At 35.4% G+C, this 448,325-nt stretch overlaps 3 protein-coding genes and 5 pseudogenes across 68 annotated transcripts; 4 read left to right on the forward strand and 4 right to left on the reverse strand.

Annotated features, from left to right (window-relative positions):
- Positions 1-1,440: 1,440 nt before the first annotated feature.
- WDSUB1 (WD repeat, sterile alpha motif and U-box domain containing 1) lies at positions 1,441-50,742 on the reverse strand. Of its 17 annotated transcripts, none has more exons than XR_012000292.1 (12): positions 50,625-50,742; positions 48,493-48,914; positions 45,790-45,974; positions 43,555-43,647; positions 39,737-39,830; positions 29,145-29,178; positions 27,782-27,822; positions 27,595-27,701; positions 26,545-26,724; positions 21,868-22,008; positions 17,754-17,843; positions 1,441-1,837 (listed from the first exon to the last, which is right to left on the reverse strand). XR_012000292.1 is itself a non-coding variant. In XM_072751624.1 (11 exons), the coding sequence occupies exons 2-11, from the start codon at positions 48,888-48,890 to the stop codon at positions 1,680-1,682; spliced, it is 1,431 nt and encodes a 476-aa protein (XP_072607725.1). In that variant the 5' UTR covers positions 48,891-48,914; positions 50,625-50,741; the 3' UTR covers positions 1,441-1,679. The 17 variants fall into 17 exon arrangements, 14 of the variants coding, with proteins under 14 accessions (XP_072607725.1, XP_072607724.1, XP_072607730.1 ...); XR_012000291.1 differs by lacking the exon at positions 39,737-39,830 and adding an exon at positions 43,814-43,943; XR_012000293.1 differs by lacking the exon at positions 50,625-50,742 and adding an exon at positions 50,105-50,261.
- LOC112916484 (exostosin-like 2 pseudogene) lies at positions 13,288-14,826 on the reverse strand (annotated as a pseudogene).
- A 12,294-nt stretch (positions 50,743-63,036) lies between the features above and the next one.
- Positions 63,037-353,870, reverse strand: BAZ2B (bromodomain adjacent to zinc finger domain 2B). 50 transcript variants are annotated; one of them, XM_072751643.1, is made up of 39 exons: positions 353,735-353,859; positions 309,335-309,400; positions 284,659-284,701; positions 193,869-194,012; positions 176,060-176,248; positions 171,573-171,734; positions 170,446-170,639; positions 160,178-160,381; positions 159,492-159,887; positions 156,240-156,846; positions 154,080-154,373; positions 152,807-152,867; positions 151,898-152,006; positions 151,532-151,633; positions 140,155-140,365; positions 134,411-134,503; positions 134,234-134,295; positions 129,882-129,947; positions 128,146-128,211; positions 126,689-126,733; positions 126,414-126,446; positions 125,122-125,187; positions 113,626-113,766; positions 110,843-111,097; positions 109,682-109,896; positions 108,764-108,838; positions 107,317-107,560; positions 102,169-102,231; positions 101,052-101,196; positions 84,627-85,282; positions 84,063-84,336; positions 83,725-83,880; positions 83,042-83,202; positions 79,585-79,895; positions 79,063-79,198; positions 75,356-75,502; positions 68,304-68,569; positions 67,903-68,046; positions 63,037-64,510 (listed from the first exon to the last, which is right to left on the reverse strand). In XM_072751643.1, the coding sequence occupies exons 4-39, from the start codon at positions 194,008-194,010 to the stop codon at positions 64,357-64,359; spliced, it is 6,645 nt and encodes a 2,214-aa protein (XP_072607744.1). In that variant the 5' UTR covers positions 194,011-194,012; positions 284,659-284,701; positions 309,335-309,400; positions 353,735-353,859; the 3' UTR covers positions 63,037-64,356. The 50 variants fall into 50 exon arrangements, with proteins under 50 accessions (XP_072607744.1, XP_072607740.1, XP_072607743.1 ...); XM_072751639.1 differs by having other exon boundaries at positions 171,573-171,740; XM_072751642.1 differs by lacking the exon at positions 309,335-309,400 and having other exon boundaries at positions 353,735-353,870.
- Positions 273,433-277,369, forward strand: LOC140598171 (small ribosomal subunit protein eS1 pseudogene; annotated as a pseudogene).
- LOC112916502 (small ribosomal subunit protein eS1 pseudogene) lies at positions 304,996-313,613 on the forward strand (annotated as a pseudogene).
- LOC112916501 (complement component 1 Q subcomponent-binding protein, mitochondrial pseudogene) lies at positions 328,765-329,484 on the reverse strand (annotated as a pseudogene).
- LOC112916585 (5S ribosomal RNA) lies at positions 338,953-339,072 on the forward strand (annotated as a pseudogene).
- Positions 353,871-401,532: 47,662 nt separating the features above from the next.
- On the forward strand, positions 401,533-401,985 carry LOC112916477 (signal recognition particle 14 kDa protein-like). The gene has a single exon (XM_025994194.2). It carries the CDS (start codon positions 401,585-401,587, stop codon positions 401,885-401,887), a length of 303 nt encoding a protein of 100 aa, XP_025849979.1. The 5' UTR covers positions 401,533-401,584; the 3' UTR covers positions 401,888-401,985.
- The last annotated feature ends 46,340 nt before the right edge of the window (positions 401,986-448,325 follow it).

A 448,325-nucleotide genomic window follows, 5' to 3' on the forward strand; every position in this document is an offset into this window, starting at 1 on the left:
AAACAAAAACAGGTGGGAGGGAAAAGTGTTAAAGATATTTGGTCACTACCCCAGAAAGAAGTGAAGTCTTTTTGGGAAGCTACTGGTCAGTCAGTCCTGAGGATGGGGCTGTGAGCAGGTGAGCACTGCTCCCATGTAGTCCTCAGTGAATGGCTCGGCCTCAGGGGTGCAGTACAGAGAGGCCTTGTGCGGCCCCTTTCTGTGGGCGGTTTTGGATTTGGTTTGTTTGCTTGTATGTCTGGGGAGGAGGAGTTGTCTGGTTTTGGATTTGCATTCATAAACGGAAGCACTTCACTTGAGTAAACTATTGGCATCTTAGTTTTCAACCATTTTAACAAACTATGGTGAAATGAAAAAGCCGCCGTTTACACATTTAAAAGATAACCAATCTTTTATTGTGTTTTCTATCAGTGTTAATGATTTTTAGTAATTTTGATGTAAAAAAACCAATCCACCTCCTTTGGAAAATAAGTCTATCAAAAAAAAATATATGGAGGGCTTTTTGTTAAGATTATGTTAACATACTTTCTCTGTGGAACACAATAGAAAAACACCTAGGACCTGTTCCTAGCCTTCTTTTTGTCTTCACCTTTGAATGTGAGAAGCTTGGGTGGTATGAAAAAAAAAACCTCTTGTAGAAAAATCACAGGATCGTAAATCCCAACTGGGACACAAAGGAAATAAAATTCAGTAATCCATTAGGATGGTGGAAATTTTACAAAGCAACTGTAAAGAAAAGCCATTTTGAGATTTTTGTGGTAGTTGGCTTTCCACAATTCTGTGACATAGAGCAAATTAATTATAAATCTGTAAAATATAGAAACAGACCAAATTATACATAATCACATCACTTTTTCCCTCTAATTTCTGAATTTTTGAACAGCTTAGATGAGGCTTTTGAGCCCTGACTGCTCTTACAGTTGAGTTCCGTCTAACATGCCTTCCTACTCATGCCTTCCATTCTGGGACACAGGTTAGGGCAGGTACGTAAAGTCAATGCCACCTCAACTTTGTGACCTTGAAGTTTTCTGCAAGGGAATGCTTATCAGGGTGTTGTATTAAAAGCCAGCCTATTGTGTACAAACGTATAGTTACCCTAGCTTAGAATGTTGTATGATAACTTCTAAACTCTAAAAGGAGGCTTTGACATAATTTATTCCATCTAACTTTGTACGCAGGTTTGGACTATGGGGAAAAATCGTTACCACCTTGCAAATTGAGAATCCAACAAAACTGCTCATTAAACATTTCAAAATGATTTTTTCAATTTAGTCATAAACAATACTACAGCTATTCGGTTACAAATTCCCTTTGAAAGAATTCCAAAGAGTTACCAAATTAATGACCATTAACTAGGATTTCAATGTTATGTTCAGATTAATCATTAGTTGTAATGAAAATATGACCTATATCTAGCAAGAATAAATTTGAGCACTGCAATTTTATGTCAAAGTGAAACTTTATTTCTCTACAGGTTAAAATTTCTTTCACTAATACAAAAAGGCTATTGTAGTAAAACCAGAAAAGTCAGGTATGTTATTTGGTCCATATGATTTGAAGAAAGTTTTTAATAGGTAACTAAATTCATGTTTCTCCTGTCTTGCTTTTAATATCTGATTACCATTTACCTTTAAATCATTCAGAGGAGCTCACTGAAGAATATAAACAATATAAACAGTTTATTTTTGATGGGTCTCTAGCCAGCGGCTGATGGCCATTTTTAGAGTCCTGTTTGGTGTAAGTACCATTGAGGGAAGAATGAGATTCGTCATGGGACTTGTACGTTTCTTTTTGCTGATCCAGTTTTCCATTGCTTCCTTTTCATATGAATAGCCATCTAAAAGAAAACCACACAAATTATTTGCAGTGTAGAATAGGGAGGCTGGGGTTACTAAAATGAGTGGAGTATACCAACTCCACTGCCAAGGCCTGTATTGTGGTTTCCGTGGTAGTGCTGTATCCCTACTCCTAAAATACTGCTGCCATAACATCCTCTGTTCTGCCCTCTAAGATCCATGGAGACTGCACAAATTACCCAGAACAGTGTCCGTGTTTTACTGTGCTCCAAATTCAGATGTAGCAGAAAGGAAAACAGGAAAAGAGCCAGCTAGAGAGGAGAGTGATCGTGAGATAAACTGCCTTATTAGAGCTGTTAGCTACGTGTGGACAGCATATGGCTAAAGATAAAAGGGCCTTAGCAAAACTCCCTGACCTACTGAAAACCCAGGGAAACGGATACCAAGAGATTAGAGAGCTCATCCCATGACGGACTTGATGGTAAAGGGATTTATGATTAAAAAATTCTCTGGGCTGTTCATACATGTTTGTGCAAAATTCTTTGCCTTTGCACATACTTTTTTTTTACTCTTAGCTTGTTCTCTTTAAACTGAAAATCTTAGTTCCTGATTATATTTACACATTTATTTGCTTTAACTTACAATGCACACAACAGTTTCAAACTAACAATGTCCTTATATGACTAACATAGGACCATCAAAGAAATAGAAGATTTCTTTCTGGCTCTTTGTGTCACCAAGAATAGATCCACTAGGATTTTCTAACTGAAATACTGTATTTGAAAATCACTTGTGGGGGGATAATTCTTCCATTTGGTTAGGTCACCAATTTGACATACAATTGTTTTCATTTGCTTCCCTTTTTTATCCTCTCAATTTTTAGATTAATGTTTTACAGAGTTAAATCATGCAAAACCAAAGCGATTTCAAAGTAAAAAAATGTAAAAGGGTACATTCGGAGGAGTCCCTCCTATCTCCAACACCTGTTCCCCCCCATCCCATACAGGTAACTGTGCAGAGTTTTGTTTGTCCTTCTGTGTCTTCTTGAAAATATAAGCCCGTAGGTGTGTACCCACTGTGCACGTACATTCTCACATAGGAACTCGCATCCTGTACACTGTTTTGTACCCACCTTAACTAGATCCCTTACCTTTTTATTCCGCCCCTCCCAGCCCCGCCCCTGCCGCCCGAGTCCAATGCCTGGCTGTATAGACGGCTACCTCGGTGGCTTCCAGACTTCGCCTCTTACAAATAGTGTTGCTCTTATTTTGGGGGTCGATTCCAGAAGTAGGACTGCTGCGTTGAAGAGTACATAATGTTGCTAGATAAGCCAATACTTCCGTAGGAATCCTACCATTTTAACTCCTGTTTAGCTCTGTGGAGGAGTGTTTTTTTTTTTTTTCCCCTCAAGAGCTTCAAGAGAACACGTTGTTAAACTGGATTTTTCACCAGTCTCTCATGAACAGTGCTATGTCAGGTAACTTTATTTTTTCTTTTTGTATGTTTAAGAGCCATTTGCTTTTCTTTTTCCTGTGAACTGTTAATGTTTTTGGCCCCTTTTAATTTAGGAAGGTTCCATCCTTTTAAGACATTGAAATATAATTGACATGCTCGTTTCAAATGTACAACATAATTCTTCACTATATTGTGAAATGATCACAATAGGTCTCAGAAAGTTCCATCTTCACACATAATTACGAATTTTTCCTTTTTGTTGTGATGGGAGACTTGTAAGAATTGTTAGGAGCAGAGTGGACAGGGAGGTACAGGCTTCCGGTTCAGGAACGAATAAGTCACAGGAGGAAAGGGACAGCACAGGGAATAGTCACTGGTACTCTAACAGCGCTACCTGGACACGGGGCAGCTGCATTTTGTTGAGTCACTGTGTTGTGTGCTTCAAACTTACTGTGTCAACTAGATTTCAAATTAAAAAAAAAAAAATTTATTTATTTATACAGGCAGAGGGAGAAGCAGGCTCCATGCAGGGAGTCCAATGTGGGACTTCACCCTGGGCTGAAGGCAGGTGCTCAACTGCTGAGCCACCCAGGGATCCCCTCAAATTTTTAAATTTTTAAAATTTATTTGTTCAAGAGAGACCCAGAGAGAGGCAGAGACACAGGCAGAGGGAGAAGCAGTCACCGTGCTGTACGCTATATCTCTAGGACTAATTGTAGAACTGGAAGTTTTTATCTATTAACTACCTTCACACTTTGGCCCATTCCCCACCCCCTGCCTCTGGCAACGAGCAGTCTGTTCTCTGTATCCATGAGTTGAGTGTATGGTCTTAGATTCCACGTGTAAGTGAGATCATAGGGTATTTATCTTTCTCTGACTTAATTTACCTAGCACAATGCCCTCAGGGTCTATCCACGGTGGCACAAATGGCAGGATTCCTTTTTTTTTTTTTTTTAATTTATTCATGAGAGACGCAGAGAGAGGCAGAGACACAGGCAGAGGGAGAAGCAGGCTCCCCATGGGGAGCCCAGTAGGGGACTCGACTAGGATCCCAGGATCACACCCTGAGCCAAAGGCAGATGCTCAAGGGCTGAGCCACCCAGGCGTCCCTGGATTTCCATTTTTATGGCTGAATCATATTCCGTTGTGCACATACACATTTTCTTTATATGTTCGTCCATTGATGGACACTTGGGTTATTTATATGTCTTGGCTATTATAAATACTGGCAATGAATGTGGGGGTACAGGTATCTTTTCAAGTTGTTAGTGATTTTGCTTCCTTTGAATACCCATCCAGAAATGGAATTGCTGGATCACAAGGTAGTTCTATTTTTAATTTTTTGGAGGAATCTCCATATTTTAGTGGTTGCACCATTTTACATTCCTACAAAACAGTGCGTAAAGGTTCCTTTTTTTCCATATTGTCACCAACATTTATTTGCTTTTTGATAACCATTTCTAAGTTATGAGGTGACCTCTCATTGTGGTTTTATGGTCCCCTGATGATTAGTAATGTTGATCATCTTTTCGCATACTTGTGCATCTGTATGTCATCTGTGGAAAAATGTACATTCAGATCCTCTCCATCCTTTTTTTCCCTACTAAATAATAGGAGTTCTTTATATATTTGGAACATTAACCCTTATCAGATATGTGATTTGCAAATATTCTCTCCCATTTCATAGGCTGCCTTTTCAATTTGCTGATGGTTTCTTTTGCCATGCAGAAGCTTTTTAGTTTGATGTAGTCCCACTTATTTTTGCTTTTGTTGTTTTGCTTTTACTCTTATATCAAAAAACTCATTATCAAGACAGATGTCAAGGGGCTTATCACCTATGTTTTCTTCTGGGAGTTTTTTGGTTTCATGTCTTTACATGTCTGTAACCTGTTCTGAGTTAATTTTTGTATATGGTGTGAAACAGTGGTCCCATTTCATGTTTTTGCATATTGGCTGTTGTATATTCCAAGCACCATTTACTGAAGAGGCTGTCCTCTCCCCATTGTATATTCCTGGTTCCCTTGTTTGTAGATTAATTGGTCATATTCTATGTGTGGGTTTATTTCTGGGCTCTATGTTCTGTTTGTCTATGTTACCTGTTTTTATGCCAAAACCATACTGTTTTGAAACTATACCTTTGTAATACAGTTTGAAATCAGGAATTGTGATGTCTCCAGCTTTTTTTCTTAGGATTGCTCTGGCTATTCAGGGTCTTCTGTGATTCCATACAAATTTTAGTACTGAAAAATTAAAAAAAAAAAAAAAAAAAAAAAAAAGGATCCCTGGGTGGCGCAGCGGTTTGGCGCCTGCCTTTGGCCCAGGGCGCGATCCTGGAGACCCGGGATCGAATCCCACATCAGGCTCCCGGTGCATGGAGCCTGCTTCTCCCTCCGCCTGTGTCTCTGCCTCTCTCTCTCTCTCTGTGACTATCATAAATAAATAAAAAATTAAAAAAAAAAAAAAAACAAATTTTAGTACTGTTTGCTCTATTTTTTGTGAAAAATGCCATTGAGATTTTGACAGATATTGCACTGAATCCAGAGATCGCTTCTGGTAGTATGCATATTTTAACAGTATGCTTTCAATCCATGTCTTTCCACTTCTTTGTGTATTCTTCAGTTTCTTAATGTTTTCTAGTTTTCAATGTACAGGTGTTTTTTTTTTTACCTCGGTTAAATTTATTCCTATATATTTTCTTTTTGATGCAGTTCTCAATAATTTCTCTGAGAGCTTGTTTCTAGTATAAAGAAGGCAATAAATTTCTGTGTATATATTTTGTATCCTGCAGCTTTACTGAATTTGTTGACTAGTTTTAACAGTTTTCTTGTGGAGTCTATAGTTTTCCATATATAAAAACATGTCATCTGCAAATAGAGATAGTTTTACTTCTTCCTTTCCAACTTGGATGCCTTTTACTTTTTTTTTTTTTTTCCTAACTTCTCTGGCTAGGACATCCAATACTATGTTGCGTAAAAGTGGTAGAATGGGCTCTCTTATCTTGTTCCTGATCTTAGTGGAAAAGATAGCAGCTTTTCACTGCTAACATTGATGTTAGCGGCAGGCTGGTCATATACAGTCTTTTATTATGTTGAGGTACGTTACCTCTATACCCGTTTTGTTGAGAGCTTTTATCATAAACAGATGTTGAATTTTGTCAAAGGCTTTTTGTACATCAATTGAGATAGGATTATTATCCTTCATTTTGTTAATGTGTATCATATTGATTTACAGAAGTTGAGCCATCCTTGCATCCCTGGAATAAGTCCCACTTGATCACTGTGTGTAATCCTTTTAATATATTGAATTTGATTTGCTAAAATTGAGGAATTTTACATCTATGTTCATTAGGGATATTGGTCCATAATTTTCTTGTAGCGTCCTTGTCTGTGTTGTATCAAAAAACTTTTATTATCAGGGTGATGCTGCCCTTGTAAAATGAGTTTGGAAGTTCTCCTCTTTTTGTAAGTTTGAGGATTGGTATGTCTTGAATATTTTTTATATCTTTGGAAAAAAAAACACTTCATCAGTTTTTCACATATTTCTCTTGGATTTTGAATCTAGGTTAGGAAGTGTCCTTATTTCCAGATTATCAAGGAATTTATTTACATTTTCTTCTGGGACTTTTTTTATGTTTATATCTCTAATTCATTTGAAATTTAGATGTGCAGTTTAAGATAAAGCCAGCCTTATCCTTTTCTGTATGGCTAGTTGTGAGAACACCACTTATTAAAATAATTTATTGTTATCACGGACTTAACATATGCCATTTTTATCATTCACTAAATTTTCAAGTGCACGTGGTTCAATTTCAAGATTTAGAAAGATATATATTTTCCAGTGTTCTGTCTATGCATGTGCCAATCCCATTCTGTGTTATTTTTAAATGCTTAAAACATGCTCTGATATCTGATAGGACTATTGACACTCCTCTTTATTTTCTAGGTTACTTGTGTGGTCTTTCCAATGGAACCTATTCATCATCTTCTGTATCACTAGGGAAAAAAATCTAATAGTGATACCTTGATGGCATGTAGCTTCCTATCATCATGGTATGCTTTCCATTTGTTCCTAGTTTACTTTGCAGGGAAGTTTTATAATTTTCATCAGGACTATCTGATATATTAAGTCCTCTGTTGTACATTCTTTTTTAAACTGAAGTTGGCATATGGTGTTTCATATGGTTTGGTAAGTCTGTATACTGCTGTGCTCACACACATAGCATAATATACAGTGCTATTACAGTATCCTTGACTGTATTCCTTATGCTGTATCTTTTATCCCCTGACTTATTCTATAAGTGGATGACTATCTACTGCTCTCTTTCACCTATTTTGCCCATTCCCCTACCACCCTCCCTTCTGACAATCATCAGCTCTATTTATGGGTCTGTTTCTGTTTTTTTTTTTTTTTTTAATTCCACATATAAGTCAATCATATGGTATTTGTCCTTCTCTGTCTGACTTCATTTAGCATAATACTCTCTCCGTCCCATGTTGTGGTAATGTTATACCTTTTAATTGCTTTTGTTTACATATATACTTATACACACATAAAGGCTATTGATTCCTCTTTAATTTGACTAAATGCTAATGAGACTTATTAAGCTGTTGTCTCTCAGCTCCAAACTCATGCATGATAGGGAGGACTCTGCATGCTGAAGCCAGTATAATGCAAACCACATTTCTGCTTTGCCAGTCGGCTCCTTGTCAGATTTTGCGATTGGAACCTCTATAGGAAGACAACAGAGTGAAGTACCTGGCCATGGCCCTTCATCTGGCAGCAGTAGTTGGTTATACTCTCCAGATATTTTGCTTGCATCATTGTAGGTACTGCCCAAATAGGTCTTATCCTTCTCCTTTTAGAGGCACCAGCTGGGTATCTACCCCTTCTTAAAGGCCTGAATTCTGGTTCTGGGAGACCTATGTGAGGTTCTGATAACCTCAACTTCCTTTTGTTCTCTAGATTCTGAGGGATGGTAGATACTTTCTGCAGATTCTGTTATTGCCGTTTTCTTTTGAGCTACAGTTCACATAAAATCCACCCTTTTTAGTATGAAATTCAGTGATTCTTAGTGGTGATGGTTATGTAACTCTGAATTATACTAATTTCAAGACGTTTTCATCACTCCATAAAGAAACTCTGTACCCCCTTAGCATTCACTCTCCCCTCTCCTAGCAACCACAAATCTTTCTCTACAGATTTGCCTATTCTGGACACTTCCTATAAACAGAATCATACAGAATGTGGCCTTTGGTGTCTGGCTTCTTTCACTTAGCATAAAGTTTCCAAGGTTCATCCATGTAGCACGTTTATAAGTATTTGTTCCTCTTACAGCTGATTAATATTCCGTTGTATGAATACAACACATTTTATTCATTCAGTAATGGTTCTTTCCACTTTCTGGCTCTTATCAGTTTAAACTACTGTGAGCATTCGTGTATAACTTTTTATATGAATGTTTTCAATTCTCTTGGATGTGTATCTAGTACAATTGCTACATCACATGGGTAGCTATGCTTAGCTTTTTGAGGAACTGCCAAACTTTTCAACAGCAGCTGTACCATTTTACATTTCCACCAGCAGTATTTCTGCAAATCCTTCTACCACGTTTGTCTTACTAGCGGGTAACCAAGTGGCATCTCAATGTGCTTTTGACTTTCATTTCCATCATGATAGTGGACATCTTTTCTGGTGCTTATTGGTCATTTGTATATCTCTTATGGAGAAAGGTCTATTCAAATCCTTTGCCTATTTTTAATTGGATAATTTGTCTTATTATTGAATTTTAAGAATAGTTTGAGTAGGGAAGTATACTCAATTTTTACTGTTTTTATTTATTTGTAAATATTTAATTTATTTATTCATGAGAGAGAGAGGTGGAGAAGCAGGCTCCTCGCAGGGAGCCAGATGTGGGACTTGATCCCTGGACTGGGATCACACCCTGAGCCGAAGGCAGACACTCAATGGCTGGGCCACCCAGGCATCCCATCCCTCAATTTTTATTTTTAAAAAGTTGAGTATAGGGGCCTGGGTACTTCAGTCAGTTAAAGTGTCTACCTTCACCTTGGGTCATGATTCCAGGGCCCTGGGACCAGGCCTTACAACAGACTCCCTGCGCAGCAGAGAGCCTGCTTCTCCCTCCCTCTGCTATTCCCCCAGTTTGTGCACTCTCTCTCCATGTCAAAGTTGAGTATAATGAAAACCTTAATCTTATATAGTACCATCACATTGGCCTATTACTGATAGTAATAATATTAACATGCACATCTATATTGAATATTTGAGTTCAATAACAGCTAATTCATTTGCCACCAGGCTAGATAAATATAATAGATTGTTTTTGACCTTCCAGGTGAAAGGGGCCCACTTTTGTTATTAATTTCCTAGTTATATTCCATTGTGGTGAGATAAAGCTGTTTGTGTTAGTTCTGGTAGTAGTAGTATCTGGTGTTTAAATATGGTTAATATTTATGGATGTCTCTGTTTAAAAAAGTGTACTTTCTATTTTGAATGTTCAGGGTTTGGTACATAGGTCTATTCTGGATTGACAGGTATGGTCAAGTCTGTTACTGTGCTTCTTTCCTTAATTGTTTCTGCTTTACAAAAGTTGTGTTTGAAACTGCTTATCTAGTAATAGTCATTATCTTCATTGAGAATTGTCTTCAGTATTACAAGAAAATACCGTGTCTTAAATTTTTCTTGGTCTGAATTCCATTTTTGCAGGCATGTAATTACTCCTTCTTTTTACTTGCAATTGTGTCATTTTTGCCTATCCTTTTATTTCTAGCCTTTCTGAATCCCTTAGGTTGGATTGTGCTTTGTTAATCTAAAATCGTTTTTTCTCTTTTGGGATGAGTTAAAATCAAACAGTAGAATTATGGAACAATAAATTGGTAATATTTATTCATTATTATATATCACAAGTTTTTACTATAGAAACTGGTTTCATAAATTTTAATGCTTATGGGAGGCATTTTCTGCTGATTATTAACTGATGAAAAGCCTATCTGAACTTTTGAGTATTTTCTTGGTCTCTCCTTAATCAGTGAGCATCTTCAATTTTTCATATTCTCTATTTTTTTAAAAAAGATTTTATTTATTTGACAGAATGGGAGCACCCGCTGAGGGAGACGCACACTCCCTTGCTGAGCAGGGAGCCCACTGGGATTACGACCTGAACCTCCATTTTTAATTTTATCTGTGCTATTAGAGCACATTACCATATAATATTTTGTCACTTTTAATGGAATTCCCATAAATGATTTTTTCCTTGCCTGCTTGTGGATTGTTAATTTCTTGGGTGGTGGCAGTGAGGAAAATGTCAAATCATTCAGTCTATGGCGGTACAGGTTTCCTACTATAACAAAGTGAGTTACACTGTTTTACGTAAAGTTCAATAGCAGCTTTTCATGGTATTGTAAGTCTTATTTGATTAACAGGAAAAGAATTTGGATCAGATCTAGCATTGCTAATGATATATAAGGTATCACACTATTCTACCAAAGTTCATTCCAGAGTAGTAAAGAGCTACCAAGCAAAGACCACTTCCTTATCTCCAGATACATAGAGACTTTTGTGTAAAAATGAAAAGGCACTGAAGCATTTTTATAACTAAAAATCATACTCCTGGTTTCTTTGAAAAATTCATGAGTGAAGTTTACTACTAGAGTTAGCTTAGTTGAAATCAAACGTGTTGCCGGTGGGGAAAAATGACAATTTTTAAAAGAATATATAGTACACTTTCAGTATTAACTAATATGTTTGCTTGTTTTTCCTACTTTTTAAAAATTGTTCAAATTGAGTCGACAAATCAAGAACTGTACCAGCTAGTTCGAGGAAGTAAACAATATTTAATAATTTAATATACTCAGATGACCAGGTATTGGTAAAATACCAAAGAAATGGTACCTACTATAAGATTTGTTTCTTAGACTTCCATTTCTGGTAATAAACCAGGTTAAGTAAACTCCCAAGTTTCTGTATTATACTTAGAAATGTGACTAAGGGCAGCCCTGGTGGCGCAGCGGTTTGGCGCCGCCTGCAGCCTGGGGTGTGATCCTGGAGACCCAGGATCGAGTCCCACATCGGGCTCCCTGCGTGGAGCCTGTTTCTTCCTCTGCCTGTGTCTCTGTCCCTCTCTCTCTGTGTCTATGAATAAATAAAAAATGTGACTAAAATGTCTTTTTACATGTACAGCTGACTTCTAGGTTCAAATGGCTTCACCTTTATGAGCTCACTGGCTTGGGCTCTGAATTTATATTACCTTTGTCCAAGAAAAAAGCTTGCTCAGTCCCTGTTGCTCTGGGAAATGGACAAAGCAAGCCCAATGCCGTTCTGGAACTATATGCCCTCTTCCTGCACCAAAATTCCACAGGTAATACTTGACTGAAGGTGAACACTCATAGACAACAAAGAGCAGGCTTAGGATAGCACAAACCTCAGGAAATAAATACAGCTTCCGAATATTTCTAAAATAAGAATGAATTTATGATTACTGTTCCAAAGCACTGTTACCTATGTTAACTTATTTAATCTGCAGAACAATCTCATGAAGAAACTGATGCCTGAATAACTCCTTACTTATATGACCTTGGAGTGACAGAGCTGGGATTTAAACCCAAGCAGGCTGGTTCCAGAATCCGTGCCTTTAAACTACATGCTAAATCAGATTTCCAGAAATGAAAAACTACTGACATTAAAATTTCGAAGCAATGTCAGAGATAATGTAGAATTACCTTAAAGAATGAAGAGATAAGGTATATAGAATGAGAATGGCTGAAAGTTTTCCAAAAAAAAAGGCACAGAATTCCATTCAAGAAAGGCTATGCACTCTGAGAATTAAAAATACTTTCAAACTGTTTGAAACAAAATCAGAATTAAACTGACATTATACTTGCACAGTTACAACAGACACCACAGTATGTTCCCTCTATATAATTGAGATAAAACACTGTAAAGGCTTTAGAGAAAAAGCAAAATGGTCAGATAGGGTTTATTAGCTTTTATTCCAGCCTTGAAATGATGAATTTCAATGTGAACACTGATTTTTTTTTTTAACAAAGCTACCTAAATGAATTAACATACTTAAATGTTCAGAACAGACTTGAAAGCAATAAAATAGATGGAACACCTAACAAAGTTTTCGTTTCTACCCCCTTTTTAGGTTTTCTGTAGTTCTAATCAAAATGTCAATTAGATTTTCTTTTGTAGGGCAGCCCCAGTGGCGCAGTAGTTTAGCACCGCCTGGAGACCTGGGATCGAGTCCCACATCAGGCTTGTTGCATGGAGCCTGCTTCTCAACTTCTGCCTCTCTGTGTCTCTATAAATAAAATCTTTAAAATAAATAAAAAATAAAAAAATCATTTAAAAAAAGATTTTCTTTTGTAGCATAACAAGATGATCCTATAACTTATCTGGAATTGGGAAAGCCAATTTTATTTATTTTAATTTTATTTATTTTTGTCCACTTGTTTTTATAAGGGATTGAAGATTATTCTCCCTTCACATGGCTTTTCTCTACACCACAGGCTTTTGCAAACGAGGCATTTCAGGCTTCAAATGAAAACAATCATCCTTTAATGAAAAATCTGAGAAATGCTTTTCTGGAGTTTCTGATCCTGGAGACAATTTGCTATAAGTCCTTAAGACAAATGCCAGGAGTCAAAGAAATTGTAGAACAGTCTCGGAATGTAAACAAAATCGCTGACCAAGGAGTTCTATCAGTGGATGAAAACTCCTCACAAAAACACCTATCTAGAGAATACCAGCTTCTTGGTTTGTTTTTTTAATTTTTATTTATGATAGTCACACACAGAGAGAGGCAGAGACATAGGCAGAGGGAGAAGCAGGCTCCATGCACCGGGAGCCCGACGCGGGATTTGATCCCGGGTCTCCAGGATCAAGCTCTGAGCCAAAGGCAGGCGCTAAACCGCTGCGCCACCCAGGGATCCCCAGCTTCTTGGTTTTTGAAGTTCGTGTGAATTTTATGTCCTAGAAGCACTGTACATTGTTTCCTTTGTAGAGACTTCGTAGTGGATAAAAAAAGTTCATGATGTTGCTTAAAAAAAAACCAAACCAAACACCAACCCTAGCAAAGAGAAGCTACTCAAATACTAAGCAGTTCTGAGGTTTGTTTTAGTTTCATATTTTTCTTTTGTGGTTGACACAGGGAAAACCAAACTGAGAAATCATAATGGAGTATTTTAAGGGCATGCTATTGTAGATATTAACAAGTTTATTTATACGTAAGACCTCTGCAAAAAGTGCTCAGCTCGATGCCACATTCCAGGATAGCCACCACTGGATTCTTTTTCTAAATTGCCCATGTTTACAGGTTTCACAAATACCCCTGAAGTCTTCCCGGTGTGCTTGGCAATGATAAAATTCATGGCAATATCATCACAGTTTTGGATTTCATCTATTAAAGCATGGAGAGCAGGAGGCTGCCTCTGAAACAGGTCAAGGTATTTGCTATTGAAGAACGAGGCTCCAATCAGTACCATAGAGTACTGGTCACCATTTCCAAACCCTGGGGTTTGCAGTTCAAAACCTCCATAACTGTAGATGCCTGATGAAGTAGAGACATGCTTTCTAGGAACAAATCCTACAATTTGATCAGGAAATTGCCAAACTGAGAAAGCAAAAACAAGGTCTTGGGTGCTAATTAGCGTGTCATCGTCTACCATTAACACTGCATTGGTTTCTAGTTCAGGAAAGACCTGGAGTCAATTTCTCATCCTGTTTGTTGTCTGTAGTTTGAAGATCACAGGGACAGGATGCGGCCCTAGAGAATTCCGTAACTCGTCTGGTCCCTTCTCCCCAACATTGTTCCACACTACAATCACTTTATGCAGATACGGCACAGCCTGATAATGATTTAAGAGTCTCAGTAAGAGGGATCCCTGGGTGGCGCAGCGGTTTGGCGCCTGCCTTTGGCCCAGGGCGCGATCCTGGAGACCCGGGATCGAATCCCACGTCGGGCTCCCGGTGCATGGAGCCTGCTTCTCCCTCTGCCTGTGTCTCTGCCTCTCTCTCTCTCTGTGACTATCATGGATAAATAAAGATTAAAAAAATGTTTAAAAAAAAAAAAAAAAGAGTCTCAGTAAGAGATCTGTTCTGTTGTATGTCTGCATTATTAGAGTAAAGGAATACAGGGTGGACTTGCCCTGGGATTTTCCAAGTAATTCTGTAGAAGAAACTCCTCAGTCATATACTGTATACACAGGTACACTTAAATATTCCAACTGGATAAAATCTTAATACTGATAAATACTGCCCTATTTTAAATTCTTAGTTTGATCTATGCTTCATCATCTTTTTTAAAATTGGCTTGCCTGTTTCCTGGGTTATCACTCCGCGAATGAGGCAGGATGGGTGCACGCTTCTGGGTTTAGGGGGAAAAAAAAAAACCTATTTTATTTTATTTCCCTACGCAAAGTAAGCATCTTGTCTTCCTTGATATTTGGAAGTAAAGTGGTCAAATGAGCAGCAGCACGAGGATGACCACCAGAGATAAACGAAGGACTCCAATGCCCATCACTCGTCCGGGAAGTTTGCAGATGGGGCAATACCTCATTACGGTAAAGTTTTAACTTTTTAAAAATCTTCTTTAATTGATAGGAACAGAATCTCTTGGTGCTCAAGTGCAGAAGATTGCAGCGGGGCCCGCTGATTTATTCGCTTGCAGCTTGGATCTCACAAAACGGGAGGGGTGTCTTGCTCATTTTTTGTGTTTATGGTGTGTGGGTGTTTTTGGTTTTGTGGGGTTTTTTTTCCCCCTAAACCCAGAAGCGTGCACCCATCCTGCCTCATTCGCGGAGTGATAACCCAGGAAACGGGCAAGCCAATTTTAAAAAAGAAGATGAAGCATAAATCAAACTAAGAATTTAAAATAGGGCAGTATCTATCAGTATTAAGATTTTATCCAGTTGGAATATTTAAGTGTACCTGTGTATACAGTATATGACTGAGGAGTTTCTTCTACAGAATTACTTGGAAAAAGCTGTTCAACAGAGTATGAGTTAATTTACGGCACATTCATGCCATGAAATACTGTCCTGTAGTTGAGAATGAAGTAGTTCTAAATATACTAATGAATACTATTTGATCTGTTAAGTAAATACAATTTTTAAAGTTCTTATCATATCCGTTTGTCATAGAATAAAATTATAAATAAAAAGAGATCTGGAAGGATAGATCAAAGTAAGAAAAGCCTCCACATTTTCAAAACATATTTCTCTACTGCTTGTTTCTTATTAAGCATAGGTTGCTTTTTTTAAAAGGACAGATATAATAAATATACTATGTAAGAATGCTTCTAAGGCAGTCAGTTTAACACACAGAAGAAACACTGGGGGATAATAGCCAAAAAGGACATGTAATCAATTCAGAAAAATTGAGGAAAGGATAAAACAGGAGCTAGAAGAAACCAAAATCAGGTGGAAACACGCTGGAAGGAATGAGTAGATAGATGGATCACAATATACAGAAATCTATTACATTGTTTAAAAAAAAAATCCTTCATTTTTACTTATTTAATCCCTAACACCCAACATGGGGCTTGAACTCACAACCCCAAGATCAAGAGTCACATGCTCTATTGATTGAGCCAGGCATTCTGAGGAGAGGTATTTTAAAAATTAACTTCAACTATATGTATGTTTTCCCACAGGGAACACCTCTAAAAGTAATGCAGGAAGACTAAAAATAAATGAATGGCAATTCTCCCTGGATTATACTAAGTGAAAAAAACTAATCCCAAGATGTTATTTACTGTGTGATTCCATTCATATAATATTTTACAAATGGAGGACAGATAAGGACTGGGGAGGTCTGAAGAGAGCAAGCAGGTGACAGATAAGCTATAAAAAGGCAAAGGAAGGTTTAGAAGTTTGGAACTGTGTTGATTGGTGGTTGATGCTCAAATCTCCAAAAGGGACAAGCTTGTAGAACTTAATGCACATGCATGGTACTGGGGAAATCTATGCTTGGTAGACTGCATCAATGTCTATATTCTAGTTGTGATATTCTATCATATTGCTGGCATAGAACAACCAGGCAAAGTGTATAGGATCTGTTATTTTTTACAACTGCATGTGACTCTTCAATTGCTTCAATAAAAATAATAAAGGGTAACATGAAAGACTCAGACAATACTAAATATAAGGAAGGCTAGGGAGCAACTAGAATTCTTATACACTGCTGGAGGGGGTATAAGCTATTTCAACCACTCTGGGTAACAGCTTGTACATATCTATTCTCTGGAATATATCCAATAGCAATGCATATGTGTGTTCACCAAGGTTCATGGCAGCTAATAATGACAGAATGGATAATTTGTAGTATATTCAATATACAAAGCAGTAATTTGTTAATTTTTATAACAACATGGATAAATCACACAAACCAAGCTTAAGGCAAGAATCTAGACCCCCAAAAGATATAGTTGATGGTTCGATTTAGATAAACTTTAATCAGAACATTTTTATTAATCTATAATGTTAAAATTTAGAAAATGGGTAACCTTTGGTGAAAGATTATTATATGAAAATTCAAGATGTACACGGTTTTAAAAGTAGATTGAAAGAAAAATACCATGCAATTATAAACAAAAAGAATGAAGATTAAAACAAATGATACAAAAAAATAATAATAATAAAAAAAAATAAATAAAACAAATGATACAATTCAACACAAAATACATTAAAATTATGCAACAAGAATATTGTAAAGGTAATAGAAAATGTAAACCTCCAAGAAAGAATACTCAGAAATCTAATTTGATGAAGTAACCTATTATAAAAGCTATATTTGAAGCTTTCATAAATCAAATCTCCTACAAAGAAAACTCAAATATCTCTTTCGAACACAGATTTAAAAAAACTGAAAATATTAGCATATCAAATCCAGCAATAAGTGAATTCAAACCCTAAAGATTCCACAAAAAAGTTCTAAATTCAATTCAGCAAGATACAAAAGTTAAAAGATACAAAATCAACATACAAAAATCAGCTGTGGTTCTATACAATGAAAATGAATCCAAAAAGGAAATTAAGAAAATTCCATTCAAAACAAACATCAAAAAGAATTAAATACTTAGTTACAAACTTAAGCAAGGAGGTGAAAGACTTGCATACTGAAAACTACACAACATCGCTGTAAGAAATTAAAGAGAGGAAAGATATCCTGTTGTTCATGGATTGGAAGACAATGGTTAAAATTCCCATACTATCCAAAGCAATTAAAGAGTCCATGCGATTCCCATCATAATACCTCTCCAAATCCCAAAAACATTTTTGGCAGAAATAGAAAAATCCATCCTAAAATACATATAGAATTGCAAGAGATCCTGAAGAGCCAAAACAATCTCAAAGAAGTTGGAAGATTCACATTTCCTGATTTCAAAAGCTACTATATACAAAGCTATAGTAACCAAAACAGTGTGGTACTGGCATAAAGGCAGCTATGTAGACCAACAGAATACAGAAAGAAACCCATACATACATAGCCTAGTGTTTTCAGCAAGGGTGCCAAGACCATTCCAATGGAGGAAAGAACAATCTCTTTAACAAATGGTGCTGGGAAAGTAGATACCTGCATACAAAAGAATAAGTATACCATATAAAAAAATGAACTCAAAATGGAACAAAAGCCTAAATGTAAAAACTAAATAAAACACTCAGAAGAAAATATAGGGGGAATACATCATGATACTGGATTTGGTAATGATTTCCTATGAATATGACCCCAAAACCATATGCAATGAAAGAAAAAGACCGGACTTCATCAAAATTAACTTTTGTGCATCAAAGGGCCTTAAACAGAGTGAAAAGGCAACCCATAGGATGGGAGACATACTTGTAAATCGTATGATACAGGATACCCAGAATACATAAAGAACTCCTATAACTCAACAACAACAACAAAAAAAAATTGAAAAATGGTAGAGAACTAAGATATTTCTCCAAAGAAAATATATAAAATGAAAAAAAAATATATATAAAATGACCAGTAAGTACCTAAAGACATTGAACATCCTAGTCATTAGGGGAATGCAAAAATCAAAACTGAAACGAGGTACCACCTCACACCCATCAAGATGGCTATCAAACAAAATAATAAGTACAGGCAAGAAAAATTGGTACCCTTGTGCACTGCTGGTGGGTATGTAAGATGGTACAGGCACTGTGAAGATGGTATAGTGGTTCCTCAAAAAATTAAATACAGAATTACTGTATGACTGAGCAATTCTTCTGGATATATACCCCCAAAGAACTGAAAGCAAGGACTTGAACGGATATTTGTACACTTACGTCGACGGTGGCATTATTCACAATGGCCAAAAGGTAGAAAAGACCTACATGTCCATGGTTGGATGTATATACCAAATATGGTATAAACATACAATGGAATATTTTTCCGCCTTAAAAAGGAAAGTAATTGTGACACATGCTACAGTGTGGATGAACCCTGGAGACATAATGCTAAGTCAGTCAACACAAAAGGGCAAATATTGCATGATTCTAGTTATATGAGGTATCCAGAAAAGTCAAATTAAATACCATTCAACTATATACTCAAAAACTATTAAAATGATTTTATATATTTGTATATCACCACAATAAAAAATTAATGAATATAATGTATTAGGCAGAATAATGACCCACAAATATGTCTACATCCTAATCCTGGAAGCTGTGACAATGTTATGTTAACATGGCAAAAGAGAATTAAGCTTGCCAAGGATTAAGGTCACTTAACAGCTGATTTTAAGACAGGAAATTTTCACAGTTCTTAAAAACAGAAAAGAAATACAGGAAAGTGGGTCAGGAAGATACTAGGTTTAAAGCTGGAAAAAGGCCCCATGCTGAGAAATGTAACAGCCTCTAGGAGCCAGTGTGTTAATCTGTTACAGAGGCAATAGGAGACTATTACAAACTTAGTGGTGTAACACAATTTATTATCTTATAGTTCTGCAGATCAGAAATATGAAATCAGTTTCACTGGGTTAAAACCAAGGTGTCAGCAAGGTGGCATTCTTTCTGAAGGCTCTAAGGGAGAATCAGTTTCCTTGTTTTTATTTACTTCTAGAAGCTGCCTGAATTCCTTAGCTTCAAACTCTATTCTGTTGTCACCTCTCCTCTGACTCTTCTGCTTCCTTCTTTCACTTATAAAAGATCCGTGGGATTACACTGGGTCTATTGGATACTACAGGAGACTCATCTCAGGACCCTTAATTTCACATCTGCAAAGCCATTTTGGCCATGTAACATTCATGGGCTCTAGGGCTCTAGGACATGGACACGCTTGGGGAGCCACCATTCTGCCTACCACAGTTGGGAACAGCCCTCAGGTTACAGCTAGCAAAAAAAAAAAAAAAAAAAAATAGGGACCTTAGTCCTAAAATCACAAGACACTGAATTCTACCAACAATCTACATGAGCAAGAAATGGGTTCTTCCCTAGAGCCTCCAACAAGGAACAGGACCTGCCAATACCCTGACTTTTATCTAGGAGAATGTACTGGACCTCTGACCTACAAAAATGTGCTAAGCCACTAATTTTGTGGTGATTTGTTATGACAGCAAGAAGAAACTAATACAGTAATCTCTAATAATACAGGATAAAAGAGAAAAACCATCTTATTTCAGGATAAGCATTTTAAATATTCTCAGCAACTGGACATAGAAAAGAACTTTTTAAACTTGATAGAAGGCAGTTTACATCATACTTAATGGTCAAAGACTGAACTGAAATGAATGCTTCCCCCCAAGAGCATGTTAAGGCACTCTTACCACTTCTTTTCAACATTGTACTACAAATCCTGGACAGTGTAACAAGAAACAGGAAAAGTGGTAGGGGCAGGAGAGGCATACAGATTAGCAATACAAATGTCTACTTGCAGATGATATGAGATCATGTATGCAGAAAATCAGGTAAAAGGATCCAAAAAAGAGATATTACAACTAATATACTAAAGCAAAGTCACAGAATACAAAGTCAATCTACAAATCAATTGTAAAATATTGAGCAATGAAGAATTGGGAATTGAAATTTTAAAAGCTAGTATTTATAGTGTTATAAAAATACCAAATACCTAAGGACAGTTTTAGCAAAGTAAGTGTAAAACCTATATATTGAAATACAAAGCACTGCTAAGAGAATGTAAAGAAGACCTAAATAAAATGGAGAGCTGTGTGATGATATGCATGAGTTGGAGCTATCAGTTCTGAACGAATCAATAGATTAAGCACCATTCCAATATATTTCTGGCAAGCTTTTACACTGAAAACTACAAAACACTGTGGAAAGAAGTAAAAGAATACAAATAAATGGAAAGACATCCTGTATTCATGGATTAGAAGAGTTAATATTAAAATGTCCATACTACCCAAAGTCATCTACACCTTCAATATAATCTCCATCAAAATCCCAATGGCACTTTTTATAGGAATAGGAAAACCCATACTAAAATTTATATGGAATCCCAAAGTATCCTAAAGAGCTAAAACAATACTGAGAAAGAACAAGACTTGGAGGCCTCATACTTCCTGATTTCAGAACATATTACAAAGCTATAGTAATCAAAAAAGTACTGTACTGGCCAAAGCACAAACATATAGACCAATGGGACAAAATAAACCAGAAATAAATCCCCTCACATATGTGGTGAAATGATTTTCAACAGGAGTGCCAATACTACACAATGGGAAAAGACCACACTTTTCAAATGTCCATTGAATATTCCAACAAGGGGATCCGTGGGTGGCTCAGTGGTTTAGTGCCTGCCTCCCTGGGATTGAGTCCTACATCGAGCTCCCTGCAGGGAGCCTGCTTCTCCCTCTGCCTCTCTCTTATGAATAAATAAATAAATACAATCTTTAAAAAAAAATAATATTCTAACAAAATCTATCAAAACCATTGTGATGGGGGAACACAAGCCATAAAAATAACCCTAAGTAATGGATAACAGAAAAAAAGGAAGTACCAAGGTATCAGTGCAATGCTGTTTACAATTTAAAGATTTCCTATTTGGTATATGAATCAAAATGTAGCACAGAGCCACAATGGAATAAAGTATTTAAAACTGAAAATTACATAGAATAAGTCACTATTTAGAAATGTATAAAGTTTTACACAAAAATTAAAAAAATATGGATTCACGGATTACAACTATGTAAATTACATACATCTGTGTCTATTGACAGATTAGAAATTAATGTGGAATGATGCAATTTTATAATCTTTAAATCTTATTTCTGTAAGGTTGTTTACATTCATGATAAAGTAAACATAAGAGATCACAACAGTCTATCTCAAAAACATTTTACCTTGCATTCTTGTAACCAAAAACACATTTCACAAGTTCAAGTAAAGCTTGTTAAACTGAACCCTTTTGTCTCTAATCTTATCCAAACCTACTCCATCCAATTTTATTAAGAAATATATAATGTTCAATAGTTTACCTCAGATTAAACGAGTTAAAAAAAAACTACTCATGAGCTATAAAACAGAGGCTGTAAAAATTTCTCACGTTTACACAAACTTCTATGAAATATCTACATTATTTTTTCATTTAGCACATAATGCCCTAAAACTTAGAAAAGCATCACACATACCTGATGCAATGACAGGATCTTTCATAAGCTCCCTAGTTATTGGACATAGAAATTCATCAGGAATTCCAGAAGAAAGGGCTTTCACCTTGGTCCTGAGTTCTTCAATTTTCCTCAGAACTTTACTCCGCAGCCCTAGAGATTCTGAAAAGAAATTATTCTGTTAGGGTGAGAGAACCACTGGTAGCCTCTATGCAAGTCTTTCGCAAATAGAGATTTTATCTATTACAACCAAAAATCTTCAGATATACTGTTTTACCACACAAAACTGTTTTCTATAAATTCCGTAACTAATCTTTATAGTATAGAATACTATGTAGTTAAACCAGCAACAAATGGAGAATTTATTCTAAAAAACTTTATTCTGAAAGTTGAAGAATTTCAGACTCCTGAAAAGACTTGTTACTACTGGTTATTGTATTTAACCAAAAAATTTCCTAACAATTTTTAAAGATCTTCAGTTTAATGATTAAAAATTCCATTTTATATTTAAAAAATGTTTGAAACTGGATATATCTGCTGATTCTCACATGAAACACGATCATAAATAAAACTCACCTGTTTGTGTAAGACTATACACACAAGTTTCACTCATTTGTATTTTTACTTTTATCAAGTTTTAAAAATTAGTTTAATTTTTGATTTCAGGAAGTTTAGTATAATTTTAGGAGATTTAGTGTTATTAGATGTTTACATTTTTATTTAAAGATTTATTTATTTTGAGAGAGAGAGTGCAAGCACATCGGGGGGAGGGGCAGAGGAAGAGGGAGGAGAATCTTAAGCAGGCTGCATACCCACAATGGAGCCTAACATGGGGCTTGATCTCATGACCCTGAGGATCATAACCTGAGATGAAATCAAGAGCTGGATGCTTAACTGACTAAGCCACCCAGACACCCCAGAACTTTAAAATACTTCAGAATGATGTGAAAAAAAATCAATGCCCTTATCTGTTTATTTAATAATTTATTGTTTATAATCAAACAATAATAAAACAATATTATTATTGTTTAATTTGTTCTATCTGCTAAATTTCCAAATCTTAAACACAAAACAGATTTATTTACTAGAGAATGTTAACATTTTTGTCTCCATTCATAATAATGATTTTCCTAATTCTGCTATTAGACCACTACAGAAGTTAAATTACATTTCAATTTTATGCTTTGGCCTGATAGTTCTGAAACTTATTTTACTGAAGTTTAAAATGATTCTAACTACTAACCCTGAGACTCATCCGTCAAAAACTATTTCAAACCATTAATTAAATCCAAGAATTTATTATTCTTTATCAGAATAGAATTCTATTCCTATTAATTGTTTCTACTATGCTTCTTTTATGTTTTCAAACACCCTCTGTTGAAATCTGAAATTATTGTTTTACATTGTCAAGTGCTTCTGTGTGATAAGGTAAAGATTTATTGTGAGAGAGTAATGAGAAATCAACTAATAAAGATGCTAAATTCAGCAGAACTTAAAAAGAAAACCCCTACACTCTATTACCTACTTCTAGGATGAAAGAGTAAATTATAAAGGAAATAAGTTATTAGAGATACAAAAATAGCTTTTACAGTATGGCCTGAGAACAAAACTATCTGACCCTAAGTATTTTCACAAACCATCATTCTGTTAACTTCTTACAAGGCCATAAGATTCCAAGATAATTTAAATACGTTCACATGCTATATTTACCATTTTAAGAAAGCATAACACTATACTCTAAATGTTTTTAACTTTTTTGTTGTTATTTGACTCTTCATTAACAATAAATCTCACTATGGAGATCCTATTTCCTAAGCTTTCCCATTAAGATTTTATTATAGTATGTTAATAATAGTATCTGGTATTATAATAGAGTATGACACTAAGACAGTTTTTGAAAAGGATCTAGTATCCAGAATATATCAACAACTCTTACAATTCACCAAAAAGACAAATAAACCAATTTTAAAAGAACAAAGCATCTAAACAAGTATTTCTTCAAAGAAGATACATAAATAGCCAATAAGCACTTAAAAAGATTCTCCATATATCTTTAGGTAAATACAAATCCAAACCACAATCTAACACCACTTCATATCTATAAGGGTGGCTATCATTAAGATGACAGGCAATAAATAACAAGTGTTGAGAAAAAGGTGAACAAATTAATTGGAAACCTCACACACTGAAGTACTTATACATACAAAACACAGATGAACTTTGAAAACCTTATGTTACATAAGAGAAACCAGATACAAATGGCACCACTTATAAGAAATGTCCAATACAGGCAAATCCATAAAGACAGAAGTAGATCAGTGGTTGCCAGGATCTAGGTAGAAAGAATGGGTTCTTTTGAGGGGATAAGAATGTTCTGAAATTAAACAGTGTTATATAACTCTATGGATATTCTAAAAACCACTGAACTATATTACTTAAGGAAAAATGACTTGCTTATTGGAAATGACAAAGCATTGTTGCAAAAAATTAAGACAACCTGAATATACCAAAATATGTCCTGTGCTTATGGACTGGAAGACTTATTAATATTGTTAAGATGACAATAATCCCCAAATTAGTTCAGAGATTCAATATAATCCATATCAAAATAGGTGGCTTTTTAAGGGGTGCCTTGTGATGAGCACCGAGTATTGTACGGACATGAATGACTATATTGTACACCTGAAACTAATATTACAGTGTATGCTGATAAAAAAAAAAATCAGTTTTTTTTTTCTTTTGAGACAAACTGACAAGTTGATTCTAAAATTCATATGGAAATGCAAGGGACCCAGAGTAGCAAAACCAATCTTGGAGAGATAAAAAAAAATATGGAGGACACACATTTTTCAAATTTAAAACATACTACAAAGCTACAGTAATTAAGAGAGTGTGGTGGTGCCTGGGTGGCTCAGTCAGTTAAGTGTCCAACTCTTGGTTTTGGTTCAGGTCATGATCTCAGGGTCATGAGATAGAGCCCTGATTCAGGCACTGCACCTCAGCACAGAGTCTGCTTGAGATCCTCTCCCTCTCCTTTTCCCTCTGCTTCTGCTCCTCCTTCCAATCACTCTCTCTTTCTTTTTTCTCTCTCAAATAAAATAAAGAAAATCTTAAAAAAAAAAAGAAAAAAAAAAGACAGTGTGGTACCAGTATGACAATAGACTAATAGATCAATGAAATAGAATTCAGAGTCCAGAAATAAATCCTCACATTTGTAGTCAACTGATTTTCAACAAGGGTGCCAGGACAATTCCAAAGCACATGAATAATCTTTTCAATAAATAGAACTGGGGCAGCAACCAGATATCCACATCTGAAAGAATGATGTTAGACCCTGACCCTCACACTATATTCAAAAATTAAGTCAAACTTGATCACACACAAAGATAAGAACTAGACATAAAGTTCATAGAAGAGAAACAAGGTGTAAATCTTCGAGACTAGGAATTAGGCAATAGTTTCTTAGCTATGACACCTACAGCAAAGCAACAACAGGAAAAACAGATACACTGGACTCCATAAAAATAAAAAAAAAAATTGTGCTTCAAAGGATACTATCAATAAAGTGTAAAGCTATCCCACACAAAGGGAGGAAAATTTTATAAATCATATATCCAGTAAGTCTCATATCTAAATTTATATAAACAATAAAAAGACAACTCAATTTTTTTAATGACCAAAGGATATTAAATAGACATTTCTACAAGAAAGATCTACAAATGGCTAACAAGCACATGGAAAGATGTTCAACATCACCAGTCACCAGGAAATATATATTGAAACCAGGAGAGACCACTAGGATGGCTATAATTTAAAAAAAGAAAAAAAGTACTGATGAGGATATGGAGAAAATGAAATCTTCATATATAGCTGGTGAGAATAGTAAAATAGCACAGCTCCTTTGAAAATAGTCCAGCAGTTCCTCAAATGTTAAGCATGGAGTTACTGTATGACCCACCAATTCCATTTCTGATTATGTACCCAAGAAAACTGGAAACATTACCACACAAAAACTTGTACACAAATGTTCAGAGCAGCATTATTCATAATAGCTAAAGTAGAAACGATCCAAATTCAATCAACTGATAAATGGATAAGCAAAAAGTGATAAAGTGAAAAAAAATATTATTCAGCCATAAAAAGGAATGAAGTACGAATATATGCAACAGCATGGATGAACTGTGAAGACATGGCTAAGCAAGAGGCTAGACAAGGCCACATATCGTATGATTCCACTTTTATGAGATGTCAAGAAGAGGCAAATCCTTAGAGATGGAATGCAGATTAGTGGTTGCCACTGGCTAGAGAGAAAAGGAAAGAGGAGTGACAACTTGTGGGCATGGGGTTTCTTTCTGAAGGTATGAAAATGTTGTGAAACTAGACAGGGGTGATGGCTGGACAACTTTGTGGATATACTAAAAAAAAACCACTGCACTGTACACTTATAAAAGGGTGAGTTTTATCATATGTGAATTATGTCCCAATTTAAAGAATATATAAATTTTTAAAATTAGTTACATGGTGGCTTTAGTTAAAGAAATACTATGGAACACTTCTTTTCCATACTCCAATAAAAATGTACTATCCTTCTCTACTATGCCAGGATATTAAGAGGAAACTATTAATACAACTAAAACAAATCTCAGAGTAAATTATTAAAAGTCACTTTTAATACTGCCAATCTTCCACTAATCTTACCTATTTTCAAGTCATCGACCAGACTTTCTTTGGTGAGATTAAACAGTTCTCTTCCATCAATGTTATTAATTTTGAAAATATCAACAAGGTCATTTAAACCTTGTGCACAAAGCCACATCGAGACATCATCCTCTGACCAATCTTCAATAAACTGCTTCACTTGATCGTCTGTGCTCCTTGCTTTAAAAACAAACCAAAAAACAGAAAGGCAGATAAAATAACAATGAAGAAAAGTACTTCCTTTATAAATATTATCACTCAGAATTCAAAAGTAAATGAAATTTCCTTAAATCTGTGTTTTGCCACTTTAACATCCTTTTAAGAAATTTCAAAAAATCAAGTAATGCTATGTATAACTACAGTATTATTTGATATGTTAAATACTACTCTTTTGGAACTTTTTCTTTCCACTCTAGAAAACCAAATTTTGTATTATATAAAACTCATATTGGGGGGCCTGGATGGCTCAGTCAGTTAAGCAGTTAATTCTTGATCTTCACTCAGGTCTCAACCTCAGGGTCATGAATTCAAGCCCTGAACTGGGCTCCATGCTGGGCGTGGAGCCTACTTTAAATAAAACAAAAAAACCCCAAAAACCTCATATCAGCAAAAGTACTCTATTTGCTCTACCACCTGCATATCACCACCACTATTTGGCTAATTCTGACAGTGATAAAAATAAAACTCCTAAATTATGTGTCAACACTGATGAGGCCAAAACTAAAATGAATCAATAAAACTATGATTTCTATTTTGTTCTCAGGCTACATTTATCTGAAAGAATAGTCTGCAGTACAAATAAACAGCTTACAAAACTATGGGAGGTATGATATCCATGAACATGCACCCTAAAGCATTTACCAGCAGTTTTAACATAGACCAACTACTTTAAACACTGGCTTCTCTAAAATTATTTTTAAATCCTATTAAATTTGGATGCATATTTTATATTCAGAAAAAGCAAGCTGAGTAATTTTTCAAAAAATTATGGAATTTAAAATTTTAATACTGAATGGGTTGAACTGGCTTAAATATGATGCCCTTACTAACCTTGGCAAGGTGTTTCCAGATCAAATTGCCAGATGTTCACTGTTTTGTCCATTGAACCAGTAGCAAGTAAGAGGATATTGGGTGCAAAGGCACAACTTGTGACATACCTAGTTAATAAAAACAACTATTATGTATCTTCAAACTACTTTCTTAATTATATTAATGCAAAATGAGGTTAGGTTCAGACCTGGTATGCTGAGTCAATGTGTGAAGTATAGTCTCAGTATTCTGAAAAACAATAAAAACAGTTTTATATTTACTCAAGTAGGAAATAAAGTTACTAATAAGGACTCATTTAACATAAATGGTTTAAATGCTGTGTTTTAGTATTATTATTAGTCACTAATGTAAGTTGAAACTTATTTCACTTTCTCAATAATTAGCACTGTTGTTTGCTGACCATTTTCCTAGAAATTTTTAGTATAAAAGACCCTTGGCTTTTGCCAATTTATTTGAATTTACTAATAGTAACCTAAACATCTGTTACATGAAATGATTTGTATTTTTGCTATGGCATTTGACTTCTATCCATTGCAAGACCAGTAAGTAGAAATTAGTCACTTAGATTTTCAATATACTTAGTTGGCCATCTAGTATCTAGACACATTTATTTTATTAATTTTTGAAAGTGAAGTATAGATAATATACAGTATTATTATAGTTTCAGCTATACAATTGGTTGTATATAACTGAGACTTACATACATAATTTATGGAGAAAATTTAACATTATAGCTATTCTTGTAAAATCTCATGAAAATTTCTTGAGAAACTTTCAGGATCCACTTTACTCAGTTTGAGTATTCTTTCCTAGCCCCTGCCAGAGTACTCAGTGGTTTGAACTCTCATGTGGAGAACTGTTTTAGATTCCTTGTTTGACCCTCTAAACTTTGATGATTTACATCTCTGTTTCATTTGCTGGCAAAGCTGCTGCAGCCTGAACTCATCATTATAAGGCTCCATTCAACATTCTCCATTCTCTCTTGGAGAATAGTTTCATTAACTTCATCTTCGCTCTATGTAAAATGTTCATTTTTCTTCATAGTTATGCAGCTCTGCTATTTATATGGATCTACCCAAGACTCCCATTTTTCCCAAGTCCATTAAAACCTTCTCTTCCTTATACTTTAAACCCAGCCCAAATGCTACCATTGGTAGGTGACTTTCAGCTAAACCCTTCCCCAACCCTGGGGTAAACATTCATCCTTCGCTGTTATAGAAACTATGGAAACTTGGTACTTGGTAGTTTAAGAGTAATTAATTTGAAGTGATTTTTTTTTTTTGGATATTTGTCCTCGTTGTATTTTCTTTGATCAGACCTGTCCATCTTAGACATCTGTCCATCTTAAAATCACTACTGAAATATTTAAGGGCTTGTCCCAGGACCTGTACCTTAACCTGCATAACTATCTTAGCATTTCTGAAAATGTATACCCTTAGGCACTCTAACAAGAAAAAGTGTATTTTTTTTCATCTTGCCTAACTAACTTGAAGCTCAGTAGCCTAATAGAATTTACACAAATCACATACAGAAGGTTTTGAAATACTTACAGTATCATATACTATGACAGACTTATCCACAGATCTTTAAAACAAAAAGGAAATTATGAGTGAGTAGTTCTATAAAAACAAAGTACAGCATTTATTAATTAGTATTAAGTCATTTAAATAACTTTTTGGATATACAAACATTTACTTATTTAAAAAATATCTTATTTATTTGAGTGAGAGACGGCAGAGGGAACAGCAGACTGCCTGCTGAACAGGGAGCCCAGTTTCAGGTGGGGCTCAATCCCAGGACCCTGAGATCATGACCTGAGCCAAAGGCAGATGCTTAACTGACTAAGCCACCCAGGAGCCCCTGATATGCAAACATTTAGAATGCAGCCTTTTTGTTCCCATGTATGAACTTTTATTCAAAAAATCAAATGTTATATATGAAATTTATCAGAAAATTATAAACTTTAGTAAGCAATGGCATATTCTATTTATACTACCTAGCCATAAACAGAAAGCATTTAAGATGTATAAATAAGACACAATCTTATATCCAGTTAATAACTCAAAGGGAAAAAATAGTCCAAGGGAATGCTATTACAGTTGACCCTTGAACAATGCAGGGATTAGGAGCATTAAGCTCCACCCCATGCAGTTGAAAATCCATCTATAACTTTTGACTCCCCCCAAAAACTTAATACTACTAAGGTTCCTGTTAACTGGAAGCCTTACCAATAACAAGAAGTTAACACAAATTTTTGAATATTATATGTATTCTATAATGTATACTTGTAATAAAGCTAGAGAAAATCTGAAAATCCTAAGAGAAAATACTGTATTATACATATATATATAAAAAAATCTACATATAAGTAAGCCCATGCAGCTCAAACCTATGTTGTTCAAGGGTCAAAAGTACTGTTTCCTTGGTTTTTGTTTCAGATAGTATTGTTCTTTATCAATGATATGGCCATGCCTTAATCACTAATCTCTACACACACACACACACACACACACACACACACACACACACACACACCTCTTGACTGGGACTCATTTTTGAAAATTACGATTCTTAACTTAATATGAACTCTACGTGATTACTTTTAATGGTATAAAACTTAAAAAAGAGCCACCTGGGATTAGTCTAGTGGTGAAAAAGATCATCAGAGAAAAATGCAATACTATGACAAAGTACATAATTAACAACAGATAAATATTTCTTTCTTTATAATATTTTCCCTCTTTAAAAATAATCTTTATGCCACCATGATACATGTTGTGAGAAAACACAATACAAGTGTTACTACCATGTGTACAACTTTAATATTTGTACTTATTAAAAAGTAGCTAAGGGGCACCTGAATGGCTCAGTGGTTGAGCATCTGCCTTTGGCTCACGTCATGATCCTGTGGGATCAAGTTCCACATCCAGCTCCACACAGCAAGCCTGCTTCTCCCTCTGCCTGTCTTTGCCTCTCTCTGTGTCTCTCATGAACAATTTTTTTTTCTTTTAAAAGGTAGCTGATAAGAGTCCAACCACAGAAGTCATAGCTTCTGAAGGACTTAAAATTCCTTGTTTAGTAGGTTATCCAGTGTAGATGATGGATTTTGACTGCAGAATTTTTCCAAAACAGTAATTACACTTTAAATGTTCAAATTTGAGCAACCCCGATGGCCCAGCAGTTTGGCACTGCCTTTAGCCAGGGGTATGGTCCTAGAGACCCGGGATCGAGTCCCGCGTCGGGCTCCCTGCATGGAGCCTGCTTCTCCCTCTGCCTGTGTCTCTGCCTCTCTCTCTCTCTCTCTGTGTCTGTTATGAATAAATAAATAAAATCTTAAAAAAATAAAAATACATGTTCAAATGTAAAATAAAATACAAGAAAATGGGAAGCATATGAATGCATTCTGAATGTTAAAAAATAGTTATAGTATTAAATGCTAAATTCCAGCCAAAAAACATTGAGAAATAATATTAGCAGCTAATGTTGTTTGACTATGTATATGCTTAACATAATTAATTTGTGGATACTCTTATTTAGTCCTAAATTCCTCAAGGTACAAGGTATGATTACTAGAATATATAAAATTTTTAGGGAAAACTATTACTTCTGAGCATCGTAAAAAAGCAAATTAGAAGGAGATTCCACCTTCTGAGACTATAACTAGTGCAATTAAAATGAACTCATCCTGGGGCACTTGGATCAGTCAGTCAAGTATCCACTTGGTTTTGGCTCAAGTCATAATCTGATGGGTCATGGAATCTAGCCCAACATCAGACTCTGCACTCAGTGTACAGAGTCTGCTTGAAAGACTCTCTCCCTCTGCCCATCCCCCTGCTCTCACTCACACTCTCTCTCTCAAATAAATCTTTAAAAAAAAAAATCACAAAAACAAAAACCTAACTTGTTCTAATAATATACCACTTGAAGATCATTAGTAATTTTTTATGTGCGTTGTATACTGGGAAGACAGAAATTAGGACAACAAGAGTCCACTACGGGAACAGCAAGCAATATGGCCCAAAATATAAATTAGAACAAAAAAACAAAGCACCCAAGAAATTTAAACTATCCTGTAGGCAACAGATTGCCAGCCACGAAGGCAAAGGAATAGGTTCCCTATCTACTGAGGTATAAACATAATTTGAGAAACAAAAGACCAAGGAGGAGCTCTTAAGAGTCTAAGGATTCCAAGCAAGAATGGCAATTATAAACAGAGACCTGTAAACTTTGGGAGATTAAAAAAGACTGTCAACTCACTTCCTGTAGCCTCTAATTTGGTCATAGGATTCAAAGAAAGACATAATGGGATTTGATAACTGATTAGATTTGGGAGAAGGAAATCAGAATTAGGGAAAAAAATAATAGTTTTCAATATTTGAGACTTGAAATAAAATACTTTGAAACTACTCGAATAATATAAAACCTCAAAATATTCCCTAAATTGAACCTGAACCAACACCACACAAGAAGTCCAACTGTTTGGTGCCCCTGATTATACATTTCCTGCTTTATGTAAATCTTACCCCCAACTCTTCAGTATCCACATTCCAGCACAATCTGCCTTTCACTCTAACCCCTTATAAAGGAGGCATTAGTATTCAAGCCTTTTGATACTCCATTTCTTCAGTTTTGTGGCACTCTAAAACCTCAACTCTGCTCATTCAAGACTATAAGACACGTATGTCAATTATATCTGGCTAGTGGGTGAGAGCAGAAACATGTATAGTTATGTGGTTGGTATAGAAGAGCATATAATCATAGACTCATGGGAGATCCGTGACATTCTAGTGATACTGTACAGCCACTCATATCAGAAATCACCTAGAGCATTTTAATCTAAACTAGCTTTATACAATGCCAAAAAGCTCATCAAATGAAATCACCAACATTTCTTTAGGTCAAGTGTGTTCCTCAGGTTTAAAGATTTATTTTGCAGTCAAATGTTTTTATTTTAAATGCATTTATCTATGTTTCTTCTCATTCGTAAAGTATTTGCAGTCTCTTACAAGATGTAGCAAAAACAAGGGAAAAATTACAGTGAGAAAACTGGAGAGGAAGAGACTACAACGATGAGTAGGCAAGAGAAATGAAGGTTAAGTTATAGTGTTCAAGAGCTGCCTGGGTAGCTTAGTTGGTTGAGCGCTGAACTCCTGACTTCGGCTCAGATCATGGTCTCATGGGTCGTTGGATGGAGCCCCATGTTGGGCTCTGCACTAAGTGCAGAGTCTGCTTCTCCTTTTCCTTCTGTCCCTCCCCCTCCCCCCCCCCACTACTTGCTTGTTCTCTCTCAAATAAATAAATAAAATCTTTAAAAAAATTTAGTGTCCAAAATATACATCATAAAATCCAGTCTACCCTGCTACAGGAGGGCTGCAAGTTTGGTTCTGAGCTTCTTCAACAGCAATTCAAAAAAGAAAACATGATCTGTTAACACAATTTAAGATAAAAACACACACCCAAAGTTTGGAAAAGAGACTTTAATTCCTCAGACTGAGACCTGAAAGAACTATTTCCCCCAAGGTCTTTATAGAGAGGATGCTATGATACAACGTCCTCAACAACTCTTCCTGAACAAACATGGTAAAATTTCAAACAGCTGTTTTATAATGCCTCTTAGGTAGGTCAATGTCTAAAACTCAGAAAAAGCAGAAACCAGAAAATATCCAGTGTTTCAGATTACATAAAAATATTTAATCATGTATTGAACAACTATCATGCCCCCCAAATAAGCAATAAATGCTTTGCTTGCATTTTCTCATTTAAGCTTCGTAACAATCTTATGAGAAATATGTTATTATTTTCCCCATTTTGTAATTCAGAGAACTGAAGCTGAGATAAGGTATGGAATTAGAACTTGCTCAAGGTCACACAGCCAGTAAGTGATGAAAACTATGTGAACTTAAAACCCAAGTTTTTGGATTTTATAGTTCCTAGAACATCATCCCCCATAAATGTATTAAAATTGATTCATAATGGGGACATACCCTGTCCATTTTAACCTAAAAACGTATGAAGCAGATGGCATAGTTATTCAAATTTCACTAAAGCTTTCACAAGTCATCCAGTTTCAAGCAATGCAATATCTAATAACCCTCTGTGATAAACTGCATCATGTACTTTTAGGCTATTAAATGAATTGACCTGTTCTATAGGATTACAAACAATGTTATAAAGAGATGGGGGAGGGGGGTGGCGGGGGCAGGGAGATGATTTGAGTTTTGGAAAAGTGACCTTAAGCCTTCTTATGCCAGTCATCACTGATCAAGAGAAGGTTGCTTGTAAAGCCACTCCAAATTCATGAAAATTCTACCCTCCACAAATACAAAACAGATAAAAACAAACTTCTTATTGGAACGAGAGGGGACACTTCCCATCGTTTCTGGAATAAGGTTCCTGGCCTCCCTTCTCTCTCTCCTACTTAACAGAAAAAGAGTGACAGATGACTGGAAAGTTTAGGGAAAGATGCTAGGTCACATGGCCCAGCCCCTTCTGGATTTTCTCTTTTATCTGATCTGTCCCCACAGGGTACTAAGTCTGCAGTGGGCCAATGGTGCCCAAGAACAGGTGGGCAAGTCAGATGCAGATCTACAGTCATGTTATCTAATCTGTTTGTTTTGTATTTCTCTCTCACTGGTTTTTGACTCAAGAAGAAGAGGATGTTATTTACTGAACTCCTAAAACTCTAACAATGATCAGCATTTTAAAACTAGTTTTCGGGGATCCCTGGGTGGCTCAGCGGTTTGGCGCCTGCCTTTGGCCCAGGGCGCGATCCTGGAGACCCGGGATCGAATCCCACGTCGGGCTCCCGGTGCATGGAGCCTGCTTCTCCCTCTGCCTGTGTCTCTGCCTCTCTCTCTCTCTCTCTGTGTGACTATCATAAATTAAAAAATTTAAAAAAATAAATAAATAAATAAAAAACATTAAAAAAAAAAAAAACTAGTTTTCAAAGAATCCTAACAACTAGAACTGAGAATTTATGGAAAGAGGCAGGCCTATTTGAATTTTGAAGACTGATCTTTCCTGCCTGAATAGAAGCTAAAATATATAATGTTCGTTTTATCTGGTTGATCAAGTGAAGTAGGGTGGAACAAAAGACAAATTCTGCCAAGGGTCTAGAGGAAAATTATTAGAGGGGAGGTGTAGAGAAAGATGAGTGAAGAAGTTCCTACATATTTTGCTCCATCATGTGTGATGCCATCACAGCTCTGAGAGCTAACGGAACATGTGAAGCAGATAGGAGAACCCGCGTATCTTTTGCTAGTCCAGATACTGAAGAGATTTTTAAAAAGAAAACAATTCATTCTTCTATTTTATTTTTCTTAACAAAAAATGTTATGTTAATATACAATGAGTTTTTTTAATGAACTAAAAATATTTTAGAATTTTGTTTTATTTTCAGTAAATAGCGATATATGTAACCCATACAAGCAAAAGCTCCTTAAGCTCCTCCTCAATAATTTGTAAGAATGTCAAAGAATGCTAAGGCCAAAACATATGAGAACTACTGACCTAAATCATGGTTCAATTTCTTTACTTCACCTTTAGTACTCATCTCCTATAGCTAGGCAATGCATATTAGAATTGCCTTAAAAGTTTCAATCATTTTCCTAAATCTATACAAAGTTATAACAACATCCTAATATCATCTCTACAATCTATTTTTCCAGCCTCAATTCCTTTTACTGCTTTTTATATGCACCATTTTAATCCACTCAAGAATTTCCTGCCTTTTGGAATTCCCTGTTTCCCAATCCTCCCATATCTGCATAAATTCCATGATGCCTTTGACATGGTCACCCTATATCTATGCCCTATACAACCTCATTAGCATACTAGACCTATAATCCCATTCTGTCCTCAGTTCATTTTTTTCTGTGTAGCCACCTGTATTCAGATATCTTACTCATTTTCCCCCACTGTCTCTTTAGAATATGTATCTATTTCATCTAACCAATAAATTTTAGTCACAAAGGGAATATATCACTGACCAATGAACTAGTTCTTTATCTACTCATGAAGTATGGTTGAAACATATATCCCAATTCCCCTAAAAAACTAAACGTTTATATTTCACCATCTTACATTTCCAACTCACTAACTTGCCCATATATTTATCCAAATGAATTAAGAATATTCAGAAAAAATATCTGAATGTGACCTAGAGCGATACCATATGCCAAAAAATATTTAATAATGTAAAATACATTTATCCACAATGACTAGAAAGGGTACATCTTAGTTAACATAAAATATTAATTAAGATTGACATATATACAAGCTAATGAGGAATTATAATGCTATAAAATAGCATTTTTAAAACAAATAGCTTTTAAACACACAAGTTATACTGAGTATCACTTAATACTTCTTTTATGATTCAGAAGGCAAAGGCGTATCAGATCATACAATGTTATTAAGTTATCAACATGACCATCAGGATAGAGAATTAAAATATCTTGAAGAGCACACTGTCTTATACTTCCTTTTATGTGCCGTATCACAACTGGCAGAGACCTGCGCACATGAGATAGTCATAAATACTTGCTGAATTTCATTTCATCATTTTGTCGATTAACCTCTCAAGAGTTAAATGCACAATACATCCCCCAAAACAAAAGAAGATAATCCAAATTTGTTTAAACTATCACTGACTTCAATTCTAGGTGAAAAGAGAATTACTATACATGCTTTTTGATGATGCACTATTTTCTTTTGGGATAGAAGGGTCACATCTAAAATAAAGGCAACATATCTAATTTTTTGGTTTATTATTTGGCAAGGATTAGAACATATGGGAAAAGAACTATCAGGCTTAAGTCCAAAGTATTTTAAGTAAATGTCAACAGCCCAAATATCTTGGATGGAGCGAAAGCTGCCATGAATGTGGATTTCAATGTTTGATGCCAGACAGGCAAGAGTGAGAAAATCCAAGAGCAGCAAGGAGAAAATATACCAAAGTATATAAATAGAATATAAAGTAACTGACTCATGCTGTGTACCAAACTAATTGATTTATAGAACAAAGTTTTGAAAAACAAAGCCAAGATTAAAAATTTTAACAGAGAACTAGAAATCATAAAAAGTGATATAGTGGACCTGAAAAAATAGCCAAATACAAATTCCAGAACCAAAAAAACAAAATAATCCAAATTAAGGATTCATCAATGGACCAGTTTAATATAACATATCTGATAAAGCTAAGAAGAGCAACAGCAAAAGGAAAACTATTTGGAATAAAGCACAAGAACAGGACAATTAAAAAATACAGAAGAGAAAATAAGAGATATAAAGTTTATAATATAAAGGTCTATTTTGGGGATCCCTGGGTGGCGCAGCGGTTTGGCGCCTGCCTTTGGCCCAGGGCGCGATCCTGGAGACCCGGGATCGAATCCCACGTCGGGCTCCCGGTGCATGGAGCCTGCCTCTCCCTCTGCCTGTGTCTCTGCCTCTCTCTCTATCTCTCTGTGACTATCATAAATAAAATAAAAAAAAAGAAAAAGAAAAAAGAAAAAGAAAAAAAAATAAAGGCCTATTTTGCATCTAATTGGAGTTCCAGATTTAGAGCAGAGAAAGGACAGAGGCAATATTGGAAGAGATAATGAATAAGAATTTCCCCTTAACTGGTGAATTATCATTCCACATATTTAACAAGCTCAGTGGATCCCAAAGCAAACTAAATAAAAAGAAATCCAAATCTCAATACAAAGTAAGTATAAAAAAATCACAAAGAGAAAGTTCTGTAAGTAGCCAGTGAAAAAAATACAAGTTAGTTAGAATCAGGCTTCTCTATAGTGATATACACAAAAATAGTTAAGTCTTGACCAAATTATGTTTATTCCAACAAAGCAAGGTTGGTTTAACATTTGAGAAATCAATATAATTTATCACCCTAATAGAATAAAAGAGAAAAATCATATGATTATTTCAAAAGAATCAGGTAAAATCATAGCACTTCTTCATAATAAAAAAACAAAACCTCTTACAAACTAGAAGGAACAGAAGAGCTAAAAAAAGTTTATCTCTCCAAACCTACAGTGATCACACTTAATAATGAAAGCTTTCCTTTGCAAAAAGGAATCAGAGGTTGGCTGTTATCCCTAATTCCATTACCTTTGTACTGACAGCTAGTTTAATAAGGCACAGGATGATGTTAAAGGTACAATGATTAGAAAGGAAGAAACAAAAATGATTATCATGTGATATGATTTCGTACATAAAAATGCATAAATTCTTACAGATCTTAATTTTGTCTTTCTGTATATACTTCTCTATGTTACCCATGACTTTTATAATAGCAACAAAAAAATTAATTTCCTAGAAATAAATCTAATAAAAGAGGAGGAGGACTTCTACAGAGAAGACAATTATTGAGAGAAATCAAAACAAAAATAAATGAGAAATATGCCATATTCCTGGATTAAAAGACTCAACATCATAAATGTGCCAATTATCCCCCAAATTATCAGACTCAATATAACCCCGATCAAAATCCAATGGGTCTATGTATGTACAGGGGATAGCTGGAAGCAATCTGACAAGCTAACTCCAAAATTTATATGGAAGTATCAAAATCCAGGAATAGCTTAGAAAGAGAATGGTTTTAGAGCAAGGATAAAGAGAAAAATAGAATGAAATAGGCTGAGAAACAGATCCACACATATATAGTCAGTGATTTCTGATAAGACAGAACATGGAGAAAAAAATGATCTTTTCATGTATATTACTGGGACAACTGGATATCCACATGGAAAGAAATAAAATTGGACTCCTGTACATGATACACACAAATCAAATTTGAGAAAGAAAAAACAATGAAGGTTTTAGAAGATAACATGAGAAAATATTCTCATGACTCAGAACATAAAGAAACTGATTACACTAAAATTAAGCTGTGAAGGGCAGCCCGGATGGCTCAGCGGTTTAGCGCCGCCTTCAGCCCAGGGTGTGACCCTGGAGACCTGGAAGCAATGGGCTCCCTGCATGGAGCCTGCTTCTCTCTCTGCCTGCTTTTCACTCTGCCTGTGTCTCTGCTTCTTTCTCTCTCCATGTCTCTCATGAATGAATAAAGAGAATTAAAAAAAAAAAAAAAAGACCATATTAAAATTAAGCTGTGAAAAGACAAATCCACAGAAGGGAAAAGATATTTACAACACATATAACCAATAAGTGGCTCATATATTGAAATATAGACACAATATATATAATCTCAACAATAGATCAATAAGAAAAAGATAATCCAGAAGGAAAATGAGCAAGAGACATGAACAGGTACTTCATTAAAGGAGAAATACCTGTGGCCAAAAACTTCTGAAAAGATTCTAATCTCATTGTTTTAGGGAAACGCAAATTTAAAAAGCAGTAAGGTAACACTTTACATCCATAAGAAGGGCTATAATTAAAAAGACCAAAAATATCAGTATCAAGTATAAGCTAGGATGTGAAATAACACAGCTCTAGGGATGTTTGGCTACTTGGAAAACAATCTGATGTTACCTGCCAAAGTTGAAAATACAGTTATTCTGTGGCTCATAAATTCTATTCCTATGTATTTTTCCTACAAAGATGCATGAACATGTACACTAGAAAACACAGATGGATTTACAAAATTATTGTATTGCTCCCAAAATGAAAATAATCCATATATTCATCAACATTAAAATGATTAATAGTATACACACTCAATGGAATATTGCATAGCAATGAAAATCAATAAGCCGAAAATAATCCATATATTCATCAACATTAAAATGATTAATAGTATACACACTCAATGGAATATTGCATAGCAATGAAAATCAATAAGCCATGGTTACATGCATTAACATGAATGAATGCCACAAACATCATGTTGACCAAGGGCAGCCAGACACAAAATAATACACAATGTATGATTTGTTTTAAATCAGTTAAAAAGAAAAAAGCGATACAGTATATGACCAGAAGTGTTGTCGCCCTAAAGGGGCATCTGGAAGGTGAAGCCCTGTGGAGCAGAACCAGTGATACTGTATTTCTTGACCTGAGTAGTGGTTACATAGGTTTGCATCAATTTATCAAACTATTCTCTTATGTTTTATGTACTTTTCTGTATATCTGTTCTATTTCATATCAAAATGGTTTAAGGAAATTAAACTAAATAGCTTACCCCGAGACTAGCATCTGCCCATTATGAGAAAAAGCACAAGCCAGAACAGGAGCACAGTGCCCACTCAGTGTACTTTTATATTTTAATTCAAAACCTGCAAATAACAAGGCAAGAAAAATTAGCAAGCTGACTGTGCTTAGAATTTATTTTTAAGTCAAAACTATTTCACTCATTTATTTTAATAATCTTTAAGTGACTAAAGAATACAAAAATGAAAAAAATCTTCACACAAGTCAGGTATTGGAATGCAGTGTGATGAAGTGGTTTCAAAAATTCAGTAATGGGTAAAGAAAAATGGTGCACTCAGCAGAGATGGGGGATTATAATGATCAAGTACTTTTAAAATAAAAAATTTTAAACTCTATAAAATACATAAAAATATAAAATTTTAAACTAATCTAAAATTTTAAGCCATTAAGACAACCTTGGCATCTCATTTTTTAAAATATAAAATATATTTTAGGGCGCCTGGCTGGCTCAGTCAGTGGAGCATGTGACTCTTAATCTCAGGGTCATAAGTTTAAGCTCCACAATGGGCATGAAGCCTATTTAAAAAGAAAGTTTTAAAAATATTTTATTATTTATATATATATATATATTACGTATATTTTTATATACACACAGATATATACACACTCATATACCAATTACCTAAATGCTTTAAAAGAATCAAATTGCCCAAATACCTCAACAAAGATCGATTTTTAAAATGTGATATCAAGACAATATTTTCTTCCATAAATAAAAAATAATCAATAATAATTTATACATCTTATAATTCCAATTATATCTTATAATACTCCTACAAAGTATGGTAACACTAAAATCCATTTTACGCTTTTGGTAATTACTGAAAATATAAGAACTATTTTTTTTTTATAAGAACTATTTTAAAGGTAAACTGATGGAATTCAATGTATCTTAGTCACAAACTAAGAATCACTATAAAAATTACTATTAAGAAGCTCATCTGAGGAGATAAGGAAATAAATAAAATGGATTCATTTTCTCAGACCTAATAAAAACTTTTTTGAAGTGTTAATGGCTCTTAAGATAACAGCATTTAATTAAACAAAAAGGGCATTAGAGCAGGTAAAAGTTTCAACAAATAGAAAAAAAAAAACCATGTATTTTTTGTCTCAGAGAGGAGATGTGGTCACTGAAGGCACTACGGAATATACAGATTAGGAACTGGCACAATCAATCAAACACAGCAAAAATGTTAAGTCGTAAATCAAATGAAAACCAATAAAACTTGCAATATCATCACAGGTTATACTCTCAAGTATAAGATCTGTAAGTCTGTCTATTTCTCCCTAACAAATAAGCAATTAAAATAATCAGATGAGAGTGATGTGAAACACTTTATAAAAAAGGCTTTAGCTGCATGTTTATAAACTGTTAAGTAGGTTTTTCAAAGAGTCAGTATAAAAACACATTTTCCAGACAATGCATGGAACGCTTTACTTTTGAAAAATTATTAAAGACATATTTAGAACATCCCATATATGACTATATTCATGGGTTCTCACAAGAATTTTACTTTGGCAGGAGCAAAAAGAGAGGACAGACCAGTGAATGCTGATCCTCACCAGTATTGTCACTGAACATACTAAAAGAATGACTAAATATAACCTAGTAGGCAATAAACTAACTGAATTTCCACAAAAAGAAACTCTTATTTCCTGATAATGTGCCCTTCTCTAGACACTGGTATAATGACAAAGATTTTCTCTTTTATCAAACTCTAGCCAGACTCTTCTCAGCCCTCTTCTGAACTAAGGCCCTGACCGGGGCCTATAAAGACTTACACTAACATAGTTTCTGACAGCCCACGGCTGCATGCCTAGGATGACCCTGGGCCCCTTAAAGGACCAGCCTGGGAAAACACAAGGCTGCCAAGAGAACTTTTGTTCTGTTCGTTCCAGCCAACATCTGAAGATAGGACCCCTGTCTCCCACCTGTAGGAGGGCAGGAGCCTAATCTCCCTACTAAGTGCCAGTTAGCAAACCCAGATGAGCTTCACATGGCCCCCATCCTTTCTGTTCTTTGTATGTTTTCACTTCCCTGACTCTACAAAGTCCCACATACCTCTCTCCTTATTCCCTCATTCTCCCTTCAAATTGCCCAGTCACCTCTGTATAAACTGATGTTGAGTATGGTTCATGTTGGACTCTTCTATTGCAATAGTATATTACTGGTTAAAAATCTATCCTTATCATTTTAGTGTCCAGCTTTGTTTAATCTTTGACAACAATTATAAAAAACAAAATGCGGTTTATAATTTAACTGAAGCTTATTAGGTAACAAATTATATGTTTAGGCATCTGAAGATGGCCAACTGACCATATATAATTTCAGAATTCCCATTAAAATGATAGTGAAAGAATTAATAAAAATATAAAAGCAAAAAATATATATATAAAAGCACAACAATGAAGAGAATGGAAAGAGAGGCATCAGCAATCCAGAAACTAAAGCCAATTTTGAAAAGGCAGAAAGCAAATTAACTGATGAGGTGCTACAGGGAAGTAACAGCCCAGAGTGCAAAGGGAGGGCCTGCGGCCAAGAAGAAAGTTATTCTTCCCTAGAATACCTCAAAAAGACCTAGTACTATCAATAGTTGGGGAACACAGATATTAACCTGAAAATACAGAAGTTAGCAAAAAAGTCTGTTTATGAAACACTTGGTGTTTACCTCCAATCCCTCCCTCATCCCACCCATAGCATGCTTCACAAAAGTCAGATGCTTCTCTCTAAGCAGAACATTTCTTTCTAATGGCTTTCTGGGGAGTTCCTTGGCAGCGCCTATGCAGTTCTCTAAGGCCCTAAACCCTCTTCGGTAGGGGCCAACAAGCCACTTCCTCGTCCTACAGGGAAGTCAGCAACAACAAACCACTACGGGCACAGAGCTTCTGAACATCTTATTATTGCCTAATTCTAAATGTAAATGGAATACAAGGATCTCCAGACAAAGAAGGTAACCCTATGAAAGAGAAAGATCAGAGTAAACAAAAAAAGACTCAAAAGCAAACAAAGATAATCAGGAAACAGAAGGGAACAAAATAAAAAAAGCCTCTGATACCCTGAGTTTTGAGACAATTTTCACATTCATCAAATAAAAGGGGGACACTGAGAAAAATAGAGAAGATCAACTTACAGAAATTGAAAATATGATGGAATAAAAAATTCAAAAGGTTAAAAGATAAAGTTAAGAAGTGTTCTCATACAGTAGAAAAAAAGATAAAGAGATAAATGTGGTGGGAGGTGGGTGGGAGGCAACACAGGGAAAGAAATCAGGAGGTCCAACACTCAGTTCATGAGAATTATTACAAAAGAGGACATGGGAGGAAATTATTAAAGAAATAAACCTAAAGGAATACTATTTTCTGAATCTAAATTTCTTGCCTGAAGGATGCCTGAAGGAACAGTACAATACATGTAGGAAAGAGCTCCCAGGCATTGTCAAAAAAAAAAAAAAAAAAAAACAGTCACTGCAGTGAATAAATTTAAAATACGGTGGTAAAACAATATTTATGCAAACTGAGAACCACCAAGAGTTGCAAACAGATGAAGTGCAAAGTGGTTGCCTCTGGTCAGCAGGAATGTGTGTGGTGATGGTGTTGAGGTCATAATCAGCGGTAAGCATCCAATTTTTAAATCATGTATATATATGTAATTACTGATTAACATTTATTAATACAGATTTCTATAATCATTTTCAGATATCCAGAGTTCCTTAAGTAAAAAGATTAATTAAAACAGAAATTCTATCTGGATCACAAATGATTTTAGAGAACTACCTGTTGAATACATACCTAAGATATGGGTAAAAGAAACAACCCAAATTTTGATCTGGCAATCCTGACCACATGATGCCAATCGAAAAAACTGAAGACCTTGCTCTCCATCTAAAAATGTAAATTTGTTAAAAATAAATACACAAGAATTGGTAAAACATCTAAACCAAAAAATGTTCAACTTTTTATACTGAGATCTATTAATTCTATTCATTTAAACCATATTCAAAAGTAATATTAAGGGGATCCCTGGGTGGCTCAGCGGTTTAGCACCTGCCTTCGGCCCGGGGTGTGATCCTGGAGTCCCGGGATCGAGTCCCACATCGGGCTCCCTGCATGGAGCCTGCTTCTCCCTCTGCCTGTGTCTCTGCATCTCTCTCTCTCTCTCATGAATAAATAAATAAAATCTTAAAAAAAAAAAAAAAAGACAAAAGTAATATTAACTAAACTTATACCACAGAATGAAATTCTGGTTAAAGAATTCATTTTAAACAAGGCACATCACAGGATTGTAACTCTGGCCACTGATGTTACTAAAACCAAAAACCTTTTCATTTACCTTCCACTAAGGACCTAAACCAAGGGTCCATGGGCCAATATTGAGCCAGTAAGCCCAGGGCATCCTCCAATCCAATTTTAGAGTCTGTGAGGCTAGCTAGCACTTGATGGTAAAAGATTAGGAAGAAAAGGTATGAGTATTAAATGTTTAATTATTCTCAACTTAACTTTCTTTACCCACTTCTTAAAAGCTTAGTCTATAATTCACAAGGAGTAATAATGAGATTCCCCCCTCCCCATTGATTTAATCAAGGCAAAGGCTGGGATCACATAAATCCAAAATTACATAAATCTGTTTTATTTGGTAAAAAATTAAATCAGGGAAGGAAATCAGTATATTTGGTGTCACAAATATTCCACTAGCTTTTAATGCTGAGATAATTTCAGTGTATAATTATATACACACTAGATAAGGTTCCTAAATATTTGTGGTTAATGCCAATATTGATATCATCAACTCAATTTTACATGAGTTCCACCTAAACATCACAGATGCAGTTTCCTCAAAGGAAGTTTTGGCACTGACGCGCACCAGGATACAATTATATGGGTAAGGACAGGGGAGGCTCATCTGAAGTGATTTTTACTTGAAATCTAAAGGATAACTAAGAGTGAACCAGGTGAAGAATCCATATGTAAAACCCTTGGAAAAATCTTAGAAACATTCAAGGAACAAAAGGAGACCAGAGTGGCAAGTGAATGTCTGAGGCCAAGTGAGCTTTGAGGAGGCAGGGACACAGAATGTGTCCAGTACTTAGGAACTTTTGTGTTTTGGATTTGGTATTTTATACCTTACCTTAATCAGTCACTGATGGATGAAATAGGGGAGTGCCAAAACCATTCTGCCCACCTTCTGGACCTGAGCTGTCCAATAAGGTAGGCACTAGCCACACGTGGCTACTGGACACTTAAAACGTGGCTAGAACAAATTTAAATGTAACATAATATACATACCAGATTTCAAACACCTAGTACCAAAAAAAAATAGTAAAATATCTTGTTACTATCAATTATTGAAATATTTTACACGTATATTGGGTAAACTATATCATTAGAATTAATTTCACCTACTACTAAAAAGTCTTAAATTTACAAACGTAGTTCACATTACATTGCTAATAGGACAGCACTGGTGGCGCAACAATGGAAGAAGCAAAAGCAACTTCCATCCTAACATCCTGAAATAGAGGAAAGCTCCCCAATTCACTGTTATCTATTTAAAACCATGAGTCTGTGTATATTCAGGAGTTTGTATTTCTATTTCTAAAAGCTAATTGTGTTGTCAAACATCTTATTTCATAAATTTAGCTTTTGGAAGATTAAATTAGTAAACTGAAAATTTAGCTTCTGTTTCCAATTCTTTTAATTTCACATTTGTCTTTGGAGAGCCATATGCTGTATTTTAAAACCCACAGCATACTCAACAGGGTTAAGTCCTCTAAATTACCATATTCAAGGAATCCAGATCTACTGTACAAAATTGAGTCATCCCCAACATATATTAAAGAGCCTGATTTTCCCTAGTGACATTTCTTCATGATTTCATTTTAATCAAGATAAAAGAATGCTTCCTTAAAAGAAATGAATTAAAAGGCCTTCTCATTTTACTAAAGAAGAAAATGAATAAAAGAGTTAAAAGTCATACACAAATTACAAATAGGGACTACTAGTGCTTAAAAGAGTAAAATAACCAACCAGAAACTGGCTGTGAAGAAAAATCACAGCAGGTAATCCCAAGATCATGTGCTTTTTCACTGTGTAGACACCTCATTTTATCATCCCACACTGTTATATCTCCACACGAGGAACCAGTGACAAAGAAATTTCCATTCGGAGAAAACGCACAGGCCACCAATGAGCCATCTTTAACACTACCACATCTGAAATAAAAGCAAAAAGGTGGGGGGAGGGGCTTCATTTCATTTCAGAGTATATTTTACCTTATATTACAATTTTTAACAGAACCTTGCTATAGTAAAAACAGGACAAATGGCTATCAGAGAACTAGAAAGGAGGTCAGTAGAAATAAAATATTATATGCTATAAACTTAAATATGCTTTTCCAAAAATAGGATTTAAACATTATTTTAAGTGACCTATTCAAGCCTAAACTATACAAATCCAAACCAAAGTCCAGGTATCTTCATGTTTTTCCATATGGCAATTCTGTATGAACATATTAAAATCTGTAAAACTTAACAAAAAAGCTCTGCCAACCAAAATATCAACTGTGGTCCCACATTTTTTAAAAACCATTTTTACTGGAAAACATGTTATTGGGGTCAAAAGCACTTTCAACTTCTGTATTAAAATGACCCAGGGCAGCCCGGGTGGCTCAGCGGTTTAGGCCCTGCCTTCACACCCAGGTCATGATCCCGGGGTCATGGGATCGAGTCCCGCATCGGGCTCCCTGCATGGAGTCTGCTTCTCCCTCTGCCTGTGTCTCTGCCTCGCTCTCTCTCCGTGTCTCTCATGGATAAATAAATAAAATCTTTAAAAAATAAAATAAAATGACCCAAAAGTTGAGTCGGTAGGGTAGCTCAGTTGGTTAAACATCTCCCTTCGACTCAGGTCATGATCCTGGGTCTGGGATTAAGTCCTGCATTGGGCTCCCTGCTCAGTTGGAAGCCTGCTCCTCCCTCTCCCACTCCCCCTGCTTGTGTTCTCTCTATATCTGTCAAATAATAAAATCTTAAAAACATAAATAAAATTACCTAGAAGCATAATCTTCAAATATTAAACATAAATAAATATAAATTCTTATGAAAAGAATATGCTGTGAACAAGTTTTTTAAGTTATCTTGGGAAGATAAGGAAGCAATGTGCTGACAATTTTAATTCTCTCAACTAGGAAAAAGAAACAGGTAAAAGTCTAGCAATCACTGCAGTGTCCCATCCAGTGCTTAAATCTACTGCAGTGGCAACTTTTTACAGCATACATTAGGGAAGTAATGGTAGAGAGATAGAATTCACCACCTGGTAAGTGAAAAAGAAAATTTCTTAGTTGACAGATATATTTCATTCATATAAAAAAAACTTGAAAGATATCTCATTCCTTCTGAGCTCTTTAAACTGTTCAATAATGCCACTTAAAACACACTGCCTCCTTCAAGCCACAGACCTAAATCTAATAAGCACAGTTGTTTACCAGCTGGCATGTGCTCTGAATGATGCAGGGACAGGAGGAAGTATATTAGGCTTTTTTACTTGGTCACGTTTAAAAGTTTACGGCTCTTAGTTACTTAAGGTCACCAAACTGTAACTTAAAAGTGGTAAACTTGGGCACCCCCGGTGGCGCAGCGGTTTAGTGCCGCCTGCAGCCCGGGGTCTGATCCTGGAGACCCGGGATCAAGTCCCGCGTCGGGCTCCCTGCATGGAGCCCGCTTCTCCCTCTGCCTGTGTCTCTGCCTCTCAGTCTCTCTCTCTCTCTCTGAATAAGTAAATTAAAAATAAATGCTAAAAAAAAAAAAAAGGTAAACTTTATGCGATATATAGTTCACTACAATATACATAAAAGTACATAACTTTCATATTGGCAAGTTCCAAGAGAACATTACCAATAAAAATCAATTGATGTATTTTCATCTAAAAGGAGTTTTTCAAAAAAAATAAATAAAAATAAAAGGATTTTTTCAGATTTTTTAAATTAGTTTATTTTTTAAGATTTTATTTATTTATTCATGAGAGACACAGAGAGGCAGAGACCTAGGCGGAGGGGGAAGCAAGCTTCATGCAGGGAGCCCAACATGGGACTCCATCCCAGGATCCCAGGATCATAGCCTGAGCCAAAGGCAGATTTTCAATCACTGAGCTACTCAGGTGCCCCTGGTTTTTGTTCTTTTTACATGAAAACACAATACCACACTAATCACAAGGGTCTTTCTTCTGGGGTTGATCATTCACCCGGCAAGAATCTTCATCAGGAAACAGTTGTGTTTCTTAGGTGAGACTTACTTACCATTACTCTATTACTGAGAACACTTGAGTCATGAGTGACAAAAACAAAGTCTAAAATTACTGGATCTTAAAAAAATAAAAATAAAAAAAAATAAAAAAAAAATAAAATTACTGGATCTTTTTCAAAAGATTGTTTTGTCTCGCTCTTAAAGTAAAAATCCATAGAAGTCTAACAAGATTAACCCTTATTTTACAAGAGAAAGACTGGAAATTTAAAACTCTCAGAGCCAAGCAAATCTACTGCAAGAACCATTTTAAACATGTTTTGTTTTTTTTTTAACATCTGTTTTTATAATTTTCAGAAGACAGGTCAAATGTCTTTCCCTGTGATGTCTGAAAATTATCTGCTTCTTAATGTCATCAAAGTATTCTGCTTTCTATTTTTATTTTTTGCAGACTTGTTAATAGGATTAAGAACAGAAAAGGTGTAAATATCCATACCTATATAACTTGTAGGACTGAGCGTTCCATAAAACAACTGTGCCATCAGCTGCCCCTGATACCAAACAAGTGGAGTCTGGGGAAAACTGGCAAACCCTCACGGGGCTACCAGTGGGCTGTTCCATCACTGCCAACGTCTCTCCATTGTGAGTATTCCATAGGACAGTGGTACCATCTGTTGAACAGGAAGCCAGAACGTGTCCCGAGGGGGAGAAACAGCAGCAGTGGACAGCATAGGTGTGAAACTTCAGCGGCGAGTGGGGCAGCTCAGTGAAGTCACTTAGGGAGTACAGGCGAATTGTTTTGTCCAAAGAGCAAGTAGCCAAGAGGGAAGAGGAGAACGCACAGCAGTTGACATCATCTCCGTGATCCGCCAAAGTGTGAATTAGTTTCACCATGTTCTTTATTTGAGGCAAAATGTCCTGCAATTTTTAAATAAAGGTTACTTCATCCTTAGAATCAAATAAATGCAACTCCAATCCATACGAAAGAGTCAAAATCAACTTAAGAATTTGCTCAGTGAAGCTCCTACATTCCTAGAGGACAAACTATTGCTCCCAAGATAAGAATAATTTGGAGCGAAAACACCGATAAGACCATAAACTCTAATTACGATCAGTCACAAGTGACACGCCAATCACGTTCCATTAATTCCTGAGAAAGAATCTTGGCAAGTAACTTCCAACTGATTTGACGCTGAACATCCAAAACATCGGGTATTTATTTCACCTCTGAAGCCTCTCTCTTAACTAATCACTTCTCAAACATGCCTCATTCTAGATCTGCTCATCTCAACTCAAAAAGATCTCCCACTCTCAACCGACTGGCTCAGCCGTTCCTTCTACAGGACGGAGCCAGGGCCACATTCGGCTCTGCCTCTAAGGTGCATGGACTGCGTGGTTCCCTCAGAAAGTCTAAGAAACGGTTTCATTCAGAATTTCAGCGGCGGTGCTGAAAGCTCTGCCGTGGTCTGCCACCTTGTTTAAAAAAATAAAATGATATAAAAAAATTGAGGTGAAGAAGCAACTTAATGGATCAAGGAAACCAAAGAGACAGAGTGGCAAAAAAAATGAATGTAGCCAAACTGCACTTGAGAACAAATTTACAAATTCAGATTAAAATCCAAACCCGGGATCCCTGGGTGGCGCAGCGGTTTGGCGCCTGCCTTTGGCCCAGGGCGCGATCCTGGGGACCCGGGATCGAATCCCACGTCAGGCTCCCGGTGCATGGAGCCTGCTTCTCCCTCTGCCTGTGTCTCTGCCTCTCTCTCTCTCTGTGACTATCATAAATAAATAAATAAATAATAAATAAATAAATTAATTAAAAAAAATAAAATCCAAACCCTTCGTTACAGCTTACATCTCTGCAGAACGCTACACAGATGGAGCATCTCTTTTCCCATACTTGTTGTATCCCAAATCGTTAGCCTCTTTTTCCCTCCAAACATAAAGTCCAATAACGTCAACAACAACAACAAAAAATAGAAACCGCGGAACGTCCTGGGGGGGGGGGGGTCAGCTGTACCGCGGCACCGCGACGAGGCCGTGCGGGGCTTCCCGCAGCACCGCCGCGCCCCGCCGTCGCCCACGCTCCGCCCGGGCCGGCCCCGCACCTCGCAGCGCCCACGCGCGCCCCGCCCGACGCACGGCCGGCCGGAATGTGCCCCAAGTCTCCCCCAGATAGAGCCCCGCGAGGACGCCCCACACGTAGGGACCAGAGGGGCAGCCGACTGGCCGAGCCGCCGGGCCGCGGACAACCGAGCCGACCCGAGCCCCGCCTTCCCGGGACGGCGGCCTCCGACCCGGCCCCGCAGGCCCCGCCCCCCGCCCCGTTCCGGCCCCCTGCAGGGCCCCCGCCCGGCCCCACGCCCCGCAGGCCCCGCCGGGTCCGCCTCGCCCCCCGCCCGGCCCCGGGCCCCCGCCCGGCCCGGTCCCTCCCAGGCCCCGCCCCGGCCCCCCGCCCCGCAGGCCCCCGACCCCCCCACCGCAGGCCCCGCCCGGCCCGCCGCGTCCCGCTCCCCCCGGTCCTCGCCGGCCCCCGTCGCGCGCTTGGAAGCCGGCAGCGAGGAAGCAGCACAGGCCCAGACAGCCCGGGCGCGGAGGCTCCTCGCCGACCCCGCGGCGCTCGCCCACCTGCCGCCGCCGCCCCGCGGGCCGCCGGCCGCACCCCGTCCCCCTGGAAGACGCCGGGCGCGCGGGGCCCGCCCTCAGCTGCTCCGGCGCGCGGGGCCACGTGACGCGCAGGTGCGGGGCCGGGCCGCTGCCGTGGAAACCGGGAGGGAGGGGCCAGGCCCCGCCCCGAGCGCGCGCCGCGCCACCGCGCATGCGTGCGGCCCGCGAGCTGAGCTTAGGGAAGGGCCCGCGTTCCCCGGGTGGGGAAGCTGGAGCCCCGAGGCTCAAAGGTGGCGTAGTAGCGACTGTGCGGGGATTGCAGCTCCGGGTGTTTGAGTCTCCTGCTCCCGTATTGCTCCCCCTCCGAGGTGTTCCTGTCCCCGCCCTCCGAGGTTGCTCCGCAGCGGTCGGTGCCTCGGTGCGCAGGCTTGCGGCCGCCGCCCGCCCGGAGCCCCGGCCCTGCGCGTCCTGGGTCCCTGTGGACGCCGGGAGCGCCCGAACCTACTGCGCGTGTCTTCCCACCTTGCGAGGGTGTCTCCAGGCTCGCGGGTAGACCTTGGTGTCGTGTGTAAGTGGCCACAAAGTCATCCTCCAATCCCTTTTGAGATTAAAAAAACGTGCAGCAAAAAGTTCCTAAGCATTGCCAACACTTGTTAGCTAAGTGCACGTGCAGGGAAGTGCGTGACGCCATAGGACTACGTTCAGATGAAAATCAAAGATACAGACGGCTCTTATTTAGAATTTTTGTGAAAAAAATAAAAAAGATAAAAAATTTTTGTGAAGATTCTAAGACTAATTGATATTTAAGGAATACAGTGAGCTGTTGAAACTTTGAAAGCTGCCGGTGATTTTCCTAGTTGTTATATTTATTGGCAAATCTAAAAACCTGATCTAAAAAAAGTCGATATAGGGATCCCTGGGTGGCGCAGCGGTTTGGCGCCTGCCTTTGGCCCAGGGCGCGATCCTGGAGACCCGGGATCGAATCCCACGTCGGGCTCCCGGTGCATGGAGCCTGCTTCTCCCTCTGCCTGTGTCTCTGCCTCTCTCTATCTCCCTGTGACTATCATAAATAAATAAAAATTAAAAAAAATATATTTAATAAAAAAGTCGATATAGTTTGGTCAAATAAAAAGGATTTCATTTAAAAAAGGATTTTGCTATGTGTTAGAACTTATTTATAGTAACATCAGTCAAAGCAAAAATAATTTCCTGCAGTGACCCTGTGGGCAGATTGTAAATACACTACTACAATCCTGAGCTTAGATCGGTTTCAAACTAAGCAGCGTGTTCAAGACACCTTGTCGTTTCAGAACACGTGCTGCCTCTTGGAACCGTCCTTCTCCAGTCCTCCGTGGAGCCCACAGTAGCTATTGCTATTGCGTAGTGCAGAGACTCTGCTCCTTAAGAAGATCAGTAAGTACTGAAGAGTTATAAGACCCTGTTAGAACCTAACTGGTGCTTTTCTTCTGGGGAGTCATTGAAGTAATAGCACAAGATGTCGCTTTTAAGGGAATCATCTTGCTTTCTGTTGATCAGACTTTATTTTTAAATTAAGAGCAGGGCAGGCCGGGGTGGCTCTGCGGTTTAGCGCCGCCTTCAGCCCAGGGCCTGATCCTGGGGTCGCGTTGGGCTGCCTGCAGGGAGCCTGCTTCCCCTTCTGCCTGTGTGTCTGCCTCTCTCTCTATGTGTCTCTCATGAATAAATAAATAAGATCTTTAAAAATAAGAGCATATCCAGTTTGCAGTTATGTGATAAGGGTAGTATTCTATAATCCAGTCTTTTCCTTTAAGAATTGTTTTTATAAAATCAGCCATCAGGCGATAGCTTTTTAATCCATGCAACTTTAGAATTTAATGATGAAACATTAGAAAAAAAAAGGAAACTAAAGTCATATATTTGAAGAGTAATGACCTACAGTGCTCACATTTAAAGATGAAATTGAGATCACTGGAAATTATTTGTAATGAAAAAGACGAAAGGGGAGATCAAAATTCATGATTTGAGATGCTCCTGTGATTTTTAAGTTAAGGAGTATATCATGATTGAGATTTGGAACACCTAATAACATGCCAAATATTGCCAAAACAATGTTTTTCTAGAAAAAATTTTGTGGCTGTATAAATAATAGAGCTCTTTGTTAGAAATATAGAAGATACACATAAGAGAGATAACCTAATAATTGCATCACTCAAAGATAACCCCCTCAGAGGATATTATGCTAAGTGAAAGAAGTCAGAGAAAGACAAATACTGTATGATTTCACTTACCTGTGAAATCTAAAAAACAAAACATAAACCAACTAATAAGTACAGAAAACAAGCGGGGGGTCACCAAAGGTGAGGGATGGGCAAAATAGGGGACAGATATTAAATAAGTAAGACAGAGGAGACAATTTACAGCATAGAGAATATAGTTAAAATATGTGACAAATTTGGACATGATAGATGGCAACTAGATTTATCATGATCACTTCAAAATGTATATAAATGTTGAATCACTGTGTGTACACCTGGAACTAATGTGTATGTCAACTATACTTCAAAAAAGAAAAAGCCCATTCAGAGGTAATATTTTCTTTCAGTCTTTTACTCATAAAAATATTAATAATTTTACAGAAAGTCCTGGAAACTGCCTTTAAAACTCAAACGTATATCCTATTTTCCATATCTAAAATTTCTCTAGTAGCTTCATTATTTTTCTGCATAAGAGTCCACAATACATACCATAATTTATTTAATATTTCCCCTGTTGCTGAACGGTTGTTTCAGTATTTTTGGTGCTTATTGTAAATAATACTGGATCAGATGGCTTTGTACATAAATCTGTATCCACAGTCATGAACACTTACTAAGGAAATTGTCAAACAGAAATGGAATTACTGGGCATAAGGGTATAAAGATTCCTAATAAATATTGTCATGTTGCTTTTCAGAGGGGTTGTATGGTTTATACTCTCAGCAACATATGGTTGTGCCTGTCTCTCCACCTTCTTGACAGACTTGAGTAATATTTAATCTTCACCAATTTGATGGGCAAATCGGTTACAATATTCTTTAAGTTATGTAAAAGAAACTCCCTGCCTACACATGCCAGTTGTTCAGCACAGAGATCTTGAGACCCGTATGGTTAGTTTCAGAGAAAGGCAAGTTCAGAGAGGAAAGTCTTCTTGTAAACTGGTCTCTAGTCTATGGATTTGTGATTTAGGAGATGTTAATTAAAATATCTTGCCAATATACTAAAGAAACATTGTAAGAATTTGTAGAAATCTTTGGTCACCTTAGTGAACTGGTTATCTTATTTCACAGAGTGTCAAATAGTTGGAACTTTAACTTAGAATCTTAAAGATTTGTATTTTATGCATTCTTTGCTTTAATTATGTAACTGTGGTCAATAATCCTATTTTATCTTTAATTTCCAATCTTTTTTTGTAATAGTGACACTTAAGGTATATAAAGCCATTTAAAATGATATAAAGAATAGCTTTTTTTTAAAAGGTTTTATTTATTTATTCATGAGAGACACACACACACACACACACACAGAGAGAGAGAGAGAGAGAGAGAGGCAGAGACAGGCAGAGGGAGAAGCAGGCTATCTGTGGGGAGCCCAATGTGGAACTGGATCCTGGGACTCCAGGATCACACCCTGGGCTCAAGGCGACAAACTGCTGAGCCACCTGGGCTGCCCAAGAATAGCTTTTCAATTACATAGTTAGCAATACATGCTCTCAAAATACAATTGCAATGGGAACAGAATGGGCGTGAATCAGTCAGGCATTGAGTACTAAAATGTATGACTGAGAATAGCCAGGAGATCAAAAGAGAGATGATAGGCACTGGAGTGATTAGAACAGGAGGCCTAGGAATGACTTCTAAATAGGCTTGAAACTTGGGCCAGCCAAGGGATGAGCTTGGGAAATACTCAGGGATGTGTTGGGGGTGTATGCTTTGGCCTTTTCTTCCTCTTTGGTACCAGAAGTATTTTTCTTGTTTATGGATTCTTAAATCCTGACTACTCATAATTTAACTTAAATTTTTTTCTTATTTCTCTCATTTTCTCAAATTCTTTATTTTCTTATTATTAAAACTCTTTAAGAGAATTCAAGATGTTAAATGTTAAATGCATTTCTGAAAAATAACAAACCCGAATTTTTGGTTTCAGATTCATGGTTTTTTATTACATAAGAAGAAAGTATGACAAACACTGATGCCCATTTTGAATAGTTCTCCTCTGGACAATTCTTCAGAAGTCCTCCAGCAGCCTTTCTCTCATGTGTCCTTGCCCAGAATTGTATTCCATGCCCATTTGTTAAGTAATCACTTTCAAGGGCAGCCTGGGTGGCTCAGCAGTTTAGTGCCACCTTCAGCCAGGGCATGATCCTGGAGACCTGGGATTGAGTCCCACCTTATGCTCCCTGCATGGAGCCTGCTTCTCCCTCTGCCTGTGTCTCTACTTCTCTCTATCTCTCATGAATAAATAAATAAAATCTTTAAAAAAAAAAAGTAATACTTTCAAGAAGGAAAAGAATTGTCATTAATTACACTCTTGGAGCTGAAAAAAGGGCCCACTTTCCCCTGAAGCGTATGGTCAACTAACATCTACAAGAATGGATGGAAGGAAATAAGGATACAGGGCAGCTACTAAATAAAGTATCTTCCACTTGGAAAATATCTATACAACAGAAAACTATTTAACTTGCAAACAGATGTGAAAATAAGTCACACCTCAATTATGTTATGCCTCAATCTTTAATCCTTAAATGGCATTATTCAGTATATTCACCAGTTATTTTTACCAGCTAAATTTACCTTACTTGGTTGGGTCTTTTTTTTTTTAATTTTTATTTATTTATGATAGTCACACAGAGAGAGAGAGAGAGAGAGAGAGAGAGAGAGGCAGAGGGAGAAGCAGGCTCCATGCACTGGGAGCCTGACGTGGCATTCGATCCCCGGTCTCCAGGATCGCGCCCTGGGCCAAAGGCAGGCGCCAAACCGCTGCGCCACCCAGGGATCCCGGTTGGGTCTTTTTAAATGTTAAAATAAGAATAATGCACATTTGTTGCAAAGGTATGATATATGGATAAGGAAGATGACAAAGATGTTAAAGTCTTCCCAGATTCTACCAACCAGAGAAGAAACTACTGTGAACATTTTTATACATCCCTTTAGAACTCTCCCCATACTAAGTGTATTCAATATATTCTAACAGAATTACTATAATTCTATAGTATAACCCCCTTTTTTCACTTAATTTACAAATATTAATAAAGATCTACATGATAGGTTTTTTTTTAAAGATTTATCCATTTATTTGAGGAGAAAGGAACAATGCACATGTGTGCAAGTGGACGACGGCAGAGAGAGAGAGAGGGAGAGCAGACTCCCTGCTGACTGCTGAGCCCCAGTGGGGTTGACCTCAGGTGCCCGAGATCATGACCTGAAAGGATATCAAGAGTTGGACACTTAACCCACTGAGCCACCCAGGTGCACCCACATTATAGTTTTTAATGGTTGAATAGAATCTTTTTATTTACTTTTAATTTTTTTTTAGAATCTGACTTTTTAAAAAGTCACTTCTATATAAAAAGTAATTGAGATTTGCTCTAATGAACTCAGAAAAGTCTATCACAAATGTCAAAAGCAGTATTAAAAAGGAATTGTAAATGTATTTTGAGAATTGAAAGAATCACTAGAATAAGTTTATAGCCTCTCCAGGCATTATGCTATCTCCATACAAGCCTCTGTTGTGTAAATATCTCATGATCCTTTGGTGATCCAGGGAACTTACTGAGCTTTCCTTTCACTTCAGAGCCCAAGATAGATTCCCAATTGGCTCTAAGCCTTAAGCCTCTGTCATTCACTACTGGGTTCTCCCTCAAGATTCACCATATTCTTTGATATCTATGACCATGATTATTAGGGCTGTTTTTTTTTTTTTTTTTTTTTTTTTATTAAAGACACGGTAAGGAGTCTGTTCAGGGAGAATAAGAATACCCTTAGGTATCGAACTTGATACTTAATTTAAATTTTTTTTAGTTAAAAAATTAATTTTTTTAAAAAAAATCAAGAATGAGAGCACATGGGTGGCTCAGTCAGTTAAGATGCTGACCCTTGATTTCAGCTCAGATCATGATCTCAGGGTCCTGAGATTGAGCCCTGTCAGGCTCCTTGCCCAGCAGGGAGTCTGCTTAAGGGTTCTCTCTCCCTCTGCCCCTCCCCCTGCTCCCTCAGGCACTCTCTCAAATAAATAAATATATTTTTTTAAAAAGTTCAAGAATGAGTGACCTACAACTTCTAGTATACTCCGCAACACTTTGATTTAGTTATCTAATGAGAACAACTCAAATGATTTTCAAGTGTATAGTCAAGGTAAACTACAAACGATCTCAGATATTAATTTTACTACTGCCTCATCTTTTTTTTTTTTTTTTTAAGATTTATCCATTAGAGAGAGAGAGAGGGTGTGTGTGTGTGTGTGTGTGTGTGTGTGCATTGGGGCGGGCAGAGGAGGAGAGAGAATCTCAGGGAGACTCTCCACTAAGTGCAGAGCCTGACTCAGGGCTCAGTCTCACGACCCTGTGCTCTTGATCTGGGCTGAAATCAAGAGTCGGCCACTAACCGACCGACTGAGCCACCCAGTTGCCCCTCTCTACCCCCTTGATGTAAATGCTAAGGTGCAAAATGCTCTTCCAGTGAAGGTCCAGAGGATCCAAATTACCTTTTCCTCTAACTCTGCATTTAGCCAACTCCTTACCCACCATACTTCCAAGCACTACTTTTGCTACAGTAACTCATGAATCTATACAAGTCCTAGCAATACCTAAGAACTCTCAATATTTTCTATTCACCTTTTCTTTTTCTTTTTTTTTTTTTCTATTCACCTTTTCTATTCAGGCTTTTCTTTAGCAAGATCAGCTTTCTCAGCTAACTAGAGCAAATGTTTCATCTGAATATCACCAGCTGAAAATAAAATTTGGTGCAGTTTTTACAGACCCTAGAAAGCAGATAGGGTTAGATATGACATTTACGTTAAAAACAAAACTATGAACATGCACATCAGACTTGAAGCAGCTAATATGATTAGACTGCTTGATACTTTTCAAAATATGGTATTCAAATTCAAAATCTATAATGAATTGCTAGTGAAAATAATACAAATAAATATTGAACACTGGAACGTAGGGAAAAAGAATCCTCTTTCACTACTGGTAGGTATGTAAACTGGTATAATCATTTGGAGAGCAGTAGGGCCATAGCATGGAAAGTGTTCATATTACCTAACCTGTGTACATCCTAGAGAAACTCTTATCACACACAGTCTGTTAGTTTTCTATTGCTATGTAACAAATTACCCAAAACGGAGTGACTTAAAACAATATTTATTATCTCATAGTTTCTGTGAGTCAGTAATCAGTAACATATAGAAATCAGTTCCATTGCTATACACTAATGAGATATCAAAAATTAAGAAAATAATCCTATTTATAATTGCATCAAAAAGAATAAAATACCTAGGAATAAATTTGACAAAAGTGCAAGACTTGAAAACCAAGTACTATAAACATTGATGAAAGACATAAATGGAAAGATATTCCATGATCATGGGCTGGAAGAATTAATAGTTAAAATGTCCATAGTATCCAAAGCAATCTATAGATTGTCAGTGCTCATCAAAATTCCAGTGGTTTTTTTCACAGAAATAGAACAATCTTAAAATTTGTATGGAACCACAAAGACCTGGAATAGCCAAAGCAATCTTGAGAAAGAAGAACAACTCTGAAGGCATCACACTTCTGGATTTCAAAGTATAATCCAAAGTTATGCTAATCAAAATAGTATGGTACTGGCATACATGGTCAATTAATCTATGACCAAGGAGGAAAGAATACACAATGGGGAAAAGACAAGTCTCTTCAATACATGGTGTTGGGAAAATTAGACAACTATATGCAAAAGAATGAAAGTGGACCATTATCTTATGCCATATACAAAAATAAATTCAAATGGATTAAAGACATGAATGTAAGATCTGAAACCATAAAACTCCTGGAAGAAAACAAAGCCAGTAAGCTCTTTGACATCAATCTTAATATTTTATTGGACCAGTCTCTTCAGGCAAGGGCAACAACTAAAATAAACAAATGGGATTCCATCAAATTAAAAAGCTTTTGCACAGTGAAGGAAACCACTAACAAAACAAAAAAGGCAACCTACTGCACGGGAGAAGATATTTGCAAGTCATACATCAATAAGGGGTTAATATCCAAAGTATATAAAGAATTCACACAACATAATATTTTAAAAATCCAATTAAAAATGGGCAGATTGGGATGCCTGGGTGGCTCAGTGGCTGGGGATCTGCCTTCGGCTCAGGGCGTGACCCTTGAGTCCCGGGATCGAGTCCCACATCAGGCGCTCTGCATGGGGCCTGCTTCTCCCTCTGCCTGTGTCTCTCTGTCTCTCTCATGAATAAATAAATAAAATCTTAAAAAAAAAAGGCAGATGATTTGAATAGACATTTTCCCAAACAAGACATACAGATGGCTAACAGCCACATGAAAAGGTGCTCCACATCACTAATTGCCAGGGAAATGCAAATCAACTAGTACCTGACACTGGTTAGACTGGGTTATTATCAAAAGAACAAAATAACAAGTATTGGCCAGGAGGTGGAGAAAAGGGAAGCCTTGTACACTACTGGGAATATAAATTGGTGCAGCCACTCTGGAAAATGGCATGGAGGTTTCTCAAAAAATTAAAAGCCACCAAAAGATCCAGCGATTCCATGTGTGGATACTTCTCTGACGAAAACAAGAACACCAATTTGAAGAGATATATGCACCCCTATATTCATTGTAACAATAGCCAAGATATGGAAGCAACTTAAATGTCAACAGATGAATGGATAAAGAAGATGTGTATACATACACACAACTGAATATTACTTAGGCATAAAAAAGAATGAAAATCTTGACGTCTATGACAACATAGATGGTCCTAGAAGGTATTAGGTCAGAGAAAGACAAATGCCATATGATTTCACTTCTATGTGGAAAAACAAAATAGAAACAGACTCATAGGTACAGGAACCATACTGTCACCAGAAGAGGGAGGGGTTGTGGGGACTGAAATAGATGAAAGGGATCGAGAGGTACAAACTTCTAGTTATAAAATAAAGTCACGAGGATATAATATACAGCATAGGTAATATAATAAATAATATTAAAATAACTGTATGGTGGCAGATAGTAACTACAATTTATTGAGGGAATCATTTCATACTGTATAAAAACATCAAATCACTATGAAGTACACTTGACACTAATATATCAACTCTCCTTCAATCAAAAAACAAACAACAGCAACAACAACAAAAAACCCAACAAACCAAACAGCTCAGGAGTGGCTTAGCTGGGTAGTTTGGCTCAGGGTCTTTCATGAAATTGTAGTCCAGATGGCTGGGGCTCTAATCGTCCAAATGTTTAACTTGGGTTGTAGGATCCACTTCTAAGATGCTGCAGTTATATGGCTGCTAGAGTGTCCTCATAACACAATAGTTGAGTTTACGCAGAGCAAATGATCCAAGAAAACAAAGTGGAAGCAGAAATGTACTTTATGACCTAGACTGGGAATTCACAGGCTATGGTTCTAACCCTGATACAATGTGGAAACAGATTATACAAGGGCATGAATACAAGAAAGTGAAGATCATTTGGAAATCTCTTCAATATGACATTTATGCAGTGACAAGAAATTATAAGAAACTTAGGTTTTCTTTTTTAAATATTTATTTATTTATTTGAGAAAGAGAGAGCACTTGTGTGTGGGGGGGTGGGGCAAAGGGAGAGGGAGAGAGCATCCTCAAGGAGACTCTCCGCTAAGTGCGGAGCCTGACTGGGGGCCTGATCCCAGGACCCTGAGATCATGACCTAAGCCAAACCCAAAAGTCAAATGCTTAACCGATTGAGTCACCCAGGTGCCCCTTAGGTTTTCATTCTTAATAGAAATTTGGAAAGCAAAATGGGGTATATGCCTGTGATGTAATACCTTGCAGCAATCAAGAGTAATGAACTAGATTTCCATATTATTTTTTCCAACTCAAAAGAAATAAAAAAATATGTGTACTACGACTGATAAAATTTCAAAAAACACTACTTTCCACACCATTTATTTGTAAAGATAAATGTGTTGCTAAATGAATATATAAAAGGTTAGCTGGAAAGACCTATTAAAAGTACTTGTATTTGACAGGAAGGAAATTGAAGAGTTGCTGAATGAAGAAGTAAAAGAATAAAAGAAGGGCTTTACAAGAATCCTGTGAAGAATGTGACATGAAGAGTTACCTCAATTTTATATAGTTGAAGCTTAAAAAATTTTTTTTCTTTAAGGTTGTGATGTAGCCCAGGAGATTTAAGAGATTTTATTGAAACAAAATTCCTAGTAGATAAGATTCTACTAGTTTCCCAGTATTGTATTTTTTTTTTTTAATGAATCATATTCCTGTGGAAGGGAACTTTGATTCTCTTTAAAAAACCTCCTTTGTCTCCTTGTTGCAATGAAATTCTTTTAACAGAACACAAGCTTCTTTCATTATTCAAAGGGAGATATTTAAGATATAAATGACCTTGAGTGAGGTAGCCCACCAATAAAGTTTACAGAAGGAGTGAATGATTGATACCAGATTTCCCTGAGGATGTGTTTACCAGGAGGCTAAGTGAATAGGATTTTAAATTTTTTCAAAGGTGATAAGGATGGAGGTGATGGAAAAGAGAAGGAGCACAGAGGGAGTACATATGAGATCCTTCATAATTTTGATTTAAATGAGTGCTTTGAACAGATTTCATTTTGGGGTTGAAACAAGAAAAAGCGATCACCTTGCATTGATAGTAAATTACTTCTTATGAGTTTAAGGTATACCCATGGATGAGTTTTCACTTGTTTAATTTTCAGTATGGTTATCAACTAACTAAATATTAAATTACTCTATGTATTGTTTCAAAAAGATGATTATTTTTCTGGGTTTAATCGTAGTGTACTGTTTGGTTATTCTTAATTGATTACTACTTGAGTAATGATCTAAATCTAATCACAAGAGCAAGCCAGTGTTTTATAATTTACAGAGCGACCAAAACTAAAATGGAGAAGGTTCAGGTTAAAGCGTAGTTTATCTTAATTGAAGTATGTTGTATATACTTGCAATTATGTGATAGCAGAGGGTTAGGAAAACGTTTTATATCTGAAGGGAACAATGATACTGGTTTACCCGACCCAGGGCACTGTGAGGGCAAGATTCATTCACATAAAAAATGATCCACAAATATATAGTTAACAACTGTTTCTGATCATGCCCACTTCTTGAACAGCTACCCCTCTTGAGGAACAATGAAGGAGCCAATATTTACTAAGCTTTCCTTTTTTAGGGATAACTTTAGGGATAACTTAAGGGATAACTTATTTTTAAAAGAAAATTATCTTTAATTTTTAAAAGAAAATTATCACTCTTGAAAAATTGTACTTTGTGTGCTTAAGTATTTTATTTCATTTATGAACTCCTCAGACACCGGACATATTTTTATCAAGCTTCTTATATAGCATCTAAGATAAATTAATGTAAGCATGTATCATCTCTAAGGCACAACACCCCATGAAGAAGACTCCCCATGGAGTATCTGGTAGTTCATAAACACAGAAACCAGACACTTTATTCACAGCACCACCTTGTTCTTTTCACCACATGGTCTTTTTGATTAAGCACGAGCCCCTAGAGGCATAAGTGCAATATTTGGTAAACAGAAACTGACATATTTACATAATAACAGCTCATTTTCATATAAGTCTCCACAAACCATCTAGAAATTTTAGAAAATATTCAGGTGGCCTCAGAGCATTTTAAAGTTAGGAATATTTTCTTCAAAACGTTTCTATTTTCCCTTCACTATTAAAAGCCATTTTCTAAGGATATTGTCTCAGGACCACTTCTCCACTAGGCTGTAAGCTCCATGAAGGGCCTCTCCCTGTCTTGTTGACCAATGATTCCTGAGAGCCCAGCAAGGATCAAATCATATTTCATGAATGCTTGAATTTGTAGCTCATGACTTATTAATCTATATGATCAGTATTTCTTATTGACAACTTACAATTGGTTACATGTCTACCAATAGAGACATTTCTCATATCAGAACAAGACTTTTAAAATGTATTCTAATATTTTCATATTGAAAATGTAAAAAAAAAAAAAAAACAGCAAAATGTGGTCCAGAGAGGCTCAGATACTAATGAAAGGCACAACACTTGACTTAAAACCACCCTCTTCCACCCCGCTCAATGTTCATCCATCTGCCTCTCCACCTTTAGGATTTTGTAAAAATCAAATTTAAATTAACTATCTTTTTGAAAAGAATATATATTCAGGTTCATTAAGAAAAACTAAAAAACTAGTTTGTAAAAGTCTTTTATTGTATCCGTGCCACACATAGTAGTGAAAAATAACACTCCTAAAAAAAAGAATGCTACCTTTTCCACAACATTTTATTTTAAATAAAACTTCAAGTACTCTTACATACGTACAAAAAAAAAATCTGATCTATTTGCCTCCAACAGGCCACCACAACACACAGTAGATAAAACACAGTGGTTACAAATGTCTTTTAAATTTATTTCTGAGGCAAGGCAAATGGGAAGGAAATGTTTCTATGAAAAAATACTGTGTGTGTAGGAAATTGTCACAATTTTATTCCACATGGATACAAATGATTATACTTTAATTTAGGCCCTGGTGGCTTAAAATTATATAACAAAATAGAAAAATGGAAAACTAATATCCCCTACACCCTGTTTCAAAGGCAGGCACTACCAAGATCAAGGAGACGCCACAGTGTTGGTAGAGGATAATTACTGTACAAGCTGTATAGCTATAATTACCTTCAGACTAAAATAAAATGCTACAGTCCTTCTAAGGCATAAACAATAATGTCTCCAAACAATATATACACATAATACATATTTAAAACAAGACTTAATATAAACAATAATGAACAGTATATACATGTCAATATTTCTTCACTGTCTTGAAATACAATTTTACTACACAAGTGATGCAGCAACATATATATATATACACACATATATATAAATGTACTTGTAACTCTACAGTAAAGTTTATTTTTGGTGCTTTTATAGCACATCAGTGTAAACAGTTTAACTTGGCTTTGTTTTATATTTTAAAACATTCCTTGTTGTATTTTCAAGATTTAAAGCAATTTTCTAGTTCTTCCTTTTCACAGAAAACGAAGATTCTGGATGTGGTTTAATCATAAATAATTCATAAAATTAAATACATTCACTAAAAAATAAACTACAAAGTAAAAAAATGAAAAATAGATATTTATTGAGAGGGAAAGGAGAACCATTTCCCACATTAGAGCTCTGGTGTTGAATATTCAGTGCGATTTGATATATTTTAATTGCTATTGCACTATAACACCCTTTCCTTTGAAAATTCTTTGGGTGTGCTTCCCTGTTCTACCTAAATTAGCTGATAAATCACACAAACCAATAACCAAGGGCCTTGGTTGTTGTAGGAGTGAAGCCTTTAAAAATGGTATCATTCTTCTGATACTTCTTTTTTTTGTGATACTTATTTTAAGGAAAAAAAAGTCATTATGTATGTGCCTTGCACATTTATGTAAATACAGTTCACATTGCTGGTCTCATTTGTCCTTGTTTAAAAGGAAAAAAAGAGAGATTATTATAACTTCAGCTCACTTTGAAAATATCTGTCCACTTTTTTTCAAAATACTTCCTCATACTGTGGCCAGCTCTGCCTATATCAGAATCATCTTCATTAAATGTTTCACAGTTGTCAAAAACAAGCCTGACATCTACAGCAAAGGTTTCAAGGTTTGGATATCTGAAAGAAAACACATGATTTAGAGGTTGTTTTTATACAATGGCTTTGCTTTATAAACAAAGAGGTAATTAAAAGGTAAAATGAAAAGTAAAACTGAAAAAAAAAAGATAACTACATTTAAATTGACATAAAACATATACTCTCTTAAAGATAAACATTTAAAAAATTGCATGTGTTCTGACCCATGTAGGATTTAAAAAGATTAAATGGAAAAAATACATTTCTCTGAAGATCAAGATATATTTCAACTAACTAGCATTTTCTTCACATCCAATTTTCTTTGACCGTACATAATTCTCTGTCCCAGGACTCATCCCACTTGACTGGTTTATTAGTTCCTCTGATCAGTTGTGGTATCCTATCATCCACATTCAAAAATATTTAGTCACAGTAGAAATAACATAAATGCTTCCTATGCACTATAAACATTACACTTGCCCTGTAGTTTTTACTTCCCAGGACAAACTGCTCTGTGTTAAATCTCCATTTCCCATTTCTATTCTTTTCTCTTCAAATGTGCACTTTTGCTCGAGCAAAAGTATCATACTGGAGTATGATAATCCAAAACAAGCAAAAAAAAAAAAAAGTGCTATAAGTGCTATCCCTTTATCAGAGATAACATTATGGAGACCTGTCTTTCCATAAGAAGCACTGTGGCTTCAGTGCTTTTTTGGTGTAATAAGCCCAAACCTTTTTCTCTGTAAAAACGTGGAAAACGGAAAGATGAATGAATCTGCCTAAACTCACTGGTAAAAGGAATGGTTTGTTTCAAGCCAACTCAAGACAAACCAATATAGTTTAAAAGAGGTCTTTTAGAAATTTAAATTAATTCTAACTTATGGTAAGCTAAATAGTAAGTAATTTATGTATTAGAAATATCCTTGAGGTACACACTGAAGCTCTGAGATCTGGTAAAAGTGGAATTATTTCTTTGATGGGATACCCTGTATAGTCTTCTACTCCTTCCCACTTCCCTCTACTATGTGCAATAATAAAATAACATTTCTCTATCTGTAATGAGCTCACAAAATTAATTCAGATCTTATATAACCTCACTTCCCTGTTCTGGGAATTATTTTTTAAAGAGGGGAAATTCATATAACATAAAGTTACCCATTTTAAGGTATACAATTCAGTGGCATTTAGTGCTTTCATAGTATTTACTATTACCAACCTCTGTCTACTTGGCAAAACACTGACATTGCCCCAAAAGGAAACCCTGTATCCATTAAGCTGTTGCTCCCCATTCTTCCTTGTTCCATCCCTGGCAACCACCAATCCGTCTATCATTCTCTATGGATTTGCCTATTGTGAAAGTTTAATATAAATGGAATCATATAACATGTGTGGGAATAATTTTTATAAAATATTTAAAAGTTACTTTGAGAAATATTTATCTTTTTAGACTGTTCCTTCTTATAAGAAAAGGTTAATGACTAATGCTGGGGAGACTAGAATCCAGGACAGAATTCCAGGTGAAACGAATACTATTCCCACAGTTGATGGGACCCAGAAAGATTCATTAAAGTACTTCCTCCCCTCTATTCTATAAATTTCTAGTTTAAACATTTGAAATATTGTTTATGAGTTTTGGTTCCAACTTATTAGTTTGGGTTTAATCAAACAACTTGAAGTGAGATGAGCTCGAATCGACTAAATTTTGCTTCCCACAGAATTGGCACCACAAACAAGATCATATAGAACTGCTTCCCTCTCTCTGCTGCTTCGCTGTGACTTCCACCATTCACTGGGACTCATTCTCAAAAGGGAATGCCAATGTTTGGTAACGTCTAAGCTCTGTGTTAGTGTTTATCTTGGGGATTCTGAGGTTAGGTTCATCTGCCATCCAGGAACAAGTAAAGCCTTTCTGTGTAAGTCTTTGTCCAGGCCATGTTGATAATAAAGCATTATGCCACCCACTTAAACATGTTTGATAGAAAAAAAAGCAAAAGCAAAAGAACTAGTTCATATCTAGACAGCAGCTATTGCTTTTTGGTTCACATTAGAACCAGTACTTTTAATGGTTCTAAATGTTTTCTGAGTTTGGGTAGGTCCCTTCTATAATTTAAAAAAAAAAAAAAAGCAAAACAAAACACATAATCTTTTGAAAAACTGATATTTCAGGCTCCAAAGAAAGAAATAGGTCATTTGGTCAGTTTCTCAAATCTTTTTTTTTTTAATTTTTTTAAAGATTATTTATTTATTTATTTATTAGAGACAGAGACAGAGAGGGACAGAGAGAGAGAGAGAGAGAGAGAGAGGCAGAAGGAGAAGCAGGCCCCACGCAGGGAGCCCTACGGGGGACTTGATCCTGGGTCTCCAGGATCATGCCTGGGCTGAAGGCAGTGCTAAACCGCTAAGCCACTGGGGCTGCCCAGTTTCTCAAATCTTTGATACGACGTGAGAAGAACAGTGATCATTATGAGTTAAATTCTATTTAACTCTTCAAACTGAATGTAAATTATGGAGCACAGTGATTTTCACCAAAAGAACACCCAGGAGGAGCTAAATAACATACTGAATTATAATGGTAATCATACTAGCAACAATAATAACGTAACTAGAATCTATTTTATAGTTATTCTTTCAATGTAAAACTCCTTCTTTCTCCATATTTTTTGTGTCTTTGCCGGTCACAAAAAATTACGGTCACAGGGTACTTTAAGCTAAACCACAAGGAATAAGAGGAGCAGATAATGGAGAAGCGAACATATACAGCTTAGCTCCCCGCCATTCAAATGAGGAATGCTTTTGTGTGGGCTTATTTTGCAAGTGAACAGCCTCATTTTTCGGGCTCCAAAATGAGCCAATGTTCAGAACCAAATAAATTCCATTAAGAACTGCTACTCTGGGGAGCTTGAGGTGACCTAACAAATATTAACTGTGGCCAGGAAGTCACTTTACTCTTCAGGTAGGATCACAAAGAGTTTTCTTCCACGTTTAATAAATACATTTTTCGTATTCTCCAACAACATATAATACAACGTTTAATATTTAAAATTTCCAATGAACTTTTATCTCTACATTGTGATGATCTGGAAATATTAGTCAATCTTTGTTAAATCCACATGAGATATTATCAATATTCCATTGATGTACAATACAACCTCCAACTTGTTATTTACTTACTTTGGGGCGCTTCCCTGTTACTTTTCTTTACCTCTCAGGCTGGGTTTGGTGGCCTTCCAATGTCAAGAGCAGCTTTAATCACACTGCTTTTTAATTATCTAAACAATTTTAATGGACTTGTCTTCCATACCATACTACCCTAAACACACACACACAGCCTCTCCAAAGGCAGGCCCTTTAATTAATATATTTTTGGCTCACTAGAAGAGTACCCAAAACATATTAAGCATTCAGTAAGTATTGAACTGAAATGATTTACTTACTGTCCACTACTTAATTTCTCTCTAATTGTGGAAAAATCCATAGGTTTCTTAATAACTTTCTTATACCCAGGAACAAGTTTCAAGTTTACAGGAAGTAGAAAAGGCCATGCATCCTCATGAGTTTCCATTTCAGTAAGGATCATACTAAAAAAAAATAATGTTTGAAATCAGTATCTGTGTTTTAGAATTATCAATTTTTATTAAAAACGTAGTTTTTATAATCTCTTTGTAAGTAGAAACAATGCAAATTAATTTAAAAGGATGAAATACATTTATTTATACCATAGAGTTTACATTTTCCTATTTATGTAAATTGTCAAAAAGTAACCTTTAATATTGTAGAAAGTTTCTAAACAAATGAAATGTTGTAAGTATATTGTATGTGTAAACTGAAATAATACCTGCAAAGAGCGAGGTCTTTGGAGTCATCTCTTTTAGGTTTCTTAACAGAAGTAAAACTTTCCTGTTTTGACAAGTTAACAGAAGTGTTTTCTTCCATTTTTCTTTTTTTCAGGTCTTTGTTTCCTCTTTTTAGTGAGCTATTTGTAGATGCAGAGTCCTCATCTTCAGTATCCCCTGTTAAAGTTACTTTCTTGCCTTTCTTTGACTCATTGGTCTTTTTTCCTTTGACTTGAAGTTTTTTGATTTTTAAAGTTTGACCACTTGCCTTAATTAAAAAAAAAAGTAAATGAGTTTTACAAGAAAATAACCATCTACAGACCTTCAATTTTTTTAAATTATGAAAGTCTGACAGGACAAAGAATATTATCTCTGATTTACAGGTTGTTTTATTTTTAAGAGATATCTATGAATTTGTTCTCCCATAACATAAGGTTAAAATCTAATAAAGCATGAAAAATCTATCTTAAGAACTCCTAAAACTTGGGACGCCTGGGTGGCTTAGCAGTTGAGCATCTGCCTTTTGTTCTATATGATCCCAGATTCCTGGGATTGAGTCCCACGTGGGGCTCCCTGCATGGAGCCTGCTTCTCCCTCTGCCTGTGTCTCTGCCTCTCTTTCTGTATCTCTCATGAATAAAAAAACAAAATCTTGAAAAAAAAAAAAAGAACTCCTAAAACTTGAAGCTACTGATCTCATGCTAATCCACCTTTGGCACTACAGAATTTTGCAGTATTCCTTTAATCTAGGTCACTAACCAAATGAGTTTAAAGGTAAAAAGGACTATCTTTTAGAACACAATTAAGAAAAGTGAAAGTTAAAACAGAGAGCTTATTAATAAGATAGTTGAAAAGGTAAGTAAAAAGCTAGGCCAGGGGCATCTGGGTGGCCCAGTGGTTGAGCATCTGCCTTTGGCTCGGGTCATGATCCCAGGGTCCTGGGATCGAGTTCCACATTGGGCTCCCTGCAGGGAGCCTGCTTCTCCCTCTGCCTATGTCTCTGCCTCTCTTTCTGTGCCTTTCATGAATAAATAAAATCTTTTTAAAAATAAAAAGCTAGGCCAAAACATGAAAACATGTACTAGGCTCACAAAATATAAAAGTCATCAAATAAAGAAGTCCTTTATAAGTGATTAAATCTACTGGAAATTTGTTTGTTTTTGTTTAAAAGAGAAAAAGCATTTGCTATAAAAAGAGAGTGCTAAATTGTGGTTCCCAGGTGTGAACAAAGCAATGGTGAGAAATCAGAGAGAGAGAAAAATAGATGTCTGCTTTTGAGAAAAACAATAAAGACATAGTATAAGAGAGATCATAGTTAAGGATATGAATTCCAGCCATGGCTCTGTCAGTAACCAGCTATGGAATTTATACCAAAAAATACCCTTGAGGCCTTGTTTTCTCATCTGTAAAATAAGAAAGATAAGCCACACAACTGGTAAGGCCATTCTAACTCTAAAGGTACATTAAAAAAAAAAAAATCTCAGTGTAGCCTTACCCAATGTACCTAGAACTTGCAGGCAGCACACTGATATCACAATGAGCTCCCCCACCCCCATTTAGAAATAGGGAAATAAGTCCGTATTTTGAGAGTTAAATGTTAAATACAATAGATCAGGGAGGAGAGATATGCAGTCACTGGTAATGAAAGTTTTTGTTTTGATTTTCCAGCATAGTGCTAACCCTCTTTTAAAACCATTTCTTGGGACACCTGGGTGGCTCAGTGGTTGAGTGTCTGCCTTCGGCTCAGGGCATGATCCTGGAGTCCGGGGATCAAGTCCCACATTGGGTTCCCTATGTGGAGCCTGCTTCTCCTTCTGCCTATGTCTCTGCCTATCTCTCTCTCTGTGTCTCTCATGAAAAAATAAATAAAATCTTTAAAAACAAAAAATAAGAATAAAAAACGATTTCTTCTTGGGGTGTAGTTGGTTGAGCTCTTGACTCTTGGTTTCAGCTGTGGTCATGGTCTCAGGGTCTTTGAGATCCAGCCCTGCTTTGGGGTCCATGTCAGGCTGTGCCCTCAATGTGGAGTCTGATTAAGACTCTCTCTGCCCCTCCTCCCATGTGCACATGGGCTCATGTTCTCTCTCTAAAGTAAATAAATACATCTTTCAAAAACAATTATCTCTTCTCTTAAGCACACTGTTAAGAAATCTTAGATCATAGAGTCAGATATTTGGTCCAGATACAATCTAAAGTTGGCTATATTCTTGAAATAGATTTGGCTAAAAACGTTTCTTTGGAGTATTTCATATTAATTTCTTTGAGGATTTCATAAACTTTTCTAGTAATATTTTTAAATAATTGCCTATAAGCAATTAAAACTATTTGGCTCTTTATTGGGATGTTACAAGTATAGTTGAGGAGATATTTTAATTGCCTGAAATAAGTCACACTATAAATGTGATACCTTCCTCATATCATATCAAAGAACCACTATCTCTTGTCACTAATTAAAATAATTAAAGTGGGGCAGCCCGGGTGGCACAGCAGTTTGGTGCCACTTGCAGCTCAGGGTGTGATCCTGGAGACCCAGGATCGAGTCCCACATCGGGCTCCTTGCATGGAGCCTGCTTCTCCCTCTGCCTCTCTCTCTGTGTGTCTCTCATGAATAAATAAGGTCTTTAAAAAAAATAATTAAAATGTCTTACTAAGTTTCTTTTCCATTTAGTTTATTTTTATTCACTAATATCTGATATTCTGAGTTTTCGTATTATACTAAGCTTCTAGCTCAAGTCATAAGAGAAAGAGAATGCTTAATGAAGAAAAAGCCCATATATGAAGATTAGGTTAGACTGAAGAATTATGTTACTTAAAAAGAACAAAATTTCATGAATAAGGGGCCAAAACTTCTAGTTCCTTATGTGAACTAAATTGTTACTTGGGATCATTTTCTAACAAACTCGTAAGAACATGAAATTTTTCAGAATCAAAAGAATTGCGTGTTTCAAAAAGATGATGACATTTGCGTACCTGATGATGACGTTTATATATTTACTAAATAATGTTTATCAGCTTGCCTCATTACATGTACACATACCCATACCTTATTTTTAGAGACTTTTATTTTTTAGGAAATCTCTACACCGGTTGTGGCACTTGAACTCACAACCTCGAGTTCAAGAGTCACATGCTCCACTGACTGAGCCAGCTAGATGCCCCCACATACACATACTTTTAAAAGCAAGCTTTTATATAGTTACTCTGTTACCTGAATTACTTTGTTCTGGGACAGAGATGCCCCACTCCCTACCCTTTTTCTCCATCTTGTCAGAACCCAAATTCAAAGAGGAACTTCAGTACATCTAAAGCAGAACCTATCAGATTACACATACAGAGGCACATTTCTGTTGTTTGTATATTTACATATCGGAAGTATGTGACCTGGTGGCTCACAGGTGGTAAACAGCCCACAGAACATGTTGCTGTTTGGCTCATATAATGCTTGTAAAAATTCTAAGTTTGTTGCCAACATTAAACATTTGGGCAGATACCCATAAAAATCTATAATCCTGAAATACTGGTAGATCCTGGAACATTGGGCCCACATGTCTACATGACAACAACTGACTAGAGCTGAGTAATGATGTTGTATTTAAATTGGGGCATGACTTTCCTTTTTGCTACAGTCTCAACTCTTTTTTTGTCATTTGCCTGGCTTTTTTAGGTATTGGAGTTTGAAACCTCAAGTGTGTGTGTGTGTGTGTCTGTGAGTATGTATAAAGTATATATATATATGGGCACACGCATACATACATGTCCTTTTGAGTTTATGATCCTGTGAGATATATATAAAACAAATAAATCTATAAACTTAATAAATATATATAAATATAATAAAGTATATGTATATATATTGGCATGCACATACATATACACAGAGTAAAAATACTTAATCACAATGCTTCATAAATAACCATTTGAGAACAAGATATTATAAAAACTGATTTAACTGGAAAGAGTTTAAAAACATCAACTTTAAAAATCTTTATATATCAAAATCAAACGTTTAATATTTCTTATTGTTGTAAGAAATGCTACATCTAATTCACTACATTTAAAAAACAAAGAGGGCAGAGGCTTAGAAATCTGCATTACATAGAAGCACTTGGATTAGATCAGAGATCTTACATCTTCTGGTCCACTCCTTGAATGACTGATAGGCAGAATCCTAACTTGAGCAAATTTACTGAAAACAAAACCTCCTATAGTCTACCAGATGATAATTCAAGAATCAACATACCAATTTGTTACTAATTCATAAAGCATTGGAGGAAATTTCTATAACTTGACAGTTAAGAAGCTAAAAGATAATTTATGTACAATAAGTGAAAATTACTGAATTATACTTAACTAGATATGACAAATTAAGTAATGAAAAATTAAAAATTATTAGTGAATATAATGCCATGTGGGACCCTCTGCTATCTTGTAAATATAAATATATTATAAAAATAAAATGTAAATAATAAAAATCACATATATAATAAAGCATTAATATACATATCACAGAATTCTAAAGTCATAAAAACTCTCATATACATGACCATATTTGATCTTTAAATATCTTTACGAATTAGGGGTACCTGGGTGGCTCAGTCAGTTGAGCTTTTGACTTTTGATTTCAGCTGAGGTCATGATCTCGGGGTCCTGGGATAGAGCAATGTGCTGGGCTCTGTGCTCAGCCAGGAGCCTGCTCTCCCCCTCCCTTGGTCCCTACTCCTGCATGCATGTGCGCCCATGTCCTCTCTCCTCCTCTCTCTCAAATAAATAAATAAATAAATAAAATCTTAAAAAAAACTCTCTACAAATTAGATACTATCCCATCTTACAGATAACTCTGAAGCTACGAAAGTGCTCCAATGTTAGATATTGGGGACGTAAGAATAACCAGCAAAAGGACTGAAAAAGAGCAAAGGCAGAAGGCCAGCCAGGTAAGTATGGTATCCTGGAAGTCAAGTAGAAACAGTTTCTTTCTTTTTTAAAGATTTTACTTATTCATGAGAGACACACAGAACAAGGCAGAGACACAGGCAGAGGAAGAAGCAGGCTCCCTTAGGGGAGCCCGATGCGGAACTTGATCCCAGGACCCCAGGATCATGACCAGAGCCAAAGGCAGATGCTCAATGACTGAGCTACCCAGGTGTTCTGAAACAGGATTTCAGGGAGATGGAATGCTCCACTGTATCAAATATACCTACTAGGTTAGATGAGGCCTACGCACAGATCACTGAATTAAGCAATGTGGAAGTCATTTGTGATTATGATAAGAGCAATTTTGGAGAAGCTATGGAGGTGAAAATCTGACTGGAGTAAATTCAAGAGTGATTTGGAAGAGAAAAATCAGAGAACCAAAACAGAAAACTTTCCATGAGTTCTTCTGTAACGGGAAGGGGAGAAATAGGGGAAGTGAATCAAGAAAGAAGTGAGCCCAGAAGATGGTTTTTGTTTAGTTCTCTCAAGATGGAAGGAATTTTTGTTTAGTTCTCTCAAGATGGAAGGAATCTCAAGATGGAATCTCAAGATGGAAGCATGTTAGTGGGTTGACGAGAAGGACTCAGGAGGAGGAGACACTGATGGTGCAGAAGAAGAACTGTTGGAATCAGACTCCTAAAAAGGTAAGAGGGGGTGGGTTGTGAGTCATAAGTAGGGGAAACTGAGTTTGTCAGAGCCACTAGCAATTCACGCCAACAGGAGAGAAAGTAGAGTATGTGAGCACAGACACAGGAAGGATAGTGGATGTGGTGGCAATTTCTTGTAATATTTTCTTCTGGTGGCTTCTATTTTCACAGGGAAATGGGAGTAAGGTCATCAGCTGAGAATAAGGATGGAGGAGACAGAGATGGAGATAAATCATCAGGCACCATTAAAGGTCCTCTTAATACCTCAAATTTAAAGGGCTGGGTGTTTTCTCCAACCACATTTAGATATAAAAGTATAGGTGTTGAGAAGTCAAGAATAGAGGATAAGGGATAAAGGTGGATGCATGATTATGATAATGAAATGCTGACACATTACAAGTGAGGTTAGGAGAAAAGAAAGAAAGGACACGAAGGGTCTATAGAGGGACAGTGAGAAGGTGTTCAGATAAATAGATTAGAGGTCAGAGAATTGGAGTTAGAGCGTGAAAGAGGCTAGACTGAAAAGAAAGGAGGCAGTAAATAGATGGATGTTTGGAATTTAGTTTGGGGAGACGTGGCAGTTACTGGTAATGATTAATGGTAATTATTGGCCAAGACATAAGCATGGAAGGGAGTGACTGAGTTAGGGAACACCTAACAGACTCTGGCCCTCAATACCTACTGACACTTTCACACTTCCTACTCCTTACTTTCTATTATCATATTGCTTCTCTTTAATCAATCAGTATGAGTGTCCACAGGTTTCTAATTTAAATGTGACCAGAAAGTGACCTAAAATATATATATCCTATTGCCATCTCTCCTAGGAATTTAAGTCCTAGGTATATACCCAAAAGAAGTAGAGACACCTATTCATATAAAAACTTATGTATGAATGTTTCACAGAAGTATTCATATTATTCATAATAGCCAAAATATGGAAACAACCCAAATGTCTATCAACTGAAGAATGGTTAAACAAAATGTGGTACATCCAAATAATGGAATATCATTGGACTATAAAAAGGAAGTACTAATACATGCTGGAATGTGAATGAGCCCGAAAATATTGTGCTAAGTGAAAGAAGTCAGGTACAGAAGGCAGTATATTGTATGATTCCATTTATATGTAATGGCCAGAATAGGCAAATCCATGGAGACAGAAAGTAGACTAATGGTTGCCAAAGGCAAGGGGAGACAGGGGGAACGGGGAGTGGCTTATATTGAGCACAGAGACTCTTTGTTGGGGTAATGAAAAGTGCTGTAGAATTAAATGGTGGTGATAGTTGTACAACTTTGTGACTATTGTGCAACCACTGAGTTGTACACTTTAAAAAGGTGATTTTTATGGCCTATGAATTGTATCTTGAAAAAATCCCCACACAACTCTGCATTTTCACTGGGCAATTAAAACGTTTAGCGTTAGATCAGTCTCACCTTAGCAATGCAAGCTGGACAAAACCAGTCCCCATCTGGTATAGTGGTAATCTTGGGTCTATGGCAGTATGTGTGACAGCCTTTGTCACAGCCATCACAAAGGAGAAGCAGTTCTTCATTATCCCCCTTTCGACAGATCTGGCAGTACTATAATACATGAGAAATCATTTAAAATTAGCTCTCTGCCATGAAGAATCGTTATTCGGATAGTAAACACACTGTAAGTCCTGATTTTTATTAGTAACAAACATTCCGCTTGCTAACAAATATAGAGTAGCCATACAAATCTATGTATCTCTCATTACACAGATATGGACCACATGACGGGTGAGCAGTTCAGTTGGGGTAAATGCACATTTCAAGTACACTGCAGAGAACAAAGCTAGAGGTTGAATGCCTGCACACACTTCAGAAGCATGTACACATTAACATATGAAATAATTAACGTGACATTAGAGCACATAAAGCAATGAATAGCTTTAATACATGGTGTTTTAATTTTTTAATGTATTTCATCTTTTGCTTATCTTAGCATCCTCATGATATCCTGAGAAAGAAATAAGTAAGAGTTAGAGTAATTTTTTAAGATCAAAATCAGGAAACTTGTATTAGTATCAAAATTATATATAATAATAAAAAGATGACCTTATATTTTGGCTAAATTATCCATCTACTTTTTGTGATTGATTAAAAAATGTGTCCAAACCAGGAAACTTTGGAATTCAACCCAAATCAAACATGTGTCACAAGTGCAGAAAATGAATCCTACAAAATGATTTCTAAGGAGAAAAAAAAAATTGGTAACAAATTAAATCAAAGAATTTAATTGATCATGATTTATTTTGTAGAACTAAAAACAAAAGTATTTCTTCTCTGTGAAAAAGTTTCTAGTATCATTAAGAACTTTAAAATCTGTAAGGAGATCCCCCCCACCATGCATACATATTCTGTATAATAAGTTTCACAAAGGGAAAGCAAAGTTAGAAAAGAAAAACTGTCAAGACGACTTTAAAAAATGGTAAATACTAACACTGTGTTTTGACAATTAGTTTATACTCTTAGTCACAGTAGAGAATGTCTTGTAATCATTTTAAAAATAAAAACATTTAAACTATAAATCATTCATGCTAATTTAAAGCTATATATTTATATTCTTAAAAACAATGGCTTAACTGTTCAAACTTAATCTTTTAAAACTTTCAATACAACATTAAATCTTAATCTAGGGAAGTCTAAACTAAAATTGCCTTACATAACTCAATATATACACCAATGATAGCTTAAAAATCTTATCGAAATGGCAGATACACACTATTCAGCTTAAATATCTATCAAGTATATATAATATACATAATACTAAAATTGGCATGTGTACTAAGAGCAAAAGCAGCAGAGTTTAACATTCCAACAGTAAGCATTTATTTTATGACCTTTTCTAATACCACATCACTAAATACCTTAACTCCTCCACATTTAAATTACATCTTTACAACTTCTATTGTAAAAATATTGAGAAATAACATTTGGAAGGTTATAATTAAATCCCTATAGCAATCAAAGTAAAAAATCAGATTCATGAACATTAAGTAAATTCTATTTATTATAATAGGTAACTAAAAATACTATAAAGTCTCTTTGACATCTCACATTTATGATTTAAAAATAAAATTATTTCTGATACTTGTTAAAAAAGGGTGACAGGTATCAAGCTCATAACACTTTTGAAAAATCACAGCAATAGCTCATAGTATGTTAGAGGAAATGTACAGCATAAAATAGATGTTGCCTATGCTTAACGTTAGCCACAATATAAAGCATACTGTGGGCAGAGAAATTACCTGGACACAAATTATGACAGCTCCTTCTTTTGATGGTAAACCGTGTCTCTAGCAAAGAGGGTATTTCTAAAGGTACTGAATACTTTAACATTTTGTTAGGACTTGTTATGAGAATTATTCTAGGGACTATTACATTTCTAGTTAAAGGTTAAAAAGTGCTCATAAATCTTTGAATATGAAACTATGCCTTCAAGATAGTTTCATAGCAAATAATATACTATTAAATATTAATAAATGAAGATCATAAGAGATGGAGTTAAATAAAGGTAAGTCTATATTAATAGCATGAAAAAGGCTTATGAATTTGCCAAAAATTAAATAAAGTTTTTGTTTGCTGAAAGTAAGTATACTTTCAGCAAATAAAAGGCAGATTTTGGTACAAATTTTGGGTTTCTATATACCGGCCATAACAAAACTGACCACATCATGATGACTACACTTTGGCATACATGAGAAAAAAGAACTGCTCCAATTTTATTTTGATGTAGAATTCAATCTCTTTTGATCATTACTCCTAGGTTTCACCAAATATATTTCTCCAAGATGATTTTATAACTGGTTTTAGGGGCAGCCCAGGTGGCTCAGCGGTTTAGCGCCGCCTTCAGTCCAGGACCTGATCCTAGAGACCCGGGATCGAGTCCCACACTGGGCTCCCTGCGTGGAGCCTGCTTCTCCCTCTGCCTGTGTCTCTGCCTCTCTCTCTCTCTGTGTTTCTCATGAATAAATAAATACAAATCTAAATAAATAAATAAATAAAACTGGTTTTAATAATAAGTTTTAGAAGAAAAATTCTTTTTACCTGGTAAAAATGCTACCAGATGAATGGAACATGCTTTAAAACTTAGGGTGAATTTTGTGAAAACTGTAGATTCATTATTCCATGGATATTTTATATCAACCAAATTTGTTTGTAAGAATGAGTAGGGCCTTGAGTAGTCTAAACTTAGAGGTTAAAATAAAGCAAAGAATGCTAAATTATTTAAGGATCACTTCTTTTCTTTGGGGAGTAACTATTTTAAGTAAAGGAATTTTTCTCTTAGTCATTCATAAAAACTAATCTCAAATGTTTGGGCTTTACAGCTAATCTGTAATTCAAAAGCAAATGTCAAAGTAATTCGTAAAAGTTCACATATAATAAATATGGGATATATCTGATATATGAGTCAAGAAGGACATGAACATGATTTAAAATGAGTATCTCTCTGAAAGATATATGGAATATAGCTATTATTTTGAATATATGGTATTTGGTGCCTGGTACAAAGTAGAGGCCACTACATGATGCTAACTATTTGGGCTTGAGCAAAAAAGGTGAAAAACCAGTTTTAATTGTTAGAGGAAAAAGTAAAAGAACTAACTCTTCATGTCAGCTACATCCGATGTCATATATATGATAGTGCACGAATTAAGCTCCCTACTTATTTTGCATTTAGTTATCTTAGTATTTCTTAGCATTACAAAAAAAAAGAATTGGTAGAAATATAAGACATTTTAAGAATGCAGTGAATGTAGCAGATAATGTTAGCAACTGGAATGTTTACAAGAGTTGAAAGGGTCTTCAAAATATTTAGATTAACAACTATTATGTGAACAGAATAGAAAATAACTTCAGTCAGAATTATAAACAATACTCAACGGAATGAGAATCAAGATTTTTAAAAATACGAGAGAACATATTTGGTAGGTTCCTTCAAAAAGCTCAAAATAAGGAGAAAAGTATCAAACTAATACAGTATTTAAGACTTAAACTGTCAAGTAAAGCATACATTATTTTGACAATAAGTAAAGTACAATTAAGAAAGATTTAGAGGTTGGGAAAAACAGGACAAAGTAAATTAGTTATAGTATTTCTTAAATGAAAACACTTACAACTTTCATAATTGATTTTTCCCATGCTATTGATTTCTGTAACTGCTGAATGCACAGAGCTACCTGTGCAGCACTGCGAGCTTCTGATAATGCCCTTCTCCATACCCTGAGCCCTGGAGCAATATCCTCTTCAATTCTGCATTGAAATATAGAAAAATTAAGTAGGTCATATCCACATTTATGGTTACTGAATGTGAAACAATCATCACACTGAAAGCCAAGCAATGACAAAAACATGTAACAGCCAATAAGAATAAGGTTTAAGCAACTAAATTTGATGTAGTGCGCAGACTGTGGCTACGTGCCTCAAAGCTTAGTCACAACCAGGTAAATGTAAGATCACTTTGCAGGATTATCAACGCACATAACAAAAAAAAAATGTTTTTACAAAGCACCATGCAAATAGCATGATCCATATGGATCACAGACATACAAGAAGATACATAGATAACAGGCAATAGAAAATAGGCTCCAATTAGCAAAGAAGCACAATAATTTTTCAAGTTAATCTCAATAACCTACCCGTCACCATCACCACTAATGGATGGTGCAGGAGCAGGGACAGTAACTGTGCCCACATTATCCAGTTTGATCTGAATGGTGGTACTTAAGGGGCTCTTCAGATACCTTCTCTCAATGTTCCGCTCCAAATCAGCCAGCCTGGTTACAGCTATATCTAGGGGGTTGTCACTCTTCCGTTCTAGAGCATGTGCACTGCTTTCTTCTTCGCCAGTAAATTCTCCATCATGCTCCTTGCACAATTTAGAAAATGACTTATGTTCAAAATATACCAAGTCCTCCCTTTCTGATGCAGGCTCTGGACACATCCAACCCTATATATCAAGAGAATAATGTTATTATGGTTTCCTCTTAAGATTCCTGATGGGTGAATGACCTGTACTTAAAATACAGCAGCAGACACCAGCAGATCTCAAGGATCTTTACTGAAAGTTTTTATCTTGTGTTTCCTAATGCTAGGTAGAGACAAGAACAGAAAATTACAAGAAACAGTTGTAAGAAAAGTTTGAAGAAGAAAATTGAATAGCTTTTGATCTCATGAAAGGTGTAATGAAAAATCAGTAAAGTATTCTGAAGGACTTGAGAATAAAAACTTATTAATTTCATGGGACCACGTAAACGGAAAACTCTTGGTAGTCTTTGAACTTTGCTCTTCTTTTCCATTCTCACTTCTTCCATCACTCTTCTGTACTTACCATTTTTCCTTCAGCCACAGGAGTTTTGCCTAAACTGTTTTGTCTGTATGTCAAGGAATCCTTCCCTGACCTCCTATTAGGAGGTTAAGTCTCCCTGTTACAGGCTTTCATAGAACTACATAGTACTCCATAGCCTTGTGGTAGTCACAATTTTACAGTACTAAATTATTTGACTAACATTTTTTACCTCTAAATTCCATGAGGGCAGGGGCCATGTCTGCTGTTAGTCATTTTATCTCCAGGGCCATCTCTGCTGTTAGTCATTTTATCTCCAGCAGAGTAAAGGCAAACAGATGGCACTCGATATATATATATATATATATATATATATATATAATGTTGATTGAATAAATAAATGATCTTACAACTTAGCTTGCTTATATCAATCCTCTGGCCTAAATCCTTCAAGGATTCCCTACTATTTAACAAAGTCTGTATTTTTACCATAACATTTGAGTACATCAATCTAACTCTTTCTCGCATGTTCCCATTTATGTACCCTTCACTGGAGTCACATTCCATGACTTGCCACTCCACATATACGTTCTGAGCCTCCTGGTCCTGGTGCTCCACTCATGCTGTTTGCTTTTCCTAGTATGGTATCCCCTGTTCTCTGACCATTGGAAGCTTTGTCATCTTCTCAAATTCCCTCTCGACTTCTCCATGAAATCTTCCCTGATCTTTCTCATATCTCCCCACCAGAAGACATATATTATTTTTCAAAATTCATGCAGGACTCTGTACTTGTCTGTGGTCAGTAGATTCTACGGAAATGTATACATGTCTTATCTCCCTATTATTTGACAAGCTTTCTGAGGACAGAAACCACCTTGTATCCAATTTTGTGATGTGCACTGCCTGACATGGAATAGGCACTGAGTAAATAAGAAACAAAATGAACATTATGCTTTTTATTAAATCTCTTTAGTGATAATTATTTTGTCTTGTATATTGGGATCAATTCTTTCTCATTAACTCAGTAGAGTATTTATATTTAGAAAGTAGGAAATTATAAATAGTATGCATAGATGCAGGTTGAATGGCTTCATTCTTACAGTTTGAAAGAGATGCTACACACCACTTAAAAAAATTCCACTTAACTGAGAACACAGCCAAAAATATCTAAGAGCCAATAATGTGATAAGGTCATTGCACCAAAATTTGAGTATATCTCCAGGAAAATGCTTCACACATATATAAAGTACTTTATATATAACTTAGAAAAAATGTGATGATGAGCTTTTCCAAAACATAGCCAATCAGAACTGGCAAATTAGATGGGGGGGGGGGGGGGGGGAGGAGAGATGGAGGAAAATAGGGCTAGTAGAACTAATCAAATTTAAACCAGCAAGTAGTAACAACTGACCATGAAAGAAAACAGACTATAGAAAGCCAATATCATACATAGGTTAAAAAGCAAAGCACACTAGGATCATTTAATATAGAAGCAAAACTTCTCCACGTTTCCCGAGGGAATCATTATCTAATCATTGGTCTTCATACTAAAGATAGCACGTCACCGAGATAATTTAAATCAAATTCATCATTCTCAATTTAAGAAGGCAATTTAAGCGATCCAACAAACATGTTAAAAAATTTTTAGCACTAAATTGAATAATTATCATTTCTTCAGAAAATTAACGTGTGTAGAAGAGTTCATTTGTTGAGAATGCCAGATAAATGAGGCATTTTTATATTGTATTAGAGTACCAGGAAAAATATTTGTATAGTTGGCTGGCACAATAGTTTCAGCAAATGATAAACTTCCTAAAGTTGGTAATTACGTTTGTGGCAAGAAAGGGATATTTTATTAGCTCTGGAAAATGTTATTTTTTGGAGATCTCTGAAAGTTTCCAAAAGCTAGCATAACAGTAATTTTGAAGAAATATTTTAATTATTGGATAGGATAGTATTATAGCAAAAGTTTCTCATTCTGGATAAAATGTGAAATATCAAATAAAATTACATGGAAACAACATTTTTTAAAGCTTTTCAGGTGTCTGTCTCATGCACCATCAATCCATTTATTCTCAGAGATATCACCTTATTGTCAATTGACAAGACCTTCATACTCCTCTTTACAAAACCAAAAAATCCTGCACAAAGGTAAAGCTTTCCTTTCTTTTGCCTTTCTCTTGGAAGCCAGGCTAATAGTGACAATGGTAATGCCCAGTAGATAAATACCTAAATTAAAACTTTACATAGATATGTAGAATGTTATGTTATGTGTGAGTGTGTGTGTACCATAATATGACACATATTCATATACGTCTCTATTCTCCAATTTTAAATTATTTAAATTAAATTAAAGTTATACAGAGTGAAAGTCTGATATACAACATGGCTTGCGTAGAGGTGCTTCTTGGTCCTACATGAAACACTGTTGTAGGAGTTTAATAGAGCATTATATCATCATGGGTAAAACTGAAATTCTGCTTGTGGTAAAGAACTGCATACCAGAAATGATAGTTTGGATTGTCATTAAGGAGGCAGCAACAGTTAGTAAAAAGACATGGGTTCTGGAGTTAGACAGTCTTGGTTTGAACCCACATTTAGCCACTTATTTTAAGACCACTGGCAGGTTACTTACTTTGAGCCTTGTTCCTTACCTGTAAGATGGGGAAAATTAATTCAGGATCATTTTGAGAATTAAATGAGATAAAATGAAAATATTTAACACAGTAACTGGCATATGTCAGGTAGATAATAAATATTAGTTACCTTCCATTATCCTAAAAACAGATTTTATTCCAAGTTAATTTTACCTTCACTTGCAAACTTGCTGATGCAACTCTCCTTTCTAGATCTTCCACCTGTTGAAGAATACTCAAATCCATTTCCATTGCTTGTTCTTCTACTGACCAGTTCTCCACAATATCTCGAGTTACCTGGTTTTCTTCATTTTCATTTAATTCAATAATGGCAACTACATTTGAAAAGAAATCCAATTTATTCCCCAATGATTTCTTTCAGAAAGTAAATAAAATTCCGGAGGTAAAACATGCATGTAACTTAATATATATAAATGCACTTGTGCATATGTAGGAAGCTTACTTTTAAAAAAAATTTTTTTCAGGGTTCTAAAAGGTTTATTCCTTTCTTTTTTAAAATTTAAATTCAATTAGTTAACATACAATGTATTATTGGTTTCAGAGGTAGAAGTCAGTGATTCATCAGTCTTATATAATACCCAGTGCTCATTATATCATGCAGGGTTTTAAAAGTAGGAATATTCTTATTTAAGAAACAACACAATAGGTCTGAAAGTTGTAAAAAATTATAAGAAAGTAATGCCAATTTGAGAAATGTAAATAATTACTATTTTTTGAGAAAAATAGAAAAAAATGCCTGTTAGTAATAAATTAAGACATACTAAAATACATTTTAAGGGAAAATAATTAATTTTCATAAATAAGCAAGAGAGCAGAAATCTCTTTTAGGTACCTACCATCCTTATTCTTGATGCAGGCTTGAGTAATATAATCCAAGTGTTTCTGAATTTGTTTCTGTAATGCCTTTTCTCTGATTCCTCTGAGATGTAGCACTTTGAGCAAAGCTTTTAGGTCCTCTGGATCAATGATTCTCCACCAACCAAACTGCATTTCTAAGTCAAGATAAATATGTACATCTCTTACAAATATCCTGAATATGAATTAATGGCACAATGCAAATCAAAAGATTTATAATTATAATTATGTATATAACTATCGGAGATTCAGTTATAATATAGGACTCTATTAACAATGAAATAAATTAAGTGGCTGAAAACTATCTCAATGTACCTACCTTCTGGAATAGGTTTTGGACTAGGAAAATCTACTGGTTTTGCTACTTCAACAGGTGCAGGTTGAGTTGAAGAGACTTTTTCATTCTGTGGCACTGGAGATTCACTTTTACTTGAAGCAACGTTGGGAGTCAAAAATGAATTACCATTTCCTTCAGATAATCCCAACCCTGATCCCAGACCAGGTAAAGGTGATGTAAATGGAATATTAGAAGTAAGCACGCCTGTGGGCCATCCACAAAACTGGAGTCCCATCATAGATACTCCACTTTTCATCTATAAAAAAACATTTTAAAATGTAACAATCTAAAAAGTTGGGAAAAACGTTTAGCATTTACAATTATTTTTTAAGTTCTGAAAACAAAAAAAGGTAATTCAAGACGCCTTTGCCTTAGACTAGAAATTCATAGTTGTAATGAAGCTTGGTAGCAGCAATTGTGACTCCAGTTTTCAAACTATGGCAGGGATAATACAAATACCCGATTGATTCCCTGGAGTGAGAATTTTCATGGGGTCAAAGATTAAATAAAGCAACACAGGAATGAGTTACAATCAGCAGTACAAACCTGAAGAGGTGATACAGCAAATGGATTGAGGCCAACAGGATTCTGAGCAGAAGATGATCCCAGAAGGGGAGCGGGGCCAGGCGAGGGTGACGTAGATGGTGGCTGAGACTGAGGAGTCACTACAGAAGCAGAAGATACATCAGCATGGGTAAGTGAAGTGTCATCACAAGGGGTTCTTGGCAAAAGGCTGAACCACTGTCTATTCTTTTCCGTCAGTGTTTTTAACAACTGGTCATTGGGTAGAGGACTGTAGAACTTCCCTGGACCACCTGAACTAGTACTAAACAGATTATTAGAATCTGTCTTTTCCATGTTGCTTTGTGTTGCTGTTGATTGAATGCTGCCCAATGAATGTTTTCCACTGTTTTGATAAGACAATGTACATCCATTTGCACTATTATTTGGTTTGGGGGCCATCACATCTGACTCAGGAGGCATCTTAGCTACTTCTAAAAGCTTGCTTAATTTTGAAAAAGAGCCAGGTTTCTGAAGAAACAGATTTGTGTTATCTTTTTCTTTAGGATCTTCCTTTTGCTCACAATGATCTGGATTTGAACAATTTAAAGTATCTTCAGAAGTCTCGAATATTTCTTCTTTGATCTGGATACTTTCTGCCTTTTTTAGTTTTTCTCTTTCTTTTGCAATTTCTTCTAGTCCTACAAAAGTGAAAAATATTAAGAAGATCAGTTATCTCAGATCCAACCTATACTTTAATTGTATTTTATTACTATTTATCAAATTATATGCATAAATATATAAACTTTTCTAGATTATTAATATTCTCCATGTTTTTCTTTTTTATAGGCTAGATTTGTTTGCTCTTTGGAAAATTAATGTAATTTTATAATTAATCATTACAAAATTTTAAAACATTAAAAGCCTTAACACACAACAAAAATTATTAACATTTTTGTATAAATTCTTCTAGTTCTCTTTTTTTTTTTAAATTTTTTTAAAGATTTTATTTATTTATTCATGATAGTCACACACACACACACAGAGAGAGAGAGAGAGAGAGAGGGGGGGGGGGCAGAGACATAGGCAGAGGGAGAAGCAGGCTCCATGCAGGGAGCCTGACGTGGGATTCGATCCTGGGTCTCCAGGATCACGCCCTGGGCCAAAGGCAGGTGCTAAACCACTGCGCCACCCAGGGATCCCTCTTCTAGTTCTCTATGCATACACATATATACATAAGCCTATAAAGTAAAAGAAAGGAAATCCTATTATAATATTCTAACCTACACGTTTTACTGAATAATGCTCTGTAAACATCCTGATGTATCAATAAATATATAACTGTACCATACACTTTAATGGCAGTATTCAATGGAATATATCATAATTTAAAATCAATCTTCTGCTGATGACTATTAATAGGTCCTAATTAATTATTCACTATTATAACAGTGCTGTAAATGATGAATGATCTTGTATCTGTATTGTTGGACTTTAAAACTTCTTTTCTGGGAGCACCTGGGTGGCTCAGGGGTTGAGTGTCTGCCTTTGGCTCAGGTGTCATGATTCTGGAGTCCTGGGATGGAGTCCCACATCAGGCTCCTCATGGGGAGCCTGCTTCTCCCTCTGCCTCTCTCTCCTGTGTCTCTCATGAATAAATAAAAAAATAAAAACAAAAAAACAAAAAAAAACCTTTTCTGATTTCAGGATAAATTTCTAAAGGAAAAAACCTCACTGAATGTTAGGTTAGGTACTTTTCAGAGTTTTTGCAATATAAATTGTCAACTGCTCTCTAGAAAGTCTAAATCAATATGCATTAATGCCAAAAGTACACAAAATCATCTATTTCCCTATCCCTCAGTGAAACTGAATACCATTGATATTTTTTGTCTTTTTCAATATCTGGGAGGTGAAAATCTAAATTGTATTTTTTTCTGATCACTAGTAAGGCTGATTATCTTTTCATAGGCTTATTGGTGTTTCTCCTTTGTGAACCTCTGACTCATATTTATGACAATGTTTTTAAAAAAGAATTCAGGGGGACCTGGGTGCCTCAGGGGTTGAGCGTCTGCCTTTGGCCCAGGTTGTGATCCTGGGGTCCTGGGACTGAGTCCCCCATCAGGCTCCCTGTGGAGAGCCTGCTTCTCCCTCTGCCTATGTCTATGTGTTTCTCATGAATAAATAAATCTTAAAAGAAAAAAGAATTCATAAAAACTCTTAAAAATATAAATCTACTTGATTTGAAAAGTAATAGATGTTCAAGGTAAAATTATTCAGTAATGAGACATAAAAGGTAAAAACCCTTTCTGTCTTATTCCATCAATCCTCATTTCTACTCTTCAGAGGTAACCATGGTTAACCAATCATGCCTGTAGACTCTTCTGGAAATCTTATATGCATTCTATTATTTTACACTATTACACAAAGGGAATACTACTCTTTACTTTTCTGAGACTTAGAATAAAATCCAAACCTCTACATGAGGCCTACAACATTGTATAATCTAGTTTCTGAAAACCTCCACAACCTCTGGCCACTTCTGTCCTTTGTTCTTCCTTTCTGCCTTTTTTCAGCTTCCCAAACATGTAAGTTCTTTTCTTTCTTGGGTCCTTTGCACTGCTCTTCCCTACCCTAGAATACTATTTTATTGACTGGCTCTTTATCGTCATGTTTCTGATTGTCATTTCATCACAGAGGTTTTCTCTGATCACCTTATCTAAAGTAGGGTCCCCATTCCATTCACCTTAGAATATCATTCTGTATATTTACTTGGCAGAATTTGCCATTAGACACAATAATCTGTTTATTTTCTATACCATTCCCCCTCCCACACACATGAATTTAAATCAACAAGCTTTACTTAGAGCAATGTCTACCTTGCTTATTATTGGGTCTCAAATGCCTAACATGGTGATTGCTATAAAATCAGGACTCAATAAATATTTTTAAATGATGAAATAAAAGAATGTATTTAATATTTTTCACTATACACTTTCAACAGCTTCCAATGGCAAACCTATAACTAATTACTTCATCAGCTGTGTAATACTCTATTATATAGATATATCATGATTCATTTAACCAGTCTTCTCTTAATGTTTGAAATAGTTCTTACATCCTTCTCTTGAAATTAGTTTCTACCCTAAATTAAAAGCGTCTTCCTCAGACTTATGCTTCTGGCCTGGGAGTCACAGGGACTAGATTTATCTCCTTGCATGAAACGATAAAAAAAAAAACAGACAAAATACATGACACAACCGTTTGTAAGAAACTGGACATGAGATAACCATGAGAGAAAGCAAATGCAGCAAGCTCTATGATTGCTCCAGCTTACTGCCTTGGGATGGTTTCCAGGCTCCACCATAGGGAGAAATCTAAGCATAGCTGGTGGATACCTGAGATGAGTTGGAACTGAGAGTTCAAGGGAGATCCAACTGGCTCAGCAGGGAGAGCTGGAGAGGAGAGAGCTGCCTAGAGAGGAACTCCATAGATCTGTGGATGGGCCCCTTGAGTGTTTAGTGAATACGCATCAGTGCCGATGTGTCAGGAACCCACTTGAGACCAGGGAAAGAACCACTTGAAAGGGATTAGAGTTGACACTGCTGGTGCTCCCACAGGCTAGAAATAGTATCTGTTCCTATCAACCAGCTTGGGAAACCTCAAAATTCACAGGCGTCAAGTAGAGTACTCAAGGATCTCACGTCAGTAGTTAGGGAATAATTAGCCCCAGGCTGAGCACCGTCCTAGTCCTGCCTAGCAAATTTTAAAAGCAAGATCTGAAAGGATCAAACTTTTTCCATGTACCTTAACTGTGTTTCAGTTAAACAAAGCTCAAAAATGTTTGTGGGAATTCAAAAAATATTGCTGAAGGTAATTTTACCAAGAAGGTAAAATTCACAACGTCAGGCATCCAATCAAAATTAGGCCTGCAAAGACACAGGAAAACATGACACATACTAACAAGATAGTAGAATTAGCAGGCAAGGACATTAAGTTTGAGAAAACAATGGTCGAAAAAATTCCAAATTTGGGGAAAACTATAAACCACAGACCTAAGAAACTCAACAAACTCCAAGAAACTTGAAGATAACTACACCAAGACATATAATCAAATTGCTTAAAACCAGTGATATAGAAAATCTTAAAGGCAGCTTGCAAAAAATCTTATGCTTCATATAATCTCTATGTACTTCTACACATTTGCCCTGAGAAGGAAACACTACTTCATCACCTCTAATTAGGCAAATGTGAAAAGAGTCACAAATATTCTCTTCATACACCTGTGCTTTATACAAGTTTTTGGTTGCTAAGTACTAATACTTGTTCTTGATTTATTCTGAGAACTAGTATTTAAAAAAAACCTCTGTTACACGTCCAAAAACAAACGGATTAAGCAACCAACCAACCAATTTTTACTGGTTTGAGATTAGTAGATGACTTCCCATTTATATCTAATAAAGTATGTTGAGCTGATGATATATTTTAACACCCTAATTACAGTTGTCTTTAGTTTTTACATTCAAATTGTTTAATTATAAATGGATAAACCTCTAATTAAAATATAAAATTATTTTTAAAAATTGGAAAGTATATACAGGATGTTTAGTTTAAATAAAATCTTTGATTTTAAATAATTTTCTATCTTCATTTCATACAACCCCCTGGTTCCTTCCAGTCCTTCTCGACATGTGCCAATGAGTATTAATAAAACGTCTTCAAGACAGAATGAAGAAGAGAAAGGCAAGAGATGAAATAGGGACTACTGTTTGCTTGATTCATTTCCCTGGTAGTAAATGTAAGTGCATAATGTCAAACAAAATACCATTTCTCAATTAAAACAAATCCTAAAAAAAATATCATGTTTTCTACTGGAAAGGGACTATGTCTTCTTGGGTTTTATCAGAATCACTTTGAACCCTCTCAGTTCACCTAACAGTTGTCACTGGACACTAGGGGTCTACCACTCTAAGTTCAAGTGAAAATTTTTCCTTTGGCTCTCTTTAGTTGGGCTGAAGCAAGCTATATAACCTTCCAATAAATTTTATTTCACTGTAAGTAAAACACAGATAAAGAACATAAGGAATGCAAAAACCCTGGCATGGAATACAGGTCTCTATGCAATGGCTTCCTCACTGGACTCAAAGGCACCTTCCTGTTCAGTATAGCATAACCTCAGGAATACTTGCACTGCTTGTTAGCAGTCTTCAGGTCGAGAGTGCTACCATGACCCAGCTCCTAGGAGATTTCTTGCTATTACTGTGGAGAAGACTAAAGGAAGCAGATTCTCATCATTTTATCTCTCTAGGATTGTTCCTTCCCAGTCTCATTCAGAAATGAATGAATGAATGAATGAATGAATGAATGAATTTAGATTCAGGAATTTAAAAAAAGATGTTTGATACCATAATATCCTCTCTCTTCAGGTAAGAGTCCCCCACATATCCGCAACAGGAATTATTATGTTTTATACTTCTAGACCTAATGTTGTAACCACATCTTTTTTTTTTTTTTTTAAAGATTTTATTTATTCATTCATGAGAGGCACAGAGAGAGAGGCAGAGACACAGGCAGAGCGAGAAGTAGACTCCATGCAAGGAGCCTGATGTGGGACTCAATCCCTGGACTCAATCCCAGGACTCCGGGATCACGCCCTGAACCAAAGGCAAATGCTCAACCGCTGAGCCACCCGGGTGTCCCTGTAACCAGATCTTAATACCAAATGGAAGAGCAACATTCACATTACAGAGTGTGTGCATGTATGTGTGTGTAAATTTAACAACAAACTTGTTTCATTTTCCTTCCAATACCAAATAAATGATCTACAATCTAACTTACCCCAATGGTTAAATATATATAGTGAATTAATAGAAACAAATCCTTGGTTTTAGCTGAGTTGGCCATGGGGCTTCCTTCCTTCCCACTTTTCTAAGGGCCATCAAAAGGACTGTAGAGCCTTTAGCTAGCTAATGTCAACACTATTCTCAGGGAACCAGGTATCTACATGTTGCTTCTTGGTATGCATACCGTTTAGTGACTGTTCCTAAACCCGAAGATCCCTTAAGAGGTTTACTGCTAGAGAAACTAAGTGCTTGCTTTCTATCCTTTCTCCTAATAACCCATCAATGCAAAACAAAGTGTAGGGTATAGTGTTTTATCTCTCGGAGTGCTCTTGTCACATGTCCAAGTCCTATGGAACCACTATGGGACCTGAAGATCCTTTGTACTATTATTTCTCTGCCTATAAATTGCCTTTACTAATAAACTTTGCTACAGGTAGCACCATGTATGTCATTAGTGGTTTTTGTAACCATGCATTCTGTATAACAGTTGGTGTCCAACAAAGTCCTAATGTCATGGATTTCTGGAACGGGAGTATGCAGGGGTGGAAGATTTTCTTCTTGGGGTCAGCATTTAATTCACTTGGAGTTAGGATGGTCTTAGTAGCTGTGCCAAGGATGGCAGTAGCTCTAAAATGTACACTAAACCGGGAGTCTAGTGGCAATAAGGTGGCTTCAAATTCAGTTCTATCCCTCCTTCCTTATTAGCTTAGAGATTTGCATGAGTCCTAAAGTAGAGCATGAACCAGAAAGGGTGATGGCAGCCCCTTTAGAATGTAAAGTGGGGCAAGCACCCACAATTCCTCTGTTGTGATATGATGAAGCAACTAGCCCTTGTGATATGAAGCCAATTATTGTGAGGTATGCTCTACAGGAGCCTGAGTGGGAATACCAGCAGGAGGAAATCCAGCAACAAGCAGTAAAAGAAAAGTTAGGTTTTCAACAGGTCCGCCACCATAAACAGCACTTGGAAGGATCCTTAGAAGCTTCGTTTGCTTGTTTGCATGATGAAGGAACAACAGTGAGATTTAAACAAGTGGAGGAGGGGGAAACACATGCCCTTGTTACAGAATGAGCAGTCTGGGTTGACTAGTAGTGCTGGGACAGGTATTGCGACCCTTTTCAAACTGGATGCTTGGTAGCTTTGGTAAAATAGATGCCTGAGACTCTTGAATGTGATGTGGACTAGATCCTCATAGGATATAGCATGATTATAAGAAAATCCAGGGCTTGAGAGGGGAAGGCCAGACAATATGCTCTCGTGCCAAGAATGTTAAATGACAGAATCAGAAAAGATCCACCTAAGTGGACAATGGCTTTGACTTTACTCCTTCATCGAGAGACAATGTTAGAAAAGAAATAGTTCTTTCAGGTCATACAAGTCCCATTTTAGGGGAGGAAATGGAAAGAGACAGCCTAAACTGGCATAGGTTTCTAGACAAAATAAAAAGAAAAAAGGAACAAAGGAAGGAGAAGATAGGCTAGACTTCTGGCAGAGACTCCCTCACAGCAATAAATGTAGTATTGCTCATAAAGAGAAGGATTGGTAAGACAGAGTTGATGGGTTGTGTAATTCTAGAGTGTGGAAGTGTTATCCGCTTCAAAAGCCTAAAAGACCTAGTGAGATAGTCAATAAAGAGACCTGTGAGATGAGACACAAAAGATCCAACGGCCACAGACTTGAAGAATTGTTCAGACAGGGGTATTCGCCAGAAGATTAGGTGAAGTAGGTGCCTGGGAAGGACTGTATTTCAGAGACTATAGCTGTTGAGGCTCACCCCTACTGACCATCTGGTACGATCTCACAGTCTCTAGACTCTTGAGGAAAGGACTTGGAACACAGAACCTAAGGGAATACCCTGTATCATTTCAACTCTTGAAATGGGGTTACGGGTGGGAATATTAAGTCATTAGCTCCACCTTATGAGTTTGAGTCAACTTCAGAAGCTAGGCTTTCTTTGTTCCTGATCTGGGCTCTAAGAAGGACTAGGGCTGGGCTCTGTCTCTGGGTCTCCTTCCAAGGGATTGCTAACCACACTCCTCAGTTCACTCTGCTGGAAAGGAGAAGAGCCTCAAACATTTAGAGGCTTGCTAGAAATGAGGGACCAAGTACTACTGTTTCAGAATGCAAAAGAGCCTCTGCAACCAAATTCCTTTATTGGCACTAGGAGCTGGTTGTTACCTATGGCTCAAAGCCCAGAATCACCATAACTGCAAAAGGCTCTTGGATCTTTTGTGTGAACTCCAATTGTTCCTTTATCAGACTGCATAACTGGCATGGAAATACTAGGGTATTTTAAGTCCTGCACAAGCAGTCCACCTATCAGTTGGACATATTTGTTGTGACCTCTACTGGCAGCCTTGGTAACCATTGGCCAAGCATGTTGTCAACACTCAGATGCACTGACCAGGCTTGCCAAGGACTCATAATACGGTTGCATACTTAGAGGAGAAAGACTGCATTTCTTATGCGAGAATAGATTCAGGTAGGGGTACTGAACAACACTATTTCACTATTTAACAACCCTATTTGAGACTAACGTTACAAGGATCTATGACTGAAGTCTCTAGCAAAGATACTCTGATGGTATTTGTTAGCCTGAGTATCTGATTTCCTCTAGCCACTGAACAGTATACTCCTTTTCTGGATATGTTGGAATTACTATGCCCGTTCCATGTGTGCACCATATAATACATTAAGACTGAAACGTATTTATTATATGGTAGAGTTTCCAGAAATGATACAATAGAACAATTGAAATTCCTTACAATTGGAATTCCTTTCACAGTTATTGCCATTCAACAATCGGCTTGGCAACATAGTATAAGTGGTTGGTCTATGCTCCCTCTTCTCCACAGGCAGTACAGAATGCTGGAATAGTATTGTAAAAGATAGTTGCATTAACCCCTCCACAGTGACCTCTGTACACTGTCTGGTCTGGTGCCCTCTATTGTTTATACTTTGAACACTCCTCATACCTCATAAAGGTCCCTATACTCTGGTGAAGTTCCTTGACATCTTAAAGTTGAAGAGCAGAGATGAAGAATCTACTTGGTATGCCGAAACATTGAGTTTTTATACCTCAAAATTCCTCTCCTTTTTTGGTATCTTTCAACAGGGGCTGGAAGGTTCCTGTTGTTCATATTACAGATGAGTGGATGGATACAAATGTCGATATTCTCTTGCTTTCCAGATGACACAAGCAACACCAGCAGGAGGGGCAATTTTGATTCTCTCTTGGTACTCCAAAACAGTTCTAAATACAAGAGTTTTTGTTGTGCACTCACTCTACAAGCAGGAGATTTTCTGCAGTCCTTATATTCACACAGTGTATTCCGTCTAGAGGACATCTTTGGTGGGAAAATGGCATCTCCTGGTTTCAAGAGGAACTTACTGTTCCGGAAAAGAAGGACAGACTGTAGAAATCACCACTAAAGATAATGATGGACGTGGCATGGGCATAAACATGCCTGACCACAGAAGGTGAGAGGGTGGATGTAGCGTGAATAATTATCTTGTTGCCTTTTTGCAGATAGTAACAAACTGTACTGAATAACCCTCTACCGCTAACCCACGCAATGACACTTATTCCAAAGATATCAGGATGTTGTATTTGTCATCCTCAACCTATTTAATTATGGAGGACCTTCTGGGTATTCCACTCCCAGACAATGCCACAGGAATTACTCATTACTCCAGAGTCTTCATTTGCTTGGGTTATCCATAATTCTGTCCTTACTAATTATACTGTGTAAAACTCTCTTTATCTTCTTTGAAACAGAAGGACACTCATATCCTGGCATTTGAGCTCCCAGTGATCCATTTCCCACACCAGGGGCATCTACTTTGGACCTACAGCACACTGGCAGTGTGCTAATCCCAGGGGAGCGTAAATGCCATGTGGATACAAAATGCAGCATTGAACCAGACTGGCTGGCACCGTGATCCAATGGAACTTGTTTTATTATGTGAAAAACAGGGCCTTCCTGCCTACTACCCGGACATAACATTGTCTGGACACTTTGTAAATCAACTATGAGACCTTTTATCATGACTCAAACTGGCTGGTTAGCCTAGCTGGTTAGAGTATGGTGCTAATAGTGACTCAAGATCTAAAAGGCACTGGAGACTTTCCCAGCTATGATCTCTAATGTCAGCAGCAGAACCTACCTCTAAGTTGGTTGACAGGTATACAGGGATACGAGCTTTCATTATTTTGCACCAGGGCTCTTTCCTTGAATCGGCACCCATGAAGCTGAGGGTATGACCCCAAATCAGCTACCCTGGGGGACACTGCCATCGAGAAGGCTTGGGCTCTATTCAGTGAACACATTAGCATTGATTCCTTGACCTGAGTAATATTTTTTTTTAATTTTTTTTATTATTATTTATTTATGATAGTCACAGAGAGAGAGAGAGAGAGAGGCAGAGACACAGGCAGAGGGAGAAGCAGGCTCCATGCACCGGGAGCCCGATGCGGGATTCGATCCTGGGTCTCCAGGATCGCGCCCTGGGCCAAAGGCAGGCGCCAAACCGCTGCGCCACCCAGGGATCCCTGACCTGAGTAATATTATAAATGCATCGTTTTGGACACTTTGTTGAATGTACTATGGACAAATGGCTAAGGGGAACTCTAAATCTACTAATGGTGTGGAATATTGTTTGTTCTGGAATTTTATCTGATGTCTCCTTCAGAAGGCACCATTTAAAACCCAATTAATAACTGTTCTAGATGGGAAGGCATACATCTAGTGAGCTACGCCAAAGGTCAGGGGTGGACTAAAGGGGAATAAACCCTCAGTTTTAGCTAACTGGCTATAGGTGTTCTTCTTCTCTTCCCTGAGGTCCATCAGCAAGCCAGATTAGTCACTGAGCTAGTTTGCAGAGGGACAGCAGGGCCTTTAGCTGATGTTTGGCACTGTTCCCAAGGCTCTCAGTATGTGGGATCTGCTCTTTATTTGTACCTCCTACTGCTGTTCCTAGGTGCAGAGGTCCTTTGATATATATATATTGCTGCTTAGAGAAACAAAGGGTTTTCTATCTCCTCTTGGACTAATCTAAAAATACAAAATATGAAGGAAGGCATCTTTCTCTTGAGGTGATCTTGTTGCTTGTCTAGTCTAGAACTGAACACTCCTATGGGACCAATATGGGGGCTTCAGCAGATCCTATATGCTTTGTTATGTCTCTATGCTAGGGTTAGCATACTGATAAACTTTGTTGTTATGTGCACTGTGTGTTTCACTTGTGGTGTGAGTTATCTTGGATCTTATACAACATGAATTTAATTAATAGTTTTCTTTGGAGGTAATCCAAGATCTGATATCTTCTCTTTGGATAAAGCTATTATAGGGATTTTAAAAAATACTTGGGCACTTATTTTTTTTAAACTTGTGGATGTAAACTTTTAAATGGATGAATGTTGTTAAATCTAAACTTCATTAAGAACATATTGTGCTTTTAGATAACTTAAAAAGTGATAAATGCAAGGAATAGAGTACTGCATATTGTAAATACTGTATTAACTTTTATTAAGTACTTATTTTATGGTAGTTTCTACCAGTTAGTACTTATTCATCCTTTTCAGCCTTGCCTCTCAGATATACTACTTGCCTATGGTGCACACTAATATGCTCTTGTTCTTTGTCCTCATGTATGGTATATCTTTCCAATTAGATTGTGAGTTCTTTCTGGATAGAGACAGGTTAATTGATTCTTTTGTATCTCCATACTACTTAGTACAAGGCACAATATAAGTGCACATTAAACACTTGATGATTAAAATCATAAAGGTTTTATTCTATTTTAATTAGCTGCCAGATAAGGAGAAGGAATTTACATGTTATTTATTTTATAACTTTCATAGTACGTATGAAAGTGCTGATAGCTGATTCACAATAATCAGTGAATGCATAAAAATCATATGAGAAAATAACCTTTAAGTGAAAATTTATTCCAACTTTTCCCCTGTACCATGCAATGACCACAAATAATATAGTAAAAAGTACCATTAATATTTATGTATCATTTTGTAGCTCTCTTAAATCCATTATTTGACATGATAACAATAAAAGAATTTTACAGAGCCTATTTAAATTCTTTCGTAGAAAGAGAAATCGGGGTCCAGAGAGGGTAAGTGGTAGGGCCTGAATAGAAACTGAGGTCCAATAACTAAAAATTCAATAAATGTGATTTAATCTGAGAGGCCTAAAATTAAAATGTTTCCCGTAAGTTATTCTTATAAACCTCATAAAGACATTTAAGTACTATTTTATTTATTCATGAGAGAGACACACACAGAGGCAGAGGCACAGGTAGAGGGAGAAGCAGGCTCCTTGCAGGGAGTCTGAAGTGGGACTCGATCTCGGATCCTGGGATCATGCCCTGAGCTGAAGACCGACGCTCAACCGCTGAGCCACCGAGGCGTCCCTAATTACCTTCTTATTTTTAATGTGCCTGTGATATATAAAGTACTATGTTTAACAGTAGGAAGCATCAAAAGTACATATGACAATTATAAAACTTAAATAATATAAGCAGTATGAATATCAATTGTTAAGATAATGGTATAATTATTTGGTTTTCTAGTAGTTCACCAAGACTAAAAATTATTTCCACTTACAGAAGCTACAGAAGAATTTATAAAAAGACTAGAAACTGAGCTGGATCAAGAAAGGTGAAATTTAGATGGTGAAGGAAAGGCAATATAGTATTATATTGAACAGAATGTGGCAAAACAAAGTATGCAAAGTATGTAAAGAAGGAGAAATGCACATGTGTTAAGCAATGTGAGTAGACTTGTCTATGTTAATTCATATTAGAGAACAGTGCAAAGATATTTTGAAGTCAGATTTATAGAAGGCTTTGAATGTTTAAATGCTAGGTTGTATACAGGCTTACTACATCAGCTTATCAGCAAAAGGGAGTCATTCAAGGTTTTGGAGTAGAGACATGACATGATGGAAGGAAGGAAGTATATAGAGTTGGGGACAGCAGTAGTAATCTATGTTCGTATTAATAAAGAACTGATTTCAGCAGTGTTGAAAAGAGATTAACTTCAGACTACTCTCTAGCTCTGTCCATGTCACTGCAAATAGCAAAACTCTATTCCTTTTTATGGCTGAGTAATATTCCACTGTGTGTGTGTGTGTGTGTGTTTACACATTACTTCTTTATCCATTCACCAGCTGATGGACATTTAGGCTCTTTCCATAATTTGGGTATTGTAAATAACCCTGCTATAAACACTGGGATGCATGTACCCCTTTGAGTCTGTATTTCTGTGTTCTCTGGGTAAATACCTGTAGTGCACTTGCTGGACTAGTGGGCAGTTCTATTTTCTGAGGAAACGCCATACTGTTTTCTACATGGCTGCACCAGTTTGCATTCCCACCAACAGTGTAAGAGGGTTCCCCTTTCTCCACATCCTTGCCAACACGTACTATTTCTTGTGTTGTTAATTTTACCCATTCTGACAGGTGTGAGGTGATATTTCATGGCAGTGTTTTTCTGATGATGAGTGATGTTGAGTATCTTTTCATGTGTCTGTTTGCCATCTCTATATCCTTTTTGAAAAAATATCCATTTATGTCTTCTGCCCATTTTATTTTATTTTTTTTAATTTATTTATGATAGTCACAGAGAGATAGAGAGAGAGATCTTCTGCCCATTTTAAAAATTGGATTATGTTTTTTTGAGTATTGAATTTTATAAGTTCTTTATGTATTTTGGATACTAATCTTTTATCATTTGTAAATATCTTCTCTAATTCCATAGGTTGCCTTTTAGTTTTGTTGATTGTTTCCTTTGTTGTGCAGAAGCTTTTTATTTTGATAAAGTCCTATAGTTTATTTTTGCTTTTGTTTCCCTTGCTTCAGGAGACATATCTAGTAAGAAGCTGCTATGGCTGATGTCAAAGAGGTTACTACCTGTACTCTCCTCTAGGAGTTTAATGGTTTTCTGTCTTATATTTAGGTCCTTACTTCATTTTGAATTTATTTTCATGTATGGTGTAACACACATGCTGGAATATTGCTCAGCCATAAAAAAGAAATCCTGCCATTTGTAACAATGTAGATACACCTAGAAGGTATAATGCTAGGTGAAATAAGTCAGTGAAAAAAAAGACAAATACCATAGGATTTCACTCATGTGCGGAATTTAAGAATCTAAACAAATGAACAAAGACAAAAAGAGACAAAAAATCTCCCAGACTACAGAAAACAAACTGGTGGTAGCAGAGTGGAGGTGGGTTGGGGTATAAATGAAAAAAGAGGATTAACAGTATACTTATCTTGGGGCACTTGGGTAGCTTATTTGGTTAAATGCCTGATTTCAGCTCAGGTCATGGTCTCAGGATCCTGAGAATGAGCCTGAGGTCGAGCCCCATGCTTAGCAGGGAGTCTGCTTCTCCCTCTGCCCCTCCCCCTGTTCGTGTTCTCTTTCTCTCAAATAAATAATATTAAAGAAAAAGAGTACACTTATCTTGATGAGCCCTGAGTATAGAATTATTGAATCATTATATTGTACACCTGAAACTAAATGTGAATTACACTTAAATAAAATATAGATTTCTATACTAAAACCATCATTCTAAATAAGTTCTTCCTCTTGGCCTCTCTGATAGAGCTTTTAAGAAATCACAATTTTCCACTGAGGATTAATTCATCAAATTTCTCTCTGATTCCATTTATATCATATTCAATAATTTCTCCTAGGAATTCAACCTTTAATATATCGCAGTCCTCCATGTTCCTTGTTTGCACCTGAGCTTAGGGCCTTCCTACTATTTCCAGAAGCAGAATTGCCGGATCATATGGTAGTTCTATTTTTAATTTTTTGAGGAGCCCTCATACTCTTTTTCCACAGGCTACACCAATTTACAACTCTACCAACAGTGTACAAGGGTTCCCTTTTCTTCATATTGTCACCAACATTTGTTGTTTCTTGTCTTGTTGATTCTAGCCATTCTAACAGGTGTGAGGTGAGATCTCATTGTGGTTTTGATTTGCATTTTTCTGATGATTAGTGATGTTGAGTACCTTTTCATGTGCCTGTTGGCCATGTGTATGTTTTCTTTGAAAAGATGTCCATTCAGATCTGCCCATTTTTTAATCAGATCGTTTTTCTGCTTTGAGTCACATGAGTTCTCTATGTATTTTACGTTATTAGTCCCTTATCAAATATAAGATTTATAAATATTTTCTCCCACTCAGTAGATTGTTTTTCATTTTGCCAATGGTTTCCTTTGCTGTGCAAAAACTTTTTAGACTAATGTAGTCCCACTTATTACTATTTTTCCATGCTAAAATAAAATATTTTAAAGTAAAAAATATTTTAAGCAAACAGTTAAAAAAGGAACCCACCACACTATTCTGTTCAATCAACATACAGGCCCATCAACATCAATTTTTGAAAAGAAATAAAATGCAGCTGAAGCTTCCACGTACTGTCTCTGGCTCTATTAGCAACCTTGCCTTGGAAAGGCAGAGCATGACTTTCATGTATCATTCCAATACATGGTTTTATACTCTTACTTCACCTAATTTGAAGTCATAGGAAATATATTATTATGTAAAACACTGTTTACTATATGCCAACAATGCTTACATGCCAAACACTACTCTAAGTACTTTACATGCATTATTAACTGCCCTCCTGCAAATATTTTTATTTTAAAAAAGGGTGGTTCCATTGCTAAAAACAACTACTTGATAAAAACTTGGGTCTGGACATCTATGTGATCAATCAATCTCCTCTTTCCATTGGACTGTTAAACTACTACTAGGCACGGATTATATTTTATATATCTCTGAACTTCTTGTAGTGCCTAAAAATGCCTGGCATAAAGTGGGTATTCAAAAATAATGTGTTGAGAGAAGTTTTTGCCTACATGCATTACCATGGAGCTATATCTACATCTTTAAACTTATAAGCACTGATACAATACTCTTAGTCCCATCAGATTTTAAACATTTGGAAACATCCAAATATATGGTTCTAAGAAGCTCAATTCAAGGTTTATCCAGCACATAAATGCACTGTGTACTGAGTTAGTTAATGTAACACAAGTGGAGGCAGCAAGAGAATAGTATAAAGGTAAAACATCAAGGACTGTGTGGTAACACAAAACTCAAAAAAGAACAAAGTTTAATAGAGAAGGAAAGTGATCATAAATTTCAAACATGAACAAGATTTTAAGGTGAATGAGGATTATGAAAAGGATCTTAGTTCAAGCAAGTGATCTCCAGGGACACTGTTAGGATAGATGGTTGTTGCAAAGATTAAAGAATAAACCACATGTTAAAAATTTGACAATGGGAAGGGAGAGAAAAATGGAGAAGCAACCCTAAGGGATAATACTACAGGTGAAGATCCTTGTCCACTAAATAGGGGAAGAATAGTTTATGTTTGATGTCAGAAAGAGCGGCAGAAGAGAAATCATGAACAGGGAAGGAATATTTATCAGTGAAAGAGGCATTATGAGTTCAAAAGAAATGGGAAGCAAGGTTTTACAATGTTTACCCATAAAGCAAATTTGATACTGGAAGCACAAAATATTTTTGAAGGAGCAACAGGCTTTTTAAAAAGGTGGTTTCTTATATTATTTTGTAACAGATTAATAGTTCCTACCTTCACCACTCTCCATGCCTTCTACAAAAATCCCCCCACATTGGGGAAGAATCCAGTACCGGCGTCTGTAACGATCCTGGCCAAACATCATCGAACGCAAAGAGTGAGAAGCGTCAAAGAGCTTCCTTCTGTACTGACTCTGTTGCTGTTAAAAAATGATGCATATAATTAAGCTATGGGTGTCAAGTGCTTTAAAAATTAATATATAAGTGACTTCACACTTATTATGCCTTTAGTAAGCAGATAGATTTCACTACTGGGAACAGATAGCAAAGGAGATAAATATTACATGCCTGATTTCAATTTTAGTAACACTTATAAAGTTAGAAATTATTTTGAAAGTAATTAGAATATTTTTGTTACCATGGATTAAAAAGCTGTTCTGTTTTATCAGTTATCTTATAGTAAAGCTCATCTTATGCTTGATCATAAACAATGTGATCAAGTATTTTACTGGCCAGAACAAACTGGCTCAATTCTATGGATTTATGACAAATAATACTCACATATATATAATTGACCATTTCTGTATTTGCTCATTTTTATACTCATTCTGTAAACCTAGGCAACATATGGCTAAATTTTGGGATAAATTTGGGATGAATTTTATAATATATAGGTATTCATAATATTAATCTCATAATACAAAAATTCATCTTTTTTATAAATGTTCATTTAAAACTTCACTAATGCTACTGAAATTCAATTCTAAATTGAGTATTTTAAATGAGAAGTACACAAATACATAGTTTATAAATCCAATGCAAATAAAATACATTAATATAGTAATGTAAAATAAAACATAAGATGCTGAAACTATTACCATGATATTTGATTAAATTTTAAAAGTAATTACTTCCAAGAAATAAAACCATGCATTCACCAATATTCTGTATTAAATGAAGAGCTGAAGAATAGAGTTTCAGTTTAAGTTCAGGCTTTTAACCTTGGCATTAAACTTTTAAGGATTAATGTGAGAATGTTTCTAGAGCTCCTCATTTTAATTACTTATAAAAAAGCTTGTTTTTATTTAGCAGCCAGAAGAACTAATTCCATATAAGGTGGATCTTTAAAACACTGCAAAAAAGATGTTAACTGTAATCTGAAAAGTGCTTACTTTACTCAGTTTTTCAATCTGTTTTTCTAGCTCTTCAACACTTGCTGCTTGGTCACCTTCATCCTATACATAATAAAATACAGTATCATTTAACCTGTTTTTAAGATTTATTTTTTTAATCAATCAGCAAATATTTAATGAAAGTCTCCTATATGTAAAGTACTAGGATCGGTACTATGGAAATAAGTAAGACTCAGTTGTTGCTCTTTATAAATAAAATAATCTGGTAGGGAGACAAAACATTAATACTAAAAAATAAAAACCAATAGTAGGAAGCTATAAGAATCTCAAGATAGAGATTAAGAGTCATGGAGTTTGGGGGAAGGTGAGATTTATTCTGGTGGGAATCTATACCAAGAAAGGCTATATGGAAGAAGTTGTGTTTTTGGTGCTGTTGTTTTTGTTTTAAGAAGTTGTGTTTTTTTTTTTTTTTTAAAGATTTTATTTATTTATTTATTCATGAGAATACACAGAGAGGAGAGAGCGAGGCAGAGACACAGGCAGAGGGAGAAGCAGGCTCCATGCAGGGAGCCCGACGTGGGACTCGATCCCGGGTCTCCAGGATCACATCCTGGGCTGTAGGCAGGGCTAAACCGCTGAACCACCGGGGGCTGCCCAAGAAGTTGTGTTTTAATCAGCTATGGAAGAATGGTTAGGAATTGATCAATCAGAGAAAAGAGGGCAGGGCATTTCAGAAAGAGTTTGCGGTACAATGACCTGAAAGGTAGGTACATCAAGAGATAAAGTGGGAGATGAGATAAGGAGTTTAGGGCTAAATTGTAATGGACAATAAATAATATCCTTTGAGGGAGGTTAAACATCATAACTATGCATTACAAAGATTAATCTGATAACAGTTGTAAGATGTTCTGGAGCAGGGAAAGGACTAGAATTAGTAAATCTTGTTAGTAGATTCCTGCAATGATTCAAGAGGGAAGGAGAATGTGGGCCTCATTGGTGTCAAAGAAATAGATATAAGAAAAGCAAGTGGATATAAAGAGATATTACATAATTAGAACTGCTAAGTCCTGACAAGTCCAGGATCTGAGACAGGAAAGGGTGAGGGAGTGAAGAAAAGAGTAAATTATGATGTTAAGGCTTTAAATCTGACAACTGCAAAAGTATTGGTACCAATAATCAAGAGTCATTTTTAGAGCAAAGAAGGTTAAATTACATTTTGAACACATTGAGTTTTTAGTAGAAAAATAATCTCTACTATATACAGCACTAATTTCAAAAATGGAAAGTACATATAGGACTATATGAATTTTTTCATCCTAGAAAATATACGAAAACCAGCCCCGAATTACATGTTTGAGAGAGAAAGCATGAAGTAATAGAAGGTATATGTGCTTCTTTGAATCTCAGCTACACTACTTTCACATAGGCAAATCACTTAACTCTTCTAAGACTGTTTTGTTATCTGTAAATTGGTGATAACATTATCTGTAACATGGGATTTTTGTGAGAACTAAGTAAGAACAGATCTGAAAGCAACTAGCATATTTCCTGGCACTTAATACACAAATAAGATTAGTTTCCTTCTTTCTGAAAATTGTACTTTAATGAGAAGATGAAGGTACAGTTTAGGATTAAAAAAACCAGAAACTTATTTTTGATGTTCACTTTCTATAAGCATTTCTACAAAGTACATTGCAACCAAACACTCATGAATAGATATTTCTACACTGGTATGGCTATCACCCCAATAATAGGAAGTGAAAGGAAAATCTCTATCTTTTATCCACGCCTTATTCAAATTTAGTGAACCAAATTACAAAAGCATTTAGGCATATTATTTGTGTTAATAGTAATATGATTTCTATTTGGGATTAAAAGAAACCTACAATCTAAATCTTGATTCTCAAATAGATATTTATGTATCGATAGGATTCTAAACTGATCTTTTGACCAAAGGATAAATGTTTGATAATTTGCTTATGTAAAATGCAATTTAATCAACAAATATTTGAAATAAGACATTGAAATAGCTATGTATCAGCCAAATTAACTGCCATTTCGAAGACTTTTCCTATGATGGAAAAGAAGTAAAATGCCAAAGTTTTATTTAAAGGAGCTTTGGCTAATAGTCCTTATAATTTTAAGAGATATGAAGGAACCCAAAAGACCAGAGAGAAAACAACAAAATTAAGAACACAGAATCCCTGCCATGATTCTCCATAGTTTCTCATCGAAAAGAGAGGGTCATTATATGTCTCTATATGCTAGAGTGTAATTGTCCATATAACTTTACATGCCGAATTGTGAGGTTAAAGCTCACAAAAGTTTCAAAACAAATCTAACTATTAGACTCCACGTGTTCAGGGAATGAAAAATGAGAAGAGGAGACCATGTTTGGGACAAAGGGCTATGACTTAGTCAAGGGCAGTATTTCCTAACTGAAAGAAATCATGTGGGTCTCTGCAATTAATTCTTTAAGGAGTGTAACTACAGACATGACCTATCCTTTAATCAAGAGGCCAAATCTATTTTTGGAGGAATAACGTGCCTATCTTACCAGTCAGATTCATTATATAGTTAAAATTTTATTTAATAGGAAATTGAGAAGTGGCTGTCAGTTCTTCATTGTGAAGAATAGCTCTCAAATCATTTAAAGGAAATGCTAATTTGCCTTCTAGGTCCTAAAATATTTATTATTTTTGAAAGCTTTTAAACTGTTTTCTCATACTAATAACAAGCTATACATTTGCCAGGATTTTGATCAATGAACTCTACAATCTAATTAACTCTATAGTTCAACACTCATAAAAAAATAAAGTACCACTTTAAATAATACATCTGGTCTAAGAAACATTAATCATGATTTTTAAATAATTAATAATGATTTTTAATCTCCCTTAAAGAAAAAAATGTATAGTTTGTTAATTTTCCAAGTGAAAAAACAAGTCAGGTGAAACAAATAATTTATGTAAATAAACTAATTTAGTGGGGTAAGTCCCAGTAGAATATACTGAAAACCTAATACAGAGTTTTAAAATTTATGAGAATTAACACTTCAAAACAAATTATAACATTAAGTGCTGAAGAGTGATGCTAATTCTATGAAAAGGTGATTAATATTGGTCAGAAAGGTTTTATTCCTGCTATGGAGATAGCTCCACTTTCCAAATGAAGCAGATTGGTTTTAAATGGTATCTTTTGTTTGAGTAGTTACAATTCTGATATCCAAAATATATACCCTTCACACTATTTATTGCAGCATGAAAACGTATGATCAGTTGGTTTCAACAGTACATTATGAAATAATTAATTTCTGTAAGGAACCTCAATGTCTCTTTTTCAGATTGGTACTCAAAAGAAGTAAAGCTCCTTCTGGTGATTTTTATAATTTTGGTTTAAAATATAACATGGGGAAGAATTTATGAAAACATTTTGCATGTATGCTAATTTCACTTAAGAGAATTGTATAGCACATGATCTTGTAAGTTCCTCTACATTATCCAGATTCAGTCAAAATTTTGATTCAGTAATTCATCATTGGTCTTGATTAGATATTATTTTCATACATTCCATCAACAAATTCACCCCTTGAAGTCTTCTATCCTTATTTCTCCAGCAGTACTTAGTTGATGCAGGAAAGGAAAAGAATTCTACATTTCATTAGCATGGAGGGCAGAAGGAATGATTGACAGTATATTGTGTTTTGAGTACCATTCTGCAGGCTAATCAGTACTTCTAGCGTTCTTTTCTGGTAAAAAAGTGAACTTCAACCGTTATCTCCCTTTTATATATGTCTATTTCTGTGGTTTATGGTAGCTTCCCTTAAATACACACATATACACACACGCACACATGCACACACACACACCCCACACACCCCTCAATGACCTTGCCTTCTTCCCTGTAGCCTACTCTTCAAAGCTGGCCCTTCTACTTTGATTGAATCCCCTCCAAAATCTTTATGGACCTAATACCATTAATTATTCTTTTCATCTCTTTAATCTTCAACCCTCTCTCTTATTTTATTTAGTCCTTTCAAACAAAAATCATCTCATGTCTTTCACATCTGAAAAGTTCTTGGTTTTTGCCAACCTCGAGGAACTATATCCTTTTTTCTGAGGCACAATGCTTAAAGCAGTCATTTTCACTTTCTCACTTTCTGTTTTTCTCATTCATAGCCTGGATTCCACTCCCAACCCCCTAATGAAACTGTGTTGGCACTGGTTACCAATGAATGAGTCTATGTTGCCAAATTCAGTGTACACTTTCCGTCTTTATCATTTTAGATTCCTGCTGCCTTAATACTGTTTATCACTGTCTCCATTTTGAAAGGTTTGATCTTCTTGATTTTGATTACTACATGAGTAGAAAAGAGTTAACACTGAAGGTCTGACTGCTATACTTTGAAAGGCCTGCTCACAACGTTGGCCCTTGGTGTCTGGGAACTTGGATTTTGAAGGGTTTCCTTCATTCTTGTAAGAGTGGCTCACTAAACTGTGCTAACAATGTGGTTCATACTTTTCTTCTGGGAGTCTGAAATTTTGGCACATGGTATGTAGGAGGAATGAGTTCTGTAAGTCTCCTACTAAGTCACTGACTCTGGAGGGGATTTTGGGGATCCCTGACCACTATAGAAATCTCCTACCTCCTTGACTATTTCTTTTTCAGCAAACAACCTTGTGAGCTCTTAAATACTTATTGCAAATATTCCTCAATGAAAGTGTAAATTGAGAAGAGACTTTCAGTGTCTTATTTATTTTTGATCAAGAGTGCCCAAAGCTAGGCACATAATAAATTACTATTTAAGAAATATACCAATCTCACTAAATCTTTAAGGAATGAAGGATTGTACAAATGTAAGATATTATGTTACTAGAATAAAAGATAATACCTGAAATTAAGAATCTGAATAGTTCTCTGGAGAATGCTCAAGTCATTATGTAAAATCTTCACTTTTTTACTCAATACAAGCACTTCTATGTGTAGGCACTGTATTCAATATCTACCTAATTATCACAAAAACTTTATGAGGTGAATATTATGACAATGAGTTTTCATATGAAGAAACTGAGGCAAATGATTGTCAAAATGGAATTTAAACACAAATCCATTTGACTCCAGATTTTGTGATTTTTCAATATGTTATGCAGTCTTAGCTAAGTTTAAAATCAACCTAAATTTGATTACCTCATCTTCACAAATATCAGTCTTCTTTCCTTTTTTGTCTTCTTTATCTTCTTCATCCTCATCATCTTCATCAGCTTGGTCATCACTATCATCATCATCATCATCATCAAAATCACTGTCTCCTCCCTTCCTTCTTCGTTTGCGTCCTGGTGTAGGTGTGCCCAGTGGATGCTGTTCCTCTCCCAGATCAATGCCACCTGAAGTGTCTCTTTTGCCTGTTTTCTTAGCATGAATGATTCTGAGTCTTTAAATATGAAAAAAATGATGATATGGTAAAGTCTTCCCTCTGTACTTTTTAAAGAGTGTAACAGTTTTAAAAAAGATTTTATTTGAGAGAGAGAGAGTGAAAGAGAGAGAGAGAGAGAATGAGAATGAGCCAAGGGGTAGGGGGAACTCGATCCCAAGACCCTGGAATCATGACCTGAGCTGAAGGCAGATGCTTAAGCACCTGAGCCATCCAGGTACCCCTCGTTTTGTTTTTTTTTAAGAGACAGAGAGATCGAGAGTGTGCGCATGATAGGGGGGAGGTGGGCAGAGGGAGAGAGAGAAAGAGAAAATCTCAAGCAGGCTCCATTCCCAGCACATAGGCCAACCTGGGTCTTGATTTCATGACCCTCAAATCATGACCTGATCTGAAATCAAGAGCTGGATGCTTAACTGACTGACCCACCCAGGCTTCCCAAAGAGCACAACATGAGTTTTAAGCAAAAATACCTTACCATATTTTTGTTAGTAAGGAATAAATCAATGTCAATAAAAATTAGAATTAAGGAAATTTAACAAACATGTTTCCAGAAATTACAGAATATATTAACTTTTAAGAATTATTCAGGATATCTCTTTGGAATTAGAACACATTAAAAAAAATAAAACTTAGAAGGCTGAAAAGACAACTCTAGCAATGGCCAAGTGATACTTCCTGATCTCATGCTATCAGACTGAATAAATTTCAATTCAAATTACCACAAAGAAGCTATCCTCTTAACATAGAAGTTGAATAATTTCAGCATTGTATTTCCTGGCAGGAAGCTAATTAAGTTTTAATGCTGAATACATTTGGATATGTTAGACCTTCTGTAAAGCAAACTTTAATTAGAAAGCAATTTAAAAAAGTGGTAGTTCCAAACAGATCCTGTTTATGACAAGAGTAACCTGATAGCAACAACAATCTTAGAAAATGTGATTGACTTCTTTCAAATAAAGAAGACAAATGTACTGTCTTCTAAGTTTTAAGAATATGAGCTCAATGAATCTCATTATATCTTTTGTCCACTGCAAATTCTGACCCTGAGTTTCATTAATTTCATATCTCATCTTTATTAAGCTTTACCTTTTCTAATTCTAAGACAAAATAAAGTTGAAATTCTATCTTTGCAATTTGTATGTTTTACAGGGGAACTTGTACAAAGGAAAAATAGTAAACTAATTCTAATAAAACAGGACTTACTTGCGAAGTTTACCTTCTACTACCCATTTATCTCTCCTCAAGTTTGACATATAATCAATGTTCTTATCAATTTCACTGTCAATGCAAAAATGAAAAGACATAAGTTAATCCAATATGAAATACATTAATTTGGTAATAAACTGATACAGTTTCTGGTAAGTAAAAATAATGATTGCCTATGAATAGCAAAAACAATTGAAGATTATTTTAATATATTATCATATCCTTATAGATATATAGAAAACTTAAAATATCCAGTAATGGTAGAAATGCACAGATCCAAAATATTTGGATCGATCCTTTTCCTACAAAGGTAAAGGACTAAAAGTAACGTATTTAAAATCTGTAAAATAATAAATAGGAAGAATAAGATGAATGTGGATTTGCTCACCAAATCCTGAAATACTAAATTGGAAAACTTACCTTGACTCTTAAATGAGATTAAGTACTTTTGAAAAAGTACAAATTAATAAATTAAATTAACTAAAAATATTTAGATTGCATTAGCACATAATAAAATAAAAAATAGCTGGATAACTCTAGGAATGGCTACTAAGGAAAATCAGGTAGTCATGTCATTGAAAGATGTCAAATAAAGAAAAATTCTGGATTCTTTCATTTGTGGCACTATAGCAAAAAAAACCAGCATTTTTACATTCAGTGTATAAATAACAAAATTATTGTATAAACAAAACAAGTTACAAAGACTATATTGTATGATCCAAATTTTTGTTTCAATAGACTGCAAAGAAATACACAAAAATATTAGCAGTAGTCACCTCTGAATGGTGAGATCAAATAGATTTTTTTTGTGTTAGTCTGTTACTCCAAAATTTTCTATCACAAATTTGTATTATTTTATGATTAGACAAATTTAAAACAGAAAACAGTCACCAGAGGAGTCTGGTATATGCTTACCTCACCACACTCTTACTGCATGCTAGTTCATTGATCAGGAAAGCCAAGACTGAAGCTTTCTGGGCTGGAGTATGAGCCTGAAAAGCTTTGGTTTTCAGGCTTTCAGTAAGCTCAGTTTGTCCACAATGGGCTTCCATAAAAATCTGCAAAATCTCGGAAACATTGTCTCGATTCACACCAACATTCAGCAAATGTTCTCCAAGAGCTGTTTTGGCCTATAAAAGTTTGACATTTTTACCAGTGTTGATTATAACCGTTCACAATAAGATTTTAAAATATGGATATTATATATGACCTACATATTACTGACAAGGACTTAATTCACATTTTTTGATGGAGCGGAGATGAAAAATATACAACAGATAATAGCCAAGTATTTAAGTACTTGTAATCCTTCTAATCCTTCTCTAAACCCTTGGTTAAAAGGTAGAGAGGGAGAATAGTATGTAAACTCATGGGTATAAATAGTCTTTCACACCTTCTTTGACTATAGGAACCATCCTAAGCTTTTCCAGGCTTTATCTAGATGTTCTGTCAATAGTGGTATTCAGGCTCTCACTATTGTGTTCTGGCTCTCTGGTGTCATGGGTTCTACTGCCTGATACACTGAATGAATAGGGAGATGGAAGAGAAAGTAACAAATGCATCTGGAAGCCTCTCACTCTACAATATTGCCTTACAGCAAAGCTGACCAAAATGTGTATCTTAGTTGAAATTAAGATAAATTTGAACTTATTGGGTATCCACTGAACAGTACAGAGTCTTAATGTGCTGGTCTATAAGTTCTTTGATTAGCCTCAGTTATTCATAGTGATTTAGAGACAACACAGTATAATTTCAGAAGGTACACGTGAGTTCTAATTGCTTTATGAATTATGAATTGTTTTGTCTAATATCACATGTGTATTTCCTTAACTTGGTTTTTGCTGACAGAGGAAAAAAGGAGCAATTTGGGAATGATCTATATTCCTTAGGCTTTATGAACCAGGTTTTTCTAGGTATGTATCAATTTACCCTGAAGCAAATCTACATTAACTTTGTGAGACACGTAGAAAAAAATGGATCAGTCTATGCAGTCTTCTGCTAATACGCTAAAACCAGCTAATAATGCACTGATAGTAGAAATTAAAAAAAATTATACATATATATATATTTTTTTACCTTGTATCCTGTAATTAGACCTGGATCACATACAGCAGCTGAGAGGAGCCTCACAAGCAAGTCTTGTACTTCACCCATGCTGTCCCCTATATTTAGCAATCCCTCTTGAAGAACACTCAGGTTTGGAACATCAATATTCACATCAAAGCCCAAAACTTTACCAAAGTTTCGTAAGAACTGCACCACCATGAGACAGTCTGAAAATGTACTTCCAGAGAGAACAAGTCCTGGAATACGAGGCAACTCTGGCAAAGGCTGTAAATAAATTAAAATAATAAATAAATTAATTTAAAGCCATGATTTCATATCTTCTGAAGTAAAATAAGTTGCTATCTTTCTTTTTTCCTGCATCATACCAGTGATTTTCTCTCTGGAGAATAAATTTCCTGAGGGGATTTCTATAATCCCTTGATATTAAGTACAGACAGGCTGTTGAGTGCAAGTAACCAATGATACATTTTGGTTGAACCCAACATGAACTTAGATTTTTGCAAAAAACCCCACTAATTTTAACTAACATATTGATAAACATTGGTTTATACAGCTGGAGCAAAAATTAGGGAACATAAGAAACATTTCAAAAGTATCTTCTGGTGAACATACTTAGTAGAGTACTGATTTCTTCTACTGGTGGAGACTGATTTTATATTACATTTCACACTACTTTGGGAGCTCAGAAACTAACAGTTTGTATCTGTGAGCTGTATGGTTGAGCATGGTAGCCTTTTTGGCAAATGAATATGAATAAATAAGTGGTCCACATAATCAGAATCCATGACCCTATCAAGAACCCAGTTATACTGTGACAGTCTAGGGTTCCTAAATGTAGTGAAACATTAACACTGAATTTCAATATTAAAAGTGAAAAGCTATCTCCTTTGCTCCTTCTCCAATATGTTTACATTTTAACATTTTAATGACTATAGTACTAGTTGTCATAAACGTTTAAAAAATTAAATAAGTAATCTAAATTTAAAACATTTTTGTATATGAATGATATTTAATAAGTGTATCTTAACATTTGAGTGGAAAAAATATGACGTCAATACTTCTATTTCTCTGAATTTGTCTTGCTCAAAAATGGTCCCCTACCCTTCATTTACTGAAATACAAATCATATACTTCTACTAATATTGAATGGAAACACAGAAATATGGATAATAGCAGACACCATACAAATCTTTTACATTCCACTTGACAACCAGTTAAATGGTTTTAACTTAATTCAGAGACTTTTCCTGAACACTATCATACACATACATGTCCATAGGATTCTAGAAATGCATATAACAAAGCTAACAAAATGAACACATATTTGATAAAATGCATATAGATTGAAATACAAATAAAAGATGCAAGGAGATAATGCTCATTTAGTATTAAAAAATATTTATTCACTATAAAACTTATTAAATGTGTTAGTAACAAACATATATACCCATTCTGGGCTTAGGAAATTTTAAACATCTGATTGACTAAAACTAGTATGCATACTTTCTTTTTTAAAGCATTTATGCTAAGAAATAAATAGAATATTAATATAGTTAAATCCTCACTGGAGTATTAAAAGTTTGCTTTAAGTACTTCAGAAGAGAGCTTACACAGATTAAGAGAAAATCATTATTTGTATATTAGATGAATATGACTTATCAGTAAATATAGATGCTGCTAATCAAGTATAATAATGTATTCCTGAGACAGTATTATAGAGACAATATGCAGTATAGATATAATTTTTTAGGAATGCCATCTTCTTAGGTAGAGTCAAACATAATAGATTTCTACTCATAAGTATATGAAATCATGCCAGACATCAATACTAATTGGTCTTCCAAATTTCTTTTATATATTTTAGCCACATTACATGTCTGTGAAGCATGATGGAATAGAAAACACATATTAAGTACTTTCATTGGATATGCTTCTTGGCTTCAAGACGATAAACAGTGTGGACTCTGGAATTTAACAAACTAGAGACTGAATCCAAGTTGCCACTTATTAGCAGTGCAATCTTGGGCAAGTTCCTTAACCTCTTTGTGTCTCAGTTTTCCCCATCTGTAAATGGGCATAAATACCAGTTCCACAGGACTGTGATGAAGATTAAATGAGAGAATTCATCTAGAGCACTTGACATAGTGCCTGGTATGTAGTAAAAATATTTAATAAAAGTTAGCTACAATTACAAAGCATTGAAGGAGGTTATAGATTATAAATCTTCACTTATTTAAATTATCTATGGGCATGTGGTGAGGAGTTAGAGCTTTCTATACCTAAATGATTACATTTAGAAATCCTATCCACTTCTCTAATTCATCTTTGTAGATTTCTTCAGTATTTCTACTTCAATTTAAAAATGTTTACATGGGGCACCTGGGTGGCTCAGTTGGTTAAATGTCTGCCTTAGGCTCAGGTCATGATCCCGGGATCCTGGGATCGAGCCCTGCATTGGGATCCCTGCCCAATGAGGAGTCTGCTTCTCTCTGCTCCTCAGACTCTCCCTGCTTGCGTGCACGCTCTCTCTCTCTTAAATAAATAAATAAAATCTTTAAAAAAAAAAAAAAGGTTTGGAATGCTGTTACATATTAGGAAGTGCCATTATTGGCATAGGAGCTCTAGAGAGGTTTACTGGTGGCTAGTCAGGAAAGGCAGATTGACCTTGACTTGGAAACCCACTGCTCTAGTTAAAAATAAAAAGCTTTCATAGTGGCAACTCTGGCAAAGGAATCAGGTGAGATACAGGAAAAATTACACTTATTAATGAAATGTTTCTTATGATAAATTACCTTTTGGTCTGCTAAGCACATATCTTCATTAGGCTTCTTTAGTTCCTTTGCCATTTCTAATTCTAATCTTCGTTGCTCTAGTTTACGTTCTTTATTTAATCTTTTCTCATCACGTTTTTCTTGCTTCAACCGTTCTTTTTCCTTAAAAAGAAAACCATGTCCAACAGTTTCTTTAATAATTGTATGTGTTTGAAAAACTTCTGGTTAAAAATTTAAAAAGTTATCAGAGGGTTATTATTTCCATGAACAGAATTTTCTCAGGAGATTTAGGAATAGATTTGGAACTACGTAGAAACAATGACTTACTTTCACCCTGCGAGTTTCAAAATAATTTTATTACTATGTGTATGTGTGTGTTTGCATTGTCAATATTAGATTCAATTGAGATTATTCCATTATTCAAATTTTATTCATACTGTAACCTTCCCCAGGTTACAGCATGAGAATAAAATACTTACTAATAAAAGCAGATATATAAAATGCATATGGTAATTAAATATTTATAAAATACAGTTAGCTAGTATTAACACAAATTTTTGTGTAGCTCCCTGAAGCAAGGGAGGATTTACAGTATGAAAGTAGAAACAACATGCTTGAATTTGCAAAAGCAGTTCTAAGATAGCAACTGTGACAGAATCAAAATATTTAGCACTTCAAACAACATCTAAGAGAACGTAAAATGGATTCTGAAGGCAATTCCAAAAGCATTAAAAAAATATTTTCAGTGGCAGCAATATGGAAATAATCGTCCTGTCTCCCTGTTGTAGGGGACAACATTCTGTTGGAAGAAGTCAAGAGATTCTCTACGATAATATTAGTGTCATTACTTTATTGCCATATCTCAAATACGATTCTTAGATGAGAAATAAAAGTGGAATCATTAGGCAGGCAGTTCTAGTCTATTACATCACACATTTGATGCATTAATGATTGGTTTACTTTTGTAAGGCTAGTCATATCTCTTCCTTGATTAAAAAATCTTTCAATTTTCTTTATTTTTATTAAAATAAAATAACTTCTTCTGAATTCTAAACTTTCTTTTTTGCTTCAATCTTATCTCCCATTTTTGTATTCTATGTAGATTTACTCAAACTATTTGCAATTTCTGATGATCATCTTGTTTTCTAACCTCCTCACATTAGTGCACTCTAATCAGGAAGATCATTACTCCCATCTAGTGGATCTTAATCCTCTATAAACACTACCATCTCCATCCTAGTACCAATTTCTCTTAATTCTCATAGCTCTAATCTATAATTTTAACATTGCATTTATTGCTTCCTGTACTATATTAGCATTTTTGCCCATATTCTAGCTATCTCTGTTTCAATTACCATGGCTAAGCACATTGACTGCTGTGGGAAGGCATGCCACAGAGGGGACACAAGAGTGGGAGAGGATATTCCAGGCAGAGTAGAGAAAGTGCAATGTATTTGAGAAATTGCTAGTAGTTTCAAGAGTAGAGTGTAGGCTGCTGGTTGAATATTGCTGATATTATGAAAGAGCCAGAGGCCAGGTCATGAAAGCCTTTTTAGATGATATGCTCAAGTCATTATTCATATTTACACTGTCTCTAAATTTTGGGGTTATTGATTCATACAGACATTTGGGAGGAAAATGATTCAGAAGCTATCTTGTAAGATTACTGACAACAAAAAAGTACTATAATTAATCTTATTGGTTATAAACTAAAAGCAGTTTCTGAGGGTCTGATGACATAAAATATACAAAATTAACATGCAACACTCGCACAATGCATTATATATTTTTAATTCAAATTATCATTGGTAGAACATGTTTTTTTCCAGAATTGGATTTTTAATTTATAAACACATGGCCATTGCTCTAAGAATTTTTTCAAAGAGAAAACATTTTGGTCACTGATCAGAATAATGAGTTACAATCGCCAACAGAAAAGACCAATGTCTTCTATAGATTTCAAAGTAGCTGGTATAAATTCTACCATATAGGCCTAACCCAGAATTCTTAACGATGTTCATAATAGTAATTGCAAAAATAAATTCACTAGAAACGGTTGAAAATGGTTACCATTTCTTTTCCAAAAAGAGAGGGCATGTGTGACACTAATGCTCTCTTCACTGTGCCAACTTAACATTGATGGCAATGTGGGGGTACGTAACACTGCAGTGATATGCAGACAATAAGTAGACTGCATTTATGTCATGAGGTAAATATGGCATATATTCTTGGATATCATTTTCAGCTAGTGATAGGCAGTATGTTTTCCAGTTAAAAGCATGGCTCTGGTATGCCATGGAAAGTAAAATGACATCACTTTTTAGGACAAAATGGAGATTTCCAAGAAATTTTAGAAATTTATAGGACCTTTATTACTTCAAGACATACTTCCATTAGAGATATGTAAAAGGAAACATGAAATCTCTAAATGTAGTGAATTTGCTGAATTTACTCATTATTGATTAAATGAACTTCAATGAATTGTATAAGACAACTCTGAAAGAACTAGAGCTTCTGGGTCCCCTCAACAATCAACTAATATTTAAAATGGTATATAAAGATAGTCACAATCTAGCCCTACACAAGTTTTGGGCCCATATCTCATGATTCTCAGTTCATTTCCCATGTTCTAATCACATTGTGTGATACACCTGTGTTGAGAAGACAGTGTGATCAGTTTGAGTCATTGCTTGGATGATGAAGATGATGAAAAAGGACAAAGATGAGGATGGGGAGAAAGAGGAGGAGAAAGACAAGGAGAAAAGCAAGAAAACCAATTTTTAAAAATATTTATTATTTGTTGTACTATGGGACAATTATTTGTCTAAAGTTGATCTCTTCCACTTTAGTGTAAGCTTCTAGAGGTCAGAGGAATACACATATTCACCTGTTTCTTTATGGATCTATTCAATTCCCAGCAATACAATTTGCCAAACCTTCAAGGAAGTTTTCTTTTTTTAAGATTTTATTTATTTATTCATGAGAGACACAGAGATAGAGAGAGGCATAGACACAGGCAGAGGGAGAAGCAAGCTTCATGCAGGGAGCCTGATGTGGGACTTGATCCCGGGACTCTAGGACCACATCCTGGGCTAAGGGCAGGCACTAAACCGCTGAGCCACCCAGGCATTCTATTCAAGGAAGTTTTAAACGATTTTATCTTTCTTCCTATCAACTTATATCAGTTCAACTTTCCTTTTCCACTGGTCTCAATGTTCTTATTACCAACTATAACAGCTGTCATATGTCTTTAACAGAAATATTTGGGGTATCATATAAAAATTATCTAAGCATTTATTAATTTACTAATCCACATAAATATTGCATATAAATATCGATATTCCATATAAATATCGATAGGTTAACACTTGTAAACTAGTCATTAAACATATTCGATAGCCGATTTTTTTCTCACTTTTTATATTTCATTCTGTGGACAAATGTAACTGATGTCTTCTCTTTTCAATTACAATTCAAACCTTGTAGCCAAAAGCAGAGTTTAATACATTTATTAATAATATTCAAGTTATATTTGGGAATTTAAAAATATCCAAGCCATATTTCTCACATCTACTCCAACATTATTAATTTCTTAATCATTTTAATTGCAAATATTATGATTTGATGTGCCTGAAAATACCATCCCCATATCAAAATTATTATTTTTTAAAAATTTTATTTATTTATTCATGAGAGACATAGAGAGAGAGAGGCATAGACACAGGCAGAGGGAGAAGCAAGCTTCATGCATGGAGCCTGCCATGGGACTCGATCCCAGGACTCTGAGATCATGCCCTGAGCCGAAGGCAGATATTCAACTGAGCCACCCAGGCGTACCCCCATATCAAAATTAAACAGACTTATTATCTGATAATTTTTTCCAGAAACTAAAGTTTAAAGTAGCAATGCTCTTTTAGGCCAAATTTGACGATGTTTAAACTTGTGTAGTATTCTAACTCTTTTAGACTTGGTATACAGTTTGAAAGAGCAGTATTTACCATCTTTTGCCTAAGCCTTTTCTTGACCAATGAAGTTACCATGCTTGACCCTATACTTAATTTCTATAATATTATGTTTTTAATAAGAAAGATGGAGAGAGAGTATGTGCTCACATGCATGAGCAGGGAGGGACAGAAGAAGAGAGAATAGGCTCTGGGCTGAGTGTGGAGCCGATTCTGAGCTCAATCCCATGACTCTGAGATCATGACCAAAGCTGAAACCAAGAGTTGGACGCCCAATCTACTGAGCAATCCAAGCACCTCTATTATATTATGGTTTGTTACTATGTCAAATATTAGGATTTTACAATGGAACTTTTTGGTTTTGCAAGGTCAATTCACAAGAAACTTCTGATATACCAGAGAAGAATTATGAAACCTATCATGATATGGAAGGAATGTTAAAATATATTTTACAATATTAACATTGGTTAAATTTCAGGGTAATAACTTAAATTGCCTACAAATGAATAAAATATAGCTCTTGACTATATTCTAGGTGGACTATCAATAATGACAAGCAATTAGTGTGCTTTCTCTTAATTTTTTTTGCCTTCATCCCTCCATCCCCTCCAGTTTTCTAGATGTAGAAATTCTTGAAGCAAATGAATTCTCAGAATATAAGTCATTTATAATAAAATATTTTTTAATCATTGTAATTATAGCAATGGAATTTTCTATATCAAAATATTACTAATATTTTAGTTAAGAAGTCATTTACATTTCATTTCAAAGTTGAAATACCTTTTGATAGCAAATGCATTAAATTTAGATTATCCTAAACAGTGAAAAATACATAGGGTGAAAATTTCAAAACTAGTTTTTACTCACATAAAAAGATTACTTTAGGGACTCTCAAGGCATAAATGACAGAATTTCCAGAAATCTACAGCATAATAATAAATGTATGAAATAAATTTATTCTATTTTAGAATCTCAGAAGTTTAAAAACCAAACAATGAATGTGGTAAAATGACCTGTTACTGTAAACTTTTACAACTTATCAGACTGCAAAACAAGACATTTTTAAGAGACCATGGTGCAAAGATGCCTACTTTTTTTGCTTTTTATGACTACTGGGTCTCTTAGGTGTTTGTTCTGTGCATTATTAGGAGAATACATTTCTTTTGACAGCAACTTGTACTTATTAAATTTCAAAGACATAAATATAATTTAAGAGACACAGGTTTACCTCAGGATGTAGGAAGAATACAAGTATAAATAAGATTAATAATATAAGTATTTATAGAAGACAGATATAAAGATTAAAAGTAATAGCGTTTTATGGTAACACTAAATATGAGTAGAACAATCAAGGTAATTTTTTTTTAAAGGGACTACCTTTACATTCAAAATATGAAAACTAAGTTTAAGCAAACAAAAAATTATGAATCACATAACTGAAGAGAGACCCTTACATTTTATATTTTTTATTTTATTTTTTTACATTTTATATTTTAATAAAAAGTTTATTTAATAGGTATAATGTATAAAAAAAACTCCCAGTTATTGTATTTTCTTAAAACTTTCCAAAGTATTACATAGGTCTGTATAATTCTGTATCTAAATACTATGTAGAATAGTTACTGTTATATGTCTCTTAAATTAAAATTATTAATAATTCTTTTTTTAAATTGTTAATAAATCTTGAGTCAGATAATTGAAGATTTTAATATATCTAAATTAAGTTGATAATAATCTTTCAAAAATTGACTGTTTATGACATTTAACATTTTATTGGATAGTTAATAGAAAATAATTTTATATTTGTTTTTAGACCATTTAATTTTAAAATTACATTATAAGTACATTATATAAATATAATATACAAGTAGGCCACATAAGGGTATTTACAATGTCTTCAACTGAATAAGGGGTTTGCTTAAATAAAACCATCTATATGTGTAATTCTGCTTATTTTCCTTTTTCACTAATGATTAATATAAGTATAGGCTTATAAAACAGTCATAACTTGAATCATGGGTGGGGAGGGGTTATATATTTTTTCTGCTTTCAAATTGCTTACTAGATGACTTCTGAAACCTGAACTACTCTCTTCTATTTTATGGTTTTGTCTCCTAAAGTGCTGACACAGTCATTCTGTGATAGCTGTGTATTTAACAACGTCTTATAGTTTATTAATCCTTGGAGGGAGACATATAAAAGACTCTGACGATTACTAGAGTTGATTATTCAGTTAATATGAGTAAAGTAACTATAAATTTGTGACTAGTATAGCTTAAAGTTTTTACAAATGAAAGAGGAGATTTTGAGCTACTTTGTCACATTACTTTAACCTGTTTCTAGTGCTTAGTAATAATGAAAGCAGATTTGTCTCATATTATATTTGAATTATACTGGGAATAAGCCTTTTTTTATTCACTAGACTATTCTTTCTTACATTTTCCTATAAAAATATTTATGAACAATGATATAGTAATGACCCTTTAAAATTAATGAAAGTAATAACAAGTAAGGTAATTTATATAAGTCTGAATATTCTTACTAATTATAGATTTCTTAAAAAGATTTTTATTTATTTGGGCAGGGAGAGCATGAGCAGGGAGGAGGAGCAGAGGGAGACAAAGAGCAAACTCCCAGCTGAGCAGGGAACCTGATATGGGACCTTGGTCCCAGCCCCGGGATCATGACCTGAGCTAAAGGCAGATGTCTAACCAAAAGAGCAACCCAGGAGCCCCACTAATTATAGATTTATACAAAGGAAAAACTAGTTAAATTAGATTATTTTAGTAAAAATTTATTGATGTAACACTAAATCAAAAAGATCAGTGTAGTATACATAGAATAACATAAAAGTAATGTTTGTATTACTGTCTTACTTTGATGGATATGGGGAGGTTCTTGAAATAACTTCAGATGTTATAGATTTTTAATTAACAAGGTAAAAGCAATTTATTTTTTAACCTCATTAGTTCTTTAAATATTATTCACAGTTTTATTTATCCTTTCTGTTTTTCTTTCTTTACAATCTAGTAATTATATGTTGAAGGTATTAAAAGAATCAAAGGTTACATATAGGCTAGTTCAGAATTTTTAGCTGACCCTGCCTATGTATCATATGGCTTTAATTTTACAATTAATTTTTCTTAATAAAAAAAAAAATAAAAAAAAAAATTTTTCTTAATAGTTAATAACACATTTATAGGTAATAGAATATGAAGTCAAGATATTCCCATTATTGGCATTACACTAGTTACATCTTTTGCATGTCAAGTAATAATAAGAAAATGAACAAGTACATAGGAATATTTTGTTAATATTCACTGAGGTGGCACAGTGATTTAAGATCTGGTGAGTGTTTGAATTGCTAGTAAAAACATATGCCTAGTTACTGCCTAACTATCCATACTATAAATTTTTATCTCTGATATGATTAAAAAAACATCATTAATACTTTTCAATTTTTTGTTTTCCTACAGTATCTAACCTAATGCTGTGCACAGAATAGTAGTTTAAGAAGTTAAAAAAAAAGGCATGGGGTCTTGGTGGCTCAGTGGGTTGAGCATCTATCTGCCTTCGGCTCAGGTCATGATCTCAGGGTCCTGGGATGGAGCCCTGCATCTGGCTCCCTGATCAACAAAGAGTCTCCTTTTCTCTTTCCCTTTCCCTCTGTGTGCTTGCTTGCTCTCTCTCGCTCAAATAAATTCATTAAAAAAAAAAGAGTTAAATGAGTACTTAGTCGATCACAGATCTATAGGTACCATTCAGTAAGGGAACACAATTTACAATCAGAATAACTGGCAAAATTATCTAGTCTTGTTCATAAGTCTATAGTTACCAAAGGATAACAACATTTTAAGAGCTCAGTTTTACCTATGGGGTTCTCTTAAACATTCCAGTAAGGGATTATTTATAACATATGTTATTTTAAATAATAGTTTCTTGAATGTATGACTTTAAGAAAACCACCTAGAGTAAAATAAAAGATTTTATTATTATATAGAGAATTTTATAGCTAGAAAACTATATAAGGTACTATTTCTTTAATGACATTTTTATTGCTAATTTAACTGCCCCCTCATTTTAACTCCTTCCTTCCTTCCTTCCTTCCTTCCTTCCTTCCTTCCTTCCTTCCTTCCTTCAACTACAATTTTCTAAGCTCCACCTTTGTACCTGGCTCTATAGTGGTAGACAAGACAGATAAGATTCTTTTCCTCACAGATCTTACAACCTGGGAGGAAGCAGATCATAAACAACTTTAAAATAAATAAGATGATGGAATGGAGTTCCAGAAGTGGGGTATAAAAAAATACAAAGTTAGTTGTTCTGGGAAGGTCTCTTGGACAAGTTAACATTTGATCTATAACTAAACAACAAATAAGAACCACTAAAATATATGGTGGAGGAACAGCAATGGTAAAGATCCTTTGTTTAGGATAATAAATAAACAAAAATGACTGGAATATAGTACTTAAGAGGCGAATTGTATGAGGTCAAGTTGGAGTGACAGGTGGAGGTCAGAGCACGTGTGACTGCTTTGTCATGGTGAGCAATTTGGAATTCATTACAATTGCAATGAGAATCCACTGGATAGTGTTAAGATGTAATATGGTTCACTTTCTGGAAAGATCACTGTGCTGCTCTGTGAAGAATGCATAGCAAGTGCTGAGGAAAACAAGCATGAAAATAAGGGAAGGCAGGTTCCTTAAATTATGCTTTACATTATTATTTTACATATGCACATTTTTTGGTTTAGTATTTTGACATGTTCGCCTTGACATTCCTTTTCTATTTTTTTTTTTTTAAGATTCTATTTATTTATTCATGAGAGACAGAGAGAAGGCAGAGATGTAGGCAAAGGGAGAAACAGGCTCCATGCAGGGAGCTCCATGTGGGATCTGATTCCCAGATTGGGATCACACCCTGAGCCGAAGGCAGCCACTCGATGGCTGAGCCACCCACGTATCCCGACATTCCTTTTCTAATTACTTATGCTTGATGCGGGCCCCAGTCAAGATTGTGTATTTTTCCAATATAGGTGGCTTTCGTTTTTAGTTCTTTCTCACTTTATCTGATACTCGTTTTTATTTTTTTAAGTACTTCAGATAAAAGGGTAAATAATGTGTATCTTACTCATGTTTCTTTTTTCTGAGGATGAATGAGCTAGGAGAGGGAGAGCTGTACTTGGCTTCTCATATTCTTTCCATGTTTTCTTGGAATCAATGTACCTGATTTGCTTTATCCAGTTAAAGGTAAATCTTATCCCATGAAAGGTGCTCTTGGTCTTTCATGGATTCTTGGAAGATTTAATTTTAATTGTCTTCATTTATCCTGTGGCTGCTATCTTTCACTCAAGCCAGATCTTACCCATCTCTTTTCATCAGCTTTTCCCACTCTCCTCCCAATCAATAGGAAATAAGAAAAATAGGAAATGGAGCAAGTCATGCCTTTTGGGTATCTCTGAACCTGAGTGTTCACTCTTTAATGATCTTACTCTTAGTATTCTCTTGGGTGTTTCCCTTCTACTAAATTCTAGTGTATCTGGAGATAATGTTGTGGGTTATTGTCATTATTCTGCCTTTCTTCAGCTTTTCTCTCAATCAGGAAAAATCAGAATGACACGCCCTCATTCATTTCAGTCCACTAGAAAGAAGTATACTTAGTGGAGAGGAACTTGTCTCTTGAGGGATTTTCTAGGTCTTTTTCATGAGTTGTTCATTCAGTTTCAATCTCTCCAGATTGGAGGAAATTAGGTTGAGCTTTGAGAATTTTAATTAATCCCCTTCCCTACTCTTCCCACTGCCATATACTGCTTTTAGAAGGGAACAGAGATAGCTGCCACACCAATTTCCACAATCTGTTGCCTTTCTCTTTCTCTGCTTGTCATTTTCCAGAGATTATGGTTAGAAATTCACGCATAGGCTCCACCTCTGTGTTAGGTGTAGAGGCTGTCAATGGGCCTGGATAACGAACAGGTTTAGAAGAGAAGACAGGTAGAAAAATGTTAAGACAAAACGTACATGAAGTTTAGGAGAGTCACAAAAAGTGATTGCTTAAAGAGACTTGGAGGTGATCCATGTTAGTAGTTCCCAACCTGGCTATACATCTTGCTAGGCCCTTTCTACACAGCAAACACATAGATAATGATCAGGAATTGTAAGCCCTGTATGGTGCTAGGCTTTGTTCCAAAAACTTTACACCTACGCTCATACAGATACATACCCATTTAATCATTACTACAAAATGAAATAGGAACTGGTATCATCTCTATCTTCTAGACAAAAAATTTGAATCACAAACAGGTGAAATAACTTCCCTAAGGTCATGTAGCTGGAAAGCACTGAAACTAGAATTCAAATCCAGGAAATTTGGTTACAATGTCCAGTTTCCTAAACAACACACTTTATTGTCTCTATTTATTAGAAATCTATAATGATAATTTAAGCCAGAGCTGAGGCCAAAAGACTGAAATACAGGCCTCTCAAACTTCCAGATCAAACTGTCATTTTTATTAATTCTCATTTATTAAATGCTTATCTCAATTGATAACTTTATAATCGATAACTTTATAATCCTAGGAGGTATCACTATCTCAATTTTTTTTTACAGATTTTATTTTTATTCATGAGACAGAGAGAGGCAGAGACACAGGCAAAGGGAGAAGCAGGCTCCATGCAGGGAGCCTGATGTGGAACTTGATCCTGGAACTCGATCCTGGGACTCCAGGATCATGCCCTGGGCTAAAGGCAGATACTTAACCGCTGAGCCACTCAGGGATCCCTATCATTATCTCAATTTAAAAGAAGAAATAACCTTTAACTAACTAGAATTTAAATAAAAATTTGAAAAAAAAAAAAAAGAAAAGAAGGAAGGAAGGAAGGAAGGAAAGAAAGAAATAAAGAGTAAGCAAGTGAGCAAGGGTTAAAGCAAGTTGGTTCAGAGTCAGCATGGGAATTCTGAGTCTTTCACACTCCAAAGGCCTGGATATAGCGGCCATACCTCCATTCAGTTGCTTTTATACACAATGCATTCCTTTGTAATATATATTTTAACCTTTAATTGATATCTATTATATCCTAAATAAGCTCATTTTGACTTATTCCAATAATTTCCTTATTCTGAATTATTTGTACAAAGTCTATTTTAAGGAAAGTACTCAAACCCAATTTTACACATAGAACAGTAAAGAAGAATTCTAAAGGCAGAAGTCCGTGGTTGGATTGACTAGTATTTCAGTTAAGACACATAGGACTTGCTTAGGCATGCTGTAATATTAATTTTGTAAAACTCTGTTACAGTAATAAATAACTACTTTTAGCCAAACGAATTCCATTTACTACATTAAAAAAAGATAATTAAAATCTCAGCCAAGAAAATTAACACATAGATTGGAATCCTTCCTACATTCTTTTATGTTCTAACAGTCATTATCTTTAACATTTGGCTTGCTTATAGAAGTCAATAAACCATGACAAACCTATACTCTGAAAAATTTGTATTTAGAAAAACCAGTGCTTTAGGAAAAAATACTAACATTTTTCCAGAAACATACACTTACTTCTGCTTTTTTGCGAGCTTCCATGGCTTTCATAAGCATCATATGTTGTCTCCTTCTCTCTCGTTCCTATTAGGCCAGATAAAATTAGGAAAATAACTAAAATTAACAGTTTGATTTTGAAATGGAAAAACAAAACAAAACAAAACTCAGTATAGCATGTTTAGCATTTATAGACAAGTCACAGTAAATACTAAATATAAGACAAGAATGGCCAGTCTGTGCATGTTTTAGTTCAGGTTTAGAAAGCAAATACAAGAACAATCAAAAGCAAAAAGGTAAAGCAATGAACATGGAGACAGTGTAAACAGAAGCATACAAGATTTACTCATGGTCAGTTGTGATGCTCCTTCAAAAGCTGGCAGAACAAAAAGCATAATGGTTGGCTGGAACAGGTCAGTTACCTTACATCTGCTATTAGAAAAACCACAAATATGTACTGTGGGCCAATTAAACTAAAGGTCGTATAGTTCTTGAATTTTTAGGTCAGGCAGAAATTGATTTATAATCACTTTCACTTCATGGTTTTGGAATTAAGTTATTTTTATTTCAAGCACACTATCATTTTGTAAATTCAATAAGCCACCAACAAATCAGAAAGATTTTTTTTTAAAGCTTTTATACCAATTTAGTTAAACTAGTCGTGGTTCATATACCGACACCAATGAAATGGGATATTCCTATTTACTGATGTCTGCCACTTGATGCGCTATGTAAGACCATAAAAGCTGCACCATGGGCTAATAAATGGAATCTGAAAGGCACAGAATGAAAATAAGATAAGCACTAGTTTTGATAATCTCATTTTATTTAAAAATAAAAAAATCACAGTTATAGCTAATGAATTCTTTTTGTTTAAATGTATTTGATCCCCCCAAAGGGATATTTCTAAAATCATTGCTAAAATTTGTGTATAAAACCAGAATATATTTCATATTCTCTCATCAAACTAACTCAAAATTCCCATTGTATTCAATGGCAGTTTTGCATCTAGAATGATGGGAGAATATGGGTCATTATCATATCTAATTGTATGGTGATCCAACTTTCATCGTGACATCAGTAACGTAAATTTTTAGACAGCAGCCTATATAAGGCTTGCACAATTCAAGTAAAAATCTTGGAGATGATCTTCTTTATAGACAGACAAGCAGATGTATGCAATGCACTGTGCTGTAAAGCCATGCAGCAGTATGTAATATGACAGCAGCCAGTGCTACACTTTATGCATTGCTATGACAACCATATCACAACCAAATCACAATGCGGTGTTAGATGTACAAAAATAAACATACCCATACCATATCTAGTCTATGCCTCTCCAACTCCTGGTAGAAAGAGTTGGCACAACATTATGAAACAGAAATCACAGAGTCATGAAACCAATTTTAACCCCCCAAAAGAAACCAATACCAAAGCAAGGCAATAAACCATAAGATGAAGGAAAAACTTAAGCAGGAATTAAATAGGAAACTTTTAAGAAAACATTTTGAAGCTTTTCCCCAAAATAAATTTAAGAAAAATTATAAAATGTACATTTCAACAATTGTATAACTATCGGCATACAGACCTGGTGCTTCAGAAGAACAGCTTGTTGTCTTCTCATTTCTTTTTCCTTAAAAATAAGAAACTCTTAATATATAATTTTTAAGGAAGATTTAAACATAGCATAAGTATGTACAGTTTCTTTTCTGAAATTGTATAGTCTTGCATTAGGTTGAACCATGTGGAATTGCAAATATTTGATCATTTTTTACTTATATGGTGGCAATTTCATATGGTTCTACTTAATACAGAAAGATAATATGATAATGGCAAGGATCTTATTCAGTAGCCATTTCACCTTAAAATTCAATAACCTCATAGCATATTTCAACGCCACATTCACTGAACTGACTAGCTAAATGGTCAGAGCATATCAGATACAATTGGTACATGTATCCTTAAAATTATTTTAATACATTATATAGAGCAACCCCCAAATCCAACTGATGAGAACTCTCTTCACTCTGAACATAAATCCCCAAATAGACTACATTGTACCTAAATAGCAAGGGTATCATTTCTGTAAACTATCTATGAATGAAAGTAATAACAGACTAAGATCAGCTTAAGACTTTCATGCTCAGCTATAGTTCAGGGCACTACCCTCAAGGGGGTTGGACTTGATGCAAACAATCCTACAAATGACATCAATTTAAATTTTCTTATAAAGATAAAAATCTAGATGATATGAAGGGAAACAATTAAAAGGAGGTAGAAATCTAAAGAAATGAGTAGGAAAATCAATGTACAAAAGATAACTAACAGTTTCCTGGCTTTATAGGATATAATTGTGTCTGTTTCCAAAACCAGTAGGCTCACTAGATGCCCTCTCCTTCAGAAATTAATTATGAGAAAGCGTCGAAGATGAGGGGTAGAACGTGTGTGTGTGTGTGTGTGTGTGTGTGTGTGTGTGTGTGTGTGTGGTTAGGGGGTCCAACTCTCTAATGCTTCGTGACAGAAAATCAAAACCAAGACATAACACAAATTAACAATGGTTAATTTTATTATCGGCAAATAAAGTTGCTCAATTAGGTTTTTGTTTCTGTAGGCTCTTCACTTTTTAATAGTTAAAATAGTTGCTAGACATTAACCAAGATAAGGTTATAATTGAAGGAGAGAATCAGATTTGGGACACAGTTTGAAACATAAACATCAACAACACAAAATAGCTCTGGAAAGATTATTCTGGTTCAGCAAACGCATATACAGGTATTATGCGATAGTTTACATTTCTGACTTGATGTTTGCTACTCAAAGAGCTCAAAGCATCACATAAAACCTGTATAATGAAATTCAGAAAAACATGTACAAACAATATACATACAAAAAAGCACACATTATACACATGTTATATCTGTGCTAAACATTTTTTTAAGATAATCATTTTGAGGAGAGCTACTTTTTCATATAATTGATACTGGTGTAACATCATATAGTTTTTATTTTTGAAAAATAAAAACTCTGGTTCTCATCTAAACTAACCTTTATTCGTTTCTCGGCCTCCAATAATTTGGCATTTGCTGCTTCTTCCTTCTTTTTCTTTTTAGCCTGTGCATGCAAAACAGGTCTCAAAGTCATGCAACAGCACTACTACAACTTAAAAATAATCTCAGACTTGAAAATGGAGCTACATGCCTCACAAGGTACAAAACAATATGTAACATATATGTAGACACATAGTTCCCCCCAGTTAAAATTATATTTAACATAACTAATTTCATTTTTCAGTTAAAATTATATTTAACATACTAATTTCATTTTTAATTTACAGATTAGCATTAGTATGTGCAAAAATTCTTAAATGCATAAGAGTATGTCGACTTTCATTCTTCAATCCGTTAATAGTCTGAAATATCTGAGTGTTGATATCATTTTAACTTAAAACTTAAATCACAAAACTGATTTTGTGGCATGTATTGTCTTTTTTTTTCTGTTTTTAAAAATAAAACATGATCACTGTAGAAAATTTAGAAAATGGCGTGGATTTTAACAGATAAACAAAAACTATGAATAAATCAGTAAAAATGCACATGTCCACTTTATTTGAAATTTCTTTTCAACATTTGAAATTTGAGATAAAGAAATCCATTACTCAGATGATTTAAATGAAACATTAAATCTCATTTTCTCTAGCTGTACAATGTGGTTAAATAAAGGCTTTTTTTTAAGTAAACATATTTCATGAAGTACATTTTAAATATCAAAATCATGCTATCAAATTTGAGATTCACAATCTTATAGTCTTTAACTATCTAGTAGTTTTATAACTACCCAATAGTTATTATCAGTTTACTTTAGGATAGGCATATTTTCTATTTGAGGGGTTTTAAAATTAATTTGAAGTGGGTAAGGAAGTATGTCTATTATTTCTAGACAGAATAAAACTGTAACAGAAAACCTCAGCTATCTGGAGTCATCAGGGAATTGTTTTATATGACAATGGTTTCCTGAATAGCTGATAAGTTATAATAATTTTAAACATTAAAAGTTTATTTTCACAATTTTGGATGAAAACAATTTTGAGACATATGCCTGTTTAGAAAGAGTACACTTAACACAATTTGGCTTTTTCTTGATGACTCAGGGCCATTGTTCTGAACATCAGTTATTTTACTGCACAGTTCGATAGAGTAATGTATTTTGGCCATTACGGTGTTGAAAATTGCTTGCTATTCAACTATAAAATTACATACTCTTGCTAGGATTTTGAATTCCTATATATGTGGGTTGGAGTTTTTCTGCATTTTTTCTTGCTGTCTTTCAGCTATTACTTTTGCTGTTGCCATTATTATGTCCTCTAGCCCTACTCCAGGAGCTTCAGGGGAAGAGAGATATATTAGAAACCAGAAAAATAAGCTAAATTATTTCTACATTTAAAATTTACTTTTACTTTTATAACATTTTATTTCTAAGTTGAAAATAAATATCTGACTATAAGTCCTAACGGTTTTAGCACATGAACCTTCTGACAACTATATTGGCTGCTCAGAGATTTCTTCTCTTTTCTGTCTTGTCTGATTTTCTGTGTTTTTATTATTAGGATTACATTAGCCTGCTAAATAAGGTTCAGATAAGGTCTTACTCTATGTGTTATGTGTAAAGAGAATTTCTGATGAACATATTAATTTGTTGAGTGAGAGAACTCTTGCATAAAATTTATATTTTTGTAGACTTTAAGATATATATTACTTTAATTATATCATATTTAAGAGTTCTACCTCTAGAATTTGCTGGGCTCGAAGTTCTTTTTCCATTCTGATTTGTTGTATTCTTTTAATTTTTTCCTGTAGAAAAAATAATGATAATTTAAGACAATAAACTAAATATATGGTGAAAAGTATTTAAGTTGAATCAAGTGATTTAAGATATAAGTGCATATTCATCAAAGATTGCCCATGCTGGATATAAAAGTTAATGATTTAGCTTAACATCATATATATATTCATGTCTTAAATTAAAGTGAGTTCATAAAATTTCTCAAAACAATTTATAAAATACAAATGCTAAATAAGTATATAGATACCAGGTAAACCAAGGTAATTAAACTCTGTTAGCCTGTATGCAAGTAAAAGTAAACTTAATTTGAGATAAATATAGGTCAGAATAATAGGGAAAAAATAGTACCTCAGGAGTCAGAAAACTTAAGGTTAGTCCTGAGTTAGTCATTCACTGCATGATCTTGAACAAATAACTACTCTTGTATAAAACAGGGAGAGGTGCTTGCCCTTTACTCACTATGTCATGATGAAATTAAAATCCTTTAAAAATATATAGTGTCATACAATTCTAATAGATTATTATTTACAACAATTTCCATGCCATAATTTAATTTCACATGGTGAATAACATGACATTAATTTTAATTACTACAATAAGCCAAATTCAGAAGTAATCTTTTTTTTAAATTAATTTTTATTGGTGTTCAATTTACCAACATACATAAAAACACCCAGTGCTCATCCCGTCAAGTGTCCACCTCAGTGCCCGTCACCCATTCCCCTCCAACACCCGCCCTCCTCCCCCAGAAGTAATCTTAACATTACTGTAAAATGGATTAATTATTGGGGTGGCTCAGTTGGTTAAGTGTCTGCCTTGGGCTTAGGTCATGATCCTAGGGTCCTGAGATCTAGCCTGGAAGATGGGCTCCCCGCTGAGCAGAGAGTCTGTTTCTCCTGCCTCTACTCCTCCCCTCCCCTCTGCTCGTGTGTGCTCTGTGCTCCCTCTTACTCTCTTTCTCTCAAATAAACAAATAAATACATAAATAAATGGATTAATTAACAATTTAACACTGTAGGGAATGATTCACATGACATACTAGGTATTCATATTGTCTAAATTTAATATACTAGTTATTGTTTCAGAATTTACTGATCATGTAAACATTAAGAACTTTATATATAATTTTTTAAATTATGCAATATACTATAAGCATATTGTTAACAATTTCATGTTCATAAATCCCTCTGAAATTCCCAAATTGGCACTAATAAGAATATATATTTAAAAAAAAAACCTACCTAAATTGTTCTACTTGCAAATTGTATTGGTCCTAGGATTTCTAAAACCAACACATTTATACTGCTTTCTATTATAATACCTACTCCAATGTCCAGATGTTAGTGTACCTTTTGAAGCTATGGTTTAATGTTTTTAAACTTACTCCTTTCTTCCCCCCAGATTAATGTTATTGATTCCCTGCAGGGCTCTACTGCAGGAAAATGAGATTTCTGAAATTACTGTTCTCATTCTAGAAGACTGATCAAATTCTATAATTTTGTTTTTGGTGATCCTACTTGGTACTTATTATTAATTATAGCTTGCCAAACATCAAAACTCAACATATTTTTTATTTCATTTCCAAATCTTAGAGAAGGCTCTACTTGATTCACACTTGATAATTTATTTAGATTAGAACTTGAGACCTATGTGAAGCATACTTGTGAATTAATTTTTCTGCTTTTGTTAATCATAAGGTTATAAGGTGGTATGTTCTGAAGTCAGTAAAAGTCATTCATTATTCTCTTCAGGACAGAGATAGGTATGGGATCTTAGGCTTATGTATACTCAGTCAGAACTTTATATTAGATGTCCAAGCGATTCATATATGTGTACATATATCTGATAGTGCTGTCATCAGTATTAATAGAGATAAGCCTTATTTATAGATTATAATACTGGGTTACCTTAGAATATTGAGTACCCAAGCACTGAACTGGGCACTTCACATAAAATATCTTATTGATCATTAGATAAAAAACAACATAGAAGTTGAAGTTATCATTTTTTTTTAAACCTAAAACAAAATTGAAGTTCCTAGAGGGTAAATATTTTGCCTAAGGTCAAATACTAAATACAGAGAAGACCTGGTCAGATTCCATTGCTTCTGTTCCTTTTCCTTCATAATAATGCTTCTGCAGGTCTCCAGAAAATTGATTAGAGGACTATACAGTGATATTTTGGGCTACTAGATGGAAAAAATAATCCAGAGGATGAGAAGCACATGCTACTATTCTATTCCAGATCTAATGCTGACTTTAAAATAGGCATTGTATAGCTGTGTGAGTAAACCTATGCTAGACTGATTCTCTTTGTTGGCAACAAGGAAGAAGTCATTATGAGACTAGCCTCAGACAAATATCCTGATGAATATCTAAATATCAGTTCATTTGTATTAATGTTGCTAGACTCTTGAGACCCCAATGCTTTTTTTGGTTGGCAGGGTAAAGTAAGCCTACACCCTAGGCTTAGGGTGTAGCCACTTCAAGAGTTTAGGATCACAAAGCTGAAGTTAGAGTGCTGATGGGATTTGATGTGTCTCTAGCCATCAGGAAATAGGATAGGCTATAAAAACAGTATTTCACTTAAATGAAATAGAAACTATTTTAACATATATATGTAATATGCAGTAAATATAGTATTTTAAAAAATGTATTCATGAGACTACATATTTTTAAGTCAATCTTATAGCGTCTTTAGCAGTCACAATCAACAAAGTAAGGAAAAAGTTCAAGTTTACAATCAGCTACATTGAATTACAGTAAAGGAATATACCGTATAGTTTGGTGTTTTATTTTTAAATTTAAATAATTATTTTTAGATTTTATTTATTTATTTGAGATAGAGCACAAGCAGGCAGAGCAGCAGGCAGAGGGAGAGGGAGAAGCAGGCTCCCTGCTGAGCAGAGAGCCCCACGGAGGGACTCCATCCCAGGACCCTGGGATCGTGACCTGAGCGCTTAACTGACCGAGCCACCCAGGTGCCCCTACTTTGGTGTTTTCTATCTTTTAAAAAGTGAGCATTTCCTTTATGCCAGGCATTGTGGTAGACATTTTAATCATTTAACCATTAACTGATGCAGTTATTTTCTTTTACCAAGGAGAAAATAGAGATGAAAATGAAAGAGAAAGAGAAAACAGCTCATCTAAGGTCACAAAAATATTAAGCAGCAGAGCCCATAATCAACCCTTGGCTCACTGACTACAGACTAAGTTCTGGCTCCCCATTCCACATCCACTCTCCATCATCCCACTGCTTTAGCCAATACAGGAGGAACCTTGAAGGTACCCACATCACATCCAGCCCAACCCATTTATATAGCAGCTATTTATATAACAACACAATTTAATTTGTTTCATACTCAGGAATAACTACTTGCTGCTGAAATATTTAAACAAGTGGTAGTTTCTCTCATTTCCTTTCTGCTTTAATGGTTATGTGAATATATGGAGATGGCAGAGTAGTTCACACATTCTGATCTTAAATAAACCTAAATATCTTGTCATGTAATGCTTTATCTGTAAAAATTTTAAAATCATTTCATTTATACTTAATTTTGAAAACTACATAGGCGAGCGATATAGTAGACATAAGATAGAATACTAGATATGCAGAAATAGTGCTTTCTTGTTTTTCTTGTTGTTGTTTTTTGTTTTGTTTTGGCAGTAGTAATTCTTAAGCATTCAGAAGCAGTGGGGACAAATCTTATTCTGTATAACATGAGTTTAATTTTTTATTCATATTTTATTGTTTTATAACAACATGCTTTTCTTACTAAAATATGAACATTTAAGCAATAGCCTTCATTTACTGATACCGTACTTTGAAAAATTGGAAAGCTGTTCACGATGTCAACTTATATTCAGAGTCTATCAGAATATGAAAAATACTTAGATTTACTTTGTGGTAATCTCTAAAAACTTGGAAGTAGAAGACTTGGTTCAAAAATGAGGTGAATTTTAGGGGCACCTGGGTGGCTCAGTCAGTTAAGCATCTGCCTTCAGCTAACATCACTGATGATCCCAGGATCATGGGATGGAGCTTGCTCCCTACCCTAACCCCCACCGCTCATGCATGTACACACAAACTTGCTCTCTCAAATTAATAAAATCTTTAAAAAAAGATGAGGTGAATTTTAACTAATGCAAGAGGACAACTTTCTAAGATACACAACAGAAATCAAAATGAAAATATAAAAAAAAGAAAAAGAAAATGTATATATATATTCATATACCAATAGAACCCCCAACATAACATTTGTATTATAAAAATCAGTTCTAACACATAAACGTACCTGTTGTTTCATAATCTTTATTTGTTCTTTTTGCTTTCTCTTTTCTTCAGCAGCCATTATTGCTATGGTGAAAAACCAAAGCACAGATATCATCAGCAGGGGAATGAAGAGGAGAAGCTTCTTATGAATTCCCCAATACTTACTCTTCCTGTGTATGTTTTCATTTAAGTCACCCACCTTGTTGTTTTTTAGCTTCTTTGGCAACCCGAGCCTGTTCCTGCTTTTGAAGTTTTCTCAAAAGCTTTATTTGTGCTGCTTGCCTGGCTATTTCTGAAAAACATAAAATTTCAAGGAATATTAACAACTTTACATGATTGCTAATCTAAAAACAATAACTGTGAAACTGGTATCATGAAGGACATAATTTTTAAGAAAATTGCCTAAGGTTAGATACCAACTGGGAGAATGGTGTCTCAGGAAACTTCATGTTAATTTCCCCTAGAATCTGCCAAATTATTTCACCAAGTATGATCCCATATACAGAACTACACAGAAATGATACTTTTAATCCTCTTCATAGAGGCCAATCTAAGTATATATTTTTTTCACATTTCATGTTAATTCCCACATTGTAGGAAAATAGCTCTTACTATGCAAAAGTAGTGATATAGCTTCAGTCTTAAAAGATAACAGAATATATAAAAAGGAGAAAGAACCCCAAAGAGAACAAATACAAAGCCTCTAAAATCTGTATCTCAATCAGCTATATAAATGGTAAAATTTCTGAATCCAGTGACATTTTCATTTATAAAGGAGGGCCTAAATCTCCAAAAAAAAAAAAGAGTACAGAATGTCAGTGAATTTCAAAGACAACCTAGTCTTCATAATGTTTAAAGACAAATATATGAAACTGTGATAGGCTGACATAATTAAATGGCCCCAACTATTCATTCTTCCCTCCATCCATATCATTTGCAGTGTGACTTTGCAATTCCTCTTATGAAGAGGTGAAATACATTTTCTTGTTCCTTGATGCTGAGTTCAGCCATGTGATCTTCCTTGGCCAGTAGGATGTTAGCACTGGATGTTGTGATGCACATAGAAGTTTTAAAACATATACTTGTACTCTATTTTTACTCTTGTACCTTGCCATTTACTATAACGACATGTTTGGGCTAGGCAGCTGAAGGTTGGGACATGTGGAATCAGTTGACTTCACATATGTGAACAAGCCCAGCCAAGATCAGCAGAGCTGCCTAATTTCCCTCCAGCTGCTTCCATCTGTGCAACAATTAATGCTTGGTGTTGTACATCACTGAAATTTTGTGGTTGGCTGTTTCCCAGCATTACTGTGGCAGTGGGATAACTGATACAGAAGGCATGTAATGTCATGCTTTCTTCTACTGGCAAACTTGGTCAGAATACTTTTAACTATAAAAGTAGTATATCATAATATTTTTTTCATAAAATACCATCTTACATTAGACATTATTTTAAACTTTGTAGATGAGTTTCAAGAAATCTTTATATTATATTCAATAATGAATATGATTGGCTGACACCTGAGTTACTTGAGCTTTACTAATAATTTCCATCATTTTTTGAATTATATGAACTTGTTTAATCTTCATAACAATCTTATGAGATAGGCAACATTATCCCCAATTTACAGATGAAATAACTAAGGCTCACAAAGGTTAAATAGTAAAGCCAAGATACAAACCCAGGTCCTTCTGACTTCACAGTTTGTATGGTCCTAAGAACTTCTAAGAAAAATTGAATGCCTTGAGATTTTAGACAAGAATCTAAACCTGTGTCTTTGTAACAGCTGAAGTGACCTTGGTTACTACGGCTGATTTTCTACCAACAAGTATTTTAAAAGAGGAGATGGGATGTAAAAAGTCTTATTTGACCTAGTAAACTGGAATTGTTGATGAAAGATAAAATGGAAGATAATGCTGAAATATATCTTTAATCGTCCAATAATTTTCAATACTAAGTTATAAGCATCATCAAAAATTTCTGAACCACATAAAAAGGATCTTCTTTTGTTCACTAAATACCCTGGGAAATAAAAATCTATAAAGTAGGCTACTGAATCAACAAACTCCAATAATAATCTACCTGAAGAATACTGTTCTCACCTATGATAGTACCAGATGACTATTTTTCTAACATTTAAGAACTGAAAGCTTTCACTGAACTCTGCTATAAAGACCTAAGTCTACCTTAAAATGTAAAGATGTGTCAAGTGTTAAAAAGAATATTTTCTTGTAAATGTGGCATAGGTATGATCTTTTGTTCCAAGCAAAACTGATGCTCTCAAATAGAAGTCTGGCTTACAATAAATAAATGCTATATTTAGGTTTGTATATGTGTATGAATGTATTGGCCAACTTCAAGCCCCACACAACTACACAGTATTTTTCATTTTTAAACCCTTAGGACAGAAAATCATTTAAAAGTTCAACCCGTATCTTTTTACTTTAGCAAGGAAGATAAAATTCTTATCATTAAAATTCACATAGCAGGGTGCCTGGGTGGCTCAGTCTGTTAAGCGTCTGCATTTGGCTCAGGACATGATCCCTGGGTCCTGGGATTGAGCCCTACATTGGGATCCCGGCTCAGCAGAGGAGTCTGCTTCTCCCTTTCCCTCTGCCCTGCTTATGTGCTCTCTCTCGCTCACTCTCTCTCTAAATCTTTAAAAATATTCATATAGCTTAAATTTTATGAGTAGTTGGAAAGTGTTTTTAAAAGTTAGAAGCACTATGGAGGAAGGAGAATGAGTTAAAAGATCTAGAGAATTCACTCAGGCTCTGAGAAATAAACTGCTTCCAATAGCTTCTCATTTATTTAGCTTATGGTTGCTAAATAGATTATCTGTTACAACTTTTGAAATATCAATTTGAGGGAATCCCTGGGTGGCTCAGTGGTTTAGCCCCTGCCTTTGGCCCAGGGCCTGATCCTGGAGTCCCGGGATCGAGTCCCACATCGGGCTCCCCGCATGGAGCCTGCGTCTCTGCCTCTCTCTCTCTCTCTCTGTCTCTCATGAATAAGTAAATTAAAATCTTTGAAATATCCATTTGAAAAATATTTATGGATTAAGAAATTACCTATTTAAGTTTCAAAGATAAAATTTTATTTTTGAAGTAGTTTACACACAGGTTTAGGGATATTTTACATATACCACATTTCTTTGATTCTGAGATGCATTTTAAAATATAATCTAAAATCAGAATGTGCCTGAAAATTGGCAGTACTTTTCTTTCTTAGTAGTGCATCTTTAAATAGTGGTGCATGAAATGATTGTGGCATCTCAGATTCTATGATATATGAAATGTAGAGGTACTATTTGATATCTTAGAAAATTTAAGGTATTAATTGTATTGGTGAGTTTATTTATTAGGTTAAAGTCTTTTTCATATTGAAACCTTCTTAGATTCTTATCTTTATTCTCTTGAGAAATTAGAGAGCTCTCATTTCATAATGTTTGGATATATAAAGTTTGCATTTATTTTTCTGTTCTGAATTTTTCTTCAAATTTAGTTCAGTTTTTTAGTTTAATTGAGGCCTAGTATGATAATAATATATAAGAGGAACTTGTAGGATCCCCTCAGATAATCCCCCCAAACTGTTAATATAGAAGCCCTTTAGAAGTTAAAGGGGTAATAAAGTGACACATTCCTTTCTTCCCAAGAAAAACATGCATATTTTGCCATATATGTTTGTAAGTATTATTTATTTTCTGTTAAATATTTAACATTTATATACTTGTTGAGAAAAAACGTATATACATAATCAGGTCAAAGATATCAGAACTTGCAAAATGCCAACGTAAAAAGGGAGGCTAATGTAACAGAAAACAAACCAATCTGAAATCTAGAGGGAGAAAAAAATTGGGGTAAAAGTTAAATAATTAGCCCCTATAATGTTAAAATAAAATTCAGTTAATTTTACAAATATAAAGTTGCTATTTTAGATACTAGGCATTAATAGTATTTTATTAGATACACAAGATATACTTGAAAAACTCATGCTCTGGGTATCAGTTAATTTCAAGTTTTCTTATATTAGGTAAACAATGCATACTCATCACTATTATACATTCATCAAAGAGTCAGTGGATTACCAACAATATTAATTTAAAAACTTATCATTTATGGCTATATCTGTTAATACATTAACTTTTTTTCAACCTTCACTAGTAACTATTCAAGGGAGATGAAAGTCTTAACAGAAACCAAATAAAATAACATAAATTTCCCAAATAAGGTGCCTGGCTGGCTCAGTTGGAAGAGCATGAAAGTCTTGATCTGAGCCATGTTGGGTATAGAGATCACTTAAACAAATAAATGAATAAATGAACTAAAAAAAATTTCACTACCATACTAAGGCAGAGAAAAAATTATAGGACATTAAGTTACATGCCAGGCAGCTAATTTACCTGCTATTAATTGAAGTATGAACTAGTGCAAGCTTTTTTGGAGACATATTTGCCTGCTAGCTACCAAAATTGAAAATGCACATACGCTTTTTAAAATATTTTATTTTTTTTGCACATATGCTTTGATTCAAAGATTCTATCTCTGCAATTTTATACTATAGACAGACATACCCATAGAAGGATATGAATAAATGCATAATATCTGTTTACTACAGGGCTGTTTGTAATAGCAAAGACTGGGAAACAGCTCAAATAGTCATCAAAAAAGACTGACTGAAATATGGTGGAGCTATACACAGTGCATTACTTACTATTCAGCTATTAAATGTGTAAGGTTGATTTTTAAGTGCAGATACAGGAAGATGTTCAACACAAATTAAATGGAAAAAAGTAAGCTGAACAGGATGTACACTATAAGTACATTTATTTTTGAAATGAAAAAAATATGTGTGTGTACATATATATATTGTGTGTATGTAGGAGTGTGTGTACACGTTTCTCAACAGATTTACAAAAAAAAATTGTTAATAATGGTGCCACTCATGAGAATCTTTTGTTTTATAGTGAGAGAGAATGAGTGTCTCTTTACTGTAAAGCATTCTGTTTTATAAGCTTTTGTGTGGGTGTCTGTTTTATAATAAAAACAGAGCAGCGACAAAGAATTATGATGGTATTTACAATAAAGGGAAATAAGCCAAACTTTTCCTCCAGAAAAAAACCATGAGAAGTAAAAATCCTAGCTTTTTAAGTCAGTTTTTATTATTAAACCTTTATATTGATATATATGTTTATATACCAACACAGGTATTGATGTATATTTAGATAGCCTTAAGAGGATTCACATTTGTAATTAATAACTCATAACAGAAATATTTTAGTCAGTTTTCTCTGTGTCAGACATGGCATGGGAACTTCATGTTGATAATTTACATTGTAGTTTTCAGTTATAATACAATTGAGATTAATATGAGCACTTTATGCTTTATACATAACACTTTCTAGAGATCTTAAAATACTTTTTGATTTAAATCTATTACTTGGCCATTTTGAAAATATATATGATATATCCAGACTACAGAAGAACCCAAACTAAAAAGACTGGGGTTACTTACCAGTAATTGGAGTTCTCTGACTGAAAATTTACTCCACAGATCCACATATTTTGGAGTTATTCCCTTGTACCACCTCAAGGAATCGGGAGCTGTTAAAATGAGAATTTCCAGAAGGTTGGCACAACCTTAAGGCATGTGCCAAGTGCTGGTTGATTCCCTTTCTGTGCAAGCCTTAAAAGCTTATCCCCCACATTTGTAGTTCCAAACACACAGGGTATGATGTGTTTATGAGTATGGCTCTTGAAAGGAGCTTACCTAATCAAAGAACTCCAGTTACCAGTGGGATTCCTTATTTTCTTACTTTAATTCTAACACAAATATCTATTTTTTAGAAAGTGAGAACTGTATCATTCATAAGTCAAAAACGTTAAGAGATACACAGACTTTTTTAGTATGATTATTACAGTATATTATATATTTCTTACCTTGAGCTTGCAATTTTCTTAGCAATTTGGCATCTGTGTTATCTAGAAACTCAGCACTTCCCACATTTGGAGGTCGACCCTTCCGACGTCTCATCCTGGATTCTTCTCTTGCTCGCTGTCTATCTGGATTTGGCGGTCTTCCTCTACGGCCTTCCATTGCCCTGATACGGGGAATGACATCTTCTTCTTTCAAAAGACACCACTGCATTCCCTTTTAATTAACATTTTATAGAAATAATATATTAAAATCAAAGTGAACAAAAGTGATCAACATGTCAGAAAATTCTAGGTCAATTTGGATATCTTGAAGTTTATAAAAGCTAGTACAAACCTTAGGAATTTTATTTTTTAATTAAATTTATAATTGTTCATTGCCTTTGGCATATCTTCGGTATCCTTACTTTAATGATCAAGTTTAAACATATAGAGAGATCTATATCTATTAACATATATTTATAAACATATGTATCTATAAACACATAAAGATATATCAATCACCATTTCTGAACTATAATGATGATAAAGTTGACAGATATTTGGAAATAGTAGTTGTGTGATGACATCCCTATAGATTGTTTTCATATGTTACCAGTTCAACCAATCATGAAGCTATCTAAATAATGGAAGGAAGTTTCTCTTTATAGAAATATTATAGCTAATAAATCAAGAAGGAATATAAGAGTCAGAATATCAACATTGTGTAATACCTGATGAATTCATGGAACTAAGCACTGAACTTGAGTGGCTGGCAATCATCAGAAATAGAGACAACTGGACAGACATCAACCTCCTGATGGAGGTTCACTCCATTATCTATAAATTAATCTTGCCCCCCACCAAATAAATCAGGCCTAGATTTGATTAAGTCTGGACCTATTTACTATAACTTTATAGAAGAAGTAAGATAACTAGTGTATGTTAAACCACACGGTGAAATCCAGTCTTTATGAAATTCAACAAAGTATTCAGTTCAACAAGTATATTTCAAGAACTTAAAAAAAAACAAACAACTGTACGAAGATTAGAGGAGCCTTAAGAGATGTATCAAATACATTTTATTTCTTGATTTAAAAGATAAACCAGATTATGACAATTAAGGAACATCTGAAACTGTGAACAATGCCTAACACTTGATGATATCCAGAAATGATCATTTTAAAGTGTGATAATGATATTCTTGTAGAAACAAGAGTCCTCATCTTCTAGAGATACAAACACACTGAAAAATTTACAGATGAAGTAAGATGTGTAAGATTTGCTTCAGCAAATTATGGAAGAGTAGAAGTAGATGGGGGCATAAAACAATTGGCCACATGATAATTTCTAAAGCTGATGATAGGGGACATGGTATATATTATACATTTGAGACTTCCCATTGTAAGACCCCCAGCAGGAACACATACACCAGCATAATGCTACTGCATTATAGGAATAATCCTGCTGAGTATTTAGATACAATTTGACTCTTGTTTTTATTATTCCTCACATGTTGATCAAAATATACTATTATATTCACCTTATTTCTCGGCCTTAGTATCTCATTCATTTTTTGAATGAGATACTCATTCAAAAAAAATACAAATAATAAAAAAAATAAAATAAAATAAAAATAAAAAAAAATAAAAAAAAATACAAATACTACTCTTGCTACCATAATGGATGATAGTTATATCCCACATTTCAAGCACTGTGCTTTGTTTCAGACATTTTCAACATATTATATACTTTAATCTTCATAACAGCTCTATCTGGGTTTTATTGTTCCTACATTTCAACTGAGGAAATTCTGAGCCAGTAAGGTTAAATAATTCCCTGAAGTACAGAGGCAACAAGGAACAGAACTGTATTTTGTCCTTTTTTAAGATATATTTATTTATTTATTATTCATGATAGACACAGAGAGAGAGAGAGAGAGGCAGAGACACAGGCAGAGGGAGAAGCAGGCTCCATGCCGGGAGTCCAACGCAGGACTCGATCTTGGGACTCCAGGATCACGCCCTGGGCCAAAGGCAGGCGCCAAACCGCTGAGCCACCCAGGGATCCCCAGAACTGTATTCTGAACCCAGGACTGTCTCACTCTAAAACCCGTGCTCTTAACCACTACATGTACTTAATTGATGTTACTAAGATTTTTTTTTATACTTGGTAAATGACTGATCACAATGTTCAACTGTGAAAGCACATTCATTTATGTTGTTGCATTCATGCAACTATGAAAGCAACTTATGTCACAGCAGGATTGTTGTCAAAAAATGTAGTGCATATAGTCCATATTTATATGTTTAAAATAATATCTATACTAATTCACTTCAGTATTTCTCATGTGAAAAATAATTTTGAATTTTGTAGAAAGTAAAAATTTTTTGCTGATATTTCAAATGAGGTCAATAGGAACAATAATTGTACTAACTGCTTTTTTATGCCACAAACCACTAAGAAGGAAGCCATCAAAACAATTTTATGTTCACCAGTATGGGAAGCTTTTGATTAGTTTAGGTTTTCATTTTTCTATTATGCTCCTAGGCACTAAGGCAGCATGCATCACATAAATTGAAAAATATAAAAGTGACATTTGTGACACTTGGAGTAGAAGAGAGACTAATAAAAGAAGTCTGTAAAGGAATCTGCATTTAGTTTTTAAGGTATCTTATTAATAATAAAGTCAACTTTAGCCAAGATTTAAAGGGTTTATCAATTTATCTTTTTATCCAGTTATAATTTTTACATAGTTATGTTTTATTCAGCTAGGAAAATAAATATACCTGTGTCAAAAAAAGGATAGATTACGTTGGTGCCCAAAATTTACCAGACAAATATGCTGACATTATCATTTACATTTTTGCCCTTGGCATTTATAAACACTTGCTAAGAAAACTGCATATATTGTGCTACATATACAGTCTTCTGACTCCTGGATTTTAGAAAATGAGAAATGGACTGTTAGGAAAATCTAAAGCTTAAATTAGAGCTTTAATTCACTGAGTCGTCAAAACTATTGTAAAGGAAAAAAGGGGAGTTTTCTCAATAAGCTTTTCCTCAGAAAAAGCAAATACAACTTATATTACCTGATTCGTATGCTATAAGCTTTTGGTCAATCAGAAATTATGTATCAAAATTACTGATTATTTTTTCTTAGTTTCTTTTTTTTTTTAAAGATGTTATTGATTTATTCATGAAAGACACAGAGAGCGAGAAAGGCAGAGACACAGGCCTAGGGAGATGCAGGCTCCCTGTGGGGAACCTGATGCAGGACTCAATCCCAGGGCCCCAGGATTATGCTCTGAGCCAAGGCAGGTGCTCAACCAATGAGCCACCCACGCATCCCTTTTTCTTAGTTTCTAAGACTAAGACAGTAAACGGTTCCTGAAAATAATCTTTCTTAACTAAGATTTGAAAGACGTGGACAAAAAGAATGTAGATGATCAACATGATGGGCATGGTGAAAGATCAGGTCTATTTTACCATTGTAATAATGCTTTCAAGAGTTACTAATTTCAATCTTTAGCAATAAGACCTTCATTTCTATACATACCTCAAAGGGGGGGGGGGAAGATTTATGTTTTACTTCAGAAGACTGAACAAAATAATTAAGTAAATAAGTACCCCATGTAACATACACCGCAGTGCACTATAAAAGTACAATATAAGACTGGCATGTATTATAAAGAGTTTCTACTACTTAAACATTTGTTGAGATATCTACTTTGTACAAGGCATAGCAGTCTCTAAAGGTAATTGAGAATCTTCTCCCCAAAAGGACCAGGACTTTTAACTCAGACCTCATGCTATTCTAATGCAGGTAATTCAAGGACCACATGACAAGTAGTAATAAATTTGAAAAAGAGTTTAGAGTTTGGGACAAGAACTTGTCTGAACTGTTCACTTAAAAAAATAATGATGGTCTGAATTAGGGCTTAGAATTAGAGCTGGAGGGCAGCCCAGGTGGCTCAGTGGTTTAGCGCCGCCTTCAGCCCAGGGCCTGATCCTGGAGACGCCGGAGGGAGTCCCATGTCAGGCTCCCTGCATGGAGCCTGCTTCTCCCTCTGCCTGTGTCTCTGCCTCTCTCTCCCTCTCTCTCTCTCTCTCTCTCTCTCTCGCTCTGTGTCTCTCATGAATAAATAAAATCTTAAAAAAAAAAAAAAAGAATTAGAGCTGGAAAGGAAGGTAAAAACATTGTTTTTTTTAAGGAGGAAAAACTACCTGCATGTGAAGGAGAGAAGTGTGAATGGAGACCAGAAAGGTGATTAAAGTTTGAAGTGGTCTCTAGGTAACATGGAAAAGGAAAATGGTAATGAGGTTTTCTTCCTGAATATAGTGAAGATACAGAATGGAAAAATACTTGAGAAAGCCTGCAAATAAATTTTTTACTCTCAGGTATTTTATAGCTTATACTAAATAGAACTTTAAAAAAAGCATTTACTTCAAATGAATAATTTAAAAATATTTTCTATATTCAGAAAACCAAAAATTATACGAAATTTATTTTTTTTTTTACAAAATTTAATTTAAATACAACTTTGTATTTCAACATTTCTATTACTCTTCACAAACGACACTCTAAAGTATAGTTGAACATCTTATGAGCCATTGGCCTGTTTTCACTTTATCTTATAGCCACTGAATTGTCTAATTAACTAGGACATAGAAATATTCTATTTCATATAGAAATATAGTGAAACTATATTTCACTAACAGCTCAATCTGTGGTTTGCCAGCAACATGTTCAGGTTTTAATGAAATGTATTCTTAAGTCTCATTCCTACTTCAATTTGATATCATGGCTTATCTTTATTTTTCTTTGTTGCTTCCATTTTCTTTAATTTTATATACCTCCAGACTGATTTCTTTTGGGGGTAAAGAGTACATAAGTAAAAGAAGTATATCAGTCCACCAAAAGTCAATTCACAGAGTAATCTATTTGCCAAGTTACTGAATTTTTAAGTTTAGTATCATCAAGACTTCGCCACAGCAATTTCAGCATGGACTTGCAGGCCTTCGCCACTAAGTATCAATATCCCACATTAATATTTGAGATGTCTAATACTTTTCCAATGCTCAATGTTATATAAGTGAATGGAGGAACTTTACTCATATTTTTCTGGAATGGGAGCGGTTTCTCTATCCTAGTCCTTGCCTCTGGTAGTAAAATAGCTGAGGTGAATACTTTAAATCCAGATAAAGGTATTTGATCTGACAATTTTAGGTCTGTTAGTCATTTGGTGAATCAATCATTTACCCAAATTATTTCTGGCTGAATAATTCTCAGTAAATGTAACCACAGCTCAAGTAAACAAAACTGGTCTTTTTCATTACATTTTCTTTGTTAATATACTTTCAGGGAGGGATGCCAAGATGGCTCAGTTGTTTAAGGCTCTGCCTTTAGCTAAGGTCATGATCCCAGGGTCCTGGGATTTAGTCCTGTATGGGGCTCCCTACTCAGTGAGGGGCCTGCTCCCTCTCCCCTTGCCCCTCCCCCTGCTCATGCTTTCTCTCTCTGATAAAATTTTTTTAAAAAGTATACTTACAGAATCCTTTACTTCCTAAAAATTTGAATATTAAAAAGCTTTTAGAATGTCATACCTAAAAGGGAATCGATCTTAAAGACCTCCTAAGATAAATATCCTTCACATTACATATGAGGAAATGAAGGCCTAGAAAAGTAGGCCTCAGTTTTTTCAAAGTAACATAGGATGCTGAATTAGCCTGCCAGGAGTCTAAGAAAAATCTTAGGGCACAAGCAAAGTGAAGGCATCAAATATTTTTGATAGAACTTCCCACTTTAAGAAATACACTAAAGTTAGTATCATAAGAAAAATCAAAATTTTCTTGAATTATGCCTATTGCATAATTTAACATTGTGATTATTTTTAGCTACTTTATGATGCCAAGGATAGGTAGTGAGAGCTTTATGTACTATGAACTTTACAGAATTAGGGGTTCTTAATTTACTGTAATCATATAGTTTATTAATATCATATAGTGAATAGCATTTCAAAGATGTGAAAGAGTAAGATTGCCTATGCTGGAAGATGGGGTTTAAAACCCTATTAAAAACCACTGAGGTTTTTTAAAAACAATAACAACAAAAAACCACAAAACATTGAGGAGACGCCTGGATGGCTCAGCGGTTTAGCTCTTGCCTTGGGCCCAGAGCGTGATCCTGGGGTCCTGGGATCGAGTCCCACATCGGGCTCCTTGCATGAAGCCTGCTTCTCCCTCTGCCTCTCTCTGTGTGTCTCTCACGAATAAATAAATAAAATCTTTAAAAAAAAAAAAACCATTGAGAAAGATGTGGTATGATACAATCATTCCACAATGCTGGCTATGCTTCCTAGTACTCACAGCAGGTTACCTTCTTAGAGTCATGACCTTCAAATACCTCCTTAGCACCACATTTGGATTCATACAGTTGGCCCCCTAGTAGAGGCCCCTTGCCTAGCCGTCAGAAATCCTACCTGGTACATTAGTGACATAAATTTTCAGTATTATAGATTTCTGGTACTGATCTTTCATATTCTCAGTGTCCATATATGCCCACAGCTATGTTGCATTAGGTATGACAGTTAACAGCAGAGTTGAATTAGAACCCTGGTTGCGGACTCCCAATCTTTTGTTCTTATATGAAATAATTAGCAGCATTACAATCTTGCCAGAGACTGTGTGTTGTCTGCTTTATTGTGAAGTCTCCCTATATTCCTTACTAACAAAACCCTGATTTTTGCTGGATAGCAATTGTGCTCAGTGTTTTATCTTCTCTGAGACAGTGATCATAACTTTTATGTCTTTTGTACTCTCCAGTTTCTTACAAACACTAGTTTTGTTTTTTCAAAGCCAGGCTTTCAAGTTCATTTCTGTAGTGAAATGTGTTCACAGTTTTTAAGGAAAACACCTTTAGGGAAAATTTATCTGGGGGAAAAAAATGCCTGGCACATTAAATATTTGCCACAAGTATTTATTGATTAAATGACTAAGAAAAAGGGCTTTTTTTCAGTAAGAACTATAAATTTTTTTTTCTCATGGCCTTATGCCATTAAAAAGAAAAAAAAACTTTCTAAAAAATATACATCTCAAATAGAAAAGGCAGCATTTTCTAAGTCACTTTTAATTTGTTCCTTCTTTGCATCTTTCCTTTTTCTTTACCTTTCTATCCTGAATACAGTAAACATTCATTAGTCTATGTGAATTTACTGGTTGAAAAAATAAGCTTATATTTATGCTTAAATGTTTTCTTCTCTATAATTCACAAAACATACTTTTCAAAGTAGATTATCATGTTTCAAAATAATCTTTGTCATTAATAATTTATCTTGAACCCATCACACATTCCTAAAAGTGTGAATACCTTTTTACCTAAATATCATATTTAAGTAAAATAGATATAACTTTTATACTTACTAAACTATGTTGAGCTCATCCTTACTTTCTAATATTCTAACACCCAAAACCAAAATAAAATGAAAACAGTTCCACAAATTCTTTTTTAATGTGATGAAGCATAAGTTTGTAAGAAACCTATTTACTTTATATTCTTTTCAAAGGGGTTTCACTGACTAAAATAGTTAACAGAATTTCATTACAAGATATAGCCAGCCAGTAAAGCATGGCCTTATAAGAAGGTTCATTTTGTTCCATGAAGTCTATTGTCCCTAAAATCACAATTTTTATAGAAGCCCATAGGAAGTGATTGGCATGTAAGTATCAGAAGATACTGAGAAGCAGCTGATTCTACAAATCCTTTACCACATTTGTAGACTGAAATAAATAAACACTGAAAATGAATAGACTGAAATAATCACTGAAAATGAAAAATGAATACAGACATAAGAACTATTTCTTATGTCAACTCTATTTACCTGAATTAAGGGGCTTTTCTTTCTTATTTTTTTAAAGATTTTATTTGTTTATTCATGAGAGACAGAGAGAAAGAGAGGCAGAGACACAGGCAGAGGGAGAAACAGGCTCCATGCAAGGAACCTGACGTGGGACTCGATCCCGGGACTCCAGGATCACGCCCTGAGCCAAAGGCAGGCACCAAACCGCTGAGCCACCGAGGGATCCCTCTTTCTTATTTTTTAAAAGAAATTAGATTGTTGTCCTTTAGTGATGATTTACTTAAATTTCAAATAAATATAAGCTCTCATACCTCTCATCTTGCTATATTATATGCAAAGTTAGTCAATATTTTCAAATGTTTGCTGTTAATAAATATATATATATGATCTATCTTCAGCTCAGAAATATCTTGACTGAAAAATAACATAAAAATAACCATGGTTCTCTCTCTTTCAAAAAAAAAAAAAAAGATTTTATTTATTTATTCAGAGAGAGAGAGAGGCCGAGACACAGGCACAGGGAAAAGCAGGCTCCATGCAAGGAGCCCGATGTGGGACTCGATCCCAGTACTCCAGGATCATGCCCTGGGCCAAAGGCAGGTGCTAAACCGCTGAGCCACCCAGGGATGCCCAACCATGGTTCTCTACTGCAGACTAGAATTAATTCTTGTAGAAATTACCATTTCCTAAATTTGTAAAATACAGACCTTTGCAATACCACTGTTGAAATTTTTGAAATACCTTGAACAAAATTAGAACTTACAGAACTAATATTGGTTATTCTTGATAATTTTAAGAGATAAAGGAAAAATGTGATGGAGAAAATATATTTTCCAATGCAAATGCTTCATTAGGAAAGTGACTAAGAATAGTAACGAATCTGCAAATACAGCATTTCATTTGCTATCAATCACCCAGAATAGATAAATGACGCTTGGAAAACTGTAGCAGTAATATTTGAAATCATTATGTACAACCTCCATACATTTGGAAAACTGAATGCTTAGCTTTATTAGAAGAGGTAAAAATATTTATTTTTTAATAGGAAATTGTTTTTTGCATTGTATGTAATACAAGCAAATTATAGAAAATGTGAAACTTGCAAGTAGAAAGAAAAAGATGATCCATTGTACCACCAACCATTACATCTATCATTAAAATTTTGATGCATTTCTTCCCAATCCTTCAATATGCAGTTTTGTTTTTCAGTATCTATATAGTCATCATTCCCTTTCCATAATTTGTATAAAGGCAGACATATTATAAACACATACAGGTAATTTCTGCATAGTGACAGTGGCTAGGCCAAACTATATTTTACATCTTCTACAAAATTTAGGGCCAATCAAATGATCACAAATCATAGTTACCCTAACAAAAATATATAATCTTTGTTCATTTTCATATAAAATTATTACATAATTATACACATATCTAATTAACTATATGCTTATACATATTCATCATGCTACATATGGAAATAGGATCTACAATTATATGTACTATATGGATTTCTAATGAGTTAACTGAACTTTTTTGGGATTACTTACCTTTAATTGTTGTTTTCTCAAAATATCCTGAAACGAATCCAACTTACTAATTTTTTTAACTGACAGAAGTACTCTAATATTTTCCCTCAGCAGTCTGCTGAAATGTTGGCCGCTTAACATATTCTGGATTTATTAATTCATCATATTTCCTTGATGAATTGATCTCTCAACAAAGCAATACACATTTGGAAAACACTGATTATGTTTAATAAAAAGTGAATGGATGTCAAAGAACATTTTACTTTGCCTAATGAGGCTTTATAGATTAAGTCTAATTATCACTGATACAAAACTAAAAATCCTTTATGTATTGAACAGCAATTAGCTTTCCTCTCAGAACAAAAATCTACTAAGCTTAAAAATACAAGGATATCTTTGGCATAAATAAGGATTTGATACCATGAGCCAAACAATTAAAAAATGATTAGAATTTTTAAGTAAAATTATTATTGTCTTCTAATATTTTTCGTGATAAGAGACTGATCTAGTATATATATAAGTAGTTAAAATAACAATAAAATTCTGAAAATCTGTTTGGCAGCAGATTTAGTCTAAGTTTAAACATTTTTTTAAGTGTAAAAAATAAAAAGAGAAAACTCCTAGAATATATTTCAGTAAAGAAGCTAAGCCTCAGAGAAATAAATTTTGGTATTCTGAATTACCAGGAAACAAGCAGACCTGGACATAACTTGTTCCTTAAAAAGTCATAGCCAATAATGAAAATAGGTTATATGATGAATGTAAAAGAACACTGTTAGAAACCTTGAGTTCTAGTTATGTCTCTGCTTGGTTGAAACTGTATTCTTAGAAAATTCCCTTACCTTTGAGGTCTCAAAAGAAACCTGTAGAATTAGGAAGGCCTTTTTTTTTATTTATTTCTAGAATTATAAAATTAGCGGGAAAGACAGGATGGAAAAACCTGCTTATTCACACTAGAAATATTACTGGAAAAAATTTATTTCTGTGCATTAGAATGGGCCATAAGGGAGAAAGATTCAATCAAGAAAGAAAATATCAACAACTTCAGTTGGCTGAGCAATTTAACCTTTTGAAACATTTTCATGCAAATGATCTCATTTTAACCTCACCATAATCCTATGAGGCAGAAGTAAAATTATTATTGTCTTTCTTTATTTTGCAGACAAGGAAATTGAGGAAAAATGTGGAATTATTTTGATGTTTCAAATCACAAAACTACTTCATAGGTTAACAAGAATCTAGGTCTCCTCACTCCTTAACTAGGACCTCTTTCAGTGGGGCTGATAAAGGGAATAATAAGCATACACAGCTGAATCCAAGGAAGAAACAAAAGCAAAACCATAAAGAAAACACATAGGAAATAAAATGTCTCTGGTGGATTCTTTGTGCTGATTGGTAAGGTTGTGTACTTAACCCACAGGCAAAAAGGAAGTTGTGGTAATATTTTCTGATATGTATATAATTAACTGAAAAATTAAGTCTCTGTAAAAAGGAGAAATTCCACTCACCTAATATTAAGGGACCTTCCCCCCACCCCAAATTACCTCACTTGTGAAAATGGATCACGTAGCATGGCATAATCAGATGGACAAGATCCTTCCAAAAAACTATGGCATATTTATTCCTTTTTGGACTGACTTCTAACAACATATTTTTTCCTATTCAAATTAATTTACCTTTAAATTAGTTTACCTTTCAGGGAACTAATATTTTCTTATATTTCACGTGAACATGCAGATACTTTACACCTGTATAAACTGTAAAATTGTTGACAAAATTAATAAACAGGAAAATGTTGACTTAAAAAAATTAAAAAAGACAGCTATTAGTTCAAAGCTCCTTGTTACTGGAATATTGTAAATTGAGGCTTTGGTGAGTGTTAACCACAAAATTATATGTATAGCTGTATGAATTAACTAACAAAAGGCAATGCTCTGGAGTGCAGTGAAATTTATTTCATTTAGGTTATGGTACTACTTTCTGGTTTAAAGACTATACTTTTTAAAAAATGGATACCTGCGGTCCATCTCTGGCTTCATAGAAGTCACCCACTCTTATTTTTGCACTGAAGCTGAAATTGTCCCTTGAGATATCCATTATTCCATTTCTGCTGAGATACTGAAAAAATCACATATTTTTCCACTTCAGGTTTTAATAATTACAACCCAGCTTTGATGTAGAGCTTTCTTCAGGACACTAATGATTTGCATATTCTATCAAGGGGCTATGGATTTAGAGAAGATCAATTTAGGTTAAGTACATTAGTCCCATACAAGACAATATTTTGTATCAAGGAACTTTATCTGAGAAAGGAGAGCACCTTTTTTCCATAAACATGCTTAACAGGCACCAAATGTATATTATTTGGTGAAAAGTATGTACCTTTATTACTTCAGGGTATTGCCTAAGTTTCTTTCCACATGGAGCATAATATGCTACTTCTCCTTGAAGGCGCCCTCCAAAGTTTCTTATTCTTGTCTCTCTTTGCCAGCTACACATAACAGAAATGAGGGTTATAACATATTTAGTTTTAGGAAAGCTCTTTATTTTTTTTAAAAAAAACTTAAGAACATACGCTTTTTAGATAACATGAAAAATATAAATAAATATAAATCCCTAATCATACAACTTAGGTACATTTATCACTAAAATTAGTAAGATTTTTAGCTAAGTAATTCCATTAAAAATTAATCAGACTCAAGCTACAAATATCAAACTCTGTTAAATTTCTTAGAAATCATAACTAGTATTACTTTGGGTATTTGGACAAATTCAGTAACATGTGTCAATGTGTATGAATTTTTTACATCTGAGAAGCTAAGTGAAAAGAGTACCATAAACCCGGCTCTCTGCTCCTTCAGGATCATGTACTTGGAGCATAAAACTTCTCATTTCCAATGAAGCCATTTTAGCCAAACTCTGCTCAAGTCCCCCAGTTTTGCCTACAGTGGCTATTACTGTCCTTTCATTCCATCTTCCCCAAAACCTCTCTTACTCCTAATTGTGTCTCTGCCCTGGCCTCTGTCAAAGGATTTTCCCTTGCATTTTTTTCCAATCACAGTCCCACTGGCCTACGTTGAGTCCATCCCAGCTCTGCCACACCTAAACTCTGCCGTTAGCCTTAATTTCAGTTTGCTGATAGATCAACTTCTTTGTCCTTTGCTCTAGCTCTTCTGCTCTAATAAATACTACGCAGTATATTCAATTCTTTTATGAATAGCTAAGAGTGAGAAATCAAACATGCATAAATATGCAGAGGAAAAGCAAAAAGAGAAGTCTTATTTTGCATACCCATATTCCAAAGGAATACGTAGCTCACGCTCATCTGTTACTCTTCTTCTTTTGGAAGTGCCTTCAAGAAAATTCAGCCCGTTAACATAAAGGATTAGTTTATATAGAGGACAATTTTTTGATAGTTTTCAGACTTTTCTTTAAAGAATATATCTTAATGACTTGATTTACTTAAGGTGTTTCTACAACTTGTAGGTTACTTTTAGATGGTTTGCAACAAAACACACTCTACAGAGGATCTTTTTCCGTCTTCTTCAGTCTGCATTACAGAATAACTACCCTTTGTAAATAAAATACAATGGGAGGTAAAAATACATAGCTTTCCTCTCATTTTGTATGTAAAGAAATAGCTAAAGAAGTAGGAGGAAAATTGTAGATAGAGCTTTCAGAAAACCAGGTACAGTTGTTTTCTTTGAGAATATGAGTTTTAAGATGCTGAAAAATTTCAACAGCTGGCTCATACACTTAAAAATAATTTAACTCCTCTGTTCATATAAATCCATAGCCAAAACTATTACTACATCTTTTAACCTAAAGTACAAAGGAATAGGATTATGATTGTACATAAAATTCTTCATAGTCAATGGCCAAGTTTGACAAACGCAAATATGTATATCTTAAATGAGTAGAATATTATACAGGTCTGTGGCAATTGAATGCAAAACTAGACATTTCTAAGAAAAGAGTGAAATAGGTAGAGCAACATGATATTTTACTATACACCTCTAGATTTCCTTAGCTCTTGCAACAGAAATAAAAAGTCCTTTTGGAATATTAATGTAAAAACTTTTTTTTTAATGTAAAAACTTTTAATGAAGACTTCTAGAAGTTTATAAAAGGTCAAATAGAAAAAAAAAAGATGTGGCACATTAATGAAATAATAATGCTTCTCACTAACACAAATGACCTTTGGCAAAGTGTTGGGCAAATATGCAATTGTATCTCAAGTAACCAAGTGAGCTCATTTTTATAAAGTACAAAAAAATCCAACTGTTAGTCAGATCCTAAATTCTAGAAGCATAAACTGAACACAAAAGCAGGAAAATATTCAAAATCAAGAGCTGTCATCAATCAGGTTCTTAAATTGGAAGCACATAATAAAAAATGGCAATGGGTCAGATCCTTTGAAAATCCATGCTGACCTTTCTCAGCCAGCCTCTAATCTGGCTGTAACACCTGATTCCAAAGAGATCATCCCCAGAACACTGTATAAATAAGAATTCTTGCTATGGTTTGACTTGTACTTTACAATAATAAAATAAAGTGTAGGTACCAGAGTGTGGACTTGAAGTAAGTGTGGAAGAAGGTGTGCCAAGAAAAGCAGGTGACTGGGATTCAGAACATAAGGCAGCAGGAGCAGAGCCTGGGGCTTTTGCTATGTGGAGGTTACGAGGTGTTGAGTGAGCTGTGAGACTCATGGAAGGGCTTTTGACAGAGGAAGTTGTTTTATTCAGTTTCATTGAAGTTTTCTCTCCTTCAGTATCACTATCTGATTCATCTTGGTCTTTATCATCATCATCATCTTCTTCTGATCCTTCTGTATCTGATTCTGAATTACTATCTGATTCTGGGAAGTAAAAGAAGCATTTGTATATTATAACTAGATAATCACCAACATTTGCAGTTTGTATCTAAATGGAATAGTTTAGGAATCAGCATCTGTGATTGAACTCAACTGATCAACATTCCTGAAGAGTTCATGTAAAAATTACTATCTTACGAGCTGAGTACAATGTATGCAGACTACAAATTCTCAAAATTCTTAAAAAAAAAAAGTATCTGTTTTACTCAACACTTCAATCATAAAACAGTTCTTCTCACATGACACTATTCACATGCTGAGTTCTGCTGAATGGTTTCAAAATCACTCTTAATTTAATAGAGAACTAAGGTATAGAGGGAATGGAATTGATTAAATTAATAGATTCCAATAGCTTAAGAAGTATATTAGGTTCAGTATGAGGAAAAGAAGTCTGGAACTACCATCATTTTTTCATCTAGGCTTTGAGGTAAAAGAAAACCATTTTCTGAGAAATTTTTGGCTTTTCTGACTGCAGTTTATTCTATTTAGGTACAAGACTTCATCAGGCTTCTTAGGCTTCACAAAAGACCAGGGTACAGAATTATGTGGGATTATTTAATGGTTTAATAAGTTAAGTTTTGGTCTAGAAATATAGTACTATAAATCCAGCTCTTTCTATAGACAGGTAATACCTATTCCTGGATTAAACCTGATAAACACAGACCTAATACTTGGAATGTACCTTAAAGGTTCTCAGAATAACAGCTTTTGTGGAATTGTGTTTTGTGTAGTACCATCTGCCTATGTTGCAATTTGTTATAAAAATTGTCTTTGAGGGGATCCCTGGGTGGCGCAGTGGTTTAGCGCCTGCCTTTGGCCCAGGGCGCGATCCTGGAGACCCGGGATCGAGTCCCACGTTGGGCTCCCGGTGCATGGAGCCTGCTTCTCCCTCTGCCTATGTCTCTGCCTCTCTCTCTCTCACTGTGTGCCTATCATAAATAAATAAAATAAAATAAAAAATTAAAAAAAATTTTCTTTGAAAGTTATTAATAACGATATTCAAACTCAATCATGCAAAATTGTTTACGGGAATCCCAGGAAAAAATATTAACGGAACAAGTTGTTCTTACCATAAGCATTGTTTCTATCTTAGACACTTTAAGTTGTATAACTGATTGTATTTGCTTATTCACATTGGTAGCCAGAAAATTTACCATTGGACTTATGGCTGATCAGTTACAAATTCAAATATTTTTATAATATGTATTTCACCTTTGTATATGTGCTGCTAAAGTGAGCACCTTTGTATATCAAATTTATGCTATCTTATATTTTATGCTTTCAATCTTCTGTGGAACAATGAGGAGAGTTAAAGGGGAAGAAAAATGGAAAGAAGTTTTTTTTAAAAAAAACAAGCAAAACTAGAAAGCAAATAAAAATAAACTCAAAGGTACTCGTTATTAAATAAATTCTGTGTTGCTAATAGATAGTCACAGGGATTTAGGTTTTTGGTACTTTCTAAATGACTGACTATAATTTTACCTTCTTCATTCAAAATATCTACTGACATATTTCAATAAGTAGAAGAGATGAAAAAGAAAGGATAAATGAGTGGTAATGAATTAAATGAAAATTAAGCAAATTTGTGAAGTTATTTCTTCATTCATGCATCATTTATATTCATTTCAAGTTTTTATTTGTTTAATATTAAATGAATAACAAAGCTGAGAGTTTAACTTAGGATTTCCAATCTCAATCACTCTAATACTTTACCAGCTCACTATGGAAAGCACATAGCTGTGTGAAACACAGTGAATGACAATGACTAAGTCTGTGAACTGAGTATCCTTAAAATGTTTTGGTTCACATAGCTTTTAGATAAATACTTTAAATTTAAAAATAAAAAATAACCTGATTGGCTGTCATCAGATTCATCATCTTCATCATCTTCCTCATCTTCTTCCTCGTCATCTTCTTCTTCATCCTCATTTGAATCTTCAGAATCCTTACTACTGGGAATGTCTGAGTCTGTTCCCCTAAACTGTTCCACTAAAGATTTTGCAGGGTGCGGGTGGTGCTGTGTTTTTACTGTGTTTACATTATTGCTAACCACTTTTTCCTTCCCTTGAGTATGCAGTATGGGAGAGGCAGAGGGTATCACAGTTGTCTGATTGCCAGGGGTTCTTCTCCCACTTGTACTCAGATTTACAGGTGAGGAAAAAGGAGTGCTACTTGCAGTAGCAATGTTTTCGTTAATCTTACTCTGCATTTTAGTTTTGGTAGTAAGTGCTAGAGGGGCTTCTTGAATGACACTTTGAATAACTCCGTTTGGTTGATGATTACCTAAAAGTGCATTTGTCAAGAATGGATTAGGGTGGTTGTTTTCTACCGTTTGTTTTGGATGTGCTGGTGAACTAGAGGTTGTTTTTGGATTTGACAAAGCTGCAATAACCTTCTTCAAACTCTTGGATGACTCTTGCTTCTTTAACTGCGCTGGGAATGTCTGTTTATATTGTTCCTGTTGAAATATAAGTTAAAATACAAAACAATGTACCATAAAAACAAAGATTACTTTTATTTGCCTTCCATATCTGACAATGGCTGCTCAGATACAAATTTAAATCATGATACACAAGTGCTTAAAATTAGTGGTAGTGATGACTACAAGCTGGTTGCTGAATCTTGGCTAGACATAATATATTTAAAATTCCATTAGTCTTTCTCCCCTCAAAATACAGGTTTCTTCACTCCCTCCTTTCGTTATTTTTGTTCCTAGTGTCTCAGTAATCTAAATTTGAAACACTAAAAACATCTTTTACTTTTCTTTCTTCCAAGTCAGCCATATCTCTATGTCTTTTGGATTCTTTCATCAAGATATTGCTCAAACTTAAGCCATATACCATCATTTCTCCCAATATATGCTATATGCTGATGCCAATTTCATCTTAATTTAAGCCTTTGCTATGTTAGTTTCCTGGGCAAAAGCCTTAGTGTCTCCTGCTTTTCAAAAAGAAATGACCTTGGTTTAAAAATCCATCTGCTCTTTACTTGTTCTATGATGTTAACAAGTGACTTAGTCTCTTTAAGCTTTAGTTTCTTTACCTCACACAATTTTGCTAAAATTACATAAGATCATGTGTGTAGGAAGTCTAGGTTGGTTACAATTACTAAGCAATTGTTCAATAAGTGACTTTCTAATAGGCAGTCATATAAAATTCTTTAAATAAGAAACATTTAAGAAACTCGTTGAAAAATTAAGAAACCTTTCAAAATGCAAATAACTCCTGATGTGTTCTATAATTTATCTCAAAGTGGAAATAACCCAAACAATGTAATTTTTAGTTTGCCTAATTTACACATGGAGAGTCAATAATGTGATGCCAATAACAATACCTCCTTATGACTGAGCAGTACATTACAAGTTATCATATGAATGGTATTATACCATTGGTCATTCCATTCAGATCAGGGATTCTCAAATCTGGCTACACATTTGGAAGATTTTAATATATGCAATACCTCAGTCTCAACACAAGAGATCCTGATTTAGCTGTCCTGAGGTGTTCTATTTTAAAAATTGTCCAATTAATTCTAATATATATTTAAGCTTGAGAATTACTCACTTAATTCTCAAAACAGCCTGATTTATTCCAGTCTTTTTTACTCTGACCTTGTTCTTAAATTATTTACAGTAAAATAAGGGTTAATGGACAAGAATACTAACTTTTTTAAGAAAGAAAGGCAGCATATCACAGTGTTTAAGAATGAGGATTCTAGTGCTACACTGCCCAGATGTGAACTCCAACTTTATCACTAACTAGCAGTGTGATCCTGGGGGAGTTATTTAAGTTTTTTGAACCTCAATTTGATTGTCTATAAATGGGCATTATAATATTAGTAACACTTACAGTTGCTAGTGTCCAATGAGTAAATGCATGTTCAGTACTTAAAGGAATAGCTGGCAAACTGCAGGAGCTGTACAAGTGTTATCTAATGATGAGGAGGCCTAATGATAATTTTTGTAATCAAAAGATAGGATACTATGTTCAAACACAATATTTTTTTTCTCTACTCTGGATTGGTTCTAGAATAAAAGGCACTGATCATTTAATTACTGGAATTCTACTAGACATATAAATGTGGATTATATAGCAATACAAAATCAATACCAAGACAATAAAGATGAAAAAGATTCTCTGATTAGTGGTTCTGGGTTTGCATTAATAAAAGTTATTCAAAATGTTTTGTATTTCATATAGTTTGTTAAAAATGGCAAAGGAACTCTCTTTCTCTAAATAAATAAATAAATAAATAAATAATAAATAAATAAATAAATAAATAAATAAATAAATAAATAAATCTTAAAAAAATTCTTTAAAAAAATGAGTGTACTGCCTGGGTGACTCAGCAGTTAAGCGACAGACTCTTAGTTTCCACTCAGGTCATTATCTCTTGGGTTGTGAGCTGAGCGAGTCAGGCTCCAAGCCCTGCACTCAGCTGGGAGTCTGAGATTCGCCTCTGCCTCTCCCCCACCACATTCAAGCATGTGCACTTCCTCTCCTAAAATAAATAAATTAATCTTTGAAAAGATTCTTAAAAAATAATAAAAATAGCAAAGGCAAATGATTCTTCATGCAGGATTTTTATGCTTGTAATTGTTATATGACTACAGAGGTAAATTACTCTTTTATTTCTTTAAATGTATATCTTATTCAAATGTATTTCTCCCCTTACTGCTAAAGCATTATACTTCAGGAAAAAAATGACATGATCGTGTTGCCAAGAATATATTAAGCAGATGTATGTGTAAATATAAAATCAGAGAAATCTAGTTCTGATGTGTATATTCTATTCTTGGTAACTAATAAGGTATGAAAATAAGAGAAGAATTTAATTTAAACTTGTGTATTGTAAGACTATATAAAAGCTCTTTTTCTAATACTAAAATTCTTCTATAAATAATTTTTTAAAAGATTTTATTTATTTATTCATCAGAGAGAGAGAGAGAGAGAGAGGCAGAGACACAGGCAGAAGGAGAAGCAGGCTCCAAGCAAGGAGCCTGACATGGGACTTGATCCCAGGTCTCCAGGATCAGGCCCTGGGCCGAAGGCAGAGCTAAACCGCTAAGCCACCCAGGCTGACCCTAAATAATTTTTAACTTACCCGTTTGGATCGCATTTCACTGGTCAAAGGACTAGATTCTTCAGAGGTATTTTTATTCCCTGCTTTAAGTACATCAGGAGAAGGAACTATGAGTTTCATGTAAGTTTCCTTTTTGGCTTGATTTACCAAAGATAAAGGTTTCACATTGGACACCAATCCCGTAGACTGTATTACACTTGTATGTTTGTTCACAGATTCCTCCTTTGCCTGAGAGCTTTGGAAAATAAATGGAAGCTGCTGTGACAAAACCTGAGGCTGCTTCTGCTGGGACTGGAATGATGAGTGAGTCTGGGATTCAGACACAAGAGGTAATGGCTGGTGTATTCTTTTTTCCTGGGCTTTTTCAGTTGCTTTCTGTCCATCTGCTTTTGGGTCTGACATACCATGTAATAGCACCTGTAGAGAAAAATAACAAGGTGACTTCTCAATATCTATTAAAACAAAGAACGTCAAGCAGTTGGAGAGAAAAGGGTACTTTAAAAAGTGCTAATGACAGTTACATAAAGCTCACTAAAAAATATACCAAATGTCCCTTTAAAAATGTTTCTCCATCTCCTTTCTTGTGCAAATGTTAAGAACTAAAGATATGATTACCTTTAAACTTTATAGATTTTGAGAGTCAAGATAAACCAGTTAATTCCTAAGTAGGAAGAATGTGTGGATACTGCCAATGAAACTACTTATACCTGGTTGTTACTTTTATGTTGTGCTTCACTCTCTGAATCAGAATCATCATCTTCACTTTCTTCAATACTTTGATCTTCTTCTTCTTCATCTTCCTCTAGATCATCTGAATCACTACTACTAATGCCTTCACTTGAGGTGTCTGATGATGTACCCGAATCACTATCACTGTTGCTAGAACTTTCCATAGCTTTCTTCCTTGGTTTCTGGGTAAAGACAAGTTTTTAGCAAGACTTTATTTTTTGAAAAATTCAAACTTCAGTAAGAGGTATGCTCTTTTAATTTTCAAGTGATATTTCCATCTAAATATGTCATTTTAGAAAAAAGGGAAGAAAAGTCACATGTTTTAAGGGCAATTATTCAACAAACAGATCCAATTAACTTATCTGAAAGGAATTCTCCAATAAAAAGTACAGGCTTTGTCATGTACAGAACATTAGAAACACTGATATAGTATATATCTTTTCATATGATCTTTTCATGATTGCCATGCTTCAAAATGTATGACAGATTAAAAAGAGCAATTTACAAAATAATTCCAATTATGATAAGGGATACAGACATTGAAGTTCAATATTTAGCTTTAGTCTTCTTTCTTATGTTTAACCAAATATTTACATATAACATGCCAAACACACCTTTCTAGGTGTTGACAACAATGGTATCTAAGACAGAGTCCTTGCCTTCAAGGGACTTAAACTCTAGTGTTGGTAGAGTAGACAAATGACTAATATGAAAGCAAGTAATTCCATATGTTACAAGTACTGGAAAAAAAAAAAAGTGCCAGAGAGAAGAGAAAATAAGTAGCAAAAGACTTAGGGGCTGATTTAGCAAGGAATTTAATTTTTTATATTTCATTCCAGAAAAGACAGATAATATAATAAAGAGAGATATTAATTTCTGGAGCATTTAAGGCTATATAGGAAAAAGAAAATCTAAAATTGGTACAAAGTGATATTACATCACATTAAAAAACTAGTTTTGTGTTTAAAGAACAGACAGTAGTAGGGGTGCCTGGGTGGCTCAGTTGGTTAAGGCTCAGACTCTTGATTTCAGCTCATGTCATGATCTCAGGGTCATGAGATTGAGCCTCGAGCGGGGCTCCGCACTCAGTGGGAAGTCTGCTTGAGGTTCTTTCTCCCTCTTCCCCTCCCCACTCAAATAAATAAATCTTAAAAAAACAAACAAACAAACTCCAGAACAGACAATAGTAGTGGATAAAAAGAAGGAAAAATTATGAGATGATTTATGACTAAACAGCTATATAAACAATGGGAAAGTTAAAATTCTGCCAATGAAACTGAAAAGGAGAAATACTGACATGATAAAGCAGTAAGATTGAGTACAATCCAAAATTACATAAGAACATTTCAGTAGGTTTTGTTGATAAAGAACAAAATAGCAGCAATAAACTACAAAAGCAACGAATTACAAAAGTCATGGCCTTTTTTAAAAAAGAGATTTTATTTATTTATTTATTTTTAATATTTTTTTTTCTTTTTTTTTATTTATTTATTAATAAGAGACACAGAGAGAGAGGCAAAGACATAGGTAGAGGGAGAAGCAGGCTCCCTGTAGGGAGCCTGATGCAGGACTCAATTCCAGGACCCAGGGATCACGACATGAGCCAAAGGCAGATGCTGAACCACTGAGACACCAGGTGCCCCCCAAATTATGGTTTTAATAGAAATACAGCCTGTCATGACTACTGAGTTTGGGGCATGAAAGACAATAATACACTTCTACAAAAAGAAGCCAAGTTGAAGTGAGAGTTCTAGATTGCAAATTAGTACTCTTTCCTTTGTGCTTTCTGAAATTTGATTTAAATGAAATAAAATGCATATGAGTGAAGACAGTCATTCCTGTTGTTATACTCTCCTTACAATGGTACCCTGTGTTAACTGTTCCAAACTAGCAAACGAAATGCCTCCTCCAGAGACACATGCTTCAATAAGTCAACTAACAGTAATCATCATTTCTGGAATTATGTCTCTCTCACAGTAAAGCAGAGTGATGAGAAACTGACTTGGAATAGTGTGGGTATCACAGGATGAAACAGACCAAAGTAGAGATTAAAGGGAAACAATAGTAATAAATAACATTAAGCCTACCATTTATTTGGCAGAGAAAAAGCTCCTTCATTGTAACCAAAATCTATTGTGGGTTTCTAAGCATGTATAGCAAGATTATGAAAATCATAAAATTGTCTAAATAGAAGTTACCACTTTGGGTTTTAATAGAGACTAAGAAAGGAAAAACCTAAAGGAGTTATAGTAATTTACCAGAGAAAAATAAACCCCTATTTTAATGCCCAACTAATTTGTGCAGTTTTTAATTTAAGGGTGGCATGAGAAATGGAGTCTACATGCCTCAAGAGTAGGTCTGGAAGTGTGGATTCTAAAGTTTCAGAGTGTAAAATATTTACTTGCTAAACTTGCCACAACCAGCAGATTCCTGAGTTTCAATTCAAAATAGGACACAGGGATCTACATTAACAGGAACTAAATATGATTTTGGTGCAGATAGTCTTCGCAGACCATACACTGACAGTTTACAGAGTCTTTGGCTTTATTAAGTTAACAAATTTAGTCCCCATTTTAGAAAAAAGAAATAGAAGTGAATAGATACGTCCAGGTATTAATTATAGAAAAATAAAAAAAATCAGTTTCAGTATTACCAATTTTGTCTCCTTAGTCTCTATTAGCTGTACGTATGTGTGTAGTTACTTTGTATTTTACACAACTCAGTAGTAGGTCTCTTTCCTGTCTCTTCTTAGGTTATCACCACCATCCCCCAACCCCATTCCAATCTGGGAAAGCTTTTCAGAACCCTCTCCTTGAACTTTTATCTCACTGTACACTTATTTCTTTCAATAACAAAATAAATACAAAGCCAAGGCTATTATGTACCAGGCACAGTCAGTCACTCGCCTCTCAGGATACAAAGGAATGACAGCAACTCTGCCCTAGTGGTAACAAGGAGAAGAGAATCAACAAACAATATAAATAAGTGTTTTTAGATACATACTCTGACTAAAACAGGACAGTTGGACAGACAGTGTGTGCTGGAGGGTGAAGATTTAGATGCACTTATCAGGTACGATCTTTCTGAGCTGAGACTTAAATGGAGACTGAAAGACACTCATATGAGATAAAACAGTAGAGCCTTCCAGACTAAAGAAAGACCAAAGGCAAAAGCTGTGAAATAAGTTTGGCATGTTCAAAAAATGGACAGGTCAGCTAAATCAGCTACAGCACACGGAACCAGAGAGAGAGAGAGACAGGAAATAAGGCTGGATGGACTAGCAGAGGTCAGATCATACAGGGTCTTGTAGCCTGAGTGGGTTAGGAAACTATGGGAGGGAATGATAACATAGGATATTTTAAAACCATAAAAACTCACTTATGTTTTTAAAAGATTGTTTGGCTGTTGTGGTAACAGTAACTTGTTACTGGTTTATAACTGCAGGAGTGGAACTTACTCAACTTGAACGGTTTTATTTTCTTTTCTCAACAGGCCATATGTGTATTTTAGTCTGTAATATATATTGTTTAATTTAAAATATCTACATTTATTCTAAATATACATGCATTGTATAAAAGGGAATTAGACTTAATCTATTATTTTCAATGCCTACTACTAAGATAGCAATACCCAGGAGGGATTATCGAAATTAGCTGAAGAACATTTTTTCAAACTGCACATGAAAAGGGTTACCTAAGCAATGTTTAAAAAGCTCTTAAGGGATGCTTGGGTAGCTAGGTCAGTTAAGCATCTGACTTGTGATTTCAGCTCAGGTTGTGATCTCATGGGTCGTGGGATCAAGCCCCCTGTCAGGTTCCATGCTCAGTAGGGAGTCTGCTTGAGATTCTCTCTTTCTGCTCTTCCCTCCACTTGCATGCTCTGTCTCTCTCTAAAATAAATAAGTAAATCTTTTAAAAAATAAAATAATAATAATAAAAAGCTTTTAAAGCTGAAAAATACTGCGTAAAAAAGAAAAGTATAAGATTTTCTTCCTTAGTTCCAATTGTCCTTCATCTCCATTTTACTTGACAACCTATGACTACAAATTCATGCCAAACAATGTATTATTCAAAGGTGCTCTTTTTCTGAAATTTTAAGTTCTAATATCCCTTACTTTGATAGGCAGTCTCTCTCTAGTGTAATTTCAACATATGTGTGTATAGAATCCATCTCTTTACATCATTAAAGAGGTGCCTATGTAAGTTTTTTAGTACCTGCTTCATGAAATATTTTTGCTTTAATACCACTGGTTTTTGTTCAGAAATGTCAATGTAGACACCTTATCATAACTAAGAACAGGGTCTGTTTCATATGCATGCTCTAAAGTCTTGCTCAATCAATGCATTGTACAATGTAGAGGCACTGGGGATTTCAGATCTTACTAGATTTTAGCACCACTTCTAAGAGGTACATTCATCCCCAAACAATGTAATACACATTCTTTCAAGTATACATGGAACATTCTCCAGAATAGATCACATTAGGCTACAGAATAAGTCTCAATAAATTCAGAAAGACTGAAATTATATCATGCATCTTTTCCAACCACAACAGTATGGAACTAGAAATCAAAGACAAGAAAAAAATGGGAAAGCACACAATTACATGGAAACTAAATAATGCATCATTAAACAATGAATGGATCAACTAAGAAATCACAGAGGAAATGAAAGAATACATGGAGATAAACGAAAATACAACAATCTCAAATCTTTGAGATGTAGCAAAAGCTATTCAAGTGGAACGTTTATAGCAATACAGGTATACCTAAAGAAAGAAGAAAAATCTCAAATAAACAACTTAACCTTACACCAAAAGGAACTAGAAAAAGAAGAACCAACGAAGCTCAAAGCCAGTAAAAGAATAAAAATAATAAAGATTAGAGCAACTAAAAGAATAATAGATCAATGAAACCAGGAGCTGGTTCTTTGAAAAGATAAATAAAATTGCTAAAACTTTAAGTCAAACTCATCAAGAAAATGAGAGGACTCAAATAAATAAAATCAGAAATGAAGAATGAGAAATAACAACTGGCACCATAGACATACAAAGGATTATAAGAGAATAGTATGAAAAATTATATATCAACAAACTGGACAACCTAGAAATCAATCAATGTGATATATCACATTAATAGGAGAAAGGATAAAAAACATATGATTATCTCAGTAGATTCATAAAAGCATTTGACAAAGTACAACATCCATTCATGATAAAAACCCTCAACAAAGTAGGTTTATAGGGAACATATGTCAATGTAACAAAGGCCATATATGAAAAACTACGGCTAACATCATACTAAATGGTGAGAAAGTGAGAGCTTTTCCTCTAAGATTAAGAACAAGACAAGGATGTCAACTCTCACCACTTTTATTTAACATGATACTGGAAGTCCTAGCCACAATAATTACACAAGAAAAAATACTTAAAAGGCATCCAAATTGGTAAGGAAGAAGTAAAACTTTGACTATTTTCAAATGACATGATACTATATATAAAAAACCCGAAGGACTCCAAAAAACTACTAGAATTAATGAATTCAGCAAAGTTGCAGGATATAAAACTAATCTAGAGAAATCTGTTGCATTTCTATACATTAATAATTAAGTAGCAGAAAGAGAAATTAAGAAAACAATACCATTTACAATTGCACCAAAAATAATAATATACCTAGGAATAGCTCTTAAGGTGAAAGACATGTACAAAACACTGATGAAAGAAATTGAAGATGACACAAACAAATGGAAAGATATTCCATGCTCATGTATTCAAAGAACTGATACTATTAAAATGTTCATACTACCCAAAGCAATCTACAAATGTAGTTCAATCTCTATCAAAATATCAATATTTTTTGATAGAACTAGGACAAATAATACTAAAATTTCTATGGTACCACAAGAAATTCTGAAGAGTCAAACCCAATCCTGAGAAAGAACAAAGCTGGAGGTGTCGTAATCCCAGATTTCAAGATATACGACAAAGCTGTAGTAATCAAAATAGTGTGGTACTGGCATAAAAATAGACGCAAAGATCAAGAGAAAAGAATAATAAACTCACACTTCTAGGGTCAATTGCTCTACAGCAAAGAAGGCAAGAAAAGACAATGAGGAAAAGTCTCCTCAACAAATGGTGCTGGGAAAACAGGACATTTACATGCAGAAGAATGTACACCATGCACAAAAATAACTCAGGATAAATTAAAGACCTAAATATGAGATCTGAAAGCCTAAAATTCCTACAAGGAATTTCTTTGACATCAGCCATAGAATTTTCTAGCTATGTCTCCTCAGGCAAGGGAAACACAAGCAAAATTAAACTATTAGGACGTTACCAGAATAAAAAGCTTTTGCACTGTTAAAGAAACTATCCACAAAACAAAAAAACCAACCTGCTGAATGGGAGAAGATATTTGCTAATGGTATATCGAATAAAGGGTTAATATCCAAAATATTTAAAGAACTTATACAACTCAATACTAAAAAAAAAATAATTTGATTAAAAAATGAATAGAAGACCTGAGTAGACATTTTTCCAAGAAAGACCTACAGATGGCCGATAGTCACATGAAGAGATACTCAACATCATTCATCATCAGGGAAATGAAAATCAAATCCACAATGAATTATTATCACCATACATTGGTTAAAATGGTCAAAATCAAAAACAAAAGAAATAACATGTGTTAATAAGGCTATGTAGAAAAAAACCCTTATGCACTATTGGTGGGAATACAAATTGGTACAGCTACTCTGGAAAATAGTATGAAGATTACTCAAAAAATTAAAATAGAATTACCATATGATTCAGTAATTGTACTAGTGGGCATTTATCCAAAGAAAATGAAAACACGAATTCAACAAGGTTTATACACCTTCTGTTTACTGCAACATTATTTATAATAACCAAGATATGGAAGCAACTCACATGCTCAACAAGAGATGAATGGATAAAGAAGATGTGACATAAAAAAGAGATTTTGCCACTTGCAACAACATGAGTGGACTAGAGGGTATCACACTAAGTGAAATTAGTCAGAGACAGACAAATACCATATGATTTCAATCATATGTAGAATTTGAGAAACAAAACAAATGAGCAATAAGAAAACCAGCTCTTAAATACAGAGAACAAACTGGTGGCTGCCACAGGGTAGGTGAGTGGGGAAAAGGTGAAATCGATAAAGGGCATCAAGAGTACCTTCATCTTGATGAGCACTGAGTAATGTACTGAATTGCTGAACTGTTACATTGTACATCTGAAACTAATATAACACTCTATGTTCAATATACTTGAATAAAAGAAGAGAAAAAGAACACTCCTTTTTTTTTAAAGGTTTTATTTATATATTTGAATGAGAGAGAGCAGAGTGAGAGAGAGAGAATACAAGGGCAGGGGGGAGGGAAGAAAGGAGGAACAGGCTCCCTGCTGAGGTCCCTGGGATCATGAGCGAGCTGAAGGGAGATGCTTAAATCAACTGAGCCACCCAGAGGCCTCAAAAGCACTTCTTAAAAAAAATAAAGTGAAAAGAGCTTTACTATATATTTTCCAGTTAAAAAGACTAGTTTTATAAAAGTTAACAAAAATTACTGCTAATAAGGCTATGGAAATAAGCAATGGGTAGTGTTTTAGTCAGTGTCTGGCTGTGGAGAAGCCGGAAGCAGTGCGGATATAGCCTTATAGAGCTCATACTAATGGGAATGCCAGTGAAATAAATCATAAGGAAGAAGAATAAGGACAGTTAAAGAACAACAGGTGGAGAATATGACCCTGGAACCTGTGTCCCTGGAAGGAAACAACAAAGAATCTTTTTTTTTTTTTAAGATTTATTTATTTGAGACAGAGAGGGAGTACTCAAATGAGTGGGGGGAGGGGCAGAGGGAGAGAGAATCTCAAGCAGACTCGACACTGAGCATTGAGCATAACATGGGGCTCAATCTCATGACCCTGAGATCATGACCGGAGCAGGAATCAAGAGTTGAACACCTAGCAGACTGAGCCACCCTGGAGCCCTGGAAACAACCAAGAGTCTTTCATCACATTTGCTCAGTGAGTGATTTGAAGTGCTCAGAGGGGTGACTTGAAAAGGAGAGAAAATGTTTGTTTGGGCCCAAGCACAGTCCTGTTGAGTTTTTGTGATGGATACCATTAAGCTTCTTGGCTTCACTACATGACCTTTCCCTAGACTTTCATATGTCTTACAGTGTCATGGGAAACATTTATCTTCAGTTGAAAAAGGAACTGAAAGATCTAGAGGAAGTGTTTTTGTGAAATACTCTGGGCAAAAAGAAAGAAATCTTGATTTGTTCAGTTGATCCTGGAAAACCTAAGGGGCTTGATGCTGTCTTGAAAAAGGGCAAAAGAAAATTTGATAAAATAGTTCTTCAAGATTGAAATCAGAAATCTGATGATGTAAGGTTGGATCACTGCTATTTACAGTCAGTGGCCATCCATGTCTTGCTCTTCTTGCTGTGGTGTCAAAAGTCCCCTTGGTATTATAGCTGAGATGGTGAAGAAAGTGGTATGTGCACAGTCACAAACTGCTGACTCTATTTCCCCAGAACACCAGGGCTTCAACACGGTTTTTATAGAATTTAGAGAGAAGACACTCCCCTAGTTATTACCTTTGTTTCCAAAATGTTTGCAGTTGATGCTAAGACTTTATTTCAAAATAAACCAAGACCACTCAGCTCAAGAAGAAATTACAAATGAGAGCAGACCAAATTCACTAATATGGGTGCACTTACTAGAAATTCTGGATATAATGTGTTAGTTCGTGTACCTGGATGTATCTCAGGTTACTTGCTTGGATGCAAGAAACCTGGACTCAGTCGTGGCCTACATTTAATAAAGTAGAAATGTCACAGCTTCCCTGGCATGATATGGAAGAGGAAATCTAAAGGCTCAGGGTAACCAGAATATTAGATTGAATTTATCATTATGCAATCTGCATATCCACCCTACTCCTGATAATATCTTTTCTGTGGCAGACAAGGTCTAGTCAGAAGGCAGCAACCACAGCAAAAACTTGAACAGGGGAATTTTATCATATAGAAGTATTAACTAGTAGCAGAATATGAACTACTAAGAAAGATAAAGAGACCTCTAAAGAATATTGAAACAGCAGATGTAGAGAGTAGCCACTTCCTGTAGAGTGGAGGAAGAGTATTAAAATAAAGGTAAACTTGGAAGAGGGCCTCTATCTACCAACCTCATTCACCCAAGGCTGAACTTCAAACTTTGTTGAAGAGAAAGTGGCTGTTGCCCACTGGACTGCAGAAAAGCTCATTGAGGCATCACAGGTCAAGGTTGGCAAACAGGAAACATGCCTGCTGGAGTGCCAGGAAAAGTTGCTGGAAACCTCCTTGCTGGGGTGCCAGTAAAATTAGCTAGAGAGTCACCCACTGGCATCCAGAAACACTTACTACTAAAATGCCTGCTGGGATGCCCATGAGACTCCCTAGACAGTGTATACTACTAGTTCTCCTAAACAGAGCCCACAGAGAGCTGCCAGCTGGTGAGAAAGCTACCCACGGACAGCCATGGCATAAGGCAAGAAGAAAACACTGGAACCAGAAACAGAAGCCCTGTCCACTTCCAGAGTTTCTCCAAGACCCTCTGCTGACAAGGTCTAACACTGTGCCAACTAGTAAAGGAGAAAAGGGTGAATTTAGAGTGGAGAGGCATAAACTGATAACCTGCACAGTTGGGGATATAATGAAATAACACTGGCCATGAGGTGATATATTTGAAAATGAATAATGGGTATACAGGATTATTACACTATTCTGTCTATTCTCTATATTTGAAGTTTCCCATAATAAAATGTTTTCTTATTTTTGTTTTCCTAAAAACATTGGCTCTGAGGTCAGCCCACTTGACTTCAAATCCTGGCAACTTACTGGCCAACTATTTTGAGGCTCTGTTTCTCCATTTGTAATAACAATACCTAGCTAATTAGGGGTATACAGAAGATTAAAATAGGTATTATATGCAAAACAATTAGAGAAGAGCTGTTTTGTGTTAAGTTCTCCATAAATCTTAGCTATTACTACTATTTGTATTATTTATACTGGTGCTGATAGTTAGAATTTTTGAGCCATAACACTAGTATCAAACCATAAAAATAAACATCTGTAAAGTAGGAGTTGGTAATTCCTAAGAAGTTATTCCATAGATTCATGTGGTTTGAAATTTAGAATGCTTAAAGATGTGCTATATATTTGTCCTTGAAGGAATAACTTACCTTATCTTTTATTTTGTCAGCTCGAGCATCCAAAGGCTGATTTTTGTTTTGTTCCTGATTACATTTTCGATTTCCTCCGCCTGAGCTTATACTTTTAGTTTGTCCCACAGAACTTGAAGCAGTAGTGGATAATACAGGGGTGTTGATACCAGATACAGATGATGTACTGTTTCCATTTATTGACCCATTTACACCTTGAAAATAAAAACAAACATGTTTATCCAAGAGAATATTCTTCAATCATAAAAAGGAATGAAGTAATGATGTACGCTATAACATGAAGAACTCTCTGAAATATCACACTAAGTGAAAAAAGTCAGACAAGAAGTCACATACTGTATGATTCCATATATATGAAATAGTCACAGTAAATCTGTAGGGACGGTGCACAAGCTAGTGATTGCCAGAGAATGAGGGAAAGAAGAATGGAGAAAAACTGCTTAAGGGGTATGCAGTTTTCTTTTAGAGTGATGAAATGCTTTGAAACTACACAGATGGTGGCTGTTCAACACCATGAATGCATTAAATGCCACTGATTGTTCACTTTAAAAAGGTAATTTGATATTTATCTGAATTTAACTTCAATTAAACAAATGTTTAGAAATATAATTAAATGCAAACATTTCCCTTTTCAGAGCAAACTCACCAAAAACTCTTACCCAAGTGAAAAAAGATAAAAATAAACCATCCAAAATGCTATTAGAATTTGTAAATGCTATTCTAACAAGTTATCAACTGCAGAAATATTAATGATCACTTTTTTAAAAAAGGAGCACTTGGATATTCATTTTGACAAATTTAATGCTTAATTACAGAAAAAGTAAATCTTATACTGGGTTACACAAAGGCGGTAATGAGATAGAGAGGAAAAAGCAGTAGCACTAGGAGTTAAAAGGTCTAGGTTCAAATCCTGCCTATGCCACAATGACATGTAAGCAGTCCTTGAATCACTTATTTACCCTTGGATGTGAAATGAGGATACTCCCAATTTCCCAGTTATTGTAAGGAGTAAGCAAGGCATTGTGGAAAAGTGTCTAGTACACTGTTATAGAAATGTTATCAAACCTACTGAAAAGAGGTATTGGAATGGAGGATTTGTAAAACATTACTTAAGTTAACAGGAATACCTTTTTCAGGACCATTTCTATTACTTTTTCCTGAAGTCCTTGAATGGAATGAAGAAGAATCATGATTCTGGGCCGGAGGAGCAAACATTGGTGGAATTCCCAGTAATGGTGGAAAGAAGGTTGCCCCTGTACGAGTATGAACATCTGTTGTTCGCCACCATTCTGCACCTCAAAACCAAACACCAAACAAAGAAGCAAAAAATACTTGAATTAATTTTCTAGTTAATGTAACAATGCTTTTTATATTTTATTCCTGGAAAATATATTAAATTTCATCTTGAAACAAAACTGCTGAATTATACACAGTCTGATCATCTAACTTGTAAGACAGCTGATTAGATGTTATACACTCATTACTCTCCTCATTAAGTTAGTATTCAAGGATCTTCACTTGGCAGCTTCCTTGAGACTAAGTTTATGAAAAAAAAAAAAAAAGGTAGTCTATGGTCTTAAAAATAAAATGGAAAATTTGGAATATTAAAGAACTGTTGGACTTTTTGATAACTTATACCATAATTTTTCTAAATTAGTATAGAAACAATATTTAAGAATATATTAATATATTTTAAACATATTAAGATGGTACTTTAAATTCTTAAAGTATTAAAGAATTTCCTCAATTTAAATCTGGGTCTGATAAATCATAAATAATAATACAAAGACTGCGCTGTGAATCAGTATACCTCAAGAACATTTATAAAGGAAGATATTCTATACTCAAACAAAAATAAAGATAGCAAAAGTGTTAGGTTATTTTGTCTAAGAAATGCAAAATATTCAAAGATTTCCAAAATAAGTCATATTAAAATATAAAAGGTTTATAAAATTCCTCACCATATAGTTAATAAAGAAAGCTTGGATTTTGTTTCTATTTCTCTCATAAATTACAGATAACAATGACAGTTTTATCAATGTAAAATGAATCAGTGGTAGAAAATCATCAAATGCAATTTAGATGTTCAAACAGTTAAACTTATTTAAAACTTTTAGAATAGGAAAAAAGCCAAATTTTATAGAATACATTTTCAAAGATAAAGAAGAGATTTGAAAATAATCCAAAAGAAAGTCTTGTATTGTCTCATTTAAAAATCTCAGAAATAATCTTTTCCACTTGGCTAACCGGCCAGATTACCAAATCAGTTATGACCTTTCAGGCTAATCTTCCAAGAGATATGCTATGTTTTTCATTGATTGTAACCACCAAAAGGAAATTAGAGAAAAGAAACCCAATAATATAGTATGGGAAAAATTCAATATTGTCAGTGTATTGTATTGTATGATCTTTAAATCTTTTCTAGGAATATCTCTTTATTAAAAATAGAATGTAATGCAATGTGTACCCTCATTATCTAATGGCAAAATCTGTTTTCTTTAAAAAGTGAAATGTTCATGGTAGCTGCTATTCTAAAAGGTCTAAAAACAGTATTAGCAGAAAACTGCAAAAGCTATTCTTCTGCACTGCAGGAAGGCATTGCTAGTGAAATGACACCAATGCATATTTAGCAGTGCCTGAATGATGGGAACTGAACCAAGAATAACTATACAAAAGCATTAATCATTTATCCACTGTTTAGATGAAAGAAGTGTATTTAGGTGGGAAGAAAAACTGTGTATTTTGGGCTTGTATCAGCACAGTTGGAATCTATTATTATTTATAGGTTTGAAACCTAGGTTCCAAATAGCTAATAAAAAGGGACTGAGGTTTCCTAAAGATATTTATATTATTTAATATAGAGTCTATAATTAAAGTGTTACAGCTGAATGTATATACTTCATAAACAACCAACAAATCAGTTAAGGTAATCAAAGTATAAGATTCAAATATTTTAGATATAACCTCAGAAAAAAACATAACCATAACACTGTATGTTAGAACAGCACTATAAATAAGTACACAATGGGGATTAGGAAAAAAAAAGTTGGAAAATGTGTAAGTTATAAACAAGCTGACACCACAGGTTAAACAACAAGAAGTAAATAAAATCAATCAAATAAAAATATGAAAATGGTAGAGCTTCTGACTACAAACTTTACAAATGTCTAATATTCCATGAGATAATGTAATTTTGTTAAATGACAAGCTTATTTATCTTCCAAGTTTAAGAAAACAAAAAACAAATTTAGTCACTTACTAACTTGTTGATAAAACAAAATATACAAAATAAGGATTACATAAGCCAGTACATGATGAGTTTCTGAACGTATTTAAAGGAGGTAACAGCATATTGGCAACATTAATAATATTCAACTGAAAGAGTATGATATTTCAGATGATAGAGAGCCTAGAAGATATAGTAGCATTTTAAAATCTTTCATACCTGATAGAGCCAGATGCTTCACAGAAATTCACAGTAATATAAAAATATGACCAAAAATTATAAATATTTTAAAAGAAATTACTGTGAAATACTATTTCAATATAAAATGGAAATAATATTATAGTAATGTCCATCACATAATTTTCTATCTATTGATTTGATCATCTGAAATGCAGAATAAGTATATAAATTTTTAAAATAACTTATTTTTAATTAGGATTTCTAATATTTTCTTCCTTCTTCATTTATTTTTTAGGTTATTTCAAAAATTTGGCATTTAGATTACCCTTTTGAATAAAGGCAGTTATAGAGAATTTAAATTTAAATTATTTTGCCAAATCTACAACTTAAACAAATGAATCTTCTAGGTCTAGGTGTAGTCTCTGGCAAAAAAAAAGTATGCTTATACAGACATACTTTCACCACTAAAGACTGTAATATAATTGTCTGTTTATTCATCTTCTAAAAACCGTAAACAACATGTACTATGTTAGTGTATTCCTCAGTGCACAGAACATGGTAGAACCTCAGAGAACTTTGTACAATAAATGAATGAGTGAATAATTCAGATAGGCTTAGAGAAGTTATTAACTTTCTTTTCATACAGTGGAAGTATCAGTATTATTGAAGTCCAGATAAGTAACTCTTTACACCTGTTAGCTATTATTTCAGTAGAGATAGTACTTGATTTTAATAATATAGCAATTACATTGCAGTTTAGAAACACTCAAAAGCAATGATATAATAAACTATAACAAAATGATAAAAAAAATTTAAGACACCAATAGCTACCTACATTACTACTATATATTTTGATTTTTATTCAGAGATCCTATATTTCAGGAAATATCTGTTGAATTATCTTGCTAAGCGACCATGCTAGAAACTGGCCAAAATAATTTCCTATTAGTATTTTTAAAACAAATGCTATGACTTAGTTTAAGACTTTAACTTTCAAAAAAAAGACTTTAACTTTCTAGTCACATTACCCCTCCCCATCAGCTCCTCTATGCCAGACAGCTGAACTAAAGGAATAATATGACTCAAGAAACAGTACTTGAAATATACATCTAATCATCTTTCCATTCTGTATATAGTTAAAAAGAGATACTTATTTCCTTTTGAAGAAGCACTTGATAATATGTTACCCATTAAAGTGGGCAAGAGGAAATAATAATGATAATTACTAGTTATGTATACTAAACATTGCAATCAGTTGGCTTATTTTCTTCAATCTTCACAAGAACCCTAAGAGGCAGGTACCATTATCTATCCTCATTTTTCAGATGAGAAAACTGAGGCAGAGTGGTCAGATTACTTGTTCATGGTCACACAGTTAAAATGTAGCATAGCCAGATTTTAACTCAGGTCTATTTGTCTCTAGAACTATGCTCTAATTCTTAAACTATTTTTTATAACACCAAACCATACATTGCTTACAAAATTTATTAAAGTAAAATCAATCACTGGAAACACATGAAAGTTTAGACTTTCAAAATAATATAACAAAACAGATTATATTATAGCATGTTTGTCCAATTTAAGCTTTGAATGGTGTTTTACTGAGCTCTCAAATTCTCATAATCTGTAAATTGGGGATAGTTCTGGTCTTCCTGTCATATAAGTGACAATGCAAATCTAAAGTTGTTTAGTGCAAATCTAAAGTTGTTCTGATCAAATATGTAAAAATATAGAAATCTAAGAGCCAAATTCAACTTTCTTAGAAAGTGCAGAGAAGTGAAACTCAAAAGTATAGAGATATTCATTATAAGAACTGGAGTTTACTTTCCACCATAAGTTAAATAATTTTTTAAAAATCAAATAAAGCTGAAAAATCCAGTAAGCTATACACTCACAGTATGTACACTTTCCTGCATGTTATATTTCAATAAAAAGCATGAGAAAAACTTGGCCTAATTATTCACTTTTGTAGCAGGTGCGCCTTTCTCTAGCTAAACACTTGAACATCTATAATTGCAATGCCATCTAGCACACATAGTGTGGGGGGTTTTTGCACATGATAAATATAATTGAATCAATTCTTGTACAAGAATTTTAATAGACCAGGCATTAGACTATTCTTTTTAGTCAATTTAATAAACAAATTACTGCTTGAACATTTTCAAGCTTTTCTCCTTTCCTTGAACACTGTTTGTAACAGATGTTTACCTGGAAAAGATGCTAGTTGGGGATGTGCGGCTAAGGCTGTGGGTGTACCAAGTGTCCCCAAACCACCAAATTCTGAATGCCCTGAGCTGGCTGAATGTAGACCAAAGACTGGGTGGCTGACCATTGGGAAGGCACTCGACACTGTGGACAGGTTAAACGGTTGATCCCCAGCTGCTCTGAATAAATGTCCTGGGAGGGAAAAAAACACACTTAAAGTTGTACTATAAAAACAGATGAGATTTATCTGATTTCAGCGTTCATAGTTAAAATTTATAATAATTTCTTATTGATTAAATTTTTATTTTACATTTTTTCTTTTTCTATTTCTGTTCTTCAAACCCTATAGACTATTTCTAGAAATATGAAAGGACTCAAAATATAATTAAAATGAGTGGTATAACCTTATTTACATTGAATTTGAGATTTGAAAAATAATGTTTTAGGTACACAATTGTGACTAATTACAACAGTTTGACCTGCTGAAGTGAACTTTCTGTTAATACAGGTACAGTATTATCAGATCTTTTTTTCACTCAAAAGAAGGAAAATAAAAGCATTCTATTAACATAAGGTTGAAAACCAATGAAATAAGTCCAGAATTTGTCACCAAGCCATTACTCAAATTATCACCCACTCTGGGCAAAGCATTCCCAGTTCCATGTGCCAGAAGAAAACTAAGGTCTCTGTCCAATACCTCTCAGGTGAGGAGAATTGATACCAAAAAGAGATCATATTCTAGCCTAATAAAGCAATACAAAAGACAGCATCAAGATTTAATGAATAAACTTACTAAGATATTTCTAAATGCATCGTAGGGTGGTTATCAATATAAAAGTAATTTTTAACTTTGTGATGGAAGGATCACATTCAATTCAAATGTGTGACTTTTCAACATCCACTCTAAAGGGAATCTAGTTCTAAGTGTTATAGCTCCAGGTTGAAATGTTATACAATAAAAAATACAACTTGTTTTTCATACTTTGGAAGAGATTTGACAGAAAATTTGTTAAAACTTGGATATTCTCCTTTTACTTCTAGGAAATAATTAAGTTTCCCTGGCCTAGTAGTATGGAAATAGAGTATCAAACCCCACACTCCAGACTAGTTTAAGAATTTACTATGGTAAAGGTATTATGCTCTGTGTTATATTATCTTCTGTTTATATTATACCTAACTGTGCATTGCAATTTAATTACTTTTAATATAATACATTTGAGAAATGTAAAAATAAAAGCTAAAACTAACAATACTTTTTAAGTCATTTAATAATGAAGGAAATCTCTCCTCTGCTTTTATATTCCCTGAAAACCAAGAGGAATCATCAAAAAGGTTAGAGTCTACCCTCAGAGACTAACATAAAACCTATATTATTTGCTGAAATAACATTACATTATTTTTACTAAGGTATTAAGATTTAAATACATTACATCTGTTATATCTTATGTCAGCTTATAAAGTAAAAACTACTGATGAGGGTTAAGGTTCCAATATAACAACATAATAACTGGATCTCACAGGGAAGATCCTCAAAGTGTCTTTGCAAGGAAGACCCATAAAGGAACCGTAAGGAAGGACAAGGGAATGACAGACTTGGGTATCTTTTCTAAGGCAGCTGATCTTTGTTTCTGTTCATTACAGCCTAAACAGAAAATTTGTGAATTTGGTACTTTTGTGGTTATCACTATATTTTGCCTTTATAGCAAGAATCTCAAAGTCAATGAGATAAAAAAATACAGCTTCAGGACACCTGGGTGGCTCCAGTGGTTGAGTGCCTGCCTTTGGCTCAGGTCATGTTCCTGGGGCCTGGGGATCAAGTCCTGCATCAGGGTTCCTGCAGGAAGCCTGCTTCTCCTTCTGCCTGTGTCTCTACCTCTCTCTGTGTCTCTCATGAATAAATACATAAAATCTTTAAAAATATAGCTTTCATATTAAAAAAGTCTCAACAGGGGCAGCCCCAGTGGCACAGCGGTTTGGCGCCGCCTGCAGCCCAGGGGGTGTGATCCTGGAGACCCGGGATCGAGTCCCACGTCGGGCTTCCTGTGTGGAGCCTGCTTCTCCCTCTGCCTGTGTCTCTGCTTCTCTCTCACTCTCTCTGAATGAATAAATAAATCTTTTTTTAAAATTTTTTAATAAATAAATCTTTTTAAAAAAAGGTCTCAACACTACATATGATTTTAGTATTGTTTTTCTATCATCTTTTAAAAAAACACAGATATGAATTCCATGTAAAAAATCTTGCATAGGGATCCCTGGGTGGCGCAGCGGTTTGGCACCTGCCTTTGGCCCAGGGCACGATCCTGGAGACCCGGGATCGAATCCCACATTGGGCTTCTGGTGCATGGAGCCTGCTTCTCCCTCTGCCTATGTCTCTGCCTCTCTCTCTCTCTCTCTCTCTGTGTGACTATCATAAATAAAGAAAAATTAAAAAAAAATGTTTAAAAAATCTTGCATAATTACTCTGTTCTTTATTCAAAAGTTTCTGTAATTCAGGCATTTCATGAACATACCTATTAAGTGTCAGATGCTATGTTTAGTACCTGCCATACAAGGATGAAATGAGACTATCCTTGACCTCAAGAAACTCATGGTTGAACATAATTTAATAGTACTGAACTATATTTTTAAACCACAATGTACAAAACGAGTTAGTTAATATCTCAGTATTATTTAAATGGTTACTGTCATATGTAAGAGTCAATAATAGATCCCAAATACCTAGAGTGGTGGACTCATATAAAGCAGATATATAATAAATATCTGTTTAACAAATTAATTCACTACTCATTAAGAACAGAAGAGGCACATCCATGGGACTGATCCAAAGACCTTAAATTAGAACAGAAAGTTGTCTTGAATCTTCATTTAAATTTGCAAGTATACTTCCTAGCTTCCTCTTGTCTTATGTCACCAACCCCTGGTCCTGACTTTTTTTTTTTTTTTTTTTTTACTACTTGGCCTTTATTCCTCCTTGATTCCATTTAAGTCACATACTAGATTTCTAGATTTGATCACTCAAAATTCTATCACCTTCAAGCTCTTAAACTCTGAAGTTGCACTCTAACCACAATTTCCCCGTTTTCATTTCCTTATTTCTTAGCATGACCTCCAGGCTCCCCCAGGCTTCCACCAATCCCCAACCCTATCTATTCTTCCTTCTTAATCTCATCACCATCTCTCCGGCATTAGACTTGAGAGAAAAGTCTTACCTGTATGTCTACTCCCTCGCCACTTCTCAGAATCTTTAATATTTGTGTCAAACCTTAAGCCTCAAGTTACTAAAGTTTTCCTAATTAACCAGGTCCCACTAATCTTGTCTCATTTTTTAAATCTTTTTTTAAAAGATTTTATTTATTTATTCGTGAGAGACAGAGAGACAGAGGGAGGAGCAGGCTCCAAGCAGGGAGCCTGACACAGGACTCATCCAGGGTCTCCAGGATCACGCCCTGGGCCAAAGGCAGTGCTAAACCTGAGCCACCCAGGCTGCCTTCTTGTCTCATTTTTAACTTCTCTATAAATCTGGCATTGCTGAGTGCCTCTGCCTTATTAAAACCCACATTCAGGGAAGGCAGGGAGGGTGAGGGACTGAAACAACAACAACACAAAACCCATGTTCACAAAACCCTTAAGCTCCAGGTCACGGAACTGTCTTGATCTTCTTCTTAACTATATCTCTTAATAATATTTCTGGTCTGCTTTATCGGATTTTCTTTTCTAAAAAGTAAGCATTTTTAAGGATTTTGTCCAGCTATCTATATTTTTTTCTGTATGCTTTCTTTCTTAGTATTTCTGAGAAATACTGTTTTAACTATCACTTCTATGCAAATAAATGGTAAGCTAGGATTTTAGCGTTTTGAGAACAAAAACTGAATTTCATTTATCTCAGTATCCCCAATACCTGCAAAGTGTGAGGTATTAGTACTTAACAAATGTTTCCCACTGTTGTATTTTTGGTCACATTATTTCTCCACTTCACACCTCACCCCCCACTCCCGCCTATGTAACATGCTTTTTGACTTCTTTTGCCTCATATAATCCTATCTATCCTAACCATCTCAAAAACATATTGCCTAAGAAGTATCCTTGAATTTCCCAGACATGTTTTGAGGTTTCTTTGAACTTTCATGATTACTTGCTATCTTTTATCATACCATTACTAGAGTATAAAGTTATAAAGGAAAAGGCCATCTCTTAATCATTTTTATTCTCTACAAAACACTGCATAAAACATACTGTTATCAGTTGCAAGGGCAACCTTTCCTAATACCTGCCACAGACAAATGATAGTTTTGTTTCTTTCTTCTTTTAAAAGGCTAGAACAACCAGGAATTATTCTTTATTTTTATTTTTATTTTTTTTAAAGATTTTATTTACCCATTTGAGAGAGAGAGCACAAGTGAGATAAAGCATGAGGGGGGGGGGGAGGGGGCGGAGAGAGAAGCAGAGAGAAAGGGAGCAGCTGACTCTCCACTGAGCAGGGAGCCCAAAGCAGGGCTCCATACCAGGACCCTGGGATCATGACCTGAGCCAAAGGCAGATGCTTAGCCAACTGAGCCACCCAGGCACCCCAGGAATTATTCTTTAAATGGTTAAAAATACAGTTGATCCTTGCACAAGGTAGAGGTAAGGGGTGCCAACTGTTCCTCCACGCCCTGCAGTTGAAAATCCACCTATAACTTTCCACTCCTCCCAAAACTACTAATAGCCTACTGTTGCCTGGAAGCCTTAGTGACAACATCAACAGTCAATTAACACATATTTTGTATGTTGTCTATATCCTATACCACATTCTAACAATAAAATAAGCTAGAGAAAATGTTAAGAAAATCGTAAGAGAAAGTACATTTATAGTACAATACTGTATTTATTGAAAAAAAATGTGTCCATAAGGGGACCACATAGTTCAAACCTATGTTGTTCAAGGGCCAACTGTATATCTCATAATTTTTTCCCTGCACCAATTATAAAAAAAATTCATAATGGTACTCAAAGCTCTTTGGAAAATTAGAAGCTGATTTAGTGACATCTACATTGTACTTTAATCTTCTTATACAGCAGGGGGTGCTGTTTAGATTATACCCTGGGTTCCATTGCCAGAAAAATATCCTTAGCCTTTAGTTGGCTTGAAATTTTAAGTTACTGTTGCCAAGGTGATTTTTGCTCATGAACTGGTGGTGGCTCAGTGAATGCTACAACTACATTTAAGACAAAACATATTCTGTATTAATAAAAAAAAGCAGAATGATATTGTCTTACATGAAATAAAATACAACAGGAGTCAAGACAGGTTCTATTAATCTTACAACTACAAAATAACATTATTTGGATATTAGAATGTTCTATTTTTGTAGAAGTAATTTTTCTATATTAATATATCTAATATCAGAAGATGCTCCCAAATAACGTGTTATGATTAAAACTTAAATTTTGCTCAGAGAAAACATTTGCAACCTAATAAATTATATCATAAAATAATAATACTTATTTTTTTTTAACAGATATTAACATTAAAACATAGGGATGCCTGGGTGGTTCAGCAGTTAGCGTCTGCCTTCAGCCCAGGGTGTGATCCTGCAGTCCCAGGATTGAGTCCTACATCGGGCTTCCTTCCTGGAGCCTGTTTCTCTCTCTGCCTATGTCTCTGCCTCTCTCTCTCTGGGTGTCTCTCATGAACAAATAAATAAATAAAAATCTTTTTTAAAAAATGCAAATATAGCTTCAATATTATAAATCCAACTTTTTGTTTTAACAGGCAGGTAAAAATGTGCAAATTTTCCATAATAAATATTAATACACATCTGTAATACCTAAATTCTGACTTAATAAGCTGAACACCATTTAGCACAGCTTTTCAAATTCTGCTAGCCAATCTATGTATAAATGATTTAAAGTAGTTGTATGTCCGTGTCTCAGTAATAAGGCGTGGTAACTGCAAGTATCTTTATTAATGTTAGTGAACTTCATGATACAACACAATAAGGGTTTTTCTCCCACAAGAACAAAATAGTATAAATACTATAATTATGCCTTGAACCTGAACTACCAGTGAACAAGATCTCCTCACAGTCAGAAAAAGTCCAGATAGCCAATTAAAGAAAATAATTATAAGAAGTATGCTGAAGCATCTAATCTTTTTAAAATCAAGGAGACTGATTACTATGATAGAACTCCACAAATGTTGCTTTTTGTGCGCTGGAAAGAAAAAGGTCTTTAATCTTCCATTGCTTCCCAAACTTGTTGCAACATGTCTTCAAACTCTTGTCTCTAGTTCTTTAAAATCATAAGCATAATTTTACAGCATTGCAAGATCAGCCCCTAGTAATACAACCTGTAAGGTATGCTAATCATCAAAAATGGCAGCACATTCAAATAAGGGTTATGGGTGTATTTTAACGCTAGTAATGAATGAATGTAAAAACAAAATTGAACATCACCAAAATTACTGTAAATTAAAGAGATGCTCAGATTACTGGCTCACATATTAAAATTCTTAAATATATTCATCTTCAAATATTCTGGAACTCAAAATGTATAAACTATAAACTTGAACTTTGATTAGAGAACAAATAATTCTATAGTTATTGGTGACAAAATATTTCCTGCAAATAATCTTCATTTCATTGCTGCAGTCTCAAAACTTTCTCAGTTAACCCCTACATTTTAATATTTTAAAAAGATGCATGTCGTGGAAATAATGTCTTTATTTTTATTTTTAAGCATGTATTTTGAGATTTTAGGATTCTCATGTGTTACAAAATTAGTAGAATCCGAACCTCCCCTATGTTATCATCTTACATGACAAAAAATAATTTTCAAACTAGGAAATTAATCTTGATTAATTAACTAAAACTTAAAACTTATTCAGATCTTATCAGTTTTAGTTGCTGTATCTCCTTAATTTTCTCTTCTTTGTGACAGTTCCTCAGTCTTACCTCTCATGATATTGATACACTGAAGAATACTGGTCCAATATTTTGTAGAATATCTCCCAATATGGGGTTTGTCTGATGCTTTCTCATGATTAGAGGAGGTTATGCATCATAGAAGGAGAAGCAAGACACCTTTCTCGGTGCAACATATCTGGGGTCCAAGATGTTGCTATGTGTACTGGTGATACTAACTTCAAACATTTGATTAAGTTGTGATCTGCTTAGGGTCTATGTAAAGTTACTATTTTCCCTTAAAACAGCGTTTTTGTTGTTGTTGTTGTTTGTTGTTATTAGAAAACAAGTCATTAAAAGCCTAAGTAACCTTGGGAATGAAAGGAGCTACTCTAACACTGGGCATGGAAACAGCTTTTAATTCAGTTTAGCAAATGACTCTTGGTAAAGATAGGAGCAGTGCCTCTTTCGTAATAAGCATTTTTGTTACACCAGTGAAAGGATTTAGAGTTCATGGATAAAAATGGTAAAAATATACAATATTTTATATATTTTTTATCTTCAAATGCAGCTTTATTTTAATAATGAAATAGAAAAAAGATAACTAAAAAAATGATCAAATTCTAAATTCTTACCTGTTTCAATAAATACAAAATTATTACAATAAGTAAAAATTATTTAAAATCACCTTGAAAAACATACGGGGTATATTAATTTGCTGGGGATGCCATAATGAAGTATCACACTGAGTGGCTTAGAACACAATGTATTATCTCACAATTCCAGAGGTTCAAAGTCTGAAATCAAAGAGTTGACAGGGCCATGCTCCCTCTGAAGGTACTAAGAAAATTCAGCCACATGCTTCTCTCTTAGCTTTTGGTAACCTCAGGTGTTCTTCCTATGTCCTCACCATGGGCTTCTCTGTGCATGTCTCTGTGTCCAAGTTTCTGCTTTTATAAGGAAACCAGTAATACTGGTTTAAAACTCACCCTAATAATTCATCATAACTTGATCCTCTGTAAGGACTCTATATCCAAATAGGTCACATTCAGAGATACTGGGAGTTAGGACTCCAGTATATCTTTTTTTGGAAGAAAATAAAATTTAATCTATAATATTGGGTTTATTTTTATGAGTACTTAAACTGATTTGAAGGCATTACTTTTCTGTAGTAATTTACAGTTAAAATTCTACATTAAAATTATAAAGTTCTACTCATAAAAGTCAAAGTAAAATATTTCAAAAATAAACCCACTGAGTGGGAGGAAGGCTATCCAGCTGAACATTTGAAAGTCTTTATGAAATTTATAGATATCTACACTATAGACAAATCAACTAAAATGTTGTAATAGTTACTCATACTGTAACATAAATACTAAAGGAAACTGGAATGAAACCTTGGCTTTATTCTTAAACCCATAATCATAGACCTGTCTCATTTTCTTGATGATTCTCTAGTGATTGTAAATTTAAGCAGTGGTTATCTTTTAAGTAAGAAGTTCTAAGAAAATAATAATTTTGGACTTGCAGGGTTTTATTTATTCATTCCCTTTTCAGTGAGGTCGATTGATCCTTTAAGATTCCTTACCATGGCTCATAATGCCCATTCCTCACTAAAATCTGCATAGTCATTTGGTACTACCAGAACAAAATATAGCATGGCCTAGAAAACTTATTAAAGATACTTTATTTTATCTAATTTTCAAATCCAAGTCCTACAAGTTCATCTCCTTCCTTTCTTCAAAAATTACTTCTTGGGCATATATTTTGTGCCAGGTACTGACTGGATATATGCTTATAAAAGAAAGCAGATATAGCTCCCATCCTTTATATGTAGAAAAAGGAACAAATAACCAAAATAACACCAAATGTATAATTATACATTGTGAAGAGTATGATGGAGGAAATTATTAGGGACAAAAATATACAATAGTAGAACAATTACCTAGACACTATAGAAAGAAGAGAATTCTCCAATCAATGTCTCAGGACATTTAACCTGAGAACAAGCTTAAGAAAAAAATCAGGGCAGCCCCCGTGGCACAGTGGTTTAGCTCTGCCTGCAGCCTGGGATGTGATCCTGGAGACCAGGGATCGAGTCCCATGTCAGGCTTCCTGCATGGAGCCTGCTTCTCCCTCTGCCTGTGTCTCTGCTTCTCTCTCTCTGTGTGTGTCTCTATGAATAAATAAATAAAATCTTTAAAAAAAAAAAAGGAAAAATTCAGCCACATGAAGATCTTCCAGACAGAGGGAGGGCATGTTTGAGATCCTGATTTGGGAAAGAATGTTTTATATCTGAAGAAGTGAAAGGCCAGGGAGTCTGAACAATAATGGGACCAGAATTAGAACAGTACCAGATAAATCTTAAGTAGGTCAAGATTAGACCATGGAGGGTGCATCAGGTCAAAAGGTACCAAACACCCAATTCAAAATGGCTAAGTGAAAAGATGAATGTATTAATTCATATAACTTAAAAACTTTTGGAAAGGCTCACTTTAGATAAGGAAGACTGATTCAAAGTCTACCAGTATTTAATTTCTTTTTCTTCTCTTGGCTCCATGTCCTCAAATGAGCCCTTTCTCCTAGGTTTGTGGGACAAAAGGCTAACCTTTCTCACCAATAAAAATCCCAGAATAGAATTTCTTTGTCTTTGATTAGTCTGACTTACATCATGTGCCCAATCACTACTGCCTAGGAAATATGATATTTGGATTGACTAGACTGAGTCATATACCACTCCTGGGGTCTTAAGTGAATTTTTTTTAAAGTGATTTGTTTGTGGGGGACAACTTCAGGTAATATTGTAGTAGTAGTGTAGAGGTCATATTAACTATCCATAGAAAATAATTATAAAAACGGGATATAAAACGACATCAGGACATTTAAAGGGGAAATTCTGGCAGTGAGCAAACCATAGAAAGAATGAGGCTCAAATTCAGATCTTAAACTATCTAAATGCCTAGCTACAAGTACACTGTGCATGTATGGGGAAGGACCCCAGGGGCCCCGCAGAACAGCTAGTAGAGAACATAGAAAAATCTATTCTTGAAAGCCATTGTTACACACGGCATATCAGTTGAGTTTGATATATTTCTTAACTGAGTACATTCCTTCACTATGATTAGCCTGGACAGCAGAAAGCCTGAAATGTCAGAGTACAGAGTCCAAAGCTGGCGGAGCAGCTGGAAAGTAGAGGGTAATCTTAGGAGCAAGGAAACCAGAAAGAATAAGACTCATCTGGCCTAAGTACTTGGCTGACCTGACAATTTTCACAGGCACGGAGGAGACACACAGGGCAACAGTCTAAAAATTCAACAGTGGAAAGCCAAAAACGGAACAGATCATCGTCAGTATGTTTTTTTATTACAATGACACTAAAATGGACATCAATTTAAAAAAATAAAAATGTCAATTTATTGACTTCTAAATAACCCATAGGTCAAAAAATTCACAAAGGAAAATAGAAATTATTTTCACTAGGTGGGATTCTTGTGTGGCTTAGTGGCTGAGCATCTGCCTTTGGCTCGGGTCACGATCCCGGGGTCCTGGGGTCGAGTCCTTTATCAGGCTCCTTGCAGGGAGCCTGCTTCTCCCTCTATGTCTCTCATGAATAAATAAATAAAATCTTAAAGAAAATTATTTTCACTAGAATGATAATGAAAACAAATCAAAGTTTGTGGGATAGAGCTATTAAAGTACTTAACAGGAAAATTTATATCAGTAAATGCATATATTTATAAGAAAACGGTCTTATATAAATTATCTAAGTTTTTCCTTCAATAAATCACAAAAAAAATCACATTCCTAGAAAAACAGGGAGATAATAAAGGATAGAAATCAAGAAAACAGAAAACTGAGAAAAATCAATGAAAAAGCTACTCAAAAGGATTAATAATAAACCTCAAAAATATTGATAAACTTCTAGTCACAAAGAAAAAAGGGCACAAATTATTTTTAAAAAAGATTTTATTTATTTATTCATGAGAGACACATAGAGAGATAGAGAGAGAGAGAGGCAGAGACATAGAGGGAGAAGCAGGCTCCTTGCAGGAAGCCCCATGTGGGACTCCATTTCAGAACTCCAGGATCACGCCCTGAGCCAAAGGCAGATGCTCAACCACTGAGCCACCCACACATCCCATGGGGTACAAATTATTTGGACCAATAATGTGCTCATAAATTCAATGATTTAGATGGAATGGATAAATTCCTTGAAAGACAAATTCCAAGGCTCACTAAAGAAGAAAAAGATAACCTGATCAGTTTTACATTGATATTTAAAAAGTTGAACTCATGTTTCAGTATCTTCCAACAACAATTAAAACAACAACACCCAAACCTTAGAAACCTAGATGACTTCACTGGTGGATTCTATCAAAAATTTAAGGAAGAAATAATATCAGGTTGACTTTTCCTCAAAACAGGTTTTCAAGGAGAAAGAGGTCAACTATGTCATTTCTGACAAATCTCAAAAGAGATTTGTTTTGCTTCTTCAAGATTTTATTTATTTATTTGAGAGAGAGAACAAGCACAAGCACAAGCTGGAGAGAGGCAGAGGGAGATAGAGGGAAAGGGAAAAGCAGACTCCCCACTGAGCACTTAGCCTGACTAGGGGCTGGATCCCAGGACCCTGAGATAATGACCTGAGCTGAAGTCTGATGATTAACCAACTGAGCCACCTAGGCACCCTTCAAAAGACATTTGTACTAAGTATATATGAGCTATTAAATGTTCTGAAGAAAAATGAAAAATACTGCTGAAACTGTAACAAAGCTCATCTATATGTATCAGGAGTTTATTACACTTCACTGGTTGGGAGATAGGCAGAGGGCCTATCACTAGGTAAGTTCAAGTGGGTAAGTAATTGGCTCATTTAGCATTTGTTCTAACCTCCTTTCAGTGTACTTTCCTGCGATGCAGAAGCTGGGCAGCTAAAAACTACATTTATCAGTCTCTTGTACAGCCAGGATTCTGGATATAATTTAGATTCTGACAATCAGAGGTATTTGGAAAGAATTAAAAACTGAGTTAAGTTGGCAGATTAGTAGCACATGAGGTATGTTTTTTTGCTGGTGCAGCTCTAGCAGGCAACACAGATCAACCTTGGAGGCTGTTATGACAGTGGTTCCTGACTACTGGATTGCAGCTAATGTGGTATGACCCATGGAGTCATCAGTTGGAACAGTGGTGTCCTGACTGAACCAGAGTGTTCCTTAAGCAGGCGAATTCAATAGTTAATGCCCTGAAATCATTTGTGGGGATGAGGGACCGGCTCCTCAATAATTTCATAAGCACCTCTGTTCCCAGTATTAAATCTCTTTGGGCTTAAATTGCTTTAGTGGTCTATGTTATCATGAGCTGAACTGACAAATCAACCAACAACCCCACTGGTCACAGGTCCAAAATCAAAAAGCCAATTCAGTCTATCACAACCGGCCTGATATCAGATAACCATAAACTTTTCAAAGTAATACTAAAGGAAAGTAAAATCCTTAAAAACATAGATGTATAACCTTGAAGGTAAAAGAGTTCTTAAGACAAAAAGGATAAGCATAAATAAAAATATTGATAAATCTGACTATATTAAAATTGGAAGTTCTGTTAACCAAAAGACAATTTAGAATAAAAGACACACTACAGACTGGGAAAAGATATCTTCCACAAATATAACTGACAAAAGGACCAGCATCCAAAATACTCATAAATCGATAGGAAAAGGATATACCAACCAATAGAAACATGTCCCAAAGCCTTAGATAATCACTTAAAAAAAGAAGAAATCCAAAAGGCTAAAAAAAATTAAAAGGAACCTTAATGAGACATTACTTTATATATAGCATTGACAAAAATCAAAAAGGCTGGCCAATGAGAAGTGTTAGTTAGCATGGATGACAAGCATCAGGAATTTTAATACACAGCTGGTGGAAAAATAAATTAGTACTACTTGTAAAGTTGAAGACATTTTCAAAAATGTATGCTTATGTGCACTGGAATCCATGTTTAATGGTCATAACAATGGCAAAAACAACTCAAATATCCACCAACACCAGTGTGGATACATAAATGGATGTATATTCCATTAAATACAACATGCAAAAAGATAACTGAGCCTTTTATCCTTTAAAACTTCCTCCTCCACATTTCTCATTACATCACTCCTGACCCAGTTATTCAAGTCATGTCAGGGCTGCTCTCTCTCTCTAACCACTGCCTTGCCAAATTTGAGTAGTCATTATATCCCATAACACTCTACTCCCTAAATATCTCTGCAACTTCTTTCTCCATCTCCAGTAACTCCTTAATTTTGGTCCATATAATTTCCCACCCAGATAAATAAAAGTATTTGTCTCTACTCTCATTCCCATTGTAAACTGATATTTGACACGATGCTCAAGCTTTCATTTTCAAAGCTGTGTGATCATAAAAAACCCTTCCACTTGGATGAAGTGTAAATAAAAATAATGGTTATAATTTACTAAGTCCTTACTATATGTCAGGCATTATTTTGTTTATCCTTATAGTGCTGAAAAATGGGTAGAATTATATCCATTTTATAGATGAGGCAACTAAAGCTCAGAGAGGATTAAGAAATTTATCCAAATTCACATTGTTAATATGCAGATAAACCAAGATTCAATTTCAAGATATTTCAGTTGCAAAATCTTTAATCAATAGTTTATTTTGCCTAAATTCCTAAGCATAACACGTGAAGTTCTAAATAATCTGACGCTAGCCTATTCTCCAGCTTGACCTCCCAACCCTCTGGTTCCACTTAGCCATAGTAGATATTGCCTATCCATTCTCTTCTTCCTTAATAACTCTATTTTCTTCAGGATGGCAATATGTTCAGCAAAAAACTAGTTTTCCTGAACTTCCTTGAAGCCGAGATTATCATTCCAACAAAAGAGATGTAAGTGGAAATCTCTGGATGGGGTTTCTGGGAAAGCTCCTTAATAGGGGCCAAAGTAAGCTGGCATGCAACTTTTGCTCCACCCCCACCCCCCCTTCTTCCTTCCTGGAAAATAGTGCTGTATGTGGATCAGCTCTTTTACAGTCACCGGATACACATGTGAGCATGAAAGTCCCATAATCTAGAAGACAGAATATAAAATTAGGAGCCCAGGTCTGTGATGGCATTCCCCACTCCAAAACTGCCTTTCTATTAGCTTATGTGTTTAATTGCCATGTTTTCCTATTCATAGTTAAGCATTGTCAGAACTAACACATACCCTAAATTGAGGGCTTTACTGGTTAACTTGCATTTCCTCAATATACTATGATTTGGCATCTGTAGAGGGAGGTGGCCTGTAATTAAGATGCATGTGTAAATCGGCCTCTTTAATTTTTCTAAGAAAAGTTGGCATACTCAGGCTTTAGCCAGAGAAGTTTTAAACAGCCTCTATGTTTTATATATTCAGCATTTTTATAAGCCTTTGTTTGAAGGTTCTGCCCTCAAAAATGGGTTGAAAACCAGTGGTCTGGGATGCCTGGGTGGCTCAGCGGTTAAGCGTCTGCCTTCAGTTCAGGGCGTGATCCTGGAATTCCGGGATCAAGTCCCACGTCAGGCTCCCTGCATGGAGCCTGCTTCTCCCTCTGCCTGTGTCTCTGCCTCTCTCTGTGTCTCTCAGGAATAAATAAATAAAATCATTTTTTAAAAAATGAAAACAAAAAAAAAAAAAAGAAAAGAAAAAGAAAACCAGTAGTCTATGACACAGTTTAACTACAACTGAAATTTCTCAAAGTTCTCTCTTTGTATTAGGGCAATGACCACAAATTTCAAACAAATTTGGTAAGGTTTAATTGTGGAACTATTATTCTTTTAACTTTCATTCAGAACCAATATATGGAATACTGTAAATATCTGTGAAACTGGCATATGGGATACTGTCCATTATTTGGCTTTTTATACAAAGGTTCTGGTGACATTTCCTATACTATTCAGGGCCAGAAAAAACGTTTCGTTTTCTTCTGAGGAACTGATATGCTTACTAGCAGTGGTGTGTGAGTCATGCAAACCATTGTTTTCTTTTATTCTTAGTGGCTAATTTGTTGTTTTTTGTTCAATAACATTGGCTTTCTTTAGCTAACACCTCTTCACTTTTTAAAACCTACGTTTTGATATTTTAGTTACTTTTTGTTTATTGTACCAATACATTTACTGAAAGCTATCCCGAACTATTTTCTTAGAAGTAGGCAAGTTATTTTGTAAAAATCATACCTTAAAGGGGGAAGAAATATTACTCTTCTGATAAAAACAACAAAACCCATATGCAGATAGCCTTAGATCAATCATTATTGAAATGTTGTTTTCTATCCTAGTTACCATAATAAAATTAAAGGTGTGTAAAATGCAATTCTCCCAGGTCTCTGCATATTATTGCTGGGTAGGCTAAAAACGCAAAGCCTAGACCACCCTTTAAGGAGGCTGTTTCTCAGGAATGCATTTGCAAGGAGCAACCCTAAAGGATGAAGCGACATCTTAAAGATGAAGAGTGCATATGCTTCTATTTTTATGAAAGCAATGGATTCCCCAAGTTCAGTATTCTTCAGCTGTGACACAAATCCACTGCATTTATAAAATTCAACTGGGGCACTGTGTTGCCTCTGTGGGACTTGGGAGGTGTGGGGAGCCAATGCCAACATGATATTTGTGTTATTTGCTATGACGGTAAGTAATAAAACTTCTGACCCAGGAGTTTCAAGTCTTCTGCCAGCATCCATAATAGTGACAGACTAACTTGTAGGTAGGTTTAATCCCAAGCCCTGACAAAGTATTCTCTCAAAAAAATTAGTTGATCAAAGTTTGAAAGCAGGCTTGAATTACATCCTTTGTAACTCAGAATTCCTATAGACATACCATTAATGAAGATGACAGAGAAAGGCCAATTAAAATAACTGTTTAAGACAACAGAATGTCCTCAAAGGAGCCACTAAAGAACTGTTGAGGTTTTGACATTTTAAAGATGAAAACTGTTCTTGTTGTCTCTTACATCAAACAAATTGAGGAGATTTAACTTGTTTATTAAGACAAAGAGTTCAGGTCCATTAACACTTTGCAATCTTTTTCGTAAAGGAAGAGAATTATCAGAATGAATGTGTCAAAAAGAATGAGTCAAATAAGAGAAGACGGGAAAATATGATACATAGAGCTCTGTGGGACAACTGAGTATTCTCTTAAGCAACTTCTCAATTGGAAGCTAATATAAAACTTTAAACATAAATCATAACACTGTGAAGGTTAAAAACAAAAACAAAGCATTTTCTTAGGAAGTTTAAAAAACTCATGCTATATATACTGAAAGTATAATGTGTTAATAACTGATATACTCCTGAATAAACACAGAAATAAAATATGCTTCCATTCTTAACATAAAAAGTCTAGAATTTTTTCAGTTGGTAAATAAATGACAAAAATGAATTCCTTTCTAGACGAGGAAATTTCTGATGCCACTCAGCAACTCAGCATACTCCACCCCTTTTGCAACTTCCAACTACTGCTAACAAAAAATAGTGCCTAATATGTGACTAATCAAGGTAATTCGTGTGTCACTAATTTAGAAAAATGAGAAATTGGTAACAGCAAAGTATCCAGAAAACTCAAGAATGCTACTGAAATCTTCAATATTAAAAAAAAATTCTCTAGAAACATTATATAAAGACTAACTCAGAAGTAAATACAAAGTTACATAGCAGATTAGAAGATCCACTGAAATAAGTTGACAACAAAGGGAAGAAGAATTATAAAAAGCAGGGGAAAATAATTACAGAGGTACAATTGTGTGCAATCATTTAGATAAACTTAAGATAAAATAGCATCACTATTTTTGAACACAGCATATCATCAAAGGCATTCATCATTTCATATATAAGGGAAGTGTGCATGAAGTTGTACAAGGACTCAACCAAGACTGCACAGAGTGCAGGAGAACAGGGATTTTATTTTAATAAAAGATTATTTTTTCCTAGTTATTTTATAATCACCAATTTTAGAGAAAATTAATCAATGACAAAATGACATTCTTCTTGTTATTCCACTGATTAAAAAGAATAACTGAACAAATATATGTTTGACAATTTACTAATGTATTTTGTCAACACATTCCATACATATGCATTTCATTTATCCAAAATTTTAAATCTAATTTTAAAAAAGTGAGATATCATTTAGTTCTACTGCTTATAAACATGAAATAATCTATAAGACAAAAAATATTTAAGGTTAAAAAGCTTCCTACTGATAAAGGAATAAGTTAATCACACTTAACGTGTTTTCTTTTTTCAAAAAAGAAAAAAGGATGTATTCTATCAAACCTGTGTTTGGGCAAAGAGTGATTTTGGGCAGTAATTAAAAATACCTTCTACATAATAAAATTTATGATATTTTCACTTCTGAAATAAAACTCTTATTATTGTCTTTTTAGCAATCTAAACTTTGTTCATGTGAAAAGAAACTTGTCAGGCTATTAATTTTTAAAATATTTTCCATTGAGTAAATGATCTCCCTTAGTAAACATCTATGAACTGGGGTAGTCGCAGTTTGGAGAAGGATATTTCAAATACCAGAAGCACATTTAGAATAAAAGGTCCAGAGCATTGGTACCTAATCTTACCACCAAGGACTCCTTTGTATTTCTTCACTCCCTCATGGGCCTATTGTTTTAAACATTTTGTGTGTGCTCATTTATTAATTGAAATGGTCAAATAAGATGTTACAATGAAACTCTCAAAGAGAACTCTAATAAGCATGAAAAGTGCAACCTCAGTTTGCTAGTAAAATCCAGAAAAAGCACAAACTGGATGTTTAACCTAGTTATTATTCAACAGGTCAACAGAGATAATGAAAACATTTTATTTAGAGTTCAATTAAACACTATGAATGCAAATTAGTAAATGGATGGCATTCTAAAACTGAGTTAATAAAGGGTATTCACCACATGGGTTGATTGTAGAGCTAAGTGAAGCAGCTCCCGTGGAAAGGCCGCCTTTTGAAACTGATGAAGCCACAGAAGGTAGAGAAGATGAAGGTGTAGTAGAGGAGGCTGTTGAGGATGGTAACCGTTCTCCAGACTCCATGTCTATAAGAGGGAGAAAAATGTTAATTCTCAGTATTAGATAGTGGAATTATTCAAAGAATTAAATATATCTTATTAAAATAAGTCAAACATTTAAGCATACTTTTATAAAATATGAAATAATTTCAAAACGTGTTCTTCAGAAAGATAAAATATGGAATAAAAACAGAAGTATAATTTAAAACACAAATTTATGAAATGAGATTAATCTTAAGTATACCAAACCTTATTTTAATAGACTTGCATATAACATATTAGCTTCTTATTCTTCCTAAATCACCTCATCATCTATTCACTGACAACATAATACCCATATTATCTTAACAAGTCAAGAAAACAACACCACATTTGCATCTCCTAATTCCAAGTCGGGTAAGTCTTAAGCATCCAAGAATCTGACCTGGTAATCTCTATCACAGCAAGCACTTCTCCCTCACCAAAAAGATAAATACGTTTTAGAGCAGTTAGTAACATCAAGTTTGAACTATAGTTAAAATGGCTTTAGTATGACCCATTTATAATGACTGAGCCACTTACATGTATCTTTATTTATCTACTTAGCTATTTTAGGTACAATTTTACAATGGCCTTATTGCAAGTTTATGTTGTCATTAAAAATCTACAGTAGAAATAGGTGAAGGTGGATCAAAAGGTGCAAACTTCCAGTTTTAAAATATGTAAGTCATGGGAGGCGCACCTGCGTGGCTCTCAGTGGTTGAGCTCAGGGTGTGATCCTGGGTCCAGGGATCGAGTCCCGCACTGGGTTCCCTGTGAGAAGCCTGTTTCTCCCTCTGTCCATGTCTCTGCATCTCTCTCTGTGTCTCTCATGAATAAATAAGTAAAATCTTAAAAAATAAAATAAAATAAGTCATGGGATATAATGTACAGCATGGTGACTGTTCTTAGTAATACTAGAGTGTTTACTTGAAAGTTGCTAAGAAAGTAGATCTTAAAAGTCCTCATCACTAGAAAAAACATTGTAACTGTGTGATGATGAATGTTAAGTAGGCTTACTGTGATGATCATTTTGTAATATCCATCATACTCTACCAGTGAAACTAATTTCGAATGTTATCCCAATAAATTTTTAAAATCTAGAATAGGTTATGCTTATTTTAATACTTTGCATACACTGATCCTACAGGTAGGCAAGAAAATCACGAAGTTCACAACTGCTTTAATAAGTACACAATTTATAGGAAGAAACAAAAAAAAGATACTGCTCATTTACAACTGAACTTACGATCAACCACAAGTAAACTTTCACCATGAAATCTAACCATAAAAAAGGTTTCTGTATGGAATTTTACAAGCAAATCACATAATTACTTTATATTTTCTAAGAAAAATAGTTTGATTTAAAAATATTGGCCAATTAAAATAATGCTGGGTTAATATATAAATATTGATTTAATCCATATAGTATCTAGATGATTTTTCTCATAAGATCGATACATATAATAAAAGGTTATCTCAGATTGACACATAGCATCATTGGTAACCATTTAAGAAAGTTTCCCAATCATATATAGAACTGCTTTTTTTTTTCTTAAGATTTTATTTATTTATTCATGAGACACACAGAGAGAGAGAGAGAGAGAGAGAGAAGCAGGCTCCAGGCAGGGAGCCCGATGTGGGACCTGATCCCAGGTCTCCAGGATCACACCCCGTGCCGAAGGCAGGCACTAAACCACTGAGCCACCCAGGGATTCCCCCCCAGTCATATATAAATTCAAAAACTTGTCTTCATATTCTGGCACCACTGTCGATCATCTTTACAGATGATGATACTGTTAAAATGAGCATGTCCATATTCTTAAAGAACTTTTCTTTTTCTTCATCAGCATTCATCATGGAAAAGTGTAGTTGATCCTAATGGTTACATGAAACTAATGCTTAAAGGGCAGGTTTTGGGTCATCAAACAGTCACCAATGAGCTTGGAGACGTGTGGCTGGTCTGTTGGCAAGGCCCATACTGACATTTTCTCCATTAATTGTTTTCACCAACAAGTCTCATTTCACTACATACAAAAAATATGCATCCTTTACCTAGGTAGAGTTTACAGAAAAAGGTTATTTTAAAAAATTTATAGCTGGTAACCTCACCATCTTAAAGAATTTTAAAATGTACTAATTAAGTGTAGTATTTTAAAAAATAATAAAAAGGCTTTTTTTAAGATTTTATTTTTATTTATTCATGAGAGACACAGACAGAGAGAGGCAGAGACACAGGCAGAAGGAGAAGCAGGCTCCATGCAGGAAGTCGGATATAAGGTTAGATCCTGGTACCCCTGGATCACGCCCTGGTACAAAGCAAAGGCAGCGCTAAAGAGCCACCCAGGTGTCTCGGAAAGGTTTTTTTTTTTTAATTTGCTTTTGTACTCCACAGCAAAAATAATTTGGGGATATAACATAGATAAGCACTTTAGCTGAGTACCTGGCATAAAAATATTCAATAAATAATAGTCATTACTCTTTTTGGGATAATAAATTATGAACCCTATGTATATTTCTTTCTGTCGTTATAACTTGATTCAGGACTAAAGCAAGTGAAACCCAGAAAGCAAAATGAGCAGTCTCTACATATCACTTATTGAAGGTCTTTTCCAGGAAATAGTCATTAAAATAAAAAATATACATACATATACTTGGATCTTACAATCTACTTTTGAAATCTAGTCTGCAGAAATGAAAGTAGGTTCTTTATTATAACATTGCTTAAAAATAAAATTTAAACCTAACAATAAGGATGAGTGGAACTATAGCTAGTAGTATAAGTTAGAAGCCTTTTTTTGTTTCAGTAAAAGTGGGATTCTCTCTTTTATTCTTGGTTCCTTTTGTTCATTTAAATGGAAAAGGGCATAACTTTCTTTTTTTTAAATATGCCTATGCAGCCATTTTCTATAGAAGTTCTATTATATATATCATTCATGTATTATTTTATTTTAACTATTTTGATCTTAGCAATGCAGAGATAGGTCCAGGAATGCTGCTAAACTTCTCCAACGCATAGAACATTCCCCACACAGAATTATCTGGCCCAAAACGTTAGTAGTGCTAAGGTTGAGAAATCCTGATCTAAAGTATCAAAACTTGTTATTACTTGGAATTCAATTAACTAAAACTTTCTATTAAGTAGTAATTCTATATAATTGTTTTAAGATGATTCAAACTGATTTATTGACATTGTGATAAATGATAACATTATCATTATATTCAACCTATCATTTGTGTCAAACTCTATCATTTTACATTTTGTCCTAATTGTGTGAAACCGATAATATATGATATGTCATTAATACATATCAATATTTACTCAGACTGGATAGCATGAATTGACTATATTTTATTAAGATGATATTTACCAATAACAATTTGAGAATAGACAAAAATTGGAATTACCACAAACAACTTCTTTGCTGCACAATGATTTTCCATACTCCATCCAAAAAAATATTTAATGATCATACCATTCAAATTCAGGCATATCAAAGTTCCCTTTTGTTTGATCACAGAGTTTATGGACACTGACAGTTGCTAGGTGTAAACCTGAACAGGTGCTATTAGGGAAGGGCAAGACATGTTGGCTAACAAATACAAATGTGATCAGCTGCCCTTTGTTTTAGTTGCATGATTCTTTAGTGCTGAAAGCACAGCTACAGAATAAAATTGAATATTCAGAAAGTAAACATAAAAACAGAGTTAGATATTTCTCCTAGAAGGTGTCTTGTCTTTATCTTTGCCAACAATACCAAAAGTTCTCTGTGGGAATTTAAAGCACAAAAGTAGATTTGGTGAAATTTTACTTCTCCTTCCAATGTAAACTCAAATGAATAACAATAATAAAGGACAGTATCAGGAGGTAGTCACTATGCTGCTCCTTTTGGTTTATTAGTACTACTAACAGTAGATTTACAAGTCCACTATGTTCTAAAAATTCTGAAAAAGGCTTTTATATAACTATTTCTTTAGATAACTCCCAGGCAGTTGAACCCTCAGACAAATATTTCAAGATTTTAAGTAGCAAAACAAAAACAAAAGCCAAGAAGACAAACACTTTTCTGGTAAGGGATTTCATGACATAGGAGATAAGGGAGAAACACCTTACTAGACATTAAACAAAATTATAGAATATGTTTGAAGGACAATCATTCTATTTACAAAACTTTTATTTACCTACATTTTCAAAAATGGTTACTTTGAGTCATTTAGTATATGCAATTTAAATATAAATATAAATATATAAAATGAATCAATTTCCTTTGCTGCTTCACATATTTTTTTTTGTTGTTGTTGTTGTTTTGTGCTTCACATATTTTAACACCACTGTAAAGAGTAACAATTACATACCCAAACACAAGTGGGCTGGCAATCAGGTGCTCTGTGTTGCAGCCTGTGATCTGGAGAGTCTCAGACATACTAAATACTAGTTTCCTTATCTGAAAGATGATAGGTTTGAACAAAACTAACCCTCAAGTCACTATCAGAGTTTATCAACTTGATGGTAAAAACCGAAACAAAACCTTCACATTGCATTAAAATATTTAATAATTTAGGGTGCCTGAGTGGTTAAGTTAGTTAAGAGTCCAACTCCTGATTTCAACTCAGGTCATAATCTTAGGGTCAAGAGATTGAGCCCTGGTACTCAACAGGGAGTCTGCTTGAGATTCTCTCTCCTGCTCTCCCTCTGCCCAACTCCACGACTCTCTCTCTAAAATAAATAAATAAAATTTAAAATATTAAACAACTTAATTCCACTCTTTGCTTATCCTCCCTTTCACTGGCCTGGTTCTATCTCCAAATGCTAAATTATAAATTTCTGCTAAATCTTTTCAAGATATATTCATCTTATTTATACCTCAAGAAACTTGATAAGAAAATTATCCAAAAAAAAAAAAGAGAATTATCCAAGAGTAAAGCAGTGATTTTCACACTGTTCAGTAAATATCTATTCAGAGTATTATTTTCCATCCAAAGGATTAAATATTACTTTGCAATGAGACATCTAAGAGGTTATCCTAAGATATAAAAGAATGTTATAGAAGATTTGAGCAAAATTTAACATGTAGAGATCAGCTCAATTTTGGACAGAGTATATGAATTTAAATATTGACTAGGATTAGAAATTTCTAACAAGGATACAAAAGTCAAAAGAATAAAAAGAGAGACAATGTCCAGTTAATTGTTCCTTTCATCTACACATGCAAGGGGTCCCAAAACACAAGCAAAAAGACATAAAGCTTTGCTTAACTAGGAAATACAACTAAAATTAACTGGAATTTCTAAGATATTTCTAGAGAGTAACTGAGGCTGATGAGTAAGAGGTTGAGAAAAATAAAGCAGGGTAACAAACAGAAGTCATGTTAGTTTATGCAAGATATCCACATATCAGAAGTTGAAGAAACAAGATTCCAAGTATTACATGTCTGATGAACTAGAATAAAAAAACTCCCTTTCAATGGGGAGAAGCAGAGCTAACCTAACAGGAAATATTTAACAAGTTAATTCTACTTTTTCCTTATTCTCCCTTTCATTGGTCTAGTTCTATCTAGATATTAGGCAAACAAAAAAGCCACATCAAAGCAGGTTAAGAGGCTGACATATAATCTTGCTATAAAATCTCACTCCTGGCATGGAGACCCACAACCAGGAAGGAACTTAAAATCCAGAGGAGTAAAGGGTTTCCCTTTCCCTGAGGAACAAAAGGTTTGAGCCCCACATTGGGCACCCTAACTTTTATGACACACACTTGAGATGAGTCCCCAAAACAACTAACTTTGAGAACCAACAAGGCTTGCATCCCCAAACCTACAAGACTGTAGTGACCTGAGAAACTGCTCCTAAAGGACTCACGCTCAGATTCACCTGCCCCAGGACCCAACTCAGAGGCGGTGAATTGTGCCCAGACCTCAAGTAAAGAAGGCTCACCTGCTTATGTTAAAGCATCGGCATAGGGGAGCAGCATCTAATTTAAAACACACATCCAGGAACCTCCTGGAACCCTCTACAGGGATGGAGATTGGCAGATGTCATCTTCACACTTTCCTCTTTGCTGTGCTCCAGAGCACCAGTATCTTCCAGAAGGAAGCCTTTACATTCAACTAGTGCCCCATTTTTAAAGGCTGCTTCCTAGAGAACACCTCTTGATTGCCTAGTTTTGGAGGGAAGGGGAGACTGTTTACCTCATTTCACACATTGTAATAATCACACCCCTATCTAGTACACCGATTTTTTTTTTTTAGTACACCGATTTTCATGACTACTTTATGTAGGGGATACCTCTACATCACCTGGCTCTGGTGGGCAGAGGGGCTTACGCTCATGGATCCAGAGGGCTGCAATAAGTGGAGAAAGGGTTCTCAAACAGCTACCATCTCCAGTAAGAAGAGGCAACAGATGCACAGCTTGATCTTTCTATGAGGGAGGTTTATTAGCCAATCACGAATTCAACCCAAGGCGCAAGCTTCTAATTAATCATACATTGAAGGGCTGACTATAATCTTTTCCAGAAATTTTGAGGGTGCGTACTATCTTGGAGCTCACAATTGGTCACACTCTGGAGTCCTAGTGTCTCCTAGAGAGGAGTTTTATACACATATGGTATCCTAGTTTTTATGTCTGCTGCCCTGGTTTTTGTAGCTGTCACCCAGGAACAGCTCTTCATCATCTGGCTCTGATGATACATGAAAAGATGTTCAATATCATTAATCATCAGGGTAATGCAAATTAAAACCACAAGGAGATGGCATCTCACATCTCTAAGAATGGCTATTATCCAAAAGACAAGAAATAATGAGTATTAGCAAGGGTAAAGAGAAAAGGGAATCCTTGTGCATAGCTTGTGGGAATGTAAATTGGTACAGCTACTAAGGAAAACAGTATGGAGGTTCCTCAGAAAAATAAAAATATAATGACCACATGATGCAATAATTCCATTTCTGGTTATTTATCAAGATGAAAACACTAACTCAAAAAGATAATAGGCACCCCCATGTTCACAGCAGCATTATTTACAATAGCCAGTATGGAAATAACTCCACTATCCATCAGTGAATGAATAGATAAAGAAATCGTGATATATACATATAATGGAATATTACTCAGCCATAAAAAAGAATGAAATCTTGGCTATTTGTGACAACATGAATGGACCTCTGCAAAGTAATTCAGAGAAAAACAAACACCATATGATCTCTCTTATGTGTGTAAATCTTTAAAAATCTAAAAATAAAAATTTTATTAAGAAAAAAAACAAGCACATAGATACAGAGAACAGACTGGTGGTTGCCAGAGGTTGGGGTGTGGAGAGCAGAAAGAGAAGGGGGCACTGTTTTTGTCTTCTTTTTAATTAAAAAATGTTCTGCAGAGTCTTAGGTATTTTTAAGTGCCTTGGAAGAAGGCAAGGAGAGGTAAAAGTTGAGAGTATGATTCTAGCTCATATGCTATTAGATTCCATAAAAGGTCCTCTTTTATCTGTTTTGTATATTGAGATTCCATGTGAGATTTTGTTTGGAAAAAAAAAAGGGTCCCATTGCCCTAAAAAAAAAGTCTGCAAGCCACTAAAGGATCTCTGTCTCATATCACTTCTTACTAACATGGCCATCTGGCCAATCTTATCTGTTGTGACTTCAAAATCTGAGTCCCCAACTGGAAGTAGACATTTTCACTCTTCCTTGGTCTTTAAATCCTAATTTCAAGCCACTGCACAATGTGTTCTCAAATTAGATCTCATTCTCCTATGAGGAACATTCTCCTAATTCTGCACCCCAAATACCCTGACCCTGGTAGGCTGAGTTAATCACTTACTTGGGGAAGTTGTAAGTGACGCATCTTATCATCTATTATCTCCTTTTCAACATCCCCATGGATACTCAGTTCTCTCTTTTCTATCTTCATTTGTTTTAGAGAGGAAAGCAAAAAGTACAAAAAAGCAAATATAAACAAAATTAAGATAATTGTTGAATAGAATGCTTGGCTCTATTGACCTTAATTAGTAACTGCCAGTTGGGAGGTTAGGAAGAACTAAGTAATGGATTTACAACATTATAGCAAAACAATTTCTTCCTTTTAGAAAATTTAAAAGCTAATGACTCATCCTTTCCTTCCCATCTGTTAAAATGGAGTAGGTGGACTTCCTTCATTCTGTTGAACTAATTATCACCTTTTCGCAGATTGTCAGAATCTTTACTCCACTGATCATTCTTTCCCTTTTCTGTATCTCTTATTCTACTGGATTCTTCTCAGTTTTCTTCCATCTTTAAAAACAACAAAAACTCTCCTTTGACCACTCATCTCTATTTTGCCACCTCATATTTTCTACTCATTTTCAACTAACATTATTAAAATGAAATTGTCTACTTTTGTGGTTTCCTTTTTTTTTTTTTTTTTTTTTTTTACCTACCCTTCATAACTTCACTCACTCCACTCTGACCCATCATTAGTATAACTTTAGTGCTGGGATCCCACTGCTAAAACAATGCATGAAAGTTAAGCAAAGTCTAATCAGGTGAGTCTATAGCTCACCAGAAAGATTATAAAAAAGAATACAGAACTTAACCAGGAGACAAAGAGAATTTTAAAATAAAAGTTGGCAGCATTCTGACTGGAAGAATGCAAACAAATCAGATGGAAAAATTTACACAATAGTATCTTTAATGCAGGAGGCAAGTCATGAGACAAACCCTGTATGTAAACCACAGAATTCACATCCCATAAAGGGGGATGAGCATGTACATATCTATCCTCCTGACCCCCTAATCCCAGTCCATTGCCAAGTTTTCTTGACTTTACTTCTATCATAATTTGAAATTGATCTACAGTTTTCCATCTCCATAGTACCACTGTGATCCATGTCATTAACAGTTTTCCTCTAGAAACAAACATGTGCCAGTACCCCAATACCTCTTGTTAACATTCATTCTTCACAGAGGAAAGTTTGTTAAAAATATATATTAGAAATGTCACTTCCTTGTTTAAGCTTTTCAATAAACATTAGTTATATTTAAGATAGACTACAAAATCATTGATAGGCTCTACGAAGTTCCTCCTCAATATTTTTTGGCTGAATGAGCTAAATATAAAACAGGAAATTATAGAGTCATTTTTTATAGTCGTAACTGTTTTCCTTTGAAATTCTTTTCATTAAACTCTAAAGAAAAGTTAAGTGAAAAAACTGATTTGAAAAAATAAGATGAGGATATTTAAATGCTGATCCTATTATTTACTCTTTTGAATTTCTGTTTATATAATTAATAATCTGAAAGAAATTAAAAATACATTCACCAAATTTTCAGTGCAACAATTTTAGTGAAATTGTTTAACCTATGGTAGTCAAAATATAATTGATAATAGATATATTGGAAAACACAGAGTTCAAAAGGAATAGGTTCAAAGTTGAATAAAGGACCAAAAGCACCACAAATACAAGATTGGGGAAAAACACTGAAAAGAAATAGAGTTAAAAAAAATTAGTAGTCAGATTATATAGCAAGTAAATTAACTTAAAACTGAACAATGTGGACAAAACTGAGACAATGTATCAAATACATGTCGACTATTACTGACAGTATCATCACCACTTACAACCCTTTTGTAACTCCATCCATCACCTTATTACTTATTGAGAGCCTAGTATTTATATCAGGCACTCTGATAAGTATTTTCTCTATATTATTTTAATTATAGCAAGTGAACTCCAGATATATTATTGTCATCATTAATAATAATAATTTTCAGATGAGAAAACACAGACATAGAAATATTAAGTAACTTATAACAAAAGTGTTAAGTGTCAGGGATAAAAGTTTCTTGGTATTTAAGAAATTTTATTATAATCTGAATTACTAAGGAATAAGTGTAGACATTATATTTTTTAACACTTGAAAAAATGAGAGAAGAAATAAAGCATCGTGAACAATTAAAATGTAACAAAAATGCTTTATTTAAAAATTAAAAAAAAAAAACACACCAAAATTTTAGGCCAAAAATAGGAAGACCAGAGAATGAGAAAAGCCTGTGACTGAGTCACTCAGCAAAGCCTGTGACTTGTGATCTCAGGGTCATGAGTTCAAGTCTCATGTTGGGTGTAGCGATTACAAAAGAAAATATACTTTAAAAAGCTTAAAAATAAAAATTTTTTAAAATATCTAAAAATAGTCTCTGATTCAGCCTTTTTCTTTTTCTCTCTAAAATATCTATAAGAAAAAAAATATCTATAAGAGCCCAGAAAAAGAAAATGTAATAACAGAAAAATTAAGAAGGCTGATGATCCATCAAAATCTGGGAAGAATTTCTGTTCCAACAAATTAAACTGAAATATTTATTAAAGTGGATACCATTAAAACCACTAAAATAACCATTAAAAATATTATTTTCTAATACTACTTAACACAAGAAAATATTCATGGTATAAGAAATGAAAAAGGCAACAAATCTAAAGTTTGATCTAATGTTGTTTAAAAAAAATAAAGGGGTGCCTGGGTGGCTCAGTTGGTTAAGTGTCTGACTCTTGATTTCGGCTCAGGTCACAATCTCAGGGTAAGATGGAACCCTTCATCGGCGGGCATGTGGGAAGGAGAAAGAATCTGAAGTAGACTCCGCACTAAGTGTGGAGCCGAACTAGGGCATGATCCCACAACTGCAAGATCACGCCCTGAGCCAAAATCAAGAGTCAGATGCTTAACGACTAAGCCACTCAGGCACCCCTGGATATAGTACAGTAGTACTTTAAATGTATTTTCTCTTCCTTATGATTTTTTCAAAGTTTAAGGTGTACAACATATTGATTTGATTCATTTTTTCTTTTAATTTAAATTCAATTTGCCAACACCCAGTGCTCATCCCATCAAGTGCCCTTCTTAGTGCCCGTCACCCAGTCACGCCATCCCTCAACCCTCCTCCCCTTCCGCAATCCTTTGTTTGTTTTCCAGAGTTAGGGGTCTTTCTTGGTTTGTCTTCCTCTCTATTTTTTACCCGCTCAGTTTCCCTCCTTTTCCTTATGGTCCCTTTCACTATTTCTTCTATTCTGCATGTGAGTGATTGTCCTTCTCTGACTGACTTATTTCACTCAGCATAATACCCTTCAATTCCATCCACATCAAAGCAAATGGATATCCTTATGATTTTCTTGGTAACATTTTCTTTTCTATCAGTTTACTCTAAGGATACAATATATAATACATACACAAGATATGTGTTAATTGACTATGTTCTGGGTAAGGCTTCTAGTCAATAGTAGGCTAAGTTTCTAGAGAATCAAAACTTGTACACAGATTTTCAACTGCACAGGAGGTTGGTACTCTTAAGTCTCACATATTTCAAGTGTCAAGTATAATCTTAAAATTTTTTCTGGTATAGAAAAAATTCTTGATCAAGAACATAATAATTGATTTTACAGATGTAAAATTTGTCCTTGAGGATACTTTAGGAAGAGGACTTACAACTCTTTCGAACCAATCACAAACTCTACATTTCCAATTATCATTAACAATTAACCAAGAACCCCAAATTACAAAGGATGTTTAAAAAATTATTCCATAAAGAACCATATGTATTTTGAAGGCTGCTGTATTAATGTTATTGGCTTAGACTAGCTAATTGTTCACTAACTCAAATATGAGATTCTAGACCAAGTCAGAAAACCAATTTCCTCTCAGCTATAGTATTCACTAATAGTTTACTTAACCATAGACAAATTCTTACTTCTAAATGCCTATTATATACTGTAAATAAATTGATTATTGAACAAGTTATTTTAAACATTCTTGAAACAAATGGAAAAATAGAAAGACTCAACAATGACAGAGAAGACTAAGAACCAATGGAAATTTTAAAATTAAAAAAAATGGAATAACAGAAGTTAAAAACTCACTGGATAGATACAGCAGAATGCAGGTGATACAGAAAAGAATTAATGAAATTCAAGATAGATCAATAGAAATTATCCAATCTGAACAACAGAGAGAATAACCATTAAAACAAATAATGAAACTTCAGGGACATGTGGGACAGCAACAAAAGGTCTAATAGTGACACTGGAGGCATGAAAGGAGAGGTGAGATGTTGTTCTGAAAAATTACTTGGCAGAAGTACTTTACTAACCCTCAAAAAGAAAAAAGATTTTATCTATTTATTTGAGAGCAAGAATCCAGCTGGGGGGAGGGGAATAGGGAGCAGCAGACTCCCCACTGAGCATGGAGCCTGACTAGAGGCTGGATCCCAGGACCCTAAGATCATGACCTAAGTCAGAGGCAGATGCTTAACTGACTGAGCCACCCAGGCACCCTGAAAACTTCCCATTTTTGATGAAAGACATAACTCTTTAGATTCAAGAAACTGAGCAAACTCCAAACTAGATAAACTTAAAGAAATATTAAGTTCTAGATAAAAATGGGCATGTTTCAGTTAAGTATACCACTTCGACCAATTAAATCCAAGCTTTAAGAATTTCCTATTGTAAAGTACCAGAAAAACATTTTTCCAGAAACCTGAAATTTGTAATTATATTGTATTGTTCCTTTTCTATTCCTTCTTCTCAGTCTATGTCAAAAACTTTGACTTCTTGGAAAGATATACCTTGCTTCTGACTATATTACACTATATTGTTAATTATTCTAAATTTATGACAAAATTTTATTAATGTGAGGGTCCAATATTAAGCAAAACCCATGCTTTGAAGTTTTTGTGTGAATACTAAATTTACTTACAATTAAGAATCTCTACCTGAAAAAAATCTGGATCAAATCACACATAAAATACATACATAAAACATGTAACTTAATCAGATTTCCCCTTGTTACACTTTTCAATCCAAGACTTAGAGAATGACACTTATTTTATACAAAAGTTTATACTACATGAGTCCAAAATAGCTACAGAATCTGCCCAACTTCTTGGGAATTTACTAGTATCAGTGTAACTCATCTAACTTAAACCAAATCTTAGTATTATTGTCTTATTTCAGGTTAATTCCTGCAAGACTGATAAATCAGAAATCTACCTTTAGGAATTTTAAGTTAATATTGACAATCCTTGTCACAGAGGCTATAAAAGATGAAGCATTTCTCATTTACCACATTAACGAGGACTTTGGCTATCCCAGGGCTAACCTCTAGAGCTCTGATATGTGTGCCGGATCAGATTCTACTTTATTAGAGGTTTATTATAAATGAAGGTACAATTGAGGGGAGAAAAAGGCACCTATATTGCCCTTCCTCAGAATGCATGAAAAGTTCTAAAAAAAAATAGCTTTTCCACAACTTGTTATAATGATCTATAAAAAAACCCCCACAAGTTTGCAGGAGTCTATTTATGGCTACTATTAAGTTTATACAACTTGTATCTGTGTAATATATCTCAGGCTCATATTAACCTTAAAAATAATTCAAAAAACAAGCTCACAAAAATTTAGTCTTACCAACACTCACTAATACTATATCTTCCTCTCCTTTAGTTGAGTACTGATATCAATAACTAGGCTTAAAATATATAGATCTAACCAAATTGCTTACAGAACCTATTTATATAGAAAGGCCTAAAAGATGATCTCAAACATCCCAAATGCAAGCAACCATGTGCATTTCTGATGTTTAATGCTTTCTAAAACTTGAACACGTCAGAAAGCAAGTATATAAGTAGAGCTGATTCTTGAACAATGCAAGGGTTGGGGCACTCACTAACTACACCCCCCCCACCTAGTGCAGTCAAAAATCTGTTTAACTTTTGACTCCTGAAAAACTTAACTAAAAGCCTACTGTTAATTGAAAGCCTTACTGATAACATATAATTAACACCCATTTTATATGTTATATACTGTATTCTTACAATAAAGTAAACTAGAGAAAAAGAGAATGTTCTAAAAATCATATATGATAAAAAAGAATGTAGATATTACATATATCATTAACAAATATTAGACATCAAAAATGTAAAGGTAATGTAGAAAAAGAAGTTCATGTTTATTTATAGGTACTCATGCATTGATAATGAAAATGCAGCAATATGATTGCTTTATGATAGCCTAATATAATGGATACAATTGCTTCACAGTAACCAAGCCTATACACTAATGAATAAATTGTTATAGGCTTATGCATGGTTTCTCCGATTATGAGAGAGAGGCATACCATACAGTAATGTAATTCTTTGAAAGCAAAGTTATGAAACAGAAAACTAATGCACTGATTTTATATTAAATATCACTCACCTTATGCCTATGTTAAGTATAGGCTATCCCCTTCCATACAAGTCTTACACACAATGCTCTACATGGTGAAAACTTAGGGGGTGATGATGGTGATGACATTTTGTGATGACACAAAAACATCTTATTCAGTTCTTATTATACAGTTATTAGATTTTCACATGAAGATACACATAACATAATTTTATTAAATGTACAGCATGATGATTATTCACTATTCATTAATGGAAGTGGATCACCATAAATATCTTCATCCTTGTCTTCACATTGCGGAGAAGGATAAGGAAGGGGAGGGGTTGGTCTTGCTGTCTTATGGGTGGCAAAGGTAGAAGAGGCAGAGGAGGTGGAAGGGGAGGCAGGAGAGGCAGGCACACTTGGTGTAACTTTATAGAAATACTGTACATTACAATTTCTGAGTTTTTTTGCTTTTAATTACTCTAGAAACATTCCTGTACAGTACAGTATTAACCCTTTCACCATTTGCTTTAGTTATAGTGCCCATATCATAGAAGGGTCCATGTTGTAAAAGAAGTAAAAAACAGTCTTAAGTAATTAGAACACTAACACCAGATTATCTAATGTCTGTTTAGCACTGCTTCTTCCAGGTCTTTCTTCCTCATCACTGGTAGTGGCTTGAAAGCACTCATTTTCATCAAGTCATCTTCTGTTAATTACTCTGGTGTGGTGTCGTTGAGCTCTTGAATTTCTCCAAGATCCACTTGAAACCCTTTTACGTACACTGCACACCTCTTTTGCTATAACCACAATCTCATGATTTCCCTTATTGGTTATGTTACAAATCCTGTGAAGTCATGCAAAACACATCTGGACACAGTTTTCTCCAGCAGGAATTTGTTGCAGATTTATGGCTTTCACAGCATTTTCTATAACAATGATGTCAGCTTCAATAGTACAATCCTTCAGACTTTCATGATGTTTTCTCTACCAAGGTTCTCTTTATTGCATTGACAAACCTTTCCATAGAGTACCATGTGTAACTAGCCCTAAAGATTCTCATGACCTCCTGATTTAGAAACTGAATTAGACACGTTGTGTTCAGGGGGACAAAAAGATCACTTCAATATCTTTAGCACTGAACTCATGGGGCTCTGAGTAGCCAATATCAAAAGATTTTAAAAGGCAATTTCTAAATTGCCCCTTACTGGCAGAGGACTTCCTGACTTCAGGGACAAAGCATCGATGCAAACAACCCAGAAAAGGGTTCTTGTTGTCCAGGGCTTTACCTTGTACAAACAAAAGACTGGCATCTGGTATTTATCTTTTTCCTTTAATCAAGGGTTAGCAGCTTTACAGATAAGGGCAGTCCTGATCTTAAAACCTGGCTGCATTTGCACAGAATGCAGTCCTCCCTACCTTTGATTCTGGTGCTTGCTTTGTCTTAACTACCAAATGTCCTTTGTGGCATTCCCCTGCCCCACAATAGGACACTTTAATTTGCATTAAAAACTTGTTCAGGCAGAAATCTTTCCTTCTCAATAATTTTCTTAGTGATGCCTGGGAACTTGTCTAGGGCCTTTGGGTTGACAGAAGCTACTTCTCCTGCTATCCTGACATTTTTAAAGCCAAGCCTCTTTCTAAAATTACCAAACCATCCTTTGCTGGCATTAAATTTTCTAGCTTTAGATCCTTCACCTTCCTTTTACTTTAAGTTGTCATATATAATGATTTGGTTTTTTTCTCAAGTCATACTGGAGTCTTTAAGTATATAGGTAGCCTTTCTTATAGCAATCCTGCACCTACATAAAAGCTGCATTTTCAGTACAAGATAAAAAGATATGTCACAAAAAGTACAAGGTTTTCATGCCTGCAGGTGTAGCTGCAGTGACCACATCTTGAATTTTTCTTTCTTTCTTTTCCACAATGGTCCTTATGTCAGATTCATTTATCTTGAAATTGTGATCAACCATTGCTACAGACCTCAACCTATGGTACACCTATCAGCAATTCAATTTTTTCTTACGACTTTTCTCTGCTTCTTGGGAGCACTTCCAGCATCCACTAGAGGCACTTTGTAGGGATCCCAAGGTGTTATTTAAGATCTATGGTATCGCATTAAACAATATGGAAGTATGCAAGAACCAGGAGAGATCACTTTTTACTGCAATATGCAATTTACTAGAGAGATGAACTGCTCATGCAGAGATGATTAGCATCACTTAGTGTTTTACGTAGATACTTGCAAAACTTGAGCTCACTATGATAGCAGTAGGAGATAGGTATAAAATCATTACAGTAATACAATATGTACCACAGTTATTTTTATACAGTTATAATTCTGCACTACATCTTTATGTTTGTTCACATTTCTCTTAGCTGTGAATGGTGTCATGAATAGTCTGTGTATACATTATGATAGATTTTAACTTCTTATAATAGATTTATATTTTGTGATAGTGATGAAATAGATTAGTATCTTTAAATTTTATGCATTCATGACATACATTTTTCTTAATTTCTTTGATATTTCTAAACTACAGGGTTCGTCTGTGAGTTTTTCAAATTGTTGCAAATCTCAAAAAATTTTCTCAATACATTTACTGAAAAAAACTGCACATAAATGCATCTATACCGTTCCAAACTGTGTTGTTCAAGGGTCACTTGTATACGTGACCAGGAGACAATTAACTCCATAGTTGGTGACTACTGAATATATTCTGTTAAAAATTTATAGCATTTTAGAGCTTCAAAATTATATTTATTATTATTTTTAAAATTTATTATTACTTTTAAAGTAGCCCTAAAGTGGGGCTCAATGTCCCGACCCTGATATCAAGACCTGAGCTGTTACCAAGAGTTGGATGCTTAACTGAGCCACCCAGGTGCCCCACTGAAATTATATTTAAATTTTCAGCAACCATATTACTTTAAAACTCCTCACACACTATAATAGAATTTAAAAATCTCCATTATCTAATATTATAGCCATCTGATGCTAGAGATAGCCACTATCACCATCCTAATTCTTTTTATCATTTTTCCTCTTCCCTGAACTGTCATCTAAGTGGCTTTTCTCTCTCTACAAAATAATCTTCTGGGGGGAAAAAAAAGCACTGTGATGGCACATCACACGACATACACACTGTCCATCCTTTCCCTATATTAACAACAACAAAAAAAATTGAACCAAACTACCAAGCTTATCTTATAAACTTTTTCATTTCTCAAAATCTCCCTCTCAATATTACCCAAACTCAAATGTTATTATCACCTGATTCTTGCACCACACTTTCCCAAATCTTTATTTTAGTTCAAGTTGTATTTTCCTCTCTACATGTTTTTCACCCCTTGCTCAATACCCACATATCAAATTCTTCCTGTTCTTCAAGTCCCAGGTGAAAATGACACTCCATGGAGGTTTACCTGATTACCCAAGCTGGAAACCATAGATCCCAAATCATTAGTACTGTAGCTACTGACAATTTTAAGAAGTCAAAGCTCTGAAATTTATAGTCTTTAAAAAAGCATCTTATTACTGCCGATTTTATTGAACTTATATTTTATCCTATATTATAAATATGAACTTGCAATTTGTAAGTTAATGGGGCCAAAATCTCTAAGATTATGGAAGCAGAAATCAGGTTTATAATATCTTACAGTTCCCACAGAGTCTTAGTAGGGTACCTTGTCCAAACATTTGCTTATTAAATATTTGTTGAATAAATGAAAATGTGTATTCATTATTTATGTGCCTTAAGTTAATGGGTCATATTCAAAAAGAAAACAAAAATACAGCAAGAAAAATACCAATGTTATAACTATTAAATTGTAAAATCCTGATATTAGAGACAGTATTCTATAAAACTTGTTTCAAACTGATCACCAGGAATATTAAGATAGTATTTTAAAACTCCAACACTGTGGGAATTCCTGGGTGGCTCAGTGGTTTGGTGCCTGCCTTCGGCTCAGGGCATGATCCTTGAGTCCCGGGACTGAGTCCCACGTCAGGCTCCCTCCATGGAGCCTGCTTCTCCTTCTGCCTGGGTCTCTGCCTCTCTCTCTCTCTGTGTCTTTCATGAATAAATAAAGAAAATCTTTTAAACAAAACAAAACAAAAACAAAAACACTTCAACAGAGAAATCGTAGGTAGTCCTGGAAACACCAGGAAAGATTTGAGTTTAAATGGTACTAAAATATCTCAATATTTCTAATATTATAAACAAAGAAAAAAGACCATTCACTTTGTAAGAATGTTTCTTTATTAACCTAAGGGTAACTTGTTTAGAGGGTGAAGATAATCCAGTTAAACATTATTAATTCTATCTTATCACAATGTTACCCCCCCCCCCCCAAAAATAGTAGGCAGCCACATTTTAGATTTTACAATTCAAAGAAAATAATTCATTAAAAATACTTGTGTTTCACTATAGTAGCTAAATGCATAAATGAGACAAGACCCTATTTGTATAATGCCTACAAGAGATTCATTTTAGATGTAAGGAAACATATGAACTGAAAGTAAGGAGATGGAAAAAGATATTCCACACAGCTGGAAACCAAACGAAAGCTAAGGTAACAATATCAGTCAAAATTGACTTTAAAACAAGGACTGTAATAAGAGACAAAGAAGGGCATTAATAATGATAAAGAGGTATATCTACTACAGGATATCACGCTTACATTGTGTACCCTACTTAGGAGGGCCTAAATATATTAGCAAATATTAATAGACCTAAAGGGATAAAGAGACAGCAATATAATAATTGTGGAGGTTTCTAATACCCCACTTATATCAAAAGATAGAAAATTGGGGCAGAAAATCAATAAGGAAACACTGAAACTTAAATAACAAATCAGATGGACTTATCAGATTTACACGAAATATTGCTACAAAAAGCAATAGAATGTATTTTTCTCAAGTGCACATGGAGCAATCTCCAGAATTCATAAGCTAGGCCACAAACAAGTCTCAATGTATTTAAGAGGACTGAAATCATACCAAGCATCTTTTCTAACTACAGTGATATAAAACTAGGAATCAATTATATAAAGAAAACTGTAAAATTCACAAATATGTGGAGATTAAACAATATGTTACTAAACAACCAATGGGTCAAAAAACAAGACAAAACAAAAACAAAAAATCCCTTAAGACAAAAGAAAATGGAACATACAACATATCAAAATTTGGGATGCAGCAAAAGCAGTTCTAAGAGGGAATTTCATAGTGATAAATGCCTCAAGAAACAAGAAGTCTCAAATAAACAATGTAACTTTACACCTGAAGTACCAGAAAAACAAGAATAAAGACCAAAGTTAGTAGAAGTGAGTAAGAAAAATTAAAGCAGAGAAAGATACTAAAAACACAATAGAAAAGATCAACGAAAGTAAGCTGGTTCTTTAAAAGGATAAACAAGACTAACAAACTTCAGCTGGACTCACCAGGAAAAAAGGGGGAAATACCAAATAAATAAAATCAGAATTGAAAGAGATGCTGCAACTTATAACACAGAAATACAAAGGATTATAAGAACCTACTATGAAAAATTATATGCCAACAAATGGACAACCTAGAAGAAATGGACTCTTTTCTAGAAATTTACAAGCTGCCAGGACTGAATCATTATGAAACAGAAAATCTGAACAGACCAATTACTAGTAAGGAAACTGAATCCATATTATTTTTTTATTTTTTATTTTTTATTATTTTTTTTTAATGATAGTCACACACACAGAGAGAGAGAGAGAGAGAGACAGGCAGAGACACAGGCAGAGGGAGAAGCAGGCTCCATGCACCGGGAGCCCGACGTGGGATTCGATCCCGGGTCTCCAGGATCGCGCCCTGGGCCAAAGGCAGGCGCCAAACCGCTGCACCACCCAGGGATCCCACTGAATCCATATTAAATAAAACTTTAACACACATAAGTTCAGGGCCAGATACATTCACTAGTGAATTCTACCAAACATTCAAAGAACTAATACCAAGTTCTTTGCAATTTCCCAAAGAAATTCTTCCCTGAAGGAGAAGAGGAAACTCTTCCAAACTCATTTTAGGAGGCCAGCATTAACTTGACACAGAACCAGACAAGGATATCACAAGGAAAGAAAATCACAGGCTGATATCCCTGATAAGCATGGATGCAAAAATCCTCAACCAAATATTAGCAAACCAAATCCAACAATACAGTAAAAAGATCATACACCATGATCAAATAGGATTTATTTCAGAGGCTGGTTCAATATCTACAAATCAGTAAATGCAATATAACATACTAACAAAATGAAAGATAAAAATCATATGATCATGTCAACAAATATGGAAAAAGCATTTTACAAAATCCAAAATCCATTTATGATAAAAACTAACAAGGCAAGTAGAGGCAATGTACTTCAACATAAAGGCTTCAAACTCTATTACAAAGCCAAAATAACTAAAACAGGATGGTATTGGCATAAAAACAGACATATAGATCAGTAGAATAGAATAGAAAGCCCAGAAACAAATTCAGGCATACATGATTAAATAATCTATGACAGAAGAGGCAAGAGTATACAATGGAGAAAGGATAGTCTCTTCAATAAATGGTGTTAGAAAACAAGAGCCACAATGAAAAGAGTGACACTGGACCACTAACCTACCATACATAAAATTACATACAAAAAATTAACTCAGAATGGATTAAAACTTGAAATTAAGACCTGAGTCCATAAAACTCTTAGAAGAAAACACAGATAAGCTCCTTGACATAGGTCTTGGCAATGTTTTGAATCTGATGTCAATAGAAAAAGCAACAACAACAACAAAATAAACAAGTGGGACTACAGTAAACTAAAAAACTTCCAAAGAGCAAAGGAAACTATCAATAAAATAAAAAGGCAACCTACCTAATGGAAGAAAATATCTACAAATCGTATATCTGATAAAGGGCTAATATCCAAAATATATAAAGAATTCATATGATTCAACAGCAAAACAAAAACAAAGCCCACCCAAAACAATCCAATTAAAAACTGGCAGAAGATCTGAATAGATATTTTCCCAAAGAAAACATACAGGTGGCCAATGGGTACATGGAAAGATACTCAGTATCATTCATAATCAGATTAATGAAAATCAAAACTACAATGACATATATCCTCATGCCCGTTAGAATAGTTATCTATCATCAAAAGACAAGAAATAACGAGTGTTGGTGAAGATGTGGAGAAAAGGGAACCCTTTCTGCACTACTGGTGGGGATATAAATTGGTATGATACAGTAGGAAATTTTTTTGATAACTTTTAAAATGGAACTACCATATGATCCATCAATTCCACTTCTGGGTGTTTATCCAAAGGAGACCAAAACAGTAACTCAAAAGGATACGTGCATCACCTTGTTCAATGCAGCATTATTTACAATAGCCAAGATATGGAGACAACTTAAGTGTCCATTGTTGATGAATGGATAAAGAAAATTGTGGTATACATTTAAAACAATAAAATCTTGCCATTTGCAATGACATGAATTGACCCTAAGGGCTTATGCTAAGTGCAGTAAGTCAGAAAGAAAAAGATAAATACTGTGTGAGCTCTATTATATGTGAGATCTAAAAGGATTAGAAAGAAAAAAGAAACAAGCTCCTAGAACAGCTGGTGGTTGCCAGAGGTAGAAGGTAGAGAGTGGGAAAAATGGGTGAAGGAGGTCAAAAGGTTAAAGAAAAGGAGAGGGGGGTCAGACATAACAAGGGGTCAAGAATATAGTCATAACTGAGAGTGAGAATAGAGAGTGTAGCCTCATGAAGCCTCATGTAGTTCTAAGTGTATGAAGTTAGGTTACAGGCCCCTGGAATATAGAAAAAGTAAAATCTTTAAAAATTATTATATCATTCTTTGAAGACAAAGGTCATGTCAATGCTTATGACTTAAATTTAGGACTACAGGATTTTATTGTACCATTATCAATTTTTACATCTGCAGTTCTTGTTTTTCACTCGCCAAAAAATCTCAGTTCTTGTACTAAATATCAGTTATTGACACTTAATACACAACACATAATTACTCATTTGATTTATGACATAGTACACAACCAATAGTCTCAGAATAATAATACCAATACCAACACAAGAATATGGTTACTGAAAACACAATTCTTTTGGTCGTTAGCATGTAGTCCACTAAGGATATACAGTCATTTTTTAATATTTTAAAAATCTCTTTAAATTATTCTTCTCTGTGTGGTTACACCTTCAACTAGACCAAAAAAAAGAAAATCAGTCTTTTCATTACATTTCATTTCCATTTTTAAGGAATTGGATCCTTAAAATTTAGCATCCAACTAGACAGCAAGCAATTTTGATTAACCCAAGACCAATGTATCAAAAGCAATGTCTAAATCTGCACAGTCTGATAGAGTAGCCATTATCCAACAACATGTAGATAATTAAATTTAAATTAATTAAAATTAAATAAAATTTAAAAGTCTCACTAGCCATGTTTCAAGTGGTCAACAGCTATCACATTACCATTACACAAATTACTACTGTATAGCGCTGGTCTAAATAATAGTTTTCCCTCAGACACTGAAATTTTCTGGCTTAGCAAGGGAGCCAGCTTCATATTGAGTAACTTGAGCTGTTAAAACTGTTAAAGCATGAGTTGGCAGCTTCAGGGCAGATACTACCCATCAAAGCTTTTTAGAGGAAGGCTGACATGCAAGAAGTTATCTGGGACAGCAGTTACCTTCAGGAGGAAATGGAAACTATCATCATACTATCATGATTGCTTCACAGAGTATATTTGCCATTACCAAAATACTCAAGATCTCACTGAAATCACTTGCAGATTAAGGTGGTTTAGCCATTTGGAAACTATTCACTTAAAAGCTGCACCATCCACTTAGGAGGTAATTAATCTCAAATAACTCTATTGTTATAACTTGCATTTCTTCTTAACATTTCCAACAAAATATTCCTAGTACAAATCAAAAGTTTTGTTTTATTTGCAATACCGTAGGTTCAGTTACTATTGTCAGAAGAGGAGCTGCTATATATTCTCAAGGCACTTAGTTAGGGAGACAGAATTTAGCAGGAAAAAAAAGGTGGCTTCACAGAACAGGCTTCAAGATACAGTATTTCTTTGCAAAGGTTTCCCCTTGCCTCTCTACGGATGATGACAACTCTCTCTGCACAGGTAGAGTTGTCAACAACTTTTGTTTTTTTAAAGATTTTATTTATTTATTCATGAGAGATACAGAGAGAGAGAGAGAGAGAGAGAGAGAGAGAGAGAGAGAGAGGCAGAGACATAGACTGAGGAAGAAGCGGGATGCTTGAGGTGATACCGATGCAGGACTTGATTCTAAGACCCACGATCACACCCTGAGACAAAGACAGATGCTCAACCACTGAGCCACCCAGGCAACCCTGTCAACAACTTTCAAGAATTGAAAAAGAAGCTAACACCTTGGTGTCTCAATTCCCTTAAAAAATTTTTTTTTTTTACTTATTCATGGCAGATATACAGAGAGAGACAGAGATACAGGCAGAGGGAGAAGCAGGATCCCTGTGGGGAGCCTGATGCGGAACTCAATCCTGGGACTCCGGTATCACAACCCCGAGCTGAACGCAGACACTCAACTGCTGAGCCACCCAGGTGCCCCCAGTGCCCATTTATACTAGAACTTCCATCAAAATTCCAGAAGAACCCAATACTCCAGTGAGAGAATCAAATATAAATAATATACAGAAAACACTGGCTTTGAACCCTACATTCTAGGCCATGGTATTGAATTTTTTAGTCCCAGTTGCAGAAAAATTTTCAAAACTGTGACCCACTTATTAGAAGATCATGAAATCCACATATCAATGTTATAAAAAATGAAATATTCTGAGAATTTTTGCATTCATGTTCATCAGAAATATTGGCCTATAATTCTCCTTTTTTAGTGGGGTCTTTGTCTGATTTTGGGAAAACAGGAAATATTCTGGGTCACTGTAAAGGAAGCTTGAGAAAAACTGCTTTATTTGGTTTCCCAGTAATGTATGTCTTTTATGGTGAAGCACAGAAGGATTTTATAATCCCTAATCATACTATCTGCTATACTGGAATGATTACTATGACTATTACTACTACTACTACTACTACTACTACTACTACAACAACACACACACACACACACACACACACACACAATGCTGAGCAGAATCCATGCTTTTTATACATAGTCCATTAACGTAAGAGTGGTTATACGAAATCCTTAGATTTCTGCTAGGACTCAGGGACCTATTCTCATAACTTTCCAGTTTATGACAAAGAAATATGGGACATTATATTAGCTGGGCACCTAGGATGGTGCCTAAATGCCAGAGTCTTCTACTTTGCATACTCAGCTAATTAAAGATAGATCAAAGTTCTTTCACTCAGATGCTATAAGGACAGTAATTATACAAAGTTTAACCATGTATGGAAACATAATATGTTCACCCCTACAGAAGGCATTTATTATTTTAATTTTTAAAAAGATTTTCCATTTGATTTATTTATTTGAGAGAGAGAGAGAGCAGGGGGAAAGGGCAGAGGGCGAGGGAGAGAGACTCCACGCTGAGTGCAGAGTCCAACACAGGGCTTGAACTCATGATCCTGAGATCATAACCTGAGCTAAAATGAAGAGTCAGATGCTTAACCAACTGCACCACCCAAGAGTCCTAGAAATATTTATTAAGCCATGAAACATGCTAGGTGTTTGGGATATAATGAATAAGTCAATTAAGTAGTCTACATCAACATACAAGCTAAAGAAAAGTGGGTTGGAAAAAAATGGAGAGCAGAAGTACAGAGAAGCTGAGTGGTCCTGACAGAGAGAAAATGAAAATATTACCAATCTCAGGTTCTTTTCCTTAGACCTGCCTTTTTGATTTTCCTATATTCCCTAAAACTTCTCTCTAGCCTGCCAAATAACCCATTCTTCTAATAAATTTTAGTAGTTTACTATTACTTGTAACCAAAGACTCTGGTAGAAACCTTCCTAATAAATGTCATGTTAGTCTTGTCTTTTCTCATCCTTGCTCATGCTATTTATACCACTGAGACATATTCTGTTTTTCCCCTCCAACAGTCCAAATACTATCTTCCTTCAAATACAGGCCCAAGAGTCACTTTACCCATTAAGCTGTCTCTGACTAACCTTAGGCCACAATTTCCCATCTTTGAACTATAGAGCACTTTAGCTTCTACCCAGGAAGCTGCTAATTATATTGATTTATTACTGCTCTGCATTTATCTTATAAATTCACTGTATCATTCAGAACATAGCCAGTATGTCTGTTGAGTCTTAGTTTGTGAATCAGTAAAATGGGAGTAATTACACCTACTTCAAAGAGCTATTGTAAAGAGAGTGCCTACCTAGCACACCTACTGCTAGGTCTGCTGTCCTTATGTGTCTGACCAAAATTCAGAAGAAAATATCGTTATTTTCTTCAAGCTAAATATACAAGAGTGGGAAAACAGCTCATTAAAACTTAATATTATTTCTTTCATAAATTAAATGTGAACAAAAACAAGTGACAAATGTCAAGAGCATTTTCACTGCTAAGCAGATTTCTTTCACAGGTAAACATGAACAGATGTTGAAATATATTAGGCTATTCCCTGTCAACATGTCCCATGATAATGATAACAGTGTTATCATTACTTTGGCTATGGATAAGAGTATAATTTAAGGTTTTGTTTTTAGGTAACAGTGACATTTTCAGCTTAGTTTGCTCTTTAAAGATTTCTTTTTAAGTAGTCCCTACACCTAAGGGGGCTCAAAAACCCACAACCCCTAGGATCAAGAATTGTGAGCTCTACCGACTGAGCCAGCCAAGTGTCCCTCAGTTTAGTTTTTAGATAACCAAAATAAAACTGCTTTTTCCTGAGAATACATAACTTTATAACTTTTCATGACTCAAAAAAAAATCTATTCTGTTCAGACTATAACTCCCTTTCTCAGTAATTTAGGGATCAAGTCTTCTCCTTTATGACATTGATCATCTCCATAGATTCACAAGTAGTTATAATAATTCCTTTCACCATTCTCTTCACTATAAAATTTAGTCAAATTATGTATTTACATCCTTTCAAATAGTTTTCCACTTTATTTTTTTTATTATTTTCTGAATTGCATTTGTCTATTTCTACTGTACCAACAGGCCCAAATATTAATATAGTACTCCCTAGTTTATACTTGGAAGAATCAAAGCCCTCCAAAACACTGCTCAATGAGAATTTAGCTGCCTACCTTCATGATAGAAGGCGCTAAGTATATATCCCAAACATGTCTCAATAGGACCTGCACTAAATACATGAAAATATTTAACAGTTACATACAGTAATATAATTAACAGAACCCAGGAGTCAGTATTTTTGAGCATTTCATTCTAAAAATGAGCATTTAAATGATAAAATTAAGTATCCTTTTGAAATAGCTTACTTTTCTTTTTTTTTAGATTTTATTTATTTATTCATGAGAGACACAGAGAGAGGCAGAGACACAGGCAGAGGGAGAAGCAGACTCCAGGGCAGGGGCAGGGAGCCCAATGTGGGACTTGATCCCAGGACTCCAGGATCACATCCTGAGCCAAAGGCAGACGTGCTTAACTGCTGAGCCACTCAGGCATCCCGAAATAGCTTACTGGTCACTAAAATAAATACAGTCTAATGATAGAACCATAAATACTTATTTGGACTACAAAAGTATGCTTTAAGCAGCTATCTAATATTCTGCTTCCAATGTTTAAAAGTTAAGAATACTTAGGTTTCCACAGAAGACCCCAAACAGTCAAAGCAATTCTGAAAAAGAAAAACTGGAGGCATCTTGATTCAGGATTTCAAGCTATATTACAAAGGTATAGTCATCAATACAGTATGGAATTGGGACAAAAACAGACACATAGATCAATGGAACAGAACAGAGAACCCAGATATAGATGTGCAACTATAAGGTCAACCAATCTTCAACAAAGCAGGAAAGAATATCCAATGGAAAAAAGATGGTTTCTTCAACAAATTGTATTGGGAAAACTGAACAGCAACGTGCAGAAGAATGAAACTGAACCGCTTTCTTATACCATACACATAAACAAATCCGAAATGGATGGAAGACCTAAATATGAGACAGGAAATCATCAAAATCCAAGAGGAGAGCAAAAACAGAAACCTCTTTGACCTTGGTCATATCAACTTCCTACTAGACACATCACCAGAGGCAAGGGAAGCATAAGCAAAAATATTGGGGCTTCATCAAGATAAAAAGCTTCTGCACAGCAAGGGAAGCAATCAACAAAACTAAAAGCCTATGGAATGGAAGAAGATATATGCAAATGACATATTTGATAAAGAGTTTTAGTATCCAAAATCTATAAAGAATTTATCAAACTCACCCAAAAACAAATAATCCAGTTAAGAAATGCACAGAAGACATGAATAGACACTTTTCCGAAAAAGACATCCAGATGGCTAACAGACAAGTGAAAAGATACTCAACATCACTTATCATTAGGGAAACAAATCAAAACCATGATGAGATACCACCTCATACCTGTCAGAATAGCTAAAAGTAACAACAGATGTTAGCGAGGGTGCAGAGAAAGGGGAATCTTCTTACATTGCTGATGGAAATGCAAACTAGTGTAGCTACTTTAGAGAACAGTATGGAGGTTCCTCGAATTTAAAAACAGAACTACCCTATAATCTAGCAATCTAGCACTACTAGATATTTACCCAAAGGATACAAAATTACAGATTTGAAGGGGTATATGCACCCTGACCTTTATAGCAGCATTATCAATAACAGCTAACCTATAGAGAGAGCCCAAATGTTCACTGACTGATGAATGGATAAAAACGATATAACATATATATACAATAGAATATTACTCAGCCATTGAAAAAAGAAATCTTGCCATTTGGAACACTGTGAATGGAGCAAGAGTATATTATGTTAAGTGAAATAAGTCAGAGAAAGACAAATACCATATGATCTCACTCATCTGTGGAATTTAAGGAAGAAAACAGATGAACATATGGGGATAGGGAAAAGGAAAGAAAAAGGAGAAAGGGAAACAAATCAGTAGAGACTTAACTACAGAGAACAAACTGAGGGTTGATGGAGGGAGGTGGGTGGGGTGATGGGTATTAAGGGGGCACTTGTGATGAATACTTGGTGTGGTATGTAAGTGATGAATCACTTAATTCTACTCCAGAAACCAATATTGCATTATATACTAACTAAAATTTAAATTAAAAAAATAATACTGGGCAGCCCCGGTGGCTTAGCAGTTTAGCGCCGCCTTCAGCCCAAGGCGTGATCCTGGAGACCTGGAATCGAGTCCCACATCCGGCTCTCTGCATGGAGCCTGCTTCTTCCTCTGCCTGTCTCTCTCTCCCTAATAAATAAATAAAATATTTAAAAAAAGAATACTTGGGTCCCTCAAAAGGCTAAACACAGAGCTATCATATGACCCAGGAACTCTTTTCTTAAGTATATACCAAAAAGAAATGAAAACATATGTCCACATAAAAACTCCTGTATGAATGTGGATATAACCCAAATGACTGTCAAATGATAAATAAAAGATATACTACATATCCACACAATGAAATATTAATTGGCAATGGAAAGGAATGAAATATTGATAGATGCTGCAACATGGAAGAACCTTGAAAATACCATTCTAAGTAAAAGAAGCCAGTCACAAATGACAATATATTGCATGACTCTGTATATACGAAATGTCCAGAAAAGGCAAATCTGTAGAGACAGAAAGTAGATTAACAGTTGCCTTAGGCTGTGGGAAGAATGGAGAATTGCTGCTATTGAGTAGTGAGTTTCTTTTGGGGATGATAAAATGTTTGAGTTGATTGTGATAATGATCATATAACTTGTGAATATACTAAATACTGAATTGTATACTTTAAACGGGTGAATTGTATGGTATGTGAATTATATGTCCATAAAGCTGGTATTAAAAAAAAAGACTTTGGATCTCATGTTGACAAGATGCTGTTTGACTTAATGCATTCTCTACTGAAATTTTAGTCGGTATTCTCAGTTTCAGCCTCTATATCCAAGACCAAATGTAGAATGTTCCTAGAATGACCTTTCATGTTATCAAAGCCTCTCAAGAACTCACCCATGTAGTTAATTTTGCTTCCCTGGGTGTGTATGTGTGTGTGTACACATTTATATAAACTTGCTAACGCTATATTAATTTAGTTTGGGAACTGAACAGGTTTATCCAACATTATAAGTTCCTAAGAACTTACCAGACTTGTTCCACAACTTCATTCCAATGGTCATGTGATTAGCTGGATTTTTATAATAGAGAGATCTAACAAAGAAAAATAAGCCTGAGATTCTAAACCACATAAACTGTTCACTCCCTTAAGCCGATTCTGCTTCTTCAATATCTTCTCTCTATTCCCACTATCATCTTAAGTACAATCCTAAATCAATTCTTACTGAAAATACCATAACAACCTTCTCTAAGAGGTCTGTTTCTCTTTTCCCTAATCCTCCTCCACACAGCCACAATAATCCTACTAAGAAAAATCATACTTGTTTTAACACAAAAATCTGATCCTGCCACTTCCTACTTAAAATTCTTTCAATATCTCTGCATTATATGTATGGTAATATTTATCACCAATTGTCAGTTTAAAAAAATGAAAAAGAAACTTAAGATATAGGGGAAAAAAAACTCTATTTTTTACAAATTTTTATTGTAGAAATAATTTCAAGTCTTCATAAATATGCTTGTCAATGACTAAACAAACTGCTTATCCATTTTCAATTTCTGAAGTGGAAAAATGTTAGTTAGCCAGCAAGGCCCACACATTTCCTTCAATCTATCACTCCAAACTCAGTAACAAATATTAAGGACCTATAAGAGGGACAGTTAGACATCTACTTGTCAATCATGATCCTAATTTTGAACCTACTCTCCTGTTTTTACTTGATTCTATTCTGGTTCTGTCACTTCTATCAACTTTTCATTCTTCCTCATTTTTTTGATTTGATGGTTCCATTTATTGTTTGTGTAAGACCCTGGATTCCTCTGATAACTATTTAATGCTCTAGACTAACTCCAATGTTTCCGGCTGCTCTGTTGGACAGTCCCCATATCCTTGTTAAAGTTAGTACAAAATATTCTTTATCCTGCATTCCAAGTCTTTGATCAGTTAACCCAATCCCACTACCATTATAGTAGAAAAAAGTTACTTCAACCTTATATAGAAGCAGTCTCCATTCTGTTTTAAGTATGAATATCAACTTATTCTATATGATCCTTCTTGGTCTTTTATAATCCTGTACTTAGAAGCAAAAATTTTATGATTGCTTATGCTTTCTTATCCATCTAAAAATTATTATTTTACCTGATTACAGATCTTCTCAATAAGTAGCAGAAAGGTGTAACAATAACATATATAATAACCAACCACATCTCATCTTCACATCCCCAAATAAAGGAGCAAAATAACAAGAAAGAGTACTTGGAATAAAGAGGCCTGGATTCCACTTCCAGCTAAGGTACTAATTAACAGCATCTGACACTGGGTGATTTAATTTAACATCTCTAACTATAGTTTACCCATATGCTTGGGACTCGACTTTTGAAAATACATTAGTAATGCTTGCTTTAAAAAAAAAAACAAAAACAAAAACCTCCTCCTACAAGTTTAGTTCAGAATGGTCAAATGTTCTAAAATTGCTTTCTTCCTGAGGCCTTTCCTGACCACTTTAAAAATCACCACATCACCAATACCACTTCTCTTGAGTACTTATTACAATCCAAAATATATTTTATCCATCTAAAATATATCACCTAAAATATACCTCTACTATATATTTCATTTTTCTATTTATTGTCTAACTCCCTCCACAAGACTTAGTTATATAAGCTACATATGGGTATAGATTGGTATCTTCAGAGGCCTAGAACAGCCCTAGTACATAGAATATGTTCAATGAATATTTGTTGAATCAATAAATGAACAGATATCCAAGACGACTGACAAATTTGGGCCCTATTTAATTCCAAAAAGTCAAGAGCCTAAGAAAGTAAATCAGGGGACTCCTGAGTGGCTCCGTGGTTGAGCGGCTGCCTTCGGCTCAGGGTATGATCCTGGAGTTCCAGGATTGAGTCCCACATCAGGCTCCCTGCATGGAGCTGCCTCTGCCTGTGTCTCTGCCTTTGTCTCTCCATGTCTCTCATGAATAAATAAATAAATTCTTTGGGGAAAAAAAAAGTAAATCAGAAAATCTCTTCAAATAAGTAAATTGAATAAAAAGACCAATGTTTTATACTTTAACTTCTTCTAAATATACTATAATCTTGATAAAGCAAAAGCATTATTTTTCATTATTAGTAAATTTATCCTATCACTCAAAAAACCTAATTTATAAAGTTCAAAGTACAAATTCTCAGTTGGTACTTAGGCCCCTTCTTTTAATTTTAATAAACTGCTGAAACCTAAAAATTTAACTTGCCATTCAAGTGATCTATTTATGCCAATCAACTCTTTTCCAATATTTATATCAAACTTCTCAAATTCATTACAGTAAAGATGTTAGGGTTACTACTTCCCTTGCATTAGCTAATTTTATTTTACTTAAAATATACCAAGACCCTGAGAGGTCAGTTCAGTCACACTTGGTTTATGAGTCTCATATTAAACATCTCTCTCTTAAGACATATATTAGAATCCTATTGAAGACAGATAAACAAGATTCCACTCTGCTTAAATGGCAAATCTTTTTTATATAAGTGTGAAATATTATCTACAAATGCATAAAAGTGCTGGTCCAGAATATTCCTCTAACAAAGTTTCACATGAATTAATTTGATTTTGCTATTCAGTCTGTTTATGTAACATATATTTTAAACAAAGATGCAGAGAGCAATTATGTTTCAAAATCTGTCTCAGTAAATAGAAGTTGATTTACAAAGCTACATGTTTATTATATAATCACAATCAATTTATTTTGAATATTGATGGACAGAAGTAACATTATGAAAATGACTTACATAATATCCTCAGATAAAAGTAGTAAGCCCACTACAGTTGGAAGTACTCATTCACGTTGGGAAAATTTGACCAATAAAAATATTAACTTAGAATCTTGTAAAACAAAGAAGTGTATGATTTATTTTGTAGAAGAGAATTCCAGCACAGTGCCTTTATTTACTAGGTTTTCAAATATTTACTATTAAAGAAATTCTTTGCTACGTCAGAGTTTTACCCTAGACTTCCTTCAACGCAATGATTCTCAACCCTGGCTGTATATTAGAAACAACTGGGGATCTTAAAAAATATTTATATTTATGCCAAGGTCCAACTTCAGGCTGGTTATATCAGAGTCTTTGGGGATGGGAGCTATGCATTAAGAGTTTTAGAAAGCTCTAAGTTCATTGCCATGGTGTTTTAAAAAGCTTCAGTTCAACATTGTTAAATTCCATCAATTTTGAGGTTCAAATGGAAATAATGATCAGCTAGTGCTCACTGCCCTGCCAGCCTGGGATATAATATTAAGGATGCTAGAAGACTAAAATAAAAAGAAAAATAAAAAGATCTGCTAGAATGAGGTGGTAGGGATTAAAATGAGTACAAGAAGTGTAAGAAAATATATAGACAGCCTAGATGAAAAGATCTCATGAGGGAAAGGCAAGAAAATATAATTAATCTTAAGGTCCCAAAGCTAGGTGGGAAAATTAAAACATAAAGACAAATTCATGCAGGTAATAGCAGATAAATGTAAAGAGAGCTTCGATACACTAGAACTAACAACCAACAACTTGATAAACAAGTGTTAATGAAGGATCTGAATAGGTTACACATGCAAAAGCTAACTGTGTATTACAGATTGTCTACCATGTGTCCAAGTGAGCATTCAAGGTGGCTGGTAACAGGGGCAGGTATGAGAACTCTCAGTCATCCTTCTGTCACAAGGACAGAGAAATCTGAAACAAAGATCTCTACTTTCCAAGAGTCCTCTGCCTCTTCCCAAAGCACTCTTATAAAGGCTGCTGTAAATACACTGTCCAAGGCAAGGTTTATATATACAGTAGGCACACTGAAAGGAAGGAGGGAAAATAAGACTGCCACACCTCCAAAAAAGTTTCTACGAGGACATGTGACTACATGGGACATAAGACCCCCCAGCCAACCATGAATCTCTTACCTGGTAACCCTTACATGATCTATCACTTCTTGAGGTTCTATGTAACTGAGGGTGGAAATGGACTCAGTGCTTTCAGTTATTTATCTTTGACCCCAAAAGGAGGGAGCCAGCATGATGAGAGCAGAAGTGGACTTAGTATTAGAACAGATCGTCCCAGCTATTCAGGATATCTGAATTGTAATATGCCAAATTGGATAATTGAATACCCACAAAGTTCAGCTTCAATATCATGTCTAAGGAATGATTAGTAAAATAAACGTATTAGAACAAACTAATCCTACTTAGGAAATAAAGACTTTAGAAAAACTTTCAGGGAGAAATGATGTAGATTTCTATTAGCTATTACTAAATGAAGAAAACCTCCTGGTACTTGGGCAATAATACCACAAGGAAAAATAAAACAAGTAGGCCTGGTTGAAGAAACACCCAAAACCTTGAGGAATACTTTTAATACTTAGGCTGAAGCCTAGGAAAGAGGGCCTGCCTTTCAGAACCTGTAGATCTATTATAATATAGGGCCAGCAAGGAAAACATCATTACCACCAATGTCTTACTCTCCTTTTCCCAATTTTTGACATCCTGAGTATTTTCCTTTTAGGGTCAAAGATAAATAATTGAAAGTACTGAGTCCATTTCCACCCTTAGTAAGTTGTGTCCTAGGGTATAAGGAGGATAAGAAAAAGGAAAATAATGAGGTAAGTGAAAGAATCTAACAACACAAAATATCCAAAGAGCTAAGAGTCCAACAATTGGCACTATTAGTAGGAATGATAAATAATCCATCATTCACACATAAGCCACCTGCTCCATATCAGGTATAATAACTTACAGGATAAGCCAGCAGAGAAGTGGTGGTGCCCATAAGGTAACTAAACTATGGTAATAAACATTAAAGATTCATGTGTCCCTGAAATAGAGTTGGAATAACAAGAAGACCTTCTGAAAGCTGGCTGATAGCCATCAAAGAAAATCTGAATGGCAGCAAAGGAGATCTTGATGTTCAAGGACAAAAACAAAAAAGAGGTTTGCTTCCAAAATGTATCCTGATAGACTGAAGAAATCTAAAACCTGGAGAAATCTGCTATGAAAACTAGAAAAATTTTACTAGGCAACTGATCAACAGCTCACTCAGTAAAGAAATTCAGGCTTCAAATCACTACAATAAAGAGGTAACAGAAATTCTGGACAATCTTAGAAGAAAGATAAAAAGGAAGACCTGGGAAGAACAGCAGGCAGACAGATGCCCCCCAGCTGTTGAGTTCATCCACATCTGGTGGTACGGTGTTGGCACAAGCACACCTTAAACACCGTACCATTCAGTCATCGGGATACTAAGATACTGGGACAAAATTCCATGTAGGACTCACTTATGCTTCCTACCACGTGGTAAGTAATCTAAGCTGAATAAAATAATTAAAAGAAGAAAAGTGAGAAGGGACAAAGGACGACAATTAATTATAATCATACTAAACGCACAAGTGGCTGCTGCCAAAAGTGGCAAATTCCCTCCTTCTGAGGTTGAACCATATTCCATCATATTCATGTAACTATTTTCTTTATCCACGCATCTGTTGATGTACATTTAGGATGTTTCCACCTCTTGGCTACTGTGAATAGTTCTAATGAACCACAGGAGCAGTAATATGTCTGGAAGACCCTGACTGAATTCTTTAGGATAAACACCAAGAAGTGGGATTGCTAGAGCATATGGTAATTCTATTTTTAATTTCTTAAGAAACCTCTATACTATTTTCCATAGTGGCTGCATTATTTTACCTTTCTACAGTGTGCAAGGGTTCCAAACTCCTCACATCTTAGTGAACACTTGTATTTTGTTTTCTGATAATAGCCACCCTGAAAAGGTGTGGAGTGCTATCTTCTTGTGGATTTGATTTGCGTTTCTCCGGTGACTAGTGATGATGAATATCTTTTCATATACACGTTAGCCGCTCTCATGTCATATTTGGAGTAATGTCTGCTCAAGTCTTTAGTCCATCTTTAAATCAGTTTACCAGTTTTTTGTACTACTGAATTGTTAAAGTTCCTTACACAGTTGACATTTGAACAACACGAGAGTTAGGGGCACAATACCTTGAGCAGTCAAAAATCTGCATATAACTTTTGACTCCCCAAAAACTTAACTACTAATTGCCTACTGTTGACCAGAAGCCTTACCAATAATATAGTTGATTTACAAACATCTTGTATATTATATGTATTACATCCTGTAGTCTTAAAGTAGGAGAAAATAAAATAGGATGAAGAAAATCATTAGGAAGAAAACACACATTTACAATGCTGTACTGTATTTATTGAAAAGAAAATTCCACGTGTAAATGGACCCACACACTTCAAACCTGTGTTGTTCAAGGGTCAGCTATATATTTTAAAGATTAACTTGTTATCAGATACGTGGTTTGCAAGTATTTCTCCTACTCCATACATTGCCTTTTCACTCTGCTATTTCCTTTGCTGTGCAGAAGATTCTTAGTTTGATGTAGTCTCACTCTTTTTGTTGCCTATGCTTTTGGTGACACATCTGTAATAATCATTGCCAAGACCAATGTCATGAAGCTTTGCCCCTAAGTTTTACTCTGCGAATTTTACAGCCTCAGGTCTTACATTTAAGTCTTTAATCCATATTGGTTGATTTTTTGTGTATAGCGTAAAATAAGGGTCCAATTTCACCCTTTTGCATACAGATGATAGGCAGTTTTCCCATCACCACTTACTGAACAGACTAGCCTTTTCTTATTGTGTACTCTTGGCACTCTTCCAAGATGAGTTGACTATATATGCATGGATTTATTTCTGGGCTCTCTATTCTGCTTCATTGGTCTATATGTCTGAATTCTAGTACTAACTGTTTTGATTACTGTGGCTCTGTAATATATTTTGAAATCAGGAAGTGTGATGCCTCCAGCTTTGTTCTTTTTTTCTATAGATTGATTTGGCTGTTTGTGATCTTCTAGGGTTCCATATGAATTTTGGAATTGGTTTTTCTATGTCTGTAAAAAGTGCCATTGAGATTTTGATAGTGATTGCACTGAATCTATAGACCACTTTTAACACTGTGGATATTTTAACAATATTGCCTTCTAATCCCCTCTTTAAATTTTATACCTTACTTAGTTTTTGATCCTTTTAAATTCTTTAGTTTCTTACCAATTCAGCAATGCCACAATAAAAACATTTAAAATATTTTATTTAATTATTTAATTTTCAGCAGGTTATTCAAATATTTGAGTCAACCGCAATTCTATGGTCAATTATGTATTGTTTTTTTTTTTTTAACAACTGGAAACTTTTTTCCCAAAAGTTTTTTTCTAAGTTTAATCTTGTTGATGACTTAGAGACCTCATAATCTCAGGTTTTTTTTTTAAGATTTATTTATTTACTTATTCATGATAGACATAGAGAGAGAGAGAGGCAGAGACACAGAAAGAGGGAGAAGCAGGCTCCATGCCGGGAGCCAGACATTGGACTCGATCCTGGGACTCCAGGATCACGCCCCGGGCCAAAGGCAGGCGCTAAACCACTGAGCCATCCAGGGATCCCTCCTTCTCAGTTCTTATATAAGTGTGGAAAGACTCAGTAAGCTGAAATCACCATTAAGGCAAGTTGGGGGTAAGGGGAGAGGGAGAGGGGGAAGGAGAGGGAGAGAGAGGGGGAGAGAAAGAGAGAGAGAGAATCTCAAGCAGACTCCCTGTTTTGCCCAGAGCCTGCCATGAGGCTTGATCTCATGACCCTGAGATCATGACCTGAGCCAAAGTCAAGAGCTGGATGCTTAACCGATTGAGCCACCCAGGGGGCCTCCCTCCACTTTTGATGAGAAATTTTAAGGAAGCTTCTAATTAGTCTTCCTTTTATTCCCAGAAATTACTTCTCTGATGTCCTAAACAATATTCTTATTAAGTAACCAATTATATCCATTATTACTATTTCCATATTGAATCCACAAGTGATCTCATTATTGTTTATGTGCTTATTACATTATATATCCTTCCTAGGGATGTTTGTAATTAAGTCAAAAAAGTTTCCCTATTCCAATATGGTTTCCCATTTCCTAGGTTATAAGACCTTATCCAGCTAGTGAAATAAGCCTGTCTTTTGGCTTAGTGGCCCCTCACTGATCTAAAAAAGACAGGTAAACATTGTTCTACTAACTCACATGGAATTACAGAATTTATACTTTTAAGAGTCATCTCAAAAATGTCTACTGAAATGCCAGTAGTCTTCTCTCTCAAGACTTATAAAATGTTAACATAAATGAAATAAGATTAATATAAAATGACTAAGAAGGGTGTATTGGGAGTATTTTCCAACTAGACATAAGTGATTTTACTTTATAATGCAAAAAAGGCAACTAAAAAATAACATTGGGCAGAATCACACTAAAGTTACACTAATTACTTGTAGAAATGGCCATATTTATCCTTTCACAACAGATTCTTAGGAACTAAGAAACAGAGATTTGATGACCATGTTTATAAAATATTACAGCAAAACTGGAATTACAGGCAACCAGAAGGCTTATTTTATTAAAATTCACTGTAAGAGGTGGCTTTTTACACATACATGTTTCCTTTTTCTCTTTTCCTTTTAAGAAAAGTATAAGTTATGTGCTGAAGCTAATAGTGATTCAGTTAATCTTTTACGTACTCTATGGTATAATAGAATAAAAGTTAATGCTTGATGCAGTCACTGTAGAAAACAGCAGTTCCTCAAAAAGCTAAACATAAAATTGCCACATGACCTACCAATTTCACACCAAGGCACATACATGCTTGAAAAGAACTGAAAGCACAATCTTGAACAGATATCTGTACATTTAAAAACCAATCAAGAGGGTTGCCTGGGTGGCTCAGTCAGTTAGGAATTTGCCTTTGGCTCAGGTCATGATCCCAGGGTCCAGGGTTTGGGCCCTGTGTCAGGCTCCCTGCTCAGCAGGGAGTCTACTTTTCCTTCTGCCCCTCCACCCACTTGTGCTTGTGCTCTTTCCCTCTCTCTCAAATAAACAAAATCTTTAAAATAAATAAAGATTTAAAAAATCCATCAAGAGATAAATAGAAAAAAAGAGATAAATAGATGTGATATATACATACATATGTGTCACATCTGTGATAGAAAGATAGATAAATAATAGGATATTACTGAGCCCTAAAGAGCACGAAGTTCCAACAGGTGCTATAACATAGATGAAACTTGAAAACATTATAGTAAGTGAAATGAACCTGACATGAAAGGACAAATATTATATGATTTTGCTTACAGGAAATATCTAGAATAGACAAACTAATAAGGATAGAAAGTACATCCAAGGGATGGCTGGGTGGCTCAGAGGTTAAGCATCTATCTTTGGCTCAAGGCATGATCCTGGGGTTCCAGGATCGAGTCCTTCATGGGGTTCCCTGCATGGAGCCTGCTTCTCCCTCTGCCTGTGTCTCTGCCTCTCTCTCTCTCTCTCATGAATAAATAAATAAAATCTTAAAAAAAAGAAAGTAGATTCAAGTTTACCAGGGATTGGGGAAAAGGGGGGTAATATAGAATTAGTGCTTAATGGCTAGAGAATTTCTGTTTGAGGTGATGAAAAGTTTTGGAAAAAGAGAGTGGTGACTGTTGCACAACATTGTAAATGTGATTAATGCCAATGAATTATACACTTAAAAATGGTTAAAATGAAGGGGCACTGGGATGGCTCAGACAGTTAAGTGACCAACTCTTGATTTTGGCTCTGGTCATGACCTCAGGGTTGTGAGATTGAGTCCCACCACAGGGCTTTGAGCTCAGGAGGGTGTCGGCTTGAGATTCTTTCTCTCCCTCTACGCGCCCCCCCCCCCCCCCCGCACTCATGAGCTCACATGCTCTCTCTCAAATAAATAATGTTTTTAAAAAATAGTTAAAATGGTAATTTTTATGTTATCTATTTTTCCACAACTTGAAAAATTTAGTAAGGTGGAATACATTGGATTATATACTTTAAATGGGTAAATTATAAACTGTAGTGTATGAAATATTTCAGTAAAGATGTTATAAAAAATTAACACTTGAAATTTTTCTTCAATGCTTGAAGATCAGGTCCCTTTTTCTTTTTCCAGCCTGCCCTGGTCATTCTAGTGACCCTTCTCTCTTATTCCCGAATCATAATATTTTATCTTTTTAATTACTCAGCAATTAATCCTCTCTTCTTTTTGGCATCACTGGTATTTCTTAATTACTGTTACGCATTTAATATTTGATTATATTTTGTTTATAAAACAAGATTAGTTGTTCATATTAGCAAATCAAGACCCATATTTAATATTTGTTTATACTTTGTTTACCAAACAAGATTAGCAGTAGCTCAAATTGTCAAATGAAGACCCAGTAGCTCTCTTCCATCTTCAAATCTCTAAAAAATAATTTAAAGTTACATTTGCACAAATATATATAGTAAAAATTTCAGTAACAAATGTTAAGAGAAAGCTGTCTCAAAAAAATAATCAGAATACTCATTCCCTAAGCACTCTTCAATTAATCAACGATGTAATAGATTTAGTTCAGTATAATTATTAAAAATAGGCAATAGGATACTTTTACCAGAAAAAGTTCTGACTGACCGTTTTTCTTTTTCCCCAAATGAATTAAAGACACAGTCCAAATAAAAAATAAAACAAAATAGATGAGGAATATACAAACATTTAACACATATACTAGTATTTTTTATGCCTAAGTAGATACATTTAGGATATATACATCTAATCCTAAACAGAATTAACTAAAATATGAGATTATTCAAATAATATAGTTACAAGAGCCAACCATAATTTTTATTTATGCAAAATCTCATTTAATAATCACAATAGTCTTAAAATATATCATACATAAATATTTGGGGTATAAAATGAAGGAGAAGGAAGACTTTAGAAAAAGAAATAGGAAGGATAAATATTTTTGTTCCTGTGAAAAAATAGTATAAAATTTTGAGAAATGTATAAAACAGTGCACTTGGAACAAAGCCATATAGTACAGAAAAGAAATATAAAGACTAGGTAAATTTCCTACTTATGTCCTTAGTATATGCTTAAAATAACCTGTTAGGCTTAGAGGCTATTTTAATCCACAGTGGAGTTTTGTTTTGTTTTTTTTTAATTGATACTTTTCAAAATGTGCAAAATGCTTTTGTTAAAAAATATTTATTTCCTGCAGAATGTGTGAATGGCCTTCTCTTGAATGTGTTTTTGAAAACATATCATAAATTACATAAATTATATTTTGATCTAAAGGCAAATGTTTAAGTTCTTAAAGTATAGCATCATTACCTAAAAGTAAATCTGTTACAATGAACAACTATGTTTCTATTTCCTACTGAAGTAGAATGACTTATATTCACTTTTCCAATGAAAATATCCCCTGACATCTCAGAGAAGATTGCTTTTCCAGTCAGAAACACAGCTATTTATCAAATTCACTTCCCCAGAAAGCAGCCATTAAAGGAAAAGAAACAAAAATGGGTTTCCATCAGATAAATACAGGAGTTAAACTCATTCTTTATTAATTAAAATGTCCTCCTGCCCTTAATCTCTGAGGTTTTATAATGTACAAAAGACTCCAACAAGCTTGGATTGTGATTCTCAAGGTCACAGCATATTAGAAAGAGGGATAAAGATGATGATAATAGTAGCTGTAATTTTCTAAACGTGTATTAAGGACTACGTATGGGAGTAGAGCTAAGAGTGGAGGAACTGTCTGTAATAGGTAACTGTATTGAAAGTTGTACAGATATTGAAAAAAATAATAATAAAAAAAAAACCTCCCCAACAAACGGCTTAACTCTATGATGGAGATTCTATAAGCCTTATGTTCCAAGAGTATCACTATACATTAAAGTTACAATAAAGATAACAAAAAAAAAAAAAGAAAGAAAACTCCCTGAGATCTTAAATAAAAGTTTAAAGTTTTACAAAACTTAATATATTATATATTTTTAAAAATGATGATCATAGACAATGGAAACTAAACATTTATATTTGAATGCAGACCCATCACTTAATATATCAGTGACCTCAGGCAATTTTAATCTCCCTCAGACTCAGTTTCTCCAAGTGTAAAATGGGAAAAATAATTTTTTATGGCACTATGGTGAGAATCAACATTTGTAATAGCACCCAGTACAACTCATTAATATAGTAACTAATGAAATGCTCTGAAAATTTAACTATCTAGAATAAATTGTCCTTTGAAATAATTTTACTTCTTTTAAAAATGTTATGACTTTTTAGATGTTTAGCTGTTACTCTGTAGTTTGTAAATATGTAAAGTAGAAAATGCCAAGATTCATGTAAGTGTATAAAGGATGTTTTTTAATCTCATTATAAGGCACCTCTTTGACCAATTCATTCTTTAGCCTCAATTTAGATGGCATCTCCTCTGGAAAGCCTTCTTTAATCTCTACTTGTACATCTACTAGACACTTAAAAATTTACCACATCCAAAACGAAAGTCCTGATTGCTCATCTCTGTCCCAAAGTTGCTCCATCTAAATACCTTTCCCATCTCAGAGCTGATGGCAAAACCATCTTTCCCAGTTTCTCAGCCAAATCTTAGAGTCGTTTTGTCTTTTTTTCTCATATCCCAGATACAATCCATCAAAAGCCTTTTTGGTTGTACCTTAGAAACATCCAGAATTTAAAAAAAAAAAATCCAGAATTTGACTTCTATCAAACTTCAGTCACTTAGATTACGCTATGAGATTTTTAACTAGAGGACAGTGCCTCCCTATACAGTCTAATCTCAACACAGCAACTGGAATGATCCTTCAAAAGTATAAACCAGATTTACTGATAGCCCTGCAATGGCTCCTTGAAGTCATTCTACGGGTCTGTAAAGCCCTGTATGATCCAACCCTTCCACCCATTACCTCTATCAATACTTCCTCTACTCTCCCATCTCCCTCACTCTGCTCCAATCACACTGGTCTCTGTTCATTACTTTGAACATACCAGGCATGTTCCTGCCTCAAGCCCTCTATCCGGAAGGCTCTTCCCAAAGATTTCCACAGAGCTATCCAATTCCTTGGTCCTTGCTCAATTATCACCTTCTTTATAAATCCTTCTTCAATCTCTGCAACCCATCATCACCACAGCCTTCCTATTCTGCTCTACTTTTTCTATCCTCCATTAAACTTGACAACTTAAAATGTGCTATGTACTTCATTTATCATGTTTATTGTTTATCTCCACCCCCATTATACATTCCACAAAAGCAGAGAACTTTGGAAGTTTTATTTACTGATACATCTCATGTACCTAGAATAGCACCAAAAAATGCAAATAAAATATGTGAATCAAAGAATACATTAGGCACTTTCTGTGTTGCCTTTAGCATCCTGCACTGGCCACTATTATATCAGTATCACAGGGTACTGTAATAGCTGTTAATTTTCTGTCTTTTCAACTAAACTACTTTAAATTTCTTGAAACACAGGAGTTTTATTTTACTTTCTATTAGTAGTGCTGGCACTTCCTTACAGTGCCTGACACTTAGTAAGTACTCTGCATTATTTAATATATTGATGAAAAAAATAAACCTATCTAAATCAAGATGTAAGCACCTTTATTATCTCCAAAATATAAACACAATGCTTAAAGGCATAACACTGAAGACTGAGTTCTGGATTCTGTGTTTTTGGTCTGGGTCTGGCACTTATAAAACACTGTTGAAATTATTTAAATTTTCTACAACTATTTCCTTATTAGTAAAAAGTAGAGTAGTGATGATATCTCAATCTCATATGATTACCATGAATATAAAAAGCAGGTAATAGTGAAAAAATTCAGAACGTGCCACTCTAGCATATTGACTATTTTGAGTTAAAGGCCTTTGAAAAATAGCAAATATAAGGAAAAAACATTCTGATCTTCCTTCTTTTTCTTAAAAGCAAAAAATGTAATTCCTCTATGAAAGATGTCCTCCTATACCAGAAGGAAAGTAACATTCTTATCATCAAGGACAAAAATTGAGACTGTGATAATTCTATACAGACTGTTAAAAATAATTCTCTCCCTTTAGCCTCTGTACATAATTTTTCACTCCGTAACTGTCTCTCTTTATTCAACTTAATATAAAACAAATAGGTTTTGCCATTTCTTTGGATCTTCATTCCTTATGCAGACTTCCATGTCACGCAAAACTTTTATTAAGTAAATCTGTATGCTTTTCTCATGTTGATCTACCTTAAAAGTCTATTTAATTTTCAGGCCCAGCCACAAGGAACTCTAAAAGGGTAAAGGTCTGTATCTCCTACAAGAAAATCAGCCCAGTGATTGATATATATATTATGCAGTCAATACTGACATCTATTACTTGTTATTACAAATTAAGTAGAACCACTACTTTAAGTCCTACTTCAATAACTTGACTAAGCTAAAATATTCACTAAACATAATCTTTAGAATATCTTAGAAAGCACCAATGATTTATATTAAAAATTATTTACCTAAAATAACTTTGTGAAGCATTTTGCAAAACAGTTTCTTAATTCTCTCAATAAAAGTATTATATTTATATTATTTCAGAATATTTTAAAATATTTCTGGATGTTAGGTTCTATAACTATCTTTGGCAATTGCTTTCTATGTTTAATAATTTAATAATATATTTTCTTTTATATGGCCAGGGTACCTAATTCTAGAGTTTAAAAATCAAGTATCTTACTATTTAGATGAACTACACTTATAGGCCTTTAAAATATACACACATTCTTCTCTCTGCTCTGAATAATTTCATTTCCAAAAGTAAGACTTTTGAGAAAAAGATTTAAGTCCATTTATGACACTTTACTAACCACCTCCAAGCTTTTCACTTTTCATTTCAGTCATGTATCCAACAATAATATTTTGGTAATGTTATATTTTGAACTGAGCAAAACTAACAATTCTGTCTAAATTAAAAGGCCAATTGTATGATGTTTATTTTAAACCCTATTTTCTCTTATTTTATAATAAAAATAAATTTTCTATTGTTTTATAACAGAAAAATATTATTTCCCATTTCCCTGCCTACTGTGACTCCTAAATGTTTTCCTACTCTATCTCTGGAGTCAGTTCTCCATTTTATAAAACACTTGTAAAAACTAATTTTCTTTACAGTTTGTACTAATATAAAGAAATAAACAAACATACACATTTTACTTAACACTCACATGGACAGCAGACAAGAAAACTGAGGTAAGCAGTTTAAATGATTGTCCCAAGACCACAGATGGAGTGACTGCCAGCTTTAGGATTAAAACTAAGCAGCTCATTATTCTCTTCTTATATTCCAAGTACTTAATACTGTTTTTACATCACAAGGATTTCTTAACTAATTTAAGAACAATAACTTAATTTAATAATTAAAACAATTATCAACAATTATGATAAACGTAAATAGATTTGTGAAATTTACGAAACAAAAATAAAATTACTTTAGTCAAATATTCCCTGAAAACATTAATCTGATTTACCACATGTTATTTTTAAAATTTTCCTTAGCCAAGAAAGTGACAGTTCAATATAATTTATCATTTCAGTGTCTTTTTTAAAAGCCAATTTCTTCAACCAAAAATCTACAATGAGTATATGAGATGGTTGCTACCAAAAGAAATACTTTTCATTAAAAGAAATTTTCCAAACTTAAACCAGTAGTTTCTACTCTAATTGTAAACTTAAACTTCAGGATATATTTACACAGATATATCTATGAAAAGACAAAGATAAAAAGTAAAGAAAACATCAAATACTATTGCATTTACAAGAGAAAAACACACACAGTATAACATTAACAGCTTACTGTGGAGAGTGGGTTTAATCAGGAAGTAGCCATTATCCTTTCGATTCAGAGCAGTGACAGCACTCCAAAACAACAAGCCGTGATATTTTTCAGTTAAAAGGAATGAAAGAATACCTACTATTGTGTCCTAGCTTTGCTGACCCCAAAGGTCACCACATGTCTTTTATCAAAAGCTATCATGAAAACATAATCCAAGTAAGCATTTACAATGCTCTGTTTGTTGAAAACACCTAAAATCTACCTAACACAACCTCTCTCTCTCAGTTACTCACAAAACATGGCTGTCTTATTCAGAGATTAGCAATTATTGTAATGAGATACTGTCGGAGAGGGTCAAATAGTACTTCCTGCAGTTTACACATCTTGATTTCCTGGTAAACAAACTGAAAGGCAGGTGGAGCACTTAGATCACCAGTAAACGTGAATGCTCACGTGACAAAACTAAGCCAGGTGAGGTTGATGTCTAAGTAATCGTTCTTTTCTTCATTTTATTAACGTCAAAACAGACAATAAAGAGTTCAGTCTTTCTTCCCTTTTTTAAGGAGGGTTTATTCCTGACGTGCATAGGCACACAGTTTATAATAAGGAATGCTTGAAAAACGAATCTGTTTAAGTAGGTTTTAAAAATTACTTCTGGCAAGTAAATTGTAAAGAAACGAGGCAATGCTAATAAGGTATAAAAAAAAACTAAACTATGAATAACTGTTCAAAAAATCTGCTAAATATAAGGAAAAGTGTTTAAATTTCAACTGCCTCATGAAAGTAGATAAAAGAAGTTTCTGAGTTATTATTAAAAGCCAAAATTAAATTTTATTCAAAGCATAAGCCTATTTTTATCAGGGCAAGCTCCTGCAAAAATATTGCTTTATAATTTATGTGGCAGTGTTTGAAAAAAATACCTCAATTATATGAATCAAAAAGTTTATAAAACTTGAAGCTCTTCCAAGGGATCCTTTAAAATTCATATTTCAAAAGAAAACAAAACTGAACAATATTTACTTGTGAGCATCTTTAAAAATATATTGTTAGTTTGAAGACTAAGTTTTCTTGTCCTTAGTTTTTTTTCCCCCCAAATTGCTGGGGTTTTTTCCTTCTCTGAAAGTTCTAGTATAAATGAATGAGTGTTTAAATTAAAGGCATAAAGCAAACACATATACTCTGTCAAAATGATAAACTAATTCACATTTTAAAAATATTTAAGATTTTTAAATCTTAATCTACAAAATTGCATTTATCTTAATTCTATATATACTAAGGCCATGTATCTATGTCTTATTAGAAACACAGAATGCTTTAATTTTAATGCAAAGAACTTTTAATGACCTTTTTACAACATAATCAAGGCGTTAAGTTACATTACTTAAATCATATTTACTCTGTGAAATAAAATTCTATTGTACTGAAAGAGAAAACACAACAAAGTGACAATAAAATTAATAACAAAAAGAACACCCAAGTAGAGAAAACTCTAGTGACAAGAGATAGAATCTCAGAAAAGGTCTCATTACAAACAATATGTCATTTGAAAGGAGTGTGTATTCAATATTAAATATTAACACAACCCACTAATCACCACCTTTACTACAATGACATGAAATAGCAAATTTTTAAAAAACTATGACTACAGAGTTATAGTTCCAGGTCCAGTTCAGCTCCAGCTGCATTTCTTGGTCAAATGAAATAATTAAAATATTCTATAGTTGTCTGTAATGCAAAACAAAGTCCTAATATTTCTTTTATAGAAAATTTAAGATATAATTCCTGCTAAATATGTAGCTTTGACTATAATTCATATACCAAAACAAAACTAAATTTTAAATTAGAAAATTATTATTTCTGTTATTTCAAAGATCCAAGACTATCTTAATTTCCTATAATATATCAAAGTTAGAGGATAATGATAAAATAAATCTGAAATTCTGTTTCATTCATGGTGGCTTTTTTCAACAATCAGCAAGGTTTGGTATTAAGAGTTTATAATTAAAAAAAAAATAAGAGTTTATAATTCAGCTGAAAGGGCTGGGACAAAAACCAAGGAAATATATATGATACCCTGTGAGTTAGAAAAAGACCCCCTCTGAGCTGACATATGTGAAAAAGGCACCTTTTCCTCCTCTAGGATGTATTTCAGCCCTACTTACTCTCTTAAGTCAGGCACTCGTGTGTAGGGCACACCTAGCACAATAAAGTAACTATACGAGCAAATGGGCAAAAATCTTCAGAAAGGACTCCCCCACCCCCTGGCAAGTCTAAGAAACCACAGAGATTAGTCATCCATGACTTAAGAAATTCATACAAAAAGAAGAGAGGGGGCAGGGGAGGGGACACAAGGAGGAAGGAAGGTTCCTGCTTTTATTACTTGTCTTCTGCTAGCAATAAGTAAGCTTTACATGGTTATTTATAGCCTTTTTATTCCAAAATAATTCAATGTGACTTAGAGAAATATGAATAGTAGAACACATGCTTTCAAAATATAAATTAATATGCATAAAGAGAAAATAAAGAGGAAGCAAGAAAGATGAAACACAAGGTAAACTTGAAACAGAAACACCTATCATAAGGCCTTGCACAAGATGATTCTAATATGTAGGGGGTTCAGCTCTGAACTTCCCAGCAATAAAAGCCAAGTGGGAAACGACCAAATTACAAAATTTTTAATTCTCCATAAGACATCTTACAAACAAGCACCAGAGCTTTTCCTAATACTCAGAATTGAGAGATATTTCTTTTATATTTTTCAAATAATGTATCACTGGACAATACAATAATTTTTTCAACAGCATCTTTGCAGAAATTAAATAACGAATTTCACATGAAAGTTTCTTTTAACATTTCCTCAGTGGAAGCTGAGGTCATAACTAAAGGAAATTTACCCAGAAAATAAGCCATCTTGCTAAGAAAGCTTCGATAATTTATCTAATCTGGGTTTTTAAACAAATACTAACAATCCCCAGGATTTTTTGTTAGATTCACAGTCCACTTTCATACTGCAAATTCATACTTCATTTTCTAAATATTGGTTTTTCTGCTGGATGAGTACGTAAAAATGGGCATGCAAACTAGAACTGTGGTTCCACATCAGATGAAAGAGAAGACACTGGTAGTTAGGTAAGTCTAGACACTTAAAAGGGAACTTCTCTTTTTTACTTAAAACAGTTCCTCTCGTCTTTGTTAGTGACTTTCTATAACCCTGCTCGATCCAACAGCCTGAAAACCCAATCTATGATGACTTTTATTCCTCTTCAGTTTGGTATTTCTAACTATGGTAAAAAATCTGACTTAGGGTTTCTAGATTCCTATGTTCTCATTCAGTTTGTACCATTGTAGATTCATTTTAGAGCATGAATCTTTGCATGCTTTTACAGCATTTGCTTTCTATATTATTGGTAAGGGGAAAAGACAGTTGTAAAATAAATATAAACAGAATACCTCTCCTCTCATTTTACAAGAAAAATAAGGCTAGCAATGGTAGCATCTCAGGATACCATATATATGTGGTCTGAATACTACTGCTAAAATTTAACAATGCTACAACCCAATTTTCACATATGGCAAATTTTTACGTATGGTGCGAATCACATCATCCATTATAGCTGGGTTGGTCACTTCTCTATCTCCCAAAGATGTCAGGTTTATGTTCTGTTTCCCATTGCTTCTCCATGTCATTATCAGTTTAGATCTTATTCAGCATGGTCCTTTCTCAGAGCCTATTTGGGGCCATAAAACCTTCTTTCTCCACCTGATTTAGCTCTATATTATTCTCTAATTATTTAAGGGATCCACCTTACTAGATTTTGAAATACCTGATTTTATATCACTCACTATAAATCATAAAATGCAAACACCATAAGTACAAATTAATTTATTCATTAATAAACTGTACATATTTATTACAGCTCATGTTTGTTTACCATGACCAGGATATTTAGTAGGATTGCATCAAGTGAGTCAGTTGCCAATTTTTACTATGTAGGTAACTTTTTTGGCAGGATCGGGTTGGGGGTAGGGACGGAGGGGAGGTTGCAGAGGGGCAGAGGGAGAGGGAGAGAGAAAATCTTAAGCAGGTTCCATGCCCAGCACAGGGCTCAATGTGGGGCTCAATCTCACAACCCTGAGATCATGACCTGAGCTGAAATCCAGAGTTGGACGTCTAACGGACTGAGTCACACAGGCACCCCCCATATAGGTAATTTCTAAATGGTGTATGGAATCAACCCATATTAAATCAAACCTTAGGCTTTTCTACTTTCAAGATGGTCAAAAGAATTTAATTTTAAGAACAACATTTGAGAACACTACCAAAAACCAAACAGATTTTATAAAATTGTCAGATCTCAAAATGACCAAAATTATATCAGCTATGTCCAATATAGTTTGATCCATATTTGAATTTATATATATCACCCAAACAGTCATGAAGCCTAATCCCTTGTTAAATGAATTTTTCCAATGTGTAGCCACCAAAATTTGTCATTTCTGAATTTCCTATTTTATGAAAACTCAATCTAAGTATAGTAATCTCAATGTACAATTTTTGCTATTGCAAATGGTAGCAGTATTTACATTTGTCATAATATGTACACTTGCTTAACATTTTTCTTGCAATAAGAAAAAGCACTCCCAAAATTTAAAAATGTGAGAAAGCATATGCTTAAGAAACTCATGTTAATTAGCACCTTAAATCAATCAAGATTATATTCTAGTCATTTTAAAAGTTATAGGATAATTAAAACGGTTACATTATTAACCACCTTATAATTGTTTACCTTAAAGAACAAAAGTAGGAAACATATCTATCACATAAATTGAAAAGCTTTATAGCAAATTTAACAACAAAAGAAAATGTAATTCAATTTTCTTTCTTTTTCTAAAAAGCAAACTGGAAAGAGTAAACCAAAGGAAGCTACAAATATATATATTTTCATTTATTGCAACAGAATAGATACACACAGTGCCTGTGAGAATACAATATTCATTTTGCTGCAGAAGAACAGACATTGCATAACAATGAGATTTGCTAATGAAATCAACCATCAACCTGGAATACATATGTATTAAACCAAGACCTCAGTGTCATTTTCTTTTTGCATCGTTTGTTCTTTCTTTCATTTTTTCTTGACCTTGTCAGTATTTTTGTCCTTTAGATTTCGGAACTTTGGTAAAGCAAAATCAAGACTATAATATTATACTGTAATGCTTTTTTTTTCATCACATTTATTTTTAATGTAAATTCCAATTGTTCTGCTTCTATCAGCACTATTAATGTACCTCTGGAAAAACAAAATCAATGGATGCTACCAGAAGAAACAAAGGAGGCTTATTTCTATGCAAAATAGTTGGATCAGGTCTAAAAAAACTTTTATCAACATTTGACATAAATTCTAGATGACAACTTTTATAGCAATATTAGTGCTTACTTAATAAGAAATTTTTAAAAATTATATATTTTAAAGTAATTTTTATTAATAGTGCTTGCTTAATAAGAAACTTAAAAATAATATATCTTAAAGTCACTTTTGTGATAATATAAATCCTCCAGCAATTTCTACTACGGACAGTTATTAAGTGAAATAATGTAAGGCTGATATAATTATCAACTTGCAAATTATTATAATGCTTTTAGATTAAAATCATAATTTTTCTCCCCAAAATGCTCTGCTATCCTGGTCTACAAAATTAATCACCTATTTCCACTTATCAAAAGTGAATAATTCTGACAATTTTCTTAAAAAATTATTAATTTTATGATTTAATTATTATAATTTTCTATAAAAGCCCAAAAGACTATGAAAGTACTTGATATTATATACCTTTAAAAAAAAGCATTAATGTACTTCAAGATTGATTTATATCTTTTTGAGTATAAGCTATTTAACTAAATGACTATCCATCCTATTGGTTGACTGTTTACACAATTAGGTTTTCAATTCATGTGTGGTACAGATAAAATTAACAGCCTAACCTGCTGTGGTATATAATTGCTACTAATTCATGATAATAACAACTTTTAAAAATAGCAATACTTATACACACTAAAACAGCCTTAGTCAAATGAAATTAAGGTTTCTATTTTTATAATACCTTAATATACAACCTCAAACAATATCCTGCAAAATAAAAGTCAATAAGTATTTCAGTTATATTGAAAACATAAGCCAAATGTTCCTTATTATTATTTTTAAAATATTTTATTTATTTATTCATGAGAGACACACAGAGAGAGAGAGAGAGAGAGAGAGGCAGAGACACAGGCAGAGGGAGAAGCAGGCTCCACGCAAGGAGCCTGATCTGGGACTCTGGATCACGCCCTGAGCCAAAGGTGGACGCTCAACTGCTGAGCCACCCAGGTGTCCCAAAATGCTTCTTATTTAAAAACTCTCTGAAAGTTGCCACTGACAGTCTGTTTTCCAGACTATTTTAAAAACTGTGAAGGACAATTTTAAGCAAAGAATCACATGATTGCAGAACAATAATTAATTCATATACAAGGTATTTCCCTAAAAAGCCAAGAAATGTCTATTAAAGTGTCAAAATATAAATCAGATTGGAGAGAAAAAAGCCAGTTTAAGCAAATGTCTATGGCAATACTGAAAACCTACTTTCATTAGGCAAAGGATGTAATTTAAAAATGCAGTGATGGGCTTTGGAAGGTGATCTAGCTCCTTGCAACTCAAGTGTGGTCCACAGACCACCAACATTGCAGTTGCTTCTTAAAAATAAAGACTCTCAAGCTCCAGCTCAAGCATACTGAATCAGAATCTTTTGTACCATAAAAATTTAAAAAGCTCTAGATCATTCTAGAAAATTCTTCTGCCTACCTAAAAATGTGTACCAATTCCAGTGACTTTTTATATTCTAACAATTCCTCAAAAATCCATATTAAAATGCAGAATATTCAAAGAATCAACAATTTACTTGTCATACTAAAAAACCATTTGCTTAATTACTTGAAGTCTCATATTCACATAGACTCCTGATTTAAAATTGTGGTGATAAAAGAATAAGGGTGTAGGAATAATATTTTTTGTGAGATCTGGAAAGTATTAAATAAATGGATAAAATGGAAGTATTTATACTTTCTAGAAATTATTTTAAGTTTTTAAGCCCAAGGATTCTTTCTTAAATAGAATCTTGTTAGGAAGCCCAGGATAGTAAAAAATAAATGAAGGCCAGCTCTTTGTGGCAGAGAAGGCACCCAGCAGTAGCCAAGGCATCTCAACAGAACTACCTCAGAATATAGTTTGAAAAACTCTGATTTAAGGAAAGTATGTAAGAGTCTAAAAACAAATTGAATATATAAAGTTTGCCATTCATCAAAGTCAGTCTAAGGATCACTATATAGAGAACTACTGTTTAATTTATTCTCTGGTGTTTTAAATTTATAAAATTACATAAATTAAGCATTTTTTCTCACTAAAATTGATCTTTCACCAAATTGTTCTAATTGGTGAAGCTACATTTATTTTTTATTTATTTTTAAAGATTTATTTATTCATTCATGAGAGACAGAGAGAGAGAGAGACAGAGACACAGGCAGAGGGAGAAGCAGACTCCATGTAGGAGCCTGACGTGGGACTTGATCCCAGGTCTCCAGGACCCTGGGCGGAAGGCAGCGCTACACTGCTGAGCCACCCAGGGATCCCCATGAAGCTACATTTTTTTTTTTAAAGATTGATTGATTGATTGATTGATTCATTCATTCATTCATTCATGAGAGACACACACAGAGAGAGGCAGAGACACAGGCAGAGGGAGAAGCAGGCTCCATGCAGGGAGCCTGACGTGGGACTCGATCCCAGGTCTCCTTGATCAGGCCCTGGGCTGAAGGCGGCGCTAAACCACTGAGCTAAACCTGGGCTGCCCTGAAGCTACATTTAATTTACAGGTGATCTTTAATTGTTTTAGTTAATAGTATGCCTACCATACACAAGACATAATGATAAGTGCCACAAGGGCATTAATAGATGAATGGACAAATCATTCTACTTATCACCCCAGGAGGGCGAAGACAGATCTATGGAATATAAGTGCCATAAAAGCACTATAGCTATGGAAGCAGAATAGTAATAAATACTATTTTTAAAGATTTTATTTACTTATTCATGAGAGACACAGAGAGACGCAGAGGCATGGGCAGAAGGAGAAGCAGGCTCTTCACGGGAGCCTGATGTGGGACTCGATCTCAGCACTCTGGGACCACAGATGTTCAACCACTGAGCCACCCAGGCATCCCTATGGAAGCATAATTAACTGAGGACTTTATAAAAGGCTTCATGAAGGGTGACATCTAAAGCAGACTTTGAAAGTGTGTAGGATTTTGAAAGACAAAGATGGTGAAGTAGAGGAACTGGAGAAAATGGCATCGTAAGTGGAGGGCCAGACATATACTGAAAAGCAGAAGATGAAGAGCACTGCGTATATTTGAAGAATAGCTTGAGGCAACTTGCAAGCTCTATAACAAAAATCATGAGTTGTTCATTTTACAGCAGTACAACCTACAGAACCGAAGTGTAAACACACATGTACAACATTGTAAGAACATTAAATACCTTCTTGAATGAATCAATAAATAAATGAATGTAATCTAGTGTGACTAGTATAAAAAGCATATGTAGAAAATAGTGGAAGATAGGGATGCTTGGGTGGCTTAGGAGTTGAGCATCTGCGTTTGGCTCAGGGAGTGATCCCAGAGTCCCAGGATCAAGTCCCACATCAGGTTCCCTGCAGGGAGGCTGCTTCTCCCTCTATATCTCTGCCTCTTTCTCTGTGTGTGTCTCTCATGAAGATATAAATAAAATCTTTTAAAAAAAAGAAGAAAATAGTGGAAGATATGGCTGAAAAGGTATTTAGGACCATATTGGAGACAACAATAAATACCATATTAAGTATTCAAATATAACACTGTGAATGATGGTAAACTACCTGCATTAGAAATACTGATCTAACAGGGTACCTGGCTGGCTCAGTTGGTGGAGCATGTGACTCATGATCTCAAGGTTGTGAGTTCAAGCACCACACTGGGCAAAGATATTACTTAAAAATAAAAATATTTAAAAAAAATAAAAAGAAAAGAAATAAATATTGGCCTAGTAGGATGGACTGGAGCAGAAAGAGTTCCAATAGGGATACTACAATATTCAATTCAGTCTGTTGCAATAGTTTAGTCCAAGACATAAGTGACTAATAAGGCTGTGGCAGTAGAATCAAATACAAAGATGAATATGAAAGATCAGAAGAATTTTTTTTTTTTTTTTACTTTAGGTGGTCAAAGTAGAGCAAGAAATAAATTATATTATAGAAGTAAAATCTTTTGGACTTTATAGCAAGTTCTATATAGCGGGAGTGGGAAGGCAAAAGTTAAGGAAATCCCAAAAGCTGGCAAAAATGTAGAGCAGGAAATCTCTTTTGCACTGCTGGTATAAACTAGTATGATCCTATAGAAAAAATTAAGCAATACATAATAAATCAGAGCTGTATATAATCTATAACACAGCAGTTCCACTTCTACATATGTAACCCAGAAAAATTCTCATATATATGGGTAAGGAGACATACAGCATGTAAGTTGCACTGCTATTTTTATAATGAAATATTGGAAAATGAATAAATTAAAAGATTGTGGAATGTTTACATAATAAAATAGCACCCAGCAGTTAAATGACCTAGAGCTACACATATTAACACAGATAAATATCTTTAATATATAAACACAACAACTTGAGGGAAGGAAAGGTTTTGTTTATTTACTTCTATTTATAATTTTATTTACAACAAGACAATCCTAAATAAACCAGTTAAGAAAGGAGAAGATGGATACGTCTTATGACTATCAATGAAACAAGTCTTTAGAGGACAAAGAAAAGGAAAAAAGTGGAAAAAAAAAAACCATGAATAAACTCTTAGGTTTAATGTGGAGGTGAAAAAGATTTTTGTTTTTACTAGGACATTTATTTTATAACTGGAAGTTTGTACCTTTTGACCACCTTCACCCATTTTGCCCACCCCTACTTCTGGCAAATACCAATCTGCTTTGTATCTATAAGTTCAATTTGTGTGTGTGTGTGTGTGTTTTGAGGTTTTGTTACTTGTTTGTCTTTTTTTTAGATTCCATATATAAATGAGATCATATGATATTGGTTTTTCTGTCTCACTTATTTCACTTAACACAATGCACTCAGGGTCTATCTCTGTTGTTACAAATGGCAGGCTAGCCTTCTTTTTATGTCTGGATAATATTCCATTTTATATAAATACTATATTTTCTTTACCCATTCATCAATTAATGGACAGTTAGGTTATTTCCATGTCTTGGCTATTGTAAATGCTACTGCAATGAACATGAGGTTGTGAGGTAAAGCTGTTTTCTCAGAGATGGGTGGAAAAGTAAAAGAAGAAACAGAATATTTTTAACTTTTAATTTTGAAATAACTATATATTATATAAGGTTGCAAAAACAGTACAGTGAGGTCTCATTTATTCCTTACCCAGTCTCTACCAATGGTTATAATTTATGTAACTGTAGTGAAGTATCAAAACCAGGAAACTAACTACAATGTATATATACAGTTCCATCATCTTATATGTGTAGATTCATGTAAGGAACACTGCAGTCAAGATACAGAGCTATTCTATCACCACAAAGATCTCTCTCATGCCACCCCTTTACAGTCACACCCAAACTCCTCTCCTCCCCCCATCCCTAAAACCTGGTAACAACTAATCTGTTCTTGATCTCTATAATTTTGTCTTTTTTTTTAAGATCATTTTATTTATTTGCTCATGAGAGAGACACACACAGAGAGAGAGAGAGAGAGAGAGAGAGAGAGGCAGAGACACAGGCAGAGGGAGAAGCAGGCTCCATGCTGGGAGCCCCATGTGGGACTTGATCCCGGGACTCCAGGATCATGCCCTGGGCCAAAGGCAGGCACTAAACCGCTGAGCCACCCAGGGATCCCCTACTTTTGTCTTTAAATAAATGAAATCATAGTGAATTTTGAGATTGGCTTTTTTCCCTCGACCTAATGCCCTTGAGATCTATCCAACTGTTACATATATCAATAACTGAAACCTTTTTATTGCTGAGTAGCATTGCACAAAAAGGTCACACCATACTGTATTTAGCCATTCACCCACTACAAGACATTTTGGTTATTTCCAAATTTGGCTGTTACAAATAAAGCTGCTATGGACAAATATGTACATTTTGCTAGGATGGATGCTCAGGAGTGTGGGGTTTGGTCATATAGAAAGGGTATGTTTAGTTTGGGTTTTTTTTTGAGAAACTGCCAAACTCTTTCCCAGAGTAGTTGTACCATTTTATATTCCCAAAAGAAAAGTCCCATTTCTCCACATACTTGCCAGGATTTGATATATGTCATTATCTTTTATTTTGGGTATTCTGATGCAGGAGTAGTGATAGCTCATTTTTGCATTTCCCTGATGGCTAGTGACATGGAACATCTTCACATATACTCAACTGATATTTAAACATTCTCTCTCTTTTTTTAAAAGATTTTATTTATTTATTCATGAGAGATACAGAGAGAGGCAGAGACATATGCAGAAGGAAAAATAGGCTCCCCGTGGTGAGCCTGATGTGGGACTCAATCTCAGGACCCCGGGATCACAACCTGAGCAGAAGGCAGATGCTCAACCACTGAGACACCCAGGCATCCCTATATATTCTCTTTGGTGAAATGTTCTTTCATCTCGCTTGCCCATTTTCTAATTGGACTGTTGGCATTTTTTTAGTTTGAGAGTTTTTTTAACACAAAATATAAGTGCTTTGTCAGATATAAGGTTTTCAAATATTTTCTCCTACTAGGTAGCTTGTATTTTCATCATCTTCATGGGGTCTTTTGCAAAATGAAAGGTTTTAATTTTTATAAAGCCCAATTTACTGATCTGCACTGATTTTTTCTTTCATGGATTATGCTTTTTGTGTCATGTATAAGAACTCTTTCAAGTTTGGTCCCACAGATTTTCCCTTATGTTTCTTTCTAAAAGTTTTATATATTTAATTTTACAATCCAAACCGATTTTGAGCTAGAGAAAGGGGAAATTGATAAATCTATTTATCAGAAGGTCTTCAACTATTTAGTAGAGTTAATTTCAATATTTATTTGGTATCCACTTAAAGTATAAACACTTAAAATAGATACAAGGCATAGAATCGAGAGAGTGGATAAAACACAGATTTTTTATTTTATTCTTTTAAGTGCTTGGACAGAATTATACATCAGTGCACCTGATTTAGCCAGGAAGAACTTAAGAGTATTATTAGGTGGAAGGAGGAAAAAGAGTATTCTTGGGGAAAATAACATCTGTTCTAAACCTTTAAAAGTAGAAAAATTAGGCTACTCACAGAAGGGAGGTTGTGCCAGGAAGAGATAATAGACTGAACAAAAAGGCAAAAGAATATATACCCACTGTGGGATCCCTGGGAGCGCGATCCTGGAGACCCGGGATGGAATCCCATGTCGGGCTCCCAGTGCATGGAGCCTGCTTCTCCCTCTGCCTGTGTCTCTGCCTCTCTCTCTCTCTCTCTGTGTGTGACTATCATAAATGAATAATAAAAAAAAAAAGAATATATACCCACTGTGTGCTTAAGGAAATATACATGGCCTTATATTTAGAAAGTCCGAAGTGTGGGGAGATTTAGGACAAATTTTGGGTGTAGGCAAGAGACAGATTATGGAACATTTCACATGCCATGCAAATGAAATTAAATTTTATTCTGTGTGAAAAAAAATTATTCTGTGATGGGAAGCTAGTAAATTATTTTAAGTAGGTGAATAATGTAGTTAGATTTGTGATGTCAATTAAATTGTCACTGAGAGGATGATGAATTTGGACACAGCAAGACTAGGGGCAGAGCCACCAGTTGGGAGGCAACAGTGACAGCCCAAGTAAGGCATGATGCAAACCTACATAAAGATTTAGGCATTATGAATAGAAAAGAAAGGATGCATTTGAGAAATATTTAAAGAAAAAAAAAGACATGTAGTCTTAACTGAAAAAGCAGGCAGGGAAAGGTGTTGGCTTAAAGTGAATAGAGAAGCTATAAAATAGCACTTGAAGAAAATCCTTTTGTTAATCTATAGTTAACCTGTAGTATTGGATAACACAGTATTTACCACAGTAACGAAAAACACTAGTCCCATAAAACGCTCTTTGAAGGAAGAGTCAAGCAAGTTAGAGATTCACAAAACTTAATTAGCACATTAAAAGATACACACAACAGTTGTTGTTAAACAAATTTTGTCATTTTGTTTAACATTAACCCTATATTTCCTAAACTTATCTGACCATGGGATTTTTTTTTTTTCATGCAATACTCACTCCATGCAACCAATGCTCTACTGAGACTACTTTGGGGACTATCAGTTTAGCAACAATGTGGGCTTTGGTTAAGCTTAGAACATAATTTTTTTTTTTTAAATCTTGTCTTAAAAGAAAAGAACTAAGTCTTAAATGTAAGTTTATGTGAATTTCTACAACCTCATTTACTACGACTCTCCATTGCTCATACCACTTCAGTCATCATGGTTTCCTTATTTTTCTTCAAATATGCCAAGCATAGTCTTCCTCAATGTTTTTGCATTTACTGCCTTCCTTGGGATAGTCCTCACTCAGATATACACATGACTTGCTCTTCCCATTTTCTTAAGTTCTCTGTTAAACTGTCATTTTATTAAACAGACCTTCACTGACCACTCTGTAACAAATACTAATTCCACAACCCTTGCGCTCATAACCCTTAATTTGCTTTATTTCTCTTCAGTGTTCATTGCCATCTAACATATTTTTTTAAGATTTTATTTATTTCTTCATGAGAAATACACAGAGAGAGGGGCAGAGACACAGGCAGAGGGAGAAGCAGGCTCCATGCAGGCAGCCTGATGTGGGACTCCTGGGATTCCGGGATCATGCCCTGAGCCAAAGGCAGGCGCTCAAACACTGAGCCACCCAGGTGTCCCACCATCTAACATATTAAATATCAATTTATTAAGTATTCTCCCTTTTGCTCACAGGCTGTAAGCCCCATGAGTGCAAAGTCTGTTTTGTTAGTGAACAGAACTTGTATATACTAAGCTCAATTAGTTGTTCAATAATTTAATAACCATCACTTCTATCTGACGTTATTTACTTCATATTCAGGTAAATAAAGGGGGCACCTGCCTGGCTCAGTCAGTAGAGCATGTGACTCGATATCAAGGTTGTGAGATCAAGCCACATGTTACTTTAAAAAAATTGTAATAGTAGGGGCACCTGGGTGGCTCAATGGGTTAAGTGTCTGCCTTCAGCTCTGGTCATGATCTCAGGGTCCTGGGATCCAGCCCCACCTCAGGCCTCACACTCAGTGGGGAGTCTGCTTCTCCCTCTCCCTCAGCCCCCCTCCACTGCTCGTGCTTGCTCTCTCTCTTTCTTGAATAAATAAAATCTTTTAAAAAATAGTAATAAATAAAATAATAAAGTAGGTAATTGATGAAATAGCTACATATCAACATAACCATTAAAGGAACAATATTCTCCTTTATGATGTTAACAATTAATATTTATCATGCCCATATTCTATCTATTAAGGTCTGACCAGTTTTATCCAAATAAAACCTACAAACAAACAAAATCAAAAACTTACTCCAAGATTCTGGAAGGTTCAGCACTAACCTTTCAAATTTTTCTCCTAATCAATAAAATTGATAAAATTGTAAAATTGCTGTATAATTTTATCTTTAGAAAATGCACAGGAATTACTGTTAAATTTCTCTTGAACTATGTTTCTTTAGATACTGGCTTACAAAAAGACTACAACTAGAAGCGCTGAATGTAGTAACCTTGACCCTCTAAAGCAAAGGATCCTTTTCTTCTGTGATGTACAGGGATTCCTTCCTGTAACCTTAGCAATTGTCAAATGCATTAGTAGGTTTAGGTGTGTAATGCTTCCACTTCCAATTTGAATCATGTTACACCTTATTTAACAGAAGTCAGCTGGTCAATCGAACATACTCTATGTGAAAATATACTCTCATGATGGAGACATATTCCACTAAAAACGAGAAGAAATTCTCACAGACACATGCAACAATTTTTCAAAATATCTCACTATAAAACCCTTCAAATAGTTTAATATTTAATATAATATTCATATTCTAATATGAAATGCAACATTTCTAAATAAATACTTTTAAAAATACTCAAATAAGTCAACACAAAATATACACTTAAATTGGTTCTGATTTAAACAAAATCTTATTTAAATATGTTTTTATTAAGGACTAAGAAGAAAGTTTATGCATATATAACTTTATAACTCAGGCATAAATTCTCCATTCAACAAAAATTTTTCTAAACTGTAATCTAATGGTAACAGACTAAAATAAATAACTTGAATTCTTTTCAATAAAAATATGTGCAATTGAATATTAAATAAAAGTCTCTAAAATTATCTACCCTTATGCAGCTGTTATAAGTAGTATGTGTTGTGGTGTTCTAAGTTTTATTCAAAGAGAATAGTTTCCTTTACCTTTATAACTAAATGTATTTTATATGTGTAACAAGAAATAATCTAACAGTTACCTAGTGTTTTTCAGGAACTAATTTGTTTACCTTGGTTAAAATCACAGTCTCTGAGACTCGGTTGCTTAATCTGTAAAATGAGAGTTTGTCTAGGATTTCTAATATACTTACTAGCTTTAGTATTCTCTGATTCTACAAAATTAATTTTTCCCAGTTAAATCTATTGTTTTCACTCTTGTAAAATAACTGAGAAATATTTTTGATACAAGAAATCCATGTTTCCTTAAAAGCTTACTTCTTTAAAAACCAGATAATAAAACATATTTATGTCTCTCTATAATTAAACACCTCAATTTGTACTGAAACATGATAAGTACTGTTTATCTACTTTGGGTGAATAAAAGCTGAGGACAATTTATTAGAGCATAAGAAAGACTCCCGAATACTAGAAGGTCACAGCCTGTGTGCTGAGCTGCTAGCAAAACATCTATGATGCTCCAAAGCTGCCATTTTTCTTCCTTGACAAAGACTCCATCTGCCACTGAGCCATTTACAGCCTCCAAGTCAGAATATCAATGATTTCCAACCATTCTGCAAGCCTGCTTTCACCTTGATATCACCTCTGTAAGCCATCTAAAGCAAATGATACATATATCCCCAACTATAAGCATGAAGCCCATGCTTTATTCACATGATAGGTATTTAAGCTTCCCACTAATGTACCATTTTATTTATGCTGAGTTGAAAAGAATTTTAAAGTATATATATCTGCTGTAATTCTTGTTGCTTTACTTACATGCATTAAATCAAATATATTCATAAAACTTTAAAACCTGAAAAGACTGTACTACGTAGTGTTCAGTAATGGCTCAGTAACTAAGACAACAAAACAATATATTTATTACCCTTAATACAATATGCTAGAAAATTACTTCATATAAAACAGTTTCTTAGAAATTGGAAACATTAAAGCAATGAAGAAATGTTGGTAAAATTTCTAGTTTTGTACTTAAATCAATGTTCTTAATATTATAACAAGTGAAACCCATCTACCTAGCAATAAAAGAGAGGCAGAGAATTTTTCAATTATATCTTGTTTTTCTCCTACAATTTTTTGTTTGTTAAACATATCAGAAATAGATGCAAACTTCCAAGTACTATGAAAAATTCTACTTCCATTTTTTAAATAAAAGCAATATAATCATTGGTCATTAGTATTCATAAAATGGAAACAATAACCTTATTTAAAATATTAATTTTATCTGAAAGTAATTCTCCATAAAATAAAGATTCAGTTAAGGCCTATTATACGCAAAACATTAAGGGGACTACAAAGAAGTTTAAAATAAGATTCTTGGCCTCAAGTAGAGAAAATTACACATGAACTCATGAAAAAGCACCTAAAAAGACAAGGCACTTTATAGTTGCGGAAGACTGTTACACAGGAAGGAATTCTGGATTACAGGTTAGGAGACTGAAGTCTAATTATATCTACTCTGAACCCTCCAAATGCTTATGTTAGCCATTTAAATTTAACTATAGGAAAATTTTTTACTCAACTATAAAGGGAGGTGACTAGAATAGGTGACATCTAAAGTCTCTTCTTGCTGTATCACTTTATTACACGATACCATGAGTCTAGATGTCTGATGATTACAGAAACTAACTGACCCTAGATTTTAAGTGCCACCTCATTCAGGTAGATATGGCCTGTATTAAAAAGGAAACAAGATTTAGGTTTGGTCTTAAAGGTAGTTCAACATTTGAATATATACGCAGAGGTAGAAAAAGAATCTTCCCCCCAAAAGGAATAGCATAAATAAAGGCGTGGAAAAAGAAATTGTGACTTCATAAATTACTGTGGCAATGTTATCCACAATGTGTGAGAAGAGGAGACATGATACTAGAGACCGAGAAACTAGAGAAACATCTAAACGTGATCTACTAGGTTGATGGTGGGAATGAAAGGAAAACAAAGAAGGCAAAAGGATGCAAAGGATGCAAAAGATAATGAAGCCAGAGCACAGGCACTTTTAAGTTTTGATCTAGAGCCAGAGGAAGGAGAGCGACCCAACATGATACCAGGATTCATATACTCATGTGGGAAATGGTGATACTATTAACAGAAAGAGGCTTGAAATGTGATCCTCTTTCTAAAATAACATGAAAAAAATAGAATACATTAAAAAGAAATAAAGCCATCTAATTTAAAGAAAAAGAACACTGAACTGGGAATTCAACACCAATGCTGGACTCTGCCATGAAGTGGCTGTATAACATAGAGTCAGTAGCTCTAAGGTTTGGTTTTGGAAAATGAAAGTACTAGACTTAACATGATTTTGAGATTCTTTTTAGTTTTATATACATAGCATGCATCTTAATCTCTGAACTGGAAGTTGTAGAGGCAAGTGATCTTTTGAAATAATCTTAATCCTGACTGATAGAAGATTTAATATTTTTTGTACATATGAAAAGTTAAGAAATACAAAGTACTGCATCCAAAAATAATACGTATGGTTATTTTTACCTAACAAGTACAACCTCAAACACAACCGCTGCAAAACTAAAGGCAGAAGAAGCAATTTCAGAATTAACCCTCCATTTCTGATCCTGCATTAATCATTAGCTAATTCATTAAATACCTATTATTAGGAACTAAGGGAAAGGCAAAAGAAGATATGGTTTCCATGTTTAAACATATAACTTTATTAGTGAGACAAAATGAACATACATGAAATAATAAAAAATTGCCTTTTGATGTAGACTAATCCACATATCAAAAAATGCATTCCTTAACATCAATTCATGTTTGATAATACACTGAAGCATAAACTGAAAATGTAATGGATTTGAAATTTGGTTAAAGGAGAAAATATTTTTAGAGTGTTTCCTTTAACAAGAGAGGCCATAATCAGTTAAAAATTTTATTCATATTTCATAGTTATTTTTGCAAATGATTATTTTTAATTTTAAGAAAAACTTCATATTTATTATGATGTCATGATTCAAAATATATGGAGGATTTACAAAGTGTGTTCCTAAAAGGACATGTCAAACAAAAAAAAAGAAGAGAAGTTTTTCTTTAAACATTAAATTACAATCTAAGTCATATTCTAAAATGCCTTGTATTCCATAACTAATTTTAAAATTAACAATTTTAATTTTTTCAGGAAAGCAGTTAAATCTAATAAATATACAAAAGAGGGAAGTTAACTTTTAGTAACTTGACTCATTTCTTCCATTAAGTAAATAACTAAACCGCATTATTAAAGCTTATTATTCCTTTCTTTTTTAAAGTTTCATTTATTCAAGTAATCTCTACACCCAACGTAGGGCTCGAAATCACAACCTCAGGATCCAGAGTCCCATGCTCCTCCAATTGAGCTGGACAGGGCACCCCAGAGTTTATTACTCTTAATTCTCAAAACTTACCATTATAGTCAACTGAAGATATAATTGGCAGGTACTGCACATATTAGAATATGGTAAATTTTTATTCTTTGGGAAAATACTTCCTTGTTCTCACAGACTTTGATTTCCAAAATGACTTCTCTAAAAATACACCTTTATTTTACTTGAAGAGTATGGAGACTAAAAGTAAACTTTCTTTTAATTTGCCTAATAAGTCCAATATTCGGTATGCAAAAATGACCACCATACAAGGCTTAAAATAAGACAAAGAAAACTGGGTTAAGAATAGAGTGATTCCTATAAAAATGCAAGTACAACTTCAGATAATAATGAATCTAGTTCTCTTCAAAGATATGAACACTGTTTTCATTATTAACATTTAACTAAAATAAATCAATTCTTTTTCCACCTCTCCAAGTAAAACTCATAGTAAGAAGCAGCCGAGAATTATTGCAATTGTCCAATAGATTCTTTAGTAAAGGCTGATCATACTTTTGTAGCAAAGGTATAAATGAGTTACTGCTGCTATAGTGATTTGACAATTGCTTTGGTCCCCAAGCTTCATGTATTAAATAGCACTGTAGAAAAGAACAACTAATAGAAAGTGTAGGCAAAATCATATATAGATTTGTTGACCACATGAACAAATAACTACACATACGCATTAAAAATATACTGGATCCAAAAAAAAAAAATATACTGGATCCAACAAGTACTTACTATAAATGAGTCTGAGGGTTTAAGTTCTAACACTGTGAACAGACATATGTGAATAAAGCAGTTTTGTCCACAAAGAGCTTACAACTAACTGAATACAAGAAGTTGAAACCTCTCAAGGAGTTTCACAAATTGTTTCAAAGTGTTTGTATTTTTAAATGAGGTGATAGCATGTTTAAATATCTCTTTATAATAAAAATAAAATAACAAAAATCAATTAACAATAGAATAAATACAATAAGTAATAAGACAACATAAAATAATAATAAAATAACATAATGTAGTAAGCAAAAATGAATAGGCTGAAAAACTCATATGTATATCATGTGTGGTAGTGACAATCAGATGAGTGCTTATGATATGCAATCCCTATATTACACAGCTGAACACTGATATAGTTGCTATGACGGTTCTGATGCTTTTTTTTTTTTTTTTTTTTTTACCTTCTTGTGTTAAAGAACAGAAGCATGAAGTGTATTAGTAGGGAAATGAGCCAATGAGGACATAACGTGATAATTTAGCAACAAAATATATCATATAACCTCACTTACATTAGGTATTTGGAGTAGTCAAATTCACAAAAACAGCAAGTAGAATGGTGGTTGCCAAGGAATGGAGGAAGAAGGGAAATGGAAACTTGTTTAATGGGTATAGAGTTTCAGTTCTGCAAAATGAAAAAGTTCTGGAAACTGGTTGCACAATGTGAATATATTTAACATTACTGAACTGTACAATGAGAAATGTTAGCATGGCAAATTCCACGTTTAAAAAGATGCCTTTAGGGCAGCCCGGGTGGCTCAGCGGTTTAGCACTGCCTTCAGCCCAGGGCACGATTCTGGAGTCCCGGGATCGAGTCCCGCGTCGGGCTCCCTGCATGGAGCCTGCTTCTCCCCGTGCCTGTGTCTCTGCCTCTCTCTCCTCTCTGTGTATTCTCATGAATAAATAAATAAAATCTTAAAAAAAAAATAAAAAGATGCCTTTAGGTGCTTATGCAGAGATGCCTGGCCTTGGAAGTTGATAAACTATGTCTTGGGGTGACTGGGTGGTTCATTTGGTTAAGTGGCTGCCTTAGGCTTGTATTGGGATCCCAGAGTCCTGGGATTAAGCTCCCTGCTCAGCAGGGAATCTGTTTTCCTTCTCCCTCTGCCCCTCTCCCAGTTTGTGCTCTCTTGTGTGTGCACTCTTTCAAATAAATAAATAAAATCTTTTTTAAAAAAGTATGTTTTACATAATTAAAACTATAATAAAATTGTGTCCCTTGCAAAATAGAAAAAAAGCATCTCTTTATATATTAAAAAATTACCACAGATTATTTAAAGGAGGATATTATATTTATTAATGTACCAATCAAATATATAAAATTTTTACTGAAAATTAACTTACTAAATGTTATACAAAAACTAGTTAGAGATTATATTTCCTAAGGAGCCCCATATGATTATACATTACTAGAAAAAAGACTATACATTACTAGAAAAAAGGTTTAGGATTTAAAAATATATATAAGCAAACAAATTACAAACAACAACTAGATGCAACAATATAAAGTGTAATAAGGGCAGCCCAGGTGGCTCAGGGGTTTAGCGCCGCCTTCAGCCCAGGGCATGATCCTGGAGACCCAGGATCGAGTCCCACGTCGGGCTCCCTGCATGGAGCCTGCTTCTCCCTCTGCCTGTGTCTCTGCCTCTCTCTCTCTCTCTCTCAATGTCTCTCATGAATAAATAAATAAAATCTTAAAAAAAAAGAAAATGTAACATTTTAAAGTTAGCACAGTGAAAGAACTGATGTTTTACTCAATTTGGGAATGTAAGAAAAAGCTTACTGTAGAAGGCAATTAAATTTTAAGAATAAATAGATGCTTTAACATAAGAAAGTCAACTGATATATTACATTAGTAGAATGAAGTGGGGGGAATCACATTAGTATCTCAACTGACACAGAAGTAATATTTGACCAAATCCACCACTCTTTCATAATAAAAAAAAATTCAGAAAACTAAAGATATAGGGGAACTTCCTCAACATGAAAGTGGAATTCTGAAAAACCCACAGCCAACATCAAACTAAACGGTGAAAGACTAAAAACTTTCCTCCTAAGTTCAGGAAGAAGACAAGAAGAACTGCTTTCACCACTGGTAGTTCTAGCCAGAGAAATTAGGTAAGGAAAGGAAAAAAAAAAAAAAGAAAAGGAGAAAAAGAGGTGGAAAAAGAGGGAAAAAAAAGAAAGAGAAAGAGAAAGAAAAAGAGAGGGACACAGGGAGGGAGGGAGAGTGAGGGAGGAGGAGGGAAAGACGAAGAAAGGAAGGAAGGGACATCCAAATTGGAAAGTAAAACTATCTCCATTTGCAGATGACATGATCCGAAAGATAGAAAATTCCAAAGATCAAAAAGAAAAAAAGAAGAAAAAAAAAAAAGCCCTGACTAGCACTAATAAACAAATTCAGCAAAGCTGCAGAGTACAAGATGAACATACATGCACACACACACACAAAACCAGTTGTGTTCTATACACCAACAATGAACAATCCAAAAAAGGAAATTAAGAAAACAATTTCACTTACAATAGCATCTACAAGAACAAAATACCAATGAATAAACTAAACCAAGGAGGTGAAAGACCTATACACTGAAAACTACAAAGCACTGCTAAAAAACATTAAATATAACCTCAATAAATGTTACAACATCCAACGCTCTTGAATTTTAAGATTTAGTAGTTTTAAGATGGTAACACTACCCAAAGTGGTGTACAGATTCACTCAAAATTCCAACAGCTTGGGACGCCTAGGTGCCTCAGCGGTTGAGCATCTTTTAGCTCAGAGTGTGATCCCGGAGTCCCAGGATCGAGTCCCACATCAGGCTTCCTGCATGCAATGTGCTTCTCCCTCTGCCTATGTCTCTGCTTCTCTCTCTCTTTCTCTCTCTCTCTGTGTCTCTCATGAATATATAAATAAAATCTTAAAAAAAAATTCCAACAGCTTTTTTCTTACAGAAATAGAAAATCCTCAAATTTATGTGGAATTACAAGTGGCCCCGAATAAACAAAATAATATTTAAAAAGAAGAACAAAGTTAGAGGACTCAGGCTTCCCAATTTCAAAACTTACTACAAAGCTACAGCAATCAAGACTGTGTGGCACTGGTGTGAGAGCAAACATACAGACCCACTAGCACAGAATTAATAGTACAGAAATTAAACATATACATCCATGGCCAACTGAGTTTTGACAAGAACACCAACACCATTCATTCAGTGGGAGAAAGAAGAGTTTCTTCAACAAATGGTTCTGGGGAAATTGGATATCTATATGCAAAAGAATTAAGTTGGACCCCTACCTTGTAATGTATCTGAAAATTAATTCAAAATGCATTGGGGCAGGCAGCCCCGGTGTCGCAGCGATTTGGCGCTGACTGCAGCCTGGGGTGTGATCCTGGAGACCAGGGATCGAGTCCCAAGGCGGGCTTCCTGTAGGGGGCCTGCTTCTCCCTCTGCCTGTGTCTCTGCCTCTCTCTCTCTCTCTCTCTCTCTCTCTCTCTATGTCTCTATGAATAAATAAACAAAATCTTTAAAAAAAAATGCATTGGGGCACCTGGCTGGCTCAGTCGATAGAGCATGAGACTCTTGATCTCAGAGTTGTTAGTTTGAGCCCCGTGCTGGGAGTAGAGATTCCTCAAAAATAAAATCTTGAAAAAAAATGTATCAAAATCTAAACATAAATGAATTAATAGAACTCTTAGAAGAAATATAGTGCTAAATCTTCATGACCTTGGATTTGGCAATGGATTCTTAAATATGATACCAAAAGCACAAGCAACAAAGAAAAAAATAGATCAACTGGATTTCAAAGGATTAAAATTTGGGAGAATCAAAAGTATTATTAAGAATGTAAAAAGACAACCTACAGAATAGGAGAAAATATTTGTAAATCATATACCTGGTAAAGGTCTAATATCCAAAATATATAAAAAAGTCTTACAATTCGACAACACAAAGACAACAATCCAATTTTAAAAAGGGCAAAGGATTTGAATATATATCCAAAGGAGATATATAAATGGCCAATAACCACTTGAAAAGGCACTCAAAGTCATTAGCAATATGTGAAATGCAAATCAAAACCACAATGAGGTAACCACTTCACACCCACTAGTATAGCTATTAATACTAAAAACCAAACAAATACAAATAACAAATCTTGACAAGGAAATGAAGAAATTGGAAGTCTCATACATTGCTGTGTCAGGGAAATGGTTCAGCTGCTAGGAAAAACAGTTTGGTGGTTTCTTTAACAGTTAAACATAAAATTGACATCTAACCCAGCGATTCCATTCCTAGATACTCGAAAGAACTAAAAACAGGTACTCAGGGGCACCTGGGTTGCTCAGCTGGTTAAGCATCTGCTTTCTTCCTGCTGAGGTCATGCCCCATGTTGGGCTATCTACTCAGTGGTGAGCCTGCTTCTCCTTTTCCCTCTGCCCTTCCCCTGCTCTCTCCCTGTGTTCTCTCTTCTCAAATAAATGAATAAATAAAATCTTAAAAAAAAAAATAAAAAAAAACAGGTACTCAAACAAGTACAAGTACACACATGTTCACAGAAGCATGACTCACAGTAATCAAAATGTGGGACAACTCAAATGTCCATCAGTGGTTGAACAGATAAACAAATTGTAGTATACACATACAGTGAGATATTATTCAGATATAAATAAGAATGAAAAAAGTGATACTGCTACAAGGTAAATGGACTTCCAAAACAAGTGAATAAAGCCAGAAACAAAAAGCTTCATATATGTACTGTTCCATCAATATTAAATCTTCAAAATAGGTGAATTCATAGAGATGGTATCTAACATTATGAAAGAACTAAACTGTTCACTTTTAAATGGTAAATTTTATGTCATATGCATTTCACCTCAATAAAAAGAAAGCTTAAAGAAAAGGCAGCAAATAGGACTTGATCAACTTCTTTTCCAATGAGAAAAGAGAGAAGTTCACCAGGGTTAACAACATTTAAAATATGCAAAAGACCTTTTGTATGAGGAAAAAAAATTGTAATTACTTATTACAGATATCCTTCTGCAACTTTTTTCTTCTCTTACTCCCTTCCCCTATCTCTTCCTCCTTCCCCCAAATATAAATAATATATGTTATGTATAAACACTAGAGAAATATATATTCCTCTCCTATAATTTAGATTATACCTTCTTTCTTGGTCCTATAATGATTTCTCTCCCTTTTTCTGCTTCCTCTTATCTATTTTTTATGAGGTGGCCTCAATGTTATCTTCTAATCCTTCTAAGTAAGTTTTTCATTTTCATCATTCATATTTTAATTTCTAAGTGCTTTCTGGTTTTTGCCCACTCATTTTCTTATAGCAAACTCTTGTGACATGGACATATCATTTTCTCTTATTTCTCTAAAAATATTATTAATAATTATTATTATTTAAGTTTTTTTAAAGTTTAAGAGTCTTTGTTTCCTCTACTTTTTTTCTATTTATCTTTTTAGGTCTTCGTTATTTCTAATACAGGCTTTCCTCAAATATCTGATGACACTTGTGTATCCACTCATATTCTAGAAGGAATATTAAAAACTTAATTGGAAATTCTGTCAACTTTATGAGGCTTATCAACTGTGGATTTCACTTGGCTAAGTCATTTCACTTGGGAATCCCTTTGATGTTTTTATCCTTAAGTTTTTCTTTTAGAGCCAACTTAGTAAATGTGACTGGGGGATCACAATATTCAGTATATGATAAGCATTCACTCAAACCCCCTCTTCCTTTAATGCCCTTGCCCACAAATGTGTTTCATTTACCTAAAGTCCAAAGACCTCAGTTAGATCCACTCCAGAGGATAAGCCTCCAGGCTTCTATTGAGTGAAGGAGGCATCCAACTGTGTTAAGTACAGGAGATCTGAGGACTATAACTGGTTAAATGGACTTTCTATGTTTAATGAATGTTTAATAAACATTTTATGTTTTCATATAGTCTTTGTCTCTAAAGATTGACCTGTACTTCTAAAAATGTCCCCCACCACTGTTGCCTCCCTTCCGGAGATACCAGGAATTGATCATTCCTGAGTACTCAAGGGTTTCAAATGTATAAACTGCATTTCTTTGTAGCTCACCTCATTGTCAGCTAATTATTCAGTTCTCTAACCCTTCTAAATTGGTTACTACTCCTCTGTCCACTCTCCAGCTTCCAGAATTTTGTTGCTATTCATCCCTCTTCTATTTCTTTGCTTATGTTTTCTTAAAATGCATTTTTTCTATAAAATTACTGGGCCTTCCGCAATTAGCCAAACTAAATATATATGTTCAAGCTACCCTTTTCCCTTAGTCTCATGAAGTATTTTCTACATTAAAAATCATCTTCTATTGGAAGATGCTGATTTCAGGGGTAGTTACTCTGGTGCAATTAACCTTATGATTTTATTTTTATTTTTCATTTTTTAAAACAGATTTCACTTATTTATTCAGAAGAGACACACACAGAGAGAGAGGCAGGGACACAGGCAGAGGGAGAAGCAGGCTCCATGCAGGGAGCCCAACATGGGACTCAATCCCAGGACCCCGGAATCATGACTTGAGCCAAAGGCAAACGCTCAGCCACTGAGCCACCCAGGTTCCCCAGTGCAATTAACTTTAAAGGTCATTTTTTATTATATAAAGGCTGGCTACCCTTTCTTGAAATTCTGCTGTATTTTTCTTTTACCTTTTCTTTTTATATTCACTCTGTACAACACCACACTCTGTTTTAATTTTTTTAAGATTAATTCATGAGACACACACACACACACACACACACACACAGAGAGAGAGAGAGAGAGAGAGAGAGAGAGAGAGAGAGGCAGAGACACAGGCAGAGGGAGAGGCAGGCTCCATTCAGGGAGTCCGATGTGGGACTCGATCCTGGGTCTCCAGGATCACGCCCTGGGCGAAGGCAGACACCCACCGCTAAGACACCCAGGCATCCCAACACTACACTCTGTTTTGACTGAATACTTAACTGCTAAGGAGGAAATAATACCCCCTCCTTCAGTTCCTTTAGTTCTCTCAGCATACTAATGTTCTAAATTACATTGTGCTGGTTTCATTCCTCTTCATATCCTGGCATGCAAGTACTCTATTTGTTAGTCAGTTTGTACTATCCCTTTAGGCATTTGTCTAGGTTTCATACAATTTTATCTTCTAAGAATACTTCCTCTGATTTTTTTTTTTTTAAGATTTTATTTGATGATTTATTTGACAGAGCGAGAGAGCAGAAGCAGGAGGAGAGGCAGGCTGAGAGAGAGAGAGAGAGAGATAAGCAGGCTCCCTGCTGAGCAAGAAGCCCAATGCAGGGCTTGATCCCAGGACTCTGGGATCATGACCTGTGCTGAAGGCAGACACTTAACCAACTGAGCCATGCAGGTACTCCCCCTTCCTCTTATTCTTGACCAACAGACTCACAAAGCACACAGTTTTCTTCACTGGTGTCATTTGCTCACTACAGCTGTACTGTCTTTAATCTCCTAACACTCTTGCATGTTTTCCTGAGAGTGCCTGCTTAATATTATGACAGAAAACATTAAATAGCTGGGATTCTGAGGAGGGGTAAGATCTAAACTCCCAGCTGAGGACCATCAGAGAGGCTATCACCAGCTCAAAAATAAATAAATTCCCTTTTTTAAAATCATACTTCCGCCCTCAAAACCACCCCTCAAATTTGCTATGAGACCTTCCTTCAAAACTTGTAACATTTAATCTTCTTTCCACCACATGTATGCTTTTAAAAATGGAGGATAAAAGGCGGGAGAAAATAAAAGGGAAAAAGGGCAGCAGTAAGAAAGAGCTTTTTTACCCTCCACTGGGAAAAGAAATTTGACTTTCTCATATATCCTAAGTCAGGTACCACTTATTTATTTTGCTATATAGCTGGAAATTATAAACTCTTTCTAAAGATTTTTTGCAGCACTAACATTCCTGTTCAAATAGTGATACCTAGCCCTACTAGGATTCAAACAGCATAATGGAAAATCTCTGTAGAATGAAAAAAATTTTTTTTTATTTAAAGATTTTATTTATTCATGAGAGACACAGAGAGAGAGAGGCAGAGACACAGGCAGTGGGAGAAGCAGGGAGCCCATTGTGGGACTCAATCCTGGGACTCCAGGATCACACCCTGGACCGAAGGTGGCACTAAACCTCTGAGCCACCGGGCTGCCCTAGAATGAAAAATTTTTTTTTTTAAATTTATGATAGTCACAGAGAGAGAGAGAGAGACAGGCAGAGACACAGGCAGAGGGAGAAGCAGGCTCCATGCACCGGGAGCCCGACGTGGGATTCGATCCCAGGTCTCCAGGATCGCGCCCTGGGCCAAAGGCAGGTGCCAAACCGCTGCGCCACCCAGGGATCCCTAGAATGAAAATTTTTGATGAGGACTTTCCCACCCTCAGGGATTACACTATTCCTTTCATATTCCAAAAACACTGTACATATATGTCTATGATGGTATCTACCACATTTATAATGACTGGTTTGTGTGTCTGTTTCTTCACTAGATCCTAAGCTCCTAGAGAAAACAATAGAAACACCATACTGTCCATCTTTAGAAATTTACGAAGTAATTCAAAAGGCACAATGTAATGTTTAGAGTCAAGGAGTAATGCATATCCATGAATTTCTCTTTAAGATGATGGAAACTTCTTAACTCCGATAGCAATAGTATATATAATTCAAGTAAAAGAAAACGAAGTACCTCCAAAAATATAAATCATAAAGAATTTATAATATTGCTTTAAAGCCACCTACATATGAGACATGGCTTAAAAGCCTCCAATAGGGAGAAAAGCAGAATGTGGAACATTTTCAATTTAAACATGAGATGAAGGAAAATAAAACCAACCACCAACCATAAAGACTTCCAGTGGCTTCTCTTCACATTGGAAAAAAGTTCTGTTTTGATGACATCTGCCTACCTCTACTCCCCAGTTTACAATACCCTAACCTCATTAGCACTGTGATTCCTATTTCCTAAGATGCTTACACAGCTAGCTCCTTCTGATGATGGTTTCTCAATATGAGTGTTGCCTCCTCACAGAGGCCTTCTCCAACTTTTATATGCATACTGCCCTTAATTCTACCCTGCCCCCATATATATGCTATCATATTTTCCTTGGTTAGGAGATCTTATCAATTATTAAAAATATTTCATGTATTTATTTACTTCTCTCTTACTAGAAAGCAAACTTAATAAAAATAAACAGAAGGGGATCCCTGGGTGGCGCAGCGGTTTGGCACCTGCCTTTGGGCCCAGGGCGCGATCCTGGAGACCCGGGATCGAGTCCCACGTCGGGCTCCCGGTGCATGGAGCCTGCTTCTCCCTCTGCCTATGTCTCTGCCCCCCCCCCCTCTCTCTCTCTCTCTCTCTATCATAAATAAATAAAAATTTAAAAAAATAAATAAATAAAAGTAAACAGAAGGCACTTTGTCTAATTGACTACATAGCTAGAGAGTATAAGCATATAAGTCAGTGCTGCATAACTGTTTGTTAAATAAATGAATAAATGAGTGACTGAATGTGAAGCACATCATAGACTGATTGGATGAATAAATGGGTCACAATTCCTTTCTAGGGAATATTTTCTCAGGTAGATAGAATCTTTGAGTACATTACCAACTTTAATGAAGTATGAATCTGAATCCCAGTTATACCAATTACTAATTATGTCAACTTGGAACAATTACTTACTATCAGTAAGTCAAGATAAAATGATACTTGGAAACTGTCTGGCACAGTTAGCCTTTATTCTTAACTCTCTCTTAGAGGACAGGAGTTGAAAGTGGAAGAAATCATAGGAACAGATCAAATATGTATTTGCTCTAATGGTTCACCCGTTTATTGGGAAGCAACAGGTCACCAAACAGAGCTAAAAAAAATAATATGACCATGTCTGCATTTGGAACAAGTAAAATCACATCCCTCAAACATAGCTGGCACTTTAATATCATCTGCTGAAATAATATGAACAATTTCAGGTCACAGAAATTTTAAGCTTATAATTTCTTGAATACTTAAATTTGTATTTATAAGAAATGCAGTAGTCAAGATATTAGATCAAGACGGTCCTGGTTTTGGGCAGCCCAGGTGGCTCAGCGGTTTAGCGCCACCTCCAGCCCAGGGCGTGATCCTGGAGATGCATTGGGCTCCCTGTGTGGGGCCTGCTTCTCCCTCTGCCTGTGTCTCTGCCTCTCTCTCTGCCTCTATGTTTCTCATGAATAAATAATTTTTTTTTAAAAGACATTCCTGGTTTATAATCCTTATTCTACCTCTTGATCACTGTATTATCTTAGGTGAGTTGCTCAAATTAAGCCTCAATTAAAGTTGGGTTGTTGACAATTCAAGCTTCAATTTACACTTCAAACATTTCTCAGTGCTCTTAAGGTAAAGGGGGGGAAAACCCTTAACTTATTCTACAATGCCCTTTATCTTCTGGTTGTTAATCTCAAACCATAATCCTTTTTCTCTGTACTCTAGTTACATTGACCTTCTATTTATTTCCTTCAAAGCACTATGTACCCTATCTATTCACCCATATATTTACCCTTATTAGAGGTTGTTTTATTTTTTAATTTCTTCATATGGCTCTTAGTTACTATCTATGTCCTTTCATTTCAGCCTGAAGAACTCCTTTTATCATTTCTTGTAGGGCGGTTCTATTAGCAACAAATTTCCAGGCTTAAGTATGCTCAAAGTGCTAATGAAAACCAAAGACAAAGAACAAAAGGAAACCAGGAAAAAAATATATGAACAAAATGAGAGTATCAGTAAGGACATAGAAATTATGAAGAGAAACTAAATAAAAATGCTGGAGCTAAAAAGAATAATAGGTGAAATGAAAAAACCACTGGAGAGGGGGATGTTCAAAGCAAACTGAACAGACTTTAAGAAAGAACCAACAGACTTGAAGAAGGGTCAATTTAGATTATCTAGTCTGAGGAACAGAAAGAAAAAAGTATGGAGAAGTCAACAGATATGTTATAGGTATCTCAAAAAAAGAGAAAAGGGGGCAGAAAAAAATATCTGAAGAAGTAATGGCTGAAAACTTCCCAAATTTAAGGAAAGAAACATGAATCCACACATTCAAAGAGATCACTGCACTCCGGAAGGATAAACACAGGGAGAAGCACATTGAGACACATAGTCAAGATTTTGAAAGACAAAAATAGAATCTTGAAAGCAGGGCAGCCCAGGTGGCTCAGCGGTTTAGCACCGCCTTCAGCCCAGGGTGTGATCCTGGGGACCCAGGATCAAGTCCCACTTTGGGCTCCCTGTATGGAGCCTGCTTCTTCCTCTGCCTGTGTCTCTGTCTCTCTGTGTGTGTGTGTCTCTCATGAATAAATAAATAAAATCTTAAAAAAAAAAAAAAGAATCTTGAAAGCAGCAGGAGAGAAGCAACTTATCACTTACTAGGAATCCTCAATAAAATTAACAGCAAATTTCTCATCACAAAGTATGGAGGCCAGAGGTAGGGAGATGACATATTTAAAATTCTAAAAGAAAAACAATTACTGACAAAGGATTCTATATATGGCAAAATTATTCTTTGAAAATGAAGGAGAAATTAAGACATTCTCAAATAAATGAAGTAAATGAGATAAACATTAACAGCATCACGACAAAAAGAGGAGCAGTGTAGTATAGTGAAGACACAAGATCCATTTCAAACTGAATGGGCTCTAACCCTGAACATCACTGATTAATAACAATGTAACTCTGGGTGAATTGTTTAACCTCTCTATAGCTCATTTCCCTTTTATAAAATGAGGAAAATAACAGTACCTCTCTCATGAAGTTCGGATGGTGAAATAAATTAAAACAATAAATTCATAAAAGGGTACTTGGCATGTAATTAAGCACTCAACTGTTGACTATCATCATCATCATCATCATCATTTTTAAAGAAATTCTAGAATATTAGCCTTTATTGCTTTCAACTACCCATATTTCTGTAAAACAAACACTGAATACTGAGAAAATGACACAATACTGAGTTTCTATAGAATTGTGCATTAGTAAAATCACAAATTATATTTTAAGTAAGTCTAATAAGTAGATTGAACTAAATGTTTTGTCACGCCTTTAATCAGAGACCAAGTAAAAAGTGATTGGTGAAAGTAGTTTTTTTCTCAAGTTGCTGACATAGATGCTTAAACCTTTAGGTATAGGATTAGACTTTTTACTTAAACAGTCCAACACTACTATCCTAGCCACAATGATTTCTAACAATAATTTCTTAACATTAAATATTGAATCAGTGTACATGTTTGTCTTATAATATTTTTAAACTGCTTGAATTTGGATTCAAATATAATATATAGATTAGAATAGGCTGACATATCCCTGAAGTCTCTTTTCATCTGTAACTGCTTCTACCACAGCCTCATGCCATTAACACTTTTAGTTAAGGAAAACAGATCTTCTGTCTTTTAGAGTTTCCCAGTATGGACTTTCCTAATTTTATCCCCTTGTGTCATTTATTATGTCCCTCTATTCTTACCATTTCTTGTAAATTAGTCTTGATCATAGTCAATAATTTTCCTGTTGTTTTCATTTGGATGGACAGCTTCAGAGTGGTGGTGTGTACTTCTGTTAGCAAAGACATGTCTTTCTTACATAAAGCAGGAATGATAATGTTAGGAAGATTGAATGAGTTACTAAATATCAAATTCTTAGATTAGTACCTGGGACACAGTGGGCACTCATAAACACCGACTCTTATTATTGCACTGCATGCATGCAGTGATTTGATAACAGACCTGATGAGAACTTTTGAGGAAGTAGTTAAAGATAACTAATATTTCTGGCTTAGGTGGCTAAGTGGATGTTGGTATCATTGACAAATACAGGAAATATATAAAGAGGAAAAGGTTTCTGGAAATTGGAAGAAAATGTGTTCAAGTTTAGACATGCTGAGTTTAGTGCTAAAAGATAGAAAGTACCAATGTCTGTCACATACAAAACTGGAAATAAGGATTCTAAAATGTAAAAGAAACGTCTGTGGATAGAAAATAAAGATAAAATGTTGAGAGGAAAGGGAACTCCATGAAGGTCACAGTTATCATAAGAAGACTATAAGATCGCTCTTAGAATGAATTGGCATTGGATCAAGAGAGGTAAAAACACTTCAAGCAAAGGAAATGATGTATGGAAAAAAAGATACAGACACAATTTTCACTATATGTTCTAGTCATAAAAATGTTCTGCCTAGGGGCACTTAGGTGGCTTAGTTGGTTGAGCACCCAACTCTTGATTTCAGCTCAGGTCATGATCTCAAGGTCATAGGATCGGGGCCCTGAGTTGGTCTCTGTGCTCAGTGTGCAATCTGCTTGAGATTCTCTCTCTCCATCTCCCTCTGCCCCTCCCCACTGCACTCTCACCTCTCTCACTAAAATAAATAAGTGAATCTTAAGAAAAAAAAAAAAAAGAAAGTTATGACTAGAAAAACTTTCCATGTTGGAAAGTTACATAGACACGGCAAAGAGAACTTTGAATGGCTTTGAAACTTAGGAATAGGTAATTCAATTTAAATAGGAAATGATAAGATATTTAAGAAGTTAGTAAGATAACTAAACTCTATGCTGTGGCAACATCATGCAAAAATCTAACATAACAGAATTAGAAAGTAGAAGATATACTTACTATACTACTCTAGAGGATTTTAAATTTATGCCACTTTTAATTCCACCTAAGCTAAAGAGAACACTGTGTAGGGACATGGCTTCAGGCTTCCCAGAAGTGGAAGAAGATGGCATCTTTAGTGCCTTCCCATATCCCTTTCCATTCCACTCTCTTGTTTCTCCTTTTCCTTGGGAAACCAATGCTCAAGCTGCCCTAACTATATAAAAATAAAACTGCATTTTTGCAACGATGCCCTGTCTTGCTCCCTGAGGCATTCTAGTTACATCTCCACATTCAGTTCTAGCCTGCCATATAATATTTCATTTTCCTCCTACCATCCTATAGATCCTTTTTCAATTTCAAGTAATTCATACAACTTGATAAGTGATCAAACCCTAGGAGATATTTAATTTAAAAAAGAATTTACTAACTTGTATGAATTTCAAATTGTTAAAGTGTATATTCTCTGCATGTTTTCTATGTACTTACCCATTCTAGTTCATCCTGACATTATCATACTAAGAGACACACCAGCACAGGACAGTTTATTGAATAAATTTCTGCTGTGCCACTATTGGATACAAAGCATTCTAACAGACTCTAAGAGAACTGAAAGAATGAATAAAACATAATATGCCTTTACTAGATAGTAAGGTCTTTAAAGGCTAACAGGTGAAATAGCCAAACATACAACTCATCTCATAAAGCAGATAAGAGCTTTATAAGAATGTTTCTAAAACTTAAGATATATATAGATCCTTACAAATGGAGAAAAATGTCTTATAAACACATGGATAGATTGAAATTAATTAAATTATTATATTACTGAAATACATAGAAAAGTAACTATCGATAAACTCTTCTTGCTATTAAATCTAATTCAATATACTACCAAAACAAATTCACAAAGTATGCACATAAAAGCTATAGAACTATGGGTGGGTGGGCGGTCCAGTTAGTTAATCATCCAACTCTTGATTTTAGCTCAGGTCATGATCTCCGGGTCATGAGATCCACAATAGGCATACAGCCTGCTTAAGATTCTCTCTCCCCTCTCCTTTTGCCTGCCTTCTTATCACTTGTGTGTGCTTTTTCCATCTCTCTCTCTCTCTAAAAAAAGCCACAAAACTAGCAGATTTCAAATTATCATATGATGTTTTTGCTAAAATGAAATCATTGTACTCAATATGATGGAATATGGTACTAATTGTACTTCCCCATTATTTTCCAAATACATTTGAGTTCGGCATGCCTATCTTCTAATCTAGTGTCTCCTAAACATTTAATATTGCCACCATTTCTTTCTACTCAAACTATTACAAAGCTTTAATTTAGTTCACTCTTGATGTCATCTGGCCTTCACTTGATACAAATGAGCCATATACGTTAAATCTATTTCTGTTCTTTTTTTATTAGACTGACATAATTAAACACAATCACAGTCCTGCAAGTACATGGTAGTAATTGAGTATAAGGTAAGCATCCCAAGAGATATAAGAATATACTTATATTAATTTATTTTATATTAACATTTGTAAATTATTATAGGAAACCCTCTTTCCACAGAGAATATATCTATACTCAGATCCAAGGTAGTATTGAAGAATACTGCTATGACAGATATAACAAATACTAAAAAGGCAGAAACGATGAGGATATTAGTTCTAACTTCAAGGAGGAGGTAATATTTGAGGGGAACTGTGACATTTGAGTTTATTGCCAAATGTGTAGGTTTTCTAAAATTTCATTTCTGTAAGTTTGACACTAAAACTATGAAAGATCTAGAGTAAAAAAAAAAAAGGACACCCAGAAATTATTCAGTAATAGGGGTAATAAAGAGACAAAAACCATGAATTTTTATGAATAAAAGTTAAGCATTTTTTCCTGAGATAAAAGTAAATTGGAGAATAAAATTGTAAGCATTAGATGTGCTATTCACAAAATAGATGGCATATGTTGCATGTGGAAAAGTTTACTTACACTATCTTATATTATGGAAATATACCTATTGATGTAATGGTTTTAAAATGCATATGGAAAATGCATTCACATAAGGACAGCATCAGGAATATTTGTATTAAACTTTAAAAAAAAAAGATTTTATTTGTTTGAGAGAGAAACAGAGCATGTGAGGAGAGACAGAGAGAGAGAGGGAAAAATTCAAAGCAGACGCTGTGCTGACCCTGGAAACTGACAAGAGGGCTCAGTCCCACAAGTCGAGATCATGACCCAAGCCAAAACAAAGAGTCAGACTCTTAACTGAATGAGCCAGTCAGGCAGCCCTAACATCTATGACGTGCTAATTGAGGTGTCCTTTTGATGCTATACAATAAGAATTTTCCATTTTTATCAAAATCATTCCTCTTTAGTTTTTCCTTTGTATATTTATAAAATAATAAGAAGAATCAAATTTCATTATTCTATATAACTCAGCCTATAACAACTTTATTCTTACCTTTGAACCAGTTTTTGCAGATTATATTTGTATTTTATCTTTTCCTTGACTACAACATTTAGAAGTCTGCATTGGTGTTCTAGAAAGTGTGAGAGAAGAGAATGATGTACTAACAAAATAAAATTTCAAGTCACTTTAATTCAGAAAACATTTATCTAGTCTAGGTGCTAGACTCACTACTGATTACAGCAAAAAGACACCAAACCAAAGTAGAAAACGTTTTTCTTTTATATTCTCTAATGCTTCTATAATTATTTCTAGACTATGTTAAGTTATTGTCTTTTGCAGGCAGCCCCAGCAGCCCAGCGGTTTAACGCCGCCTTCGGCCCAGGGCATGATCCTGGAGACCTGGAATCGAGTCCCACATCGGGCTCCCTGCATGGAGCCTGCTTCTCTTCTCCCTCTGCCTGTGTCTCTGCCTCTCTCTCTCTCTCTCTTTCTCTATGTATCTGTCATGAATAAATAAATAAAATCTTTTTTAAAAAGTTATTGTCTTTTGCTTTTTTTCAGGCAAATTTATTAAACAGTAGCTCATTTAGAATTTTCAAGTAAGAATTAAGTTTTAAACTAAATGTGTAACATTGTACACTTCCATTTGTTCAAAGAAGTTTAGTTGGGTCTCTGCAGCACAATACCATTTATATCTGCAGTCACATGGAGAACACCATGCTTGCTTTTAGCTCCATTAATGGTATAATGATGCAACTTTTGCTGGAGATGCGCTAAGCAGAGAAGGATCTTTTATCTAAATATACACATCTGCTTTGGCTATTTGTTTTTTAAGATTTTCTTTATTTATTTGACAGAGAGAGCATGCAAGTGCACAAGCTGGGGGAACAGCAGGCAGAGGGAGAGGGAGAAGCAGGACGATCCCAGGACTCTGGGATCATCATGACCTGCGCCAAAGGCAGATGCTTAACCAACTGAGCCACCCAGGTGTCCCATGCTTCTGGTATTAACAAAAGGCAGAAAAATAAAGGTAAGTTAATACGTAGCAGATTTCTGGAAATGGCTGATTTCTGTACTTTACAAATAATCATTTAACTATCAATAGAAAACACTGGGAAAGGGCTCCCAGAGCAGCGCCATGGTGGTCGGCAAGAACAAGCGCCTTACGAAAGGCGGCAAAAAGGGAGCCAAGAAGAAAGTGGTTGATCCATTTTCTAAGAAAGATTGGTATGATGTGAAAGCGCCAGCTATGTTCAATATAAGAAATATTGGAAAAACACTAGTCACAAGAATTCAAGGAACCAAAATTGGGTCTGATGGTCTCAAGGGTCGCGTTTTTGAAGTTAGCCTTGCTGATCTGCAGAATGATGAAGTTGCATTTAGGAAATTCAAGCTAATCACTGAGGATGTGCAGGGCAAAAACTGCCTGCCTAATTTCCATGGCATGGATCTTACCTGTGACAAAATGTGCTCCATGGTCAAAAAATGGCAGACCATGATTGAAGCTCATGTTGATGTAAAGACTACCGATGGTTATTTGCTTCATCTATTTTGTGTTGGTTTTACTAAAAAACGCAATAATCAGATTCGGAAGACCTCTTACGCTCAGCACCAACAGGTCCGCCAAATCCGGAAAAAGATGATGGAAATCATGACCCGAGAGGTGCAGACAAATGACTTGAAAGAAGTGGTCAATAAATTGATTCCAGACAGCATCGGAAAAGATATAGAAAAAGCTTGTCAGTCTATTTATCCACTCCATGATGTTTTTGTTAGAAAAGTAAAAATGCTGAAGAAGCCCAAGTATGACCTGGAAAAACTCATGGAGCTTTATGGTGAAGGTAGTAATTCTGGAAAAGCTACGGGGGATGAGACCGGTGCTAAAGTTGAACGAGCTGATGGATATGAACCAACAGTCCAAGAATCTGTTTAAAATTCAGACATTTAATGGTGACAAATAAAAACATATTTGTGATTTTTGATTTCTTATCATTCTTTTTAAATAATCAGACTCAGTGAAGCAGATGTTCTGAACTGACAGTGCGAACTTTTCAGAACTGTTGTATGGATCTTATCCATTGCTTTTGGCTACTAAATAGCTGCAAAATGGTAGTGATCTATTTTAAGCTGTAGTGATCTGGATGGAAGTGTTATAGATGGTTAATAAAAGGAAACTTTAAAAAAAAAAAAAGAAAACACTGGGAAAGACACTTGATCTTTCTGACTCTGTTTAGTCATCTGTAACTGTAATAATAAAGGCTCAAATAGAAAACACCTATCATCTTAAAAAACAGAGAATAAATAAATGTTAGTTTTGTTCTTCCTTTCTCAACATTTATTTAATAGAAAAACCTTGAAAAAATAAAAATAAAAATGAAGAAAAAATAAAATATTAAAAGAACTCTTTGCTAGGTATTTAGAACTTATCAAAATTCTTGGTATGTAAACTCCTACAAAATCTAAACTTTAGGTTCATTTACTTTCTTAACTTTTATATTTCAACAGTATTAGATCAAAATATTTGCATGTCCCTCACATACATTTTTTCCAAATCCATAAAACCCATTTCCTCTTTCTGGATTCTCTTCCTTTAAAAAAAAATGTTATTTGAGCATAGCTGACACAAAATATTACATTAGTTTTAGATGTACAACATAGTGATTCAACAAGTTTATACATTATGTTATGCTCACCACAAGTATAGCTACCGTCTGTCACCATACAACGCTATCATAAGATCATTGGCTACATTCCTTATGCTGTGCCTTTTATTCCTGTGACTTATTCATTCCATAACTGGAAGTGTATATTTCCCATTCTCTTCACACATTTTGCCTATCCCTCCACCTTCCTCCCCTCTGGCAACCGTCAGTTTGTTCTCTGTATTTATAAGTTTGATTCTGCTTTTTCTTTGTTTATTCATGTTTTATTTTTTGACATGAGTGTTTTACACGAGTGAAATCATATGGCATTTATCTTTCGCAGCCTGACTTATTTCAACTTAGCATTATACTCTAGTTCCATCCATGTTGTCACAAATGGTATTATCTCATTATTTTTATGGGTACATAATATTCCTGTGTGTGTGTGTGTGTGTGTGTGTGTGTGTATGTGTACATACATACACATATATTTACCACAGTTTCCCTACCATTCATCTATTGATGGATGCTTAGGTTGCTTCCATATTTTGGCTATTGTAAATAATGCTGCATATATATTTCACACAAAGGAGTAAATATATCTTTCAGTATTAGTGTTTTCTTCTACTTCATACCTCAGAAATCTAGCCCAACTTGGGTGGCTCAGTGGTTGAGCATCTGCCTTTGGCTCAGGTCATGATCCCAGGGTCCCTGCAGGGACCCTGCTTCTCCCGCTGTCTATGTCTCTGCCTCTCTTTCTTTGTCTCTCATGAATAAATACATAAAATCTTAAAAAAAATAAAATAAAATAAAATCTTTAAAAAAAATCTAGTCCAAATGTCATCCTTCTCTGTAAAGCTTTCCTTAGTCTCCTCCCCTAGACACAGTGAATTAGTCCCTTTTCTATTTTTCTCCTAAAATCTAAGCTATAAAAAGTGACAGCAGAATTCAATAAAAATAAATGAAATGTAAACAAACCAAAGACATTTTAACAATGTAATAACCTTTCTTTGTCAAGTTATTTTAGTGTGTCAGGATTAGTTTTAGCCATGAGTGACAGAAAACCTGAAACCAGTGGCTTACAAAAAATAAGTCTATCCCTGTCATGTCAAGGAAGTTCAGATGGAGACACCAGTATAGACACGGACAGGGTAACATCTGAAGATGTTAGAGACTTTCTCTCTTTTTGCATTGTCCATTCTTGGTTTGGGATTTCCACTTATTTCCAATTATCATGTCCATATTTCAATCATCAAGGAGGAAGGGAGAAAAAAGAGCGAATACAACCCTTCCTTTAAGACTACTCTCTACAAGTTGTACAGAGTACTTTTGCTTATTTATCTTTGGCCAAACCTTAGTCTTATGACCACATCTAGATGCAAGGGAAGCCGGGAAATATTCTCATTCCAGGTATTGAAATGCTGGGAAAAGATTAGTAGAGGGGGACAACCAACATTAGGGAACAACTACCAGTCACTATGACACTTGGTTATATCTTATCTGTAGTAGGTAACTGACATTTTTGCTATCTACAACAATATTTCTAGTAGTGTGTACATTGTAAAACTGTGTAATAGTTCCTTCCAAATTTCAATTTTTAAGTGAAATATTTCTGTTGGTGGAGATTAGTCTCTACAAAATTTAAGTAATACTTATAATAAAATTACAAAGGGAAAAAAGGAATATTAATAAAAACAGAAAAGGCTTAGGGCACCTGGGTGGCTCAGTTGGTTAAGCATCCAATTCTTGATTTCAGCTCAAGTCCTGATCTCAGTGTCATAAGATGGGCCCATATCAGGCTCCATACTGGGGTGTAGAGTCTGCTTAAGACTCTCTTTCTATCTCCCTCTGCCCGCCTACCCTGCTCACACACAGGTGTGAGTGCTCTTTCTCTCTCGTTAAAAACAAAAAACAAAACTAAAACAAAACAAAACCAGAAAAGGCCATTTAATTTACTTTGTCACAGATTATTAAAATATGTAGTAAAAGGTTAAATCAGAATATTTAAAAATATAGCTAATATATTAATGAAATTACATATTAACAAAACTGCATGTAAGTGAAATTGCATGAATATTCTCAAAGAAGAGAATCTGGAAAGATTTGAGAAGGAAAAAAAAAATCTATGAGTTATTTTATTATACTTCCTATAAATGCTGTTTAGAGATTTTTAGTCAAGTAGATGTGATCATGGGTGCCTTGGTGGCTCAGTCAGTTAAGTGTCTGCCTACAGCTCGGGTCATGATCCCAAGGTCAAGAATCTGCTTCCCCCTCTGCCTCTGCCTCCCCATTTTGTGTGTGAGCTTTCTGTTTTTCAAATACATACATAAAATCTTTTTTAAAAAAAGTAAATGTGATCACAAAACAATATTAAAATCTGGTAGAATAAAACAAAATCAGGGATAGGCCAAGATCTCACACTACATGACTTCAGAAAAGTAACTTTACAGGTGATGATACAACTAGGGGTCAAAAGAATTTAATATGTATCAGCCTCTGTGCTATGCTTTATAAGCATGATATCACTTAATATTCACAACACTCCTAGACATATATTATCTCTGCTTTAGAGAGGAAAAAAATGGATCTTAGACTATGTGATTGACTCAAGATCACAAGAGCTATAAGTACCAGAGCACAAACTTAAACAACTGTTTTTCTGACCTCAGTTCATGTTCTTAGCCATTACACATATTACCTCCCTTCAAACTCTCTTGACCGTGGTTTTCTCATCTGTTGTATAAGGGGGAATGTAGCACAACCTGAACCATTCTAAAGTTCATTCTGGCCTTTTAAGATGTTAATGTTCTAGTAAGGCCTGACTCTTTCCCTAAATAAAAGTATATCATATCAAAAGATCTAATCACATCTACTTGCTGGAATTCATATGTCAATTAAGTTATCATAAATAAATGTATTATAGAGAATATAAATTCATTTATTGAAACTTACAAACAAAAGGGCCACAATATGTAAGGTAAATTTGGATATTAAGTCTTTACAGCTGATTTCATGACCCTTCATGTATGTGTAAAGGAGCCATATGTAAAGTTAAGTAAGAGGGAAGAAATTAATAAACATTATTTGTAAATCTTGCATAGCAATCCTTTGAAGCGTATGTAATACATCATTTTACAGGTGAAGATACTGAGGCACAAAGAGGGTGACTTGTGGAAGGTCACATACTTAGTGGCATCAATACTTGAACTCTCTCTAGTTTTTCTTTTTTTTTTTAAGATTTATTTATTTATTTGTTTGTTTATTTATTTATTTTAGAGAGAGTGAGGAGGAGAGGGGGAGAGAGAGAAAGAGAGAGAGAGAAAAGGAATCTCAAGCAGACTCCTCACTGAGCATGGAGCCTGATGCCAAGCCGGGTCTCATAACCCTGAGACCATGACCTGAACCAAAATCAAGAGTCAGATGGCTGACTGAGCCACCCAGGTGCCCCAAACCCTCTCTGGTTCTAAAACCTACATTCTTTCCCATCAACCCTGCTTCCTATGTTCAATTCTGGATATTCTTGCATTAATATCCTTATTTCAATTTTAATGTAGGAAAACTAAAGGTGCTAACTAATTTAGCTCCTTCTGGAGTATTTACGATTATCAGCAAACATGGCTGAATACTCATTTGCTGAGCACAGTTGGAAAATATGTATTAAAATATGTAAAATAAAAGAGAATATATATTATCAGTAACATAGTAATAATAAAAATTAAGCATTACCAAATTTCTAGGAAGAATTACTTTTTTTTAAAATTATTTTTTCTGGATTTTATTTATTTATTCATGAGAGACACAGAGAGAGAGAGAGAGAGAGAGAGAGAGAGGCAGAGACACAGGCAGAGGGAGAAGCAGGCTCCATGCAGGGAGCCCGATGTGGGACTCGATCCCGGGACTCCAGGATCACGCCTCAGGCTGAAGGCAGGTGTTCAACCACTCAGCCACCCAGGTGTCCCGAGAATTACTTTCAATTAGGATGATTAGGGAAGGTCTCAAAGAAATGATTATCTGTAGACAAGGTATTAGAGAAGTCTGAGTTCATCAGAAAAAATTAAAAGCCTGAAATGGAAAAATGATATTTTAGAGAGGGGCATCTGGATGGCTTAGCTTGTAGAGCATTTAACTCTTCATCTCAAGGTTGTGAGTTCAAGTCCCATGTTGGGCACAGAGACTGATTAAAAATAAAATCTTAAAAAAAAAAAAAAAAAAAGACGGCAGCCCAGGTGGCTCAGCAGTGTAGCGCCTGCCTTTGGCTCAGAGTGTGATCCTGGAGACCCGGGATTGAGTCCAACGTCCGGCTCCCTGCACGGACCCTGCTTCTTCCTCTGCCTGTGTCTCTGCCTCTCTCTCTGTGTCTCTCATGAATAAATAAATAAAATATTAAAAAAAAAAGAATAGTCTAGGGAAAGGGAATGACATGAAGATAAGTATGGAGCCAAAATGAATATTCAACATAGAGCCAAAATGAATATTTAACATAGAGTATATAGTCCACATTGGGTAAAGTGTAGGATTCTTCTTGAATGATAGAATATTTGTCTGGGAAATGTTTTATAGCCAAATTGAGGAGGGAGCTTGAATACCAAGTTAGAATATCTAGATTTGACCTTGGTGGAAATGGCACATCACTAAACATCTTCAGTAGAGAAGTGAAAGAGAGCAATGCTTTAATAAGATTAAACTGCGAACATACAGACTTTAAGGGAATTAATGATGACCAGGATGATGAGAGATCAATTAGAAGATCAAAACATTTCTGTGGATTATAACATGGGAAAAATTTAAATTCTCTTGTGTTCTAAAAATTTCTGGGGAAAAAAAAATAAGATGTATATTATATAATATACAAAAACTCATTACAACTTCGGCTCTGAAATAATCTATAATATCCCCTCTCACCCAGCCACAATATTCTGCTCTTTTAGCTATTACTTTATAATCTCATTTCATCAGCTTATCTACTTCTGATTAGTCTCTTTTTTTAAAAATTTTTTTAATTTTTTATTTATGATAGTCACAGAGAGAGAGAGAGAGGCAGAGACACAGGCAGAGGGAGAAGCAGGCTCCATGCACCGGGAGCCCGACGTGGGTTTCGATCCCAGGTATCCAGGATCGCGCCCTGGGCCAAAGGCAGGCGCCAAACCGCTGCACCACCCAGGGATCCCTTCTGATTAGTCTCTTAACCTCTCCATTTTCTCTGAACATATCAGCCTTCCCTGGCCTCATTTCATTTCTGCCATATGGTCAACACTTGAAATATTCTTGCACAGTTCCCTCAACCAGAATCAGTATTGATGTCTACGCTCTTTTCTTGACTCAAGGGGCTGGAGAAGGCCTCACAGCCCAATATTTTACAAAGTAATGGTCTATTATCAGTCACTTAGAAACATCTCAAATGAATACTTCTTATTCTTTAACTTATTTAATGTCAGATGATATTGGTCACTACCTCTCTTCCTGAAATTCTTAAATTGAGAACAATTGCAATTACATATTCTCTTAATATTACCCTAAACATGTACAGTGAGAGTTAGCATTTTCAAATTAAAAATCTTTTTCATCCGATGCTAATGTTAATCTCCTTAATTGTAAAACACCTGATGCTAAACAGAAAATTACTACAGAAATGTTAATATTTTGTTGTAAACTATTCAGTTAGGGTAATAAAGTTCTGATTAAGAAAAAAAACAAACAAGCAAAGAGCTGCATATTAGAGACAGCGAAAGTGATCCCTTAGGAAAATGAATGAATATGCCATAAACATCTTCACATCTGTATACTCAATGATGACAAAGTCTTTAAAAATACAATAGAAGTACTCTCTGGACTCTGAAAAATGTTACAACTTAAAAAAATAAACCAGTTTTCCCAAAAAATGTTAAAACATAAATACAAAGATTATCTACATGTGAGTTTACATTTCTGATTATTACTGCTTATATTATTAATGAACAATTAGAACAGGATAAAAGAAACAGATTGAGTGAATAATTTACTCTAAATGTATTTCTATGTTATTTAAAAGAATTTTTCAAAAAAACTATTTTTTATTACTTAGTAATTTTATACTAATGTGGATCAAGGCCTTGGATAAAGGTTTTTCTTTAAGAAATGTATTTCGTAGGATGCCTGGGTGGCTCAGCAGTTTAGGGCCTGCCTTCAGCCCAGAGTGTGATCCTGAAGTCCCGGAATCGAGTCCCATGTCAGGCTCCCTGCATGGAGCGTGCTTCTCCCTTTGCCTCTTCTCCCTCAGAGTTTGCCAGATCACACTCTGAGCCAAAGGCAGGTCTCTCTCTGCCTCTCTCTCTCTCTCTCTCTCTCTCTCATTAATAAATAAATAAAATCTTTAAAACAAGCAAAAAAAATGTATTTCCTTATATATAGTAGTATGAACACTTTAAAATTAAAGAGGAAAAGTATTAGTTACTTTTGAGAACTCTCTTTTCAGCAACTCTCCATATTTGGAAGACTCTCTATAAATAATTTAAATATCAATGAAAAATTTAAGCAAGCTTAAGAGTCCTTTCAAGGCTGTTTTCACAGTCTTTCCTTATTAAGTGATTACAGTCTCTCAAGTAATTTTATTTTTGTCAATTTTTACCTAATATGGAGTCACCTTAAATGTTCTATCATTTTTTAGTAAAAACAAAAACTTCAGAAACATGATGTTCAGATTATGATTCATATTGAAATATATTAGTATAATTAAGCATATAATTTCAGTTATTTATTAAAAGTAATTTTTCAAAGATTTCATTTATTTATTCATGAGAGACAGAGAGAATCAGAGACATAGGCAGAGAGAGAAGCATGCTCTCTGTGGGCAGCCCGATGCGGAACTAGATCCTGGGACTCTGGGATCACGACCTGAGCCAAAGGCAAATGCACAACCCTTGAGCCACCCTGGTGCCCCTTAAAAGTAATTTTCATTTTAAATGTTTTTAAATCATTTAAAGCAATATTTTTAGTATTTAACTAGAAGTGTGAAGTGTTCATTGAAAGTGTAAATATTCAATTGACTGTTGAAATAATAATAATTTAAAATTATAAATATTTTCCAATACAATTCTCTTTCTGGAGAAAAATAAAACATCCTTAAAAGATTAATTATTTTGGTCTTACTGTGATCAATGTGGTCAATCTTGTGACATCACTGTTGAGAAATCTGCAATAGGAAAACAGAAATAGCATTCAGCTGAATCATATTTGAGTAAGTAATTTAGAAGCTAAAGTGTTTGTTTAGCATTTTTGTCTTTCTTAATGCCATAAGTCATATTTAAATGAATCTAAATATGTCAGGGAAAGTACAATTGGCATGATACAAATATATAACACTTGCAGTTTGTTTATAGGTCATCATTTATAATAGCATGTTTTGTATAGATTATGTTTTGTTTATAATCAGTAACACCCCAGGGTTAACATATTAGTAAATAAACCATAGGACATTTGTGTTGCTTTTTATTTGTTTTCAAGTATTTGCTTTCAAATACTAAGAAGAGAATCACAGTATCTTAAATACACTATATACAAGAGAGAGACAGGTACTATTTATAGATAACTTTTTCTCTACGATCAGATTAGCAGTTCATCTTATGACTATATTATCAATTTATTATCAATTAATAGGAGAAATGGCCTCATGCTCATCCTTATGAGAAGTGACAAAACTATACAGAAGGAGGTATACACTATAAACCCAAGGGAAGTTATTTAAGTTAAACTATTTCCTGAACTATAGAGAGCTTAGAGTTCTTATCCCTATAAAATCTAAGCTTTTTGATATTTCTCAATTAATAAGGCATGATTTAAGGTAAATTTTTAAATGTTTCGTGTTAATAAAAACACAATATTATGATGTTTTAATATTCATAAAGGGCCTTTGTATATTATTTCATCAACAATTCTTTCAAAGTAGCGGGAAAGAGATATTTCTTATTATACACTCATGGAAAATAGATGCTAGAGAGATGCATGACTTGTCCGAGGACAGAGACCTGAGTTTTCCCTGATTCCTTTTTTCATCTCACACCTTCCATCCATTCCATTCTGCCAACATATTACCCTCTGTATCCAAAGACCTGCCTTCAAGAGCATTATGCTCTCAAGGCAATCAACAGTCTTGTGGGGCACCAGACTGGCTCAGTTAGTAGAGCATATGACTCTTAATTTCATGGTTGTGAGTCCAAGCCCCACATTGGGTGTGGACCCTACTTTAAACAAACAAACACACACACAATCTCATGATGATAAAATGTCAATACAAAAAAGCCTTATGAAAGAAGCAATCATACATTGTATAAAACTCTGTAATTCAAGAGTTCTAAAAGTTATTAAGATAGTTACATTCAAACAATATTTGTGACTGAATAAAAAATATTTCATTTTATTTTTTATTTATTTTTTGGAAAAAATACAAGGTAATTAAGACTATATAGTTAAAACTGCATACTATATTTAAAGCTCTAAAGCTAATAGCATAAAAGTAGCAAAGGCATTCCTTCATCATGGTAACAATTTTTACACATGGTTCACTGGGTACTTACAAATGCAAGAAAAGAAATATATAAAATTCAAATGATACTAGATAAAGCCAGATAAATCTTAAAGCTTCGCATAAAAATCCTAAGTGGCTTTTACAAGGAAAGGTAATTCTTTAAAATCATCTTGAAACTAGGAAACGTATTCAAATTACACATATAAAAAGCAATATCACATTTTATGAAAACACAATTCAACTAATATATTGGTTATGTGCTATTTCTCTACAAGTCACCATTTCAGTAAATATGCACAGGGAAAATCTCCACCATATTTATACTTAGAAAACACCTACCAGTGTTAAACTGTGGGATAGGTCAAGATATACAATTATATAAGAAATCTTTCAGTAATTAACATTTACCTATCTTTATTTTTCCTCTTCTGCCCCAAAACAGAAAGCTAGGCTTTAAAAAAAAAAAAGGATTTGACTTATATACTTGACAGAGAGAGATTGAGAGCACAAGCAGAGGGAATAGCAGAGGGGTAAGGAGAGGCAGGCTCTCTCTGCAAAGCAGGGAGGGAGCCTGAGGCAGGGCTAGATCCCATGACTCTGGGATCATGACCTGAGCCGAAAGCAAATCCTTAACTGACTAAGCCACCCAGGCACCCCAAAAATCTTTATGTAATTGATTTTAACATACTCAAGTCTTAACCTTCACCTGACGACACCACAGAAGTCTCAACACACGCAGAGAAAGGTTATCTATCCCTACCCAGTTTATTGAAAAGATTCAGAAGAATAAATGAACAGAATATCTAATTTTTCTCACCTCAATCTGAATATAGAAGTATAGGCTGTTTACCTCTAAAATGTATTTAGGGCAGCCCCGGTGGCTCAGCAGTTTAGCGCCGCCTTCAGTCCAGGACATGATTCTGGAGACCTGGGATCGAGTCCCACATCAGGCTCCCCGCATGGAGCCTGCTTCTCCCTCTGCCTGTGTCTCTGCCTCCCTCTCTCTCTCTGTGTGTCTCTCATGAATAAATAAATAAAATCTTTAAAAAAATAAAAATAAAATGTATTTAAATAATAGTCATTAAACATTTAATCATTCATTTATGTATCAGTTTAACGTTTCTGCTGTGTTTGTTCTTTTCGAGGTGTAGCTATACAATAAAAATATTTTTATTATTTAATAAATCTACTTCTATTACACAAGAAAAATAATCTCACAGGAACATCTGCAGTGGGTTGAACATCTAACTCTTGTTTTCAGCTCAAATTGTGGTCTCAGTATGATGGGATTGAGCCCTGTGACAGGAGTAAAGTCTACTGAAATTTCTCTCTCCCTCTCCTTCTGTGGCTTTCCCCCCATGCTTGCTCTCTCAGTCTAAAATAAATACATAAATCTTAAAAAAAAAAATTAAAGAAAAGAAAAAATAATCTTACAAATCACATGCTACTTGTAGGCTGTTTCAGTGTTGGCAGTCTTGGACTGCAGACATAGGAAGCCTGTTTCTACCACTCTCTTTTTAAAGATTCACAACTACATATACTTTGGCATACATTTTTAAGGTTTAATAAAGACTTCTTAAAATTCTAAACATGCTTCTACCCTCATCTAGCTATTTCAAATCCTGACCATTAATATTTTTAATTAGGGAAATTATTCAACAGAAAAAAAAAATCAGGAGGCTTGAGTAGCTCAGTGGTTGAGTGTCTACCTTTGGCTCAGGGTGTGATCCCAAGGTCTTGGGATTGAGTCCCGCATCGGGCTCCCTGCATGGAGCCTGCTTCTCTTCGCTCCTTGTGTGTCTCTGCCTCTTTCTCATGAATAAATAAATAAAATCTTAAAAAAAAAATCAGACCCTAATCAGCAATATTTTTTTTAGGAGGGAAGAAGAATATACTTGTAAATATTAGAAAACTACTGAGGAAACTGGTAAAAACATAATCTACCACCAATGGAATACTTTATCCAGTGTCAGGCAATGTAACTTTCTGCAATGATTGAAATGCTCAGTATCAGCCGTCCACTATCCAACTCACAGCCAAATGTTGCTATTAAGCAATTTTAATATGGTTACTATGATTAAGCAACTGACTTTTAAACGTTAATTAATTTTAATTATTTTTAATTTAGATTTAAATAGCCACTGGTAGAGAGTGGCTACCATATTAGAATTAAACAATTCTGATAGCACACCAGGGTCGAACTGTAAATGATTCTCCTAAATATCAAAAATGTTTTTCTCTATTTTTTTAGAAGTGGGGAAAAAAAACCCTCAACTGTGTTGGGTATGGTATGTTCATTTTAGAAAAATCACTCCAAATTTAGAAAGGAATTATTTTATCTTTGAATAACTTTCAAGTTTATGTCTGGTGGGGAAAAAAAAAAAAGATTTATTGTACCATCCTTAATGTATCCTAAGACTTACATGGGGAAAGTCTTGGGTTTTTGAGAATTGAATTTTAAGCCTTTTCAGATTGCATTTATACTGCCTATTAAAAAGTTTCAATTTGCCTTAGGGACACCTGAGTGACTCAGTTGGTTGAGAGTTGGACTCTTGGTTTTGGCTCAGATCAAGATCTCATGGGTCATGAGACAGAGCCCTGAATCAGGCTTTGAGCTCAGTGGGAGTCTGATTCTCTTGCCTCTGTCCCCCTCTCCACTCATGTGCTCTCTCTCTCTCTCTCTCAAATAAATAAATACATCTTAAAAGAAAAATAAAAGTTTCAATTTGCTTTAATTTGTTCTGCTGGGTAGAACATCTATCATTAAGACTAAAGCCTCAATAGAACATAGAAAAAAAAGAAATTTATTTTATTAACAACTTTGATAGCCCATATCTCTCTTAAGAGCCTCTTTTGCTATTAACTGTTTTCACTTTCTTATAATGTTTTAAGAAAAACAGATGAGCAAACTTTAATAGCAAGACAAAAGTTTTAACTAATTATGTAATATGGTATATATGAAAAAAACCCTGCTATCTCAGTCTAAAGTGAATATAGAAATAGAAGACATTATAGGAACGCCTGGATGACTCAGCGGTTGGGCCCCTGCCTTTGGCTCTGGTCCTGATCCCAGGATCTGAGATCGAGTCCCACATCAGGCTCTCCGCAGGGAGCCTGCTTCTCCTTCTGCCTATGTCTCTGCCTTTCTCTCTGTGTCTCTCAAGAATAAGTAAATAAATAAATAAGACATTATAAACAATAAAACGTAAACTTTGTTAAGCAGCTTTCTCAAGCTGGATAGACATCAATCTTACATGCAAATAAAGAAGTAAGAATCATCTCCTGATCTGTACAAACACTGGTATCCAGGCTAAAAGTTGTTTTACTGCTTTCATGGGGGAGGACATCCAAAGGAGAAAAAGAAAGTAAAATAGAGAGTGTTAATAGATATGGGTTCCAATTCCAAGCCGTATTTTTGGTATATCATACTCACTGAATGCCTCCTGTCCTCAATTTCAACTTATTTGTCTAAGCAGGGTATATAGTAAAATATCTGATGTGCTTCTTTCCTTAATGTTCACAGAGAATATGAAGGCAGTACATCCAATTACTCATGCGATAGCACATTAAATCATGCTAAAATACACTGAAATTAATAAAAAGGAATGGAACATCCTACCCTTAAAACTGACAGCTGACCGACTACCTGAAATAAAGTGTTCATACAACTTACAGAACTAAAAGAAATAAGGAGTCCTACAGATTCACCAATTCAAAGCCTTCAATTTTTATTTTGACCGTTTATAATTTTTTTTTATCAAAAAAGCATCATCATACCTAGGTTCTATATTGTTGGCACTATTTGCTTTGAAGACCTCATCAGGCTTTCTGGTAGGGTAAGTAGGCCTTTAGTTCAAAACCTGCTGTTGATTAATTCAATACCTGCCTTTAGAAATAATCAGAAGCCCAAACTCAGAAAGTTAGAAAGAGATGACTCTATAGCCTCCCAACAGAAGTCTAAGAATAAGGCAAATTACAGGTTTTCATTTTAAAACTTCTAACTTGGGGCGCCTGGATGGCTCACTCGGTTAAGCATCTAACTCTTTATTTCAGCTCAGGTCACAATCTCAGAGTCCTCAGATCAAGCCCCAGGTCAGACTCCATATTCAGTTGGGAGTCTGCTTGAGATTCTCTCTCCCCCTCTACCTTTGTCCCCCCTCCTGCTCTCTCTTTTTCTCTATAAGTAAATCTTCAAAAAATAATAATAAAATAAAACTTCTGTCATATTACAACCTAGAACAAAGTGAGATCTCCCTTAGGAGAGCTTCCTTAAGTGCTAAACAAAAGCAAAAGCAAAAAAGTATATATAATCTCTTTAAAGCCTTAAAGAAATGAATTACCAGGATTTTAACTTTTTGTCACCCTCTCCAAGCTTACTACTCTCTTCAACTAAACAACTCATTGTCTGTACTACTAGATCAGGTAAGACCAAATATAAACAAAGATAATTTAAAAGCACTTCTTGTATGGTCAATGATTTCAAATGAATCATTTTCCTCATATGGAATGCTCATCCTTATTATTACGTATGATTGAAACGTCTCTAGAAAAGCCATAATCCCCAAAGGTTAACTCACCAAATTTTTCAACAACTAACATAAGTCTTATTACATGAAATTTAGCTAGAGCTCAATGGTAACTTCATAAAATTTTGCTGAAAATAGAAACCATGCAAAGTATAACCAGCTATTAGACTTGGTGAACTATCCTCAAAAAATTTGAGTATATATAAGTTGCATGGTTTCCTCAACTTTACCACCCTATTCTTTCAAAACTAATTAGCACTTCTCAAAATCTTTACTTACTAGTTCATAGGTTTCTGCCTTAATGCCATAAATGGTCATCCAGTAGAGGAAGAAAGTGGGTCGTACTGTTAATCAGTGTTGAAACATTCCTGGGGTTAATATATACACAATATCCAAAAATGAACTAATCACTTGGGTGAAGTAACATAATGAAGAGTTTCATTTGAGAAAACTTATATGCCGTTTTGACTGTACTTTTATTTCTCTATGTTCTTTAGGAAATTCAAATCAAATTGTAGCAACACAAAGAGGTAAAGCCTACAGGAATTACTATTAACTAAGTTAAACACATTATCTGAATATAATTACAGGGAAATTTTAGTTTTTATCAAAATCAGAGTCTTAGTCCTACCAATCAATATTTGCCACTTACAAGACTGCCTTAAAAAAAGGCGGCGGGGGGGAGCACCTAGGTGGCTCAGTGGTTGAGTGTCTGCCTTTGGCTCGGGGTGTGGTCCCAGGGTCCAGGGATCAAGTCCCACGTTGTGCTCCCTGCATGGAATCTGCTTCTCCCTCTGCCTGTGTCTCTGCCTGTCTCTCTCTCAATCTGTGTGTCTCATGAATGAATGAATGAATGTAAATAAATAAATAGTTAAAAAACAAGATCGAAATGAAACTATTCCAGTCCAACTTCAAATATCCAATTTACACTATGGCTATTAAGACTCATGAGGCAATTAAACAATGTAACAAGATGAAGGCAAAAAAAAATTGTTAGATCCAATAACTAAATTTGCCATTACTAATAAAAAAAACTAGGTTTCAGATAATATATATTGTTTCCTTTTCTATTAAAAGAACTTTGTGGGGATGCTGGGGTGGCTCAGCGGTTTAGCGCCTGCCTTTGGCCCAGGGCATGATCCTTCGGTCTTGGGATCGAGTCTTGCATCGGGCTCCCTGCGTGGAGCCTGCTTCTCCCTCTACCTGTGTCTCTGCCTCTCTATCTCTCTCTGTGTCTCTCATAAATAAATAAAATCTTTTAAAAAAAAAAGAATGCTGAGTGAAATAAGTCAATCGGAGAAGGACAAGCAGTGTATGTTCTCATTCATTTGGGGAATATAAATAATAGTGAAAGGGAATATAAAGGAAGGGAGAAGAAATGTTGGGAAATATCAGGAAGGGAGACAGAACATAAAGACTCCTAACTCGGGGAAACGAACTAGGGGTGGTGGAAGGGGGGAGGAGGGCGGGTGTTGGAGGGGAATGGGTGACGGGCACTGAGGTGGACACTTGACGGGATGAGCACTGGGTGTTTTTCTGTATGTTGGTAAATTGAACACCAATAAAAATTAATTAAAAAAAAAAAAAAAAGAATGTTGTCATGAATATTAAATAATTATTATCACTATTTTTTCTTAGAACCCTTGAATGATTTCATCATAAACAAGAAATCTGGTCTAAAGCTTTCAATAATAAATTACATAACCCTGGTCCTCATTCAGAAATCTGGCATATAATGGGGATCCCCAGGTGGCTCAGCAGTTTAGCGCCTGCCTTTGGCCCAGGGCGCAATCCTGGAGTCCCAGGATCGAGTCCCACGTTGGGCTCCCAGCATGGAGCCTGCTTCTCCCTCCTCCTGTGTCTCTGCCTCTCTTTCTCTCTCTGTGTCTATCATGAATACATAAATAAATCTTTAAAAAAAAAAAAGAATTTTGGCATATACTTATTATACACCTTAGGCAATCTCTTAGAACTTCAGTTTGCGATACCATAATTATCTACTTTACACTGAGGTTGTGAAGTTTAGTTAATTATGCTTATAAAGTTTTTAGAGGTACATAGATGAAAGAGAAGTATAAGGCACTGATATAATTAATTGCTATGTACTTAGTGAAAAAAATTTCAACTTAAAAACATTTAACAGCAAGAATCTAGATGAATCCTAAAGACATTATACTAAATGAAATAAACTGGTGCTACAGACTGAACGGTTGTGTCCTCTTCCACCCTGCCATAATTCATATGTTGAAATCTAATCCCTAGTGTGATGACACTTGAAAGTGGGATTTGAGGGTGATTGGGTCATGAGAACAGAACACTCCTGAATTGAATTAGTGCCCTTATAAAATAAGAGACCCCAAAGAACTTCCTTGTCCCTTCCACCATGTGAAGTTATAGCAAAAAGACAGCCATCTATGAACCAGGAAGCAGGCCCTAACCACACACCAAATCTGTCCACACCTTTATCTTGGATGTCCCAACTTCCCAAACCGTGAGAAACAAATTTCTATTGTTTATAAGCCACCGAGTCTATGGTATTTTGTTATAACAGTCCAAACAGGACTAAGCCAGCCAGTCACAACAGGACAAACTCAGTATGATTCTTAACATATTGTGATGTAAGGCACTTATTATGAGAGGTACATGAATAGTCAAATTCATAAAACAGTAAGTAGAATGGTGATTTGCCAGGGGCTGGAGGAGGGGAGAATGGGAAGTTCTTGTTTAATGGGTACAGAGTTTCAATTATGGAAGATGTGGAGTTCTGAAGATGGATGGTGGTGATGGCTGTACAACAGTGTAAATATACTCAATACCACTGAACTATATTCTTTTTTTTTTTTAAGATTTTATTTATTCACTCATGAGACACACACAGAAAGACAGAGGGGCACAGACACAGGCAGAGGTAGAAGGAGGCTCCATGCAGGGAGCCTAATGCGGGACTCGATCCCTGGACTCCAGGATTCATGCCCTGGGCCAAAGGCAGATGCTCAACAGCTGAGCCACTGAGGCGTCCCCACTGAACCATATTCTAAACGTGGCTAAAATATTAAATTTAATGTTATATATATTTCACCAGAATAAAAAAAAAATTAACAAGTGAAAATCTTACATAAATCACAAACCAACCTTAAATTTTTCTTTCACTAATACACACATTAAAACATTAATCAAATCAAGGGATTCATTTGTTCATTTATTAACTATTAATCAAGAGTTTTCTATGTGGCAGGCACTGTGCTAGACCTGGAAATATGGCAGTGAAAAATGAAATATGGCAGTGAAGACAAAGTCTCTGTCTTCACAGAACCTATACAGGAATTGTGCAGGCCTACAAACAACCAAAAAGTACAAAAATTATAGCCTTTCTCATAGTGAAAAGTACTACAATGAAGGGTAAGGAGATGCAGTGATAGCAAGAAAGGCCCGTCTGAGAAGATTACTGCCCAGAGATCATAATGAAGCAAGAACGAATGTTTCAGGTAGAATATCAAGTGCCAATGCCCCAAGGTGGAAAGGCTTAGGTGTTTTGAAAAAATGACGAGAAGGTACAGTATTGGTGCACAATAAGTTAGAAGTCAGTGGTAGAAGAACTAGGCACAGATCACAGAGGACTTGGAAAGCAACAGTAATAGATGGATATCATTTCAGCTGTGCTGAAAGCCATAGGGATGATTTCATAACGAGTGATGTGATCTGATTAAAAACAAACACCCTTGTTACTGTATACAGAATAATCCTGGGAATAGAAAAGGAAGAGATTAATCAAACAGTGAGACCAGTTTAGAGAACTGTAGTAATTCAGGCGGAAATGAGGGGACTGTCATGGTAGCCATGTCAATGGTAGAAGTGGTTAGATATTGGCTTGCTGGTGGATTAAGAGAAAAAAGCATCAGAGTCCAGAATGACTCCAAGATTTTCATCGGATCAATTGGGTGAATAAGCTGTCACACACTGAGATAGAGGACAATGGGTAGAAATAGGTTTGGTGGTGGTTGTGATGTCAGTATTAAGAATTTGTTTTTAGGGCAGCCCGGGTGGCTCAGTGGTTTAGCACTGTCTTCAGCCCAGGGCCTGATCCTGGAGACCTGGGCTCGAGTCTCACATCGGGCTCCCTGCATGGAGCCTGCTTCTCCCTCTGCCTGGGTCTCTGCCTCTCTCTCTCTCTCTCTCTCTCTCTCTCTCTCTCTCTCTCTCATGAATAAATAAATAAAATCTTAAAAAAAAAAAAAAAAGAATTTGGCTTTGGCAAAGTTAAGTATCCAAATAAAATGTTTCAGGAGAGAGGACATGGTCAACTGTGACAAAATGTTGCTGGACAATACTTAACCTGAGGGCTAAGAAATGGCCATTGGATTTAGTGAGGTAAATTCACTGGTGCCCATGACAAGATTGTTCTCAGTGGAATGCTAAAGACAAAGGCATGAATAGGATAAGTAAAGCAAAGAAAGTGTGATGAGGCTGTAGAGGTGGCATACATGGACAACTCTTTGAAGGAGTTTCACTCTAAAGGACTGTACAGAAATGGTACTATAGCTAAAAGGGGATGTAGGGTCTTGAAATATTTTTGTATTAAAATGAGGGAACAGAACAGCATGTATATATGCTGATGAGATGATGTAGAGAAAAAAAAAAAGAATGATGATGGAGAAAATTACAGAAGCAAAATCAATGATTACTAAGCATCTAATAAATGCATAAATGTGTCCTTGCTGCTAGAAATGCAAAGATAATAAATATAAGACATGTAATTAATTTAAGGGTTATAAGGAAACTATATTGAAAATCATAGGGGTAAAATATTATATATATATATAATTAGGTTAAAAATCCCTTAGAAACAGTATTACTTAATAAAGGCTGTCATGTTAAAAAGATTATGCAAAGCAATGTTGATGTATTTTATGATGTGACAGCAATGTCCTTCTAAGCTATACACATGCAGCTGCACAGTGTAAAAATAATGCCATACACAGCTTTTATTTGATTATGCACACTAGGGCTTAAATAGGATCAACATTAGATAAAGAGTAAAGCTAGCAATTTTTAAAAGCATCTCCACTGTATTTTCCTTTTTCCCTCCACTGTATTGACCCATTTCCACTTTTGGATTTCCAGCACCATCTCTTCTCCACTCATCACTTTACTCAAAACAGAAAGCAATTGGCATATCAATTATTTACACAAACCATCATTTCCAGAGTTCCGTTCTCTCTGCTTATTAATTACTTTCTACAATGTTTCCCTGCCTCCTAAACAAAGTTACGAATTAGACAGTTATTAACAGGTGATGGGGATTAAGGAATACACTTGTGATCAACATCGGGTGTTGTACGGGAGTGTTGAATCACTATATTGTACACTTGAAACTAATATTACTATTACACTGTATGTTAACTAATTGGAATTTAAATAAAAACGCCACAAGAATTAAATAGTTATATAAAAATCTGAACACTATAAAGACAAGTGATTACATATTAGTGTAAATTAATTTAGTTATGTTACTCATACACATTTGCATTTTAAGCTTTTTCCCTCTAAGACTCTTTATTTCTTGTATATTTTTTTAGATTTATTTATTTGAGCAAGAGAGCATGTGTGTGTGCGTGCTTATACTTGCATGCAGTAGGAAGGGCCAGAGAGAGTTCCCAGGCAGACTCCATGCTGAGCTCGAAGCCCAGCTCAGAGCTCGATCTCACAACCCAGAGGTCACAACCTGAGCCAAAACCAAGAGTCAGGCGCTCAACCAACTATGCCACCCAGGTGCCTCAATTCCTTGTGTATTTTTATACTCTGTCCTGTTCTAAAATAAGATATGAAGTAATACATTTAGGTACATAATACACAAATTAAAATTAGAAATTGAGAGCAAAAAAAATAACATTAGGCCAAGAATAAAGTTAGTTTCAAAATGCATGCCATGGGATGCCTGGGTGGCTCAGCAGTTGAGCATCTGCCTTTGGCTCAAGACATGATTCTGGAGTCTCAGGATCAAGTCCCACATGCATGGATCAAGTCCCGCTCCCTGCATGGAGCCTGCTTCTCTCTCTGCCTATGTCTCTGCCTCTTTCTCTCTCTCTGCGTGTCTCTCACGAATAAATAAATAAATAAAATCTTTAAAAGAAAATGCATGCCACAAAGCCCTGTAACCCTTGTAATAGGGGCAACCCAAGATAGGTTTCCTGATAATCAATGCGAAGAAGTGACTGCCATATGCAGCTTTTGTTGATTTATATTATTCACAGTACTCATAAAGTTAAATCATTTTTTTGAAGGAAGAAAGCTTGCTGAGACCTGAGGAAAGTCTTTCTATGGAGTTGTCAAAAAGATTCTAGCAATAAACAAAGTAATCGGTTTTGAACAGCTATTTCTTTAACATTCCTCAGAGACCGGCCAATGGCATAATACTTAAGAGCATTTCAGCAGCTAAATAGAGTTCAAGAATGTCACATATAACTTTACTTCTAGGAAAAGATGTGGAACATTCCAGAGAAGTACTCTACCTATTTCAGGCATCCCTCCCCAAAATATGTTAGAAATCAAAATGGATTTTAAAATTGAGATAAAATACACCATTACATAAAATTCACAATTTTAAAGTGTACAATTCAGTGGTTTTAATATATTCACAATGTTGAGAAACTATTTAATTCCAGAACACTTTCATCATCCCAAAGAGAAAAATCATGCCAATTAAGTAGTCATTGCCCATTCTCCTCCAGACTCTCCCTCCCCGCCCCTAACAATCCCTAATTTATTTTCCGTCTCCGTGAATTTGCCTATTCTGGACACTTTCACATATAGGGAATCATAGTATGTGATGTTTTCTGTGTGGCTTCTTTCACTTAGTAAACTGTTTTCAAGGCTCATCCATACTATAGCATATATTAGTATTTCATTCTCTTTTAAACAGATGAATAATATTCAATTATATGCACATCTTATCCAACCATTGGTTAATAGACATTTAGTTGTTTCCACCTTTTGGCCCTTATGAATAACACTATAAACATTCATATACAAATTTTTGTGTGGACGTAAAGTTTCAGTTCTCTTAGATATATATACCTAAGAACAGGAATTTTGAGTCGTATGGTAATTCTATATTTAACTTATTGAGTAACCGCCAAACTGTTTTCCAACATGGGTGTAGCACTTTACATTCCCACAAGTAGTATATGAGATACCCAAGTTTTCATACCTTTGCCAACAATTGTTATTTTCCATTTTTTTAATACTCATCCCAGTGGGTCTATGGTTTTGCTCTGCATTTCCTGATGGCTAATGATACTGAGCACTTTGTCATGTGCTTATTGCCATTTGTACATCTTCTTTGGAGAAATGTTCGAATCCTCTGCCCCTTCTTTGAGTTACTTATCATTTTGTTGTAAAGTTTAGTTCACAATGAATTTTTAAAGATTCTCATCTATTATGAGTTCTGATTAGGAGTGACAAAATAAATTATACTTTATGTAAATGATATAAGATCAAAACTATTTTGAGGCAGAAAACACATCTCCATGTTGTATGGATCTATTGTATAATGCTAACCAATATCAGTACAAATCCTTGCACTGCCTGTGAATTTTCTTCCTCCTCACTATCAAATGTGTTGCCTATTTAATGAACAGTTGGTATCCATAAAGAGGCATATTGTTTTAACATTTCAACAAAAACTGGCAATTGTCAAATAATCAGAAAAAAAAGGCGGATATTAAAACAGCTTGAAGCATTTCAAAAGAAACTAACAAATGGATTACAGCTTGAGGAAGTAAAGCATATAATATCTGCATGCTCATTGACTTCTTCATGCAGGTTGAAAAGCTTTAAAAAAAACTTTAGAAGTCTCATTTGGAGCTTTAAAGGCAATGCTAGTTTGACTCTTTCAATAGCAAAGATATGGAATACTCTGGTCTGAATAAGCAACATTTTTCTTTAAAGTTCTAGGAATATAAGATACTGATCATCAAGCTAGTTAACCGGACATAATCAGCAGCTTAAATTCATGCTAAAAAAGATGGTGAAAAGAACATTTGTGAGTTTCTGAAGAATGTGATCCTTAAGAGAATTTGAAACAAACAAACAAACAAGCAAAAAAAACTGAATTTACTGGGAGAAGAGGACAAGATCATGAAGAGTTGTTAATAAGTTTAATCACTTGAATAAGTTTTATTATATATAATTTTAGTTCACCACTGCCATAGCGAATGAATTTTATCATACCATTTACTATTCTTTTCCTTGTGTTAGGTTTTCTATGACCTACGCTCTCACATTATTTGGCATGATCTCTGCTCTACCTAGTGATGCACAGGCAGCATTTATCAAGTAACAATTAATGTATGCCGAATACTCCAGAACAAATCATGCCTTGATTTAAATTTCAATCGATATTTGTGATATTATCACAGTGATATACAGTATTACATATTAATGCTACCCAGTCTGTTCTCAAAACAATGCATAAAGATTTAAATTTAAAAATGATTCTTATTTTGGGGGCACCTGGATGGTTCAGCGTTTGAGTGTCTGTCTTCGGCTCAGGTCATGTTCCCAGGGTCCTGGGATTGAATCCCACATCGGGCTCCCCACAGGGAGCCTGCTTCTCCCTCTACCTATGTCTCTGCCTCTCTGTGTCTCTCATGAATAAGTAAATAAAAAAATTTTTTAAAAAGATTTTTATTCTCAAACTGCTAGTGAATTAAATAAGCATAAAAGCTGGAACATTTCAAAGAGAATAGCTGCCTTTAGTTTCTAAGTAAACTGTGAAGTGAGCTATTCAGGATGAAATAATGATTGTTTTTGCAGCAACCCAAGAATAACCAACATACAGCAAAATGTGCAGGCTGTGTTCTCCCTTTTCTTATCATATACCTAAACAAAACAGGTAAAGAAGTTTACTACACAAAAACAGATTTAGTGCTAAACTTATGTAATTATCCATTTAATCAGCAAGTTTTCTCACGTTAAGAGGAAATAGCATAAAAAGATGCAAATGTTTGCTTCCTTTTTAAAGTTAGTAGATTGAGAATTTTTTAAAACAAAAACATGTTTAAAAAAAACCTTAAAATTTCTCATGGTAAAAACTATATTTTTGGGACACCTGGGTGCCTGGGTTGGTTAAGCATCTACATTCAACTCAGGTCATGATCCCAGGGTCCTGGAATTGAGTCCTGCATCAGGCTCCCTGTTCAGTAGGGAATCTGCTTCTCCCCCTATGTGTCTGCACATCTCTCTCTCTCTTGTGAATAAATAAATAAAATCTTAAAAAAAAAAAAAAAAAGAATATGGACAATATCATTCCAGTGTTTTAAATGTGATTTCACTGTATAGTTGAGTGCAAGGGATAAAAAAGTAGACTAATACTTGATTTGAAAGGCTCTCTAAGGGATCCCTGGGTGGCGCAGCGGTTTGGCGCCTGCCTTTGGCCCAGGGCGCGATCCTGGAGACCCGGGATCGAATCCCACGTCGGGCTCCCGGTGCATGGAGCCTGCTTCTCCCTCTGCCTGTGTCTCTGCCTCTCTCTCTCACTGTGTGCCTATCATAAAAAAATTAAAAAAAAAAAAATGAAAGGCTCTCTAATATATCACCCTGAGGGGAAAGTGATCTCATTTTGAATTACCTTTTCCTGTCATTTCTAGCCCCAGGACACTTTTTACCCTTCTCTCTCTGCCTTCTCTCCTTTTGTCTAGAGAAAAGCAACTTCTATCAGAAGCCCTTTTCTAACCTCTGGCATCTGCCCTCCAACCCCAATGCCAACTTTTAGCACTCCCTGCAGCCTGGATAAGTGCTGATCTTAATACCCCATCAGATACTGTGCATATCTCTTTCACTAATTAACTTATCTCAAATGATTGGGATCTTTTTATTGTTTCCTTTACTAGATACCAATTTTCATAAAAGCAATGATTATGTCTCATATATAACAGATGCTTGTGGTATAATAAAAAAGTATTTAGTCTCTATCTCTGGTTCCTAACACAGAGCTCCAAAAAGTTCTGAAATTTAAAGATTTTCGTTATTTTATTTTATTTGAGAAAGAGAGACAGAGAGCAAGGGGAGGGGCACAGAGAGAAGGTGGAGAGAATCCCAAACAGACTCTCCACCCAGCCCCAGAGCCCAGATATAGGGCTCAATCCCACCACCCTGAGATCATGACCTGAACCAAAACTGACAGTAAGACACTCAGCCGACTGAGCCACCCAGGGACCCCAAAAGTTCTAGAATTTGAATTTACTACCCCTTGGGCGCCTGGGTGGTGCAGTTATGCATCCAACTCTCGGTTTCAGCTCAGGTCATAATCTCAGGTTTATGAATGGAGCCCCGTGTCAGGCTCTACACTTAGTGTGGAATCTGCTTAAGAGTCTCTCTCCCTCTCTTTCTGTCCTTCCCATCCCCCACCGTCCACTCTCTCACTCTAAAATAAATAAAATCTTAAAAAAATGAAATTATATAAAAATATATTTATTAAAAGCCTTTAAAACTCAATTTGTTGAAAATCAATTACATTTTTAAATGAGCAAAGGATTTTAATAAAAATTTATCTAGGGGATCCCTGGGTGGCGCAGCGGTTTGGCGCCTGCCTTTGGCCCAGGGCGCGATCCTGGAGACCCGGGATCGAATCCCACATCGGGCTCCCGGTGCATGGAGCCTGCTTCTCCCTCTGCCTGTGTCTCTGCCTCTCTCTCTATCTCTCTGTGACTATCATAAATAAATTTAAAAAAAAATTAAAAAAAAATCTCTCTTTCATTTATAAAAAAAAAAAATTATCTAAAGAAGATATAGAAATGAATGATAAACACATTAAAAGATGCTCAACATCACCAGCCATTGGGAAAATGCAAATCCAAAACACAGTAAGATACACTTCAGACCCCGTAAAATAGCTAAAGTGAAAAAGAGAGAAAATAACAAGTATTGATGAAGATATGGAGAAACTGGAGCCTTTGAAAACTGCATTATATAATGTTACAGCCACTTTGAAAAATATGTAACAGTTCTGCAATCAGTTAAACTGAGTTACCTAGTCACCCAGTAATTCCTCTCCTAGTATATACCCAAGAGAACTGAAAACATATATCACATAAAAATCGATATGTGGGGGATCCCTGGGTGGTTCCGCTGTTTAGCGCCTGCCTTCAGCCCAGGGTATGATCCTGGAGTCCCAGGATTGAGTCCCAGATTGGGCTCCCAGATTGGGCTCCCTGCTCCCTGCTTCTCTCTCTGCCTGTGTCTCTGCCTCTCTCTCTCTCTCTCTCTCTCTCTCTCTGTCTCTCATGAATAAATAAAATCTTAAAAAAAATGGACATGTGTTTTGTTCATGAATGGTCATAGCAGCATTTTTCTTAAGTGTTTAATATTCATAATTATTCAAATGTCCATCCCTGATAAATGGATAAACAAAATGTGGCATACCCCTGCAATGAAAGATGATTCAGCAATAACATGAAAGGAAGTACTAATACATGCTACGACATGAGTGAACCTAAAAGAAAACATTATGTTACATGAAAGAACCAATCACAAAATGGGAAGGACAGAAAAACCAACTTTACCACATATTGTAAGGTTCCATTTATATGAAATTTCCAGGATAGTAAATTACTAGTTTCTAGGGCCCATAAGAGTGGGAAACCTGTAAATTACTGGTTTCTAGAGGTCAGAGAAGTGGCAAGTAGAGAGTAACCTCTAGTTTATATATGGGATTTCTTCATGAAGTCCTAGTTTTACATAGTGGTGATGGTTATACAATTCTGTGAATATATATTAAAAGTCACTGATTTGTATCATATATTTACTTTTAAAAGGGTACATTTTATAGATGAATTATGTATCAATAAACTTAGTAAAAAAAAAAAAAACAGTTAAGAGACTGGTAGGAGATACTACAAAGACCCAACATAGGTCCTAAAAGAAGTGGAGGAAATAATAAAGAAGCAATATTTTAAGAATCAACAAGTGAGTGTTTGTTAGAATTAAGGAAATAATTCATTTCTCAGATTCAAAGTATATTTTGTGTCCAAAGAAGGACAAATAAAAATATATTCACATCTAGACCCGTCACCTAGATGTGGAACTTTAGGGTAGGATAAAAAGAAATCACAAAAAATGTCAAAGAGAGAAAGACATGTTATCTCATAAGGAATACTGACAGACCATTCCTCAGCAACAAGAGAAACCAAAACACAATGAAGTAATAGCTCCAAAACTGAGAAAGTCTATATAAAATATAATCATTCCTTAAAGATTATTTTTTTCTTACTTAGGGGAAGGTAATTTTAATTGCAGATGCTGTTTCTTTCTTGATTATTCATTTACTAAGGTTTATAAAAATCCTGAAGCAATTTTGATACTTTATGTTTATCTAGGAAATTATGTGTTTTATATAAGATTTCAAATTTCACATAAAGTTTTTCATTTTATTTTGTTACTTTTTTTAGATGCCTGTGATTTTAGTATTTTTGTCTTCATAATTCTTGATGGAAGGAGCCCCTTGTTATTAATTTCTGTAGACTTGATAATATATCTTACTTTGATATCTACTTAGTCTGAAATTAATGAAATTAATCCAACTTTCTTTTATTTGTAGAGTATATCTTTTATATTCTTTTACTTTATTCTATGTCTTTATATTTAAAATGGGTTTTTCTTTTAAATAGCATATAGTTGGCACTTGCATTTTTGTCCAATTTGACAATTTTTCTCTTAATTCAAGTATTTAGATTATGTACGTTAAATATAATTATTAATAACACTGTATAAATCTATCATGTTTTTTTATTAGTATTTTTTCTTTTCCCTCTCGACCTATTTTCTTTTAGATTAAGTATTTATTTATTTATTATGGAAAAGAGAGAAGATAAAGAGGGAAAGACTCATTTTATGAAGCTAGATTAATTTTGAAAGTAAAACCAAACCAATTTCAGTTGCAAAATCCTAAATAAACTGGTAAATCAAATCTAGCAGAATACTAAAATACTATTAATAAATCATGACTAAGCACTTTTTCTAAAGATTTATTTATTTGAGAAAGAGAGAGTGTGCACAAGCATGCAGAAAGGGGAGGTGCATCGGGGTGCTCAGAGGGAAAGGGAGAGAGAGAATCAGGAGAGAGAAAATCTTAGCAGATTCCACACCTCCTGCAGTCTGTTGTGGAGCTTGATCCCTGGCCCTGAGATCATCACCTGAGCCGTAATTAAGAGTCTGATTCTTAAATGACTGAGCCACATAGTGTCTCTAAGCAGTTTCTATTCAGAGAATACAAAGACAGGTCTATTTCTGAAAAGCTATTAATGTTAGTCACACTATTAGTGAATTATTTTTTTTTTAATTTTTTTTTTATTTTATTATTTATGATAGTCACAGAGAGAGAGAGAGGCAGAGACACAGGCAGAGGGAGAAGCAGGCTCCATGCATCGGAAGCCCAACGTGGGACTCGATCCCGGGTCTCCAGGATCGCGCCCTGGGCCAAAGGCAGGCGCTAAACCGCTGCGCCACCCAGGAATCCCCCATTAGTGAATTAAAAGGAGAAAATTACAGTATCTTCTCAAGAATGCAAAAAAAAAAATGTATTCTGTAAAATTCAAATATAAATTGTGATTAAAACTCTTATCCAGGGATGCCTGGTGGCTCAGTGGTTGAGCGCCTGCCTTCTGCTCAGGGTGTGGTCCCAGAGTCCCGGGGTCAAGTCCCACATGGGGCTCCTGCATGGAGCCTGCTTCTCCTCCCTCTTCCTGTGTCTCTGTCTCTCATGAATAAATAAAATCTTTAAAAAAAAACAACTCTTATCCAACTTAGTTGAACAATAGAAAAGTTTTTTTTTAACACAACAACATATTATTGATAGTAACAAATAACTAAAATAAAGAAGTATTCCCAATAGGATCAAGAAAAAACTAAATGTCTGTTGTTACCATTTTTATTTAATATTGTCCTTTAGTTTTTTGTTTGTTTGTTTTTGTCCTTTAGTTTCTAATCAACAAAAAAAGTTAAGTGTATAGGATTTCTGGCTGGCAGCCATGCTGAGACCCCAGCCAACAACCAGCATCAACCACAAGACATGAGCAAAGATTATTAAAAATAATCTCCAGATTATTCCAGCCTATGGCTGCCAGACTTCAGTCACTCCATCTGAGGCATATGGAGCAGAAAAGGAAACTCTGCTATACCCTGTCTGAATTCCTAACACACAGAAACCATAAAATATAATAAGTGTTATTAAGCTACTAAATTTTGAGTTATTCACTGGAATAATGGGAAAAGATTTTTAAATTTAAAAAAAAAGCATAATCGTAACGGAATAAACTAACAATTTTTAAATTTCTATACAACGAAGACATTTTAATCAAAGTGAAAAGACAAGCCACTGAGAAAAGATAGCTCCAATTGCTATAACTATAGAATAACAAATAGACAACTTAAGTTCGAAAAATGGGCCAAGAATATCAACAGGCAAATCACAAAAGACGAATCTTAGATAACTAGTAAACGAGTGAAAGATATTCAATCAGGCAATGGGAGAAATAAAAATAACGATCAGGAATCACTTAATAACCAGATTGGCAAAATTTTATGTCTAAAAACATCGAATTCATTAAGGATCAAAAAGATATGAAGTTTGCATGTACTGTGTCACAGCAATTACCCCCTACGTGATGATGTTATCCAGAAAAGCCAACGACCCGCGGCAGGGACGGATGTAGATGTAGACTCTCCAGATGTAGAGACATCAGGGGCTCAAGGGGCCCTTGGGAGCAGTGAAAGGGATACACTGAGGGAAAGGTGGGTGTGGTCTGCTGCCAGCCATGCGGTCAGAGCTGTCCCAAGTCACAACACAGGCCTATGGACTGTGGAATGTTAACATACAACCAGCAGGGAGCAATTTGTCATTAGATAATCATTTCAAGGTGCAAATCCAATTCCAGATATACATTCTTCATAACTCCCACAGCTATGCATTAGAAGACAAGGAGAGGAATGTTCCTTTTGACATTCATAGTGAAAAATTATAAACACCCTATACCCTATATATCCATTATTAGAACAGATAAATTAACTATATTATATTCATATAATAAAATACTCTTCAGTAATGAAGATGAATGACTTACAGTACATAAATAAATATAGATAAATCTGAAAAACAGATTAGTGATAAAAGCAGATTGGAAAATGATACATACAGTATAATGTTATATAAGGTTTTAAAACATGCCAAACAATACTGCATATCATATACATGTATGGTAAAAAAGGTATACTTTCCTAGGAGTGACTAACATAAAGATCTCTTCTATGGAGAGAAGAAAAAAAAAGAATGGGGTTAGGTAGGTATATATGAGGTTTCAAGTGTATCTGTTTTTATTTATGTATAATAAGTTGAACCATATGTGGCAAAAAGTTAACATTTATTAAAGCAAGGTGGTAGGTACAGTACAAACACTTTCATTGTACTATTTTAGAGTCTGTATGTTTGGAATGTTTTAAACATTTTTTTTTTAATTTTAAAAAAGATTGCAAGGGACCATGGAGAGTTTGGAGGTTTGAGAAAGTGAAAAGATTTGGAATCTTGATTGTAGAAAATGTACTAAATTCAGTTTATTAGAAATGAGTGATACAATTGTCAGTAAAAATACAGTAATTGTAATGCATGGAAGCAATTTATAGAAAGATTCAAAACAGTGCCATTTTAGACAGATGTTCCCTTAATACATTTAATAATGTCTATTTACAAAACATTCTACTTCAATTTCTTTGCTCTACAAAATAATTAGACAATTATATAATAATAAAAAACAAATCTCTGGGGGAGCCTGGCTGGCTTAGTCAGTGAAGCATGTGACTCCTGATCTCAGGGTTATGGGTTCAATCCCCACTTTAAAAATAAAATCTTTAAAAAAAACTTTAACAAATTTCTGAAACCATAATAAATTTATACAAAAGACTATTCTACTAGCAACTTTTAAAGTTATGACTATTCTAGAAGACATATCTCTTTTCAAAGATATAGTAATTGAATGTAGAGGATTCTGAATACCAATATTTGAATGTAAAATGCTTTGATTTTATTAACTGACACAATTTAAAGGGATCTATAAAAACCCATTTATGTCTTCCAAACTCTAAATGTCAAAGTTATTGTGTAACTCCAGGCTTTACTGAAAATGGTTAGAATTAATTAGAAAACAAGGGGCACCTGGGTAACTCAGTTGATTAAGCATCTACCTTTGACTCAGGTCATGAACCTACGATGCTGGGATGGAGTCCTACATTTCCTGCTCGGTGGGGAGTCTGCTTTTCCCTCTACCCCTCCCCCCTGCTTGTGATCTCTCACTCTCTCTCTCTAATAAATAAATAAAATCTTAAAAGACAAAAAAGAAAACAAAAATCCACTTCTTGTAATAGCCCTGCACTTAAACAACAGAACTATAAGCTCTATTGGATCTCTCTGATTTTTAGAGTCTAAGCTTTACAATAATCATCTTCTCTTTCGAATGAGTAATTAGAGTCAGTAATCATTCCGTATTTTTTGAGAGCAGGAAATGTGTACTGTGCATCACTGTTTTCCCAATGCTTAATCCATAATAGATGTTCAATAAATAATTATTTGTTTAATTAATGAAATGAATCTAGCCCCTAGCACAGACACAGCCTCAAAATCTCTGTAACTGATTGTACAGCCAAAGTAACCACTGTGGATCAGATCCAATTGTTCTTTCAGCTTAAGATTCTGGAAACTATTTAGAGGCCTTGTTATCCTCAGGAGTTACACTTTTTTTTTTTTTTTTAGGATTTTATTTATTTATTTGGGAGAGAGTGAGCAGGAGTACACAGGAGAGGCAGGAGAAGAGGGACAAGCAGACTCTGTGTTGAGCATAGAGCCAGACTCAGGGATCAACCGTGACCCTGCAATCGTGATCTGAGCTGAAATGAGGACTGCTTAACACACTGAGTCACCCAGGTGCCCCAAGAGCTCTACTTTTAATACTACCCCCTAATACCTCAGGCAGTAAACAAATCATTTGGATCTAAAATTCTCTTAAAGATAAAGGACCAAAAGGCAGTTCTTTTAAATTTTATGAAAATATTTTTATATATGGGAATTTCATAATTCATAGACTAATTTTGATTCAAAAAGCTAAGATTCATTGCTAATGCTCTAGGTAATATGATGATGAAGACTAAGACAAGGTCAAAAAAAAAAGAAAAGACTAAGACAAGGTCACTGGATTTAAAAAGGAGAATATAACCATGATGCACAAAGGAATTATTTCAATAAAGAGTAGGACAAGACGGCAAATTACTTTTTATAAATGTGATAATAATAATTAACTAGTTTAGACTTCTTATATTTAGGATTATGTGGCTGATTCTATTAAGGATTAATACCACAATAAAGAACCAATCATAATAGAAAAGAAAATTCCACATATCCATATAATATAGGCTATGCTAAAAGGTAAGTCATCAACTATTTGTTTACTATATTTCATATGTATTTTGGTAAGACAGGAACATAAAGAGCAGGACAATTTTTCTTTTTCTTTCCTAAGATTCTATTTTTAGGTATCCTCTACACCCAATGTGGATTTTGAACTTACAACCCTGAGATCAAGAGTAACATGCTCTACTGGCTGAGCCAGCAAGGAGCCGCAGGATAACTTCTTTTTTTAAAGTACAGCAACTTATTAAACAAATAACTTTTCTTTTGCTGATTTTATCCTGATTAAAGAGAAAGTATCAAAACATTTTAAGAATGTTGAGGACTAAAACCACAAATTGCAAGGTGCAAGGTGGTAGTTAAGAAGCAAAAAAAAAAAAAAAAAAAGTACAATATCATAGGAAAAGCAAATCATACATAGAATAAAAGCTGTTCCTGTACTACATTATCTACTACTAAAATAATGATGTTAATAATTATGAAACAACTACTAAATATTTTTAAAGCATGTATTATTTGTATAAGGCTTTTTCCAGGCAACTGTCCCTAATAGTGTTCATAAGAAATATAAAAATTAGGTCTACGATTCTTTACTTTACCATTTTTAAATTATATTAAAATAAATATAAAATATACCATCTTAGTTTTAAATGTACAGTTCAGTGGTACTAAGTGCATTCACATTTTTGTGCAGCCATCACCACCATCCATCGCCATAATACCATATGTTCTTTGAAAAACACTGTTAACATCCTGATTGTGTGCAGTACAACTTAAGAGTAAAAAAGCAAAGGAGAAAGAAAGTTCAATGAGCTAATTTCAATGAATGGAACATAAAGGTGGTCGCTTACAATGCAAATATTCTGTAGTATTCTGGCCTGGAATGCATAACCTGAATCTAACCATGAGGAAATATCAGACAAACCCAAATTAGGTGCATTCGATTAAAAAGAAGTGGGGGAGACATTTTCTTCAAAAACATCAGTGTTAAAGATGATAAAGAAAAATTATTGAGAAGTTACAGATTAAAGGAAACCAAAGAGAAATGACAATTAATTATAAAGCTTGATCCTGGACTGGCTTCTGTATTAAGTGGAAGAAAAAACACAAAACACAAAAAGTAAAAATTAAAATATGCACAGGAGATTAGAGTTTTGTTAACTTTAAATTTTTCTGAAGATTTAAATAACTGTACTCATTCTTTTTTTTTTAAAGATTTATTTATTTATTTATTTATTTATTTATTTATTTATTTATTTATTTATGAGAGAGAGAGAGAGAGAGAGAGAGAGAGAGGCAGAGACACAAGCAGAGGGAGAAGCAGGCTACCTGGTCAAAATGGGGCTCCATCATTCATAATCCCTCTGTTGCTCCTCCTGCTTGTGCTCTCTCTCTCTGTCAAATAAATAAATGAAATCTTTAAAAATAAATAAAATTATTTTATCTTACTTCTGATTTACTTTCTTTCTTGCTGTTTCATTGTTTTTTTCAGTAGTCTTTTTATGTTTATTGCTTCTTTTTTTTAAAGATGGCTCCACGCCCAGGACAGAGTCCAGTGAGGGGCTTGAATTCATAATCTCAGATCAAGATCTGAGTTGAGGTCAAGAGTCGGTCAGTCAACTAACTGAGCCACCCAGGTGCCCCTCATTAGTTTTTAATCTTATTTTCATTTTAGTTGAAATTTTTATCTATTTGTTATTATTACTATCTTAGTCTCACTTTATGATGATGAGAAGGAAGCATGGTAATATGGTTAATATGAATTTTGAACACATGTACTGGAATCCTTTTTTCCATCCATTTCTGTATTACATCTCAACAAAATCTAAGCTTTAGTATATTAGAAGTTATACATTCAGACAAAAACTCATTCCCCAATATTGTGTACTTGCAAAGATATCATATTTAGACTGCTGAAATAGTGATGCTTTCTCATATTGTGTACTATCCTGGTTTTCTGCTTTATATAATCATTAATAAGCTCTATAAATAATATATATTATAAGAAGGTAAATCAGACTTTATATTCATAGAAGGGCTTGATGCAGGTAGAAAAATAATCTTCTGATAGAATTCCAACACTGTCTCCAGTAATTGTTTTATTGTATCCTAGCACAAATCTTGTTTACCTGTATGAAATTTTATAATCTATAAAGATAATTTATATATTTTTTCATATTACTTCTTAACATATCAATGAAGTACACAGAGCAAGTATCATCACAGAAAAGGAAATTGAAGCTTAAAGACTGATTAAATGATTTACCAAAATTACATAAATAACAAAATGGCAGACTACAGAGGACTTAAATGCCAACATGTCCCAAACCTAAACAATGGGAAGGACTTCTCTTGGTCATGTCAGAGGGGCAAGTGAAAAGAAATACTAAAAATTGTAATGCAGAACCTAAAGCAGCACTGAGTGACCTTACTACTACATCAAAATTATTAAGATTATCTCTATAATTCCTGCAATACGACCATAGGCACCTTGGCACTTCATTTTGTTTGCTGACAATAAGCAAGTATGCTCTACTTCCAAAATTTCTACTACACCAAAAATACTGAATCAGACATGACTTTAAAAGCTTTTTGTTTTAGGACAGTTGGGTGCCTCAGAGTCCCTGGATTGAGTCCCACACATCAGGCTTCCTGCATGAAGCCTGCTTTTTCCCTCTGCCTATGTCTCTGCCTTTCTCTCTGTGTCTCTCATGAATGAATGAATGAATGAATGAATGAATGAATGAATGAATGAATGAATAAATAAATAAATAAAATCTTTTAAAAAAAAATAAAAAATAAAATATTTTTGTTTTGAACTGATGGTTACCAGAGTGGAGGTGGGGAGGGAAGATGGGAGAAATAGGTGATGGGGATTAAGGAGTGCACTTGTCTTGATTGAGTATTGGTGATATATGGAATTGTTGAGGTACTACACTTTACACCTGAAACTAACATAACACTATATGTTAACTATTCTGGTATTAAAATTTTAAAAAGATAAACAATTTCAAAAAATAAAAAGCTTTTTGTTTGGGGGAGGTATAGAAGAATGAACAGGAGAGCAAATAGTAAATAATACTATTATACACAGCAGTTCTGACTCTTTCAAGATAAGCTCTTCACTGAGAAGTTTTTTTAGCCTGAATCCTTATAACTATAATCTAGAACCAATAAAGTAAAGATCAAATGTGTTAGGAACAAGTAATGAAGACTGAAGAGAGCCACGGAAAAGACTGGTCCATGGCATGGGGATAGTCTTATTCCTGCCACTGATGAAAAATATTCATTTTTGCAAAAGCACAGCTAAAGAGAATGAACATAGGCACTCCTCAGCATTCACCTGTGACCCAGATTCCAAAGAGTGGTTAGGGCTTGTTCTGATTTGGGGGTGTGGTTGGAGGGAGGATCTTTCAAGTTGGCAATATAAAAGAAGAAACGCTATAGGAAAGAAAAACACCAATCTTCTTAAGGTTTTTTTCACAGGTATAAAATAATAGCAAATTAGGCTGCAATTGTTTGCAGAGGTGATAAGGAGTTGGGAGACTAGATGGATGGATACACAGTCTTATCAGATAAAGTGCTCTTAGAGGCAGTGGGCAAATTTTCAAAACTCTCTTTCACCAGGTAGGCACTCTAAAGTGGAAATAAAGGAGCACCTGGCTGGCTCATGGAGTTTGGGGTTGTGAGTCCCACATTGGGCACAGAGATTACTTAAAAATAAAATTAATCAATCAAGTGGGAGTAAAAACAGAATTGGGGCCTGGGCAGTTTTTCCAAAGGTTATGAGTCTACATATGAATGCAATGGTCATAAAGAAAACAAAATAACAATCGTCAAAAACAATGATCCGGGGATCCCTGGGTGGCGCAGCTGTCTGGCACCTGCCTTTGGCCCAGAGCGCAATCCTGGAGACCCCGGATCGAATCCTGCATCGGGCTCCCGGTGCATGGAGCCTGCTTCTCCCTCTGCCTGTGTCTCTGCCTCTCTCTCTCTCTCTCTGTGTTTGACTATCATAAATAAATAAAAATTTAAAAAAAAATGATCCAGTACCCCCCCCCAACCTCTTGCGCTGTTGAACAAAGAGCTAAGAGATTGAATAAACCTATATTATCAAAACCTTCAGGATACAAAATAGTACCCAGGGAAACAGGGAAAGAAGTCAAGAAGGATCTACCTGTATATTCTTAAGCAAATAGTAGGTCTTTATGAATCTGTCCTTATAAGAAGATGACTTAACCAGAAGAAAAAGCTGGATAAAAATTTTGTCATTAAAAGCCATGAAATAAACCCAGTATGTGAGAGATTAATGAAGAAAACATATACCAAGAAACAAGAATAAATGACTACTTTCTACTCCCAGGAAAATTTCACTGTATAAGTCATAAAATGAAATAAAAATAGAACGAATTAAAAATTGTGAATTTAGTACAACCCTGGTCAAAACTCAAAGGATTATTTTCTGGGACTTGACAAAATGGTCAAAATACACCTGAAAAAACAACTAGCAGAATTCTGAAATACAGGACCAAAGATGAAAGGCCTATCCTAGGGCAGCCCTGGTGGCTCAGTGGTTTAGCGCTGCCTTCAGCTCAGGGCATAATCTTGGAGACCAGGGATCGAGTCCCACATCGGGCTCCCTGCATGGAGCCTGTTTCTCCCTCTGCCTGTGTCTCTGCTTTTCTCTCTCGCTCGCTCTCTCGCTCTGTGTCTCTCATGAATAAATAAAATCTTAAAAAAAAAAAAAGTCTGTCCCAAGAAATATCACAAAACAAGTTAGCAATTAAAATTGAGGTACTGAGGAAGAAATAAGGATATGAAAGAAACTCTTGGCTCCCTGTGCAGTGCCAAGGCAGTCAGCAAGAACCTAAGCACCTTTTGAAAGGGAGCCAAGAAAATGGTTGATTTATTTTCTAGGAAAGATTAGTATAATGTGAAAGCATCAGCTATGTTCAGTTTAAGAAATATTGGAAAAACATCAGCCACAAGTACTCAAAGAACCAAAATCTGATCGTCTCAAGGGTCATGTTTTTGAAGTGAGCCTTCCTGATCTACAGAATGAAGTTGCATTTAGAACTGAGGACGTTCAGGGCAACAACTGACTAATTTCCTTGGCATAGTTCCTACCTGTGACAAGATGTGCTCCATGGTCAAAAAATGGCAGAGCATGATTGAAGCTCATGTTGACGTCAAGATTACTGATGGCTATTTTATTTATTTATTTTATTGTTGGTTTTACTAAAAAAATGCAAAAATCAGATTCAGAAGACCTCTTATGCTCAGTCCCAACAGGTCTGCCAAATTTGGAAAAAGGTGACGGAAATCATGACCCAAGAGGTGCAGACAAATGACCTGAAAGAAGTAGTCAATAAATGGATTCCAGACACTATCAGAAAAGACTTAAAAAGAAGGCTTGCCGGTCTATTTATCCACTCCATGATGTCTTTGTTGAAATGTAAAAATGCTGAAGAAGCCCAAGTTTGAAATTGGAAAGCTCATAAAGCTTCATGTTGAAGGTAGTAATTCTAGAAAAGCTACTGGAAATGAGACCACTTCCCAAGTGGAATGAGCTAATGGATATGAGCCACCAGTTCAAGAATCTGTTTAAAATTCAGACATTATTTTATTTTATTTTATTTTATTTTATTTTAATTTTAATTTTATATATATTTTTTTATTTATGATAGGCACACAGTGAGAGACTGAGAGAGAGAGGCAGAGACACAGGCAGAAGGAGAAGCAGGCTCCATGCACCGGGAGCGCGATATGGGATTCAATCCCGGGTCTCCAGGATCGCACCCTGGGCCAAAGGCAGGCGCTAAACCGCTGTGCCACCCAGGGATCCCTAAAATTCAGACATTTAATGGTGACAAATAAGAAATCTTATTTGTGATGTTAAAAAAAAAAGGAATATGGAAGAAACAATTCAAAGAATACAAAAACAGTCCTGTGAATTAATTAGCATGTATTTTTAAAGTGGTGTTTCAAATTAGTGAAGAAAGAACGAAGTATTCAATAAATAATGTTGGGACAACCGGCTAAAATTTTGAGAGAAAAATTAAATTGGATCTGTAACTCACAATTACAGATTTCCAAATCAGACTTAAAAAACCATTTAAAAATATTAGCAGGAATATTTTTACCACCTTAGCACAGAGAATGACCTCCTTCTAGATGTGGCATCTGTGCAGAGACTACTCAATGTCCATTGTCTTCTTTTTAGCTGGAGGATAGAATTCCATCCTCCCCCCGCACCCCTGCTTGCTCACCTGTGCTTGTTTTCTCTCTAAAATAAATAAATCTTTAAAAAGAGACAGAGAGGGCAGCTCCGGTGACTCAGCGGTTTAGCGCCGCCTGCAGTCCAGGGCCTGATCCTGGAGACCCTGGATCGAGTACCACATCAGGCTCTCTGCATGGAGCTTGCTTCTCCCTCTGCCTGTGTCTCTGCCTCTCTCTCTCTGTGTCTCTATGAATAAATAAATAAATAATCTTTAAAAAAAATAAAAATAAAAAAAGATAATGAGATGTTTAAATGTCAATTTCTACAGAGAATCATACATGAGAATTGAAAAATTCCCACACAGAATTTATCAATGAGTAATGTTATTGATCTTTCTTAAGAACTGTTTCACTGGAGTGATGGCAGTAAAAGATATACTGCAGTAGAGTGGGATAATAACAATCATTTTCAAGTTTTCCTTCATCTCCATTCCCAGACCCTTCCAAACGTACGGAACTACTATTATAAACTTCAACAGGATTTCATAATTCAACAGGGCTATAATCAAGGACCACAAAGTTTAAGTCTACACATCTTTCTTCTGCATCTATTCCAGTTAAAATTAACCACTCCTTTCTCTATCATCCTGCAAAACTTAGGACATCTGTTTATAGATATTTATGATTGTTATTTATGTGTCTAAATATAAACAATGTATTGCTTATATTTCTACAACATTCATCATATTATATGGTGCTTGTATTCAAGCATAGAGTTATTCATGTTTGTTTCTCAAGACTCTTAAGCACAGCATCTTTCATAGAGCCTAGGCTCTAGCTAAGGACCTACAACTCTGATTTCTGATTTCAGTTACAAAGATTCAAAATCACTATGATAAATCAGAACTTCTAAAACAAAAATTAAAGAACAAGTTCAGAAAGTGAATAAGCAGGGCAGCCCGGGTGGCTCAGCGGTTTGACGCCTGTGATCCTGGAAATCCGGGATCAAGTCCCACATCAGGCTCCCTGCATGGAACCTGCTTCTCCCTCTGTCCGTCTCTGCCTCTCTCTCTCTCTCACTCTCTGTGTCTCTCATGAATAAATTAAAATAAATAAATAAAATAAAATAAGCAAAGAATGACTGGGTTTTCCTGTGTCTATTAATTTCTATTTCAAGACAATCTGCACACAGGCGATCAATTTCCCTGGCTGTGAGCATTTCAGTATTTTGTTTATTCTTAAGAATTCAATTAATAGTATACATGCATGATTATGCAATGAAGTTAAAAAAACTAACAATGAGTAAATGATCACTGGAATGTGGTTTAGTCACCCATCTATTCATGAAACTTGAGAATAACTATAGAAACTCCTCCGATATTGACCTTCATTATGTTTTACTTAGATTATCATTGTATAAAGTACCTGAACCAGCAGCATGATCTTTACGAAAAGTTCTGAACTTTTCAGAAAGATTATATTTCCAGAAACCATAAACTGCCTAAACCAATAGAACTCTCAGAAGTTCCCTTCAGCTATAAGGCTAACTATTGCCAAATTATTCTTAACAAATTGATACACTTCTGCCATTTTATCATTTCTATCCTATACTGTTGTATGAGAGCTTTGAACTAAATAGCATCTTAGTTCAGAATCTAAAAATCTACATGTTTATAACTTGATTCAATACTATTTAAGTTTTCACCTGCATTTACTAATTCAGCATAGAATTCCAGACGGGCCCTGGACTCAGGAAGAATACTTATGTTCTTTTTCAGTATAAAAGTCTTATTAGAGCTGTGAAATGAAAGGACTGATCACAACACAAACTAAGGAAAATGTGGTAGAAAACAAATTTCAACTACCCAAGAGGAGACAGAATAAAATAAAAATGGGGGGGGGGGAGTCACATGGAAATTCAATTTGACAGGCATTTATTAAGTGCTTTCCATATTCTAAGCATGGTGTTATGCATTAAGAATATAAAGGTAATGAGCAGCCCCCGGGGGGCTCAGCGGTTTAGCATGATCCTGGAGACCCAGGATCGAGTCCCACATTGGGCTTCCTCCATGGAGCCTGCTTCTCTCTCTGCCTCTCTCTCTCTCTCTCTCTCTATCTCATGAATAAATAAATATTTTTTTTAAAAAGAATATAAAGGTAAATAGAGGAATTCATTAACTTGGAAATGCTTAACAAGTCTTCAGCCAAAAATAGGCAAACACTCAAATGCCCCAAATGAGATAAGTAAAATTGCTGTTAGGGTTGAACCACAACATTTGCCATTAATTAATTTACTAATCTCTCTGTGTCTGAGGTTCCTAATTTGTAAAATGGGGAATTCAGACTGCAGATGCTCCACTTCTAAAATTCTAAGAGTCAAAACCATGTTGACAGACTAGAAATTGGGAGAGTAGGCCCCAATCTACAAAAAGTATAAAAACGTGATCATGAAACCCTCATAGTGATATCAGCATGTACTTAAGAATATCAAAATTTCAAAAGATAAAATTGTAATATGGATATGTAGTATGTATTTTGGATACAAAATCTTTAAAAATACATCCAGATCTAGGAAAAGAATCCCTACATCTTCCTTCATTCATAGGAACTGTTTTTAGACTAAAGTTAGGAAGATACTAGGCTGAACTGTGCTCTCTAATAAATAAATAAAATCTTTAAAAAATCTAGAACTTACTAAATTCTTGAAAATCAAATAGCTTCAAAGTATTAAAAATTCATAAATTGAATTATACTAGTGAAATATACTCAGAAGCTCAGGAAAATCTGGCTGACCCTACTGAGTATAGAAAATCTGAATTTGAATCCTGGATTTACCATACACTAGCTATGTAATCTTGGGCAAGTTACTTAACCACATAAGAGTTCCCTCAACTATAGACTGGAACAGATGTAGAGCTCAAAGGATTCTTGTGAGGATGAAATAAATATATGCCACTAATAGCATAATACCAGTATGAGCAAAAATCGTAACAGAAAATGTATACAAAACAAAAAACAAAAAACAAAAAAAAAAACAAAAACAAAAGTGGTCATTAAATGGAGCATCTGGCTGGTTCAGACAGTGGAGCAGGTGATGCTTGATCTCCAGGTTGTGAGTTTGAGCCCCATGTTGAGCAAAGAGTTCACTTATAAAAAAAAGAAAGTGGCCATTCCCTAAAAATATATTACATCTGACTAATAATCAAAGATATACAAATTTGAACAATTCTGAGTCATTATGTACCAAACAGATTATCAAAGGTTTAAAAAAAAAAAAGTATCCAGAATTGAGTAAGATGTGGTAGCAAGTACACTCTCATATAATTTTAGAGAGATTATAAATTGTTACCATTGTTTGGAAAGCTGTTTGGCAACAAGTACCAGAATTCTGATCCAGGAATTTCTCTTTTAGGAATTACACTATAAAAATAATCAAAAGAGCATAAAGCCAAATCTACAAAAATGTTCAAGTGGGAACTATTCATAATTTGGAAAACTTTGAACCCATCCAAAATGTCTATTAATGAGCATTAATTAAATTAGGATATATCCATAAAATGACTTTGTACTCATTAAGAAGTAATTTATATTCTCTATATTCACAAGAAGTGCTCTACAACATACTTTCTTGAGTAAAAGGGAAAATAACAAGTCAATAGAGTATGACCTTGTATTTATAAATGTATGTGTGTATACTTACCAAGAAGAAAGGTCGATATTACTACAGTGTTAAAGGGCTTACCTCCAGATAGAAGGATTTTAGGTGACTTAACTTTTCTTGCATAAATTCTTTATGCATTAAACTTTCTATAAGACTATGCATTATCTTTATGATCAGAAAAAATCTATTTTCATTCTTTAAATAAATTTTAAAAACTATTACAAAAAAGAGAAAAAAATTTAAAACAATTACAGAACTAAAAGAGGAATATCAATTCCTCCCCCAATGATTGTTTTCATTACACAAAATAACTGATCTAAGCAAACATTATATGAGCAAAAGAAAACATACTTTGAATTGTACCCTAAGATTAGAGGACTTGACAACTCAAAGGAAGGCAAAGGTAAGACCATTATGGCAAAAAAGATTCAACAGTATCTCTATTTTAAAACATATCTAAAATGACTAGAGTCCTCCAAAATACTATAAGAAATAAAACTACTAACCTTAATGAGAAAAAGAAAAGTAAAATAAATAGCTAAGAAATTTACTAGGCACGATGAAACTTAATACCTCTTTTCAAGTGACTCTTACTCTTAAAGTAGCTGAAAGAATTACTCAAACATGAGAAAGGAACTAGTTCATTTGTCAAGAAAAGCTGTATCAAGTGGTGCCTGGATGGCTCAGTTGCTTGTCTCTTGATTTCCAATTTTGCTCATGATTTTCATGGTCGTGAGATCAAGCCCTACGTTAGGCACCATGCTCAGTGCAGAGTCTCCTTGAGATTCAAATCTCTCTTCTTCTCCCTCTGCCCCTTCCCCAACTCTTTCTCTCTCTAAATAAATAAAATCTAAAAAAAAAAAAGATAGAAAAGCTCTATCAACCTGACTGAAAACTAACTTGTCTTCACTTGTCACTAATTACCTGTCAAGATACTCCATGCTGATAAAAAAAAACACCCTAAAAACATACAAACACTAATTTTTCCTAGTATCAATACATGAAAACTATTTTTTCCTTATAAAAAATGTTTGTGCTTCACTTGCCTATTTGAATTCAGGAAAAAGTATTAAGTGAAGATTAAATTCAAAGCATCAGGAGCAACATGGAAAAACAGTCAAGAAACTGTGAGTATAGTTCTAATTTTTCATTTACTCAGTCTTAGTTTCATTATAAGTAAAATAAGAATATTGACTAGAGCTCCAAATAAATTTAATGGAGCATCAGTGATATGACATGCTCTTTGGAAGAATTACATGCTTCATGAAAGTAAAGGTTCTATTGGTGAAATAAGTTTGGGAAATTCTACACACCATTTACCCTCTCTGAAGAATCATAATGCACTGTAGAACAGAAATATCTAACTTTGTATAACCCACCATTCTCACAATTAGACAAATGAAATGTGTATCAACAGAGGAATAATTAAAAGATTATACCTCATAGCGTGATTTTTACAAAGACATCCTATATACTGATGTAGTAGAGTTCTGGGACACAAGATAAGAAAGATAAACTACACAATAATACATATATTAACTAGTTTTTGTGTATATATGTAGTCATTCATATGCATTTAAAAAGGTCTAAAAAGAATACACAGCCTAGGTGGCTCAGTCGATTAAACCTCTGACTCGATTTCAGCTCAGGTCATCATCTCAGAAACCTGGGATCAAGCCTTGAGTTGGGCTCTGCTCTCAGTGGTGAGTCTATTCAAGGATTCTCTCTCCCTTCCCCCTCCCCCTGCTTATGCATGCACTCTCTCTCTCTCTCTCTCAAAAATAAATAAATCTTTAAAATATATCTTCCGGCAATAAAAACAGGAAGCCAAGAAGAAAACATATATAAATGCACTAGGGAAGTTTCACACTATTTAAAGTGAAACTTTTCATAACAGAGATATATTGACTGGCTCTTCTATAAATGTTAAACTTCATGCATTTTTTTTATAACATGATATATCTCCAGATTACTGAATTAAAGATTTATTAGAACATTCACTGAGACTGCTTTTTAAAAGTACAAGTTAAAAAAACTTAAATGCTCATAATAATCAATAGTTAAATGGCAAAATATCAACCCAAGAAAATTTTTCAGTGTTATTTTGTGAATTGCCAACATGATTTCCTAAGAATTTTGAAAGATAACAAAATAATGCGTATAATTATGTAGAATACATAGCAACAAAAAAGTACCTATGAACATAAGGGGAAAAAACCTAATGTGTAATTCAATGTGTAATTCTGTTATGATTATACCTGTATAAAGTGAGAAGTATATTGTCTTATAAATAGAACAAGTGTCATACAACCATGTGTATGAAATACTGAAGAAACAGACACTATGGAATGAGCACTGGGTGTTATACTATATGTTAGCAAATCGAACTTCAATTAAAAAAATACAAAAAAAGAGAAAAAAAGAAAGACACATGTTACAGCACTTGCCTCTTAAGAGTCAAGTAGAATAAAGACAAGTAAATCAATTTTAATAGTATGAGATTCATTTATTCCACCCACAAAAAAAAAAAAAAAAAAACAACAACAAAAAAAAAACAACGTATTCAGGGTCTACTATGTACCAAGTGCTGTCTAGATGCTATTCATCAGGAGGAAGAAAAAACAAAAAAAATAATAATTTTTGCCTTCATTAGGAGAGAAAACTACAATAGAAATATTTGAAGGCCATCAGTGCCAAGGGAAGAAATACAACACAGAACAGGATAAGGAGTGCAGGGAGTACAGGAAGGAAGGTTTGCAATTTCAGTTAGGGTGTTAAAGGAAAGAGTCATGCAGAAGAATACTTTGGACCAAATGCTTTGAAAGAGCTGAGAACAACCCATAAGGTTATTTGAATGACTGGGAAATGCCAATGTTTTAAGGCAAGAGTTTATCTGTTACGTATACAAGAAACACCAAGGAGTCTAATGGAGCTGGCCCAGAGTAAACTACAGGAAATGTAGTAAGAAGTGGCATGAAACCGGGAAGGGGCCGTAAGGAAGTTATGTGGGGCCTTGTAGGCCACTGGTAAGACTCTAAGTCATACAGGTTGGCTGGCTGGTTACTCGCTTATACAGATTTTACCTTTTAAAGCCATTTTAGGTTCACAGCAAAATTGATAGGAGGGTAAAGAGTTCTCTGGCCCCATACATACATACCTGTTATCAAAATGCTCCATCAAAGTGGCACATTTGTTATAATTTATGAACCTACACTAACACATCACTATCATGCCAAGTCCGTAGTTTACATTAGGGTACACTCTTGAAATACATTCTATGGGTTTGGACAAATATATAATAATGACACGCATCTACCAATATAACATCATACAGAGTAATTTTACTGTCTTTCCTTTGTGCTATACCTAATTCATTCCTCCTACCCTTCTAACCTCTGGCAAACACTGATCTTCTTACTATCCCCAGTTTTGCCCTTTCCAGAATGTCATATACTTGGGAGTCATACAGTCTGCAGCTTTTTCAGATTAGCTTCTTTCACTCAATAGGCATTTAAGATTGCATGTCTTTCCATAGCTTGATAACTCATTTCTTTGTAATGCTGAATAACAGTCCATTTCTGGATTATTTATCCATTCACTAAAGGAGATCTGAGTTGCTTCCAGGTTTTGGTAATCATGAATGAAATTTCATCCTTTTTTGTGGACATGAGTTTTCAACTAATCTGAGTGAATGATAAGGAGCATGATTGCTAAAATGTATGGTAAGAATATGGTTGATTTTGTAAGAAACTGCCAAACTGTACTCCCAAGTGGCTGTACCATTTTGCATTCCCACTAGCAATGAATGAGTTTCTGTTGCTCCACATCCTTTCCAGCATATGATGTTGTCAATGTTTCAGATTTTGGACAATCTAGTAAGTGTGTAGTAGTATCTCATTGTTTTAGTTTGAATTTCTCTCATGACATAAAATGTAGCACATTTTCACGTATTTATTTGGTGAGCTGTCAAGATCTTTGGCTCCTTTTAAAATTAGGTTGTTTTCTTATTATTTTTAAGAGTTCTTTGTATACTTTGGATAATGGTCTTAATCAAAAGTGTCTCTTGCCGGCAGCTCCAGTGGCGCAGTGGTTTAGCGCCGCTTGCAGCCCAGGGCGTGATCCTGGAGACCCTGGATCGAGTCCCACGTCAGGCTGTCTGCATGGAGCCTGCTTCTCCCTCTGCCTCTCTCTCTCTCTCTCTCTCTCTCTCTGTCTCTATGAATAAATAGATTTAAAAAAAAAAGTGTCTCTTGCAAATATATTCTCTTATTCTGGGTCTTGTCTTTTCATTCTCTTGTAATTATCTTTCATAGACCGAGTTTTTAATTTTAATGAAATTGAGCTTAATAATTCTTTCATGAATCATGGCTTTAATGTTTTATCGAAAAAGGCATGACCATACCGAAGGTCATCTAGATGTTATCCTATGTTATCTTCTGGAAGTTTTATAATTTTGCCTTTTCATTTTTCAGTCTGTGATTCATTTTAGGTTAATTTTTATAAAGGATGTAAAGTCTTCATCTAAATTCATTTTTGCACATGAATATCCAGCTATTATAGCACCATTTTCTGAAAACACTATCTTTACCTCATTTTATTATTGTTTTGCTTTGTCAAAGATCAAATTGATTATATTGATGTAGATCTACTTTTGAGTTTTCCAATCTGTTCTGCTGATCTATTTGTCTATTCCTGTGCCAATACCACACTGTCTTGATTACTGTAGGTTTATTGTACATTTAAAGTTGGGTAATGGGGATCCCTGGGTGGCGCAGCGGTTTGGCGCCTGCCTTTGGCCCAGGGCGCGATCCTGGAGACCCGGGATCGAATCCCACATCGGGCTCCCGGTGCATGGAGCCTGCTTCTCCCTCTGCCTGTGTCTCTGCCTGTCTCTCTCTCTCTCTTGACTATAATACATAAATAATAAATAAAAATTAAAAAAAATTCTCCTTTAAAAAAAAATAAATAAATAAAAATAAAGTTGGGTAATGTCAGTCCTCCAACTTTAACGCTGAGAATATTAAATCTGAAATCACTAAAAAACTATAGGTATAGGCGCCCCAAAAGCAGTTAGTATGAAAGATGGAGTTCAGGGGAAATAACTCCAGGCTTATAAATTTATTCCATTAAGAAAAAAAAAAGGTAAAAAAAAAAAAAAAAAAGAAAAAAGAAAAAAAAAAGGTCCTTCTCAAATGTTCAAAAAAAAAAAAAAAATAGGAGTAAGGAACAATCCAAAATTCATTTTATGAGGCCAGCATTACCATGATAACGAAATCAGACAAGGACACTGCAAGAAAATTACAGTCCAACCTATCTGATAAACAGAGATGCAAATATCCTCAACAACATATTAACAAATCAAAATCAATATATTAAAAAGGAACATACATCATGATCAGGGGGAATTTATCCCTGGGGTACATGGATGCTTCAATATCCACGTATCAGTCATGCAATATACCACATTAATAAAATGAAGAACAGGCGTCATATAATTATCTCAATAGATGTAGAAAAAGCATATGACCAAATTCAACGATTTATGATAAAAACTTTCAACAAAATGGGTATAAAATGAATTTTCTTCAACATAATAAAGACCATATATGACAATCACACAGCAAACATCGTTCTCAACTGTGAAAAGCTGAACATTTTCCCTCTAAGATCAGGAACAAGACAAGAGAGAGATACATATAACAATTCTCCCTACTTTTATTCCACATAGTATTGGAAGCTCTAGCCAGACCAGTTAGGCAAGAAAGAAAAATAAAAGGCATCCAAATCAGAAATGGAAAAGTAAAACTGTCTCTGTTTGCAGATGACAAGATATTAAAAATAGAAAATCCTAAAGATTTCTATCACCAAAAAACTACTAGAAGTAACAAATGAATTCAGTAAAGCTGTAGGATACAAAATCAATATACAAAAAGCTATTTAATTTTGATACACAAATAACTATCACAAAGAGAAATTAAGAAAACAAACCCATTTTTAACTACAACAAAAAAGAAAAAAAATCCTAGGAATTAATTTAATCAAGGAGGTGAAAAACCTGTACACTGAAAACTGCAAGACACTGAAGAGGATATAAATAAATGGAAAAAATATTCCATGCTTATGGGCTGGAGGAATTAATATTATTAAAATGTCCATACTGCTTAAAGCAGCCTACACATTCGATGCAATCCCTACTGAAATTCCAACAGCATTTTTTTTTACAGAAATAGAACAAATAAATCCTAAAATTTGTATGGAACTACAAAAGACTCCAAATAGCCAAAGCAATCTTGAGAAAAAAGAACAAAGCTGGAGGGATCACACGTCCTGATTTCAAACTGCATTATAAAACTATGGTAATCAAAACAGTATGGTATTGGCATTAAAACAAACCAAGACACAAAGATCAAAGGAACAAAATAGAAAGCCCAGAAATAAATTCATGCATATACTGTCAACTAATTTGTGACAAAGGAAGCAAGAATAAACAATGGGGAAAGGATAATCTATGTAATTACTGGTATTAGGAAAACTGGATGGCTACACGAAAAAGAAAGAAACTGGATCACTGCCTTACATCATACAAAAAATCAACTCACAATGGATTAAAGACTTGAACATAAGACCTAAAACCACAAAACCTCCAGAAGAAAACATAGGTGGTAAGCTCCTTGACATTGGTCTTAGCAATCATTTTTTGGATTTGACACCAAAATCAAAGGCAACAAATGTAAAATTAAACAACTAGTACTAAATCAATCTAAAAACCTTCCATATAGCAAAGGAAACCATCATTAAAAAAAATGAAAAGGCAACTTACTCAGTGGCAGAAAATATTTGAAGATCATATGTCTGATAAGAAATTAACATCTAAAATATAGAAAGAACTACAACTCAATAGCAAAAGAAAAAAAAAGATTAAAAAATGGCAGAGGATCTAAATAAACATTTTTTCAAGAAGAGACACAGATGGTCAACAGGTGCTCAATCAACATCAATGATCATCAAGATTATGCAAATCAAAACCACAATGAGGTATCACCTCTCATGAGTTAGAATGGCTATTATATAAAAAATAAGAAATAACAAGTACTAGCAAGGATATACAGAAAAGGAAACCCTCTATGGAAAACAGTATGGAAGTTCCTCAAAAAATGAAAAGCAGAACTGTCATATGATCTAGCAATTTTAATTCTGGGTATTTGAAGAAGATCAAAAATACTAACTCAAAAAGATATATACACCCCCAGATACATATGTTCACTGCAGAATTATTTACAATAGTCAAGAAGCAACCAAAGTATGCATTAATGGATGAATGGATAAGGAAAATGTATATTTTTACAATGAAGTATTACTTAACCATAAAATAGAAATACTGCTATTTGTAACAAAATGGATGGAACTTAGGGCATAATGCTAACTAAAATAAGTTAAAGAAAGAAAAATACCATATGATCTCACTTATATGTAGAATCTAAAAAAGAAAGAAGAAAGAGAGAAAGAAAAGAAAAGACAAGACTCCTAATACATACTGAGGACAGATCGATGGTTACCAGATGCAGGAGTGGGGGAATAGGTGAAATGGGTTAAGAGGTCAAAAGTTACAAACTTCCAGTTATAAAGTAAATTAAGTCATGAGATGTAAGGTATAGCATGGTAACATGGATAGTAAATTATATTGCATATTTGAAAGTTGCTAAGGGAATATATCTTAAAAGTTTTCATCTCAAGAGAAAAACTTTGTTAACTATGTGTGGTGATAGATGTTAATCAGACTTAACGGGGTGATTATTTCACATCATATATGAATATCATTAAACTAATATAATGTTATACCTCACTTATACTTCAAAAGAAAAAATATCTCCTTAAAAAATGGAATAAGCAACTTTGGCATTTCAATGTTATCTGAATCCAGGGGGTAGAATGACTTCACCAAGAGAGTGATTATAGTGAAGGAACAGAAGTTGTGCAAGGAGTAAGGCCTGGGGCATGGATGGAGACATGAAGAGAAACCAGCGAAGAAAGGGAAAATAGAAAACTAGGCGGAAAAACAAAATATGAAGTTGTGGAAGGCATAAGAAAACAAAAAGTTTAAAGGAGGATAGAGTGATAAACTTGGTTAAATGCTACAGGTTTAGTCAAGAATGTGAGAACTAAGAACTGACTGAAGTCACAGAAGTCGTCAGGGTCACTGACAAGAACACTTTTGTGGAGTTGATGTGAAGCAAAAGCATGACTAAAGTCAGATCAAGAAAGAACAGGAGGAGAGGGGAGGCTGGGTGGTTCAGTCAGTTAAGTGCCTAACTCTTGGTTTCAATTCGGATCGTGAGCTCAGAGCAGTGATCGCAAGGTCCGAAGATGGAGCCCCCATATCAGGCTCCCCGCTCTTCAGAGAGTTGGCCTGGATTCTCTTCTGCCCCATCTGACTTTGTATGTGTGCTCTCTCTCGCTCTCTCTCTCTCTCTCAAATAAATAAATAAATCTTTAAAAAAAAAAAAAAGAATTGTAGGAAAGTATTATAGGTAGCAAATAAAATTCTGCTAAGTAAAAAGCAGAGAATTTATGGCAATAATGAAGGAAATGAAAAGAAGGATCCTTTTTTCCGAGGATGTTGTGGTAATAATCCAAGAAAGGGAAACAATGATGCAAAAGGGAGATGTGATAATAAGACGAAGCAACTATAGGAAAACAACAGGAATTATATCCATCTAATAAAACCCCAGTTTGGAGTATGAGAGAGCAGAAAACTGAGTGTACTGGGGTTGACCTCAGAACTAACACTGGGCAGATCCTCTTGAGATAGCTCTCAAATATGATTTGACTTGATGAGTTGGGTAATAAATACTAAGCATATGGAACAAAGAAGTACTTGTAATGGCAAAAATCTTATTGGCAATTTTTTTTTTCTCTTTCCAATTGGCCATCAACCAAATTTCACAAAGTAAAAGGGGCTTAAAAACATTCCTACAAAAAAGTCATGGGTTGATTATGCTAATGGTCTGAATGTGTGTGTAACCCCCAAATTTATGTTGAAATTCTAAACTCCCAATGTATTAACATTAGAAGAGAGGGCCTTTGGGAGGTGATTCAGTTGGAGATAGAGCTCTCATGCAAGGAATTGGGGCCTCTTAGCTCTCTTGGTCCCTCTAACATTGATGACATAGTAAGAAGATGGCTACACTCTATGACCACAAAGCAGGCTCCGACCAGACCTGGATTCTGCTAGGATCTTGATCTTAAGACTTCCCTGCTTCCCAAATTGTGAGAGAAATTTCTATTGTCTATAAGCCACCCAGTCTACGGTATGCTGTTACAGCAGACCAAGCAGGACTAAGAGTAGAAAACTAACAGAATCACAGGAAATGACACAAAAATACCAAAGCTGATGCTTTTGCTCCTAGTTATCAACCATATTATGCGGGGGGGTGGGGGGGGATCTCTACCAAAATAAAGAATTTAACAATAAACTTCTTATAATATGGATATCTATTACTGTTAACAACTATCATCCTAAGTGTTCAGTATACCTTGAGAAACTGGCTCATAATTTAAAGGCTTCACTTTTAGCAAGATATATTAAGATATTTTTTATATCATCTTTATCTCATCTTATTTTTATTTTATTTTTTAGTATATCATATATCCTACATAAATATACTACAATATTAGGAAATATATAATTCATAAACAATAAAATGACAAAATATATATATACACACACACACATATATAGGTGATCTATGCTCCCATCACATTTTTACTGGTAGGGAAGCACAGTCAAAACAGCTCTAAAAAAACATACAAAACACCAGAAAAACAGTTCAAAGACCATTAATATATAAGACTGGAGCCTAAAAATCGTGTAGTCTAAGAAAAATTTCTCAAACTTTAAAGTGAACTTGATTTAAAGACAATACTAAGGGGTGCCTGGCTAGCTCAGTTGGTACAGAGTGCAACTCTTGATTTCGATGTTGTAGAGATTACTTGAAAATAAAATCTTAAAAAAAAAAAAAAGAGACACAATTCTAAAAGAAAAGAAACCAGGCAAAAGCAACTACTGCTAATCACCCACTTAAAAGAAAACAAGTAAATGCTCTTTGAAAACAGGGGCACCTGGGTGGCTCTAACTCATTAATTGGGCTTAGGTTGTGATCTCAGGGTCATGAGATCAAGCCCCGAGTTGGGCTCTACACCTAGTGTAGTGTCTGCTTAAGGATTCTCTCTTTGCTCCCCACCCTCGGCCCACTCTCACTGTCACTCACTCTCTCTCTCTCTCTCTCTCTCATAAATAAATACAATGTGAAAAAAATGTCTTCAAAAACAAAAACACTGCCCTCTTGGGAATACAGGCATACTTGGTTTTGTGCTCTGTTGTACTTCACAGAGCGTGTGTTTTTACAAACTGAAGGTTTGTGGCAACCCTTCCTCGAACAAGCTATCGGCACCATTTTTCCAACAACTTTGCGTCTCTGTGTCACAATTTGATAATTCTTGAAATATTTGTTTTTTTTTTTAAGATTTTATTTATCTATTCATGAGAGACACAGAGAGACAGAGAGACAGAGAGAGACAGAGAGAGAGAGAGAGAGAGAGAGAGGCAGGGACACAGGCAGAGGGAGAAGCAGGCTCCATGCAGTGAGCCCGACGTGGGACTCAATCCCAGGTCTCCAGGGTCACACCCTGGGCTGAAGGCAGCGCTAAACCGCTGAGCCATCCGGGCTGCCCAGTTTTTCTTTTTTTGAGGAAGGAGATAAACCAATTTTATTGTCCATTACTATGTTACACAAGAATCTAGGAATAAGATTTGTAGAGAATAAATGGGTAAATAAGAGGGCAATGGAAATAATTTAAATTTGAATTATTCTCCGTGATATTACAATGAAAACCATCCCAAAATATGTGTGTGAGTGGCTTCAGAATAGGTGTGTTTCCTGGCAAAACCTGCCATAAATTTAAGATGTTCAATGTTTTGTCTGCTCTGTGGCCCTTGATAAAACTTTTTGGGATCTTCGAGAAAAAGAATGTTTTCCCATTGCTCCAGGGCTGTGCTGAACTCTACTCTTTTGCAAATGTGTTATCTACCCCTGAGCCTGCCAGGAAATCCATCAAGGGATCATGTAAAGCCCAAACCAGGGGATTGGTATTGGGTGTCCTTCCCCTCAGGCTCACCAATGGACCGAAAGCTCATTTTTCTGAGGGAGAAGATGTCACTTTTGCCCTCCTCTTCTTGCCCAAGCTCATCTTCTAGATAGTGACAGTCCAGCAACAGAGCCTTCTTGTCACCATTCTTTATAACATTAACCCTGAAACTGGGAATGGGTGTCCGTTCAGGCTCCTGCTCTTCAACCCTCTGCCCTTGTGAGGGCTCCTCCTCCCCATCAAATGTTGGCAGGATGCTACTGTTAATGTTTAAAGTGACAACAAATGATCTCTTCTCTAGCAACTTTCCCAGCTACTTTAGCTTCTGTCCCATTCACTTCGGCTTCCAACCTCCAGACATCTTGAGGAGAGACTTCTGATTCTGTCTCTTCTCTTCCTCAATTTCATCACTCAGTAATTCAACAAAAGCTCTGTCCCCCTGGGTTTGCAGCATGCTGCAGCTATAGCCCCAGGATGCTCAAGAGCACAGGAGGCTCAAGCAGATCCAGCCCATTTGCAGGCAGAGTGCCCCATGAAAATCCCCATGAAAGGCCTCAAGTGCTCCACGGAAAGCCCACACAGACTGCAGCAGAGGCTGAGGGCAGCAGGGTTGGACTGGTTGCAGAGTCCCAAGCTGGGGGGGGGGGGGGGGGGGGGGGGGGGGCTGCACTGGGGATGCAGAAATGTGTAGGCATGAAGATTGGGGGGGGGGCTGCACTGGGGATGCAGAAATGTGTAGGCATGAAGATTGACCCACGCAGGATTCTAGCCAGTACCACACTGGAAGTCCTCTATTTCAAACTTTTTCATTATTATTATATTTGTAATGGTTCTCTGTGACCAGTGATCTTTGATGTTACTATTGTAATTGCTTTGAGGGGCCATGAACCATGCCCATGTAAGACGATAAATTTTATAAATGTTGGATGTGTTCTGATTGCTCCAGTGATGGATCTCTCCCCCCAAACTGGTCCTCCCTATTTCACAAGACAGAACCATACAAAAATTAGGCCGATTAATAACCCTACAGGGCAGCCCCAGTGGTACAGCGGTTTAGCGCCGCCTGCAGCCCAGGGTGTGATCCTGGAGACCCGGGATCGAGTCCCACATTAGGCTCCCTGCATGGAGCCTGCTTCTCCCTCTGCCTGTGTCTCTGCCTTTCTTTCTCTCTCTCTCTCTCTCTGTCTCTCATGAATAAATTAAAAAAAAAAAAAAAACCTACAATAGCCCCTAAGCGTTTAAGGGAAAGGAAGAGTCACAATCTCTTTCTTTAAATCAAAAACTAGAAATGATTAAGCTTAGTGAGGAAGGCATGTTGAAAGCTGAAACAGGCCAAAAGTTAGGGCTCTTGTGCCAAAAAGGCAAATTGCGAATGCAAACAAAACATTCTTGAAGGAAATTAAAAATGCTACTCCAACGAACACATGAATGATAATTTAGTGAAACAGCTTTACTGCTGTTATGGAGAAAGTTTTATGGTCTGGATAGAAGATCACACCAGTGATAAAATTCATTGAAGCCTAAACCTAATCCAGAACAAGGCACTAACTCTCTTCAATTCTATGAAGGCTGAGAGAGGAGAGGAAGCCGCAGAATAAAAGTTGTATGCTAGCTGAGGTTGTTTCATGAGGTTTAAGGAAAGAGGCCTTCTATCTCCATAACATAAAAGTGCAACAGGAAGCATCAAATGCTAATATAGAAACTGCAGCAAATTATCCAGAAGATCTAGCTAGAACAATTAAAGAAGGTGGCTACACTAAACAATAGATTTTCAACGTAGACAAAATAGCCTTCTATTGGAAGAAGATGCCATCTAGGACTTTCATAGCTAGAGAAGAGAAGTTAGTGTCTGGCTTCAAAACTTCCAAGGACAGGTTGACTCTTGTTAAGGACAAATGCAGCTGATGACTTGAAGTTGAAGCTAATGTTTATTTGCCATTCCAAAAATCCTAGGCCCTTAAGAATTATCCTAAACCTATTCTGTGTTCTAATGGAACACAAATGGAACAACAAAACCTGGATGACAGCACATCTATTTACAACATGGTTTACTGAATATTTTAAGCCTACTATTGAGACATATGGCTCAGTAAAAGAAGATTCCTTTCAAAATATTACTGCTAAAAAAAAAAAAATTACTGCTCATTGACAATGCAACTGGTCATTTAAGAGCTCTGATGGAGATGCCCCACGAGATAAATGTATCTGCTAATTCAATATCCGTTCTGTAAACCATGAATCAAGGAGTAATTCTGATTTTCTGGTCTTATTATATAAGAAATAAAATCTTCAAGGTTATCACTGCCATATAGTAACTCCTCAGATGGATCTGGGCAAAGTAAATAGAAAACCTGCTAAAAAAAAGAAAGAAAGAAAAGAAAAGAAAGAAAAGAAAGAAAAGAAAGAAAAGAAAGAAAAGAAAGAAAAGAAAGAAAAGAAAGAAAAGAAAGAAAAGAAAGAAAAGAAAGAAAAGAAAGAAAGAAAAGAAAGAAAAGAAAGAAAGAAAGAAAGAAAGAAAGAAAGAAAGAAAGAAAGAAAGAAAAAGAAAAGAAAGAAAGAAAACCTTCTAGATATGATTCACCATCCTAGATGCCATTAAGAACATTCATGATTGATGGGAAGAGGCCAAAATATCAACACTAAATAGGAGTTTAGAAGAAGTGGATTCCAACCCTCATGAATGAACTCTGAAGGGTTCAAGATTTAAGAGAAAGAAATAACTGAAGATGTGGTGGAAATAGCAGGAGAACTACAGTTAGAAGTAGAGTCTTGAATATGTTACTAAATTGGTGCAATCTCATGATAAAACTTTAACGGATGAGGAGTTACTTCTTATGGCTGTACAAAGAAAGTGGTTTCCTGAAATGGAATGTTCTCCTGGTGAAGATGCTGTGAAGACTACTGAAATGACAACAAAAGACCTAGACTATTACATAAACTTAGATGATAAAGCAGTGGTATGGTTTGATAGGACGGACTCCAGCTTTGAAAGCAGTTCTACTGAGGAATACCATGCAGCCATAAAAAATGATGAGATGATGCAATTTGAGACAACAGGGATAGATAAGAGTGTTATGCTAACTATAATAAGTCAGACTATGAAAGATAAATGCCATGTGATTTCACTCAGAAGTAGAATCTAAAAACAAGAATGAATGAATAAACAAAGAACAAATTCAGACTTACAAATACAGAACAAACTGATGGTTGCCATAAAGGAGAGGATAGGGGGCTTAAGCAAATTGGGTGAGGGGGAGTGGGTGATACAGGTTTCCAGTTGTGGAATGCATAAGTCATAGGAATAAAAGGCACAGCATAAGGAACATAGTGAATGATACTGCAATAGCATAATATATAAACCTATCAAACACTAAGTTGTATACCTGAAACTAATGTAATATTGTATGTCAACGTAGTCAAAAGTAATTTAAAAAAGATATGTACAGGGGATCCCTGGGTGGCTCAGCAGTTCAGCGCCTGCCTTTGGCCCAGGGCGTGATCCTGGAGTTCTGGGATCGAGTCCTGCGTCGGGCTCCCGGCATGGAGCCTGCTTCTCCCTCTGCCTGTATCTCTGCCTCTCTCTCTCTCTATGTCTATCATGAATAAATAAATAAATAAATCTTTTAAAAAAAGATATGTACATTATTTTTAGATATAATGGTATTATTGCACACTAAACAGACTACACTATAGTGTAAATATAACTTTATATACACTGGGAAACCAAAAAATTCATTTAGGTCACTTTATTGCAGTATTCACTTTATTGCTGTGGTCTTGAACAGAACCCACAATTTCTCTGAGGTATGCCTATAGATTTAATATAATTAAAAATTTTATAGGATGCAACCAGAGGAAAGCAGCTTAAATTTAGGTTTCTAAAGCAAAAAAAATTCTTTAAAATGTGTTATTTCTTAATTGTAAAAAAGGGAAAAAAACATTGAAGGAAGAAAACTTCTAATGGTCTTGAATAGTTCATCTCTTCACAATGTGAACTTCATCACATTTACCTAAATTTCAAGAAGAAAATTTAAAAAAAAAGAAGAAGAAGAAAGAAGAAAGAAGAAAGAAGAAAGAAGAAAGAAGAAAGAAGAAAGAAGAAAGAAGAAAGAAGAAAGAAGAAGAAGGAGGGGCACCTGGCTGGCTCAGTGTATAGAGCATGCAGTCTTAACCTCAGAGTTGTGATTTCAAACCTCGCATTAGGCATTAGAGATCACTTGTGTAATTTTTTTAAATGCAAAGAAGTACTTTTTAAAAAGTTTCTAATAGACTTTTTAAAGTTTACATTTTAAAACTTTATACTTTTTAATACTTAAAAAGTATTTCTTGACATGATAAATAAAAGACTGATTATACATAATGTTTTTAATGCCTTTTCAGATTTAAGATCTATATCTATTTTTCCAGGTTCACTTAAATTGTATGTGCGAAAACATATTGACGACAGGAGGCTTATATCACATAATATCACATCTCATTCCCTAGAAAATGTGTTATTTTAATACCTATTAATGAAAAACATCTGATAAACACCTAAAGGTATAACATCACAGAATGGATAGTAGTCTAACTATTCACAAGAATGAAAACTCTTTTCCACGCTGTTAAAAAGATTCTTTCCGGGGATCCCTGGGTGGCGCAGCGGTTTGGCGCTTGCCTTTGGCCCAGGGCGCGATCCTAGAGACCCGGGATCGAATCCCACATCGGGCTCCCGGTGTATGGAGCCTGCTTCTCCCTCTGCCTGTGTCTCTGCCTCTCTCTCTCTCTCTGTGACTATCATGAATAAATAAAAATTAAAAAAAAAAAAAAAAGATTCTTTCCTAATAGCTTTCTAGGCAAGAGAACAAGTCTGAAGCAAATGAGAGTTCAGTTTCAGGGTTTTTTTTTTCTCCTACTCAACAGGCCTTACATTGCTTATTTTTAAAAGAGGAGTTGTAAATGAAACACAACAACTACAGGTGAGGAGTTAAGAATCCTCATTAATTTCAGTTGCTGGTTGTCTTGCCAATTTCCCTCGTCCACTTCTGTTTCTATGGTAACAAAGGTAGACTCAGGAAGCAGAAGCAAATATTTTAAGGTAAGTTATATAGGGATAGTCAAGTACTAAATGGTAAAATATGAAAAGGAGGAAGGGAATCACAATTCACATAATTTTAAAGATACTCAAAGGAAGGAGTCTGCCAGTCTAGTATTTTCTCCTTGATTGTTTTCATTAAAAAGTCTTCACATTTTCATTATAACCTCTAAAAATTTTGATTCCATTCCCATTATGGGTGGCCAAAAACCAAAACTAAACAAAACTCTAAAGTCACCAAGTGTCCAGATTTACCCTCCATCATAAAATGGATAGTACTAGAATTAAGGCTTTAAAATATGATAGCATATTTTGCAATCCTAACTGGGACTCCATTTTAGACTTTGATCTTTTTTGAAATAGTGGATTCTAATATGGCTTTTTATTTTCAAGCAAAGCAGCCACCTTTAAGAATGAAAATAAGCCTCCTGTTAATACTGGTATGAACCTCTCATATACATTTGTTTTATACCAATGAAATACATATGTATCTGGACTACAGATTTATTCAGCAGAGTTTCTAATTATTCCTGGAGTCATCTTAAGTTTGGGAGTATCCAAAATCATGACTTTGTTAGATTTTTTGAACTGTTCAATAACTTTTTCCAAGTTGCTTTATGCTCAAAATTTTCTTCTTCCTCTCTTAAAGCATTGTCACTCCAAAGAGTCTACGTTGCTGCCTCTGTCTTTGTCTCTCATTACTCTGGGGGAAGCAAGCTGCCATGTCAGAAGGAGCTCTATGGAAATGACCATGTGACAAAGAGCTGAGGCCTCCTACCAACAGCCAACAAGGAACTGTCAACAACAATGTGAGCTTGGCATTAGATCCTCCAGCCCCAGTTGAGCTTTGAGATAACTGCTATCCCAAGTGGAAGTTTGATAGCCACCTCAAGAGAGACCCTGAGTTAAAACCACCTAGGTCAATCCCAATTTACTGACTCACAGGTCATCTTGTTGCTTATCCCAAATATTAAAAACCATCATCTAAACCTCTGTCTAGCACTAATTGTAAAATGAAAAACAAACTTAAAAAACACCAAGGTAGAGAAAGCCATCAAGAATTACCAAGTTGCCCATGCATTTAATTAAATTTTAACTGGCTTTTTAAAAGTCTTAATAGAAATAGATTAATACTTGCCTAACGTGATTTTCAAAAACACATCTAACAAACCAAAAGCAAGTATCACAGACAATGATGATGTATTTGAAGCATTTTCAAAATCAGAAAAAAAATAAAGGCATGCTCAATGTTAATAGTAGTCAACTTTATTCTTTACACAGAATAAAGTTATAAATCTTAGAAGTGTGGCAGCAAAATTATCTTCATTTGCATAATACATGATTATATATATGAAAAGTCCTATAAAATCAATTGAAAAAATATTAGAAAACAACAAGAAAGTTGAGTAATTCAATCAATGGCCAGTAGGAATTACTCCACAGTGTTTTGGGGAAAACTGAATAGTCTGTGGGGAAAAAAAAATAAAGCTGGGTATTCACACTTCATCTCTTTCACTTAAATAGATTCCATATATGGTAAGTGAAAGCAAAACAAACTGTAGAGCCATACACAAAAAGAATGCAACATTGGTCTTCTGAGTAAGCCTTCCTATATTGAAAATAACAATATGGGGGGAGGGAATTCCACAATAAGTATAAGAAAAAAAGAAGAAGGAAAGGAAAAAGAGAAAAGGAAAAAAAATGATAACTTAGGAGTAAAGTTCTGGAGCTTGCTCATAGAAGTTCACAAGAGTCAACTGTTAAAATTCTGGGGAATTTTGCAACCCAGTTGTTAAACACAGTCATTATTAAAAATTAAATTATATAGGGACTACTGGGTGGCTCAGTCAGTTAAGCATCTGGACTTTTGGTTTTGGCTCAGGCCATGGTCTCAGTCATGAAACTGAGCCCCTGTCAGGCTCTGTGCTCAGCAGGGAGTCTGCTTGGGATTCTCTCTCTCCCTCTTGGCCTCTCTCCTGCTCACATTCACTCTTTCTCTTTAAAATAAAAACATAGAAAAAAAATAAAATAAATAAAATAAAAACATAGGAAAAAAATATAAAATAAAATAAAATAAAATAAAATAAAATAAAATAAAATAAAATAAAAACATAGGGATGCCTGCGTGGCTCAGGGGTCGAGTAGTTGAGCGTCTGCCTTTGGCTCAGGGAGTGATCCGGGGTCCTGGGATTGATTCCCACATCGGGCTCCCATCATGGAGCCTGCTTCTCCCTCTGCTTGTGCCTCTACCTCTCTATGTCTCTCATTAAATAAATAAATAAATCTTTTAAAATAAATAAAATACAGAAATCTTAAAAAAAATTAAATTATATAAACTTACAAATCAATAAGTTATTAAAAATAAGGTAATAAATACTCAAAACTTATCACTTCTAATTATTTTACCACATTTTATTATTCTCTATGCTGTGGAGGTTATTTACATCTATTGTATCAGCTTGGTACAGATATTGTATAATAATTCTGTGTCTGCACATCCCAACTCTGCTCAGTGGTATTAACTGTTAGAATGAAATAGACTACGTCAGGAGTATTTACACCAGGAAAAAGAACACACATTACAAATCACACTCCCCCCACCAGACACACAAACCAGTTGTTAATATTTACCAGAATGACACTGTATAAATGTAAACCATTCATTATGCTTTGACCCAGCGATTCAATCTCCAGGAATGTTTCCTAATGAAATGAATTACAATATGCACAGAGACTTAGTGACATTTGATGTTAAATTATTTCATTATATATTGAAATATACATTAATCAAAAAGTTTAAATGTCTCAAACATGGGTAGTTGAATAAACTAATATATACTGTTTAAAATATTCAATGACATGAGAAAATGCTCCTGATATAATCAGATAAAATAAGAAATTAAAACTTTGTTTTATGAAAAAACAGCAAAGAGGCATTTCTAATTCAAGAATTTATTTTTATTTTTTGTTTTTTTTTTTTTTAAGATTTTATTTATTTGACAGAGAGAGCACAAGCAGGGGTAGCAGGAGAGGGAGAAGAAGGTTCCCTGTTGAGCAGGGAGCACAATGTGGGGCTCAATTCCTGGACCCTGGGATCATGACCTGAGCTGAAGACAGATGCTTAACCGACTGAGACACCCAGATACCACCAATAATTTTTTTTAAGATTTATTTATTTATTTGAGAGGAAGAATGTGTATGTGTGCAGACACCTCAATGAGCATGGAGCCTGACAGGGGCTCAATCTCATGACGGTGGGCAGCCTGGGTGGCTCAGCAGTTTAGCACTGCCTTCAGCCCAGGGCATGTTCCTGGAGTCCCGGGATCGAGTCCCACGTCAGGCTCCCTGCATGGAGCCTGCTTCTCCTTCTGCCTGTGCCTCTGCCCGTGCCTCTTTCTCTCTGTGTCTCTCATGAATAAATAAATAAAATCTTAAAAAAAAAAAAAATCTCATGACGGTGAGATCATGACTTGAGCCAAAATCAAAAGTCAGATGCCTAACCAACTGATCCACCCAGGCACCCCTGTAGTTGAAGAATTTCTGATATTTGGAACTTGAACTCTGAAATTTCTTTCCACCAAAGCTCCAAAACTCATTGCTAAACACACCCACATCTTCTCATTCTCATTCATTAATTACAGAGGTACCCCTCCTTGTAGATAATGTCAGTCTAACATGGGTTTGGAACCCACGTCTTCCCACTTCTCAAAGTATTTCTGAACTCTATCCCTAGACCTCTATTTTCATTCTCATCATTAAGAAAGTCATCTTCAAGCCCACATTTCCTTCCTAGAAACTTGCTGATTTCATTTCCCTTAAAAAATAACAACTATCCAAACCCCACAGTCCTATTTCTTTAGCTTTAGTCCAAAACACTCCACTAAAACTATTATTGCCAAGGTCACCAATGTCCTTTTTTGCTTAATAGGATTTTTTTTTATTTGTTTTTACTTGGTATCACAAAACCATTTCACCCTATGCTAGTGCCCCTCATTTTCTTCTTAGAGGAAAGGTTTATGAAACTAACTTGCTGGGTTTTTTTCATTTATGAAGACTTTCATTTCATTAAATAAACTTCAGTATAAAATAAAAATGGAAGTAAAAGAACTTTGGACATTTGAGACTTTTATCTTAATATTTTCTGTATTTTTCAAAACTTCTGAGAAATTTTTAGTCAAAAATACACTTTTAAAAGTCTTGTACATCTGAAACTGACAATGTATGCCATTTGTACCTCAATTTTTTAAATGCTAGAAAATAAACAAAATGAATATAAAGGAAAAAAATCAAAGGACAATGAATATGATTAAGAAGGAAAACTGGCAAGTTACGGAGTTGCTTCCACAATTTACTTTTGTCATAAACAAATATGGCACAAATATAACTTGAACCTTTAAAAAATAAACTCTCATTAAGTTATATTTTAATAGTCATAATTCAGACATCTAGTAAGTATAATAGAATTATTGACCAGGAAGATGACCCAAACTTATCAAGGAAAACTTATTTTTAATATGCTCAGTATTATCTAATAAAATTAATATTTTTATAAAGAATTCTATTACAAGAGGTAGAACCAAATCAAAAAGTTGACCTTTAGTTATCTAATTCAACATTCCTTGTAATAGAGATTTTTTAGAGTACAAAACATTTTTTTAGTGGTATAGATACTGTTAACAGGAGGTTGGGCCTTAAGATAGGCATTAAAGGGTAGTTCTACTAGCAAAAAGGAATGGGAAATGGAGTGTCTGGCTGGCTCTTTTGGCAAGAGCACACAACTCTTGGTCTTAGGGTCAGGAGTTTGGGCACCACTTGGGGCAGAAAATGTACTTTAAAAAAAAAAAAAGTGTCTACGGCCATACCACCCTGAATGCACCCAATCTCTGTCTGATCTCAGAAGCTAAGAAGGGTGAGGCTTGGTTAGTACTCGGATGGGAGACCGCCTGGGACTACTGGGTGCTGTAGGCTTGGAATGCCTGGGTGGCTCAGCAGTTTAGCGCCTGCCTTCGGCCCAGGGCATGATCCTGGGGTCCTGGGGTCCCGGGATCGAGTCCCAGGTCGGGCTCCCTTCATGGAGCCTGCTTCTCCCTCTGCCTGTGTCTCTGTGCCTCTCTCTCTCTCTCTCTCTCTCTCTCTCTCTCTCCATCTCTCATGAATAAATAGATTCTATATTTTTTTTTTAAAAAAGAAAAAAGGAATGGTTAGAATTATATGTCAAAAAAACAAAATAAATATATGAAATGTGTCTATGAAAACTCTGGGGAGGAGGATTTTTATTTATTTATTTATTTGAGAGAGAGGGTGGGTGTGCACTCACACTACAAAAGCGCACAAGTAGGGTGTTAGGGGTGGCAGGAGAAAGAGAGAATCCCAAGCAGACTCCATGCCGAGCACAGAGCCTGAAGCAAGGCTTGATCCCAAGACCCCAAGATCACGACCTGAGCCAAAACCGAGAGTCAGGTGCTCAACACACTGAGCCACACAGGTGCCCTGGGAAAAGGACATTTTTTAAGCTTAAAAATGGAAAGAATGTTTTAAAAGATGAAGAAATGACATTTCACATTTCTGGAAATAAAAAACTACTAAAAAGCTAAAGAATTATAATAAATATAATAAAAGCATAATATCATTAATACTTAGAATTTATAAATAGCTTATAATCAACATACTAAAACCTCTGTGTAGTAACAGGCAATGTCAAAGACAAATCACAAAAGAGAAGCATATTTACTAAAAGATGTTCATTCTAATTAGTCACAGAAACGCAAATTAAATAAGGTACAGTTTTGTTTTGTTTTGTTTTACAATGGACTCGGCAAATGGCTAAAAATGATGAATATGACCCAATCCAATGAAGGTGTAGTGAAATAGGTATGGTTATATACTACTAGTGAAATAAGATAATCTCATATAATCCTTTCAAAGGCCAAGTTCACAATACATATATTAAGAGCCTTAAAGTATTCCCAGCCTTTAACCCAATAATTGCATTTTTAGGGATTTATCCTATGAAATAATATCAAACAGCAACAAATAAAAGTACTATGCATAAAAATGTGCACTGAAGCATATCTATAAAGGTCGGAAGTAAGGAATCAATCTATCTGTATGCACAACCATGTGCTCCACTATTAGCATTCCAGTGTAGCACAAGGGAAGAATCAGATAATCCTGTGAGGAGGTACGGGGTTGGGAAAATTTTTTAAAAATAACTCTTAAGAAGTCTTAGAAAATAAGCAGATTTTACCAAGCAGAAAAGAGACGGAATAAAAATTGTATACAGGGAACATCATGTGCAAAAGCATGGATTCATGAAAGTCTATCCTCAGGGATCCATAAAAAGTATGGTATGTTTATGTTTAGAACATGCTTCCTCCTATCTCCCACTGGTTTTCAGAAAGTGATGTTTAGCAATGGTTTAAACATATGCAGGGCAATAAATACAAAAAAAAAAAAAAAAAAAAAGGAAAATATCAACCTAACTGTATGTGAGTACTCATCTTCATACATCTTCGTGATACCACGAGTGAAGTAGAAGGGTTTTTAAAAAAGTTTAAGCTAAACTCATCATGAGACTGTTATGATGTATTAGAAACAGTATCTAACACTGGCAAGTGGTAAGCCACAGTCAATCTCTCTTGTTTGTTGGGAGAGAGACACAGCACAAGCAAGGGGAGGGGCAGAGGGTCAAGCTGGCTCCCCACTGAGAGGGGAGCCCAATGCAGGGCTCAATCCCAGTACCCTGAGATCTGCCCTGGTCCAAAATCAGATGTTTAACTGAATGAGCTACCTAGCCTCCCCCACCCCCCAGTCTTTCTTCCTCTTGCTTTCAGTATCTGGAAAGGAGGAAATAAATGTTTAGCTACATCAAATTATTGTTATATTCGTAAGAAATAGATCTGCATGCAAGGTAATACAATCTCCAACCTCCCCACACTACTCAACTCTATTCCTTTAAAGTATTATGTAGCTCATGTATAACCTTCTACCCATTCTATTGCTATTAGTCTAATCATTACCACCTAACACTGGAATTTCTTCAGAAGTCACTGGTCTTTCTTTTAATAGTCCCTGCTTTCTACACATTTAACAGATTTCTTCCAAATCTATCTTTCTAAATTTTTAATCACATCACATCTCTGCTTAAAAAAATCTATTAGCTAACCTAAACTCCCCTTTGTAACTTTATCTCCCATTACAAACATTTAGTTAGGTAAGTTTCCTACATCATCCTCTCCTTTGTTCAGGTTGCTGTTCTAAAATATCTATCTCAATCAATCAATCAATAAAATTAAATTAAATTAAATTTTTTAAAAAACCTACTACTTCCTTCAAAAATCAACTGAAGTTTCACCATCTCCTTGAACACTTTTAATTCCAAACCAATTTCTTCTCTTTACATTCTGGGGTATCAATAGCAATACTTAAGCATATGAACTATCCTGGACCATGCTACCTTCATATAACAGCAAACACTCTTTTTTTTTTTTTTTTTTTAAAGTAGACCCTATGGCACCTGGGTGGTTCAGTCAAGTAAGAGCCTGAGTCAGCATCTGCCTTCAGCTTAGGTTGTGATCCTAAGCACCTGGGATGGAGCCTCCCCTTACCCACTACTGTTGCATCAGACTCTCAGCTCAGTGGGGAGCTAGCTTCTCCCTCTCTGTCTGCCCCTCCCACCAACTTGTGTTCTCTCTCTCTCTCTCTCTCTCTCTCTCTCTCTCTCTCTCTCTCCCCCCTTCTCTCAAATAAATAAGTAAAATCTTTAAAAAATAATAAAATAAAATAAAGTAGGCCCCAAGCCTACTCATGTTCTTGAACTCATGACAGAGATCAAGACCTGAGCTGAAATCAAGAGTTGAATACCTGGGTGGCTCAAGTGGCTGAGTGTCTGCCTTCAGCTCAGGACCTGGTCGCTTAGGGCCTGATTCTGGGATGGAGTTCCCCATCAGGCTCCCCACGGGTAGTCTGCTTCTCCCTCTACCTATGTCTCTACCTCTCTGTGTCTCTCATGAATAAATAAACATAATTAATTAATTAATTAATTAAAAGGTTAGATGCTTAACCAACTGAGCCACTCATGTGCTCCCAGTAGAGGTTCATCTAATTGGGGGGGGGGGGGGGGGTGAGGGGAATGTGGATAGGTTCTAGTCAGTAGGTTATATCAAAATATAGTAAATATTATCTTTGACATGAACCATACTGAGACAGATAAATGGTCTCTCAAACAAGTCCAACACAGACAGTTTGACTGCCAGCACTAAAGTAGATGTCATTCACGTAATGGAGTTCCAGATACTCATAGCTGGCCTGCATTTAGGAACTATGATATACAAAAAAAATATTTATATTAAGACATAAGAGCCACACCATGAGAGCTACCCAGGAACAGAGAGTATCTGACTCCTGTATCCTGCCTATAAATAACTTCACTGAATGAATGGTGGTTACTGAAATTGTTTTTCCTTTCCCAGTTCCAATTTTTCCAACGTAAATAATTGAATTTCAATGGGCTAAAATCACAAAAGATGAAACAGCACTTTAGGTACATCCTTTCTCCCTAAGTAAATTATGCCTCCTTGAGGATATTATGGGCTATGCATTTCATTTCTGAGCACTTTAAATTGTTTCTAGTTACTAAGAAATAGATGTCAGCCCGATTCTGGTTCTCAATTCAGTGACCAATTTATTTAACTAATCACTACTGCCTAATATGTGACTATGAGCACATCACAATAGTAAGAAATATGAAAAAATAAGTGATTTTTACTCGTTTCCATGGGTAACTACAGGATTACTTTCAGGTCTCTTGTGAAGTCCTGACATTAACAAATACAGAAAGCAGCATGCGTTTCTACCCAGGTAGATGTAATTAATTTAGTTGGTACCTCTGGACTTAAGCTGAAACATGTAAAATGCTACCTACTAAGAATAAAATAGTTGCAATAAACTGCAAAAAAAAAATTGACCTATTTCACAAAAAGTGTCTCGCACTAAAGTGAGAAAGGTCAAATTCAAGATACTATGTCAACAGAATACTTCATGAAAAGCAACAACCCAAAAAACCCAAATACTGGAAGGTTCCTATTCTGTCTAGGACCCTGGGCATACCTTATGCCTACCGTCCCATTTCACACATGGTACAAAAGCACTTACAAATTCTTTAAACCAATTCTTCTCTTGTTTGAATTCTGGCAGTACATCTATGAATAGTCTTTCTGGAAAGGGAAGGGAAAGAAAGCTTTCACCTAACTGGCCAAAGTATTGCATGTTCTCTTCCTGGACCGGCTGTTTACACAGCCCTTCCCTAACCCTTCAAATTCCTACTTCAAATCCCCAAGGTATGATTATAGATAAGAATTATTTTCTCAATAAGCTGCTGAAAATATTAATGACAATGCATAAGAAGTTAATGCTAAGGTACTTAGGCCACAATGGAGAAAATCTTGAGACTTTCCTGAGGACTAAATTGTGTCACAGTGCTCCATTTCTCTTAACTTCATTTAAAAGCCTTCTTTAAAACTGTCTCCTCTTTTTGATGTTGTTACTACCCACCCCCTAACGACACACTTCCTTTTGCTCTACAGTAACCCCTCTTTTAAAGAGATTTGACCCACAACCTCTACCTGTTACTGTTACCTGGCATACCCTATTTCTTCCAGTATGGTACACTAACCCATAGAAGAAGAAACACATCGTCCTGTGACTTACAGGCTGCTCCCTGATATTCTTCAGATGCTCAAAATGGGCTTTGCTCTTTCATATGTTGCCACAATAGTTCATGTCAACAGTAATCCTTTCCCCAAGGAAGTCCAAAAGTATGTTTCAATAACCATGTCATCATGGAAACTAGAAAAAGTATGGCTCCTCTCTAAACTCAGACACTGGATAGCCCTCTATTTCTACTCATTTCCACCTTTATCTCAAAACACCTCATCATACAAGAAATAATTATGTGGGGGATCCCTGGATGGCTCAGCAGTTGAGCGCCTGCCTTCAGCTCAGGGCATGATCCTGCAGCCCCAGGATCGAGTCCCACATTGGGCTCTTTGCGTGGAGCCTGCTTCTCCCTCTGCCTGTGTCTCTGCCCCTCTCTCTCTCTTTCTCTCTGTGTGTCACTTATGAATAAATAAATAAATAAAATCTTTTTTTTTTTTTTAAAGAAAGAATTATGTGGACGTCTTAAAGGTTTTCTTCTAGCACATCTCTTGCAAGTAAATGGTCATCACAACATTGTAAATAATGAAAATGAAATGAATTTCATTATCTTAGTGGAGTAATAATGAAGTTAGGAAAAGTCTAACTCCTGAAAATGAAGACCTTACACATCTGTGTATGACTTTTTTTTTTTTAATCTTTCCTTTTCATACTTTTATTAAGTAGGCTCCACGCCCAGCATAGGGCTTGTTCTCATGAGCCCGAGATCAAGACCCGAACTGAGATCAAGAGTCAGATGCTTAAGAATCCCTGGGTGGCACAGCTGTCTAGCGCCTGCCTTTGGCCCAGGGCGTGATCCTGGAGACCTGGGATTGAATCCCACGTCGGGCTTCCTCCATGGAGCCTGCTTCTCCCTCTGCCTATGTCTCTGCCTCTCTCTCTCTCTCTCTGTGTGTGTGTGTGTGTGTGTGTGTGTGTGTGGCTATCATGAATAAATAAATAAAATCTTTATTAAAAAAAAAAAGATGCTTAGCTGACTGAGCCACCCACGTGCCTCATATTATTTTATTTTATTTTATTTTATTTAAAATAAAATCGAGCCCTACGTGAGACTCGATCCCACGGCTGCAGGATCAGGCCCTGGGCTGAAGGCGGCGCTAAACCGCTGAGCCACCCGGGCTGCCCCACCCCCGTACTATTTTAAATGGTATTTCTATTATTAGTGAAATTCACTACTAATGTAATTATAAATAGCGGCTATACATTTTCTTTTTGTCTTTATGGATATTTCTATTATTGGCAGTTTAGCCAGTCTATCCTCTTTATTCATCCAAAGTAACTAAAAGAAGTAAAAGTGTTAATTGGGTCAGTCATCAAATTCCCTCTGAAAGCTAGTTCTTCACCAATAAACTGAGAAAAGGGAAACAGGTGTCCTCTTGCTCAATGTTCTTAGTAGGTATGACCATGCATTATGTTTCAAAACAGAAACAAAAACAAAAAACATTTACAAAGCATTGGAAAAGAATGAAGGAGAAAGGAACACAGTATTTCAATAACTCTGATCAGTCAGGGCAGTTCTGTCAATTTTAAAATGGCCTCCACAAACAACAAGGCTATCACTGAAACAGATGATTTGGAACTGATTAACCTGCCTTCACCAGAAAAAGCCAAGCATTCTTGAAAGCAATGGAGGAAAGAAGGATCCCATAACATTTTCTTTCTCTTCTGAGAGGGAAGGTGTAGGTTGGGATAACCTCAAAAAGGCTACTCAACCACTCCAGATAACTAACAGACCTCGCTTTATTTATTTGTTCTATGAGGGGCTCATAATTCCCTTCTTTTATTGGATCCTTTCTTCCTGATCTCTAAATATTCCAGTTTACTCATTCCTGTTGATCTAATTTAATGCTACCCAAGCCAAAAGAGCCTTTTCTAATGATTCCAACCAGAAGTCACCTCGCCCCTATTCTGAGCTTTCACAAAGTTTCAACCATAGCTCTCCGAAAATGCTGAACACTGTATTCAGGACAAACTTGATGAATGAAAGTAGCCGTCCCACATTTCCCCCTATTATTGGTACTAAAACAATACAAGTGTATCAAATACCAGTGATTCTCCTGTGTGTGTCATTGCTGAGTCAATTCATCTTTCAAGTAATGGCCACACTTCCTACTGTTTTGTTGGGTTAGTAATATTTTATTTATTTTTAAAGTTTTACTTAAGTAACATCTATACCCTATGTGGGGCTTGAGCTTATGACCCCAAGATCAAGAGTCACATGCTCCTCTCTCCAGACTGAGCCAGCCAGCCACCACCCCCACAGGTTACTAATATTTTAGAAACTGAGTTCATTACCTCACCTTTCTTTTTATCTGAATAGAATTATCTGTTGTAATGAGAACCAAAAAAAGGTAGACAACTTCTCTCCTTCAGATCTATCAAGCGGAAGAGGAAGGGAAACAAAACTTATTTGAATTTTACTTCCCTTTATTTCCTCAGTTTATTCTGTGATGAGATTCTTTGGAGCAGGAAAACGACTGAAAGGACAACAGTCAAAACGCAGAGAAAAAAAAAATCATACAATAATTCACAAAATGATTAATGAAACCTCAAATAATAGCAAATTAACTGTGTAATAAAGTTATTATTATATGCAACTCAAAACTAAAACATAACACATCGTCCTTTAATAACCTCTGAATTTATTATTTAGAAAAAAAAGTGCAGCCCACTTCAGCTAGATTAAATTTGGCCATATATTCTATTATATTACCAACACATCCAGCCATTTGTGAAGCCAAGAAAGAGTAAAATGCACTCTTAGGAGTGGTACTCAACCTTGAAGTGCTGAAAGCTACTTCATCATCTAGCATGGGGACAAACACATACATGCACATGTGAACATAATACTGTGTTGTGTAGAAGGCTCAATATAATCACCATCCTTGTAAATCACTCGTGTATCCGCTTATTTTAACATACACAAATCAAGGCAGAGCTCCCCGAGATTCCTACAAGGATATCTGAAATCACATTTAACGTTTCCCCTCCCACTCTTCTCACGGAAAGCGTGGGATATAGAGGTTTTCTCCTCTTTCATCAGCCACGGCTAGGCAGCACAACATGCAGGAAACTATTACAGGTGGACTAGTTTACACACATATCATTTAAATACTGTAAAAGCATAGCCGTGCCTAATATTCCAGAAGGGACCCAAAAAGCAGAAGAAGAGAGTCCTCATTAGATTTCCACTAAAAAAATTAATGCAGCTTTCTGGTTTTAGGAGTAGCATTATCCTAATCAAATTATAATGTCTTGTTGCTCTTCTTTTCTATCTCATCTTACACCACTCGTAAACTAAAGAGTACTGTCTTGTTTCTGTATATTACATGAAATTGTTTTATAACAATGACAATCACAGTCTATTCCTTCCTTGCGTTGTTACCTAAAACTATAGATAACTAGCAAAATATAATTAACAACATTTTTAAAACAAAGATAATTCAGTTACTTATCTATGGATAAAATTGTAAAACATATTTCCCCAAAATCACAATCGCTGTGTAATCTAGGTTTGTTTGTTTTTGGCCAAGATGAGATATATGATGGGTAATGCGTTATTGACCTTTTACACTTGGTTCTTTCAAAGCTGCTTCTTTTTATTCTGCATTTAGTTTAAATTAAATATTTAAAATTGAAGCTGTTCTATGTTGCAAACACAGCTAAAATGAAGAGCTTCTGTAGCAGCAGTGACCAGATTTTAAATGCAGGTAGATCAATAAAAAAAAAAAAAAAAAAAAAAAAAAAAATCACCAAGCACAGGCTCCATGTGTGAGTGGAATGGTTTATAATAGCTTGCAAATGACTATGTGCTTGCTGTAACCAGCTGTTCTTAAATTATGAATATGCAACCAATTCATGTTAAAGCCAAATCCCAGCACTATTTCTACAGAGAAATCCCAGTAGTTTTGCTTGTTCTACATGTTAGCTCTGTTAAGGATACAAATAGCAGTAAGCTTCCGAACAAATAGGACCAAACTATTGGCATTTCATGCACTGGGTCCATTATCACAGTGGGGGATGTCAATCATTGGTACATTCCTATAACAGCTCAGGCAATATGACAATGATCTCGTAGGGGAAAAAAAAAAAAAAAATCAAAATCTCTGCAGCATACTCAAAGTCCTTCTGACAACCTAATGCTTTCTTACTTCAGCCAATCAGAATGTCAGACCTGACCTACTAGAAGACTTGCATCAAGCTTGAAACATTTAAAAACATCAATCATAAAAACAAAGACAGGACATTGAATTATACAGTATTAACCTCCAGGGTTTGCATACAAAGACCTTAGATTTATTTATGTCCCAGTGAGTTAAGAGCTTCAGTACACCGTTCTTTACACCAAACTGACTGCCAATTTGATGAACCTCTCTGCCCTCAGCAGGAGTGCACCGTCTTTGATTAATGAGTGCATGCTTGTGGAAAAGTGTTAAGAGGAGAAAACAGAGGAAAAACACACAATTATGCCTACACATAGCTGAAGTACCAATGCAATAATTATCTTTAAACCAAATGCTTCATTTTCCTTAAATATAAATGCATACATCTGCACACACAAAATTAGTAAAGGTTCTTTATCTATTTATTACCTTCATTATTATTATTATCTCTAACACTTAATTTTTTAATGAAAGGCATCCAAAAACCAAAATACAAATCAAATTTCATAAATCATAAAAACAACTATTTTAAAAGCATTAATTTAAAAAAAGATAGAAAACACCCTATATTATACAGTAAGTTTTTAAATAAGTGTGACAAAAATTTTATTTTCACCTCATACTCTTATAAAAGCCTATTCATTCTAAAACCTCTGTTTATAATATCAAGACTATTAAATATTTTTCATCTCAAACTGTTAATTGTGAACTGTCACAATTCACATAACATTCAAAATAGACTTGGAAAGTCATGCAAATTCCTTTTGTTTTTCTTTCAGCAAAGATGTTGCCAAAACTTTCTAATTCCATATGTAATGATAAATTAATCATACTTATGCCCATAACTGCAAAGTTAATAGGGCCAACAGGAAAACATATAAAGTTTAAACTTTTTATGACTCTTCTGTTTAGAGTCACCCAATGTGGAACAATTCCTACTTAAACAATGGGATGCTGATCCACACTACAATTAAGACTACTTACCTGTAAAAAAAAAAAAAAAAAAAAAGGGCTAGGCATTGAGATTCCCTTAAAATAAAAGTTTATATTTAATATACAATTTACCATAACTTAGCTTATATGAACACCTGCCTTGACACAAATGCTAAGAATAAGTATATTTCTTAAAAATTGAATCATAGGCTAAGGTAGCAGAATGATTTTCTCTTTAAGGAACTATATATGGCTATTATATAAAAAGAGTCGAGAAAGCGTATTACTTGAAAGAAAGAAGTCTTAGACATGTATGATCTATTTAAAAGGAAAACATCTTTATAAACTTGTAATTTCAGGAAATCATAATTCGAGAATCACTCAGCAGTATATTAGAAGTGTTTACAATTTGTTTATATTGCATAAAAAGTTCTTTTAACGGTATTTAACTCAGCAAATCATATATTCTAATCACTAACTTCACATGTTAAGTTTTATTAAAGGCAAACTATTTTAAAGGTCATAAATTTTATGCCTTTTGAAAAACTGTTTAAATGCTTATCGTACTTAAAGCTTTAAAAATTAAAAATGAGTAAATACTAGAACTAGAAGAGATCTCCTGACACAGTGATAAACTACATCACATATCCTTACACTTCTTATCCTAAAGGTTTTTTATACATTAAAACAAACAAACAAACAAACAAACAAAAAAAACTATGTCTTCTGTGTTAGGAAAGAGGAAGAATAAAGAATGATCATTCTATCTCCCCTCCCACCATATAAATAAATAAATAGAAAACACTTAGGTATCAATGGGATGATTTGAGACCACTTAGTACCGGTGTGAAAGGTGTATCATAAAAAGTTACTAGTACAATAACAATATAATTTCAATTTTTAAAAATCATTAAATGAGCACTATTAAATTACTTAATATCTTCATCCCCTTACAAAGAAAATTAAACATAAAACTGCCCATTTCCTCACTACTTCTTTTCTCTTCTGATCACTTTCCGTAACAAAATGTTAAATATTTAATCAAACAAGTCAACATTTATTAAATAGAGCACAACTTTTTAAAACCTTATGGTATGAAATACTTAATTTTATATAATCAAAAACTTCTTAGAATGCCTAACTAGGTAATTTAATTAATCCCTCAGGATACCAAGTATATTAAAAATCATCAAGATGATAGAATTTCAACTAGGGGTCAAAATCACACATTATTTTGTTTGTGTTGAATCACTTGTTTTGGTAGTCCTAGCTAAGACTAGGTCAGAAACTCAGAAACTACAATTTAAAATCTTTTCCTTTCAGAAATCTTTAAACCTAAAAGTAACCAAGTTTAACACACTGTTTCACTAATTCAAGGAGATGAGACGGAAAACAGGAACTTTCATGCAACTGTTATATCCTACATCTTGTATAGTAACACAAAAGTAGCAACAAAGACATTAACAATTGCAGTTCAAGCTGGGAGTGACTGTTCTGTTTCAATTCAATGACACCACTAATGGCTTCTTAGCAGCTCCATGAAATCAACCAGCTGTCAAGTTGATGCATCAGAAGGAACAGTTATGCACTCCCATAAGAAAAAGCAACACATCAGGATGTTTGGCAAAACATCTGCTCCTTTACACTGCAGTTCTATAATAAACATGCAAACAAAGAAATGAGAGAAAGGGCAACAGAATTAAAATTCCAAGGTTTCCATTACAGTCTTAAACGCATTTTAAATAAATGACATAAAAATAAAAACAAATTTCTGAATACTCTGTTAATTTAAATCTTGAAAAATGCTAACTCTACGCAGTTCCTTCTAGAAAGCCAAAAACTACATTAAAACCTTTACATTTTAAAAATTGAGAGCAAACTACATTCACCAAGAAAAAGTTATCATAATGTACAAAACTCAAAAAATAACAAAATAGATTCTTCCTTCGTTCAGTAAGTACCTAGTGAACTATGTCAAGAGTATCCTAATAAATGTGTTTCCAAGAGTGAATACGCTAAAAGTATTTTAAGTAGCGTCTGAAAGAATAAATGCTACTACAGTTCAGCAGTAGTTTAACATCTAAGAACAGTAAAGATACTCTTCTCTGGATTTTAAAGCATGTACCTACTCCTACTTCTCTCCAAACCATTGTATGAATACGGCGATATTAAGCCCTGATAGATAACTTTCTTTTTACAGCCTACAATTTGATCACCTCCCCTAAGAGACTCTTACTTGTCACCATAGGTTCAAAATAATTTTATATCCAGCCACCCATTTCAAACATTTGTAAAACTTGACTTTTTTCTATCTGAAACTCACGAATGACTCCCTGTTGGCTAAATTATGGATCATGCAGCACAGTGACAATATGTACAGTGTTTACAATAGGTGTGGGACGTCAAACGTACTTAGCTACCGTTTCCTTAAACTGCTTATCCTCTGTTGCTTGCCGTTTATAATCTGCCAAATCTTTTAGTCCTTTGTTGCATGTATAATTTAAAACCATCTGTTCTATGTGCTTTTAACTATTTGAACACTTTTCACCTACCTACAACTCACATAAACGGCAGACGTTCGACCCGGTCAAGCTTTCAGTGCAGCGTTTTGCATGAAGCAAATTCCAAGGTGAGTAACGCGGCCAACGGCGGCCCGGGGAAGGCCGCGAGGGATCCAACATCCCGGCGCGCACCCGGTGGGTCTTCCTGTCTCACAGACCTTTTCAATGTATTCAGCATCGCTTCTATCAGTTTTTTTTTTTTTTTTAAGTTAATTGTAGTCAGTGTTTTTTCCCCAGCCCAGAAGACAAAGAGAATGCAAATCAGATACAGACACTTTCCTGTCCTTGTTGGAAGTAAAGGTGCCGACTGGAAAGGAGTCCGGGGGCCCACGGGACGGGCCCACGGGACGGGCCCACGGGACAGGCCCACGGGACGGGCCCACGGCCGCTGCGGCCCCCCGCGCCTCCCGCTCGCGGACCGCCCGGCTCTGCTCGGCCCGGCCCGGCCCGGCCCGGCCCGGCGGGGCCTCAAGGCCGGTCACGTGACCGGCCCAACTCCTGGGAGGTGAAAACTATTTTAGACAACAGATGAAACGACACTCGTTTTTGCTGCTTATCTTCCCTCATGGCTGGCGAGGGGCCCGCAGCCCGCAGCACTGGGCGCCTCGAGCGCCGTCTAAGACGAGGGTCTGAGCCTCAAGGTGCCCGGCGCCTCGGCGGTGCGTCCTTCTCGGATGCCGGGGACCGCGTACGACACACACACACCATTTCGCCGCAAAAGGGGGTCTCGGTAACCCGCGTCGTGTCCCGTAAGCACAGCGGCCGGCGACAGGGACCGGGCGGGGCGGACCGGGCGGGGCGAAGCGCATCCGCGGTGGACGCGGCTCCGGGCCTGCAGCGGGGGCGGGCGGACGGGCCGGGACACGACGCCGCGGGCAGCGCTCGGCCGCCTCCCACCTGTTACCGAGACGGGCCTGCGCGGGCGGCGCCGAGGCCGGGCCCCCCGAGGCCGGACCCCCCGAGGCCGGTCCCCGAGCGCTGCGCGGTGCCCCGGAGCCGGGGCCGCCGGGTGGGGCTTTCGCTCCTGGGACAATTTCTCGGTAAAGTTTACATGACGTCACTGGCCCCGAACATCCCCTGAACTTTGAGGCTTATCCAGGCGCGCCCCCCGCCTTCCTGAGGTCTCCTTCCCTCCCTCAAAAATAGGAAAAAAGGAGGCTTGGGAATAAAAATCGCCCAAGATGGCGAAACGCCCGCCGCGCGGAGGGCAGGGGAAAATGGAGGCTCCCGCGGTGCGCACAAAGGGGTGAGCCCGGCGACTCGGCCAGGGCTGCAGCTGCCGCCGTCCTCGCCGGGACGCGACGCACAAAAGAGAGATCGGGGGGGCGGGGGGGGCGGAGTGCGGGGGGCACCGGGGGGGGGAGCGGGGGGGGGCGGAGAGCGGGAGCGGGGGGCGGGGGGGCGGGGGCCGCGGGGCCGCAGCAGCCGGGCCGGGCCGGGGCAGCTCCTCTCCGCCCGCGCAGCCCCGAGGACGCGCCGGAGCCCAGCCCGGCCCCACCTGCCCCGGCGCCCCCCAGCCCCGCGGCTCCAGCCCCGCCGAGGCAGCCGAGGGGCCGGCGCGGGCGCGGGGGCGGGCGGGCAGGCTCAGGCCCTCGGCCCTGGGGGAGCAGGGGGCGGAGGCAGGGGGCGGCGGAGGCAGGGGGCGGCGGCGGCGGGGGCGCCCGGGCTTCCCGGCGAGCGGCGGCCATCGCGGCGGCGGCCGGCGGGGCGCGGGGGGCGAGGCCGGCGGGGAGGGCGGCGGGGCCGGGAGGGGCCGGGCCGGGCCGGGCGGGGCGGCGGAGCGGGGCGGCGGGGCCGGGCGGCGGGGCCAGGCGGAGGGGCAGGGCGGCCCGCACAAAGGCCCCGCCGCCCGCCCGCCCGCCCGCCCGCAGCCCGAGTAAAGTTTCCCGTCCCCCGCGCCCGCCGCCCGCCGCCCGCCGCCCGCCCCGACCGCGTCCCCCGCGCCCGACTCCGCGCGGGACCCCGAGCGCCGCCCCGGCCTCGCCGCCAGCACAACAAAGGGGCGGCCGGCGGGCGGCGGGCGGCGGGCGCGGGCCGGGGCGGCGGGCGCAGGGCTGGGGCCGGGGCCGGGGCCGGGGCGGCGGAGGGCGGGGAGGGCGGGGGCGGCGGAGGGCGGGGAGGGCGGGGGGGGCGGGGGGGGGCGGGGGCGCCGGGGCCGGGACCGCCACCACCACCACCACCACCACCACCGCCGCCGCCCCAGCCCGCCCCAGCCCGCGGCTCCCCCGCAGCCCGCGCGCCCCGACAGGCCGGACTCACCTTTACTTTCCGACTGAGAGTTGCGGCGGACGAGGTCTCCGCCTTGCCCAGGCGGCTCAGGGCGGCGACTCTTGCGTCCAGGAGCCCCCCGCCTCCTGGTCCCGGTTATTATTCCCGCAAGCAAAGTAGAAAGAGTTGGCGCGGAGGCGAGGTCCTGCCGGGCGCCCTGCCCTGCCCGGCCCGGCCCGGCCCGGCCCTCCCGCCCCGCCGCCCCGCTCCGCTCCGCTCCGCCGCCGCCGCCGCCGCCCGAGCAGCTCCGACCAGCTCCGACCCGGCCGCAGATGGAAGCCGGAGATGATTCTCCTCAAGGTTTGTTCAGCAGCTTCACTTCTGGGCGAAGGCTTCATGAACCAAGTGACGTCAACCAGCAAGGCTTCTCTCTCGCTCCTCTCTCTAACAATGAAAGTTGCTGTTAACAAGGGAAAAACGGGAGAGAATTGTTTATACCATTTCAGCTCCAATAATAAATGACCCATCAGCTGCTGAAGGAGCGGGGGGGGGGGGGGGGGGGGGCTGCTTCCTCCCAAGAATACTGCAGCTCTCAGGGTGCGACGTTCCTTGTCCCAGGAAAAAGTTAAGAAACTTAATTTTTTTCTTCTCCCCAAACCAGGACAGAAGAGAGGGAGGATCGGAAACCCAATTTTAAAAACCGTAAACTGCACAGTAAGGAGCAGACACTGACCATTCCCACTTAAACCTTCTGGTCCGTGAACCCACAATTCGCTTAAGTCCGTGAACCAACTAAATTAACGTGCCAAGAACTCGTGGGTGTTTGGGACTCAAAATAAAAATCAGGACGCAGATGGTCCCGGGATAAAACGCCACCGACCAAACACTGGCAAGTTAAAGTAGCTGTGGTGTGGATACACTGAATTAAAATTCAAATAAAACACGTGAAGACGGCGAATCGTTTTAAAGTTACAAGTTAAAACTGTAAAAGGTAATCTCGATGGTAGCTTTTCCCTCCAATTTTTGAAGTCAAAAAGGGGGGTGGGTAGCCAATTGTAGGAACTGAACACTTAGAAATCAAGACTGATACTCCACCGCCTCATACTTAAACTACACAGGAGGTATGCGTTTGTCTACCCCCAGAATCTCCCAACTTTCTGTTGTTTACCCTTACATTTCTCCCTCGCCCCCCTCCCCCATACCAACATCCTGAAATCAATAAAGTTAAAATAAAGGAGAAGTACACCCTATTCCTTCCTGGGTATTACCACCCCATAGCTTCTTCAAAATGATTTTTTAAAAAAATCTTAACTTTGGCTAATGCTTTATTACACAAGAATATACATAATTTAATTTTTTTCATTGAGGTAGTGTTCCCCCCCCTCCCCGAACACATTAAAGTCTCCAAGTTTATATAATTAAAAATTGCAGGAATTAATTTTCAGGATGAACAAGTGAAAGGCAAGCTACAGAAGAATAATTTGACCATATATGTGTATTTTGTACATACATTTGTGGATAAATGTATCTTAAAAGATGCTATTGTTTTATGTTTCCTCTTCAGCCACTGGCTGTGATTTTAATTGTGCTGGAGGATCTTCATTAGTATTAACACATGGGGAGATTTCACAAAGCTGCTTCATTAGGGGGGAAAAAAAAGCTTGGCAGACTAGGTCTTTTTGCATGCACTGAGAATGTCAGCCTTACCTCGGTCATTTGTAACATAATAAGTGCAAGTACAATGATTGCAATGCAGGAGCACTGGGGGAAGGGCAGAAATACTGCCTGTCTAATAGGGATATTTGAAAAAAAGGCTGCTCATTACACAGTAAAATGTATGCTAAAAATTAGTGAAGATGATGTCTCAGGAGACTGATGCTAAATAAATTAATGTGCTGATATGTTTTTAATTATTATTTTTGTAGTAGTTTATTTCGTTCTCAGGATTCACATTGAGCAGCAAAGCTGCGCTAGCACTTATTGATTTTTTTTCCCTGCCACATTCCCGGAATACAGATTTTAATCATTTCACTACACCACACTCAGTAATTTCATTAAAAACTGGAACCTTCCATCCCCAGAAAAGCATTTAATTTCAATGACATACAATTTCTCTCTTAGCAGAAAACTGTCTCTACAGTAAAAGCTGGCCTAAGGTTCAAATGCATAATTTAATCCTGAGTTTTCCATGCTCTGCATTCCTTTGAAGCTATAATTTGAGTAACTACCTAATAACTGTAATAAGGACAATAATTTCCTTATAATATATTATTAACTCATATTTAATTAACTCAGAGGCCAAGCTCTGTACATGTATGACTGGGTCAAGAGTTCCACAATCTCAAAATTTACCAATAATGTTACAGAAGAAAAATATAGATTAAAATGTAAGTGTGAATGCTAGCATTTAGATATTCCAGCCAAAACAATTAACAAAAGAGTTCATGAATTTTAAATAATAGTGGTCATTATTCAAACATATTTTAATATATTTGGAAATAAACAAGGCAACTCACTGATATTTCTATATATAAAGGATTATAATATTAATATTTCAAACAATCCATTTCTGACAGTTTACTCACTGGCATTATTGAGAAAGTATTCAACTTTGAAAAAAAATTTTTTAAAAGGGCTAGATTCAAGTTGCCTCAATTTTTATACGGAATTCTCTTAAAGCTTTCTCTTGAAATAAAGTTAAAAGGCACCCTTGAGTAATTTTGGTAACTAAGGATACTTAAATACTTCAAACAAAATAGAGTTCAGCAAAATAGAGTTCAATTTTAGGTTCCAATAATATTTTGAAATGATACTGAGTTGAAGATGGCACTTTGTTTTTCCAAACACTAGGTCTCATAAGGATGCATAGTTTATATTGCTTATTTTTAGAGAAGGAACCTGTGGGGAAAAAATTTAACAAAAAATTCATTTATTAAATTTTGAATATATGCCTAATCAACAGAAAACACTGGTACATTGGTAATAAAAACTCATATTAAAAATTCCTATCATTCCTCTGGTTAATTTTAAAACCATAATCCAAAAAATGTTTTTAAGAGTATGTATGTATAGTTTCAAGCTGCAGCCACATACAACACAGAGTTATCTTTTCCTCGGTTGAACGATGAAGTAGCTTATACAAAATAAGACTCAGTGTTGTCAAAATGTTGGAATAAAAGATAGGAGTAGTGATAATAAAGAACTTGATTTTACTGTCTTTAAAATATTTTAAAAGTATATTTTATTATCAAGACTATATATATTTATTATATAATTTGGAAAATATTTTTGGAGTTAAATAGAAATCAAGTAACAAAGTAGCTGATAAATGAAAAACAGATTAATATCTAAATTCATAAAATGAATTTCTAAATTTCAATAAAAAGCTTCAACTTGTATATTTAAATATATGTTTAAAATAATTTGGGGCTATTTTGTAGTTTAAATATATTAATTATCCAATTTATACCTTTAAAACTAATTTTTTTAAAAATGGTATACTAGAAATTTAAAACTGGATTATTCCAGTATTTGATACTCCCTATGAAGTTGTGCTTTAATTATTTTTAATATGATTCCATCCCTTTTTTATGTTACCACATTTGACTGTTTCATAGATTACAGCACAGTCATAGAGTTGAAGGGTAGGGGGATACTCAGTTATAAAATAATTTGGTCCAGTAGCACTTAGGTCTCTACCTAAGATCATCATCTGAATTAGTACTTCATCTTCAGAATTGCAAAAGAATTTAACAATCAAACCTATTTTCTAATATTACTGATAATTATCTCTGAAATTCTATTTATGATAAATACCTATCCATGCTAATTATGCCACTACTATATGTAAATTGTTGCACTTTCTTCTGTAAAGCAGCATCTATTTTTTGACCAAGACAGAACTTTTCACATAGGTAGATATAGAAATAAAGATGGTTAAGTATCTAATTTATTCCTATAGGTATTATACATGGATCTTCAAAAAGTAAGGAATTGACATGTACAGAGAACAAAGTCTAAGAAGGCTGGTTCAAAAAGCCTAAAGAATGAGAGATCTCAATAGTAGAACAGGCTGGCCACTGTCATAGCTTGTTTCAGTTTCAATCAGTACAAACTAATGAAGAGTTATTTGTTTTCATTCATTGAACAAACATTTGAGTGCTCCCTGTATGCTATGCACTTTGCTAGAGACTGGAAAAACATGAAAAGCTCACATTCTGGTTGATGTTGAAAGTGTGAAATTCCTGGGAGATTAGAGACGCACATAAATCACATTATAAAGATACAAAAAATAAAGTATTGTACAATAAAGAGGATGGGGCAACTAATTCTGACTGAGTTAAAAAAAAAAAAAAAAAAAAGCTTTATCAAAAGGATATCACCTGAACTGCATCTCAAATACTGAAAGCAAGGCATGGGAGGGGCAGATCCTAAGTAAAAGAAACTGTAAGTTTAAATACAAAGAGCTACTAAGTTTGGTGTCCATCCATTAGTGAGAAGTTCACCACAACAGGAATATGGTATGGGGTACCCGCGATGAAGAAGGAAAAGGACGGTGGGACCTCCCAGTGAAAGCCAAAGGTACCATGGAAAGGGGGCTGAATTTATCCTGAGAGCCAACAAAGGTCAGCTAGGAGTGACATAATCAACTTTGTTTTTAGGGACCAACAACTGTGTAGGCGGAGCAAATGACAGACTATAGTACAACCGGAATGCTTAACACTCCATGAATGGAATTGGAGATTTCAAGACAGATGTTTTTGAGGTAAAATATGGATTTGGTGACCAACAGAAAACAGACTTAAGGGAGAGAAGGACTGAAGGAAGATGAGGGATTTCTGGCTTAAAAAAATGGATAAATGCTGGAGTCATTAAGTAAGATCCAGCATATTTAAGAGAAAATAAATCATAAAGTAATCATGAATTAGAACTTAAATTTATACTTTATAATATAAGGTCATTTTTAATGGGATTGTCAGAATCCACTGGAAAGGTTTCTAAAAATATACATACTCAGGCCCAATATCCAGAGATTCAGTAGGTCTGGGGTGAAAACCAAGTATCTTTTCCATTTTCTAAAAAACTCAATACAGTACTTCAGATAAGCACTCCTGCCTTAGAACTGTTATAAGTATAAAACTGATTACAAATTCATTTGAAATTAAAAAAGAAAAAGAAAAGCCCTGAAAAAGAAGAGCATTAAAAGTGTGTGGGGAGGGTGCCTGGGTGGTGCAGTTAAACGTCTGCCTTTGGCTCAGATCATGATCCCAGGGTCCCAGGATGGAGTTCCACGTCCGGCTCCCTGCTCAGTGAGGAGTCTGGTTCTCTCTCTCCCTCTGCTGCTCCCTCTGCTTGTGCTCTCTTTTGCATTTTCTCAAAAATAAATAAAATCTTAAAAATGAAAAACAATTTTTAAAAATGTGTAGGGAGATTTCATATCAGATATTAAAATACACTACATATATATAGCCCTTAAAATTTATAGTTGGCATTGGCATCTGAGAAAAAGATCAATGAAATATAATAGAAATGTGAGAAACTGACCCAAGTACATATGGAAATTTCACATAGATAAAAGCTGTATCTCAAAGCAGTGAGGAAAAAATGGACTTTTTAATAAGTGGTGTGGAGATCTGGGTAGTCATAAGAGATGAATTTGGATCTGTACTAAGGATAAATTTTAAAAAGAACAGATAAAAAAAATAAAATAAAAATAAAAAGAACAGATATTTGGGGCATCTGAATGGCTCAGTCTGTTAAGCGTCTGCCTTTGGCTCAGGTCATGATCCTTGAGTCCTGGGACCAAGTCCCACATTGGGCTCCCTGCTCAGCAGAGACCCTGCTTCTGCCTCCTCCTCTCCCTGCTGTTCCCCTGCTTTTACTCTCTTTTCCCTCTCTCTTTGTCAAATAAATAAGTAAAATCTTTAAAATAAATAAATATTAAAAAGAACAGATATTTAAATGTCAAAATTTGATCTACACAAGTACTAGGAGAATTTATGGGTAAATTCCTCTATAATTGTAGAATAGGGAAAACATTCCTAGCAATGGTCAAAATTAGATGCAATAATGTGAAATACTGGCAATACATAAAATTCATTCAAATACATAAAACTAAAAACATTTTACATGGCACTTTATAAAAAGGTTTTATGTGGCAAAAAAAAAAAAAAGAAAAAATACCACAAGCTAAATACAATGACAAATGAGGGACTCAAAAATATAACTTAAATGAGACAATTCCATAACCCTATATTTTTTTAAGATTTTATTTATTTATTCATGAGAGACAGAGAGAGAGAGAGGCAGAGATACAAGCAGAGGAAAAAGTAGGCTCCACGAAGGGAGCCCGACATAGTACTCGATCTTGGGACTCCAGGATCACACCCTGGGCCAAAAAAAGGCAGGCTCCAAACCACTGAACCACCTAGGGATCCCCCATGATCCTAAATATAAAGAGTATCTGAAATTGAATAAGAGGGATGCCTGAGTGGCTCAGTGGTTGAGCATCTTCCTTTGGCTCACGTCTTGATCAAGTCCCACATCAGGCTCCCCATGGGGAGCCTGCTTCTCCCTCTGCCTGTGTTTCTGCCTCTCTGTGTCTCTCATGAATAAATAAAATCTTTTAAAAAAAATTGAATGAAAGACCAACACCCTGAACAGACATTTTAGAGAAAAATAAAGGCAAATGGCCCTGAAACAGAAATATTCTCAACCCTGCTAAGGGAAATGAAAATTAAGAATCATTGAGATACTATTTCTCACCCATTGAAGCATTTTATTACAGCTTAAGTTTGGAAATAACCCAAATGTTCATAGGGAAACAGTTGAATAAAGTAGGGTACATGAACAGAGTGGAGTACTATGCAATTTTTAAAAATGAATGAGGAATGTATATATTATGAAGTATTTCACAACTACAGTATATATTAAATTCAGAAAAAAAAAAAAAAAAAAGCAAGGTTGGGACACCTGGGTGGCTAAGCGGCTGGGTGCCTGCCTTCGGCTCAGTTCATGATCCCAGAACCCGGGACTGAGTCCTGCATCAGGCTCCCTGCAAGAGGCCTGCTTCTCCCTCTGCCTCTCTCTGTCTGTGTTTCTCATGAATAAATAAATTTTAAAAAAAGAAAACAAGGTGGAAGAAAAAAAGGAAATGGATGTTTTAGCAAAGAGCAAAGTTGGTGTTTTTATTTTTTTAAAGATTTTATTTATTTGAAAGAGAGAAAGAGAAAGCACAAGCAGGGGGAGGGGCAGAGGGAGAAGCAGGCTCCCTACTGAGCAGAGAGCCCAATACAGGGCTTGATCCCAGGAGCCTTGGATCAGGACTCTAGGATCATGACCTGAGGCGAAGGCAGACACTTAACTGACTGAGATATGCAGGTGCCCCAAAGATGGTATTTTTAAAAATTAATTTTTGCTATGGAACAAAAAAGAAACAAATGTAAAATGAATGAGTTATATAAAAACTCTCTGATCCTAAATTTGAACTCTGATCCTGAATTAGATGTATTGAATGAACTCATCACTCTGCCCACTATAAAAGTCTCAGAGAAAGGAACCATTGCAGTAAGCAACAAGCACACACCTATGTATTCATATTATGGTTTCTAAACACCATTTACCCTTAAAAAGAATTCCTTGATCTCAGTGCTGACTCCAAGTTTGGGACAGGAAATGTCCACGAGAAGCCTAGAATACCCTATTATACCATTAAGCATGAAAACTATCAAGATTATTGGGTGCCTGGGTGGCTCATTTGTATAAGCACCTGACTCTTGATTTCAGCTCAGGTCCTGATCTCAGAGTTGTGAGGCCCAGTCCTGAAAGGGGCACCCACATTCAGCGTGGAGTCTGCTTAAGATTCTCTCCCCCTCTTCCTTTGCCCTTCCCACTGCTCTCTTCTCTCTTGCTCTCAAAGAAAAGCCAAGGGCAGCCCAGGTGGCTCAGCGGTTTAGTATCAACTTCAGCCCAGGGTGTGACTGGGATTGAGTCCCACATCTGGCTTCCTGCACGGAGCCTGCTTCTCCCTCTGCCTGTGTCTGCCTCTGTGTCTCTCATGAATGAATAAATAAAATCTTAAAACAAAACAAAACAAATAAAAGCACAAACGCACACAAAACTCAAGATTACTAGCATCACATTAAAGGACTGGAGAACCAATTGGAAGAGGACAACCTGAGTGACTCCCACTGGTCAAAAATGGGACAATATGAACATTGTTAAGACTAACCACAATGGATTGAAACATAAATATACCCCCTTTTTTTCTTCCAGAGAGGAAATGGGGAGAGGCAGAGAGAGAGAGGGAGAAAGAGAATCTTAAGCAGGCTCCATGATCAGCAAAGAGCTCAACTTGGGGCTTGTTCTCACAACCCTGAGATCATGACCCAAGTTAAAATCAAGAGTAAAAAAAAAAAAAAAAAAAAAAAAATCAAGAGTAAGACGCTTCACCAACCGAACCACCCAGGCACCTGAAACATAAATATGCCTTAATATATAAATTTATAATGAGGGATGCCTGGGTGGCTCAGTGATTGGGTGGCTGCCTTTGGCTCAGGTCATGATTCCGGGATCTGGGATCGAATCCTGAATCAGGGTCCTGCAGAGAGCCTGCTTCTCCCTCTGCCTATGTCTCTGCCTCTCTCTCTCTGTCTCTCATGAAGAAATAACTAAATCTTTTAAAAATTACATTTATAATGATACTTTTTTAAAAACCTCATTTTTCATGAAGGATGCTAGGAAACTAACACATAATTTTGAAAACTGATAAAGGAAACAAATTAGGAACTTACTCAACATATCAAATGTAACTCAGAGACCTAATTTGAAATTGTGTTGCAATATATACTGATATATATCTGTTTTTGTGTGGGTATTAAATAATTTCAACATTAGATTTATTTTTTTTACAAAGGAAATTTAAAAATATTATGGGCCTATACTAAGAGATCAAGAGTCATATGCTCTACCAATTGAGCCAGCTAGGCACTCCTTGATCCAGTTTTTAAAGGAAGTAGTGAAAATTGTGCTTAGGAATTAATTTGGGTCACTGAGTATGTATTTTTCAAAATATTGTGAAAATAATTGAGTAGCGAATATAAAACTCTTGTTTTCCAACTTGAAACATGTTCACTATAAAATGGGACAGTCGCCACATGAATTTTTGAAATCAGATATGAGATTAAAATATTTCTTCCTGGGGCACCTGGGTGGCTCAGTTGGTTAAGCATCTGACTCTTGATTTTGGCTCAGGTCAGGACCTCAGAGTCATGAGATTGAGCCCCACATTGGGTGTTGCACTTAGCACAGGGTCTGCTTGTCCCTGTCTCTCTGCTCCTCTCCATACTCTCCCTCTCTTAAAAATAAATACATAAATCTTAAAAAATACATATTTCTTCCTAACCCACACTTCTGTGATTTCAGAGCGCTTGCCCAAATGGCATGTGTCAGTACCTTGAATAGTTTGAAACTCTCCAGGGCAAAATTATTAAAAAGTTTGATACTGAAAATAATATATCAAGACAAATAATAATGCAAAGAAGGCTTGATCATTATGAGACTGAGTCATATATATCTTTATTCACTCATCTCCACCCAGAAAAAATAATCTAATGCATACTCATTTTACTTTGAATACCTTTGTTAGAGTGTTTATCACATTGTATCAGATTTTTTAGGGTATTGACATCTCTCAGTGGGATGGTGCATTCCTTGAGGCCTAGCAATTGTGGTCTTCCCTAACAGAGAGGTATGGTAGTAAACCTGGGATATTTTTTTAAATAAATTTCAAATAATAATAAAATATAAAATACTGTATGGCAAAATCCATATAACAAGTTGATTCTCACAGAATGCTTCAGTTGATTTTACCAAATTCTTGTGTCTGTAACCCTATCTGTAGATAACCTATAGTTGAAATTTTTTAAGAATGTAGTTCTGACATAAATGGCATTGATACTTTTAAGTAAATGAGTTAGATGAAAATGAAAAAAGAAACTTTACTTTTTCATCAGTGATATGAATATCTTCTTGCTAACTTGTTAATAGTTTTCAAATATTAGAAGATTATTAGGGATCCCTGGGTGGCGCAGCAGTTTGGTGCCTGCCTTTGGCCCAGGGCGCGATCCTGGAGACCCGGGATCGAATCCCACGTCGGGCTCCCGGTGCATGGAGCCTGCTTCTCCCTCTGCCTGTGTCTCTGCCTCTCTCTCTCTCACTGTGTGCCTATCATAAATAAATATTTTTAAAAAAAGGGTACTGTGACAAAGTACCCTAAAAAAAAATTAAAAAAAAAAAAGAAGAAGATTATTATTTTGGGGCACCTGGCTGTCTCGGTTGGTAGTGTGTGACTCTTGATCTCAGAGTGGTGAGTTCAAGCCACATGCTGTGAATGGAGCTTACTTTAAAAAAAAAAACAAATAAAAATAAAAACTGAATCAGATAAGTCTATATTATTTACAGATTAATTGTGCCCTGGGAATAATGCAATATGAGAAGTAATATTCAGGTATTAATTCTTTAACTAGTAATGCTGTTTCTTATCCAATAGCTTTTATTCCATCAACTACTGGATTTATTCCATCAATCTACTATATAGATTCCAACACACTTTTTCCAGAAAAATTTTTGGCTCACAAAATAATTATGATCCAAATTTTAAAAATTTCTTCCCCTTTATCATGGTTTTTCAATGATTAAAAAAAAGTTGTCAAGCACTTCATTTTCATAAAAGGCACAAAAGGTTAAAAGTTCATTCTTACTCTTCATATTAAAGGTTTCATCCAACTATAAAGTCCAGTATCTATTAGCATGCACATGTTAATAGTAACTGTGTTTTCATACTGTATATCATTGATATTATAGTGTCCAAATGTATCACATTAAAGGAATTTTGCCAATAGTTGATTCTGACTTATTCCCAGACATAATATTTATTATTTTGCCTCTGGCTTAATACATTTGGCAACTGTATGGTTTATAACTGCCTTTTGCTCTGAGAAGTACAACGCTGAATTAATACTTCCTTAGCATTAGTGTCTTTTCCACTTTTAGAGACACAAATACTGGAAAGCAAAATTTTGTGTTTATTCTGGGAAGCTTTTACTATTTTACCAGAATTGTTTACCAAAAATGTCATTAGTTTTTTTTTTTTAGAGTCAATGACATTAAAATATCCCTAGCCTGAATGAATTCCAATTACTTTTTATAACCTTACTCTTTCCCCCTATATATTTATAACCTTTCTCCATCTTTCCCATCTTCACCGAAGAGAGGCAATCAAAAAGAGAAAAATTATCCTCTAAGACGCAAAACAAATGACAGAAATCATCTGGAAACAAGGTAATATAAGCTGTATCTTTAAAAATGGAAAAAAGAAATTTACGAACTGTGAGCTACTTAGCATGGCTAAACTATAAGGAGAAGGAGACAATTCAGATGGAGCTTTTTTTTTTTTTAAAGTAATCTCCACACCTAATGTGGGGGCTCAAACTCATGACCACAAGATCAAGAGTCACATGCTCTACTAACTGAGCCAGCCAGATGCCCTCGGCTGGAGCTTTTGTTGCAGCTTTTATGTGCAGCTTTTGTTGGAGGAATTAAGTTGAGCTCATTGAGATTTTCTTTGAGGTTCACCTTAACTATTTAGGGAAGGAAACCTATCTTTATTCTCATAGGGAGAAAGCCTTTGGGATTCAGATTCTTGAAGCTTCTGTTTCTGCGAAGAAACCATCCCTATCCTTCACTTTTGACCTTTCAGTCATTTCTTCCCAGGAGCTGTTTCTATTTCTGCAAGAAAGGGAAAAATGTAAGGAGACACTATTCATCTAATCCTCTACTATTAAAGGTATAGTAATGATGAATCTCAAGATCATCATTAACCTTGAGATTAAGATAAGCTTTTGGAAAGGTGTGATTTTGGGCACCATACTATGCTTCAGCAAATCTTCTGTTTCTTTCTTCTGATATGTATTTTATAGGGGCAGCCCAGGGCGTGATCCTGGAGACCAGCCCGCATCGGGCTCCCTGCGGAGAGCCTGCTTCTCCCTCTGTCTGTGTCTCTGCCTCTCTCTCTCTCTCTCTCTGTCTCTCATGAATGAATAAATAAAATCTTAAAAAAAAAAAAAGAAATGTGTTTTATAGGATTCTATCCTGTTTCTCATTTCTGGTTACTGCTGGTGAACATTTTGGTTTTTTGGGGGGGTTTCCTTCTCGTTTTCTCATTAAGTATCAGAAGAGTGATAGCTCTCTCTACTTTCTCTTTTTAAAATTTATTTTAAAGATTATTTATTTATTTGAGAGAGACTGAGTGAGAGAGAGCACAAGCCAGAGGGAGAGAAAAAGGGAGAAGGAGAGGTAGACTCCTTGCTGAGCAGGGAGCCCAATATGGGGCTCAATCCCAGGACCTCTGGATCATGACCCAAGCCAAAGGTAGACGCTTAACCAACTGAGCCACCCAGGTGCCCTTTCTTTCTACTGTATTTACACAAATGTCTTTTAATTGAGAATATACTTAACTGAAAACATGTTGTTTTTAGATGGTAATAACACATAACAAAGCTTATATCTAGAAGAATTTTTCTTTCGTTTTTTTTTCTTTCTACTAAAATCTTATCATATATCCTTTAACTACTATACCATGCCATGTCTTTTCTTTCATTCAGTCATTTAATTGTTCCAGAAGTATTTGTTGAACACCTATTATATGTCAGGTACTAGTATAGGTGCTAGGGATATAGCAGTGAAAAAAGTAAATCTGCCCTCTCCCTTGTAGCGAGAGACAGTCTATAAACACACAAGCAAATACACAGTGTATACCAGGTCAGCAAATTTCTATCAAGGGCAAACAGCAAATGTTTCAGGCTTTATGGGCCATGTGTCTCTGTTGCAATCTCTCAACTCTACTAGAGTAGTGGAAAAAAACCCAGCCACAGACAACATGCAAAAAAAAAAAAAGAAGAAGAAGAAGAAGAAGAAGAAGAAGAAGAAGAAGAAGAAGAAGAAGAAGCAGCAGCAGCAGCAGCAGCAGCAGAAGCAGGCATACCTGCCTTCTGAAAAAACTTTATGTACAAAAACAAGTGGTATGTGAGATTTAACTCACTGGCCATAATTTGCAGACTCCTGTTATATATGGCTATGACAAGTATTATGGACAAAAAAAAAATAGTACAGGTGAGATGTATAAGAAGTTCTAGGAATAGTGAAAAATGGCCTCACTAAGATATTCGAGCAAAAACCTAAAAAGAAGTAAGGCATGTAAATATATAGGGGAAGAGCTTCCCAGACAGAGGGAACAATATTTGCAAATATTTAATTTGTTCAAGAACAGGAAATAGGCTAATGTGGTCAAGAAGAGCACCAAGAGATAAGGTCATATTTTGTAGGGCTTTGAAGCCATGATATAAAGACTGGAATTTAACTAGAAAACCAGAGTGGTTTTGAGCAAAGAAATAACATACTCTGACTTACTTTGGAAAAGACCTCTCTTGCTTCAGTGTTGGAAGAGACTATAGCAGAACAACAATAGAAGTTAGGAGACCACATAGGAGGTTACTAAAAAATCCAATCATGGGATGATGATACTAAACTTAAAACTGACAGTAGTGACTGAAGTAGGAGAAAGTGGTTCCGATTCTGAATATATTTTGGAGGTAGGTCATAAACATTTGTTGGTGGATTGGATATGAGCTCTAATAGACAGGAATAAATAAGGACTCCATAGATATTTGTCTTTGGGAACTAAAAGACTGAAGTTAGCATCTGCTTTGGGTAAAGGGGCTGGGATCTGGTATAAATCAATGGATTGGTTTTGAACTTGTTAAGTTGCAGATGCTAAGTAAACACTCAGGTAAAAAGATGTTAAGTACAAAAATGGCTATATAAGTTTGGAGTTTAGGGAAAAGGTCCAAGGCTGGAGACAGAGATTTGGAAGTTACTTCCTTATAGTATTTAAGTGTTGATAGTAGGGATGCCTGGCTGGTTTTGTTGGTAAAGCATGTAACTATTGATCTCAGGGTCGTGAGTTCAAATCCCAAGCTGAGCCTACTTTAAATATATATAAATAATGAATGAGTGAAAGAATGTTGATAGTATTTAAAATATGAAATGGTTGAGATCACCAAAGAGTAACTGACACAGGCTAAAGCCCTGTGGTACTGCAAAACTTAGAAGTTGGATACAGAAAGAAAGACCAAGGAAGGAAATTAAGGGGGTGGGGCATGAAATGAATGAAAAACCAAGAGTAATGTTGTAAACATCAAATAAAAATATTCATGGAGGACACAGTACTGAATTGTTTCAAGTACCATTAATAAACTGAGTAAAATAAAGATTACAAATTGACAATTGGGTTTACAACAAAGACATTACAGACATTTACAAAGATTTTTTTTTTTAATTTTTTTTTATTTATGATAGTCACACAGAGAGAGAGAGGCAGAGTCACAGGCAGAGGGAGAAGCAGGCTCCATGCACCGGGAGCCCGATGTGGGACTCGATCCCGGGTCTCCAGGATCGCGCCCTGGGCCAAAGGCAGGTGCCAAACCGCTGCGCCACCCAGGGATCCCCCATTTACAAAGATTTTTAAAAATCATCTTTGAGGGATGCCTGGGGGAGCTCAGCGGTTGAGCATCTACTTTCCCCTCAGGGTGTGATCCTGGGGTCCTAGCATCAAGTCCCACATCAGGCTCCCTGAGAGGAGCCTGTTTCTCCCTTTGCCCATGTCTCTGCCTCTCTCTCTCTCTCTCTCTCTCTCTCTCTCGGTCTCTCATGAATAAATAAATAAAATCTTAAAAAAAATATATCATCTTTCAGTTAAGGAGTTATGTCTTTATAAAGATTTTTTTTTTTCCTACAGAGGTCTGGAAGTATTTTTTTCTAAGCCCTTGGAAATCTGAGAATTTCTTTATACTCCTTTCAGAAATGAAAGACAAAACATTTAAATAGAAAAGTCTTAATCTTTTCCCTGAATCTTTCTTTTTTTTTTTAAGATGTTATTTATTCATGAGAGACAGAGAGAGAGAGGCAGAGACACAGGCAGAGGGAGAAGCAGGCTCCATGCAGGGAGCCTGGTGTGAGACTCGATCCCAGGACTCCAGGATGACGCCCTGGGCTGAAGGCAGGCACTCAACCACTGAGCCACCCAGGTGTCCCTTCCCTAAATGTTTCTATTTCTCATGGAATTTTACTGTTAGCGAGAAAGCTGAGCCCATTCAAATAAGCTTGAAACACGTAAAGATTTTTTTTTTTTTGAGACTTCATTTTTGGGGCACCTAGGTGGCTGAGTGGTTAAGCGTTTCACTTTCCACTCAGGTAATGATCCTAGGGTCTAGCATTGAGCCCTATGTCCTCATTCCTCCAATTCTGCTCAGCAGGGAGCCCGCTTCTCTCTCCCTCTGCCTGCGGCTCTACCTACATGTGCTCTCTGTCAAATAAATAAATAATATCTTTAAAAAAAAAAGATTTTATTTTTAAGTAATCTCTATACCCAACTTGAGGCTCAAACTCACAATCATGAGATTAAGAGTCCCATGCTCTACTGACTGAACCAGCTAAGTGTCCCAAGATTTCTTAATAATTAGTGGAAATTTAAAAAAATAGTGGAAATTAAATTTTATTTCCTTATTGGAAACATGACTCTTCTGAGTCTTTATTCTTATTATAATTCAGAAATACTGTCAGGGATCCCTGGGTAGCTCAGCGGTTTGGAGCCTGCCTTCAGCCCAGGGTGTGATCAAATTTGGCATCCAGCTCCCTGCAGGGAGCCCGCTTCTCCCCCTGCCTGTGTCTCTGCCTCTCTCTCTCTGTGTTTCTCATGAATAAATAAATAAAATCTAAAAATATAAAATACTGTTAGGTAGATTTAAGAATGGTTCTCTTTGTTGATTCTTAGATTAGGCTGATTTATTTAACTGGAATTCTTAGATTTAAAAAAATTATTAAATATTTTTTATTTTTGCTCATTTTCCAGTTGCTTATTTTGTAACATACCTAAATTAGGTATGTTTAAAAAAATACTACCATTTGCATATTTTCTTCTTTTTCTCTGCTTACAGAGTAAACTCAATATCACATCAATGATTTGTCTCTATGATCATGTGGGTACATACTGCCACTAATAAAGACTTAAATTCTATCAGCAGAATTTTACTATCCTTGAAATCTTTCCTGATACCACTTGAAATTTTTTTTATCCAATATTAACGTTTTTCTTTTGTACTTTAGGTTTTCTGCTCAACTTTTATCAAGATCATAATTACTCTCTAACCTTGAGGCAGAAATAAAAAATGTTTATAAAACTTTCTTCTAATTTTTAATGTTATATTCTTTCTTTGATTTGGGGGGATAACATTCATTTTCTCTTCTTCTGTAATGTTTCCATAGATTGTTTAATGACTATTTTTTATTCTTTCACCTTAATGTAAGGTGCTTGGCATAAGCTATTGTAGACCTTCCTTGTGCACACCTAAGTCAAATACAGGTTCTCAGATTTATAGCAGGAAATATATATATTATATCTATTTGTTTACATATGAGTTTGTGAGTGTGTATAGCTTATCATTTAATTCCCAGTATCAAATAGAACTTAACCAAGTGGTTGGAATCAACTAGGGATCAGGCCAATTTACCAAATCTATTTATTAAGAGCTAACATTCTATTTACTGAATGATTGATTTGTTAAATAAATCAAACTCATTCACAAGTAACAAGAGTTAAAGGCTTTAACATATAAAAAATATAAAAATATAATGAAACTTTAGACAACAAAATCTCAGTAGTCATATAAAAACTTTCCTAATGTATTTAAATTTTTTAACATATAATTTTGTAAGATTTCATATTTAAGTAATCTCTACATCGATTATTGGGCTTGAACTTACAACCTCGAGATGAAGAGTCCCCTGATGCACTAACCCAGTCACCTAGGCACTCCCTTAAACATATTTTTTATTTCGGATTCTTTGTGCTAATTTTTACTTTTTTTTCAAAGTTTTTGTTTTAATTTTTAATATTTTAAATTTATTTTTAGAAATTTTAATTCCAATATAGTTAACTTACAGTGTTACTAGTTTCAGGTGAACAATACAGTAATTCAGAAATTCTATACATTATTCAGTGCTCATCAAGAGAAGCATATTCTAAATCTCCTTCACCTATTTCAACCATCACTCCCATCCACCACCTCCTCTAGTAATCACCAGTTTTGTTCTCTATAGTTAAGAGTCTATTATTTGGTTTCTCTTTTTTTGTGGTTTTGTTTTGTTTCTTAAATTCCACATGAATGAAACCATATGGTAATTGTCTTTCTCTGACTTATTTTGCTTAGCATTATATTCTCTAGATCCATCCATGTTGTTGCAATGTCAAAATTTCATTCTTTTTTATGGCTAATATTCATACACATACACACACACACACACACACACACCACTTCTTTATCCATTTATCTACTACTGATGGACACTTGGAATGCTTCCACATTTGGCTACTGTAAATAATGATACAATAAACTTGGGTTGCATATACCTTCATACCACATGAACTAGTATTTTCATATTTTGGGGTTAAATATCTAGGAGTGAAATTACTAGAACATATGGCAGTTCTATTTTTGAGGGTTTTTTTTTTTATTTTTGAGTTTTTGAGGAATCTCCATACTGTTTTCCCACAGTGGCTGCATCAGTTTGCATTCCTGCCAAAAGTGCACAAGAGTTTCTTTTTCTCTACATTCTCACCAACACCTGTTATTTCTTGTGTTTTTCATTTTAGCCATTTTGATGGTGTGACATGACATCTCGTTGTGATTTTGATTTGCATTTCCCTGATGATTAGAGATGTTGAACATCTTTTCATGTGTCTCTTGATATCTGGATGTCTTCTTTGGAGAAATATCTCTTCATGTCTCCTGTCCATTTTTAAAATTGGATTATTGTGGTTTTTTTGGTGTTAAGTTGTAGAAGTTCTTTATGTATTTTGAATACTAAAATATTATTATTTGCAAATATCTTCTCCCATTCCAAAGATTGTCTTTTAGTTTTGTTAGTTGTTTCCCTTGCTGTGCAGAAACTTTTTATTTTGATGTAGTCCCAATAGTTTATTTTTGCTTTTATCTCCCTGGACTCAGGAGACATATCTAGAAAGATATTGCTATAGCCCATATCAGAGAAGTTACTGCCTGTGATACCTTTTAGGGTTTTTATATTTCAGGCCTCACATTCAAATCCTTAATCCATTTTGAATTTATTTTCGTGTATGATGTGAGAAAGTGGTCCAGTTTCATTCTTTTGCACACAGCTGCCTAGGTTTCCCAACACCATTTGTTGAAGAGACTGTCTTCTTCCCATTGCATATTCTCACCTCCTTTGTCCGAGACCATATAATTGTGAGTTTATTTCTGGGCTCTCTATTCTGTTCTGTTGGTCTATGTGTCTCTTTCTGTGTAAGTACCATAGCATTTTGATTACTACAGGTTTGCAGTAGATCTTGATATCTGAGATTGTGATACCTCCAGTGTTGTTCTGCCTTTTCCAAGATTGCTTTGGCTTTTCAAGGTCTCTTGTGGTTCCATACAAATTTTAAGATTATGTGTTCTAGTTTTGTGAAAAATGTTGTGGTATTTTAATAGGGATTGCATTAAATCTGTAGATTGCTTTGGGAAGTATGGACATCTTAACAATGTTTGTTCTTCCAATCCATGAGCATGGAATATCTTTCCATTTGTTTGTGTTGTCTTCAGTTTCTTTCATCAGTGTTTTATGGTTTTTGGAATACAGGTCTTTCATCTCCTCGGTTAAGTTTACTCCTAGGCATTTTATTATTTTTGTTGCAATTGTAAATGGGACTGTTCTCTTAATTTCTTAATTTCTTTTTCTGCTCTTTCATTATTAGTATATAGAAATGCAATGGATTTCTGTATATTGATTTTACTGAATCCATTAATCAGTTCTAGTAGTTTTTTGGTGGAGTCTTTAGGGTTTTCTATACATAGTATCCTGCCATCTTCAAATAGTGAGTTTTACTTCTTCCTTATCAATTTGGATGCATTATTTGTTCTTTTGTGTGTATAATCCTGTGGCTAGGACTTCCAGTACTAAGTTGGATAAAAGTGATGAGAGTGGATGTCCTTGTCTTGTTCCCAATCTTAGAGAAAAGCTCACAATTTTTCACCATTGACTGTGATGTTATCTGCGGGTTTTACAAATGTGGACTTTATTATGTGGAGATATGTTCCCTGTAAACCTACTTTGTTGAGGGTTTTCATCATGAATGGATTTGTACTTTGTCAGATGCTTTTTCTGTTTATATTGAAATAATCCTATGGTTTTTATACTTGTAGCTGTGATTTTTTTTCAAAGCTTTTGAATTTAACTGAATGAAACATTTTTGTTTGATTTATACTTAATATTCCTACTTCTTTCTGATGCTTCTGAATACAATTAAATTTAAAATCAAAATTTTAAATTATTACTAGCTTCTTTTCAGCAGGGTTTTTAAATATTTTTATTTATTTATTTGAGAGGCAGAGTGCAAAAGTGGAAGGGCAGGCAGAACAAGAGGGGAGAGCAGACTCCCCACTGAGGAGGGAGCCCAACATGGGGCTTGATTCCAGGACCCTGGGATCATGACCGGAGCCAAAGGCAGAAGCTCCACAGGCTGAGCCACCTAGGTGCCCCAATTTTTAGCAGTTTTAATTGAGATATACAAGTAATTTACACTTTGCACAATGATGGCAGGACAGTAAAAAATGACTGTTCAATCCAAAACATATAAATATTTTAAATAATTAATGGAAAAAATTATGATTGTTCCATAACCTTTACATCTTTTTGTCAAAAAAAGAAAACTTTTACTGTGGGCTATAAATTTACAGGGAAATGAAAAAATATTAAAACCAGTATTTTTGGGGGGTCCTGGGATGGAGCTCAATTGGTTAAGCATCTGACTTCCACACAAGTCATGATCTGGGTCAGAATCCTGGGATTGAGCCCTGAGGTCAGGCCCTGCACTCAGCAGGAAATCTGTTGGTCCATCTCCCCTGCCCTTCCCCTGCTTAAGCTCTGAGACTCTCTCTCTCTCTCTCAAATAAATAAATAAAAATCTGGGACGCTTGTGTGGCTCAGTGGTTGAGTGTCTGCCTGCCTTTGGCTCAGGGCATGATCCTGGAGTACTGGGATTGCGTCCCATATCGGGAGCCTGCTTCTCCCTCTGCCTGTGTCTCTGCCTCTCTCTTTCTCTGTGTCTCTCGTGAATAAATAAATAGAATCTTTAAGACAATTAAATAAAATCTTTTTAAAAAGCAGTATTAATTTAGTACATTAAAATTTAATATTTTAATGAGATTAAAATGATTTCTTACCTCTTTGAAGAAAGAAACTATTAAGACTAGTATGAACAGGGGAACTTGGGTGGCTCAGGCTGTTAAGGTGCCAACTCTTGATTTCAGTTCAGGTCATGATCTCAGGTCCTAGGATTTTTTTTTTTTAAGATTTTATTTATTTATGCATGAGAAACACACACACACACACAGAGGCAGAGACACAGGCAGAGGGAGAAGCAGGCTCCCTGCAGGAAGCCCAGTGCAGTTCTCGATCCTGGGACTCGAGGTTCACGCCCCGAGCTGAAGGCAGACGTCTTAACCGCTGAACCACCCAGGTGTCCTAGGGTCCTAGGATTGTCCCACACATCAGGCTCTGCACTCACTGGGAGTTTGCTTCAGGAATCTCTCTCCCTCTGCCCTCGTGCTTCCCTTCCAACCAGTTTGTTTGTGCATACGTGATCGATCACTCTCTAACAAACAAATTCTTAAAAAAAAAATAAATAAAAGTAGTTTGAACAGTACTTGCCTTCACTTTCTTGCATAACTTAAGGTTATGGTAGGAAGTTAGCTGCTTTTCTATTCCTTAATGAATTTCATACTGCATTTTTTAAAATTTAAATTCAATTAATTAACAGTGTATTATCAGTTTCACAGGTATAGTTCAGTGATTCATCAGTCTTACATAATACCTTGTACTCATTAGATAACATGCCCCCCTTAATGTCCATCACCCAGTTATCCTATCTCCCTACCTCCTTCCCCTCCAGCAACCCTCAGTTTGTTTCCTATGATTAAGAGTCTCTTGGAGTACCTGAGTGACTCAGTTGGTTAAGTGTCTGCTCAGATAATGATCCCATGGTCCTGGGATGGAGCCCTACATCTGGCTTCCTGCTCAGCAGGAAGTTTGCTTCTCCCTCTGCCCCATCATCCCCCTCATGTTCTCTCTTTCTCTCTCTGTTGAATAAATAACATCTTTAAAAAAAGAAGAGTCTCTTAGATTTGTCTCCCTCTCTGATTTTGTCTTGTTTTATTTTTCCCTCTATTCCCCCATGACCCTCTGTTCTGTTACTTAAATTCCACATGTAAGTGAGATCACATGGTAACTGTCTTTCTTTGATGGACTTATTTCACTTAGAATAATTTCCTCTAGTTCCATCCACATTGTTGCAAATGGCTGAGTAGTATTACATTATGTGTGTGTGTGTATATCACATCTTTTTTAAAAGATTTATTTATTATGAGAGACACACAGAGAAGAAGAGACAAAGGCAGAGGCAGAAGCAGGCTCCTCGCAGGGAGCCTAACGTGGGACTCAATCCAAGATCCTGGGATCATGCCCTGAGCCAAAGGCAGATGCTCAACTGCTGAGCCACCCAGGAATCCCAGCCACCCAGGCGTCCCCCACATCTTCTTTATCCATAATCTGTCAGTGGACATCTGGGCTCTTTACATAATTTGGTTATTATGGACACTGCTGCTATAAACATTGGGGTTCACATGCCCCTTCAGATCACTACATTTGTATTTTGGGGTAAATCCATAGTAGTGCAATTGCGAGGTTGTAGGGCAGCTCTATTTTCAACATCTTAAGGAGCCTCCACACTGTTTTCCAGGGTGGCTTCACTAGCTTGCATTCTCACCAACAGTGTAAGAGGGTTCTCCTTCTCTGTATCTTCACCAACATCTGTCATTTCCTGAGTGGTTAATTTTAGCCATTCTGACTGGGGTGAGGTGGTACCTCATTGTGGTTTTGATTTGTATTTTCCCGATGCCCAATGATGTCAGGCATTTTTTCATGTGTCTGTAGGCCACTTGTATGTCTTCTTTGGAGAAATATTTTATGTCTTCTGTCCATTTCTTGATTGGATTATTCTTTCAGTGTTGAGTTTGATAGTTCTTTACAGATTTTGAATATTAGCCCTTTCTCTATAAGACATTTGCAAATATCTTTTTCCATTCAGTCAGTTGACGATTGGTTTTCTTGACTGTTTCTTTTTTTTTAAGATTTTATTTATTTATTCATGAGAGACACACAGAGAGAGAGAGAGACGCAGAGACACAGGCAGAGGGAGAAGCAGGCTCCACACAGGGAGTCTGATGCGGGACTCGATCCCGGGACTCCAGGATCGTGCCCTGGGCCAAAGGCAGGCGCTAAACCGCTGAGCCACCCAGGGATCCCTCTTGACTGTTTCTTTTGCTGTGCAAAAGTTTTTTTATCTTGAAAAGTCCCAATAGTTCATTCTTGCCGTTGTTTCCCTAGCTTTTGGAGACATGTCTAGTAAGAAGTTGCTATAGCTGAGATCAAAAAGGTTGCTACCTATGTTTTCAACTAGGATTTTCATGGATTCCCATCTCACATTTAGGTCTTTCATCCATTTTGAGTCTATTCTTGTGTATGGTATAAGAAAATAGTCCAGTTTCATTCTTCTGCATGGCCTGTCCAATTTTCCCAACACCATTTTTTTAAAGATTTTATTTATTTATTCATGAGAGATGCAGAGAGAGAGAGAGAGAGAGAGGCAAAGACACAGGCAGAAGGAGAAGCAGGCTCCCTGCAGGGAGCCTGACGTGGAACTCGATCCCAGGACTCCAGGATCACGCCCTGAGCCAAAGGCAGGCGCCAAACTGCTGAGCCACCTAGTGATCCCCATCCCAACACCATTTTTGGAAGAAGCTGTCTTTTTTTTATTGGATATTCTTTCCTGCTTTGTTGAAGATTAGTTGATCATAGAGTTGAGGATCCATTTCTGGGTTCTCTATTCTGTTCCGTAGATCTATGTTCTGTTTTTGTGCCAGTACCACACTGTCTTGATGGTACTTTGTAATATAGCTTGGCATCTGGAATTGTGATGCCACCAGCTTTTTCTTTTTCAACATTCCTTTGGCTATTCGGGGTCTTTTCTGGTTCCACCCAAATTTTAGGGTTATTTTCCCAGCTCTGTGAAAAAAGTTGATGGTATTTTGATTGGGTTTGCATTGAATGTATAGATTGGTCTAGGTAGCATAGAGATTTTAACAATAATTGTTCTTCCCATCCCTGAGGATGGAATGTTTTTCCATTCCTTTGTGTCTTCCTCAATTTCTTTCATGAGTGTTTGATAGTTTTCAGAGGACAGATCCTTTGCCTCCTTGATTTATTCCTAATTATCTTATGGTTTTGGGTATAATTGTAACTGGGACTGACTCCTTAATTTCTCTCCCTTCTGTCTCATTGTTAGTGTATAGAAATGCAACTGATTTCTGTGCATTGATTTTATATCCTGCCACTTTGCTGAATTCCTATATGAGTTCTAGCAGTTTTGGGGTGGAGTCTTTTGGGTTTTCCACATAGAGTATCATGTCATCTGTGAAGAGTGAGAGTCTGACTTCTTCTCTGTCAATTCAGATGACTTTTATTTCTTTTTATTGTCTGATTGCTGAGACTAGGACTTCTAGTACTATGTTGAACAACAGTGGTGAGAGTGGAAATCCATGTGATGGATTTCCTGACCTTAGGGAAAAAAGTCTCAGTTTTTCCTCATTTAGGATGATATCTGCTGTGGGCTTTCATATATGGCTTTTATGATATTGAGGTATGTTCCCTCAATCCCTACAAGAGTTTTAATCTAGAAAAGTTGTTGTATTTTGTTAAATGCTTTTTCTGCATCTATTGAGAAGATCATATGGTTCTTGTCCTTTCTTTTATTAATGTAGTGTATCACATTGATTAATTTGTGGATGTTGAACCACCCTTGTAGCCCAGAAATAAATCCCACTTGGTTGTGGTGAATAATTCTGTTAGTAAACTGTTGGATCCTATTGGTTAGTATCTTGGTGAGAATTTTTGCATCCACATTCAATAAGGGATCTTGGTCCATAATTCTCCTTTTTGGTGGGGTCTTTGTCTGGTATTGGGATCAAAGTAATGTTGGCCTCATAGAAAGAGTCTGGAAGTTTTCTTTCTATTTTTTGAAACAGTTTAAAAAGAATAGGTATTATTTCTAGAAATGTTTGGTAGAATTCCCCTGGGAAGTCTTCCAGCCCGGACTCTTGTTTGTTGGGAGATTTTTTAGAACTGCTTCAATTTCCTTGCTGGTTATGGGTCTGTTCAGGTTTTGTATTTCATCCTGTTTCAGTTTTGGTAGCTTATATGTCTCTAGGAATGCATCCATTTCTTCCAGATTGCTTAATTTGTTGGCATATATTTGCTCATAATATGTTCTTATAATTGTGTTTATTCCTTAGGTGTTGGTTGTGATTTTTCCTCTTTCATTCATGATTTTATTTATTTATTTGGGTTCTTTCTCTTTTCTTTTTGATAAGTCTGACCAGGAGTTTATCAATTTTATTAATTCTTTCAGAGAACCAGCTCTTTGTTTTATTGCAATGTTCTACTGTTCTTTTGGTTTCCATTCCATTGATTTCTGCTCTAGTCTTTATTATTTCTCCTCTCCTGCTGGGTTTAGGCTTTATTTGCTGTTCTTTCTCCAGCTCCTTTAGATGTAAGGTTAGGTTGTATATTTGAGACCTTCTTGTGCCTTAAGAAAGGCGTATATTGCTATATACTTCCCTCTTAGGACTGCTTTTGCTGCATCCCAAGGATTCTGAGCAGTTGTGTTTTTGTTTTCATTTGTTACCAGGAAATTAAAGAAGAATTTTAAAAAATTCTTGACCTCAATGACCCATTCATTCTTTAGTAAAATGCTCTTTACCCTCTATGAATTCGAGTTCTTTCCACATTTTCTCTTGTGACTGAATTCAAGTTTCAAAGCACTGAGGTCTGAAAATACACAGAGAATGATTCCAGTATTTTGGCACCCATTGAGACCTGATTTGTGACCCCATATGCTATTCTGGAGAATGTTCCATGTGCATTCAAGAGGAACCTGTACTCTGTTGCTTTAGGATGGACTGCTCTGAATATATCTGTGAAGTCCACCTGGTCCAGTGTGTCATTCAAAGCCCTAATTTCCTTGTTGATCTTCTACACAGATAGATGATCTGTCCATTGGGGTGAGTAGGGTGTTACAATATTATTATCGTATTATTATCAATGTTTTTCTTTAATTTTGTTATTTATTGGTTTATATACTTGGTTGCTCCCATGTTAGGGGCATAAATATTTACAATTGTTAGATCTTCTCGTTAGTTAGATCCTTTAATTATGATATAGTGTCCTTCCTCATCACTTATTACAGTCTTTGGTTTAAAATCTAAATTGTCTTATATAAGGATTGCTTACCCCAGCTTTCTTTTAATGTCCATTAGCATGATCAATGGTTTTCCACCTCCTCACTTTCAATCTGGAGGTGTCTTTGGGTCTCAAATAAGTCTCTTGCAGATAGTATATCAATGGGTCTTGCTATTTTATCCAATCTGATATCCTGGGTCTTTTGGTCGTGACATTTAGCCCATTTATATTCAGAGTAAAGATATGAATTTAGTGCCATTGTATTACCTATAAAGTCACTCTTTATATATTGTCTCTGTTCCTTTCTGGTCTACATTACTTTTGGGCTCTCTCTTCACTTAAAGGATCTCCTTTAATATTTCTTGCAGGGCTGGTTTAGTGATCACAATTTTTTTAGGTTCTGTTTGTCCTGGAAACTTTGTATCTTTCCTTTTATTTTGAATGACAGCCTTTCTGATAAAGTATTCTTGGGTGCATATTCTTCTCATTTAGCACCCTAAATATCATGTCAGTCCTTTCTGGCCTGCTGGGTCTCTGTGGGTAGGTCTGCTGCCAGTCTAATGTTTCTTATCCTTGTAAATTAAGGCCCTCTTGTCCCAAGCTGCTTTCATGGTTTTCTTTTTGTCTCTGAAATTTGCAAACTTCACTATTATAATGTCAAGCTGTTGACCTATTTTTACTGATATTGAGAGGTGTTCTCTGTGCCTCCTAGACTTGAATGCCTGTTTCTCTCCTCAGATTAGGAAAGTTCTCAGCTAGAATTTGCTCCAATATATTTCTATCATCCCTCTCTTTCGTCTTCTTTTGGGATCCAAATTATTCTAATATTGTTTCACTTTATGGTATTATTTTCTCTTGAATTTTCCCCTAATGATCCAGTAGTTGCTTATCTCTTTTTCTCAGCTTCTTTTTTCTCCACCATATTTCTTCTATATCATTCTTTTTTAGAAAATTTATTTAAATTGAAGTAATTAACATGTAATGTATTACTGGTTACAGAGATTCATCCGTCTTATATAATACCCAGTGCTCATAACATCACGTGCCCTCCTTAATGTTCATCACCCAGTTACCCCACTCCCCCACCCTCCTCCCCTCTAGTGACTCTCAATTTGTTTCCCATGATTAAGAGTCTCTTATGGTTTGTCTCCCTCTCTGATTTCATCATTGTATTTTTTCCTCTCTTCCCCTATGATCCTGTTTTGTTTCTTATATTTCACATATGAGTGAGATCATATTATTGTGTTTCTCTGATTTATTTCACTTAGCATAATATCCTCTAGTTCCACCCATATCATTGCAAATGGCAAGGTTTCATTTTTGATGGCTGAGTAGTATTCCATTGTATGTATATTATGTACAGATACATATATATACACACATATTTTATATATATACATGTATGTGTATATATATATATATATATATATATATATATATATACACATATATATATACCGTATCTTCTTTATCCATTCATCTATCGATAGTCATCTGAACTCCTTCCATAGTTTGGTATAGTGGATATTACTTCTATAAACACTGGGATGAAGGTGCCCCTCCACATCATTACATTTGTATCTTTGGGGTAAATATCCAGTAGTGTAATTGCTGGGTCATACTGTATCTTTATTTTCAATTTTTTTGAGGAACCTCCACACTGTTTTCCAAAGTGGCTGCACCAGCTTGCATTCCCACCAACTCACTAATCTTCTTTTCTGCCTCACTTATCCTAGCCTTATGAGCCTCCATTTTTTTATTTCATCTCATTGATAGCCTTTTTTATTTTGGCTTGATTAGATATTAGTTCTTTTATTTCTCCAGAAAGGTATTCTCTGGTGTCTTTTATGTTTTTTTTTCTAAGTTGGGCTAGTATCTTTCTAATTGTTATTCTAAACCCTAATTCTTAACATCTTACTTATGTCCATACTGATTAGGTCTCTGGCAGGCAGTACTGTCTCTTGTTTTCTTTTTTGAAGTGAGTTTTCCATCTTGTCATTCTCATAGAAATCGGTCACTTTTCTATTTGTACAATTGCAGCAGTTCTTTTCATAGATCTCTTGTTGAGTTCATAGGTATTAAAAATAATTTGATAGCTATCTAGTTGAATTCCTGGGACCAGACAAAACTAAGGTCTCCTATTCTTCCACCATTTTGGAACTAAACCTCCTTTTATACTGCACTTTAAGTCTGGATCAGCTTCCAACATTTCAACCGGGTGTTTTCATGGTCCTGAAATATCCCTAAGAGTTATTTCAGAAATATTTTACTGGATGACTTCTTCTGGGACATCTTAATTCTTTTTGTCACAACCACATTCCTCATTTATGCTGATAACTTCATTTTCACTAAATTCCTCTGACTTAATATCTAGAATCTTTTGAATAACATTAGTATCAATATTCCCATAGTCAGGTATTTCATCTGTAACTCTATTTAAGATAGATTTGAATTTCACTAATGGAATTATCATAGTTTTTTTTTTTGTTGTTGTTGTTTTTGCCGCACTCTCATCTTTGTCAGTGTTAGCCTATTCAGCAATAAAAAAATATCACCACCTGGATAGCTTAAACAACAAAAATTTGTTTCTCAATTTTGTAAGAAGGTACTGATGAGGTAGGCTTCATTCTGAATTCTCTTGGCTTGTTGGTGGCTGTTATCTGCTTATGGTTTCATATGATAGAATGAAAATAAGGCTTTGATATATTTTCCTTTTCTTAAAATTTATTTATTTTTAGTAACCTCTACATGGGGCTTGAACTCATCACTCAGAGATCAAGAGTCAGATTCTCTACTGACTGAGCCAGCTAGGAGACCCCTCTTTCTTTTTCCCCTTAAGGCCTCCACCCTCACCTCCACACCTCTAGTATCTCCTCCTCCCCCTCCCTCTCCTTCTTCTTCTCCTTCTTCTCCTTCTTCCTCTCCTTCCTCTCCTTTTCCTTCTTCTTTAGGACTTATTTATTGGGAGGGGGAATGAAAGGAGAGAGAAAATCCTAAGCAGTCTCCAAGCTGAGCACAGAGCCCATGTAGGGCTCCATCCCACAACCCTGAGATCATGACCTAAGTCCAAAGCAAGAGTCTTGACTCCCAACTGAGCCACAGGGGCACCCCTCTGGTGTCTCTTTTTAAATGGATATTAATCCCATTGGGTCATGGCCCATTCTTATGACCTCATTCAATCTTAATTACTTAGAGGACCCAAGGTTTCAACATAAGAAATTTGGTTGGACACAAACATCCAGTTTATAACATTCCACCCTTGGCACTCCAATATTGATACTGTTCCCATATGCAAAATACATTAATTTTATCCCAACAACCCCCAAAAGTCTTACTTCATGCCAGCATCAACTTTAAAGTCCAAAGTCTTGGACCCCTGGGTGGCTCAGCAGTTTAAAACCTGCCTTCGGCCCAGGGCATGATCCTGGAGACCTGAGATCGAGTCCCATATCGGGCTCCCTGCATGGAGCCTGCTTCTCCCTCTGCCTCTCTCTCTCTCTCTCTCTCTCTCTCTCTGTGTGTCTCTTGTGAATAAATAAATAAATAAAATATTTTTTTAAAATAAAATAAAATAAAGTCCAAAGTCTCATCTAAATGCTACCTGAATTAGACATGGGTGAGATTCAAGGTACAATTCATCATGAAAGAAAATTCTTCAGCTGTAAACATGTGAAACCAGACAAGTTCCAAAATACAATAGTGGGACAGGCAGAGGAAAGAAACAGGAAAGAAAGGAAAGGTGACAGGTTATAAGCAAGTCCAAAATCTAGCAAGGCAAATTCCATTAGAGCTTCAGGTTTGAGAAACACCACCTTTGGCTCAATACCCTATTTTTTAGGCCCACTGAAATAGCAGACTCACTCCTATAACTCTGCAGGGCAATCCTAACCTCATGACTCTCTTCATGGGCCCTTTGAAAACAGGCTTATTCCCCAGGCCTGTAGTGCAAGAGGCAGCCTTAAAGATCTCTGAATCTGGGATCCCTGGGTGGCGCAACGGTTTGGCGCCTGCCTTTGGCCCAGGGCGCGATCCCGGAAACCCGGGATCGAATCCCACATAGGGCTCCCGGTGCATGGAGCCTGCTTCTCCCTCTGCCTGTGTCTCTGCCTCTCTCTCTCTGTAACTATCGTAAATAAATAAAAATTAAAAAAAAAAAAAAAGATCTCTGAATCTGTTTTGGGGTCATTCTTCATTTTTTTTTAAGAATAGCCTTCCTAGTTGCCTGGGTGGCTCAGTGGGATAAGCGTCCTACTCTTTGATTTCAGCTCAGGTCATGATGTCAGAGTAGTGAGATCAAGCCCAACGATAGGATCCATGGTGGGTGTGGAGCCTGCTTAAGATTCTCTCTCTTTATCCCTCCCAGACATCTCTCTCTTAAAAAAAAAAAAAAAATAGCACACATTTCCAGCTGAATAGGTCCATAGTTGTCTATAGAATCTACAAATTCCTACAACCATCCTTCATTTTGTCCTGCTTTCTCTGTCCTCTTTGGTTCAAACTGATAGGGTCTCTCCTGGTATAATCCCATCTCTAGTGCCAGGTACTGCTTAAATGGTTAATTATATTCATGAATTGCATCCATGATCTCTTTATCAAATGGTTGTTCAGCCATAGCTTTAGCATTTTTTTTAGAACAAGCTTTTCAGTTTTTTCAATATGGATAGGCTGAAAATTTACCAAATCTTCAAATTCTGGTTGCTTATTGTTTAACAATTCTGTCTTCAATTTATTTCACTTCTCACACATTACTATAAGTAATAAAGACTCACGTCACACATTTAATGCTTTGCCTAGAAATATTCTTTGTCAGGGGTGCCTGGGTGGCTCAGTGGTTGAGCATCTGCCTTTGGCTCAGGTCGTGACCCGGGGTCCTGGGACCAAGTCCTGCATCAGGCTCCCCAGAGGGAGCCTGCTTCTCCCTTTGCCTCTGACTCTGCCTCTCTCTCTCTGTGCCTCTCATAAATAAATAAATAAAATCTTTTAAAAAGAAATATTCTTTTAAAAAGAAATATTCTTTGCCAAATATTCAATTTCATCATTCAGAAGCTCTCTTTCACAATACACAAGAAATTGACCCAAGTTTTCCCACTTTAAAATGAAGATTACCTTTCCTCCAGTTCCTAATATCCTGTCCCTCATTTCTGTCAGAGACTTCACCAAGAATGGTTTAATACCCATTTATCTACCAGAGTTGTGTTCATGATTATTAATATATTCTTTAAGAAAATGGAAACTTTCTCTTCAGCTCCCCTCTTTTCTTTCTGAGGCTGCATCAGAATTGCCTTTAACATTCATCCTCTAGCACTTTATAACATTTCTAGCTTCTCTACCCATTACCCAGTTCCAAAGCCACTTCCACGTGTTTAGGTATTTGATACAGCAGCATCCCTCTTCCTCATTTTGGTCAGGAATCTCCAGAGATACAACTAATAGTATATATACAGAAAGAGATTTATTGTAAGGAATTGGCTCATGCAATAATGGAGGTTGAGTAGTCCTGTGATCTGCAGTAGACAAGCTGGAGATCCAGAAGAGCTGATGATATAGTTCCATACTGATTCCAAAGTCCTAAGTATCAGGAGAATCTATATTGTAAGTTTCAGTACAAGAACTGGCAGGATCAAGACTCAAGAAGAGCCAAAGGCATGAAAAGACTAATATCATAGTGCATCAGCCAGGCAGGAGGAGTTTCCTCTTACTCAAAGGTCAGCCATTTAGTTTTATTTAGGCTTTCAATTGATTGGATGAAGGCCACACACATTAGTCAAGCAATCTGTTTTATTCAGTCTACTGATTCAAATGTTAATTTCATCCAAAAACACCCTCACAGAAGCACACAGAATAATGTTTGACCAAATATCTGGGCACCCAATGGCACTGTCAAATTGACACATAAAATTAACTCTGTCAGCCAATTCCCTCTTTTGATTATTCATTTTGGCAAAAGGTTAACGTGGATAGATCACTAAGGAGGCAAAGAGGCAACACAACTATATGCTTTGCTGTTTGTACATGAAATAACATTATATATGCAGTGAAAAATCATCAACAAACTTTGGAAAAACTACTATGACTGGTCACTATCATGACCTGCATCTGTTATTTAGTGATTTTCTTTGTTTATTTATTCATGAGAGACACACAGAGAGAGAGGCACAGGCACAGGCAGAGGGAGAAGCAGGTTCCATGCAGGGAGCCCGGTGAGGGAGGGACTCCATCTGAGGACTCCGGGATCACACTCTGAGTGGAAGGCAGACTCCCAATTGCTGAACCATCCAGGTATCTCTAAATAGTGATTTGTAAGCTGAATGGTTAGGAGAAAAGTTTGTAATCCATGCAATTACTTAAAAGGAATGTTATGTTGTAGATTAAATTTGAACCATGTTTTTAGGGGGTGGGTGGGTATAGTTTAATTAAATACACTAAAACCTGTGCATATTGGAGGTGTGCAAAGTGAGGACTTCATGTAATGTGCATACAATAGATTGTACATATTTAGAACTTATAATTAGATCATTTTGTCATCTATCTATACATACACACACACACACACACACACACACACATACATACCTTTCAACATTATGGACATATCTATTACCCTCAAAAGATTCCTCATGTTCTTTCACTTTTTAAAATACTTCATAATTTAATTTAGGCTTGCTATCAATTTCCCTTTGATTCTAACAGCATATGCCCTAGAGTTATTAGATTACCGGGGTTTCAATTCTGCCTCTGTATGCACTAGGTCCTGCTCTTTTATAATATCTCCCTCCCACTTTTCTACATTACCCAACTCTGATGACCCTCAACCACTGATTTGCTTTCAGTCACAATGGACTCAGTTTGCATATTCTAGAATTTTACATAAATTAAATTGTATGGTATGTATTCTTTTTTTGTCTGGGTTCTTCCACTCAGCATAATTCTTTTGATATTCATCAGTTTGGTTCCATATACTAACTATTCATTCCATTTTATTGTTAAGTTGTATTCCATTGTATAGATACCAGATTTTATTATCTATTCATCAGTTGATTAACATTTTGATTGCAATAGCCACCTTTGGCTATTACAAATAATGCTGCTATAAAATTTCATGTACAAAATTGTATGCATGGGACACCTGGATGGCTCAGCAGTTGAGCATCTGCCTTTGGCTCAGGTCATGATCCCGGGGCCCTGGGACTGAGTCCCACAACAGGCTCCCTGCAAGAAGCCTGCTTCTCCCTTTGCCTATGTCTATGCGTCTTTCTCTCTCTGTGTCTCGCAGATCTATGTTACCACTTTTTTTAACCAATTCTTTTGAATATATACCAAGGAGTGGAATGACTGAATCATATGGTAAACATATATTTAATTTTTTAAGAAATCACTGTTTTCCATAGTGACTGTATCATTCTACATTCCCACCAGCAATGAGTGAATCGTCCAGATCTTTTACATTCTAGCCAAAACATAGGGGTGGTATGTCTTTTTAATTCTGGTCACTCTAATAGGTATCTGGTATAATCTGATTTATGTATTAATTTGAATTTCCCCACAGCTAATAATGTTGGTTAACATTTCATATGCTTATTTACCATCCTTATATATTCTTTGATGAAGTGTCTGTTCAAATCATTTATACTTTTTAAAACTGGGTTTTAAATTTTCTAATTCCTGAGTAATGAGAGCTCTTTATACATTCTGGATACAAGTCTTTTTATCAGATTTGTAAAGTTATCATCCCAGACTGTGGTCTGTCTTTTCATTCCCTTAGGAGTATATTTGAAGAGCAAAATTTTTCTTCCTGATAAAAAACAATTTATCTTTTTACTTTTACAGATACAGACGTTTTTGGAAAACCTTATGGAAAATCATGATGATTTTCTCTTTCTCTCATGTTTTCCTCTAGAATCTTTATAATTGAGTTTTTATATATAGGCCTATAATCCATTTTGAATTAGTTTTTAGGTATCATGCAAAGTACAGATAAAAATACACTTCTGGCACATAGATATCCAATTTTCCCAATTCTACCTATTGAAAAGACTATTCTTTCTCCATTAAATTGACCTTGCACCTTTATAAAAAATCACTTATCTTTCAGCTTCTGCAAGTCTAAAAAAGACTTCATTTCCATGTTTGAAAGATTTTTGCTAGGTATAAAATTCTATACTATTCTTTTTAAAAAAATATTTTGTTTATTTATTTAAAGATTTTATTTATTTATTCATGCAAAACACAGAGACAGAGAGAGGCAGAGACACAGGCAGAGGAAGAAGCAGGCTCCATGCAGGGAGCCCGACATGGGACTCGATCCCAGGTCTCCAGGATCACACCCTGGGCTGAAGGCAGCGCTAAACCGGCCGAACTACCCAGCCTGCTCAAGATTTTATTTATTTATTCATGAGAGACAGAGAGAGAGAGTCAGAGACATCCTACATTGATGTAGGACTCAATCCTGGGATTCCTCAGGATCACACCCTGAGCCGAAGGCAGACGCTTAGCCACTGAGCCACCCAGGCATCCCAAAATCTATACTATTCTATAATAACAACTATAGAATTAAGGTTTTTTTTCCTTTATGTATTATTTTAAATTTACTTATTTATTTGAGAGAGAAAGAGAGCATGTGAGCAGGGGAAAGGACAGAGGGAGAAAATATCCAAGCAGACTCCCACTAACTGTGGAGAACAACACAGGGCGGATTCCATGAGCCATGACATCAAGACCTGAGCCAAATCTAAGAGTCAAGACAGTTAATCGAATGAGCCAGCCAGGTGCCCCCTCTTTAAGTATTTTAAAGATATTGGCTATGGTCTTCTTGATTACATTGTTTCTGAAAATCTCCTAAAATTCTTCTGTTTGTTGCCCTCTAAGTCATGTGTCTCTTTTCCTCAAACTGCTTTCAAGATTTTCTCTTTTTCACTTGTTTTGAACAATTTAATGATGACCTGCTCTGATGTAGTTTTCTTCATGTTTCTTGGTTTGGGACTTCATTGAGCTTCTTGAATCTTCAAGTTTATAGCTTTCACTGAATTCAGAAAAATTTCAGCCTTTATTTCTTCAAATATTTTTTCTGCCATTTGTCTCTGTGGAGAAGTCCAATTACAAATATATTACACAACCTGAAGTTGTCCCACAGCTCAGTGATGTTTATTCATTTTTTTTAATGTATTTTGCTTTGTGATTCATTTTTAGTAGTTTCTAATGTTGTGTCTTCATCTCCATTAATCTTTCTTCTGTAACATAAAATGAGCTGTTAATTCCATAGTATATTTTTATACTAGTAGTATATTTTTTTATACTAGTAGTATATTTTTCATCTTAGGTATTATTTATCAGTACTAGAAGTTCATTTTGAGTCTTTTCTATCTTCATTATTCTATGGAAAAATACTCATTTTCTTTTTTTTTTTTTAATTTATTTTTTATTTTACGATAGTCAGAGAGAGAGAGAGAGAGAGAGAGAGAGAGGCAGAGACACAGGCAGAGGGAGAAGCAGGCTCCATGCACCGGGAGCCTGACGTGGGATTCAATCCTGGGTCTCCAGGATCGCGCCCTGGGCCAAAGGCAGGCGCCAAACCGCTGCGCCACCCAGGGATCCCGAAAAATACTCATTTTCATGATCAATCTTTTCTCTAGCTTTTACAAATGCATACACCTATAATAACTTTTGATCCTTACTATTTCTACCATCTGTATTAATTCTGAATTAGTTGCAATTTATTTATTTCCTTATTGTTTATCATAGTTTCTTGTGTCTTTGCATGCTAGTAATTTTCTTTAAAACAAACATTTTTAAAAATTAAGTAAGCTCTGCCCTCAATATGGGGCTTGAACTCATGACCCCAGGATCAAGAGTTGCATGCTCTACCAACTTAGCCACCCAGATGCCCCTTGCCTAATAAATTTCTACCATGTCTCAGGAATTGTGAATTTTACTTTATTAGGTGGACAGTTTCATAATTCCATAAATATTCTTGAGCTTTTTTCCTGGGATGCAGTTAAGTTACTTAGAACTGTTTGATCTTTTCAGGTTTTGACATTAAGATTTTTTAAGTAGGAACCCAGCAGCATTCATGTTTAAGGCTAAGTATCGTACACTCCTAAGACAAGATTTTTTAAAACACTGTACCCAATGCTTTATGAATTGTGAGGTTCTCTAGGCTGGAATATAGAAACAAACACTATTCCTATCCCTGTCAGAACTTCACTCTTCCCTCTGACCCTTTTCAATGGTTCTTTCCCCAGCCTCAGGCAGTATCTTCATATTCATATACTGATCAATACTCTTGAAAACTTAAGGGGGGTTCTCTGAAAATCTCTGGTTGTAATTCTCTCCACTTCAGTACTTCACCCTGTGAATTCCAGGGCTCTCTGATGTCACAGATTCTCAGCAATATCTCCTCAACTCTCCGAACTCTGCATCCATTTACCTACCTTGTCACAGGGCCTAGATAGTCTTTCAACACAGCAAGAGACAATAGGGCTCACCTTGTCTCTCAGGAAAGAATGTCCTTTGCTAACCTCATGTCCAATGTCTTGAAAACCATTTGTTTCATAAATTCATTCTTTTTTCCATTTATTTCAGGTAGAAGGGTAAACCTTGTTTAATTAGTCCATCTTGTTCAGAAACAGAAATCCCTATTAATTTTCAACTGTTAAAAGATTCCTGCTAAAAACCATAGAAATCTAAATCCCCACACATAATGCTATCAAGGTAATACTACCTTTCTTCATATCTATGGAGAATGATATATCCAAGAATTTAATCCATTTATTCTGTGAATATAGAAAAAAATGGGAAATGGCTGCTGCATTATAATGGCCATCTCAGAAAACAGTAATGGAATGATTGTATAGCCTTCTGAATCCCAAACAGGATCCACACCCAGCACGGACCTGACAGGCGGCTCAATCTCACAACTCTGAGATGATGACCTGAGATGAAATCAAGAGTCAGACACTTAACTGACCTAGCCACCCAGGAATCCTAAAACTTACTCTTTTACAATGTGCAATTTAGTGTTTTTGAGTATATTCACAAATTTGTGTAGTCACTACTACTGTCTAATTTCAGATTTTCATTATCCTAAAAAGATACCCCATAGGGAATCCCTGGGTGGCTCAGCAGTTTAGCGCCTGCCTTCGGCCCTGGGCGTGATCCTGGAGTCCCGGGACTGAGTCCCACATTGGGCTTCCTGCATGGAGCCTGCTTCTCTCTCTGCCTATGTCTCCACATCTCTCTCTGTGTGTCTCTCATGAATAAATAAATAAAGAATCTTAAAAAAAAATACCCCATAACCATTAATAGTCATTATCAAATTCCCCACTTCCCCCAGAGTTCCTGGAAACCACTAATTGACTTTCTTTCCCTATGGCTTTGCGTATCCTGGACATTACATAGAAAAAGAACCATACAATAATGTGGCCTTTTGTGCCTGGCTTCTTCCACATTGCATGATGTTTTTAAGGTCACCCATATTGTACCATGTATCAGTACTCCATTCCATTTTATTTGGAACTGAAATTTAAAATGTAAAGAAAACCTGGATCAGCCACTTATATGATGTATGTTGTAATTACAAATAAAGTTCAGTGACTTCTAAAATCATTTAGCTAATTAGTGATATATCTGTTATTAAAATCTAGATATACTGACCATTATACTAGTACTCCTTCTAATGTGGGTTCATTGACATATAGCTCAAATAATAAAAGATGTTTCAATGGACACTGAGGCTCCTTCCACAGTGTGGCTATTGTGGACATTGCTGCTTTAAATATTGCGGTGCAGGTGTCCTGCTGTTTCACTGCATCTGTATCTTTGGGGTAAATCCCCAGCAGTGCAATTGCTGGGTGGTAGGGCAGTTCTATTTTTAACTCTTTGAGGAACCTTCACACAGTTTTCCAGAGTGACTGCACCAGTTCACATTCCCACCAACAGTGCAAGAGAGTTCCCCTTTATAAAGAAGATGTGGTCTATATATACAATGGGATATTACTCAGCCATTAGAAACGACAAATACCCACCATTTGCTTCAATGTGGATTGAACTGGAGGGTATTATGTTGAATGAAGTAAGTCAATTGGAGGACAAACATTATATGGTCTCATTCATTTAGGGAATAAAAAAAATACTGAAAGGGAATAAAGGGGAAAGGAGAGAAAAATGAGTGAGAAATATCAGTGAGGGTAACAGAACATGAGAGACTCCTAACTCTGGGAAACGAACAAGGGGTGGTGGAAAGGGAGGTGGGCAGGGGGATGGGGTGACTGGGTGATGGACACTGAGGGGGGACACTTCACAGGATGAGCACTGGGTGTTATATGTTGACAAATCGAACTCCAATAAAAAAATACAAAAAAAAAAAAAGATGTAGCATGAAATAAAGGCAAGGGCAATGGACTGGTAATCAGAAGACCTGCATATATTTTATTACATTTGGTTTTTCACAGGGGAATCCTACTTTAACTCCTGGACCATATTGTTACCAAACAAAAAATTCTAAAGATAATCTCTAACAAATTCTTCCATATCTGAAATTCTTTGGGAGTCAGTGGAGTACAAAAAAAGCAATAACATTAACTGGAGTTGGGAGTTAACCTAAAAAAGTAGTACAGGAAGTTTAAACAATAAAAGCCAAAGCCTTGGTGGATCTTTCACTGTTGTAACAATGGAATGGAATCAGAAATATATTCCTTGAACAAGAATAGCACAGACTAACATAGGTAGGTAAAGACTCAACTTCTATTCTGTTATAATGTATAATATTTCCCAGTTGTACAAAGGCATCCAGAATCAGAAGCATGCCAAAGGTTTCACCTTAGCTTCTTTTTTCTGTAATATCTTCAGAGTCTATAACTGCCAGAATAAAATATATAAACAAGTAAGGCACAGGGTGGGAACATATGAAATTATGCATACTGGGAGTGGAAAAAGGGTAGAAAGATACACTTGAATACAGCACATATATTTGAAGCATTGTAAATTGAGGTCTGAGACTCATTTTGACAGAAAATGCAACACAAAGCAAAAGCAAAACAAAATAAAACACAGGACATCCCAAATAGCTAAAGCAACCTTAAAAAAAAAAAAGGAAAATAAAGCTGGAGGCATTACAATTCCAGAATTCAAGTTATATTACAAAGCTGTAGTAATCAAAACAATATAGTACTGGCACAAAAATAAACACATAGATCAATAGAATGGAATAGAAAATCCTGAAATAAACCAATAATTATATAATCTTCAACAAAGTAGGAAAGAATAGCTAATGTCTCTTCAATAAATGGTGTAGGGAAAACTTAACAGCTATTTACAAAATAATGAAATTGGACCACTTTCTAACACCATACACAAAAAAATAAATTGAAAATGGATTAAAGACAGGGAGCTGGAGTGGCTCAGTCAGTTGAGAATATAACTTTTGGTTTTAGGTCTGGTTGTGATCTAATGAGTCCTGGGCTCAAGCTGCATCAGGCTCCACACTCAACAAGGAGTCTGCTTGAGATTCCCTCTGTCCCTCTCCCTCTGCCCCTCCACCACTCTCAATCAATCAATCAATCAATCAATCTTTTAAAAAATGGATTAAGGACCTAAATGTGGGACCTGAAACCATAAAAATCCTAGAAGAGAACACAGGCAGTAACTTCTCTGACATTGGCTGTAGCAACATTTTTCTAGATAGGTCCTTTGAGGCAGGGGAAATGCAGCAAAAATAAACTTTGGGACTATATCAAAATAAAATGCTTCTGCACAATGAAGGAAACAATCAACAAAACTAAAAGGCAACCTACAGAATGGAAGAAGATATTTGCAAATGACATATCTGATAAAGGGTTAATATCCAAAATATACAAAGAACTGATACAACTCAACACCTAAAAAAAAAAAAAAAAAACTTAAAAAATAGGCAGAAGTTATGAATAGACATTTTTTCCAAAGAAAATATACAGATAGCTAACAGACACATGAAAGATACTCATCATTGTTTTTCATAATGAGATATTACCTCACACTGGCCAGGATGGCTAAAATCAAAAACCTAAGAAACAACAGATGTTAGTGAGGATGTGGAAAAAAAGGAACCCCTTGTACTGTTGTGGCAATGCCAACTAGTGCAGCCACTGGAAGACAGTATACAGACTCCTCAGAAAGTTAAAAACAGAAATATCCTACGATTCAGCAATTGCACTACTGGGTATTTACCCAAAGAATACAAAAACACTAATTTATAATTTTTTAAAGATTTTCTTTATTTGAGAGAGAGAGAGAGAGAGAGAGAGAGAGTATGCACAAGAGGTTGGAAGGAAAAGGGGAAACAGATCCTGCTGATCAGGGAGCAGCTGCAGGGCTCCATCCCAGAACTCTGGGATCATGACCTGAGTTGAAGGCAGACACTCCAATGACTGACCACCCAAGCACCCTTAATTCATAACTTGTTAAGTAAATTCTATGCCCAGTGTGGGGCTTGACCTCACAACTTGGAAATCAAGAATCCCATGCTCTACAGACTAAGCCAATCACGTGTCCCACAAAAGCACTAATTCAAAGGGATACATGCACCTCTATGTTTATAGCAGTATTGTTTACAATAGCCAAGCGTCCACTTATTAATGAATGGATATATGATTTCAGTAATATTGGGAATTTAAGAAACAAAACAAATGAGTAAATGGAAAAAAAAAGAAATTGAGAGAGAGTGCGGCAAACCAAGAAACAGATTCTTTATAGAGAAGAAATGATTACCGGAGGGGAGGCGAGTGGGGGATGGTTTAAATATGTGATGACAATTTAAGGAGTGGACTTGTGATGAACACTGTGTGATGTATGGAGTTGTCAAATCACTATATTGTGCATTTGAAAGTAATATAGCACTGTACAGTAACTAACTTGGAACAAAAACTTAAAAAATATAAATCAAATAAAAAGTTAAATAATTAATGTAAAAAACCACAACACAGGCCAATTGATCCATATAATATCTATAGGTATTACAAACTGAAGTAGAAGCTTGACTTCAAAGTCAATGCTTAAAGGGCTACTTGCCAGCAGTTGTTTTAAAGTTAGAATTTTTAGGGGTCTTTCTTCAATACTATCCTTGAAAACAATGCCAGATAGACTTACATGAGTATGTAGGCCAGAGAGAGAGAGAGAGAGAAAGGAAGGAAGGAAGGAAGGAAGGAAGGAAGGAAGGAAGGAAGGAAGGAAGGAAAAGAAAGAAAGAAAAGAAAAGAAAAAAAAAAGAAAAGGAAAGGAAAGGAAAAAAAAGAAAAAAGAAAAGATTGCTTTGAACAAACACTGTAGGGGTGCACCTGGCTGGCTCAGCACATGACTCTTTTTTTTTTTTTTTATTTATTTATTTATTTATTCATTTATTCATTCATTCATTCAGAGAGAGCGAAAGAGAGACAGAGACACAGGCAGAGAGAGAAGCAGGCTCCATGCAGGGAGCCCGACACAGGACTCAATCCTCGGTCTCCAGGATCACACCCCAGGCTGAAGGCGGCGCTAACCGCTGCGCCACTGGGGCTGCCCAGCACATGACTCTTGATTTCAGGTTTGTGAGTTCAAATCCCATGTTGGGTGTAGAGATTATTTAAAAATAACATCTTTAAAAAAGAAAAGGAAAAAAACACTGCAGCAAAAGTAAAAGACGTGCAAAATAGCATACATTCTAAAAATAGTTTCTTCTGAACAAAATATAAACATCTAGTATTCATTTGTTTGGTTACCTCAAAGATGCAACAGGAGAGACAGAAAATAGACAACATGAGTGAGGCAGAGGAGAAAAGAAAAGACAGCATGAATACAGAAGCAATTAGTCCATATGAAGAATTACCTAATGCAAAATAACAAAAATAGTTAAAATATGCATTCCTGGGAGACTAAATCTGAATAAAGACGTGAAATAGTTTTTAATGTTTTTTAGAATGAAGAAAAATATAAATACAGAAAAATCCTTGGAAGAGAAGATGGCTAATGGAAAAGAGAATGAACATCCTATCTAAACAATCACAGCTATATAAATCAGTCAGAATTCTCTCAGCACACAGATGGCACAATTTGGAATAATTCAAAGAAAGTTAATATACAAAGACACTATTCATAAAAGTGAGGGTGAAGAGAAACCACAAGGAACAATACAATAACCCAGGGCTAATACCAGTAGAGCTCTTATTATCCTTTTGGTCATAGGTTTGAGTAAAGGGGGGGGTTATTTACTGAACTATCAGAAGAGAATAGTGTAGAAAATGTTTCCAATATAGAGACATAGATAGCCTAAGGTGCCCTAACAGTGAGGTAACCACAAGGATAAATACCTTGGCTACATACTCTATTTTTCTGATATATTTGAAGGGCTGTCTTCATTAGTAGAAATTGACCAGGTGCCAGAGGATTATTTTACTCATAAAATCCAGAAAATCAGTTTTCTAAGGTCAAAAGCAAAGTAGACTTAAAAGAAGAGTGGATTTGGAAGGGCAAATGGAGGACATAATAATGTCCTATAGGAATAAAGAAATGTAAAGTATCTGCCTTTCTACTGAAGTCCATTCACAATTATTATAATTATTGACAGTGCTGTATTTTTCATCATTATATTTGTTTTTTAAAATGTCCTTCTTGATCTTCTATTACTCCTTTGATGTCTTATATGTTAAATATATATAATTTCAATGTAACAATGTAATTCCACTTTTGATTAGGTTATTACATTTTGTTTAAAGTTTCTTTATAGTCATTGCTTTAGGGGTTACAAAATGAATCTTTAATTTATGAAAACGTACTTCAGATAAATACTGACTTTACTACAGAAAATTGCTCCTATATGTTCCATTTTTTTCCATCATTGTTAGTACTAGTAATGTAAATTATATTACTTTTATGTATGTTCTACACTCAACAACAAAATGCTGTAATTACTGCTTTCAATTACTTTTTTAGTGGTTTTTGAAGAAATTAAGAAAACAAAGAAAAGTATCAGTCTTTTATTGTTAACCCACATATATACACCATTTCTGGTACTCTTTATTCCTTCATGTGGATCTGACTTACTGTTAACTATTATTACTATTATTTCTTTTCAGCCTGAAGAACTTTATTAATGCTAGTAGTGCCGTTAGCAACAAAAGCTTAGTTTTTTTGATTTCTTAAGAATGCCTTTTACTTTCATTTCTGAAAGATAATTTTACATGATATAGAGTTCTACAGTTGTCAGTGCCTTTCCCAAACTCAAGTCCAAGACTCTGAATATGTCATTACGTTGTCTTCTCACTGCCAGGTTTTCTTTTTCTTTCTTTCTTTTTTTTTTTTTTTTTAAAGATTTTATTTATTCATTCATGAGAGACAGACAGGCAGAGACATAGGCAAAGGGAGAAGCAGGCTCCTTGTGAAAAGCCGATGTGGGACTCAATCCCTGGACCCTAGTGAGCCAAAGGCAGATCCTCAACCACTGAGGCACCCTGGTGCCCCTAACACCAGGGTTTCTGATTAGAGAGATTAGCTATGAATAGTATTGTTGCTCCCTTATTCATAGGTTGTTTTTCTCTTCTTTCTAGAGTTCTTTTTGACTTTGACTTTAAACAGTTCCATTACATTCAAGGATGGTTCTGTCTTTTTTCACACTTTGGATTTGTTGAGCTTCTCCAAACTGTAGATTAATATTCTTATCAAATTGAGATGTCGTTTTATCATTTATTGCTTTAATTTTTCCTGCCTACTTTACTTGTCCTCTTTTTCTAGGATACCCATTACATGTATATAGGGATATGTCACACTGTTCCACAGTTCTTTGAGATGTTGATTTTTCTTCAATCATTGTCTCTTTATTCCTACATAGGGTACTTTCAAATGATTTTCAAGTTCATTGATTCTTCTTATCGCTGTTGAGCCCATCTAGTGAATTTTTCATTTCAGTTATGGTAAACTGAAATGCTAGAATCTCTATTTGGTTCTTTCTCCATAGAGTGTGTATTTCTCTATTTAGATTCCTTTCTTATTATTTCTACTGTTTTCCATTACTTAAACACAATTTTCTGTACCAATTAAAAATTAAGTCCTAATCTCCTCTTTCCAGCCCCTAGCAACCTCTATTTACTTTCTGTCTATATGAAGTTGCCTATTGTAGGTTCCTTATATAAGAGGAATAATAAAATCCTGGTTCTTTGTGTTTGAATTTATTTTAACTAGTGTAATATTTCAAAGGTCAACCATGCTGAAGTATGTATCATACCTCATTCACTTTTGTGGCCAATTAATATCCCATCCTATGAACATACCACATTTGTTTATCCACTCATTAGGTGATAGAATTGGTCTGTTTCCAGCTTTTGGCTATTATTCATATGTTGCTATGAATATTTCTGTGAAATTTCTTTTGTGGGTCTATGATTTCATTTCTAATGAACATATACTTTATTGTAGAATTGATCTGTGTTTAACCTTTTGGGAAACTGCCACACTGTTTTCTAAAGTGGTTACACCATTTTTCATCCCCTCTAGCAGTGCAGAAGGGTTCCAACTTCTCCATATTCTTCTCAACATTTGTTATTTTAAAAACAGGATTATTGAGGTATAAGTCTTGACATACGAATACATCTGTGAAACCACCACAATTAATACATTGAATATATCCATCACCCCATTAAGTTTCCTCATCTCCTTTGAAACCCTTCTCTCTCCTGATGCCTGCAGCTCTGGCCCCAGACATCTATTTATTTAATGTCACCAAAGATTTGTTTGTATTTTTTAGAGTTTTACATAAATGACATCATATGTATTCTCCCTCCATCTCCCAGCTTCTAACTTAGCAAAATGATTTTGAGATTCATTCATACTGTCATGTGTGTGTGTTGATAGTTGATCCTTATATATTATTGCTTTAAGAGTATTCCATTTTATAAATACATCACAATTTGGTTTTCCACTAACATTTCAGATGTTTCCAATTTGAAGCTATTACAAATAAAGCTAGTAGGAGCATCTCAGTACCAGAGTTTATGTGGACATAAACTCTTTTTTTAAAAAAAATATTTATTTATTCATGAAAGACTCTGAGAGAGAGGCAGAGACATAGGCAGAGGGAGAAGCAGGCTCCCTGTGGGGAGCCACATGCAGGATTTGATCCCAAGACCCCAAGATCACTACCTGAGCCGAAGGCAAATGCTCAACCACTGAATCACTGAGGTGCCTCGATCCCAGGACTTGGGGATCACAAGCTGAGCCAAAGGCAGATGCTCAAACACTGAGCTACCTGGGTGTCCCTGAACATATACTCTTTTCACTTGGGTATATTCCTAAAGTACAATGGTTGAATAATGTGGCAGGTATATGTTTAACTTATTAAACTGTCAAATTATTTTCCAAAGTGGTTTTATAATTTTATATTTTCATCAGCAGTGAATGAGTGTTCCAACTCCTCCACAACCATGTCAAAGCTTAGTATGGCCAAGCTTTTAAATTTTATCCATCCTAATTAGCGTGTAGAGGTATCTTGATGTGTGTGTGTTCCTGTGGGAATTCACAGAACATGAAATTAACTATTTTAAGGGGAATAATTCAGCGGCATTTAGTAAATTTAGAATATTGTGCAACCTCTAATTTGTACCTTTAAAAAGTTGGATTAAACTGGTTTCCTATTTTGCAGAAAAAAAAAGAATATTGTGCAACCATCATATTATTTACATCACCCCAAAATAAAATCCCATACTAAGTAGTTTTTATATATTCCCTCCTTCTCCAAACCACCATGACCACCAATCTGCTTTCTGTCTCTGGATTTATCCATTCTAGATATTCCACATAATTGGAATCAGAGAATAAATATATAGTCTTTTGTGTTTGGCTTCTTTCACCTAGCATAATGTTATTGAGGCTCATCTACATTATGGCATGTAACACTACTTCTTTACTTTTTATTGGCTGAATAATATTCCATTGCATGCCTGTACCCCAAATGATTTATCCATTCATCCACTGATGGACAGTTAGGTTGTTTCCACATTTTGGCTATTATGAATATTGCTGCTCTAAACACCTGTATACAAGTACTTGTTTAAGTATCTGTCTTAAGTTCTTTAGGTCATATACCTACAAGTGGATATTACCATATTACTGGGTCATATGGTAATTCTATGTTTAATTTTTTCAGAAACTGCCAAACTGTTTTCCATAGTTGCTGAACTATTTTATATTGTCAACAGTGACATATATACGAAGGGTTCCAACACCTCTACATTCTCATTTAGGCTTTTTTCTTAGGTTTAGTGGCCAACCTAGTGGGAGTGAATGGTATATCACTTTGGTTTCGACTTGCATTTCTTTAATGACTACTGACAGTGAACATCTTTTTGTGTGCTCATTAGCCATTGCTACACCAGATAAATGTCTATGCAACCCCCCCCCCATTTTTTAATTGGGCTTTTGTCTTATTATTGAGTTGTAAGAGGTTTTCACATATTTAAGATGCAAGTCCCTTATAAAATATTTGATTTGAAAATATTTTTCCCATTCTGTGCATTTCTTTCTACATTCTTAATAGCAACCTTTGAAGGACAAAAGTTTTTATTACAGATGAAGTCCAATTTATCTATTTTTATTTTGTTGGTAACTTAAGAAACTGGAAACCATTTTCAGATATGGCTAAGCTAAACCGTTCTACATGTCCACCAGAATTTGACAGTTCTAATTACTGCAATACTAACCAGCATTTAGTACTGATACCTTTTAAACTTTAACAATGTTAATGAGCATAAAAGGAGTCTCATTTTTATTTAAACTTACACTTCTCTGTTGACTAATGATTTGAGCATATTTTTTGTGATTATTTATCAATTCAAGTATCATTTTGGTGCTTTGTGCAAAACTTTTGCCCATTTTTAAACTTGATCATTTTTTTTTCTTTTTATTAATAGGTTGTAAGTGTTTTTATATCCTGAAGGCAAGTCCTTTAAAATATGTTTGCAAATACTTTCCTTCATATATACATTGCCTTTTCACTTTCTTTTCCTTTTTTAATAAATAAAGTTTTAGCAATTACCTTCTTAAAGGTTTTATTTATTTATATTTATTTTATTTATTTAAGAGAGAGAGCACAAGCAGGGAGGTGTGACAGAGGGAGAAGGAGAAGCAGCAGGCTCTTCACTGAGCAGGGAGTGGGATGTAGGGCTTGATCCCAGAACCCTGAGATCATTACCTGAGCCCAAGGCAGACACTTAACAGACTGAGCCATCCAGGTGCCCAACTTTTCATTTTCTTAAAGGTGTTTTCAAAGAGAAAAAATTTTAACTTTGATTTTAAAAAGGAACTTATATTTTCTATTATGGTTCATGCTTCTTGAGTCCTAATTAAAAATCATTTTCCCAACCCAAGGTAGCAAAATTGTTTCTCCTGTTTTTTTTTACCCCAAAATTTATAGTGCTAAGTTTAAGTCTATAGTTCATTTTGAGTTAATTTGAGTTAATTTCTCCTCATGAAATACAGTAGGAAATGTGGATGGTCATATGGATAGCCAGTTAGCCACATCATTGATTAAAAATATTCTTCATTCCCTTATTGAACTTGGTACTCGTTAAAAAAAAAAAAAAAAAAAAAAAGGAACTTGGTACTCTTAATGAAAAGTAGATAATTATGTATGTGTAGGTTTACATTAATATTAATTTTGTTTCTACCTATCCTCAGGCTGATCATTTCACCAACAGCAGATGGTCTTTTTAGTTTTTTAAACATTTATTTATTTGAGAGAGAGAGTGCACATGAGCGTGTGGGGGCAGAGCAGAGGGAGACATGGTGCTGGGGGTGGAGCCTGATGCAGGACTTGACCTCACAACCCTGAAATCATGACTTCAGTTGAAATCAGGAGTTGGACACATAACCAACTGAGCCATCCAGGAGCCCCAGAAGTGGTCTTGATAACAGTAACTTTATCTGAAGTCTTGAAATCATTTAGGTTTAAGTCATCCTAACTTGTTTGCCACTTTAAAAATTGCTTTGCCTACTCATGTTTTCTTTTCTTGCATTTCCACATACATTTTAGAATCAGATTGTCATGTTCTGCCAAAACAGTTGGGAGTTTTAATTGAAATTGTATGGATATGTTGATAAATTTGGTTAGAAGAGTCATATGACTAATCTTAAATGTTCTAATCCATGAAAAAAGTATAGCTCTCCATTAATTTAATCTTTAAATTCTCTCATTAATGTTTTGTAGTTTTTAGGATAGAAGCTGTAAATGCCTTTTGTTTTATTTATTCCTAAGAATTATTTTTTTGGTTTAACTGTAAATGGAATTTTAAAAATTCCAGTTGTTTGCTACTAGTATATTAAAATACCATTGATTTTTATATCTTAACTCTGTATCCTGTTACACTATTAAATTCACTTGTTTGGAGAGCCTTATGCTGACGCCTGGGAGCTAGCGGCGCTGGGATGGTGCTGCTGGAGAGCAAGCAGTTCCTGACGGAGCTGACCAGACTCTTCCAGAAGTGCCGGTTGTCGGGCAGCGTGTTCATCACCCTGAAGAAGTATGATGGTCAAACTAAACCCATTCCAAGGAAAGGTTCTGTAGAGGGCTTTGAGCCCTCAGACAACAGTCTGTTAAGAGCTACTGTTGGGAAAAAGAAGATCAGCACTGTGGTGAGCTCCAAAGAAGTAAACAAGTTTCAGATGGCTTACTCAAACCTACTGAGAGCTAACATGGATGAAGAAGAGGGACAAAAAGAGCAAGAGTAAGAAGAGCAAAGCAGCACAGTGAAGGGCACTGCATATCCTGCTCTCACCAGTTCACCCAGTTACTGTTTTTCCTTTGGTTTTTCCTTTTGGCCAGAAAGCTAGGTTTCCCATTCCCCTGTGATAACTTTTCATGTGAGAGGAGGCTCATGGCTCATTTTGGATGGAACAAGGGCTGCAGTGTTTACAGGATAGTTGTAAGAAGCCAAGTTTATTTTAGAATTGGTTGATTGGTTTGTGTTGCATGGTTATATATCCTGAGATCATAAAGTCTCTGTAGTTATCTGTGTGAAGAACAATGGATCATTAAACATGTATTTATCTGCAATAAATAAATAAATTCACTTGTTTGTTCTAGTTGCTTTGCAGACTCCTTAGTTTTTTAGGAAACAATCTTATCATCAGAAAAAATGTACAGTTTTACTTCTTTATGAAATTTGGACACTTGGGAGCTGCCCAAAGATATAATCATGTTGTCAGACTTCAGAGTGACCTGAAAACAGAAAGATAGAATTGCATAGTATCCATTAAAAATTTTAAAAGGTAAGAATTACACAACACTACATCCAGTAAAGCATCCTGAGTTTCTAAAATCTTGATGGAAATACACAACTGCTAAACAAAGTGAAGGTCTTTCCAGGAATAAGCAGCATTTACTTTATTCTTCAAAAAGAAGGGGAGTATTATAGCTTCCTAACTCCTCCCATTACTTGAAAATCTGGGTTGTTTGCCAGATAACTTGATATATGTATATAACATATATCTAACATATTTCTGGGGATTTACTGGGAGGCAGGAGAATCTCAAGTCCACATCTCAAGCTTCCCAGACAATTTTTTTAAGCTTCCCTGACAGTTTATCTAGAACCAGGCCCCGGATTCCTTGAAAGATCCCTCAATATACCTACAACCACACTTGTATTTGAGAAATTCTTATATTAAGCATGGTCTAAGGACCACAGACACAAATGCATTACTCCATAGTCGACTTCTTGATCCTTGGTAAGTTATCACTTAGCTGGTAATCATAAGGTATATTTTGTAACTGGGAATCACAGATCCCCATACAAATACATATATGATTTCCTGAACACTGTTTGTTCCTTTGGAGCATCATCATTGACTTAAAGCTTTTTACAGATTCAAGTGGTTAATGATCTTGTTTTCTATGTTTGAATTATCAAAATTTAGCCAATAAAAGCTATTTGAAGCTGCCATCTTTGTCAGTATTTCCAGCCATCTTAGAAAATATTTTTTCTCACAATAATAACATATTTCAGACTTGTGTTACTTTTTTCAGACTCCATACATGAGAGTAGAGTTCCCCAAAGAATTTCTAACTCATTTTAGTGTACAATACTATTTTTAGAAGGCCATCAAATGGAATATTAGAACTTAGTGGGCCTTAGTTTCCTTTCTAAAATAAGTATTTTAGAACACACTGAACATCCAGATAATGTTTCTTAAATACAATTACCCATTAAAAATAACCAAGGCTTCTTGGAGAAATGGCTCATTCTGAAGCTAGGGTAAAAGTATATGAAACAGATGAAGAATATCTTATAATAGAACAAAAAGAAGTGCTCAAAAAATGATACCCAAAAACAAATTTAACAAAAGAAGAGTAAGATATGTATGCTTGAGCCTACAAAACATTCTGAAAAATATTTTAAAATAAAAAGAATATTTCATGGAATGAAATATTTAACATTGTTATAATGGCAATAGTCCCCAAATTGATGAAGAGATTCAGTACAATCTCCATCCATATCCAAGCTTCCTCCCCTACCCCCCTGTAGAAGTCAACAACCTGATTCTGGTTTCCTAAGGAAAACAGGAACTCAGAAAACCAAAACCAACTTATAAAGAAAGAGTAAGATTAGAGAACCTACACTTCTCAATTTTGAAACTTACTACAAAGCAACAGTAATCAAGACAGTGTGGTACTGCCTAAGGACAGACATATATATCAATGGAAAGGAACTGAAATTAAATTTTAAAAAAACCCTTTACATCTGTGGTAAATTGATTTTCAACAAGAGTATCAAGAGTGGGAGAAAGAAGAATGTATTTTTTAATTTAATTTTTTAAAAAGATTTTATTTATTTATTCTTAAGAGACACACAGAGAGAGGCAGAGACATAGGCAGAGGGAAAAGCAGAAGGAAGAGACTCCCTGAGGGGAACCAGATGTGGGACTCAATCCCAGGACCCTGGGATCATGACTTGAGCCAAAGGCAGACGCGAACCACTGAGCCACCCAGGTGCCCCAAATCTGACATCTTCCTGAACCTGTTGCCCAGCAGCAACAGCCAAGAGGAACAGAAAAGTAGCCTTCCCTTAACTTCTTCCTTCCAAGTTTTGCAGGAGTGCATATTATTGAAGGAACTTGATATGCATCCAGAACATCAAAAGCAAGGAATTCAGGAAATGCAATTTTTAGCTTCCCAGCCTCTTCAGTACAAGGAGGCATAACAGAATGTAATTTAATGGAAGCTGAATGAGCCAAACAACTCTAAAATTCCTCTGGATCTCTCACTCAGGGATAGGAAAAAATTGTGTGCAGTAGTGAACTATTCTCCATTTATACTCAGGATATGAGGTAATAAGTTAAAGGTAAAGAATGTCATAGCAACATAAGTAAAACATTATGAAGAAAACCCCTCCTAGTTATAGAATTATGAAACCCAAGGAAAGCCATCTCAAGATATATTAAAAATAGATTGAGTCATTTTTCTGGGATAATTAAGGTACAATTTTACCTGAAATAATGTACAGAAAGATGGTTTTTCAGATTTCCTCAACTAATTTAATCATTATCCACTATATTTTTAAATTTACCAGCATATCAACTTACTATAGAATATAACAAAATTTTAGCTTCTTTTAAATGAAAGGCTTCAATTATCTCCATGTTGTTCAATATACTCAATTACAATATGAATCAAACTATTAAATTTAGTACAGAAATTTCTACAAAGATTTCACTCATTTGTTGATCTATTTACTATGTATCTTCCCATTGAGAAAAAACAAAATCTGAAGCCCTTTATTAAATTATGAATCATGTCTAAATTTCTTCAGAAAACTGTAGGTGTGGACAGTTAATATTTGACCAGTCACTAAAATTCTGTTTTTACTCTTGTTCAGAAAACTCCAGTGGCAAAGATTATCTTACAGTGCAAGCAAGCCCTTCCTTTAAAAATAATTTTAGCTGAGAGGCAGTTTCTTAAAAGATCAGTAAAAATATTTTTATGCCATTTATTTGCTGTTCCTGTTGATATTTTCCAACTAATGTGTCATGTATGACTTGAAATAAACAAATGGAATAATTAAAATGAAAGATGTTTTAGAGTCATTTTCCCTTCTAATTCATATACTTCTATTTATTTTCTGTTCAACTGTTTTATACATTTGTCACCTTAGTGTGACTAAAATGAGGGCCTTAATTATGTATGTATGTATGTATGTATGTATGTATATTCTTGATTTTTGTCCTAATATAAAGCACATCATAAGAATTCAATAAAGAGTGGTAAGCTCTTTTCTTCCTGAAAATACTAAGTAATCCTAAGATTAAATAAGATGCCTAGTAAACTTACTGACATGAGTAACTTGTTTCTCTGTTATAATTCAGAGCTACTTGTCTGTATATGTGTAATACAGTACTGTTCAGTGTTATATTTTACTTCTTCCAAATGACAATAGTAGATCTCCACCATATAAAATATTTTTCATCCAAATGGAAAAATTAAAAACATAAAATTATATTAAAATCAAGTTTTTCAAGGCAAATTCATAGGGACAGAAAGTAGATTAGAAGTTACCAGTAGCTGGGGAGAATGGGGAGTTATTGCTTAATGGTTACAGAGTTTCTGTTTGTGGTAATGAAAACAGTTTTGCAAACAGCAGATGGTTGCACAAGAGTATGAATGTAATTCATACCACTGAATTGTACACTTAAAAATAGAGAAAGTGTTAAAATTTATATTATATGTTACAAGTTTCTAAAATGGTTAGAATGATAAATTTTGTTATATATAGTAAGCAGTCATAAAAATTGATAATTCACTTATAAGAATCGTTAGTTCCTTAAAAATTGCTACATTTACTTAAGAAATAAATATTAAATATATCATATTCTCAGACCTCCATTTCTGACCAGCACTAAGCAACCAAAAATCTAAGACAGACTGCTGAAAGAAACAAGTGTCAGCCCTTATTGAATAGAAGCCTTGTATTGTGGTTAAAGGGAATCTTCAACAGTGATACAATGTTTTCATACCAAAGCCCACATAATTATCAATAATCACGTGTATTTGCTCTAAAAGTAATAAAAAATACAGTATGAGAGAAGAAAATTCTCAAAAAATAAAAAGATAATTTTAACTTTTGAAATATACAGCTGTCCTCATTTTAGAGGTAAAAAAGAAAAAAAAAAAGCCCTTTCCATTCCCTAATTTTTTTTTCTAAGTACTCTTTAAAAGACTGTTTGCAACATAGCACAATGGTATTTTACTATGGAGAAATTCTCTAAGATATTCTTAACGTTCTTAACATAACTATGTTTTTGCTAATTACATGTAGAAAACTGAAAATCAGTAATAAGTCATGAAACTAACATGATTTTAAACATATCTTTAAAAGAGGTAAATGATCATTCTTTTTTATAGTATCAAAACAAGAAAACAGAAAATTATTATAAAAATTGTATAAATTGTATAAAAAACAGAAAATTACAATATATCTTGTTGAATTTTTCATTTCATATCTATCATTAAAAATGTATTAGAACAAAACAAACCCATAAGACAATTAATATTATATACTGTGACAATGAGGAGTCATCCCAAGAAATTATGGTTTCAGAATATGCTATTTGAACATAGATGATTTTATCCTTATTTCAGAAGCTTCATTTTTCCCCAATCCAGATTACTGTAACAATTAGAAATATAAAATCAAGTGCTTTTACAGTTTTGTTTTTTTTTTGTTTTCTTCCCTCTTTTTGGGTAATTACGCTTATAGCTGTACCCATCAAGTTACTTCTTAGCACAAGAGAAATAACAAAAGCTGTATTGTTTACATCCCCACCTAGTGGTCTTAAATTTTTGTTTGGCATAGTATTAAAAAAATGAAACATGTACTTAAAACATGAAAACTCAAAAAAGTTATCTGGCAAAAACTAAAATGAACCAAACTTTGCAGCCAGGAGAGGTATTATTAGATCATCTAATTTCATGCTATTCCAACTAGGGGATGTTAATACTATGTCAGAAACTATGTGAAGCCAAAAGAAAAAAAAAATGGAGCATTTTCTTAGAACATCTATTTTACTTAATGCTAGAAGGCCAACACATATTCTGGAGTAAAATGCTTATCTATATACTCCTTCCATTACAGAATATGAATCAAATTCATGAGACACTAAATACTAACCCCAACTGCCCCCTTGCTATACAATGTGGGTTTTAACATATAATTTCTTAGATCTTTTATTCTAATCCTCAGAATTTTCCTTTCGTTTCATAGCACACATACAACTTGAAGCCAACTCAAAGTCCTCATCTAGATTCTTTTCTAAAACTTATTTAAGATTTTAATATTAAATTGGTTTTTGGAAGTAGATAATTCTATAAATTTTAGTGCATGTACAGATTCACATTACTATCAGCATAATCAGGATATAGAAGATGTCTATCACCCTCCACCTTAATCCCTTTTACTATACCTTTGTAGTCACACACTTCCACAATCTCTAGCCTTTGGCAACCAGTAATCTATCTTCTATCAATATACATTTGTCCTTGCAAAAGTAGTTTATAAAGTTAAGTACACATGATGTAAGCGCTTGAGAAGGGTTTCTTTATTTCACTGTTCCCTTGGATATTCATTGAAATTTTTTCACTTATCAATAGTTCATTCCTTTCTATTGTTTCTTAAACCAATTTCTTATTCCTCTTTCATTTTTAAAATTTTTATTTTAATTCCAGTTAACATACAGTGTTACATTAGTTTCATGTGTACAACAATATAGTGATTCAACATTCCCATACCTCCCCTGGTGCTCATCATGATAAATGTGCTCGTTAATCCTCGTAAGCTATATAACCGATTCCCCAGTCTCCTCTCCCTTCTCTTGTATAGTATTCTATATAATATATAGGATGCAATATAGTAGTATGGGATAATGAGAAGTACCATAGTTTGTTTATACATTCAGCCACTGAAGAACTTTTGGATTGTTTCCACTTAGGAGTGATTGTGAATAGACTTCATAAATATTTCTTTCTAGGTCCTTTTCTAATTTTTAAATGTAGGTGATTTACTATTAGAAGCCTTTTGTAAATCAGATATTTATAAAGAACATGACATGAAAATGTAACTTTCATAAAAGAATTTAAATAAATATGTTTTTAAATACTTCATTTTTAAGCAATCTCCACCCAAAGTGCTGCTTGAATCCACAACCCCAAGATCAAGAGTAACACAATCTACTATTGACTAAGGCAGCCAGGTGCCCTTATATAAATATTTTCTTTTCTTTTTTTAAGATTATTTATTATTTATCTGTTCTTAGATTTTTATTTATTTATTCATGAGAGACACACAGAGAGACGCTGAGACATAGGCAGAAGGAGAAGCAGGCTCCCTCCAGGGAGGGATTCCAGGACTCTAGGATCACGACTTGAGCCAAAGGTATATGCTCAACCACTGAGCCACCCACGTGCCCTTAAATAAATATTTTCAATGCCTCAATTACTTCATCACTACTCAGGAATTAGCATTAAGAAGACAATTATTTCTACTTATTCATGAGAAAAGTAATATAGAAAGACTGAATAATCAAACCTCCTTTAAACATGAGCATATATCATAATTTACTTAGAAACCTAGAAAGGTGAGACTTTCAAGGACAATGGTGGTATAGGAGGATCCTAAGCTCACTTTGATCTAGGGATACAACTAGTTAACACCCACATCAGTATCAATAACCCAGAAAAGTTCTGAACAATGGCAGAACAGACCCTCTACAGTTAAATATAGAGAAGAGACCATGTAGAAGAGTACAGGAGGGCAAAGATGTGGTCAGGAGCCAAATGACCCATGGGACTGTCCACTAGAGAAACTTAGTGGGTGCAAAGAGGAGAAAGAAACAGACCCTCACACCAGGCATGGTAGGCACGGGGAACCCACATGAGGAAGACGAATGCTCATAATATTTGGCTTTGAAAACCTGAGGATCCCAACAATCAGTGGGGCATAATATCTGGAACTAAAAATCAGTGGGTTCCACTCTGTGAGAATTAGGAGGGCAGAGTCCCTGTCCTTTTTTTTTTTTTTTTTTTTTTTTTTTAATTTATGATAGTCATACAGAGAGAGAGAGAGAGGCAGAGACACAGGCAGAGGGAGAAGCAGGCTCCATGCACCAGGAGCCCGACGTGGGATTCGATCCCGGGTCTCCAGGATCGCGCCCTGGGCCAAAGGCAGGCGCCAAACCGCTGCGCCACCCAGGGATCCCCAGAGTCCCTGTCCTTAAAGAGACAGCACAACAAACAGACCAGCTGAGGTAGAAGACAGAACCAGCAGTTTGAAAAATGCCTGGTATATATTAGTGGGAGATTTACTTACTAATCTCAGAGCCTGAGGGATCTTTGGAAGACCTCACTAAGGAAAAATAAAAAAAAAAAAGAGCTGGCAAGTGCCATTTTCCTATCCCAACTCTAGCCTAGACACATGGATTCCTGTGGGAACCAGCATGGTGCTACACTCTCCACCTACCTTGCTAACATCACACCCCAGGCCTACATGCTTCTGTGGATCTGCCCCCTCTTGCTGTCCTGGGCAGGAGTTTTGGGAAGCTACAGCTCCATTCCCACAATGGACCAGTGTGGAAATTGCTGGTACTGGGTGCCTTGCTCCTGTTCTCCTGTAGACCTGCCCCTTCCAATATGCCCTTGTCCAGTGCCCACCCAAAGTACTACCACAAGCCTGGCAGCGTGCAATCAGCATCCACAGGGGCCAACAGCACTCCAAAGTGACTCTTGACTCAAACAGAGGGGAAGATAATGACTCACAACAGTACAACTGCAGCCCCAGAAATGCACTGGGGCAGACATCTGATCTTACTACAGGCCTTGCCCATCAATGAACACTCATAAGACAACACAAGTAAAATGCCCTACAGTTCAGTGCTATGTATCTCTGGCAAACAGCTGGTCTGACTCAATTGAAGACAAACAGGGGCCCAGACTAGTCAAATAACAACACAGGGACCAAACACTGCCCACAAGAAGCAAAGAGAGCCATTGCATACGGCTAGCCTGGAGGAAAACATGGCTTAGCCACAACAGTGGGGACATACATAAAACGTGATGGAGAAAGGAATAAAGAATGAGTTCAAACTTAAGCGACCATCACCTTAATATAGACTGCTATATGCATAAGATGTTATATATAAACCTAACGGGGGATCCCTGGGTGGCGCAGTGGTTTGGCGCCTGCCTTTGGCCCAGGGCGCGATCCTGGAGACCCGGGATCGAATCCCACGTCGGGCTCCCGGTGCATGGAGCCTGCTTCTCCCTCTGCCTGTGTCTCTGCCCCCCTCTCTCTCTCTCTCTCTCTCTCTCTCTCTGTGTGACTATCATAAATAAATAAAAATTAAAAAAATAAATAAATAAAAATAAACCTAACGGTAACCACAAATCAAAAGCCTTTAATAGATATGCAAAAAACAAAGAGAAAGGAATCCAAGTATATCACTATAGAAAGCCAGCAAACTGTGAGAGAGTAGGAGAATAAAGGAACAAAGAAGAACAAAAAAAAAATCCCATAAAATAAGTAACAAAATAGAATAAGCATATATTTATCAATAATTACTTTTGATGTAAATGGACTAAATGCTCTAATCAAAAGACACAGGTGACAGAATAGATAAAAAAAGCAAGACCCATCTGTATACTGCCTACAAGATGCTCATTCCAGACCTAAGGATACATGCAGATTGAAAGTAAAGGTATATAAAAACATTTATCATGCAAATGGAAGTGAAAAAAAAGCCAGGGTAGCAATACTTTTTAAAACAGACTGTGGGACCCCTAGGTGGCTCAGCAGTTAAGCATGTCTGCCTTCGGCTCAGGACATGATCCTAGAGTCCCAGGACTGAGTCCCACATCAGGCTCCCTGCATGGATCCTGCTTCTCCCTCTGCCTGAGTCTCTGCCTCTCTCTCTCTGTCTCTCGTGAATAAATAAGTAAAATCTTAATAAAATAAAACAAAGACTGTAACAAGAGACAAAGGAGGATACTATATAATCATAAAGGGAATGATCCAAAAAGAAGATAAAACAATTTTAATTATTTATGCACCCAACATGGGAGCACCAAAATATATAAAGCAGATAGATAATAACAAGCATAAAGGAAGAAATTGATAATAATACAGTCACAGTAGGGGACTTTAACACCCCACTTATATCAATGGACAGATAATCCAAACAGAAAATCAACAAGGAAACAGTGGCTTTGAATGACACATTGAGCCAGATGGATTTAACAATATGTTCAGAACATTCCATCCTAACACAACAGATTACATACTCTTTTCAAGTGTATACAGAACAGTCCCCAAAATAGATCATATGTTAGGTCACAAAATAAGTCTCAACAACAACAACAACAACAACAACAACAAAAGGTGGAAGTCATGCCCTGTATCTTTTCTGACTGTAACTCTATGAAACTAGAAATCAACAAGAAAAAATCTGGAAAGGGACGCCTCAGTGGCTCAATGGTTGAGCATCTGCCTTTGGCTCAGGCGTGATCCTGGATCCGGGGATTGAGACCCACATCAGACTCCCTACAGAGAGCCTGCTTCTCCCTCTGCCTGTGTCTGTCTCTCTCTGGGTCTCTCATGAATATATAAAATCTTAAAAAAAAAAAAAAGAAAAGAAAAATCTGGAAAGAACATAAATACAAAGAGGTTAAGTGACATGCTACTAAATATAAATGAGTAAACTAATAAATCAATGAGGAAATAAAAAAATACATGGAGAAAAATGAAAACCAAAACACAGTGATCCAAAATCCTTGGGAGCAACAAAAGTTGTTCTAAGAGGGAAGTTTATAGTAATATAGGCCTACCTCAAGGAGCAAGAAAAATCTCAAATAAATAACCTAAACTTACACCTAAAGGTGTTAGAAAAAGAAAACAAAACCCAAATCCAGTAGAAGGAAATAATAAAAATTACAGCAGAAATAAATGAAATAGAAACTCAATCAGTGAATGAAACAAGGAGCTGGTTCTTTGAAAGATCAACAAAATTGATAAACCTTTAGCCAGACTCATCAAAGAACAAAGAGGGGACTCACATAAACAAAATCAGAAGTGAATGATGAGAAATAACCAACATCACAAAAATATAAAGGATTGTGTAAGAGATTATAAAACTGATATGCCAACAAACTGGACAATCTAGAAGAAAGATATAAATTCCTAGAAACATCTAACTTCCTGAAACTGAGTCCCCCTCCAAAAAAATAAAAATAAAAAATCTGAACAGATTACCAGCAATGAAATTGAATCAGTATTCAAAAAACTCCCAAGAAATGAATGTCAAGGACCAACCAGCTTAACTAAGGTTAATTCTACCAAACATTTAAAGGAAGCTAATACCTATTCTCAAAATAGGTATTCTAAAATTCCAAAAACAAAAATACAAGGAAATCTTCTAAATTCATTCTATGAGGCCTGCATTACCTTGATACCAAAACCAGATAAAGACACTCCAAAAAAGAGAGAGAGAGTTACAAGTCAAGATCTCTGATGAACACAGATACAAAAATGTTCAACAAAATGTTAGCAAATCCAACCCAACAATACCTTAAAAAATCAGCCATCATGATTAAGTGGGATTTGTTCCTGAGATGCAAGGGTGGATCAATCTCACAAATTAATCAATGTGGTGTGTCACATCAACAAAAGAAAGGATAAAAACTACATTATCATTTCAATAGATATAAAAAAAGCATCTAACAAAGTACAACATTCATTCATGATGAAAACTCTAAACAAAGTAGGTTTACAGGGAACATATCTCAACATAATGAAAGCCACATTTGAAAAACCTGCAGCTAACATTGTACTCAATGGTGAAAAACTGAGTGTGTTTCCTCTAAGATTAGGAACAGGACAAGAACGTCCACCCTCACTACCTTTATTCAGCATGGTACTAGAAGTCCTAGCCACAGCAATTATACACGCAAAAAAGCAAAAATATAAGGTATCCAAACTGGTAAGGAAGAAGTAAAACCCTCACTATTGGGAAGTCTGGGTAGCTGAGTCAGTTAAGCATCTGCCTTTGGCTCAGCTCATGATCCCAGAGTGCTGGGATCAAACTCTGCATAGGGCTCCCTGCTCAGCACGGAGACTGCTTCTTCCTCTCTCTCTGCCCCTCCCCCTGCTCATGCTCTCTCTCACTCTGCACTTTCTATCAAATAAATAAATAAAATCTTTAAAACAAACCTCTCATTATTTACAGATAGCAGGATACTATATATAGAAAACCCTAAAGACTCCACCAAAAAACTACTAGAACTGATTAATGGATTCAGTAAAATCAATATACAGAAATCCATTGCATTTCTATATACTAATAATGAAAGAGCAGAAAAAGAAATTAAGAGAACAGTCCCATTTACAATTGCCACAAAAATAATAAAATGCCTAGGAATAAACTTAACCGAGGAGATGAAAGACCTATATTCCAAAAACCATAAAACACTGATGAAAGAAACTGAAGACAACACAAACAAATGGAAAGATATTCCATGCTCATGGATTGGAAGAACAAACATTGTTAAAATGTCCATACTTCCCAAAGCAATCTACAGATTTAATGCAATCCCTATTAAAATACCACAATATTTTTCACAGAACTAGAACACATAATCTTAAAATTTGTATGGAACCACAAGAGACCTTGAAAAGCCAAAGCAATCTTGGAAAAGGCAGAACAACACTGGAGGTATCACAATCTCAGATATCAAGATCTACTGCAAACCTGTAGTAATCAAAATGCTATGGTACTTACACAGAAAGAGACACATAGACCAACAGAACAGAATAGAGAGCCCAGAAATAAACTCGCAATTATATGGTCTCGGACAAAGGAGGTGAGAATATGCAATGGGAAGAAGACAGTCTCTTCAACAAATGGTGTTGGGAAACCTAGGCAGCTGTGTGCAAAAGAATGAAACTGGACCACTTTCTCACATCATACACGAAAATAAATTCAAAATGGATTAAGGATTTGAATGTGAGGCCTGAAACATAAAAACCCTAAAAGGTATCACAGGCAGTAACTTCTCTGATACGGGCTATAGCAATATCTTTCTAGATATGTCTCCTGAGGCCAAGGAGACAAAAGCAAAAATAAACTATTGGGACTACATCAAAATAAAAAGCTTCTGCACAGTGAAGAAAACAATCAACAGAACTAAAAGGCAACCTACAGAATGGGAGAAGATATTTGTAAATGACATGTCTGGTAAAAGGTTAGTAACCAAAATATATAAAGACCTGATACATCCCAACACCACAAAGGCCAAATAATCCAATTAATAAATGGACAGAAGATATGAAGAGACATTTCCCCAAGGAAGACATATAGATGGCCAAAAGACATATGAAAAGATGCTCGAGGGATCCCCGGGTGGCTCAGTGGTTTAGAGCCTGACTTCAGTCCAGGGCGTGATCCTGGAGTCCCGGGATCAAGTCCCACGTCGGGCTCCCTGCATGGAGCCTGCTTCTCCCTCTGCTTCTCTCTCTCTCTGTATCTCTCATGAGTAAATAAATAAAATCTTTAAAAAAAAAAAAAGATGCTCGACATCTCTAATCATCGGGGAAATGCAAATCAAAATCACAATGAGTTATCACCTCCCACCTGTCAGAATAGCTGAAATCAAAAACATAAGAAACAACAAGTGTTGATGACAATGTGGAGAAAAAGGAACTCTTGTGCACTATTGGTGGGAATGCAAACTGATGCAGTCACTATGGAAAACAATGTGAAGGGTTTTCAAAAAGTTAAAAATAGAACTACCCTCCCATCCAGTAATTGCATTGCTGGGTATTTACCATCAACATACATAAACACTAATCCAAAGTGAAACACATACCCCTATATTTATTGTAGCATTATTTACAATAGCCAACCCAATGGAAGCAACTCAAGCATCCATCAACAGATGAGTAGATAAAGAAGATGTGGCATAAATATACAATGGAATTTTACTAAACCATAACAATGAAATCTTGCCAAGTGCCAGAAACTTGGAGGGAACTCTAGAATACAATGCTAAGTGAAATAAGTCAGTCAGAAAAAGTCAAATACTGTATGTTTTCACTCATGTGGAATTTAAGAAACAAAGAAAAAAGAGAAAAACACACAAAAAATAGTCTGACTATAGAGACCAAACTGATAGTTACCAGGGGAGAGGTGGGTGGGGGATGAGTGAAGTAGGTCAAGGGGATTAAGAGTACACTTAGCATGATGAGCACTGAAGTACGTATAGAACTACTGAAACACAATATTGTACACCTGAAACTAATATAACACTGTATGTTAACTATACTGGAGTTTAAAAAAATTGAGAAAGGAAATGGTAAATAATTGGGCCACTATTACTTCTTCTTCTGCTCATTGCATATGTCAATTATCAGTCAAGACACACTTTGATTTTGAGCTTTGATGTGGCCTCAGAATGCTCAATGCACAGCTCTAAGCTGCCACTACTACATAATCAGAGTTGGGATTCCAGCTGCAACAAATTATCAATTTCTGGTTTAGGAGAAATTATTTTCAACAAAATACAATCTTTATAAATTTACATTAGCTTTATCAAAAAAAAATCCCATTCTTAATGGGAAGGAAGACAACTTCATTTTGCCTGTATCATCCCATCCTCCAAGCTGGTATTGTTGAGCATTAATAAGGAACTTCCCAGATAGGAAAGGAAGAACAGGATGAGCAACCCACTTGTCCAGCCTTTTGGGATACTGTGTGAAGTTACAGCTTTGGTTTCACCCCACCCAGATTAACAAAGCTGACATATATGGAGATAGCTAGGTATAAGAAAGAAAAGCAGAAGCTACTATTAGTAGACACACAGTGGGAAGTGATTTAGGTTCAGAGATCTGCAGACAAATTCATCAGATTTCAGGGTTGACAATGTCAACAGCTAGTAGAGCCTTCAAGGACCATGAGGCATATTTCACCAGATTTTGCCCCACAGAAATTAGTGTTAACTAAGAACAGCCCACTGCAGCTGCACAAGTATAAGAAGCTAGCTGACTGAGCACCTTCTCATCCCTGCCAGAGTCTGGTAGCTTGCACTTGTACAACTCTGCAAGTGCAAGACACCAGCCTAGGCCCCCTGGCTGGCCCCCACAGCCATATTCAGAGGTAGTCCTTTCAGCTGTGCACCTACACGTCACTGGCCCAATGCTTGTTTTTTTTTTTAATTTTTAATTTTTATTTTTTTAAAGATTTTATTTATCCATGAGAGATACAGAGAGAGAGGCAGAGAGAGGCAGAGGGAGAAGCAGGCTCCATGTAGGGAGCCCGACGTGGGACTTGATCCCATGTCTCCAGGATCAGGCCCTGGGCCAAAGGCAGCACTAAACTGCTGAGCCACCTGCGATGCTTCCCCCTCCATGCTTGTTAACAGCCTCCACTACAGTGGACATGTCTTTGGCAGGAGATGTGGGGTAAAGGGGCAGTGGTAGTGGGTGTGCACCCATAAGTGAGCACACAGACAACCAAGGCCTTGCAGCAGCTGCCAGTGGGTCCAAACCAAGTCTGGCCTCCTGTTATTACAGCTGGTACCATGGCTCTCACTTTGTAGCTTACTTGTAGCTAACTTTTCCAGCTGTGCACCTGTATACCCTCAGCCTGATCCTTGTCACCGACCCCACTACAATGTGTACTCTTGAAGTAATAGTGAACAGCCACAGGAGAGAACACCTTTCTATGGACTCTGTTCCTGCCAGTAAGCCCATAATTAGCCCTGGCCCTTGCTACCTGCCTTGGCCCCCATCACTATGAGTATGTCTGCAGCTGACTCCCATAGCTGAGTGTGGGCACACCACTGATTCTGGCCTCACCACTATTTGCCCTGGGTTCTGGACCTGGAAGGGCTTGCTAAGGACTCCAACAGACCTTGCTGCAATTGCTTGCCAAGAACCACACAGTTGCCAATATAATGTACCTCAAGAGCCTGAACCAAAGAGACATTATGCTCTTGCTGTACCTGGTACTGGCACATACCCCTACAACTGGCACTCTGTACCACTAGAATCAAGGCAATGGCTGAAAACTTCCCAAATCTGGGGTGACATCTAGACATCCAAGCTCGTGATGCCAATAGGCTGCCTCAAAATTTCAAGAGAGGGCAGCCCTGGTGGCTCAGCAGTTTAGTGCCGCCTTCAGCCAGGGTGTGATCCTGGAGACCCCGGATCGAGTCCCACATCAGGCTCCCTGCATGGAGTCTACTTCTCCTTCTGCCTGTGTCTCTGCCTCTCTCTGTGTGTGTCTCTCGTGAATGAATAAATAAAATCTTAAAAAAAAAAATTCAGTAGAAAACAGTCTTCTCCAAGACACATCATAATAAAGATATCAAAAACTGAAGAAAAAGAGAAAAATTTTGAAACAGTAAGAGAAAAAATATTCTCTCATCTAAGGGAACCCCAATAAAGCTATCTATGGACGTTTCAGAGACCTTGCAGACCAAAAGAGCACAACGATGGCATAGTCAAAGTGTTAAAAAAAAAAAAAAAGAAAGAAAGAAACAGACAACCAAGAAAGTTCACACAAACCTGTCCCTCAGAATTGAAGGTGAAATACTTTCTCTAGTAAACAACAACTGAGCAAATCAATCACCAATAAATCTGCCTTACAAGAAATGCTGGAAGGAGTTATTCAGCCTTAAGAAAAAGATGCTAATTCATATTAAAAAAATACAGGGGGGCACCTACGTAGCTCAATGGTTGAGCATCTGCTTTTGGCTCAGGTTGTGACCCTGGGGTCCTGGGATTGAGTCCCACATCAGGCTCCCCACAGGGAGCCTGCTTCTCCCTCTGCCTATGTCTCTGCCTCTCTGTGTCTCTCATGAATAAATAAATAAAATCTTTAAAAAAAGAAAACAAAGGAACATATACAACACACTGGTAAAGGTAAGCATATAGCCAAGTTAGATACTCTAATATTATAATATAGTGATGTGTTAACTACTTGACTCTAGTATAAAGGTTAAAGGACAAAAGCATTTAAAATAGGCATAGTTTCAACAAGTTGTTAAGAGATATGTAATACAAAAAGATGTAAATCATGACATCAAAAACAAAAAGGGGAAGGAGTAGAAGAATAGAGTTTTTATATGTGGCTGAAGTTAAACTGTTATCAGGATAAGAGAGACTGTATTATGATATTTTATGTAAGCTTCATGGTAACCACAAAGCAAAAATCTATAGTTGATATACAAAAAGATAGAAAAAGATTAAAGCAATGAAAATCATTAGTCTACAAAAATAGACAGTGAAAAAGGAAAAAAGGAATAATGAAACTAAAAAACAGCCAGAAAACAGTAAAATGGCATTAGCAAGTTGATATCTATCAATAATAACTCTAAATGTAAAGATTTAATTCTCGAATCAAAGGGCATAGAGTGGCTGGATAGACAAAAAAACAATACCGAACTATATGGTGTTTACAGGGTGCTCACTTCAGCTTTAAGGTCACATATAGGCACAAAGTAAAGGAATGGCAAAAAATATTCCACATTAGTGGAAACCAAAAGAGATCAGGGTTAGCTATACAGCTGACCCTTGAACCACACAGGTTTGAACTGTGCAGGTCCACTTACATGTGATTTTTTTATAAATACAGTATGATAATTTTTTCCCTTCTTTATGATTCTCTAGTTTATCGTAAGAATATAGTATATATGTAACATACAAAATATGTCTTGAGTGTTTACCTTATTGGAAAGGATTCTGGTCAATAGCAGGTCATTAGTTAACTTTTTGAGGAGTCAAAAGTTATATGTAGATTTTCAACTTTGTCAAGGGTCACTGCCCCTAAATCTCACATTGTTGAAGGATCAACTGTACTTGTATCAGACAAAATACTTATAGTCAAAAGTAATAACAAGATGCAGTCATCATGTAATGATGAAGGAATCCATTAATCAAGAAGATATAAGAATCTTAAAAAAAAAAAAAGAAGATATAAGAATCTTAAATATATATGCACTTAACATTAAAGCACCTAAATATATTAAGGTTTGAAGGGAGAAATAGGCAATACTATCATAGCAGTATACTAAAATATACTATATACAGTATATTATAATACCTCATTTTCAACAATGGATAGATCATCCAGATAGAAAATCAACAAAGAAACTTGGACTTGAACCATACTTTAGACCAAATGGAACAGATGTATACAGAAAACTTCATCAATGGTAGTAATAATGCACACACTTCTCAAGTGCACAAGGAACATTTCCCAGATATATCATATGATAGGTCACAAAAGAAGTCTTAGCAAATTTAAGACTGAAATCATAATTGTATAAAAATAAGAATCAATAATAGGAGGAAAGCTGGAAAATCCTTAAATATGGGGAGATTAAACAACATGTTCCTGAATAACCAATGAGTCAAAAACTAAATCAGAAGAGAAATTAAGAACTATCTTGAAACAAACAAAAATGGAACCACAACATATCAAAAACTATGGGATCATGGGGCACCTGGGCGGCTCAGCTGGTTAAGCATCTGCCTTAGGCTCAGGTCATTGATCCCAGGATCCTGGAATTGATCTCTGTATACTCAGCAGGGGGTCTGCTTCTCCCTCTGCTTCTGCCTGCACCTTCCCCTGCTTGTGCCCGCACACTCTCACTCTCTCTCTGTGTCAAATAAACAAATAAAATCTTTAAAAAGCAAAACAAAACAAAAAATGTATGGGATCCTGCAAAATCATTTCTAAGAAGCTTGTTTGTTTGTTTATAAGACTTTATTTATTTATTTATTTATTTATTTATTTATTTATTTAAGACTTTATTTATTTATTCATGAGAGACACAGAGAGAGGCAGAGGGAGAAGCTCCATGCAAGGAGCCCGACATGAGACTCGATCCCGGGACTCCAGGGTCACGCCCTGAGCCAAAGGCAGATGCCCAACCGCTGAGCCACCCAGGCGTCCCAAGAAGGAATTTTAGAGTTAAATGGCTACATTAAGAAGCAAGAAAAAAAAAAAAAAAGAAACAAGAAAGATCCCAAAATAAACAACTTCACTTTACACCTCAAGGAACTAGAAAAATAAACTAAGCCTCAAATTAGCAGAAGAAAGGAAATAACAAATATCAGATCAGAAATAAATAAAATACAGACCAGAAAAACAATACGAAAAGTCAATGAAACTAGGAGCTGCTTTTTAGAAAACATAAATAAAAGTGACAAAACTTTAGCTAAACTTAGTCACGAAGTGGAGAAAAGTAAACGTTTGTGCACCGTTATTGGAAATGTAAATTGGTACAACTACTATGGAAATCAGTATGTAAGTTCCTTTAAAAATTAAAAATAGAACCACCATATGTTCCAGCAATCTGATTTCTGGGTATATATCTAAAGGAGATGAAAACAGGATCTCAAAGAGATGATCTGTACCACCATGTTCAGTATAGCATTATTTACAATAGCTAATATATGGCAATTTGGTGCTTTAAAAACACAAATTTATAGTTCTGCATGTCAGAAGCTCGAAATGAGGATTTTTTTCAAGGTTTTATTACATATATATATACACACACACACACACATCTCTATTTTTTGAGAGGAAAAGAGAGAACATGCAAAGTGGGGGGGAGGAGAGAGAGAGAGAGAGAGAGAGAGAGAGAGAGAGAATCTCAAGCAGGTTCTACATCCAGCGTGGAGCCCAACATAGAGGACTCAATCTCATGACCCTAAGATCATGACCTGAGGCAAAATCAAGAGTCGGACACTTAACTGACTGGGCCACCCATGAGCCCCTAAAACATTTTATTTTTAAATTATCTCTATACATAATATAGGTTTCAAACCCATAACCCTGAGATCAAGAGTTAAATGTTCTACTGACTGAGCCAGCCAGTCACCCCGAAATGAGTTTTATTGAGCTAAAATTAAGGTTTTGCCAGATGTATTTCCTTTTGGGGGCTTCCAGGAAGAATCTGTTTCTTGCTTCTTCCAGCTTCTGAAAATTGTCAGGATACCTTTGTGCCTGTCCATATTACTCTAATCTCTGCTTTGTTGTCACATTGCTACCTTCTCCTGCCAACATCTTATAAAAACTCTTGTAATTATCTTTATACCTAGACAACCTTAGGATAACCCAGGATAATTGCCCATCTCAACATCTTTAACTGAATTACATTTGCAAGTCCCTTTTGCCATATAAGGTAATATTTCTTAGGTTCTAGAAATTAGGATGTCAGTACGCAGTTGTCAACTTTTCTGTCACCCAGCCACTGGCAACCACTGCCATTAGTTCCGTCCCTATCGTTTTGCATTTCCAGAATGTCATATAAATGCAATTATTATAGTATGGAGCCTTTGGAGTCTGGCTTCTTCATCTTAGCATAATGCATATGAAATTCATCCATGTCAGTGCATTAATCAGTTTCATTCCCTTGCATTGCTGAGAAATATCCCATTGCATGGACATTCCACATTTGCTTATCCATTTACAAGTTGAAGGATATTTGTGTTGTTTCCAGTTTTTGACAAATATGAATAAAACTGATAAACTTTGATGTGCAGTTTTTTTGTGGGAAATAGTTTTAATTCTTTTGGGTGAATACCTAGGAATAAGATTGCTAGGTTGCATAGTTAGCCTGTTTAACCTTCTAAGAAACTGCCAAACTGCACTCCCATTTGCCTCTCCCCCTTTCATGTTTTCCAATGCACATAATTACCCATTGCATAAACAAAAAAAGGTGTTCATGAAGAAAAAGTGGAAGAAATAGTTTTCAGTTAGACAACACTGTTTACCAAAGTGCTACAATGAATTCTCAATAGAAAAAGAAATAACAATTGGAAAACCTATTTAAAGACAGGATAGACAGTTCTAAAGGCCACAGTGTATATCTAAGAGTAATTCCAGAAATTGCTTAAGAGAATAACAGAGGAGCAATATACAATAGATAATAGCTGAAAATTCCAGAATCGAGTGGATATTTAAATCTACAGATTTGAGGGGTGCCTGGAAGGCTCAGTTGGTTAAAGGTCTGCCTTCAGCTCAGGTTCGGACCCTGGGTCCTGGGATTGAGCCCCACATAAGGCTCCCTGCTCAGTGGAGAGTCTGCTTCTCCTTCTCCTTTTGTGCCCCCCACCCCAGGTTGTATTATTTCTCTTGCTCACTCTTTCTCTGTCTCATATAAATAAATAAAATCTTTTAAAAAAATAAATCAATCCACAGGGATGCCAGAGTGGCTCAGCAGTTGAGGGCCTGCCTTCAGCCCAAGGCGTGATCCTGTAGTCCCAGGATGGAGTCCCACATCAGGCTCCTTCCAGGGAGCCTGCTTCTTTCTCTGCCTATGTCTCTGCCTTTCTCTCTCTGTCTCTCATGAATAAATAAATAAAATTAAAAAAAAAAAAAAAAAAAAGGTTTCCAGACCCTTTCTTCCCAAATACCTCTTTTGCAAAAATTCCTCTTCTACACCCTAGAGGTCCGCTCTTAAGTGTTTTTGGTCTACAATCCTAGAACCATGTTTGGTTTTTTGTTTGTTTGTTTTAGATTTTATTTCTCACACTCACAGTCACACACACACTCACACAGAGAGAGAGACAGAGAGAGAGGCAGAGACACAGGCAGAGGGAGAAACAGGCTCCATGGAAAGAGCCCGATATGGGAATTGATCCTGGAACTCCAGGATCAAGCCCTGGGCCAAAGGCAGGCAATAAGCCGCTGAGCCACCCAGGGATCCCGAAACATGTTTTTAAAATACTTTTTTTTTTTTTACCTAGATTCAAAATAAGAAATGTATTTTATATCACAACCCACAAATCACTTGCTCATATACATAAAGAACTATAAAAAAGCTTCTGTAATAGTAATAATATGTGCCTAACACTGGCATTTTCTTTTTCTAAGATTTTATTTATTTATTCATGAGAGAGACAGAGACATAGGTAGAGGGAGAAGCAGGCTCCTTGCAGGGAGCCCGATGTGGGACTCAATCCCCAGAACCTGGGATCATGCCCTGAGCCAAAGGCAGATGCTCAACCACTGAGCCCCCAGGTGTCCCAACACTGGCATTTTCTGTTATCTTATTTAACTTGAATAAATATGACTTAACGGACTTCATGACACACCATTTGGTAACAACCTGCCGACTGAAGATGATCTAGAAATTTTCTATTCATGTAAAAAACCACGGGGTGCCTGGGTGGTACAGTTGGTTAAGTATCCAACTCTTGGTTTTAGCTCAGGTCATGATCTCAGAGTTGTGAGATCGAGCCCTATGTGGGGCACCACACTTAGCATGGAGACTGCTTAAGGTTCTCTCTCCCTCTTCCTCTGGCCCTCCTGCTCATGCTCTCAATCTCTGTCTAAAATAAATAAATATATCTTTTTAAAAAATAGGATAAGACCATACAAAATGTATCTTTGCTACATTGTAGGTGTATTTTTAAAGTTTTTATTTAAATTCATTCAGATAATATAGTATAATATCAGTTTTAGGTATACAATATAGTAATTCAACACTTACATACTACACCTGGTGCTCATCATAAGTGCCCTCCATGGGATGCCTGGGTGGCTCAGTGGTTTAGTGCTTGCCTTTGGCCCAGGGCATGATCCTGGAGTCCCAGGATTCAAACCTACATTGAAACCTACATGCATGGAGCCTGCTTCTCCCTCTGCCTCTGTGTGTGTGTGTGTGTGTGTGTGTCATGAATAAATAAATAAAATCTTTAAAAAAAAAAGTGCCCTCCTTAATCCCCATCACCTATTTAACCCATTTTCCTCCCACTTCTCCTCTGGTAACCATCAGTTTGTTCTCTATAGTAAGTCTGTTCTAGGTTTGCCTCTATCTCTTCTCTTCACTCGTTTGTTTTATTTCTTAAATTCCACATATAAGTGAAATCATATGGTATTTGTCTTTCTCTGAATGAGTTATTTTACTTTAGCACAATACTCTCTATCTCCATCCATATTACTGTAGCTGTATTGGATTCCTTTTTACATTATTTATTAGAATACTCTTAGTGTCACTAAGACCTAAAGCATATCTATATCCTCATTTGTACCTTCCTTACTTATACTTATATTCTGGAAGAAATTATTTATTTAATTTATTTATTTTAAAGATTTTATTTATTTATTCATGAGAGACACAGAGAAAGGCAGAGATATAGGCAGAGGGAGAAGCAGGGTCCCCATGGGAAGCTGATGCGGGACTCGATCCCGGGGCCTCAGGATCATGACCTGAGCCAAAGGCAAACACTCAACCACTGAGCCGCCCAAGTGCCCCTGGAAGAAATAACTTATTTCCTAAAGTGACTTTCTAATGGGGTACCTGGCTGGCTCAGTCAAAAAAAAGCATACAACTCTTAATTTCAGGGTCATGAGTTCAAGCCCCACAATGGATATACATTAGTTAAAAAAAAAAAATCTTTAAAAAATTAATAGTTAAAATGATTTCCTAGGATATAGAATAGAAGCATCTGGTAGAGAAGTAACCTTCTTATACCTCATAGATCAAAGAAGTATACCTTGAAACTTCCACAAGAAATGCCATATTTTTATATGGAATTTCTTGTCAAACAGGCCAAGCTGCCCACATCATGCTTATTCACTAAAATGGAATTGACATTGGCAGTATTTTTGCTTGAAAATGTTATGAGTAATGTCAAGATCTCCTTCCCTTATGCCCCTGCTATGCCCTTTTATGTATGCATGTTAGACTAGACTGCTTGGTTATTAGTTTTGTAATGTAAATAGTTTCATGAATTTAATCACAGATCTCAATGCTTTTCATAAGAGGTAGGAAATATGACCAAGTGTCTCCACTTTAAGACATGCAAATAAAATGTATAAAAATGTTCTACTGAGGTTGTACAAGATTATTAATCTCTAGGTACGAATTAAACTATAATTTCTATTTAGAAAGAATAAGCATCAAAAGAAAAAGAGAATAAGCATCAATGAACTTTAAAAGGTAACATTTGGTAACTGACATCATAATTTAAAGTATTACACTTAAGAATAACAAATAGGCTATGTACCTTATAACTTTTAACTCATTTTTAAATTTACTTTTTATTTTGAAAGGATTTTAGACTTACAGTAAAGTTACAAATAGTTCAAACCACTCAGTACCAGGATTTTGGTTTTTAGGTATCATTCTTCAATAAAGAGACTTGTTTAAGCCTCTGGAGGAATAGCCCATTTAGGACTGGGACAGGGAAAATACAAGATAAAACAGAAGCATTTTATAGTAACAGAAAGCAAAGAAATGCTCTCAAACCAAAATGATGGGCTCATGTCAAAAGACCATAGGAGTTTACCAGGATTCCCAATGGTTAAAGCTGGAATATTTCAGTGACAAAATAAATAACATATTAGAGCTAACCCAAAGAATAAAATAAATAAACATTAGTCCATAGAAATATAAAAAATAAAGAAGAATCAAATATTCTTTATAAAGGAATCCAAATAACATGTAGAAACTATCCTATCTAGGAGATAAGATTCAACCTGCCCTCCTACCCCTGCCTTTGAGAGTGGGCTGGACATAGTGACTTCCTCCCAGAGTAGAATAAATTGGAACTTTACAGAGGAGAAACCCAGCATACACTACTTCATCTAAGATATCAAGATTTACATGACCAGAGATACCCTGTTGATAGCATCTACTCTCTGATATCATGGATAAAAAGGGCATTTCACTTTTGCAGTGGTCTTTCTAAAAAGCCATAACCCCAGTCTGATCATGAGAAACATATATAACAACCAAAACTGAGGGATATTCTTAGAAATATTCACCAGTATCCTCAAAACTGTCAAAGTCATGAAAAATAAGAAAAGACTAAGAAATTGTCACAAACCAAAGGAGATTGGAGAGTGATGACAAATAAATGCAATGTGGTATGCTGGATTGAATCTTTGAGTAGAAAAGGGACATTAAATTTAAAAAATATATAAAATGTGATTAAAGTCTGAAGTTTAAAATTTAAAAGTTCATAGAAAACAAGTGAAATCTGAATAAAATTTGGGGTTTAGTTAATATTATGTGCCAATATTGGTTTAGTTTTCAAAAACGTGCCACTGTAATTTAAAATGACAACATCAAAGAAAACTAAAATTGGGTGAAGGGTATACTATCTTTTAAACCTTTCTGTAACTCTCAAAATAATTCCAAAGTTTAGAAATTTATTTTTAAAAAAATACAATTTCCTCAGATTCCCTAAACTAAACATGTGCTTTATCAGTCTCTTTCTCCTCCTTCCACAGACTTTTCTGAATGTGGTAACAAGCTGCAGATATCATTCCCCTTTATAAATATTTCAATGTAGTAACTAAAAAAGTACATTTATCAAAATAAGGAATTTACCATTAACTTAGCACTATCCAATTTACAGACCTTCACATTTTTCCAGTTGTTCCATTAACATCCTCTATGACAAAAATAGAATAAAATAAAAATAAAACAATAATCGTTTCTGTCTTGGCCAATGACTCAGCCCAGTGTCATACATTGTATTTAATTGTCACATCTCTTTAGTCTTTGATCTGAAACAAGTTCCTTATTCTTTTTCTTGACCTTAACATTTTTTAAGAGAGCAGTCCATTATCTTTTGGTGAATTGTCACTCAGTTTTAGTTCGGCTGATGTTTCTTCAATTTTAAAATTCGGGTTACATATTTGTGTGTGTGTGTGATAAGTTGGTCAGCATTTTATATTCTCCTTAAAAATAAAACACACATATACACACAAAAAAGCAGATCCACTGAAAATGAGAGTGACATCTAGTCAGTGCTACTAATAGGATGGGCTAGGGTTTTCCACTTCTAAAGTCTGAATGAGAAGGGTTTTGCATTTGTTTGGCTTCGTAAGTTTCACCACTAGGTGTTCCAGGTGAGTCATTCAGTTTTGGTTTCTCTCTGGAGAGCCTTCTTTGTAGTTCACTGTAGAGCCCACGTGTGTTTGTTTCTGATGCTGAGCTGGTCTGATCAGATGACAATATGGTAAAGGCTTCCACATTTCTAGCTGCCCAGAGTTTCTTTTTTTCTTTGTTTTTATTTTATTTTTTTTTTTAAGATTTTATTTATTTATTCATGGGAGACACAAGGAGAGAGAGAGAGAAAGGCAGAGACACAAGCAGAGGGTGAAGCAGGCTCCATGCAGGGAGCCTGATGTGGGACTTGATCCCAAGTCTCCAAGATCATGCCCTGGGCCAAAGGCAGGCACTAAACTGCTGAGCCGCCCAGGGATCCCTCTTTGTTTTTATTATATACCAGTACAGTTAACATACAGTGTTACAGAAGTTTCAAGTGTACAATATAGTGATTCAACAATTCTATACATTACTCAGTGCTCGTCATAAGTGTACTCTTTAATCCCCATCGTCTAGTTTCCCCATTCCCCCACCCACCACCTGCAGGGGAATCATCAGTTTGTTCTCCATAGTTATGAGTTTGTTTCTTGTTCCTTTGCCTGTTTGTTTTGTTTCTTAAATTCCACATATGAGTGAAGTCATATGGTATTTGTCTTTCTCTAACTTATTTCACTTAGCATTATACTCTCTAGCTCCATCCATGTAGTTACAAATGGCAAGATTCCATTCTTTCTTTTATGGCTGACAATATTCCATTGCATGTACATACCACTTCTTTATCCATTCATCTATCAATGGCTACTTCCAAATTTTGGCTATTGTAAATAATGCTGCAATAAACATAGGGGTGCATATATCCTTTTGAATTGTCGTTTTTGTATATTTAGGGTAAATATTCAGTAGTGTGATTACTGGATGGTAGAATAGTTCTATTTTTAACTTTTCAAAAACCTCCAAATTGTTTTCCACAGTGGCTGTACCAGTTGGCATTCCCACCAACAGGGCAAGGAACAGGGTTCCTTTTTCTCCATAACCTCAATAACACTTGTTGTTCATTGTTTTTGATTTTAGCCATTCTGTATAGGTGGTAGGTGATATCTCATTAAGTTTTGATTTGCATTTCCCTGATGATGAGTGATGTTGAACATATTTTCATGTGCCTGTTGGCCATCTGTAATTCTTCTTCGGAAAAATGTCTCTTCATGCCTTTTCCAAAAAAAATTTTTATTTAAATTCCAATTAGTTAACCTACAGTGTAATGTTAGTTTCAGGTTTACAATTTAGTGATTCAACACTTACACACAACATCCACTGCTCATTACAAGTGCCCTCCTTAATCCCCATCATTTATCTTCATGATTCATTTAACCCATCCCCTACCCACCTCCCCTCTGGTAACCATCAGTTTGTTTTTTATAGTTAAGAGTCTCTTTCTTGGTTTGTCTTTCTCTTTTTTCTCCTATCATTTGTTTTGTTTCTTAAATTCCACATATGAGTGAAATCATATGGTATTTGTTTTCCTCTGACTGACTTATTTTGCTTAGCATAATACTCTCTAGCTCTCTCCATGTCATTATGAATGGCATGATTTCATTCTTTTTTATGGCTGAAAAATATTCCATTATATATATATATATATATACACATATATATATAATAGAATTGTATATATGTATATGTACGTATGTGTATATGTGTGTGTGTATGTGTATATATATATATATATATATACATACACACACCACTTCTTTTTTTAAAACATATTTGAGAAAGTAAGTGCATGGTGAGGGGCAGGGGCAGAGGGAGAGAAAAAAATCTCAAACAGACTCTACACTGAACATGAGCCCATTGAAGACTCCATCTCACAACACTGAGATCATGACATGAGACAAAATCAAGAATTGGATGCTTAACCTACTGAGCCACCCAGCCACCCTGTACCACCTCTTCTTTATCATTCATCAGTTGATGGACATCTGGGCTCTCTTCATAATTGGCTATTATAGATAATGCTACTTATATACATCATGGTGCATTATCCCTTCAAATTAGTATTTTCGTATTCTCCAGGTAAATTCTCTGGGTAAAAGTGCAATTGCCAGATCATAGGGTAGTTCTATTTTTAACTTTTTAAGGAACCTCCATACTGTTTATCAGAGGGCCTGCACCAGTTTGCATTCCCATCAACAGTGTAAGAGGGTTCTGCTTTCTCCACATCCTTGCCAACACCTGTTGTTTCTTAGGCTGTTAATTTTAGCCGTTCTGACAGGTGTAAGGTGATATCTCATTGTAGTTTTGATTTCTATTTCCCTGATGATGAGTGACGTTGAGCATCTTTTCATATATCTGTTGGTCATCTGTATGTCTTCTTTGAAGAAATGTCTCTTCATGCCTTCTGTCCATGTTTTAACTGAATACTTATTTTTTGGTGTTGGATACTAATCCTTTATCAGATACATCATTTGCAAATATCTTTTCCCATTCTGCAGGTTGTCTTTTAGTTTTGTTGAAGCTTTTTATTTTGGTGTAGTCCCAATAGTTCAATTTTGCTTTTGTTTTCCCTTGCCTTAGTAGATAATATCTAAAATATGTTAGTACAGATGATCTCAGAGAAATTACTGCCTGTGTTCTTTTCTAGGATTTTTATGATTTCCAGTCTCATATTTAGGTTCTTAATTCAGTTTATTTCTGTGTATAGGATAAAAAAGTGGTCCAGTTTTATTCTTTAGCATGTAGCTATCCAGTTTTCCCAACACACCATTTGTTGACAAGACTGTCTTTTCCTACATATTCTTTCCTCTGCTGTCAACAATTGATTGACCATAGAATTGTAGATCAGGTTACATTTTTGGAAGAATACCACAGAAGTGATGTTATGCTCTTCTCAGTGCATACCATCAGGATGCATGATGTCTATTTGTTCCATAATGTTAACTTTGACAACTTAAGTTGGAACCTCAACTGTAAAGTTGTTCCTTCTTTTTCCTTTAGTGATTAATAAGCTATTTTGTGGGAAGGTATCTTGACACTATAAAAATATCCTCATTTGTCAACTCTTTATGCTTTAGTTTTTAGAATCCATTGATGATTCCTGCCTGAAACATTTCCTAGCTATTTTCACATATTTGTATTTTTATATGAATTCTTTTTTTTTTTATATGAATTCTTTATCAACTTGTCTAGGTCTGTAAAATAGCATGTTGGCACTTTTTTGAGATTATGTTAAAATTACAAATTAAGGAGAACTGCCTTTTCATTTTTTCAAATCTAATTGTGTATCTTTCTGAAGTGTTTTAGTTTTCTTCAAATAGTTTTTGTATACTTCTTGATATGTTTATTCCCAAGTATTTTATCTTCTTTGTTGGTATTTAATTGGGGTTTCCCCTATCAATATATCCTCTAACTGGTAAATGTTTGTCTATGTAAAGGATTTTAGGCTCTACTGAAATATATTGAATGCTTTTTATAGCTTGTTGGCTACTGAATTATTTTCTTGAGTTAGTTTTATAATATATAATGATTCTCTAGGAGTCCACAATCTTTTTTTATAAAATGTTAGAACATTCTCAGCTTTGTTGGGCCAAACCACTTTTACCACAACTATCCAATTGTAATAGTAGAAGGAAAATGCACAAACAAAATGATCTGACCAGATTTGGCTACTGGGCTATTTTACTGAACCGTGCTCTAGGTTTTTTCCAGATTTACTATCTTATCTACAAAAAAAAATGTTTTCTTATTTTCTAATTGTTATACCTCTACTCTTTAATCTTTTTATTTATTTATTTATTTATTTATTTTTATTTTATTTATGATAGTCACAGAGAGAGAGAGAGAGGCAGAGACACAGGCGGAGGGAGAAGCAGGCTCCATGCACTGGGGCCCGACGTGGGACTCGATCCCGGGTCTCCAGGATCGCGCCCTGGGCCAAAGGCAGGCGCCAAACCCCTGCGCCACCCAGGGATCCCCACTCTTTAATCTTTTTAAATTGCGTTGCCTAATATCTCCAGTAAAATGTTGAATAGTAGTAGGGTTACTGGATATCCTTACCTTGTCCTAATAATAGTAGTGAAAATACCTTTAGTGTTTCCCATTAAGATGATGTTAAGGAAAATATTCATCAATTCCTATTTGTTGAGTGTTTTTACTAGGTATTGATTTTGGAAGGTCATTTCACCATCTATACATGATTTGTCTCCTTATATCTAATACAGTAATATTATATTAATGGGTTTCCTAATACTTAACCAATTTCCTGTTCCTAGAAAAAAATTCCACATGGTCATGGTGTATTTTCTTAATGTGGTATTGGAATTTGGTAAGTAATATTTTATCTAGTACTTTGTATCAGTATTTATAATTGATTTTAGGCTATAATTTCTTTTTGTGTTTTATTTAAGAATTGTTATGGGGAACCCTGAGTGGCCCAGCAGTTTAGCACCTGCCTTTGGCCCAGGGCATGATCCTGGAGTCCTGGGATCGAGTTCCACGTTAGGCTCCCTGCATGGAGCCTGCTTCTCCCTCTGCCTGTGTCTCTGCCTCTCTATCATGAATAAATAAAATCTTTTAAAAAATTGTTATTATTCACATTCAATAATCTGGAGCAATTTATAGAGCAAACTACCTGGTGTTGGGACACCTGAGTGGCTCAGCGGTTGAGCATCTGCCTTTGGCTCAGGGCGTGATCCTGGAGTCCTGGGATTGAGTCCACATCGGGCTCCCTGCATGAAGCCTGCTTCTCCCCTCTGCCTATGTCTTTGCCTCTCTCTGTGTGTCTCTCATGAATAAATAAATAAAATATTTTAAAAAAAAAGAAACTATCTGGTGTTTAGATGTTTCATAAAATATCCTTGTGGTACCAAATGGGCCTGATGTTTTTTTTTTTTTTTTTTTTTTTTAGAAAACAGGTCTTTGTTATTCTTTATGTCTTTGAAAGAAATTAGACTATCTCAGGGTGCCTGGGTGACTTTGGTTAAGCATCCAACTTGTGATTTTTGGCTAAGGTCATGATCTCAGGGTTGTGAGATCAAGCCTTTTGTTTGGATCTGTGCTGGGCATGGAGCCCGCCTAAGATTCTCTCTCTCCCTCTGTCACTCCTTTGTCTCCCTGTCTCCCCCATACTCTCAGCCTTTCCCTCTCTTAAAAAAAAAAAAAAAAGTTAGACTATTTCAAATAAACAGTATTTATCTTAGAAATTATCTTTTTCATTCAGGTTTTCAACTGTATTTAAAGAGAGGTTTGAAAGGAGATTCTTACAATATTTTAATTCAAGCTGTAATTCCCATATCATAAAAATTCAGCTTTCTACACTGTTATGGGCTGAACTGTGTTCTTCACTCCCCCCAAATTCATATGCTGAATTTGTCTCGTATCTCAAATGTGACTGTATTTGGAGAGAGGGCCTTTTTAAAAAAGTAATTAAGGTAAAATGAGGACATATGGATGAGTTCTAATTCAGTATTACTAGTCCTTATCCAAAGAAGTGATTAGAATACAGACAACACACAAATGAAAACATGACCATGTAATGACACGGTGAGAACACAGCCATCTATAAGCCAAGGACAAGCCTCAAAATAAAATCAATCCTGCTGACACCTTCATCTCAAAATTCTAGCCTCCAGAAGTGTGGGAAATAAATTTTGTTGTTGTTGTTGTTTTTTAATTTTGTTGTTTTAAGTCACTCTGTGTTTATTTGTGAATGGCACTCCTAGCAAAGTATTATATAAAATAATTCAGTGGTTTTAGGTATATTCACACGTTTATGCATCCATCACCACTGTGTAAAATTACAAAACATTTTTATCGCTCCAAATAGAAATGCTGTACCTGTTAGCTGTCACTCCCAATTTCTGCTTTCCTCAGTCCCTGGCAATCACTAAATCTACTTTCTATCTCCTTACATGTTGATATCCATTTATCCTAGCACTCATTGTTGAAAATACTTTTCTTCCCTTATTGCATTGTCTTGGCATCCTTTGTGAAAATAAGCTGACTGTAAAGATGTTTATTTTGTACTTTTTTTGAGAGAGAGAGAGAGAGACAGAGAGAGAGGGAGAGGCAGCACCTGTGCATGTGCATAAGTTGGGGGAGGAGGGGCAAATGGAGAGGAGAGAGGGAATCTTAAGCAGGCTCCACGCCTAGCACAGAGCCCAATATCAAACCCAGGCTTGATTTCACAACCCTGAGATCATGACCTGAGCCAAAATCAGGAGTCAGACATTTAACTGACCGAGTCTCCCAGGAACCCCTACATTTTTAGTTTCTTTTTTTTCTAAATTTTTAAAAACTTTTTAAAAATAATTTATTTATTTATTCATGAGAGACCAGAGATAGACAGAGGCAGAGACACAGGCAGAGGGAGAAGCAGGCTCCATGCAGGGAGCCTGACTTGGGACTTGATCCCAGATCTCCAGGATCTGGCCCTAGGCTGAAGGCAGCACAAACTGCTGAGCCACCCAGGCTGCCCTATTTTTGTAGTTTCAATGCTATTCTATAGATCTGTATCCTTATGTCTGGTTGGCGTTTTGTTTGTTTGTTTGTTTGGTGGAGGGTGAGGGGTAATAGACATTTTCATCAACTGAAACAATTTTTATCCTCATTTTCTTTTTTGTTGTTGTTGTTTTTTTTCTCTTTTCTTTTTTTTTTTTCTCTTTTTTTTGAAATTAGTTTTATGTAGTTTACATTGCTGTCACTTCTGCATAGCTGTTAACAGGCCTGACTGAAGCAGTTTATAAGATTCCTATAACTTATATAGGCTGGAATGCTCTCTACTTTTAGTAAAGAATGATTTCTTTACTGATTGGATTTGGAGGGCAGAGCAGTGTGAAGAGAATTGCTCTTCAGTCTTTAAAAATACTTTTCTGTCTGGGACACCTGGGTGGCTTAGTTAGTTAAGCATCCAACTCTTAGTTTTGGCTCAGATCCTGACCCCATGGTTCTGGAGATGGAGCCCTGTGTCAGGCTCTGTGCTCAGCAGAAAGTCTGCTTAAGATTCTCTCCCTCTGCCCCTTAACCCACTAACACTCTTTCTAATAAATAAATGAATCAATATATTCTTCTCTCTTGCAGGATCCTAAATTTTGCTCTCCTGCTCTTTTCCCCTTTTAACTGTTTAGTTTTCAAAGGGCATTTTTCCCCTTCCTTTTTTACACTCTTCCCCCCAAAAGAACTGCCTTTCCAAAATTGCTTCTGTGGGTCGTTTACAAAGTGGTCAGTCCCTTCCTACAGGGTGCTCTGATCTGTAAGTAAGCTTTTTTCAGAACTAAAGTATTTAGGGAGGAATTTCTTTTCCTGAAAGTGATTTTAATCAGTCTTAAGTCTGTCACTAGCTCCCTTCTTGTCCTGTGCAATTTTATGTAGACCATCCTTGCTCTTCACCATGGTTTGCACAGGGGTGTGAATGATGGCTTGTTATGATTTGGTATTCATTTTTCTACTTACAGATAATCTGTAGTTTGAACACTCTCTGTTCTAGTTATGTTAAAACATGGGTCATGTGTGGTTTTATTTGTTCTTCATTATTGTTTATTTGAGGATATGTGAGGAGATTCAGATTCATGCCTTTGTTGTTACCCCAGTTAACCGGTTTTTAATATTTTTATAAATATTTTGTTTGTTTTTACTGGATGAAGAACTGTCAGGCTCTTAATGGTTGGGACATGCTTATTCTAGTACTGCAATGATAACACTGCTTGAGAGCACTACTGCAACTGACTAATCTTCACTGACTCAGTAGTCTGTATAGTATAAAGTGAATTATTACAGATACTGTACCATGGCATTCAAATAATTCATAAACCATGTGATATGTAATCAGACTACTGTAGAAGAAAAATTATTAACTAAATACAAAATAATACAAGTCTTACATACAAAAGGAGATATTTTTTTAAGGTTCTCTTTCCCCTAAGAAAATTATTTTCCTTAGTAGTCAAGTGTAATAAATTACTAGTTTATCGTAATATCTGTAGGAGAGTATTTTATTCACAGCCCACACTACTTTTGGCTTTTCTTGAGCTTTACTTACCAGAACACAGCCCATGTGAGAAGCCTCAGGACCATACTATTAAAATTAAAATAGCAAATGAAATTATTATTTCTTTATATCTTAAAGAATGCTTACCTATACATAATAGAAATCAACCTGGAATTAGCTTTAGTAAAATATATTTTGGGGACACCTGGGTGGCTTAGTTCGTCAAGCATCTGCCTTCAGCTCAGGTCATGATCCCAGGGTCCTGGGATTGAGCCCCATTGGGCTCCCTGTTCAGTGGGAAGCCTACTTTTCTGTACCTCTGCCCCTTGCCCTGCTCGTGCTTTCTTTCACTCTGCACTCTCTCACAAATAAATAAAATCTTTAAAAAAACAGAGAGAGAGGCAGAGACACAAGCAGAGAGAGAAGCAGGCTCCCTACCAGGAGCCCAATATGGGACTTGATCCCAGAACCCTGGGATCAGACTTGAGCCAAAGGCAGACACTCAATCACTGAACCACCCAGGTGTCCCAATAAATAAAATCTTAAATAAAAATGTATATATATGCATATATATATATACACACACATACACACACATATTTTGCTTTAGTAAACATTTTTTTTAAATGCTGAGACTTAGTATTTTTATTCTTGGAACTATAACAATATTCCTTAAGTTACTGCACTTTTAAAATTTTATTTTATATAGAGTTAGAACTATTAAGAATTTGGTACTATTCAGGTTCTATCAGTTAAATGATATGTGATCTTAGGTAAATAACTTTGCCTCTCTTGGCTGTTGCTTTTTCATATGAAATATGTAATTAATTTGATAATACCTATTATAAGAGATTGTGAAAGATTTAATTAGTGTTTCCAAAATACTTTTAAATATTTGAATGAAAAACCTCAATGCAAATTACCAATAATTATCATTTGGGCTAGTGCCTGTTACTCTGCTAACCACCATTGCCAGAGTACTCATTTTGGTATCTTATGAAACTAAGCTTATCAAAAACCTACTATTACACTCAATATAAAACCATTTTACTAATAAGTATAGCTGTATCTCATACATATATATGTATATTGTTTAATTCTATCAAATACTATGCATCATATAGTTATTATAAACAACCTTTTACTTCCTAACATAAAAATATTTTAATAGGAGGTACTACTATTTCATATAATAAAAATGTTTAGCCCTTCCTACCATATTTGGTGAGGTGACTTTTAACACTGCCCTGAATCAATGCTTTCTTTCTTAATAGTTCTTGGAGTTAAAATTTGTTATTCATTTTATAATAGTATCCAAAAACACTAACAATAATTTTAAAATTTTTTTTTTTTAATTTTAAAATTTCTAATGAGTATGTCTTACATAATTAGTATCTTTTAAACATTTTTTATTTAAATTCAATTAACCTATACTGTATTATCAGTTTCCAAGGTAGAATTTAGTGATTCATCAGTTACATACAATACCCAGTTACCCCATTCCCCCACCCATCTCCCTTCCAGCAACCCTGTTTGTTCAGTTGTCAATTAAATAGTATATTAAAGATTTCTCAGCAACAATATTTACTCTATCTGTCCAAAACATACTTACATACATTCACTTGTAGTGAATATGCACTACTAGTAGATAATAACCACTTACTATTTTAAGCAACTTACAAAAAATCAAGTTCCTAAACTTCCTTGTTTGCTCATTTGTTTAACATTTTCCGAATGTCCACAGTTTGCAAGGATTATCTCTGGTTATCCCAGATATTAGAAATAGCACGAGGTCACAGAGCAAGGAATATAGGATGGAGTTAGTCTCAGTTTACTCAGACGGGACAATGACACACAACCAAGGAACAATCTCCAGTATCTCTTATTAAACTGAGCACGCCACGCCATTCCAATGGACTTGTTGGATCATGCAGATTAAATCAATATTTAAGTTGGCCCAAGCACATCAACAATATTATTAAAAAGCCATAGTTAGGGTGCCTGCGTGGCTCACTGGGTTAGGCATCTGCCTTTGGCTTAGGTCATGATCCTGGAGTCACAGAATCAAGCCCCACACCAGGCTCCCTACTCAACAGGGATTCTGCTTTTCCTTCTCCCTCTCCCCCTGCTCCTTTTCTCTTTCTCACTTTCTCTATCAAATAAATCAATCTTTTTTTTTTTCTTTTAAAGCCATGGTTAGAAATAAACCCTGGATTTTCAGAGTCTATTCTTCATAGAGCTTAGAATAAATAAATGAAAAAATATATTTTGCCTTTGTGCTTTGGTTAATCAGCCACCACAACTGCTTCTCACTTCTATTTGAATTATATCCCTACTGCTTGGTCCAGTTGTAATACCACATCCACAAAGTCTACAGTGGGTTTTATTAATCCTGTATTGCAATGGATCCTATCAATTCAAAATTCCTAAAAGTATGTATTGATCTTAGCTATTTATCTCAACTATGAGGGTCAGAGTCCTGGGACTTTACTAATATGACATTACAATATAAACTCCTCATGGGTACAAAAAGTCAAATATATAAGAATTAATGCTTAGAAATTGTTTAAAAATTAAATATGTGAAGTAATGAAAATATAACCATCTTCAAATTTTCTCTTAAGTGTGAAATACATAAGCTGTCAATACTACCTTTCATTGCTAGTATAAATCTGTTAAGTTACCCTACTAAAATTCTCAAAGTGTTTAAAATAGGAAACTATTTTAAGATATTTTTTAAAAGGTTAATAAAAAGCATACTGAATGTGTATGATAAACTGTGAAACCACAACACAGCACAGGATATGAGCATAAAGTTTTCCAATTCTGTGTCTTACCAATTGCCTCAAAATAATGAATTTTATATAAGTCATAAATATAAGTAATCCTAGAGAAGTGGTTATTCACCTTTTGGATAAACATTCTTTTAAAAAGCTTTGAGAGAAAGAATAAAATAAAAAAATAAAAAAAAAATAAAAAGCTTTGAGAATTTGGTATTAATACTGTATTTCTATCTCATATCTATGATAATTTGACATATAAAAATTTTTATTCATGTATTTTGATAAATCTGCATTTTGTATTTAAATACAAGAAGTGGGAGGTACAGGCTTCCAGTTATGGAATGAATTAAGTCATTGAGGATGAAAGGGAATACCGTTGTACAGTGACAGTCACTCCACTTGTGAGCATAGCATAATATAGAGTTATCAAAACATTATGTTGTACATCTGAAAGTAATGTAATATTGTGTCAACTACATGTCAGTAATACAAATGAAAATAAATAATGTAAAAATATTGTACAGTTCTCACAAGAAGAAAGGAAAAGAAGCAAAAGTACTTTTGAAAAAATCAATCTATAATAATGGCTTAATTTTTTTTAAATTTTTATTTATTTATGATAGTCACACAGAGAGAGAGAGAGAGAGAGAGAGGCAGAGACACAGGCAGAGGGAGAAGCAGGCTCCATGCACGGGGAGCCTGATATGGGACTCAATCCCGGGATTCCAGGATCACGCCCTGAGCTGAAGGAAGACGCTTAACTGCTAAGCCACCCAGGCGTCTTTTTTTTTTTTTTTTTTTTAAGATTTTATTTATTCATTCATAAGAGACACACAGAGAGGCAGAAACCCAGGCAGAGGAAGAAGCAGGCTCCCCAGGGGGAGCCCAATGCAGGACTCAATCCCAGGACCTGGGATCATGACCTGAGACAAAGGCAGACACTCAACCACTGAGCCACCCAGGTGCCCATTCAAGTTTTCTATAGACATAAATTTTCAAATCCTTTGGGTATATACCAAGTAATGTGATTGCTGGGTAGTGTGTAAGAGTTTCATTTTGTAAAAAAATCATTTTAATTTTGTGAGAAGTTATCTTACAATGTAGCTGTCCCTTTTTACATTCCCATCAGCCGTATGAATGTTCCTGGGGCTCTACTTGCTTGTCAGTACTTTGTATTGTCAATGTTCCGAAAGTGGGCTATTCTAACAGGTATACAGTAGTATCTCACTGTATTAATTTTCAGTTTCCTGATGACATATGACGTGGGGCATCTTTTCACAAGCTTATTTGCCATCTGTATACTTTCTTTGGTGATGTTTCTATTAAGGTCCTGGGTTCATTTTAAAATTGGGTTGTTTTCTTATTGCTAAGTTTTAGGCATTCTTTGTATATCTTGGATAACAATCTTTTATCAGGCCTGTTTTTGGCAAATATTTTCTCCCACTCTGTGGCTTGACTTCTGCCCCCCCCCCCCTTTTTTTTTTTAAGATTTTATTTATTTATTCATGAGAGACACAGACAGAGGGAGGAGAAGCAGGCTCCATGCAAGGAGCCTGACGTGGGCCTTGATCCCAGTTATCTGGGATCACGCCCTGAGCCAAAGACAGAAGCTCAACTGCTGAGCCACCCAGGCGTCCCCACCCCACTTCTGTCTTGACATAGTCTTTCACACAGCCAAAGTTTTTAATTTTAATAAAGTCCAACTTATCAATTATTTCTCTCATGGACCATGTCTTTGGTGTTTTATTTGAAAGGCATAACTTGGCTAGCTTAGCTCGTAGAGCATGTGACTCTTAATCTCCAGGTTGCGCCCCACATTGGGTATAGAGATTACTTTAAAATAAAATCTTAAAAAAAAAAAAAGACATAATCATAATCAAGGTCTCTAGGTTTTATCTTCTATAGTTGTATAGTCTTGCATTTTATATTAGGCCTATGATTCATTTTAAATTAATTTTGGTTATGGGTGTAAAGTGTGTATCTAGTTCCTTTTTTATGTTTTTGGGTTTTTTTTTTTTTTTAATTTACTCAATTGGTTCAGCACCATTTTTGAGGCAACTCTCTTTGTTCATTGTACTGCCTTTGCTACTTTGTCAAAGATCAGTTGACGATATTTATGAGGGTCTATTTCTGGGCTCTCTATTCTGTTCCATTGATCTATGTTTATTCTTTTGCTAATACCACACTGCTCTGATTACTCTGGTTATATAGTAAGTCTGGCTTCACAGAGCAAGTTAAGAACTATTTCCTTTCCTTTTATCCTCTGAGTTTGGAGAGAATTGATATAATTTCTCTCTTAAATTTAGCAGTCAACCCAGTTGAGCTTGGTGCTTGCTGTTTAGGAAGGTTATGAATTATTGATTCCATTTCTTTAATAGATACAGGTGTACCCAAATCTATTTCCATGTGTGTGTCTTGACATGTTGTGTCTTTAAAGGAATTGGTTCATTTAGATTATCAAATTTGTGGGCCTAGAGATGCTCCTGGAATCCTTTCAATTTCCATGGAATCTGTAGTGATGTTCTCTCTGACATTATTAATTTCTATCTTTTTTTCTTAGTTAACCTTAGCTAGAGACTTACTGATTTTATTGACCTTTTTAAAGAACTGGCTTTCAGTTTTGTTGATTTTTTTCTGTTGATTTCCCAGTTTCAAAATCATTGGTTTCTGTTCTATTATTATATCTTATTTTTCTTTTGCTCACTTTGGACTTAATTTCCTCTTCTTTTTCTAGTTTCCTGGAAACTTACTGAATTTAGACCTTCCTTCTATTCCAATGTACAAATTCTATAATACAAATTTCCCTCTAAGCACTGTCTTGTGGCTTCCCACAAATTTTAAATAGTATTTTCATTAAGTTTTAAATATTTTAAAATTTTTCTGAGATTTCTTCTTTGACTCCTATGTCTAGAAGTATATTGCTTGATGTCCATGTATTTTAAAATTTTCTAGCTGTCTTTTTGTGGTTGATTCCTAGTTTAATTACATTATGGGCTGACAGCAGACATTGTATTTGTATTTTAAAATTTGTTAATGTGTGTTTTATGTCCTAGAATGTAGCTCATCTTGGTGAATGTTCCGCGTGAGCTTGAGAAAATGTTAATTTCCCTGTTTTGATGAAGGAGTCGAAATATGTCAATTATATCCAGTTGATTAAAGATGTGGCTGAGTTCAGGTATGTCCTTACTGATTTTCTATCTGCAGGATCAATCCATTTCTGAGAAAGCAGTATGGAAGTCTCCAACAAGGATAATGAATTCATCTATTTCTTTTTGCAGTTCTATTATTTTTGCCTCATGTAGTTTGATGCTCTGTTCTTAGATGCATACATATTACAAATTGTTATGTCTTCTTGGAAACTGATCCTCCTTATCCCTACTAGTTTTCTTTACTTTTAAGTCTGTTTACATATAAGTATACAGAAGCATTTACATATGCATACATAGACCTACACGTGAGTATATATAACTGAATATATTGTTGGTATTATTTTGATCAAAATAATATTAGATTAAAAAAATAAAAGTTCATATTTTACCTTCATTTTTTCCTTCTCTGGTGCTCTTCCTTTCTTCACACAGATCTGAATTTCTGAACTATAATACTTTCCCCTTCTCTGTAATGAATTACTTTTGATTTTTTTTTTAAGGCAGGTCTACTGTCAACAAGTTTCTTCAACTTTTATTTTTACAGATTTTATTTATCTATTTGAGAGAGAACAAGAGAGGGAGAGAGGAGAGCGCAGAGGGAGAGGGAGATGCAGGCTCCCTGCTGTTTGTTTCTTTCTTCTTTTTGAGATGGTCCCATTATACCTAGTTTGCACCTTTTCTAGTTTTTCCACAGTCCTTGGATATTGTGCTCTGTTTTTTTTTATAGTTTTGTTCTCTCTGATTTTTGATTATTAAGGGTTCTATTGTCATAAACTCTAATTCAGAGATTCTTTCCTCAGCCATGTCAACTGTACTAATAAACCCATAGAGATGTTCTTTCCTGTTATAGTGGTTTTTTCTCTAGCACTTTTTTGTTGCTATTCTTTCTTACTATTTCTATGTCTCTGTTTACATTACTCAGCTGTTTTTGTGTTGTCTACCTTATCCATCAGAGCCTATAGCATACTAATTAATCATAGTTGTTGTAAATTCCTGTTTTGGGAAAAACAGGGTAAGAATCACAAACTTCGGAAAATGTGCATGATATGAAACTGGGGTGCTATGTTAAAAATAAATATATAATAACAGTAACAAAATTCCAATATCTCCACTATGTCTCGTTTTGATGCTTGCTCTATCTCTTCAAATCATGTTTTGTCTTTTGGTTTTGGTTTGCTTTATTTTTTTTTTTCTTGATAGTCAGACATAATATGTTGGGGTAAAAGGAACTGCTATAAATAAAACCTTCAGTAATGTAGTGGTGAGGCGGGGAGGGGAACATTGTATAATTCCATGATTAGGTCTCAGTCTTTTAGAAAGTCAATGCTTATGGACTGTGAACTTCACAAGAGCTTTTCAGTTGGCTCTTGTTTTTTTCTACTGGAGGAAGGACAGGATGGGTAGAGCTGGCAATAGTTGGGCGTTTCTCTAACTCAGATTAGTTAGGTACTGATAAATCAGTTTAGGTTTCCGTTAACGTTTCCCCTGAGGGCAGGGTGTGTTAAGAACATAGTGATCTGGTGTATTTCAAAATGGTTCCTTTTCCACTTGCCAGGAGAAATGGACTTCTCCTTGACAGAAGTCCAAGAAGAGTTTTCTTCAATATTAACTCTGGGAATCTGTTCTAACCCCTAAAGGTGAATCTCTCAATACTGTGATGGGCCCGCTATGATTGGGTCTCACTGGAGTTGTTAAGTCTCAGAATTGTCCATATTGAGCCTCCAGCAATTAATTATAGTGCAGGGTTTCCTACCCAGGCACCTGTTCTTGTGTGTGGTTTCAATCTCTTATGAATTCATAAGAGATTTTTCAGTCTGACGAGCTTTTTACTTGTTGTTAGGATGGAGTGGGATTTCCAAGCTCCTCACATGTATAACCAGAAACTGGAAACATTATTCCTTAATTTTCAATGGGAATATATGATCTTATTCTTTTTCTTTTTAAAGATTTATTTATTTATTTATTTATTCATGGGACACACACACAGAGAGAGAGAGAGAGAGAGAGAGAGAGGCAGAGACACTGGTAGAGGGAGAAGCAGGCTCCAGGCAGGGAGCCCAACGTGGGACTCGATCCCAGATCTCCAGGATCATGCCCTGGGCTGAAGGCGGAACTAAACCGCTGAGCCACCCAGGCTGCCCCGATCTTATTCTTAAGGACTAAAAACCTGTGTCATTTATTTTTTCACAAATAATGGTAACTTATTCATTCATCTATATGAACTGATGAAATATTACCCTTACTGCTATTTTAAAAATAACAACGTAATGTTTAATAGTTGGTTCTATATTTAAAAATTTCTATTTTATTCTTAAAAGCATTTTTCATCTAACTTATATTAATAATTTTTATTCTTTTCCACAACATTTTCCTGAATAAGTTAAAAATATTGCAAAGATAGCCTGTGCCAATTTTGCTGTGAACAAAGCTTCAATTCTACACATGGTTCTGCTAGCAAGAAAGCAAAAATCTTCTAAATAGGGTTGTAAAAACTTCTACTCTATATGTAAAAGTTGCTTTTCTTTCCCTTTAATTGGTTTATTTTTTTAAATTATTATTTTTAAAATATTTTATTTATTTGTTCATGAGAGACACACAGAAAGAGGCAGAGACATAGGCAGAGGGAGAAGCAGACAGAGAGCCTGATGTGGGACTCGATCTTGGAGTCCCAGGATCATGCCCCGGGCCAAAGGCAGATGCCCAACCACTGAACCACTCAGGCGTCCCCCTTTAATTGGTTTAGAAGCAAATTTTTGCAGTAGTATATTTAGATCTTTCTGTACATGTTTTTTCATTGAAGAAAATAAATACTAATAGTTTCTATGTGGCTTGCTTCCAAGTATAGGTAAGACTAAACACTTAACAGTTTTTATTTCTGAACATTATCAGGAAGAATTACTGAAATTTAACTTTAAACTCTTTACTCAAGCTTTTTAGCTACAAGTTTTCATCTATCCAATTAATCTCTTAATGCTGTAATTTGACTCTTATTTATTCAGATTAAAAGCTATTAATAAGGTCTATTAAAACCTGATATATAACTTCATGAAAATAATTGTATTTTAGAAGTCCTGTAGCAATTTGTAACATGATGACTCATAGCAAAATTGATGTACCAAGAAAACATTTGGTTATTAACCTAAGAAAATAATGTCTAACATAACACAGTCACATCAATATATTTATAAAACCATTAAGAGAAACCAAATATTCATTAAAATTGTATTTCGTACTTTCATTCACATACTAGGACCCTAATATGAAAACACCTGTTCAAAACTTTGAATTCAAGAACTATTTGAGATGAAGTTCATAAGATTAAAAAATACCTTAATAGACTTCAAAACAGTAAAATAATCAGTTTCCTGAGAAAAGCCTTTCCACAATTTAAGCAGTTAACTGCATGCAAACAAAAAAGTACTGAATTAATATCTCTAAGAACTGAATTAAAATATTTTTTAAAGTAGAGGGTTCTCAGCTTTGAAGAGAATAATATTCAAGCCACAACAAAGTCAGCAACTACTGCCAACCTGTTTGTTTGCTATGCTAAAGCTAAGAATTATAAACATTAACTAGGAATGAAATATTTTTAACATATTACTATTATCATAACACTTATGATGATATAATACAGAAAAATTTAAGATTTCTTCTGTATTGTCATGATACAAGTGGCCAACTTGCTGTCAAGAATGGCCAAGGCTACATGGTGAAAAACTGAGACTGGACTATGGGATACGAAACAGAGTTAAGAATCAAAGTAGTTGGGCAGCCCGGGTGGCTCAGCAGTTGAGCGCCACCTTCAGCCCAAGGCGTGATCCTGGAGACCTGGGATCAAGTCCCATGTCAGGATCCCTGCATGGAGCCTGCTTTTCCCTCTGCCTGTGTCTCTGCCTCTTTCTCTATGTCTCTCATGAATAAATCAATAAAATATTTAAAAATAAAGAAAAGAATCTAAGTAGTATATATGTGTATGTGTATAGTTTTTTAAAAAAATTATTTTGAAATATAAAAATATTGATAAGGTGTTTTTAAATAATGAAGTATATTCAATGGTTTTAGCAAGTTGCTGAGAAGAGGAAATGAATAGTGGGAAAAAATTAAGATGATTTCTAGGTAGGTTAGTATAACATGCATAACATGCACTATATATAATGCAAAGTGATTCCAGAGGAAATAGAGTTACCATTTCTTACTATTGAATAAGTAGGTGATCAAATCGCAGAACAGTAACAAAATGTAAAGAAGACTCAAAAGGAACCAAAATAATAGTTCTCTGCGTAGTTTACAGTTCTGAATAGTTTAGTTTTCACAAGAGGAAATCCAGAAATAAATCTAGTATAAATTTGAGAATTCAGTGTGTGACAGAGGTCATACATAAACAAAAAAAGTATTTAAGAAATGCTACCAGCATAGCTGGCTATCCATTGAATTGAACATAAAATTGTATCTTATTATTCCATATACAAAAATTAATTTAAGTTTAATTAAACACAGTCCAGAAAATCTAGGATACTACATGATACAATCTAGGAATAGGTATGACTTTTTAAACTAAGCTAAAAACGCAAAAGTTATAAAAGAAATCGTAGACATATTTTACCATATGAATGTATCTTTGTAAAAGATACTAAATAGCAAGTCAAGAGAAAGATGAGAAAGCTGAAAAAACCATGAAGACAAGACAGAATGGTAATAGCTATTACACTCAAAAAGAAAGGATAAACAATATAAACAGGGATTTGGATAAGAGGTACTTTTGGTTGAAAAAACCAAGATGAACATGCACATTGAAATCTGAGGTTGTTTTATAAAATAAATGGTAAAAGAAACTATGAGTAGATAGTTCTGTATGTGTGGAGAGAGAAAGCACACTTGCGTTTTACAGAACTATTCTTTTATTTATTTATTATTTTTTTTTTTTAATTTTTATTTATTTATGATAGTCACACAGAGAGAGAGAGAGAGGCAGAGACACAGGCAGAGGGAGAAGCAGGCTCCATGCACCGGGAGCCCGATGTGGGATTTGATCCCGGGTCTCCAGGATCGCGCCCTGGGCCAAAGACAAGCGCCAAACCGCTGCGCCACCCAGGGATCCCTCTTTTATTTATTTTTGAAAGAGAGTGTGGACCTGTGCATTGAACGGGGAGGGGCAAAGGAAGAGGGAGAGAGAGAATCTCAAGCAGGCTCCACGCCCAGTGTAGAGCCCATTGTTGGGCTTGATCTCACCAATGAGTTCATGACCTGAGCTGAAATCAAGAGTTCGACACTTAACTGACTGAACCACCCAGGTGCTCCTAGAACTTTTAAGACTGGATGATCATATAGAAAAAAATTACTAATTTTGCAAGGATGTTTATCAAGTAGTAATTAGAGACAGGAGAGCCAAATTATGAAGGGAAAGAGAAAAGGCCTGTAATAAAATAGCTAGTATGCATAATCACCTACCTACATTCTTATAAAATCATACACATGAAGAAAAACTAAGAAGGGGATAGTGACCAAACTTGCCAGAGGGGATACCCAAGGAAGTTATATCAGTATTTGGATACTCTTCTCCATATAGTTTTGTAAATGTAATCTGACGTAGCCATGAGAGCCGATTATTATCGTTCTGATGTGTATGTATGTTTACCTTGACTGTTATTAAAGGAACAGAGTCAGTTCAATCTGGTTTCAGTTTACTAGAGGGGCTGGCAAACGTTCTGTAAAAAACCAAATAGTAAATATTCTAGGCTTTCTGAGCCACAGTGTCTCAAACACAACTAGTCAATTCTGCCACTGTAGGGTAAAAGCAGTCATGAGAAGTGATGGTTATTTTTATGAGATAACTTAGTGAATGTAAAGTATCAAGTTATTTAATCAAATACTAATTTAGGCATTGTTATGAAGATATTTTGCAAATGTGCTTAACATTTACAGTATGTTGACTTTAAGTAAAGGAAATTATCCTTGATAATATGATGGGCCTCGTCTATTCAGCCTTGGGAGCAAAAACAGCTTTCCTGGAGAAGAAATTCTGCCTTAAGTCTGTATTATTCACTCCTGTCTGAGTTTCTGCCTTCTGGTCTGCCCTACAAATTCCAACAACCCCTACAACTACATTAGCCAATTCTCTAGACACATAAATAGATAGTACTATTATGTATTATTTATTGTTTCTCGGGCCAACACGAATACACAGATAATACATAAACACAGCCTGCCTGTGTTCCAATAAAACTCTTTACAGTAATAGCAATGAACCAGATTTGGTCTGTGTACCATATTTTCTCAACCCCTAGTATTATTAATAAAAAAAAGAATTGCCTTTATTTAAAACTATGTTTCAGGCAGTCTGAAATGTATTTTACATATGGGTTCCAAGTGCATCATTAATTGGGAATTGCTTCTGATCAGCTTATATATATTTTGGAGTAGCTATATGAGCAAGAATGATTATTCCTAGAACCAGTGAGTTCTAGACCATGAGCTTATGTATAAAAAAAGGTTTCTCAGACAGTTTTTTTTTTTTATATTGTTTCAACTACTAGCTTTGGGGATTGAAAATTATTGCAGCAGAAATCAACTAACAGAGTTTCTTGAATGTTTCTTTATTAAATGTGGTATTTTTTATTAGACTCAAATTTCTAAAATTCTCTAATTAAAGGAAAAATTAAAATTCACAAAATCTCTAAATCAGAGGTTTACCATTTTTGGAATGAAAGGAATTCTTTTACATCAAAGATTTAAAGCACAGTATCTTTAAGTAAGAAGAAGAGTCCTCAATCCATTATTAAATAATAGTGTGTATTTTAAATTATTTATACCTTGGGGCACTCGGGTGGCTCAGCCAATTAAGTGCCTAACTCTTGGTTACAGCTCAGGTCATGATCTCAGAATAGTGAGATCAAGGATTGTGTGGGGCTCCAACTCAGCTCAGAGTCTGCTTGGGACTCTCTCCCACCACCCCCACCCCCACATGTATACACCTACATGCTCTCTCTCAAAGAAAGAAAGAAAATCTTAAAAAATAAAATAAAATTACCTACAACTTTTATTTTATTACCTATAATTTTAAATAGTAGATCCCCAAATTAGTTGATGCCACAAGGTTTCTTTTTCCAGGGATCAATAAAATGCCCACTTAAGAAGAAATTGGCATCCTTTCTTTTCACTTCAAGGACAACCTCCCTATAACCACTCTTTTCTCATTCCAAGCATTATCTTCTGTTACTTGAAAGCTTAAGAAATAATCTACATTTAAAAATGATTTGATTTATAAAAAGCAAACATGACCACACTTTTTCAAGATCACATGGTTTATTCAAAGTGAAGAGAACCTGTAAGATTGCCCTTACATAGGGAAGCTTCTTAGAAGATTAGAT

Source organism: Vulpes vulpes, chromosome 3 (assembly GCF_048418805.1).
Source record: "Vulpes vulpes isolate BD-2025 chromosome 3, VulVul3, whole genome shotgun sequence".
In the NCBI taxonomy this organism is placed as follows: domain Eukaryota; kingdom Metazoa; phylum Chordata; class Mammalia; order Carnivora; family Canidae; genus Vulpes; species Vulpes vulpes.

Excerpts from the sequence above, each read along its gene's own strand:
- WDSUB1 (XM_072751623.1), bottom strand. The coding sequence starts at position 48,890 with ATGGTGAAACTAATTCACACTTTGGCGGATCACGGAGATGATGTCAAC. Across the intron at positions 29,179-43,554 it reads TTCTTTTACCCATATCTTAG|ATCTGTGGATAAGTCTGTCA; the intron begins GTATGTATTCAA and ends TTTGTTTTAAAG. Across the intron at positions 22,009-26,544 it reads GGTCGATGACTTGAAAATAG|AATCTCTAGGGCTGCGGAGT; the intron begins GTAAGATTAGTG and ends ATTTCTTTTCAG.
- BAZ2B (XM_072751638.1), bottom strand. The coding sequence starts at position 194,010 with ATGGAGTCTGGAGAACGGTTACCATCCTCAACAGCCTCCTCTACTACA. Across the intron at positions 126,734-128,145 it reads AGGCCGAGAAACGAATAAAG|GAAAAAGAAATGAGAAGACA; the intron begins GTTAGTTTAGAT and ends CTTATTTTTAAG. Across the intron at positions 83,203-83,724 it reads CTGCATCAAGAATAAGGATG|TTGCCATTATTGAATTAAAT; the intron begins GTAGGTACCTAA and ends TTTCAAATGTAG.
- LOC112916477 (XM_025994194.2), top strand. The coding sequence starts at position 401,585 with ATGGTGCTGCTGGAGAGCAAGCAGTTCCTGACGGAGCTGACCAGACTC.